We start from the raw sequence: 564,126 nt of genomic DNA on the forward strand, positions 1-564,126 counted from the left end.
CCCAGCAGTGGCTTGGTGTCCCTGCTGTGAGCAAGGTCACAGCTCCATGTAGGAGAGGACGGGTGCTCCCAGAGTCACTGCAGGGCCAGGGAAGGGGGGTGATTGCCTGGAGTCCAAGATGCATTTGCACCACACGGGGGGCCAGAGCACCTGCACACCTTCCAGTGATGCCTGGCCTTGCATGAGGTCTTTCCTGGGAGTCCACAAGGCAACACCATCCTTGGGATGGCCTGTTCAGGTAGGAGGATGAAGCACAGAGGCCTCAGGAGCATGTTCCTGTCTCACTCTCTGGTCAGCAGCAGAAGTTGCATCCCAACCTGCTGAGGACACGCAGAGCCAGCTGGCACCTTCCCAACCCCAGATGTTTGCCAGCTGTGCCCGGGCAACAGCAGAGGCAGGGGGCAGGAATCGGGTCCAGCAAACAGCAGGGCCAGGATCAGCAGTCCCATCGGAGGGATCCCCAAACCCCTTCCAGCAGGGAAGCGGAGGAATACAGCAAACAAGCCTAGCCCATGCTCCTCCAAAGCAACTGAAGTGCCCGGGGGCTTTGGCCCTTTCCCTGGAAGATTCAACCTTCAACGTGGTCACCACCAAGGGGACCCTGCTGCCGTGCCAATGGCCCTCGGGGACAGAGCCCAGCCTCATTTCTAACTAGTGCTAAGAGCTGGCCAAGCCCCATTTTCTGGAGGAGCAAGGGACCCATACGTAGCTGATCTCACCATGGCCAAGTCCTGCAGCCCCAGCAGCACAGAGGGTCCCTTCCAGATGCATCCCAGGGAGCACATCCTTGGCATTAGGATCCTTGTACCCTGCAGCAGGCAGCATGCTCTTCTGCCAGCCATCTTTAGTGCAATGACCAACAACTAAATGAGAAACCCTGAGGGCTATGAAACCAGGCAAGGCTTTTCCAGCCTCATTTATTGATCCTGGGGTCAGAATACCTTTAAATACACCCAACTATTGCACCTTTCTGTACCTACAGACTTGCAGAGAGAAGGAAGAGGGGGGGAACCTCTCTTTGCAGGGAAGAAGGGATCTCAAATACTATCATTGCTTGCAAGTGTCACTAGTGTTTTTGGTGCTGGGTTCTTCTCTACCAAAGCCACCCAGTCAGGTGAGCTTATGGCAATCCTAGTGGTTTTCCCAGTACCTCCCTCCCTCCTATGAGCGTGAGCATGGTTCCTGCTCTATCTCAAGCAACTATTGAGCGTTCAGCCTCTGGGATGTCTCTTGCATTCAGTGCTGGTGAGCAGGATGCAAGAACACAGCCTGAACAGGGAGTCCTTCTCCCTCTCGGATGAACTCTGAAATTCTGCAGAAATTGGAAGTTCATCTCCTGCAGGTCCTGGATTTACAGTAAACACACATATGCACGACAAGCCACCCATGCCCCGGAACAGCCTATTGCACTGGATTCACTGGGACACAAGCAGCAGTCTACAACCCTTGCTGGGCTCTTTTTGGCCCCAGCTGGGTTGTTCTGCTTTGTGCTGTTTCTCTTCAAGATGCCCATCACTCGTAATTCAAAGCAAACCCTGAGAAAACCTGTCCCTATCCCCAAAGAACTACCCCAAGCATCTCTGACTTGTTACGGGTGAAAAGTCATCAGGACACTGTTTGGGTGGTCAAATCCACATGCACAGAAGGCCAGCTACCCCCAAGGACATCCACACTCCAGAACGCGTCCCCCCCCCATACCAGCTTGCCCAAGATCACAATGACTTTGAAGTCACTGTCAAGTGCAGCCACAGCACCATTTGCTGGCAGGAAAATGTCATTGTCCTTGCCTCTCTCTCAATCCCAATGTTGGCAGCCTGCTGAACCAGGTGGAGATCTCAAGGAAGCCACCTTTCTCCCATGGAATCCTGAGCAGTACCAGAACCTGACACCAATGTTCCCATTTCCAAAGGATGGACCAAGCCCAGGCCAGGAGCAGCTCAGTCAGCAGGTGAACACTTCAGACTGCAGGATGTCTTGGGCAAGAATGGCTGGGTATCCAGCTCTAAAGGGGAGAGTCAGCTTCCCTTTCCTGCAGCTATTTCAGTGTTGGATGCGAGTCTGATCTTGAGAGGGCACAGTTCTTCTACGGCAGTGCTCCACTGAAGGTGGAAATGGGTAAACACAGGAGAGAATGAAATTCGGAGGGGTCCTGGGGAGTCAAAGAGGACCTGCTCAGTGCAAGGGAATCGCTGTCCCGGGGTTTGTAGCACACAGAGATCTCACACCTGCAAGGGAATAAAAAGAAACCAAGATGTAAGCAAGGTGTGTGGTTGAGAACCAGGGTCTTGGGGTGCAGCAGAAACTTTGCAAACAAACGGGAATCAGTGCAATCTTTAATCAGTGCAGGACTGGAGTTACAGTGCCCAGAGTTCAGGTCCTATATGCTAGCTCTGATTGGGATCTAGAGGAGAAGTAACCACGCAGGGTATTTTCTGAAACTCGTTAGGGAAAATGAGAACTTTTGCATCCTCCCTGTTCTGGAGAAGTGGCAATAGCTCCTGTTGCATTTCTTGCACTAAACTATCACATTAGTCCCTTGGGTTACACAGCAAACAAGTTAAGCTCCTAAAGAAAAGTTCCTATTTAAGACATTTAAGAAGTAACATCTGAAATCTCTTTCCATTTTAGGCGGCATAACTTTGCAGAGCTCTGCTCCCCCGAGGGAGAAATTAGAATGCTTGCACGTTTTTAAGACCAGTGGATCTGCTGGTTGGATCTCTTTGTGCCCACAGAAACATGTTGCCTCCAGTGAGTTTCCAAATCCCATCCTCAGCAAGCCAGCTTGGTGCCCTGGGGACATGACTGATGGATAAACAAACAAATGTACAATTCTTGCTCCATCTACCCCAGTCTCACCCATGAAGATCATGGGGTCCTTTTGCAATGGGTATGTTAAAGGTGATGGAGGATCCCAATGAGGTTTAGGAGCTGAAGGCTCTGCTCACATACTCAGTGCTCTCCAGGTACCTCATTCAATTTACATGACTTTCCCCTGTCTTGCTGAACAATCTGTCTTCATGGAGTTGACCAGCTGACTGGGGACCACCATTTAAATGGTGGCAGTCATAAAAGGTGAAATATTACTAGGATCTGAGCAGGACCAGCCATCCCACCTGAGCTCAGCTGCACTGCAGAGCTTGAAGCTATGACACGCCAGCTTGGGCATCTGGCATAAACACATCACGGTGCTCAGGACCTTGTCCCCTCTCTTGGCCACCCATACTTTGAAAATAAGTCCTCACACAGAGGGTGCGCCATCCTGGGAACGCTGACTGCATCAGGCAGCCTGCCACATTGCAGATCTTACCGGGTCACACTCTGCAGGATCTTCTGCTCATCCTGGTCCAGGCACACGGCAAAGGAGGACTGGACACCAATAATCTGCACCTTGTCTACTTTTATCTGGGACACGCTGAGCTGCTGAGAGAAAGTGAGTCCAAGTGAAGGAGCTGCCAGGATCTGTACTTTACCCCTGTGCAGGGCACCTCAAAACTGGTGGCCAACAGGATCCCCCAAGGAGTTACTGACTGCTCCCCAGGTCACAAACTCCATCTCCCACCCTGTCTCCCTCCCAGCTGGGCCAGGCTGACCTTTTGTTACCAAATGTAAAAGCACCATGACTTGAGTTACCTGATTGAAACTTTTTTTGGATTTGGAGTTTTGCCTTTTAACCACCTCTGTCATGGTCAAGTTGAGACACTCTGTCTTTGAGGCTGTAACAAAAAGCAAACTGTTATCACTCAAGGCTTCTGGTGGGTACCCAGGCAGTCCCTCTGCCCATCAAAGCATCCCAGAGCCAATGGCTCCCAGCAGGACCCCACTTGCAGGAAAATACAGCATGCTTGTAGCTTTCCCTCACCCATGAAAACCCACATGGTAAGAAAGCAATCAGACAGAGGTAATCTTCCAAACATGGCAGCAAAGAACATTTAGCTATCTTAGCAACTAAACATGAGAAAAGCCATTGCCCCATCATGATGAGGAAACTCTAGGTCTCCCACTATGGCCCTTCCTACAGGCCCCTTGGAGATGCTTTTTCATGTCTGGAATTACAGTGACATCCTGTGGTCAAACTGCTGAGTGTGAAAACTGACAGAGATGAGCAGGAGACCAGGTTTCTTCTGTAAGGAAGGAGGTTCACGAAGAGGAAGCCTCTCCCTAGACTGGGAGCTTCTGCCCATGCCCTGAAACAAACCCACCACACTGGCAGCGCAAGTGAAGCTTCTGAACTAGCACAGAAATGCCCAACTCAAAATACACAGAGGAGATGAGCAATTAAATCCTGCTGGAGTTTTTCTGAGATTGTTTGTATGGCTTCGAGGATGAAGCACCAAGAGGAGGGACAGAAGTTTAGGTTGAGCTCCACAGGGCACGTAGGAGCTGTTTGGTAGCTTATTTGGTAGATTTTTTTAGTCATTTTCCCTGACTGCTCTGCTCACAGATATACATCTGTCGCACATAAAGTGCACAAAGAAAGAGGAATTAAAAAAAATCCTCAGTTTACTCAGAACTGGGTGTCTGCTAGAACAGCAGAGCTCAAGCAAGAATAAACAGATATTGCTTCTAAATCAGCACACTAAGAGACGAAAGCCTTGCTGCCTTTAAAAGGCTCAAAGCTTTATTCATAGCCCATTGAGAACCAGAACTTAAAAACAAACAAACAAAAAAAAAAAAACCGATGAAACAAACCCACGTGGCAGGCAGCTATCTCCAAGTGCAGGAAGGAAACCAAGCTGCAGCAGCAGCCCTGTGAGTGCCTGACAGCTGGCTGCAGGGCACAGCTGTGGTGGCAGGACAAGCACTCCCTCCCTTGGTCTGACTTGATTTAGCAATAGACTCCTCTCTGATGGACAGCCCAACACAACAAAAGATTTCCCGGCTGGAAGCTTCAGGATAATGAGAAACCAAACATCCTTCAACCCTGACATGGCGCTAAGGAGAACAGCATCTTATGCCCCAGGGAACACCGGGCATCTCCCACATATTTTCTGCATGCACACATTCCTGCTGTGCTCTGGCTGGAAAATCCAGCGTGGCTCTCATCTGTCCTCTGTCTCTGTCTGTCCCTCCCATTGCTTCCTACAAAAAGCCACCAAGACCAGCTCTACCCACCTAGCTCCTCGTACTTCTTGCAGGCTTTGCTGAGGTTGACGGATGTGCAGACCTTCTCAACATCGTTCCAGTGACTTCTTCCACTGACAGCTGTCTGCAGGGACCAACCAAAGCCTGTGAGATGCCGTGCTCCAGGCTGCCACCCTACCTCCCAGCCCGACCCTTTGGCTGGGCTAGCCCTGATCTGTTTTTACCTGGGGCTGCACAAAGTTTGAGTAGGCATTAAAATTCTTTTAACCTTAGCATTACAGAAATTAACATTAGCATTAACATTAGCATTACAGAGTTAACATTAAATAATTGCAGAGGGAAAAAAAAAAAAAAAAAAAAAAAAAGGACTGCTGTGATCAGCAAGAGATTGCTCCCTGGAAGCCGAGTCTACCAGTGTAAACTGGCAGCCAGTACATGTCCAGTCTATGAGAGCTGGCTGCACATTCCCTATTTTACCAGGCTTTTCAGGATTGGAAAGCCATCTCCAATTAGCCAGTAAGTAGACAATTAGCTTGATCCAATCCCCCAGGCTTGGATTAGGACTCCTTCAGCACATTCTCAGTGTCTGTCTCTGTCAGCCCCAGCTGAGACACGTTTGGGTAGCACTTAACTGGTTTTCTGCCACATTTGTCCTTGCGCAAGTCCCGGGCACTCACCTTGCTGTAGGCGATCTGTAGTGTTAGTGGGATTGCTTCTCTGTCTCCATCTATGCCCAGCCTTTTGCTGCCTGGACCTGCACAAAACAAGGAGCAAATGTCACTCGGTGGACTTTTCTCCCCAGTTTTCAGAGGGCTATTGATACAGCAGCACGCTCGATACGTACAGGAAGGGAAAAATCCTGGTTTGCTGAACACAGCTACAGAGCAACAAAGAAAAAGGTGGCTTAAAAGCTGCCAGAAAGCAATTATTCTAGTGCAGAAGTTACAGCACAAAGCACAACAAACAGCTCTGCAAACTGAAAGCAGTGCTGGCTAAGCCAGTGCAGCAGGGTCAGTGCTCCAGGGAATACACAAAGCAATAAAAGGCTGCATTGCTAACCCAGCTCCTGTTTTTCAGGGCATATTTGTGCCCACATTAAATTAGCCTTGAAATACTGTGCCCAACACTTACTAACATTTTTTTCCTGGATAATTTTTTGCAGATGTTAAGTAGTGTGCTGCCAGAAAACTAAAGGAAAACTCAAAGTCAGAAAAGATCGGTGGTTTCATGAGTTATTGGGAAGAGGTCCTGGCCAAGTCTGTATTTTGGGACAGTAGGGTGGTGACACTTTATGTGGAGGATATTTTATGAGCTCTGTTCAGAAAGACAAGGCAAGCTCACAGAAAAGCAGTTGGTTAACAATATCAAGCAGTGTGTTTGAATGCAGTATGGTGGTCGGCCATGAGATGTCTCTGTGAGCTGCACCAGGCAGCATGCCACCCTTGGTACCCACAAGAGAGCTGAAGACCGCACTGCAAGCAGATGCTTCTGTCATCACTTCTATCTGTAATAATTTTATAAATTTCTAGTTTAAAAGCACATGATCTCTCTTGCAGGAAGGCTCCAAGCACACACACAAACATTGTTTTGCCCAATAAGCTAAGGAAATAGAACAAGGGATAAATGATGCTCTTGGACAAAGCATAAACAACAAAAAGCACGACAAATAAAAGATGAAGAGCTGCACTTGGCCAGGTGATGAGCAGGGAAAAAAAAAAAAAAAAAAAAAAAAAGGTTTGAAATTGCTTTACAGCTAATACACCTGGAGAGTTAAGAGAAGTAAAAAGAGCAAGGCACTGCCACAGCTTCGCTCCTGAAGAGGAGCGCAGAAACCATGATGGTTCAACTCCAGACTTGTGAAAACACATCTGCATCTTTGCTCACATTGCAGCCTGGGTTCAGACCCCTCTTGCAACCCATGTGTGGTGCCAAAGCCCCTGGGCACACTCCCTCCAGTCCCCCAGCAGTCCTCACCCAGCCCAGCAGCTTGCAGACTCCCACCCCGAGGCTGCAGCGGCGCACAGAACACGAGTTACAGACCTGAAGCCTTGATGGCCCGCGTGGCCGCCGAGTGGCCCAGCTCGAGGGAGTGGATGAAGACTTCGGTCATCTTTTCCCCCCCTATGAAGGTGAGCTGCCCGGGGGAAAAGAGAGATGAAGGAGATGTGGTGGTGAGGAGACCTCACAAAGACATGGAGCTGGGGGGTGCAACCTGCCCCTCTTGCTCCTTTCTGCAGAAAATGGGCAAATCCTTTGGGCTTTCAAAATATGCTTTTCAACCACTGCCTTGGGTGGAACTCGCCTCTAGCTACACCTCAGGCTGTTTTAACAGACCACCAGCAAGTGGGCCGCCAAAGCCACCACTGCAGAAGTGGTGCAAGTGAAAATTTTCCCTCTGGGCATACAGCAGGTATGCAGAATGGGCTTTGTGGAGGGGCTTGGCTGGAAAGCAGAGACTTCCAGCAACATTAATGACCTGTCAGCACTGCCAGGAGTCCCTCTTGCATGGTGGGGAATGGTGTTTGGATGGAAAACTGCTCGTGTCAGTTAAGAACTGTCTGAGCAGGACCTGCACTCTTGATTCCTGAGCCAGCAGCACCAGCCAAAGCGCTGTGAGCTCACGTGCAAAGGTCCCCAGGAGAATACGAGGAGACCAAGCTCAGCCTCACCAGCACAAGGTGGCTGTACCATACCCACATCCTCCCCCCAGGTGGGCCCCACATTGGTGACACAGGCAGAAGACACTTTCCCCCGTGCTGAGCCCCTTTGCTTACCTCTGTCTGGTAGAGCTGCAGCAGGACGGGGCGCGTGGCGAAGCGGCAGTAGTAGAGGATCATGTCGGCCAGGATGGGCAGCTGCTCCCGCGAGTCCCCCTGGGGCTCAGCCTCCGGCTTGGCAGACTGCGGTGAGGGGCGAGTCACAACCCTGATGGTGTTTGTGGCACCCACAGCCCAGCACCACCAACTGCCCATCCCACCCCCTGGAGATGGAAAGCCTCCTCCTGGCCACCAGAGCCACCCATCTCCATCTCCATCCCATGCCCACGGAGCGCAGCCTGCTGTACAGGTTCAGGCCACCACGTGGTGGCCCCGTGCTAAGCAGACGGGGCTGTTCCTCAGGGAAGGGGGACACCAGGAAGGGGGACACCAGGCCCTACCACCCAATACGCACATACCTGACACAGAACGTCCATGGGCAGGTTCATCAGCCCAAGAATGTTCCGCTCGTACCATGGGTCCAACATGCCGATGTAGTGGGAGATGTCGTTGGTGCTGCTCTCCACCCCAGCCAAGGTGGACTCCTGAAACCAGACACAGCGGGGTCACCCTGTGCCCCCCATGCTCCTCTCCCATCGCTTGGGGCTGGTGGAGGAGCCCCCAGCGCTCCCCCTGCCTGGCCTGCTGGTGGGATGAGCAGAGTGCTGGTGGCACCACAAGCCCAGCGGTGGGCAGGACACCTACTGCCTGTGCCGAAGCCCGGAGCTGCAGGTCCCCTGGGGATGGGGGAGGATGTGTCAGCGGGGCCACTGGAGCCAGGCAGCTCCTCTTCACGGGGATGTAGAAGAATTGCAGCTTGAAGTACCTTGTCAGTGTGGGACAGGTGCTCTCCTTCAGCCTAGGAGAACATGGGAGAGGGCTGGGTGAGCAAAGTCCTCTGGCACATCCCAGCAAGGCAGGAGGTGATGTGCAGAATTAGACCCCAGTGGCATCTGGGGGATCCTGTCCCCTTTCAGAGCAAGGCAGCAATGGAAGGAACATGAAAGCGCATGGCACATGGACAAGGACATCCCTGTGCCTCGCTGACTTAAGGGCAGTGCCACCTGGCAGGAAGCATCCCCATCACTTCCACCTCCAGACAAGGGCAGCTGGATGTCCCCTGCCACATCTCAGCACCAGGGAGCCCTGCTCGAAGGCAGCAGTGACCCCAAAGCCAGGACTCTGGTGACCCCACCAGTGGGACATCAAGGGCTGAATACCTGCAGCCAGGTCCCCGTGCCACCCAGCTCACCTGAGGTTGCTGTAGGCTCGGGCCACTTTCCCTGAGATGCGGTCGGAGCCGAAGACCACCACGCGCAGGGTGGACACCTTGGCGTCCTCGTCATAGCTGAGGAAGGGCCGTCGGGGCAGGCTGAGGAGCCGCGGGGAGTGCAGCGCCTGCAGCCGCTGGCTCAGGACGTGCTGCGGCAGCGAGTGAGCACGCCGGGAGCGCGCTGGCACGCGGTGCTTGGCCTGGGGGTGGCACAGGCTCTCGGCACGACGCAGTGGGAGCGAGCCCGTGTCCGGGGAGCCCTTCAGGTCCCTCCTCAGGACCAGCTGGCTTTTGCTTTTGAACAGTTTGTAGATCTTGTTGGTCAGCGTGTGTCTGTATTTGTGGTGGGGCTTCTCCACCTTCAGCTCCGGCCGCCCAACCATGTCCAGGGAGCTCTCGTCACTGTCCTCTGCGTACCCACTGTCCATGCAGTCCTTCAGGCTGGAGACAAAAGAGCGCAAGGACTTTCTGGAGACCACCGTCAGCTCTGAGATGGAGTCTTTGGAAGCAGTGAAGAGGGACATGCGTGAGTGCTTAGGTCCCTCTTCTGCCAGCGCCGAGTACATGGAGTCTTTGGAAATGGTGGAGATGGGGGAAAGCAGCGAGTCCCGCTCTGGGGAACAGCCGTCCGTTTCCACGTCCTCTTCCTCCTCCTCCTCCTCCTCCTCATCCTCCTCATTCTCTGAGGCCACAGGTTCGACAAAGTTGCACTCCTTGCTGAGGACATCGTTGAGGATGTCTGAAAGGCACAGGAGGGAGATCAGGTCTGGCATGGGCTCTGTTGGAAACTGGACACCCCAGACAAGGACCCTCCAGCAGCATGGCGAGCACTCTCTTTAATCCCACATGGATTCAAACTAAGGACCAAAAAACCTACCCCCGAGCATTTTTAGATTTTCATAACATGCTTATTTTTATTATTATATTGCTTATTATTTGATGACAAAACAAAACTTGTCTGAGGTCAGGTTCTGTTTGGGTTCTCAAAAAGCAAACAGCAGTTGGGGCTTTGCTTCCGTCCCACCCTGAATCCGACCTGGGTTTAACCAGAGAACAGAAGAGAGGCAAGGAGTTTAGGTGCTTTGATAGTCAAAGCCCAAACGAATGATTAGGGAGGCAGCAGAGCCCAAGCCAGAGAGCAGGTTCAGCTTGCTGAGGCCAGTGGGCAACAGATGCTCAACTTTCCTGGGACCAGAAGAGGTCTTCCAGGAATGGGGAAGCCAGAGAGACCAGCTCAGCAGAAGGGGAAGCCGCACTTCCCCTGCAAAACTGCTGTGGTTGGGCTGAGAGCACGACAAAACCTCCTGCTCGGCCAGAACCCCCTCCTTGGGCACCCCAGAGAGCTGCAACATCCAAGGGATCTTGGGACGCAAAGCCCCTCCGCAGGGAGACTTTTTGTCACATTTTACTCCTCGCAGGGGAGCTTCCTACAGGGGGAGGGGGCCCCTCTCTGCTTACCAAAGTTATCCTGGTCCCAGCTGTAAGTGTAGCAGCGGGCAGCAGGGATGGGGATGGGCTGGAGCCTGCGGGGCTGAGCATCCCCTGGGGAGAGAGGAGAGGAGAGGAGAGGAGTCAGCCTGTGGGAACACTCCCCGTACTGCTAGCACAGCACAGGAGGCCTGCAGCGGTCCCGGGGGAGATGCTGCCCACCCCAGCAGCTGATTTGCACAGCCCAGGTCATGCCAAGCAGCACACCATCGCTGTCCCATGCAGTCACGCAGCGGGGACACGGGGATGTTTCACACCTCTAAGAGCCACCGGCAGGCATCGCTGCTGCAGCCAGTTTCTGATTGAATGTTCTCATCTCACCCACAAAGGCTGGAGATGGCTTTTGTTGTTGTTTTAATGAAAGATGAGAAAAAAAATAGGGCTCATCACATGGTTATGAAATAGGGCCTGGGCTTTTTTTTTTTTTTTTTTTTTTCCCCTCTTACTGCTGTGCTCGGTCGCAGCTTTGCACAAAACAGGATTTCGCACTTCAAAGCACAGCTCCCAGTGCAGGGGAGCCCACGGCTGGTGCTGAGCTGGCACCAAACCCGGCGGCAAGGGGGGCGCGGGGGCTCCTCACCCGTGATGGCAGGAAGGGCGGCCGCCCCGGCGAGGTCCCGCAGCACGCACTGCAGCCGCTCCCGGGCCAGCGCGGGGTCACCGCTGGCGGCCGCGATCTCCTGGGCTTCTGCAGCGCTGGCGTAGACCTCGGAGAGCTCCTCCAGCGGCTTGGCCTGGGGCGAGAGCAGAGGCTGAGATGGAGGGGAGCACCTCCAGGGAGGGGAGCACGGGTCTTTGGGGAAGGTCACCGAGTTGAAATGACTAAATCTCTTCTCTCCCTCTGTTACCCACTCAAATTCCTCCAGATCTTATACAAATGAAAAAAAAAAAAAAAAAAAAAAAAACAAACCAAAAAAAAAAAAAACAGAACAGAAAGTTCCAGTTGGAAGGGACCTACAAAGATCATCACTTCTACAGACTGCTTTGGGGCTGACTCAAAGTTAACACTTGCCATTAAGAGCATTGACCAAATACCTCTTACTCTCCTTACACGCAGCCAGGCACGGGGCATCAACCACTTCTCTAGGAAGCCTGCTGCAGTGTCTGACCCTCTCGGTAAAGCAGTTTTTTCTGCTGTCTTGAAACCTCCCCTGATGCAGCTTTGAGCCCTTCCCATGCATCCTGTCACTACAAACCAGGGGGAAAGAACGAGCACCTCCCTCTTCGCTTCACATGTACTGGAACACACCTAAAGGGTTTCACCACAAGTGTTCGCCTCCCACAGACTCCAAAGCAAAGCGTTTCTCTGGTCGGAGCAAGTTTTTGCTGCATTTCAACCAAGGGGGGAGGTTCTTTCCCTCCCCAGTTAGGGCCAGGAAAACAAAACTGGAGCCTAGACCTGAGGTCTACCCCGAGAAGAGGAGGGGAAGGCTGTGCCCACCTTCAGGAGGCGGCGCAGGCTGTCGAGGTCGCAGCGGGTGCCGAAGGTGGCCTGGTAGAGGTGCTCCAGCAGCAGGACGAGCGTGGCGTGCCGCGGGGGCTCCGTGCCGCTCAGCTTCTCGGCGATGGAGAGGAACTCGCTCTGCACCTCGGAGCGATTCAGCAGCAGCACAGTCCTGGGGACACGGGGACAGAAGTTAATGGGCAGGCATGCTGCTGGTGGCACAGCACCCTGCAGAAAGTCACGCTAGATGGCAGCGTCCCCTCGCATCAGCTGCAGCTGGGGTGGCGCAGGGGTGCCAGAGCCCCGCTGCTGGGCGCAGGGAAGGGTGGGCATGCTCCATCCTGCTGCTGCGTGCACCCCTGGCACCACTTCTCCTGCAATATTGCCAGCCCGACGGTTGCTCAGTCAGCCCTAGAAAGGCTCCAGCCCAGCTGCTTGTCGACCTAAGTAGACATCCAGCATGTGTGATGAAGGAGGTAGGAGCAGAAAATGTGAGGGGCCCCCAAAATATCTTCCCTTTCAGGGTGAACCTCGGAGCATCCCTGCTGAGCTTTAAGGTGCTGCCAAGCTTTAAGCTATCTGAAGGACTGCAGCAGTGAGATGGTGCAGGTACCAGCCACGATGTCCTTGGTAAGAGCTTCTGGAGGAAAACACGTGAGGCTGGGAGGGGAAGCCCTTCCACCCAGAGCTCACCTCCTCCTGCTTTGCCGCCCCTAACGATGCCCGCTCTGCCCTTGTTGGAGATCAGAGCCACAGCCTTCAGCTGCAAAGGGAATTTTATTCTGGATGGCCACATGAACACCAGCAGGCTTTAAATTCCCAAGCCCATAGCCTGGAGACCACACAGATACATGCTTAGGTTTATAGACGTGGACAGTGCTCCTAACTGAGTGAACACAGCTCTGAATTAAGGATGGGCTCAGTTGTGTTTGGTTCTAGAAAGCTCATGTAGAGGTGCCAAGCTTTCAAAAAAAAAAAAACCCCAAGGTTCAGTTGTGTGCAGCCTTGTGCCAGGTTTTCAGGGTTTTATGCAAATACAGACATCTCGCTGCAAGCCACGGGTGCCTGCACCCGTGCTGGTACAGAGCGGGGCAGCTGGACTGGGAAAGCAGCACAGCAGCACCCGCACGGCTGGGTGGGATGCTGGCACAGACCCGGAGCTGTGCAGCATGCGGGGAGAAGCCAGAGCAGTAGGAGAGCTGTCCTGCCCCGAGCAGAGGTGGCCATGATGCAGTGGCCCCGCAGCCAGGACGGGCACGCACCACCAGGGCTCATTTTCCTATTTACAAATGAGGTGCCCTGGCAGGAAGAAAGGTTCAGCCCTCAAGTAAGGTGCAAAGTGTGTCTGAACCCACAAGCCCTGCACTGCACTGGGATGGGCTTGCTCCTGTCTCACCTCAGGCTGGTGGCTCCAGCTTCTGCCTTCCGTACCTGTTTGCACCCAGATCTGCATCCCTGCTCGGTGATAACCAACATTTGATGCCCACAGAACTTCATCTGCAGCTGTGGAAATGCCACAGTCACACTCCCCAGCCCTTCCTGCAGTTCATCTCTGCTCTCTAAGGTCTTTTACCCAGTGTCCACCACAATCTGGGGGATGCTGCTCACTGCAACCCTGTTGCTGCTCCTGAAGTGCTGCAGCAAAAGCACAGAACAGTGTAGATAAGACAGAGTGAGGCCAGCAGGGCCTGACTTACACAGTGGAGCTCTGGGAGTTCTTCACAGACAGCCCCTGCTCCGTCCTCACCAGCCTCTGGAAGGAAATCCCTGGGGGAGAGAGCAGAGGACGTGAGCAATGGGGGCACCACAGGCTGCCCTGCCTTATGAGCACGTTGGTGTTGTCTCCTGAAGCTGTCCTGACCCAGCTGAGCCGTAGCCTGGAGCAGGAGTGGCAGCACCAAAAGCCCCGCTGGGGACAAGGCATGGCCAGCGTGCAAGGGGGGTGAGCCCAGGAGCAAGGGAGCGACAGGAGAGGAACCAGAGGACAGGATGGCAGAGCTGCTCCATCCCCAGCCCCTTCCACCCCGCCCTGATGTGGGATCTAGTTTGGATCACGCTGGGGATATTTAGCAGCTTCTGCCATTTGCTTTAGCCCCTCCATGCCCTGGATGTCACCTACAGACAGCAGGTCTCAGACTCCTGCACTCTGCAGGGTGACATCTGCTGGACCTGGAGCCGCAGTCCCTGTGATGGGGGGACAACAGCAAAGCCCATCCCACCCCCAAGCAGCAGAAGGGAAACCTGGGGACGATCCTGCAGCATCAGGTAGCCCCAGCACCCTGCGCATGGCAGGCAGCCATGACCCCACCCCAGGTACTGCTCACCAGCCCCAGAGCAGCACCCATGTGGTGGGGGCAGCCCCCATGGGGATCCCTGCTGGCTCCCTCCAAGCACAGCTGCGTTAACCACCCTCAAGAGACATCAGCCCAGTTTGCAGATAAAAGCTATTGCATTCTTGGCAAATATTGACAGCAGCTCATTCTCAGTTAATATTTACTCCCATCTCAATAAAACGCTGTTGCTTCAGCCTCACGGCAAGTCACAGAGGCTGTGCAGGAAGTCCCAGCCAGCCTTCCAGCACAGGACCCATTTTCACTGTTCTTGGCTCCAGCGGGGTCAGAGGCCAAGGCAAGGGGCGGCCCTGGGCTCCCCAGCCCCACACACCAACACCTCCCACGCAGCATCTTTTGGCAGAGGCAGGGGAATCCCATTTGTCTGTAGGAGGGGAAAAGCCTTCGGACCAAAGTCCCCAGCTCTGCAGCCCTGGGCACCGGTGACAGCACAAGAGCAGGATGTAGCAACATCCCCAGTGCTGGGGCTTTCCCAGAGGCCTTTCAAACAGGGCCCGAACCGATGTCACAGCAATAAGTGACCAGGAAGGAACTGGGAAAGTCCGTGGCTGCAGCAGCATGGGACAAGCATCCCCACACCCACACCAGCCCTGCAGCTCCGAGCTGGAGGCTGGGCACAGCACGGTGACCCAGGCAGACCTCCCGTGGTGGCTGGGGTCTCCTTAGAAACTTGCAAAGAGTGGGTTAATGGAGGGCACCCATCCCTATCTCCCCTTGGCTCATTAAAAGATTAACCCATGAAGACAACATGCCCCTTGTGGCTTTGCACGGACAGGGACCTTGCATTTGTTCCCACTGGGGCTCTCCAAACCAGCTGCCTGGTTCGAGGGCATGTGGAAGTATCACACCAGGCTCAGCCACAGCCCCTGTGCCCTTCTGCGCCTTCCCCAGCCCTGCTGAGAGCAGATCACGACCCTGTGCAGGATTAAACGGGGCTGAAATCTGCTCTGTGCAGTAACAGCTCCCCGCGAGCCATGGAAAGATGGGCAGATTAGGAGAAAAGGCTTTTGAGAAATAATTGGAAGAGCTGCTCCATTGGGAACAACAGGACATCTACAAGGGGCGCTTAATTAAGAGGAGCACTGATGCTGCCGATAATGTGCCCAAAGCCGCACCACAAGGCAGCGTCTTGGCTGCAAGGACACAGCCGGGGAGTCGGCAGCCCTATGGAAACCTCCACGCCACGGCAGGCTCAAGGGCTTCTGCCACCTTGATGCCGATGAATGGACCCACTGTTATCACCCCAGCTATGCTGCTGAGTGTCTCGAGCAAAGGCCAGGGCTCGGCGGAAGCAGGCGGCACGTGCTTGGCCGTGCAGAAGACCCACCAGACTGAAAGGCAGCCAGCAGACAGCCACGATCTTTGCTAATCCATATCAGTCCTGAGCTGAGAGTCCTTGGGATGCTCCTGCTGCCTCACACACAAGGCAGCCCCCAAAAAAACACATCCCCAGCATCCTGCTGCACTCCTCTGGAGAAACCTGGTTGCACCCCGTGTGAGATGGGGGATTTTTGGGACACAGGACCAGCAGCACACAGGAGCCCTTTGGTGGGTCAGGAGCGCTTACCCGGGGCCTTGAGCTCATCACTGATGAAGGTGAGCAGCTCACGGAAGATGTCGCAGTAGGGCACGGGCCAGGTGAGGAAGCTGTGGTAGATGCTGGCGGCTTTCAGGAGCAGCTCGGAGCCTGGTGGGATGTAGGGAGCCTGTGGGGACAGGGAGAGCTGGTGAGGAAGGGAGCAAGGACCCGGGGCTGGAGCCCTGCATAAAAACTGGGGGTACTGGGGAGAGGAGGCTAGGCTGGAATGGGGGGAGGAGAAGCAGACAGGAGCAGGGGTTCACCCCATGACATCCCATCCTCTTCCAAGGAAAAGCCAAAGCGTCCCACTGGGCACAGCCCTGAAACAGCTTCTTCCTCTCTGCACCTCCCCAGGCTCTGGGCTCAGGCTCACGCGCCACAGCCTGTACATCCATTTATTTTTAACAGCCACAGATCCATACAGATGACTCGTGTTAAAGCCTGTGCTTTTGCAAGATCTGGCAGCAGTGGTTTCCTCGGGATAATGATGCATTGTGCTAATAATAATAATAATAAAAAACAATTTCCTGTGAATGCTCTACTCTTTTTCATTAGCATTGTCCACACATTTTGCCCGAGTATAAAGGGTAACGAAAAGAGTTTGCTTCTCTGCAGAGAGATATTGTCTCCCGTTCTCATTGACCCGTCTTTAAACGCAATGATTAAAAACACTGAAGCACATCTTTTCATCTCTCTCAGCTTGTGCAGCGGTTGCCTGCTCCTGCTCCCTGCAGCTTTGCACAGGACCTTTTTGGGGATGAGCTGATCAAAGCAGGCTGGGACCTTTCAGATGGAAGGCACCCGTGGCTGTCCCACGGGGCCAGGGCGATGCTATGTGCAGCAGACTTACACAGAGGACCGCGTAGTAGAAAAGCAGAGCCAGGGGCATCACAAGGTCGTAGTCGCACTTCTCCTGCACCTGTAGGAAACAGTGCAAAGGGGGAAGGATGAGCCAGGCTGCTCACCGTGAGCATTGCCCAAAAGCATCCTTGGAGTGGTGTAAGAAGGCTCCCCAACACTGTGAATCTGAGCACCCTGACCCACACCATCGTGTCGCCATCTTCAACAGATGGAGACCGCTTGTGTCCATGAGAAAGTAACCCCTAAGGCACCAGTAACCCTCACAGATGTGAGGGGCAGATCGGCACATGCTGCCTTTAGCCTCCAGAAGCAGCTTTCAGCTGAGCTCCCAGCCCTCCCATGCTCTCCATCCTCACAGAGTTACACGAAATTTCATGGAAGCAGCTCAAAGGAGACAGTTTGGGGTGGTGGTCAGGCAGCCCAGCCACTGCAAGGGCATGGCAAAGAATGATGCCAAGTGTGCATTTCTGTCCCAACCTCTGCCAGTAATTAGCCAGCAGGATTATTTCACCAGGGAACGTGGTGATGGCTCAAGAGCAGGCTTGTGGACACTGTCTCCCCTTGTTTATGAGCACAGCACAAAGTCCAATAAACCCTTACATAAATAAACCCTAACATAATAAAACGTCATCCACAACAAGATCAATCCAAGCCATTAAAAAAAAAAAAAAAAAAAAAAAAAAAAAAAGATTAAACAGAATAGCAGTAATCATATTAACGTATTAGCTAGGCAGCCTTTCTTTCCCCCAAAATGAAAGGCAGCATTTACCCCATCACATGAATCCCAGGCTGCAGCAAACACCGCTGCTTCCTTCCACATCAAGGGATTCCTCCCGGGTCATCCCCGCAGCAGCTCCGAGCTTCTCCTGCTCGTGATGGGGCACGGCAGCCAATACAATCGGCCCCACTGATGCTTCTCCTCCCCGTTTTGCTTGACCATGCCATGCTGATCGGTGCAGACCCTGCCTGCTGTCCCCAGTGCCCTGACTCTGTCCCTTGCTCTGCAGGCAGAGCAGTGGCAAAGTTTCCATCAAAAACAAGGGGAAGCCTTTGGTTTGCTCTGATCCGGACCAGCAGCTCCAGGCTTGCTGGGGAGCTCTGAAGAAGGCACGGCGCTGAACAGTGCTTGCAGAAACCCAAACCCTTCCCCAAGGACCTGCAGCGCTGCCTGAAGAGCAGATATGGGAGCTGGCTGCTTTTCTGTCCATTCCCACGTGCTAAAATCTGGTGGGATGCATAAGGTGGCTGTCACCATCACTTTGGGGCACATCCTGAGCTCTAATGATGCTTTGACCCAAACCCAAATCACCCACCAAGCTCTGCAAAGCTCTGCTCCAAAGCCAGCAGCCCCCGACTCACCTCCTTGGCCTTGCAGAGGATTTTCTCCACCAGGATGAGGTAGTTGCCAGCATCCCGGCTCACCAGCTCCTGCAGGCTCCAGCAGTTCAGGCACAGCCCCGCTGCAAGGGAAGCAGAGCACGGTGACCCACAGCCCAGTCCAAAGCACCCACAGGAGGGATGAGCAGTGGGAAGGGGTCAGGGAGAATGTGCCTGGGTCACAGAATCACAGAATTTTCTAGGTTGGAAGAGACCTCAAGATCATCGAGTCCAACCAACCATCGAGTCATATTGCTACAGAGGAAAATTAACCTTGCACCGTTGATCTGGACAGATTAAAGCTCTCCAAATGGTGCTTATCACAGCAGTATCACTTTTTAACATGCATCTCAGTGCTCTTGTTGCCCAGTGCACCAAACACAAAATTTAGGTCCCCATCACGCATAAACCAGCCCCTCCAGCTGCATCACAGCCAAGGAGTGATGCCCATCCCACTGACTGGCTCCTCCAGGCCCTGGAGATGCACAGTCAGAGCTCACAACAGCAGCACTGCAGCTGCTGAACACATCAGCATCATTGCTAAGCCTGCCCAGCATTTATTCCACCTCCTCAATGCCTCCAAACTGTCATGAAATATATTAAAACCCCTCCGGGTTAGCCAGATATTGAAAGAGGAGAACTTCAAAGGGATGGAGGGTCCTTCACCCCAGCTGGCTGAACCTCCCCGGCCTCCCTCCTCAGACACGTGCCGGGACCCCGCTGGTGACAATGGCCCAAGGCACTCCCCAAAGCTGTGGCTTTTCCTGGTGGTCGGGGCCACCTCCAGCCCTCCCAGATGGTTTAGAGGAAACGATCTGCATGAAGGCACCAGGCAGCTCCTTCATCCTGACCGTGTGTCCTGTAGGAGGGGCTGCTCGCTGGCTTAGAGGGGGTCAGGGTCTGCAGACAGAGGAGGGAACAGCATCCTCCCCATCCTCCTTGTGGACCCAGGCACCGCACACAGTCCCATGGAGGGAAGTTATGGAGAAATCTCAAACACCTAACATATCAACATCTGGAAGGGTCCTTGTCTGCATCTCTCCTGGCCCATTTCTCCATGGATGTTAGCAGCAGGAGCAGACACTGTGCAGACATTGCTCGGCTCAGCACCAGCCACGGCATGATTTGGGGTGCTGGCATCAAGGCTTTTCCAAACTCAGTCAACAGAAAGCAAAACCAAGAAAAAACAAGTCTCTCTTGCTGCAGGGAAGCCAGGTTAGTGATCAGGGAAAACAAATACAAATGCAGCCTTTTTTCACTTGCATGGTCTATGCAGGGGCAGAGAAACATAACAAACACCAACACACATGCGTTGACCGTAGCTTTGGAGCTAACAAGGAAGAGACAACCCCATTAGCTGGCAAGGGGACAGGGTGTTCCTTCACAAACCTACAGGCCATGTTGTCCTGTTATTCCCAAGCTGCAGAAGCTACAAATTCATGCCATAAAATTACCTTTATACACTTAACTAGATGTGAAATGGGGAATTTAAAGCAGCCGTAGTGCAGCTGGAAGAAGGCTGATGGTAAGACAAGCAACACATGCGCTCAGATAAGTCAACGCTGTCCTAGAGTGCAGCATCCTCCAGGTAAAGCTCCAGCAGCAGTGAGCTCACGCAAGCAACTGTCCCGGCAGAAGTGGTTAGAGCCATTGGGAGCTTTGCTGACCTCAGCAAGCAGTGGCTGGGCTCACAGAACACCTTCAAACACCCACTCCTGCTTCAGCAGGGAGGTTTTGGGGGTTATTTCAAGCTGCTGTGCACAGAAGAGCCCAACCCCAGCCCAGCAGAGCCAAAGTGCATCTCGGTGCATCACCAGCTGAGGAGCACGCCGCTTCCTGCACGAGTGCGACCACGAGCACAAATAGCCTGAGCAAGGCGCGGGCTCCTTCCTTCCTCTCGCTTCTAGCGAGGCAGGAGGAAGCGGCGGTGACGGCTCACTGCTGCTCGGTGCCCAGCGGGGCGCAGGGAGAGGTGCTGGGCTCCTTCCCTGCAGAGTTGCTGGGGCAAATGCACAGTGGATGCGCTGGGAGGGATGGGAAGGCAGCAGGGGCAAGAGGAGGGCTGCAGGGAAGCAGCTTACGAATATGATTCAGGGCTGAGGCCTCTGACCCATTTCTGTGTGTTCTAAAGGAAATCTGAGCTAAAGCATGAAGATGCAGCAAGATTTATTTCAATAACACTGCTATGAGCAGAGGAATCTCTGTTTGACTCACAGTCCTAGAAAGGCACTGGGATTACCCACCGCAAAGCAAACCAGTGCTGGGAGGCAACAGGCCGCCAGGAGCCCAGCTCCTAAGCTGGGCGATGCAGCATTAACCAAAGACACACCAAAACAGCTGCATCCTCGCTAAAAATATTCTCCAGCACAAAATGCAGCTCGGAAATCCTGGACACAATAAACAAAGACCGCGCAGCAAAGCAAAGTGCTGGCACCGCTGGGCATTGGTCAGGACATGGGACCCTGAGCTGGGTGGGAATTCCCTTCCCTCTGTGCACAGCCCAGTTCATGAGCACCTATTTTCCAAGCACTGGGAGCGGAGTTCTCCCCTGTATCCAGACCAAAAAGGTTATTTGGCCATTGAAGGTAATGCTTCTCATGGGTCCCCGGTGACATTAACAGTGCACAAGCCACTGCTCTGCAAGTGTCATCTCCATCTTCCTACAGGTGCCCGGTGACCAGCCAGGACACAGCTGGGTGCTGGGAACTTCTACAAACTGCAGGGCAGCACTGGGTTTATTTCCAGGCCAGGGAAAGGCTGTGGCCAGGTGGAAACCACATCCAGAAGGTTTTATTTGCAGCTGCTCACCCATCTCAGCGCAGCCCAGCAAATGGCTCACTGCAGACAAGGGGAGAATGCGCACCGAGGGCACACAGAAAGCTTGAACCAGACTTTCCTGGACATGGCACTTGCTCTTGAATTCCCCAAAAGCACTTTTCTCGCTGTGAGATGCAAGGGAGGCCCTGGGTCTGTGGGGAAGATGTAGCTCAGGAGTGTACCTGGAGCCCTGCTCCCCATGACCTCCACTCAGACGGGTTGGCCAAGCACTGGTGGGGGCCAGGTCAGCTTTTATCGATGCACCTTGTGCAGGGGGCACAACCCAGGACTTCACCTTCCAGACCCTAAATCAGTTTGGGCCACGAAGCACCAAGGACCCCCCAGCAGGGCAGCAGCCCCACAGCTAAACACTGCTTACATCCACCCGCCCTCACGCTCAGCCTGCCAAGTTTTGCTGCAGAACAGCAAACCAGCACTGTTGGTTTTCCACTGTGTACGGAGAAAGAGCTGGATTTATGCACCAGCTCCACAGGCACCCCGGAGCACAGTGCAGCCTGGAGCTGTGCTGGGGCTCCAACATGCAGACCCAAAGCACTGACCCGTGCTTAACCCTACGCAGACCCCGAGAAAAATCTCCCTTTGGGAGAGGAAAACTCAAAGGAAATGCTGGGAACGGGGACCCGAGGGGAGCAGAGGCAGCACCGCGGGCGAGCTGGGTCTTCGATCGCTATCGGCACGGCCGGCAGCGTGCCGGAGGTCGGGAGCAGCGTCCCCGTGGGCGGCCTCGGAAGGATGAGGCTTCGCGATTTCTCTTCTGAGAATTGCCGCGAGCCGCCCGCCTCCCGCAGCGACTCCTTCCTGACCTCAGCAGCCACCGTTTCCCCTCTGCCACTTTTTAGAGGGGGTGACTGTCAAATCGGAAAAAAAAAAAAAAAAGAAAGAAAGAAGAAAAGGAGAAATAGTACGTGCCCGAGCTGCCTTCGCCCACAGTGCAAGGGGCGAGCATCCCAGTGAGCGGCTCCTGATGCCGTCAGAAGTGACGCACTTGGAGGGGTGAAAAGCAGAAATCTCTATTTCTTCCCTCCCTCAGACCCACTCCTGTTCTTTCTACCAGATTAAGCTGATTTTCTGCAATGGACAGCCACGAGGGATGGAAAAATTCCAGCAGCAGCTGGAGGACGTGGGTGGGTTCGAGGTGCACAGAGCACATCCCCACAGGCACAGCATCCCCCCGGGGAAGGGGCAGGGGTCTGATAAAGCTCCCCAGGCTGCACCGGGGCGCAGTTTGCAGCCCCCATTGCCTGGCAGCTGCTTAGAGCCACACAAGCAGGGCACCGTGGCACCTCCCCGGGCAGGATCCACGAGTGGTGCTTCTACCCAGACAAGGCAGAGGATGGGAAGGCAGAGATCCAAGCCCGACAGCCCACCACAAGGCTGCTGAAAGCAATTCAGTGGCTGAAATTTGCAAGGTCGCTACTCGGTTGCTAACCTGGAGCATCCCCACACCAGACTGCATTCCCCATACAGACATTTGGATGACTGCAATCAAGCAGTGTCTTAAGCATCCTTTTATTCGAGCTGAGCAGACCAAACTCCCTAAGCCCACAAACATACCACTGAACATTTCTCTGGCTCTCCAGCACACCAGTGACCTTCATCCTTTCTCCAACCTTCCTCACCAGCATCCTTCCTCCTTCCCGGCTCCGTGCAGCCCCACAACAGAGACACAACAGCATCCTCCTATCCCCAGGACCTCTGGGGCACTGGGCTGCCCTACGGCCTCCCCAGCACCTCCCCAGCTCCTGCAGCCCTTCTCACCCCACTGATCCCCTAAGGCAGCCAGCCCCAGCACTCTCCTCCACCAAAACCACTCTGTTTCATTGCTCTCTACTGAACAAGAAAATATTTTTCTTCCTTTAGCATGTTTGGATTTTACTATCATCTCAAGCAATGTGGAAGAAAGCAACCAGACCTCCCAAAGCAGATCTCCATGAGGAAAAGCACATCACCTTTCCTAGCTCTTTTCTATTTTGTTCCTCTCATGATGGCTGCAGTTCAGGAAAGATGGTCAATTTAGACCCCAGAGCCCACTGCGGCCTCTGGGATATAAACTTGTGATGGCTAAGGCACTCTCACTTCTCCCCTTCACTGACTTCACAAACCTCCGCAATTCAGTCACTCATGCAGGGGAAAAATGCCACATCGGAAGTGATTACTCACCCGCTCCAGAGCAACCTTCTATAAAGTTATCGTATAAAAACAAAGCCTCAAATAATTGAAAAATGAACAAAATTCCAGCTGGGTTCCAGCCCAAAGAGCTGCAATCTGGAGTGCATTATTTTGGTGCATGGAAATGGGGAAAAGGAGGGGAAAGCAAATACACTGGGAAACAGAAGTGATATAAGAAGTTGAAAATGAGAAAGGAGAAGGCTTCTGCACAGCTAAGAACAAGATGGAGAGATTCACCAACCATACGAGGAACAGAACCCTGCCATAAATAGCAGCCTGCGTCTGACACAGGACCACAGTAATAAAACTGTAATGCTTGTAAAACACCAAAGACATGAACATAAAAACATTTCCACTCTGTTTTTGAAAAGAAATAGGATATGCTATTAAGGGGTGTGGTGATATCTGTGCATTATGCTCTGCTTTCCCTAAATCACATGTTATTGAGATAACAAAATGCTTCCTATTCCGATTGCAAGGGGGTAGGATGTGAAGCAGCAGCTCTTCAAAGCAAAGGCTTTAAAAACCAGCCCACACGGAAGAGCACTGAAAGCATCAGCCACGAAATGCTGCCCTGGGGGCTGCCCAGCAAAAGTGCCCGGGCTGGGACACAGCAGAGCTGGAAGCATTGAATCCGATGACTGCAGGAACTGGGCTCACCGGTCACACTCAAGATTTTTGGCACAACACAAGCACGGCTGATGAAAGAGAACTTTCTGGTGTGAAAAGCGCCTGAGATTCACCCAGGAATTCCAGATCACCCCACTAAACTCCACAAAACCCACACAAAGGGAAAATCAGTGTGCGGAAAGGTGGGGGAAAGCACTAGCGATGAGGAGCCCCCGGGCAGCACAGCTGCGTCCAGCAGAGCCCACGGCCACCACCTCAGACCCATCTCTGCTGATGAGCTGGAAACATTACAAAGTCGTTTTTTCGAGGCTACCTAAAGCAATGCCAAGGGGCTGGGATTACTGAAAGGCAGAGCTTGTGAGTGACACAGAGGCTGATTAATTATAATTGCAGGAAGAGGTGAGTTTTGCGCAGCACAGTGAGCCACTTGGCCAGAGGGACTCCTTCAGACACATGCTAGTGGTGCCAAAGGCATGGTCACTCTTCCAGGAGCCAGCAATGTAGGACATGCTTTGGGGACTGAATCCCAGAATGTGGGGACCAGAAGGACCCAGGAAGGCTGATGATAACTGCATGAACCATGCCCTGGGGCATCGTTACAGCACAGGGAGCTGGCATTGCTCTGGGGTGTGAGGAAATGGGCACGGCCAGAGGCATCGCTCCAGGATTCAGCAGACAGGAGATGGTTGTCACCTCTTTCTTGACTGTCAATGGAAAAACAGAGGGGGCGAACTCCAGAGCAGAAGAACTACACAGTAAAAAAATAAATTTGGATTTGACAGCCCCTCAGATTCATTTCTTTCAGCCACAAAAGGATAAGGGAGTGATTTAACTGAAGCCTAAAAGCGCACGTATGAGAAGTCAAAATGTCAGGTGTAGGAATGACTTCTGCTCGTTACTGCTCTGCCCTCACACTGCCAACTCGAAGCCTTCCACAGCCCTTCCACAGCTCATGTCTTTATGGCCACCACAGTATCTAAGCCAGATTCAAACAAAGCTGATAACAATATCTTGACACTTGCTTCTGACAATGCAGCAGAGATACACCCAGAGGTTGTGAGGTCTTTATACATCAAAGCAAGGCACGTCTGGCTGATTACACAAAGGACTCTTTCTTCATGGTGAGCGAAGACAACTCCTCTTTCCAGCTCACACATGGACAACTGGCAAGACACATGACTCCTCTGCTCAGTCTTTATCTACGTAAGACCTAACACAACTTGCTCAGCAACTGGGTACGTCTTCCTCTGCAGTAAGAGGCTCAGGAAATGGAATGGGTTGGATCCCACCTCTAAGTTTGTGTGCTGGAGGGGAGAAAAGGCCTCCAAGCCTCCAGCAGCACCTGCAGGTCTCTTCTACCCAGGTAGCTTGGCAATGAGAGGGCAAATCAGGCACAGACAGAAAAGTCTGACCCCAGCAAGGCTGTCAGGGGGTCAGGCTCATGGCCAACATGTCACCTACCAGCCCATCTGCTGGAGACAGCATCTCTGCTAAGCCCGTGTAGACATCTTTCCAGCGCGTGGTAGATCCTGTCCTCTGTGCACGTGGTGTGCTGCATTTTAATTCATCTCCTAAGGAAAGAGAAGGAAGAAAGTTAGCATACCAGGCCCTTAGCTAAGTGCAAAGACGACAGCACTGTCACACTGCTGTAGCACAGACAAGACGGTACTGGTAAAACATCTGTTACTGCCTCCTGTCACCTTTTCTAACCCCACAGCTCCCTTTGCTAGCTGTCATCTTCTCTTCTCTCCCAGTCCCTCTCAGCCTTGGCAAAGAAAAGTGGGTGCACACATCCATGGCCCGATCACAAGAGGCTGTAGGACCACGGCACCCATCCAGACCCAGTGCAGGCATATCTGCTGTCTCACAGCTTCCGTCTGCGGGACAGATCAAGTCTCACTTACGTGGCTGTGGCAAGGAGGTAATCTTGGGTTAGCCTCCATCAAAGATAACACCGCAAGAGTTTACAGCTGCAGCACCTTGCAATGGGCTTGGGTGGAAAAAGTGATGGCAGACCCCGAGCTTCCCCTGCCTGCATAACGCACAGAGCACCCTTGGTGGCTCTGGTGGCCACAGGTGGTAGCCACAAAGGCACCCCCAGGTGCTGGCCTCATACCTGCCAGAAGAGCCAGGAAAGTCCCCAGCACTGTGACATTGCTGCTGCTCAGCCAACGTCAAGAAAATGTCCCCATGGCCATGGGGCAACGCAGGAAAACACCGAGGGCACCTCAGCCTCAGCATCCGAGGACATTGTGAAAGCACAGATTGCGTGCCCAGCTGCGCCCCTTTCACAACACAGCGCTGTCCCACCTCCCCTCCATGGCTCAGGGTGCCAGCCCAAACCTCAGCCTGGAGAGGCTGTGTTGCAGGCAAGATTTTATCCTTTCCACCCAGTTCAAATGCATCTGTCTGGGACACCAGGAAAAGAAGGGCCCCTTGCCCAGAACATGTACTTCCTAGCTGTGCCCAAACCACAAGCAAATTGGTGCCCAAGGGAGAGTCCCTTGCTCCCTGAAGTGCCATCCCCAGCATCCTCAGAGACCCCAGGACAGGCACCTCCCCTCCCCCAGTGCACAGAGACGGGCTCATCCCACAGACACTTTTCCTCTTGGTTAGAGGCAACAGAAGTGTATGAAAATAACCCAGGAAGAAGAAATAAAACCTACCGATAATATAAAAAACACTTTCCAAGGAAACCTTTACCTTCATCCTGACCAGCACACTCCTTTACTTCTGCCACATGCTCGTGCATTTCCCAAACCTACCCCAAGACACTTCGTTTTCTGCTTATCTAGTCGATGCATGATGCCCAGCAGCCAGCAGTGGCCGTGCCCATCACAGCTCCCAGCTCCTCCCTGGCAGGAACGACTGTCACTGTGATCCCAGCAGAGGCTCTACCCGGTCCCCAGCTGGTCCCCTGCTGGAGGAAGCACCTCCACAGCCACCTTGACCCATTCCCAGTTCCCAGCAATTCCCCTGAAAGGGCTCTGTAAAGCCATGCCCAGCTGCTGGGACTCCCGAAGAGCCAAGGCAGGCTCAGCCCCACCACTCATCCCTCCCTACACCAGAGAGAAGCCACCAGCAGCTCCAAACAGGTAAAAGCAAACCCCTGAGGAACTTCTGACCTGCTAAATGCAAGCTCTCTCCTTTGCCCCGAAGAGGCCCATGGGCTCCTGCCTTGCCTTGCCTGCTGCTGCCACAGCCTGTTATTACGGTCCTCAAAAGTTTTGTACATCCACAGCGTCAGTACGAGGAGCGCCTGCAAGATGCTCTGCCCCTGTGCCGAGGACTGAATGAGTGGCGAATCTGCACATCAGCATCTTAGTCATGACTTGTGGCAAGAGGAAAGCAGTGACTAAGAGCACAGCAATGACTCATAAGCACCCTTTACAACACCCAGCTCACAAAAATACACCTCCCTGCACGTCAGCTTGCTTTAGAGCACAGCTCGGTCCTTGGAGGGGAGCGCGCTCCTCGACGTGCACTAGGAGTGAGCCCTGCACCAGCCCAGCCGCCCCTTCACGGTGTTTCTGGTATCCCTGCACAGAGCAAGCAGGGAATTTAAGGACAAAATACGACAAAGATATCATCACAACTCTCACACCAGAGAACACACAGAGCCTTTGTTTTCTTTTCCTTGCTGTGCTATGGACCACACATGGATCTAAACCTCCTCTCCCCAGGCAGTGCTTATGGAAGCATCTTTCATGGGAGAGGATTCTGCGCCCACCACAACCAAGCAGGAACTTTTCAACCTCTGCTGTTTATTCCCCAAACTCTCCCTTCCTTTCCGCCCACACTGAGCAAAATGACAAGGCAGGGGACAGTTCTGGACGTAATCAGACTTTCCACAGACCTCTGTCAAAAAACTTACAAGCACTAGGTAACAACATCAGCTGAGGTCAACGTTTTTCGATCAATGTTTTGTGAGGGTGTTTAAGTGATGACCAACTTTGGGGGGAAAAAAAAAAATAAACAACTGTCCTCTCTCCATCTCCCTCCATCCGGACTCTCAGCAGCAGAGCTGTTAAATCTTTGCATCTTTGTCAAAACCACAGGCTGGCCAGCTGATGTGAGGGACTCGATGACTTGATGCAGGTGGAGAGGACAGGACCACGTCTGGCTGCATATTTCCAGGCAGAGCAGCACGTTGCTAAGGATGTGGGTTCCCTTGCCTTCTTACCAGGTGCCAAGCACACTCAAGAGAGAGCCTAAGAACCACCCAGGGAAGAGAGAAGAGGTCTGGGGACAAATTGAAGCCAAAAAAGCAGATGATGAGAAGCTTTCTGACACTGGACTGTCACACGCCCGCTGACAGCAGCTCTGCAGACAGCATAACACGGTCCCCACGTGAAGCACCCAGAGGTGCTGCTCTGAGGAGCAGGGATAGAGGGGACACCACTGCAGCTGCGAAGAACAGCCCCAGGCAAACACTGAGCATTGCCCTCAGCCCTGCTCCTGCACGTGGAAAAGCAAGGTCAGGTTGCTGCTCCCACTCTGCACAGCCTTGGCAGGACCTGGGCAAAGCGGGCAGAAGGGCTTTGTCCCACCACACATCGCTCGTGTTGGACACTGCCCTACAAGATCAGCTGTGGGGCTTCAAGCCCTGGATGTCCCCTAAGATGAGATTTCTTTCCTTTCTCCCATAAATTTACACCTTAAAAGCAGCCTCCAAGCACTGTACAAGACATATAGTCCCCATTTAACAGGCAGAGAAGCCAATGTTTGGAAAAGCTAAGCAGTTTTTCCGCTGTTCCTCTGTGATTTGTGGCACAGATATCAGAGAAGACAAATCTTCAGCCCTCCAGGCATGTTCCTGATCCTCCGCAGCATCCTCCTGCCGCAAAAGCACAGTCAGAAAGGGCTGGACGTCTTCAAAGAAGATAGCCAGACCTCATCTGGACTGAGTCCCCTGCCTCACATCACTACTGTCCATACACGTGGCTGGTTAGCCGAGACAAACCCCTGCCACGGCACCTCCCAGTAAGCACCTTCCTCACCATCACTGCCACGCAGGAATGACAGCGTCAGCAGGGAGCATCCGTGGGCTGCCCCAACGGAGCTGGCAGCAGGAACTGACAGAGAACGAGAGCGGAACCAGCAACCACAGCAGCGTGGATCCAGTGCAGGAGGTGACCTCTGTGGGATGAGGCAGGCGGACAGCAAGGCTCACTCCAGTTAGCCTCACATCCTGCTGGTAACATCACTCGTGTCCAGCCTCAGCCGTGACAACATTTAAGCCCTCTGACTTCCGGCAGAACATGGGATTCTTGAAACCAATTTGCTTCAAGGTTTTATCTTGTTTTGGGCAAATGGTCAACAATTTTAGCAATGCCACAGGCACAGGACAAAGTATCTTGGAGAATTTGTGAAATTGATGCAGCACATTGTATGGGTGTGAGATCTTTGGAAGGTTTCCAACTGGGATATTTTCTTCTATTTGTCACAGTTATAAAGGTGGGCAGATAAATTACATTGTTCCTGTCAACCAACATTGAATGGGTAAACATTTATCTCTTGCCATAAAGAGGGAAGTTTGCTGATCATTGTGTTTTAATTTTCAGTTGTCCTGCTTTGAGGCAGGAAGTGTTCCAAAATCCTGAAGTTTTCAAAGCATATGAAAAATCAGTCAATCTAAGTATTTTTCTGGTCACTCTGCTCGCTTTCACTGTTCTCAGACCTTTCCCTTTCTCAGCTTCCCTCTTGCTCAGTGTCAGAGCAAACGAAAGCCCCTCATCTCCCTCACACCCAGGATGATGCTGCCCCAGGTGCACAGGGCCTCTCTGCATGCAGCAGGCAAATCGAGATGACCACCAAGGCCACCACCCTTAGTCCACATGATCTGGACAGGGCAGGTGAGAACATCAACTGGGAGTCACACATCTGCTGTTCTGTTCTGTGTTAAGTCCGCTTGAGTCCTAAATCCAGCATCCAAAGAACTCTGATCTCCTCCTGTCATGGTCGAGCCCATGACACCATCATTAGATGGGACCAGAGGGAAAAAGCTCAAAGATCAAGTCTCGTGTTGGTGCTCCCAAGCCAAGCAGTGATGGAAATTAGACCATCCCTCTGGGGACACCATCCACTGCCACCCCACCAGCAGGGCAGACCCCTGCCCAGCTCCAGTGCGATGCCCTGGGGAGGCACCACCCCAGCCAGCATCCTGCTGGCCCTAATCCACCTCCCGAAGAGAGGAAACACAGGCAACCAGGAAATAAGTTGAGATTTCCCCTTCCATGACAGCAAGTCCCAGCAGCATCTCCTCAAGACGCCTATGGACAGGAAAGGACCTGGCTGAGAATCCTTTACCTTCCTGGAGGGAAACCTGCAGCAGGGAAGCACGGCCCCGCTCCGCCTGCACCAGAGAAAGCCCCCGGGTACCTTCACGGCAGGAGAACGCCCTTTCCTGCCCCAATTGTTTTGAGGCCGTTGGCTGAGCATCCCGGGCAGGAAACGGGAGAGGAAAAACAAGCCCCTTCACCCACGGGACCAGCCTGTAAACACGCTGCCCAGGTCCGCTGGCAATGGCAGCGGGTGGGAGGACAGACATGATTTGTTTTGTGGAGATGCTAACCCATTTGTTAGCATCTTGGCTCGCTGCTGCAGTAGGGCTTAGGGCACCAGGGACAAAAGGGCAATAATTCTGATTAAAAAAAAAAAAGGAGAAAAAAAAAGGAGCTTGGGCTGATATTGCAATAGAAGGAAAGCCACTTAACTGGGAATTAAAGCAGTTGTTTTTGAACCAGAGCTGTTTCTCAGGTCAAGGTCCTCATGCAAGCACATCAGCAGGGACTTCAGGCAAGGTCGTCACCTCCCTCAAGCAACATGTCAACTTCCCACCTCCTCCACGGCTCAACCAAAGCAGGCAGTGGGGAGCAGAACGGCACAGGACCCCCAGGAGATGCATCCCCAAAACAGTGGAGGAGCCACCGCTGTGCCGCGCAGTGGAACAAGAGCACGCATGGCACCTGCTCCTCCAGCGAAAGTGTCTGGTTTTCTTAGATTACATTGAAATCTTGGTTTTAACTATCCTTAGCTTGCAAGATTTTATTGCCTCCTCTACGCCTGTACAGCAGCCAAAGATAGAAACTCAGAGCCGAGAACGGGAGCAGCTGGAGGAAGTCTTTGTAGAAAATAAGGCAAAGGGGTGAGGAACCTGCAATATTTAAGATTCAAGCTTCAACCATCATCTGTTTACTGCTGAAGTGAGTGCTGTGCATCAAAGAGCAGGGAGATGAAGGTGATAAGGTGCTCGTTCAAACCACACAAAGGCAGCGTATCAAAAGATCCAGGAGGCAACTGGTTTGACAAACATCCTTTCAGGGTGCTCGCAAAGGAGAACATACCGCACAAACAACCCGGCACCGCATTATTTCTTTACAGGCCCACGGGTTCCTGTCCTGCTGAGCGAGGACGAACGCTGCTCTTACCCCAAGGAGTAAGAGCACCCCGAGACATGGCAGGGACCATGATTGACCTTCACTATGTGGACTGCAAAACCCCACCTCCAGGGAGCCTCTACTCCTTAAATCAAGAGATGCAGGCAGCAGAGAAGTGAAATAAGAGCAGTGGGGCACTGGCGCAGGCTGCCCCAGGAGCTGTGGGTGCCCCATCCCTGGCAGTGCCCAAGGCCAGGCTGGATGGGGCTAGGGACAGCCTGGGCTGGGGGCAGGGGCTGGAACCAGGGGGGCTTTAAGGTCCCTTCCATCCCAAAGCACCCTGTGATTCTATGCAATGGAGAAGCTATTCCAAAAACTGGCTGTCAAAACCCAGCGCGAGCCCTTCCTGAACCCTGGCATTGAAGAACCAACCCAAACCAACCACTGATGAAGCCACAGAGGGCAAATGCAAGAGAGATCTGCTTGGGTGTCAGTGCCCACATCTCTGCCCATCATCTCACCCGTGAACCTCCTCACCCACCCACACCACATCAGCTTGCTAAGAGCACCACCTCTCTAGCTGCCAAGTAAAGGTGCAGGCTTGAGAATGAAGTACACTGCTGAAAAAATTCCCTTAGCTTTGATTTCTTGAGAAGTCGGCGGTAGCATCAACCCAGTCCTGCACCCTAAAGGACTGTCCCCTCTCTCCTTATCCATGGAGCAAGGGCACACTACAAACATGAAACACACCAAGACCCCATGATGCTGTCTGCTGCACTTGCACATAGCAAAAGACCATCATGCAATCATACAACAACAGGGAAGACAATGTTGTTATCCCCCCCACCCTTTTCTTGGGGTGAGGAGGGAGCAATGGAAGACACCAGAAATTAAGGATCTTCTCCAAGGACAGGAAGGAGAATCTGAAGCAAAAACCTGTAATTTAATGCTGTCTGCACAAGCCCAGTTCTGTCACCTTTCTCCATCTGGTTTGACAGGGAGCACAGGAGAGGGGTACAGGCACGTGGCCAGCTCACGCATACCCTGCTCCAAAGTGGGACACAAAAACCTTATCAATGGGTGAGCAAGGCACATCCAGAGCAGGATTTAGGGGTAAATGACTCAGGCTGTCAGGAAAAGGCACGGGACAGGATCACCCGGTACGGGGCTGGGAAGCAGGCCGAGGGGGGACCCAACACAACTGGGGCTGGGAAGACTTGCCTTCAGGGCACCAGTGAGCAAAAAGAGCAGAGCAGCTCCAAGGATCAAGGCAGACTCAGGGGTCTGGTGGCGAGTATGCGTGCAGGGAGCAACATGCCAAGGAGAGAAATTCAAACAGAGTTCTGACTGCATGCTGGTGGCAGAGACATCAAGACCAGGGTGGTTTTTCACAGGAGCAAAACCACCAACAGGTGAATTGGATATTGGGTTTATTGGATATTAATTTAATTGGATATTGGAAGGATGGGAGATCCCAGCAGCATCTGAGGCAATCTGTGCCTTGATCTGCTCTGGAAGAAGATTTTCACAGCAGTTTGCCCCTGCTCTGGGATAGTTGGAGCAGCACATCTAGAGTCTGAATGCAACAGATAAGTGACAAGACATTATATGAACTGGTGACTTTAAAATTGTTGTGGGATTTCCACGTAACACAGGATTCTGAGAAAACCATGGTATTTGGAAGTGAAACGGGAAAGAGGATTTTGGTGTTTTCATCTTAAAGCAGAAGATAAAACTTGTGGTACCAGAAAATCTGCATCTAGAATGAAAACAGCATCTGTCAGGAAAGATCACCACGTTGAGGGACACTTCACAACAGGAATGGAGCAGATGAAGCAGCAAGAAATGCTTTGCAGCAGTAAGAAATTAAGATTTGAGTTATTACCAGCCTAGCAGCCTGTTCAGCATACAGCAGCATGGACACCTTGGGACTTGAGTACTCCTCAAACACAAGGGTAACGTTGTCTTGCTGAACTGCAGGGGCTCATTTACACCAGCACTCGTGAGAACTGGAAAGCTTACTAAGACGTAGAGCTCACTCCTTGTTCTCACCATGCCTGAGAACGGGGCTGAACGAGAGACTCCCACCACAGAGCAGGGAAAGCACCTAACGTGCAAAAGCGGTTTCGGCGTCCTTTTAATATCAAAGAGCACCTCCAGAAGGTAACACAAAGGGGACGAAGCAGCACCCAGGCCTCAGGTCCATGCAGACATGGGCAGCCCTGCAGCAGGCACCAGGGGTCCTGCAGGGCTGGGGGCCAGGGCAGCGCCTTGCAGCAGCGTGGGGAGGGGGGGCTCAGCCCAGCACGAGAAAATGAAATGTGAGATGTGATTCATCTTGGCAAAGTGCAGACAGCTCAGTTCAGACACCTCTGTGAGCTGTTTACCTGGCTGCTTGGGGGCTGCTCGGCCCAGCCGAGGGGCATCGGAGGCGTTCCCTTGGTCCCACGGCTCCTCTCCACTGGGTGCTCCAAGGCATCACCCCTAGCAGCTAGGCAGAGCTGGGCTGGATGAGCCCAGCCATGGACTCAGACCACAGATGGCTTCTTTGCAGAAAGAAGCCCAAATTAATTCACTATACACATCTGCAAAAGAAAACGGCTCCATTGGAAGGCTCGGTGGTGCTCATCTGACCGTCTGCAGCCAGGGCACAGGGAGCTTCCCCAAGCAGCAGACCATGAGATGCTCCAGAGCCAAGCGCCACTCCGCAGCTGCACGTCGGCCACTTCGGCAGCCGCTCCTCCTGCCAGGCTGCTGACCTGGCCCATGGACACAGCACACCAGTGCACAGCAAAAGGAAACATCTCTGGGCAGAGGGGAAAGGTCCCCAGCTTAGAAAGGAGATGAGAAACACCAGTGAAACCGAGAGATGAAGCATTGTCCCCAATGGTGGTGAGAAAAAAACATTCAGGAGAGAGAGAGAACCAGGAAAATTGCCTCTTCCCTGTAATAAGTAGCCTGCAGTCATCAATTTTGCATCTAGTATTTTGTCTGCAACAGCAAACCCATTGGGAAAAGCATCTGGGACATCATACAGCAGCTAAAACTTGAAGATACAGAGCACCACGTGCCAAGGGCCGGGCAGGGGAACCAAGGGCAGGGAAGAATTACAGGTCCAGGCAGGGACTCCACAGAACACCAGGCAGGACTGACATTTTACCGCTCAGTGCAACTTGTCCAGCCCCGCTTTGCTCTCAGGGAAGAGTGACTGACCGCACCAGGGAGGTAAACACAGCAAGAGCAAGACCGAAGGGAGGGGGAGAAAGGGAGGAACATCACAACCACGAACCTCCACACACACGTGTGTGGTGTGTGACGTGGGAGCTGGCGGCGCTCAGCATCACGTAGCCCTGAGCAGCAACTCCAAAAAAAGAAATACACCGCGGGCAGGTCCCCGTGCATAGAAAGCACAGGCGGCGCGGTCGTGGAAAGCAGGTTACCCACGGGTGCAGGTCTGCACGGCCACCGCAGCTCCGCTGCGCACGCGTGGCCTCTTGCAGAGCTGGGGGAGGAGGAGAGGCTGCCTGGGTGGCGGGGGAGAAGTATTTTGAGCCTCCGTTGAAGTAGGGCAACTGGGTTTTGGGCCGTGGATCCTGCAGTACCGGAGCTTTTCGGTGGTTATCACAAGTGGTTTGTTATCCCAGCTCCCTCCGGTACAGCTTTGCGCTGCTCAGCTGCCACTAAGTACACCCGATAGAAGAGAAAGCCAACAGGAAGCTGAGAAATGCTTAAGACGTGTCAGCCCTGCACAGATATCTCCATCTGAGCCCTTTGCATTGCTGCAATGGGAATTATTTAACAGGATTTCCCAAATTCCATTCCCAGGATTACCTGTATTAGCAGCCAGAGCTTAAGGCTAAGGCTTATGGGGTGCAGAGGCTGTGAGCTCCAGGAAAATAAAATCCAGAGGTGCAAACATCACCTCCAAACCACCACCACTTTTCATTTCAGACTTGGAGAGAAAGGCTCCATGGGAAAACACAGGAGCAATCAGTCCTGATACCACACACCTTTGCTGTCTTTTACCCTGGGATCTGCTGTTGCTGAGCTGGCAAAGTCTCAGATATGTTTTGCAGCGCCAGGAGCAGGGATCACGTTATAGAAGTGAGCCTGTATGTGCTCTGGGAGTTGGGTACCAGCTGCGGGTCACCACGACAGGCGGCCTTAGGACCAGCCCCAACGATCACAGGGATGCTGCTTAGGGTTAGGTTTAACAAAAACAAATTAAATCACCATGGAAGCAACAACAGGGTTGCAAGAAACTTGGCAAAGAGAACAAAGTAATCAGATAAACTGTTTCAAGGTGAGCAAATTCCTCAGTGAACTGGTCTGAATTTCAGCAAAACTCATCTGCTTGAGGGTGCGAAAGGCGAGGAGTGGAGGGGGTCTCAAGGACTCAGAACAAAACCTTTCAACCCATCATTTCGAAACAGCGCTTGCACTCATCTGACTGTGATTCAGAAAGTAAAAATCAAGCCAGAAATGAATGAAACTTCTCATTTCTGACATTTTCCTCCACACACCAGTATTTAGGTTCTCATTGCCGTGAACAAGCCCGCACTAAGGCAGTTCTCCCGGGGACTAGCCCCACACCGATTTCCAATGACACTGGGTGGGGGCACTGGCACCCGGCAGGTGCCTGCCACCAAGAACGCTCCTGTGCCAGCTCCCCCTCCCCAGCACCCCAAGACAGCCGCAGCCCAAAGCCCTGACCCCACTCCTGCAGCTCAGGGGCTCACCAACCACCCCCTGTATGGAAACCCTGGTGTCAGCCCCACGACACAGGCAGGAGGAACATCTCCCCCAGACCAGAGCGTGAACTTGCAGCATCCCACCTGGGCACGCTCAGACGAGGAGAGCCAGGTGCTCCGCTCGCACCCTGGAGAATATTATTTTGTTTTATGAATGGAAAAGACTTTCAATCATTTCCCAGCTGGCTGCCCCTCTGGGAAGGGCTGACCGGGAGCGCCTGGCTCCGCAAGTCCAGCACAGCCCCGAGCGCCGCGGCTGACCTGCCAGATGGCTGAGAGCAGGAAGGAGCTCGGCTCAGCTCAGCGCCAGCGGCACGGGTGGATTGTTTATCTGCTGGTTCCTGTTTTTAGTTTTGTCTCTGTTTTCTTTCTTTGTTCTAAAATTGTGGTGCAATGGCAATACCTGGTCTGAATGACACAGGCTTGCTTTGAAGTACAAACCAATTCATTTTCTTACCTAATAAAAGGACAGAGACCCCAGCCCCAAAGCAAGCCATGAGCACATTGACCCCCACATTTGCTTATAAGCTGAACTGGAGCAGAGATTAACTCCAGAGCTCACTGTGTGAAGGCAGAGCCCTCCCAGATACAGGGCTATCAGCAGGGACACCTCTCCCGGGATGAATCCACCAGCTCTGCATACTGGGAGACCAGTCCAAGCGATGATGGGATTAGCCAGCAGCATGTATTCAGGGCTGAGGAGCCAATCTGCAAACTGAGATCCAAATCCTCATTGTAGGTTTCTCCGAGGACATCGCGGAGCTGGCACAGGGCCAGCTGGTGCTGGGCACCTGCACCCACTTGGCAGAGCTTTCCCCAGTCCCAAGCACAAGGTGGACAGGAACAATGGCTTCACCAGGAGGTGGGTGCCAAGAAGTCTTGGACCCCAAGACTTCTTGCTCATGTACCTGGTGGGCTCACTGCCAGGATCCTTCTCTCACCGAGACAACAGACATCAGTCCAAGAGGTGACCCACGGGCAGCTTGGGGATTTGATGCTCCTTGGTTTGGGGCCACGGCAGGCCAGAAAAACCCATCAGCCCTCAGAGACAACAGGGCTCCTGAAGGATATGGGGCACTGACACAATTGGGACACCCTTGCTTCCCCCTTGCTCCCATCACAGCGCTGATGCCCTTGGGCAGGGCCAGCCACATCCCCTACCCCAGGGGGTCTGAGGAGAGCTTGGAGCCCATTTGGGGCAGCCCGGTATAGGATGAGGCCAACTGCACCCCGCGCAGCAGCACCAATAGGTCACTGTAAGAACGAGCCCTCGCCAGCCCCAAGCCACAAGCACAGATGGGAGCGAGCTGTGCTCCAGCTGCAGTTCACAAGCAGACATCCTGCTGGGCCAGGCTACCAGAAGCTGTATTTTTAGCAAATGAGGACTGAGCCCCCAAAGTGGCCTGTTTGCACTCCTTTCCACGCAGTCCCTGCCTGGCTCCAACAACTCTGACCTTGGCTTCAACCTGCAGGTCCCCCAGCTCCATCCTGCACCCTGAACCAGCTTTCAGCTCCCTCTCAGCCTCATACCTGACCCTTTCCATTGTCTGTTGCTCCATTCCTACCTCCGTGTCCTTTTGCCACAGCCATCCAATGGAGCAGCTGAAACTGGGATGCTGCATCAGAGCCATGGGCACTGGTCTGGGCAGAGCCTCCAACAGGACCCTGCACCCAGATCAACCAGAACCACAACCTTTGGGAATTATTCACCCCCCACCTTCCCTCAGCACCAGATCTGGACACCCTTATTCTCAAACCACTACTTCAAGGAAAGAAAAACATGCTGCTAGCCACATGGTGATAGGAACCGAGGCCAATGGGGAAGGCAAAGTGACTTTGCCCAGGTGACACAGGAAGGCAGTGGCAGGACAAGAGCCACACTGGTGTCCTGGCACCAACTTAACCCAGCACATTTCACCCTCTGAAAGCTGCTACAAAATGTGGCCGCTGCATTCATTCTGGGCTTTTCTCAGCTTTTTCACCCTATTTTATCTACGACACTCACTGCTCAGGACACATTAATTGAGGCGGTCACTTGAAGATGGTTTCTTGTTTACAAAAAGTGCCTAAATAGTCTTTTTTGAAAGTAATAATAATATATTGCAATGATGCAGATGAATAATGTATTGTTTCAATATATGAAATAATAACATTGAAAATCAGTACTACCACTAATAATGAAACAGCACAAGTTCAGCAAAGCGAGGCCACTCTGCTCTGCTGGGACAGGGCTCAGAAAAAGACCTTTGGTTTTCCTCCTCAGTGCTCCCTGGCCAGCAGCTACTTATTCCTCCTTCCGTCTTACCTCCAGGGAAACCCTAAGTGGTTTCTTTGCTTTTAACTTCCAAACGTTGTCTCGAAATTAGCAGGTCTCTGGTTTAGACAGTCATGTCTCACATCTGCCGGCTCCTGGGAGGGATCAAAAGACCCAGCACACTGATCCAGGCACCTCCCTGGGAAGTCTGTGTTCCCTTGGGAATAGGCTCCACTCCCCACATTTAATTGGGAAAGTGTAAATACCTGCCTAATTAGTTAGCCTGATCGCTCTGCCTTTAGCAGAGATTAGCAGGCAATTTGCCCCAGCAGCGGTGGGTCCCTTGGGCTGGGCAGATAAGCATCTACTTTTCTGGGAGGGCAACTCTCAAGTGGGTTGAGTGCAAATTGCTTTTGGTCACAGCTTTTTTTTTTTTTTTTTTTTTTTTTTTTTTTTAAAATTTTGGAGCTATTTCTGCCCTTCCCCTCAACTCTTTGCCTACAGAACTCCTTCTAGCAACTGCACTTCTCTGCTTCTAAATGCTGCCATCCTTTTCACAAGTACAAGCAGCGCTTGACCCACATCACCCTAGGGCTTTGATTTTTGCATCGACCGAGGCAAAATCCATCCCACTTTGGGCCAAGTTAGCAGACAGCATAAGGAGAGCAGAGCACATGCTGTGTCCATGGCCGGGTTTGCCTACAGCCATCCCTGGTCCCCACAGCAGCGACGTGGATCCAGCAGCTGAGGGATGCAGCAAAGCCAGCGCCTCCCTCGAGGCAGCAACGTTGACAGCCCCAGCAGCCTGTTTGTGCCCACTGAAGCTGGCATCCACCATGACTTTCAAAAATTGCCGAGCATCCTCCTCCCTCCAGAGCTTTTGAATATTTGCCTCCCGTTGGACACTACGCAATAAAAGTTTACCCTGTGGTCACATCAGGAAGCCTGTGCTAAAAGCACTGACCTGCTCTCCATGAGCAGGGGCTTCGCTGCGCTTCACCCCGCTGCTCCCAGCCAGTGACAGGGGATGCAATGTCCCCTAAACAACCAGAAAGGTGAAACCAGATGGTGGGGCAGACCCCCGATGTGGACCCCAGTGATGGAAGCTGTGCTGAGCCTCCATCACTGTGGGCAATGCACAAGATCACCCTCCTCTGCAGAGACCCACCTCCTGCTCCCCAACACAAGCCAAGTGGCTCTGCATATCCCAAATGCCCATTTATAAATGGGATGAGAGAACCAGCAGCATCACAAGCATCAATCAGCACCTGCGGGGTGCCCCAACGCTGGGCATCAGCAACCGAGACCCCAGCACTCGCCTCCCTGCCAGACTGCTCAGCCCTCGACCTGAGAAAAGACAGTGTCTGGTGGTTACAAAAGGAACCGAAAGCCCGCAATAGAAACCAAGAGCCCCGGTGCCATGGCATGGTGAGTGACCTCTCTGGGCCTCAGTTTCCTCCTCTGAATGCAGAGGCAAGGCCCCCACTGCAGCAAGCCCTGACAGCCCATGTGCGAAGCGCCAGCAGATGGAGGTGGCAGCATTATTCTCCTTCCATCCCCTTATTTTTAATGCCTGATGTAGCCTTCCCAATCCCATTTATGACCCTGGCAGGTAAGGCTGGCAAAACAGGCCATATCAAAAAGCATATTAAATATATATATATGTATATATATAATTTCACAGATGTTATTTCTAACCCACAAGAACCACTTGCCTTAACCAAGATATCCTGCCATGGACACCTCAGAAGCACAGCACCCAGATACCCATCCTCGAACCTCTCCAGCAGTAAAATCGACGATGCACAATCAGAACAGCTCGGGCAGCAGCAAATCAGAGAAATTAAGCTGCACGTGAGAGGGACATATTCTCAACAGCAGCACACACAGGGGAGCTGCAGGTCCGACCGCTAGCACCAGAACTGCCTCAAAGCTGTTTTTTAAAATCCAAATTCCTAAGAAACAAAATAGAGAACTGCATTGCCCAGACTATTGCAGCAGCCACTCAGCTCTGTAAATCTAATTAATGAGCCAGGAAAAAAAAAAAAAAAGAAAAAAAAAAAGAAAAAAAAAAGAAAAAAAGTGTCATTCGTTTGCTAACTACTTCACCCAGCGTTGCCAAATAGACAGATAAAGGATTTAGCTGGGGCCCTATTCCAGCCAAAGGAGCTGGGAACCTGGCAGGGATCGCAGAAGATTAGAGAAGGGTGAAAGGAAAAAAAGAGGAGGAAAAAAAAATCCAAATAGATTAGCACTTTCCAAATGCAAGCATGTAAATCAGCTTACGCTTTGTATAATGCCACTGTTGTGAGCGTCTGGCTGCGGGTCTGCTTACAGCACCGCGTCGCAGCGCAGAAGTCCCAGCTGAGCCGCGGTTTATTTGGGCTCAGGAATCTCACGCCACCAACTCCCTCACAAAAACAGCGGTTTTGTTTTTACCAGCTTTGTAAATTCTCACAGGAAGCCAATTAGGGGAAACCTGGGAACAGAGGAAGATTCATAATTGCAATTAAGGCTTCAAAGCGCTTATCCCAAGTGTGGCTGTTAAAATTAGAGCCGGGGAAGAAAATACCTTTGAAACCTTGAGCTTTCAAACAGCCCCAGGCTGGGAGTGCTTCTCACTCTGTATCAGCCATCCCCTCGCAGGCAGGAGCTCGCCTGAGGTGGATAGACAGGACAGGCTCCAGGCTGCACCACCTCTGCGGGCACTTTCACGCATCTGCCTCCTGCCTTTGGGAAGAAAGCTCAGCCCTGTATGCATGAAACCTTTCCCCACACCACCACTGAAAGCTTTGGTGTCAAACAAAATCTTTGCTCCATCTCTGTGATGTTCTCTACTCATAGGTCCTCTCATCACCATTGCAGCATCCCCAGCAAGGACAGAATAGCTTGCAGACTAAGCTGCCTATGAGGATACCAGAGATTTGGGTTTAAATCTATCTGCTGCTATCAAAGTGACCCAATGATCGGGCAACACTTATTCTTAAGACCAATACCTTTCATATTGTCAAAAATGAAGACATTCTCTTAGAAGGTCAGCAGTTTCAGCAGTAATCTGCACACTGAAAAGGAATGCCTAAACAATCCAAAAAAAAAAGTGTTTATTTGGACTGCTCTGCCTATTTGCAAACCAAAACCCACAACAGCAGCTCAGCATAAACAGTGCTGTGGCTGCACCAAGAGCTGGGAAACCTGGCTCTGCAGACACTCCTGCAGCAGCACTCGCATGGACTTCTCTGTCACGATGGGTTGGAGGTGGCTCTGCTGGTTGTGCTTTGATTTTCAAGGACAAAAGCTCCAGTTCAAGTTCAAACATTACCAGAGAGGTGCTCCACGTGCTGGAGCTTACCCTTACCTCTCAGACAAAGCTGCAGTCAGGTCTTGGCTTGAGATTCACAACCCAACCAAGCAAGTGATAGGAGCCGAACCATGCCTTCTCAAGCTAGCAACCCTGAAAGAGGCAAAAACTGAAAGTACTCTGTGATCTGCCCTAATCTAACATTCCAGCCCATGGCCTGGGCTGGACCATTTCAGCTTGGAGCCAAGCAGATCAGCCCTATGAGTGCCTCAGTCCTCCAGCAGCAGCTGATCAAGATCAGGGCTTTTTGCATGTTGGATGGCGTCCATGATACTGGCAGGACTGGCCAGACTCTTCTAACTGAGGTCACAAACATATCCAGTGTATGTGTATCTACATGATCCGTAATCTCCTATCGAGTCCAGTCCTTCTCTTGCAGAGAAGCTCAAGTAGGAAAAGCACAAGTTAGAGGAATAACATATCCTCACTAGGACAACCTGCAGCCTGGCACTGTCTGCAGTACATTGTCCCCCTTCACATCCCTCAGCAGAAATGCTGGTGGCAGACCATGACAGGGCCCTGAACATTCAGACTTGCTGGGCCAGCATGCTCTTGGTAAGAATAAGGGTTGAGAAGAGCTGAGAGAAGAAAAAGTGACTCACCCAAGGTGTTAGGGCAGGCCCCTGGTAGACCTGGAAGAGACCACCAGGTCCTGTACCAGCCATGGTGCTGGACTCACAGACAGTCCCTCTGCCTGCCCTCCCTGCCAGCAGGCACAGACACATCCCTAGTGATGGCACCTGATCTACAGACAGCACTTCCAGTGCACAGCTTTCCTTCCAGCCCCTCCTAACCCCAAACAACATCATAATGCTCCAGTAGCAGGGCTGGGGTTAAGGATGCAAAGCCCACTCTCTCCTCAGCAGGGACACATGCTCTTCCTCCACCCAGCCCCACAAAGCCCTGGTGCTTCCATGGTGGTGGCACTCATGCCTGGCGTGGAGGAGGACAGGTCCTCTGTGGCTGTGCATGGACCAGGAACCCACAGCAGCGCAGTGACTTACCCTCAGTTATCTTCAGCCACAGCACGCCCCTAAACATGTCTGCTTTCCCCAACGTGTTCACAACAACTTTCTTCCAATGGCCCCATACTCCCTACCAGCTGCCTTAAGCCAGAGCTGAGTCGTTCTCAAGGATTTTGTGGATGATGCTCGGGGTCTACTGCAGGATCTGCCCTGTGGCCTTGGGAAGTCATTTGTGTATCTGGAAATGTGTTGGCTTTATGTATTTTTGCATAAGCTACTTTCCCTGTGGTGTTTTCTCCCTATCACTGAGCACATAGGACCTGCTAATCAAATGAGGTCAAAGAAAATTCCAGCCAAAACCCCAGCAGCCTCAGTTCTTCCCCAGCAGCAGCCACCGGCATCCAAACAAGCATAGTCCATGTGCGGATGTTCCCTGTCCCTCCTCCAGCAGCAGAAGTAACCCCATGGGACCAAGCGACAGGCCACAAGCCGGGCTGACATCTAAGCAAGCCCAGCACAAGCAAGGAGACGGACTTCCAGTCTCCAAGGGCAGAAGAACTGCCGAGAGCAGCTCTCCAGAGCAAAGGCTGTCGCGGCTGCAGCCCACCCGGCCCCCAGCTCTCATTACGCACCGAGCAGACTTCCCGTCTGAAGAGGAAGCCGCAAGGCGTGCGGCTGAACCCCTCGGCACAAAAACATTCCCCTCCCCGCCGGCTGAAGCTCGGGGCTCACACATCGAGATGGTTTCCAAGAGCAACCCACACTTCTGCATTTTCTACGGAGATCTTCTTACTTCACCTTCCTGCGCTCGCTGGTGCCAAAAGGAGAAGTGCTGTGGCGCCGGGGGAAGTTGTGCCACCATTTCCTACTCTGGACAATGATTTCAGTCTCCTGCCACATCCAAGAGCCACACGTGGCACCCGCCACGCCACGCCAGCGAGCTGCGCGGCTGTTAGCATGCAAAGACCTCTGGTTTGGGCCTGGCAGTTCCAGGAAGCCGAACAAAGGCTTTTAACAAAATATGAAAACAAAGACCACAAGCAAATGACCCAGACAGAAGTAACTGCGCTGCCCCTTGGCACTTGCTAGGCTGGAGGACGCCAAGGCGGGTGTGCGGCTGGGCAGCGGAGAGGCCAGGCCCAGAACCACACGGGAAGGCTGCAGCCCAGGTCTGTGCACTGACACTCAGAAAGTGTCCAAAACTGCAAAACTCCCCCAAAACTGCAGCACGCACTGCTTGGTTGGGCTCATACAATCCCCAGGAAAGAGACAAACCAACCACCACTGACAGACACCTGAAGGCAAGACTCCTGCCTCCGCTTATCTCCGGGGTTTCCACCCACTTGCTCAAGGTAGGTGCCAAGGGCAGGATACACACACACCTCCCACAAAGCTTAGGTCTTTCCTTTAATCTGGTTAGCAGATCCAAGGATCACTCCAACAGTTATATGGAGAAGACTCATTACAGTCATAAGAATTTGAGGGTCTGCTGACAACAACAGAATCATCATCTTTAGAGGACAAAATCTCCCGTCTCCCTTCTCTGAAAGAGTTTGCTAAGCCCCAGCATCAGAAGCTTCCTACAGCACAGAAAGAGAAGGCTTAACATATTCCCTGCTTTAAACTTACTGCTGTAACCTTATCACCAGAGAGGCACCTCTAGATATTTTTAGAGGTAATATCTGCTGGCACAGGAATTACAGTGCATTAATTAGCAGAGAGGCACATACTGACTGTCACAAGGTCACAAAGCAACATCCATAATTTACACTTCCTTGGGAGTTACTGAGAAAACAGGACATACAAGAGCCATCACAAGATCTAACGTCTTGAAGAGTTCCGAGCATAGAGGTTCACATTTCCCGCAAACAAACATTAGCAAATTTAATTTCTCAGATGTCCCAAATCCTCAAGGACTGCAAAACTCAATGGGTGCTCCTTGGCCATGTTGAATCAGTCACTAGAAAGAAATTCATGGGATTACTAAACCATAATGCATCAGTCTGATGGCTCAGGTAAAAAATAATAATAATAATAAAAAAATAACGGGTGGTCAACATTTGCTCTCCTCGGGATAAACCACTATGGAAACATGTTTATGTTTTAGTACCAGCAGCCACTCACACTCCCCAGCAGACATACACAGCTTCAGCCTTTTGGATGCCTGGGGTACCTTAAATCTGAGAGCTGGAGCCATCGCCTTCACGGCTAGTTAGGACTAGGGAGTTTTACATTGATCAGTAATACAGATGGACAGATTCACTTTCCTCAGCTATTTTGACGGTTCCTCAAGAAGTTCATAGCCTGACTTCACCCTCCCCACCCTCTCTTCTTCCCAAGCTTCCTCCACCAGGTAAAAGTTACTGGCAAGGAAGCGTTAGAGTAACTCAGGCCATGACAGGACCTCCTGCGCATCCCCGCTGCCTGCACTGAGACCATCAGCTGCGATAACCAGCTGCAACCTCAGAGCATTGGACTAGGAAAAGGTAGCACACAGGTCTCACCACCACTGGGCAGGACAACCCTGCTAGAAGAGTGGATTGAGTAGGATAGCTTGGTTCTCCTCCAAAAAATCCCCATAGCACAGCTGCTACAACAGAGAACTGCTGTGTGATGCAAGACTGAGTCAATACTCACCACCATCAAAACAGGCAACTGTGACATTATTTGCTCATAAAATGCTTGACCATGACAAGGATTCAGATGACATTAAGCCATCCAGAGCTGGCTGATGGCTAGGTCAGGTCCAGAAGTGGTTTATTCCTATGGACAGCTGCTCCCTTTCTGCCAGAGCTGTTTCCACCTTCTTCTCTGAACACCAGCAGCCCTGCTGGCAGCCCCATAAAGGCTCTTACCAACACACTGAAGCACACAGTGAACAAAGAAAGCCATGAATAATACCTTTATGAACCTGCTGCACAACCAACATATCAAGGCAAGGAAGATCAGCAAAAACTCTCGGTGTCTTGTTTCTTCCATCAAGGTATTTAAAGCTGATGACTTCAGGATTACCATCCAGTCAAAAAACAATGGAATCCAAGGCATGAAGCAAGACAACTGAGAAAAAAAAAAAAAAAAAGAAAGAAGATCATCTGGTGACTTTGGAGAATCCACATCTACTATCTACTCTACTATAAAACTCTGAAGTAACACCGAGTCCACCCCAGGGGTAGGATTCATCTCCTCCAACTTCACCTATACAAAAATAAGGTGAATTTCTAAGCAAAGAAACATCTACAGACAGTGAGAGCACCTGATGTAGACGTCAGCTCATCCCATCCAGCTTGAACCCCTCCATGGGCAGCCAGCAGAATAAGGTACATTAGAAGCCCACGTTTTTAGGCAAGCATCCTTATGCAAGATGACTCCCATCCTTGTTCCCCAAAGCTGTTTCCCACATGCAAAGCAGGAATAACCACACTTCCTTCCTTACCCAGCAGTTGCATGACCAAATGTTTCAGAGCCTGTAACAACCTCAGACAACGCAATAATGGGAACATGGAAATTGCAGTAGAGCCACTCAGTTTAGCTTTCACTTCTTTCACCCCCAAACTTGATTCATAACAAATAAAAGCAGAAGCCAATGTTTCTGCAAGTGACTTTGTCTGTTCGAGACCTCCAGGCCTCCAACTGCTTATGGTCCATTTAATGGAGCCATTTCTCTGATGAACTGCATTAGAATACAGAAAGCACAGACAAATAAGAGCAAATAAATGCAAAATTATTTGGAACACGTGAAGGCTAGCAACAGATAGTCACAAACACCAAGAGGCTGCATGCGTGGCACAAGGCAGCAGAGGTGTGGTTTCCACCCAAGGATGCATTAGCTTTCAGCCAGAGCCACGAGATGTTGCTGAAGTCAGTAGCAGAAGCCCCATCAGCCATGGCAGGGCCAATCGGAGCCCTCCCTGGGGCTGTTTAAGAGATCTGAACCGTGCTGCAACCAAGCCTCCATCCACCTCTCCCAGAGCGACAGATGTAGTCTGTTCCTCGACTTCCCAGGCTGACTGACACAAGCAGGGTCTGAACCCACAGCAGAGGAGCAAGGAAGGCTCCAGCACCCAGTTGCCACGAGGGGATCACAGGGGAGCACTGCCCTGTGGGGCTGTCACCACACAAGGCTCACTCCTCTTCTCAAGGTTCAGTCATTTTTTAAGTTAAAAAATTAATCTGGTGGGGCTACCCTGTAAGTGTACAAAATGGAACCGCAGCAAAATTTTAGTGATTTCAGAGTGAAACCACCACGTCTCCTGGTGATGAGCTTCTCATCACCATGTAACTGACTCCAGCTCCAGGGAGCTGCACCAAGAGTTTATTTCCACTTTATGGAGCAGAAAAAAACATCTCCTCCTAAGCTTTACCAGAGATACCACAGTATAGCGTACTGCAGAACATGGTGCAAGAGCTGGATGTGGGCTGAGTTCGCAGGCAGGCGCAGATAGCTGCCACACCAGGACACACCCAGAGGAACACGCTGGTAGTGAGAAAGTCACAGCAGACACCCAAAACCTGAATGTAGACTAGCAGCCTCAGAGCTGGCAGGGCTGAAGGCATTGCCAGCAGCTTCTGGGCAATTCTCAGCTAGTTAAGAGAAATATGATCACAGAAGCAAGTACTAGCTGGTTTCACAGCATCACTACCACCTTCCCCATCAGCAGTGCTGGCAGCAAGTGAAAACATGAGGTAGAAATAGCCCTTTTCCAGCCCTGGGGTCTCAGGGGAGCTGATGGGAGGCACAAGAACAGCAGCCACAGATGTGGGTGCTGGTTTCAGCCCTCTGGGCATCTTCAATTTGCAGTGGGGGCACAGCACCCAAACTCCTTAACACTGGACACTGAGCAGACCAGCAGTAGCTTTAGGAAGCCAAGGGATCTCCCAGAGACAGAATTCAATTGAGGGAGGATTGCAGCATTTTGTACCGACTTTGCGTCTTGACCAGGGCTCAGACCAGTCAATTGGAGGTTTGCTGCTTCCATGTTCAGGCCTGCACTTGAGAGCAACTATGCATTTCCTTCAGAAACATAAATAGCCTGAGATGCATGGCAGACTCATACATGCTGAAGACACTCACAGATTATCCTGGAACTTTCTGTAAGCAAGCAATTCCCTCACTGCAAAGTTAGCGATGTGAACAGGGCATGGAGACCAGAGTCCCATCAGGCCCTGACTCCAGCAGTAATGCTGACGGGAAACTGAAACCACAAAAGTGAGACAGTGTCCAGTGCAGAATTGTCTGCTGACCTCCCTACCAACTATTCTGCAAACTGAGACTTCCTCCTGGCTTATTTTTAAAATGTTCTTTTTTGCAATTACCACTTTTCAAGACAGGATCTCGTGCATTCTTGACAAACAGATAATGGGGGAATTCCACTTGCTACCCCTGTGAAGACATGATGTATTTTGATGCCGAAAAATAAGAATCTCTAAATTAGTCCCACCGAACCATCACCGAGAACAGTTCTGATGGTGCCTTCCCCCTTTCTCCTAAAAGACACTTCTCTTTATGCAACCTCAGTGACTCATGGCAGGTCCTTTCAATCAGAGATATTCTTACCACTGGCAAGACGCTGCCTTTATCTCCAGCTTGAACCATGGGCTGTACCCTTCATCTCCATATTCCATTATTTTCAGCTCTTGTAAAAGTGCTCATGAACTGCTTGAGTCTCAAGCTTTTGGGAAGTGAGAAGCATAGGGAGCAACATGTCTCCCCGCTGTTCTTTGAATTAGGTCAATTACTTCTTGCAGTGATTTCTGAAGGCAACTGCAAAAGTCCCACTCCTGGAGATGCTGAAAGACAAGCTTCAGATTGCAGGACAGGGAGAAAACATGCCCTGCTGGGAGCGGAAAATGGGATAAATGCAATCACAAAAAAGGCTGCTGTAAAGAGGAGGAGAATAGTCTATACCCATGTTCTTAAGGGCAGAAAAAGCAGCAACAGTCTTGAATCGAGTGACATGAGCCAAGTGGCCCCTGCCCGAGGCCAGGGAGAGACTCCCAGTGGCCCTGACAGTCTTGCAGCCTTCCGTCCCCATCACCTTTTCAATCCTCCTGCCCCTAGGCAGGTGAGGACCCAGAAATCTGTGGAATTTCTTGGATTTCACCATTGTAAAGTACATCGCAACACCAAAAAATAACTTCCTTAAAAAAATAAAAAAAAATAAAAAAAAATCCAGCTTTATTCTATGCTTCCTTTTATCTCTTCTCTGTCAACGCTTTCCTCACCATCCAAAACACCAGACCAAGGCCAGTGGGTGTCAGCACCTCGAGCTTCTCTCTCAGAAGCCAAACTGACCTCTCCTCTTGCATGTGCTGGCAGTAGCAGCTCTGCCACCTGCAGCACCTGCACCTCCCTGGTACCCGAACGCTGCCCTTGCCCAGACTCTGCCAGGCACAGATGGCTGGGCCAGGACATCAGCAACCACAGCCCCACCCACGACCACTCAAAAGACTGCATGGGCTTGGCAGAACTCAGCCAGGGTAAGAGAAGCTTCTTCTTCTCATTAAAAATCAGCAGAAATTACACAGATCTGATCTGAGTAAGAAAAGGCCAGTTAGACATACTCACTCCTCAGAGAGGAAACGTGCTTGTTCCTGGCATTGATTATGAAAACCCCTCACCACATGATGCAAGAGTTAATTTTAGTTCCTATCACCCCTTATCCCGAGAGTGAAGGCTGAAGTTTCACCCAACACCACAGCCGATTACAAGCTCGGTGACAAGTGAAGCCCCAGGAAGATTTAGGTTGGAGACAGCGATGGTCTTCAGCAGAGCCTGGCTGGGCACTGAGTACTGGCAGTGTGCACCTTGGGAGCACCGAGGCTGCTCTGTGGGGATGTGGAAGTTGGGAAAGCCGTGTCTGTGTGTCACAGGAGACAACTGGGGGAGGGAAAAAATCACCAAATGCAGAATTTAGAGGAAAAAGGTGCTTCCCACAAAAAAAGGTGGTGACCCAAGCTGCCCTTGCCAAGAAGGAAGGGAAGAACACGACTCAGAGTATCAAGCGGTTCCGTTCTACCCGACGCTCACCGGTGTGGCTGCAAGCCGGTGGGACAATGCAACAGGTCCCTTTGGGAGGGTTCTGGGGGCCACTCACATGGGGGCAGAGGGGACAAGACTCCAGGTGCTCCCATACCTAACAAAGAGACCCTCCCAAAACCATGCAACCACATCTCCAGCCTGGAAGGGAGCCTGGTGCTGGCTACCTCTGGGCATGAGCCCCAACCCCAGGTGTCCCACGTGCTGCCTTGGGCCGCCACTGGGCACGTGGGACTTTTTCAGGCATGACCCTTGGGGAAAACAAACACTTTTCCTGTGGAAGGTTACATGTGGGTGCACTATCACATTTAGAATAGCATCAAACAAGTGGAAACAGTGATACCGCCTTATCACAAAAAATCACCATCAGCTATTCATTGTTCCACTGACTCGGCACTTTCTTCTGCCTCTCCAAACTCTTCCTAAGACTTCTTGTCCACCCCCAAATAACCATTACATTACTCTGCTACACTGAGTAACAGCTCAGTATTTCTGGGGGGGTTCCTTTTGCATACTTTTTCCCATTCCAAAAGCATCTTTATCCCCAGCCGGGTCCAGGACCTTCCCCATCCCCCAGCTGAGTCAAGCAGCACAGAGCCCACACAACCAGGAGTCCCCCATGGTGGAGACCCCAACCTCTGCCCCACACTGCCTTCCCCCTGTGCCACAGCGAGAGACGATGCTAATTTCTTCAGCCTATTTGGAAAAACAAGTTTACACGTGAGATTTCAATTGGCTCCCTCTCTGCTTAACTACTCCAGCTGTGAAACAAAGCAAGTGAGAGACAAAGCACTACACACAAGCAGCGTGACCATTTCAGAGGGCTTTTTGTGAGCTTTAATGCCAAGCCCACTAAATAGATTAACTTACAGCATAAACAAGCAAGTAAATCTTTCCCCCAAGGCCCTGTGTATCCAAAGGAAGCTTTAGAAGTTACTTCCTGCCATTGTGGAGGCCCTGCTGGGAACCCAGGAGCCTTTTCAGTCCCTGGCTTGGTTGCCCAAAAACTTCAGATTTGCTTCCAGCACCGCTGGCTCCAGCTCCACAAAAGACAGATGACAGTGAGGACAGGTTTGGCCGTTCCCCATCAGCCTGGGGCAGCGAGGCAGTGACTGACACTCACTTCCGAAGCTCAGGGACAGGTCTGAGCCCCACTTTGACCAGAGGAACCACCGGTACAACTGCAGCACCATCACAGTCACGAGAAGGAAGGGGATCTCCAGGTGAGGGGATAGACCATGGAGGACTGGGTGTCCAGCCGACAGCAGGATGCCAGCCCCACCATGCTGTTCAGCCCCAAGCATCTTCAAGCACCTTAAAACACTGAAATACTGCAGCAGCTTCTGCATTTTCCATTGTAGGGAGAAGTGACAAGCCCGTGGCATGAAGCCTTTCCAAGCCTTGTGTTCACCTCTGGGAAGAAGCAGGCCCAAGCTCTGCTGGAAGGCACCACAGCACCCCAGATGTACCAAACCCTGAAGGTCTGGAGAAGGAAGGGCTGCACAAAGGGAAGGTGCTGGGACCAGAGCTCTTCTGGCAGTCCCACAGTGGTGGGTGAGCTCCAAGACCCTGAGCTCTCCCTCGCTGAGGGCAGAACCCTGAGCTGGACCATCCTTTGGTCTGGCCTAGTATGGCCACCAGAGCAACATCTTCACCAGCCCAAAAAGCCATGGAGAAGACAAGCCAAGAGGAATCCTCTTCTCCACATGAAGGCCCTATCCAACACTCTGTATCCCTTCTCCCTGGCTCACTGAATGTATTTGAAGGTGACGTGCCACCACAAGTGGCACAGAGAACCCCATCCATCCCCAAATCGCCTCCAGCCAGGTAGGCACAGCCCTGACCAGCTCTGACGTGCAGGACAAGTCACCAGATCCTCCCAGTGACACACCACAGGAGCAAAAGGTGCACAAACTCACATGGCACATGCATCCTGAATGCCTTCCAGCCCTTGGTTCCTCCCAGGATGGGTGGTGGTATTGCACGGCCCTCATGCCAGCTCTTCACAAGGAGCTAAGTTCCTGGGAAGTGGCTTGATGGAGACTCCTAAGCACAGTTTCCACAGAGCCAAAGGCTTCCCCCCTCACCCCACAGCATCATCCTACAGCTGGTGATGGCGTCCTGGTTAGAGACCCCCGGTGGGAGGCTGTTGAACACCCACCAGTGCCCAGTGCTGTGAGCCAGCAGCTCAGGGGCCACCACGAACAAGGTCCCCAGGCTCCAGGTGTGCTGCGTGCCCAGCAAACATGGACTTAGACCCACACGGACACTTCTTGACTCTGCCCAAGTTCCCTAAAGGATCAAACACCCCCCAGCATTCAGACCAGATCAGCCTGAGAGTAATTTGCATCTAAAGAGCAGTCCTTTGGGGACTTCAGGCTTGATGGGATGGATTGCAATCCAGCTAATTGATCCAGGGAGGCAAACCTCAAGCAGAAGGCCTCTGAGATGAGCAGGACTCAGCCATGTCCAAGGAGCAGCAGTGAGGTCACCCAAGGCTGGGTCTGCAGGGCTGGAGACCGCTCAGTCACACACCAAGCACCCGCGCCCCGTGCACCACCGTAACCAGTGCATACGCACAGCCACGTGCGTGCACCGATTTGCAAGGTTTATCAACACAAGGACACCAAGAATGAAGAAACATTTGTGAAGTTTCACATGTACAGATTGCCAGAAACAATGAGAAAAGGGAAATGCCACCTGAAAGGACGAGAGCTTGTTTGCAGAGAAGCCTCTGAGCCGAGGGTTTAAATAGACACAGCGTTGGGGGAAGCAGCTGAAAGGGGAAATATTTCATCCTAATTTGAGACAAAAAAAAAAAAAAAAAAAAAAAAGAATAGGCCTTTGTGGAAGGGATGAAAAACACTTTTGCAAGTTCAAGACAACACTGTCCTTCCTAAGCGTGCACACACCAGACGTACACCCATGTGCTGTGTTTGAACATTAACACGGCTTTAGGATGAATATTTTAAATGCCTTGATGTTACAGCCCCAAACCCTCCGACACAAGATAAAAAGGGAGACAGATTCCCTATCACAGCACTGCTAAAGACAGTCACAAGATCAGGCTCAAAGCTGACATCATGACTGCGGGGGGACAATGCTCCAGCACGCCCTGCATTCCCAGGCGCCCTCGTCACATGAGCTGTTCACTTCTGCTTATCGCCACCCAAAATGAGGACCAGCAGCACTTCAGGAGCTGCTCTCACCCCAAGCACTACCGGAATTTCAAGCAAAGAAATAAAGCATTTGAGGGAAAACCAAGTCCCATTCCCATTGAGCCAGGAATGGTTCCCAACAGCATGGAGTCATTAAGAATTGTCACAGCCCCGCAGCATCATCCAGCCAGGTAGCATTTTCTAATTCTGCTTTTAACTCAGCAGTGGGGTTGTGCTCACATCTGTCGGCCAAAACCATCTGCAGCACTTTTCACTGCTCAGCACAGCTGGGAGGCAGTGCTGGAGCCTGCTCCAGCACCCGGCGGCTCGCCCGGCCCCGTTACGGGAAGGGCACAGTGCAGGTGGGGGCGCTGAACCACGCAGCTGTCCCAGTCAGGATCCGGCCACTGGGCTCTTTCTTACCAACAGGAGACTGGAACCTGGGTGAACTCTCAGATGGGGCAGGTTAAATACAGCAATCACACTTGAGAGGGGAGCACATCTGAGCCGAAAACAGGCAAGCCTCGAACATGAAACCCCGCCAAACGCCCGCAGCATCGGGCTGCCTTCGCACCCCTCGGAGCCAGCTCTCCTCCTGTTGCCTTCTGCAAAAGCAGCCGAGCATCTCCAGCTCCTGCAGCACGGCCAGGCCGCAGCAAGGGAGCAGATCACCCAACCGCAAGCCGAGGTGGCTTTTTTTTCCTTTTCCTTCAATGGCAGGGCTTGAAATCAGAGATGAACGGGTCTGAAGGAGCTCACGCCTGTCCACTCATGTATTCCAGATGCACACGCTATAATCACGGCTTGCCAAACAGGATACGAGCCGTAAGAAAATAAAGCATTTTATCTACAAGCTTTTCCAAGAGGGTATTAGAAACAATGGGGAGGAAATACAAAATTAACACTAGAGAAGAGCAATTGGCAGTACCCCTCATGAGCCTGTTCTTCATTACAAGGCTGCCTATTCAGTAGCTTTCATTAGGAAAATCGCATCGCAGAGCCATTCCTGACAGTGTCCCTATTTCCTAATTAAGCTTTGCCAAAGAGCCGCGTCTTTTCGTTACCGCACGGCGCACAAGCACAACAATTACCATTTCATCGCGCTCCGGCTGCTGAAAACCCTGCAATTAACGCATCCGAGGAGTCATACAGACATGTCACTGGGGAGACAAGTTCTCACGTTGTGTTAATTGGCGGCCAAAGACGAGATCATAAGGAAGGGAACACTGGTTTTCAGGGGGTTTCAGTCCCCATGCTGAGAAGGGCACTGAGCTTCTCCCCAAGCTCCCACCCAGGCAGCTGGAGAGGGCTCGGTGCCAGCGTGGGTGCTGGTGGAGGGTCCTGCCCGCACCCTCGTGTGCATCGTGCCCGTGGCACATTGACTCCATAACCAGCTGTGCCTACAGGAGAGCAAACCCCCACTTGGATGCACACAACATGGGAAGAACACAGTCCTGGGTGGTTTCTGGAGACCTCCAGTGATGGCTTTGGGTGGGTGGGCACCTTGCAATGACAGGGCTGGCAATGGAGAGGGGACAAAGGTGACCCCACACCACCTCCAGCCATGCCAGGAGTCCCGCAATACTGAGCCTCTTAGGGAAGCAGAAGAGCAGAGAAAGAGCATGAGCAGCAGAACCTGGGTCACATTCACAGGTCACATCTTTCTCCACTGCAATCAGGAATGACATTTCCAGCCCCAAACACCTCCCTGTCAGGTGAGCACAGTTGCAAAGCGTTGGGCTATGATGCAATGCCTGTGGGGGGCACAGTTTCCATAGGGAACTTACCCTTACTTACTGCCCAGGGCAAGTTCAAAGCAGAGACAAGAGGAGTTTAGAAACAGCAGGAGACTCTCCTCACTCAAAACCATCCTTGGGGCACTCACCTGAGCAGCTCTCCCCCAGATAATTCATGCACATTTTCCACTTGCAAAATAATAAAGCAAAAACAGGCAGCCCCGAAGCAGGAACAGCTCAGTGGTCACCCAAAAAGAGAAGTTGAAACTGCCCCAGGTGAGCTACGGCATGGCAAGCCTGCAGCAGTCCCTGCATCATTACAAGGGTGTCACAGCCTGGTCCCCATCACGGCTGGAGCATCGTGCTGACGGCAAAGCCACCACCACATCCCTCAGCCCTGAGGGCCACTGTGGTGTGGGCAGCATACTCTGCTGGGGCAGTGTACAGCACTTCTCTCCAGTGCTTTCATCTGGATTCAGTTCTTCTTTCTCGGTACAAAACTCACATCTTGATTTTCACGTTCAGCAAAAGGCACAAGGTGACAGTTTTGGTTTGCTTTTCCCCAAATTGGGGTGCCCTGATCTGCAGGGGTGGGGGGGGGGAAGGGTCTTGCCAGCTGCACCATCCTACAGCACCAGAGCCCGCAGCACTAGTGAAGAGCCCCTACCCCAAACTCATCCACCCTGCTGTGACAGCTTCTCCCTCTGCAAATCATCTCCAGCACTTCAGCCGTCCCCTCTTCCTCCTGCCCCTGTCGGGCTGTGGAGCTGCAGGAGAGTGCAGCAAGGAGCAGCGAGCATCCCCGCTGCCTGCCGGCAGGACCACAGCACAAGGCTAACCCAGCCCTGGACCACGCACACCTTCAGCTCACAGTGCTGCAAACCGTGCTTTGCACTGCCCGGACACCTGCAGGGCACCCTCCAGCCCAGCTCCAGAGGATGTGCCCCGGCTGTCGCCCTCCAACCTCCTGCAGTTGCTGTAACCGAGGGATGCAACAGCTGCAACCACTGCTGCTAGGCTCTCGCCCTTTATCCTCTCATCTTTCTAGGTTTATGCTCTAATCTGAGCAACACCCGCAGTTCCAAAACACTTCGCGATTGTGTTGTGGAAACAATTTGCAACTCCATCCAATTTTTTTGCTATGAGCATGAAACAGCCAAGCAGACCCATCCCCAGCACACACACACAAAAACCAAAACACTGACATCCTGCACATCCCTGGAGTCTGCAGCCTCTGCATCTAACCAAGATTTAGAAAATTACTACACATCGAAAACCTAAATAAATTGCAGCTGCTTAGCCTCAGTCCCTTCAACAACAGGATAAGCAGCAGCAGCCTGCAGCTGCCTGAGCATGTTTTCGCTGCATTCAGAGTAGCAACATCAGCACCGAAAACAAGCTACCAGCAAAGCTAATGGGTGCTGGGGCAACAGTGAGATTTTAATAAACATGAAAACAAAGGTCTGAAATCTCTTTTCTCCCGCTTTCGTTAGTGATTTGAGTCAGCCTGGCCTTTTCCTCCCCTAGGGCTTACACCATCCAAAGCAGCTAAACATCTTTTTGTGGAGGTTGCTGCAGAAGTGAGCAGAGCAGGAGGCCAGAATGGATCCGTGCGCCCCCTGGTCAGTGCTGGCCACTAAATGGGGACCGCTGGTGGCACAACAAGGCCCTGGAAACACCTGACCAAAATGCTCCTTCCTGGGCACGAGCATCAGCACAGGCCAGTGTGGAAAGCAGCACGAGGACATCTCGGGGCTGGCGCGTGTCCGGACACCAGTGCCGGAGGGATGACATGCCGCTGGGCTTGTCACATCCCAAACCACATCCTGTTGCCACAGCAAAGCCCTGCCAGGGTCACATCGCTGCCCTGCTGGGCTGAGGGGACGCTGGAGTCCCGAGGGTGCGAGGAGCAGCAAGTGACCTGAGGGCACTAGGTCCTTCCAGCCTGGCAGGGGGAGCTCCCGGTGACACCAGGTGACTCACTGCCACCCCCGCCAGAGACTCTGCCAAAACTCCAGCCGGGTGCTGGAGAGCCCCTGGGATTTCCCGGGGACCCATGAGCTGTGGGGTGGTCCCTGGGGGCCGAGCTCCACACCTGGGCCCCAGGCAGCAGCTCTGTGGGGCAGCAGGAGAAAAACAAGAGCACGCAGTCCAGAAATGAGTCACGGCAGTGGGGCCCCGTCCCCACCAGCGGGCACAACAAGCTACTCCTGGCCACGGACCCTCACAGGCTGCCAAGGGAGCCAGATAGAGGCAAGGTGGGGGGTGCACCCTTCCCAGGCTGCAAGGGGACCCCAACCCTGGGGCCATAGGGTGACCCCCACCAACGGGTGCAGGGTCCTCCCTGGGGTTGCAGAGACCTCAGGGAACCCCCCTGCGGCGTCAGCCAGAGGGGCTCTCCCAGGGCACACACACCCCTCCCAGCTGAAGGGGGGTCTCCAGTTCCATGGGGGATCATTGCCCCCACGCATTTATTTGAGCACCCCACTTAGAAGCCCCCTCACCCCCCCATATCACACACACACACCCCCAGCACCCACCGACCCCTCAGTTACACGGACACCCCTGTTACAAGGACCCCCCCCTAGAGCCACCAGGCGGACAGAGTCCCCCGGTTACAACCTGCTCCCGGTCACACGCAGGGGGCACGGCCCCCTCCGGTTTCACCGACACCCCCCCCGCCCCCGGGGGGCTGCAGCGCCCCCGCTCCCGGCCCCGGGGGTCCCCACCTGGAGGGCGGCTGCCGCCGTCGCTCCCTGCCCATCCTCGGGCTCCCCGCCGGGCTCCGCTGCGCTGCGCTCCCCGCGGGCGGCACCGGCGGCACCGGGCGGGCGGGCGGGAGGGGCCGGCGGCGGGACCCGCCCCGCACGTGTGGCCCGGCCGGCCCCGGCCCCGCCCGCACCTCCGCCCGCCCGGCCGCCGCTTCCTCCACCCGCACACCGCCCCCTCCATCCAACTATCCGACCGCTCAGCCACCCACCCCTCCGTCCGTCCGTCCATCCCTCCATCCATCCATCCATCCATCCCTCCCTCCATCCATCCCTCCATCCCTCCATCCATCCATCCACCCAGCCACTCTGTCCCCCACCTTTCTCTTCCATTCATCTGTTCTTCTATTCATCTACTGCTCCCTTCATAACATTCTCCTTCCTTTCACCCATCTATCCATCCCTTCATCCATCTGCCATTCTGACACCTCATTCTTCCATCCATCCACCCACCAAACCATCCAGCCATTCATTCATCCACCTCCCCTTGCCTCCATCAGTCCCTTTCTCTCCCTCCAGTCATCCACTTCTCCATCCCCCTCTATCCATCCCTCCATCCCTCCATCCATCCCTCCCTTCATCTCTCCATCTCTCCCTCTGTCTCTCCATCCCTCCCTCCATCCCTCCATCCCTCCCTACAGCTGTTCCTCCATCCACCTCTCTGCTGCCCCATCCCTCCACCCCTCCACTCCTCCACCCTATGTGACCCTGTTCTCCTTCCCTCCCTGCTCATCCCCTTTTCCCTGCTGGAGAATCCCTCGGCACCTCCCCATTACTGTGAAGCCACCCATGGCTGGGCTGGGTGACAGCAGGCTGGGGACACGATGCTGCTTGCTGCTCTGGTGGCACCTGGAAGCGGCCTTTCCTTGGTGTCTTCAAGGGAGCTCCTAAGAAAGGGCCCGTGCCAGCATCGACCACAGGCAATGCTCTCCCCCGATGTCTTTCCGACGGTGTCTCTGCTGCACGGGGCTGGATCCAGCCCAGCTGATGTTGTGGGCAGCAGCAAGGATCCAGCTCTGGGTTTCCTTGCGGGTTTTCGTTTTTCAGAAGAGAGTGACCGCTGCTACGGATGCTCTGAGACTCGAAAACCGCTCGGGCACTGAAATAGATGTGGGTTTCGCAGTGAGATTCCAGTGAATTTTAAAAAAAGCAACCAGAGTCAGAGCCAAAATCCCCCATAAGTGCTGATCCCCGGTACAACGTCTCGTGGGACGCTGCGCCCTGAGCCCCCGATGCCACCCGCGCCCTGCAGCACCCTGGGGCTCGCACCGGGTGAAACCCTGCGGTGAGGGGACGGAGCTCGGCCTTCGCCAGCTGAGCCGCCCCGGCAATTCGGAAGAAATTCGGCAAAAATAACAGAGAGGGGAAAGTCTGGTGTCTGCCACCGTGCCACCTGCCTCACAAAGCACAGCACCCAGGTGGAGCAGGGGAGGTGGGAGCGGTGCAGCGCCCTGCACTGCTGCCTCTGTGAGGACAGGATTGGGAAGGGTGGCAGTCAGGTGGGGAAAGGCTGCTGGGCACCAGGCCGGTGTCAGTTTTGGGGATGCCAATCTGACCTCTGGCATCCCTTCTGCTCCAATCCCACCTCCACATTTCAGCCCCATCCCTTCATGCTTATCCCCAAGCCAGAGGAATCAGGATGGCAGAAGGCAAGATCAGCAGAGGCCGCACTGCTCAGGCTGTTGGGGCTGCCACGCGTCCCCCCTGTCCCTCCGGGTCCCACCCCATGCACTGTGCATGCCGTCATCGGCTTGTTTTGCTCCTCGGGGCACGCAGCATGAGGAAGTTACCAAAACTGGTGACTCAGGGGGCTCGTGCCGGGCGGAAGGAAGCGGAGCAGTGCAGGGAGGCGCCGTGCCCTGCCTCTGCTGCAGTGCACAGTGACAAGGATGACAAACAGCAGTGTGGTGGCCACCGGGCTGGAGCAGCCACCTGGGGGAAAGGGCTCCAGAGGGACCTGAGCACTGTGCTCCTCCTTATCACTGAGTTTTTCTAATTTGAGGTCAGGAGACCCTGGGGACACCTGTGCCATGCTCCAGGGTTCAGGACGGGGTGGCTGAGGCCGCGCTCTGACTACACCAATAGCTAGAGATGTGGGTTCTCGGTACCACACTGAGTTCCAGCGAAGGCGACAGAAAAGCCCCCGCCCATGCAAATCGATTCAGGGAGCAGAGATCTGGTGTTCACACCCGGGTCTCCAGGTGGAGGTTTGCCACCGTCGCGCTGCTGCCTGGGTGCCGCCTGGGGACCCGGCAACCTCTCCACTTCCAGACATCCACAGGACACCACCTCTGCTCCAAAGGATGCTCAAGAGCAGATACAGGACTCAAAGATAAAAGTATTTAGGCTTAAACTTTCCACAAGTGACTCCAAAGCAACTCGTGGAAGCTCCTGGCTGGAATGGAATACTTCCTCCAGCAGAGTAATTGCCGCACAAAACCTCTTTGGTGATAGAAAGTGATTTCCATAGCGAACATTTCTAAGCAAATCAGGTTTCCGACACATGCAAAGGGACTGGGGTGTGTGAGGGGCAGTGGGCTGTAAACACTCCCTGTGAGAGTCCCCAGTCAGTCTCCTTCCATCAAATCCTTTCTTATTTCCAGCAATGTGAATTCACAAACCCAAATATCCTTTTACCAGCTTCTAGTTTCATTCCTCCTCCTCCAAACCAACCCCAAGACACCACCTGCCTGCTCAAAATGGGCTCTCCCCTAGCTGGCAGGGGTGCTTGGAAATTTGGCTGATCATCCCACCCCTCTCTGCCCAACACACTCCCAGCAGGCAGGGATGTGCTTCCCTGAATCCACCATGCACTGCCGGCTCAGGCTGAGCTGCGTGGAGCATTTCCAGACCAGTGTGAGAAATTCCTGGAAGGCAGTTTTTCTGTCTCAAATATTGCAGTATCGGTTTCTGCTTAGAATACTGTAGTTACAGGCTACATCTAAGCATGTTTATTCTTGATGGCTGCCAGTCAGAGTGATTAGTTCAGTTGGGATTGTCCTATTGATAAAAATGCTTCAAATCTAGGTGGAAAAAGATCTTGTGGGGCAAGCCCAGTTGCTGAGCTTTTTGTTGGGGCACTAACAAACTCTGTTCTCCACCTCCACTTCTGCAGCAAGACCAGCACAGGTTTCAACACGAAGTTACAAATGAAGCAATTAATGACACTCTCTGCAAATGCCCCTTTTCAAAGATGTTTTTTTCTTGTGCCTGCGTGCCCCTGTGCCCCCCCACCCCACAGCAGTGCTTCCCATTTGCCCAGAAGACAGCAGCATGCGGACCTCAGGGACAAGGAGCTCTGTGGGTGCAGTGACAGCTGCAGGTGGCTTGAGCCAGTGCCGCAGCAGGCAGAGGGGAGGAATCTCCTTCCACAGCCCCTGTCTCCCCAGGGATTTGCCCCCCATCACACAGATGCATCGCCCAGCTCATCCACATCCCAGCTTAGGGGTCCCTGTGTCTCAGTGAGGGGAGAGCAGCAGGCTCAGGAGCTGGGAATTGCCCGAATGTCCCAAGCAGACTTCCCCCTTCCTGCAGCAGCTTTCCACTGGGTTTTTGCACGCCTGTGTCCCTGGCCCTGCTGACCCTTTGCAGGAAGCCCGGTGGAATGTCCCCTCACCCCGGGCAGCACCTCTGCAGACAGAAACTCTCCCCGTGCAGGCTGTGATCTCCCTTTGCCACCTCAAATTCCCCCATGCTGTCCCACATCTGCCCTGAAGCCTCTCCCCCACCCCAAATCCACCCCAGCCCAGTGCAGGAGGTACTGGCACATCATCCTTGCATGGGTCACACCAGCACAGAAACGGCACTGGAGCCTGGTGGCAGCTCCTGGGCTGCAGCAGGGCAGGGCTCAGCTGAATGTTAGCCAGGGAATGACCAGGGAAGGGAGCAAAGCTGGCTATGGGATGTGATGTCCTCTCAGCCAGAGAGGTGCTGGGGTGTTCTTGATGGATTCAGGCCCAACCACACATTGGAAATGCAAAAATTTAGCTCCAAAAAAAGGCCACAAAGTCATCAAGCTGAAGTTGACCATGAACATGGTCCAACAGCTGCAGACTGCAGCCAGCACATCCCCTGAGGCTGTGCTCACATCTCTTTAGGATATGTTCACATCTCCCAGACCTGTGTTCTCATCTCCCAGGGATGTGCTCACATCTCCTTAGGATCCATTCACATCTCCCAGAGATGCACCCGGGGCTGCTCTGCCCGTGGCTGCAGAGGCTCTCGGTGTGCCCGTTGCTTCCTTCTCTGCCCGTTCCCACAATGACAGAGCCCCACAGCCCCGGCTCAGCACCCCAGGCCTCTGCCCGCTGCCTGCACAGCTTCAGAGGGAAGGGGAAGCAGGATCCAGCAAAAAGGGAACCTGCTTTTTCTCTCTGGTTCCTCCCACGACTTGTGTTTTTCATTTCTCTGGTGCAATTTAAAGGATACTGAAAGATTGCTCAACACCACCTGAATCTGACCCTTGAGAAACGAAAATGGGCCATAGGCTTTGGTGGCGGCAGACCTGACCCCAGACCTTCCCCTTCTGCCTTCCGTGCAGGAGGTGAAAACGTGACCTTAAACAACCTGATCCTGTGAAGAGCTGAAGATTTGGGGCTGGGGTTGGAGGGCTCCAGAGAGCCCTCAGCATTCGTGCTTCCCACTCAAACTTTGTCTGACCCACACTCTCCTGCCCTGTGCAGGTGGACTTTGTGTGCTAAGTCATGGCGTGGGGTATCTGGAGCAAACCCCTGCTAAACCCTGACTCCCTTCCACCTCCAGTCCCTTCTTCCACAGAGAAGGTCTGATCCTGGCCCTCCTGCAGCCCTCGGGACCATTTCCATTTCCGTCTCTGGCTTCAGCACACCCAAAGCCAACCTGGTGCTTGCTAGAAGCCCTCCGTGCTTGTCACAGGGAGAAGGAAGACCCGGGGAACGATCTGGGAAGGAGTCTGATGCAGGAAATCAAACATCTTCCCCACCATGATATTAACAATCACAGGGATGATTATGAGCAAAGGAGACACACACACACACACCCTGCTGCCCCCACAGCCACATCACACCGTGGTTGGGGTTTGCAGGTGAGCTGTGCACTGTTACACAAGTGGCCCGTGCTCTTTATAGGACCAGGTTTGCAGCTGGCACAGAATGACAGAGGAATGGAACAGGATGGGGTCCTCCTTTCCTACAAACAAAGGGGTGCAGAAATCAGGGCTGACACGGAAACCGAGGGGAGACAGCTGGACCTTGAGGGACCATGCTTTCCATGGCGTGGAGCTGAGCAGATTGCTTTGCACAATCTTTCCCTGCCATTCCTCACCACTCACTTTGGATGTTTGCCATTTTGCAGGTAAAGATGCTCAGCTGCTCCAACACCGGGCTGTGCCTGCTAAGCTGCTGCCTCTGGGATTCACTTCACGACCCCTTGGGGCAAGACGCTCCTGTAAGAAGTTCCCTTGCATGCAGAAAGCCGGCCTTATCCCAGCCCAAAACTTTCTCCCCAAGCTGGAACCTGACCTTTTTATTCCTGACCTTTCGGAGCTTCCTCCCATGCCCGCTTCCCCAGGGCTTTGCAGCAGGGCTGTTCCTGGCCCCTGGGAGGGGGCAGGGGAAAGGGGCAGAGCCCTGGGAAGGCCGGGGGCTGGCAGCGGGCTGGCTTTGCACGGGCTGAGGCTTCCACCCTGCGTCCTGCCGCAGAACTGCAGCGCTGGATGCTGAGCAACACCCGGGGCTGCGCCCTGCGACCCCGGACAGCACCCACCCGGGGGGCTCTGCCTCCAGCAGCTTCATGGGGTCAGCACGGAGGAGAGGTGTGGGGTGCCAGGGCAGCTGCGTGCACTGTGAGCTTTATCACGGCCACCCCTGAGCCCGCAGCACCTCGGTGTTGAGAGCATCCCCTCTCCCGCCGAGCCCCTCCGCAGCGATCGGTGCCTTCGGGTGCCAAAGCCTGGATTTGGGAACACGCTCCGGGCACTGCGGCTGGAGCCGCGGCCATACCCAGCTGACCCCGCTCCGTGTCACCGTGGGGCTGCAGAAGTCCTCTGGGTGCTCCTTTGGCAGTGCAGTGTGCTGCTCCGGGGCTGGGGGGAGTCGGGGGGAGCCCTCAGCAGCCCCCGGTCAGACGTGGAGGTGGCAGCAGGCGAAGGCAGCCCTGAGCCCCCAGCACGCTGTGCCAGGAGCCCTGGCTGCCACCCGGGGCCACCAGGTCCCCAGGCGGTGCCACCCAGCCGTGCCCCCCTCCCTGCGCAGTGGCCGGGGGCAGCTTTGGGGTGCTGCCGTCCTCTCCGCCACCCTACGGGAGAGGCACATTTTCAAGCCGCATTTTGTGATGGACGAGCGAGGCATCAAAGCCGGAACATCAGAGCTGCAGGCAGGAGCCGCGGGTGGTTCCTGCCCCTCCCCACAACTGGTGGCAAAGCCTTTCTGCCAGCCCAGCCTTTGGGGACAGGGGCTCCCGGGGCTCCCCAGCCGTTCTGCTCCCCGAGCTGGGCGCTGGGTGCCCGGCAGGTGGCAGCAGGGCCCGTGGTGACAGCGGTGGCGCCGGGCCGGGAGCCGCGGGCTGCAGCCGGGGACGCGCGGCACCGAGGCATCTGAGGTCGCTGCTGCCCGGGATGGGAAAGGTTTTGGGGTCATCCCGCTCCTCCTGGAAGGACAAAGTAGCTGCCAACACCAGCTGGAGGGGATTTCTGCAAAGGTTTGGGGAGGGCTCGACCTGAGCGGCTGGGAGCACGCAGGGGCTGCGGGAGGCAGGGGACTGCTGGTGACAGTGTCCTGAGGACGTGCCCCGGGGAAACCTGCGGGCAGCGAGCCCTTCTAGCTCCCCTCCAGATGAAGCACCTGAGCTGCTGCTGAAACCTCGCTCACTCAAACATGTTTCGGCCGTGTATTTAATGTTTGGCATTTTGCGGATGAAAGAGTGCTGGGGGCTTGGGGAGCAAAGTGTGATGGCAACGGCACCTCCCTGTTCTTTCGGAGGTACCCACCGAAGGCTGCTCCTCTTCACCAGCCCCAGGCTGCAGAAACTCCGGGGAGGGAAGTGAGGAAAGGCAGGGGATGGGGAAGGGGACAGGGATGGGGCCGGGGACAGGGCAGGCAGCCAGCGCAGCCCCTGAAGGTGGCAGTGCCCAGGGGCCGGGGTGGGGAAAGGCAGATATGCACAGCCGGGAAGGTGTCGCTGGGAGCCCTCCTCTCCCAGGAGGTTTGTTGGGATGTTAAACCTTTCCCTTTCAGGCCCCAGGGGCAGGTGCAAAGCAAGTCAGGAGGGTGGGGAAGGTGCAACATGAGCGGCCTTTTGTCCCCCAAATTGAGAAGGAACAAAAGACCTGTTTGTCAGCTGGAGGAAATGCTATTCAACATTTCTCCCAGGCTGAAAAACCGCATTGCAAGGCAACGCATAGCAGTTGGGAGCTTTTTATACTGGTAAGGTATCTCTGCCAAGGGCTGGTGCAAGCAACCCGACAAAGCCCCGGAGCAGCCCCTAGGTCCCCCCACGGAGAGGACGGGGCAGGAGGGTGGAGAAGGGGAGGTGCAGGGGGCAGCCCTGGGCGAGGACCAAGTGCAGGACCCTCACTCCTCCCCCGGGCAGGAGACCCCCTCGGCCTCTCTGCCCTGCATAAATCTTTAAACTTCAATTAACTCCACTTCCCCCAGGGGTGGGTTTCACCCTGGTGCTCTAATTCTCATTTATTTTAAAGCTGCTCCGTGCTTGGGAAATCCATTGGCATTTCTCGGCTCGGATTTGCAAATTCGTATGTTTTAACATGAGTGTAAATCCAAGCCTTGCAGTCAGCGGGAGGCCAGCAGGGGTGGCTGTGTCACTCTTTGTGCTCTCCGGGTCTCAGGTGGTGCAGAGATGTGCACCTTCATCTGTGCATTTTGGGGCAGCACAGGAACAGCCGACGCCGTGTATCGAATCTCACAGAAGTCATATTTTTCTGTGTCTGTGCCCACGCACCTGGGGACACCTCCAAGTGACCAGGAGACCAGTGTCAGGGACAGGAGGGAGCAGTGAGACCCTGGTGCAGTGTTTGGTAGCAGTGAGCTGGAGACAGCTGGAATTTATCCTCTGAGGGATCTTTGTGCATCCTTGGGCCACCCGTGGGCTGGGGACAGGGACAGGCAGGACCCCTCAGATAAGGTTGTTCTCTGGCTGAATCAAAACCAGGCAGTGTTCTGGGAGGACAGGATTTACTTTTCTCTAGCACACAATGAACACTGAAAAATAGTTTATAAAAATATATTTTTTAAAACATTTAATTTTAAAAATTAAAAATATTTATATATTGATGCCAAAGAGGGTAGGGATGGGTCAGAAAAATGAGCTTTTCTCTCTTCTCACCCCTTGTTACTAAGGCATCTGGGGGCAGGGCTGGGGAGTGTGACCAGCTGGCATATAGCAGCCTTTCCTGCCACGGGCAGCAGAGCTTTACCCGGAGCACAAACATCACTGCCCTGCTGAGCACCTGGGGAAACTGAGGCCAGAACACAGCCACCCACCTACCTTTGGACAGGAGGAATGCCGGGTGGGTTTGGGAGGCTGCGGGCCCATCAGCAAGGCTCTGCTTCCCCGGAGGCCGATGCAGGCAGGCAAAGGCTGCTCAGAGCCCCTTCCCCAGCCCCCGCAGCTGGGGCTGACCCCATGCCTCGCCGCCCGGCCAGAGAAGCCCACCCCGCTGCCTTTCCGCAGGTTCCCCTATTAAAAGGTTATAGCCACTCGAAGGCCACTTCATCCAGCTTAATACATACTTAATTATAATTGGGTTAGGATGGCTGCCAAAAAGAGAGCGAACACTGCGAAGCGTTCTGGGTAAGGCTCAGCAAAAAGCCGTGTCCTGCTGTCCTTTGGGTGACGTGCCCTCACCACACCGAGCCCCACATGTGGGGACACTGCTGCTCCCGGCAGCCTCTCCGTGCAGAAGTGGTTTGGGGTCTGGGGAGTCCCCTGGCACCCGTTGTACCCCTCATGTGACAAGAGGGCGTTCTGCTTAAGGAAGGTGTGTGCTCGCAGTCCCCATGGCCATCTGCATGATGCCCGCTGCTCAGCCCCAAGGACAGACCCTGCTGGCTCAGTCCTGCAGATCCCCCACCACGCTGTGACTGTGCCTGAGGGAACAGGATGCTTTCTGGAACCTTTATTTCTTTATTATTTTGAAACACACAGAGACAGACAGCAGCCCCATCACCTGCACTGCTGAAACAGCCTGAACGGCACTGCCACCACTGCAAACAGAGCTGAGCCCCAAAAGCCCCCTCATCCCTCCAAAGCAAATGCTGGAGAGGAGTAAATCATTTGATGAAGGGAGTTATTAGGTGGCTCAGAAGCTCTGGGGATATGTGTGTGTGTGTGAACAACCCTGCTCCCAAGGCAGCTGGGGTACCCTCGGTTCTGCCTGCCCTGGCCCCACGCAGCCGTATGCCCTCCATCCCCGCCCTCTCTGCCCAGGTCCGATCTTTGCCTAACATCGGCTTAAGAAGATCAAATTCCTTTTCACGACTCTATTCTGACTCAGCGGGGAGGAAAATTCCCAACAAGAAGCTCAGTGCTTCAGCTCCCCGGCCTTTCACAGGTCCTGTATGAAATGAACGTCTCGGGCTGTCCTGAGCAGACTCCATCAAGGTAGGAAACCTCTGCAGAGCCACTTTCTGGTGCCAGTCCCAAAGAAAATCCCACACCAGGCTGGTGTCGATTGTGTCCATTGTGCCCAGAAGACATTTCTGTAACGTAGGTGAGGAGCTGTCTCTGCTCCCATTAGCTATTTTAAAGGCATGTTTGTTGTTTTCAAGGAGCATTGCTCGCTGCACGTTGCTCGCTGCAATGTCCCTGCCCTAGCAGGGCAGTGGTTTCACTGTCCCAGCTCAACCCAGCTGCTCTCCCTTTGCTCTGGGCAGTGTTTAGTCACTGCCATAACACCGACTGGTTTCCCTCTCCATCGGGGTTCCAGGAACCTTGTGTTTTCATTGCTGCTCCAGTTTTGTTAACAAAGGTAAAAGCAGCAAGAAAAAAAGACCATTTTTCATTTGAGTAGTACTGGCCTAGACTCAAGAGGAACAAAATTCATTGTGTTCTTCCCCAGATGGGACCTGGAGGCAGATGTTTCTCAGTCAGCTCAGTTTTCCTACTGAAATAATGTCCAGCAGCTCCCAGTGCCTGCCATGGGTGCCAGGGCCAACAGCCGCTGGGAACACGCTGGTGTCCGCCGAGGCTGCATCAGCTGCAAGCAGCAAGGGGGAGGTCAGCACACCCAAAGCCTCCATCCATGGGCAGCAGAAGGGCAGCTGCAGGGGAAAGATCGGAGCTAAAGGTCAGAGCTGATTATTTGGGGACAGATTTGCTTATTCTGGCTCCCAAACAGCTTCACCGGCTGCCCAGACCCTTGGCTCAGCCCTGAGGGGAGTTTTCTTGGGTGGGCACAGAGCCGGGGGTCCTAGGACAGGTCTGTCCCCAGAGCCCAGGGACAGCAGCTCGGAGCTGGGCAGTGGGTGGTTGTGATGGGAAGAGGCTAGCCCTAAAAATGGCAGCAAGTCCTTTGTGAAGGGTGGACTCTCTCCTATTTGTAGAATGGCTGCTTCTGCACCGCTAAAACTCTGCAGGTCAAACACTGCTGCTGTTTGTCCTACAGTTACTGCACTGTGCCTTCCCAAAGCCCCACAACATCGACACAAGTCTTTCTGAACAAAACATTTTACTGAATGAGCCAGATACCTCTACCCCTTGTGTGTCCCCACAGATCCTCAACAAGCTATGAACAGGAATTTGCCTCCCCAGATCAAAAACCCACTTTCTGCACCCCACATCTTCCAGCTCCACAAAATCGGGATATAGCCACTAGTGCCCCAAAATGCACCGTGTTTATCTGTTCCTTTGGTGCAGGTGTTCCTGCCAGCCCCAGCAAGGTTTCTTCAGCTGTGCTAGGGCGTTCCCAGCAGACCGAGCTCCCATTTCACTTCTGATGGTTTTGCACATTGAGATCAGAACATTGCTGCAAGGTCATTGTGTTCCTCTCGTCCTGGTACCTGTGATGTAGTGCTCAGAAAAGTAATTTTCCTGTGGAAATAGCTTAATAATGTAGGGTAGCCTTCTTTGGAATACAGGAGCAAATGAAGTCAGGAGTGTCCATGCATATTTTGTAGCTATGCCATGTAACATCCACTTTTTCACCCCGATGACACTTTGACAACATGTCCAACGTCCAGAATATGAACACATTTTCTGGGCTAATCTGCATTATTTTTTGTTCTGCTGCATTTGCACCCATCCAAATTAAGCCATTCTTTCTGCCAAGAAGCACACAACTGAATCATGGCATTTAACAGTTTTACCGTGGAGCAGTGCCTTGGGTGTTTGGGTGGTTTTGTACCTGCACTGCTGCAGGTCCCGGTGGAGGCTGAACCCACCTGCCAGTCCCCGCTCGGTACGGAGGGGAGCTGCTGCGTGTCAGCCTGCTCTGCTCAAAGCAAACCGCATATCGCACACAGAGCTTTCTAGCCTGCCTGCCCTACAGCAAACATTTTGCAGGAGAAAATATAGTATTCCAGGGGCTTATCTCACTTGGTGGCAATTCTGGGTGAATAATTGAAATCCAAGTTGATCATTAGAGGTTCACAGAGATGCTGAATAGCCCAGTGTTCAGTGGTCTCTGCCAGCCACGGCCAATTTACATTAAAGGCTTGATTCCTTCTACAGCCCACTTCTCAGCCCATGGGAAACCTCCCTGTAGCTTATTCTTCGTTTGCAAGGACTGTCTAGTTTAGGGGAAAGCCTTGCCTAGCTGTGCTCTTTCTGCTGCCAGCAGTGCTGCCCGGGGTTTCAGCAGGCTGAGGCGGGATGTCGCCGGCCATGTGCGCTTGCTGAAGAAGATTTAGCATCGGCCGCATGGCCAGCTCTCCCCGTGCTGAAATCGATAGTCAAGGTCTACCTAGCGATCGCTAAACTGAGCAATTTTTGTCTAAATGAGAAGAGGCAGAGGTGTGCTTTTCCGGGAACTGGAGAGAAAACCGGCTTATGGGCTGGGGATCTGCGAAATGATCAGAGGCTTATGTGCAAATGATACTTGCTTGGGAGAGAACCATAAGTATTAGAGTAATAATAATAACAATAACTGCCTGCCGGGAGCCAAAGAGCTTTTAGGGGGGAATTAAATGTCATGTGCAAATGTCGCGATCTGTGCTGGCAGCGGCAGCAGTCCGAGAAGAGCCAGCGGTGCCTTCTTGCCTAATTCCCTTGGCACATCTCGGCAGATTCCCAGATCCTGCTATCTGCCAGCGCTGCAGCCGCGTTTCCACACGCTCCTGCAAATGTGCAACCCGTGTGAGCAGCGGGGAGCCCCAGCCCCGGGGGGACAGCCCCGGGCTCCGCTCGCAGCGGGAGCAGCGGGGCGAGGGCGAGCGGCCGCGACTCGGGCTCTGCCCTGCCCGGGGACCCGCGGACGGGACGGGGGGGGACAGCAGCGGAGCCCCCCGGGGTCTCTGCCCCCGCACCTGCAGCGTGAGGATTTCCTTTTTTCCTTTTTTTCCTTTTTTTTTTTTTTTTTTTTTTGGGGGGGGGGAGGGGTGGGGGGAGTGGGTCCTGGTGCCGCCCCCGTGCCCGGGTTTAAAACCCGCGGAGATATTTTCACACCTCGAACCGCCGCCCCCCCCTCCCCTCCAGCCCCCATCGCCTTGATTTAGCCCTTGGTAATTAATTTGGCATTTCAGAATAGCTACTGGGCTGGATAATGGCCTCATTCATCTCCCCAGCCTAATCTGAACAGAATCTGGAAGAAAAGCTTTCAGAAAGACAGAAACTGCCATTCGGCAACTGCTCAAAAGAACTGTCACTCCAGGGGAATAAATCGCTCCTGATTATTTCAACCCGGGTCTTCTCTGCTTTTCCAGCCGCTCCCGGTCCCCGCCGGGGGGACGGCCCCCAGATATTTGAGGAGGGGAAGATCTGGTTGGGTTTCCCCCTCCCTTCCCCAAAATCCAAGGCCGGGCGATGGCAGGGGGAGCGCATTGTTCCCGAGGAGTGGACGAGCTGCGGGGACCCGAAGCGATTTGACTTTTAAAACAGGCTCTGAGCGCCGGGGCCGCGTTTTCCTTCTGCCCACGGCGGGGCCGAAATAAAACCCTTCGCCTCTCTTACTCCCCCCCCAAAAAAGGGGCCGCTCGGCCCGTCGGGGCTCGCCGTCGGGGCGCTGGATCCCGCTCCCGGGGATGCCCGGGAGTAGAGCGGGGCTGGTTGGTGTTTAATGCTGGGAAGAACAACCCAAAACTGGGCTGGGGGGCACGGCCTGGGTCCCCCCGAGCATCCCCCGGCCCCTGACCCGGGGGGGAAGCGGCAGCCTCGGAACCGACCGCAGGGAGCTGCGCTTCGGTCCCCGCCGAGCTGCTTCCATGCGTTTAATAGCTCGAGGGAGAGGTAATTAGAGGAAAGCCTCAGTAAATCACGTTAATGACCGCAAGAGCCATTGCAAACGCCGAGGGTTGGGAAACGCCGAGCAAAGCCTGCAGGACGGGCAGCACGGAGGCGAGAGCCTGCGCTCGGCGGCCGGGGCAGCGCCGGCTGGTCGTTAAATTAACACCCGAGGGGGGATTGAACAGCACCTCGGGGCTGCAGGGGAGTTCAACGATGACCGTCTTTTTTTTTTTTTTTTTTTTTTTTTTTCCTTTTTTTCTTAGTATTATTTCATCCCTCCTTACCCCGAGGTGATGAAGTCTTGGTCCAGGCTGGGCTGGAGGGGCCGGGAGGTGTCCGGGAGGCGGTGTCGGGGTTGCGGGCACCACGATCCCGCCCGTAAGAGCTGCTTTTGGGATCAGTCGTGGGTCTTTAAGAAATTTCCGAAAATCCCCCCTCTGCCCGTCCGGACAGGGCAGCGCGGGGCCGGGGAGGGGGCCGCGGGCTCTGGGGCAGCCGGAGCAAAAAAAAACAAAACTGGAGAGAACGACAGACCCGGACAGACACCTGCTCCGGACGGACCCCGCACACGGGGAGAGGAGCCCCGCACAGGGCCCGTGGGGAAGGGCTGGTCTTAGACACGCGTGGCCGGAGGAGAAGGGCCCGGAAGGCAGAGGGGGAGCTCGGACACGACAAGGGGCATGCTGAGAGCAGCCACCCCTGGGGGGGTCCCTTGGCCCAGATTTGGGGTGCCCGGCTGGGCAACGCGATGCTGAGCCGACGGCTCGGTCATCTGGAGGGGCACAGCCCGGTCCTAGCCCCTGCAGGTTGTGGGGCAGTCGGGGGGAAAAACTCCGCGGAGGGGAGGCTGTGGCGTGCAGCGGGGCTGGCTTACACCGGGCTGCGTGTGTGTGCCCCGGCAGGGGCTGCAACCGCCTTCCTGGACGGCTCGGGTGGGACCGGCAGGAGCGGGACCCCCCCGAGTCGATCGCATCCTTCCCACACGCGTCTCCCTCTGGCCAAGGCCGAGCAGCCGGAGCAGCAAGGGCGTCGGGAGCAGGGCGGAGGGGCTGCTTCCCGGGGAAGAGTTAACAAATCCCGGCAGCCGCGGAGCTGCCGGGGGGGGGTCAGGGGGAGCGATGGGGGCAGGGAGGCTGCGGAGCCCCGCTGCCCTGCAGGGAAGGCGGTTGCATTGCCAAAGACGCCCCGCTGGGCTAGCAGGCCCGGGAGCAGATTAATCAGGCACTAATTCAATTTACAACAACCACTTTTATTCAGCTCGGTGGCAAGGAATTCAAAGCGGGGAGAGGGGCGGGTGGAGGGGAGGGGGCGGAGGCCGGCGCGGAGCTCGCCGCTGCCCGGGCACCCCCGTCCCCTCGGGCCGCCCCGTCGGGGCTGGCAGCGGAGGGGGTCGCGCCGCCGTGCCAGGGCCCGGCCGCTTGAGTGACACGGCGTGGGCAGCGCTCCGAGAAAGGGCACGTCGGTTGGAAAAATAAAAGTGCCCTTTTAATCAAGGGGAGCGGCTGAAGGAGGCAGGGAGGCCGGCAGGGAGGCTGCTCGCCGGGAGGCTCCGCTGCTCTCGGAGTCTCGGCACCGGCACGTCGGGGCAGCGGGGGGCTCAGCGCCCCGAGAGGAGGCGGCCGTCGGGGGGCACGGGGCTGGGGAGGCCCGGTGCGGGACAAGTGCTGCCCTTCAACACCTTCCTCCCGTGGGCAGACGGAGCCACAAGGTGTGAGCCGAGGGGGAGAGGCGAGAGGCCGGGCTGTGCCGGGCCTCTGAAATAACCTGCCGGGCTCTGCCGGCCCCTGAGCTACCGAATCGTGTCCGAGGACTCGAGACTTCCCCGAGTGAAACTTTCCCGGCACCTGGTTTTCTCTCACAGAATCACACGGGCTGGGACACGGAGGGGCCGGGAGTCCCCCGGGACCGGGACGGGCACAGACGCCCCCTCCGGGCACCTGCGCTCGGGCTCTGCCTCGGGTCCCCACGCCGTGCCCGGCACCGCTTCGTCTGTTCGGGGCAGCCCCCGCCGTGCCGAGGGGTCAGGCCCGACCTGACTCGGGGACGGGGCGAGGGGGAGATGCCGGCAGCGAGAAGCTGGGAGGGGGCCCGATCCCGGCCCTCTCGGCATCCTCACGGGTGTGCGCGACCCCCGCGGGCTCTCCCCGCCCGGTGCGCACGGAGCCTCGGCGGCTTTGCGCTCTCCCGGCCCCGTCGGGGCACGGCGGCGGCCAGGAGGAACCGAGGGCGGGGGTCCCCCGGCGCGGCGGTGGGAGGGGGCGGCCAGAGCCGGGCCCTTCCCCGGCTTCTCGGGGGGCCCATGACCGAAAAGGCGGGGCGGGACCCCCACACACACCGCGGGCTCGGCGGGACCGCTCCCATCCTTCCCCCCTCTCCCCCCCCCGACGCCTGTGCGTGTCTCTGGCTGAGCCGCCAGTGGATGTCGTTGTTCTGTTCCTTGAGCGCAATGTCACTCCTTTAGCATGACCTCAAACGCGGCGGGGGCTGGGACCGCCAGTCATTCTCCGTGCGAGAGCCGGGGCGGGAGGCAGGCGGGACCCAGCCCCGCCGCCAGCGGCACTTTTGTGGTGCCGCCGCCGCCGCCGTCCCCCTTTCCTCCGCGGGGCTGGCCGCGGGGCGGGCGATGCTCCGGGCTCCGTGAGCCGCCCCCCGCGTCCCGCCGCCCTCGGCCGCGTCGCCCCGCGGAGCTGCGCGCAAGAGCCCGGCGCGGCCCCGCGGGTGCCCGGCGGGTCCCTCGCTGCTGCTGCGCGCAGGTCGGCGGCCGCAGGATGCCGCGGAGGGGCGCGGAGGCGCCGCTCGCCCTGCTGCTGGCCGCGGCGTGGCTGGCGCAGCCGCTGCGCGGTGGCTACCACGGGCTGAGCATGTTCGCCGTGCAGACGGCGCAGCCCGACCCCTGCTACGACGAGCACGGGCTGCCCCGCCGCTGCATCCCCGACTTCGTCAACTCGGCCTTCGGCAAGGAGGTGAAGGTGTCGAGCACCTGCGGGAAGCCGCCGTCGCGGTACTGCGTGGTCACGGAGAAGGGCGAGGAGCAGGTCCGCTCCTGCCACCTCTGCAACGCCTCCGACCCCAAGCGCGCCCACCCGCCCTCCTTCCTCACCGACCTCAACAACCCGCACAACCTGACGTGCTGGCAGTCCGACAGCTACGTGCAGTACCCGCACAACGTCACCCTCACCCTCTCCCTCGGCAAGAAGTTCGAGGTGACCTACGTGAGCCTGCAGTTCTGCTCGCCGCGCCCCGAGTCCATGGCCATCTACAAGTCCATGGACTACGGCAAGACCTGGGTGCCCTTCCAGTTCTACTCCACGCAGTGCCGCAAGATGTACAACAAGCCCAGCCGCGCCACCATCACCAAGCAGAACGAGCAGGAGGCCATCTGCACCGACTCGCACACCGACGTGCGGCCCCTCTCCGGCGGCCTCATCGCCTTCAGCACCCTGGACGGCCGCCCCACGGCCCACGACTTCGACAACTCGCCCGTGCTGCAGGACTGGGTGACGGCCACCGACATCAAGGTGACCTTCAGCCGCCTCCACACCTTCGGCGACGAGAACGAGGACGACTCCGAGCTCGCCCGCGACTCCTACTTCTACGCCGTGTCCGACCTGCAGGTCGGCGGGCGCTGCAAGTGCAACGGCCACGCGTCCCGCTGCGTGCGCGACCGCGACGACAACCTGGTGTGCGACTGCAAGCACAACACGGCCGGCCCCGAGTGCGACCGCTGCAAGCCCTTCCACTACGACCGGCCCTGGCAGAGAGCCACGGCCCGGGAGGCCAACGAGTGCGTGGGTGAGTCCCCGCGTGGGAGCTCACGGCGTGGGCACCGCCGGGACCCCGGGGAAGGGGCGCTGGGGTTCCCCCGAAAGGGCACGGCGAGGGAGGGGACAGCCACGGGCACCCAAACCCGCGGCGGGGACCTGCGGGAACAGGGAGCGAAAGGCGCGGGGGCAGCCGGGGCCATCCCGGGACACGGGGAGCGGCGCGGGGACACGCGGGGACACGGGGAGCGGGACGCGGAGAGGACACGGGAGTAGCCGGAAATGCAGGGCAAAGGAGGGGACACCCGGGGGACTCCCAGGGACACAGAAACGCGGAGCAGGGGATACTGAGGCACCCGGGAGCGCAAGGCAGGGGACACAGCAGCGGCCGGGAGCGCATCGGTGAGGTGCAAGGGAGACCCCGAGGCGCAGAGCGGGGACCCCGGGGGACCCGGGGCAGGGGACGGCGAGGGGTCTGCGACGGGGACACGGAGCGCCGAACGACCCGAGAGTGCAGGGCAGGGAGTGCGGGAGGCCCGGGACGCGGAGGCACCTGGAGGGTCGGGGGCACCGAGGGACGCTGGAGAGCGGAGCAGGGACCGCGGGCGGCTCGGAAGGACAGGACAGGGGACACGGTGGAAATCAGCGCGGGGAGAGGGGACACGGAGCAAAATGGCAAAACCCCGGTCGTGCGCGACGCTGCTCGGAGAGGCGCGGGCGGGGCAGGGTCCCCTGTCCTGGGCTGGGGTCTGGGTATCCGTGCCGGGGGTCGGCGCTCGCAGGGAGCCCCGGCCGGGGCCGGGAACGGCTCCGGTCCTGGACAGGGAGAGAAGGCGGCCGGGCGCGGGGCAGCTCGGCGAAGTCCCGGTCCCCGTCCTGCCCTGAGGTGGGGGCGGCCCCGGGCGGGCAGCGGGAGGTGTCGGGGACGGGGACGGAAACGGGAACGGGAACGGGTCCCGAGAGCAAACGGCAGCGGCAGCAGCGCTCCGGGACGGGCCGGTTCGCTCCGTGCCTGGCGAGAAACCCGTGCCGTCCGGGCTGAAAGCGAACCCCAGCTCCGGGGCTAACCCGAGGGGGAGACGGGCACAGGGTGAGGTTTTTGGGGGCAGTTCCCCTGCAGCCCCGTGCACCCCGCCGACTCCTGCCCTTGCGCTGCCGGTCCCCTTCTCAGTCCGGTTTACGGAGCCGTGCCAGGTCCTGCGTGGGACGGGGGTCTCGGGGTGAGCTAGCCCGGAGTTTGGGCTCGGCTCGGCTCGGCTCGGTTCTGCTCCGCTCGGCTCGGCTCGGCTCGGCAGGGCTCGCCCCGCCGCGCCGGAACGCGTCTCCGGCACTCCGCCGCCCGCAGCCTCCTTGTTTACACGGAAAACTCGGCCCCGTCTTCCAAAACATTTGCAGCTCCGACGATAGGAAAAAAAAAAAAAAATCAACAACGAGCGGCCGGGTTGGGCTTTGGCTTTTTTTTTTTTTCTGCTTTCTTTCCTTTTTTTTTTTTTTTTTCTTCCCAAATCATAATCAGATGTGTCCCTTGCAGAGAGCACAATTTCTTCGCCGGCGCCTTCAGCACCGAGGCACGGCCAAGCCCGGCTGCGGCCGCGGGTTACCGGGCTCGGGCCGGGGGCTGCGGGGGCCGGGGGCACCGGGACCCGCCGGGGGCGGCCGTGGGGAGCTCCACGTGCCGCTGCCGGGAAGGTGCAGGGAAAGGGGAATCCGGGGGAGCCCAGGGGGTGCCGGCTGTGCCCCCGGTGCTGCGGCGCTGCTCAGCCCCGGGGGGGAGACGAGGGGCCGGGCCGGGCCGGGCCGAGCCTCCGCTCTCCGCCGGGCTGCCGCTCACGTCGGGGCGGCTCCGGAGCGGCGGCGGTGGGGAGAGGCCGGGCCCCGGGGGGAGGCGGGCGGGGAGAGCGGCTCGGACGTGCGAACAGCGCCGAGCCGTGATTTATCTCCGGTTTTCCTTCTGTCCCTGCGGGGTTCCTCTGTGAACAGTGCTTTGCGCCTGTGGAAGGGGCTCCGCGCCCCGGCCACCGGGCAGAGACAGATCCCAGCGGCACCCCGGGGTGAGCATCCCCGCCAGCAGCTGGAGGGGCTCAGCTTCCCCCAGGTTTCTGCCCCATCTTGCAGCCCGGGACAGGTTCCCTGCTCGCAGAAAGTTCTCTCCATCAGCAGTGCTGTAAAATTCGGGGTGCCCCAGGTCACTGCCAGATCCTTGTCTGCTCTGCAGCACCCTGAACTGCCCCTGTAAAAGCTACTGTTCAGTCATCGTGCTGGCCCTGTGTGCCTACCATCTTTCTTACTTCCAATTTACTTCCAATAAACTTCACGGTTTCCAGTAAAGTGTGTGTCTTCGTGCCAGGCTCTGCATTTCAGACCATGCACAGTTCTAGCTGTGTCAGACTTCTGCAAACGAAAATCTCCGAGGCTTTTTCCTCTTCTTCAGAGTTTGCTGGGAAATGAATGTTTTGCAACGGTAAAGCTACTGTAAAACAATTTTCCTGAGTCTGTTTTTCCTGCAGATTCCCTGGGGCCATACCTATCAGTCTGCAACACCAACCACGGCCTAACAACTGCATTGCCCTGCCAAGCCCACACGGCCCAGAATAATCCCCCTAGATAAAGATCACAATAACCCCATTCAGCTCCCACCCACTTGCTCATGACCATCAGCCCACCCTGATTTCTCTCCCAAACCCAGAGATAAAGTCAGCCTCTGCGCTCACTCGGAGTCTGCGGGTGCCAGCCTTCACCGGGCAGAGGCCGGGGACAGGCGGTGAGGAAGTCTGCGGATGATGGTGGTGGTGATGCCATTGGCCACACTCCGGAGGGATCTTCAACCTCTTGAAGAGGTTGAGAAGGAGGTGAATGAGCAGCAGTGGTAAGGGGGCAGGCGAATTAGCCAAATCTACTGAATTTGCACCAGCCAGAGGTGTGAGAAGCAGTTCTGACTTTTTCATTGAATTTGCTCTTTTTCGGGAAAGTTGGGTTTTCAACCAAAGAGAAAAATGACAGAATGTGTCTGCTCTGCCTGAAAATTTGGGTGTTTTCTTTGGTAAGCCCATTCCCCCTGCCAAAACCGAATCTTTGTTCCTATTCATGCTTATTTGGGGCTGAAAAAGAAACGCGCTGGAGTTTCTGACAAAAAGTCAAAATTTCCCACGGGAATGTTTTTCACCAGCCAGATCTAATTTTTCTTTATCAATTCTTGCTGCCTGCAAGAGCCCAGGCACCATGCAGGGAGAGGACAGGACACGGCCCCAGGAGATGTTCTCCAGGGGCCTGCTCCAGCAGAAGGGGCTCAGCCAGCAGAACTTCCCTCTGGTTCAGGTTCCCATCGACTTTACCTGGCAAATAACTCCTCCACGTAGAGCTTGGCCTTACAGTCTGGCTTTGGCCAGGCGCCTGGGAGCTAACATGCTCCAGGGAGGACACAGCTTGGAGGGAAGCTGTTGCAATCACTCAGCCAGTCAGGGAGGTCTGCTCTCCATCCTCCATCTCCCCAGCAGTGCTCAGCACCGGCGGGCCAGCTCAGAGTCCGGCCAGCCCAAGCCCCGCTTTTTGTCCAACCCATGTTGTCCTGATGAAGCTTCCAACTCCCCTGTGAGAGGAGAACACAGCTGGAAAAGGCTGAACTGAAACGCCTTCAGAGCTCTACTGCTGGTGAGCTTGTGTGGATGCACGAAAACAGCCAGGGACCCAGCTCCAACCAGGTTTAGCGACATCAGTAAATTCGGTCAACACCACCCCACGTTTTCTCATGGACCGCGGTGTTATTCTGAGCGCTGGAAATGAATGTGGACAAAAAAGCCATGAAACACTTTTGAAATCTCACTTTCCCTTGCATAAATACCACTGCACTTGCCTTGGTCGGAGAAAGCTCTGCCAGACAAGTGCAGGCTGCAGGCACTTTGGGAACAGCCTCCAGACGCGGTTCCCAGTGCCGCCTTGGGCGCTCCGCAGCATTTCCCCGCAGGGACAGGAGATGCGCCCGGCACCTGCACATTTCTCTGACGTCAGTGGCGTTTGCAGGTGCCGGGCGCCTCTCAGATTTTGGCCTTCTGTTATGCCTAGAGAGCATTTAACAATAACAAGTGCGATTGCAGTGAGAAAAAGGAAACATATTGTGTTTTCAGATAGGGGATTTGGCACAAGACGCGCGCAAAGCCTGGTGTTAGACAGGCTCTGCTCCGCGGCGAGCGCTGCGGTGGGGTTCCCAGGCTGTGATACGTCTCTTGTCAGAGCAATTTGCGAGCCAGCCTCTCCTCCAGCTGAGAGGAAACTTCATCTCCGAGGCGGAGGGGTCCAGGAATTACTAGAGACCAGGCTGCCAGACATTCTCAATGAAAAACTTCCTCCCAGACAAACCTGGGGCTGGACCTTTATCGTCTCCGTGGCAGTTCAGGGAGATATTTGCCGGGCAGTGCTGACTGTAGCAGCTGTTAGGCTCCCCTCCATCCTCATCACAACCAGGGAAATCAAATCCTCCTGTGTCCGCAGCGTGCTGCCCCAGCCCCACCGCAGCAGCGTGCTCTTCTCGCTCCGGTCCTGCAGAGGGATCTAGGGACTGTAGGATTTCCTCTCAGGGCATTCCTGGTGTCCCTTATGAAACTTTGGTGATCTTTTTTCTTTAGCCCACCTTAATCATCAAGGCTCATGGTGGCTTAGACCCACCGGGCGGGCAGGGCTGGGCTGGTGGGAAATGTCCTTCTGCCACCTTCTTCCCTCCTGTGGGGGCTCAGGGCTTTGTGAGTGGTCTCGAGGTGAGGAGCTAGGGCAGGAGCAGCGTGGCTGGCAGAGACCAGCTCTGTAAGTGCCCCGTGAGCTGGGGCAGAGCTGCCCCAGCATTTACCCCATGTATGGCTGCGGCTCTTCCAGAGGGAAGGTTGCGAGCATCCCTTCTCTCCTTGTAAAGCAGCGACTTTTCCTATTTGAACAAAAAGGCTCTGAGCAGGATTTCCAAGGTGCCCCTGCAGGATCCCCAGTGTCCCCACAGAGGATCCCCAGGGTGCCCATGCAGGGTCCCCAGGGTGTCTGTGTCTTCCCCTGCACCCAGCTGGGACAGCACAGCCCGACAATGTGCCCAGCTTGAGGCAGCCAGGCGAGGCTGACCGGTGGATTTTGGAGCTGCTGGGGGCCCATACCACCCAGTACCCATGGAGGATATGTAGGATGGTCATCGTTTCTTATATTCGGGCTTGTCTTGTCTCCCCTGCCTCAGTTTCCTCTTATATAGAGACTAAAATGGGGCTGTGCAGACAGCTTTGCTCTCGGCACAGGAAAGGTGTTCAGCAGCAGCAGCACAGCATCCCGGTGCCCAGGCAAACCCCACGGCTCTGGCACCTTCCCCAGCAGCTGGACCAACACCTGCCCAGGCTGCACCCCTCACACGGCCATGTGCTGTCCATGGAGCAGAGGATCTGCTGTCCCCCAGTCCTGGTTCTGCTCCCAGCGGGTTGTTCTGCATGGGGAACTGGACGAGATGCGGGTAACACGGTATTGCTGAGCAGATGGGTGCTGTAGCCATAGAAATATGGGCCCGTAAGCTGCTGAGACTCCCATTGTAGCCTCCCAAGCGGGCCTTGCATGGGCAGAGCTTTCTCACAGGCTTTTATTCTCAGGAAGCTTAAAGTTAAACTGATTTCCAACAGAAAGGTTTTTACACCAACAAACAAACAAACAAAAAAGCGCAGTTAAGGCTAGAACAAAACCAGGCTTGGCAGTCGGGGTTGGACACTTGCCTTCCCTTGAGCTTGTCCACGGCTAATCTCTGCCCTCCTCTTTCTGGGCCAAAGCATGTCATCCTTATTCAGCCAGTGCTGTCCTCGCCTCGGCAAACTCTCTGTGACCGCCCGGGGGACGTGCTCCTGCCCAGGACGGAGCAAAAAGCACACGAGGGCTCGGCTCGCGAGTGGCCGCTGCCTGCAGGGCTTTGCTTGGAAAATCTCCCTCGGCATTCATGCCTTCGTACCTGGGCTGGGACGTGGGGCAGCTGGGACGTGAGAGCCCTTCTTTCTATTCCAAACGTATGTCCCCTTCACCCCGGGGATGGGGAACGGGATTTCTGGCTGTGAGGGGCTGCTGCCCTCTTTTTCCTAGGGACAAACCCGGCTTTTGGTGCTGTGTTTCTGGAAGCTCTCATGATTTTTACGGGGCAATTTGTGTTGGGGTGGAGCTGTGCAAGTGGAGGGGCTTTCCTGGGGACCTTTGGGAGGATTTGGGGTGCTGTGATGAGTTTCTTCCCCAGCCAGCTTTGCCTGCGGGACACACAGGGGGAAGGAGTTGTTGAGGACTGGAGGCCAGCTGGATACCTTCAGAGCGCTGCAGAGGGCTGCACCAAATATTTAGCCCTGTGTTGCTGTCAGATGGCAGAAACAAACCCAAGACAACCTCAGGACCCACCAAATACCACGGTCAGCCCTCTCTAGAAAGCACTGATGGGTCTGCCTGCAGCACAGGACTCAGCAGCCCTCGTCCCTACGGGGCTGAGCCCTGGCCACACGGAGAGATTGCAGACCTCGGACTCTTCCCCATGCACACCATTTATCTGAGGCATCGTCCTAATTGCACCAGGCAATATCTCCCAAATTTTCAGGCAGCAGCAGGGATGAGAGAGGGTTTGCAGCTGCGATCAGCCCATACGGGTGGTTTGGACACAGGGAATGGGCTCGGCAGGGACAATTAGCAGCTTTGATGGAGGCAGATCCCGACCCCAGGCAGTCCTCACCCTCCTGATCACAGGGACCTTGCTGGGTCTGGGGACGTGTTTGAGGGGAGCAATGCCACTGAGAACACCCCCAAAATGAGCCCAGCTCTGCTGCCAGGGGCTTTCTGCTGCACTGCCCACCTCCCCCTGTGTGGCAGGGACGCAGCCAAGGCAGCACAGTGCAGCTTCAGACGGGCTTCCCATTGCAGATGAGGTGTGAGGAGCAGCCAGGGACACTCGGGGACACTCAGCCAGCCACATCTGCTCCGTCCCCAGGGTGTCTCCGCAGTGGTGGCTGCCGTTTGGCCTTAGCCGCTGCAATCAGCGGGTGACATTTCCTTTGCACAACCTGACCTCCCCTCCCCGAGCGCCGCTGCCAGCTCCCCGCTGCCTCGTGGAGCCGGGCAGCTCGCGGCCCCGGTGCTCAGCCTGGGCTCAGCCTAAAACCAGGTGCCCACATGCAGCGTGTAAGGAAATGGGGTCAGATCCTCACCTGGTGCAAACCAGGCTCTGCTGGTGACAGTGCTTCACCCCTGTGAATGCACTCCAAAAAAAATCCCCTGATGGGGAAGTGACATGCAGGCTTTTAAAAAGATATCAGTATAACAGCTTTCATTTATAGGAGGATTAGGATGCCCTGGGGACTGATAACGAGACAGGGAGGCTTTTCCTACTCAAGCTGAGCAGCCGGGAGCGGAGCGGGCGCTCAGCAGTGCATTTGCAGCAGGGATCAGCACACGACGGGGCTCAGCACACCTCGGCTCCGGCTCCTGCAGCTTGTGGTCTGTGCTGAGCTTGGAGTTTGTGCTGTGCCCATCAGAATGCAGGGGGTGAGCAAGGGGAGGAAAAATGTCGTTTTTTGGGGGATAGCACAGGCACCCTTGTTGGCATGGCTTGGGGATGGAAGAAGCATACAGTTCAGCTGGGAAATGGATTTGGGGATTTATGTTAGTGGTGCCCAGGTTTTAAAAATGAATGGGGTGCTACAGCCAGAGAGATTGCTCCATCCCCTCCATCCCAGGGATGGTGCTGAGCACCTGAGGTTCTCACTGGCAAAGGCAATCCCGTTGCATCGAAGGCACAAAGCTAGCACAAAATTGGTGCTGTGCACAGTGTGCCCTTCCTTTGCAAAGTGGCCTTCCCTCTGCCCAGGAGCTACATCACTGGGAGCACAGCGAGCAGGAAAGCAGTGGGTAGGGAAGGAGCCCGGCTCCATGTCCCACACACAGCTCTGAAAGCGAGGAGGATACAGCTGGGTGTTTTAGTTTCAAACTTTTTCAAAACATCTTGTAAATGATGAGAGGGTTGAAATTTATATCTGTATCTCCCACATGGATAGGCTGGGATTAAAAAAACAAACAAACAAACAAACAAAACAGTTTTACCCTCATCTTGTACAGGTTTATCCTAAAGTATTTCGCAGTAGGCTAAGGGCTGGAAGAGACCTTTTGCTTCACCCACTGGTCATTGCCACCAGGTTGTGGCACACCCAGAGAGCCCAGCACAGGGCAGAGCAGCCCCAGCCCCACTCCTCAGCAGCTGGTGTGGTGCACAATGGATGATCTTTGCTGTCCTGGGCCAAAAATGAGCAGTGAGCATGAGGTTGTGCAGCCAGCACACAGGAATGTCAGCACAAGAGGGATTGCTGGGGCAAGCAGCCTCGGGGTGTCTTGGAGAAAAATATTTTCCCTGCTTGAGGGGCACAGCTGCTGCATCTCACCCGTCGGGGGAGAGGGTGAAGGACACCCAGCAGCCCACACCCAGCACCCCCAGTTTCACCTGGAAAGAGCCCAAATGATGTGAGGAGCAGCTGGGCACCAAGGCAGGCTGTGAGCAGCCAGGTCTGTTTCATAGCACATTCATCCTTTTTTGACCTGCTGTGGGGAACTATTGGGATGGGTTAAATAATGGTGTGGGATGGAGCAAAAAGAGGGCTCTCCTATCTCTGACAGTGCTTCCAGGTGGGAATCAGAGAGGGAGCAGCAGAGGAGGAGAGCTGCTCCCCGGGCTGTGTGCTGGGCTCTGCCCAGCCACTCTGACACTGTCACTGGTTTTACACCTGCCCTTGTATGCCAAGTTCATGGATTGAGATGGAAAGATGGATGAGGATCCTGTGACATCTTCCCTCTACTATTTCTGAGCCATCCATCAACCAGATCCCTACCAGGCTGCGTTCTGCAGCGCTGCATGAATCGTCAAGATCCCCACTTCATTTTAACTGAGTATGACTTTATTTTCATGGCAGCTCCACGGGGCAAATTAATGTCCCTTAATGTCAGCCATCTGGATATTGAGGGTCCAGTCTGCAGCAGCTGAGCTGTAGTAGATGCAGAGAGCATGGACAATGCATTTGATGAGGAAAAGGGATTTTTTTTACACCCACCAGGGATCGCCCAGTAGCCCCATGCAGCACCTTGGTTTGCTCTTGCAGCCCCAGAATTGCTTTCATTTGGGGTCCAGTGGATGATCTGGGGTTGGTCGGGAGATGCTTTTCTCACCATGCATGCAGTGAGGGAAGGGCTGCGGGAGAGGCACCACTGCAGGCCAGACCAGAGCGTTCCCAGCTCTCTGCCTCCTCTTCTTCATTCTAGACCTGCCCCAGACCCCTGTCCCCATCCCACGAGCCCTGGCTCTGCCGGGCACTGGGCACCGCGGTGTTCCTCGCCCAGAGGGAGCCTGTCGCAGGACCAAATCCAGTCCTGGAGTGTGGCAGAGGTTTCTGTAACTGAGACGGGGAAGAAGACGATAAAAGACAGCTCTGGAGAGTTACAGAGGGGAGAAAACAATTTGGTTCTGAAAACCAGCCATGGTGGTGCAGGAGGAATAAGAGAGCGGCTGCAGAGCACGGTTGGGATGCTGCAGCTGGCTTCTCCCTCGCAGCGCTGGCCGGGGGCTGCTGCTCGCGGTGCGGGACCAGGCGGGCAGCTGGGGGGGCTCTGCCTTCCCCCCTCCTCGCAGGCTGTCCCCAGCCGGGCTGTTTACTCGGTCGTTCGCCCGCCCTTTTGCAATAGGGAGTCAGTTCTGGTTAATGTTGGAGATCGTAACGTGATTACCGAAAGTCTCATGAAATTAAATCACTTTGCTTCAAAGCGGACGGGGAGGGGGAGCGTCTCTCTGGCAGCAGGGATGGCCGAGCGGATATTGAAAGCAGACTGGTAGCCAGCATTGCTCTGCACACAATTGAGCTCTGACAGTGTGAAGGCAAATACAAACAGCAGCTTGTGTTTGCACACAAAGGCTCTGTGCACCAGTATCCCCGGCCCTGTACTTTACACCCTCGGCTCTTGGGCAAAAAGTCCTGGGAGGGTAGGAGGGAGGGAAACTCCACTGAATATTTAGAAATGAATTGAACTGTGCAAACATGCCATTGGGAAGCTCGCAGTGTAACGCTTTGGATCAGCTACCCGCCGGGGCTGGAACACAACTGCTGGACTTGAAAGGGCGACTTTCACGCTGAAGCAAAACCGGACAAAAGAAGATAAATGAAACGGGCTCCCGGCGGGGTTTGGTTTGTTTGTTTTTGTAACTCGGCTAATATTCCCGCATTGTTCAGCCCAGCGGCCCAGTGTCTGTCCTTCACACGCTGCTCGTAAATCGGGGCTAAGCAGGCAGCGGGCGGTGCAGGGCCGGGAGCCGATGAGCCCCCCCGGCTCGGGGCCCCAGCACCACTTGGTTATCCTGCACCATTGTGGGGTGGGCAGTGGGATGCTCCGCGGGGTCTCAGTCACCCCGTGCCGCAGGCTGAGCCATGGCGGTGACCCACAGGCTGCTAATTCCCAGGTGAACCTGGGCTTGGATTCAAGCCGTGGCATTTGGGGGCATGGAGTATCATTTGGGCTAGAGGAATGGGGATAAAAGTCTGCGGACCAACCCAGCTTTGCTGTCAGCTCATTCTGCAGCTGCGCGTGGTGTATCCTAACGATTTTCATGGAGCTCTGGGTGCTGGAGGTAAAATCTGTGGGATGTCCAGGTGGGGACAGCCCAGACAAGCTGTGGGTACCGGCGGCGATGTCTCCATCCCGTGCTGCAGCAGCAGGGCGAGGAGCAGGGCTCGTCCTCACAGCACCCCGGGCATGCCTCTGCCACCAGGTCCCAAAACCAGCCCCAGCAGTCAGAGCCTGATTTACAGGGGCATGCGACACTCACATGATTGTTAATGCCAAAATATGCTCAAATGCAAGCCTTTCAAAAATCCACTCGTTCCTGTGATTTTAGGCAAGGAGGCAGCCACGTCTTACATCTCAATATTTCTCTAGTTAACAACAAGGAAGCAAAAGCTTAACAATCCTCCATATCACAGTTTTGATCGAACCAAACAGCAAATAGCAATGCCTTTAAGACATTAAACAGTGCTTAATCTACTCCATAACATTTACTTTTCATAAGCCCCCGTGAAGCCACCAAATGGTCACAAAAATGTGACAAATTGATTTCTCCAGAAATCCAGCCTCCCAAACGAGCTATTTGGTACTCTTCACTTCACCAAGTTTCATCCAATCAATAAAAAAGAACCCATCCCGACAAAACCCCAGATGGCCCATCACGTGCTCAGGGTGACCAAAGAAATCCCCTGGTTTGGGTGACCAATGAATGTCCCCAGGAATGAAAAGCGAACAATTTGTCGGCAGCCCATGCACTTGAAAACGAATGATCCAAATTATTCAGCAAGTCTCCCTGGATAGTGAATCCATTGAAAGGGGCTGGAGGCAGAGTCATAAATTATTCATAACCCAAAAGAGAATGAAATGCATATAATCATAACAATAATAATAACAACAACAATCACAACACCAATAATAGCAACGGCGATTCAGCCGGCCCTGCTAAGGGAAGCAGGGAGGCATGAAGGCTCGCAGACTTTATTTTTCCTTTATTCCAGCAGCCCTTCAGAGCAGCTGTGCAATATAAAGAGATGCAAAGTGGGTATATGTTTTGGAATAAATGTATTTATTGACAATAATTGGGCTAGCTTGCTTTGACCAGGGGTGATGTGGTTTGTGCTCAGGTCCTGGGCACTAAGCAGGTCCCATGGGCTCAGATGTGCTGCTGTTAATTGCTTAACAGAATTAATTTCTCAGGGTCACGGATTACCTTGAAGGAGTCTGTGGGGTGGCTGCAGTGGAAGCTGCCCTGTACCACAGCCCCAGGTGCCTGCAGGGTCCCTGGAAAATGTGTGGGTGTCCATGAACTGAAAGAGAAGTGGGAAGTGCCGGCCGGCCACACAAACCGGGGATGTGACGCCTGAGCGGGGCCTCGGTCGTGGTCACCTGGGACCCACCGGGGAGCTCCGAGAGCAGAGGAGAGGCCACAGCCCTGTCTGGCCGCAGTGTGCCGCATGCCTGAATTCCTCGTGCTGCAGCCTGCTGTCCTTTTGCCACCCTGGGGACCGGGGTTTCATTTGGGCACTCGCTGTGTTAACTCCCGGGGGGGTTCTCCACAGGCAGCGCACTGCCGGCGGTACGGAAGACCCAGACCCATTGATATGCTCCCACCGTGTTGCAAAGCGCCCAGCTACAGCGCTGGCATGCAAATGAATTCCCGTTTGCGGCGGAGGGGCTCAGCCGTGGCACTCAGCCATCTCCCATCGCTTTCCCACAGGTTGCCCCATGTCGGCAAGGGGGGGTCGGGAGGGCTGCAGGGTCCCTTTGGCACTGCGGGGCCTCCCCAGGACGTTCTGCACCTGCTCAGCTCAGCAACGTCCCACTGCTTGGTGCACGGCAGTTGCATGCACAAAAAAAAAATAAATAAGAAGAAAAAGAAAAAAAAAAAAAAAAAAGAAAGAAAGAAAAAGGGCATTTTTAAGGCTGGGAAGCAGCAGATTGGACCAGAAAGGAGCAAAATGCTCAGCCACATGGTTCCTGTCAGCTCTGGGTGCTCAGCACCCACGGAGGTTGGACTGGACCCTGCATGGGTGCTGCGGAGTGGGGTGGTCATGGAGCTGGATTTGTATTTGCTCGCTGAAATAATCCCAAATCCAGGAGGCATGAGGGCTCAGCCCTGCTGTGGTGGGGCAGGAGAAGAGGCTGGGGCTGGGGGGGCAGAGCAGGGTGCGAGTGGCATGGCCACCGGGCTTGGGGACAGCTCTGTGTCACTGCGCACAGAGCCCGGGGATCCTTGCTGCACGGGCAGCTGCAACGGGAGGAGGAGAAGGAGTTCCTGCTGGCATTTCTGCTGGAAGTCGCATGTGTGCTAAGTGGAGCGCGGTTTTCATTACCAGCTACATTTTGGTACAATAAATCATGAACAAGAAAACACACTTTTGGCCTAGATTCTGCCCTCAGTTATGAGTGGCAGTAACCAGAGGCAGAACCCAGCGCCGGCGTTGCAGCCCATATGTTCACCTTTTGGAATTAATTTCTTCTGGTAATTTCTGTGTAATTATACAGCATTGAAGGCTGATTATACGCTTCCTCTCACGGGCAATTAATATCACTTCTCTAGTGCCAGAGGTGCACTTTGCACCGTGTAAACCCACAGGGAGAGGCTCAGCCTCCGGCGCCCGCTGCAAGGTGCCAGCCCGGGCTCTGCTCCCCTCGGAGGGGCTCCGGTCCCCCGGCATCCTCAGACAAGGGGGCCCCAGCCCAGGGCTGGCCGCAGAGCAGGCACTCGCTGCTCAGCCACACGCAGCACACGGAGGGCTTGTGTGAGCTCCAGCTGCTGCCGAAATATTCGGGAGGTCATCTGTCCCACACGGGGCTGGAGGAACCTGTAATTGCAACAGATGCTCTCCGACGGCGGCAGCCCCGTGGGTGAGCAGAGCGGCTCGTCTCCCGAGCAATAATCTAATTTATATCTCAGAAGACAGTTTTATTTTTCTGAATTAGCGACGCCGTGGGCTGTGCGCGAGCGGCGGCCCCGTGCCATGGGAGGGACGCAGCCGTGTTCCTGCCTGAAACAGGGGGAGTTGAGAGTCATAAAAGCAACTTCTCGCGGCGGGTTATGGTGCCTATAAAATTAGCCCTGTTAGAAGCCGGCTGCACATTTAAACGAGCAATTTAAATGGATAACAACGGCATCCCCCCGCCCCGACCCCATTGCAGCTTCTGTAAAATAACTGAGCTTAGCTGGATGGAGCAGAGGAACAGCAACAGCTTTGCTTGAGTCAGGCTCGGAGGTTTCTGCTGTGACATTTGGGTTTGTTTGTTTATTTCTGCATCCCAAACGCCTTGGTTCAAATTAGATAGAGAGAAAGCATGTGGGAGGAGGAGAAATGATTACTAGTTCAATCATTGGTTTCCACAGGCTTTGGATGAAGCCCTGCTCTCCCTCTGTGCAATTTGTTCTCCCCGTCCGGGTTTGGGCAGAAGGTTGGGCTTGGCTGCGCACGAGCTTTGCTCGCGCTGGTGAATTTGCAAGCAGCCGCTCCGAGCATCAGATTCTCTTGGCCAGGGGAGCGCGGCCCCGCCGTGTGCACATTCCCCCCTCTGCGGGAAGCACTTTGTGTGTCACTCCGTCACGTCTGAGCTCGGGAGCTTAACATAAATCCTCATGCTCAGACCCAGCTTGAGGCCTTTCTGCAGCAAAACGCTAGCCAAGCCACCAGTCGTTGTTAGGTTTCAGAGTGAACGCTCCTTCGCTATGCCAAAGCAGCCTGCCCCTGCTAGCTCGTGCCACCCGCTAGCTCTGACAGTGTCACTCATTCCAACAGCTTTTCCCAGCCTCCCTAAACCTCTGGTTTTGGGACAGAAGGACAGCCTGATGTCTGTCCCTGCCAGGGACGCAGCCGCTGTGGCTGAGCAGCCCTGCAGGCTCCCTCCTCGGAGACAGCCCCCTGAGAGCTTAATTTTTGGGAAGCTTTAACATCGCCAGCTTACCAACCGCTGAAAGAAAGGTCAGCTAATCCTCCACAATGTCTGAATGAATTCAGGCCCAGAAGTGAGATTACTAAAAGGGGACCGGGAGGCCGGGAGAGCTGCATGGATACAGGGACCCTTCCCATAGTCAGGCCTTGCTTTCTAAAGAAATGCAGCTTTTCTTTCCGCTTGCCTCCCCTGGGAGGAGGGGGGTGGGCGCCCAGGTCCCCTCCCCCAGCAGCAGCCCTGCCACCACAATGTCCCAGCTCGGTGGGGGGAGCCCCAAGAGAGCCGTGGGGTGCTGCCCGTGGCCCAAGCATCCCCTCTGGGCACCCTGCTCTGGGGCTCAGCTCCATTCAGGAAGGGAACCCCCAAAATCAGGGTGCCCGTGTCCCTCCTGCCTCACGGCTCTGGAAGCACCATGTCCCCAGTGTTACCTGTGCCCAGGGAACCAAAATGCTGCTGTGCACAGCGTGATGCTCATGGAGCCCATGGATTGAAGGCAATGTGGCCACATCTTGCTGCCGTGTTTCAGGTCCCCTTGGTGGGACATGTGGGGACCCAGCGGTGTCCCAGCCCAGGAGGGGAGTGGGCACCATGCCCAGGGCAGCTCCCTTCTGGGCTGTACCCCCGGTCCTTTGTGAACCCCCGGGGCGATGACATGACAGGACCACTAAGGACTGGCTTTTCTTCTGCAAATCAACTGTCCTCCTCAATGCTGAGGAGCGGAGCCGCTGAAAGGCTGAATGCGGGCGCAAAGCAGCCCCCCGGGGTGTGGATGCACTGCGGATGAGCCATGGTAACCTGGCTACAAGTGTGACAGCGCAGACACCCAGACCCCGAGCCTTCCTGCCAGCCTCCCCGGCCTCCCCAGATTGGGTATTCAGACCACAGGGTTTTCTCTATTGACCTCAGAAAACTGTTCTGCATGGGAGAATTTTCTTTCTTTCTCTCTTGGTAACTGCAGAATCAAGTGTTTGCTGTCAAACCCTTTGGCTACCCCAGTGGCGAGGCGGTCATTCAGCAGGGAGCCACTTGCCCAGTGGCAGGACTTCATTCTCAAAGCCCAGGAGCCAGCTAAGAGAAAGTGGAAAGGATTATTTTTTTTTTTTCAGGCACAGCAGCTCCAGGAACAGTGGGATGTTCCACCACCATGTGCAGAGCCCCCTGTGCCATCATGTCCTGCAGAACCACCAGGTCCTGCCCCGGTGCCTTCCCTGACTTGCTGGGGATGTCTGATGGAAAAAAGCTGATGGAAAAAAGCAGATGGACTTGCTGATGGAAAAGCCCACCCATAAAAAGTCCTTTTGGTGGTGAGATGAAGGCGCTCTGTGAGACTAGGTGTTGAATTAACAGCTGTGGGCACAGCTGCACCCAACTGTTCTGGATGAGCCTGTGATGCTGTGCAATGCCATGTACAATTACGTGAGCCTCCTGGAAAGTATGTGCCCAAATTACAGCCAGGTGATACCTAAGTCAGCCCCAAAAGGTGACATTGACGGGTAGGGACATGGCAGGGGAGGAGAGGTGCCTGCAGGGCCCTGGGAGGTGCTGGAGCTGCCAGCTAGGAGCAAGAGCAGCTTTCCCTTGGTTGTGCGTCCTGGTTGTGTGTACTTGTAGGTGTGCTCTTGGTTTGCTGCTACCTGCCGGTGTGCTACCTGTCACTGGCCACAGAGACAGCCTGGGGCCACCAGAAGCACCTTTGAGAAAAAAAACGCTGGGGTTTGTGCTTGCAGGCAGAAGGAAGCAGGGGATGGCACAGAGGAAGAAAGATGTAAGGTGATTGCAAGCAGTGGGGCTAAAACCAGCCCTCTATGTCTTTTGGGGAATTTCCAGTTGCAGCCCTAATTTAGAAGCAGACAGACTCTAGAATATCTGAGCGTGACATCTGTTCTGCACCACACCTGCAGCACCTGCCCTAGGGAAACTGAGGCACAAGGGGAGGAGGACCAAGAAATTGATAGTTCAGTGACAACCAGAGAGGCTCTCTGGTCCTGCTTCTCTTCTTTTCCCTGTGCCTGCACTGGTATTACAGGCAGGGAAGAGGGAGGGGGCTTGTTGTCCCTGTTTCTCTGCTGGTTAGTATTAACCCAAAGGCTGGGGTGCACGGCGTTTTGGGGATGCACACTTTGCTCCACCAGATCTCAGACTGGGCTGGTTTCAGGTATATCTAAAAACCTCTGTCTGTATCAAAAATCTTCTGTCTGCATCTCAATGCACCTAAATAGCTAGAAACATTAGCCACGGGCACCCAGGGGAGACACACAGCCAGTCCCCTTCCCAATGGGGAGGTGGGGAGGACAGCCCTGTCCTCAGCACATTCTGAGCATCCCCTCCTGTCCCGAGCTCATCGCAGCCTCCCCACCAGTCCCCTGCGCAGCTCCCGCGCCTCCGCAGACGTTGCCCTGAGCTATTCAGCCTCTCTCCGGATCATTAAACATATTGAGCGACACCAGTCCTGTGACTGGTTAATTAGTAAAGAGTTGACTAATTAGTTAATCATGTTTACCGAGTGCTTTGAAAGTGCTCACTGTTATTATTTTTAATTATGACGGCGCCCCAGGCACTGTTCACCTCCCCGCATGCCAGGGTTCGAACTCTTTGTCTCTGCTAACCGAGTCTGGTTTTAAGATGGGAATGTGCCTCTTATCCTCTGGTTACCAGGTTTTCTTAACAGCCTCTTGTGTGGGATTTTAGAAAAGCCCCTCACAAAGTCTTCATATACCCTGGCACACTTAACTTGCTCTTTCAAAGCCGTGTTATCCGCTCAGGAGGCAGGACTGGCTCTTGCAGAGCCATACTCAGCAGTGCCTTTGTGCACAGCTCATACTGCATCCCTCTCCAGAACAGAAGACAAGATCAGCCAGTACCCGGATCTGCTTGCCCATCCCATGGCACCAACAGTGCCGTGGACACCTCTGTCCCTTCCAACGCCAGAGAGGCCCAAGGCTCCCAGCAGGATGGGGAGTTTATTCCCACCTCTGGCTTCAGGCTGGTCAGCAGAAGACAATTTGTTGGAGGCAGGAAGAGGAAGTGCACTGCAAAGATTGCATCTAATGAGAAGAATGTGAACAGGGTTTGTTGGTCAGGAAAGAGTCTTGACATCTCTGAAGAATCAACAAGTGTAATCATCTCGGTGCTTTCTTCATTCGTAAAAATGTCATCAGCTCGTTAAGCAATGTCATAAAGAGCCCCAGTCACCTCTTATCACTGTGCAATCTGAAGAGGAGGCTTCTGGCACCAGCTGCAGAAATAAGATCCACCTCCACACAGCACTAAGAGACAGAAGGGCGGCTGGCTCTTGAACAGACAGTAAGCTGTAAAAATCACACAGGGCTGCCGCGGGAGCAAGGCTTGGGAACACAGCTATCCCCATGAGCTGATCAGGAGGGCACGTGGCCAGCCAGAGTGTGTTGGATGGACATTACTACATGACATGGCTGCTTGGAGATGCTGCCTACACCCAACAGCCTGCAGTCCCTTGCTGCAGCTGTGGTCTCTTTATGTTCTCCTGGAAAGCTCATAGTGGTGTGTTGTCCAGGCCTACCAGCTCCATGTGAGCCTTCCTTAAATGACTGCTGACATCTTTGCTCCTCACCCCGTGCTCATGATGTGGTTGCAGAGTCATGGACACATTGGTTGGGAAGGACCTCTGAGGTCTCCAGTCCAAACTATGGAAGTGGGAAGAAGCTCAACACTGCAGCAGGTTGAATGCCCCAATCATCTCTTGGCAATGTGTCCTGTGGGAAAAGCAGATTCTTCCAGAAGTAAACCAAGAGAACATAATTTCTCCATGAAACTCCCTTCTTGGAAATCCTTCTTCCCTTCATGGCTGTTAACCAAGTTGTGCTGTGCCTTGCCTACCTGTTCATTAAGATCAGAAGGTTCTAAGGTCCCCCAGGACTCATTTATGCTATGGGCCTTCCTGAAGAGCACTGCTGGCCACCAAGCTCAGTGCTGTGCAGCAAAGACTGCTTGTATGGGGTGCACACAGGAAGGGCAGAGGCACTGACACTCATCCTGATGTCTTGCTGCAAGATCACCTTTGCACCGTGTCTCATCTTCTGTCCTCCTGCCCTCCCTCTCACAACCCATGTCTCTGCTCCCGAAGCTCTTCTTACAGCCAGTGAGCACCAGAAAACCTTCCCCGACCTCCCTGCCATGCTTGGCACTGGGACAGGGACAACTTGCTTCCTCTCGAGTCCTCCTGGGGCAGGGCGAGACCTCCAGCCCCACTCCTCAGGCTGGCTGGCCATTGCCTCACCATTTCCATCCAGGATGAGAGCCTGTTAAATCTCTCTCTTTAAAAAGAAAGAGAAGCCAAGGAAGTCTGGAAGGGAGGGGAGACAAACACATCTGCACCTGGGAAATGTCATGTTTGGTTTTTCAACTCAAAATGGGCAGTGACAGCATCTCCGTGGGGGTGTAAGTAGGGGGAGCAGTGCAGATTTATAGCTATGGGTCATGCTCAAGCTGAGCCAAGTATTCTGCCTAGCATCAGTTTTATGAAGGAGATGAAGTGCAGAACCTCAAGTGCAATGTCCTATTAGAGGAGAAACACTGGGAGAGCAGGAACAGGGAGTGCACAGAGAGAGGCCACCCTGCCCCTTCCCCTGCTCCAGTCTGGGTATCTCCTTTCAAGGCTGGTTTTGGGCAGGTTGGGGATTGCAACAACTAAGCGTGGCCAGGCTTCAGCAGGTCCAGTGTCTGGTGCCACGAGCCCATAGAAGTCATGTGTCGTAAGCCATGAGAGAAGCAGCTGGACGCTGAAGCAAACAGGAGTCAAGAACTGCCCTCTTTCAAAACAAAATAAAATTCACAGCAATTCACAACTCTGCAGGAGGGAGTAATGAGAGATGGAGAACAGAAACCTCTTGGACAACTCCAAATTCAACACCCTTTTGGGCATTGAAATTACCACACCAAGGGGATGCTGTAGAGATTGTCTCAACAGTGCAGAATGGAAGGGCACAAACGATGCCAGGGTTCCCTTTCTGGCCAGATACCCAGACTGAATCTCTTGTAAATTCAAATCCTTGTATGAAGATTAAGCAAAATTACTGGAGACTCCCAGTTCTCAATGAGATAAATGCAGCGCAGAACTTTTTCAAAGACATGGGAGGATTATCACTTCATTGAAGTCTCATACTGAAAGCTGCATTTCAGCTGGGCTTTGATACATAATTGATGAGTGACGTGATGGTGTATTGTGCCTGTAATGCCCCCAAATTGTCTTCTTCAGCAATGCCTTTTGAGGTACCTCTTCAAGGATGTGTGTCAGACCCTGCCCTTTCCCATATGTCATTGTGACCAGGAAAGTCTTTGCAAATAGTAAGAAGTGACTCTAGTGTTGAGGTTGATTCTCCTTCATACAAAACATTTAAACTGAGGCAGGAGATAGTTTTGACTGAAAGTTTTGCTGTGGTTCCATTAGACCGTAGGGGGTTGGTGTAGATACTGTGGCATGAGAGTCTCTGCCCTTTGATTTAGTCCCAGAGTCCACTTTGTCCATTAACAATCTGTGAATTTCCAAAAAAGGCCCTTGTGGATAGAAAGGGTGAGATTCTGTGGTGCACTCCCTGATTCTGCATTTCAGTAGCTGGTTCAGAAATTTTTGCCACAAGAGCAGTATCTTGGTGTTACTACACCAAGATGTGTAAAGACAACCCTAGTGCTCAAGCAGTCCCCCTGAAGCAGTAACAGAAGAATCAAATATCTTGGTCTGGAAATGGACAGAGGAAAACACTGGTTTGTGTTTTGTGAGGTTGGTTTGGTTGGCATTGTTTGTTTATGAGAAAGGGTAAAAGTTTGTACTGGAGTTGGAAGAAAGCAATGGTGGTCAGGACAGGAGAAGGCAATCTCATTGGCATCCTTCCAAGCAAACCAAAGCTTGGAACCCAGAGCTGCTTGGGCTGGTACATCCTGAACCCCAGGAACATGTAATAGGGGCCAAAATTCACTCAGATGCTACCTCAGAGTGATTTTTTCCTAAAGGCATCCCTAAACCCTGTACAGGGCTGAAGCTTCCTGCAGGCAGTGCTTTATCCCTGGACAAAGCCAGGTGACACATCACGGGTGTCACCCGCAGCTTCCCCCCACAGAAGCTGCGTCTCACAGTGGGAAGCTGTGGGAGGACTGACTTGTGTGCAAGGGATGTGTGTGGGGTGTGAGCCCTGTTGTTATTGCTCAATACCCATGCAATATGCAATATTCATTTGAAGGACATGGTGAACTAGACATCGATGAGTTAAAAATCCTACCAGCTTTGATATGAAATAATATAAAAATCCCATTACTTATTTATGGGCTTCTGAGGGCTTGCTCCAAGCTGACGGGAGGGCTGATGGCAGTCTCTTCTCCAGAGTTAATTGAAGCATCCCCATTGATCACAGTGGGAGCCGCAGGGCAGAGTCCCGAGTGGAAAATGCCAGCACGCAGCTACCTGAGCCCTGGAGAAGGCTCCGCCACCTCCCAGGCCAATTTTAAACAGTGCCAGGCCCGAGCAAGGTCTGCGAGCAGACTGCAAAGGGCACAGCTCTCCAGGCAGCCCGCGGGGGCTTCCAAGCCGGCTGGGAGACACGACAGAGCCGTTTTATTTTCCGAGGAAGCCTTAGTCAGAGCTCAGGCCCCTCCAGCGTCATTTTTGAACTTTTACTCTCCACACCGCCGCGGCGCCTCATCTGCACCGCTGACCTCCTGGCACGGCCGGGCCGGCAGAGGCCTTCACGCAGAGCCTGCCAAGGTTCCCCCAGCACGGCCAAGGCAGGCAGCAGCGCTCCTCCAGCATGGCCAGGCCGGGCAGCGCAGCTCCTCCAGCGGCTCTGGCTGTGTCTGTGTCTCGTCCTGCCCCTGCAGCAGGATTTGAGCCTGGGGAGGTTTCACAGGCCCTGAACCTGCTTGGCAAAGCCTGACCTGTGCAGTGGATGGAGCAGGGAGAGGCCGTGAGGCTGGCGAGAGCTTTTCAGGGAAGGAGGTTGTTCTTGTTTCCTCTGGCATGGACATGGTGGCATCTCCTACTCGATCTCTTATTGTGGGTGTGAAAGCTGCATCGATTTTGAGAAAAACCCAGCTTCATGGTCCCCTTGCACCCTTTTATTAGAGCAAGACAGCGAAACCCCCAACAAAAAGTACGTTCGATGCGCTGATTCCATCCTCATTAGAAGGAACAGAGAAGGGTGACAGCGGTGTCCCCGAGGCACCTTTCCCCATGAGCCACCTCTCCGAGCAGGACGTGGGGCTGTTGGTGGGGCAGAATGCTTTGTGGTAATGTGTGGGGCTTTGTGCAGGAGGGGACGAGTGGATCTCAATCCAAGTCAAAGGAAAGGAGATCGTTCCGACCAGCACTGTGGGCAAGCTGTGGAGCTCCTCGTCTTCCAGTGCAGGGATGACAGGTTTATGTGGTCTCAAGGGGGGCAACAGGGGAAAAGGAATAGGTTTTAGCATGAGATAGAATGAGAGTGGATCATAGAACTGCTTTAATGACATTTAGGGCTCTCATTGTGTTTGTGCTGTTAGGAGAAAATTGAGCATTGTCCTCCCACCTTGGGACTGGGGAAAGGGCCAGCCAGCTTGGCCTTGTTCCTTGTAAGGAAAGCCCTCTGAGGACCTCTAAGCAGAAGAAAGTCCTCTCAAGGGGGGATATAATGGCAGATTACAGGGAGTCCCTGGGGTGGCATTGAGCCCTCTTTGTGCTGCTGGTCCCCCCAGCCTCTGCTGCAGGAAACCTGAGCTGCTCTTCCCCATACCCCATAGTGCCGGCATGGAGCCGTTGACAGGTTGCCCCTTTATCCGCACCATTTGCTCCCCAGGAACCTTTCCATAGGCATTTTGATCCCACAGCTTGTCAATGGTGGCCCGGAAGGAGACAGGCTCCGTCCTGGGGTGCCTGAGGTCTGGGGGAGCTGAAGGTCTATTCAGCAGAAGAATGCCCCGAGCCAGCAGGTGGGACACAGGAACCCTTAATCCCAAATCATTTTTCTCGCTGGCATCCCTTTTTTTGTTTGGAATTATTACTATTATGGCCAGCAGCGAGGCGTGGGCTCACCGCCTGGGAGAGCGATATTATTCGCCTCCTTTTGTGCATGGCACCATGTTTGAATTGAGAAACAAAGGCGAGCAGCTTGTGCCTCCTGTTGGAAGCCTTCCTATCCCGCTGGGGATCCAGGACCTTTTCATCTCAGCCCATACACTGCATAGGCTTCTGCCTCTTCCCATCTTTAAGTCTTTAGTAAATATCATAAAAGAGAAAATAAAGGCAATCCCCAGGGCTTAGGAGTCTTACCTTCCCTACATTAAAGAGGGGAAAAAAAAATAGAAAGCAAAGATTTAGCCTCATTTTATCATTTTGCACTCAGAGTTTGCAAAGAGTAAATATTATTTAGTCCCATTTTGCAGGCTGGAGGCTCTTTGGAACAGTTTTTTTTTTCTTTCTTTTTCTTTTCTTTTCTTTTTTTTCTTTCCTTTTTTTTTTTTTTTCTTTTTTCGCTTATACCCAAATTCTGGGGCGATCCCAAAGCCATTTGATGCAGCTGTGAGATAGAGAGAAAAGGCAAAAACCCACACAGTGCCCCTGACCCACTGAGGGAAGGGTGGGCAGGCAAGGGGGTGTTCTGATTCACAGAGCCCCGTGGAAACAATTCAGCTTCAAACCAGGCACCCAAAAATTACCGTACCCCCTAGCAGGATGGAGGCAGGCAAAGCAGGGCAGGTTGTGTCCTGATGCCGGTGCAAAGGAATTTATATTGCTGCTAATAAGGGAGCTGGTTGAAAACATTCAACTTCTTTTAATTTACTGTTTCGAATTGGATGTGAATGCTTGGAGAAAACTCTTCCCTTTCCATGAAGTTTTTGATTATCTGATGGAAGGCAATTCAAAACAGGACAGAAATATTTCCCTTTTTTGTTTTAAATCCAAACTTTTGGCTTGGCTTGGCTTTCAAAACCCCAAATGAAACCATTTCAATCTGAAATAAAACCAAAAATGTTTCTACTACATTTCGATGTTTTTCATTGGAAAACGAAAATGCTTCCTCAAGAGTCTCCAAGAAAAGGGTCGCTCCCGTGATTTCCGTCTCAGGCACATATGCCATGCAATCAGGTTTAGGTTTAACACCCAGGGAGGTTGGCAAAAGCCACAGTTTAACTTCCTAGCTCTGCTCTCAGGATCTGACAGCAACCGCAGTTGCACAACTGCTTGTTGTTTCCTATGCAGAGGAACTTCATGGCAGTAGGTTTCTTGGCACGGATTTGGGGGATGGCACTTCTTTGTATGAATAATGATATTCACATGCGGTCGCTGCTCTTTCATTGCTCTTTAATACTTCCTTTTCCCTTAAAGACATTTCCAGGCCAGGTTTTCAGTTACGTTCATCTCAGATGGAGGGAGAGTATCTGGAGAGCAGAGCTCCTGTTGCGGATGGAGGGTGACAGAATGGCTCCAAGGTGGCTCAAGGGGCCCTTGGAGAGCCCCTCACCCACAGCGGCATGTCCCCTTGGCAGAGGGCTGCCACCAAAGAGGTGCTCATCTCCTCTCCAGTGAGGTGGGGAATGGTCTCCAGCTCTAGGAGGATCTTCTGCAGGAGATGTAGGGTGGTCAGGCATGGGGCAAGTCTGCAGAGAGAGCTCTGCCAGCCTTGGGCAGTGACATAGGTCACCACCCACCTCTCCCCAATACCCAAGCATAGAAGAAGGCACAGGGAAGAAAAACCCAGAAGCCAACACTTGTCCAAGCAAATAGCTGTGTAACTGGGAGCCCACAGAAAAATGTCCTGTTCCTAAGAAAGCCCTGGTAGCGGAAGGGCTTAAGCTCCCCTTGACTTTCATTTGCAGTCCCTCATTCTTCTGGCTTGAACCCAGCTTTCTGCTGGTGCAAATACAACAGGAAAAGAAGTGAATTTGCTGCCTTGAGTGCTTAGTAAAGTTTGCAAGCAAGCACATCTTTCTCTGCAAGGCTGCAGGAGGAAATCGGTGCTTGCTCCCCCATTACCCTGCTCTGGCCATCGTAGTGTGATGGGCATCTTGAGCAGCACTGCCTGGCGGGAGGCCTGTGATGCATGGCAGTGCCGATAACAAGGCAAGCTGTGGTTACTTTAACTGCAGAAAGTTTGCCTGGTATCATTGGGGTGATTTCAAGCCTTTCACTCGGGGTGTGTGGGCGAGGGCTCATGCGCGTGTTTGCCAGTCCAGCAAGGAGCACTTTGAAACGCTGCTCTGATGCCTGGATGCAGCTCACTGGAGCTCTGCAGGTTCCCCAAGGATTCTAATAATTGGTACATTTGGTTTGCTTTTCCTCATTATTTCTAAGTTTTCCAGCTCTAATGCCAAAGGAGCCTGTATTCTATGTAATTATTACTCAAAACTTTGAAAACATTAAGTAGGAAAAATAGGCCATTAAACAACTAAAGAAGCAAAGTAACAAGTGTGAATTATGGCTCTGCCCTGTGGTTTGACTGTGATGGGTTTGTTCCACCCATGGAGAGATCCTGGAGAAGGGTAGGTTGAGTGGGTTGTTTTGCTTAATCTCTCTGCTGTCAGAGCTGCAGTCCCCAGAGAATGCGGATCTATAGAGAAATGTGCCTACCCTTTGAAAGGCAGTGCACATGCCCAGCTCCCAGCAGAGGACTTTTGTTCCGCTCTGATTTATACCGTTCTCCGGGGCAAAGAGAAGTGGCTGTCATGGTTGCAAGGATTACTCGCTACTGCAGGGAAGGGTGGACTATGCAAGAATAATTTGTTCTCTTGACAGGGCATGGAAAGCCTGCTCCCCTGGCCCCCGTCCCTCACCCGCTGGGGGAAGTTGGCTCTCCAGGTGGGTCCGTCCTGCACGCTGCTGGCTGGGCAGAAGGGGTGGGAAATGCCCAATGATGCAGGGGAGCCCCCTGCATTACTGCTGCCTGCCCCAGGACTGACCTGGGGACACTTTGTCCAGGGCTGAAAGGGAGATACCGAGTCCAAGCATCTCTCCTGGCACAGCAGAGAGTGGCCTCTGCACATTGCAGCCTCAGACACCTGCCCAGGGTGAGGGGGCTGCCTCTTCCTGTGACTTTAAAGGTATTTTGGTGTGCCTAGCTCAGATGTAGCCCACATGCCATCCCCACACAGCTACTGAGACCAGGTGGACCTGGCTTTCACCCCATGTGCAGCTTGCTTACCACTTAGCACGTTTCATCTACAAGCTCTGCATGGTGAGCATCTTCTTTATATACACCCAGAGCCTTGAGCACTCTGGACCCAGTCAGGCTGAGGTTCTCAGGGGCTACCTCAATGCCAGGAAAGCCCAGGGGTCTGCTCCAGGGCATGGGGACACCCTGGGGCTGCTTGTGGAGCTGAGCCCCAGGGGCCGTGCCGGTGGGCGCAGAGCAGAGCAGAGATGCCACACAGGACTCAGTTTATCCGTCCAAGGGTCGCTTGCCAACAAAGGCAACTCACTCCTTCCAGCAAAAGCCGTGCCTTCACTTATCTGATCCCTGTGTTTTTCTGCTTGTTTGTTTTGTTTCCACCCTCTGAGGAGGAGGAGGGTGGTGCTCAGCACGTACAAGGCCAGCCACCTCTGAACTCCAGCGCCAGAAGCCCTTTTCATGCTCTATAAATTTTATTGGAAAATCTGTTTCGCTTGAGGGGGGTTATTTTTTTTTCTCCCCCAGTAACATGCCATGAAAAGGCTCATTAAAAAGTGAGCTCCTTGTTCTGATTAATCCTTCCAAGCAGGCAGAGGTGACACATGCTAATGACATTTCCAGCCGGGCTTGTCCCCTGAGACGCCTGCTGCTATTGCAGGCCGAGTACCGCCGAAGGAGACAGCGTGTTGGACGTCGGAAAGGTTGCTCTTGGCTGCAGCATTCATTTGTAGTGGAGAAATGCCTGCAGGAGCCAGGCGGTCGCTGTCTCTCGGGCAAGCCTAGGAGACTTTGTTCTCCAGATGCATCTCACGGAGTGTCCTCCTGCAGACGCAGGCTGTTCCCAGCCTCCGGAAGGGCTCGGGAAGAGGAGGAATGGACATCCCTGGCATCTGCACGCATCCCCGCAGCACGTACCGAGCTGCTGACTGAAGATTTCTCGGATGCATCAGAGCGCCTGTCTGCACCGAGTTGTTTTGTTAACCTCAGCCTGCTGCTTGGCCCCTGCCAAAGCTCTGATGTTCTTGGAAAACCTGGGGCTAACAAGACGCCTTTACAAAACAACAGCTGACCTAATGGACCGGCTGGCCACTGGATCAGCAGGCACCGACCCACAGCAAACAGGAGCGAGGCGGATCTCTGAGGACCTCGTGTCATTCCCTTTCCTGATTATCACCTTGGTTGGGTGCTAGGGAGGTCTACTTCACCCTAACCCTTCTCTGCTGCTTTCCTTCTCAGCCAAACCTGACCTCTGGTGAAGGTCCCTGCGGTGCAGGTCCCGTTTTAATGTGGTGGAGACCCAAATCTGAAATCTGATTCTTCCATTCCCTGCTGGAAATCAGGGTCCCCGTGCAGCTGGAGAAAGGAAGGGCCAGGGATGATCCCAGACTGGGGCAAGGACGTGCCTGGGACCACCCAAAGTGCACTGGACAAAGGGCAGACCAGCTCAGGAGATGCTGAGCAGCCTGAGCTGCGCTGACATTTCTTCTCTTGGACCCAGCTCCACCGTGACACAAGGCAGAGAGCTGCCAGAAGAAAGCCTGTGCATCCTGCCAGGCTCCCCTGCCCTTAGCAAACATGCAGCCCTTAATGCACCGAGTGTTTCACGTCTGCCTTGACATGTACCAGCAAGGTGTACCCGCACTGACTCCGCGCCACTTTGGTTTTCTCAGAGGGTCTTGCCCATTGTGGCCAAGAAACATAAGGGCTCTGTAATGCTTTGTTAGGCCAGGAATAAAGCAGATTTGTTGAAAGAAGGTTACCATGTTATATAAGTAAGAAAAGGGGAATTGTATTTAACCTGGCACAGGGCAGTTGTTTTCACTTGCACAGAGCTATGCACAGAGCATAGCTCATGGCTTCTTCTTCGGTGAAGTCTTGTTCGTTTTGGCCTGAGAAGCCCCAGGTCGGGGGAATGAAGCTGCAGTCGGTCCGCAGGGCAGCAGGGGAAGGGGAGGGATGCAGAGGGTAGGGCAGAGCTGTCCACAGCCCCACACCAGCTCCTGAGCTGGGCTCAGCCCTGTCTCCTCTGCGGTGCGATGCAGCCTCCCAGCTTCATCTGCCAGAAACCTTCAGTCCTGGTGTGTGCAGCCACCTGCTCCACAGGCTGAATCAACCAGCAAGGCTTTATGGAGAGCTGGCTGCCCAAAAACTGTGTAGGCAACCTGCACTGAAGAAACGAGGCAGAAACGTGGTGTTTGACATAGGGAATATATTGCACATGCTACTGAGTGTTTGAACTACTTCAGAAGGCTGAAAACTCTTCAAAAAGAGTTTTTATGATGAAATTACAGAGACACGGCTGAGCTCGGAGCAGCGTGCTGATACAGACGGATGTCCTCCAGGTGAAGCCTGTGAGGACGCATCCTGGGAGCGATTGGAGTTGCAAGGGGAATGTAGCAATGGCTGGAGCAAATAAATCAGATGGAGCTTTGCCAAAAACCTGGTGAAAGGCACCAGTGGTGGGAGGGGATGGGACAGGAGGCTTTTTTTTCTTGGTGCAGTTGAAATAAGATGTGGAAAACTTGCAGGCAATCCCCCCAGGGCAGGGGAAGGGGGGGTCTGGTGAACATCTCCTCCCTCTTCCTCTTGGGTCCCAGCTGTGAGATCCTCGCCTGCTTTATCTTGGGTGGCTGAACCAGCCCGTGGTAAAAGGAGACAAGCACAATGCAATGGTGTTTGACTTTGTTTCTGTGCTGTGTGGTTTATTCAGAGGGATTACTGGCGTTTTTCAGCCTGTTACCACCTGGAGAGGCAAATACAAGGGAGTGCTGCTTCCAATAGGCTACCCATGGAGCAGCCTCCGTTCTGCCAGAGCCAAAGTTGTGGAAGGTTAAAAATGAGCTGGGCAGGATCCAGGCTGAGCAATTGCCCAGAGCAGGGGATGTGGTGGGTGCATGGGGCCGCAGCCAACACTGCCCGGCTCTGTTAGCAAAGCAGCTCGGTGCAGGACAGCGGCATGAAAGGGAGGTGAAAACCCCTCTGAAGGAATCCATCTATTGCATTTTTTCAAGGAAAAGAGGGAAATTGCATAAGGAGGATGCTCACAGTGTCTGTGTGTCCTACAAGGCAGGATGCAGCTCGGGGTGCAGGGAGCAGGTGATGTTCCCAGTGTCACTGGGGCAGATGGAGAACACCCCAAGGAGCCATGGCTGTGATCCCCATCTCTCACAGAGCAGCTCAGCATCCCTGACCCATGCCCTTGCTTCTCACCTCCAACTGCTGTGAAACCAATTTTTTTTTTTTTCTATCCAGGTGGACTCCCTGGGCATTGGCCTGATTAATATTGATTTGGGACTGTATTGCCTGAAAGAATAGGCATTTTGGTTTATTAAACATATGAGCTGAGTGACAGTGAATATGAAGGCTGTTCTCAAGGGCTTATTGTTGATGAAGCCTCACTAGAAATGTTCATCCCATGTCCTTAGGGCAATACGCTTGCAATTTTTCTGCTCTGCTGCCAAGGGCAGGTGAGGTGGGAAGCAGGGCAAGCAGCACCACCTCCCCGGGCTGATGCTCCTGAGTCCTGGATCCTTTCAGGCCATAGGGAAATGGCCCGTTTTGGGCACCACCTCTTACTGGAGTCCGATGATGAGGGGGTGATGATGGAGGGTGGCCATGGGCCTTTCTATGTCCGTTCTGCTGGAGAAATCCTTTTCATCCTCCAACACCAAGGGATGCAAATCCCTCCCCATCACCCAGGGGGGCACGGGGGACACGGGCAGGACCCCTGTGTGCCATGGGGCTGCCCCTCTGCCCAAAGCGTTGGCACTGAGCCAGCTGTACCCAGGCCAGCCCCCTGCTGATGGCCCCGGCTCAGCTCTCGCCCGCAGATGTCTCCGCGCGAGGCTGCAGCAGATATTCCGATTCCAGATTACAAGTGTCAGTTTAGTTTAGCTTGTCAACAAAAGCAATAAATAACCCCCTCTCACTTGCACTCCCCGAAATGATGCAGCTGGAAAAAATCTGCTTTGCTTGCTTTCAGAGGGAGAAAAAGAGTTTTCTCCATCTGGGAAACGTGCTTGGCCAAAGGTGAAGATCTCAGCTCCTGGAGGGGACATCAGAAAGCGTTTGGGGCTGATTGTACAAGTTTGCTTTGAAAGGGAGAAATAGTATTTGCCCTGGTGAAGGTATGTTTGGTTCTTTGCTTGAGACTGGAGGTTCCCAGGTCCTTCAGGTGAAAACAAGGCCAGGGAGTCAGCAACCAGCCCACTGCTGAGTGGCAGCACCCCAGTCCAGTGCCCTGCATGGCAGCCAGAAAGCAATCAGGGCCAGATTTAAGCCTGTAAGAACCTAAAAGAGCTTCAGCTGGTAACACAGGACTGAGAGCTGAGTCCCCTTACATCTCGGCTGCCACCCACCTCACCTTGCCCTACTGCCTTTATGGGCTGCCTGATGCCTCCTGCTCCCCCAGCCCTGGTGGTGCGGTGGCATCACCCTCTTTGGTGGGTATCGTGGGCTCATTTTCCTCACCTCGTCCCCAGAGTCCCTGTTTTTGTGGTTTTCAAGGACATTGTTTCCTAATGTAGGAACATCCCTTGAGGCCCTGAGCGTACCCTGACACCCGCGCGAGCGCGGCGCGCTGGAGCAGCCCTTTGGTTTGCAAACATCTGGGTTCCTAGGAAATGCCGCGTATTCCTGCCGGTGCTCTGCTGTCTGTTAACGCTTATAAAATTATGTTTATTTCCTGCCGTGGGGATCAGGCTTCAGCTCAGGGTTATTTCCAGGGCTGCAGCAAGCTTTGTGCCAGAGATGCAAACCGTGGCAAACAAGCACTTAAAAGCCTTGTGTGCAGCAATGGGCAAACCACAGACACTTCAGAGGTTTGGCTCTGGAAAGCGCTTGCCCGAAGGAAGACAACTGCGAGGCAGTGCCCAGGAGCTGCCCCGGACCAGGCGTGGAGATGCTCGTCCTGCTTGGCCGCAGCGGGTGACACCTGGCCAGGCGGGACAGTGCCTGCTGTCACCCAAGGGGACACAGCTGGGCTTCACCAGGGCTGGTGGTCCAGGGAGCAGCTGTCCCAGAAACCCAGCCAAAAATCCTCCGTGGGAGGGATTTTACACGTCAGCCTGCGCTGCGGTCAGGCGTTTCGGAGCTAATGCACTTCTGGGTCTGCCCAGCAGCTCCGAGCTTGCTCTGGGAAGAGTGAAGGAAGAGGCAGGGGTTGCTCTGGCTCTCCTGGTCCTGGTGGGATGGGTGGGCTTCGGCCGCTTGTGGGGCTCCCATCATGGGGAGTGGGCGAGCACTGGTGTCTCTGGCCAAGCTGGGAACTGCAAAAGCTTTTCTGTCTGGAGGTAGGCTTGAGCTGCAGCTTGTTTCCCTTCTCCTGCCAAAGCATCTGCTGTCTGCGCACTTCCTTTCCCCCGGCCCGCCGGTAGTTCAGACCATAGAAATATTTTATCTGACCCCCCCCAAAATGCTTATTTAGTTGGATTGTTTGTGGCTTGATTTCCCTCCTCTGCCTGCCTTGAGGTGGCCTTGGCTTCCAAGTGCCCTTTTGCAGTGGAAAACCAAAATGCTCTATTTCCAAAATGCCCAGATGGGTATTTCCAATGACCTAAGAGGAAAACTAGCTTTTCTTTACAGCTCGGTACCCAGGACTTCGCAGGCAGCTCCAGCTGGTCCCAAGCTGCTGTAATCAATTGATAATTTGGCTGGAAAATACCCCTCGGCTGAAGTGGGATACCACAGGTTTGGGGTCTGTGTCCTGTGACCATCACTGTGGTCCAGCCATGCAGGACTGCAAATTTGCAAATTGGGCTCTTAGGGCTGTGAATGCAAGACCGCAGTGCAGATGCTGGTCTGCATTACTGTCCCTTAAACCTCCAGCATCATGTGGCCCCTCTTGCTCATGCCACATGGAGCTGGCATCACCAGGAACCACACAAGGGGCTCAGGGATGAAGGACAAATGGGGCTGTCTCTGCAGGAGGAGGTTTCAGGAGAAACACGCATGGCTGGGGAGCTGAAGGTGGGAATGATGGAGAAATCGCTGCCCTGGGCACCCAGGTCCACTCCCGAGGTGCTCAGCATCCTCAGCCCCCAGCAAAGCCAAGTTCCTGTCTGCCAGGATCAGGCCCCTCTCTGACTGTGTTCGGTTGTGGGAAGCCTCTTGCCCGGCTCTGTGAAGTCATCCAGGCTCGTTTTGTGGCCATGCTGGAATGCACTAACCAGGAGTTGTTTTGAGGTCAGAAAGGAATAAGTCTTTTGCAGACAATTGATGTTGTTATTAAAAACATCCACGCGAGAGAGAGGAGGGGGGAGGGAGGTCCTCTTTCCTGTTTGGGAAATAGTTTCTCACTGCATCCATCAAGCAAAAGAATTCTGTATGAAAAATTAATTTAGAAAAAAAGTTTCTGGGGCACACGCGCCTGAAAATGAACCACAGCAGGATCAGAGGTTTGGCTCAGAGCAGCATCCAAGACGCAAAAGCAGAGGCCAGATTGAAATACAGGAGTCCTTGCTCCCAGCCGGGTGCTGGAACTGGAGGAAATGCAGTTTCCTTAGAAGAAATGCAATCTCCTTTCTGCAACACTTGGGCAAAAAATCATGAACTTCAGCTGAAGCCCAGAGCAGGTCTCCCACCAAGACGGGCTCGGTGTAAGCTTCACGCCACATCTGGGACTGCAGAAAAGTGGGGATCGCTTCAAAAAAAAAAAAAAAGAAAAAAGAAAGAAAGAAAGAAAAAAGAGGAAAAGAAACCCAGAATGAACAAATTAGACCTGTCACCCTGCCCTTCACACCATTAATCTTCCAGCCCAGGGCAAGTGGCTTTCCCAACCCCATCCCAGGGGGAGACGTGACCCCAGCTGCAGCCGCATCACGCGGCACCGTCGCGCCACGGCCACCCGCTCGCCGGGCCCTCCTCACCGCCGGCGCTGTGTGGTCCCTGCCCGGCCCCCTGCCCTTGCCAGCCTTCCCCAGGCATCCCTACAGGGCCCCTCCATGGGCACTCGGGGTGGGGAGCAGCCAGGAGGGGGTGGTTTGGGTAGGAGCTCTGAAGTCACCCAGTATGGTTGAGTTCAAGCTCAATGTAGGAACATTGTGAGGGTTTTGGGGATGGGGATATAATCGTGAGTGGTTTCTGGGTTTATGGGGATGTGGCCATGCTCAGGCTGCCCCGTGTCCATGTGGCACCCTGTGGTGCTCTCACTGGGAGCTCTTCACCTCTCCTGTGGGGACAGGCTGAGGGAACTGCGGGTGTTGGGCCTGGAGAGGAGAAAGCCCCAGGGAGACCTCACAGCGGCCTGCCCGTGCCTGAAGGGGGCTGCAGGAGAGCTGGGGAGGGACTCTGTGTCGGGGGGTGTGGGGCTAGGACAGGGGGTAATGGCTTTAACTAAAAGAGGGGAGATTTAGATTAGATATAAGGAAGAAATTCTTCACTTACAGGGTGGCGAGGCCCTGGCGCAGGCTGCCCCAGGAGCCGTGGGTGCCCCATCCCTGGCAGTGCCCAAGGCCAGGCTGGATGGGGCTGGGGGCAGCTGGGGCTGGGGGCAGGGGGCCCTGCCCATGGCAGGGGTTGGAGTTAATGGACTTTAAGGTCCCTTCCAACCCAAACCCTTCTAGGACTCTGTGATGCTCCCTCCTTGCTGTCAGCACAGGGATGGCCGGAGACCCATAACCAGGCTCAGGCCCAGGACAGACTGAATCCTCATGCTGGCACCGGTGATTTTGGGACCAAAGTGGTCCCTCTCTGGGATGGAGTGGCCTGAGCCCATCTCAGAGCATTCTGAATGGGTTTGAAACCATCCAGGTCTGCAGACTGTGCCTGGGGCAGTCTGAGCAGTGGAGCTAATTGCCCATGATAAGCTAATTAAAGGCATCTGATAAAATCTGCCTCGCAGGCATGGGAGCGTGCAGCAGCTGCAGCATCCCTGAGAGCAGGGGAGAAGGCAGCGGCTGGGACCCCTGGGCTCAGCGGGACCCACACCTCCTCCCAGAGGGCTTGTCAATGCCTCTGCTTGGCCCTGGCCGCTCTTGTTGTCATTGCTCAGTCCCTGCTGGTCTCTGGCAGTGGCTGTAGGGTTATGAAGATGGGCGCTGGGTGGTGGTGGGGCTTCACAGCAGCACCCCTATAGCTAGCAGAGAGCTCGGATGGTGTGGGTGATGTGAGGTTGGCATTTCCAGGCACATTGTTCTTTCCTGAGAGCTCTGTAGGTCCAGATTTGGTGGCTTTGTTTCAGGATCGAGCAGGTGTCTGCCTGCTTCATTTGTGATAATGCTGCAGGGGCCAGGCTGGGCCTGGGAGCAGAGCTCCCAGCCCCAGCACATCTCGGGGCTGGGCTGAGCATCCTTCAGGGGTGCCCCTGGCGCTGCTGGGCTACGGCCATGGGGGACATGGCCCCTGTCTTGCATTGCCCAATGCTGTGCAGTCCACGGGTACCATGACCCCAAAGATGCTTGTGTCTCCAGCACCTCCATTCTCTATGTAAGGAGCCTAGCAACTCTAGGATCCCACACCAAAACCTTTTGAAGTGGGCAGCAGCTGCAGGTGCGGATAAGCACACACAGACCATGATGCTGGCATTCAAGGAGTGCCAGTGCTGCAGAAGGATGGGGAGCACATCGCTACCAGCAGCACCGGCTCTGGGTGAGCTTCCAACAAACCACTGCTGGTCTGCTGTGCAGCAGCCGAATGCAATCCATTAACAGTAGCACTGATAAGAGGGATAAGCCTGTCTGCTCCGATAAAACCCCAATCTCCAAGAAAACCAAACACAGCAGAGCCTTGCAGGGGAGTCTCGGCACTCGCCTGGGCTACGGGAGCAGAAAGCCCAGCACCTCCTTGAAATACATCCATGTCTGCACCGGTGATAACTGCTGGGGAGGTCAGGCACATGAGACAGAGTTTTCCTTCTGTCTTAGATCCCCGATAACCTCACTGGAGATAAGATTGCTCTGTTTACTCGGGCTCAGGCATACCACAAAGGAGAGCTTTGTGCACAGCCCTGAAGGTGCGAAAATCTCTGAGCAAACATAGGCATCCCCAGCCCTTCACACCTGCACGGGGTCTTGAAAGCCAGCACAGGGCTGATACAGGGTCCAGGTTAATACCCTTGGGAGGTGTTAAAAAAAAAAAAAAGAAGAGGAGGAAGAAAGGAAAGAGAAAGGAAAGAGGGCTTCCTGTAACCAGGTCTCCCTGAGGCTTCCGGAATGGGAATCTGAGGCACAGTTGTGATGGATAACTTGGCCAGGCTCACACTGGGATCAGTGGCAAAGCCAAGGCAGGACCCTCTCTGCCCCTCTCTGCACCTGCAGTTTGTGGGTGCACAGGAGCGCAGGGAGGGGACAGTCCAGCTCATTTGTCACCAGTGGTGGTGGCCCAGGGGAGTCCAAGCATCATCCAAATGTGCCTTTTGAGAGGCTTGAGCAGGCTGCCGGCACTGCCCACTGCTGGGTGCCCTGGTATCAGGACAGCTGCTGAATTTTGGGTTATTCACAGAGCAGGAACAAGGACAGAGCAGTGGGAACAAACACAGCCCGTGCCAGTGGTGGGCTGCCACCTTCCCTGCCATGCACGGGGATGGATGGTCCTCACTGTCCTAGCCACTGCCTGAAACAGGACCAATGAAACTTTAATTAATTTGCACCGATTAGTTTATTAACAGTTTATTAACATAACAGGGAGATGATGGGTGCACAAGGGCAGAATGATGTTCCCATGTGCACACCTGCCTCTCCTGAGCACTCTGCAGATTTCCAGGGACTCAGGCTCTTTTCAGGGCTGGTTTGCAGGTGAGCTGACCAGCTAGAAGTGGTCAGGGACTGCAGCTGCTCTGTCCTGCAGTGACACAGTGACAGAGGCTGTCTGGGTGGTGCCACCAGCTCCATGTCACCTCAGAGGGGACACCGCTGGTTTCGGAGGTGACCGCCAGCCATGCAGTGAGCATAGGAGCAGAGCTGCAGCTTCAGTCATGAGTCTGGCTGGAGATGGTTTAACAATTTCCCTGGCCCTGATACAGACAAGATTGGGAAATTATCTAAGGTTAAAACAACACAACACGCTCCTGCACACGCTGTGTTTGTTTTTCAGCCCTAGCCCTGCACAGCCCGACCTCACGGGTAGCTGGGTGAGCACAGGCAGAGCAGCGGGGACAGGATTTAAAGCCAGGACTTCTGTGGAGGCATCGCAGCTCCTGCAAATTTAAAACCACTCGGCATCGCTTTCACCCTGTTTGGCATTGCTGTCACCCTGCTTGGCATCGCTGTCACCCCCCAGCTGCCAGTTCCAAGTCTCCCCATTCCCCAGGGAAGTGCTGGAGCAGAGCTGAGGCTGTTTGTAGCACTGTAGGCTGAGAGGATTTAATACAGATATTTAAATCTTTTCCCTCCTTGCTGAGTTGGTTGCATTATTGTGCCTTTTGCATTTCAATAACCTTTGCTCTGTATGTGCAAATTCTTTCAATATTGTTTTCTGCTGTGACTTTAACTCTCAAGTGGCATACGTCTTACTGGGAGTGTGGGAAAACCTTCAGGAAAATGTCTTGTTCTGTGCAGGGAAAGCAATGCCCCTGTGTGATGGGTGCCCTGTCTCTGGTCTGGAGCACCAACACTCAGATCCAGCAGATCCCCTCCTTGCGATCTCTGGGGCTCTGATTTTAAGACAGAAACACAACAATATTGGTGAGACCAAGTGCTTTGGGATAGGGATGCTGACTTTAGCACCTTGAAAACCACTCACTAAGGCCCCCACGGTCCATGCCAGCCAGAGAGGTGAGCACCACAAGGCCTTCCCCCGCCACACCACAGACCCGTGGTAGTGGGAGGAAAGCTGCTGAGATCGGCACCAGATAAGAGGGAAAGCACACGGGCAGAGCCTAAATGCAGGACTTGTCCCCACTCGCATTCCCCTGGACTTGACACTTATGGGGCACCCAGGGGCTCAGCCAGTGGGCAGCCCATGGCCAGTGGCTCTCTGCTGCCCCTGGGTGCCCGCAGGGTCCCTGGTGAGGTCCCCATCTGCTCCCACCTTCAGATGGCGGCCGGGTGAGTTACTGGATGCAAACTGTTCATTTCAAGGTATTGCAACCTTGGGAGGCAAGGTTTCAATGGTGCAATTAAATAAAATCCACAAATGGCTGCCTGGCATCATCTCCCAGATCAAAGTAAAGAGTTTGCTTCTAGACTTTTCCTTTCTAAAAAAAATAATTTGATGAATTACTTTCCGGGATGAAACTTAACTGCAGACTTCCAGCACAAAGCCTGGTTGGAAGAGAAAACTGCCTGGTCAGGTCCTGCAGCTACTGAAGAAAACAGGGTTCATCCCCGATCACAGAGACTGACCCGAGGTGGGCACACCATGCTCGCAGTCTCAGTGCAGGACAGGACACCCCCTGGCACCCACTGGCTCCAGGCAAGGACCACCTGGGTGTCTCCTCCCAGCCCTCAGGGGTGCCTGGTCCACTTCTAACCCAGGATCAGGGCTACAAGGCTCAAGCCTTCATCTCTAGACAGCTTTCACGGGGCTTTAGATGGACAAAAACCCCACTCAAGTGTCTCTGTTGGGGCAGCCAGTGCCAGAATGCTCACTGGAGGAAGCGAGGGCAAACTGCAGCACATTTCCAGGCACTTGGAGTACAAGCCTGTGTGCTGCACCAGGGCTCGGCTTTGTGCTTTGTATCCTGTGTTGAGTAAGACTGCTTTTGTCTTGGGATAAAATGCCTTGGGTGAAAAGCTGCCAGAAGTCTCAACATTTCAATGCAACACAACAGGCCCACAGGTTTCTCATCCATCCTCTTTGCCTGTTGATAGAGCGTCAGCTGCCCAGTTGCTTTGAAGGAGATATTGTAGGTCACTGGAGATGTCCCCGAGGATTTGGGGCAGGAATACACAAATCAGTGGGACCTTGCTGGATGAAAGCAGCTGCTTGCCACGTGTGGTGGTGAGCAACGGGGAGACCTCGACAGCTCAGAGGCTGATAAAATCTGGCTCATAATCTGAACGTCTCAGAGCCGTAAATCTCCCAGGGGGAAGTCTTGCTCTTCCTCCTGGTGCTCCTTGAGGGGCCACGTGGACAGCCCGGAAATACCTACAGAGATCCTGGTGCTTCAGTCCGGTCCTGGAGGAATAAATGTGGAAGCAGTTATGAAAAACATCTCCCCCTCTGAAATTAATAACACCGTGCATCAGTCAGACAGGCTCACACTGCAGATTAAGTCGCGAGCGGTGTCTGTCGGTGCTGGGACTGGATCCCTTGCTGTGGGGACGGGCAGGCACCGTGCTGGGTTGGCCGCAGTGCACCCAAAGGGACATCGGGTGTAGGGCAGGGCTTGGCTCCCACGGCACTGGAGAAAGGTTGGTGATGGCCAGTGTTGCCAAAGTGACCTTCTGTAGTGGATCTGATGGGACTTGTTCTTCCTGCCTTTGGGTTTGGTCTGTGTTCAGCTCCAGACTTTCTCTGTTTGTTCCCAAAACCCCACGCCAGTGACCACGGCTATTTCAGACGTTGGTTCTGGGCTCTGGGTTTTGCCAAGCCATCTGCTGCTCACTTTGAGAGCCAATCTCTGAGCTGGCTACAGGTGCTGATGGGCAGCAGCACGTGCCTGATTCACCCCTACCCTCTGCTTGGCCGAGGGCAAATCCCCCAAACACTCCTGGGCTGAATCCATCAGGCTCTGACATGTTTGCTTCTCCTACCTGCTCCTTGAGCTTGGTTTGGCCTCTGGAAATAAGCTCTTCAGGAATTTAGTTGCAAATCTCTTCCAACTTTGACCAAAATTGTCCCCCATTTTTTCAGTGACTTATACAAATTCAAATTTGACTTGCTCAGATTTCAGTGACTTATGACAAATTCAAGCAAGCTGGAGCAGTTCATCTTAGAGCAGTTCTCAGAGACAGCAAAAGACACATCCCTACCAGGGAGCAGTGTTTTTCTTTTTAAGCCTTGGCTTCAAATATAAGGGCAATAGATTTTCTTTAAGGAAAGAAATCCCCAAATTTGTTGCCATTGGCACAATTTTTCACTGGCCTCGTTTCTCATTAGCAACTGAATCATTTTAGCAGGAACTTGTCCAAAAACATTCAGCCTGAGTCAGACGCCCGGTCTCAAACCTTTAAGCCCAAACAGTGAGCTTGGCGTTTTTAATAAAAAGGAAAGCAGGGGCCTTATCTGGAAATCTTGGGCAGGAAACCTGCTGCTGTGATGGGCTGGGGCTGCACCCTGCACAACCCGCGCTGGGTGGAACAGCTCCAGGACCTCCTGGTCCCTGGGCATGTGGGGGTTTGGGCAGTGTGTGGAGCAGAGGGCCCCTGGGATGTGCAGCTTTCTGGGCGTTCCTCGGTTGCTCTGAAGCCGTCTTTTCCAGAGCTGTTTCCCCAGAATTGCCATTCCTTGGGTTTTCCACACATAGAGATGTCTTCTGTTCCCCGTCCCTTTCTCTCTGGGGTACGTCAGCAGGGACAGGGCTCCCACCCCCTCCTCTTCCCCTGCCTGTACTGCAAGCTGGGTTTGTGGCTCTGGTTTTGTGGATGAGGCCAGCTGTAGATGCATTTTCTGTGGCAAGTACACACATTTTCCTCCATCATTTTGTGCCTTATGTCAGAAAACCTGGGGCCTGGCACAGACCCTGCATCTCCCTCACAGCCACAGCCTCCCCTGGGTTTCTCCTTTGCTGGATCATCTTTAGCAAACCAAACCGAGTTCCCATCCTCCTCCTCCCTCAGGCTTAGTGCACACAAATGGATTTTTCCCAGACAAAGGGTTTGGCTCAGTGTGGCACGGAGCACTGGTCCATGCAGGAGGCACAGGGCCACCTGCCCTGCCAGTAGAGCTGGATTTGGCCATGTGTCCTGATGGCTCTGTGCTCCTGGGCCACACACGCTGGAGGACTTCACTGCCACCACAGCTGGGTCCTTCCACACTTTACCATTTTCGTGCAACAAGACTGAAGGAAAATCCCTGTCCCAGTGGGGACAGTATCCAGGCCCCCAGGGACATGTGGGGCCACCACTGGGGCTCATTCCCCAGGTGCAGCCCCGCAGCATGGTGCAGGAGCTCCACTGCATCTCCAGGTTCATCCCCAGCTGCTCCAAAACCTCAAACCAAGCATCAGGCTTGAAGGCTTGAGATGCTGGAAGGCTGCATCCATAGGGCTTTCTCCTCACCTTCTGGTCCAGCAAGCAGACAGGTCTCCATCAGCTCGGGTTGCTCCATCTCTGATATCCCTTCCCTAGGAGTTAAGGCATATATATTCTTGTATCCATATGGACCCCCCAAAAAGTATCCCCAAAGATGTCTCCAGGGGTGTGGGGCCCAGGCACAGGCAGGGTGGCCCTTGCTGCATAAAGCACGTGAGGTTTGATCCTGCAAGAGACAAATAATGGCTTGGGCTGAGCTAGCAGTTTTTTGGGGGAAAAAAAAAAAAAAAAGAAAAAAAAAAGAAGAAGAAAAAAGAAAGAAAAAAAATTATCTGGAAAAGGGACAATTTTAAGGAGACTGAGGCTATTCATAAATTCAAGTCAAATTTAGAGATTAATTTCAGCCCCTGGCTTCTTCTTTCTTCCCCCATCCCTTCCCCCCTTCCCCTGAATTATTGTTCACAAAAATTAAAACAAAATGTTTTGGGGGTTTCGTTTGTTTAAAAAGCAATTTTCATTTTGAAAATTGCCAAAATATAAGTTTGGAAAGGGTGGGGTGTTTTGAAAGGGCAGCATTGTCATTGCTGAATGAAAACCGCAGCGAGGAATGCGTCCGGGGAGACGCCGGGCGCAGGGACACGGGGCCTGGGGACGCGGTGGCAGCACAAAGGACCACAATCAGCCTGCGCCTCCGACCCGGATATCTCCTCTCATTCCCCCAAATGGAAAATCCTGCCTGCCTTGACCTTCTTCGACAGAGTTTTTCTACCAAGATGCTGTATTTAAGGAGGGGATGCTGCTGCCATTGTAGTTTATTAGACTGGCCCCAGACCACAACTTTCCCCTTTTCCGCTCCGAGCTCCTCCAGGTTTCTGAACATCTGCATTTCAGGGACGTTTGGTTGTTGGTGTCAGAGCCTGGCAGCCCAGGTAGAGGCCCTTTGATGAAGCTGTGTACATCTGTGCACAATAAAGTCAGCGAACAAAAGGCTGGGGAGGTCCTTGGCAAAGTAAGAGAAAGAAAGGAGCAGAAGGCAGCAGCGCTGAGCTTCGCTGAGCAACTGGAACAGAAATGTTCATCGGGGAGTTTGTGGCACCTGGCATGTGCTTTGCTCCAGGGTCTTCAGCTGGAGCATCTTCTCCGCTGACAGAAAAACAAAGCATGAGGAGCAGAGGTGGTGCTGACCCTGGGAGGTGATTTTTTATTGTACCCGGCAAAGATGTTCATAGAAAGAAAGGATGGGTTGCTAAAGAGCCGCTTGTTGCAGCAGGGAAATTCGAACCGAGGAGCATTGGCTGGAAATTAAAGCCAGGCCAACGCGTGTTCAAAACCAGGCAAGAGGCTTCAGCACAGCGGGCGATGGACCCTCAGCGAGGGGAGGCTGGGCTGGAGCCTCCTTTCCTGAGTGTCTCCATCCTAGCTCGGCATCTCCGTGCCCCCATGACCAGTTTGCCCCGAGCCTGTGGCACCAGCGTGATGGATCCCACCATCAACCTCAGCAGGGACTTTCTGATGCCTGCATGGACCATTAGTTGCATTGCCCTAATTCCTCCGTCCCTATGTGCTATTGTCAGGAAAAAAAGAGGAGGATTCTTCTGTCTAAGCCTCTCCCATCGGGCATCTCTGAGCACATCAGGGTACAGATGGAGCTCCCAGCACAGCGCTGTCTGCTCTGGGATAACACAGGGACAGCTATTTCCACAAAATGCAGTCTCTTTGGGGGTTTAGCCCCACTGTCCGTACAAGCAGGTGCATCCCGAGGTGGGGATGATGGCAAATCATGGGATTAGGAGGTGCCCAGTGCCCAGCAAATGCCCTCAGTGTCTTGGGAGGGCAGGTGGAAAGAGGGGACAGCCCAGGTCACGCTGCTGGAGACAAAATTCACCAAGAAATCGTATCAGAGAGGTGGCCCCCACAGCCTCATATGAGGTTCAGCTTCTTCCCTCCTCCAGACATAGGATTTTTGCATCCCTGTAAGCCTGAAATCGATCCCAGGCTTTGAGCAGCTCTGCGCACCCTGCTTGCTCTGCTGCCTGCCTGCACAGTTCTGCCCGGCGGGACCAGATGAAATATTTGCACAGACCTTGAGAAAACCCTAGAAGCTCCGTGTCCTGGCTTTGCAAACACGTCTCTGTTTATCAAGTAACCCAAAGAAATGCGAAGATTTTCACTCACTGTCCGGGTGGGCTCAGCTTTGGGTTTTGGAAAAGGACTTGCCAATGCAGTCTTGCAAAATACTGGAGTAGCAGCGCCAGCTTTCCTCAAGCACCAGTTTCAGGAGGTGAGCTTGTACACTCTGGAAAACATGAATTCCTGCTGGCTTTGAGGGAAAAGGAGGTCATCTCCATGCCACCCCTTGGAGAAATACCTCCCCATGTTGCTCAGCTGGGTGTAAATCTTGCGGTTTGTAGCACCAAAGAGAGAGTTGCTGGCAAGTCTCAAGGCTTTCAGTGGCAGAGATGTGCCTGCACATTCCTAGCCTGCGGCAGGGGGACAGATGGAGGGACGTGAATATCTTCTCTGCCCAAGCCAAGCGATGCGCCTGGTGCTGGTAACGTGCCTTGGTGGTTAGCCACAGCCCGGAGGACACCCATGCTGTGCCTTTGTGTCACAGCTCCTGTCCCCGTCTCAGCCAGTCTTCTGCTGCCAGAGCAGGACCAGCCCTCGGTCTCACCCCACCACCTGCCCCTGCATGCCCCACGGGAAGGGTTTAATCTCAGCTTCTCCCAGATGCAAATCAAGGGTTGGTGTTCTATGAACTCCACCACCGCTCCCCAATGGCTCCATTCCCGTGCGCTGCAGGGCAGAGCCTGCGATCCCACATGTACAGCACTGAGGTTAAGCAAGAAGGGCACATACCCCCGTGATTCTTTCTGATGCAAACTGCCCAGTTACGTGTGCTCACTGCATCAGCAAACTGGGGCCGAGCTGGGTCTCCAAAGCCACAAGTCCCTTAGCACGCAGGAGCTGTGGGGCCGCTCACCCCATTGCTCCTCTCCTGCCCTGGGAGATGGCAAATGTCCCCGCAGGCTGGGGGCTCACCTACGGGGACACAAACCACAGTTTGAAGCCACAGCGTTGGGAATCGCGCTGTCTCACGGCTCACAAAGCACCCGGGGGCCACCCTCACACCATCCAACTGCTTCTCCAGCTCTGCAGGCATTTGGGTCTGGTGGGGATGTGATGCCAGGCCCTGGCAGGGCAGCTGCAGGAGTTTGGGTTGCATGGGGAAAAGCAGGGAAACGGTTCTGCGTCCTGCTGGGCAGATGTGGCCGGAGGGTTGTGCTCCCCACTATGGTTTTGCATCATGAGTTAGCCGGGGATTGTTCCCAGTAAACAATCTGGAACTGCACTGTAATTTTGGGGGCTGAAATTTGATAATTAAACAAATACAGCATGCCTTTGTCTTGGGCGAGCACCATAAGGTAAACAGGAAGGAATGAAGGATTAAGATGTCTCTGCTGGAAAGGAAGGTGACAAGCCCAGGGCCGTGACACCTTCGCGCCGAGCGGGGGGCCCAGCTGCGGGCTGGCATTGCACAGCTGCATTGTTCAGGGGTGAAGAGCAAATAAAAGCAAAGGGAAAAGAAAACAAGCTATAAAACCCTCAGCAAAGCGCACAGCCCCAGCGACCGCCTCTTGATGGCCCCGTGACAGCCCTGGGGAGTGGCAGGAGAGGGGTCACGCTTTTGAAGTCCTCAAGTTGCCTTTTGCAAAGGCCCCTTGTGACAGTAGTGCCCGTGTTGACTTTAGGGTGCATGGGGGGGGGACATCGGACATCTCCCAGCAGGCTTGGTCACAGCACGGCCAGCTGGAGCAGTGTTTGAGCAGCTGGGATGGGATGGGATGGGATGGGATGGGATGGGATGGGATGGGATGGGATGGGGTGGGATGGGATGGGATGGGATGGGATGGGGTGGGATGGGATGGGATGGGCAGCATGCAGGTAAGGTCTTGTGAACATGTTTTAGGCTGCACACACAACGCGGAGCCTTGTGTTCCACATACAAACATGGCAAGGAGAGCCAGGGAATAAGATACTGAGACTTTTATGTGATTCATAGAGCTCAAACACGCGTGTTGGGATGGATGTGAATGTGAATGAGAACACGGGGAAGGGTGGAATGGGGGTGCTGGAACCCCTGGGGCAGAGGGATTGGGATCAGGGGGTGCTGGGGAGAAGAAAGGGGGCCGTGCCCTGCAGTGCCAGGAGCCGAGGGGAGGGAGCAGAGCAGGGCTCGCACAGGGCAGAGCTCCGGCAGCAAAGCTGTGCGTGGCCGTGTCCCAGCCACACGTGCCAGCTCCCTGTCCTCGCCGAGCTTTTAATTCACATGAGGAGCGGGGAGAGGCAGAAGGTTCATTGTAAGGCGCGGTGGTGAAGCACGAAGTCTCGCTGACCTCGGCTTCCCCTCCAAAAAGCTGGGTTCACCAGAAAGTGGCGGTCGGGGAGAGGTGTGGGCTGGCATCGGGGTGGGCACCCCCGGGGGACCCTTTGTGTTTGGGGGTCCCGGGGTGCTGACGGGCTGCGCTCTGTGCCCTCTGCAGCCTGCAACTGCAACCTGCACGCGCGGCGCTGCCGCTTCAACATGGAGCTGTACAAGCTGTCGGGGCGCAAGAGCGGCGGCGTCTGCCTCAACTGCCGGCACAACACGGCCGGCCGGCACTGCCACTACTGCAAGGAGGGCTTCTACCGCGACCTCAGCAAGCCCATCTCCCACCGCAAGGCCTGCAAAGGTACATTTTTTTGGGGGGGAGGAATGGGTGGGACAGCATGGCCCCTTCTCCTCCTGCCTCTTCTGCTTTCACCGCTCCTGCTATGCACACCTCCTCCTGCTCCTCTCCCAGCCAAGCCACCAAAATGAATTTTCCTCTCCTGCTCCTGTCCCCTGCCCTCGCTCCCCTGGTCTCCCCAGCCTCCCAGTGAGGATAAAGCCTCCAAGATATAACATAAGATATAAGGTCCTCCGTGCTGAGGGTGAGTTTTTTGAGATGTTTCCAGGTTACGAGGGCTGTTTTCTTGCTCCCGTGCATCAGGGCAGACTCGTACAAAGCCCCAGGTGTGGGGCAGACGTGGGGTCTGCAAACCAGCGCTCACCTCCCCCAAACCCCTGGGAGCCAGGGCAGCACCAAACCCATGCACCAGTCACTCCTCTCCTCCGGATGAGGCCAGAGCAGTAAAATGGGAAACAATTTTATTTTTTAGCTCAGCAGACTGGGTTTTCTGAGGTCTCCTCTTTGGCAGTGGCAAGTCCCCCAGCCTCTGCAGGGTGTATTTTAGGGGGATTCCCAGCACACCTGATGCCAGCTGTCCCCAGAAGGCATGGGGTGGCCCTGTGGCACAGGTGGGTGCCCCCGGCAGCCCCCACCTTACCCAAGCTCTGTTGCTTTACATAGGATCAAGTCCTGCAAACACGCTTTTTTAACCCTCAGCTGGATGAGGCATAAATCCCAAACCTGTGGCTCTGCTGAAGGGATCAAACAAACCCAGAGCAGGAGATGCTAGGTTTTCCTGCAGAAAGCTTCACCTCTTTTCTCTCAAAGCACTGATTTCAACAAGAAATGGAAAGCTTTTTGGCCTTGCTGGGTATTTTTGGCTGGAAAGCTTCAGGTCTTCAGCATTTTTAGTTTTTTAATTAAAATTGCTTCTTCTTTTTTCTTTTCCACTTAAAAGACATGCTTTGCCAAAGCAGAAAAAGCAATCAGTTCTTCAGACAGCCCTGCCCTCTTTTTTTCACCTTGTAAAAACTTTTCCAATGACAGATTTCTGAGTTGGCCCATTATATGGCCACTAAGGAGACACGATGTGCACTGGGGGGAATTTGAGGTGCTGGGCCCCAGTGCCCTGTGCTCCCCCTGAGCCTGCTTTTGGGGTGCAGCCCCTCTCTGCTCTGCCCCGTTCATCACGTTACAAGAAGAGCACCCTTCCCAGGGCTCCAGTTGTCCCAGCTCACCCCAGCTGCCTCCACCCCAGGGACGCTGGGGGTTTCCCCTTTCCCTCCCCATCCCTGGCTTCCCCATGTCTCCCATCACAAGGCAGCCCTGCCGTGGCACCCACCTCCTGTGTCTCCCAGGGCTTTCCTCGCCCTGGCATTTCCCATTCCCCAACCCACAGCACCCCACACCTGCCTCAGTTTCCCCTGGCAGCCGGGCAGAGCCCCACCAGCCTCCGCCAGGCGCTTTGCACTGCTTTAAGCCCACGCTTCCCAGACGCGGGCTCATCTGCTCCTCGAACACCCTCTACAATTGTTCTTCTCCCCTTCCCCTGCCTTCTCAACTGCTCCTGCTCTTGAAACTTGAGATCGCCACATTTAAATGCTTCTCCAAACCCCCCACAGGTTATAACAAAAATGTGGCTATTGGAGCCACCAGATACAAAGGTTTGTAATAAATATGCCGGTGCATGAGCAGCTCCCCGACTCGCAGGCTATTAGCACGATTTCACAGCAGTTGGAATGGTTTATTGTTGGCATAATCCACCGTCCTATACAAAAGCAGGCGAAATGAAGTTTCCTACAGCAAAGGCATTCCTTTGAACACCGGCTTTTCCTGAGCCCTGTTTATGGCACAGCGTGTTTTATGTTCCCCCTGTTTTGTGTCCCCGATTCAGGGAATGTTCTGAAATAATTGGTAAAAATGAGCATTTAAAACAAACAAGCAAAACACAAATGCCATCTAACAACTTCAGCCATTTCTCCATCAATAACAATATTAATTTATCATCTCACCAAGCCATCTGCCGATGGGCAAAGCTCTCCCAGAGCCTCCTCTTGACCCAATGTGTTTAGAATTAAGGAATTAACTGTCCTGCAGCATCTGCCATCTCCCTGCCTGCCGCTGCATCTCACACAGCACATCATGTTTTCTCCATAAGACTTGATTCTTTCAACCATCACATCGCTCCGTTCATGTTTCACGTGTAACACATTTAAAGCAGTGCATATAACGGGCAGGGACCCGCCAGGGGAGCATGCAGCACGTTTTAACCACCCTGCAAGTATGCGTGAGCTCGGGCAAACTCCCAGCAAATGTTCCATGAACGAGCTGCTGGAGACGGTTTGTGTTAATTCAGCCTCATTCATTCAGCCTAACAGACACATCCAGCCCGCCTTCCTCTCCCCTGCGTGTCTCATCTCTCACCCCATCCAATGCGCTAGGTTCTGTATCTCCATCCGTAACGCATCTCATGTCACACGTCAGGAAACCGTAGAGGAAAAGTTGTGTTATTTTAAATGGTGTTTGTAGTGCCTGGTTCCGGTGATGTATTTATGCAAAAATATCATGTTGCAGAAATGTTTGCATGATGTCTGTGTTTTTCTCTTTTGTTTTTCTTTTTCTTTTTTCTTTTATCTTTTCTTTTTTTTTTTTTTTTAACTTGGATAAAAAGAAAATGCCACTGATTTTTGCACATCTGCAGGACATGGCAATGAAATGAAATGTGAGCAGAAAGCAAAGCTGGGCAGTGCCCAGGCTGAATGTTGGCAGCTTTTCCAACAGCCAAACGTGTAACAACTTTGCCCTCACTTGTGCAAAATATATTCTAAAGATCTGAAGCTGTCCTACCAGCACAGGTAAAATCATAAGAGTTTGCCTCTAGGGGTGATTTCTAACCCAGCAGTAGCTAACCGCAGAGTTGTGCAGCTATGCTACGTTTCTCGCCTGCGTGCTAGCTTCCAGTTACTTTCTGAGGGGAGAAAAAAAAAAGCCAAGTTGCGGTGATCGGAGATGCCATGTCCCAGAGCCATGCAACAGGCAGATCATGGCATGAAGCCTGCAAACCACATGGGAAGGAGTCGATGACAGCTGGAGCAGGGATAGTGCACGAAGCAAAACCCTGCCACACTGCCCTTTTAGCAACAAAAACCCACATGTAAGAAATCTCAAATATTCATCTTTTCAAAGCTCTGAACAAGTGAGAATTTTTCCTCCTTTCTCAATGATTTTTGCAAGAGTGTGAACAGCTCCCAGAGCGCCCAACCTGCGCTTCCCGTTTCTTGTGCTCTCCTCTGCTCCAAACAATGCCGCAAGCGAAACCCCACCTCTGGCTCCTGCAAGCCTCTGCCCGCTCCTCTCCATCATGGGCTGCTGCAAACCAGTGCCCCGGAGTTAGCTCTGGTCATTAAATTCACCCACGATATTTGTCAGTTTATTGGCATTAATGTCACTCTATCAGGAGAGAAATTCCTCAGGGTTTTATAGCCCAGCCATAAAACAGCCCCGTGCCCTGGAGAAAGGATTTGCACGCTTTTTGAGTAAAAGATGACAAAGGAGGGGCATTACAAGCATTGTGCCAAGGCTGCCAGCGCACAGCCGGGTGGAGGGGCCAGGTTTGGCACCTGGAGCCCTCCTGCCATCGGCCTGCCAGTGCTGTCCATCTGCCTTGGCATCTGTGGGTGCGTGCTCCCAGCCCGCTGCTCGAAGATTTGGGGTTTGCTTTTTGGAGGTGGTTTGGGGGCAAGCAGAGAGGCAACGATCGCTGTTCCCATGGGCTCAGCCTCTGGCCCTAGGTGTGCAGGGGCAGGTTGTGTCCCCGGCTGGCTGCAGGCATTCGGGGGGCTCTGGCCCAGCTGAACCCCTCCGGCTCCTGTGCCACGGGAGGGGAGAGCAGAGCCCCCGGTGACAGGGACAGAGGGACGGGTCCCCCGTCTCTCTCCACTGACTATAGAGGGAGCTGCGTGACCAGCTTAGAGCACGGAGCTCATCTCTACGTGGCCGAAGCCGGGGGAGATGAGCCTCCTGCCGAGCCCCAGCGAGATGTTGGGGTGCACGAAGCAGCTGGGGCAAAGCCCGGGGTTGAGGACGGGCTCGCTGCCAGCGCCGCGCTGGTGTCCCTGCAGCCGTGGCCCAGTGTGGGTCGGGAGGAGCAGCCCGGGCTTCCCTTCCTTGCAATGCTGTGCCTGTGGTGCATCTCTGCAGGCTTTGGTGGCCAAGAGGACCCTCTGGCCTTGGAGATGTCCCCTGCCACCACAGTGGCCGACCCGCAGGGCTGGGGTTGGACACCTCGCAGCTGGCACCTCCCAGAGGCAATGGGATGCCCGAGGCCATTGGTGGGAGCTCCTGGCAGGACTCCTGGCCCAGGCCCTTCCTTATCCACAGTGAGTCCCCTCTGCTGGACAGGTCCCACAGACTTACCCTCACCTCCTTGGTGTCTACCTCAGGGCAGGGGGTGCATCCTACGAGAGGTGCTTCCTGCCCCACAGGCAGCCTCTCATTGATCCCACCTTGTTCACGGTTTCCCAGGCCCAAGCCCAAAGTGAGACTTTCTGTGAACACCCCCCTGCTCCCCAGGGAGTTGTCTTCAGTTTTCCAGCTTTCTTCCCTTCCTCTTGTTGTTTCTTTCCTCCCTGAAGACCAGCTGGAGCCACCAGGGAGATGGGAGATGTGCCTTGTGTCGGCAGGGCTTGCTTCGAGTTCTTGCACCAGGGCTTGGTCACCTCTGAGAAATCACATCCCTGGAGAAAGCTGCAGCTTCCAGGGCAATGATCTGCCAAACACAGCTTTTAATTCCTCCACGAGGCAAGCTCTGCTCAGGCTGGATGAGCAGCCTTCTAGCTGTGATCCTGTACGGCGCTCCTTAGCGGCTCTGCCTGACGCCCTCCTCCCAGAGGCCCCGTGGTTCCTTATATTGATCCCATTCCAAGTGCTGAGCTCTGGTTTGTGCTTTCTGCATCTACAACTTGTCAGCAGCAGCCCCAGGCAGACACAAACCACTCGGAGGAAGTGTACAAAAATGCTGTTTAAGCCGTCTCAGGCACTAGTGTGGAGGTGTCCTGGAGCACTGCAGGAGCCCTGAGTGCCACCGCCCCCAAGTGCCACCCCTGCCATGGCACGTGGGGACCATTCACCCACTTCAGCTGGTCCCAGACTGCAGAAGGGACGTGGTTATTACAGAAACTCTGAAATTACTTTGAGACAGTAGAGTGAAAACATGGAAAAGGAGGGGTTCTCTTTTTTTTATAGAAGTTGATGCCCAATGCCACACCTCTTCCTGGCCGGGCCAGCTATTAAACCCACAGGATTGTAGCGACATGCAAGCAGCTACACCAAATTAAGCAGCCACTTCCAAGGAGCAGTGCTTGCTGTGGGGCAGCAGTGACTGTTCCTGCAGCTCCAGGAGGTGATGGGGACACCTCTGGGTTGTTCCAAGCCAGGCAGTCTCTACCCGGCGCCTTCAGCCCTGCTCTCCCTCAAGGACTCGAGCACTTTCTAATTAACTCCGACCTATGAGGGCATCAGGAGGAACACTCACAGCTCCTTCCCCAGCACAGGGCGGCTCCACCCCCACAGGGATGGAGCCATGCACTGGGGTGCACATTTGGGGACCACAAAGGTCCCGTTCCTGTGCCAGGCGTGCAGCCACTGGTGAGCTCGCTGGTACTGAGGCTCGTTCTGCCTTTCCTTGCAAGTTAACCAGGACAGGGAATCCTGCTCTCAGCTCTTTCCAGCAACTTCATCGCTGACTTTCTTCAGCTGGGACAACCTCCTGAATTACAGCAGCATCTAGACAGACATTTGCTTTCTGCAGACTGTGTTTTAAGTGGTCAGGGACTGATGCTGGGATCAACGAATACAGGGGGTCCATGGGGACCCCTCGCCAGGTGCTGGGGGCGAGACAGGGCTCTGCTCTTCAGTGGCCTCCAGAGATTGCCCTAGGAGCTTAGTGAGCAAAAAATGAGAGAGGAAAAGAAGAAAGAGAGGGGTTTGTCTATGCCTGGTGACAGCAGCAGAGCAAAATCACTTCTGTGCTAAAAGTTCCCTTGTGCTGCGGCTGACTTCAGGCTGCAGGGGAGCCGAGAGCTGCACCTACCACTCCCACCCCAGCCCCTGCTGCACACCCCAGCCCTGCGGCAACACCAGGGAGGTACCTGGACCCCCACTCAGTCGGTAAGATGGAAGAGCCAGCAAAGAGACCCCAGAAGGAGCAAACTCCACAGCAGAAGATACTGGCACCAGCTGGGTTGGCAGAGATGGCGCAGGATGCTCTCTGGGTGCTGAGAGCTTGGGGAGTTTGGCCAGGGGCCCCCAGTGCACCCTCGGGCCCCCCAGGGCAGCCCAGAGACCTCTCTGCCCAGGTCTTTGGAGGACTTGGAGCTTGGGGCTGGGTCCTGGGTCTCTGCAAGAGACTTGGAGGACTGGAAGAGCCAAAGTTGCTAAATTCATTTGCACAGCTAGACCTTTGCATATCTCTGAGACAGAGGAAAGAAAAGCAATAATTTGCCTACCCATAAATATTTTCAAATATCTGAATTGATTTCCTGCTTCAGATCAGTTCTAGAGAGTCCAAAATCCCCCAGTCTGATGTCAAAAGGAAGCTCAGCCCAGCTCCTGTAGCATGCCCAGTTCTGACTTGAACCGTACTGAAAACCGGCGCCTTTTCCTCCTTAGAAGAAGGAAGACATTGCCCAGTTAAACCTGCACCTCTCAGGGCATCACAAGCCAGCTGCTCCCAGGAGCTCTCTTTGTGTTCTTTCACTCCCCCCCAGGGGCTTCAGTGTCCAGCCAGGTGCCCCCCCATGCAGAGCTGCTCTCTGGGCTCCCCGCTCCCTCCCACCTCATTTTGTCAGGCTTGTGGCAAGCTCATCAGCCCCGAGACTGGCTGTGCTGCCAGATTTGATTGAAATATTATTAGTGGGAGAATACGCCCGCAGGAACCTCATTTCCTCAGGAGCCAGCCTAAAAATGCATCAGGAGGAGAAAATGTTTGACTTTTTCTTTCCCCCCTCAATGAAAGTATTTTCCAATCTGCTCATTTTTTTTTTTTTTTTTTTTTTTCTGCAAGCAGCCCCAGATCTGTGCAAGAAGCAATTTCTCCCCTCAGAGCAGGTTGAGCCTTATGTTGCTTTAGAGCCACGAGGACATGTCTTTGTGCCTGCTCTGCCTGCCCACACCTGCACGCAAAACAAACAAACAAACAAACAAACAAAAATCAGGCTCTATCAGCAAAAGCAGGAGAAGGAGGCGTCTCTGGAGGTCTCAGTGTCCCCAAGGGCTCTTCAGTGATTGCTTCAAGACACACCCGAACGGTGGAGCTCAAAGATGAGAGGGAATCTCCAGCAGGTCTTAACAAGAGGCTTTTCCAGCATTCTGGAAGGTGCAGTGATAATCACTGTCTGTATCACTAATGCCTGCCCAAAACGTGGATTTATTGCTGCTGCTCAGAGCCCCCACCCCAGATTAGTAGTGACTCTCACTCAGCAGAGGCACTGGGGGCCCCACCTGTTCCCTGGTGCAGAGGGGACAAAGACCAGGTCTAATCTGTGAAATTTGGCCCAAACTGCAGGGTGCCTGTGCCCTTGGCTTCCCTGAGTGCCAGCTCAGGAGGAGGAAATGGGAGAGCCCTGAGAAGCTGTGCAGGAGGACGGACGCTGTGAAATGCCAAGAGATTATTTGTCTTTGCCTGATAAAAGAGGGAATTCATTTTCTGCTGGTGAGAAAACCTTTAAATCTCCTAGAGAATGTGCTGAGGGACACGCTGCATGAACATGATCCTTTGGAGAGCTAAATCCAGCTCACAATACTGCAGGCAAGCCAACGATCTCATTGCAAAGGAGTTAAGAGTTAATATTTAAAGCCATCATTAGGGTTCAGAGTTAACACAAGCATGTTTCAACCTCTGCTTCTTGTTAGCAAACTGCCTAGGGAGGGACGAGGCCAGGCTGTGTGGGACACATTAGATGCCACAGATTTTTCTTGCCGACGGCATAAATCTGTGGGACTTGCTGGCCGTGCCAACCCTGGTGGAGGTGTCACCAGACCGCCCGCAGGACTTCTGCTGGAATCGGGATCCCAACAGCCGGGCTGCCGAAGATGCAGGAGCAGGAAAAAGCAAGTGTGTGGCTACACAACAGCTTGTTTGCTTAGTGCTGTCTGAGCCCTACCTCTAAATGCTAAAACAACAGGCGAAGAGAAATACATTTACTGCATCGGGAGGGCACGGGCTGCTTGCTTGAAGCAACAGGCAAATAGAAGTTTCTGATTTGCTGTTTAAAATATTGTTGGAGTCAAAACATCCACAGGTGAAGCTTCACTTTGGTGATTTTTTTTTTTTTTTCCCAGCAGAAAACTTCTGTAGCCACATTTTTTTTTTATTCTAGTCGGAGTCTTTGGAGAGAAGACAGAAAGCAACCAAAGGGAGGCAATTTTGGCCACGATTCTGGAAAAGCGCTTAAAAGCATGTTTAAATATAAACATGTACCTGAGGCACATTGGCTACATGGGGCTTCAATTCATACTTAAACCTGAGTGATTTCCTGAAGAAGGCTCATTCCGTGAACCAGAGCCCCAGCCGATGGCCAGTCCGAGGAAGGAAGGTTTTTCCAGTTTAGTTCATTCACTGTTTTACTGCTCCTTGTGCAGCGCAGTGCAAAGCAGCCACATTTGGGGCTTTGAAATCTGGCAACACTGCAAGGTATGTTATCATTGCAGACACAGCATGACGAGGGGAAATCTGGACAATCCCCGAAATCACGCCTCTCTCTGTTCTTTGGTCAAACGGGCTTTTCATCGTTCTGAAAACCTCCCAAGGCCAGGGCTTCCTCAAAAACAGGAAGATGCTAATTCTCCAAAAATGCGGGTCCTTTCAGGTACCTTCTCACAACCGGTCACACCTGAGGAGAGCTAAGCCCGGAGATTTGTGCCTCTGTTTACCTTTCGATGCACGTGTGTGGGGGAAGATTAGCACCTGGGAATGCCTCTGACCAAAACTCAGGGGTGGAAAAATATTTGCATTTTTGTCATGCTACATGCCCACCTTTGGTGGGCCAGAGACATCCCAACAAGTCCAAACACTTTTTCAGGGTAGTTTGCATCCTTTCATGCACAGTCCTAAGTATTGCCTGCTGATTTTCTTAGCCCCAAAGCATCCAAAGCCCCAAGTCGCACCGTTGCCCATGCTCTGACAGATGATGGCCTGTCTTGCAGTTTTGTGCCTTGTCCTGGAAGCCTCAGGCAAAGATACAAACCTCTACAACAGGCAGTTTTGCAACAGCATGCCCCCAGGGGAAATCTCTTCCTAACTGCAGGCAGTTAGTAGCTGGCTCGGAGTGCTTATATCCGTATATATATTAATCCCAGCTAATGTAACTACAGATGTTCTCATTCACGGGCCCATCTAATCCTGTTGGGTCTTTGCCATGGTGTCTCGTAGCACGAGTCCTACGAGTTAATTACGTGCAGTGCAAAGAAGCATTTCCTTTTATCGCTGAAAAAGGTTGCCTTTTGAGCGCGCTGAATGTCCCTTTGTTCCCGGGGCTGGAGGAGCAGAGGAGAGGAGCACCTGTCTGACCTCCTCGGCGCGGCGCGTTCCTTGGCACCCCTCCACCGTCTCTTGGCAGGGCTTTGCTAATCTTCTCCGTCGCCCTCCGATGGGTGCTTCTCCTTGCCTTTCACCGCGGGCTCCCAGCTGAGGGCCTGCTATTGATTTCTGTAGTGTCATGATACGATATTCAGTGTCGCTCTCTCCCCCTTTCAGAACACAACCTGCTATCTCGTTGCTCTTCCGAGCTCCGTTGCAATCAGCCAGATGTTTCATTGACGCCTGGGTCTGTTCCTGGAGTGGTTACAGCTGATCAGGACCCTTCAGCGCTCCTTCCCCTTGTGCATCCTTCCGCACGCTGGGGTTTATCCGCTGCCCCCGCACCCACTGGGGCACTTTGGGCAGGTCTCAGACAAACCCTTCATGGTCTTCTCACCTCTGGGCTAGCCGATCTGAAGCTGGTCACATAGACATGGAGTCAGCTTCTTGCTTTCCAGGCCTGGGCTATCATATAAAAGAAACCAGCTTTTGTGGGCAGAGGCACCCCCACTGCTCCCTCATTCCCCCTTTAAGCCTCGCCATCTGCTCCTTGTCTGCGCCACAGCCTTGAGCATGGAAGAACTTCATTTCTCACCGGTAATTCCCAGTCAGCTCTGCCACGGATACTTGCCAAAGCTTTTTCTCAAAGACTTCCTGAAAGAGCAACTAAACTGTGGCAGTCACCATCCTTGTCCGTGCTGCTGGACCTGGGGTGCAGCCACCCAGGGCGCTCCCCTCCCAGCGGCCCTGCACCCCCACTGCAGTGATTCTCCAAGCAAGGCACCATCTCAGAGGGCAGAAGCCCTCTGTTGCCCCATTTGCTATCCCTAACAATATCCAGGCACCTTCCTGCAATGATTAGTGAGCTTGTCCCTGCTCCTGTGCCTCCTGCTCTTGGCTCCTCTCAGCGCTGGGGACCACTGATGTTGGTGGGTGATGCACGCTGGGGAGTCCAGGCATGAAAACATGCTTCATGACCCAGAACGCTGATAACAGGAAGGTGATGAGGAAACCAGAAAGGTGCTTGCCCTGATCACCTCCCCTCGTGATTCTCGTGCAGTCTTTCTTCACTTTGGGGCTGGGACACAGAGGAATCTGAGCTGCACCAGACAAGCCAGCATCAGCCGCCAGCAGCCCAGCCATGCCGGGAAGGAGAAGAGCCTGTAACTGCTGGCTGCAGTGTTTGCACTGACCAGAGAACTGCAAATTGTGTTTAATTGCTCCTAATTGCTGGCACTGGCTCTGTTCCTGGGGGACAGGGATCGCACATCTGGAGATGCTGCTTGGGCCCCTTCCCACCTCCCCGCTCCAGGGCGATGCACGGGGCTGATCCGCCCCTCTACTGGGAGAAGCAGCAGAGGCAGGCAGCCTCCATTCCACCCTCATCCCCTCGGTCACTGCACGTGGCCATCCTGTGGGGACACGGCCACCGCAGAGCCCCGGGCAGGCACAGGGGGCCAGCAGCCCCAGGAGCAGTGGGTCAGGGACAGCAGCATCGCCGTGGGGTCTGAGGGACCCAAGCAGCTCCCCATGCTCTGCAGACCATCCTCCACACACGCCATTCTGCAAATCTTACTCATCACAAAGGCTTTTTTCCTTTTCTCTTTTTTCCCTTTTTCCTTTTCTTTTTTTTTTCCCCTTTTCTTTTTTTTTCATTTTTTTTTCATTTTCCTGTTTCTTTATTTTCTCTTTTTTGTTATTTTCTCTTTTCCTTATTTTCCCTTTACCTTTCTTTCTCTTTTCCTTTTTTTTTCCCTTTTCCTTTTCATTCCCTTTTAAACTGTTTTCCCTTTTTTCCCTTTTTCCCCTCTCTCGTCCAAGCGGTCCCACCGAAACCCGCAGGATCCGCTCGCACGGGGGAGGATTACTCACAGGATGGGGGTTTGCAGGCGCTGCTGAAAGCAGCACACGCAGCCCCAGCGGGGACGCCTGAAACATGAGGCATGTTCCTCCCGCTCCTCCTGCCCTTTGCCTCTTCTTGTGTAACCCTTCCCTGATTTGCTTATTTTCGTGTTAACTCCTGCCTCTCTGCTCCACGTTCACGCTTTTCCACCCTGCTGCTTTTTGTCCATCCTTGATGTAATTTTATTCTGTCTCCCCTGGCAGTACTGGAGCCATCCTGTGTGGCTGCTGAGAGCAGGTTCCCCACCTGAAGGTCCCTGTGCTTGTCACCAGCCTTGCTGGTTTAACCTTAAAATAGAACTGTTAAAATATTTCCAATCAAAACTAGATTGGATAGAAAATTAAGGTATTTTTTTTTTGCTCCAGGCAGGTCTGCAAGCAGCTGGTTCCCAGAGGTCTGGGGGCAGCGCAAGTTTTAGCCAAAATCCCCAAATCAGAAGTGGTCAGGAAAGGGAAAAAGAAGTAAAAGCTTTTTTTTTTTTTTTTTCTTTCCCTTGAAAAATCATCATATTTTGGCAAGACTTAGCCTCTTTCTGTCCTGTGCAGGAACAAGGGGACATCCTGGGCAGAGAGCCCCAGGCAGCATCCAAACCCCAGATGTCAAACTGGGGCAAACTGGAGCTGGGGTGGAGGAAGGTCCAGCTTGGGGGGGAGGGAGGAGCATGGGAACCTGCAAACCCAGCCCAAATGGATGTGGGCTGTCCCCAAACAATTTGGGGACACAGATTTGGGGTGTCTCAGAGCCAGGAGGTGGCAGAACAAAGCAGGAAACATCGCAGCGTCCCTCGTGGGAGTGACAGCCTCAGCCTGGGGGGTTTGGGAGTGTTTGAGAGCAAAGCCCAGCCTCTGGGGCACCTGGGCTGGTTCCCGACCCCCAGAGCAGCCCCCTCCAGGCTCTGGGCAGTGGGGCAGGGTCTTTCCCCCAAGCCCCCCTTCTGGCAGGCAGCGTCCCGAGGGGCACAAGGCGGGCAGGATCCGTGCTCCCCAGGCAGGGCTTTGGCTGGCTCTGTCCCGAGGATGTGCACGAGAGAAGGAAGCTTTCCTGCCTCTGCCTGCCACAGCTCAGCAGGGGCAGACCGCAGTCTGGCACAGCGCTCACAGCTCTTAGAAACCAGGGCTGTTAACAAATGTGCGAGGCCATAATCCTTTTGGAGCAGTGATGATAACAAGCCCCGATGCTTTTTCTCTTTTTTTTTTTTTTTTTTTTTGGCTTTTTTTTTTTAACCAACAGCTGCGCCGGTAAGTCCCACTGTGGGAAATGAGCTGGTGAATGATTTCAAGTGCAGTATTTACATCCCCTGCCAAACCCTTCACATCTGCCCAGCTCTGCCGTCAAGCTTCCATCCATCTGGCCGGGAACAGCAGGTCCTCAGGCTGCCTGCACCCACAAGGGCATTTCCTTCCTGCGCCCGCAGTGCCAGCTGCCTGGGATGCTGCTCAGTGGGGAAGGGCTTGAGCAAAAGCACTGAAAGGAGTTTTTTGTGTGTGTTTTTTTTTTTTTTTTTTTTTTTTAGTTTCACGTGAAATTAATTCCCAAAGTCATTGAAAGCAATTATTTCCACCCGAGAACTCATGTGCTGAAGGGGTGATGAAACACTCCTTGGTTTTGTGCCCCTTCCCTACAACCCTGACAGTGCTCCAGGGAGCCGGGGACGTCAGGGTTCAGGTTAGGGTTAGGGTTAGGGTTAGGATCTGCCCCAGCGATGTTGCCCCACGGCTCCTCCTCGAGCCCTGCAGCCCTTCCCCATCCCAGCACCCAGGCAGTGCAGTGCCCACGGGTGGGTGCCCCAGAGCAGGACCTCAGGCCCCCCGCGCTGCTCCCCAGCTCCACGGAGCACAGAGCACCCGCAGTGTGTGAGACATCCCCCCTGGTCCCCGCTGCTCCTGTGCCAAACTCCACCTCTGTTTCAGGTCGGTGCGGTCCCTGGCTGGACGAGATGTTCACAGGACACCCAAATGCTGCCGGTGGAGCCGCGCCGCCTCACCACCTCTGCTCTCCTCGTGCCCTCACCCTCCTTTTATGTGTTCCCCCCGCAGAGTGTGATTGCCATCCCGTGGGCGCCGCCGGCCAAACCTGTAACCAAACCACGGGCCAATGTCCCTGTAAGGACGGCGTCACCGGCATCACCTGCAACCGATGCGCCAAGGGCTACCAGCAAAGCCGCTCTCCCATTGCCCCCTGCATAAGTAGGTGGATCGCGCTTTCGATGTCTGTAGATGAGAGAGATTAACCCTTAGCACAACATGCACAAGCTCAGCCAAGGCAGCCACTAACCCTCCTGCATACATGCTGATGGCTGGGGCTGGGGGATGGAGCTGCCGGTGCCCCCACACATCACCAGCTGTGGGGCACAGTGCCAAAACCAAGCCCCTCGTGTCGAGGAGCTGTGTTGTGTGAGGGCAGCTACAGCCCGATTTCCTCAAGCCGTGATTCTGCCTCGGGGTACAGCATGGGGTCTGGGTGCTCAGGCAAATCACTACACGCAGATTTTTCTCTTCAAACGCCAGGCTGCACTGGCAAAGAGCTCAAATCAAAAGAGCTGCCGGTGCGATGGAGCTGCCATCAGAGCAGCACAGCCCGATTGTGCTGCTGGATTTTAGCACCTGGATTGCTAAAGGTGACCATCAACACACAACGCACACAGAAACGTGGGCTGGCTCACCGCATGGTCTGCTTTTGGGTTTGCCTTCCCAAGTGTGCCGTCAGCCTCTGCTCTTAACAGCAGCAAGCTCCAGGTACGGCTCCCAAAGGCACTGCAGTGTTTGCTCTGCCAAGAGCCACATTCCCACTCGATCCCTTTTGACCGATGCCTGGGCAAGGTGTGGTTTCACCCCGTGCTTCTCTACGGAGCCTCCTGGGTTTGCTGCTGTTGGATCATTTGGTGCTCACTCACCTTGCCAGAGACCTCCCCACCTGCCCTAACATCAGACACCGAAATGGCAGTGCCCGGGGCAGGCTGGGGAGGAGAGCTGCTCCCCTCGAGGCTGCCTCCCTGCTGCTAAAAACAGGGGAAAAATGGGAAAAGAAAGGTGAAGGTTGAAAGAATCAAGTCTTTGTTGGATCCTACAGTCTGCTGCCCACTCCCAGTGCCTGCCCTTGCCAAATTAGGGGGCAGGCACCCTTTCTCCACCTTCTCCCATGGAAGAAAACATACATTCCAGGGTGGTTTTTGGTCACTTGAGGCTCATTCTTCCCCATGTCGCAATGGGACGGCAAGAGCTCAAACCAGATGCTTGTTTCCCCAAGATGCTACAGTCATGGCTCCGGTATGCTTTGCAGCAAGTATGCGCAAAGGTTTATCATCCATCATTCCCCAGGGCCATGGTAAATCAGAGGGTAAATTGTTCCTTGCATCACCTCCCCTGGGATTTGCTGCACTAAATGAAGACAGACACAGAATTTCAACACGATCGCAGCCGGGCTGTGTTCACGCCAGCTGCCAAAGCAGCAAGCTCACGGCTGCCCCTGTCCTGCCACCCTGCCATCCTCCGGGCCCCGTGACAGCTGCTTGCTTCTGTGACACTGCCGAGCATCCTCCCAAGGGGCTGCGAAGCTTGGTCCAGATGCATTTCAAGCAATGCTCTGGCCTGGCTGTAAAATCGTTGTGCAGTTGTTGGGTGTTTGATCAGCTTGTACGAGGCCAAAGCAATTAGAATGAGGATATGAGCATCTCGCAATTCTCCTATGCTAAAAAAGAAAACAATAATAATTAAAAAAAGAAAAACACAGCAGCACATTTTCATCCCTGAAAAAATGTCAGTGAGCTTATCCCTTGTTCGGGGGGTATTCCCAAATACATGCACAGGTTTTATACACGCACAGTGCAGGGCACCAGCTCTCTGTCCCCACACACCCCGCTCTCTCCTGATCACTGCACCAAGCGAGGGTCCAGCCACCCTGTCTGCAAGAGCACACTTACTCTCTGATTTACCACTGACTGCATTTTCCCTGTCCCATAAACTTTTATCCACACAAAAATCATGCCATGGGAATGAGCAAGGCGCCAGGCAGGGTCTGTCTGCACTGCAGCCCACGCAAGGCGAGCATCCATCGTCCCCACTCGGCACGGCCCTGCTGGCTGCTCGTGCACCACCCACGTGTGCGCCACGTGTTTCACAGGGGCTTGTGCCTGCGCCGAGCTGCATGAGGGTGAACAGCTCCAAAAGCCGTCTAACGCTAATGGGGCTGCAATGCAGACAGACCCAAGTGGCCAAGCTCCGCGTCTCTCCTGCCTAAATTCCGCTCTCAGACCCAGATGAGGGATCGGGACAGCAGGGTGTTCCCCCAGCAGGATTCCCAGGGATGCTCGGGAATTGCTGTGCCCTAAATGCACAAAAGATGTCACTAATGAGAGCCGCGTATGCGCGCTGGGGAAAAGAGCTTGTCTTGCCAAAGCTGGGACCATATAATGTGCTCCATCTGCAGCCCAGCCTCCGCAACATCAACAAACAGTCAGACTTGGGCATGAAGACCCAGAACATTATGTGGTTTCAGCTATGCATACAAAGCCCAAATCAAAACCAGGGAGCACCGCGCTGGCACCAGATCCGTTTGCATTTCCTCTGAACGTGTGAGATGAGGCTAGCGTCCCAGCGAGGGGCTGCAACGCTTTACCTGTGGCCTCTCACAGGGCTGCGGGCACCTCGCGCTGCTGGGCAGGGCTGGGCAGGGCTCAGCTCCTCGGGATCGGGACTAACGCTGCTTTCTTTTGTCCCCTCTCTGCTCCTGCCTGCTCCTCCCCGCCGGGCGCAGAGATCCCCGCCGCTCCCCCCACCACCGCCGCCAGCAGCACGGAGGAGCCTGCAGGTACGTTGCCTCCTCTCCTAAAGCCTCTTCTCTCTGCCTCCAGGGTAAAGGTCTTGAAAATGTGTAAAATTGATGGATAAATTCTGGTGCCTGTACTGGGACAAGCAGATACCTTTTGTGCCCTGAATATCTGAGTTCTGAAAACACGCCTGCAGCACCCCGAGATGGGAGCTTCTGGGAGCAAGCGTGAGCATGGGGAAGTTGCAGAAAAGTGTTCCCGGGGGGGAGAATCACTGAGGAGCAAATGGGGGTTACTGCACGGCACCGGCCCTTGATGGGAACCAGGGAAGGACTGGAGAGCACCGCTAGCTGATGTACGTAGTGGCTGCACAAGTACAAGAGCCCTAAAGAGGGCAAAAGAAATCTCAGCTGAGTTTTACCTGGGGAGGAGGACTGGAGAACCAAAAGATAACAGAAAACCTAAGTGTTGCTTACATTTGCATGTGAGCCTTTCCTTTTTCTGTCCAGACCTGTGTGCTTCTTGCGCTAAGCAACCTGAGGGGCAGGTGTGGCCGATGTGCTGCGGCACCGTGCCTCACCAGCAACATTGCAGGTTGTCGGGGTGGGACAGGGCTGTGGGCAGTACAGGGGCACCCTGGGGATGCTTTGGCACCTCCCAGTGCACATCTTCCCATCTCCCCTCCCCTGCCCTTGCCCCACAGCCGCCCTGCACAGTGCCTTCATCTCATTCACTCCACCTCCACCAGCACCACAGCACTGGTTCCCAGCACCCGCCCCTCCTGAAACACACCCCGCAGGGACAGACACCTGCCTCCTCGTGTCACCGAGGGACTTTCCTGTCCCCGGTCCCCTCAATGGACCTGCCTGAGCAGGTGATGACAGCAGGAGTGCAGCAGCTCCTCCTGTCCCACAGCCCGCAGATTCCTGGGGTATTTGGACAGTGCCACGATGGGGAAGGACGCAGGGAGGGAATATTGTTTACTTTTGCCTTACCAGTGCAGGAAGCTTCATAAATTAAAACTTTTGCACTAAAAGTGATGGACATCACCTGGAGTTGAACTCCAAGCCCTGGGGCTGGGCTTTTCCCACAAGCTGTGCTGGCAGCGTGCTCAGGAGCAATGCCCAGGACAGGAAACCAGGCAGCAAAGGGACAAGGTCTTCAGACCCCAGTGCCAAGGGAAGGGGAACCCTGGGGTTTTCTGTACTGCTGATTTGAAGCCAACTTCTGCAGCTGTAAACACAACAGCAGCAATTCCAGTATCTTCTCTTAGGCGGGTATGAGCAAGAAACAGCTTGTGGCATTGAGTTTGTGCCTTTTGCTTTGTGTGTGCTTCCTAAAGCATCTCCACTGACCTGCAGTGCTGAGCAGAGCGTGAGGGCGTGCACCAGAACTCTGCCTAGGGAGCATGCTTCGAGTTCATGGTCTGGTGATGAGTCCCTTTGCTGCTTTGCTTGTTAATTAGGAGTTAATGTGCAATGTGAGGTTTGGCGAGTACATCTCAGCCAAGTGTTGGGCTATTAGCAATAGGAGCTGTCCCACCTCACCCAAATTCAAGCAGCAGTGGGTCTGCTGTTCCTTAAAGCACCATCTCCCAACACCAGCCTCAGTTACCCTCTTCTACCAACATAAATCTTCTTCCTCAGCTCCTCAGGAGCTTAATTACAAACCACAGAACATCTCACCATCTTCCAGTGAGCTCCTCCCCCAGACCCATTTCACAGGCAGGGATTTACAGGCGGGCACAGCACATCAGGTGCTGGTTTGAGGATCAGAGGGACCCCAGAGGAACATGAAACTGCTGCGTGCGCTGCAGGAGAGACCCGACCCCAACCGGTCCCACACGCAGCACCAGGAGGGTGGGAGCAGAGCAGGCTCTGAAGGGTTTGCTTGGTCCTGCCAGAGCGAGCTCTACTCCATCATGTCATCACGTTCAGCTGAGCCTCTCCTGCCCAATTCACCTCCCCACCCTAGGGGATTGAAATTGGCATCACCATTTCTGACCCAAACGTGTTGAGAAAGGAGCCAGACAGTCCCCAGCCCTTGCTGTCGTGCTGGGCAGTGCATTAAATCCAAGCAATGCTTAAAAACAAAAGCTCATCAGACTAAATGCCGCATTTCTCACTGCCTAGCAGGGATTGCCGACTGAATGTTCCTTCTCCTGGTCTGGGAACACAGAGATTTTGTTCTCCACTGCAGGAGCCGCTTGTTCATCCCCCTGCAGCCTCCCAAACCCGCTCTGCTCCCAGCCTGCTGCAGGGGTGATGGAGCAGCCCCTTTGGACCCTAATGCCACTGCTTTGCTGCAGGCTCCCCTGACAAATGCAGGCATTGGGCAGCCCAGAAGAGGCAGCGAGGGCTTCTCACAGCCCTTCTTGCAGGGACAGCGGCTGCTGGGGCGAGTCCCTTAGCGCACAGAGCCACGCTGTGGCTCCGTCACCACAGCCAGGAGCAGAGCCAGCCCCGTCATTGCGGTGGCAATGCTCCCTCAGGTCCCTGCCAGCCTCAGGACCAGTGGCACGAGGGGACACACGTGCAGTGTCCCTGAGCTCGAGCTGGCTGCAGAGATCTCCAGCTTCTGTTTGCTCCTTGTGGGAGCTCGTTCATCAGGGCATGGTCCTACCCAGGGGCTTTCAGAGGGGGTCCTTGGTCTTTTCCCTGCCTGTCCTGTGTCCTTTCTCACCTTCCCCAGCTGTGACCATGAGCAGGGAGAACACACGGAGCCTGCATTCTCAGTGCCCTCGAGCAGAACAAGGCAGTACATGACCAGTTTCAGGCTGAACATGGACACTTTCAGCATCACCCAGCTCCCAGCATCCTGCCAAAATCCCTGGTGGTTCCTCAGCTAACCTGTGATGTGTGAGCAAAGGGTGGACATGCAGGGAGGATGCAGAGGGAGGCTCTGGGTGCAGCCCCTTTGTTTCCCCTGCTGGTAGCTGAGTGTGATGGGAAGCATCTTCCTCGCTGGAGGCTGGGGCAGCATCCCACTGATCTGAGGCAACGCAGGGGGAGTTTTAAAAGAGCACAGATGAAAGCCGGCTGGTGCACAGGGGGTGGAAGCATTGACTTTTGGGGGGTCCTGCCTGGTTCTGCTTAGCCCCGAGGGGTCCCAATCAATTTGGGGAAACTGTCCAAAAGGGCCTTGTTTAGATGAGACGCAGCCATGCTCTGCTGTGCCGGGGCTCAGAGGATGAGGAGGGGCTGTGCGGGAAGACCTTCCTCCCTGCCCTCCACTGCCGGTCCCACTCCGAGATGCAGAAAGGGTGAAAAAATAACGGGGCGGGGGGGAAGGTTTACAAACCTGCCAGTCAGTCGCTGTCTTATCTGAATCTAATCCAGATTGGCTTGGAAATGATTACCTTAGGTGGATGATTTCAGCGAGGGAGTTTAAATAAAACCAGGTGATTGGATCGATGCAGCTCTGCACAGCTTTCCCCTGGAAATCGGCCTCCGCAGTTTCAAAACCAGAGCTGGACTTTCCAAAAGGGGTTGGGGCTCCAGGTGGTGTCCGGGTGCTCGTGTTCCTGGCCGGTGGGGCCGGGGCAGGATGCTCGTGCAGAAGGGAGGTGGGCAGCCGGGTGCCAGCTCTGGAACCTGAAATAGTCTGAACAACAACAAGAACAACAACAAAAAGAAAGAAAAACCCACCAACAAATCCCACCGGCTGTCCGAGCCTTTCAAGGCTGTTCCTGCTTCTCTGGCTCTCTTGGAAAAAACACATGCAAAGGTTATGGCTTCGGGCCGGGAAAACAGAAACTTTATAGGAAATAGTAGAAAACATTGACTTGAAAGCATTTGTTCCCCAGGGGAATTTGCTGTGTGCCTTGCATTGCCAGGACCCGCCAACAGCCACCCCGCATCCCAACTTCGGGAGCATCCTGGGTGCATCCAACCCCTTCCCATGGCTTTTCCCTGCTTATACATTTGGGCTTTGGGGTGAAATCCCCAACTTTTATCCAGTCTTGCTGTCCCCGGCACTCTCATCACCGCAGCAAATCTCCACCAGGTGCTGCCTGGGGATGACATATGCCATTTGCTGTGAATTTGACTTTCAGGGCTCAGGCTGCTGGTACCCACCTCGTTTCCAGCCTCCCAGTCAGTTTGTACCCATCCATCCTGGTGGGAACGTGGTCTTTTCAGTCCAACACCTCCATCCCAAGTGGAGGTTGTGGACCATTGACCCCTGCTCATGGTCACATAAACACTGCCATCATCCCTGCGGCAACAGCTTCAGGGGAAAAGTGATATTAGGAAAGGATTAAATGTACCACAGCTCCTTCTGATGAGCTGCAGCAGCTGGAAAGAAGGAGTCGAGGCCCCATGAGCTGCCAGCTGCCTCCCCTACATCTGCGAGGGGCGCTTGGGACAGGCCAGCATGCAGCCACACCGCGGGCATCATGCAAAGCCCCTGGGTGGGAGAGGGCACGGGGCCAAGGCGCTGCTCCTGGCCCCTTCCCCAACACTTGTCCCCATGGCCAGATTAGCCCCAGCCCCATGAGAAGCTGGTAAAGCTCTCCTGGTGCTGGACCCTCAGGAGCAAACACAGCGGGTGCCATAGGAGCAGTCAGACAGCTCCTTGCTCTCTGCAGGTCCCAGTGTCCACCACAAGCCCCAGCACATGGTCATGTCCCCTCCACGTCACCTCCCCAGCCCTTGGGGACCTGTTGGGTGCCTGACCCGGCGGGTGCCACCCCGTCAGGGCAGCCAGGCTGCCACGGCCCCTGTATGGAGCCAGGAGGGGGGCTCTGGGCAGGGGAGCAGGAGCGCAGGCTCCTGCCAGAGGCTGGCCCTTGGCTGGTCTCCTTTATCGGAGGCAAACAGAAGGAAAACAAAACCACCCTAACGCAGCGCCTTGCAAATGTAGTGTGAAAGGGTCTGGCTGAAGATTGATGGGCTCGCACATCTGGAGGAGATCAGCAGAGCAAGGGACCAGCCGGAGCAGGGCACGGGGCTCAGGAGACAAAATGCTCATTTTGGTTGCCCTGCTGTAAATCTGGCCTCAGTCTGGGGGGCTCCAGCTTTTAGCAGTCCGAATGAGTAATTAATTCAGCCCTGCGTGGGTATTCTCTTGCTTGTCTCGGGCTGTAAGCAAGGTGATTGATTGACTGTGTGATTGATTGACTGCTGGATTGGCTGCAGCATCCAGCGCCCTGCTGAAAAGAGGTTTCTCATGGAGATCTGCAGTGAATGGCCATGAGCACAATGAGGGGCGAGGGGCTTCCAGGGAAGAAACCTCTGGTCACTTCAAAATATTTCTGAAAGTCTGAAAAGAAAAGCAACTGCTGTAATGCAGAGAAGCTTCGTGCACAACTGCATGGTGCTCCTCCAGCTCCACCGCAGTGCTTCCTGCATCCCTGCATCCCCATAACCCTGCATCCCTGTATCCCTGCACCCCAACATTTCTGCATCCCCCCATCCCTGCATCCCTACATTCCTGCACCCTGGCATCCCTCTATCCCCACATCTCTCCTTCCCCACATCCCTGTACCCCCACGTCCCCACCTCTGGGACCCTGCCACCTCAGGGACCGTCCTCCTGACCCAGGGCAGGAGCTGGGTGCCCACAGGGGCTAGGCATTTTGGCAACACCATGAGCTTCGGAGCAGGGACTTGCAAGCTCAGCATGAAACCCATCTAAATTAATAATATTTCTGAAGTGAAATGAACTGTGTCTCTCCCCTTCCTGAAACATTTCCAGAAGCTCCCCCTTGGTGAAGCAAAGTGCCCCCAGCTCTGGCTCCTCATTGCCATGTGTCCCCCAGAGCAAAGCCTGCTCTGTCCCAGCTCCGGTGACATGGTGACACCCTGCCCCACACAGCACCCGCCCAGCCAGGGAGCTGACATCAGGCTGGGGATTTATAGGGTGGCTGATGCTGCCGAGGACAGACGGTTTCCTATTAATGCCTTCAATCATCTCAGCTGCAGCTCTCAGTGGGGCTGTGTCTGTGGGTGGTGACCCTGGAGCTTGTCAGTGGCAGAGGCAGGGGACAGCTCTGCAGCTGGGACAGAGCATCCCCTGCACGGCCTGGGGTTGGCACTGGTTTGCTCTGGGGTGCCGCCAGCCCCGGCTGTGGCTGCTTGCAGGAGAGGAGGAAGTAGGGGCAGGTGAGCCACCTCAAAATGCCCCAAAAGGACTGGGGACTGTTCCTTCCCTCCCCAAAATGGGCAGCAGGCAGCTGAAGCAGCAGGGAGCAAACCATCCCCAGCCCGTGGAGGGGGTCCTGAGGCAGGACCACGCGTGGACCCATGGGCGCTGGACCTGTGGTGGAGCTGGGAACAGGGCTGTGGGTGCTGCAAAGCACCCGGTCCCCGCTTTCCCTCCTGGCTGCTCCAGGCGAGAGGCTTTAATCTAATTACATGCTTTATTTGCGCCAATTTGTTTTCCAATCAATCTTGTTCAGCCAGAAGAAAGGAGGCTTCTGTGGGCTTATTTGCACCTTCTTGTTCCAGGGGAGAGGCTGGGCAGTTATCCTTGCCGGGAGCGCCTGTGGGCCGCACATCCCGCTGCCCCTGTGCGGGGCTGCCCTGCTGCTGCAGGGGCACGGTGCAGCACATCCCCAGCCCGGCTCTCGAGCAGCCTGGCTCGTAAAAAGAGGCTGCTTTGTGGGGATGGGGCCTTCACAGCCAGGGACGGGCTGGTGGCCCCGGCTGGAGTGTGCAGCACTGGGCAGGCAGGGATGTGGGGCAGGGTTTGGGTCACTCTGACCAGTCGGTCCCAAGCAGTCCCGGGGCTCTGCTGTAGTGTAGACTTTGCACATCTGTTCCCAGAGGTTTCGACAGGGTGCAGGGAAAGAAAACTGTGGCTATCCTGGACAGCTCAGCACATTTTTCCTGCCTATATGGGGCTGGTGCAGCTCCCTGCTGTGGTGCTGTGCTCATTATGGGGCAGGGAAGGCCCCAGCACCCCGCACACGTGTGATGGTGCAAAGGGCCCCTGAGACCAGTTTGGGGACCAGGAGGTGCTGCTGTGCCATGCAGGTGCCTCTGCCCTTGCCCACGGAGCAGACTGGTCACAGACACCCCCCCAGCCTCCCTGCCACCCCCTCAGTGCCCTCCAGCCCCTGCTGCCTGCAGGTGCTGCAGTCGCTGCCAGCAGAGCTGTGGGGTTAAACACAGCCCCGTGCCTGAGGCGTGCTTCGTGCAGGTCCCTCGGGGCAGGTGCAGGCCCTTGGGGTCCCTGCTCACAGGCTGAGGGCATTGGGGTCTGGGGACTGCTCCCCAGGCCACACAACCTGTGCGATGTGAGCTGCCCAGTCCTGGCTCATCCGAGGTTTGCAAACTGCTGGGAGCTGCTAGGGCTCAAAAATGAAGAGCACCGGCTTGTGGGCATCCTTGGCAGGGTCATTGCCAGGTGGGGGACAAAGAGCCGCCTCAGTGACAGGAGTCCTCTGCTTAGTCCATGGCCAAACCAGGAGAGGCGATCCCACTGCTAAAGCACCCAGGAGGGATTCTCTGCCTGAAGTTTGCTTTTACTTTAAAGAAGGCAGCTCTGAGACAAAGACTCCAAGTGCAGTCCGGCCCAAATTAAATTACAGCATCCATCCCAGTTACAGACCGTGGGATCCACGCAGGGAACCCCCTGCCACCCGTTGCACAGGGAAGATGCCCTGGGTGCTCCTCTGCCAGGAGAGGGCTGCTCCAGAGCCTCCCCTCCCTTGGGACGCGTGGTCAAAGGCCAGGAGCTCAAAGCTGGTCCGGAGCCAGCGTGTTTGGCCGGCAGAACTGGCACTCTCTGCAACGACTCTAACAGCCGCTCACCAAGACTGATGGAGGAGATGTTAAAATAATTATTTGGGGTGGAAGCAATGGGCAGCTTCAAAGCTGGAGGAAGCGAACCAGGATTTCATGGTCATCCAGGGAAATGTCCAGGACTCCGGGAGCCAAAGGCACTGAAAACACTCAGCACCAGCCCCAGCACAGCATCACCATCTCCTGTCCTGCTGCTGGCTGGTCTTGGATTGCACTTCATCACCTGGGAGCTCCCGAGTTCCTACAGCTCAGCTTCCACCAGCCTTGGGGATGCTGTGGGATGGCTCCTAGAAATGTTTACCTCCCTTCGGGCACACCAAGCACCCGCCTGAGCACTCATCTAGCCAAGAAACAGGGACGGTGCCTCCACCCCTGCCCAGAGGCTGGCTCCCCCCTCACACACTGCCTCTCAGCAAGCTCATCCTCCAGCTGAAGCTGCTGCCTGCAAGTTTATTTCTGCAGGCCGAGAGGCTGGGGGGAGCCCTTGGTGATGGCAGTGCAAAGCCCTGCTGGGCCAGGCATCCCATGGGAGCACAGGACAGAGCACCTGAAGAGTTTTGTGGGTGCTGGATGGGCTCAGGAAACCTCTTGACGCAGACAGCAGCCGTAGCAAGGCTTTGCTTGAGGCCATCATTGACGCTGGGCATGGACCGCATCCGAGTGTTGGGGTTCCCCAACCCCTCGGGGTGCATCTTCAGCTGCCAGAGCCCACAAAGCCACGGCAGCGAGCCATCCACCTCCATCCCCTGGGCAGGGAGGGTTTTACGTCCATCCCTGGGTGTGGATTTTAGTGCAGAGATGACAGTCGCATCCCACAGGTGTGGGCAGAGCCCCCCCAGCCCCAGGGGCTGGTCGAAAAGAGGAGGAGACGGCAGTGCTAGTGCTGAGCTGCAGGTCTGGGGCGTCTGTGGAGGGGAATTTTAACCACCCCGCACCGGAGCTGACCTTTCCAAGCACAGGTTGGCCTGGAGGAAGCAAGGACCAGGATGTGGCCACATTCCCCACGGTCACTGCCCCCAGCAGCCCCAGTGCAAGGGGCAGCTCAGGCACTGGTCCTCGCAGGGGTGCTGCAGTGCCCTAGCATTACCCAGCAGAAGATTTTTGGCCAATTTCTGCTAGTCTCCAAATTTCCCAGCCCTGCTCTGTCCCACAGTTTGGGATTTGACATTTGGACCCGCACCATCATTTTGAAGCTAGGCCACAGCACACTCTCCCATCCCACCTGGTGCAGAGAGGACACGGGGACACTGTGAACCCACCCCAGAGCCCCAGCAAGATCCGCTGCCCCTCGGGAGTGTGCAGAAGGGGGACAAGTTTCCCTCCTAAGCCACGGAAGTGTCACAGCCAGGCTGTCAAGGCTGGGGATTCCCTCCTGAGCCACGACACCTCCACGCTGGACGTCAGCCCGCAAAGGTATTTAGGGCCTTACCTGGGGGAAATAAATCGGAATTTAGCTGTATAAATTGGGATTAGAAATCCAAATCCCCCGGGGGATCGAAGCCTTATATCTGCGTTTCGAGTTAGGTACCCGGGCCAAGAAATGTGGCTTTAATCGCTCTATCATGTCAGAACCAAGGGGCCTTTCATTTCCGTTCCCGACATGTGGCTTTCGCAGAGGCTTAGCGATCGGTTGGGAACTGCAAGCGCAGCAAGTTGCAACCCCGTGTGTCTGCTCCCGGGGCAGGCAGTGCCGAGCTCTGGCGCCTTCATCCCACCCGGCCCCAGGGGCAGCCAGCGGGCCCGGACCCGGTCAGGGGGTGTGCGATAGCAGAGGGCAAGCAGGACCCCGGTGCTGGGCTCTTCCACAGCTTTCGGTCTTGTGCAGACAGCCCCAGCCATGCACTGCTAAAGCAACCCCCTCAAAACGAAGAAAATTTAAGAAAATAAAATAAATGCAACTTAAAAAAAAAAAAAAAAAAAAAAAAAAAAAAAAAAAAAAGAAGAATTAAGCAAAACGAAGGTGTTTAGCTGTGAAAACTCTTTGCTCAGCCAGAGAATTAGTTATATCAAGGGGATGGGCTGAGCTGCAAAGCTGCTGAACGCTCTGCTGACACATTTTACTAAGCTGCCATGGACACGAAACAGCCGCCCGCCACCTGCTCCCGGCCCTCGCGAGCAGCCTGCGGCCGCTTTCCCTGCTTGTTATTTATCTGTGAAACTCAGAAAGTTTGGGCTTCCTCGCCAGGAGGTGCCTGGTTGTTCCCAGCCCTGGGGACCCGGCGGGGCGGTGCAGGATGCGGCCCCTGTGGTTTGCAGTGCTTCGGGAGCGGCAGCACCGCTCGGCAGTGCAGGAGAAGCATCACTTGGTGGGAGAAGCACCACAGGGTGTGGGAGGGCCGTGTCCTCTGCTAAGCTTCTGGGTCTCTCTGGTTCTGACTGCAAAGATTTGGAGCTGGAATAGGAAAGCCACGTGATACAATCTTCATTTTTTGAAATAATAAATATATAATAAAGGATTAAGTGTAGAAGAGAAGTGCTTTGGTTCCCAAAGTCACAGCCAAAGTGTTTATATCTGGCTGTGCTTTGGGTTTGCAGTGCTAAAACAGGGTTTCGCATGGAAGTACTTTTGCCATGCAGGAAGGAGAGAACTGGGAGCAGAATGGTGCCTGGATCACAGTGCGCCAGTGCTCCTGCACCGCTGTGCTGGGGCTGTCCCAGTCCCCCAGACACAGGTTAGGAGGGACTTGGAGAGGTGTTGGGGTCCCACAAAAGCCCTGGGACTCTGTAGGCTTGAAGCGGGGAAGGATTCAGAGACAAGTCCTGCAGGAGTCTCGTGTAACAAGTGCATCCCACGTACAGGTGCATGGGTTGCCACAGGAGCATGTGCAGCCCTCCTGCCACAGGCACATCATGCCTCTCCTCCCCAGCCCCCGCTGCCCCAGCCTCTGCTGCCCCCTTCCATCAGGGGACAGGCTGCTCCGCCAGCGGGTCCCCAGCTGCCGGGATGTCCCCTGATGGCAGCAGCACATCTTGGCCAGGGGCTAGGACGTGATGGCCTGCGGCACCCCCTCCATGCACTTACCTTGAGCAAGCAGTGAGCATGCAGTATCACCCCCACCTGCAGCACTGCTGGGGACACAAACTGGAGGCTTCGTGTAGATGTTCAGTTTGGTCCCAGAGAGGCCCTGGGGAGTTGCACATGGCCCAGGAGCAGCCCCCACAGGGAGGCAATGAAGCGGAGCAGATCACTCACCCTAGGGGAGTCACACTGATCTACACCAGATGGCTCTGGCCACAGCAAGCTCAATTTAAAGCAGCCTGTGGGGTTGAGTGAAGGGGAAGGAGAAGGGCAGAGCAGGGCTGGTGCCAGCAAGAGCACGTTCAGGGCTCTGCTGGCACTGGGTGGCTTCACCTGTTTTGGGGAGGTGTTGTGTGGGTCTGCATCCTTGGACAGAGTGGGAATATTGTGGTGGGAGCAGACGAATGGGTGAGCTCAGGTGCGGCTGGGGATGCTTCCACACAAAGAGGCTGCTGAAGAGGTTTGGGGTTGTTCAGCTCCCGGCTGCTGTCCCTGTCCTGGTCCCTCTCTCTGCAGAGCTGTGCTGCGCCATCCCCTTCAGCGATGCAGCAGGAGGGATGAATGTTTATAGAGCTGCACCATTTCTGTGCCAGAGGACAATCAGGCTCTCGTCCTTGTGATTACCACAGCCACGATGCTGCGACGGCGCTGGCTGCCCTGCGAAGCCGCCCTGTGGCTGGTCACTTATCCGTCCCCACTCAGCATGCAAGGGAAAGGCTCACGGGTTGCTAGGCCGTGGCACTCACATTTATTTCCTTTATTGTCTTTTCTTTCTATGTTTATGGCTGGGGGCAGCTTGCCAGTGAGCTGGGTCAGGAACAGTTCTGTTCCCTGGGCTCAGTGACACCAGGCAGCCGTGGCCTGCAGCAGCACCCTGACAGACAGGCATGGCCAGGGTCTTGTTAGCAAATCCACAACCCCTCAGCTCAGTGCTGATGAAATACCCATTCCATATTTTATGCAATAGCCAATATCCAGATGTATCACCGAGAAGTGCTACAGCCATGCTGCCACCTCTGTCTCCATGCCTCAGTTTCTCCTCCCAGCCCACTTCATGTCAGTTCTTGGACCTGCCTCTTGCTTGTGCTCCTGTGGGACAGGAGGAATGGGGCCCTGAGTGCTGGGCCTGGGTGCGTGCAGCCTGGTGTGACACAGCTGTGCGGTGGGGGACACGGGGAGACACTGCACGGCTCCTCCCTGGGGCTGTGGATCGCAGCCTGCTGGAGGACAGCCTTGGGGAGCTGGGTCAGCTGCCTTTTTCTGGTGCAGCTGACGTGGTGTGTGGCACAGCGGGGCTGTCCAGCACCCACTGCCCATGGGGTGCCAGCCCTGCCCCACTGACAGCACCTGTCCTGCTCACTGAGCCTTGGGGCTGCTTGGTGGCAGCTCAGCAGGTCCCATGCCACATGCAGCAGCAGTGGGGAAGCCACATGCAGTCAGGAGAGGTGGAGGAACCCGAGCACCATCGCTGTCTCACTGGGGCCAATGTGTCCCGTTTTCTCCTGACCACAGGCTTTGCCCTAGTGCTGAGGACCTGCCTGCAGCACCCATGGGTGGCCAGGAGCCATGGGCTGTGCACAGACAGCATGTCCACTGGCCAGCCATGATGCTGGGGCCTACTCCGTCATGTCACATCCCATGTCACCACGCCATCGCCAGGCCACGGTGCCACTGGGTGATCACCACCATGATGCTGCCCAACCTCACCCCATGCCAAGCGGTGCCCCGGGGGTCCCGGTGCCCCTGTGGCCGTGTGGCCCAGCTCCAGGCCGCGGTGCCAGCTCCCGCAGGGCCGCCAGTGCGCAGCCATCGTGTCACAGCGGTGGGGCCCATTGGGAGCAGAGCGTTCCTACTGGGGCATTTTATTTGCACACTTCACTAGAGTGGACACCAAAAGGCTTTGCTAATGCTTCATGGGCTGCTAATTTCCTCTCTGACCTGCATTGTCGGAGGGTGACCCCAGCCCGAATCTCTCGGCAATGAATGCCAAAGGCTGACACCGGCCCGGGTTAGGGGTGACAATGGGGCCTCTGTGGGCTCCGGGCAGGCTCCAGCACGGAGCTGGAGAACAGGGGGAATTTGTGTGGCTCTCAAAAGCCCTGGGTGGCACAATAAGGGAGGCCCCAGGGTCTCCCAGGAAGACAGAGGAGGCCGGGGAAGCCAGGCTGGGGGAGGCGCAGAAGACGCTGCCTTTGTGAGCAGCTTTCTTTAGAAAGGAAGGGTTTTCTCAAAGCCCCGTTAGACGACCCAACGGGGGCCTGGCAGATGGATATCACAGGCACGCTGCGCATTCACCGCAGGCTGCGGCTTTGAGCCGCCCTCCCCCCCCAAACCCCCCCCCAGCCTTTTCTTCATTTAAAGGCTAATTTGTTTTGTTAATGTTTTCTTGCCCTCCCCCTCTCTCCCCTGCAGACTGTGACTCATACTGCAAAGCCTCCAAGGGGAAGCTGAAGATCAACATGAAGAAGTATTGCAAGAAAGACTACGGTGAGTTGCCCTCGCCAAGCCCTTGCACATCCGTCCCGGCCCCTTCCCGGGCTGCAGCACTTTGGGGTTTGCCTCTGGTCTGGCTGGGAGCGCTTGGCGGAGCGGTGTCCTGCATGTAAAACCCTCAGCCCCACACAGGTGTTGGGACAAACCCAAGCCCCGGGCCGGGTGTCTTTGTGCCCAGGTGTCTGCAGGGCTACGGCGATGCCCAGCCCTGTTCTCCCAGCTCATTCCCAGTGGGGTCGGGCCCAAGTGCTCACCGGTGGCTCCATGGAGGAGATGGTCAGGGAGGCCCTGGGCAGGTGACCCCTCACTGCATCCCCAGCACTGGGAACAGGGCTCACCTGCAAAAACTGGAGCAGAGGAATATACGCTATATATGTATATACACATGTATATAAGTGTGGATGTGCATCGATCCCTATAGATATTATTTCCCCCAACCTGCAATGCAAAAAGCCCCATCCCATCAGCATCACAGAGGCCTGCAGTGCAGGTTCCTCTTCCCTCCCCGGGCACACTCACGGCAGCAGCTCAGCATGCCGGGGGCGTGGTGGTGCCAGCAGAACAAATTCCCATTCATCAGCCTCCATGCGCCTTCCTCCACGCAAGCCCCTGCCCGCAGGTATGCCCTGGGGGCTCCTCAAGAACTGGGGCAAGGCACTGAGCTTGGAGGCAAATATCTGAATCCCATGCCAGGAGCGATGCTCAACACCACCCTGTTACAGGCATTGGGTTGCCCACAGGTGGATTCTCCGCTGGATGATAGGCACAACCACGTTTCCCACACATGGCACTGGCACTATTTTATTTCCTCACCCTGCTTCTCCAGTGTCCTGCAGGAGTTGAGCTCACACTGGTGCATTTGCAGCCATGTGGCTGGAGGACATTTGCAGGGAGTGAGTCTGTCTTTGTTGGGCTGATTCAGATCGGCCACGGGTGTTTGGATGAGGAAAAGAGGTAAAGGCAGAGAACTGGAGCCACATTTCCCACCCGAGCTGTGTTGGCTCTCCCATGCTTGGGTGTAAGGTTGTGCTTGGTTTTGTTTGTGGCTGTAAGGTGGGCTCTGGGCTTTAGCAGCCTCATGAGACCTGGTGAGAGGAAGGCATCTCAGGAGCCTATACGGGATATGAGAAAACCCACAGAGCAGTGCACAGGAAGAAGAGTGCTGGAAAGAGGCTTTCTGGTGTGTGTTATCAAGCAACAGTGCTGCTTCAGAAGGAAAAGTGGCCAAAGCTGCCTGCCTGGGGGAGTGGGTGCAAGGTGGGGACACCAGGATGGTCCCAAACAGAAGATGGCCACAGCAGGTTCACTTTTTGCAGAGCAAAGAGCAAAGCAGCCTGGCCAGGGAGGGGATGTGTGATGTTGCAGGGTAGGAGATGCCATGGGTTAAATAATCCTGCAGGGTAGATGATGCCATGGGATAAACAATGGTATGGGATAAGCAATGCTGCAGGTTAGGCATCGCTATGGGATGACTGAGGCTATGGGATAAGCGATGCTGCAGGATAAATGATGCCATGGGATAAGCTATGCTATGGGATAAGAGATGCTATGGGCTAAGCGATGCTGTGGGATAAGCGATGCTATGGGACAATCGATGCTGCAGGATAAGTGATGCTATGGGATAAGCAGTGCTTCAGGGTACGCAGCGCTATGGGATGATTGATGCTATGGGATAAGCGATGCCATGGGATGTGTGATGCTGCAGGATAAGTGATGCTGCAGCACAACCCCTGTGCTGTGCCTGTAGTCTGTGCCTTCAGCAGAGCCAGGAGGGAAGAAAGGGTTGAAAAGGTGCACAAGGGGGGGATAATAAAGACTTTCTGACTGACACCCCAGCAGGAAGCCAATTAGGAGGCTCTTTTCCTCACCGTTACGCCAGCATCGCCACACTGAATGTCCTAAAAGGCCCTAATTAGCTTGAACAGAGTTACTTCTCCCGCAGGCTCAATCGGGAAGCTATCATCCGCCCCGCGCTCCTCAATGGGGCTTTTTAGCTCCCTTGTTCATTCAGGGATTCAAAGGGGATATTTTCCCTTATTTATTTTTCTTATCTGTTTGTTTTTGGTATTGTTGCTTTTTTCTTTTTCTTTTTTTAAATTGGGCTCTTTCCCGCAAGATCAATTCGGTGCAAATATTTGGAGTGAAACAGTGCATGGAGAGGGCAGGCTGGGAGATTTCAGGGGTGGGGGGGGGGTGTTCAGACTACGGCAGAAACAGAAAATCCCTGTCTGGGTTTATTTGGGCTGCCTGGCAGAGCGCAGGGGTTGCTCAGCTCCCAAGGAGCTGGGGACAGGTGCTGCTGCTCTGGGCAGTAAAAATCAGCCCAGCAGAGAGCTGGGGGAGCAGGGAGCATTGCTGTGCACCGTGGCCGTGCCCCTCTGCAGCACAGCTTTGCTGCAGGAGGATGGAGATGTCCCCTCTGACCCCAAAGCACTCTTATTTCTGCTCTGGAAAGGGGGTTATTTTTATTAGAAAGGCTGATTGGCGTTGCTGCCTGCAGTAACTCCGCTGCCAGGTGTCTGTCGGGAGCATCCCTCGCTCGCTCAGTGCCTCTGCTTCCAGCCCCATCTGGGGGTTTTCCCCCTTCTCCAGGCTCTGTGGTTAATCCCAGCCAGGTGGGAGGCTGCAGTAAGCAAACCCTGCCCTTTTTAATCCCAATATCCCCCCACTCCCATCCCCAGATCCCTTTACTTCTGCAGGGCCAGATCCTGCACCATCGATGCTTGGGAGTTTTGCTGGGCAGCAGCTCCCTGCCTGGGGGTGGTGGGCGCACATCCTGGGCTGAAAGGTGAGCTCATCTGCTCACTTCGCCCTTTCTTGGAAAAAAATCCTTCCTTTCACGGAGACTCCACTTAGTCACCCCCTTTGTCGAGAGGCAGCTTGGCAGGGGCCGGTGGAAAAAAGCAGAATGTGTTTTCAAAAGGCAGCTCCGAAATGAAACGCGGGGGGAAACCCAAGTGCACGTAAAAACCCCATGGCTTGCACCATGGTAAGGGATGGACCCCCCAACCCTGGTGTGGCCGCGAAGGGCTGGGACATCCCGCCCCAAAACTGCATCCCTGGGCTCGAATGTGGCCCTGTGGAAGGGGAACGCGCCTGGCCAGGATTAAGGGTCATAAATCTCCGATATTAAACCGGTAGGAAATTGGCAACCAGAGCAGGCAAAGAGCAGTGCCGCGTGCCAAATAAATTAAAAAATAATAAAAAAATAGCACTTTGCTCCAGTGGGGGAGGACCCAGTGCTTTCCATCCCCAAACTACCATCCCTGTGCTCCCTCAGGCACTGCCCTGGCTCAGCAGCACTCGCGGTCACTGGCGGCTCTGCCAGGCTCCAGCTCCTGGGGCTGTGTGCGGGATGCTCTGGGGGATCCATGTAGGATGCTCTGCCTGTGTGTAGGGTGCCCTGTGCCTACAAGTAGGATGCTTTGGGTTTGTCCACATAGCCCAGTCCCAGGTTTGCCTTGGCAGGGCCAAGCAGGAAAGAAGGAAGTTTAAGATAAACCCTAAAAGTAAATAAAGGGAAAAAAAAAAAAAAAAAAAGGAAAAAGAGATTTTTTTTCAGCTTCACTTTTATTCTGTAATCTCATAATTTTGGTCCCCTGACTCATGGTCTCCAAAAGTTCTGGGGGTGCTGCTTTTCTTTCAGCCTTTATGTGGCTATCCTCGGACGTGCAGTTTCGATAGTTTGGGGTCAGTTTCCTAAATCATCGCATCCTCCTCCCCCTGCTTCCATCAGCAGCAGCCAGTCCCTGGCGCTTTCTTGTGGTTGGCAGCCCCCAGCCAAGGCTCAGAGCCGCTGGGCACCACCAGGGCTGGGGCTGAGCCGTGCTGGTGGCACTGCCCGGTGGCACTGAACCCTCCTGCCCTTCCCGCAGCCCGGGGAACCTCGTGCGCCTTTTCTTAGAAAGAAGCATGGGGTGGGGACAGCCTCCCGTGCACCACACTGGGGAATGCAGTTGGCGAGGTGCCTCCCTGGTGGGATTTGCAGCTCAGCATCGCTGCTGGCAGTGGGGCAGAGCAGGACTAAGGGTTGAGAACCAGGCAGCTCCTCGCCCCCAGCACCTTCCCTGGGCTGCCCTGGCCTCGGAGGGCTCGTGTGGCAGCACCGTGAGCGCTGTTTGCCCACTGCAGAGTGATGTGGGCAAAGCCAAGTGAGCAGAGAGCATTGCTTAGGAGGGAGGCAGGAGAAGGACAACCCCACGGGCTGAAGCCAGCCTCAGGGCAGTGAGCCCCCCAGATGCCTGAATCCCATGGGATTTTCCAGGCGGAGGGATGGAGCCAGCCTAGGAGCTGCCAAACCTCCTCCTGGCATCTCCAGCACCCCTTGGGAGATGATGGAGTCCCCAGCCTCCAAAACCCCTGGGCAGTTCACCCCGAGCTTCAGCTCTGAGACCACCGAGGCTTCTCCAGGGGTGCTGCAAACCCCTGAGCCCACAGGGTTGGACCCAAACCCAGCCGGGCTGCAGCTCCCGGCCCTGCGGAGCTCGGCTGTCCTGCAGGCAGCAGCTCGGGGGCTCTGGCTCCGGGCAAGCCGCGTGTCCTAGATGCAGAGTTTGAGGGCATAAAACTTGCTGTCAGGGAACACAGCTGCAACGTTGCCAGCCAAGCCTTCACCTAAGCTTTCACTCCTTCCACTTCATTAATAAAGGGAAAAAAAAAAAAAAAGACGGGGCCCTGACATCAAAAAAATACAGACTGTGTATGTTAGAGCGGAGTTTCCTGTAACCACCTCTCTCCGGTTCCTTTTCATTCATTTTCTCCATTTTGTCAGTGTGGACCCAGGCAGGTCAAAGGTTTAAGCTTTTTTGGAAAGATTTGTTTCCAAAAAATAAAAATTGGCTAATCTTCACATTTTGTTACCTTCACACCAGACTGGGAAATACATGGTCAGAGCTTAGGGTTGTTTTCTTTCTTCTCTCTCTCCTTTTTTTTTTTTTTTTTTTCTTAATGAAAGCATCTGGCATCTGTGACATGCTCTGACAGAAAAAGAAAAAAAAAAAGAAAAAGAAAAAAAACACATATATTTTGTAATGTGTTAAAAAGCATTGCTGGGCTGTGCAGCCCTGCAGCCCCCTGCCCTTCCTAGCTGGAAATCAGCCTGCATGCTGCAGCTTTAGAGCAAGGGGGATGCTGACGTGCAGCTGATCTGTGGGTGCAAAATTCATGTGTTAACAAGGCAAATCTCAGATTTTTGCCCGTTTTTGTCTTTTTTTATTTTTATTTATTTTTTTTTTTTTCTGTTTTGTTGAGCCTGTTTCCCCCTGTTTTTGCCCTCAGGACTGCACCCATCTGGGATGGGGTCAGTTTCTGGGAGAGGTGGGCAGAGGGGGTGAGACTGTGCCAGGGCTGGAAAGGAGGTGGAAAAAAGAGGAAAGGCTCAAAGGTTCGGTCAAAAAGCATTTTGTGGTTGGACTGGAGAGGAAAAGGCAGAACGCAGCAGGGCTGCGCCTCCTGCACGCGCCAGTCCCAGCGGTGCCACCTCCCCCGGCTCCCGGCCAGCGCTGGAGCCTCGGCCGGCGGCGTCCCCTCTGTCCCCACTGCTCCCCGTGCCCCTCGCCTCATAATTACTGAATAAACGGGAGGGCTGTGTAGCCGCTGCCCGGTGATGATGCCATTTTCCTGGAAGCCGGCGCTGGGTGAGGAGCTGAGCGTTTAACCCCGCCAGAGGCAGCGGCTGGAGGTTTGTGGGCAGCTGCAGGAGGCTGCGCACCGGGAGCTGCCTCTGGCCCTGCGCCTCCTCTTCCTCCCCAGCGGCGGGGCCAAGCGCTCCGCTGGCCTCATGGCCAGCGTGTCCCCGTCCTTCCCTGTGGCTGGGACCCCCGTCTGCAGAACCGGCGTGTTTATGGGAGGCAGCAAGCACGTGGGAGGCATGGACGTGGCCAGCAGGGATGCAGGAGGAAGAAGAGGAGGAGGAAGGCTGGCAGAGGTCACCCTGACCTGCTCAGGGCCACCTGGGCTGCAGCCTGGGGCTGCCTCTTGGGACAAAACCGCACTGGCTGCAGGGGCTTCTGAAATCAGCCCCGATCCTCACCCTTGAGCGCTTCGCTCTCAGCTCTGTGAGAGCAGGAGGCAGCACACAGAAGAGGCAGAGTCTGGCAAACATGAGTCCACCTCATTCTGAAAGTTAATTGATGGCTTAAAAACTTTGCAGGTGCCAGGGCAGATGGTGGAGGCAGCGCTGCACAAGCAGCCCTGGGGAGCTGCCCCATCCGTGCTCACTTCATGGCCACATCCTGCTGGCCCCTGGCACATCTCCAGGATGTGAGCAGGAGAAAGAGGCTCCTGCCATGGGTAGGGCAGCTCCTGGCCACCCCCATACAGCCCTGTGGTCCATGGGGCAGCCCGGGGGGACCCAGGGGCCTTGCTCCTGGCAGCTGCGGCCCCTCTGCCACCAGCACCGGCTGCTGCTGCTCTTGGTGAACCCCCGGGGCCAGAGGTTTTCTTCACGCAACCACCCCGTTGGTCGCTCCCTTTTCCTCTCACACGCCGTTAGGTAGGGCTCTGAATTCATTCCCTTCCCACCAGCATGAGCTGTAACATCTTTTCCTCTCTCCTCCTGCCTTTTTTTCTCCAGCTGTCCAGATCCACATCCTGAAAGCGGAAAAAAATGCCGACTGGTGGAAGTTCACGGTCAACATCATCTCCGTCTACAAACAAGGCAGCAACCGGATACGGCGCGGAGACCAGACCCTGTGGATCCACTCCAAGGACATAGCCTGCAAGTGCCCCAAAATCAAGCCCATGAAGAAGTACCTGCTGCTGGGCAACAACGAGGACTCTCCCGACCAGAGCGGCATCATTGCGGACAAAACCAGCCTGGTGATCCAGTGGCGGGATACGTGGGCCCGGCGGCTCAGGAAGTTCCAGCAGCGGGAGAAGAAGGGCAAGTGTAAGAAAGCCTAAAGGAGGAGAAGGCGATGGAGCGCGCGAGAGTGAGAGTCTGAGTGTGCATGCTGCTTTGTGTAGGGCTGGGGCGGGCAGGGCCGGCGCGGGGGAAAGCTGCGGCACCGTGTGCTGGGGGGCACGGCCGTGCCAGGCGGGCACCTCACATCCCAGGATAAAAAAGGATAAAAGAAAACAACACAACAAACCACCAACGGCAAAATCACAGACGTGGCAATTAAACACCATCGTGAGAGGAGGGGGGACGCGGGTGTGTGGCGCTGCTGATGCTGCCCCTGGGCTGGAGGATCCGGAGACACCGAACTGCTTACAGCTGCTGACACCAGGCTGGGAACACCAAGGCTGCAAGAAACAAATCAACAGTGATGCTGGAGATGAGCTCCCCTCCCCAAAATACACACAGTGAGATGAGATTGAACCTAAGAAGAACCTCAGAAGAACCTAAGCAGAGGCTCAGCACTGAGGACCAGACGGTGCGGGTTGTGCCAGGGCTCGGCCTCGATGCTCCCCCACACTGCACGGCCTGGGGCAGGACGAGGTCTCCGTGTGCTGATCCCACAGCACCAGGTCCCCCACCCATGGGCACCTGAGGCAGCGACTGCCACTTGGGTGCCCTGCTCCCCTCCTGGCCACAGGTTCCCACTCAAGGAGTTCATAACCCCAGGAAACACCCAGAAAAAACAAACAAACAAAAAAAATGGCATCCCGTAGGTGCTCTGAAAAACCTCACCCCAGTGTAACCGCAGTCTCCAGCCATGGCCACCCCGATACCTTCATGGCCCTTCTGCTGCCGCCCTCAGGACATGCTGGGAGCTGAGCCCCCGGCTGGCAGCTGCTGAGCCTCAGCCCCCCAAAAGCACCCCAAAAAGCCCCCAAAAGCACCGTGGTGCTGCCCCCGCTCCTTCGGGAGCCGCCGGCTGCCCCTGGCAGGTGCCCCCTGGGGATGCGGGGAGGCAGGACAGCGGTGCCAAGGCTCTGCCTGCCCCATGGGACTGGGCGCAAGGTCTGGCCCACCACAGCTCCCTGGGTTGCTCTTCACCTTCCACAGGGCGAGAGGAGCTGATCAGCCCAGGGGGAATGCTGTTCCCGACATAACCTCTAACATCTGAAGCCAGGCAGTGGCCGCATCGTCTCCATCTCCCACCCCAGGGGCACCCAGGGGCAGGGTGCGGGCAGACGGGGTGCTGAGCCGCTCAGCACCCAGCCTGAGCCCCCGTGGCAGCAAGAGCCGGGGTGGAATGGCAGGGAGGGCAGGCCAGGTACCTGGAGGAGAAGCAAACATTTAAGTTGCTCCGAAAAGCAAAACCTCCCTGATATTTTTCCTTTTAGGAAACTTGGAAACATCCATTTTATGACATTTTCCAGTGGTTTTGCCTTGTTTTATAGCAATTGACAATATTTATATAATGACATAAACTACCATAAAGCGAGGCAGCCATGTAAATAGGTGTAAAGGGGAGGGCTCCCAGGGAAGCCCTGGCAGTCGCCACGTGCTGGAGCCATGGCAGGGAGGGCGTGAGCTCCACAGAGCCCCCTCATTCGCACAGCCCCGCAGAAATGAACTGGGGTACCAGGAAATTCAGGGGCACCAAGCCAGCCACCACACCAAGCCACAGCTGCCCCCTCCTTACTCCGGGCAGACTCGGTCTTCCTCACTTCAGGGCTCAAGGACAGGCAGCAGACTTGCAGCTGAGGGAACCCAAGCCACCAAGAAAGACAAAATCTGAGCTTTGGTGTCCAAATGGAGGCCTGAAGCCCCAAAGCCGGGCTGGATGCACTCCTCCAGCCGGCATCAGGGGATGCTTGGGGCAGCCTGGTCCCTGTTTAGCCAGGACGAGCCACAGGTGACCGCACTGCTCCCAACAGCCCCAAAGCAGCCGGATCCAGCCCCGAATCTCTTCTTCACCTGCACAGCGGGAAGGTGAGGTCAGGGGACTCGGGGCTGCCCACGCCACACACCCCGCACTCCCTCAGCCCCTTCCCAAGCCTGGCGAGCACCGGGTGCCCCCCAGCACCCCCCTGGGGATGAGCCCCGGCCCTTTCACTGCCGCTGGTGTTCGGGAGGCAGCGGGGGAAACGCCACGTGCCCGCTGCCTGCCAAGCCCAGCAGATCAGGAACGGGGCTTGCACAGGGTGAGAGCAGCTCGGGGACACCAAGCCCCTGTCCCCATCCCACTGCCAGCCTGCTCCGAGGTGGCTGCAGGAGTTCTGCGCTCACCAACAGTCGCTCCATCCATGCTCCCAGTAAGCCCGACCTGCTGGAGCAGCTGGTGCAACTGGTGTGCTTCCCCTTGGGATGCCCCAATTTCGGGGCGTCTGGGGATGCAGCTGCTCCCTGCAGCCTCCCCTGCTCCAGGACACATCCTGGGGACAGGGGACTTCGTCACTCAGCGGGGACCAGATCTCACTCCTAAGCATCACCGCCACGGCCAGGGGTGCAGCAGTCGGGGTGGGGAACGAGGAAACCCCACCATAACCCCCAGGAACCGCAGCGCCCACCCACTGCCTGCCCTGCACACCCCACACCTCGGCCCCTGCGAACCGCCCCCGTCCCACGGCCAAGGAGGTGGCAAAGAGCCGGGGGGGCACGAGCAGGGGCTGGGATGGGGCAAAGGGGCTGCGGCGCCTTCAGCGCAAGATCGGAAAGCAGCTGAAATGCCAAAACAATCATCACTCGACGGTAGCACCCGACAGGAGTCGTTTCGTCTCGTTTTTGTTCGTCTCGTCGTGTCCGTCCCCCCCGCACACCCGCTCCTCTCCGGTCACACAGACCTGTCACAAAACCTGTGTTCGTTGTTTTTTTTTGTTTGTTTGTTTTGGTTTTATTTTTTTTGTTATTTCTGTTAATATCTTGAATTGTAAATGTTGTTTAGTTATGACCATTGCATACGGCTTTGGGCGATGTTTCTTTACAATGCATACTAATATATTATGGTTATTATATATGAATATATTTAATGACACGTGAAAAAGTTGTGGATTTTCTTATTGTTTTTCTGAATTATTTCTTTTTTTTTTTTTTTTTTTTCTTTGTCTGTTTCGTTAGATTGGCTGTAATTGATCCCGAAAGAGCTTGTAACTGTTCAGCACCCACGCGGTAGAACTAAAGTCAGAACCAGTTGAATAAACTCTTGTAAACCGAACCCATCTCCGTGCTCCTCTGCTTCCTCCCGCCCCAAGGGGCCCCGCTCCGCGCAGGGGCTGCTGAACCCCCCCCGGCGCCCCCAGTACCCCCGGGGGCAGCAGGGGTGCCGCGGGCTCACCAGGCACATGGGACCGGGTCCCTGGGGGTGCCTTTGGGTGCTGACACCTGCGGGACCCTCGTCCAGCACCAGGAGCAGGATCGGGGGCTAGGTGCGGGGATGGGGACAGGGACAGGGCTCTGGGGGGGCTGCCAGCCCAAGGGCCGTTCTCAGGGCCCCCCTTTGCTCCCCCAGCTACGGGATTTTGAGTCCCAGCAGCCGGAGTGCTGGCAGAGGGAGGGCGCAGTGGGAGCGAGGCAGCAAAATGCTTCCAGAGAGAAAAACACGGGCAAAAGGTGCTGCAAACGGCAGAGGGGTCAGCCCGCGTGACCCACGCTCTCAGTGTCTCCGATAATTTATTAATTCGAAAACATCTCCGAGGTCAGAAATCTCAGATCTTTATTGCAGGGACAAATGGGTCAGCAGTGCCCTCAACTCCGCCCCGGGGCTCTCGGCGGCTTTGCAGAGGAGCAAATGGATTTCCCAGCCCCGCCGGCGATCCCCAGGGCTCAGCCTGGTCCCCGGCGAGCGCCGCACTCGCGGCATCTGCAGCGGGGCGCTCGGCGCGGCTCCAGGAACGAGGGCACCCGAAAAGGCACAACTGCAGCACCCGCTGCACCCCGCGGGCATGGGGCAACCCCAAGCACCACACACCCTGTGCCGGGACACCAGGGCAGGGGGGTGACAGCGGGGCAGTGACAACGCGACCGAACCCCACGACCCCGGCTTCCCAACCCTGCTGGCTCCGGGGCTGCCGCGAGCTGCTCCGCTGTTTCAGCCTTCCTTCTTTTGTGGAGCCAGGAGACAGAAAAGCGCTCCACGCACAGCAGAGCGCTGCCAAATCCACTTCTTTTTAATAAAGCTCCTCACCCACATGACACGTTAAATGTTACCTAAAGGGCAAACCTCAGAATCCCTTTGTTAGACGTTTCAGCAGAGCAATCCTCGTGTTCCCACCTTCCCCATGCACCAACAGAAAAATGTGTTTGAGGACAAAACAGACCAGAAAACATCTTTTTTAAAGCCTCTATCGACTCAAAGTCACTGTCCCATTGATCAGGATGAATTATGCATCCATTCTGCCCATCCTGAGAGTTTAAATAAAGCCTTAATTCCCTCTGTAAAGTGCAGTTTTAATCAGAAAGCCCAGTCCGCAGGCTCGTCGTGATGAACCGAGCTGTGCCGCTGCCAGCAGAGCCCAGCGGGGCAGGTTTGGCACCCAGCTCCCCCCCTGCCAGCACCGCGGGAGCGCATGGGTGCTGGAGACGTCTCCGAAGCTCCCTGCTGCTCCTTTCCAGCTGGGACAGCCTTGCTTAAAGCTCCATTTCTACTGAGATCAAGCAATAAACTAATCAAAAACCTGTTGTGTCCTTTTGGAAACCACAAGAAAGTAGAACTATTTTTTTTTTCCATCCCTCCTTTGAAGGTTGTAATATGAAGCATCTTTGCAAGGGAAAACAAGCAAAACAGAACAACCTGGACTGGACTTCTAAAGGACTTAAAGGATTTTCTCCAGCAAAGCACATGGAGATGTGTAAGGGACTCTGGTCCTTTGCACTAACAGGCACCGCTCCAAAATCTCACCTTGTGGGCAGAACAGATGCCGTTACCCACCTCGAAGCCCAAACCCAAATTTCCACCTGTTTGCAGAGCCCAGGAAGCCAGCGGGGCACACCCGGCCTTGCCCCAAGACCGGGAATCCCACTGGGGGCACGGGTCTCCCCAGCAGCCCCTCACTCAGGAGGGGATTTTCAAAGCCCCCTGCCCGTGCCACGCTGCAGCTCCTGGGCTGTTTCCTGCAGAGCTCCGAGCTCCACCTGCCCTGCGCTGGTCCCCGGAGCACAGGCAGGAAAGGGCGAAGTGCTGGGGCTTTTCAGCCCCCGGGAACAGTTCCTACCCGTTAGCAACAGACACGCATTTGGTGGGTGCTCGGCAGCTCTGTGAATCCGCTGCCTGCTTCCAGCAGAACCATCGCACGCTGCCCTTTCCAGGTCGGATCCTGGAGCCTCAGCTCCAGCTGCAAGGATTTAATGAGAGCAGTTCTGCGCTCAGATCTGCACACACTTCCCAAGGGGTCAGTGCCCGAGCCCCAGCCAAAGGATGGGGAAACTGAGCAGGGAAGAGGGGATGGCTTTGTGCCCCGGGGGGCTGCACAGTGCCAGCCCCGCGTCCCCCCTCCCAGCGCAGCGCTGCACCCGCGGCACCTCTGGGTGCGGAGGGGAGGGCGGCAGGGGCAGCTCGGAGCCCCCAGAGCACGTCTCTCACCGCCGTGAGGGAGGACCCAGGGCTGGCAGTCATTACAGAGCCGCAGGATGTGTGCCGAGATACACGGAGCCACTTCTTTCCTTCTCAGAACCGGCTCTGAGGTGCTGGAAGTGTGAGTGAAATCACTCGCCCGTAACACGAGATGACAGGAAACGTTGAAACGCCAGGCAGATGAATTGTATATAAATGGATCAGCTTTTATTCAACAGTTATTGCTTGCTCTATCAATTCTGAAATCAAATTGGCGCATGTAACAAAATAATGATTTTTTTGGCCAGAAGTGAGCGTTCAATACTTCTTTTTCATTAGTTTTTAATAGGCAATCCTTCCCTTCAGTATTAACAGTGTGTGTAAAGTTATAAAAGAAAGAGGCAGATCTCAGCTGCTGAAATTAGTACGTTAATAGCAGCGCATCTCCTGTGGTCAGGCGGAGGCTGCCCCGAGCAAGGCAGAGCACGTGGAGAGCGCTCCTTCCCCATGAGCGCATTTTGGGCAAGGTTTTCCACGCTTACGCACCTGGTTGTGTTAAAGCCCTGCCGCTGTTTACATTTCTATCTGCAGAGATCAACACCGATAATTCTCCCCCAGCAGCCAAAGGCTGACTCACTCGTGGCCATTTCGGAGCAGCTCATCTGGGTTCCTGCGCTCGGGATCAACGCTTCCCCGCAGGGCTACGCCTGCCCTCACGCTCCCCATCCCACTGCGAGCTACATGCATGCATTCCCTAAAACATGTATGCCTTGAAAAACAGTAAGAGTTTTCAGTCTGGAGAAAGGTATCAGAAAGCACAGGAGCCGCTGGTGTCCTCCCCAGCCTCACCTTCACAGCTGGCAGCACGTCAAAGCCCCTGGGACAAGCGGCCGCCCAGCAGAGCAGCAGAGGGCCAGGGAGCGTGCCAGCATCACCGCCTGCTTAGACGTGGAGGCACTGCCAGCTGCATCCTCCCAGAACGTGAAATCAAGGTAGGAAGAGTCCTTTTCAAGTTCAAACCCTCCAAACCAGGCAGCACTCTTCAGCTGTGCACCGAATGAAGGAACGGATGTCTGCCGGACACAGCTTCATTCTAACACTGTGGAGTTTATTGGAAACACATAAGGGCTTTGCACAAAGTTGGTCTCTTCTGTGGAGTCGTCCATGCTCAGCTGGTGAGCAGCAGCTCAAATGGGCCCCACATTCGCCTTACTTTGTTGGCCAGACAGCAACCACAGCAATTGCAATCAGCAGCAACACAATTACCACCAGCATTCCTGGAAAAGATGAAACAACACGTTAAGGTTGCTGCCTTCATCTTTTACAATTGGTCTTTTGCAATTAAACTCTTCCTCCCCGTCCTGCTCCCCCTCCCTGCTGAGACAGATTTTCCCCCAGGCTCACCGCCTGAGAGCCCTTCCTCACCGCCCCACCAGACCCTCGCACGCCGATCACCTGCACCGCAGCCCGAACCCGGCAGCCCCACTGGCAGAGCAGTTCCTCCCCAACTGACCCCCGAATTCAGTTTTCGCTGTGCCTGCGGAGTATCTTCCTACTTCAACATCTGCCTTGCAAAAATTAAGGGGCAGGTTTAACGCATTGCAAGCACAGTGAAGCTCTTCTACAATCCCTCTCCACCATCCCACTGGGGAAAGGATTATTCAGAAGGAAATCCAAATTGCATCAGGAAATTGTTTCCAATACAAACTACTCCCACATCCAGGCAGAACGATCTGCACAGCAGAAGCAGCGCGTTTGGGGACGCGTGTACCTGGCTTCAGAAAACAAACCCCAAGCAGCACGTGAGGGAGCCTGGCGGTGCTCTGCCCCCGCTCTGTGTGCCCAGCCCTCCCGGCTGATATTCTCGCGACTAATTCAATCTCACCGATCCGCACGACTATTTATTAGCTCAGGCATCCAACGCTGCTCTGCAGAAGGCTGGTATTAAGAGGGGCACGTTAGCAGCAGAGCAGTCGCCCAGGCAGGCTCCCCACAGCCCCAGCACAGAGCGGCTCGGTGCCCGTGGTACGGGGCTCACCGCCTGGACACTGCCCTGCCACAGCCCAGAGGAAAGCCCTTCTGGGCAGCCAGGCAGGAGGGGACAGGCAGAAACGCTCTCCTGAAAGCAGACCGGGTGCCACCGCCTCCCAGGCACCAAGAGCCCCAAAAGTCAAGGCCTGGCACGGGCACGGCCCCCAGGGCAGCGGCGCTGCGCTTCCCCCGGGGCTGAGCTACCTTTTAGTTATCAGCTGTTTGTGCTGGTATCTGCTCGGCGCTGTCCTGCCAGAGCTGTGGGAATATGTTAGGGCTCCAAGAGCGGAAAAAATGTCCCTTCGCTTGGTCCGCTAACAGATGACTATTACTCAACCACTTACAATATTTACAAGTCCAGCTCATGGCAATTAAGAAAGGATGTATTAAAATAAACTCCTCTTTCCAAGCTGGAAAAGGATATTAGACATCGCTTTTTGTAAATAGTGTCATGTTTTCTGTGCAGAAACGGTTTCTGTGCCAGGGGTCCGTGATTTTTTTCCAGCGCAGCAGAGTTGCCACCACCACAACTCCTCCTCTTCTGCCCAGCTGCACGCGGGGGGGCAGCGAGCGGGGCACGGCCGCAGCGGGGACAGCCCATGGGCCGCACGGGGCCGCGTCCTCCTGCGGCAGCTACGGCCCCCGGGGACACCCTGCCTGTACACAGATGATGCTGCAGCACGGGCTACACCTGGATAACACTGCGTTAATCACACTGAACAGGGAATGGGCTCCTAAAAATGTCTGGCTGTTGCTGCTGCTTTCTGCCCCCGTCCAGCAGCGTGATCCAGGCGTGCAGGAACCAGCGGGGTGCTGGACCACGAGCGGGTGACTCGCTCCCACCCCCTGGCAGGGCTGAGGCGCCGGCATTCAGCTCAGGCGTAGCCCACCCACCACCTCCAACTCACCCATCAGCACAGCCTGCTGAATTAACACTGTGCAAACACCATCTCTACTTTTACTGCACTTCTAGTCTCCGTGCTTTTACATCTTACTGTGCATTTTGAGGTACTCAGCGAGGCTGGAAGCAAACAGCCTGCTTAAATAAGGAAGAAGCAAGATCTGATTAAGCTTCTGCATTCACGTTCTCTGTTATGTTTTGCACTGGAGGGAAAAGTTTTAGAGGGTGCAAATCCTTTGTGCAGTTTCGGTGTAACAGTTTATGGACTTCAGCAATTAGGAGACGACCGAGATCGGTTTCTTGGAAAACACTCCATAGGTGTGAATTAGTAACGATATGGAGTAGAGTTAATGGGGCATAATTATTCTTTGACAACTCCCAAGAAAAACTCCACATAAACCAGAATTATTACACAGCAGGAACCAGGGAAGGTGGGGGACTAATAAAGTCTGGCTAATGGGCAGGGGCAGAATGAATAGGAAACTCGAGAGAATGGGTAGGGCACCAACAGCAGGACAGCAAAACGAAAGAAACTTCATCTTTTTCCTGGAAAGAGACTGGTACTAAAAACCTGGAGCCACTTTTCTCTTTCCAAAAGCAGTGGTCAAGTATTTACTCCCCACATGAGAGACGGGGAAGCAGAGATGGCACGTGTCAGCGCAGCGTAAATCAGAAACCAGCCAGCATTAAAGGCTTATCTGATCCTCACAGTATGCACAAGAAGAATAGGACAACGTAAATTGGCAATAGCATACAAATTTCAAAGTACCTCTTGCATGATAGAGACCAGATGTTACGCACATTGTATTTTTTCCTATACTACAGAATAACAGATTAGAAGGATCTGAGGCTTTAAACTTGGGTGTTTCACAGCGCGCAACATGCTTTCCTCCCCAAAACTGCAGATAGGACCTGACAGTAATTATGCATTCTGGGTTCCCTGCCTGCTTTGCCTTTCTTTGCTCAAGCCCCCTGAAACACAAACAGCCCCCTCGACAAGAGCTCCTCAAAGGAAAGTTCACGAATCAAAGCCACCAACAAAGCCAACGGGAGCCGGAGAGCAGCGGCAGCAAGAACCAGCTCCCTGCACAAAGGAGAAGCGAGCAGCGACAGAAACGCTCGGAAACGTGCTGCAGGGGAAGGTGAGGAGCGACAGCAGGAGCCTGGGCGCAGTCGTGGCCATGGGCTGGGGCAGTTGGAGGAGGCTCTCGAAGCTCCACGTGCTGCAGAGCTGGAGGCCGTGCCGTTGTTTCAGTGCAGAGGAGCGGCCCAGGGCTGCAGGACGCCGAATTCCCCTTCCCCTGCCCCTTCCTTGCTGCCCCCATGGCTGCCCGAGGCCCTTCCCGCGGCGCCGCAGGGGTTTGGGCACCCAGGGAATGAGTTTTCAGCCCCAGCTCGCGCTGTGTTTTCCAGGGGTTAATGATGGGCACGGATGCAGTCAATGGCCCAGGACCGTGCCGCAGGGCCCCAGCCGGGCAGGGGGAACATCGGGGTGCCAAAGTCCCTGCTGGGAACGGGACCACACTTACAGCCCGGGCACTCTGGTGTGCTGCCAGCTGTCCTCAGGGACCACAAACAGCACTCCGGCAGACGACAGCCCAGTTAAGTCATTTCATTTCCTCCCTTCCTCCCAACCCTGCCTGCCCCACAGCCGCGGGGGCACAGAGCACATCCCTGCCCCCAGAGCCGGGCACCCACGGGGTGCAGGGGACGGGGGCACTGCGGGGCAAAGCTGATGGTGCTGCTACCACATCTGTAACCTCACAGGCTGCTTAACGAGCTTGTTTCCCCTCGCCAACTCCTGCAAACCCCGCACAGCCCTGACAGGTCGGCTTCCTCGGAGGACAGCGGGTGCCCACCACCTTGTGCTTGCCATTAACCACCCAGCATCTCCTGCCCCTCCTGCTGCCCCTTCAGACCGAGGCCGCTGAGCCTGACCGACCTGCAGGTTCGTTGGGGCATTTCTAATTCCCCCTGCTAACGATGGCTGGAGCCCGGCAGAAATTTCTGCCCAGGAGCACCGAGGAGGAGAGGAGCCCTCGCAGCACCCACACAAAGCAGCCAATTGTTGCTTGTCAGCTCGGCGCTCATGCCAGCTTTGTGACAAGGCAATATTTACTGTGAAATATCCACTTATTGTGCTGAATATAACTCCTGGGAATCTGAGCGTGTTTAGGATCTGGCAGGGATTCAAGTGCCTTTGCAAAGGCAGGCAGGAACTTTGTCATAAATACATCTTGTTTTGACAACTCCCTCTTGAATATGTGTCAAAAGATTTCTGGGCTGCCTCTATCAGCCTCTCGACGTACCATTAACGCCGCGGCGCTGCCCCGTTGGGTTTGCTGTGCTCCTGCAGGACTGTGCTGGGCTACAGCAACCCCAGCGAGGGTCTGCTGCGGCGACGGTCACTGCGAACGGGGCTGAGGCTCCGCTTCCACACACCCACACCGTTCTCTGGGGAGGGGGGATCACACCTGCCACATACCGACGAGGAGGGTGCAGGCAGGTGCCCTGGGGCTGTCAGGGGTCCCTTGGGGTCCCCAGCCCTGCTCTGCTGGACCCCAGCCCAGGGAAGGCAGCAGCAGGCACAAGGCAGCAGCGTCACGGTGCCGGCGCGGTGCTGCCTCGGGTACCAGCCCAGCTGGGGCTGGCGGTGGGAGCAGGCAATGTGGAACCGGGCAGGCACCAGGGAGCAGGTCCCGAATGTTTGAAGAAATGCTGGGAGAGTTTGTGACAGCAAGTGCAGAGCCAGTTTGCCTGTGATAGCTGAGGCTTGGACTCAGCGAGCAAGGAAATCTCTTCCAGTCCCTGCTGCTATAATTAGTGCAGCGAGGTCCTTATAAATAGGAGAAGTAAATATAAGCATATGCTAAGGGATGATGATTTCTCCTTTCCGCAGAGGTCTGTACCAGGGTTTCTCTTTCAAGTCCAAACCAGAGCGCTCTGGCAGCAAGGCATTTCTCTCCCCCCCAGCCAGGGAGAAGGCAGAGTCACCTGGACAAGGACCTGGCCAACGTGACCCCTGCCTTTGTCACCCCCAAATCCCCCGGGACACCCTGAGACTCAGTGAGCAGCCGTGCCTTCAGTGAGCTGGACGGGTCCGTGGGCTCGGTGCTGCTCCTGGCTATCGGGCACATTCAGAAAGCGAACGTGAACAGGCCTTGGCTGGTTGCTGGATGCTGAAATAAATACGATTTCAGCCCATTAAAAAACCTTCTAAAGTATGTGTGTGTGCCCAAGTCAAGTGCCCTGACTTTAAAAGCTGAAAGGTTACATCCAGGTCTGGTTCAAGAAGGGTTAGCTCGCAGCTGGCAAACCCCAGCAAAAAACAAGGCACGCCTGTAGGAGATCTCCCTGTGCTCACTGCCTGCAGAGGGGAAAAGGGGAAAAAAGAGGGGAAAGCCACCCCGAGCCGGCTGTCTGCCCACGGGTGACTTTAGAGCATCCCCTAAGACCTGCTCCTTCGCCTGCTGGTGACTGTCTGTGGGAATGGGATTTTGCTTGGGATTTTCCGTATCATTTCCGTTGATTCGGGTGCAGTGTCACTCTCAGTAACGCTAAGCTCAGCGGTGGCGTCTTTTATAGATTCTAAAGAAAATAATAAATAGCATGCTATGACTTTAAAGAGCCTGGTATAGCATTACATTATCTGGAAAAAGCTGCTTGCTTTATGCCAAGAAAGTTATATTCCCACCGAACTGTCTATGCAGAAGTTTATGAATAAGTCTTCTTTTGTAAGTGACACGGAGCGCTAACTTATAAACACATCATAGCTGTTTTATAGGGTAGGAGAGAAGCGGGGAGAAGATGGAGTTTCAACAAGAGGTTGCAGAGGCAGGGCTGCTTTCTTTTTTTCTTCTTTTTTTAATGTCATGGTTTAAAAAAAAAAAAAAAAAAAAAAACACAAAACTTTATCTGCTTTTTCAGTAAGTTCATTTTAAGCTCGTGTTGCCAGATATATGGCAGAAACCCTGCCCAAATCTGTTCAAACCCTTGATTTTCAAGGCAACAGCGAACCAACTTGGAAGGCTGACGCAGAACCCGATGCACATACCTAAAGCACTAGTTTAACATGGCAAGCACCCGAAGAAATCCATCTTGCTGTCCTTTATGTTCCCTAAAAAAAGCCAAACACTTTCTCCCCCAAAAGCTATAAAAATCTTTCCCTCTAACGTTTTCCTCGTCTAAAGCGAGACGGGGCATTCAATTTGTATTGCATTAAGAACCACTTTAGCATAAATCCCCCACTATTAAGCTGGCTTGTATGTAAATACACTCCCTGATTCCTACACCTGCATCATTGAAACCCCCTCCCTGGAGGCCTGTTCTTTATTACTTCTGTGACAGCCAAACGTTTTCTTGGGCGATACACGTCTGCACAGCGCCGCGCTCGCACGTTATCCTCCGCCCCCGTCCACCCAAAGGAACCTGGCCCTTATTGCTTTTGACCTTCCTTTTCAACCGGTCTGACTTGAGAAATTTAACACTACAATCGTACCTCTCAACTCTGACATCGAAATCATTGGCAATTCTCAAACAAATCAAGACCAGGCTCTGAGAACAGTTATTAAAGGCTCCCAACACCCATGTGTTTCATTGGGTCTACGGGAAAAAAAAAAAAGAAGACACTTCTCAAAAAAGCCGAGCTCTTTGGAAACAACAACTATGGCATTATTAATTCCTTATTTGGAAGAAAGACAGACCTAGGTCATTCCTATGGAGGAGGAAAAAACTCAAGTTACTCCTCGTTCGGAGCTGTTTGTGCAGCAACAGGTTAACCTGCAGGAACGAGCTATCGGAGTGGGACGCACAGGCTCTGCCTCTCCGCGTTAACTCCTCAGGCCACGTTAGTTCACATAGGAAAAAACCTGCATTTTTGTGCTTTTTGCCACGTCAGGTTAGAGCTGTGCTTCTCTCGCGGCACGCAGACGGGTTTGTTATTGTTCCTGCGAGCCTTTGATCAGGGCCCGCACATACCTCACGTTACTGACAGCAATACCTGTTGGCAAACAACGTGTGGATAAACAACAGCGAGATGAAAACCACAATTGGGAAACAAATGTCAAATGCAGTCCCAGAAGCAACATGATGTGAGTTTAAATCCAAAACGTTTATTGCTTCAGTGATCAAATAATCCCTGGAGTTCAGGTCCCAAACCACATGCACAGCCCCACTGAATGAAAGGAAGTGAGATAAGTGTTTCTCTTAATCCATTATTGTTATACCTCAATTTGCTTCTTTTTTTAATCTATTTTTCAAATTACAAATGCATGCCAGATAGTATATTGAACGAGTTCCAAGTGCAATTGCAATGAAATCCCATATTCTTTCAAGAAAACGAGATATTTTGTAAAATCCCAACCTTAAATGAACTGCAATAGTTGGAGGAATGGCTCGAATGGATGCACTCGCAGCCTCCCGTCACTGCTCGTGTCTCCAGCATGGCCAGTACTCGGGTTGTGCTAACGAAATCCACTTTTGGCAGCAGTGAGGCGGCTTTGATCCAAGGGTTTAAGATGCCACATAAATATAAATTTGACGGCACACCTCTAAGTCTACTTAAGATACACAATTTATTAACCTCTTGCGTTAATCTGAGAACCAGACAAAAGAAGGGCAGTGGGAATAGAGGAAGGTTTCCTGAAGGAGTTAAGAAATACAGGGACATTTTACCTTCCGAGACACAAAACCTGAAGCTCAGGGAGAGGCAAGACATTTGTTTGGATTTGAAGACAAGTCGAGAGCACGGCAAGAACTGTAATAATCTGTAATTTCCAGGGAAAATTGCTGGAAAGGAAACACTGAGCTAAATGTGTATCTGCTTTTAAACAGCAAATGTTAGTTCACACAGGACAACCTAGGAGAGGCTCAAGGTACATTTGATACAGAATTGCTGAACCAGAGAGCACTGGAACAGTTTATACACGTGCCCCCGTAACACCTTCCTGCAAACCGTTCTGAAGATTTGGGAACAAAAATATTTACGGGACTCATCGCTGCATAAAGAGCAAATGGAAATTCACCACGAGGGAAAAGCTTACAAGAGTTACACGCCTTCCCCCAAGCCACCACTGCCTGCACCCTTTGCACCCGCTGCCGTAGCAAAGAACAGATCAGATGTATTTGAGCAGCAATAGCGACCACGCAGAGACTTCTCTCTGAATTGGGTAACAATGCCGAACACAGAGGAAAGGCCAGGCCCCCAGGGCACAGGCTGTCTTTTGGGGGAAATGAGTGCGGGGCCTCACACCCATGCCCAGCCAACACGCACAATTAAGACCAGCGGTCTCCCCACCAGTCTCCCATTTGGTGTTTTCCTACACAGCGCCTCTTTAACCCCAAGTCACACCTGGCAACCCCTGCTCATCCCTGCCCGATGCCTTTTGCTAGGGGAAACACCAGATGCGAGCACTCGGCTCCGTGCAGATCACCCAGATCCCAGCGAGGAAGAAAACTGGAAACATGCTCATGTTTTTTCCTTTTGTTCTTGCTCGAGTGACTTCACAGACTTTCCTTGCTTGTCCCCACACTGCTATTATCAAACTATTTCCAACCCCAAAGGTCATCGGCAGACATGGTTACTGCATTTTTTTGCATGTGGCTTATTTTTCTTCCTTTTTTTTTTTTTAATTAAATAAGCACACGCTTTCCAATTTTCCCTTCTCCAAACTCTCTAGCATCCTTTCCCTTACATAAGCAACGCCAAGAAACAAGCTCAGCCGAGCACTGTGCTGCGTTTCTGGACAACTGTGTTACAACTTGGAACAGCACTTGTGAAAGTTTGAAAAACCCCAGCGTGCACTAAGTTTTCCCAGAAGAAAGGAAACAAAACAAGCCCAAACAGGACCAAAAAAGCTCTACAAATCCTCGTGTTTCAGACCAGGTTCACCCAAGTGAGCCCGACCAAGCCGCAGCTGTCACCTGAACTCTTGCCTTTTGGCATAAGCTGTGCAAAAGTCAGCAAGGAAAGGTGAGAAAGCGCGGATTGAAGTGGAACATCCCCTGCTCCAGGTTCACCAGGAGTTACTCTCCCCCTGCCACTGAGGGCAGGGAGGAACAGAAGCAGCGTTTGGCACGGACCCCAGCTTCACAAACCGTGGAGGTGCGAACAGCCAGCGCTGCGGGGCGGCCAGGTCGGGCTTTCCAGGCAGGAAGGCAAGGACCAGCGAAACCCAAAGGCCACCTGCCCCCAGGTGGCCCTTCGGCGGCACGGGTCTCGGAGGTTTGCACCAGCTGCCTCGCATTCGAGGCTTAGAAAGCTCGAGAGATTTACCAACCTGCAAGGCCAGCAGGGCCGAGCTGAGTTAAATCCTGGAGACGCGGCACTCGCCGCCTCCTGCGGTGCCCTCGTGGCTCGCTCTCCTGCTCGCATCCCCGCGGCCGTGCGCCTTCCATCGCAGCTCCCGGCCGGCGAGGGGCCGCAGCCCAGCTGGCAGGCTCGGGGGGCTTCTCCTGAAAGGAATTCTGCCAGGCAGCCGCCCACCCCACAGCCGCTACCTGGGGCAAGCGGGACGGCAGGAGACATGACAGATGATCCCAGCGGGGGGCTCTTGTTCCCCCACTACTTTCTCCAGTAAAAACAAATGGAAAAAAAAATAAATAAATAAAATGAAAGGACTGCTCTGCTGGCCTGGCACAGAAGGGGACATCTGCCCGTGTCCATCTGCCATCATCCTGACACCCCAGGCTTTGTTTTTGGTAGGGTCACTTCTCCAGCATTATAGCTCCCTGAACCGGCTCACCAGGACACCGGTGCCAGGACAAGGAAAAAGATGGGAGCGTGGGGAGAGAGAGCAGGTAACCACCAGATCTGCTTAGACGCATCAGTAAATCACCCCATTAGGCTCTGAAATCACTTGAGAATGTATTATCTTTTGTCTCTTCCTTTGTTTTTCACTCGAACAAATGCTGGGACTACTCAGTCACCAGTGAGATAGATATATTACAGTGCCAGAATGCTTCTGAAATGTTTAACACATCAACAACTAGAACTACACGAGAAAAAAAACAATCAGTAAAATTAAAAAAATCACAGCTCAGGTCAGTCAAACGAGTGGAATAAACTGCAGAAACAAAACTGCAGTTTTACGGGTCTAACCGAACCTGCAAGAGGAACTTTACTAGTAAGACGTTGATCAAGGATAGTAAGTCATAGCACAAAAAAAAAAATCATATACTATTCATACCAAGTCATTTAAGGTCAGATTAAGTGTTCTTGAAGTCTGGTCCATGTGTCTTTTATTTAAGAGTGCCCTAGTTGCACAGGAATTGTAAGAACTTTTGAAAATGGGATGCTGGCTCCTAAGTCACTTGGATACTTAACTGCGTGGTCAGGAGGGTTGAGATTTACATACAAATTGCAAAGCTTCTAAATGGCTTCCTCAGAGCAAAAAACGGGGGTGGAAACGAGAGAATATTTAATGATTAGTTCCTTATGGGTCCGGCATTCTTGAAGCATATTTCTTGCAGTCCCTGGAACACTCCTGCATTCTTGATTGCAAAATGGCAATAAGTGATTTCCTTTAAAAGCCTTGTCTTTTATTGGAATACTAAAAATACCCCACTAGCCCCACTCCACTCCACTCTCTCTCTTTCCTGGACAGGCACCATCAACCCTGATGTATTCTATTTTGAAGACGGCAATAAACATTTCAGCATGGTCTGTTCAATCCCACTTCATAATAGATCTTGCATTTCCAGTGGAGCCCCTACTAGCACCATAAATCATCTTTACACAGACTTAAGTATGAGAAACTACAGCTCAAAGGCAGCATGGACTTTTTTCTGTTAAAAAAATTGAAAATGGGTACAAAACAGTCAAGAATGAAATGACTGACAGCTTTAAACAGGAACCTACTGAGATGACCCTACAACACAGAGCTGTTGCAATGGTTAACAAACCTGCACCGTGCAGCTCTGCTCCAGTCAATTCATTTGATGTAAACCTACCTGGAAAAATGATGTTCTGGGGTGTGAAGTTCAGAAAAAAATATCTCCACATCCATTACATCTGAACAAATACAGGTTTCAAATCTGGGATACTCTGGCTGTTGCTTATTTAAAAAGCCACAGATGAAGACTAATTACATACTGTGTCTGAACTGGTTACACACATCTAACACTCTTTTTTTTCCTTCTATATTGACTTAAAGTCTGAACTGCTTCACTCATAATGTCTCTCTCCATCTGCTACAGACCTTCGAGAAGAGCTCAAACAGATAATTTCAGGTACATGACAAGATGACTGCTGCATAAGCCACTGTTTTATCATTAATGTTCTTGGCTGAGGCAAGGAGCTTCTCCAGTAAAAGCGGTTGTGCAATGACATTCAAGAAGTGAGACCAGCTAAGTGCAGGATGTAACCAACCGTCCTAAGCCTTCAACATCAAAGTCTGTATGTAGTCAAGAGCCAGAAGAGACATAATTCAGAATGCTAACGCAGGCTCCACACACAACTCAGCGGTGGATGATGAAAAGGGTTTCCTGAGTGTCAGTCTGCCCTCTGGGAGGTTTGGCTGGGCAAGGTTATCGAGTGGCTCCCAAGCCAGCCCAGCAGTGTCAGTCCTCATCAGCTCCATCACAAGGACTTCTTTCCACATTACAGGACTCTGCTGGGAAACCTGATCTCACCAAACAGTCTTGGTCACATTGCAACTGCTACAGCAACTGCCCTCGGCTCACTCCACAGACTATGCGCAGCGCAGGAGCTGCAGGATGGTGCCCTGTGGATTGGAACAAATACATGCTGTAGCTTCCACCTCAGCAAAAGTTTAATTAAGGTAGATTTTTTTTTTCTACTTTTAGAGTCACAGAGAGAAATAAACCATTTTTTTATAGCAAACTAGGTTTTGATCATGCTTGTGGCTGGACAGTCTCGCTACCTGCCTGCTGCTGTCATGTGGACGGTAAGCCCTCTGCTCTGCACAACAGTTAGCAACAGGTTTGCTTGGCATCAGCTTCTCCTTCTTGGATAAATCTGACTTCACTGAGCCCTTCCCCATCTGCAGGGGGTCACAAACAGGAGCATCTGCATAAAGAAACCGCACCTATTTTCTTTTCTGTTGACACAGTTCATGAATGCTGGGTGAATCTAGCTCTCAAACAGCAAGATCTGGTGACCACAGCAAGGAGATGCTCTTCCGACACCAAAGAGAACAAAATGAGTCATAAATCATAAAACCATCAGGTCGAAAAGGACCACAGGTTTCCAGCACAACCCATTGCTCAAAGCAGGGTCAGCACCAGGCTCAGACCAGGCTGCTCAGGGCTCTGTCAATTTGAGGCCTGAAAACCTCCGAGGACGCACCACTGCTCATGGAGCACACGCTGGATTCTCTCTGGATGACGCCAAACCAGATGTGCTCATTTTCACCAATATCCTGCGCTACTCAGAAAAGTTCCTCATCGAACCACTAAAACTGCTCCAGGAAGAACAGCACAGCAGAGACAAGACAAAAAGGTAGTGCTGAAATGCATCTCAAATGCAATGCTGAGAAAAAAAGCCCCAAACCCTTGACATCTTTCAGTCTGGCTCTTTCAACTTTTAAGAAAATTCTTAGATGAGACTGCATTATTTTAAAGTCAATAGCAATTTGGAAAAATAAAGTGTTTCGCCCTAGTTTCTGCAGAAGTGAATCAGCTCGCATGTAAAATTTTTGAAACATATAGCTGTTTTTTGTTGAGGAAAGTGTTTTAACAATTCAAAGAACAAGCCTTCTTTTAGAAACTTGCTCAACCTTTGGCAATCCAACTTAATCACCATACAAAACTGCAGAAACCAGTAACCAAATACTTCTTATTAATACAATTTACAGCTGCTAACAACTATAAGAACCTTCTAAAAATGCCAAGGGAAACAGGCTGGGAGAAACAATCCCTCACAAACAACGGAGCCAATAAATACAGGACTGTGATAAGAAATTAGATTTGACTTGCATAATCGCTTCTAAAAGTTTTTGGTAAATGAAGTCTGAAGAGCAGAAGGCTGATAAAATAACATAGTTCAGTAGCAATGAGAAAGTTTCATGCCGATGAAGTAGGGAATTCAATCCTTGCTGAATTCTTGAAATCATTTAGATGTTAACAGAAGTTCCTTCTCCAAAAAAAGAAGGAAAGGCATCTCTTAAAGCCCACACACACAGATCTTTGACTGCTATATGCTAGTGTACGATATAAAACTATTTTGGTTTTGGAAGACTGCATTGTCTCCTGTGTCAGGACGGCTATTTTTTAAATTTAATATTTTAATTTCTGTCGTGGGCAGAGCCAAATCTGTACAGTCTATCTAAGTGCAGGACAAAAGGTTCTCTCACGTTTTGAAAAAAAAAGAAGAAAAAAGGGAGAAAACCACAATATCATTTCATCTTAGTATCTTCCTAAAACCTGAGAAGTTTATACTCTTAGCTCCAGTTCTCTTCCTTTGCCTTCCCACATGACAACTATAAGCTGCCACAGCAGCTCTACAGTAAATGTCTTTAAGGAAATAATGAAATAATTGCTCTCAAAACAACAGGCAGAGGAAAAAAACTGCCGGGGTGATGTGAGCAATGCAGGGCTGACATGGCCATGCCCGGTGCAGCGGGTGCTACGGGCTGCTGCAGGGCAGCCTGGCGGAGGTTTTTGCTCATGGTAGAGACAGGCAGCAAAACCAGAAGAGAACCTGCACAAGGCACAACAGTTTTATTCTCATGTATTTTGCACCATTTGGTTCTGTTGGAGAATGTTTCTCTTTTCAAGCTCTTTAAGGTATTACTAGTTACACGTGGGGTTTGACACAGAGAAAAAATGAAGAAAAATAGGTCTGCATGAGGAACGTATGCCTGATATCAAACAATCAACAAGGACAAAAATACTCCAGAGCAAAAAGTTGCCTGATTTACTCAATTTTTTATTTTCCTTAAGACTAATCCTCTGAATCTACAGAGCTGATTCCCCTCACACTTCTGGAAGGAGAAAAAATCCACACTGCAAAGAGGCACATAAATAACTGGGATCATTTGTCTGAACCCTGCTGCTGCCCCGACAGAGGGACACTCCATATGCTTTTGCAATAGCGCTGTTTTGATAGTATTACCAGGAGTGTCCCTTATTAATCATGTTGCCACTAAAATTCTCTCTGGAGTATTTGCTGATTCTCTACTTTTCCAAACTGTTTCACTTTCCTCTTAATTTATGAAAAGTTCACTGAAGATGACCATGTTGAAAGCTGATCTCTGCTACTAAAAACTGGGGAAAAAAAGGGGAATATAAAAATAATAATAAAATCACCTTTAACCATGAATTTTCTTTTATTTACTCCTTTCCAAAGAAATCCCCCCACCCCAACATAACAGTTTTAGCTTTTGCTACATTTCTGTGAAATTGTTGTGAAGCCCGAGATATTGCAAGTTAAGGTGTCATTAACATTCAAGAAACACTTCCCTGGATGTTACTGTTTGAGTCAGGATCATTGGAAGAAATTTGGTATTGGCTCAGTCCTTCAACCTGCTGAAATCAATGAGCTTATTTGAGCCTGTAAAGTGTTCTTAAAGGCACGCTTAAGTGCTCTGCTGGATGAAGAACAAAGAACTTGGCACCCCGCAGACCCGAACCCTGCTGAGGTGCGAGGCATTTCCAAACATTTCTAATTAACTAAAAGAATCCACAATTAAGAAAGTCGCAGCGGCTTGGTTGACAGAATAAAGGCAGCATTCTGCAAAGCATCCCGTGTCCCCGCTGCAGCAGCATTCACCCTTGTACGAAACCGGGCAAGGGCGAGCAGAAAGAGGCCTCGAAAGGGCCTTTGGCACGGGTCGCGGCATGGCAGGGCCCGGGCATCCTCTGGCACGGGTCAGCCACAGCCAGGCCTCGCGATGCCGCTGCTTGGAGGCCAGGAGGGCTGCCGGGGGGCATGGCCCAGCAGTCTGCCATCAGCACAGCCCTCGGGCTCCACAGAAGGGGCCGCGCTGCCACCGTCCCGGACGGCCCGCTGGTGCCACAGGGCAGTTGGCTTCACCGGGAAGCTCCGCTCGCTGCGAGCATCTGCCATCCCCGGCTGCTGGTGCCAGGCGGAGGAGGTGGGCCTGAAGGGACCCTCAGCTGCCTCTGCAGGGCAGAGGGAAGCGTGAGCTGGCAGAGCTGCAGGCAGGGGAAGCGAGGCCCAGGGCTCTGCTCGGGTCGCCAGGAGGATCGCTGGTCTGAAGGCCCCGCGCTCTGCGCTGCTCCGAGGACTCTCCTCTCTGCAAAACTTAAACCGAGTGGTCCAATTCTGCTAAAATTACACTTTTAAGCCAACTGTACCTATCCGAATCAGAAAACAAATAGGCCTTCTAATGCATTTTCATAAAGGGACATCTCAGACTGCACCACGGGTTTCTTTCTTCTTTTCAGCCAGAGTTGGGAAACTCAGGCTAGCTCAGTGCTAAGAGGGGGATGAACATCAACATCTACCCTGAGCCTTGCGGCAGCCCTGGGTTTGAGGACAGAGTGTGGCTTAAGGAAACTAATGCTGACACAGAAAGCACTCACTGATCTCCATTAGCATCAGTGTGCACGTTCCTGCGCCCGTGGAGGTGTGAGGGTATCTGATGGCTTCATCTCCCAGCTGAAGAGAAAACCTACACTTTGACTCCTGTGTAGGGTCACCTGGTAGAGCCATGCGTGGGTACTTCTAAAATAAGAGGGTTTTTTAATTATTATTTTTAAGATTTCATCAAATCCTGCCTCAGTCATTCAGAAAGTTTCAGGCTGCACACACTGTGCTGTACTAGAAATAAGGCTGTCTGCAGACAGTTAATGTAATGCGTATTAGGTGCAAACCACTGGGGCTGCAGTAAGATGCTTGGCAGCATTTGATCTCGAGCAAGACACAGAACATGACGGTAATTTAAATAAAGCCTGTACAGTTTATCCAGAGCTTCCTATCCCTTCGTTCCCACCGCATTCTCTCTGTCTCTCTTCTCCGTTCTCGCTGTGAGCTAGCAAAAGCTGAGCACATGCTGTGGAGCCTATCTTGAACCAGCAATTTTACTCACCATGTATGGCTTTAGGAGGCAAATTAAAAACAGAAATGAAGGGCTGCTTAACGTTTCATTTTTTAGCACAATAAAGTTTTGGTGTAAAGTGACCCTAATAAAATTTATGATGGGACATCCTTAGTTTCTTTTCAAATGAAGGCTTGGATGTAGCAATTAGTTTGCTTGCTAACAATCATATTTATTTATTTATTTATTTATTTATGTTATTCACTGGGGTTTAAAAGACTTTGAGAGGAGATTTTAAGAATGATCAACTGCCAAGAAACATCTCCCATTTAGCTGCCTTGGTCATAAGTCAGTAGCTGACATTAGCACAGCAGATTCTGTCTGCAAATCCAATAATCCTAGAACTACCAAACATAATTTTCCCCCGAGATTACTTTTGGTGGGGAAGAACATCCTTTGTGAGGCAAAACATTTTTTTAGCATTTTAGCTATCAAAACACATGGCGCAGCTATAGTATTCCCCATAAAATCCATTTTTCAGCTCCCTTCCTCGCTCAGCTTGCCAGTGAACATGGGAAACCATTAACTCAAGCTGCTACAATTAACTCCCAGCATCTTCTTCAAAGTCTCAGACAATCCCGAGCTACTTGTCATGCAAACAACCTGTGAGATTCATTCTCCTTGCAAGGCAAAAGGAGGGGTAAATTACTGAGTTAAGTAGATTACTGGGGAAGGAGTCACACTCAGCAGCCTTATGAGATGATTATACCCTGGGAAATTCATACGCCAAATCCCCAGGCCCTGATAGTGCACATTCATTACCAGTTTCAGGATAAACCGCAATCAAGAACCTTCTTGGCAGCATGAAATATTCCTTTTCCAATGAACTTTCATTTAGCTACCCAAAAAGAACATCATGTTTAAAATTTTAAATAAAAATATCTCACAGCAGCATTTAGCAATTTAGCACTGACTTCATTTTGTTTTTTCCTTTTTTTTTTCTCTCAGAGATGGGCCAGCATTTTGGAAGCAATGATGCTACCAGTACCACCATCAGCATAAAGGCTAAAAAAGTAATGTTCTTGCTCCGTGGGTGTGTGTGCGCGCAGTACTGCCAGCAACAGAACCCAGGGACTTCAGAGGGGTGTTTGCAAATAAGACAGAGAGCAGCAGTTATCTGTCATGTGTGTTTAATAAATCCAGCCCAACAGAGCAGCTTTTTCAATCCAAAAGAGAAAAAAAAAATAGATTTGCGGCAAGAAAGCCAGCTGCTCCAAGAGCAATGGGAAACAGCCCGTGCGATACACAGGAAGCTGCAGGAATGAGTTAAGGTTACAAGTTCCCCAATTAGTGTCCATTTGCCCCCACAGCAGATGGGTGATGCCTGTGATCTCTGTACTTCACCGAAAGTACTTGGACTAAAGTTAGGTAAATTCGGTGCCCACAGTACTGGATAAGGGGCATCAAGCCTTTTTTCCCCCACTGATGGCTTTTTGTGCCGAGCACTGCTGGTAGGGGCAGGTTCAGGGAGAGGCTGCTCCACAGATGTTCCAGACTTTGCTTTATAACACACTTCATTTTCTTTTTAAAAGACTTCTATACAGTATTATTCAGCAACCCTCCATTATCTAAAGAATTACAAATTCCCTATTTTCTTGATCTATATAAAGCAAAGGGCGTAACCCCATCAAGCTCAAGAAGGTGAGAGTTTGCAGTGAGTTCTCCCTCCCACCTGGGGTATTTTTACCAAAGGCATGTCTTTAAAAATAGCTCTCAGAGAAAGTCTCTTATGCAAGAAGTTAGGCAGTTCAGGACTGCTGAACTGCAGTCTAGTTTGATCCAAGGGAACTCCACCATAAGAGACTATTTCATGCCCTGCTATCTCAGAGAAGGCAGGTATAAGGGAAAAAACAACAGAGGGAAGTAGGTGATCAACCTGATGAGGAGGGCTCATCTCAGAAAGCTGCGAGAGGTGCAGAGGCTGAAAGCAAGGGAAGCACACGGATCTACCAGCAGTGCGGTGGCACCTGGGAACCACCTCAAAGAACACTGGGTTTGCCAAACCACCAGATGAGACCTACTCCATCGCTGCAGTGGGCAGCTCAAGTCATCTCGGCACGGTGGGGAGCCCACGAGTGGCCTCTGCGAAGCAGGGAAGCTCTCGAGAGCATCAGCCACGTCCACCCATCTGTGGGTAAACGCCAGCTGGTAACGCAGCGTTCACCAAGCCCCGGGAAGAGCAGAGGCATCACCCTGCTGCAAGGCATTCCCAGCTCATCTGGCCACAGCACGGCAAACTCTGCATCGTGTCCCCAAATCCTGCGGCTGAGCTCTGGCTCCTGCAGAACCTCAATAAGGAGCAGCACCGAGCTGGGCCGAGCAGGCTGGCAGTGCCGGTGCTCCAGGCAGGCACAGGAGAGCCGTGGCTGGACCCAGCCAAGCCGTGGAAACTCAGGTGGGGATAGCAGCATCGTCCTGATCCACAGTGTGGGTACATTAAGGAGCTACTGAGACGGGTCAGCTCCTGCAGGATGGAGCCTGGCAGCAAAGGAGAGCGATTCCCTGCAGCAACCGTGACACCGTTACTCCCAGTTCCTCCCTTCATCCCTCGTGGCTGCAAGGTTTTTTTTTAGCTCTCACCTTCCAAGAACCTTGGCAGAAGAGCACAAACCCTATAGGGAAAGCACAACTGGCCACGTGAGCCCACAAAGATGGGAAGCCTGCCTAGAAATAACACATTTCCTGCCTTCCTGACACCCCATTTCTTTCTCAACTAATGCTGAATGAAGGCTTTAAAAGGAGAAGGGGGTGCTCCCCACTATCTCAGAATGACGGAGCCAACTCAGCGTCTCAGGTGAGCTAGACCACCACTAAAACCAGCCACTGAGCAGAACTGAGCCAAAAGTACCCCTTACCTCACGCTCGGTCCTCCTACAAACCTTGCCAAATTAAGCAAGGAAGCAGACGACTGGAGCTCGTACGTTGTAAAACTTGTTCAGTCATAACCCATAAAAATACCTGAGTGCCCACCTACGGACATGTGCCTGTGTCACAAACAGCCGAACGCCTCCTTTCTGGGTGCTGCCACATCAGTCAAGCTGCAACCTGCAGACACGCTCAGTTTATAAAGCCATTTAACATCTACACACTGCCCAGTTCCGAACTCTGATAACAGAACTTTCTTCTTCTGCCTTAATTATCAGGACAAAAGATGACCACCAAACTGCTGTCAGCACTCCTTGACCTTCTCACTTACATATTAGCAAAGAAAAATCAGCTCTGCTACACTTTTCCTCCCTTAGAAGATGATCTTGGATGCACTTGGTTCCTCTGGTAATCAAAAATAAAGAGTGCATCCTTCAGAAGGAAGCAAGCCAACCGGACTTCCCAGCTGGGAAAGCTGTGTTCCAAGCCATCACCAGTCACCAGAATCCAGCTTTCCTTTTTCTCATCAAGGCTCATACAGCACAAACCAAAGCAATCGTCTCTCCTGCAAAACTCCCAATTCACCATCTCCCCATTTATTTCAAGCAAACTCAAAGGACCAACAGCACGACTCTCCTCCTGCAGCAGCAGCTCAGAGGACACAGTCCAGGCTGGAGCAAATCCATGCGCAGGGAAGTCTCGGTGGGAGCATCCCAGCACAGGAACAGCTTTTCATCAGTGGGCGAGGCTGGCTGATTTAAACCCGAGATATTCCTTTGTGAGAAAGTTTCTCTCGTAGACCACTGACCGCTAATATGCATGCACAAATATGCTACAGATGCCTAAATGCAAACAGCTACGCACACAGAACAACGTGTTCTGCATCCATCCACAGAACTGCATCCAGCTACCCCAGAGAAGAGTGTTTTGAGGTACCGTAGGTGATGGTAAACAAACAAACTCTGTTCTCATTCTGTTAGGAAGGGGAACAGAGGACGTGGCAAAATAGCCATGTGCAAAGCGGAAATATTAATAATGCTGTTATTACCAGAGTAAACAGTAGAGCAGAAATAGTAACACTGGGAAAGAGGTGCAGAAATTAAGAGAGATTAAAGAACAAAGTGTGTGGCCCATGAAACAATAACTGCAACCAAGAATAATGCTGCATGATGGAGATGTACAGAAGAGTAAATAGACTTCTCAATAAAGTAAGGCGAAATGCTTTCAGCATTTAATAAATTCACTGAAAAAAACATTTCCAGTCACACCAAAACTATTTACAAATCGAGGTCAAATTCATCAAATAGTTCCAGGGCAAGAAAGAAAAATAGAATGAGGTTTGTAAAATGCAACAGGGGAGGGACAGAGAAGTAACCACCATGTCCCTCTTGCACAATGTTTCAGATGCTAAAGGAATTCATCCAGGCGTCAGAGAAGATGGGTTCAATTACTGCGTGGGGGTTTTCTAAGCTCAAATCTACCTGCTGTTGGGGGAATATCCTAAACCACAGGCAGCAGTGTGTAACATGAGGCAGGTCTCCCTTCGCTCCCCCTGCAAAGTGCTACTCTCTTCTGCCAAAAACGGGTGCAGGAGAGGCAGAGCAGGAGGGCTTCTACTGATGGAGTGAGACACTGGTCTTTGGAGCAGCTGATGTGTAGTCATTAGAAGTCAAACCCAAAAAAGGGCAAGTCACCTCATTGGCAAGCAGAAGCGTGCAGGCTGGGGGGAGGGCACACGCTCCAACGCCCCAGTGCGAAGGGGAGAAGTGGGTGCGAAGTCCTGCACGTGGTGGGCAAGAGCCTGAAGGGAGGACTCGCGCAGGAGCCCGCGGTCGCGGGGACGTGGGAAGCTGGGGCTGGGCATGCAGGCAGCGCCGAGTCTGAAAATCCACATCCCCACCCCAGCGCACACCCGAACCTCGTGCTCCGGCAACGACCGGAGATCAACTTTAATTAAACATTTATCCAGCTCCCACGCTACTGGAGTGTCTTGTCAAAACACTCCCCCCCCCAATAAAGTTGTTCTGAATCTGAAAGCACAAAGATCACCCAAAAATGCAGAATTCACAAGAAGCACTCAAATACGCTCATTTTGGGAAATTTGAAATGTTTCTGTTTACGATGCCGTGCTCCCCCTAAAAGCAAGCCCTGAATTATTCGCTGTGAATCATTTGGCACTGCTAGTGTTTCTGTGGAAGGCCTGAACACAGGGCTTTTTTCCCCTCACTTTTGAGTCTTTAACTCAGCATTGAGGTGGGAAATTAATATTTTTGCATTTTATTTAAATGCCAGAATAACTGTTGCTGTTCCTTTAGCAGGAATGAGTCACTTTGGCTCTAAAAAGGTGCTTTTCCAAAACTTTTTAGCAGTACTGTCGCCTTGCTAACGCTCTAGAGCTAAATACAAAGTGCTGTCTGCTGGGATCCCCAAAGACATTATAAACACTGCAGTAGTAAAAAAAACCAGCCCTGCAGGAGCTGGAAGTCTTACAGCGCTAACACAATCACCGAGCTCAGGGAGAAGCAGTACGGCCAGGAATCTCTTCGGTTCTGGAGAGTTTATACTTTCCAGATTCCTTGAACCGGGTAGTTCTTGCTGATTTGGGAGAATTATGCAAACATGCATATAAAGGGATTACGCTAAAAAATCGAACCCTCGTGCTATGGCATTGTGTTGCACAAAATCCTCATCCCGGGGGCTTTTCTCATGGGCAACCAGAAGCAAGTGAGGAAGCACTACTACACGTAGCAGCGTAACCACAACTGCCCCCCGCCTGCCTGCGCTGGAGCACAGGTGAGGGGGGCAAGGGGGAGCAGTTATCACCTCCACGCAGGGAACCATTTCACATTATCTACATCACTTCTGAATTCTAGCCACAACTCTAGAATTGCTCAGTGGAGGAATTAAAACAAGTTTATAAAAGTTACTGATACGTGAACATTATCCCCATTCTACTCTGCCTAATAAACCACCCCCAAATTACAGCTGGCAAGTCCTCACCCCCAGCGTCTGCCAAGCCTTGACAGCCTGCGCTGGGTGCTCTCCAGCGCGTGTAAAACGTTCCTTAGGCTCAACATCCATCACAACTACTGTCTGGGCTCTACATCTCCAGGCAGCCTGCTTGTTTCCTCCCTCTCCCATCCTGACTTGGTACCACGGCTTCTCCTGGATTAACGTGCAGTCTTCCACCAAAGCCACAGAGCACCATGATGAAGATGAAGTGTTTCGGCTCGGATCCAGAGACACGAGGCTCCTCCAGCTGCATCCCAAAGGCCACCTTCAGCTGCTGTGCTGCAGGGAAGTACTCGGCCCCCAGGCTGGGACCAAGCACGTCACATCTTTGTGAGCTGCTGGCTGGAAAGCCTCTAGCCCCAGTTAGCCCCGAGGCCTGGGGGCACACCTTGAGCTGGAGATGAAGAAATCCCTCACTAAACACTTGTCAAGCCCCACAGAAGCACAAAGACTACAAAAAAAGCTTAATTTTAGTTCTGCAATTTCTGCCCCAAGTAAGCTTACTTTGCTCCTCACGTCTGAACTGCAGTGGTTGGACTCTGAAGGTCCAGGGGCCCCAGTCTGAGTCCAGCCTGCTCACAGCTCCTCTCTGTGCCTGCACTGAAATCTCTCTGCCAGCCAAAAGGAAACCAAAGCAGTGCTGCCCATTGCCATCAAGAGGTATAAAATAATGAATAAAACCAAAGGGCCGTGGAGTTTATTTGCAACCACTCTGGGCAAGCAGGGTGCTGATGGAAACATCAGGCCCAGTCTCAGCACCACAGACTTTAAAACAAGCCCACCACTTCAGCGAGGTCGGATACTTCTGAGCGGTTTTCAAGGCCATTGCATTACCTGCCCCTCCAGCCGCTCCTCTAGCAGCTCATCAGCCAGGCACAGCCCAGGAAATTTCAAAACTAATATTCCTCCCTGCGTAAATACAAACCCAGGCATCGCCTATTTGAAAAGCAGCGTTTGCCCTTTTCGGCTTCACCTCTGGCCCTCCGTTAAGGCTGAGGCCGCCTCACAGAACCCTTCCTAGCCCAGTTTTCTGTTCACCAGTGAGGTTGGGCTGCTCAGCCCGGCCTTTCTAAGGCCCGCCGGCCCCAGTTGGGCAACACGGCACAAAGCGGCGCGCACGCACGCACCGGCCCGGCCGGGCCCTATTCACGGGGGGCCGCAGCTTCACACGTAACGGGCCTCCGAGAGACAAAGCCCGCCAGTTTCTTAATTAAGTCGGAGTGAAAGACAGCCTAAAAGCATCCCCACTTACATCTCCGGAGTACCTTCAGTCTGGACTTCAAACACCCCCGGCGCAGTGCCCGTCAAATCAAGGCCCTAATAGCCGGTTGACAATTTTTCTCTTGTAAGTACAGAATGCCGTGCCTTCAGCCCGGCCTCTTCAGCCTGCTCTCATCCTCCCTGCAATGTTAGACATGTCTCTGGCTCATAGAGGCGGGAACAAAGGGACTGCTTGTGTGTCAGAAGCCCTCCAGAGGGTCTGCGTTTCAGTCCACCCTTCTCCAAAGCAGGGCAGTGTCTGGAGAGCTCTTTAGCAGTTTTCGTCTCATTAACATTTCCATGAGGGATCAAAGAATATATTAAAAATATCTAAGTACAATTCCTGCCATGGAATGGGAATATATATATATAAAAAAAACCTGCTCGGCTGCCTTTCCCTGATCCATTGCATTATTACTAGATAATTGTCTCTTCATGAGCCCAGCTTTTATTTCCACTGCACCGCCTTTCTGTAAATCCTGTGAAAGTCTCCACAAATCCATCCCACCGAAGCCCCACTCCCCCAGCCTTTTTCCACCTTCAGGGCTGGGTTGCAATACGTTCCCTGCAAACCGAACCCAACTATTCCCTGGCAGTAAGTCACCGGGAGCATGAACTGCTTTAATTTTGGCCCCTTTAGCAGCTGCTCAGGGTGGGCTGGGAGATGGCCACGCTAACGAAGCCGGGATGAATACTAAAGAAGCACCGAGGCATCGCGGCCTGCGCGGAGGGTGCTGGGCTGCACTTTCTCCTTGCAAGAAGCAAATCGGGGAGCTTTACATGTCGAAAAGGTGCCTTTTTCTCCCCGTGTATATGTGCATTCCCAAACCCCACCAGCACATGAATCGCCGTGCACTGGAGCAGCGTGTAAAGACTTCACCTTGTGGGGTGCAGGCGGTCAGGATGCCACCTCCCCACCGCACCAGAGCCGCTGCAATTCCTCTCTATCTCATTAGAAATGCCCAGCAACATCCAGCAGACAAAGCCACTGCAAACAAAGTGCATGGAGAAGGGGGAAGGGGAGAGAAGAGGATTTTTTTTTTTTTTAAAGAAAGGAGTGCGGAGGAATTCTTCATTCACTGATCTGTAGAATACATTAATATCCTGAACTGTTGGCACAGCCTCCCGTGCTCGGGGGACCAACAATGCGAGCAATGACTCCGAGTCTGGGATCTTCAAATAAACCACCCCTGCTGTCATGGCCACCGGGAAAGAGAATAACAGCGATATTAGCTGACCTTCATTTTGTTGTTTCTCCAGACCTGACTGCTAGACCTCTGTTTGCCTGTTACTAGGATTTCTTGGCTGAAAAATGTAAGCATTTCCTAGACGATACAAGAGGCAGTTTATTAGGTAAATAAACCAGGCCCTAAGCAGTCGCTTCTGCTTGATAATGAGGAGGGAAGGAAAGGAACAGACCTCCCTGCACCACCTAAAATAACCCCAATCAATGCTCTATAACTAACACCGCATGCGTATTTTTAAACAGACAGTTAATGAACAAGAGAAGGTCATTTTAGCCTAGCCAACTTGTGAGCAAAACCATTTGCTCAGAAAACTATAGGCCATAAAAATCACAGCAGGCACTGTCTGCATCATATAAAACTGTCCATCTATGGAAGCAGAAAGAAGTTTAAAATAAGCATATTCTTTCAGGCTCTTTACAAAAGAAAGCATCAAGGGGAAAATGTTTACAGAGCAGCCTTCCACGAAGGGCTGTGAAGAAGGGCGCAAAGGGCGCTGATGTGGGACACCTCGCTCAGCTCCTTCCCTAGCTCATCTCCAGGAACCCGAGTGATAAATGCAGTTTAATTATTAGGCAGTTAATTGCCAGGGGATGACAAGTAAGGCCATTTTACAAGCACGTCCTGCAAAAGGCTACTGCAGTAAATTGAAGGCCAGTTTTACATTTCCCAACATGTCTCAGAGATAAATGTAATAAGCAGGCACTTTCAGAAAGCAGGGCTCAGAAAATGAAGTTTCCACTGAATCAGAGCTGGTGACACTGTTTTCCTTGCCAAAAAGACCATGATTTGGTACTTTTCTTTACATAGATAACAATAACACAGCAGCTACTGCGCGTTACAACCCATGTGGGGATGCGGCACAAGACAACCATAATGCATTAAAATCCCACGAGGCGCACAGCCTCACACCTGCAGCTGATCTGCAAGGCGCAGCACTCGACAGGATTCCACAGCAAAGGCAAAGCACAGGCTGTGCCCAAAAAATCCCTTCCCTCCTTCCGCCCAGAAGTTGCTCCGGGTGCAGCCAGGCTGGGCAGCAGCGCGCTGAGTCCCGCCTGGTAACTGCAGGTCTGTGCCCAGGGCACTGCTCCTGCCGCTGTCATGCAGCTCTGCAGCCAAACAAGCTGTCTGTGCCCCGAGGAGCGACACCAAACTGGCCTCTGCGCTGGTGTTGCTGTGGAGGTCTGGGAACCAGCACAGCCCCCAGCTCCAGCACCATTACAGCAGCACCAACGTGCCGCGTCCAACACCTCCTAACAGTGTAAGGCCAGCAGCACGGTGCTCAGCTCCGGATGCAAAACCCACCTGAAGCCTTGGGAAAACAGGCAGGCAGCCCACGCTGGGCTCTGGGCACCCACACTAAAGCTGCCCTAAAGGCTATGTTCACTGGAGCTGCAACCTCACCTTCCAGCCTCGCCAGAGCAAGCTGAAGTAACGGTCTGCAATCTGCAAAAACTACATTTGAGCGCAGCGTTAAACTGAGGCTAGCGTATTAAGCTCGTACCTTAGAGGCATGCTGCATAAGCTCATGAGTTTGGAGAAGTGAATTATGCTGTGATTGCATGTCCCACTACAGGGAACGTGGCAAAGCATCTCCCAGAGGCAGCACCCCTGCAGCAGCTGGTGTCAGCAAGTCCAACCAGCTCGCCCTTACCAGACGTGAAATCACCTCTTTCAGTACAATCGCCTGCGAGCTTGGATCAGTCAAACAGCCCCCTTGAGCTCTAGCAGGAGCTCCGGCGTCCCTTCAGCCTGCACCCAACCCCGCTGGGAGGGTGGTACCAAAGGGGCCGGTCCCATATAACCCACTGCTATTCTGTGACATCACAAGCAGCTCCCGGGGACGCAGCGGAGCCCTGTCCCTGTCCCAGCCCTGTCCCAATGATGCCAGCAGCAGCACCAAATGCCATGGCAGTGCCCATCCAAAAAACACCTTTGCTGAAGCCTGTTTCACGCTGCTGCCACCGAAATCCTTGGTGGGGCTCTTACCAGCCCCATCCCGCAGCCCCAGCACCACAGAGCTCAGCTGCTGGCAGCAGCTCCGAGCACAGCACCAGCGGAAACGCTCCCTCGTTACAACCGCTCTCTAGATGCGGCTCGTCTACGCAGCCGAATGCAAAGCTCCCTCCCGTGTGCCTTCCCCAGGGAAACCACCGGCCCCAGCTGCGCCCCATGGTGTAATTCACACTGTCGCTGGACGCTCAACTTCTGCCATTTGAATGCTTCAAGATGAACACTGCAGGAACGTATTTGAGTTTCACCTTAACGCTACTTTTTTTTCTTTTCTTTAATGTAACACTGGAGGCTTTGGACATCCCCACCAAGATGATCCCCCCTCTGAAGGGCTATTCCCATTTTCCAAGGACAATTCTCCTCAAGCCGCTGTTAGCGGGGCTGCAGCAATTCTACTGCCGCCCGTACTTTTGCAAAACAAAGATTTGAGATCACAGCCCCTGTTGATTTATATACCCAGTTTCTGGTGGGATCAACATCCTCTATGCATCTCAGAAAGCCCTGAAGAGACACATAACCATTTGGTCCCTAGCAAACTCATTTCTCCATTGACCACATCCTCCGAGTATTGTTGTGTCCCACAATCCTGTCCCTCCAGTGCCCGGGGGCTGTAAAACCGGATTCCAGATGCTGGACCCTCTCCCTGCCCGGGCACTTCGTGTGCAGCCGCATTGTGCTCGGTCCGCTCGGGAAAGCGTCCCCGGCCGGGGCGGGCTGACAGCAACCAGCAATAAAAAGGCCAAAGGAGGCGAGGGATGGCTCGCTCGACAAGAACACGGCGCTTCATGACTTCCCTGTCCGCTGGGTATTTCGGAGCCAAAGATTAAGGGAGAATTTCAAAGCTGGAAGAATTAATACAAACAGTTAACCCAGATATTTCCCCCCTGGTTTAGTTTAACGTGGCACGCAAACCCCAAGCCAGAACACGGTTATATTTCAACTCCAGATTGGGCAGAGCAATTATTTTGTCACTGAGCATGTTAGGAAAGAAAAGGCAGAAGGAGGCGAGTTTTAGCCTCTTTGGTAATGTACAAATTAACACATTTCAGCACCATTTTCAGAAATATAAATTTATGATTTAATTCTGCAACATGTATCCTTGGAAACCAAGCTGTAAGCAGTCGCCCTTGGATATTTCACACAATTCCAGTTTTTTTTTCAATATTCAAATACAACTAATTGCTTGGCCTTTTGGAGTGATGGACAGCTTGGGCGAGCAGGCTGCCCAGGGGCTTATTTTACCACCAGCCTGGTACAATATTGCTACACGGGCTGACAGCAGCTGCTCTAATCTCCTGATAGGTATGAACGAGCATTGATGAAGTTCAGTCTGTTTGAACAGCTGCATATGCAAATGTAATTAAGAAGATGTCTACTGCCTTTTGCTCTCCTCCCCGCGCCCCCCTCCTCTCCCTCCCTGGCACATTAGGTGCTTCCTCCCGGGGAGGGGGCATTCCAAGTGCTTGCCACTCCATAGCTTCAGCCTCGAACCTGTGCCTGACTTACGTGTTGCGACCGAGTCCCAGAAATGCCACTCTCCAGCTCCCTCTACCATCATTTACGGTGTCTTTAAGAACGGGGCTCAGAAACAAAACAGCTGAGTATTTTCAGCCTCACACGGGTCCGAGCATCGACGTGACGCTGCCATATGAAGTGCAACCCCCTCCTCGGTTTATCAAAGTAAAATCATTTTCCTCAGCCTCACCTCCCACTGACCAGGTTGTGATTGCCCCCATCCCTTATTTGCCCCGTACTTGCTGTGCAGCCTCAGGGGAGCATTTCTTGCACCCTGTCTGCGGCCGCTGCTCAGGGAGATGCTCTGGGAACCACCACGGCCAGAAACAGGCACGAGGGAGGAGACCACGGCTGTGCAGAGACCCCGGCACGCCTGGAGCAAGTGACCGCTGCTTGATTTGTGAATCCAGTGCGTGGTGGGAGGACAGAAAAGGCTGCAACAGTTCCGCAGGATTTCAGCATCACAGGGCAAACCTTCATTACACAAAACAAGCTGACTGATGAAGTCAGGAGAACTGATGCCCACAGAGCTCCGGGTCGTTCCATTTAAACCCAGCATTTTAAAAACATACCTGGGATACAAATCCCAAAACTGGAGCAGCAGAGAAAGGTGCTGGTTCCTGCTGTGACACCAAACTGCGGCTGCCTGTCCAGCAGCAGAGCAGCATCTGCATTTCTGCACCACGGCAGGGAAAAAGTGGAGTAAGCAGCTACAAACCTGTCCGATTAACCTCAGCAGGATGAAGGCTCCAGAGCAAACTGAGGAAAGACTAATTAGAGCACGGAACTAAATGGTAAACAGGGCAGAAAACAATGGGAATTTTCTGAAGGGAAATCAGATCAAACAGAGCTAATCAGGTTAGCCCGGTAAGATAATGAATTTTCTAGACAAAGGAAGTGTGATAGATCCCATCCATGCAGACTTCAGCAAAGCACACAATGCAGTGCCATGTGGGAAATTATTAAATGAAAAAGATGGGGATTAGCAGAACTGTAAGGCCAGGAAACTGGTGAAAGGCAAAGCCGTGTTGAAAGAGTGATCAGAATGGATGGAGGTCACCGGTGGAGCTCCTCAAGGAACGGTCAGGAGACTGATCTTATTAAATATTTTTATTAATGACCTTGGCACAAAAAGTAAGTGTGCTAATGAAATCTGCTGATGACACAAAGTTGGAAAGTACCATCAGCACAGAGGCAAGCTGGGACAGCATACAGAAAAAATGGGTAACTCTGAAAACTAATGGAGAAGGTTGAAATTAACAGGACAAAAGGGGAAGCCACAAAGGTGGGACTAGCAATAGTTTTTGCTGCAAGTTGGAAAGAAAATGAACTCGGGTAGAAAATTGCCAAGAATGAGAAAGGCCCAGGCAAACACCTTACAACAAACTGACCGAGGCACCAAAGGTGCTGCAGCTGCGAAATGCCTCCAGCAGCTGGGGAAGTACGAGTGCCGCAGGGCACAGCACCGTGAGGGCGCACCGAGACAATGGCAGCCGAGTCTTGAATAAAAAAAAAAAAGAAAAAAAAAAGAGTTTAAGTAGGAAGAAGTGCAAAAAAAAGGGCTTGTCAGATCAGAGGGATTATTTTAGTAGATTAAAATGTAACGATGCTTGTTCAGTGCCACAAAACAAAAGCTGGGAGGGAACAGTGATCTCCTAGACACACATTTGGGGGTGTAAAATAAAAAAGAACCATTCAGGACACCAGAACAAGGGTTGCACAAGGACAAAATGAAGTATCCTTGACAAGTTTAGGATGGAGATAAGTTTATGACCATTACAACCTTCCAATGGGAGTAATGGGGGGGAAACAACAAGCTTGTTCTCGGAAATTTATCTTGAAGCGATCCCATGACCCAGAAGGCTCCTCCCGTCCTTTACTGCTCAATGAGCAGCGTTACACCACCAGTGATTGCCGAGCTTCTCACCTGGAAAGCAGCACACAAAGCAGCTCCAAAGCACGTTTTTCTTTCTAAAGCTGTTAATGACCGATTAGGTCCAGCATCTTTGACTGCCTGAATCCACTGCAACATCTCTACATGAGCGATTTTAAGCCAAATGCTTAAGTTAATAACACAAAACACATGAGGAAATGGCACGGAGGGGCCAGGAAGAAGCCGGGGGGCAGGAGCAGTACACAAGGGAGCAAGGACAGGGTGCTGGGCACACTGCCACCAGCAAAGGCAGCATCTCAGCACGATGACTGACCTTGTTTCCCAGCATACTTCCCGAACCAGAAAGCCCCGTGCGATCTGCTGCGCTCACACCGCCACACGCGCTCCTCACCTGCTGCTCAGGGGCTCGGAGCTACTGAAGCAGGGAAAAGCGTTTAGTATTTTGGGAAAACAAGATGGTAAGATAACAAACAGAAGGCTTTGATTAGCAAAGTACTGAAACCGCTGGACCCGTTAAAAAGCTGCTCTATTAACATAATTAATGAGCCCCATTTCCTGCTATGTCCCCAAGCTAAGCTGCTTTGAGGTTTCCCTGGTGTCTAATGAGACTCAAGCTCACCCTGCGTTCTCCCCCTCAATGGGACCCTTAATTGGGTCTCTCCGCTAATGAGGATAGATGGCCAAGTGAACTTGTAGGAACTTCTTATCTTTGTGACCTCTCTCTCCTGCTAATTCCAGCTTCAATTAGCCGTGGGGTTCAGAAGTCAGCGGGGCAAAGCGAAGGGAAGAGCGCGGCGGCACACGCACCACGCGGCTGCAAAGCCCCCGGCTCCTCCCGAGAGCGGCTGCTCGCCCTTCCCTGGCTTTCAGCTGGGCTGCGTGCTCACACCGAGCAAAAATGGGTATGAGAGGGGAAGGAAACGCCTCGGGCATGCAGGCAGCAGCCCCGGTGTGAGGGAGGACAGGCACCCGGAGCGCTCGGGCACCAAGGTCAGAGCCCAGTCCAAGCAACAGCTTCTTTCTTCCACAGCACTTTTGACTCCAAGTTTTCCCGCAGTGGTAGCAGGACAAACTTTTCAACACACAATTGCTTAATATGGAAGAAACCGAAGAGGGAAGAAACTGAAGAAAGGGGGAAAAAAATAAACCAGGAAAAAAACCAGCTTGCCAAGGCAAGAAGGCTTCCGCACAAGCCCGGGCAGGTGACTCAGAACTGGTGCAGCCGCCGGAGCAGTGCCGGGAGGAATATCGGTGTAACTGCTCCCAGAATCAGATTGCAGGAAAGGTTGATTTAATGTCACACTACACCGACTTCTCCACTCCACTAAGAAAAGAAAAAAAAAAAAAGAAAAAAGGATGGGGACTTGCACATCTAAACACACAACGCACGTCAAAGGAACAAACCCGAGTAGCTGCTATCCATAATTTATAAAGCAAATTAAGTCCATGGCACAAATAACTCTAACTTAGAACAGAGCTAACAGAATCTGGCAGGGAACGGCCCCAGCCTGCATGAATCATTATTTTTCTAGAGGAAACCTTGTATAATCCAAGCTACCCTGTTTTAACACAGACGAGACCTTCTGAAAACTCCAGCTGGTTTCACCCAGGTATTTTGGTGATTTGTGGCGATAAAAACCGCCCCTACCCGCTGTGACTGCCCTCACGGCTGCCTCAGTCCTGCTTTCAGCATCCTCTAGAGCCTGGGTCGGAAGGCGATGGGGAGGTCAGAGCACCTACCTGGGTCTGAGGAGGCGATTAGATTGCAATGCCATCTTGTGGAATAGGAGAAAACGAAAGAGCGAACCCAACTGCTCAGCCGCCACTGCACGCCTGTGTAGTACCCTACAGGACAGGACACTGGTGCGGCCCAGCAGGACACCCTCAGTGCCTGCTTCTCATTTTCCTCATTTGTCTAAAACATTAAAGGGATACGCAGCAGCAGCTGCAAACTCGTGCTCTGCTCCCCTCACGCTGTCAGAAACAAGAGGTTTTGCTTCTTTTTGCTTGTTTCCAGCCTTCCCCACGACGAAGCCCCAGCGCCCCACACCACCTGCCCAGGGGAGCAGCCCTGCCCCAGGCCGGCCGCCAGCAGCCCACGGCCAAGGGTAAGGCCTGGAGCCGGAGCACACTGAGCCCCCACCCTGGTGCCTGGCGTGGGCTGGCAGCACCTGAGGGACATTTCTGGGCCCTCGGCACGTACTCGAGTGACACCGTCCCACCTAACGGAACGAGCCCGAGCCGCATCCAAAGGCGGCGATGGCTCCACACGGAGTTTGGCTGTGCCAGGCTCCGCGTGCTGCTCCTGCTGCTCGCGCTCCCAGCTGCAGCCCCCGCTACCGACATCCCCCTGCCTCGTTCAGAGGCAAACGCTCAGGGCACAGGATGCTGTAATCACAAACAGAGCCTCTTACAGCCATGCTCTCTGCAGGGAGCTGCCTACCTGCGAGTCCTGAAGTACCAAAAATAGCCCAGATTGCTGGGTTGGGGGGAAGCTACCGCAAAGCACCAGCCAAGTAAGCCAGGGCAAAGCTCTGGTCAAAGACAAATCTTCAAAACTTCATCAAATCAGAGGATGATTTGGGTTGGAAGGGACCTTAAAGCCCATGGGCAGGGCCCCCTGCCCCCAGCCCAGGCTGCCCCCAGCCCATCCAGCCTGGCCTTGGCACTGCCAGGGATGGGGCACCCACAGCTCCTGGAGCAGCCTGTTCAGTGCCTCACCACCCTCACAGTAAAGAATTTCTTCCTAATACCTAATCTAAATCTCCCCTCTTTTAGTTGAAAACCTTTTACTTTAAACCTTCTTCTCTCTCCCTGATTAAGCCCCCAGCAGGGAGGAAGACTGGCGGAGTGGTGCAGACCCTGCAAGCACTACCAACGCTTGGGCTGTGCTTACCCGCTGGAGTCGGGGTTGTGAGCAAAGGGGAAGGGCTGGCACTGGCCAGCTCTGAGCCCACGTCCACCTGGGCACCAATCCTGCTCACAGGACCCGTGCCAAGGATGCCAGCATAGGAGCCACCCCGGCCAGGGACACTCAAAAACCAGACAGGATCCGCGCTGTGCCACCCAAACCATGGGCTGCAGGGAGCGGCTGACAGCAACGCAGCAGCATGCATTTTAGGGCCGTCATTTTCCTCTCAAGAAATTTTTTTCATCCTAGGAAGCAGAATGGGTGAGATCACAGTGAGGCTCTCTCTACCCAGGAAAAACAAATTACTGAAGCATTCAGGAGTGTTGCATCATTAAGGTAAGGTGGCAATTGCCATATAATCAGGTTGTTTCGGATCAAGGGTTTGTCTGAGGGAAATCTGTTTTTCCCCCAGCATCTTAACTTTAATTACACTTTCATTTGTTTGTTATTATACTTCTATTTGTTTATTTTTAAATTTGGTTCTGAAGAGTACATTCTGAGAGTTAGTTTCTAATAAAAATGTTAGTGAGAAATGATTAATGAGCACTGTTCTGCACAAAGGTATGCAAACTGGGAGAGTGCGGGGACAGTCAGACACAAACCCAAGAGCCCGTGGTGAAACTGCAAAGGCCAGGTTGCACACACAGGCATTCCTGGAGCAAATTTGTTAAAGGCAGCCTAACGTTTGATTAATGGTTTGTGCGCACATTTTGGTGAAAGCTAACTGCGAGTTTCTGAAATCGAATAAACATATATGCCCTAACAACCCTCCTCCGTGCCCAGCAGACACTGCAAAGAAACCAAACAATGCCAGGCAGCGTGCAAGCGTTTGTCCACAGATGGCTGATGATTTTCAGCAATAATTTCATACATGCAGCCGGCTGAATCTATGCCCTGACCATTCTTCTGCTGCAATCCATGGGAGCTCGCACTGCCATCAGCGCGGGGCTGCCGGGGCCACCAAGAGATGTGCTCCAACTGGCGGAGTCGAAGGGCGGGATTGTCAACAGCTCAGAGGCAGCAAGAGAAATGTCACCGAAAATAAGCTGCGAATGCAACAACACACCCGAAACAACCTGAAAACTTCCACCAGAAGTGCGTGGGGCCCGGGGCAGCACCAGGTTGTTCCCGGGTCTCCTCTCCGCGCCGGGCAGAGGCAGCCAGGACCCACTGGAAGTCACTGCAAAGGGCCCCCAGAGCCTGACACGCTGTTTGCATGAGAGCGAGACGTTGAAACATTGATTAAAGTTGGATTTCATCAGCAATACTTTGATTTTATTATTATACTGGCTGCTAACAAAGACCCACCCATTAATGTGTTACATTCCTGCTCGTAAAAGGGTGATTATTCCACGATTCGTGCCAGAGGGCTCTGCTGGTACCCGTGTCCAGATGCTGCAGCACATCCACCATCAGGCAAACACCGAGCCCTTCGCTGGGGCTTCAGCTCAGACAGCAGCACAGGCACCACGTCCAGGCTGGCACCGCCACGACCGCGTGGGACAGGGACAGGAGGGGGACACGGGGGGGCACGGAGCACCCTACGCTGCTTCAGATTCCCAGTTACCAAAGGTGTGATCAATTTAAACAAAATGTTAGAGCAGGGGGAAAAAGCCCTTGGAGAAGTCACCTAGCAGGTGCCAGTTTTCCTGCTGCTTGGCTTTGTTCAGGGAATTACCGTACGCCCGGGAGGGTTTTCTGGTCTTCATATAGCAGTGATTATCAGTGCCAGAAGTAAGGGTGGAAAAGGGATGGGAAGAATGCCATTAAAGCCTGTCTCTTCCAGCATTATTGTTCTAAAACTCATGATTAGGCAGAGTAAAATAGCTATCTGAGGCAATACAGTGTTTACATATACCCAAATTGTTATGCAAACACAGGAAGACCTATTGGAGCAGACGGAATAAGGCACGAAGAGGCAGCGCTTCTCACCACCCCTTAAAGAAAAATGTTTTTCAATGTGGAAAGGGTGAGAGAGGTCACCCCCAAGGCATCCAGCCTGGGATCCTCCCAGCCTTCGCCTCTCCCATCCTCCTCCTCCTCTCAAATTCCCCAGCACAGCCAGCTCGGCTTTAGAGTTAAAGAGACAGGCTCATTATCTAGCAGCATTGTCTGGGCTCTGCATTTGCATTAAGAAGCTAGAAAGGGGCAGAAATACCTAACAAGCGAGAAGCTGTTCCCCGCAGACAACCTCTTGTCTGCCATCGGTTTCAGTGCCGGGCATTTCGCTCCACGCACCGCGGCACTTGTGCAGTAAGCAAAGCCACAGGAACTGAGGGGCTGCACAGGGGTACTCGACACAATTCGAGTGCAATTATTTGTAAATTAAATCGAGCTTGTGTCAGCACTGAAGACCTAAAACCATCAGTCACGAACTCTGCAGCCACATCTTTAATTCCGCCTGTAGTTGGTGTTTGAGAAATCAGACAAATGCCTCTGACAAGTCCGCTATAAGAAAAGGCCACAGAGTTTCATCAATTTGCATCAAACTTTCAAAAAAATACCACTAATGGGGAACCAAATAAATCTCTCAAATATCTCCCAGTGCTTGACAATGAGCTCACTGCTGGGGGCTTCTGCTGCCAGCCCCGAGATCGCCCTGCCAGGGATTACAAGCTCCCACCAGCCCCCTTTGCTTCGCCCAGATACGGGAAGCTCTCGTCCTCCTCTCTACTGCACTGCGTAAGCCAAAATTCTCTCACTTCTGACTACGAGACAAACTTCTACAGAGCATAAATTACTCTAATAATGAGCCCTCTTGTTTGCCAGAAATGAACCACGGACACCGGAGGGGGACGTGGGATTTCCAGAACTGTCTCACTAACACCATCCCGCACTGACATCCTCCCACAGCCACTCCTCAGCACCACTCATCCCCCCGAGACAAACATAAATCTCCTGCCCTCGCCCGCAGCATCCTCCCAGCACCAAACCCCCAGCTCCGCGTCCCGTACACAAAACCTGGCGCGAGAGGTACAGCCTTGCCTTGGCTAAAGGAAAAGCAGCCTAGCGCAGCTTCGCTAGCTCGCAGCTCAGCGTCACCAGTGAGGATTTCATGTCTGGCAGGCTCTGAAAACCACTCGGTTGGGAACGCATTCCTGCAGGACACCGCCAGAAATGCCCCTGCGGCACCACTCCCCATTGTGACCGGTTCTTGAGAGCTGGTAGCTAGCAAGTTTTTTAAACCTAATTAACATGTACCACACTAATTTCATACAGCTCTACAATTTCCAATCAGGGTATTGTGCAACACTGGAGTCAAATGGCTTAAGGACATTCATTGGCTTAAGGAGGTTAACACAGCAAGCGCAGTAAATTAAGCCTGCAACATCGCTGAAGCACATTTGGGGCTGGAGAGGTGGGTTTTTCCTCTTTAGGAGCAATCTTTGCTGGGGGGAGGCACAGTGCACACAGCCTCGGAGCACTCAGCGAGTTTCTAGGCATTTAATAACAGCGCAGGATTTGGACTCATTTCCTACCACAGGAAGTTGACTTTTTGTCCACCATCTTCACGTGCCGCGTTTGATTGCGAAGCTTGTCGTCTGTGTTTTCCACCAGGTTAGTGAGGTCGTCGATGATCTCTGGGGAAAGAGAAACACAGCATTAATCTCCCAGCCCTCAGCATCGCTGCTCAGCAAGCACGCTGCTGCTGGAGGCTCCGAAATGGAAACCAGCTGCACCCCGCTGTTTTCCAGCGAGACACACCAGTGCTCCACAGCGCTGAGAAAAGCACTGTGAGGTCCAAGAGACCCTGACTTGGGATTCAGTGCACTCCTCTGCCATCAGGAGAAAAGGAACAGCCCCAAACTGCAGCATCAGCCTAGGGAGGCACCGAGCGTAGTGCGATGGAAGCCACAAAACAACAGCCCAAGTAAGAATTAATGCACATACTATAGGAAATGCGAAATTTCAGTCCCTGGAAGAGAGCGTCTCAACACTCAGAGTTCACTTGGCTGTTATGCAGTCATTAAAACAAATTCAGAATCACTATCTTCATAAATGCTTTTGAGAGTACTCGGTACGGACCCGATCAAGTGATATGGGAGGATACGGTGAAAGTCTCACATTGTTTCAATTACTGTGATGTACGAATGGCAGCTCTGCTTGCAGCCCAGATGATCCTTAGGGAAAAGGAAAGTGAGCAAAATTTCCCCTACATCCATTTTTAATAGAGGAGAAAAGGAAACTTCAAGCCAACCCACCCTCAGCCTCATGCAACTAACGACTGCTTTTGTCACGGCAATCAGACCAGGTAAAAGGCTTCAACCAAGGCTGGCTGTTGGGCTGGGGTTTTGTAACACTTAACATTGAAAGCCACATTTGGGCACCAAATTTCCTTCTTGCCGACTGTTACGCTTAAATTTTGTTGAAATATGCAGACGGTGCAGGAATACGCTACGTTTGAGTTGCTTTCTACTCTGCAGGTAGGAATGATTTTTCTCTGCATGATAAATCAGGAGGAGGACAGCAGCCAAAAACCGAATACTATTGCAAAATGTCTTCCTCTGGTTACACTCCTAGCACTTTCCCTGCTATTGATCACTGTCTTAATAAATCTCGTCTGTCTTTTCAGATCAGGTCTGGGACAAGAGCCCTGCCAGCTGGCGGGTGCTGAGCTCTCAGCTCGGTTGTACACAAGCAGCCCCTAGCACAGCATCACTGCTGCAGCACTGCTCAAACCAACAGACTTAGCTGACTGTAAGCAAAAGAAAACGTTAGCGTGCCTAACATTCAGTTAGCAAGGTACACTCTTCTGATCATTTTCAAGCCTCATAACCCTGTATACAGGCTGGCTGAGAGGTAAAGACAACAAGTCCCAGCAGCAGGACAGGGTGTTTATTGACAGCCTTTATTGTTTCAGTTGTATTCCTTCAAAACAGATTTTCCAAGTCTCTCTGCTAGGAGCAAGGCAATGACACTAACGGGGACATCCTTTGCACTTCCAAAACTGCCAGCCACACTCAAAGCAGACCTTGTGTCTGCAAGGGAGGCAAATGCAAGGTAGTGCTGATGTTGGGCATTAGCTCTGGCAGCTCCTCGAGGTGTGCCGGCCATCAGGTTTTTTTTTTTTTCAGGTGGCCACCAGCGCCTGAAAGGGAGCCGCTTCCTCCACAATTCATCTTCTTGCAGCATATGGTTTTAGTTATGCATGGTGCATCCTCGAATCTTACCAAGTAAGTATTGCTCAAGACACAGAGAACAGACACGGAGATCTGATCGTACAAGGGGTAACAAAACAAAAAAATCGAAGTTCTGAAGCCAGAGGCAAGTTTCACAGGCACACACAGCAAGGAGGTTTTACCCTTGTGGAGAGTTACGAGCATCATCCTTCTAGTGCACGTTTTTCCAGTCTGTTCCACAAGCACTGCAATATCTCCAGTGAGTCGCTGCATAAAATGATAGCACCATCTAAGACTTTGAAAATACCCATCCTTCCCAAATATGAGGCACTGATTCATGCCCCTCAGCCTAAGCTATTATTTGAAGTATTCACACAAAGGAGGGCAGAGGGCAAACATCAACCACTGCTGCGTGCAGCCTCAGCTTTATCCTACAGATCTAAGCCACTGCTGCGATGAAGCAACCTCACCACACCAGCACTGCTCTGTTCCAGATGCGAACTCTCCAGATTTGTGAAGCTGCTCTTACCAGTCGAGATTTCGTTGCTCACCCTGCACAAAAACGCGTTCCCCCATGACTGGAGGTATTTTATTTGAAGCGCGAGACTCATTCAGTGCATAGTTCAGATATTAATTCTCCTCCACCTCCCACCCAACCTTCCCAAGTCCAACATCTGCAAGGACAACAACATTTGGGGGAAACTTTATCTGTCCTGTGTGATTCAGCACGCAGGAAAACCAGCACAATGCCGCCTGCAAAGGCAGGCTCTCTCCTGTTTGTCTCTAAATGAAAAAAAAAAAAGTGCCGAAAGTTCCCATCGTTGTCAAGGACAAAGTGATAAGCACGCTTGGGAAATAAGAGACTTTCCTTTGCCAACACTGACCAGACCCTCCTTGAAAAACATCCTGGTGAACAAGCTGTAGCTAAATGAGAACAAATGCAGGCAGGAATATTTTCTGCCATCATTCCAGCACCCGAGGCACTACAACAGGGTCTGTGCCCGGAGCCTCTCCCTCCAGCCCCCTGCCCAAGCCGTGCCCCATCAGCAGGACGCGTTTCTGACGCAGGGGGCAGCCGCTGGGGGCACTCCTTGGTACCAAACGCTCCCCAGCAGCAGGGGCTCTCTGCAGCCAGCACCTGAATTAAAGAATTTCTCCCCACCATAAAGCAGAGGAAAAAGCACGCTGCATAAGGCAGGAATTGAAAGGTGGTAACGAATTTCTCAGGCAGGCAGAGCTGCTGCTGGAGCAAGCCCCGCAGGCAGCAGTGTTGGACCAGCACTGAAAAGCCTGTGCAGCTATCAGCAGGCTCCCGAGCATCGCCTCCTCTGGCACGACCCACCTACAGCCCCCTGTGCAGTTCAAGCTGGCAATTACCTTTGGGATGAAAATTCTTCTATTACCTCCCACCTACCTGGCTGCTAAAGAACTTAAAAAACGGACAATAAAGCAAAAAAGGCAAAGGAGAGGGGGCTCACTTTTGCAAGGGCTCAGGAAAGCAGGCTGAATGCCCAAATGACCCTACAAAGGATGTTTCTGCAGCACTGCTCTCCAAATCACACATAAACCATTCACACAAACAGAGTCCAGGTCCTCCTTCAGTGGCACAGGACCCCAAAGATGAAGACAAACCACACGGCACAGACCCAGCACCAAGCGAAGCCACACGGGGCGAGGAAACTGAGGACAGCAGCTGATTTAAAAAAAAAAAAAAAAAAGTAGGTCACATGCTGTAATTTTGGCCTTTTTCGGCTAAAAAGCCATGACAGAGGGTTTTGATTGCACACGACACAGGCTTTGTAGCAAGGCAGGGCAGCCAGGCTGGAACATGGACCCTGATCGGGCAAGGTGGGGGAAATGGGGACCAGTGGCTGCAGGGCGAAGCCAGCCCTGCCCTGCTCCACTGCTGCTGGACAAAGTGTGAGCGAAGGTAGGAGAAGTTTATTCTACTAACAATTAAAAAAAAAAAAAGCCAAAGATTTAAAAAAAATATTTTGCATTAAACTTGAAATGTATTTTTGCCCATAAAAACAAACACAAAAGTCACGTAATCAGATCTGAATTGTCACCGCATCACAGCCACAAATGAAGATGCAGATGAATTCATTTCTTTTCCATCTGCTCACTGCATCGCGTCTCTGCTCACAGCAAGTTCAAGCACCATTAAAGCCAAAAGTCAAGTTCTGAAGGATCAAGAAACCCCCAATTGATCCAAATCAACACAAGACCATTCCAAGAGGCAGGCACATGTGTTTTGAATCTTTCTTTTCAAAGTTTTATTGAAATGGAAAATGAAGTGAAGCAACTGGTCTCAATGCTGATCTGAAGCGCTTTCCACTTTGTTTTATCATGCTCAGCTTTGCAATTAGAAGTGACAAATTAAAGATAGAGAAGGCTGATCTCTGTAATCTCCCTGAATGCAATGCCTGCATTACAACTCACACTAGCACCACGTTTTGCTGCTACTGCTTTCTGGGGTCCAGCTATGTGCACATCTGTGATACAAGAGACTGCCGTGGTGGAAAAACCTTCCATGGAATGAAAGGGTACCTTCAGATACACCTTTCAAATCACATCTGCCAATAGCTAGGAAAACAGATTTACACAAAGGACACCTACAGAATACAGACAACAAAGTGAGCAGAAGGAACTACACGTAATCCTAGGTATTTCTAGGAAAAAGCTCCTTTATCTCTTTTTCATTGAAGCATTTGCTGCTGCAGTGAGAATCAGAAGTGTATTTTAATTCATAAAAACACTGATGCTGTCTCTGAAAAGCTGGTTCTGCTTCTCTCCAGCCAGGGCATGGATAATTTCAGAGCCTCCCGTGAGACGGGAATCCCACCCGTTACAGCCATAAGTCATCTCGGAGGGAAATGGATATGCCTCACGCCACATCTGCTCTCCTGCGCTGCAGGCTCGCACAGGATGCGAAAGCAAACGCAGGGCTGAACCCACGCCAGGTGCTGGAGCAGTCTGCTGTGTCCGACAGGATCCATGTGCTTTTCTCCTCTCCTCCTCCTCAGCAAGGCCGCAAGCTCCAGGTCTGCCCTACGTCAGGCAGCGTAACCCCACTGCAGGCCCTCCGCCACGACCGCCTCCTGCCCTTCCCAGATCCCGGCCTCTCCGCCCACATTTCTAGTGAACCTTCCGACGGGGCTGAAAGCTGACTTCTCTGGCAGCCCCGTTTCTGTGTCAGCTCAGCCATCAAGTTTTTCTACAGCTGGTCAGAAACGTCCCAGGGAACAGCTTCAGCCGGAGCATGGCTGGACAGACAACAACAACAGGGCATCGCGGGGCGGCCGCCTGCTTTGTGGCGCCTTCTGTGCCACAGCACCATGTTTGGATCAGCTTTTACCCCATAAACAGTTTTCACCTCGCAAATGAAATGTGTGGTTTTTGCAACAAAACGAGGAGGCCAAGCGTTTCCAGAGGGCGAAAGCCCCGCTTCCAGCCCGCCCAGCCACTAGGCCATGAGACCACGCAAAAGACAAAATTCATTTTGGGCCTTTCTCTGCAGGCAGTGAGCGATGCTGGGTTACGGCACATGCATGAACGCTGCACGTTCATGAGATGGCGTAACTCTCAAGATCCCCGCCACGAGGTGACACAGGGTGACACCGCGGGTGCCTCCCTGCTCCTCCTCCAGCCAGGAGCAGGATAAGGATGCGGCATCGCGCCCAGCTCCCTGTCACTGCCCCTGCCCCGCGCCCTCTTCCCAAACCACAGGATTTTTTTTCATCATCCTTACCCACACAAGGAGTCCCTAGGAAGGACAAATGTCTCCTGCCCCAAGGAGAGGCTCTTTTGCAGCCAGAGCTCTGCCTTCGTACACAATTTTACACTAACTGATTTTCTGTTTTATTTAAAACTTGTGAAAAGTCTCGTTTGGTTTTGGCACCTCCACCTTCGAGTCACTCTCGCTGTCTGTGGAGTACGAAACCCAGAAGCCAAGTGACAAAGGCCACAAGAAACACAGCACAGGCAGAGGGAAACGGAGTTTTGGTCTCAGCTTTGCAGAACAGCGTGGCTGACCAAACGCTTCGTTCCAAAAGCTTTTATTTTTGGTGGATTTCAATGCACAGATCACTCGATAGTATTTATCGATGAGTAATGCATCTCCACGGCATATCCCACTGTGAGTCATGGAAGACTGCAGTCAGCCTTAAGAAAAACATATAGAGAACCAAGAGCCATAACATTTTATGCTATGAAAAAAAGAAAAAAAAAATTACAATAAGGCTGGAATTCAGTGGAGAAGCCAAGCAGGCTTTCCCTCCCTCCTTCAGGTCTCTGGTGCCTCAGGAGAAGAGCTAGATACCAAAGAAATGAATCATAGATCAAATGCCAACCTTTATATGTCCAAACCCCATAATTACATGTTAGTAAGAAAGTGCTGTTCAAAATGCCAGTGGTGTGAAGTGAAGATTGCAACTAATGTAAGTACATCAGAAACCTAAAGCACCTTCACACGACGTGCCAGCTGTAATGGCAAGGCAGAGTGAAAAGAGAAAAACAGTGAAAAAGGGAGCCAAGTGAAAAGAGAAAAACAGCGAAAAACACAGAGCCAAGAATCTTAATGTCTCTCCATCTCTGCGAACCGTGCCTGCTCTTTGCAGTCTCTGATGTGTGCAGCCCTGCATGGTCACGGGCTGCTTTTCTGCTCAGCTCCAAGGTGACACCCAAAATGCCAGCAGTGCTCGCGCCGGTCCAAGCTCCGTGCTGCTCCGTACACCAGGACACCAATGCTTCATACCACAGCGAGGTCTGCCTTCCAAGCAAAGACCCAGACGCCTTCCCCCACCTTCCCAGATTTAACTAAGGACATTGACTCTCTGCTTTGGCAGGACTTCATACAAGCATTAAACCCCAAAACACTAACTTCTCCTGGGGGAAGGGGGGGGCGCGCAAACCAACTTGTTCCTCTTCATATTTTAGTTCTCTTTGGCTCCGCTAACTCGCAGGGCTTTGATGGTGCTCGGGACCAGCCAGGCCAGGAGAACCCTGCTGGCCTCCCGTGCGGGACGTGCCGCACAACGAACTGCGTGTCCCTGCCGGCCTCACGCCGCAGGGAGGCAGGAGGGGAGGCTGCCTCCCGCTGCTTCCCCTGCCGCGGGCCAGCGATGGCTCTGCTGGCCAAGGGCAGCCGGGGGCTGTGGGAGTGCCCTCCACCCTGGCACAGCCAGCAGCAGCCCCCCTGTTCTCCAGCCTCCAGCAGAGGACGTGCTCAGGACCACCGCTTCCAGCAGGCACCGCCCTGCAGGCAGCACCGGACGGCACCGCCGAGCACTCGCTCATCCAACCCTGAGTGTGTGAGGATGTATCTGCATCCAGCTCCGATACCCCGACACGAAACACAGCGCTTCGTCCTCTCGAAAGCAGGTGGTGATCTGAAAATACATCTTCATGACCAGGAACAGTCCCAGGCCATCGGCTGCAGAAGCGCTCCCTGGATTTTTCGCAAAGAGCAGCGCTGAGAAAACAAACAGCGGTATTGATTCCAGCAAACACGGTTATTAGTTAGAGCTGTTATTCCAAAAGCACACACTGAGAAGTTTTCCCTTTTCCAGCTGCTTATTTTGCTTTATTCGAACAAAACCCATGGACATTAATTTTAGTTGTACTTAATTGAATAATTTCTCTAGGGAATAGTTTGGGGAGAGTTTTAGAGCAGCCTGTTTCCAAGAGCCATTACTAATTGGCATATACCACAGCGTCAGTGTGCCAACCAAAATAGTACGCTTTAATGTTACTGGAACTGCTCGCAGTCCAGATGTGTTGAGAACTCGGAGTGATATAAGGCAGGCAATAACCATATATATATGATACAGTATTTTGAGTATCCTTTTCCAGTTATCTGGAAGGAGATAAGTCTCCCTCACTAGAAGTATCTGAATGTAAAGCCAGGTCATTCGTTCCTCCTCTCTGCTCCCAGCGAGTTACCTTTGGTTTTGTTCTCCATGTTTAAAGCAGACCAGCATAGTTACTAGTTATCAAATGGACATTAATACCAAAAACCCCTCTTGTAGGGGTTATAACAGGCTGACTCCAGCATGCAGCATTCACTGCAGTCGATGCTGCCATACACCCATGGCACTCTGTTGGGTACAGTCGCAGACCGAGCCCGCAGCGTACACTGGCTCATTTTTTTGTAATCATCTTTTATTTTTATTCAAATCTAAAGCCTGAGTTCTCCAGCTATAAAAGGTGAAATCTTCACCTTTTAGTGAATCTTTAGTGAAGATTTTAGTGAAGATAGTAGGCCATACTATCAAAACTTCCAGCAGGATCTTGAAGTTATAGGTTACAGGGACTATGCCATTAAACTATTTTTCTACAGGCTTAACTTTGAGCAGGAAGAAAGCCTGCTAACAGATAAAACAACAGGCATAAATTCCACAGCTCTAGGAAGGCCCGAAGCAGAAAAACATTGGAAGCCGGCTTATATTCACATAGCAAAAGGCTGCCAGTCAAAACACTTCCTATTGTGACAGGTTTGTTTTCTGTAAACTTGCAGCAGAAAATGAAAGGACAGAAGCTAATTCAGACTCCGAGTTTGTTTGTTTTCCCTGTAACCAAAATCTGATTTTTAAAGCTCTGCATTCAGCCATTCTTCATAATAGCCACCTCTGCTTTCTGTAGGTAACTCCACTATTTTTCCATGGCTGTATAGTATCGCAACACTTTTCCACAGATATCCGCAGCTTTGATTACCAACACACCTCAGTTTTTGTACAAGCACTACGGCAGGAGGTGTGGCAGGGTGTTCCCTGTCCCACCGAACACCACCACCTTAGGTTTCCAGCCCATTTCACACATCTCACAGAAAAAATATCACTGAAGTTACACTCTACGCAGCTGTTGTCACATTAAGCTTCACCCAACAATTATTATTTCGATGCTCCCCTCAAACCACTGACCCGGCACAGTAAGGAAGGAATAACAGAAAACCCACACAGGGACACTCCAAAACCACAGCCCTCGCGTGTACCGAAGAGCCAGGCCTTAGTCCCACCGAAAAAAAAATGAAAATAAAATGGCGAGACAAAGTATTTCATCCATGTGGATCATGGCCATCCTAACACACCTTTCTTCCCCGAGATAAAGCCCCACGTAATGCACTTCCATGGCCTCGAGGGAGAGGAAAGTGGCCGGGGCCACGTCCCGGGGAGGGGCGCTGCCCACCAGGCCATCACTCACATGAGGTGCTCCCCATAACCCCCCCGGCTTGCATGCCAGCCGTCAGCCAAACAATACATCACGAATGAACGACCCCTCGGCTGGCCAGCGAGACGTGGCTGGGAACGTCTCTTTGATGAAGTCGAGCTGTGAATGATGCTCCAGCACGCTGATGGATAACCCTGGGGCCGGCTCCTGCCTCGCAGACAAAGGCCTCGCCACTTGGGAGTCCCCGCACAAGTTTCCCAAGCACCTTCGAAAGAAACTCATTTCTCAAAACCTGCCTACGAGACAGCCCCAGCTCCAACGCGATTTAAAGCAACGATTATAAATGGCTCATGTCATTTTGTCCCTCGGGAGAGAAAAATCATGGAATTGTTTGCTGTCGCTGCAAGCGGCATCGCCCCGCTCCAAAGCCAGAGCACCCCGACCAACGCCGGGCTCTCGGCGCGCTTCAACGGCGTCACCTCGCGTGCGAGTAGGAGCCCATTCAGGCTCCGGCCTTCCCGACACATCAAGCAGGCTGTGCAGGATGCATAAAGTTGTTCCTGCTCGAATTAAAGAAAGTTCCATCCAAAAAGCAGGAGTGAGCCATCCCCGAAGCATTAACCGCAGCGCAATTTCCAACCCGCTAGAACGTCCCACGTTTTTCACATTAGAAAGCTTAAAAGTTAGTGAAACACTTCACGGCTGCCACGGTCCCCAGAATTGAGAATTCTTTAACAAGTGCTCATGAAGTGCTCTCACTTTTGAAGCAGATTAAGGAAGACTGGAAAAAATGACCAGCGGTCCTCTACAAAGCAAGAGACCAAAAATAGATTACACCAACTGCAATTTGAGGAGCAGAAAGGGAATACAGCTCAACGTGCTGATGCGATGCTGACTTTGGTGATTCAGGCTTAAGCAGAGCGTTCCTTTCCTTCCTTCCACTTCCACTCCATTTATGAACACAGCCCAGTGCCCTGTCGCACTCAGGGGATTTCTCAACATGAGGGGCACGGTCACACCACAGCTCGCAGCCGGCCATACGTCCTCACCCTACAAAAGAAGACTGCTTTGGTGCTTGCTTCAAGAAGGCTCAATCGCAGCTCCTCGTCAGCAACCTCTCTCTGCACAGCCCCAGGGCCATGCAGCAGCAGATGCAAAATTTAGTTACAAAAAACCCCACTGGTCAGGTCCTGGCCCCAGCTTCTGGGAAGACTTCCATCAGCCCCAGATGGGGATAGGATTTCACACCGTCTTTCACATGATCTTCATGTACAGCCCTGAGGAAGATGCCCTTCAGCACGCCGATACCCAAGCGGCGAAGGAGATCAAATAATGACTGCTTGCTGGGAAAACACCAGAAAAGTCGAAGAGGCTGGGTGGAAAGGCCTTCTTCACCAGTCTGTCCCTTGTGCACCTTGGGCAGACAAGAACTCCAGGAAACCTCCCCAAAACCACACTCAAAACAACACATAACCCTGCTAACTGCTACAGGTCAGCAGTTAAACCTCGTCTAAAATAACTCCCTCTCACCTCAGCATTAAGAAACTTGTTCAATTCCACTCAAGATATTCAAAGAAGATACAGAACTGCGGATTAGCAGGATGTCAAGCCTGCAAAACACAACTGCCATTTTAATAGACGTTCAGGTTGGTAACAAGCCAACAGAGCATCACACTATTCACCACAAGAGCATCATGCTGCGGACAGCTGCATGGCATTATCCTCTTGGATCACAAACAAGGAGGAAAGACACTTTAGAATTGGTCTATCAATCATGGGAGGAACCAGAAAACTTGCAAGTGCTTCATGGTCACAGTATTGAAAGCAGCTGATAAAGCTAAGGTCAACCCAGACACCTGGGACTAATCTCCAGCTGACATACTTCATCAAGCTCTACTGGAATCAGTGGTGAATTGACTAAATTAGCAAGAGGAATACATCATCTAACAACACGTTCGGTGCTGAGCAAGTACCAGGCTCAGAGGAGCTGCAGTGAAGGCAGTCCTCTGCTGCTGCTGCGATATTCGCATCCTACCTCCTCAGCCCCCTGCCCCGCAGCCTGGCACAGACCAAAAGCAAAGAAAAATGTTTCTTGAATTGATGGCTCAGAAATACTCAATCCCAAGTCTGCAGTCATGGAAAAAGTTCAGATTACTCAGAGAAGTGGTTAAAACAACAAGAAGGGTGGAAGAAGAACTTCCACAGATAAGACGACCTCAAGTCTCTGAATCCTGGTTAGCCTTAGCTAATGATTTTCTTTCTTCCCACTTCCTTCCACCAAAAGTTGTGCCAACTTTCCACATGCCCTCCCATGGATTTTCTGCAGATGTGGCTGAACACTTACTGTTTAGCGTGGCTCTGTGCCCATGGATTTTTGCAGAGCAAGGAAAGGCTGTGATACAGAGGGAGCCCTTATACAGCTGCTCTGCTCCTCTATGATTTTCTCCTTTCTGCAGTTCATTTGTTGGAAGGACCAAGAGTGATTAATTGGCAAAAGCTGCACAAAGCAGAGGGTTTAGTGCCACTAAGCAGCGTGGCTATAAGACACTTCAGAAGACCGTGGCTAAATACTGTTTTGATCTCGATGCACGAGTTCTGAATTCCTGTGTGACGAACTCCAGTACAGGAAGGAAACCTTAAGCCTCCACTTTATCAAGCTACACAAATACATGGTTTATCAAACTGAAGAGATTACTAATGCTTATTGTACTACTTCTGCAACTGTTTGTAGAAGCTTACTGTTTGATCACTCCAAATGTATGGGAACAAGGCAGCACACTACCTTACTGCAGCAGCAGCGGAGTTCACACATCAAATAGCTTTTTCTCTCGCCAAACTTCTTTGTTTCCAAAAAAAAAAAGGGGGGGAGGACTGGGGGAGAGGAGAATGAATACACAGAGGACAAAAAAAAAATAACTCAGATCTGTGTTTGTTCTTTAAGTCATTATTTCTAATTACTTAACTTACATCTCACTTTTGAAATAATTTATAAAAAGCACTGATACTAGAAAAGGTGTGAAAAATTAAGGGAAATTGTAAGCCGTTTTTGTCATTTGTTACAGCCGTTTCTTAACACACTTGTACTCAACTGTTGTTCCATAACATGGCGAAAAGGCAGAGATTTCTCTGACAAGAACAAATACCAGCTGAACATACGAAACGTGCCTTTCCTACTTGCAAAATCCCCGGTCTACAGAGGCCTCCTAAATCCGACCAGAAGAGAGCACCGATCGGACTGTTCGTCTCCCAGTAAAAAACAACAAGCTTTTTACTTTGCAGCCCCAGTTTTAATAAATCACAATGCAAAGCTCTGCTCTCAACCTCATTATAGTTCTCAAGGCAGCTTGAGAAAGACCTGCCCTATAAGATCTGCCCTTTTTGACTTGTGAGGCTAGGAGTTCAGTTTTAAGACATCTGGTAGTACAGGCTCCTAATGTCTGATCTTTCCATATGGGCTGGGAGAAAGTTATAGATGTTTTCATCTTTTCTTTCAAAGGACAATGAACGCTTGCTGCATCATTTCCAACCCAAATAATTGTGAAACCCAAAAGGATATTAATTGATAGATGCATTGTACAAATCTTCATGAGCACAAAGGATTGGATTCAATGGCCTGGCTGAGGCCATTATGTTTCTCTCTAAAAAAAAAATGTTTTGGACATTAAACACCACTATTCTACCCTTTTCCAATTCACTCATGCTTTAGAGATTCCCTGTACTCTGGTCAGACCCTTCACCCTGCAGCGTGGATGATGGTGAACAGCCGCTACAGTCGTCTTGCACCACCTGGACCTTCCTCCACGTAGGAAGAACCCCGAAAGCAAGGATAATCCTATTTAGAGGTCCCCTCATAAAATTGTGGATGGGTCAGTTTGTCAAATCAGAAAGAAAGAGGCAGCGCCATCAGCATGAGCTACAGTCTTCATCAATTAATACTGGGGAAATGCGTGTCGTTTCCAAGGGAGCACTCCCAGCTCTCTACCCATTGCTACAAAGCTGCACTCATGGTTTTAGCAGGAACCATCACAACCATTACTTTACCTGCACTATTTGTGCAAAGATGCATAATGTTGATTATCTGACATTTTTGAAAGTTTATGAAGCATTTGATATGTGCAGAAACAGGTGCACCAAAAGCCAACACGGCACCGGCGACCTGGCCAAAGATGACACACTTTCAAGTCTCCAGGTTTTGAAGTTCAACCTCGCTGCTAACAGCAGTATTTTAAGACTTCAGATGTTAGGTTCTGGGCCTCAATCTTAAATTATTTTTTCAAACCCTCTTAAAACACATTTAATCCTTTGTTTTCTTTCTAAGGAGAAAGGTTTCACATCTGGACTGTCAACCTGCATTCCAAAGCATTAGCCTGGCAAATTAAAGCAGCCAAGCTGTAAATCTCCGAGCAGAGGACTTGTCATGGAAATCGCAACTCAGCACTAACTACAAGCCCAGTTCAGCAAGAAAGCAAACACAAGAAGCCCAAACAATGCAGACAGTCCCGAGACAACTTCGGAAATGAATCCCACTGCCTGATCGAGCAAGCTAACCTAGCAGACAGACTTGGAGCCACATCTCTCTGCCCAGCTTTTCATCTCACACAGACACACAAGAGCCCACAGAGAGCAACCACCAGTTACCCAGTCACATTTTGCAGACGGCCTTCTACAGCCACCACCCCAATTTCAGGACTGCAATCTTCTTAGACTCAGCCTCCAGAGAGTTAAACGCTCAACACCTGCGAACTCCAAGAGAGCCAAGGCCCTCGTTCCCCCGAAATGCCGCTTCTCATGGCCCTCCTCTGACTACCAAACTCTTACACAACAAGAAGGCAGCAGGATAGGCTCCGGAGATCAAAATGCTTCTGGCCAGATTTCAACAGAAATCCAAACATCAGCAACACAGATGCAAAGTGGAACTGGCAGCAAAAGGGTGTCGAATGGTAAAACCGATACACGTAGAAAAATCAATCTTGCTGGTGCCCCAGGATAACCGCACATTACTGACGTGTCCCAATTAATGCAGTAAAAAAGTATTAATGTAACATTTTTTGATCATTGCACCATTTATTTATTCACATTTTTAGATTTATAAGTTAGCTGCTAAAAAGCAAGTTCATTTTTTGCTTTTTTTTTTTTTTCCTTTCAAGTAAAAGCAGTTTTGGAAAAAACCTTCAGTCATAATTCAGCTCTAGAGAAGCTTGGAAGAAAAGACTGGCTGATCACAGAAGATAGCAAAGCAACAATAGCCTGGTTGGTTAACTCTTCTGTCAACACTCATTTCACAAAACACTCTACAGTCTAACTCAATTACTTCTTACACTTTCTACTAAAGTCCTTTATTAAATCTCTCCTCCTACCCAACACACAATTGTGAGCTTTGTGTGCCGGGCTCCAGATTATTTCATTGTTCAACTCTGGTTTCCTGACTGTGTCCCTGCTGCCCCACACCAAGCACAAGCCCAGCTCTTCACCCAGCACCGAGCACCTCCGATGTTCCCAAACACTGCGAGCACTTGGCGATCACCTCGTACCAGCTCTTCTGGGCAATTAACGGCACGGGGCAGCACCCCACTGCCACAGGTCTGCCCAGACACCCTCATCCCGGAGGGACTGTGAGGGTAACGCAGCCAGCTCATGGACACGGGCACTTCCCAGAGAGACGCTGAGCCTCTCCTGCCTGGTTCTTTGAGGAACACCCACACACTGAGTTAAGTACTCCAGTACCTCCATGCCCTACGGGGATTCCTCCTGTAGGTGTGTGCCGCCTGCCAAGGTTACTGCTGCCGGCACCCCGGGCCACCAGCGGGTCCCCGGGGGCCCTGCGATGCTGTCCCCACTCTCTGCCTCCTGCACACGGCTGCAGTGTGACCAGGCTCCGTGTCACAGTCCTCGGTGACACCACTGGAACCTCCAAAGGGCACGGCCCCCCTATAGCATGGCCCCGCACCGCACGCGTCCCTCCCCAGGGCACAACTCAGGGAGCATGCGGCCGCCCCTCCGGACCCTTCAGCAAAAGGCACCATTATGAGATTAAAACCTCGTTATTTTATTTTTTTCCTGAAACTTCCAGGAAGTGCCTTCCTTAGGGCTGCACATCGGGTCTCATCGGGTGTCACAGCCCAGAGCAGGCTCTGGCAGCCAGGCGAGCCCGTTAATGGCAATTCCAGCTGCAGCAGAGTACGGCTGCTCACCTGGTTTTTGTCACGGCGAAACGAGACACACCGCAATGCTCCGTGACAGCCATTTTCATTAGAGTCACACATTTCTCCCTCATCACTTAATACCAAGTGCTCAGCGCAATTAAGCTGCTTAACCTACACCTCTGCCAGCCAGCGCTCGCCGCCCACAGCACGGAGAGGCACAGCTCCTCACACAGACCTCAGAACGAAAACCAGGACAGCCAAAAGTGCCACGAGGATTGTGCCAGCCACCCGGCAGGGCTGTGTGCCTCGCGAGGAGTAGGGAACAGTGGCAGGGGCAGGGAGGAAAGCAGAGCGGGGGCATCGAGGACGGGGTGCTGGCAGAAGGAGGGAGGGCCTGGCAAACGGGCACATCAGCCACGCTCCCTGGCCTCAGAGCTGGCTGCCCAGATTGCTTCAGACATCCAGATCTTCTGCCTGGAGCTGTGACCGCCAGGCACCAGCTCCTTCTCAAGGAGGCTTAAACAGAGCACTGCAAAGCCACCTGCCGAAGCATCCCGTCCTTCCTCCTGCACCTGACCAGGGCCTGCCCGACTCACACTCCGCCGTCTGTGGGGTTCAGCTGCTTTAAAGGTGAGTTAAAGTTGGTTGTTCTCGCTTCCCCCAGGTTCCTCACCCTGTACTACAGCAGAAATTTTAAGAAGCTTGGAGGGACAGCGCTCATAACCTCATGTAACACAACAGGATTTAACTTCCTTGCCCCATGCCATACAGCCCCACCTAGCCAGATTCATGCCCTCAGAGGCCTTCGAAACCTTATTGTTAAAGGTTGGGAGCTGCAGGTGGTTAAACAGTGGTCAAAGTATCAGACAGGCTCCGAGCACCTTTCTTGCTGTGAGTTTTCTTCGTTTTCTTGGCCAAAGGAGCATGAGGAAGGCACCTGCGGACGCAGGGAGCGGATGGATCACAGCCCCAGGTCAGCGACCGAGCCAGCCCAGCGCAAACACCAGTGCTCCCAGTCACCTCCTCCTGAGCCAACTGGGAGCAGGTCACAATTCCACGACAAAGGAAAAGCAAACCCCAAAATGAGCGCTCACTTTCTGATGTTTGTTGGCTGAGGTAATGGCTCCAAGCAAAAAACGCCGCTCTCACAGGGCAGAGCACACTGTTTATAATGCAAGCTTTTGAAGTCCAGCAAGAATAAAAAAATAAAGAGGGTTTTGTTGTTTTGTGTGGGTTTTTTTCCCCCCTTCTTTTTTGAACAATGTGACACAAACCAGCTTGATACACAAATTAGAGGTGATCTCATCAGTCCATTAGCCCCGCTAAAGCAAGACCATCACTGGCGAGGGGATGTGCTGGCTAGATACTACTGATTGGCCTGCGAGGAGCATTGCTACGGGGGTACAAATGCAGCCTTCATTACACAGGCAAAGCATGGCTCCCAGCTTTCAATCTGCTGCAAACAGTTTAGCTGTATTGAAAAGTGGGATTTTAGAGGAGGGTCTCACACTCACCGCTCCACCATTTAGCCAGAGACTGCGGCGAGTCCTGCCACCTCTCTTGATAGAAGGAAATGACCTACAGACATCATATGCATCACTGATTCACACAAAACAGATGCCTTGTACAGAGTGTCAGCCAATGAAAGGAGGAGAGGAAAGCACTTGAAAATTCAGCAAGAATAGTAAAATGTGGTTTAGACGCTTTCGCCTTTCATTTCTCATAAACTAGAACTAGATCACATCTTTCCACTAAGTTTCTTTTGATTTCTTTGTTGTTGAACGAACAATGCTTGAAAGCTCAGAAAGTCTCATTTCTAAGATGTTTCTGTTTTCAATCGAGCAGCAGAACTATTTATTTTCCTAGCTGGTGATGGAATTAAACAATTTGTCTTTGAAAACTCTGTAAGCCTTCACCCTGACAACCTCCCCCCCCATCTGCTTTTCAGATTAAGGTACTTTGATTTTTACCAGCTAAAGGTTTATGAACTGCTGTATAAACCCAATTACTCTCATAGTAAATTATTTAAAGCTTACATGTTATTTTGTAAATTCCTCCCCGTGGAGTACTCTTGAGATTCGGAAAAGGAAAGACTCGCTGAGACATTCTGAATTTGAAATACGCAGCTGAAAACCATGGAGCTTCCCGAAATTCAGACTGAGCAAACCTCAACGTACTGAAGTGAGGAGGAGACACACTGCAGGAGAGACTTTCCACACCAGGACTGCTTTAAAAAAAAGGATTTCAATGGGAGGGAATTCTTTCAAAACAGATTAAGCTTCATCTACCTGAGGTAGTATTTACTCCTCGGCTGGTCTCTGCCTCACTTCCTGACTGACAACGGGTATAGGAAAGGTCTTGGTGTCACCTCTCTTTGGGTGTCACCAGCAGAAACCACGCAGTGGGCAGTGTCTCACGTAAAAGGAAAGCTGCCCTTTGGGCTCTTTGTCGCTGTTTTAGCTGTGCCCACACTGGATGCAGCATCCCAGGGGCCAACTGACCAGGCTGGAGTCCCGGGTGGAGCAATGAGGCCACCGGCAGCACGGGACAGTGAGAGCAGAGCCAACCACTGCTTCTCCAACCAGGTAGTGACCTGAGAGGGAAAAACAGACCAAAAAAAAAAAAAAAAAAAGAGTCCCTGACAATAGGAACAATATAATGCTATCAGGAGCTGATTCATTTTCTGGCCACTAGTTGTAGGACAGCTGACGTACCCCATCACCTGCTCAGCAGGAGACGCAAGACCATCAGCGTTGCCTCCCCAGCAGAGGCTCTTGTACCAAGCAGTTCCTGACCCCGAGCCCAAATTCTTCATTTTCTGCAGCAACTCTTCCACTGGGGCACTTCAATAAGCATGAAGCCTCTCCTCTGCGGTCATTTACAAGGAAGGTGCCTGCTTGGCTGTGGTATGATACAGTGGTATTTGGAGACCACTAGCAATGCACCCTTATCTTCTGCCTGCATGGAAAAACCTAAGGAAGCAATCATCCCCAAATTCAATGATGAGATCATTAGTTTTAGGACAGTTCACATAAATCAGAATTTGTCACACACAAACCATTACAGTGACATCCCTAAGCAAGTTACAAGAGTGACCAGAAGTTTACAAGGAACGTCCCTCCGAGCTGTACCCAGACCAGGGCGCACAAAGGGAATGCACGGCAACACCCCACTTTTGAAGAGCTGGCATTCAGAGCAATTTGTTCTGCGCAGTTCTCTTCCTGCAATGTTTTGTCATTTACGCACTCAAGCACAAAAAAGTGTGTTAAAACAGCATCACAGCAACGCCGAGCAATTCACTTGAGATGTCTGGTCTGCATGTGCCTACAGTGCAGGAGACGGGCTGACGTGACCAGAAGCGCTGATTGCCAGCGTCCCAGCCTGGTGCGTCCCCGTTCGGCCAGCAGCACGGCTGGGAGGCAGGCAGGTGAGGTGAGCGGGGAAGAGCAGGCAACAGCTCTAAGTCCAGCAGGCACGATGCAGCTAGCTCAAAAAAAAAAACAACCTCAAACTCCTCGGCAGCTGGTCACTTCCCGAAGCGAGCAGGGCTGACTGCAGGGGTTCGGAGCCATGCCCCAAGCAGTGTCAGAGGAAGGGCAGCGAAGGCTCAAACAGCTGGGACGAGCCCTCCAGGCACAGACCCAGAAATAGCTCTTCAAAACCTCCTTGCTGCGAGACTGGCCCCTACTGTCCGAGCGGTATTAGCGGATTTTAACTGCGGGTGGGTGCCCGCCGAGCAGCCCAGGGACAGGGAAGACGAGGTGCCAGGGTGAGGAAGCAGTGCCTGTGCCGCCTCCGCCTGCACCCAAGGAGCTGCCCTGCTGCGGCCACGGGTCCCGTCTCCAAAGAGCCATCCGTGTGCTTGTCTCCACAGCAAACCAGGAGGGAAGGTGCAGCTTTCAGCTGTGAAGCACGGGGCTCCAGCTATGGGAGAGCAGTGGACAGGGAGCTACAGCCAGGAGGGAGGTGTCCAACAGCAGCTGGGAGACAACAGCAAGCTGCAAGCCACAGAAATGGGCACCGTGCATTGAGGTGGGGACACCAGTGGGCAGCTTTCACCCGCTCTGAAGCAAAGGAAAGAGCTTCCCAGCAAGCTCCCCAGGAGAAAGGCTTAGAGGAGGAGAGCACAGCTCACTTTACATCTTCTCTTCACGGCAATCCACTATGAAAAACAAGGCAACCTGCACAGCACCCTGCTTTTCCAAGATGGTGTCTAGAGAATGATTTAAAAAATAATAGGAGAAAGGTTTAAAAGACCCTGAGAGCACAAGAAAACCAGGAGATCACAGCCAGAGCACAGAGCACTCACTGCGCCCTGCCACCAGCCCCATTTCATCTACATTTCAGTGCCTCCCCTGCTGCCAGCACCAAACCTTTGGTCAGCTGCCCACAGGCCCATCCACTTTTAGACTTAAATTCATGGGTTCATCTGAGCAAAAGTGAGCCAACTCCAAACAGTGAAAGGTTTTTTCCTCTGTTCACAAGCTTACTTATTTTTAATGGAATATTTTTGGTGTATTTGGCCTCTTTTCTCCTTCTATTCACCTACTCCTACGAATATCACTCACAGCATCCCTTTGGCTGAGATCTCCCATCCAGCAGTAGGAGCTGGGTCACTGAATCTTGGACACTAACAGAATTCAGCACTTGTCCAGTCCTGGAAGGGAGCCGATTGCACTTCATCCTCTGACTCCAGCCTAGATCCACTCAAGATTAAAAAGGTTTTGTTGTTTTCTGACTCCTAGAGTAGTCTTCTTTAGGCCAAGGACGTTGATGCTGGTCTGTAACACTGGGTTACAAACTTTTAGCACTAACAGATCTATGTTAGCCTTCAACATTTCTGCAGAATACTGAGTGTGCTTATCACGCTTTGAATAAAAAAATAAAAAAAGAAAAGCATGATGTAATGTTTTTCAGAGCAATTGCACACCTCCTGGACTCAACGCTCCTTGTGGGTCCCTTCCAATTCAGAATATTCTGTGGTTCGACATGCCATGATTCCTGCCAGGGACCTGCTGAGAACCACTGCTTTACCTATGCTTGTTCCATTTAAGTTCCATTTATCTCATATTCTCAGCAGCACTGAATTCACAAGAGGTCACACCGCCAGGTTCTTCCCCAAATCATCACCGAAGACCTTGAAACTACTCCAACAGAAGCTCATCTCCTGGTCTGGTACATCAGCATCTCCTCTATTACTGGTAAAATGCCAAAAATCTGCCCCATGTAGAGTTTTTTGTTTGTTTGCTTGTTTAAATTTGGTTTTAATTAAAGACTGAAATGCCTGCTGGTTACACTTCCATCAGGCACGCAGCATTCAGGGGACTTATCAGCCTCTCCAGCAAGTATCCGCACAACGCGGCTGCGTGCCAGACCCCCTGCACATCCGTACCTACTCTGGCAGCTCCCAGGTCAGGCAGAACTGTTGTTGTGTTATACACACCACGGCACCGAGTTGCTCTGCCTTCATCCATTCGGTGGTTTCCTTCCCACTGCTAGAGCTCCCATTTTTTGCTAAACCCCTCCCGGCTCGCCTTGCAGTGCCGCTGGTCTCTCCTGCTGCTGCTACATTCTTCTCTCCAGCATCAGACTTTGCCATATGAAGAAAGCACTCAGAGCACACAGGAGTATGTTTTGCAATACAAAACTTGTATTGTACAAACATCTATTACACAAACATAGTAATCTTGACACCAAATTGTGCCTCTCGTTTCTAGCGCCTGCAATAACCCCTCCTTATCAGCTGAACCTCCTCGCAAATCCCAAATTAGTTACAGGAGGTCCTGCCCGTGCCTTGCCTTGCCAACAGGAGTTTTTTAAAAAGCATTTAGGAAGTTTTAACAAATCACTGCCATGGCAGCATCAAAACTATCAACATAAACAAGCCTACTCTGTTTACAAAAGGGATGTGCTGTAAAATACTCCTTGCAGCGAGGCATCGCGCCGCAGAGCAGAGCTTCTCGGGCATGCTCAGCACCACTGAAAAGAGCAGATCTCGGTTATACAGCCCAGCTCTTCCAAACAGTCACATGGACTACGAGAAACAAACAAAAAAAGACAAAACCAAGATCTCTGAAAGCTGCCGGGCACAGAGCAGCCCTACCAGGAGGAACGCTTAGGACCCTGAAGATGTTAAGGGTAAAGCCAGAGGAAGCGCGGGTAACAGAAGAGATGGAAGTGGAGAGAGGAGTCTCCTCTTAATTTTCTTTTTAAAAAACAAAACACTTTTTTTGCCCTCTTTGGAAAGGGAAGTTATGCAAGATGTTTTGATGCACGGTATCATTCTGACTTCTCATCCATGGGCCCACCAAAACAGCCCGGGGAAAAGGTCAGGCACTGCCCGGTGGCGCTACGCTCAGCAGCGATGACAAACCAGAAACATCCCACGCCGAGGACACGCTCATGGCTCTCCGAAGTCAACACATACCTCATTCACATTTTAAGACTCAGTTGCAAATTTTGATTCAGCTTCCACAGCACAAATAGCCACAAGAAAGCTACCCAAAAGCCCGGTTTGCCAACTCAGGATTATTCGATACGAAGGTCACTTCCCACAGCCCCGGCAAACTGCTCAAAACCCTTTAAGAGACAGAAGCACCAAGATACCTCTAGAGATTTTAGGACAGGAGACAGGTCAGACACCGGGAGCACAAAAATAAGTCGTGCTTCTGAGAGGAACAGGAAAACACAAAACATTCAGAAATGTTCTGGGCTGGTATGAACGGGGTGCAAGAGTTAATCCATTAGGGCAGAGTGACGCACCCACAATTCCTACGGCATTAAGGCAATTCTGACCTCTCTAGATTGGCTGCCAATATGATATAGGTCCAAAAGAAATTACCCTTTTCTGCTGCGACAGAACAATAAATTGGTTTCCCTGAATACAGTGGTTAAAGAATCCAAGTTCCTGACCTTGAATGTTTTACTAGTAGTATGCTGTGCTGTAGGGAACAATCAGGATGACATTTGCTGAAATGTGTGGGATTTATGATATAATAGGTTGCACACATGTGCCAAGAGAGAAAAAAACCTCTTAAATCCAACCAAATCAAGATTAATTAGCTATTAAAGCAGCTAAGAGAACACAGTGCAATACAGGTGGTACAACAAACCCTCTTACTTTCTGCATACAGTGACCAAAATTATTTCTGAGGTCACGCTGTACGGCCGTCTTCCACCACACTCGCACAGAGAAAAGCAAAAATCGCTGCTCCTCCGTCGACTTCTGCTCTTTGTAATTCCTGCAGGTTTGCACTTTCATAAACAAACGTTACGCAGTCCTTTTATAGGAAGTCCCACTAAGCCCACAGGAAAATCCTGTGCTGTCTGGCTTTGATCATCGAGACAGACCGAAAATTAACTCTGGTATTTTTACAGCGATCCTCGTATTAAGGACGAGGACACGGTGCACACATTCGCCTCTCGGCCCTATCGGTCAGATTCACTTTAACTTTCTCCCCTTCCCCAAAACCCGGTGGCTTTTTGTTCCAGTGCTAATTGCAGCTGCAGGTGTTGGGAGCCCGGCAGATGCCCCGTGCCTTAAATGCCGGCCCCGAGGTCTGCGCCTCTCCAGCAGCACGCAGGCTGCAGGATCACAAAGCAAACACTGCTAACAACACGCCTGGAGAGAAATCGCAGAAGCCTAACTTTTTTTTTCCCCTACCGCCCCAGGAATGCGAACAAGTTGTTAATACCCTGCAATCTGCTCGGTTTCCCTCTTAATCCTCATTTTAACCGAGCCTCTCCTTGCAGGAGATCATATCAACATGTCACCAGCAGTCACACAATGCAGCACCGAGCCAATGTTATTGTGAGCCCGAGGTGGCGCGGCTCGATGCCCAGCAGGAGAGCAATTTGTCCGGGGAACCCGCGAGTTCTCCTCTCGCAGGGCTCACCACTTCAAACGAGGCAGGCTCCCCGCGACAGCGAGCATCCTCGCCGAGGTAGGGCCGGCACAATGGCAGCGCCTCTCCTCCTGCCCAGGTCTGGCGGCGCTGAGCAGCCCCCGGCACACGGAGTAAGGCAGCACAGGGCTCTGCCCCCCACACCCCGCACCCTTGGGTGGGGACCTCGTTCCTCCCTCGGGTCCCTCCGCTGCCAGGCCGGCACGGCACAGCACGGTGAACTGCTCCTTAACTGTTAGCTCTGCCCTGCTTTGCTCGCTCGCCGCGTTCAGCAAACCTGGGCTCCCCACCAACCACACAGTTAAATTCGAGCGCGTTTCCAGTCCCGACTGCAGCATTTCCCTAGGGCTCCACGCCCTTTGCTTTATTGTGCACAGCCCAGCAGCAGCATCCAAGAGCAACGACCAGCTCGCTGATGCATCTGGTGCGCAGCTCCGTGTGCCTTTTGTTATGTTTGTTACCCCGTCCCGGGAAATCTGAGGGTATTTACAGATACGTGGACACAATACAACGCAGAGCAGGGTTGCTTTCTGGAGAGGAAGGGAAGGTGAGCAATTGATGCAGGACCGTTTGGGTACCAAATCCCTAAAACATGAGCAAGAGAAAGTCCCACGCAGGCTTTTGGAAGCCTCCTTTAATACTTAACTCTTTTCATTCAGCGGCTTACAGGATATCTGAGCGATTTGTTAAAGACTCAACATCTTCCGCCACTTAACTGGAGAGTGGAAAAAGTGCCTAATCCAGCCCGGTAGGTAGCGAAGAAGTGCACTGAGCAAAGTCAGGCTTGGTTTACACAGGAAAATAGCTGCTCAGCAAAAGCCTCCCACACGAACACACTTACCCCAGCTAAGAATATCGTCAGGCAGAATTAGCATGGAAAAGCTTTAAATTCACACCAGAACGTACTGCTGCAGAGGCTTTCCTGTTTAGGCAAATGTGAAAGGGATGCAGTTCAACCCGACGCCGCTCTATGACCTGCATCCTGAATATTTTGAAGAGGGTGAACTCTGAAACACTTTGCCACTGCTTTTCATTTCCCAAGATGACACAAAAAAGTGATGGAGAATTCCTCGTTGCTCGGTGCGACCGCTGAGCAGCCTGAAGGACGGCGGCCATACGGGGTACCTGCACACCGGGGTTACGGCGCTTTTACGCTCAGAATTGACAGACATATTAATTGGAGACAGCTGCAAGGAAAAATATCCTAACGACATGATTCATTAGTTTTCATAGATAATTACATCTGCTCATGGCCTCACAGTGAATCATTCATTTAGGGAATTTTTGGGGTATTAAATTTAAATGCAGTAATCAGATTTGTTAATCTGCGGGACAAGGCAAACCAAACAAAGTTTTACTCGGGGAATTGTTTATACTTTCAACATTGACATTAATTCAGCAGCAGGAAAAAATTAGCAGCATAATGTATGCTCGTGTAGGTTAAAAATTACTAATGGCAATCTCCTCTCCCCCCAGCGCTTGCAGTGAGACTGCACAGATTTCTTCAAGGCTGCCTGGGCTGCAAATTCTCTTCCTCGGAAGCATCTTCATGTGTTACACAATACAGCAGCCCTTTTTAAAGTATGTATATATATAGAGAGAGAGAGAGATAATGAGAGTTAAAATAATTAATACCAATTAATACCCTTTTTTTTGCCATTTTATAACTCAAAATACAACTGTTTTCACTGTTACTGTACTACAAGTTAAAATAGTTTTAAACGGGGTTTATCTGGCTGTGTTACTGTGAGGTAGCAGCACATCTCCAGGTAGAGACCCTAGGGAATCTCAGACCCAGTCCAGTTCCCTTCCTGTCAAGTCACAAACTCTCCGGTACACTGAGCTCTACCTTAAAAAACAGATAACTTTTTTACCCATTTCTCCTCCTGGAAGCTACTCCAGAATTTCCTATCTCTCATTTAAAAAAAAGTCTTTTGACCTTAGTACAGGCTAGAAGTCTATTCTCATTTTTTATTGAACCAGCATTGCTCTTCAGCTTCAATACTTCTTTTCTCTCCTTCATCGCTTGCTGCCAAAACACTAACAGAAAGCAAACCGTAACTCTTATCAATCCACACTTGGCCAGACTACACACCCAAAATGTCAGTCCCTCTCCTTGCCATAAGATTTCCACTGCCCTCTGCAGCCTTGACTTCTTCCCTGTGCCTGTTTCTCTGGGTTCTCCTGGAACAAGAATCTGAAAAGCCTCTTATGGAAGAGCTGCTTTTTTTTTCTTTCCCCACAAAGCTGCATTCATGTCCATCGACTCCAAGGCACAGTGTATTCCGATCCAACCTGAAAGTTTCCACCGATGGAGTTCAAACCATCACAGCTGCTGGCCGCGTGTGCGCGCACCCCGCTGAGCCTGGCGGCCGGTGCCTGCTCGTGGGGACCTCCGCTCCCCGTCATGTTCACGACACTCGGCCACATCCACCAGGAGCTCACCCGACTGGAGGTAGAGTCGGGGCTTCCTCCTGGCTCCCACAGTCATTGTAGGAGCTGCACGATCCAGCCCACGAGGAGCTCAACTGCACCGAAGAAAACAGAAATGGTCAGGCGAGAGGTGGCTGGTGATCGCGTGTTGGATCAAAATCGCATGGGCTTGTAGCGAACTCAAGTCCGTAAAGCTTTTGGAGAAGAGCAGCTAAGCTTCACGAGCACTGTAATGGGGAAATAGCTCTTTTTTTGGTCAAGGAACAAGGTGAAAGGCAGAGCACCCTGCCCAAAGCCATGCGGTGAGTCCTTGGGCAAGCAAAGGATAAAAGGCACAAATTCCAGTGCAACCACAAGTATTTAATGGCAGCCCCCAACAGAGCTTTTCCTAGGTGTACAGGAGAGCACCTTTGATACCACAGCTTGGATTTCTCTAAATCCACATGCTACTGCTGAGAAACAGGAATTAACGTGCAACTCGATATCTCCTGCTTTGTGAGGCTGCACCTACGCAGTCATATTTTTCCTTGTTGAGGTTTGGGGGACAGGGGGCTGCTGCATGGAAGCTGGAACAAATTAATATTTCCCTGAGAATTATTTTTTTAAGAGCGAGAACCAGCAGAAGTTTAAAAGGTAAGCCAACATCTTCTATTTTCTTTTAGTTAAGCGTCTGACAACACACAGTATATTTTATCCAGGATCTAGGCCCGAACGCTGTACGACAATAAGCTTCTCTTCAGGCACACACTGTTACTGGAAAGCATCCCAGGCGCCGCAATAAAGCCCCAATTCTTGCAATACCTACAGGCTCACCGCCCATGTCACAGCCACGGCTTGGAGAAAGACCTTTCCCAAAGAACGGCATTTAAGGTCTGTGCTCACCTCTCCCGAAAACATCGTGTTCAGTTTTAGCGAGTGCAGCACAACTTGTTTGTGTAACTGGAGAAGTGTCAGGCCCTTTCTTGCAGTGATTTAAACTCCTCCAGCGTTAGAAGGAAAACAAAGAACAAAGATGCTAAAATATTAATCATCTGGCTCAGCATCCACGGGGAGTAGCTGGAGGAATGCAGCGCGCTGTGATCCGCTGGCCTCGCTTCCAGGTTAGCGCCTGTTCAGCGCGGGCAGGCTCCATGTCCCCGTCCCCGTCCCTGTCCCATTCTTGCCGAGAGGACCTGGCATTCACCTCAGCAGCTCTGCCAGATGGCCCCGAGGGCCCCACAGACTCCAAAGGGTGCGGGCAGCTCTAAGGTTGGAAGGCAGAGGCGTGCGTGCATCGTGCTGGTAAAGGAAGCCTGAGAACACCGCAACCTGCACGCTGAAGGCCAGAGCTGCTGGCTACGGGCTGCAGTTACCAAGCACATAAACCCACAGGTCTTATGTTCTCTGGTTTTGGATATCATATACGTGCATTTTATTAATATCACCACTTCAACAAGTGCCAAGAAGGGCAGTCCTTTCCAGCAAAGGGGAAGAGAGCGGCTTCCCTCTCGCTTACTGGGGGCAGGCAGCTCCAGCAGGAAGACAACCGCAAGAAGCTCCTGCCTCTCCTCCTTTCAGCCCTGCACGTAACGGCAGCCACGAGCAGTGCTCCAGCCACTCACCCTGTTGCAGAGGCACCCAGAAGAAACCCCCAGGACAGCCAGAGGAGGACACAGACCAGGCAGCAGGGGCACTCCTCTGGGGAGCAGCAGCCCCCGGCAGTCACACAGCACGGGACTGGGCAGGACCACGAGCACCGCGTCGTGTGGCTGCTTCAGCCGCCGTGCTGTGCACTGATCCTCCTGGAAGTTCACCACCGTGGCCATTTTTATTGCTCCAGCTGCTTGGGTTGAGTTTTATAAACGGCATTACAACGGCCCCTGCTCTCCAGAGGCAGCACAGCCTCCAGGGGAGTTGGAAAGGAGAAGCAGGGCAGTGAGGGCACTGCGCAGAGCAAAGGGGCACGCTCTGCCCACAGGAACCTCGGCACAGGAGCAGAATGAGCAGTGCTCGGCCTCCCCCCAAAAGGGGCAGGGGGCTCCGTGCAGCTCCTGGCTCCAGCCGCTGCCCCTCGGCAGCTGCAGTGCTCAGTCCAATTGAGAGGAGACGTGGATGCACAACACCAGTCCTTCCCTTATTTATTTTATTGCATTTTCTCATTGAAGAAGAATTCAATGACAGTCACAAGTCAACTTAGGGGAAAAAAATACCCAGAACTGCTTTCAGGAGCAGGAGAATCAAATTAAGAGTCACATTTCTGGAGGAGCCGAGCCGCAACTGGAGCGCTAGAGAGAGACACGAGTGCTACAGGAACACACAAGCTTCAGCTCAGTGCCTCGCAGAACGCACGCGAGGTGTGTCCAGTGCACGGGATGGTGGTGACAGAAAAACCCCCAGGAGGCAGGTGCCCTGCTCCCCGTATGAGACCTGAGGAGAGGGAAAGCTCTGCCGAGGAGCTGGATGCACCCAACCTGCCGAGCCTCCTTCGCTGTGCAGCGCTGCAGTTAGGAGGGAACACGTTCATCTCCTCCTCCCCTCCAGACAGCACTTTTATTTTTTTTAAACAGTTGGGCAATTGTTTTGAGGAGAAGTTTTAGGAGGGGAAAAAACACATTCCTCTGAAACAGCATCACTGCCAGACCCAGGACTGTGGGATCATCAAACCTGTAGCCACTTGCTGACCCCACACTTAAAAAGCACCTCGGGTAACATATGCGAGTTGTTTCGGGCGATAGTAAAAGCAAAAAGAAAATTGGTGGCTTCTTTTTACAAGGGATAAACTACACCTTTTGATTTCTAACTCTCTTCTTCAAGTGGTTTATTCTATGCCTCTCTCCCACGTGGAAAGGATGAAGAATTATCGGGGAGGGTAGTGGTTCAGGACAGTTTAAGTGTGCATGAAACGGCTGTTCACTTGCAGCGCTCCAGTTGTGCTCTAGCGAGATTGCCACAAAACCACGACACTGCTCATTTATTCAATAAAGTTTCATGAATTCCAGCTGGAGACTCCTTTTTTCTTCCCCCAGGGCCAAAGGGAAGCTTACTGATATTTTTCATGTTTAGGATGTGGGGAAAGACACACAGGGACAGTGAAACACATTAAACTGTTGGTTTTCTCTTCCCGCACTCCTCCCCCTTTCTTCCAGAAGAAGGGAGTCTTCCTATCCCAAAGCATATTAAAGCAGACTGCACATGAATAGCAACAGCTAGCACTGAACTCATTTATCTCTCTGAACCCCGTTCACCATATAAAAGTTACCCTGCACTCACAGCAGCGAGCACAAGCTCGGCTCCCAGCTCCTTTAGCTGGCGTTACAAAAGGTTTGGTTTGGTTGTAGAAGAGCGAGAGCATCCACAGCGCTGCGGGAAGCAAGGTGAGATGAGACTGACACGACCCGGCCATCGCTGCAATCCCTGGGACAGCTTCAGGCTGCCTGTATTAGCAGCTGATCAGCTTCCAGCTGAAGCAGAAAGAGAAGACGCAGCATCTGACAGCCACTGCCAGCAAGTATCACCTCCCCAATTTACCTAAGCACTGCTGCACAAACCTAAGTTTGGAAATTTCACTGGTCACCACCAACACTTTGATCCTGAAATAGCAGAGGACCGGATGGGAACTTCAGCAGAGCAGTGATCAACACCATGAGTTGCCGAGTATGGCTGTGAGGACCACAGCTTTTCAGTGGCTGCATTTATTGTCATGTAACAACCACCAGCAAGAACTATCGGAAAGCTTCCCCCCTTCCAGAAATCAAACCTCTTGCTGAAGTTCACAGTGCCAGCCAGCTTATGAAATACTTTTATCCCACAACTGAAGGATGGCTTTTCTGCGGTGTTGGGTTCGGGTGACATCACCACATCCAGATGACTTCAGGCAGACGATCTCTGCTACATTTCATGCCCAGCTGCTCCGTTTAATCCCTGCTAAGACCGTTTTTCCCCTTCAAGCTTTTTTAAGCGTTGCACTGGGCAACTTCTTTAAAACACAGTCCTTATAAAGGCTCCTGGCAACTCTAAAATGAAAGTGTTTCCGAGGCTTCCTACTAACTTGAGAGGATAAATTGTTCAGCTGTCACAATTTAACTGCGTGGAAAACGTTAACGAGTTGGACGAGAAGCCAGGCCACAAAACTCCCGAAGTCCCACACCAATTCCCCTCGTCTTTATTCAAACAAGGTCTCCTGACACGCTCTTAGGGATAGGCCAAGTGTCACCGAGCCCTGCACAACAGCTGAGTTCTCCATCCCAGTAAGACGGCTAACAAGTACATACTAATTAATAGCTACTAATTAAGGTCCTATTAACCAAGTAGAGGATGTTAGTAATGTCCACCGGGACATGTACACAGAACAAGACAGAGCTCCTGGGCAGTCTGTGCGTGAGGCTTCGCTTTCCCTTCCTGCTGCAGCTGCCGAGCCGTCAGGGTGGGTTCCCTCCTTCGTTTCACCTCTGTACGCTGAGAAGCGTTGGCCATCCGTCAGCTCAGGTACACATCGTTCCAAGGCACAAAGAGTTTTGTGATAAACACCCACCTTTACCAATATCTAACGTCAGGCAAAGTTCCACACATCCTGAATGATCTAAGACTGCCTGTTACCAAACACGCTGAAACAGCATGAGGTAGAACAAGTCCTCTCGCTTTAAAGCTTTCACATGCTCTCTTTAGAAGTCTTTTCCCCACTGTATTAACAATTTCCTCCATTATTCAGAAACACCTGAGAGCTTCCCTTTCAACAGCGGCTGACGAACAGTGATTACCTTCAGAACAAGAACGCAGAGCCAGACGCTCAGAGCAGCAGCCAGGTGTCCCCGACCTGGCGATCAGTGAGATCTCAACAAGTGCTGCTGAGAAACGCTGCTGAGGCTGGGCGATGACATATGTCCTCCTGCAAACACTGAATTAGCACAGGCATTTTGAGAACAGATCATTTGAGCTTCTAATGGACTGGCACATCACTTTTTTTTTTTTTTTTTTTTACAAGGAAAACCTATTAGAAGGAGATGCCTCAGCCTTACAAATTTGATTTGAAATGCCACCCACAGTTGTACTGAGGCTACTCAACACAAAGCTGAGTTAGAAACAAATGAGAAATTTCTCTTATGCTTATAAAAAATAGTGAGATTTCTTTCAAATCAGCTCTGATCATTGTGCTTCTGATTTATGCTTGCTTCTGAGAGGCGCGACATTCCACCATTTATTGAAACCTCTCTTGAAATTCTTTCCCAATACGAATTCCAGTTTGATACAGACCTAGTTAGCAGATTCCAGCTTTGTTTGCATTTCCAAGAGTTCCCTTATGCTAGGAAGTGATACAGAAACGTACCTCTTGTTCAACATCTAACTGCTTTTGGGGAGACAGACCACAAGGTATTCCATCCTGAACTCTGGCACGGGTCAGTGCAAAGCAGACTGAAGGCGCCGGTTTCCTTTCTGCAGCACCCAACCAAAAGGCAAGAGCTGTTCCAGGTGTTAAGGCACGGTGGAAGCAGTCCCTGACTTGGGCATCAGTCTCACCCATCTGCCTTCTGGTTTTGAATACAGCCTTCCACGTAAGGACGTGATGCAGCACGATAAAAACCGACCCCCAAGTTCTCCGAGGCTGCTGATGGTCCTGCCAAACAGCAGAGCTGTACCTGAGCTCATTTCCTGTGGGCCGTGCCCAAGAGGCCCACAGGCCGGGCAGGTTGGATGTGCTGTGCTAGGAGAAGTCCCAGCCGGCTGCTCTGAGCCTCCTGCCGAGGTTCACAACAAGCAGGAGAGCTCCGTGGCTCCTACCTGAGGTCACATCTACCTTAGAGACGCCAGCCCACCTGGGTCCTTCACCTCTGTCACATCAGCAGAGTCGTGCTTTGAGGAGCAGACGCTGACAGAACCCCCTGCCATCACCCCGCCTGCTCTGCAGGGAAGCAGCACAGAGCTCGGGCTGGAAAACTAAAGATCAGGTTAAATCTGTAGTCTCTAGCTCCAGGGCAGTTCAAAACCAAGTTTCAGTAAGTGGAGAACTGAACTGCAGGGGAGGGATCAGACAAGCCTCCAGAATGACCACACGCGGGAAGAACAGGGGGTTCCCAAAAGTCGCTTATTAAAAGTCATCTCAGCCAATACAAAACCCAGAAGTGAAGAAAAACACTGATAGGAGAGGCTCTGCATCCTTTATGCCCCACGCCACTGACTATTAAACTCCCTGCTCGAGAGTTATGTACAGACCAGCCTGGGTGAAGGCGTAGCCCTTCAGCACAAGGGAGGAACACGCTGATTGTACACACAAACCTTCAGACCTTCCCTTACAAAAGTCCTGTGGTCTCCAACTATGAAAGTAATTTTCCTTTCATTGAAAACACACCACCCACATTACCCATAAGAAAAACTATTATACATGTAGTTTCTATTGTAATAAAGCATCAAATGGAGTTTTTTTTCCCCGCACGAAGTGAAGTCACAGCAGTTTAACTAGTGGAAAGAACTACGCTTAAGCTAGCTAGGCTCAAGTTTAAGCACCACCGTAATTACCTGTGAATAGCAAAGCACCATAAAACAGTGGGAAAAACCCAACTGGCTAGCCCTGACCCCAGCTGCCACACAGATGCATCAGGACCAGCAAAGCACAAAACCCAGCCCAATTCCTCCCAAGCCCTTTGATCGTTAACACGTGGATGTGCACCGTGCCGCAGCCTGCTCCTTCCATCCACGGGTTTGTGCTCTGAGACAGCTCAGTCCCCATAATAACTTCCAAGCAAAAATACTTATTTATAATGGGAACTATTACATAAAAACTGGTCTATGTCATAAGCTCAACCAGAAGGAAGCTTTCCTCCCAGCTTATCTGATTTTCTATTCATTTAAAATATCATGTTTCGGAAGGCCACTTCAGAGTTCAATTCACACTGCTAATTTTCTTTGGCAAAGCCCCACGTTATCTACAAACATTGGTCGAGAACCCAATTACAGTAACGTGATACCCACACCCTGCTGCATAGCAACCGGATAACACGGGGACACGGAAAACGTCGATATTCCAAAATAACAGCAGGTAGCAGGGCTGCTACTGCTGCCACTGGCTGCGGGTCTGTGAGAGGCACGACTCGAAGGGAGAGCAGCAGTGTGGGGACCGGTGGCAACGAGCAGGAAATTTGACAGGTCTCAGTTGGAGCATCCTAAAGGGGATTTCGGAGGCCTGGCTCAGCTGAATCGTGACGGGTTTTTTCCTCAAACTAAGGAGCATCTCATCGGTGTGTGATGCGAGAGCAATGCTACAGCAGGGGTACCAGACCTCTCCAGTGTCAAAGCAGTCAGGGAAGTCTCAGCGTAAAATACAGCACTCCCAAGTTTCTCTCTGAAATCTCATTTTTTCCCACTATAATTTTCTCATGCTCAAAAAAAAATAGATAAAAAGCCCCTGAGAACAACGAGTTTAAAAACCAACACAACCAAACCTTCTCTCCTACCCCAGACAAGACATTGCTCTGCTGTCCTTACAAAGGAGGACCAGGACACCAGGCACCTCTCCCAGGGCAGTCACCGCACATCACAGCCCGGGGCGCTTTCAGGCCGGCACCAGCACACGGACCTGGCTGGCTTCACAAGCAGCAGCTGGTCATCCCGTGTCACTGTTCTCCTGTTTGAACCTGGCACTGCAAGCACAAAGGTCAAAGTTATACAGAAAGAGTGTTCTGGGAGTTTATACCAAAGGTTATCTTATTTTTACACAGGGTCTGCCCCAAACAGACCAAACCCAACTTTCAGCAGTGCCTGGCAGTGCTTGCAGCCACGGTTCCTCCTGGTGTTTCTGCCAACACCGAAGCGAGATTTCAGCAGTGAGCTTCGGGCAAGCAACAGCAGGGAGCCTGGAGGCAGCCGTTGGGAACCCACGGCCAAACCCACCCCTTGGTCACGGATAAAGGTATCCCTTAAATTCCTCCCCCGAACTTGGAAAAAGTCCGCCAGGCGCAGATGTTTCAGACTAAAGACTCTGGACTCAAACCAGCATTTTTCAACAAAACTTGGTGTCATGAGAAAATTTCCAACAAAATTTTAAGATCAAACACTGGAGTTATTTCCAAACAATGCGATCTACGCAGCCAGAAAAGCCGTACTTGATAATGCCCCCACACTTTGATGCCAGCCGGTTCGCATTACGGTATCTGTTCTGAACCGTGTGATTTACTCCCTCATGCTAGAGCCTTCCTGACACAGCTCTCAGGAGAGTCCCGTCTGCTTCCATGCCCAAGGTCCCTGCTACTGGCACAGGAGAGGATTACCCTGGTCGTTGATGGATTCGTTCTGGTCCCACTACAAAAGCAGAGCGCTGGGGGCTGTAAGCACATCACATCGCACCCGCGGGTCATCGGGGCAACGTTACAGGACCGGAGTCAGAGAGCAAGGCAAAATATTCTTAACACACAGCTCAAACAGCATAATGTTTAGAGCAAGGCTTATTTGTCTTGGACGCACAGGAACGAAACACATTTTAACGCATCAGGGATTCAAAAAAGGTTATGCTAATATGACTTATTCCACCTAAAACTCCAGCTTGCAAGGAAGTTATATTATTTATAATAATAATTGCAGTACAATTATTTTATCTGCTTTTAAGTGATCATAGGATGCTCTAAGATATCAACTTCAGCATTTTAAAAGCATCCCATGCCATGTTTATGTCACATTCCCTTTAATTATGTTTGACTGAAGCGCAGTTTTGAGCGAGCAATTGTTCCCAGCGCTCATTTCTGCTTTCATCTAGCTGCACGGAACTGTGTTGTACCCATTCTACAAACACTTAGCCGCAGGGCTAATTTCAATTCTTGAGCACAGCCAAGTATTACCTGCCCTTTCCAGGCTGTATCTACCAGCAGATTTCACAAATTGAAGCAGTATTTAGACAAGCCAGAAAGCCCCACTTCCTATTCAAACACTGCACAATAGAGATCCATTTGCGCACGAGGAGTTAGCAGAGCAACCAGCTTTATCCTGCTGTCTGTTTCTTGCCGTGGCCAGAGCACTACAAGATGTTTCATTTCATTTCATTTTCTGGTTCTGAGAGGTGCTGATTACCAAAGCGATTCCATATGTTACGTTATTTATTGCAGAACAGATCAGCACAGACCTGAGGCTGCCTGGCAGCTGACGAACACGGCCGGGGCTATCAGATCCCGGCACGGCCACCACGGGCTGCGTGTTCAGCGGGCCCGGGACAGAGCAGCCCGAACCGTGGCTCTGGTGGGGACATCCCTGATGCCACCAAAGCCACCCCAGCTCCCTGCCTGCACAGCTCTGCCATCCCGCAGGCAGCACAACCCCACCAGGCTGCAGGGAGCATTGCCCCATGCCCAGCCTCCTCCAGCTCTCCCCACCAACCCTATATCCCACCCCGCCAGCTCCCCTCAACTCCGCACCGAAGCTGATTCTCACACTGTATCTACCTGCTCCTAAAGAACAGGGTCTAACACGGGAGTTGCCGAAACCCCTGCATACAAACACAGCCACCACGGCCCCTGCAGGATGAACTCTCTGGCACTGGGATGTTAAAACGCAGCATCCAGCAGCTCAAAATCACAATGCAGATCCTCCTCCTGGTGCCACACCTGCAAATGGTTTCTGTTGTCTACCGCCCTGAGCCCAGCTCCCCTGGGGACACCAAACTCGCCTGCTATCATGAGCTGCGCTGAGCACCAGCTCAGTGTTGGCCGAGCCACCGCCAGCAGCCCCAGGCACAGCGAGCCACCACCAGCCAGCTCACCAGAGGGCTCCACAACAGCATCCGAAGACTAACATGCTCTACCCAGCATCTGGGAGAACAGGAGAGGCAGCAAGGAGAGTTTCTTCATTCAGACACGAGGAGAAATGAGCTCGAGTCACATTTTGAGATAATGAGAAATACAGGAGAATCTGCAGGAGAGAATTCACCAACTGACTCAGCGGTGAGTAAATTAGGTTCAAAGCACTCTTTGGATTCCAGCAATACCTCACGATAACAACTCGGCCAGAAACATGGTTTTCTTATTCTCTCCTGTGTTGTAACCGTTCAGGTTTTGACCCTACAAGTTTTCTGGGAAATCTATTAAAAGCCTATTTAACATCCAGCAGCCCACTCACCAAAATCACCATGACGCAGGAGCATATGGTTCCTACCAAGCATGACTTTCTTCTAAGCCTGAATATTACCTTCTTCCCAATAATGCTTAGGCACGCAAGTTATCAAGTGACGCAGGACAGAGGAATCACCTACTGCTTCCCCATAAATCCTCAAAAAATCCTCTCAATAAGGGAAGACACAGAAGAAGTGCTGAAATTAGTCTTATAAAGTCTAAGCTCTCAAGCTGCATTTCATTGCCACAAATAGGATATAGCCTAAAAATACTGTTTTATTTTTAAATAAGTAGTGCTTAATGATTCAAGAGCAAAATATTGCCCAGAGACAGCGATGATATATCATCATCTGAAAATGCTGAAGCAGAACACGCCTCAGACACATCCTGTTCACATTGAACGCAAGCTTACAGAGAACAAGCTAGAAACAGCTTGGGACCCAGTCTCTAGCATGCAACTAAAACCTTCTCCAATTCAGCTAAAAAAAAAAAAGAAAAAAGATAGTACTCATGGAGAATGAGGCAGATAGATAATACCAGAGTACTATCTGTGAGGGTAAAATAAATAAAGTTCTACAGAAACTTCCACAATAGTCTCCTAGGGCTGCTAGGACAGGCAGTTCTACAGAGGACAATTTATTTTCTGCCTTTCTTTTCTACAAGCAGAGGCTGGGGTATATAATTCCAGTTGCTCACAGACAGGTATGCAATTTACCAAAAAGGAGCTGTAATGGAGAACAGGCTGGGCTTGTGCCTTTCTGCTTCTTTACGATGCATGACAGACAGTCACCATAAGAAAGTAAGAAAGCAGGCTAGGAAAATAAATCCCCTCTCTAAGGTCTCAATTTGTGATTTTGAACAGGGAAAAGCTAAATTAACATGGAAAAAATCATCAGAGTGTTAAAATATCTACAATTACAGTTAGGTTTTGTTTTCTTTTTAAACAGCTTAAATCAAAAGCCTGAAGAAGCAGATGGGGGAAAACCTCTCTTTTGCTAACAGTTGAGGCTTATATCCCTATTACAGCTTTCCATAAGCCCTGCTACAAAACTAACGACAAGACTTAACGATCAAGACGTTTAAGATCATAATTCTTATCACGAAATCCTGCAAGGCTTAAAAAAAGGAGTTAGAAACTAATTTTTCCTCAGCAGTAATTTCCCCAGCATTTCGGATCACCATGAAGACAGATGAAGGAAGACAGCTTCCCCCCCACACAGCGGTATGGGTGAGGTAGGGATTGACTAACTGTGGAAAAATCCACATAATTGAGAAGACAAATGTTGAACAGTTATTTTACGGCTTGAACTATTCAAGGAAAAACGCTCTCCGTGCCAAGAGGCCAGACAGGCTCATTGTGTATGTGTGTTAGTATGTAGGAGCCCAGTCAAATTTCAGAAGTGTAACGCTTTCATCCTCATCCAGGTTGTGCCTTGCTGGTTTATCTGTTTCTGTAAGCACTGCATAAAGCTAGAAAAAAACACCAAAAGAAAAAGTATCATCTCCCATTATTATGTGTACACAGAGCATAACAAAAATACACACACAGGCTCAGTAGCGTGACCCGCTATTAAGGCCATTTGTTGCTTCCCATGAGAAGGCCTATTTTCAGTTGCTCAAAATGATGAAAAATTTTTACGACTCGGGCTCGAGATTCCCAACTTGGATGTCTGCTTCCAGATGAATTTTTAAAAAAGAATATATTACAGTTTTAGCCAAAACTTCTCAGCCATTTCGGAACAATGCTGTTTTCTCCACGTTCAGACTCTCCAGTGGCCTCAGGAGCCGCAGTACCCCAATGCCTTCCCATTAGCACAAGTTAGAGGGAGGCGGAACAGGACCCAGAAGGGGAACCAGTTGAGCAAGAGCGCTGGAATACTGAAGGGTGGTTTCAAAAGCGAGGATGAGACATTCAGAAGGGGAGATTAAAGACCGGCTCAATAAAGCAGGAGAACAAGTCTGAAGGAAGCCAAGCTGCAGCAAAAAGAGGCGGGAAAGGAAAAGCTGGAGGAGGTCACAGCAGACAGTGAGAAGTTGTCTGGTCCATCTTCTGCTCTAACTCGGCTCAAGCAACGCTACTGTGAGGCACAAACATGTCCTCGAAGGCATTGCACAACCTCCAGACGCCGACCGCCTCGCTGCTGGTGGCGGGTTCCCCTGCTCCATGGGCCCGGCACTCCAAGCGGCCTGCAGGAACCTCACGCTCCTGTCCCAGCCCTCACCTCTTGAAGCGGAGCCACCCCAGCAGCCCATCTTCTCCTGCGGGTCACACCTCAGTGTTTAAGTCACGCTTTTGCCTGCCCTTGGCGCCATCCCCACCTGGTCCACATTACCTTGAAGAGTGCGGGACAAGCTGCACGCTGCCCCTTCTCAGCACCAAGGCGATCGGGACCACGTATTGTCCAGGCAGCAGTGGTTTGCACAGGGCCCTTTCCACAGTATTACACTACTCAGCCACGTTCAGGGTGTGACCCCATACACTACACTCCCCAAGTTCTTCCCCTAAGGACTAGTTGCTCATTTTGAATCAGATTAATCCTCACAGAAGCGTCACCCTTTACAGGTAGCCTGACTGAATTTCACTCTAATTCGTCAAGATCATTTGGAGGAATTCTAGCACTACTCCCAGTGCAGCTGCAGTCTTTCCCATTCTTGTATTACATGGGAGCTGAATAAGCACACTACATACTTCATCATCTGCGTCCTTTAGGAAAGAGCTGAACAGAACCAGCAAGACCTATGCAGCCCAACTCAACACAGCCTTCTAATCCAATTATGAATCACCAGTCCTAAATCTCTGAGTATAATTATCCAATCAACTTCACATCTATTGAAGATGACTCATTTGAACCCTCACTGCCATGGACGACTTACAAGAATGTCTTAAGAATGGTTTTGATTCTGTCTCATAAGTCAAACTGACGTCTACTTCTTTTCCCCTACTCATAACACTCTTCCATAGAATGAATTCAAGCCTATTTGACACACCTGATTCTTAAAAGCGAGAGCCACTGCAGATCTCTCCTCCCATCAATACTTACAAATGGCCGTTTGTCACACCAGAGCGCCCAGCAGTGTTTGGCTGCTGGAAACCCACCTTACCAGAGCCTTAAAGGGAACACAAAGCCGCTTACGCCTCATTCTTAACGCTGCTGTCAGCAACTGTCTGGGAAGCCCACTGGCAAGACAGCTCACACCTCCCATGCTGCTCCGCATCATCCAACACCGGTAAAATTACCCCGTCAGCCTCCGCTGCAGAGGGCCCTGCGTAGGTGTTCTCATCTGGCTGCTGACCCACGTTTGGAGACAGATCCACACTGCACTTTTAAGGTTTTGCCAGTTTTCTGTTTAAGAATGGCAGGGAATTTTACATCTACACAAACACAGGAAACACTGAAGCAGCGAAGTCACGTACATAAAAGGTTAGGAAATAAAATAATGCTGTTTTGCATAGATCCTTTTTTCATCTTGAAAAAATTGCACATTGCCTTCAGCAGGCAGCACAGACAGGGCTTAATTCTTTGGCAGATACTGAGTATTTTGTTTTGTCCTCCTCATCCAGCACGAGGCTGCATCTCTTATGGGCTGCACACCACTCAAACTCTGCTCTGGAGAGTTAAAATCTTCCTTGTAGGCCCTCCAACGACCCTCTTGACAGGAAAAATGAGTGTATTTTGATTTTGACAGCTTCCTTGGGATATGAAACACCACCAGTCCCAACTCAGAAAGAAACAAGAAAATTAATAGTTAAGGTGTATTTTGGGTGTCCAGTAAATAAGGTTTTGAACCTCTCACAAAACTGCACATACAAAGCAAACCTCCCCTGTCCTTCCGATCAGTACTTCGTATTGCCCTGTACTTCATCAAACCCAGGGCACAATCCTCACTGATTTCTGGGAAGCACCAGTGTCAAAACCTCTGCAGACCCTACACCGTTAGGTCAGATACCCAGGAGGAAATCACTTTCAAGAAAGCTTGGTTAGGAGGGGTTAACCAGCATCACTCAGAGCTCCCAGCAGAAGCAGAGATGGTTTTATGTGCTAAGGCAGTGTTCTGCTGCTGTTGCCATAAAAACCTTTTACAACTGTTACCTTAATCACTAAACATTTCCCCACACCTGGAAGAAGTGGAGCAGAGACTTGACAAATAGTTTTCATCACTACATAAATTCAATTCAACCCAGAAGAGATCGAGTCGTATGCACAAAGTGAGACAGGACCTGCAGAAAAAAATGTGATTGTTTTAAGCCTAGAAATACACACGAGGAGAGTGTCATCTAACCTCAATTTTCGCATTCCCTAACTTCCGAGTGTTCATATTGAGACTGAGTATTCCCCTATTTAGATCACTGATGACAAAAGGCAACGTTTAACATGCGTGTTAATTTTTCCCCTAAGAAGGGTTAACTCCAACTAAACAGCATGCAATAAAGACAGAACATTTCCCAATAAAACTGAAGTCATTTCTATTCTATACAATAAGCACAGGAAGCAAAATAAAAATCTATCTGGATTGTATGAGGTCAGTCAAGCTAGGGATGGTTATTTAAAATCTGAATATTAAAAACACATGCTTCTCTTCAGAGGCTTTTAAAGAACCTGAACCTGCTGGCGCTCAGCATTTCTCAAGGAATGCTGAACACCTTCAAAACCACACCAGAAGACTCGAGCCACCTCGCATGGGAGGTCAAAGGGTGTAGGATTGTACTCTATCTGATGAAAACTGTTTAGACAAGATGAACATTTTCAAAAATTTTAAATTTAATCTTTAATCATTTCTTATTTACAAAGTAATCCTAACAATGAGGTAATATATCCACTGTTCTATCGGTTTTAGTCTCATAACTCGCACATACTCCATATACAATACTAATTAGTTTGTATTATATCAAAATGTTCTTAATAAACAGAAACGCGAAACTACTTCAGGGTTCCTTTTTCATTTTGATTATGCAATCACCATGTAAAAGAATTTCTAGGAGGAGCATTTCACAAATACCAAGCGGGCTCTCTGCACCACAAGCAATGGACTTGTGATTGAAGACTGCCCTAGGAGGTACAAATCGGATCCCTGATGTCAGATCCCTGATGTAGAAGTTGTTTTCAACAAGCCACTGCATCACCAAGAACACTTTCACTCCTTTTCTTTGATTTCACAATACTTCTGTACGTGTACATGGAGCAACCGCCAGAACAGGGCTTGAGTGGCGTCAACAGATTGTGCTTGGACAGCACCGTGTCAGCTTCACAGGGACAGCTGAGCCGAGTACACCTCAGGCTTGCACGCTGCCCGCTAAGACACAGCAACCTGTCTGCAAAGCTATTAAAAAAACAAAAACAAAAAAAGACAGCTAATGCTTTTTGGTTGGTTTTAGAAATTTGACTGGTGAGAAATTAAAAATCTTACATAACTGAGTAATCTAAACACCACTATGACAGCTCACTTACTTCAGATCCATTTTGGTTAAGAACGTCCTGAATATTCACTCTGTGTACAGCATTCCCTTGACCAGCAAAAGGACATAACAGTCGTCTTTTTTTTGCAGCTTATCCATTTATGAACACATTTATGCTCTGACAAGTTTTAAAGGGGCAGGAAGCAAAAGAATCCCATTTGAATACCAAATGGGGAGTAATATGGTAAAAATGCCAAACACTACAAATTTTGCAAGCTACCAGTATTTACCGTTCATCATTAAGGGTTGTATATTCTCATGCAAGCATGCCACAATGAGAAAACAACATCTCTATAAGGGTAAAACAAACAGCATTTAGAATTTCTGAAAGCATTCTTCCAAAATTATTGCACTAGATTAGATTGCCTCATCAACAGGGCCAGAGGACATTTGCACTATTTTCTTGCCCTTTTTTTTTTTTCATGTAACAGATGAAAGGAATACAGAAAGTTTTCTGGGGCCAAAATCGGAATTAACGATGGGAAAATTCTTTTGCTAATCCCCCATCTCTCCCACTGCTAGCAGACTCCCGAGGCTGGAAAAAAAACAATGTCTCCTGGTACCCTGCTTCTACTTTGCTCATCAGTGCAAAATACTACGCTCAGGAGGTTTGAAAAGGACCCTCAGCTTAGTGCAGAGCCATAAAATCTCAAGGACAGAGCTATAATGAAAATCTGAGTAAAGAATGACATGAGACTCCAATTAAAACTTGGAAGCATCGCAGTGAAATCAAAGGGTAGGATTCATTTGCTCAGGGCAGATGTCTGCAAAGCAACCACCTCCGTCCAAGCCCAGGCTCACTTATGATCAGTGGGGAAAAACCAGGCTTTTCCAGGGCACGGCTGCTCCATCCTGAGCTGGGCGCATAAGGCAGGCTGGAGGCATCACATCAGAGGAATCCCTCTCGGTGCCTGGCAGCTGGGATGGCAGCTCAGCCACCGGCTGAAAGGTGGGCTCAGGGGAAGCTGTGTCCCCCATGTGTCCCCCAGCCTGCCCGAGGATAGGGATCAAATCTTCTGCAGAACCCAAACTTCCCCGGATGGCAGCAGCTGCCCCACAAGGCTCATTTCCAGGATGCCTTGAGATGCCCCCTTACAAACCTCGAGCATTACTCCTTGTCATGCCTGTCAGCCCACCAGTGAAGTAAAAATAGATACTGCCAAGTAACAACCCTTCTAAGAGCGAGGTTTAATCATTTTTCAGTCATTTAACAAACACAAAAGAATTTACACGTACCAGCTCTACTCAAGAAGTAAACTTTGCATAATTAATCTGGATGCCTCCACTACTTTCTGCGGCTGGAGAATCTGCAAATGCACAGCTACACCAACAGGCACTCACGGGAAAATGCCTCCGGCTAGCCTGAAGAACTGGGAAGTGCAAATAGCTCAGCGAACAGAGAGCTTGAACTGCTAGGGAAGGAAAAAAGCACATTGTCTGGAAAATAATTACACTTATCCAGTGCTCTGAACTGTGTTGCGTTAACTATCAGACATCATCAGCTACTTCTGAATTAAGTTGTATTTTATCACAAGCTCTAGCTCCAAAGCCAGAATGAGCTAAAGGCACCTAATTAGCTGCAGAAGGTGGGAATGTCCAAAGCAGGTTAGCCATGTGGAAGTCGAGCTTCCCACAGAAGCACACAGTTTGATGGAAAATTTGACTCAAATAAAAAGAAATATTGATGCAGCACTTAATGAAGATGAACTTCCCCTGCCTTGCCACAATACAGACGATGCCATTATCACTCAGCACGAGGAAGGAAAGAGATTCCGAGCAAGGGGAAATTACAGGGCAGTTATGCTCATCAACCTGACAGTGTAATAGTGACACAATATTGGCAAAGTGCCTGAGAAAAGTCTGCGGACAATTAAGCACAGGGCATAAAATAAGATGCGTAAAGGGAAAGTAGACGTTGGAAAATATTGCTAGGGATTTCAGCTTTTCCAGCGTGCCAGAGGCATGAAACACCCTACCATATCCCCCATATCCACAAAAACAAAGAATTGCACCAAGTCAGAGAAAACATGAAAGTTCAACTTGCTTGGTAGTAGAGAAGCCAAGCACTCAGTGCTCTGACCCTCCCTCTGCAGAAGTCAGTCTGCTTCCCTACGTTTTCAGGGTGCCAAAGACCTGTAAACAAGGCACTCTACGTGACTGGTAGGCAGGCTTTATTCTTATGATTGTGGGGCAGTGAGCAGCACAGGCAACTCCCCATTTTCCCTGCCCTCAGAACCTAGCCTGCAGTCAGCAGCAGGCAATCCTCACCACTTTTTACCCCCAGCACTTGGGAAAGCTTTTCTTTTGAGAAAGAGTTGCTTGTAGGTCCCAAAAGAGCTCATACGAAAACAAAGAATTTTACTCTAGGCTTTGTAAATAACTGCAAGACAAGCAAGTCAAACAAAACTGGCATTATTTGCACTATTTGTGAAAAGGAGGGTTAAATACATTCCCAATTTCAGAGACGTTTCAAGGCTTCATTGCTAGAAAAAGCCTGGTACGGTCACGCAGAAATGCAATGGTACAATGCACATAACCTTCCGAGTCCCAGAACATAAGGATCTGGGGAACCTCCCCCAACCCCCAAGAGAGGGAAATGGGACACAGATTATATATTTTCCTGATGAGAAACCAAGGTTTCACAAAGAATTAGTAAACACACTCATGCTTCCCACCTGTTTTCTATTTAGAGAAAAAAAAAAACAATTAATGTGACTTTTTAAACAACAGTTAATAGAAGAAACTTATGAAACTGAGATTTCTAATTGAAAATGTCTTTACTCAGATGAGGCAGAGGATCAAAATATGACAAGAGCACTAAGCATAGTTTCTCCCAGCTGTGCAAACCATTTCTTAACAATCTTAAGATTAACAATGACATATTCTAGACATTTCTCATCCCTCCTGGATTTAGCCAGAACATGTATACAAGGCAAACACGAGAAAGCCGCAGCCTCACTTCACTCAGTTGGAACGGAGCTCCCAGGCAGCACTTTCTGTTACGTGATTGTTAATTCGGGAACCCCCTCGCTACGAGCAGGCATGCCGAGAAATACAAGGGAAAAACACAGGTCCAGGGAGAAGCTGACTTAAGCGTATCATTTATTAGCAAGTAAAAGGACATTTACCTTCTCAGTGGTTAAGCACAACACAACCCAAAGATAAACCATATGGCTCAAGTCTTTGTGCAAGGGAGAAGACTGGCAGGGCTCCAAGGCTCTAATTGAACTATTACCATATTGTAAGAAATGAAAAAGTCAGAAAGACTAGAGGAGCTGCTCTCCTAGGGACAGTTGATGTCAGGCAAACAATTAAGTGAATAACAAAGCACATTTAACAGGAGAGCAATTCCACCATTTGGGTACTGGCTCTGTTTAAAGAAGATAGGTACTATTCTATTTCAATATTGCCCTTAACTTGATCCTACTTTCAGTTCATGAAGTCTTCAAAAGCCAAATTATTTGTAGCAAACAATGTAATGCTTCTCCTTTAATTGCTGGCACAAGATTTTTCCATTCAGCTAATAACTAAAGACACAGAGCAAGGATGTTCAAATGAAACTCAAACAAAAGATTGCCATTTAAAAAAAAAAAAAAAGTCATTAGAATAGAATCACTGAAAAATGCAGAAGATCCAAGTATAAAATGAATTTTGTACTATGTAAAAACGATCTCCAATCTTTTTTTTCCCAGACGGTTTTCATAAAAATATATCAAGTGTTACAAACTTTATGCACAAGTAAGGCAAAATAAATAGTTCATGAATGCATAGAATCTGCAGGATTCGTTGTTACAGAAACCTTTACAGTATTGTCTTGTTACTTTGTGGGTGAAAAAGCATGCAACTGTGTGAAGACTAAAAGAAATGAAATGGTCTTACATAAAAATAAGTCTCTGTGGCTCTTGTTCTTACCATTCTGTTCATCCAGCTCATTCCCAATTTCCTGTCCCATTTGCTTTTGCCGGGATATGATTGAAGAAAGAGCGTCAAGTCCAGCATCTTGCTCTGCATCAGAAATTACATGAAATTATGTGGAAAAAAAAATCAGTAAGCCAGGCAATGTATCACAAAAGATGCAGAAGTGAAGAAAGATCTACTCTGTGTTTTAAGAGTTAAAAGGTATTAAGAAAAAGACATCAACACAACATGAAAATGAACCCTTATGGCAACAACACTCTAAAATAATGTGAATGATGGGTAATTAATTTGTCTGCTCTGGCTGGGACATTTAGCTGAGGGTCCCAAAAAATCCAAGAATTCGACATCCAGCTGTTACTCAATCATAAATGTAGGAGATTTTCTGGCACACACATACAGATCCCTGATTAGCCTTTTTAAATTTTCCAAGAAACTTTTAACATGAATAAAAGACAAACAGGTGATGCAAGCAGCAAAGAATTCAAATAGATTTTTAAAGCTGCAAGAGGATACAGAGCGCATGGAAAAGAGCCTGAGACAGAGGGGACAACGGGGGCAGCTGAAGTTTGAGGTGTTCCCATCAGCTCTGCAGGCACTCCTCTAGGAAGCCCCACGTTATCTCTGCTCTTGCAGTTGGGTGGTGCTGCACAGCCTTTTACCAGCACCTTAACCATGACATGCAGCTCTCCGTGCCCAGCAAAGTCACGAAGCAAAACAAGGAGAGGTGCTGCAGGCAGGACTGTTAGCGGTCTGACAGACTGAAAAGCAGCGATGCTGCACAGAGCGAGACTGCGTGAGAGGGCAGCTGGCTGCAGCCAGAGAGCCTAAAGCCATACAGGATGATCAGAACCCATTTGTTTCCCTTAACAAGCTGAAAGCCTTGTCACCAATGCCTTTTTTTAGCCTCCCCAAAGGGATATCTGGGATGTAATCAAAACTGGAGCTTGAGGTTTCTCCTGGGGCATCCAAATAGAGTTTGTGCCATTCTCCTGAACCGTAGCTCTAACCTTTGCTCACACGCAGACTCGAGCGGGCCTTATCTGGAGACTGATTTCACTTGATCATTTCCAATACTTTAATTACACAGGAATTACCTCATTACCCACCTGGGATCCTCAGGCAGAAGCTTTCCAACACTGCTAAAGTTAAGGAATCTATTCCTTATGAATGCTGAGGGCCAAAATCTTTTTAGGTCAGTTAATTCTTACCTAATTCCAATTCTACGATATATCGAACACATACCTCGCTTGAAGCACAGCAGCAATACCACTACAGCCAGTGCAATTAATGAGATCTCCACTGCAAACTTAAACCATAACTACGGGCAAAATCACATTAGTCTTGTGAAAATCTCACCTGCCTAGGGTTAAATCAAGCTATACTCAGGAATTACTCGCTCAACTTCACCAAAATGCAGACAAAAGACAATCATTGAATTACTTACATCTGACTGTAAAGAAACCTTACAAGTTCATGTGCTCAGAAACACAATTAACTGTTTCAGTGGTTTATGTGCTCCCCTGTCACAGCACAGATTACTCACTTCAATCCAAATGGAGACAGTTTTGAAAAGCTGCTTTGAGAAGATGTTTCCAGTTAAGAACACTGCAAGCACAATACGGCTCCTGCTAACACAGGAGACAGCCACCTGGAAGTACCATGTTTGACAGCTCCAGATAATAAAACTTCAGTGCTGGTTATTGCATGGATTTTCTAACAAGGGCTCTCACAGAGTCTTAGTGATGCTCATAACGTACAAAAGGACTCTTTTACCTTCTATGATCCTCCGCTGCTGCTGCCTGATATCATGAAAGCCAAGCCCTCTGGTTTCCTCAGGTTCTTCCAAGAGCCACGGGTTGGTCACGCCTCGTTTGATCCCTCCAGTCATTAGGCTAGATCTGAAAATAATTTCATTAAATAATTCTCAAGTTTTAAACAAAATCCACACACTCCAATTCATGCATGCAAGACTGGCTGGCAGAGATGGAACTGCAAGTATCTGTCACGCTCCACACCGTTCTCTGCAATCATAGAAGAAATTAGCCAGAAAGAATCCACTTATCTCCAACAACAAATGCATTCTGCAAGCTCCGTAACACTGCCTGAAAGCAATAAAGCAAGAAGAGAATTAATTTTGCACCAAACAATTAAACTACATGGTGAGATGCATACCATACATTCTATAATCTATTCACATTAAGTACACTGCTTGCACGTAGAACATGTAGCATTCATAACTGTTACAAAGAAAAAAAAAGAGTTACTGGAAATCAACATATTCTTCATGTATTTGCTCTGCAATCGAGCCACAAACTTCTAAAAACAGCGAGGTACAGCCTGAAAGTTTCCAACAGTACAAGGATCGGTATGCTAATGCAGACACAAAGCAGAGAGCTTTTCCCTGCACTGCTGGTTTGCCATGAACATGAAGACAGGCACACACACACTTAACGTGAAAAAGTAATCGATGCACAGGTTTTCTTTTAAAGCACTCATGACTTGAGGGTGACACTTCCCCGGTTACAACAGAAAACAAGTTCTTCATGCCCACAGCACCTACATTCTGTAGCGGAGTGAAATGCCATTTAAGTATTTTTCTCTATACCATATCTCTGGTTTCCTCCTTTCAGCTTCTCATTTGTTTCTGTTACAAGATAAATGTTTTATGATTGCCTGAGAGACATTTGGACCCAAAACCGCAAATCTGATTTGGGGTAAGAGTCATTGACGAGACTGGATCCTCAACAGTAGCATGGAAACAGGATTAATCTCTGCTTTGCTTTTTTAATTTCTGCATTTTATTCTCAGTTCTATCCTTACCCTCTTCTTTCCCAAATCATTCTCACAAACAAAGCAAGAGCAGGCAGCATTTTTAGTACCTCTCAAGCAATTCTCCCAAAATCTCAAAGATGTGTTTTATTACACTGAGACCTATTTATTTTATTTTTAATTAAGTCCAGGTCCCTTCTCCACAGCATGGACTGAACCGCTATATGGTAATAATATATGCTTGATATCATTTTGTGATCAAAACCCTGTATCAAAGCAAGTTCATGTCACAAAAGTATCGGTACAGATGGGAAGAATTAAATGCATATTGTTAATACAAGGTTCTACTGCAGAACTCTGCAGAAGGGTGACCGAAGTTTTACAGCAAAGGTATTTAAGCAAAAGCCACGATTTGTGCCTAGGAGATCCCTGAGGAATTACGGTGAACTAGAGACATCTCCTGGCCATGTGATGAATCAACACTGCTGGAAAAAAAATCATCTCTGTCATGTGAGTTTTGGGCCATCCATAAATTAGACACACTTCATGTTGTGTTCACAGCCATTTAAATTTGAGAACCTCTAATTCCTTCTCACTTTAAATTTTAAATGCATTCACTTAATTTCATCTTAAAGCAATGGATTTGTCAGAACCAAATAAGTGACATTTGTTCCTGCAACACTACGAAGTGCTTATTGTTAACCACAAAATCTCTCTTAACCACCCTGATGGTGCTGGGCCATCGCTCTGGAGCAGACCCCAAACTGCCTCCTGTCCCAGCAACCACCCGGCTTTCATGGGCAGCACCTGGAACAAAGAGCCGGGGGATTTCTGCACGTCAGTTCTCTGAGCCTCCATGAAAACTCACGGGTATTTATCAAGCTAGGATCAGGTTTAATTAAAGATAACTCTGAAATACCATTTTACACATTACCTAGATTTCTCCATCGCTTTGGAGGGTTAAGCCCACTCTTACTCTTCTAGTCTCAGGTTCACAGAGCCAAGTGTAACAACACATTGCACTTCTGAAGACAAAGATCATTACAGCCACAGTCCAGCAGTGCAATTAGCAAGCACACACAATCTAGGGTTAACAACACCTGACAAAATTGCTTAAATAAAGCAAAAGGAACATAAAGCTCTTTGCTCACTAAGAACACAACTATTTCTGCCTGTCAAAAAAGCCAAGGCAAGCAAATTTGAAATAATTTGCACTCTCTCCCCCCCCCCCCCCCCCCCCCAATAATCTGCCCTATTCTTGTAGGTTGGGTCATGACAACAGGTCTGCTCGTTACAATAATCTTTTTGACATGTTTGGTAACTACCTTCCCACACAACACAGCAGAACTTCCTACTTCCTCTGATCTTCCCATGTTTCGCTTTGGTGGTGTGAAGATTAAAGCTTATCCAATTAGCCACCCACCGCCTCCGCCAAGTTAATCACGTAAATCTTTGAAACCGTCACAGAGCAGTGGAGTGTGCGGATAGCTTTTGATTATAGGAGCAGATTTAACTAATTATGAGGCTTAGCAATGTGCCCAAGTATAAAAGATGATGGGGTTTAAAATCAGGGGGCTATGTCATTGCTTAACAAGTGAGGGCTTATCTTTCAGAAGGCATTGTTTCACCGATAATTCCTATAAAACTTCCCGAGTAACTTAGATTAGTCAACCAGTGCTTACTTTAGACCAAGGCCACACAGCAAGGCTTACGGCTTTAGAAGACTGATCAGCACGACTGAATTTTAAACAAAACCTGGGTCATACGACAATCGGTTGCAGGATCACTTGAGCATCCCCTTAAGGATACAGTTGTACAGTAGAAGTCTTTGAAGCGCTCCGAGCACCTCTGCTCAGCTCCACAGGTCAGCCCCCGCAGAGAAGGCAGGTATTCTCTCACTTACGGTTTAACTGCTCACACTGGCAGGCAGGGAATTTTAGGAAGCTCCGAGCTAGTAAATCAAACAACAAGTATGATGTTTTAACTTAACTTACAGAACTTTTAACTTACAGAACTTTTAACTTACAGAACAAAAGCTCTCCTCCCTGAAAAAACAAACAGGAGACACGGCATGAGGACGAGCTCTTCCGAGTGCCCCCGGCACCTTCCCAAACGGGGCTGTCCCCAGAAGACCCAAGGAGACCCGAGGCCCACAGGACAGGCAGCGCTGGCACCGTGAGCGAGAAGGAAGCAGCACCTCTCATATGCACAGGGACGCTGTGCTGCTCACCACCACTTTCCTACAGCCCCACCGACTGCTCCCCCCAGCTTTAAAAACCACAAACTCCCTGCCAGCTACACAGCTAGCAGCACACCCGGAGGGCACGGCTGCTCTGCGGCACCTCCCAGCCCCCTGATTCCTGCCCACGACGCTGGTGGGGCAGCTCCTGGCTGGCAGGGCAGAAGGGCAGCTCCAGCTCGTGCAGACAGCGGGCACCCACCAGGGAGCAGCACCACGCTGGGCGAGGGCAGAGTGGGACCCGCACACGTAGCTGGGCACCAGCACGCCCGCTCAGGCTGGACGGGGTGCTCCTGCAGCAGGAGCGTCCCCAGGGACAGGGACCTTCACGACACGGCTCACACCCATGTTTTAATTCCCTGGGACTTCACTTTTCCATGCAGACCTCAAGACATGTACCCCAGGGAACACTTCCATGACAGTGAGCTCTCAGGTACCACCACCCTCCTTCTACACCAGCCCTTCTTATGCTGCGGTGGCCACAGCAGAGCCACGCACCCCGCAGGACAGTTGCTCAGCAGAAGAGAGCAGTGGGATCCCACAGCCCACTCACACTCCTCTGGGATGAGAACTACAACAAGGACTCCGGTAAGCCTGCACCAGAACACCCTGGGAGCGATGCTGGTGCAGGAGCAACCTCGGGCAGGGCACTTCAGGGAGCTTTGAGCAAACTTAGGAGGCAAAATGTAAAGCAAGCAGCTCAGCCTGGAAAGCTGCCCTCCTACTGACAACTCTTCCTGAGGCTAACGAGCATTAACCACTAATAAAAGGCAAGCAGGCACAACCTGGAGCACAATGCCTAAAAGTGTGGGGTTTGACTTACCTTCCTCTGTTGTGTTTAGATACAGAGAAATCTCTGCAAAAAAACAGCATCTCTTTGCAGCTCCTTACAGATGCAAGCACATACAGGTTTCCCATAACCACAGCCCTGACCTCCGCAAGGACCTTGGAGAGCCCCTGGGATGTTCCCCTGCCTGCTGAGCACAGACCAAACCACGGGAAGGCTGCACACCTTCCTGGCACTCCCCTGGCATTTCACACGGACCCAAACCCCCCAGGTTTTGTGCACAGAGGTGCACAGGGCGCTGCTGCTTGCAATCACACTTGCACACGCTGCCATCCAGGGAGCGCCTCCAGGTGACGAGTGCTCTGCAGGGAGAAGACCCAAGCACAGAGACACAATGCAGTGGACGAGAGCAACGCTGGGACAATTAGAAGCATTTTTTCTTGTAACTACATGGCCAAAGACGTATTAATCCTGGAAAATCCTGCCCCAGGCCCTTGATTTGATCCCATGACTCAGGCATCAGCACTCTCAAGCATCGGTTTCTGAGTGGACAATTTGCCTCTTCTTCCACCCTTTTGAGAAACTTTTTCATTGATCTTCTTAGACATCAGGCTAATTGCATCTGATGTCAGAAGACACTAAAAAGCTTCCAACAGCAGAAAGATATGTTAAAGGCACGTCAAAAATTACTGCTTTTTAATCTCCTTTTCCAAAGGACATCTGCTCCTCCATAAGCAAGAGCCAGATTCTCAAAAGCTTTTAAACACCTAGCGGCTCATGGACTACCGTCAGGCACTTGATGCCCATTTGGCATAAGGCAAAACATCAGTTTGGATTAAGACCTAAATACCTTACATTCGACAGAAAAGTATTTAAACAGAAAAAATACTGGACGTGGCATTAACCCACGTCCAAAAAAAAAAATAAGAAAAAGACTGTGGACTCTTCCAGAAGTTATTTAGGGTAGTTATTACTTAAGATGCTTTGTGTCTCATGGCCATTAAAAATTTCTGCATTTTGAGAAATTCAAAGAAATCAAAAAGGAATGTTAAGGCACACACAACTTTAATTTACTCACTGGTGATCTGCAAACAGTCCCACACACTGACTCCCTGGTCAGACAGGAGGAGGAATATTCTTGATTCCTTTGCCTCCACAGATGTATTTTGATATTGTTTCATTTCCAGAAAGTCAACGTTTGTAGTTGTTTTTTCCACTTCTCCCTTTCAAATGATATGAAATCACTGGCATTCCTGCTTCTCTTAAGTCTCTGTTGTGGTACCTGCACGTATCTCTTTCGAAGGAGAAAAGAGGGGAGACGATTCTGAAATTGCCAATTGAAACCCAACTACAGAAAGCCTGAGTGACCCTACTCAAGCAGAGTCACGCAAACAGTGCAATTTTCTCTTGGAAAATTCCAGTTGCATCTTAATTAAGGCCGACAACGCCGGAAGGGAAACTAACATTATCCCAAAGCAATATAGCGTCCTGCCCTGTGTTCTGGCCCAAGTTGTCAGTTAGGATAAATACCAAGAGCATTAAGACCACTGTACTTCACAATCAGAAATAGCTTTACAGCAGTTTTCAAAGGATGTAAAACTCACTGAATGGTGACCGAACATAAACGAAGATTAATTCTAGCAAAACCTTCACAATTACAGGCCATGGGGACAATAAATATGTGATCAGTGGTGCAAGAAGGTTAATGAAAAGAAAGACTGCTGGAAAGAAAACGACTTCTGAAAATTTGTGCTGTCACATCGGAGATGGATTAGATACGGAAAACCAATACAAAACCAGAGAAAAGTGTCACTGTTAGAACTTAATCAAACAACACGTGCTGATTTTTCTAATGCAGTGGCTAAAGCTTTCCGACTCAAAAATTTCAGCCTTCAGACACGGTGGCCTTTGCAACCCAACGCAGGCTGTTCCAGGAGGCTGTAACCACTTCAGGGAAACCAACTGCTGCAAACAGCAGCCTAACCCTGCCAGGCACTGCTGTCTTCTGTCCCTGCAAGCCACAGGGCACGCAGGGGGCACAAACTCCTTCCTGACCGACCCACCTGCAGCCTGCCTCATGCAAGGGAAAGGTCTGACTTCCTGGCACGACACTCGGGTGCTGGCTACATCTCTGCCCATACCACTGAAAGCCAGACCTACAAGGGAGAACACGGCAGGGGTGTGAATTCACCAGCCAGAGAATAGTTGGCATAGTTTTATCCATTTTTAATTAAAGAAGTTAAAAGAGAACTATTAAATTTCGAGCCTTGCAACACTAGAAAATAAGCACTGTCTCTGATGTTATCTTATGCTGGAAAATACTGGTTTCCCTGATCATTTCTAATGGAGCATGAAATTATCATGGGATTTTGGTATTTTCCTCCTGTCTGCCTCAACACCTTCATGCCAGGGCAGCTCGAGGTTCAGCCCTGGCCCTGCCAGCTCCGCAGCCTGCAGGGACTCCTCTCACTCAAGGCCAATTTTCCAGCAGGCACATCAGTTTATGCACTGCTCAGAGCAGACGGGAGCCTTCTCACGCCCCCAGCCCCTGCAGAAATGTTGCCCACTCGGGATTTTACCAGTGTCAGTTGTCTCGGCGTCGGATGTAAAAGCCATCATCGATGCACCACCTGGATTTGCACCGCACCCCAGGAAATGCCAAAGCCACTGAGGAATTAGTGGGTGGGGTGAGACCCAATCCCCCCGTTTCTGCACCTGTCGCAGGTGCTGCACTGCCAGCGTGCAGGTACACAAAGCTGGCCAACCTCAGGGCAAAATGCCTGCTTTGGACTTACCGAACACCCCGCCGGAGAACAAAAGCAAGGAGAAACCAACCTCTGCACCACGGCGCTGAACAGACCCTCAAGGAACGTGCACATGGTAACTTCTCTACAGCAACACCCAACAGAATACAGAACACTAGGTCAGTGACACTTTGGAGCAGGTACAGCAGTTCCTCAAGGAACACTAAGTAAGGAGGCTAGAAAAAAGATCGGGTTTTCAGCAGGAACATTCAGACACAACACCCACATTGCTACCCAGGTTTTTAGCCTAGGACAGCACCAAAACTGTGTCCGCCCTTTCCAAGGGACTGGTTTTCAACGAGTATCAGCAAAAATGTTAAAAAACGTGAGGATTTAAAAACACATGACATTTTACTCTGTCCCAAGACCAAGAGCTGACAAATTGCAAAAAGGTGAAAAACTCACGAGGGCTCTAAGGCGCTGCCTCACAGAAGCACCTTCACACGTGGATGTTTAAAAGGCAGAGCTGTGCATTTGCCAGAACAGGTCCGGTGAATACAGCACATTAGAAAGCGCCTGACATTTAGAAGCACAAGCTAAAATTAACAAAACCCCACAAACATCTGCATTACACGTCTGTACTGCAGAGGTTTCCCCCTGCAACCCTTCAGCGGCAGGTCTCACTGCACCACGGGTCAGAGAGGTGAGGACGAGCTGCTCAGCCACGCTGTAGGGAAAAGTTGGGAAGAGTAACACAATTAACCTGCACAGGGATTCAGCTAAAACTGTAACTCCTACACACAGCAGTACTTAACCATGCCCCTGGACTCAGGACACAGGTCAGTCAGACTCTTCCACCGTGGGGCTTTTAATTTTTTTGCACAAATGCTGACTCAGGCCTCACAGAGATCAAAGCATATCCCCCAGTGAATCATCAGGATTTTATCCCTAGACAGACCACTTCAATTCTGACTGATTCCATTCAGAGCCCTAATACTGTGCTAAGGTAGCATTTGCTTGCGAAGGAAGAAGGAAATGACAGCTGCATTTTGCAGACTGTAGCCTGGCTACCAACTGAGGAACAAGATTTATTTATTGCTACCACTCTTCTCCTCTCCTTCCAGCACCAGCTAATTCATTAATCAATTTAAACACGTTTCAAAGAAAAAGGAGTCTCATATTAATATCAGCTTTCGCAGACAAAGAGGCAGAAGAGACGGAGGCTGGTTAGCAGCACTTTCAGCCTTTATGCATCTGCCTGGTTAGCACGTGTGCAGCACCAGGCTGAACTCAGCATACACCTTTCCTCCTGACCTGTGGGGATGTCACTGGAAACACAACAGGGGGAAAAGAAGACGAACAAGACGAAAAGAGAGGCTGCGAAAAGCTCTTTGCTCTATGCTCTTTGAAGTGGGAAAGTGTAATGAATTCCCAGGAATCTGCTGCTCAGCAAACACACACACTGTTACTTTGCTATTTCAGGGAGACACGAAAGCTCAGATGTGCAGTAGCTGCAAGGAGTTCCTCAGCAAGACACACACGGGCTTACACAGAAAACGAAGCTACCAAAAACTGAGAAGTACACCCAAAGGTAGCAAATACACCCAAGTGGAATTCCTGGGCTAGAAGCTGGTGTTGAAAGATAAAACTCAGAAGCCCATTGATAAGTTGTGAGAACCAACCCATCCTCCTCTATTCCAGTGCACACAGAGTTCACAGGCCTGCAAGCTGCAGCAACCACATTAAAAGATGTCTCGTGTACAGCTCTTGCTACCGAAGCATGTAACAGCTCGGTGGTTTGTATGTTAGGGACACAGCATCTGTGTGACTCCCACCAAACCCACCTCACAGGATGCCAACAGTTTATTTGGACAAGAGGCCTGAGGCTCACACTTCAAGGAAAGGCTCTCCTTTTCCTCCTGATCAGAGGGAAAACCCCGGATGGATTATTTCTAAGAACACATTAGAGATGGATTATTTCTAAGAACACATTAGGGACAGCAGCTCCAAGTCGTCCCAATAAAAAGAGGCTATGTAGGGCCTGCATAAGGAGAGCACAAATTGCAGGCTATTATCCGTAATTATTTTTCCCAGCTGTGAAGGAACTCACTGAAGGCACAAAAATAATTCCGACTGCCTTTTCCACTCAAAGACAAGCTCTTCAATATTCATGCACTAGGAAAAAAGATTAAGAATAGAAGGTGAGTTTTACAGACAAAGCTCTCCCCTCTTGTCTCAGGGATATTTCAGTCAGCCCCCTTGCTGAACCACCCCCCCAGAATTACAGTCACATCTCTTTTCCAATAACACATCGCTCTGTGCTGTTCTGACGTGCCAAAATAGAAATGAAAATGTAGCGTTCCATTTGACAGGCCTCACTGACTGCTGCAAAATATGATCTCTGGGGACTCATCAACAGTTCTCCTACAAGTCACAGAGAGCTGGTGGCACCGTCAGCCCAGCTCAGTGATCTCTCAGTTTGCTGTTGCCTCTTCCAAGCAGCTCTCCACTCCCTTGTCCTCCTCAGCTTTGGCAGGCATTAATGACATTGTTGCTAAAAAAAGCACAGGATTTCCAAGCGAATGGAAGCGCACGTGGCTACAGGTGAATGAACTCCATGGATCACTTCACAGCTCCGGACAAACCCAACACGAGTCACGCTGCTCACTTAAGGCAGCAGTGTCATACCTTGTCACATCTGGCTCCGGGCCTTCGTTCCTGTAAGACGCCTCAAGTTGCTTCTGCCGCGTGACAAGTTCATCCACCAAATTCTGCCTCCTGTCCCCCTCCATCTGGGTGCTAATGAGACCTGGTTAAGGACCAAGCTTAAAACATTGGAAAACTTTCATATATAAAATAAAGCATTCTAGACATTCTTAAAATAAATCTGACCTCCTGATCATGAAAATAACTACAATGCTATTTCAGCTCAAGGAACACCCACCAGGAGAGGTGCTACATCTCTGGATGACACCTGCTTTTATTAAAAACTCCCCTCCAAAGTTTACCAGCCTCAAAGACGAGGATTCATAGTGACCGCAGTGTGATGTTCAGCTCATCATCTAGCACAGTCAGTGAAAGCGGGGGGTTTTTTACTGCCAAATCAGTTGAAGTGTTAAGAATCCTACATCCAATATAGTTCTGCTTTCATTTACTACTAAAAAGCAGCTGGCCCGCTCCGCAACACTGGCACCAAGATGTCCCAAGTGCTGTGGCTTTGACAGGTGACATGTGATTACTTTTTTCTTTTTTTCTTTAGAGACTTTCCAAAGGACTACAAGCTCTCTTCCAAGCCCTGCTGCATCGATTATGCAATAGCTGTACTGAGCTGTGTCTGCTTTCTGCCACAGCAGCATTCCTCCGTTCCAAAGCACTCCCTTGGCAGAAAAGTTTAACCCGAGGCCATCAGCACAGCACTCAGCGGGCTCATGCTCTGAAGCGATTTCTGCTACAGTAAGCTTGAAATTAAACATTTGTTCGTTCAGTCCGATCGCTGCCGGACACATCCTCAGGGAGGCGGGCGTGCTTCCCCGAGTCCGAGCATCCCAGAGCCCCAGGGCAGCCGGTACCAGAGGAACCCCCTGTCTCACTCCAAGGCACGTCGACAGCACTCTGAAGGTGCTGGGCTCCTTCAGCCACTGCACGTCAGGGCTGGCACCTCCCTGCCCACACCCTGAGCAAGGTTTCACCCTTCCTTTGTGCACACACTGGCACCCCTGCAGCCAGCGACTGAGACAAGAGAAAAGGTAAAAGGCAGCGTGCTTTCTGTGCTTTCTGCTGGACGAGTGAATTGGGCTCACAAGCCAGCCCACCGCGGCAGCACGGAGCACAGGCAAGATGACGACAGTTGCCTGAGGCGAGGCAGAACATCTTGCTTAGCTCCCTCCCAGCAAGAAGAGAACTAAAACCAGCCTCATGCCTGCAGTACCAGGGATCCTCACGCTCCCCATTCTTCCTACACTATAGCTGCAATAAAAATATTAAACATCACCACTGGCAAAACTGTAGTGACAAAATCTTCCCAAAGTGGAATGAGGAAGAAGCCCTAACTGCATGGCAGAGCTTCGTTCCAATTCCAGCTTGGTTTTGCACTCTCTCCTACACTGGGGAAGGTCGAGGAGATGTTTCCAGGGATACATTTGGTGCATCGACACATCCCGAAGCAGCAAGTCCCTCAGCTGACTGATCTTCTCCTTGAGATTCTGCAGCGACGATCTGATGAACACATTGAGCTGCAGGGGAAGAAAAAAGAACCGTCGGAATTGTATCTGCACAGCATGCAGCACTATTACATGCAGGTGACAAAAAAATTAACTTCAGCTTTACTGGCGGGAAAGGCTCCATCCTCAACCACGACAGCCTGCCTCAGAGCAGTTAACTGGGCTGGGCTGCTTACAAAATGAGATAAAAAGTACAAATTTCACAACCACGCTTCTAATGCATTGGTGCTGTTTCATATGGTGAGGTTTCTTTCAAGTCTTTATAAACAGGCTCCTTTATGGGCAAAGTATTTCAGCACATTTTAATATTTTCCAGGCCTCTCCTCTGATCTTTAATACAAATACGGGCGCCAGCTCCTTCTGCCACTGGGCGTCTTTCCCATGGTCAGAGGAAGCTCGCTGCAGGTTCAGACACTGCCTCCACTGAACTCTTCCAGACTTTATAGGACAGATCCCGAAGACGTCCAGCTTTGCCCCATTTCCCTTCTCAGTCCCACCTGTGCCACCTGGCCCTTCCTCACCCTGCCTTGCCCACGGCTCGGCCGTGTCTGCTCTCCCTCAAAGCACAGCTCAGCCCTTCACACTCCCGGCTCCAAGCAGGGCTGAGGCTTGCAGGCACTCTCCTCTTTTCCCCACCCCTTCCCAAGTTAGACTGACGTTGTCCTCTGAATTTTTCCTCCAAAATGGTATTTGTTTTCATTCCAACTGCTCAGAATGCTAGGAAAGGCCATCATGGCTGCAACTAACTACACAGCTCTCCCTAATTATGGCTGTATGTGCTTCTACACACAGCACCAGCCCGAACTGGGCTGCAAAATCACCTGAGACCCTCAGGGCTTTAAGCCCCTCTGACACAGGGGGCCTTGTTCCCAAACACGGTGATGAACGGCAGCAGAACTTTGAGGCAGGCCTGAGAGCACACAGCCGGAGCGCTGCACAGCCCGCGTGCAGACACAGCTCCAGAGCCACAGCGGGGCACAGACGCTGCTAGGGCAGCCCGGCTCACTGCGTGCCCCCAAGCCCTGCCGTACAAAGGAGGTTTTCCCTTCCCGTGCACGTTTCCTGCGCTCACAGGCAGCTGCAGAGCGCTGCCTGCAACCAGCACAGCAGCTGCGGGTGTTTGTGGCCGGGCAGGCAGCTCACCTGCACGCTGCCTCCGCTCCTCCGGCCAGAACTCGTGCTGTTCTAACAAAGGCTTCACTGCCATTAAAGGGGGACAAAAAAAAAAAAAAAAAGTAACAAGAAGCCAAGGGAAGTTTTACGAACAGCTCAACAGAGCAGAGTTGGCGGATTTTAAGTGCTGCCTTGAAACCTTTCCCTGTTTTTTTTCCATTGGAAATGTTATGCTCTATTTTTATTTAGCAATAAGCAAGGAGGGGCTTTTTTTAGCCACACTAATGGTCAAACGCTATGGAAATAACAACTCGCTCAGATTCTCCCCGCAAGATAAAGCCCGTCCAAAGTCTTTTACTCCCTTAAACCACCGAGGAGTCACAGAATAAACGCCAGCTCAGCCGCGGATTTCTCAACAGGCGCTTGTGTTGTGGAAACAGCCCCCTGATTGCTGGGGCCGTGTTTGCAGTAGAACCAAGCGCTGCCAGGGAGCCGCCTTCAGCTGCTGCTGGACTGCGGGGACGCTGCGCGGGGGAGCACGGGGCAGGGGCAGGGGCCGGGGCCGGGGCCGGGGCCGGGCAGCGCTGCCCTCACGCAGCTCTCAGCGCGGGGTTTGCACCAAACCCAGCCTCGGGCAGCTGTGGTGCAGGGAAGGCTCCGAGCGGCTCCCGCACAGCTTTTGGTGCTGCTGAACGCCAGCGGGCTGCGGGGATCGGCCCCGGGCACCCGGCGCCCTCCAGACACCGCCCGGCTGCGGTGATTGCGCTGGGGCCCCCCGGGGCACCCCCCCCGCCCCTCAGGCCCCCCCCGTACCTGTGCCGGGCTCTCCCCGCCCCGCTGCCGCCGCTCCCTCTCCCGGATCCTCTCGGCGAGCTCCTGCGCCAGGCGGCAGGCGGCGGCGTGCTGCGACAGCCTGCGGACAGCGACAGGGACGGGAAGGGGATGGGGACAGCGCCTCAGGCTCAGGCCCAGCCCGGTGCCCCCGGTGCCGCCCGGCCCCCCCCAGCCCCGCTCCCCCCCCCCCGGTGCTCACCAGGGCTCCGCAGCCATCGCGGCCACCCGGAAGCGCTGCGCTGGCCGCGGCCGTCACGTGACGACGGAGCGCGACGAGGCCCAAACGCCGCCGGCGCCGCCAAACGCTGGGGGGGGGGTGCGGGGCAAAGGAGTGCGGGGCGCGCTGCAGAGAGGTGCGCGATGCACGCTGCAAAACGCAGAGCTGTACGGTGCAGGAGGGCAGGGTGCAGTGCTGCACGGTGCAGAGGTGCAGGGTGCTGACTTCAAAGGCACAGCTGCAGGCAGAGTTGCATGGGCACACAGTGCAGAGCTGCACGGCTGCACGGTGCACATCGCGCGCTGCACAGGTCGTGGTGCACAGCTGCACGGTGCTTAGTGCAGAGCGCGCAGGTGCACAGTCCAGAGGGCAAAGGAGACTGCGGAGATACAGAGCTGCAGAGGTGCAGGGTTCAGTGGTGCGGTGGTGCACAGCGCAGGGTGCACAGTTCAGAGGTGCACGGTGCACACTGCAGAGCTGCACAGTGCAGGGTGCAGAGGTGCACAGTGCAGTGCTGTGGGGTGCATGGTGCATAGTGCACGGTGCACAGTGCGGGGTGCAGAGGCACAGGGAGCAGAGGTGGGGTACACAGGGCATGTGCACAGCGCGCAGTGCACAGCCAAACAGTGCAGATGTGCATGGTGCACAGGTGTGGGCTGCAGCAGGGCAGGGTGTATAGGTGCTGGGTGTGCAGCACGAGGTGCAGAGGTGTCAGGGGGCAGAGCTGCACAGCTCCGTGGTGCTGGCTGTGTGCTCCATGGCGCAGGGTACAGGGGCACAGAGCATGCAGTGCAGGGGTGCAGTTGTGCACAAGGATATGGTGCAAAGAACACAGCACGGAGCTGCAGGACACACAGCTGTGGCTGTCCCCAGCTGTGCCCCGGCCCTAGGGCTGACAGAACAATGCACACACACCCATCAGGCTGCCCAGTCCTCCTGTCCCCTCGTCCCAGCCATCTCCTCCGCCAGGTGAGATGCTATTCCACCTGCAGCTAGGGTCCCCTTGGAAACCTTTGCAATCCCCTGGGTGCTACCAGGGCATTCGATGCTTTTCCTAAGACCTGGGGGTCACCGCTCTCCCCCCTTCCCCAGGACAGGTTCTGCTCACTCAGTGCCGCGGTGTTTGTGCCAGAAACATCGGCAGGGAGGTTTATTTGTATAACGCAATCACTTCCCTCTAATTGCTTCTCGGTTTCATGACGCCAGCCCTTCTGGTGTGCAGGAAGCGCTGCCTCCAGTCAGCACTGCTGAGGAACACAGAAATCCTTCACGTTTCCCGTTTTGCTTGTATGGGGCCACCTACAAGCTCTCAGCCCCAGCCTTGCCCCAGCTGCAGCTCCGCAGAGCACTGCTGCTCTCTGACTGCGCCCCATGCAGCACGGGGCAGCCAGGACACTGTCAGGGCACCTGGATGTGGCTGCTGCCATCACGTTATCACGGTCTGGATCAAAACGCACTGAAGCCACAGGGCATGCTGTGCTTTGGGGTTTGGAAGAGCAGGATGGGGAACGGCTGGGATGCAGTCAGATGGCAGAGGAAGGGTGGGGACAGCCCCGGTGTCCCCCAGGCCGTGGGGACCCCAAGCTCTGGGGCTGGGCAATGGCAACAAGAGGGCAGTGACCCTGTGGTCAGGAGCTTGTCCCTACCCTTTGCTTCCTCCCCTTGTTCCAGGAGACAGAAGGACAAGAGGAAGCTGTTGTTAAATTCTACTCCCAAGAGAAACAAGCTGCAGGGCCCCACATTTTGGCAGGCTAGCTGGAGCCAAAAGGTGCCATAATCACCTCGAGAAGCCCCATTTGGCCTTCCATAAAAGCCCAAAGTACACCGGGAGGCACAAAAAGAACCAGCTCAGCTCATGGGGCCGCTGCTCAGAGCTCACGGTGTGCCCGGCCCCAGTAACGGCAATGTGACCGAGCTGAGCGCCGGTCCCTTTGCTGCCTCGGCCCAGCAGGCCTCGAGCACGGGCTTCCTCGGGACCTGCAGGCTGAGGAAAGAGCCAAGTGCAAAGAGCTGTTAATGTGTTTGTAAGGGTTTTTTTGCAGCAGCTTGGAGTGGCTGTAGCAGGAGAAAGAGACGCCTGGGATCGGGCAGAGTGCACTGCTGGGAAGCCATGGCACTGCCCAGTGCTGGCACCCTCAATATTTGGGCTCCTCGGGGCCCTGCAGTGAGGCCACGTGGGCTCTGGTGTTACAGCAGCCCTCGGCCATGCAGGGTTTGGTCTCCTCCTTGCTGCCATCGCTGACGCCAATCCCTGCAGGTACGGGCAGGAGTGCAGGTGCCCTAAAAGCAGTGGCAAGGCAGTGGCAGCGATGATTTGTGGCCCCCATAACACAGGGCTGTCACTGCACCTGCCTCGGTATGGCACGATAATGTGTCACCTTTCTGGACCACTGCAGCCTTGCTCTGGGCTCCCCAAGGTCCCCAGGCACCTGAATCCACAAGGGCTGGGCTGTGCAGGCAGCTTGCATGAAACATTTATGGCCTCCAGCTGCGCGGCTCAAGGAGGCGGCGTGGCCTCTACATATTTAATTTTTTCTCCATTAAAAGCAAAGGAAATGGCAGAGCCACATCACACGGTGCCTAATTCACTCCCATCTCCTGTCTCCACACAGTCACGGGGGCCGTGGGGTGCTTCAGGCTGACCCAGAGGCCGCGGGAGGCATCTGCTGCTCCAGGAAAAGCACACGGAGAGAGCGCGGCCACCAAGGGGCTGGGCAAAGCAGCAGCACCAGGTTGGGAAGCTGCAGCACCAGGTTTCAACGCAGCCCACTGTCTGTCCGTCCCACCACCACCAGCCTGGCACCCCCAGGTCCCCGCAGCCCCTTGCCCAGCTTCATCAGGCTAAGCCGTGCCACTTGGGCTGTGTTTTGGCACGTGGAGGCGAGGCTTCATCCACAGAGGTGCCACTCTGGGGGGCAGCGCTCCTGCTCTGCTGCAGGAGCCCTGGTGAGCCCTCAGGGATGCGCTGTGGGTGCAAAGCAGGGGGAAGGAGGCAAGGCAGGGACCAGCAGCAGCTGTTAGCATGAGAGAAAAAAAAAAAATACAATTTCTTAAGGAAAATATAGTGCCTTATTTGCCTTAAAAACTCCCCACTTTTAAGTGTAGTCCGACCTGCGGGTTCACTGATGGTCGCAAGGTCCCTGCATGCTCCTCTCCTTTCAGCTGCTGCAGCTTTTCCTTGAGCCCACAATTTTTTGTAACCCTGCAAAACATTTTGGGGCAAAGTCAATCAATAACAACAGCTTCAAATGAGACAGACTGGAAATGCAGAAGTACAGAAATGTGCTTGGAATTACCACATCTGGGGCTCCACTGAGCGGGGGGGACCCATCTGAACACCCTCTGCCACCGCTGGGGAATGCTGAAGCCTTGTGCCAGGTGCCTGGTGCTGGAAGCACTGGTGCAGCTCAGCCCTGATTCACCCCAAAGAAAGCGGGGTGCATTGCTGCAGAAAGCCGTGTTTCTCCACCACCAGCTCCTGTTTGCATCGCCAGCTTTGCTTTGTCCCCAGACCCCGAGGTTTCTCCTACAGGTGCTCCCCAAGCGCTGCACGCCGGTGCTGCCCGGCCCCGCGGCACCTGGCAGAAGGGCGTCATTTTGTCCTCGTGGCCCCAGCCTCTTGCTTGTCACCTGGTTCCTGGCACTCGCTGCTCACATGCCTCCACTTCTGCCCCCCCCGAGACCCGCGCAATCCAGCGGGAAGCGGCTGCAGCCCCACTCACCGTGTTTATGTTTCCTCCCGTCAAGGACGGGCGATTGCGCGTCCCTCCCTCGCCCCCTCAGTGCCCTCCCCGCCCGGGAGTGAATGTGAAGATAAAGGTTATCCCTGGGGAAAAATAACCGTGGGGTTTAACGGCCGTGTTGCTGTTTTGATGGCTATCTCATCCCCTCCCCGAATCGGGCACAAAGGGGCGAGCGGGCACGGGGCCGCTCCTCCCCGCGTGCTGTTTACACCAAACACGTGCCCCACGCACACGGGGCGCATTAAAAGCCAGGGCAGCGGCTGCAGCCGGCAGCGGGGCCTCCCCGGAGCAGGTGGATGCTGCAGGTGGGGCTCAGCCTGCCCCGTGCCCCCGGGGGGGCGGCCGGGGGCTTCCCAGCGCAGCCAGAGCAGGGTGACGGGGACGGCGATGGCACCAGCACCACACAAGGTGGGTGAGTGCTGGGGGATGGAGGCAACCCAGGGCACCCAGAGCAATGGGGCTGGGGCAGACCCATGTGCCCAGCCCCACTGACAGCCCCGGGGTGTCACCCTGGTGCCAGGCTGGGGACGTGCCCTGGGCTGGGTGCCTGCGGCTGGGTGACTCCGGGTGACACATTTTGGGGTGGTGGTACCCAGGGCTGCCCTCCTGCTGCAAGTACAGGGAGGGTCTGGGAATCGTGGCAGTACCTAGAGGTACAAAGAGCCCTGCTTAAACCCAGCTGTTCATTTGAGCCTGGGTTTTAGGGCTGTAAGTGTGATGGAGCTGGATGTGTGGCCCCCAGCCTTTTCCAGCCCGTTGGTCTGCCTTAATTCCAGCCTGGCTGCTCAGAGCAGGGAGCCTGCTGGAGCTGGCCCAGGGCTAAGCCTGACCTGGTGCCTGGCCTGACCCAGAGCCAGAGCTGAGCTGAGCCAGCACAGCATGAACAGAGCCGGACCCAGCCTGGGAGCTGTCCCTCACCGTGCCACCGTGCTGCCACCTCTGCGTGGCGTGTGTGGCTGGGGCTGTGATGTCCCCGCGTGTCCCCTTGGGTCCAAAGTGGAGAGCTGGCTCTGTGCAAATCCTCAGACAGGGAGCTGAGACTCATCCAGCCCTGCTTAACCGAGCACATCCAGCACCATGCCCTAGGAATTAATGTGTGTGTAATCAACTTCATGCTGCCAATTAATAACTGCTCTGCACAAACCCCCCAGTGGAAACGTGTGGGCTTCGGGGCTGAGCTCCACGGGAACCCCGAGGAAAATGCCTCTGGTTTCTCCCTAGGAGGAGCTCAAACTCTGCTCTTGTGAGCTCGCAGCCAACTGCGGGCACCAATTCCCACCTCCAAGAGGCTGCTCAGACGTTCTCCAGCCCTCGCCCCTGGTTGTCTGGCTGGGGACTCACCGGGTGCGTGGGGACGCGGGGAGCAGGGGCCGTGTTGCCGGCTGTCCCTGCCCCTCTGGCTGAACCCTCTCCTCGCACACTGCTGCAGCTCAGGCACCCAAGCAGCCAGGGGCAGTTTATTCTGCTCCATCCATGCTCAAAGCGCCTGGTCCTGGACATCACCTCCTGCTCTGCCCTTGGGATGGGACGTTGTCCCTATTGGCCCCACTGCCCGTTGGGTCCCCCCAAGCTGCCGGCCAGCGCGGGGCTCTCAGCGATGCCCCAGGGCTGGCTCCTGGCTGGTGGTGGTGTAACGCTGCTGTCCTGTGGCTGTGCCCGTGGGACAGGGACAGGGGCAGGGACAGTCCCTGCATCCTGCAGCTCCCCAGCACAGCCGGTCACACCTGGGGAGGCAGGAGCTGTGCGAGGGGTGCAGAGCCCCATCCTGCTCTGGGTTCCCCAAAGGGACCAGCTGATGCCACCGGACCGGTGTGAGGGCAAAGCCAGCAGCTCAGCCTCCTGAAACCCTCCCCTGTGCGGGGGGGAGAGCAGCAGCTGAAATACCAGAAGGTGCTGTAGGATTTCAGTGCAGTGTCAGGCAGGGTGAAACGCTGTCACTGTTGCGGTGAAGCGTGTCGGATAAAAGGTCTTTGTCCCACAGGGATGCTTGGCTCGTCTCCAGTCACCGTCGTGATCACGTCGGAGGCTGACACCTGGGACATCGACACCGCCTCCTCCTGTCTGGGCTGCGGACAGTTTGTGGACTGGGACAGGATGCCAGAGCCGGAGCAGCAGGCCAATATCCCCAGGGACATCCTCACCCAGCCCCCCAAGGAGCTGAAGAGGCTGCTGAGAGAGGGCTGCCTGGCGGCGAGCCGTGCCCTGAGAGCTCAGGTGTACCACCGGCTGTGCCAGCAGGTCGCCTGCCGCCTCGTCACGCCCGACGCTCCCGTCTACAGGGACGTGGCCAGCCGGCTTTTTGGGAAGCACAGCGCGAGCTCCCACCCTCTGCCCGACTTCCTGGAGGGGTGCTCCATGCCCACGTACTGCCTCAGCCCGGACGGGGTCACCGCCATGAAGAAGATCCTCATCTGCGTCGGCAACCTTTTCCCCGACATCACCTACAGCCCCATCCTGCCCTCGCTGGTGGCTCTGCTGCTGCACTACAGCGAGGACGAAGCTCAGTGCTTCGAGAACATCTCTCGCCTCATCGCCAGCAACGCCCCCCACACCAGCTACATTGACCAGTCCTTCCTGGCCCACCGGGCCTCCTGCATGACTTTCGGGGATCTGGCCAACAAGCACTGCCCGGCAGCTCACAAACTGATAGCCAGCTCCTCCGAGAACGTCTTTGAGGTCTACTCCGAATGGCTGTCGTGGCTCTTCCACGACCTCCCCTTCGACTACGCCATCCGTGTGTTTGACGTCTACCTGCTGGAGGGGCAGAAGGTCCTCTACCGCATCGCCCTGGCCCTGCTGAAGCAGTACAGGCTCTCGGTGGCCTCCCCCGAGCTGGAGGGGGCCGACATCAAGGCAGACCTGCAGGCTTTCGTGCAGAACATTGCCGAGCACACGACTGTCGACAAACTCCTGGAGAGAGCGTTTGGCATCCGGCTGTTCTCCCGCAAGGAAATCTGGCTCCTCCAGATGGCCAACAGGAAAGCGCTGATGGAGCGGGGCATAACCATGGTGCAGAGCAGGTAAGAAGCCTGTCTGCTTGCCGGCGTGGGCAGATGGTGCTCTGGGGCAAAGCAGACAAACCCCGAGGTACAGCAGAGATAGAGCACGGGGGGAGCTCCAGGCATCTCCCTTGGCTTTGGCTGTGCCGGGTGCCCCATGGCAGCAGTGGCGTGCAGGCACCCTGGCTCGGCACCCACGGGCATCCCCCTCGCAGGCAGTCCTTCCACCTGGCCGTGGACATGCAGACCTTCAGCTCCGGCACGGTAACGGCTCAGGAGATGCGCATCATCTGGTCCTGGATCCCCGAGCGCTTCTCCCTCTCCCCCCCGCTGCTGCTCTTCTCCACCTCGGAAGATGGGTGCAGCCTGCAGAGGTGAGCACGACCTGCCCGGTGGCTGGGGTCGGGTCAGATGGGATGGGCATAAAATTGCGTAAAGGCTGCCGATGTAGAAATGCAACAACTGTGGGACACGTCTGGGGTCTTCTGGGGGCACTGCGGGTTTGTTTCAACACCCTGGGTGCAGCCTGGGCAGTGCTGGCTGCGGGGAAGGAGACTTCTCTTAGCAGCACATCACACTGCGAGGCCACAGCAGGGATCGGGGTTGGGGCAGACCATGCTCGGGTACCCCCTGTGATGGGGAGCACATCAAACCCCCCAGACCCAAGCCAGGAGAGCCCAAGTGCCACGGGCAATGCCCAAACCTGCTGCAAGCAGAGAGACCACTCAGGGCCATCTGTGCCCCCCAATTCTCCAGGGTTGTTAATGGTGGGGCTGCAATATTACTGCCCATGTCGGCACCACGAGCGTGCCCCCCAGCCCATGAGGGGCGAGCGGGGTCCCACAGCTCCGTGCCCACGTGGTCACGGCTGTGTGCTCCCGGTCTGCCCACACCAACCCAGCCTCCCTGTGTGCCCCCCAGGTTTTACTCCTGCTGCGAAGGTTACGAACCCACGGTGCTGCTCATAAAGACAACGGAGGGGGAGGTAAGTGTCTCCCGAGCAGGGAGCGGGGCTGTGCCGGGGTGGTGCGGGGAAGGAGGGCGGTTGTCTCCCTGCCCACCAATGTTGGCTCCATCACGGTGTCTGCGGGGCACCAGCACCAAGAGCTGCCCTAGACACTGGTTAAAGGGGGCACGTGGGGGTAAAAAGGAGCCCGTGAGATGGAGAGGCCACGAGAGAGAAGTTTTTATTGGAAATTTAGGCTAAATCGTGAAGCCTTCGCTAGGCAGACTTTCCTCAAGTCAGCAGATGCTCTGCCTGAGCAGGAACTTGCTTTCAGTGCGCTAAATGCCAGGAGCTCTTCTTGATTGCAAGAGCAGCAGCACGAGGGAAGTGGAAGTGAAATAAGGACAGCTCTTACGGTATCTGAAAGTCATAAAATAGCTGCAGAAATACCTGAGCCAGGCCTTTCCCCGGGGACTCTGAGAGTGGCTCATAAACCCGTATTTTATCCTTGCACTCTTCATCAAGCAGCAGAGGCAAGTTCTGCAAATTGCCCAGGCATCCCGAAGATTTATTGGCCACCGAGCCCTGATCTCCCACACCAGGCACTTGAGTGTGGTGAGGAGATAAACGCTGCGGTCCCTGGGGCCTGCTGCAGGCAGGGAAAGGTGACTTATTCAACCTCATTTCCTATGTTTTAGCTCGTTTTCTTCCCGATATCGTGCCAAGGAGAGGCAGAGCCCTTGCTGAGCAGCACACCCCAGCGATGGCCTCAATGGAGGCTGCTGCCGGGGGTCCTGGTGCTCGCCCCAGCCCTGCTCCCCGTGACAGCTCCCTGTGCTCTCTCCCAAAGGTGTGCGGGGCGTTTCTGTCCTCTGACTGGAGTGAAAGGAAGAAGAATGGGGCGACATCAGGCTTTTTTGGGACAGGGGAGTGCTTCGTGTTCACTGTAAGTCACATTTTATTTATGGGTTTATGCTTCTGAGCTCGTATGTCTTTGCTTTTTTCTTTATTTGTCTAAGGCATGGTGGCACCGAGCTGCTTCCTTTGCAGTCCCACCACCACCTCTGAGCCCTGGCAGGAGGCAGCAGCACAGAGATTGCTGTGCTGGACTACAAAAGATGGAGAACTAACTTCGGGAGCATCCTAAAGGGATGACAGCGGGGCAATGCATGTGGCAGGGAAGGTTTCTGCGCCATCCCTCCTCTGCCCCAGCACACAGCGTGTGGTCCCCAACCCGCCTGGCCAGGCAGCAATGGAGAGATGCCCCCATGGCCGGGGCTCACCGGGTTTCTCCTCCTTTCCAGGTGCGCCCCGAGATGGAGAGGTACGAGTGGGTGTTCATCAAGAAGCCAGAACTGGCCAAAGCTGTGCCACGCTCGCGCCAGCGGTCGCCTTCTCCCGGTCCCATGTCCCTGCTCAGCTCCTCCCCGGACGGCCGTGGCACCAGCTCCAACCACCTCGCCGTGCCCACGCCGCAGCGGAAAGGCCGTCTGTCCCCATTCCTGGCCATCAGGCATTTCCTCCTGCCTTCCAAAACAGCCTCCATGTTCATGTCTGGCTCTCGGGAAGGGATCATTATCGGTAATTACCTAATGGCAGGCACCCCGCCCAGCATGCTGCTACTTTGGCTAAAAAGAGCTCTCCCCCAGGTTCAAATCTGAGCTGCCCATGCAGGCAAAGACCTCCTTCTTAGGGGAGAAGTCAGGGAAGATGAAGTCAGCCCCGACTTCTCCAAGTTAGCAAGAGAGTACAGGGCTGCACAGGGAAAATGATGTTCCTTCTGGGAGCCCCATATCCCAAACCTCCCAGCCAGGTTTGTGCCCTTGGGGCTGCCGTGCCCATCCTGGCCCTTTCCTCTGCTTCATGCAGGACTGAGAGGACATGCAGGAGGGGAACAGCTTGAGGAAGGGCTGGGCATGGCCCCACAATCTGTCTGTGACAGCTCTGCAGCGTGGCTGCAGTAAATGGAGCAGGGAGCTGGGCATGATCTGAGACCTGGCCAGTGTCTCTGCTCAGGCAGTGAGGGGTGAGCATGGATCCCAACCCTCTGGCATGATTTTGCAGGTGGAGGAGGAGGCCAAGCTCTGTCCCTCGACGCCGACCTGCTCTGGGGGCGCACAGAGCACTGCGAGACCTTTGACAACCCTCCGCTCTGCCAGGAGAACTTCAGGGTGCAGCTCTTGGAGGTGTGGAGCTTCCAAAACACCTAGGTCCTATGGGGCCAGCCCCTCACTGCACCTCCTGCCAAGAATGAGACCCCCACGGCACCAGCTGCGGCCCGGCCTGGCTGCTACAGTCTCCACTAGCAGCATCTGCTGGCCGTCCACACTGTCCCCAGCCGTGGTGGCGTGGAGAGGGCCATGGGGTGCCACGAATGGGACCGCAGGGACACACGAGGTCCCCTGCCGCAGCTCAGCCCCAGCCTGCTCCACCAGCTCTGTTCCTGCTCTGGGTGTTGGAGGGGAAGGGAGCCGGCTCGCTGCTTGCTGCCCGCCCCTGGCCTCTCTGTGGTTTGGGGCTCTGCAGCAAAGCCGCGATACCACGGCACAGGCAGCCTGGGGGAATCCTGAGTCTAGACAAAATCCAGCAGCAAGGTGCAAAGTTCACCAGGACAATCCACACCCCACTTCTCACCCCAAGCCCAGCCCTCAAGACGTGTGCAGGATTTTTGTAGTACCAGAGGTTCCCAGGTTTCATCTGGGACCGGGCACCGATCACCATCCAACATGGTGCAAAAGGCTGTTTGTGGTTGAAATTGCTGACTGGAGATCAGCAAAGTGCTGCCTGGTGCTTTTGTGCCTGCAGCCCACCACAAGCCCCCCAGCAGTGCACCTGCCTTGTCATGTTTCCATTACACTGAAGGCCCATATTAGCAGCCAAGAGTTGATGTAAGATTGCAAGCGGTTAATATAAGCTTTAATTAACACGCCCTGATTGAATGGGTCCAGATAACACATGTGCCATTTTGAAATATGAAATGTGAACGTGTAGGTGTTGGTAGGTAAGCCGGTGCAAGGAGGGTTGTGAACTATCAAGAGGTCATTCTGGCTGCAGGATGAGAGCACATCTCCCGTGTCCCAACACTTCCCATTTGTGGTTTTATCTTTCATGGATGCCATTTCCTGAGCTATTCAGGGCAGGAGTTGTCACTGCCATGGTGCTGGTGGGTCCAGCGATGCCAGGAGGATGTGGGGAGGAGCGGGCAGTGGCAGCAAGCTCCCACCGTGGTCAGTTACACAGCAGGCTTAGGAATTGCTTGTAGCCTTCGTTATGTATCCTGGTAAGATAACGAGGTGAGGTGCAGGTCCCTGCTGCCCCGCACCTGCCTTTGCTCACAGAGCTCAAATGAAACACAGCAGAGCTGCTCTCGCCCTTGATTTAGAGAGCTCTGCTAATTGTTCCTCAGTATTTCTTGCTTTCTGTGATCATGTACCAGACTGCTTTCTGTCCAGCACAAAGTTGCCCTTGGGAGTCCCTCTTTCTTTCCACAAAGCAGTTTTCCCCCTGCACCCAGAGATGCACAGGACGCACACGATGCCTGCAAACGCAAAGCCCTTCCTTCGCAATCCAGTCTGGCCTCTCAGCAGCTGCTGGCTCAGGCTTCACCATCTTGCTTGTAAAGGGCAAGAAGGTCCTGTCCAACGTATTAAAATACCAGTGACTGGGATCGTTCTGTGTGGGACACAGGGGTATTTGATGCAGTGGAAAAGCCTGCGAGTCCCTGTGACGCTGTACGCGCCGGTACCTGAGCTGCCTGCTGCTGCCAGCTGTAAAGCACGATGAGCGGCAGCGTGCTTATTACATTCACCGCCTGTCATCTGACGAGTGTCTTTGCCGTTTTTTAAAATGACGCTAGAGTACTTTCTTCTCTACACTTTATTCCATTACCGTATAAAGTTCAAAACTCTTAGAGAATTAAAGGAAAAAAAAAAAAAAAAAAAAAAAAAAAAAAGAACATGCAGAGAGCAGAGGGGCCTGGAAGCTCAGGGGACTTGTAATGGGATATAAAGAGGTCTTTCATCTGCATTGTGCTGGCACTTGACTGCAGTAAGGTCAGCAGGGAGCAAACTGCTGCTCTCTGATGGCTGCTTGGTGGCCCAGGAGAAACACGGAGACGGACGAGTGGCACCACCAACTTTACAGGTGCCCAAGCACTGGCACAGGCTGCCCAGAGAGGCTGTGCGGTCTCCTCCGGAGATACTGGGAACCGCCTGGGTGCCGTCCTGTGTGAGGTGCTCGGGGTGCCCCTGCTGGAGCTGGGGGTCCGACCAGCTGCTCCCAGTGCTTTCATCTCTCGGGGTCATTCTGTGATTGCCCGGCACGGCTTGGGGCGATTGAACCCTGGAGGTGACAGCACCCGGGCACTGCGGCTGGAAATGGGGAGCGGGAGGGAGCAGCTGGGTGGCCCCGAGGGACCAGGATCCCCCCGAGGGACCGGGATCCCCGCGAGGGGCCGGGATCCCCCCGAGGGGCCGGGATCCCTCTGTGGAGCCCGGCCCTGCCCTGCCGAGCCCTGCCCGGCGCCGTTGCCATGGCGGCCGCGGCTCCGGCGTGAGGCGATGGCGGCGCCCGAGGGCAGGGAGGCGGCGGGGCTGGAGCTGCGGGCGGCCATCGGCTTCAACGGTACCGGGACCGCCTGAGGGCTGCGGGGCGCCCGGGGTGGGGGGAGTCTGGGGGCTGGGGGAAGCGTGGGGGCAGCTGGTAAGGGCTTGGGGGGCACCGTGGGGGCAGCTGGAGGGGCTATGGGGGCAGCTGGGGGGGCTGTGGGGCATCCTGGGGGCAACTGGAGGGGCTATGGGGAGCTATGGGGGCAGTTGGGGCTTATGGGGCACCATCGGGACAACTGCATGGGCTATAGAGAACTATGGGGGCAGCTGGGGGGGCTATAGGGCACTGAGGAGACAACTGGAGGGGCTGTGGGGTACCATGGGGTAACTGGAGGGGCTATAGCGAACTATGGGGGCAGCTGAGGGGGCCTATGGGGCACTGTGGGGACAACTGGAGGGGCGTTGGGGAACTATGGGGGCAGTTGGGACTTATGGGGCACCATAGGGACACTAGAGGTGCTATGGAGCACAGTGGAGACAACTGGAGGGGCTGTGGGACACCCTGGGGGTAACTGGGGGCCTTACAGTGGAACATTGGGACAACTGGAGGGGCTGTAAGGAGCCATGGTAAGGAGCCATGGGGGCAGCTGAGGGGCTATGGGACACTGTGGGGACAACTGGAGGGACCATAGGGCACCTGAGGGGGTGTGGGGCACTCTACAGGGCACCTGGGGGGGCCATGGGACACGGTGCAGGTGGGTTTAGGGGCAGACAGGACACTGTGGGGCAGGTGAGGGGCTTGGGATGTATGTGGGCAGGTTTAGGGCACCCTGGGGTGCAGAGGGGCCACTGTAGGTCACGGCTGGACTATGGGGCCATGGTGACGGTGCCAGGCCCAGGACAGTGGGTGTGTGGGGTGCCCTGCACCTGACTGAGAGTGGAACCACTCACAGCATCCCCGACAGCAGGGCAAGAGTTCAGAGAGAAGGGTTGCAGAACAGGCAGGGTCTGACTGAATTGCAGGATTCACTATCTGTTTATTTCCAGTTACCCAGCTTAACAGAATGAGACAAGCTTCATTTCAAAATAAAACCAAATCAGGTTGCACAAAACACAGCCATAAACAACCCCATGACTTGGTGATGGGGTCGGTAACGGGTCCTCACTGGGTGCCCGGCTTCCTGGGAAATGTGCAGCTATCTGAGGCAGGTCAGGGCATGGTGAACTGGCAGTGTGAACTTTGTAAGTCAGCAGGTGTGCCTGGAGAACCTGCTGTGATGAAGGGCTCAGACCTCGGGGACAGTTAAATCTCCTGTTATTGGTAGGAAGCACAGCCCAAAATTTGTAAAGGTGACCCTTGAATTGTATAGAGGATTGTTGTTTCGGGTGGCTTTGGGTGGGAGCTGGAAGCCTCTCGTTTTTGCCCTCCTTGTGGAGTAAACCTTCAGCAATAAGGGTTTCTCTTGGGAAGCAAAATCAGGAAGTCCACAAGCATGAAGGTGTTGAATTTACCTGAGTCCCGGACTGTTGGTAGTTAGCGTTTCTTTCACTTCCTTGCTTTTGTAGGTCATATCCCATTTGGCCTGATCTGCCACCCCAACAAGGAGCACCTTCTCTACCCGCTGGGATGTACCGTGGTTATTCAAGAGTTGGCCAGCAAGAAGCAGGTGTTCTTGCACGGCCACACCAACAATGTCTCCTGCATCGTTGTCTCAAGGAGCGGTACGTTCGTGGCCTCTGGACAAGTCACCTTCATGGGCTTCAAGGTGGGTAATGCTCAATGTTTAACCATGTAATATGGACCAGAAGCATGGAGTTGGCCTGCCAAGCAGGGGGAACGCTTGCTTATTTTTAATTTTATTAAAAAACAGATGCCCATAGTGGGGGGACACTGCAGAGAACGGGGAGTTGTGGCTACTCTGTTGCCGGGTGAGCCTTTATATTTTGGTGGAGCATTAAGCATTTCCCCAAGGATTAGGGTAACTAGGTTGAGAGATTTCTTAGTCCCAATTCTTTTTATCAAAAATATTGTGGACATGTGCCAGCCTAAATCCCATTAGACGTTAATTAATAAATTATGTTATATTTAAAATTCTTTATGGTTTAATTTTTTAGTGCCTATTTGAAAAGATTCTGAGGCAGTAGGAAGGAATCAAGCATTAGGGTTTTCAGTATTTTAAAATCTAAGTCAAATACTCTTCCAGTGTAATCAGTAAATTTTGATTCTGAAATGAAACACAGCAACTAAATTGGAATTAGCAACTAAGTTGGAATAATATTTTGTGCAGCACTTGGTCTGAAGCGTATTCCTCCCATACCACACTGGGCTGGAAAGAAGCTAACCTTCAGCTTTTTGCTTCTAACAAAAGTTCGCTTCCTGCCAGAGCACTTCAGCGTGTTACAGCTGATGCTCTGACTTGGACCTCTTCTCCTTTGGACTGCAGGCAGACATCATTTTGTGGAATTTTTGGAAGAAGGAGTTAGTTGCTCGGCTGTCCCTTCATAAGGGTAAAATCGAAGGACTAGCGTTCTCTCCAAACGAACTTTATCTTGTGTCACTGGGAGGCCAGGACGATGGCAGGTAGGTATTTCCCCTTCTTGATGCATAACTCCTGACCATTTGTATGGCATTGAGGAAGGCTGCTTAGGGAGTACTCACTCCTCCCTCTTCTGGCAATCCAATGCTTTCCCCTTCTTGACATCTTTAGAGCATCCTGCTCTGTCTGATGGAAGCATTCAGCATCCCATCCTGCCTGATGGAAGCTGGATTGGTACCCTAGAGTGCAGGGCAGGGGAAAACAAAGGGAGCAGCTAATTCTGAAGTTTTTTTGTCACCCAGCGATATGTCAACTGCACTATTAGCTGATTTAACATACTGTCCTGAAGAATTAAGAGTGGAATAAAAAGTTATTTTAGATCAGATTCTACCTAAGACATAATTTGAGTCTTGCTCAGCAGGAGGAATACCACAAATACATATCCCTTCTTCAGGAACAAGGGATGTAGGCTGCAATTCCATGTGTTTGTCTTAAGGCTTTTCTCGAATAAAATATGTATGAGGTGACTTTTATTGCTTATCCTTGTGGGAACAGACTGCAGGAAAGCAAGTTTATTCTTGCTTTTTTTTTGGTAGGTTTTTAAGTATCATTAAAAAGCAAAGCTATTTAAAACCCCTCCTTCCTTTGCAGTGTGGTTGTGTGGGACATCATAAAGAGAGAGGCTGTCTGCGGGAGCCCTGCCTCGGCCCGGAGCGCGGGCAATACAACCATTGTCGAGTGCTCTGGATGCAGAGACGAGATGTTTGTTACTGCTGGAAAGTAAGGTTTTATTTACAAGAACTCTTTGGAGAAAAAGAACACAGAGACTTCTCTCCTTTTACAAAGGGTCTTTACTTAAGTACAAGGAAAGTTCAACAATAGTGTGCTCATGCTTTTTTTCCCCCTCCCCCCCCCCCCCAATGGACACATGAATATCCATCAGCTTGCCTTTTAAAGCGTTTCTGCCTGTTCTGCCTGAGTGTGTTTTGAAAGCAGCATGCAGGGACTAGCACGCACCACTTCTGTTCATGATAGCAGGATTTTGTATTCAGTATTCCCCTTGCAATGCTTAAAATATTTAGTTCCCAGTGTTTGTGTAACAATAGCAGTCAGTGAGCGGCTCTGAACAATGCCTCATTAGTGCAGAAACAATGGTATCCTGCAAGTTGTTGGATCATCTCCTATCCTCAACAGATGTAGTGTACAATCGGTCCCTGACTTGTAACAAAAGTTGATCCAAAAAGTCACATTTTACATGCGTTTGAGACAGCCCCCGTATATCTAGCCTGACGCTTAAACCTGCTGAGGAGCTGCATCTCCCTTTAAATCAGGGAAGGGTTTGCATGGTTTTGGCTGCAGTCGCACTTATAAATGCTGGTCTTTGCATTTTTAACACTTCGTTAAATGTAGGGGTGACTGTGCATGAAGATGTTCTGTTGGTTCCTAGCTGTCAATCAAACAGTGCTAGAAAATAGTTGAAAGAGTCCTGTATTGCTCATTTCCTGTTCTAAGAAACAGGATTCCCACGGTGTATTATCTCTTTGGGGAATTAAGTGTCTAGGTTGTAACATACCCTTCCATAATCCTAGTGTATATTTCTGCTGAACCTTTGAGATTTTTGATTTATCTGGAAAAAAGTTACCATAAGAGACAGCAGAAAAGACAAAGACTTATTCCTGGCCTCTCTGATTCTGTTCTTTTTCCTCCTTATAAAAATTTCATGATAATATGACCTCATAAAGACTCTTTCATTCTTCTAGTACTGAAAGAACAGGGATATTTCTGAGTGCAGTACCAAGTATGAATTTGATCCTGCTATATACTTTCTTGCAGTGGGACCATTCGAGTGTGGGAACTGGATCTACCAAACAGAAAAATCCGACCAACTGAATGCCAGACAGGGCAACTGAGGAGAGTGATCACAAGTCTTAAGGTAAGGTTTAGACAAATGATTTGGCTGAATTAAGTAACTCTCAACAGACTAGAAAAGACCATGAGCTTTTCTAGTAATGCTAAAAATGCCAATTGTAACTTCAGGATGGCAATGAAATTGCTAAATGTTGGCTCCTGACAGGTGGTTTCCCATCATTTCTTTATCCTGGGAAAAGTGTTTTGGATGCTTCTGAAAAGAAGCAGCTTGTATTTTAGTCAGAGGTTTTAGCACCCAGAGAATTCCCCTTTTTCTTCAAAGTATTACTTAGAATTGGTTGGAAAACATTGTACATTGAGCAGCGTTACGGATCTTTGTGTGCAATGGGCTAAAAGCACTGGCTATGTGCCCTTTGAGTAAATCCTGGCAATTCACTTAAATAAAGCTATTTATCCAGTACAGTGCTAGAGTTGGGACAAATTGCTCAGTATCTGGACTGTGTTCTCTTTTTTTTTTTTTTAACACTTTCATGTAGATAGCAGATGACGATAACTATTTTTACGCTGGCACATCAAGTGGTGATATCCTGAAAGTGAACACAAACAACAAGCTGATGACTGAGTATGGGCCTAAAGAGAAGTTTAGCTTGGTAAGTAGCAGCTCTGTGACTTGAATTTTTTCCTTATCCTCCTCTTTATTGGTGACTGGAATTAGGGCAACCTCCTGGAGAATCATTACAAAGCTTTTTCACAAACTAACCTGCATCAGGGAGGACAAGAGGTGTGGATGTGTGTGACACGGTGGCTGTTCAGGTTGGAGCACTGGGAAGAGAATACCACAAGTCTTTGAGAAACCAGAACGGGAGCACAATGAGGATTCACAGCTGGAAGGGAGCAAGGACCAGGATAAAACCAAACTGAAGAGATGAAAGATGAGGGGAGAAAAGAACAGACTGTGCCTTGTTTATGTGGTTCCTGTAATGAAACCAAAGACTCCTGAGATCATAGGTGCATACTGTGCTATTACTGCAGTTTATTGTCCCCCCGTTTGTGCCAGCAGAATTGCCTGTAGGTTAAGAGTGGATCAAGAATGGATTCAGCTGAAAAAACACCTGCAGCAGGGTAATTTTTGGCAGATATTATTTACAGCAGAGCCTCATAAACTGCTAAGAGCACAGCTGAAAGAGGCAGCGTGCTTCTTTGTATTGGAAGTACAGCGAGAATTCACAATAAAAACCTGTTTCATTTTTGCTGGGTCTGATAACATAGCTTGGCTTCAGTTACCCCCCCCTAACTTCAGAGATGAAATCGTGTGGCAGAGCTGAATGTTCCAGGGCTGTCAGTGGCTTGTGTAACAATCTGTAAAACAGAATTTATTCTTTCTCTGTATTTTTTTATTTTCAGTTCTTAGTGCTGTCAGTGACCCTGCTTTGAGCAGGAGAGGGCTGCACTGGACGAGCTCCAGTGGTTCCTCCCAACGCCAAGCTGCCCTGTGGTCCTGTGGTGCTGGTCTGCTCAGGGGACTCTCCTGATCATGGCATTTAGTTAATAACAAAGTATCCAAAACTTTAAAGCAGTAAGCAGTGAGGATAATATATACCTCAGGCTTGCCTTACTGGGTGCTGACTTCAAAACTAGGTTTGAATAGTTAGCTTTGGTGGGATCAGAGTAGTGAGATTTGGTGAGTCCCACTAGGCTTTGGTGAGATTTCTGTGGCACTAATCTTGCACTAAAGCACACAGAAATTAAAGCACAAAAAATGCTTATTTTTGGCACCCATTTTGAGAGGTTTTATCTCTACCCTTTTCCCATAGTATTTGATATTATGTAGCTTTTTTATGTTTTCAGACATAGGTCCAATTGACCTTATTCACAGATTCCAGTGACCCATACTTTTGAAAGTCAGTCCCCAGAGTCTGTGTTGGCACCTGAGGAGCAGACAATTAAATACTGCTTGGAAAAATCTATTAAACGACTTGCTCAGCATCACAAGAATTCTGGCGGAGGCTGCTACGTAGAATTTAGTTCTTCTGGACCGCATTATGGCTGTTCAGTCAAGATGTGATCTGTTGGATTTTTTGTACATGTGTGTTCTCTCATCACGTTATTACATTATACCCATCCTGACTGATGTCTGTAGTAGCTCCAGCTTCCCCGCTGATGAAGCAGAGGTATTACTGAAAAAGATAGTCTAGATGATATAATTAAAGAGTTTATTATAATGCTTATGCACAAGTGGGACAAAACAAGGTTGAGCAGTGCACACTGGTTCTGTTACTTTAACTTCTGAGTGCTCAGCTTCCTAACCTCAAAGCTCCTTTAAAGTAGTTCTGTTTGTCTGTAATTGGGACTCCTGGGTCTTAGTATAACGATCCCCAGACAGGAGTGTCTGCTGAACAAGGAGCTTTTGGCCTTCCGTTGTTTGAGACTTCTGCTTGCAGGGAGCTGTAATCATAAACAAACAGGAACAGCTGGAACACTTGCTCTTGATTTCTCTTTGTTTGTTGCTGTTAAATGCCTTCTTTGAGCTTCTTGGTTTATAGCCAGTGGAGGGGGTAGTACTTGAAAAATTCAAACACTTCCCTGAAAAATCTTCTTGCGTGAGGTTGTATTTTGTGATTCTATTAGAAACCACGAAAATCAGTGAGCAGTGAGGGAAGCAATACAGATGGAAGTACTGCTATGGATGCTATGGGGAAATTGTCCTAGAAAGAAGCGGACATTATTATTTGAGAGCACATACAGGATTGACAAAAACTGTGAGAAAAATTCATCAGTAAACCCCAAAGAAAAAGCTACTCCGGACTTGTTTTTCCAAATCTCCTGAACTTTGCCTGTACCAACACACGTACATACAAACCACATTCGTGCCCATGTACAGTGCCGTGTTTCTTGCATTACAAATGCATGCCCACATCTCTGGGATAACTTGGAGCCACTGAGATTTTAAAAATATATTTCAATATTTATCTAGTTTAGATTGTTGGAGAAGTTACTATATTTGTTTTTATCACTCGCATTGTATGTAAGTATTTTAATTCTGTGTACATATTAGGAAACAAGAATGTACATATTTTGCTTTTCTGATAAATAATCAGCAGACTTACGATTTGTAATGTTGATAAGAACTCTTGTGGGTGTACCTGTACTGTATGCTGTTACTATCGTCCTCAGCAGTCATCCTGCAGTGTCTTGCATCCACATGGGACCCGTGTCCTGGCTGATCTCTGCATTTTTTTACGCTGAAGTCTTGAAGATTGAATATCCCCTCTTTTAAATGCTGTCATGCTTTGACTCCTATGTCTGGCATTACATGTGCCTCTCCTGGAGCACCTGGATGAAGCCACAGGAGGTCCTGAGCTCCCTTGCCCTCTGCAGTGAGGCAAAGGCACCAAGTGTGTTTGAAACAAACCTTCACAGAAAACATGCTTTTGAGATCGTTACTAAAGAAGCGAGCAAATAGGGTGATTAGCATGATGCCATGCAATTTGGGAGTTAAAGGAGAGCCTTGGGCCTCTGAGTGAAAAGTAGAGACTCAAGGCCAGACCACAGTCCCATCCAGACTGTGAGGAGCATTGGAGAATCACTACCTTCAGCTGGCATTGCTTCTGATAGCACAAAGCTGAAGAAAAAGGGGACCTTCTGCTGTGCAAGAGACTGACCAGATGCTAGGGGGAAGTTCCAGAAGGGGGTGTCACAGCTCTCTGCCAGCCTTGTGGATGAGACCTGATCTGGTAGGCAATAATGTGACTTAAATGTTGTTTTATTAGTGTTAAGTAGCGACAGCCACTTAAGAGTACCACTGGTTGTTCTGGGAGGAGGGAGAGGCAGGAAGACATGCACATTGGAGAGACTATTTGTTATTTCCATCCAATCTCCTCCTTTGCCCTCTTGCTCAAAATGATCGTTTCCTTCTGCTCTCTTCCCTGACTCTCACCAGTGCAGTTTCTGTACGCCTGAAATGGGACATTCATCACAGTCCGTGCAAATCTGTATTGTTGCGGTCAGTGAGAATGTGCTGGTGCCTCTTTATCTCCAGCTGCTCTCAGCTCCGCTCTCACACTCTCCAGTTCTCCCTTTCTAGCTTTGTACAGCGATTTCTCCTCCACCCACCCGATGCACATCCCTGCACACAAATAATATGTTGTCACTAGGCTGTCAGCAAGTCTCTCGGAACAGAAATAGAACCTAATGTTTTATGACAGAAGTTTCCAATTGTAGCACATCCTTCAATACTAGAAGAGTATTTTGCAGGTATTTTTTTTAAGTAAAAAACACAGCATTTATCAAAACAGAAGTATACGCATCCTTGTTTTTACAAAATGTAGTACATCGTGTTGCTAACCCTAGGAGACGTGATGGGTGTTTTTTTGCAGAGCCGTGCATATTTCACGAGGCATCTTTTGTATCTTTATCTGTGGCATGTAGTACTTCTTGTACCAAAAAAATCTTACTTCCCTCGCAGTACGAAGCAGAGCTGCCACGTTGCTTGTGTCAGGGGTGAGCCCTGCCCCTTGGAGCAAGGCACGGCTGCCCCAGAGCACGTTGTCACCTGGGATGGGCACGGACCCTCCCAACCCGACCGGGTGTCCCCCTGCTCCCTGCAGGCGTGAGCTGCCCTGCCTCCCCCTGTGGAGCCATCCTCAGCACTTCACTGCAGTTCTGTCTGAAAAGATGCATGTTCAGGACTTCTCTTGTACCTCTGCAAGCCTTGTTCCTCAGTGACACCAGGAATTACGAGCCAGTGGCATACCATGAAACTCTGAGCCTGGAATCTGTGGCGACCCCATGACAAGCATGACTTTAGAGAAATTTAAATGACTTCAGATACTGCCTGGGTCAGGAGAAGTTGTTTATTGAAAACAGCTTTGGTCGACCTTAGAGGAACTTTCTTTTGATAAATAAGAATGTGTTTATTATACAGACGTGATCTGAAGATTTCTTTGTTTCTGTTTTGAAGAGGAGTGGCACTTCGCTAGTGTGAAGCAACTTGTTCACCATCTAAATGAAACCAAGTGCATTTCTGTGATGTCTATAAATACTGGAGTGAACAGCAAAATGAATTTTATTCCCATCGCAGGCTTGAGGAGCTATAAGGCTGCCATTCAGATGCAAAGTGGGATGTACCACTGCAGATGGCTGTTCAGAATTAGGAGGGTGTTTTGCATTGTAAACAAAATATTTAAACGAGGTGTGCTGGAAGAGTTCAGAGAGCACTGGGGAACTTTGCAAGACATCAGAACGGGACAAAGAGCAAGAATCCCTGCAGGGGTGAGCCGGGAAGGGGAAGGCTGGATTTGTGCCTTATTTATAATCGCTCTTCAAAGCAGTGTTTTTTTTTTTTTTTGTAAGAAGTAAATAATGAATGGTGATATTTTTAACCTCCTGCGTTAACCTCTGCATTTCATCTACAGAAGGACTGTTAGTATCATAACACGGAGCATTCATGGCATCATTACTAAGAACTGCCTGACTCCATGAACAACAAGTGCAACTCCCAGAGCTGCTTGTTCATGGTGATTGAAAGAACAGGCTGGACAAGGAAGAAGGACGATTATTAAATTCAGGCTGAAAGCAAACTCTGGCCAGCAATGAATTCTGGTCAATTCAAGGTGTTTCTTTATTTTTTCCTTAAGTATATCTGCTCCCCTCACAGATTGGAAGAACTGAAGACAATGCCTTGAAAAACTCAGAGCAGTGTGAAAACCCTAATTTATTAGCAAATAGCAGGGAACTGTCATCAGGTAAACTATATTGTCATTGGCTTGATTTCTAATTCTGCCACCTGCCATAATTCTAAACCCAAGGGTCATCTGAGATGGCAGTCTCTACCAGGAAAAAAAAATGAAATAATAGATCAGAAGAAAGTTGACAGGCCTGTGGTAATAAGGGACTCAAAATGCTGCCAACGCCTTCTAGGAAATTTTGCGAAACACTGTTTAGTAACAGTTCTGATAATTTTAATTAATAAAAAATATCCCTTTCTTCTTGTGGCTTTGCTAAGAATATTTGCATAAAACCTAGCTCCCTGCCTGGTGGTGTTGTGCTAGCATGGCATCAAATCCTCTGTGGGTGCAGCATTTTTCAGTGCTTATTCCTGATATTACAGGAGACTGGGATATGCTACTGGTGGAATTAGACTAATGAAGAAATACAGCTAGATTAGATTATAAATAAAAAAAAATGATAATTTTCAACTTTTTTTCCCCCTGTAATCCATGTTTATTTGGTCTTAAGGTTAAGCGGTCCTTAACCCACAGCGCAGGGGCAGGTGCAAGGCTGCCCGGAATGCCAGCTGCCAGGGGCCCCTAAGTGCGAAGAGCCAAATGGCTGGAAATACTTCACTCAGTTGTGTTATTACTGCTAAGCTGCTGGACACAAGCAAAACAAACACAGAACAAGGAATTAATCTATTCTAGGCAGTTATATTTTGTTTTCTTTTTCTCCAAAAAGAACGAGTGAGAATTTAAAAAAATGAGCTGGTTGGATAACTGAACCAAAGTAATTTTTCCAAATTCAGCAGATTCTGTGGCTTTTGCAGCATCCTTTCTAATAGCATCCACCTCTAAATAGCTCAGATGTCAATTCTATTTTCTTCTGTCTCAGCTTCCTCTGTCACCTTCCATAGAGTTTCAGTCCTTTCCACAACAGAAAATTAACACTTTCTGGCATACATTTTTTTAAACACTCCACAAGTGTTTAATTTTGCTGGTATTATCACAAAAAAACTGCTGGTACTATCACAACTGCTAGCAATAGGGCTTCTAAACTTAGGTCACAGCAACTGCTGTTGGAGTTGATATCGCAACTCATCGTGCCGTGCTGAGCAGAATCCCCCCACGTCACCAGAGCCTGGAGCTGGCCTGGTCCAGAACAACTGGTGGCAATGGTTTCCTGCTCTCCTGGTGAGAGTGGAAGCGCCTCTTGTACATGCTTGCTTTGCGATAAAAGGTAGTGTTCAGTCCCAGTTTTAACAGCATAAAGCTCCTTTGTTTTCTTTTCTCTTTTTCTTTTTTCCATTTCAGTCATGCATTTGCTCCCCCAAGCTAGTGGGAATGTTCTGAGTGATTTGACCCCCACAGATGTAGTTTCATTCCTCTTGCAGCCTATTCTGGAGTGTCAGAGATTTTCAAGAATTCATGTGTTGCCTTGTATAGTCGGCTGAATATGAGCCAGCAGTGTGCTCAGGTGGCCAAGAAGGCCAACGGCATCCTGGCTTGTATCAGGAACAGTGTGACCAGCAGGGCTAGGGAGGTGATCGTCCCCCTGTACTCAGCTCTGGTGAGGCCGCACCTCGAGTACTGTGTTCAGTTTTGGGCCCCTCGCTACAAGAAGGACATCGAGGTGCTTGAGCGGGTGCAGAGAAGGGCGACGAAGCTGGTGAGGGGCCTGGAGAACAAGTCCTACGAGGAGCGGCTGAGGGAGCTGGGCTTGTTCAGCCTGGAGAAGAGGAGGCTCAGGGGCGACCTTATCGCTCTTTATAAGTACATTAAAGGAGAATGTAGTGAGGTGGGGGTTGGTCTGTTCTCCCACGTGCCTAGTGACAGGACGAGGGGGAATGGGCTTAAGTTGCGCCAGGGGAGTTTTAGGTTGGATGTTAGGAAGAACTTCTTCACTGAAAGGGTTGTGAGGCACTGGAACAGGCTGCCCAGGGAAGTGGTGGAGTCACCATCCCTGGAAGTCTTTAAAAGATGTTTAGATGTAGAGCTCAGGGATATGGTTTAGTGGGGACTGCTAGCGTTAGGTCAGAGGTTGGACTCGATGATCTTGAGGTCTCTTCCAGCCTAGAAAATTCTGTGATTCTGTGATTCTGTATACAGGAGACTACCATTACTGGACAGGCAGCAGAACAGAAGCAGAGGCTGACTTTTCTAATTCTGGAAATTTTGTAGTAAGGCTGAGGATTGATTTTCTTCTGTCTGTAGTCTGGTACTTTAGCCACTGAAAAGCATTTCTGCTTTTCCTAATGGCTCATCTCCTGTTGGTTTACTCATCTTAGTAAATAGCAGAAACCTGTGCTGATGGGCTGACTAATTTCCAAAGCTTTTCTGTGACAAGTGTATTTTATTAGCATGCAGGCAATGGGATTGGATACTTCAGACAGAGAGGGGATGAGAGGATCTGTCCCAAAAGCAGTCTTTGGCTGAGTTTTATCTTCTGTCGTTTTCACATCTGATAGATAAAGAACCAGTGGAAGGCGAAGTGGAGGCACTGACACAAACTGTGTGTAGTGCTTGCTGGAACAAGGTAAGGATGCGTAGGCACATATGTGGTCCCAGCTGCGCTGAGGGGTTGATGTTGCTGCTGTCTACTTGCTCTTTAAACACTTGTATCGTAGATGTTCATATATGCTTGTAATTAATAACTCTTTTCTTCCTTTTCCCTCTAGAGAACCACTTTTAGCTCAGGTCAGCCGAAGAATACTGATAAAGGCACATTTGAGTGGCATGAGCACCACCACAGGGAGCACGCTAAACACTCCACTGTGCTATTCAGCGTGGCTGCATCGATACAGATATTCTTCCATCCAATTGTGTTTTAATCCTGTTTTCTCCTAGGGAATCACAGCTTTGATTTTGCTGAAGATGGGAGATTTAATAGTCGGCACCGGAGAAGGGATTGTGGCTCTCTGTAAAGGGTCAAACTACAAAGCAATGAAGTGAGTTTGTGGGTGGGAGAGTCAGAGGGTAGAGGTGATGCTTCCCCCTGAGGCTCAGGGTGCAAGAACTAATCACTTCTATGGCATGGCATAATCCAAATAAATCAGTTTTTCAATCCTGTAGATAAAATAGATGTTGTTAAAATAGACAGGATGGTTCTAGCATAATGAATTTGAAACAGATTGAAAATTAGTGTATGCTTCTGCATAAAAGTACATTGCCCTTCTCATAATTCATTTTAAATGACCAGTGTTTCCTTTGGGGCATTAGGATTTAGATCCCGAATTGGTGTAAACTGAGACAGATCTGTTAAGTCAGTAAAATTATGTTTTACACCACCTGAGGAAGATTAATATTTGACGTTTAAAAAACGTTTGTTGGAGGACATGGGACTGTAAAGGAGTGCTCTCGCTAATTTTATAGGCACGTCTCAAAGTGCTAGAGTCCTTGCAAGGCTTTTTTCTGCATACGGAATAGGATGCTGCAGGCTTCACTCTTCAGTAGATGATTTCGAAATTGGGCTTGCAGACAGTCATTTTGCATCATTCAAATAGCCAACTTAGGGGTGCAGTTCTGAAAGCCTAGCTTTGTACAACTTAAAGTGTTCCCAAAAGATCTAAAGTGTATGGAAATATTCTTGAATATGGGATATTTAATTGCACTTCAGCAAGAATAGATTTTGCTTTCTCTTGACAGGAGGATTCAAGTTCAAGGTGGTGTCACTTCCCTGACATGCAGAGGCCAGGGGCACCAGTTCTTTGTGGGGACAAACATGTGCCAGATGTATCGAATTAACTACACTGCCTTTAAGGAGGAGCTGATTGCTGCCTGTCATAATGAAGCTGTTAACGACATCGTTTTTCCTGTGTGAGTATAACTGACTGGGATGCTTTTGGCTGGCGATGAAGCCAGGACACCCGTGTAACACCTTTCAGTGATCGGGAACCCAGAGACTATTAACATCCCGAGGGCGTGATCTGTACGGGCAGTGTTGGCACCTACCAGTGAAACACAAGAGTGACAGTGAGCGACTGCGCAAGTACAAAAGGCAGCAGTTCTGTTTGAGAATTGGAAAAATCATTGACCTACAGGAAGAATTCTAAATTAAGGGGCTATAATTGTTTATTTTGGGGTAACAGCAGTGGTGGCAAACTCCCCCCTTTCTTCTATGGTTGGTGCTGTGAGACCTGGGCAACTTTAGTCTGCCATTAGTGTGAATCTCAAAAATCTGCTTTTGTATGTCCTTTTGCTGCTAGGGTTTGTAGAGGTGTCTGCTTTTCTACCCACCTGGAACATCAGCTGAAACCTGACTAACCTAGCTGTTCAGAGAGGCTTTTTGGGTCTCAGCCTCACTTAAAATTTCACGTTCGACAATATGGCATGCTGTATTAAATTATAGGCTTGTGGTGTGTCTTCTGTCTGCATTTGTCTTGTGAACACACAGCAAACATCCCCCCTTTCTGTACAGTAGAATCATGATGTTCTTATGAAAAACAAGGGAACCATTGTTTCCTCCCCCAACAGAGAATGGCAGTTTGATCCTGAAGGAAGTTTTGATATTTGGCATGTTGTTGTTGCATTGCTTCTTGACACAGCACAAAGTATCAAATCTTACCAAGATACAACAAAGAGTGCAGGGTATTAATAGGGAGTGCAAAATGTCCTTGTCCCTGCTTGTCACCAGCCTGAAAAATCCACATCCTTCCAATTTAATGAGTAAATCATTTGGAGCTTTAGAGTAATCTGACGCTAATATACCCACCTTGCACATCTGTGTCACAGAGGTATTTGGGTGAGCTGGATTTGGGGATGATGGTAAGGGCTACAGGGCTATATCCTTACATGCATATTTTAAACTCTTTATATGTTAACTGCTCTTGAACAGCGCATATCACTGACTTGGAAATACAGACTTAATTTCCCTGTTCTGGCTTATTTCAGAACATTTGAATTGCTGACATTGTTCTGCTTTATAAAGCACCTGCACAAGCTTGGCTTGGAAGAGGCTATGCTTTTTTTGGGCCAGATTCCCCTGTACTGGTTTGTCTTTCCAGGTGTTGATGGTGATGTTGAGCAAAAGGATGTGGCACCTCTCTAGATTTCACTCTGTCATATCCAGGGGAGACGTGGTTTGGTTGTCCTCATGCATAACGAATGTATCGTTTTCTGCCAGATAGGGTTAATCTCATCCTGCAGAAAGTGGTGGTGGTATAAAAGCATGCCCTCATGTCTCCTTTTGTTTGCTTGTTTATTGATATACTTTAAGAGCTTATTTCAAAGTCTTTGGTCCCATAGCTTTTGTAACATTGCAGAAGGTCTTTTTTATTCAAACGTATATACCAAGTATATTATGAACAGGCTTTTACCATTTTCTCTATTGCCTTCAGCAGCGTTGAATAGGAACCATCCAGTAAGCAAGATCAAAAATGACATCCTTATAATACACGGCTGTTGTTAGTCCCTGATGTTAAACCTCAGCAGTCAGCACCTCAGCACTCACTTCTCTCTCTATTAGGTGCAACAATAGAAGATTTCTAGAGATTGAATATGGGAAATAAACTTCACCTAAAGCAGGAAGAGTTATTTTAGTTTAATATACCCGTTCCTTAAAATTAATCTTTGCATAGAAACGTAACCAGGGGAATTGTTCTAATAAAGGTCTTTCAGTCTTAACCATGGTGATCCGTACTGAAAAGATTACAGCTGTACATTAGAAACAGATGAGCTTTAAAGGATGGTTTAAGATCTGAGACGGAAGCTTTTTGCTGTCTGCCTCCTCTCGTTAGCTCTTCTCTCTGAATTCCCCAGGGGAACTTCCGACTTGTTTGCCACCTGCTCCAAAAATGACATTCGTGTGTGGCACACCCCAGAAAACAGGGAGCTGCTGCGGATTGTCATCCCCAACATGACCTGCTATGCCATAGAGTTCATGAAGGATGGCAAGAGCATCATTTCAGGTACCGGGCAGCCCAGGCCCATGTGAGTCTGTTCTGTAAGTGCTGCCGAATCTCATAAATGTCATCAATGTGTTAGAATGAAGAAAGGTTTGACCTGGGAATTGTTCCAGTTCGTTGCTGTGACCCACAGGCCCCTTTGCTTGCAGCTGGTCCAAGGGGCTCTGCTCCCAGCCCCCGGGTACCTTGGGGCTGCAGTTACGGTGTTATGTGGAAGGCGAGATTTTGAGACCTTGCCTGGGATGTGAATTCCAGCAGTTCAGAATTCGGTTCAGTCTTACTCAGAAGACTTAATTCTAAAATATTAACCCTGGCATATGGAACAGATTAACCTGTGATGTACATAGAACAATTTTCATGTAAATTTGCTGGCCATTGCCATGTGCAAGTTGCCTACACAGGACCTACCACAGCTCTAGAGCAGCAATGCTGTCCTGTCCCTCCACTGTTACAAAACTAATTTGTCCACAGCCAGAACCAAAAAGGAATTAATTTTTAATAGTTTATGCGGGACTGTGTAGTATAAAGGAAGTTAATAAGAAAGGGTTAATTTGGACCAGAAAGGAAAGCAATAGCTTGAGGAAAGTCTCTGCGCCTGAATAATCTGTTTCTTTATATTCATCAGCTTGGAACGATGGAAAAATCCGTGCCTTCATGCCAGAGACTGGACGGCTAATGTATGTGATTAACAATGCCCATAGTTTGGGAGTGACAGCAATTGCTGCTACAAATGACTGTAAAAGGATCGTTAGTGGAGGAGGTGAAGGGCAGGTAATATTTTGCTTTAAAAACCCAGAGCAGCTTTGTGCTCTCATCACAGGACCTGGGAAAATTGTCTGTAACTGCTTAGTCAGAGAGTGAGCTATTCTTAGCTTCCACTTGAGCAGAGGACTGAGTCTGAAAATATTAGCCTTTGATATATGCAGATCTCTTGTTCTCAGAGGGTATAATATGAAACAATGCTCCATTTTCTTCTGGCATGTTAGTCTAGGAAAATCCTTCTGATGTAGAACATGCTCTTAATCCTCCTCTTTGTTCGTGTCTCTTCCCCTATATTTGGCTTATCTGCATTTGTCATTGTTTGCAAACCTGTGTCTGACTGTGCTCTCACACAGATTTTCTTCCTGTCATTGCTTTGGAAGTCCTAGTCGTGTCCAATATGACCTGTATGAATTCATTTAATAGCATGAAATTCACTTTCTGTGGTTATATTTTCTGTGGGCAACTTAGTAATTTTCTGGGTTGGTAATATCTGGTTTCAGTGGTGATATTAATAGAAGACTAATAATTTGGCTTATAATACATTTATGAAAATGTTCCAATGCACATAACACAAATCAGGAAACATGTTTTAGGCATCATACTTGTGCACTTCAATAATTTTCTTCCAGCAATACAAAACTAATACCATGTACTTTGGCTACTCCATGCACTGCATTTAGTTGTAGCCTCTTTCAATCTGAAAAAGAGACTGCTTATTTTTAATACAAATCATATAAACAAAGTGTGTTTAAATGATTTAAAAAATAGGAGAAAATGCAGCAATTAGACTTGGCTCATATTCAATTTCTTTCTTTCTTTTGGACTTCCCCTGTACAGTCTGGCAAGCGCTCAGAACCAGACATTTAAGTGTATCCTGACGGATTTATCTGCTTTTCTGCTTTGTTTGTGTACCCTGATGGTGGTGTTCCATGTGCCATGCTGAAGATTGCACAGGAAGTCTTGAAGAGTGAGGCGTTGAACTTGGGTCTTCCAAATCTCAGGCTAATATCCTAATCAATGAACCATCTTTCAGAATCATTCTGTGCCTCAGCTCTCCCGTAGAGTGGTAGCAGCAGCACTGCCTTGTCTAACGGCATAAAGACATTAGAGATGATGAGCCACTTCAACCCTTCACTAATAAAAGAACAGCTAAGTACCTTGGATGATTAGCGCTAGAGGATGCAGGAGATAGGAGACCTAGATTCCATATGAACACACGGAATGGCACAGGCTGCGGTTAGTTGATCTCTGAATTGAAAAAGACAGCTGAGACAGAATTAAAGCTAGAAGGTTGGTTAAGCAGAAATGAGAACTGTGGGGAGCACTTGCAGCATTCATTCAAAACACAAAGAGGTGTTCTGAAATGCTAATGGTTCTGTCAGAGTCAATCGCCCGAAAGCTGTGACATTCAGGGCTTCTTAAGGGGTCTGGATGCTCCGGTCATGTAGCCAGCAGGAATTGGACATCCAGATCCCATGGGTAACTCGGCATCAGGCTTGAAAACATGGAAGGTCAGCACTCTGCTTTTGATCCCAGCGTCTAAATTACTAAATCTGCACCAGCGTTTGACCTTAGTGGAACGTAAACGCAAGCTGATACCATGAAGCTTGGCACTAGTGGGACAGTAAATGCAAGGTGTGAAGAATCAAGTCCTCAAAGCAGAAAGATTTCTGCCTTGACCTTCTCTGGGAAAAGAGGTGCTCTCAGGCACATACCTCACATCAAAGATGAAAAGAGCTGTTTTGTATTTACTAGCATTATAAGTACCACAAATAGCAGGTAGCTTTTTAAAATGTGATTTCAGAAGCCTTGCTCTTTGATCTTTAAAGCACTGCCAGAAATATATCATGGACTAGGTGCTTATTCCTGACTGAGATACAAGTACACTGAAACATGGGAGGGTGTGGGCTCGCCAAAACATTATTTTAGGATTAACAGTCAGGAATTTCCAAACCAACTGGATTACACTCTCAGGAATCTATCTAGAGGATAGATTTAGATTACACATTAGGAAGAAATTTTTCACTGTAAGGGTAGTGAGGCCCTGGCCCAGGTTGCCCGGAGAAGCTGTGGGTGCCCCATCCCTGGTGTTCAAGGCCAGGCTGGATGGGGCCTTGGCCAACCTGACGACCAAGGGTGGCATCCCTGCCCATTGCAGGGGCTTGGGACTGGATGATCTTTAAAACCCCTTCCACCCCGAGCCATTCTGTGATTCTATGAACCCAGCTCAATTTTATGAGTCAGCTGCATGAGTAACTCATGGGAAAATAGTGACAGTCCAGTGAGATTCAGTTGCCATACAAGTTATAAGGGAAGTGTAGAGTTTAGGAAAGCCTTGGGCATCCTGCTGAGCTCAGAACCAGGCAGTTAAAGCTGATGTTTGCTGCTGATTTTCAGGTGAGAGTCTGGGCAATTGGTGAGAAAACTCGCAAACTGGAAACAGTTCTGAAGGAGCACATATCTACCGTGTCTTGCATTAAGCTTAAGAAGAATGACCAAGAGTGTGTCACAGCCAGCCTCGATGGAACGTGCATCATCTGGGATATTGTGTAAGGAGACAGATGAGTACCGCAACACACTTAAAGCGCTGGTCACTGTTGGGTCAGTGTGTCCTACCACAACGTGGTGAGGAGGAAGAGGAAAAAGAGCCTTAGAAAATGAAAATTACTAGAAAGAACAGTCAAGTCAGGAAAAGCAGAAGGTCCAACACTGGAAACCTTTCAGAAAAGTTTAGACAAGCATTGATCCCAAGTTGTTTAGTTGTATCAAATCGTGTATCAGGCAAGGGGATGGAGCAAATGATTTCCTTCCAGCTAGCTCTGTCTTCCAGCGCTGTATGACTCTGGTCCATCTATTGCAGGTCTCTAGATTTTCTGTACTGTCATAGGGGTAACAATATTCTTGTGTAGTGTGTAGCACCTAGAAGGCATTCTGGACTAAAAATCTTTTTTTCATGTGATGGCAGATCAAAAGTCCTACAAGGCAGCTGTGATAGGAAATGGAACCAATGAGCCTAAACTGGCTTCATGAAATCCTGAAGTTGGACCAGTACCTGAAAGTATCCAACTAGAAGGAGATATCTGATGTATAGCACAGGTGGAGAGAGTTCAGGCAGTCAATATTTGGTTTTTGACCTTATTGTTCTATCCTGTTTTGGGGTGTTTTGCAGGCGTTCTATAAGAAAACAAATGATTCTAGCCAACACATTGTTCAAATGTGTGTGTTACCATCCTGAAGAGTATCAGCTAATCACCAGTGGGACAGACAGAAGGGTAAGCAAAACTCCAGGAATTCTGTTGGCAGTAATCCTAGAACACAAAGTCTGGTTACAGACATTTCAAACAGCCAGAATCACACAAGGCCTTGATAAAGCCAGGCCATGCGACCTAGGGAAGGCTTCGCATACAAGCAGGGGCTTGTGAAGGAGCTCCCATACTTTGATAGAAGTTTGTGTTGCAGGGCAGCACTGAAATCTTTGTGCTATTTATGTACAACTGAGCTCTCATCTCTGGTCTGCTCTCTAGATTGCATACTGGGAAGTGTATGATGGCTCTGCGATCAGAGATTTGGAAGGCTCGCTGTCGGGCTCCATCAATGGGATGGACATCACGTCAGATGGGACGTACTTTGTCACAGGTGAGTGGGTGGATGAAACTAGGAAAGAGGAGACCAGGAAGAGCAAGGCAAGGGTCTCAGTAAAGAAAGAAAAAAATAAAAGGAAGGTCAGCTAAAAGGCAAAATAACATGAATCACTAAAGAAAAATACTTTGGAAAAGGCTGTGATTCAGACTTGGCAGATGCTATGGTTCAGTCTTGCAAGGTGTAATGTAAAGGTTAAGACGAGGTTCAGCGGTCCCCAGGCGAGTACAGGGTTGCACCTTGCCCTGCTCCTTATGTAGTTCCATCATGTTCACGGTGCACTTGGATGATTTGTTCAGGTGTCCTCCTCCAGAAGCTTGGCTCTCTGTTAGTTTGCAAGCATGTGTGACTCCAGGCTTCATCCAGCCTCAGGCTAACACATTCCCCAGCGCCGTGACATCTCTTCTGGGAGCCTAGCGCTAGCGTAGAGGAGCCATGGTACTGTATTTATTGACTGTAGCTACAACAGCAGGCTTTGTGTCAGCACCAGGTTTTAGATTAACCCAGTAAGCCAGCGCTGGCTAAGAGCCTTTTGAAGGCCCTCAGCTCTGGTACCAGCTGCTGGCCATAGCTTACTGGTGCTGCTGGTGCAGGTCCTGAGTCCTCTACCGGCTGCTGACTCTGCTTCAGTTGAGCAGAAGTGGGCTTTGCCATAATGCTCAAGACAGTGTATCCCACCCTTCCTACGTTAAATGAATGCCAAAGTATTCCCCTGCCTGTCAGCTGGGAACAAAAAGCAGCAGAACTCTGTGTAATCGTTTGTTCTTCCTTTGTGCCCGCTGCAGGTGGTGATGACCATCTGGTGAAAATGTGGGACTACAAGGAGGGTACAGTGACTCATGTTGGAGTGGGCCACAGCGGCAACATCACCCGTCTCAAGATCTGCCCTGGGAACAAGTACATCGTGAGTGTGAGTGCAGATGGTGCCATCCTGCTCTGGAAATACCCAGACTTTCCCTAACAGCTGGCACAGGAGCTGCTGGGCTGCTTCTTCCTTGGCCCGTCCTAAAGGTCCTTTCTGCTTACAGATAGGGTTGTTTTAAAGCATTTGTACTGTTAGAGGAGAGAACTGTTTTTTTACTCTCTGGTATGAATTTACCAGATCCTCCAGATGTCCTTTTTAGCACTGAATGAATAGGTCTGATTATTTTTTTTTTCGGGGGGGCTAAGAATTTCCTCTTCCTCTTAGTTTGGAGTGGAAGTATTCATCACTTCTGAAAATCATCCCGGCTATTGTAACACTGGTGTTTTGTTACTGCCACCTTTTCTGGCAGTCTCTTAGCCTATTCTTGCTTGTGTGACTGCTCATTTGTGTGCTCTCTCTCTTGTTCTTCCCTGCCCCCTTCTGTCCCTTTCTTTAATGAATAACTTGTTGTGTAAATTCAGTCTTCTGTGTTCATTTTAATTTGTCGGGTGTTGATTAAGGAGAAAGCCCTCAGCTCCAACTCAAGTGTTTAACTAGGAGGCTCTTTTGACTCAAGCTTTTAAATCAATGTTCTCCAAGGAATGCCAGGTCTTTCGGGCTTCTTCATTTGCAGTGTCCAATCTAAAACTCTGTTCAGAGGCCTGATTTTCAAAAGTGAGAGTGCAATCGTTTCTAGAAATGCCTGGATGTCTCCAGCTGGACACATTCAAATTCCCAGTCATTGCCCTAATTTTTCAAACAGGCTCCAAATAGCACAAAATATGTATTCTGTCCGAGAATGAGTATCTGGTATCACGTCTGGCATTATAGCCAACAGCTCTCGAGATACTGTTTGTTTAAAGATCAGCGTAGGCAGCCAGTCTGTGAAGTGATGCAAGTGAAGTAAATATTTCTCCTGCAGGCACTGCGAATTCTGTCATAAATTGAAATTGTAGCAAAATGTTGTATTCCTAATGTTAACGCTTAGAGACAGTTAACTAAGCTGATGATTTAAAGGCCGTGTCATTTAGATACTGCCACACCTGGACTGGCAGTAGAGCTGTTTCGGTATGCAATGGGGGACAGGCATTTTACGGGATGATTGCTTGTTATTCTTTATGTGCCACTGGAAATGATTACTGCTCACAGCACATCCTTTTAGACCGGCTCTGGGGGTATCTGCACGTGTTGCCCATCAAACACCATGCAAGTCATATTCCTTCTGGTTGAAATATCTCAGCTGTTAATAACGGAGTCTTGAGCAAAGGAATTAAGTCATTCCTTCCTCTTTTTCTTTGGATTCAAGGCTCGCTGCTATGCAGCAATAAACACTCCAGCAGGTTTTACAAGCTCTGCAGCAGTGCTCACTGTGGTTTGGAAGACAGGATCAAACCACTGGAATGCGGGACAGACAGGCAAAACATTCGTGCTTGTGTAGGACAATACAAACAGAAACTGTGTGTGGGAGCTCCCCGGGCAGCCCCAAAGAGCAGCTCCTCTCTGCTGGCCCAGGGCAGCGCGGGCAGCGTGGTGCCGGATCGCCGATCCCCTGATGCCATCAGCCCAGTGCAGCCCAGCTTGGACAGGGCTCAGGGCACCGCCAGCTCCCCGTGTACCTGGAGGGGAAGGGCTCAAGATGCAGGAACGTCTCCAGCAGCCTTACTCCAGCAAAGCAATTCCCTTCCCCTCAGGTTGCACCAAACCTGTCATTATGGGCAGGAGCAGGAGCCAAGTACCCGGTGGGGTGCCAAGATCCTGTTTCTGTGCGGCTGGTCCGTGGTGTAAGGACCAAAGCCTCCTGTGTTATCCGGTTCTTCTCAGCTTGGAGGCAGCAACATGGGCTGGGCTTTCCAGACTTGTCTGGCCACAGTCATCTGCTGACTCTGGCAGACGGGAGCTGGCACACTAAGGGTAACCACGTTTTGTTACCAGCAGCAAGGAGGCTCGGGCTGTGTGTCTGCTACTGGCAGCTTACAGGTGGGAAAGCTGCGAGCAGAGACATGGAGAAGTCCTGTCCTGCACCTCTTTCTTTTCAGAGTGAAGGGGCATCAACGTATTGAAGCCAGCACAAATCATAAGCATGGACACTGACCAAGTTCACTCGCTCCAGCGCAGCAACCCAGTGCAGGTCACTGCCCGCAGCGGTGTTCGGCGTGCGATGGCAGCACAGCACCGTGCTGCTGTACGCCCTGACCCGGTGCCCCCAAGGAAGCCATGAGGATCCCTGGGGCAGGACCCCCACGCCGTACTTCAGAGGTGATAAACACGTTCAGGGCATTTAGGCTGGCTGTGGGCAGCTCTGTGACCTCGGAGTATGTGGCTGTACCTGGAAAAGACAGGCAGTGGGGGCTCAGCCAGGCTCTCGTAAGCTCTTCGGCTTTCCAGGCAGCTCAGCAGCGCTCCTTGCCCCCCCGCACATCTCCCAGCAGCGCTAAGAGCAGTGCACGCTCCTCACCCGCACAGCTGGGGTCCCTGGGGAGCCCCTGGAGCTTTACAAATGGATGTGACCTACATGAATAATGCCGAGCAGCCGAGAGGCAGAGCAACCCGTGCCTCTCCTCCATCAGAAGTCAGGCTCTATTTGGAAAGCATGAGCTGCAGTCGCACGTTTCCCCATTAGGCGCTTGCCTGACGGCAGGCAAATTGTGCCTCAACGTGGATTACTCATTACGCTGCCATTAGTCACGAGGAGCAGCCCTGTTCCTAACGGAGCCGTACGAGGCTCTGCCCGCAGCCAGCCGTAAGGAGGGCAGCACTGCCAGGCAGAGGGAGGTGCTGCTGCTCCCCTCACATCAACAAGAGCAACGAGGTGTCGCTGCTGCAAGCCGTGTTTGCACACACATCTCTCCCCGTGTATCTCCCCGAATTCCCAGGAGGAGCAGCAGCAAGTGGCAAGACAGCAGCAGACAGGCTACGGCAGCGCAGCCTGCGCGAGCAGCACGGGTGTGCTGTGTGCTGCCTGGGTGATGGAGCCAAACTGTGCTCCCTGGGGGAAAGGGCGTGAAGTGAGGGGCAGCAAAAATTGGGCATGTCCTGGCTTTTGGAAATGGCTTTTTTTTAATAGGAAAAAAAAAAAAGTGAGAGTTGTGTGATGCCTGTTGCGTGCTCCAGGAGCAGGTAGCTCTGTGGGTGGCTCGGCTTTATGGCATGGAGCCGAGGGAAGGGAGACCCGGGTTCCTGGCTGTGTGGCACGAACTCACAGCGTGACGCTGTGATGGGAGCTCCTTGCCACCAGCAATTCGGCCCCCAGGCTGCCATTCCCCCCTCCGTGGAGGACTTTGTGGCGTGCTGGCTTGCAGCCTGCAGAAGGGCTCAGGTTGTTGTTGTCTTGCTCTGCCCTGGCACAAAAGCCTTTTAGTAGGTTTTTTAACACACTGGCATTGAAATAACTTTACAGAGTTTGCTGATTTGTGCATTGCTCAGTGCCTTGGGGTGTCTGCTGGCTGGAGGTGAATCCCCCGGTGCTCAGAGTGGGGGGAGCCCAGCCCCAGGCTGCCCCACGTCCCTGCAGCAGGCGGGCAGCAAGTCCCCAGGGGTTCAGCTGGCACAGACCTGGCCAAGAGAAGTCACAGCGCAGACACAGAACCAGAGGATGGCAGGAGCATGGAATGGTTTGGGTTGGAAGGGACCCTAAAGATCACCCAGTTCCACATCCCCACATGCGCAGGGAGTGATGGAGATTGCAGGGCAAAGTCATTGCTTTACTCCGAAGGCACTCTGTAGGCTGCCAAAGGAGTCCTTAGGCTAACGCAGCCCAGGAGGAGCAGCTGGCTGTGCTCTGACCTGCCTATTGCACACACCCGGAGTGTGATGGAGCACTGCTCCTCACCCCAAATCACTCCGTCCCCAAAAAGCCAGGGCTTTCCCAGCCCCTGCAAAAACTGAGGTTCCTGGTTATGACAACATGGAGATGGACGTGCGGGGCTCTGCACGCTGATTTTGTTCACCCTGGAGAATCCAGAGGGATGTGAGTGCCTGTGGCCGGAGGCTGGATCTCACCCGAATCCTTGGCTTGTGGCTGCTGTAACGGGGCTCACCTCTTCTGTACCCCCCTTTCAGTGCCTGTGGCAGGGATCTCAGCTTCCACCTTCACAGGGGACAACAGGTAAAAATAACCCAAAGACACCTGCCCAGAGCAGCCCCTTGGGACCATACATATTCATGACAAACAAAGCAAAATTGCAAACAAAGTGTGTTCGAGCAGCCCAGGGGCAGCACGAAGTTGCCGCTGACCTTTCGTGTTCCGCGCTGCAGGAGCACGTTCGTCGGCTGCGAGCTCCCCGGACCGGCGGCATTCACCTGCCTCGCTGCTGCGCCTCCGCTCCCAAAAAGGCAGCACCCATGCATCTTTCATGTGGCTGCTAAATAACTTAGCTTGCTATCTATAATTTAATTGCAGCGAGGAGGCCGAACGAGGAGGTGTCTCCTGCAGGAGGAAGCTTTCCCCTTCTGCCTTAAGCCACGAAGTCGGATGGCACCATTAGCGGGTGGCCCCCCCGTAACGATGTGGGGCTGGCATTATGGATTTCCTCGGGAGCGCAGAATCTTAAAAAGAGACGCAGGCTTCGGTTGTCCTCGCTTGCACCCAGAAAGCACTTACCACCTCCAGAGCCCCCCTGTGAAAGCAGGCTCCCAGCCCGCCCCACAGATGTTCCCAGCTCGCGCCGAGAGAGCAGGGAGGCTTTGATAAAGAAAACATTGTCCTGGGGCAAAACCCAGTGAGCGTGAAGACTTCTTTTTTCTTCTTTTTCTTTTTGCTGTGATTTGGCAGCATCGCAATGGGTTTCTGCTGGGCTGGACTCAGCTCAGCTCGGGGCTGTTGAGGTTTTTGTTCCCACACCCTCCCTGACACCCCGGTGCTGCCCTGCACAGACTCTGCCTCCCCGCAGGGCTCGTTTCTGCCACAGGAGCCTCCCCGTGGTTTTATGCCGCCTGCCATCCGTGGCACCGGGGCAGTCCATGCCATAGCAGCACGGATTTTTTCAGAACAGCAGGCGGGTATTTTCCCATTCTCTTTGTAGCTGATGTTTAGGTTTTCCCCACCCCACATTTGCTCCACGTCTGAGCCCGATGTGTGCAAAACGTCAGCTTGCACGGCACAAGTCCGAGAAAGCCGGGGGCTCCCGAAAAAGGCATCTAGACAAAAAGCACTTACACAACCCAGCACTGCCTGCGTGCTGCAGCGCCAATAAATATTTGATTTGAGCTGAATGGGAAGGCGCGGGGTCCAGAACCGTGCAAAGGAGAGTGAGAGTTGTGAGCAGGATGTTAGAGAAAGGCGGATTAACATAGCGAGCATTCCTGGCCCTCACCCCAACGTGGGAATCGCTCGCTCCCAGCCAGGAGGGGCCGGCGCTACCTGCAGGAGGGGTGGCAGCAGGGGCAGGCGGTGCCACCAGCGCCGTGCCCCGTGTCACAGCTTGCTGGGACCCCAGGACAGCAGCTTCTATGGCCTGGCACATTTCCTTGTCTAATTTGGGCAGGCTTGGTTGTTGTTTTTTGGTTCAGGGCTGTTTCACTCTCTCTTTTCTGTTCTCTTTCACGTGCCCGGCAGGTTTGGCTTTCTAATTCCCACCGCTCACAGTGGCCGCATCTGGTGACCATGTTCCTGTGCCCTTGCTTTCCCCGTTGCCCTCCCGTGCTTTCAGTAGCACCCAGGCTCAGGTCCCCGGGTGCCCCCATCTCAGCAGGACTGCCTCGCTGCCCTGCGGTGCTCGGGGCGATGTCGCCGTCCTGGTGCCCCCATCCCCGGGCAGACCCAGAGGTGCTTTTGTTTGCAGCCCTCCGGGAGCTCCCGGGGTTGGCGATGCCCGCTCTTCCCGCAGCACGTGAAGCACAATTCGGAGGAATCCCCGCATCCTCCCGTGAACGCTCCCCGTTTCCATCTCCTGGCTTGGTGCCGGGGAGCCCCGGGGCTTTGCCCTGCAGACCGTGACCTCTGCAGAGAGGCAGAGCCGATGCCGATGCTCCCTCCAGCTGCTGGGCACCACCGGGCCCCGACGGATTGTACCGATTGTACCCGATCCGGGGCCGGTGCCCGCTGCCCCCTGTGCCCCCTGGGCCGGCCTCCAGCCTCGGCTCCCCGGGGGAGGTCTCAGCCTCCCGGTGGCCCCCAGGGACCCGAAGCGGGCACAGGACGGGGCCACCGGGCGCAGCCGCTTCCACCGCCGCTGCAGCTCCTCCTCCTCCTCCTCTTCCTCCTCCTCCTCTCCTCCTCCTTTCTCTTCCCCTTCTCTCGGAGCCAGCCCGGCCGGGGGAGGAGCCGCCCTCGCACACAAAACCGCCCTCCCCGGCCCCACCGGCTCCCCACCGGCGCCCAGCGCCCGCCCGGGGCCATGCGCGCCCCGACGGCACCGGCACCGGCACCGGGACCAGCACCGGCACCGGGCGGGCGCCGCCGCCGCCCCCCGGGGCCATGAGCGCGGCGTGGGGCGGCCCCGGGGGGCGCTGGCGGGGCGGGGGGGGGCGGCGGCGGGGGGCTCGGCGGCGGCCCGGGGGGGCCCGGGGGTGCCGGGGGTCCCGGGGGGCGCTGCGCTCGCTGGGCGGCCTGGCCGGGCGGCTGCTGCGCGCATGGGGGCGCCTGGCGGGGGGGCGCGGGGCGCAGCGGGGGGAGCCCGAGGACGACGAGGGGGGCTTCGGGGGCGGGGGGGGCGGGGGGCGGCGGGCACCGGGATCGGGGTCGGGGTCGGGGCGGGGGTCGGGACCCGGGGGCGGCGGGACCGGGATGGGGACCGGGACCGGGACCGGGACGGGGATGGAGGCGGGGACCAGGGTGGGGACCGCGATGGGGACGGGGCTGGGGACCGTGGCACGGCCGCCGGGCGCGCAGGGGCTGCGGAACCACGGCAACACGTGCTTCATGAACGCCGTGGTGCAGTGCCTCAGCAACACCGCCCCGCTCGCCGAGTTCCTCGCCCTCGGCCGCTACCGCGCCCGCGGAGCCCGAGCCGAGGTCACGCAGCGCCTGGCGGCCCTGGTGCGCGCCCTCTGGACCCTCGACTACAGCCCGCGGCTCTCCGCAGAGTTCAAGGTACGGCCCCGACGGCCCCAGCCCGGCCCCAGCCCGGCCCCGTCACCCCACGGCCGCTCAGCAGCTCCCACGGGCACCGTGGTGCTGAGCCCCGCGCGGGGCCATGCACGGAGCGCGAGGGCTGAGCCGACTTCGGGCTGAGGCTGGGGCTCCCTCCCGCTGGGTGCTGGCTGCCTGCTGGGCGCTCTCACCCCGTTATTTTCTTTATTCCCCTTACACTGAGCTCCCTCGCAGCAAAGAGAGCGCAGGGCGGGTGCCCCACAAGGGTTCAGCCTCGGTGCTGACTTGGCACCCTGCTGCCGGGGCTCTGCCCGCCTGGGGTTTGGGCACTGTGCCCGTACACGGCGCCCGGTGCTGTCCGTGGCCGGCTCGGTGACAGCTGGTTTGGTGACGGTGGCACCCGGCTGGCGCTGCGTGTCCCTGGGGATTTGTGCTCGAGGTGTCGGGCTTGCTGTGATCCCAGCAGTGCATCTGCTCAGCCAGGGGCTGGGCCCTGAGACCGAGCTGGGCAAAGCTGGAGGGGACCTTGGGGGGCACCCAGCTGGGCTGAGCACCCCCCAGTTTGCTCTGCTCGGCAGAAGGGGAAACTGAGGCACAGGGCAGCGCATTCAGCCAGTGGCCACGGAACTGGGGGGCCCCAAGGCCGAGCCTTGGTTGTGAGGGGCTGGAGCTGAGCAAGGGAGAGTGTGAGACCACAGGCTTCGGGGCGTCAAGGTTGTTAGAGCCTCTGTGGGGCTGTTAGCTCATGAACTGCCTAATTAGGGAAGCCTTCGTTACCGGGATGTGCCGGCCAGTTGGAGGGTGCTGGGTGCTGGGGTCTGCCCGTGCGGCACCGGGTGGCATTGGGCTGAGCACACCCTGGGCTGGCACCGCCAGCCTCACCCCGCTGGGGAAACTGAGGCACAGGGTGGCACTGGGCTTGCAATGGGGTGCTGCTGATGGGGTGAGGGTTTGGCCAGGCTGGGGGGGTCTCTGGTGACAGCCCCGGCCCCAGGAGCATCCCCACTGCCTGCTGGGGCGTCAGCGGTTCCTGGTGCCCAAAAAGCTGTTGCACAACGAGCTGCTGGGAGATGCTCCCTGGCCGGCCCAGAGCTGTGACAGCCCTGCAGCCGCCGGGACAGCGGGCACCGGCCCGTTATGGGCTTAATTACTGCGGGCTGGGGCTGGGACGGGATCAGGGCCTCGTGCCGGGCTGTCAGTTGTCTCTGGGACGTGTGTCCCGGGGCTCAGCGCCGTGCCTTGCAGAGCATCGTGTCCAAGCACAGCGCGCAGTTCCGGGGCAACGCGCAGCACGACGCCCTCGAGTTCCTGCTCTGGCTGCTGGACCGCATGCACGAGGACCTGGGCGCCGCCTCACCCGCGCAGGGGCCCTGCGCCACCACCGAGGTGGGTGTCCCTGCTCTCAATGTCCCCGTGTCCCTGTCCCCAGTGAGGTGCCAGCGCCTGGTGTGACACTGGCAGAGGCCGTTTGGCTTCGGGACAGGGCCCTCTGTGCCCCCCAGCGTCCTTTTTGCAGCAGCAGCTCTCAGAAGCTGAACCCACCACTGCCCGCCCCTTGCACCCCATGGGCAGCGCCCTCTTCCCAGGTGTCCCCCCACTGTTTTGGGGTCCCCGTGGAGCCCAGCGCCTGCCCTGGGTCCCTGCAGCACCCGTGGGTGCAGCAGATCGCTGCTGGGAGCGGTCTCGGTGGCACTTTGGCTCCAAAGTGGTGCCTGCGGGGGGCACTTTGTGCTTTCCCTTCTGCTTTCAGAACCTATTAAACAGGACGAAAAGCTGAAGCACGCTTTTTGCCGTCAGGCAGCAGCTGCTCAGGCGGCTGGGTGGGAGCTGGGAGCACAGCGAGCGCCTGAAACCCCCTGGGAGAAGTCAGCGCCCGCGTCCCTCACCCCAAAACCTGCTGCTGGTGTCACACGGGGTGACAGGGGGTGGGGACGCTGTGGGATGCAGAGCGCGGACACCGGGTTTGGGGACATTCTGAGCCGGGGCTGCGGTGGCACAACCCCGGTGTGTCCCCTGTGCCCTGGGGACAGGCAGGAGCCGCTGGTGACAGCTCTCTGGTGGGACTGAAACAGGCGCTGGGTCTACCCGAGCAGCCCCAGGGGTCCGAAGGGTTTGCTGCTCGGAGGGCTGGGGCAGGAGGAGGAACATCCAGGAGATTTGGGGCAATTTGGGGGAATCAGAGGGGGCACGGGCAGTGCTCAGAGTGAGTCAGGTCCACCTCTGACACGGCAGATGGCCCCCAGCAGGCCGTGAGGACACGTCAGGCTCAGCGGGACCTGGTGCCAACAGATGGCACCAGGCAAACCCACAGCCCGTCCAAATACCTGCTGCATTTTCAGGCTTGCTCGTGGCCATACCAAAAACTCTTCATTCCCTACAACAGCCCAGTCCTCCAGCAGCATCCCACCGCTGGCTGTGCGCACCCTGAGGGCACCCCTTTCACGGGGCTGGAGGCTGAGGCAGGGCAGGGAGAGGGACTGGGTATGGGGGGGCTGAGCCCTGGTTTCCAGCAGCCCAAGCCCTGAAAAGCCGAGCACTTGTCGTGTTTTGATCCGTGTCCTGTAAGGATCAGAGCAGGGGAACTCGCAGGGCAGCTCACTGCCACGGCTACCACAGGGCTCGGCTCTCCCGGGTCCTCCTTGCCCCGGGGCTGCTCCTGGCTGAGGCTTTGGGCCGTGCTGCCCATGTGGGGATGTGCCCAAAAATTCCCCATGGGGCCAGGCAGGGGTTGCTCCCCGTGCCGCAGAGCCCATGGGGACGCCGCAGCCGTGCCTGACTCCCCGTGCCCCCGCGGTGCCCCGGGCTCACCCCGCTTGTCCCTTGTCCCCGCAGCCCGTCCCGGAGCAGAGCAGCAGTGCCGGCGGTGCCGCGGTGCCCCGCGCGCAGAGCTTCGTGCAGAGCCACTTCCAGGCGCAGTACAGGTGAGCGAGGGCCGCGTCCTGCCCTAGGAGCAGTGCCGCAGCCGCGTGGTGCTGCTGGGGGGGGGACACCCACGGGCTGGGACCCCCCCAAGTTTGCTGGGCTGGGAGGGCTCGGGGCAGGGAGGAGGGCAGCGAGGGGATGTGTGGAGGTGCAGAGAAAAGAGAGGGGGGAAAAATGGAAAGGGGAGAGAAAAGGAGAGGACAGAAAAGGAGAGGAGAGGAAAGGAGAGGAGAGGAAAGGAGAGGAGTGCCGGCTGCTGGCATTAAGCATTGATTTGAGCCGGGCTGTGCTGGGGCTGCGCGGCCAGCACCAGGTTGTGCAGCTGCAGTCACTGCGGTGCCATTGATAGGGTTCAGAGTGAACAGCCAGCCGGGGCTGTGCGTGGCTCTGGGTAGGCACCATGGAGGGACACGAGCCCCCCACCTCCATCTCGCAGCCCCGGTGGGGCTGTCCCATCTGTGTGGCATCTTGCCACGCTCCCTGGGGACGTGCCAGCGCCGTGCCGCGCCCCGCAGGTCCTCGCTGACGTGCCCGCACTGCCTGAAGCAGAGCAACACCTTCGACCCCTTCCTCTGCATCTCGCTGCCCATCCCCACGCGCCAGACCAGGTGAGCCCCCGCACCCCCCCCCACTCCCCCAAAACCGAGCAATTCGCACAATTTGGGCCAAAAGATTTGTGGTGTGGGTGCTGCGACGGGAGGGTGCCGGCCGAGGGGGTGCCCCCCGCCCTGACTCCCCCCGATGCCGTCCGCAGGGCGCTCAACGTGACGCTGGTGCTGCAGCGCGATGCCGGGCGCCCGCTGCGTGTGGGGCTGGCGGTGCCGCTGCGGGGCACGGTGGCGGAGCTGCGCGCCATGGTGGCGCGGGAGGGGGACGTGCCCCCCGAGCAGGTACCGGGGCTTGGTGGCAGCGGGGGCACCCCAAATCCCCCCCCCAGGCCCCCCACCGCCGTGGTGTCCCGCAGGTGATCCTGGCGGAGGTGTCCCCGCGGGGCTCCCTGCGCTCGCTGGGTGACGCCGAGGAGCTGGGCACGGCCGGGGAGGGGGCGGCCCTGTACGCGCTGCAGGGGCCCCCTGCGCCCCCCGCAGGTACCGGGGCGCTGCTGGGATTGGTGGGAGATAACAGCCCTGGGCTCTGATTGGTGGGAGATAACAGTCCTTGTGCTGGGATTGGTGGGAGAAAAGAGCCCCATGCTCTGATTGGTGGGAGATAACAGCCCCCTCCACCCCCATTTCATGATTGGTGGAAGCAGGTGCCTGCCCTGCTCTGATTGGTGGCAGCCTCCTTCCCTCCTCCCAGTGATTGGCGGGAGCTGTGTCCCTCGTGCTGTGATTGGTGGGGGCAGGTGTGTGCTGTGCCGTGATTGGTGGCGGGCAGGTGTCTGCCCTGTGGTGATTGGTGGAGACTTCACCCCCTATTATAATTGGTGGGAGGCGGGGATCCCCTCTGCTGCGATTGGTGGGAGCTGTGTGTGCTGCGCTGTGATTGGGCGACGCTGCACCTCCGGGCTGTGATTGTGCCCCTGTCCCCATGTCCCCCCCAATATTCCCCCCCAATGTCCCCATCCCGCAGGCCACCCCCCGGCCCCCCCCGCGCTCCTGCTGTTGCTGTGCCACGCCGCGGGCACCAGCCCCCACCAAGCCAGGTACCGGCACCGCGCCCCCCCCGGTGCTCCCCCAGTGCCCCCATCCCCGGGGGGCGTCCCTGCTGCTGCCCCAGCCCCATCCCAGCCCCGTCCCCTCTGTCCCCAGGTTCGGGCCCCCCCTGGTGCTGTGGCAGGAGCGGGGCGCGTCGTGGGCGCAGCTGCAGCGCAGCCTCCTGGCCCCGCTGCGGCACCTGATGAGGAGCGGGGCACAGGTGAGACCCCCCTGGGTGCCCCCACCTGGGGACAGGGCCACGGTGTCACCCAGCCCTTGGCACCGGGGCGCCACCATCCAGGGGTCCCCGCGCTGTCCCTGGGGCTGGGAGGGGGCAGCCCCCACAGGTGGGACCCCGTCCCCGTGGTTGTCCCCACCGCGGGTGGGAGCAGGATCGAAGCCCCTGGGGACCCAGAATTAAATTCCCAATGCAAACCAGGATTGGTGCCTGCGTCCAGCCTGGGGTGGGCGCTTGGCCGGGGGTGGCCCCGCTCCTGGGGTAGCCAAGCCCCCCCTGAACACCTCTGAACCCCACCCAGCCCCCGCTGAACCCCGCTGTGCCACGCAGGGCTCAGGGACCCTGTTCCGGCTCCGTGTGGCCGGGGACGCAGCGCCTGGCACCTACCTGTCCCCACAGGACGCCCGGCCCCTCTGCCACCCTGCCATCGACAGGTGAGGGGGGGACATGGCTGTCCCCATGGGGAGGGGGGTGCTGCTGCCCCCGGCCCCACCGGGAGGGAAACTGAGGCACGGAGAGGGGCCGGGGACTCATGGGGCTGACGCTGCCCCGCAGGGCGCTGCGGCTGAGCGGCGCAGGCGGCCCCCCCCACGTGCAGCTGACGGCCGAGTGGGACGTGGCCACCAAGGAGCGGTGAGTCCCGCGTGGGGATCGGGGGCAGTGTGGGGTGCCCTGCCCTGAGCACCCTCCCGGCCTCCCCCGCCCCGCAGCCTCTTCGGCAGCCTCCAGGAGGAGGCCGTGCAGGACGCCGAGAGCGTGCGGCTGCAGCAGCAGGCACACCAGCAGCAGCACAGCTGCACACTGGACGAGTGCTTCCAGCTCTACACCAAGGAGGAGCAGGTAGGGGGCACCCCAAAAACGAGCACCACGGTGCTGGGGGGAGGCTGCTGGGGCTGCCGGGCTCGCTTTGGGGTGCTCATGGTGTGCGGTGTCCCCAGCTGGCCCCGGACGACGCGTGGCGCTGCCCGCACTGCCAAGTGCCGCAGCAGGGCACGGTGAAGCTGAGCCTCTGGACGCTGCCCGACATCCTCATCATCCACCTGAAGCGGTTCCGGCAGGTGGCCGAGCACCGGCACAAACTCACCACCCTGGTGCGCTTCCCCCTGCGGGGGCTGGACATGGCCCCGCACCTCGCCCCGGGGGGGGGCCGCTGGGCGCCCCGGCGCCTGCCCGAGAGCCGCCCCCGCGACTCCCTGTACGACCTGTACGCCGTCTGCAACCACCACGGCAGCATGCAGGGCGGCCACTACACCGGTGAGTGCGGGGCGGGACGGGGCACGGCAGCGGGGTGTGCTGCGGGGCACCCCAGGGGATGGGCAGTGGGGCTTGGGGCATGGTGTGCTTTGGGGAGCAGCCTGGGTTTGGGGTACAAAGCAAGGAGATGGGGCATGGGGTTGGGGTGTGCTGGAGGGGGATGTGCAGTGGGGCAGGATGTGGGGTTTGGAGGGCACTGCAGGGGTGTGCAACGAGGCTTGGCTGGCCCCTCCGGGGCACGTGTGATGGGTTTGTATGGCACGGGGTTGGGGGGCACCGCAGGGGATATGCTGTGGGGCAGGACACGGGGTGGGGGGCATGCACAATGGGCAGGGAGCATGGGCTGGGGGCGTGGGGCTGTGTCCCAGAGCAGCGCCTGCAGGGATCAGGCCGCCCTCGCTGCCAGCACCACCCCGCAGTGCCATGGGGCTCCCGTCCCTGCTGCACCGGGTGAGGGGCGGCCCAGGGGGGTCCCTGCCCCCTCGTGCCCTCCCTCACCCCTGCCCCAGCCTACTGCTGCAACTCCCTGGACGGGCGGTGGTACAGCTACGACGACAGCACGGTGGAGGCGGTGCAGGAGGACGAGGTGAGCACCCGCAGCGCCTACATCCTCTTCTACCAGCGCCGCAACGCCATCCCCGCCTGGTCGGCCAGCAGCGCCGCCAGAGGTGAGCGGAACCGCCCCAGCCGTGGCACCTCACGGCCACCTGCACGCTGTGATGGTGCCCGGGAACCTCTGGGGCATGCACGTGGGCATGGCCCAGTGCCACAGAGCACGTGGGCACAGCACAGCCAGACACACGTGTGTGCAGCACCTGGACACGTGTGTGTGCACGGCACGGTGTGCACGTGCGTGCATGCACCTGGGGATGTGTCCCCATGTGTGAACAGTGCTGCAGGTGCACACAGCACATCTAGGTGCACGCACACGTGCAGAGAGCGCACTGTGCAGACACACCGCAGCCAGCTGTGCACGCTTGCATGCAGCTGGGTGCCTGCACACACTGCACACGTGCTTGAAGCTGCAGCTGCACAGCACAGACGGCACGGTGTGGTCACACTTAGCCCACAGGTGTGCACACCCACACACGTGCACACAGCTCCTTGCAGCTCCCACATTGCTGCAGCCCCACGAGCAGCCCCCGCCCTGCTCCCAGGGGTGCTGAGCCCTCCCGGGGCCGTGGGTGGGACCGGTGCCGGTGCCGGCACCGCGCAGCCCTCGCACAGAGCCCGGACCCGGCCCCACTCACAGCCCCCCGTTCCCTGCAGGCTCCAGCAGCTCGCCCCTGTCCGATCACTGGGTGTCCCGGCTGGGCGGCAGCAAGCGGGACAGCGCCGTGTCACAGCCCCCTGCCCCCCGTCCCTCCCCGCCCAGCACCCCGGACACCAGCACCACCCAGGAGAAAGGTGAGCAGCACCCCCAGCACCCACAGCACCCCCAGCACCCTGGGGCGGCTGCTCCGACCTCCTGCTCCTTTCCTTGCAGGTGGCTTCGAGGTGAGGCCCTCAGTGCGTGGTGTCCAGAGCCGCAGCCTCAGCGTGAAGCTGCCCCCCGCCCGCCGAGACGGCCCCCCCAGGCCCGTGCCCCTGCGCTGGTCCTTCACATCCCGGCCGTGGGCACCGGGGCAGCTGGTGGTGCACCTGGAGCCAGGGCACCGGCCCCGCCGCCCCCACCGTGCCGTCCTCCCAGCAGGGGCAGGTGAGGATGGCAGCCCCCACGCTGCCCCCCAGGCCCGGAGCCCCTCGCTGGGTGAGGCAGCCAGCACCCCCAAAAAATCTGAGCTGCCCCTCTGCACCCCAACGCTGCGCCGAGCCCGGAGTGCAGGTGCCGAAGTGGCCCCGCGCCTGCACCCCAAAAGCAAGAGCCCCCCCGGGAGTGGGGGGCAGGAGCAGAGACCCCCCCGGGGGCGGCAAGAGGGCAAAGCCGGGGGGGCTGCGCTCTGCAGCAGCCCGGGGAGCCCCGAGCCGCCCATCAGGCGCTCGCAGAGCTCGGCCAGCCTCCCCCCGCGCCCCCTCCGCCTGCTGCGGCGCTCGGCCTCGCTGGGCAGGGGCGCGGGGGGACCCCCACAGCCCCCCCCCGGCCCCCCGGGTGCACGGGGTGCGGTGCTGCGGGGCCGGGAGCGCACGGCATCGCTGCGCCGTGCGGCTGTGCCTGAGTCCAGCTTCTGAGCAGGGCCCACAGGGCTGGTGTGAGGCTCAAGTGGGAGCGTCCGGCACTGGGGGCATGGCACAGCAGGGAGCCCGGAATTGGGGCATTTCTGCACCATGAACATCCAGCTCCTGGGTGCATCGTGCCGGGGGCATCATGCAGGTAACTGGAAGCGGTGCATCCCTGCACCCTGAGCATCCCAAACCTGAGTGCATGGTGCTGGGGGCATCATGCAGGGGGGTGCCTGGAATGGGGGGGGTATCCCTGCACATCTGGCACCCCAGGAAGATCCCGCAGCAGGGCACCCTGCACCCCGCTGCACCGGGGGCATCCTGTGCCGGGCGTGCCCTGCACCGCAGCCCCCAGCGCCTTCCCAACCCATGCCTTACCTGGGAGCGAGCACCAGGCAGCAGCGTGGGGTCCGTGGGACATCAGGAGAGGAGAGGATTTATTCTGTACAGAGAGTTTTATGCAGAAATGGTTTTGTTTTGTACGAGGCGACTCCTCGGCAGGGTGGCCGGCAGCGGGGCGCCGCTCCCGCTCTCAGGGCTATGCAAAACGCGATTCCTCCACCCAGCTTTTGTACGCGGGGGCTGCTGGCGGCGGCGCTCTGAGCTCTTTTATTAAAGACACGTGAAAGGAGCCGGTGCCATGCGTGTGTGTGAGTGAGTGTGGTGCCCACCCGGCTGAGACCTGAAGGCCCCCTACAAGCTCCTGGAGTGGGTCCTGGGGGGGGTTTGGAGGTGGCCGTGGGCCATCCGTGGGCACAAGCCTGTGGGGAAGGGGCTGGGGTGCAGCACGGCAGGCAGGCAGAGCCGCCCTCCAGCACCCACATGGCAAGGAGTGGCTGTAATGGGGTTTTCTTTCACCCCAAGGGCACAACCCCACTGCTTCATCCCCACGCCGACCCCCCAAAGCCCACTTCCACAGCACGGCCCCACGACCACCACCACAACTGGCTGCAAAGCCACCGCAGGCGTCGAATAAACCCAGGCTCGGGGCGAGTTCAACAGCAATTTGCACATTTATTTCGGGTGCTCCCGCCCTCCCCTCGCCCGGCCCCCCCAAGGGGTGACGGTCACATCGCGGCGGGGCCGAGGGCAGCCCGGGGGGGGGCTGGGCTGTGCAGCACAGGGAGTGGAGCGGGGCCGGGGGGGCCGGGAAGGCGAAGCATTTCCATGTACATTGGCCCTTGTACGCCAGGTCAGGTGGAATGGCTCCAAATAAAACAAATATATATATATATATTTCTCTATATACAAATATATAATATATATATATCTATGCCCACCAGATATATATATATACCATCTCTCTGAAAAGGATAAAAGGTTACTTTGTCTCTGCATGCACAACCAAAGCCTCTGCTCCACGCCACCAACCCATGACGACAGCGAGCGGGGGCTGCAGGCGGGGCACGGGGACACGTCCCCCCCCACAGCACTCGCCTTATTGCTGCTGGGCCGGCCTCCCCCAGCCCCGCTCGGCCACAGCGAGCGCACGGTGGGGTCGAAGCAAAGAGACGAGACCCCGGAGCAACGCCACCCATGTGGTGCCCCCCGTGCCCTGTTTCGGGGGGAGGACGGGGCCGCTGGCACCTCTCCAGCCCCGGTGGCACCGCGGGGATGCCGGATGCGCCCCGGGATGTGGGCGCCTGCCGGGGGGGACATAGGCACCGAGTCACAAGGCAAAGTCTGGATAAGGCGACCCCAACCCAACCCAACCCAACCAAGGAGCAGTGTCCCCCGAACGCCGGCCGGGTGCCGCGGGGACGGGCGGGGAGGGGACGCTGTCATAGGGCCGTGCTCTCCGAGTCCTCCTCCTCCTCCGGGGGGGCTTTCACCGACAGTCTCTGCGCGGCGTCCGGCGGGTCCCGGCGCAGGGCGGCATCGACGCCGAGGTGGATGGACGGGATCTCGAAATGGACCAGACCTGCGGCGGGCACAGACGGGCGGTGTGAGGGGCTGCCACGGGGGCACGGGCGGGTGCTGGCACACGGCGTGCTCCGACGGGCGGGCAGCGCTTGGTGCCACCGCCAGGGCGGCACACGGAGCCCCCAGCCTGGCCAGCTGCCTGTCCCCGCTCCTGGAGGGACGTTGGGGTCCCTCAGCAGGCGGCAGGAACACACCCAGGGGAGCACGGGAAAGTCCTGGGCCCTGCTCCTGCAGCTGCCAGCTCGGGGACCCTGCCACAGGCGGCAGCACCCAGGGGAGCAGTGCCAGAGCGCAGCGACAGCTGGGCGCAGTGCTGGGGGCACCAGGGTCGGGTGCTCTGGTGCTGGGGGGCACCAGGTATGGGTGCTGTGCTGGGGGGCACCGCGCCTGGCTACAGACCCACCGCAACGCCTGGGGTACCACGCTGGGGTGTGTTGTGGGGGCTGCACCGAGCCCTGGGCACAGCACCGGGGAGCAGCAGGGGGACGCAGCTCGCCTGGGGACAGCCCGACCCCACCGCTGCATGGTCCCCCCGTCCCATCCCCTCTGTGTCACCGGGCACATCAAGGTGCTGCGTGTGGGGACAGCCGGCTGCCAGCCACGCTGCGCCCCGCAGGACATGCAGTGCCCCTGGGGCACCAAACTCTGCCAGCACCATGTCCCCAGGCTGTCCCCACTTCCAAAGTGTCCCCTGCAATGCCCAGGATGGGGAAATGCCATCCTGCCACCATGTCCTGCCACCCCTTGGCAAAGCCCCTTGGGAGCCGAGCTGGGGACACCATTGGGTGCCTGCTGCCACTTCACTTCTCCAGGGCCGCGGGGCAGGAGGGAGCCAGCAGCACGAGGAAGCCAGAGCCAGGTGACAAAAGTGTCCTTGCTGGCAGGATGGGGCTGGGGGCGCGCTCTCACCTGCCCCATGCACCCACAGGTGGCAGTGGGGAGGGGGTGGCAGCGGGTGGCCCTTGGGGACAGCAGTGGTGGGGGACGGGGACAAAGAAACAGCGACAAGGTCAGGACACAGAGGACACAGCAGCAGAGCTTTGGGGCACTGCCCAGGGACACTGCCACCCTCCTGGGGACACAGCCATCTTCTTAGGGACACTGCCACCTTCCATGGGGCATTGCCACCTTCCTGGGGACACTGCCACTTTCATGAGGACACTGATCTTTCTGGGAACACTGCCACCTTCCCAGTGAGGTCACAACCTTCCTGAGGGCAATGCCACCTTCCCAGGGACACTGCCACCTTTGTGAGGATATTGTCATCTTCCTGGGAACACTGCCACCTTCCCAGGGACCCTGCCACCTTCCTGAGGACGCTGCTACCATCCAAGAGACACTGGCACCTTCCTGAGGACCTTGTCACCTCCCCAGGGACCTTTCCACCTGCCTGATGACAGTCATCTTCCTGGGAACATGACCACCTTCACGAAGATGTTACCACCTTCTTGAGGACACTGCCACCTTCCCAAGGACACTTCCACATTCCTGAGGACACCACCACCTTCCCGAGGACATTACCACCTTCCTGAGGACACCGCCACCAAACCCCAGGCCATGAGCAGCCGTCCTGGTCCCTCTGCTCCGCAGACGCAGCCGTGCCACCAGACCACAGCCCCGGCTGCCCACGGGGTCCCAGCAGGGTCCCCAGCTGGGGTCCGTGCCCTGGACGGCTCCGAGCACCCCGGCGCAGCCCCGGCGCGTCCTCAGCGTCCCGCAGCGGCTGGGTTACCTGTGGGCACGCTCTCCCCGGGGGCCACGGCGTCGAGCAGGGGGGGCTCCGCGGGCTGGGGGCTAGAGCCGGACGCGCTGGCCGTGGGGGGCTGCGGCGGCGGCAGCGAGGGCCTCTGCCTCGGCTTGGGGACGGGTCGAGATTTGGTTACAGAGCCGCCCAGGGGAGGAAGAGGAGGAGGAGGAGGAGACGGGGAAGGTGCGGCGGCTGGGGACAGCTGACCTGAGGCCAGGCAGTAGCCTTGCGGGTAAGCGAGTCCATAGGGCGCGGGGGTGCTCGGTGGGGTGGGGGACAGGCTGGCGGGGGACGGCTGGCCCGCCGGCGGCTCCGACGTGCCCCCCGAGGGCGCCTTGGGCGGGATGGGCGCCAGCTTCTTGGAGGCTGCGGGAGAGACGGACAAGGCGGACAGACAGACGGGCCGACGGATGGACGGCGGTCAGCGGGGCGAGGGGCGCGGGGAGGCGGGCGCGCCGCCGGGCACCCACCTTTGCGCAGGCTGCGGGGGCTCTGCTCGGCGGGGGACGGCGGCGCGGCCGCTGCCTGCTGCCCGCTGCCCTTCTGCGGCCCGGAGACGGGGGAGAGCTCCTTGGGTTTTAAAGTGCTGGGGGGGAAGAGGGAAAAAAAAAACAGCAGTGAGGTCCTGTCCGCCCCGGCACCCAGCGCCCCGGCACCCAGCGCATCCCGGTGCGAGGCGGTGCCCAAAGGTGCCCAGTGCCGCGCTGGGGGGTGTTAAAATCTGACTTTGCTTTAATTGCAGCTTTTTAAAGCGATTTCTCCGCGCAGAAGCCATGCTGCAGGCAAGCCCCCACACGGCTCGCAGCCGTTCCCGGGGACGGCGGTGACACCGAGGCCACCACCCATGGGAGGGCACCCAGGGGTGTCGGGGGCAGTTACCTGGCCAGGCTGGCTCCCACCGGCGTGCGGCCGCCCCCGGGGGCAGAGGGCAGCGTTCGGGGCCGGGGGGGGGGCAGGAGCAGGGGGGCAGTGATGGGGAGCGGGCAGTGCCACGGGGCCAGGGAGCGCTGCGGGGGCACCGGCAGGGAGCAGGGCTTGGGGCGAGCGTGGGGGGCGAGCAGAGGGCGAGGGGAGGAAGAGGAGCAGCGGGGGGGAGGCAGGCTGCGGCTGCAGCCCGGCCAGAGGCGCAGGGGTGCGGGGCCGAGCCCCAGGGCAGGCTGTGCCCAGGGCAGGGGACGGGGCTGGGCACCGGGGGCCGGGGGACCCCGCTTGTCCTCGGGGCGGGGGGGGCTGTAGCAGCAATCCGACCAGGCAGGCGGCGCATCACCCGTGCTGCAAAATGTCCAAAAACAGCCACAGAACAGCAAAACGATAGAACGAGGAAATAAAAGACACGAACAGAAGAAGCATCGGCAGGGGAGGAAGCGAAAGCAGCAGTGAAACAGCGGCGGAGTGGGAGCGGGCACGGCCCCACCGAGCGCTCGGGGCTGCTGCAGGAGAGGCCGACACCGAAATGAGGGGGGATTTGGGGAACAGCCCCTTCCCCGTGCCTGGAGAGGCGAGCTCCAGGCTCTGCATGGTCCCAGCCATGGAGCCACCTCTAAAGGAGCCCTTGGCACGTCCCCGTCGTTTGCGGTGCCATCGGCAGCCCAGCTCGGCCGGCACCTCTCCTCCAGCCAGGGGAGGAGGAAGAGGAGGAGGAGGAGGAGGAGTGGGTGAAGGCAGCTCCAGCATGGGGGACACGGTGCCTTGGGAGCCAAGCACAGAGCAGAAGCAGGCTGGGCACAAACAGCACCAAAATACAGCAGCAGCAGGACAGTGGGGACCCGCTGGGCACCCGCCGTGCTGGGCGCAGCAGCAGGGGACCCCCACAGCCCCCCCGGGACAGGGCTGCGACGGCTCCGAGCCCAGCCCCAGGACCCGGCCCCTGGGCAGGATGAGCCCAGGGAGTGCTGCAGGGAGGGTCCCACCTCCATGAGAACCCCACAGCACCCGTGGGTGCTCGGCCAGCCCTTTGCCACACAGCTCATGGCTGGGGGAAAACAGCCCTGTTGGGGCAGTGGGAGAGGGAGGCTCCCTGTTTTGGGGCAGGAAGGTGTAATTTAGATATTTTCATCTACTTGGTCCATGCAGGATGAAGCAGACACACAGACCTTGGGCTCGGGGAACACCGGGCTCCTTTAGGCTTTCGCTTTGGCCGCTGCAAGCCCAGCAGCTCCTTCCTTTGCGTTATCACCCAAATTCCAGCCCAGGATAACCACGGTGAGCCCAGCTCGTTGCGGACCCCACGGGGGCACCACGGGGACGAGGAGCACCCTCTCCTCCCGCTCCCAGGGGGTGGCCGTGCCCGGGGGAGGACTCACCATGGGGACAGGGGATGGGGTGTCCTTACCTTGCCCGCTCGGCTGCGGGTGGGAAGCCGAAGCTGGTGGGAGGAGGAGAGGGGGTCGCCGAAATATCGGGCGCTTGCTCGGGGATGGGCGAGTGCGGCGTGGCGGGCAGCTCGGCGGGCGGCGCGGGGGGCTGCGTGGCCGGGGGGGTGGCGGACGCCTTGCGCCCCCCCGAGGTGCCTCTGCGGGCCACCCACGAGGTGTCCATCACCCTGACGCCCATGCTGGGGGGACAGAGACGGGTCCTCAGCACCCGCACGGTGGGACGGGACCATGCTAGGGCCCCTGTGGGGTGCCCCCACCCTGTGCAGCCGCCCCAAGCCCAGCTGGTGGCCAGGGCTCAGGGCCGGCTGCTGCAGCGGGGTCTGGTCCCCACAAACGCCTCTTCCACAGGGAAGCTGCTGGGAATGGACCTCCACGGCAACAGGGCAGCGGTGGCTTTGCAGGACAAGCTTGTGTCACCGGCCACGTCGCCCCTTGCCCCGATACCAGCAGGCACCAGCATCCTCCCAGCACCCTCCCAGTCCTGCCGCGGAGGACACCGTACCTTTGGATTTTCCTAAGGCTGCGTGGACAGAAACACACAGTTATTAGTGGAAAAGAAGCTAAAATGAGCCACACGGTGCAGTGCCTGCTGCTTGGAAAGGGAGCTGTGAGGCCGAGGGGCTTGGAGTGTGTGTGCAGGAGGGACATGGGGGGGGACCAGGTCGTGCTGGGGCTGGGGAAGTCCAGGGGATGGGGTTGGGACCTGGCTGTGGGCCCACAGCACTGAGCAGGGCACAGGAGGTGACACGGGGAGAAGAATGCAGCCCCAGCCCCATGGCATGGGCCCGCCTGCTCCCATCTCCAGCAGGCTTGGGGCTGGTGAGAAGCTCGGGTCTCATCCGGGCACCCCCAGCTCTCATCCCAGCAGGGACAGTAGGGTCCTCCCATCCTGGGACCACCCGACCTCCACCAGTCTGCACCCTTGCTGTGACCCCCTCTGTCCCCAGCCCTACCCATCCTTCTTGTAAAACTCCAGCATCATGTTGTCCGTGGCCACGCTGAGCGGCCGCCGCGCCTGGTCGTGCTGCTTGCGGTCGGCGTGGTCCATGTCCGGGGAGGGCATGGAGCTGTAGTTGGCGTTGTGGTTCACGTGCATGGGGCTGCCGTAGTTCCCCGTGACGTTGAACTCGATGTCTGGGTGGCAAAGCGAGACGGGGACATCAGAGCTCTGACCCCCCAGGGCCAGGAGGGGCAGCTGGTCCCCGTGATGCCCATCCCATCCCATCCCATCCCATCCCATCCCATCCCATCCCATCCCATCCCATCCCATCCCGGAGCTCAGCCCACCTCCGGGGAAGAACCAGTCTGCGTGCTGGATGAGCGGCTCGATGATGCCCACGATCTGCAGGGAGACGGTCGTCATCATCTCGGTGATGTTCCTGCAACACAGCGGGCAGCGGCTCGGCGGCTGCCACCCCGCCACGGCCCGACCCCGCTCCCTGATGGGTTTTATCCACCCCTCGCCCCTCCAGCAGCCCCTCGGGTCTCTCGCCCCTGCTCTGCAGCCCCTCCATGAGGTGCTGCCCCCACGCTGCGGGAGAAACCTTTCGTGCCCCAGGGCTGCGGCTTCAGTCCCCGTCACCCCCACCGCCGTACGTTACCCTTCTGCCTGCGGCCAGAGGAGGTTGGGGCCCAGCACGATGGCCACGTTGCTCGGCGTCATTTTGTTCATGTCCTGGTACTCAGTCAGCTTGGCCAGGAATTTGATCAGGTACCTGCAGGGGCGAGCCCAGGTGCAGGTGAGGCAGGGCGCGCCCTCCCCATGCCCGCGGTGGCTCCTCGGCCGCCCCACGCTCACCTGATGTTGTTGTAGTTGGCCTTGGGCAGCTTCTCGCAGGCGTTCCACAGGGCCTGCAGCCGCTTCTCCTGCTCCGGGATGCTGCGGGAGGGGATTGGGATTGGGGTGAGCACCCCGCAGACCCCAACCCTACCACCCCACTGCCTGCAGCACAGGCACCGTACCGAGGGGGATGGTGCCCTTCACATTGGGGTGCTCACTCTGAGCTTGTTCCTTTAGCAGCCCGAACACCGCACGGATGGGTTTGTGCATTTATAGCAGGAGGTCTGAGCGCCCTCGGGCAGGGTTTGCAGACCCAGCCAGGAACGGGAGCAGAGCCCAGCTGTGAGGTGCTGGGAGAGCTGAGCCACCTCGGGCAGGGTGCTGTGCACCACGCTGGGGACATCAGGGTTTGGTGACATCAAGGCCACTGGGTCATGCAACCCCCAAGGAGCATCAAAGAGCCCTCAGACCCTGGAGGAAACACCCCACATGCTGGCAGCTGGTCAGAAACAACTCAAGAAGGTGCCCACACTGGGCTGGGTGTGTGGGAGCATCGGACCTGGAGCCTGGGAGCTCCTGCACTGCTGCTCTCCGTGCTGCTGGCCATCCGTGGGCCGTCAGCCTTCATGCTCGGCCTCCTCACCCTCAGGGAACTGCCACGGGGCTACAATTTGCTTGTTTAGCCCCTCCTGAAACTCATTTGAAACTGCTTTGGGGAAGACCCCGGGCAGACCTCAGCAGATGCCAGCACCGGACCAGGGCTGGGGCACAGGCGAGGCCAAGTACGGGGCTGGGGCTCTGGGGGGACACCCGCGGGGACAGCCCCAGCCCCAAGGCCACCTCCCGACCCGGACTCACTTGGAGGCCTGGATCCACTCCTCGTACAGCTCAAACGTCATCAGCGGCTCCGGCAGCTCGCGCAGGTAGGACTTGAGTGCTCCTGAAGCACACAGCGGGCACGGGGCTCACCACGGCTCACCGGGGCCACCTGCACCCCCCTGCTGGCAGCACTGCCCGGCGTGTGCTGCCTCCCCAGACCCACTCGGTTCACTGGAGCCTCCTCAAACCCCAGCAGCTGCTGAACTTCCACCCCCTGCAGCTCCTCCCTCTCCCTTTCCCCTCCAGCAGCCCCTCTGCCTCTCCTTTTTGCCCAGCACCATGCCCCAAGCCCCCCACTCAGCACATCTCTGAAGCTCGGTCGGTGGCTTCCCAACAGGACACCAGTGCCCACACCCTGCAGCCAGCAGGAGCCAAGCCCAGGAGGGGAAAAGCTGACTCGCCTTTAAACCAAATTAATGCTCAATGACAGCCCAGCAGGCCGGGCTCTGCGTGCAGAGGGCATCTTGCATCACTGCAGAAGCAGCAGAGAGATGATTGAGAACTCAATTAGGGGGTGTGTGTGTGCAGCTCCCTGCCTGCTCTTGGCTCCTCTGGAGAATCTCAGGCTCAGCATAACCGTGGGGTTCATCCCTCAGCAGGGGCAGAGGGGAGGTGCATGCACTCGGTGAGGGATGTCCAATTCAGGCTCAAAGCAAGCCTGAACCCAGCTCTTCGATGTGTTCAGCGCAGCACAAGCACCTCGCTGGCTCCTGCCCTTGGCAGCATCCCCCCCGTGCCCCAACGCAGGGCTTCCACTTTGCCCAACACAGGCTAGCCCCCGACCAGCAGAAGATCAGGACCAGGGCACCCCAAAGCCACCAAACCCCGGGTGGTCCCCACCTGCGATGGCGTGCGGGTCGGCCGAGTACTCCTGCACGTCCACCACGCAGCAATCCAGGGCGGCCTTCAGCTTCTTCAGCTTGGAGGCAGAGGGAGCCACGCGGAACAGACCCTTGGCAGAGGACACAGGGAGTGTCGGCACCAAGGCATGGCCCCGAAACCTCCCCGGCCACTTGTCCCCATGCCACCAGAGGTGGCCAGGATGCTGGCACCCAGCACCCACCTCCTCCTGCATGCCGCACTCCAGCAGCATGGTCACGCAGGCCTCCACGGGGAAGGCGATCTCCCGCCCGCTGACGGCCAGGTGCTCCTCCAGCGGCTTCCCAAAGGATGGCTTCTCCATCCACGCTTCTGCAACGGGCAGAGAGGTGATGGGGGACAGAGTGGGGGGCACCCCGTGTTCTCCTCACCCCCCCAGAGGAGAAGCTCGGGGATGGCAGCGGGTGTTTGGGTGTTGATGCAACACCACGACCCCGCATTTCTGTCCTGGGACACCCAGAAGTGGGTTTTAAAGGTGAAATCCTAGCAAAACATTTCCCAGCCGTCACATTTCAAGGGGGCTGAATGATGCTTTCCAGGGGAGCAACGTCTCGCAAACATTTGCAGGCTTCTCCCCCTTCTTTTACCACAATTTGAGGACTCGCTCCCTGCCCAACCGGGGCACAGGGCGGCTGCTGGGCTGACAGCACAGTGGCCTCAGGGGACGGGGACACTTCCCCAGCTCAGGGACAGGAGGGATGCAAAGAGGGGGAGCAGACAGAGGGTGCCCAGCTGTAAGCCAGGCACCACGCCACACGGTGACACCGCAGCCTGTCTGCAAAGCCACGTACGGCTGCTGGCGTGACGCTGGGTGATGGGCTCTGTGTCCCCAGTGTCACCCCCCTCGGGAGCGGGACGAGCCCCGCGTGCACTCACCCTGCTGGGCTTTTATCTGCGGCAGCACGTTCTGCAGAAGCGCCAGCGACTTCCTGTGGTACTCGGCCTGCACCTCGATCAGCTGGGGAGAGAGGGCACCGAGTGCGCGTGGTGCCGCTGGCGCGGTGGGGACGGGCACGGGGCAGCCGCAGCGCGGGGCCGAGGGGAGCGGCCGGCTCGCAGCGCTTACCGTCTGGAAGTAGTTTGCATAGTCGATTTCTTTGGCCACGAAGCTGTACATGTCAGCCGAGAGCTGGTCCTGCAGGGAGCACAGAGTTAGGAGCACGCCCAGTGCTGTGGCCACCACAGTGGACAATGCTGCCCGCCAGCCTTCCTCCCTGCCTCAGCCTCAGCGCTGAGCCCAGCACGGCACGCTGCAGCGCCTGCTCGAGATGTGCCCAGGACCCCAGACGCCCAGCAGCACGGCGAGGCTTTGCTTTCTGCTGCGTTACAAACTTCTCCAGTCTCCCACAGCCTTGCAAAAACCCCAGTTTGCCGTTTCAAGCTTCTCAGAACGATTTACATGGAAACCTCCCGGGCTGAACAGCACGGATCTGGCACAAATCGCACAAAAGTTTGCTCTTCGCTCGCTGCATCGCTTCTCCCGTGCGAGCAGCCCCTCAGCTGCGTTTCTGCAGAGCAGAGCAGCACGGCTCGTGTGCCGCGGGCACTGCATCAGCACGCACACAGCACAGCCCGACGGGCCCTCGGGTGCCCCTCCTGCTTTCTGGCAGCGAGGAGGAGGGAGCTGGCTGCTCCGAGCTGCAAGGAGCCCTGCCAGAGCTGCACGCAGCCCCGCGGCTCACGTTTTCTATCCTCACGCTTTCTCTATGCACTTTGCAGTTGCTCTTTAAGAATCCCCCTCCTGCACTGACACTGGAGGACACGCACAGGGCTGGGAGCAGATTTCCAAGGCCACTCGGGTCCTGCCTCTGTCCCCACGAGGTGACTCAGCCGAGCCCTGGGGACAGGATGCTCTCGGGCTCCCAAGAGCTGTGGGACACAGGGGGACAGAGGAACTGTGGCTCGGAAGCATCACTCACACCCAGCAGTTCTGGGGCACAGCACCTGTTTTTGAGGGTGGCACGTGCTGTGCCCGAGCACCCCACAATGCCCAGTGGGGCCGGGAGGGGACCAGGGCTGCCAGGGGCTGTGCTGGGCACGGGGCCAGCCCCGGGGAGGGTTTCTGGGTGCAACGGGGAAGCAGAGGGGGTGATGCTGCAGGTTCCCACTGCAAGTGGCGCCTGGGATGCGAGGGGATGCTGAAGCCCTGGCTGCACGTGGAGGTGTCCCCAAGCCGTGCTGTCCCTCCCGCTGTGCCCTGACGTCCCCACACCCCCACGTGTCCCGGGGTGGCCCCAGGCTGAGCCCCCGCGAGCGGTACCCTGCAAATCTCCACTCGGTTTGCTGCCTCCTCCATCTCCTCCCTGAGAGCGTCGGCTTTGGCGCCCGACGGCTGCAGGTTGCTCGACAAACTCGATGACTTTGCGGACTGCTGCCACCTGCGGACAGCGGGCAGGGTGTCAGGAGGGGCAGGGACCATGCAGAGCCGGTGGGCAGCCCAGGGACCCCCTGCCAGCCCCCAGGGCTGAGCACCACGGAAAGGGGCCCAGCCCGTGCTGGGATGCAGGAGCCGCCCCCAGCCCAAACGCTCCCTAGCTCCAATTTAGCAATTATTATTTTTCAAATGCTTGCAGACTGCCTCAGGCACAGCCCCAAGCGGGCTGTTCAAGTCACCTGGGACACGGGGTGACGCCAAGGGACATCCCACGTCCCCAGCTGGGCTCTGCCAGCCGAGCGCTGCTCTACAGCAGCAGGAGCAGCTGGCTCTTTGCCACCATGTACGAATTCAGCAAGATAGGGAGAACAGGAAAAAATAAAGATTTGGGCCAGAAAAAAAATACATTTTTTTTTCCCTGCAGTGTGCAGGGAAAAGGGATTTTGCAGAGCAGAGCTATGGGATCACTGTAGAGCTTGACTTAGAGGCACCATGACATGGCCAGGCTGTGACTTCCCACGGCTGCTGGCCATGCATTTTGCATCACCCCAGCCACCCTGGGGATTTACAGAGCCAGGGGCAGCCCTGAAGCCCCTCGCAAGGAGTGACACCTGCCCAGCACAGGCAGCCCGGCTGCAGTTCCCACCTCGTCCTCGAGGAGTCCATGTCCAGCACCAGCTTTGCTAAATGCTTCCTCTGTTTTTGGATATTTGGGATTTCCACCTGCAGCAACACAGGGGCATGGGAGGAGAGAAACACCTCGCTTAAATCCCCGCAGCATTAGGAAGGCAGCGCAGCCCATCCCTCCTCTGCTTCCCACCCGTGATGCTCACAATCCCTCCACACCAACACGCAAGTGTGAAAACCCCATCCCCGAAAGAGGCATCCTTCGGTCAGTAAGTCCTCCTGCACCTGGATACCTGGCTTAAGGAAGAAAAACTCTTCCTGGGATGTGCCAGCCATAGCAGCAAAGCCTGCCACGCACAGACAGCGTCTGCCAAGGGCTCTTCAGTGGCTGAAAGCCCCAAAGCTGCAGCCTGGCCCTGCTCTCCTGTCCTATCACCAGCAAGTCAATAAAGCTCTTCGTATTTCAGCCGGGGGCGATAAAATCAGAATGGAGCCCGTGACATTTTGCAAGACATAAAAGGGAAAGAAAAAAAAAAAAAAAAAAAAGAAGAAGAAGCATTTGGCAAAATTAAAAAAACAGAAAGTTGGCAGCAGGAAGAAAAAAGAAGGAAAAAAAAAAATCCCAGACAACAACCTCCCTTGTTTGGAGCTTGGAAACGTGTTTCAGAAATAAAAGCGTTCAAGCCTCTGCCTTGAAGAAAGACAGAAAAGAGCAACAGCCAAGCGGGACGGAGGCTGAGCAGGGCAGGGAGCTGCCCCACGGCCGGGCTGGGGGCCGTGCAGACACCGGCTGTGCTGAGAGCAGGAGCTGGCACCCGGCACCCCTGGCGACCCCCAGACGCCACCGCCCGCTGCGCCCGGCTGCGTTTTGCCCAGCCCCACCTCAGCCAGCACGAAGAGCGGCTCGATGACGTCCCTCTCCACCTGCAGCTCGAACTGGATCAGCTCCTGCGCCAGCTTGTCCTCTGCCTCCCCGCACAGCCTCAGCATCTTCCTGCAAGGGGACGGCGAGGCTGGGGAGGGATAGTAGCAATCCCGGCCAGAGCCGTGGGGCATCCTGCTCTGGGGTCTGTGAGGCGAGGGGCAGGGATGGTGGGCACCGAGGGGACGTGGTGGCGGTGCCACCTCTTACCCCAGCAGGGAGTCGTCACCCAGCACCGCCGAGCCCTCCATCAGGCACTGCGCCAGCGTCGTCAGCGGCAGCTTCTTCTGCAAAGGGAGCGCCCCGGCACCGTCAGGCTCCCCGTGCTCGTGGGACATCACGATGTCCCCAGCCCCACATGGCTACGGCCACCCAGCCCCTCCTGCTGTCACCCGGCTGTGCTCCTGCATGAGCTCTGCCCAGCATCTCACACGGGTGCTTTATTCACATGTATACAACCCCTCTGCCCCACGCACTCCTGCGTGTGCACCCACATGCGTCCAGCTAAAGGAAAGGAGGAAACGGCTCCGCAGCCTGCTCGGCACCCCCCGGGGAGCCTGGTGAACCTCACCGAGCGCTTGTCGGCGTCCACGCCCTGCTGGCCCTGCAGACATGCCGTCAGCTTCTTGTGGGTGCTGTGGGAGACCTGCTTCACCAGCTCCAGACGCTTCTCCACCTGCGGACACAGCGGCACCCGTCACCGCTCCGTCCTTCCTCATCCTCACCCTGGTGCAGCCAAATCCCTTTGTTAATCAAAGGGATTTTAATTGCCGGTGCGTCGGGCTGGGTACAGACTCCTGGCTGTCCTCCAACACCCTGCTGTGCCAGGCAGAGGGTCAGTGGCCCTGGGGACAGGCGTGGGGACAACAGCAGTGCTGGGACAACGCTGCTGCAGCCGAGTGAGGGCAGGAGCTTTCTCTCCCCAGGTAAGCTTTGTTTGCACCAAACTGGCAGATACTCAACCCCAGGGCTGAAAATTGCCTGATTTGCCTCGGACTTGCTTAAACAGGGAAGTCCATCCAAAAGCTCAGCGAGATGAGTCACTAAATGTCAGCAAACAAGATCTGACGAAAAACGTAGCCGAGACTGTCGGGGAAAATGCGCAGCTAAGCATAAAGTGCAACATCTGGGAAAATAATCCGGAAAAACAAATAACCCCTGCCCCTGGGACACGGGGACGTGCCAACAGGGCAGCAGGTCCTTCAGGGAGCAGAGACGGCAGGATAGGTGTGGGACAGGCTGCTCTGCCTTGGTCGGGGCCCTGCACACCAGTTGTACATATCTACACATCTGTGTATGCCTCGAAAGATGGGGCACTCTGCGCAGGAGGAACGCAGGTGTGTGACAAGGAGGCAATGAGACACCACTCCAAAAAGGGGCTGCGTTCCCGTTTCCCTTGAGACAACCCCTCCAAAGAAGGTGTTGCACCAGCACAGAGCAGCTCGCCCCTTCTGCCTGCTGCACCTTCCTCCTCCCCAAAAGATGCGACCGCCCCACACAGCACCAAGGCCCAGGCTGTGTAGTGCCAGCAGAGACCTGAGCTTGCACAGAGAGACAGCAGGAACTAAAAATGAAGCCATGAGAAACACTGACCCGCACTGCCAGGCTGGGGAGCCCCCGTCCAGCCCCAAACCTCCCGTCCCTGTCCCTGTCTTGCACCCACCGCCCTGTGCCACTGCAGCACCCGCAGCCACCCGTGGGTGTCGGGGCTGTGGCTGCCCTCTTCAGGGCAGAGGCACTTTACCTGCAGAAGATCTTCGCTCAAAACCTCTGTCTTCTCAGCCCTGCGAGAGCAGAAAGAGAAAAATGAGTTGGTGAAGGGCCTGGTGCATGGCCGTGCTGGACACGGTGGGATTTGCTCCTCCATCGGTCCATATGGGGACCAGACTGCTCTATATTCCTGCTGGAGATGTGGTCAGTGGGAGCGAGGGCACCCTCAGCACCTTGCCCATGACACCGGGCTGTGTGGTGCAGGGACCCTTGAGAAGGAAGGGCTGGCATCATGAGGGGTCTGGGCAGGCTGGGAGGTGGGCCTGTGCGGACCTCATGAGGTTCAGAAAAGCCAAGGGCAAGGTGCTGCGTTGGGCTGGGGCAATCCCAAGCACAAATCTAGGCTGGGCAGGGAATGGGCTGAGAGCAGCCCTGAGGAGAGGGACCTGGGGGTGTTGGTGGATGAGAAGCTCCACATGAGCCGGCAGCATGTGCAATTGCAGCCCAGAAACTGCACCCTGGGCTGCCCCCAGCAGCGTGGCAGCAGGGCGAGGACGGGATTGTCCCCCTCTGCTGTGCTCTCGTCAGACCCCACCTGGGGCCTTGAGCTCAGCTCCAGGCCCCCAGCACAAGAAGGACGTGGAGCTGTTAGAAGGAGTCCAGAGGACGTCACGAGGATGCTCAGAGGCTGGAGCACTTCTCCTGTGGGGACAGACTGAGGGAGCCGGGGCTGTTCGGCCTGGGGAAGAGAAGGCTCCAGGGGTCACCTCACAGCGGCCTGCCCGTGCCTGAAGGGGGCTGCAGGAGTGCTGGGGAGGGACTCTGTGTCAGGGGGTGTGGGGCTAGGACAGGGGGTAGTGGCTTTAAGCTAAAAGAGAAGAGATTTAGATTAGATATGAGGAAGAAATTCTTCACTCAGACGGTGGTGAGGCCCTGTCCCGGGCTGCCCCAGGAGCTGTGGGTGCCCCATCCCTGGCAGTGCCCAAGGCCAGGCTGGATGGGGCTGGGGGCAGGGGGCTTTAAGGTCCCTTCCAACTAAAGCATGCTGTGACTCCATGACTACGCACACATCAGTTTAAGGCTCTCTGGTCCATCAGCCCCGTGTGCAGCCCCTGCAGCCCCACCTGCTTTTTTTTTTCCCAGTCATGGTTTCTGGTCAGAAAGCTTCTCCCCACCACACCCTAGACAAGCAAAGCCTGGAGCATCGCCATCACTGCCCAGGCTGGGCCGTGCAGCCAGAGACACAGCCCTGCTGCAGGGACCTGCACATCCCCACAGGCAACCTGACCTCTTTGCGTGGGGCTGAGCACACAGGGGTGGTGCACAGTTGGCAGGATGAGCCCAGCGGTGCGAATCCAGCTTGCCTGGTTGTGCCAAGGCACAGGATGCTGCAGGACCTCACATCCAAGCTGCAGGACATTGCAGAACCCCATGTCTGAGCTCCAGGATGCTGTACAACCCCACATCAGTGCCCCAGGATGCTGCAAAACCCCACACCCGAACTCCAGGACAATGCAGAACCTCACGTCCAAGCTCCAGGACGATGCAGGAACCCAGATCTGGCCCTAAACCATCCCTCCTGTGGATCACAACAGCTATCACCATGCTGGAACAGGGCACGCATTTCCCCCCCCAGGCACTCTATCATTGCCCAGACACCCCAATGGGGTTTGAGCACCCTAAAATGCACAAAGCAGAAGGAGCAGCCCCCGTGCCTGGAAGGATGAGCGCTGGTGATGTGCTGGGCTCCTCTGGGGACGATGGATATTTTGCTGCAGAAAGGCCAATTGGCACAACTTACCTGCAAAGCTGAGAGAGCCCCTGCAAGCATCCACACTGCACTGGTAGGCAAGGAGACATGTTGAAGCCATTGCACACTGTAATGTTTATTCATAACCATAGAGGGCTTTTTTTTACAACTTTAATAAACCATTTCTTCTTTAAAAAAAGTTATCTGTGTCAAGATGCGCTTGGACAGAGAGTGGAATTTAGCTAAAATGTAAAGGTCAGTTGTCCTCTCAAGGTTTGTCACTGGTTAACGTGAGGCTGAAGCATGACAGCAAATTGCTCTCATCCTTTGCCCTCCTTGGAAAAAAAACAAAAAAACAAAAACCACAACCAAAAAACAAAACAAAACAAACAAACAAAAAAAATACCCACCACCTAACTTGCCCAAGCTCTGTTTGCTTTTCAAAACCCAACATGACTTTCTCAGCCCCGAGAACCCAGCTACAGAAGTGCAGAGTTGAATAAGCGGAAATGCAGAATATGAAAGTGGAAACGAAGAATTTGAAAGTGGAAGTGAAGAGCACCGGGCGGAAAGTTCAAAAGCGGTGCCAGCAGCGTGGCTGCGGGCTTGCAGCCAGGGGCAGGACTTTGCAAGTTCATCAGCGAACACGCTGAGTTCAAAGCCTTTATGAAAATGTAAATGAACTGTGCTAAATCCAGCTTGCATAGGAAACTTGTTGTAGTGTCCAATTTAAGTCAGTTTATTTTTAAAGAGGCACAGAACCCATTGGGTATAATTAAAAAAAAATGGATTTAAACGTGCACATTACACCTCCCTGTGTTTGGCAAGCAATCGACCTGCTCTCCACCTGCCAGGTTATGGCCCCAGGGGCTCTGCTCCTCCCCGGTGCTCCCTTGGCACACCTTCCTACTGCCCTTTGTGAAGCTTTCGTCCTGTATTTGGAAGGGGGAGGCCAAAAAGTCCCTGGGATGCAAAACCCCATTTATCAGTCATTTCTAGCAGTATTTGTGCTCTTTTAAGGCACCATGCTAAGACCTGTGCCCACTCATGGATAGATGGAAATAGGTGAATGTGAAAAACCAAGGATTTTTACACCCAGTCATGGAGGTAGGTGAGAAATGCACCCATGGAGAAAACCGATTTTGGAGCCCCTCAGAACCAGACTTGCATTTAAAAAAAAAAAAAAAAAAAGGAAAGAAAAAAAAAAAAAAAAAGGCTGTTCAAGTGTTACTCTTCTGCAAATCACCATCGCTAGCCCTTTTGGGCAGGGTTGGAAACGGTGCAGAATTATCCTGGGCATGGAAGAAAGCAGCGAGTACCCAAAGTACCTCGTCAGAAACCAAACCACGCCGCGGCCACGCGCATCGGAGCCACGCAGTATCCCCATGGCACTCCCTGACCTCACTGCTGGGAGCAGAATACTTTCAGCATCAAGCCTCTGCTATTCGGAAGCAGATACGGCATATGAAGCTAAACCTAGTCAGCGTCCGTGGAGGGGAAGGAGCAGGGATGCACATGAGCACCGTGCACCCACAGCACCCGGGGGAGAAGCCGTGCCACCGCCCAGCATCGCTGCCGCCTGCTCTGTGCCCCATCCCCGTGTCCGCTCCGGGGAGATGGAGCAGCTGGTGATGGCCATGCAATGGCTGTCACCACAGAGAAAATGGGTAAATAAAAATACTGATGTTTTTTGTGTGCTTTTTCCTTTTCTGGACAGCGAAATGGAGAGGTTTGCACACCCAGGCTGCCAGGACGGTCCAGCTCTGGCAGATCTCTCACAGCCATCATAAAACACCCCGCGCTATGCTGCACATGTGCAGGAAGCAGGAAACATTTCAAACGGGGTAACAAAATCTGGCCTCGCTCTGCTTTCAAGCACCTTTGCGGCACAGAAAAACCTCAGCGTCCTTACCATCCACCCCAACACAGGCACCCAGCACCAAGCCCACGGGACGTTTAATCGGGTCAGGGGGCCTCCAGCAAACAATCTGGCTTACAAAAGGGGGAGAAAAAAGGGCTGCAGAGTCTTAGGGGCATTCATGAGCAAACGGGAGCTCAGCGCTGCTCCAGACAGAGCAAGTGGCACATCCCTAGGGGTGCTGCGTGGTTATCCCCAGCCCATGCCGTGCACCCATGGGTGCTGCAGGAGCTGGGCTGGTTTTACAGTGGGATGAGGACCCCACAAGGCTTCATGGCCAAGCTACAGTCACCAGCAGTGGCATGGGCACTGCTGCGATGAGATGGCATTGCTCACAGCACTGGGAGTGCACTGGGCTGGGTACCACGTCAGGCGGGACAGATCCTGCACCGCTGAGCCTGGCCCCGCAGCCACCAGCAGGGAATTTCCCTCCAGCACAGACCCATCAGCCGGGGTCAGCCGAAATGGGCTGAAATCGCTCGGTTTTGGAGCGGGTGCAAGGTCCTGCAAACCACCAGGCTCAGCCAACTTCCTGCCACCAATCCTAACTAAGGTTGTTCTTTCTTTTCCAGAACGCTCAAAAAAAAAACACAACCCAAAACCAATTTTCTTCATTTCTGTGTTTGCTCCCACCGGCAGCACTCCAGAATCTGTAAATTATACCCAGGAGTGTGAGAACCGAGCAGCATCTCCAAATGCACATCAAACCAGAACAAGCCGTTCCAGATGGCCGTTCCACACGTAAAGATTATAAGGAAAAAAACCAACGCCGTCCCACTCCCCAGCCAGCGGATTGCATTGCAGCTCCGTGCCGGCAAAATCCCGTGCTCTCTGTTGTGCTCCTACCACCTCAGCCTGAAGTTAACACGGTTTTAGAGGGGCTGGGGGCCTCTACCCTGCCACGTAGCATGCACTGCGTTGGATGATGGTTTGTTATCCCCCATGGGTTCCTCGGAAGCTGCAGCCTTACAGAAACTCACCAAAACCAAGATAAGCCGGTCTGGGTTTCCCAGTGCTGGGAATCGTGCCTGGCAGCAGAAGGGATGCTCTCGTCTTCCATTCAGACATTGTGTCCCCCCAGGAATGCCCCCAGCACCTCCAGCCAGCTCCTGGCCGCCTCGCTTCTTGCCCAGGCGTTTCTGTCCCTGTGCCTGGTGATGTGGGTGCAGGCAGAGCAGGACAGGGACCCCCGCATGGGGCAGGACCACATCCAGCCCCAGCGGGCTGGTGACACCGTCCCCACTCACATAACGCGTCCTCTGCAAGTGTCACCCCCAGGACAGGGGCGTGGGGACCCTCTGGCCACGAGCCCACCCCTTTCCCTGCTGGGGTCCCACTCCTGTGAGCAGCCCCTGCCCCCTCACAGCAGGATGAGCCCCGGGCTCTCCATCCCGCAGCCCTGCACACAGCAGGGGGAGCACAGACACTGACAGCCAGAATAACCCCGGTGCCCCCCAGCCCCAAAATCCCACTCATTACACGCGCCCTGCAGGCAGGCAGCCGGGATTAGTGGCTTTCTGTGCCTTCTTCCATCTTTCCACCAGGCAAAGGAGAGCACGCTCCTCCCCTTCTCCTTCAGATTCCCACCCCAGAGCTGTTTTTCTCAGCACAAATCCAGGCAATTATCAGCCTCGATCATCATCCAGACACTTGTGTCCCCGCAAACATCTGGGAGAAAGGGGACAATTAATACGTGGTGCTAAAAGCCAGCGAGGGGGGGATGCAGCCACTGTTTGGTCGGCGTTGGCTTCTGTGAGAAATAATCACTGCCAGTAGAAATCAACACCAATCAAGCAAATTAATTTGATTTAAACATAAATACTACATAATCCTCCAACATGAAATTGTGCGTTGACCTCGGGAGCTGCAGCGAGCTGTCTGCTTCCCCCGAGCATCCCCGCAGCACCCGGATTTCCACGCTGCAGCTGGACCGGGTGGCACAAACTTCCACCAGAACAGGGGCACGACGGCTTCCCCAACGCCGCCCCTCATCTGCCAGGTCCCAGGGCTGAGCCCAGCCCTGCTGCTGCTGCCGTGGTGCTCGGAGGGATGCAGGAATGCTGCTGCCCGTCGGGTGATGCACGCTCACCCCAATACGTGCTTGTCGCTGTGTGTGGCACCCCCACGCACAGGCATCGCGCCCCGCTGCCCCGCACCGCTCAGCACCACCACGGAACGAGCTTTTAGGACGAACAAAACACCCACCACAAGGAGCTCCATCTTTAACACGACCATTTCAACCCCATTCAGGATTTAGCTGCTGTATTCTCTCCCAGAGGGAGAATCATCACCAAATTTCTGACCGGCTGATCTGAGCGGTGCTGCCCACACCGGGGGCCGGAGGGGTGCAGGACGCAGCTGGGGGGGCTGCTCTCTGCCCGCCGCGGGGGCTGCGGCTCCTGCCCCAAAACAGCCCGGCAGCCGGCCGCAGCGAGGGGGAGGCAGGCTGCAGGCGGCCAAGGACTGACTCCCAAGGACGGCCGGGGCTCAGCTCCCCCTCCAGGAGGAAAAGGGCTGGGGACGGTGCACAAGGGGCTGAGAAAAGGCAACCCACGGCCAGCAGCAGTGTCCCAAGAAGCACGGAGGTGACCCAGACCTCGCAAAGCATCCTCAGAGCAGGGCTGAGCACCTCTGCTCCCTGTGCCAAGCCCTGCACCTCCTCGTGCACCTTTGGGTGCTGGCACCCGTGGGGCAATTCAGGTCCTGACCCCCAGAGCCCTGACCTGCCCCATTTCACTGAGCTTAGAGGCACACAAAATGCAGCAAGCACCACGAGGACACCACGCTCGAGGTGACACTGCCGTGGATGCCCCGGGCTCCTGAGCTGTGTTCAGCCGGCAGCAGCCCCGGCTCGGCTCCAGGAGAGCGGAGGCACGGGTCTGGCACGGGCAGCACCAGGACCATGACAGCGGGGCCCCAGCACCTGCAAACGGCTCCAGCGTGAGCTGAGGGCACGCGGCCCCGCAGACTGATGGAGAGGGAGCTCTGCTCAAGGCCTTTGCACCCCGATTTGGGGCAGCTTGTGGAGCCCCCAGCCTTTCCCAGCTACTCCTCCAGCCCCACATTTGCCCACACCGAGGTTTTGTGAACCTGGGGCAGCCACGGAGACGTTGTTTATTGCCCGTTCCCGCTCATCCCTTCCATGCTCTCAAACACCTCGTTAGCCCCCCAAACTCACTGGGAACACTTCTGCCAGCCCCAGGGTCTCAGGGAGCCGACGGGAGGGCCGGTGATTTATGTGCAATTTGGGGACAAAACATTCAGACTGCTCCATTAATATTTCATCACTCCATTTGTCAGCGCTGCCGGCTTAGGAGGAGGATAAAAATATCCGCCCGCCTGCCTTCGCTCGCAGCTGGCACCTCCCTTCTCCCGCTGCCGCGCAGCTCCCGAGCCCCGCGAGCCCAGGGCCGTGATTCCGAAGGGCCACGGAGGGGGGGCCGCAGGCACCAGGGCTCCACACCCCGTGCGTGCAACCCAGATACACGAAGCTCGTCGCTGCCTCCTGCAAATCCCATGGGAAAACCCCCGACGGCGCAGCGCATCCCCGCGCCCTCCGTCTTTATTTCCTGCAAGGCCGCAGGCAGAGCAAAGCCTTCTGTACCGGAGGCCTCTGGGTTTAAGCGGGGACATCCCGGTGCTTAAGGGAAAGCGACAGCTCCAGGAACCGTGCGCGAGCCTGCAGCACCCCAGGCAGCCTCGCGCTGCGCCCCGAAGCACCGCCGCGGTCCCCGGACACCCAGGACACCCAGGACACACACCCTGGGTCCCCTTTCCCCCCCCCGCATCCATCGAGCACGTTCCCAGTCGCCTGCTGTGCCTTCAGGGACCTCGAAGTGTCACTTCGCATGAGGCTGCAGCTGCCCGGTTTCTCCCTGGCGCGGCGAAGGCAGCGCTCAGACATTCTGGAAAGCCGACGAATTTCTGCTCTGGGAACAGCCCCGGGGCGAGCTCCCGACAGCCTCGGTGGCCCCATGCATGCAATGGGGAAACAGAGAAATAACCCAGAAACGTGGCACTTTGGAGGCAGCATCTTCAAAGTGTTTTACAGCCACTTACTGATTTCCCTTCCCTCCTTTTGCCCCATGGAGGTAAATACTACGCGCCTCACAGCCTCACAGCCAGGCTACGCAGCTCTCCCGAAGGTCGGGCACCAAGCACGTGTCTGAGCTGGGACAAGCGTTCCCAGATCTCCAACTCTCCTTAACCACCAAAGCAGGGATTCCTGTGACATCACGCGCTTATTTTTGTGATGCTGCTGGGAAAAGGTGCTGCGAGGAACCATCCGTGGCCACCCCAGCCCCCAGGAAGCAGGAGGGCGCAGTGGGGCGGGGATGCAGGAGGGGGCAGCAGGAGGAGGCAGTGCCCTGGCCAAGTGGCCGTCTCCTTCCTCGCTGCTGCCCCCTCTCCTTGCCCTTCCCCTTTTTCTATCGAGTTAAACAACCAAAATAAAGGAATAAAGGGCACAGCACAGCCCTCCAGCTCCCATCCATCCCACCTACTCCCAAGCCCTGAGGTGCCGGGGAAGGGATGAGCCCTGGTTCCGCAGGGCAGTGCCGCACCTCTGGGTGCTGCCGCTCCCTGGAGGGGGCACAGGAGGGGAGTTCCTGGTTTTATTTGACTTGCGTTAGAGCCAGTCAAATCAAATTAGCGCGAGTCAATTAAAAGGCACATTGTTCAGGTGTTGGACAGGTGAGGTGATGAAGGGGACGAGCCAGGGGGTGGCAGGACAGAAAAGCCTTGTGGCTGTGCCAAACAGAGCCCAAGCCATCCGTCACCACCACAGCGACGTCCTTGGGGGGGCTGCAGCCCCCAGACACCCCCCCAGGCACACCCCATAGCAGGGGGATGTGGCCATGGGATGGCACCTGTCCCCTGCATAGTGCACACATGGGGGGCACGGCCACCCCCACAGGGAGCTTGCTGGAAGGATTGGGGACCCCCTCCACCACCTTCTTTGTGGCCCCCCAGTATTCTCCCCTGTGCAACTCGAGGGACAACCCCCCGGTACAGCGGAGACCCCAGCGCAGGCTGCTCCAGCACCAGTCCAGGATTCAGCCCAGTGGTCTCCAGCCCCATCAAGGACTTGCAGGGGACGGTGGCCCTGCAGCCCCGGACCTGACCCTCCGAGCTGCCGGTCACAAGACAGCCGAGCTGCAGCTGGGCACGGAGGGCTTCCTGATCGATCCGCCTGCTGAGCAGCCCCTGCATGAGCAAGAGCACCAAAAACCCAGGATTGGGGCCGGCTGCCTCTCAGCGCCGCACGGCACCGAGCTGAGGACAAACCACCCCTGCTCACACCTGCAACGGCCCGAGCTGCAAATCCTCGTCCCTGCTGAGGACATCCTGGGGACAACGATCCAGGCTCACGCAGCCCCCTCACTCCCGCCCGCCTCACCTGCCACGAGCATCCCCAAACCCGCCGGCACCCAGAGCGCTGCGCCCGCCCGCACCAAGCTCGGGGCCACCGGGCAGCGGGGAAGGAAGGATGCTCGGACACCATTTTGAAGGTGTGCGTGAGCTCGCAGCACCACGCACAGCCCCCTGGCTGCTCCCTGCTCCTCCCCAGGGCACCCGGCCCGAGGGGCTCCGGGGCCCAGCCGGGGCTGCACGGCGCGGGGCTGTGTGGGATGAGGCGCGGGGCTGAGGACCCTCACACCCGCACCTACCGGGTCCTGCCTGAGGGCACCCGTGGCTCATGGCCCTGAGGAGGAGGAGGAGGGACGGAGGGATGGATGGAAGGACAGAGGGATGGAGGGAGGGATGGAGGGAAGGAAAGATGGAGGGAAGGATGGAGGGAGGGAGGGAGGGAGGGAGGGAGGGAGGGAGGGAGGGAAGGAGGAACGGAAGGATGGATGGAGGAAAAGAGGGATGGAGAGACAGATGGAGGGATGGATGGAGGGAAGGACGGATGGAGAGATGGATGTAGGGATGGAGGGAAGGAGGGATGGAGGGATGGGGACACGACCAGGCTGGCAGCCCCCGAGGAGCCCAGCCCGTCACGCAGCTGTCACCCCCCCCCCCCCCCCCCCCCCCGGCGCCGCGCTGGAGTCAGAAAAGGAAAAAAAAAATAAATCAATCCCTCCCCAGCCCCCCCCCCCCCTCTCCCCGCACCGCTGCAAAATCTCGGGGAATTACACAACCGCCGCCCGCGGGCCCGGCGCGCACCGCAGCCCCCTGACACCCGCGGTGCCCCCCCGCAGGCACCCAACGCGCCCCCCCCGCACCCCTCCGGCCCCAGACAGGGCGGGCTGGGGGGGGGCACCCATGGGTGCTGCTTGGGGGGGGAGGGGTCAGGCTGCGGCAGCGGTGCTGGGGGGGGTCCCCGCGGCTCGGGGTGGGCGGGGAGGGTGCGGGCAGGGGGGGGGGGGCTGCGGGGGGGGCCGGTGCGGTGCCCACCTGCCCACGGTCTGGTTGGCGAGCTGCCGCATGCGGTTGAATTGCTTCTTCATGGTGCCGGCGGCGCGGGCGCCCCTTTACGCGGCCGCGGAAGCCCGGGGGGGCGAGGGCCGCTTCCACCGCCCCTCCCGCATCCTCGGCCGGCCGAACCGAGCCGTGCCGGGCCGTGCCGAGCCCACCGGAGCCGTGCCGAGCCCAGCCGGCCCCTGCGCGGCTCCGCGCCTCCGCCTGCGCGGGGCCCCCCCCGCGCTGCGCCGCCCCCGCCGCGGCGGAGCTGGGAAATGTAGTCCCGGCGGGGGGAGCGGGGCAGGGGGCTGCGACCCTCCCCACCCCCCAGGCATCTTTCTTTCAGCCCCCCCCGTGGACCCCCGGCATCCCTACGGCATCCTCCTGCAGCCCTCCGGCAGGCCGCCAGGCAGCCCCCCTCCACCCCCCCCGCGGTCCCCAGCACCGCCTGGTATCACCCAGCTTTCGTCCAGCACGCTCTGCAACCCCCCCCGCGACCCCCAGCATCCCCCCAGCATCCCTCAGCATCCCTCAGCATCCCCCAGCACCCCCAACATACCCCCAACATCCCTCAGCATCCCCCCAATATCCCCCACATCCCCCCAGCATCCCCCCAGCATCCCCCCAGCATCCCTCCAGTGACCCCCAGCATACCCCCAGCACCCCCAGCATCCCTCAGCATCTCTCCAGCACCCCTCCAGCATCCCCACAACATCCCCCATACCCCCCCAGCATTGCTCCAGCATCCCCCCACAACCCTCCTCATCCCTCCAGCACCCTCCAGCATCCTCCAGCATCCCCCCAGCACCCCCCGTTGCTGCTGTCTGGAGCCCCCCGGGGTTGTGGTGCTGGAGGAGCACCAGGCTGATGTTCCTACCCCTGCACTGCTCGGGGGCAGGTGCAGCAGGAGCCTCTCTGCACCCCAGGCACGGCTGCGGTGCCTTTTTCACCCAGGACACGGCCGGGGGGGGCAGGACACCTTGAGGTCCTGCTGCTCTGGGGGCTGGGGGGCAGTGGGATGCGGGCTCTTGGTTTGCAGTACTCAGGAGGGTTACCCCAAAGGCTGAACAGCACGGCCGTGCTGCAGGGGATAGGCCCTGCACGGGGCTGTGAGACCGCTTTGAAACCATGCTACCACCTTTGGTAACAGCCCTGGGCATTTTGGGGGTGGGCTTGTTTCAGGTCACCCCCGTGCCTGACTGCACCCAAAGGGGCCGGGGAACTGGAGCTCCCTTACGCCCAACAGAGCAGCGCCTCTGCTGCTGCCTCGGTGTTGGGGCAGAGGGCTGGGGCTCCGGGGGAGAAAGGCTCTTCTTGGCCTCTTTTATGACCTAGGGGATTTTCTGGTGTTCAGCAGTTCCCATGAGCTCTGTTAGGTGCACATCATCCCCAAAATAAGACGATCGGATGCTTCAGCTGCTGTTCTGCTCAGTGCAAGCAAGCCCTGCAAATAAAGCAGCGCTGCCACCGACGGTGCCGGCACCGGCACCAACCCGGGCACGGTCGTGGTGCGCGGTTCCTAAACAGACATCAAGCTCCAGCTGTGCTCCTTCCAGCTCCTGAAAACCCGGGGAAAAAAAAATAAATCGATGCTCGTCTCGTGGATAAAGCCAAGAAGCAGAGTGCTAACGAAGAGCACACCCGCCCCCGGTGGACCTGGATGAGATTAGAGCTGGCCTGAGAGCCTGGGGCACGCAGCACCACGCAGCGCTCTGCCCTCGCCCCTCTGCCAGGTGGCATCTGAGGACATTTCCAGGCTTGTGGGCTGAGGGTGTTTGCCAAACAACGGTCCTTCCTTCCTCCTTTCCCCCGCCCCCGTTACCATTTTTGCGCAAAATCTGTAGGATTCTTCCCGGTGGCTTTATTCACTCCTAAACTAACGTCGTTTCCGTGCTGAGGGCTGGGTGCTGATGGCCACGGCCCTGGCTGCTGCCCCGTGCACCCCAAGCCAACCAGAGCCTGCCACATGCAGGGATTTTCCCCTATTTTCCCATGCCCGTGTCTCTGGATCCACAGGCGTTTTTGTCACCTCAGGGACAAGGTTTGGGGCTGTCCCTGGGCAGGGGAGTGGGGACCCCTGGGGCAGGAGGGCAAGGACCAAAAGGCTGGTTCCCATTTGGGGGACTCAGGCTGCAGCTCAGGGCATGCTTCATTCCCATATAACTGCAAGGAGGGAGCGCATGCTCTCCAGCACTGAGTCTTCCAAAGCACCCCTGGGATTTAGAAGGAGTGGGAAGCTGGATTCCTTCCCCTATATCTGAGCCCTTCCAAGCAGGCTTGCCACGTAGGAACTCCCTGACTTCTAGAAGCAAATCCCTCCTGCTTTCTTCTCCAGGCTCCTCTGCCTGCCAGGGTATTTCTAGAGTCAAGTTTTGGGTGTCTCCAGGATTCCTCGTTCTGCTTTGAGAAGATTTATGCTGAAGACAGCTCGGGCAGAGGCTGCTGCTGTGATGCTTTTGGTTCACGGCAGGGCACAACCTGCCTTGGGATCCAGGAATGTTTTGCAGCCAGGGAGCTGCTGGCATCAACCTGGCATCAGCTGGTGCAGGCTCCTCCTTCCCTCTATTTTTCCACATTTAATTGCAGCATTTTCCTGGCGTGGCAAAAGGAGGAGGGGGGGCTACCCGGGGGTGACAACAGCTCGGCTCTGTTGAACCTCCAAGACCAGATAGTGCTGGCCCAGATTGGTCACAGCCAATTAGCATCAAAGCAACCCATTTCAGTGGAAAACAATACAATGGCTAACAGCCCCAGCGAGAGCAGGGCACTGTCCCAGTTGCCCACACCCACAGGTCCATCACAGGCCCCCCCTGACCCACCTCTGCCCCTCGGTGACCAACCTGCCACCGAAATGTGCCACGAACACGCCACGGCCTCTGCTTGGGCTGTGCTGGTCCTGTGCCTGGGCTGTGCACCACGACTGCTAGCCCGGAGAAGCTCCCTGCAGACGGGCTTTGATCACCTTTCTCAGTTTTCTGTTGCAGGAGGCAGAGGTAACGCCCTGATGGATGCAGTGCTGGCACCCACTGTCCCGCAACCCCCACCGGGTCCCTGCCGTAAGGGCACAAGCCTTTTCCCTCTCCCTGCTCCCCAAACCCAGCTGGCACCGGGCTCAGCTCTCGGCTTCATTCCTGTACAAGTGTAAATAACCACCCGGCCCCTCTGGCATGGAGAGGCTCTGCAGAGCACGGCCCCAAGCAGCAGGGCTCGGCCACGCCGCTGCGCCCAACCCTTGGTGCCCGCCTGGCCCCGCTGCACCCCGCAGCCGCTCGCCCGGGGCCATCTGCTCTGCCCTGGCTCCGTGCCGAGCCCTGTGGCAGCCGAGCAGCCCCTCTCTGCATGGGTGGGGAGTGAAGGCGTGGGTCCAGCTCCTCGTTCCCCTCCTGCATTGCTCCTGCAGAAATCCCGTGTGCCACCAGTGGTGCCACTGGAGCCAGGATTAAAGCCCCTGGGCGAGGGCTGCTTCCAGAGCCCAATTCCCAGGACGTTTTCCCCTTTACAGAAATGGAGACGAGGGTGTTTGCATTTCCAGCCAGGGCTGGAAAGCCCTCAGTGGAGGTTCTCCGTGTCCCCAGGGCACGTCACATCCCGGCTGCAGGGACATCCCATCCCCAACAAGCAGCCCCCTGCCTCCCCGCACAGCCCTGGGACCCTCCGCTCGCAGTGATCTCTCCCCACCTCGACAGATGCACTGGGGAAGGTTTAAGCACCAAGTTGAGTGCAAGTGCTATTTTTTCCTCTTCCTGGAATTAACATATTGCAAAGAGTTTTATAGATATGGTAAATAGACATATGCACAAGGCAAAAGGAACGGAGGCAGCAGGCCCTTGGTAAGGACGCGGTGTGTTCGCATGGTGGCAGAGAAGGGGGGGACTTTTTCTTTCTCCATAATTAGTGCAGGAACAACGAGCAGCAGGACAGGAAGGTTTCAAGGCACTGCAGCCTGCACCTCTGTTGTAACTCAGAAATGCCATGTATTCTGTATCTTTTAAATGATTTTTTTAAGAACTCGCTAACATTGTCCCCATACCCATAACACAGAAAATGGGAGCATGGCAAGGGGCGGCTAGTTTTCTGGGGGCACAGCTCAAGATTTGTTCCCTCCAAGCCCACCCCAGAAAGCTGCATCCTCTCTTAAAAATAAAGCCACGTTAACCAAGAGTGACTGCCCATGAGGAGCAAGCCAGGCGTGACCATGCGTGCCACTGCTGGGGCAGGGACAGCTGATGGCTCCCTCACTGGCCAGAACCGGGGCACCGAAAGCACGACTCCAGCATGAGCTGCAGCCTCCCTCCTTCCTCCAGAGCCAGCAGAAGCAGCGCATAAATCCCCGTTCTCTGGGGAGCTTCAGGGAGGGACTAACGCCGTGTAACTGAGCCAGCGGAGCCTGCGCAGGAGACACCGAGCACATCGGCCACGGCCGCCCTCACCCCTGCCCAGTCAGGGAAGAAGGGGCTGATTTGACAAGTTTGATCACATTTTTAGGCTCAGGCACAAGCTGGGAGCTGGGGCTGATCTCCTGCAGCAGTGATGCTGTCCCTGCAGTAGGTAATTCCTCCACTCGCTTCATCCGCTCCCATGTGGCAGCACGTGGGTTATGGGTGCGTCTCGGGCCGTGCAGCAGCAGGTATTTGATATTTGTGCCGTCCTAATACCAGGGCAAAGCCTGCTCCGAGCAGCCTGCAGGGCATGCCCACTTCGATAGGTATTGCTCTGGAGCATGATTGATCCTGCAGGGCAGCTCAAACAAAGCCTGCCTTTGCTTTCCTTCTGTGCAAATGCTGATTAATGGGCTTTATATTTTCTTTTTTTTTTTTTTTTTTTATGTTCATTCAGCACAAGTGGGAATCACCTCACCTCGCTGCCTGAGCGCCAGGAAGGTGTCTGGGGGAACGGCCACAGCCACAGCCCGGGCTGGGTGCTCCTGAGCAAAGCCCAGCAGGGACCCCCAGAGGGTGAAGGGAGCAGCAGGATGGAGCACGGGTGGATACAAGTGATGTTCACCCTATAATTACAGCCAAACTGCGATGCAGTGAGTGCTGCTGTGTCCTTCAGAGCAACCAGAAACAGCAGCTCAGCTGTGGTTTTGCAGCCCTGTTCCTGCAGAGGTGCAGGGGAGGCAGCAACATGGTTTGCAGCTGGTTGTACATTTGCTCTTTGCACAGACAAGGCCCTGAGGTGAGCAGAGCATCTCCAGCGTGCCCAGGCTTTGGGCTGCTGGCAGGGGAAAATTGCATTAGGGTGATATTAATTGCCTTAGTGCATGCAGTGTGACAGCTTACCCTGAGCTGGCAGAGCCAAAGCGGTGCATGAGGTCAGGGGAAGCCAAAGCTTCACTTCGAACCAAGGAGGGGCTGTGCACGGCTATTTTGCTCTGCTGTTTTGCTGTGAGGGCGATCAGACACGGGAACAGGCAGCCCAGGCTGTGCAGACTCCATCCCTGGGGACATCGCAGCCCAACCAGACGTGGCCCGGAGCCACCGGTGCCAGCCCCGTGCGCAGCGCCTTGGCCAGCCCTGGAGCTTCGTCCTCTGTGGCCGTGAGCCCTTGCTCCTGGCTGTGCCATGGCTCCGCTCCCCGTCCTGCTCCCCATGCCACGGGACCTGCCCTGCGCCTCCCCGCTGCAGCACGACGCCAGCTGCAGAGCAGCTGAGGGATGGGAACAGGCACAGTGATTTCCTCCGGCAGATCTCCCCGGATCTAATAACCCAGGCGTTACCGACTTCTTCATTTACCCAGAGCCGTCTCCTCTCGCTCCCGAGTTGCTGTGCTTGCCTCCAGCTGCGGCTCTTCCAATTACAGACCTGTGCTGAACACACCCCACACAATTTCTCCTGATTCCTTGAAGCTGCCCTGGAGACGGAGTCAGATCCAGCAACAGGACAGAATTAAATTCCAAAGGTCCTGGCAATCTCTAAGTGGAATTTTTTTTAAGTTCTTTTTTTGGCTATGTCACATTGCTCAGCCCATGGGAATTTTTATTTTACTCTTTCCTACTATTTTAGGTTTGGGGGCACAAAAGTTGCATGGAGTGCTCCTGAAGGGATCCCAAAGCCCTGCAGCAGACAGCTTCCCTACAGACCCTGCTCCCCAAAAGCCCTTGTAAGAAAATCACTAGAAAGAGAAAAGCACCAAAGCTTCTGGGTCCATCTGAAGTGGTTTGGGCTCACTCTAGGTCTGGCTGCACCAGAGCCCCTCTCTGCTCTTCCCCAGGGAGCTTTCTTCAGACAAAGTGGCATTTAGCTGCCAAAAATTTAGCTGAGAATTTCTACCTTTCCTTTATTTTTTGTACACCTGAGATACTGAGTCTAGCTGGTGGGCCTTTTGGCTTAACTTATTCTGCAGATTATGGAGAGAAACAGAGCAAAGTTTCAGGAAGCTGCTCAAAAGGACAACGTTTCCTCACCTCTCGGAGCTTTTTCTTGTTGTTTTTCTGGTGCCTTGGAGCCACGCACTCGGGGTGATTCATTTATTTTCTCTCTCTTGTTAGTCAAACACGAAATACTAATGATTTTTGTAGCAATAGAGGCATTCGCACTCCAGAAATGCAACGAGTGGGAGCTGCACTGGAACATTATTGGTGGCGGTGGCTCTGCCCGAGCGCTGCCCCCAGCGCAGGGAGCTTCCCATTGGGTTTAACCCGCAGCACACACCGCGGCGGGGCTGCTCCTTTTCTCTCATTTCACGATCCTTCCCTATTGTTGGGCTGCTGCTGGAAGCGCCGTGCAAGGCACCGCGAGGCTGTTCACCCCTGTGCCAAAGGCAGGCGTGACATCAGCCCCTGGGCAAAGTTCCCCACGTGCAGGCACCGTGCCCAGGGCACTGCGGCACCCAGGGGTGGCACGGACAGACGGACACTGACTGTCTGCCTCCTGGGGTAACCCGCGGCCGCAGGAGAGCAGCCCGGAGCCCAGGCGGTGCTGAGCATCCCTGGCTGCCAGCCTGACACCTGCGAACCTGCCACATGGCCCCGAGGTGCAGAGCAGGGCTCCTGCCTGGTTTTGTCGGCCAAACGCAGTCCTGGCTCCCTGTGCACTGGTGCCGCCTGCCTCTGCCAGGGGTGAGCATCAGATCAGGCTCCTCTCGGTGAGCATCACCCAATGCCCTCTGCTGAGGGTCTCCTTCCATCGCAGGGACTGCTGCGAGTCATACTCCCTCTTTTCCTCCAGCCCTGTGCTCCAGGAGGAACCGCATCCTTTGCTGGCACCTGGCTTGTGATGAGCTTGTTCGTCTGAGGGCTGCGAGAGCTGGTGACCAGAGGCGTGGTGTGCTGCCAGAGCTGCTTGTGTCAGAGCAAGGTGCTCAGAGCCAGGCTGAACCCCGCCCCTGGAGGAGACCCAAAGAAGCCGGAGGAGCCCTAGGACTGTGAATCCCACACCTGCACCAACCACAGCATCCTGGGCTGATGTTCCCCCCTGTGTCAAAACACAAGTGCACACCCAAAATCTTTCAGAAAAATCATGTTTATTTTTCACACCCAGGACTGACCCACTTTCTACCCAAAATGAGCTCTGTGGGAAATTCCCACCCAGCCCCAAGCGAAGCCCTGCACAGGCAGGGAAGCCTGCACGGCTCCTGGGCTCTGCCAAGCCAGTCCCCTGTTACAAAACATCCCCCCGGTCACTGCAGCACCGAGCAAGGCAGCCCCAAGAGGAGCAATGACCTGGCGATGGGCTGGGGGCTTTGCCGGGGCTCTGCACCATGCTCACACTGCCCCGCAGCCTGCCTGACCCCGCATTGCAACACGGAGCCCCGGGGCTCAGCTGGCCGGGGGGAAGCAGCGTTTCCGTGTCACTGACCCTGGGGACAGCCCCGGGGACACGGGGGGGGCTGTGCCTATATAGGGTGCCGGGAAGGGTGCAGGAGGCAGAGCCGGGCTCCTCTCTGCTCACTCCTGATTTTCCCCTAGGAGGGAGTTTTCTGATTCTCTCCTTGCTCGGTGGCACTGGGTGAGGATGGAGGTTGGGATGCTCGGGGTGCTGCTGACCGTCCTCCTCCTCCTCCTCTCCATCCTTTGCCTCCTGGTGCGGAGCAGCCACAGGAGGAGCAGCCAACTGCCTCCGGGACCAGCCCCGTGGCCCATTGTGGGCAACCTGTGGCAAAAAGACATCCTGCTGCTTCACCAGAGCTACGAGAAGGTAAGAGAGCAGCTCGCAGCTCCCTGCAGCACCCACATCCCACGCCAAACCAAAGGGGGTCACACAGGTGACCGCTTTCCCCCTTTTCTTTTCTCTCTTTCCTGCTCTGCCAGAAGAGCCAAAATCCCCACATTTTTGAGCACAACCAGCACCTCTCTCTGGCTTTCTGCTCCGTTAGCAGGCCCCACGTAGTGACCCTAATCCTCCAGCTGAGCCGTGCCGCTGCCCCTTCCAACACAGCTCCGCTGCATGCGGGGACGATGCTGGGAGGTGGGACACGAAGCAGCGAAGGGTGAGGGCTGCAGCCCCCGCTCACGGCCACTTTCCCCATCCCCAGCTCAGCCACAGGTACGGCCCCGTCTTCACCATCTGGCTGGGGCGCACGCCGGCGGTGGTGCTGTGCGGGTACAGGGCCGTGAAGGACGCTCTGCTGGGCCACGCCGAGGAGTTCGGGGGCAGACCTGAAATCCCCCTCATGGCACATCTGTCGAACGACTACGGTGGGTGGCTGGGCTTGTGCACGCTTCGTGGTTCGCTGGGTGGGCAGCAGGCCCCCATGGCAGCTGGGTGGGGAGGGAGGGACTCAGCACCCTGCACCTCTCATTTCCACTTTCCCCCCTGAGCACCCCTCCGTCTATTAGGTCTCTTGTCCGAGGGCAGCATTAATTCCTGCTAGCCATCAGTACAGGCTTCCAGCTTTGTTCTGAGATCCTCAGCCTTTCAGGGATGCTGTGCACACCAGGGATGTCCCTGGGTAGCACCCGACGGCTCCTCGGGTGGGCTGAGAGCCCAGAACTGCCCCGGGGCAGGCAGACGAGCCGCCTCCATCGCCTCCCCCAGGTATCATCACCAAGAACGAGAAGAAGTGGCGGGAGCTGCGCAGGTTCACGCTCAGCACGCTGCGGGACTTCGGGATGGGGAAGAGCTCCATGTCGCAGCGGGTGCAGCAGGAGGCCCAGCACCTCGTGGAGCTGCTGGCGAGCCTCCAAGGTGACGTGGGGTCCTGCCTGCCCCTGGGGGCATGAAACATGGGACAGGGGTGGCCCTTGGGGCTGCGGGCAGTGGCCAGAGTGGATGATACTCATAGAGGAACTTGGCTCGGAGATAAGGGTGGGAGAACCACTGCTCCTGAAGTGGTGCACATGGTGGGGGACCACTGAGGAATATTTCATGACAAAAGAACAGAAATAGGAAACCAAAGTTCTGGGAATGCGTGAATACCAGCGCCCTGGTGCCACGGGTTTTATCAGGGTGATGTGCTCCTCCCCGACAGAGCCAAACTTCTTCCCCCCCCTCCTCTGGCTCTTGCTGATCGTAGGCAAGAGCAGGGCAGGTGGAGGCTGGGTGTGAAGCATGGCACTGTCCCCGCAGCCCCTGAGCTCCTGGGGTACAGCAGTGGGAGCCCACAGCACCTGGGGGTGCCTCTGCCTCCCTCCCCCCAGCTGCGAGCAGGGATTTAGGATCAGGGAGGCTGAGCAGCCCACGGCTCTGCTGCTGTGAGACCCAGTGGTCACCCAGGGCTCAGAGCTACGAGAAAGCACTCGAAGGGCACTTTCTGTGTCAGAGCAGATAAACAGCTGTTGACTTTGCGATGTCTTTCTGGCCCCTTCTGTCACTGCAGGAGAAGCCTTTGAGCCCATATTGGTGTTCAGGCACGCAGTGGCCAACGTGATCTGTTCCGTCGTCTTCGGGAGCCACTTCAGCTACAGCGACACGAACTTTCTGAAGCTGCTGGACATGATCGGGAATTTTGTCAGCTTCTTCACCTCCCCCATTGCCATAGTACGTGCCCCTGCTGTGCCCAGCAGCCCAGAGATGCTCCTCGGCTTTGGGCTGGCTTGGATGGGGCAGAGGGAAGGTGTGGGGGGCTCCGGCCAGGCACCGAGCCCTCCTGTGCCTCTCTGGCCGCAGGTCTACAACATCTTCCCCAACGTCCTGTTCCGCCTGCCGGGGCCGCACAGGAAAGTCCTGGCCAAGTGCGAGAACCTCAAGGGCTACATCCGAGAGCAGGTGGAGCAGCACAGGCAGACCCTGGACCCCAGTTCCCCCCGGGACTACATCGACTGCTTCCTTATGAAAGCGGAAAAGGTAGAGCTGGGGCAAAGGGTTGTGATGCTGGAGGCAGTTCCCAGGGGGGCTTAACCCTTACAGCCCAAGGGAGGCTCCCAGGGTTGGTGCCAGGGCTCATTTTGGCTCCTCCCTGGCCCCCCGTGCCTGCTGGGGGGTGAGGGCTGTCCTCTGGAGCTGGGAAAATCACCCGGACCGGGCTGAATTCCCTCCCCGCTGCACCCTTTCAGGAGAGGAGCAGCGTGGAGAAAATGTACAGTGAGGAGGACCTGGTCATGTCAGTATTCGACCTCTTTGGTGCCGGGACGGTGACCACCAGCAACACCCTGGTCTTCTTCATCTTGGCGCTGGCAAAGCTCCCCCATATTCAAGGTAAGGGCAGCAAAACACAGCCGTTCCCTGCACAGTGCGGGCAGGGGGCAGGCAGAGCCACAGCCCACCTGGGGAGAGACCAAAACTTCCCAAAAATTTGGTGTGGCCACCCAAGGTGAGAACCATGAGGGGAGATGCAGGCAGACAGGGGCTCTCCTGCCGGCCTCCCCTCTCCTCCCCGTCCCTGCCTGCAGGGATGGCCCTGGGCTGGCCCATGAGACGCCTTGATCCCACCCCATCCAGGCAGCTGTGCGGACAGAGACCCTAATTCTGGTCCCTACAAGGGGTCGCTCCAGCCTCCTCCCCCTCTGCCAGCTTGTCCCTTAGCCCTAGTGTGAGGCCAGAGAGAAATCAGCGGGGGCCTTGCAGGGAAAGCACCGCAGCTCTGCACCTCCTTTATCCCCAGCCAAGGTCCAGGAGGAGATCGACGCGGTGGTGGGCCCCGGCCGCGCGCCCTGCATGGAGGACAGGCTGAGGATGCCCTACACCAACGCGGCGATCCACGAGCTGCAGCGCATCCCGCGGGCCGGCATCGAGAGCTTCCCTCGCATGACGACGCAGGACGTGGAGTTCAGGGGCCACACCATCCCCAAGGTGACCCTGGGTGCTCTGCACCTCCGTGGGAGGACGGCAGTGGGGCTGGAGTGAGATTTGCCCTTGTGCCAGCTCCCCCCCTGGGGGGAAGCCTCCCTCCTTCAGGCTTTGTGCAGTGAGAGGGCTCTGAGACCTTGCCAGGAATAACTCCAGGGCTAATTCCTTCTCATGGGTGAGACCCGGCCGCACTGTGCCTGCACAGACTGTAGGGCAGAGCCATCACTCGGGGCTGTTTCCAGCTGTGGGGTGTGGGTGGGCATTGGGGAGCACCCCTGCACCCCAGCTGCTCCCCGCTGCGCACTCAGCTCGGCAGAGCCCCGTGCCATGGTGCTGACGTCTCTCCTCTCCCGTCCCTTCTCCCGCAGGACACGACCATTATTCCGCTGTTGTCTTCAGTGCACATGGACCCAACCCAGTGGGAGAACCCTAAAGAAGTTGACCCGGGCCACTTCTTGGATGAGAAGGGCAACTTCAGGAAGCGCGAGGCCTTCATGGCTTTTTCAGCAGGTGAATGCTACTGCAGTGCCTGGGTCTGCTGGGGATGAAAGAGCTGCACGTCGGCAGGCACCCACCTTGATTTGGGCTCCTGACCCATCCCTTTTTCCCCCAGATGCAGCATTTCCCTCAAGCACTGTCCAAAGCCATCAGCCCGTGCTCATTTTCCCCCTCTCTGTGCCCCCAGGGAAGCGGATGTGCCCAGGAGAGGCGCTGGCCCGGATGGAGCTCTTCCTCTTCCTCACGACACTGCTGCAGAGCTTCACCTTCCAGCTCACCACAGAGTCCAAGGAGATGGATTTACTCACTCTGTGGCGGAAGATAGAGAGGAAGGCGATACTGGGCACGTTCTTTGCCATACGGCGTACATGCCCTTGAGGATATGGTCCCAGCGGGGAGGAGGACGGGGCTGTTGCTTCTCCCCAAAGCAGAGCGAGCAGTGCAGACCGAGCACCACGGCAGCAGCCACAAGCAGGAGGTGGTCTCGAGCTCCTGCTCCTCTAGGAACCATGTCCCAGCCCTGCCACCAGGCCCTGGGCGTCCTGGCTCCCTGCCCTACCCATTCCTGTCCCGGTGCCACTAGGACTGCTTTTCCTCCCCTCTGCTTGAACCTCATCTCCTTGTGCCTGGAGCTTCTGGAACTCAGTGGGGCAGCACCTGATTTTGGGGAGGGACTGGAAGCTTCTGTAATAAAAACAGTTATTGTGACTGGTGTTTGTGAGGACACTCGTGGTGCCTCTTGGTGTAAGGGTGGTGGTGCTCAGCCTTCACTGCCCTTCACAGCGCTGTGTGAGCAACCACAATGCACGGTGATTAAACTCTTGTGAGCCACCACTTGGACAACCATAACATAAAGAGGATGAGTGGGGGGAAATGTGCTGTAGGAGAGGGGTGCTGGGTTTGGGAAGCAAGAAGAATTTGCACCAAAGTCACTCCTTTCTTCTTAAGGGGGGCCACACCTTTAACTAACCCTACAATGCAATGAAGGATTGAGTTGGCAGCCACCAGGCACATTTCTAGTCTTTATTAGGAAACATTGGGACTTTAAAGAAAAGGTATTTTTCTTTAAATCCCTAAGGGAAAATGAGTGGGATGCATGCAGACCCCGCCCGGGCTCACACCACAGCACTGCACAGCCGGACACCTCAAATGGTTTATTCGGGAGCTGTGCCGCAGAGTCCCCGGCCAGCCCCAGGAATCCAGGGTGCTTCCTGCTGCATCCCGGCCCTCCCACCCCAAACTTCCCAGGTACGGGATTTCAGCTGCACATCCCTTCTGTGGGGGTCCTCATCTTTCCCCCCTTCCAACCGTTTTTGTTTGTTTGTTTGTTTTTGTGTGTGTGTATCCCAGGATGGATTGTGCCAGGAAAACATTCAGTTGGTTACAGCTGATTTGCCAATGTGGCTTTCAACTGCAAATGGATCTTCGGTATCCCAGGAATTTACTGCTTGCTTCAGAACATGAACCCCTAGCCTCTTGCTATTGGGGGTACCACGCAGGCGAGGAAAATGGTTGCGGCTGGGGAAGGAGTACCTGCTCCCAGTACAAGGGCTGCTTCACAGCCCAGAGCTGTTGTGGGTCAGGAGAGTGTGGGAGAGCAGAGCAGAGCCGAGCAGAGCAGATAAGAAAGCCAGCGTGCTGCTGGGTTGTGCTTCTCCCATGGCCTTCACAGCACTATTTACCTCTGGCAAACAGCTTTGGGTGCGGCTCAGCTCCGTGTAGCTGTGATTTTATTTCAGGGGTTTTTGGAAGAAACTGGCAGAGCAGGGCATGCTCCCAGGAAGGGGGGTAGGATTGCTGCAGAGGGGCAGGGAGCAGTGTGTGGGTGTTTTTTGGGGGTCTTCACGGCTGGCTTTGGTGGGCTTTGCCTTGCTGGGGTGCTCCTGCAGGGAGAGGGGGTGCCAGGAGCCCTACTGTGGGGAGATGTGGCTGCTGGCTCTGGGACGGCTGAGGTCAGGGTGGGTGCTGCTTCGGGGTGCCGGGGGCTTCTTCCAGCCCAGGGCAGCACTTCCTCAGGGTGAGGGGTGCTGCCGTCCCCAGTGGATGCAAAAATAAAACATAATTATTTCCCAGGTAGTGCTGTAAGAGGAACATTTCTGTGTGCAGGGTGAGAAATGCCCCTCTGTAGGTGGGGTTGTGATCGCTGCAGCAGGGTCTCCAGGCTTCGGTTGGGACCAGCAAACCTGCAGAGGCACCCGGTGCTGTGCTCGGTTCTGGTGACATGTGGGGGATTTGCTGCAGGAAAACAGCCCTGTGCTGGGGAGCTGCTGAGGCCGGGCTCTTTGCTCCTCCAAGGAGTCACATCAAAATCCTGCACAGTGAACGTGACCACGGGGGTGTCTGTGGGATGGCAGCCCCGAAATCACCGTCTCCACTTGGCACGTTTGCTCTGCGTGCAGCAGGCCTGAAGCCGCTGCGGGCCTGGCTGCCTGGTAAAAAGGAACGTGTGCCCATCCCATGGGGCCTCCTGCCTGCGGTAACTGGGGGAGCTGTGGGGTGCAGGGGGAGCCCCCGGGTGTGTGGGGCTCCCTGTGACCCCATCCCTGTGGGGTGAGCCCTGGGGGAGGCGCAGCTCTGTGCTGCCTGCTCCGTGCCGCTCAGCCCTCCTGCCTTCCTACCTCAGCCCTCCCACCTTCTCCCAAACAATGGATGCCACGGCTTTTATTCTTTTTTTATGTATTTTTATTCTTTTTATGTATTTTTAACTCGTGGGATCGTTAAATGAAGTCTTCCTTCAATCCGGGGAAGCTTGGGAGCGTGTTTTTGACCAAACAAAACCAACAAAACACCTTTACACAGCCCCTTCCCAAACACCCCCCGGCTCCCTCCTGCCCACCTTGTGCTCGCTGTCAGCGGCCCTTCAGCGTTGTGCTACAACCAAAGAGGAACCAGACCCCAGGCGGCACCCAGGGGCTGTCCCCTCCCTGCTGCCACCCGAGGGGGGCTTCAGGGCCCCGCACCGCGTTCCCTGGAGCCGGGCAGGGAAGCGCCGAGCCTGGGGCCGGGAGGCGGCGGCGGTCGCCTGGCAGCCGCGGCGGGGCCGCCCGAGATGGCGGCGGCGGGGCGGGGGGGCCGCGGCCCGGCCCGGCCTCGGCAGCGGGGCCCCGGGGGTGAGCGGGGCCCGGAGCCGCCACCGGGGCACGGGGCCGGCCCCTGGGAGCTGCCCCAGGCAGGGGTGGGGGGCTCCGAGCTGGGTGCCGGGCAGCCCCCTCGGTGCTGCTGTCCCCTCTGGGGCTGCTGGAGGAGGCTGCCCCCGGTCACCTTGGTGTGGCTTTATTGGCCTCACGGCACTACTGCCGTGGTTTTGGGGTCTCTGTGCCTTCCCGTTCGGGCTGTGGGGAGAAACCCCAGGGCCACACGAGGTTCATCGTCCTGCCTGGTCGCCAGCGGGAGGAGGACCCCAGCCTGCGGTGGGGAGATGGAAAAACCTCCTGGGAGGAATTGCTGTGGGCAGCACGTCACGGGAGGGGTGGTTGTGAGCTGAATGTTTTAAGGCACGACAACCGTGCTAAAGAAAGCACTGAAGGGGCTAAATCTGTGTAGGTTGAAGAGATGGAATGAATAATACTGTGTAATTTACCTATTAGATGCTTAATATGCTACTCTTAACTTACGCAGTCCCCTAATTCGCCTCTGTGCCTACTGTGACTGTGAGGTTCTGCTCTGTGCTGCTTTATTGCAGAGGAGGCAGGTACGGACGGATCGTCTCCTGGATCCCCAAGAAGCTGCAGCAACAGCAGTCATCCTCAGTCCGGCTCCCCAGCGCCACTTCCAGTTCAGCCTGCTGGCACTTCTGCACGCCGTGACAGTCAAAGTGCATCCACAGGAGTTGCCCAGCATGGTACTGCAGGTACCACTGAATATTTTGGAGGGTGGGGAAAAAAGCACAGCAATGCTTTTCTGGAAAGTTTAGAGCAGTGACATGCAGAAGGAGGTGGTCTTTCAGTGGAGACCATGCTCCTAGACATGATGAGATACGGTGTGCCTCCTTTTGCCCACTGAGGGCAGCAAGGTCCTCGCTTAGGTTTAAGGTGTTCCATCAGCACAATCAGAATTCGACAGCCTACCACTGTGTATGGTGCTGCCCCTAAAAACAAGGAGAGCCCTACACCATGGGGAGCTGCAGGTTGGCAAAGATACCAGTGGTGGATGTGGATGTCAGAAAAAAAATAGTGGTGGGAGAAGGGCATAAGCTGTATTCACCTTTCCATTGTCTAAGGAAAAACAGAGAAATTTGTCCTTTTCTCTTTCCTGCTGCAATGTCATGACAAAAATCCTATTTTTCTTAGAGGAAATCTAACAGCTAAAGGAAGAGTCTTCCACTCAGAAAAAAAAAAAAAAATCGATGTATTTGGCATAAGGCTGTTTTGATATTCTCCCTTAAGTCTAGGACAGACACCTTCCTGTGCTGGTGACTGCTGTAGCAGAGGTAGAAGAGGGGAAATATCTCATCTGTAAAGAGAAAACTGTTGCACTATATTCCTACCAACAGTACAGTTAATGGCCACCTAAGCTCAAGCACTTATAAGGCTGTGAATTCTGCTGGGTTCTAGGTCATCAAATGCCAGCAGTGTGCTTGTGGCCTCGAAACACCAAGTGCCTCATCCAGGACGGCCTGAATGCAGCACCTGCCTCACCTCCTGAATCCTTAGCCCATGGAGATGTCACTGTGCCTTCTGCATCGCTCCAGTCACTCTCTCATGTCAAGTACAAGGACTTCATTCGCTGCCTGCCAGTTTACCTCTCCCAGTACATCCTGGGTAAAGCTTCCCCTAATTTTCCAAGGATGGTTTCCCCTAAGGGTCACAGATGACCTCTGACACGGGCAGGGGTTCACTACTCTGTCCTCTTAATTCTCAGGGCTTTTGGATCAAAAATCCCTTAAAGTTTGTGCTGCTGTGAGTGGATACTGGGCTTTTCTGGTGAAAGAAGTCGAGAGGGAGCACGTGTGTCAAGGCTTAGTACAGGATAAGATCCGGTATTTGCAGGTATGGTGCCTGGACTTCTGCCATTACTACATACTTCATTTTTTTTTGCTGTTGTTGCCCAGACCATTAGAGGGAAGTGCTATTTTGGGAGGCTACCTCCCAGCTTCACCCTGTTCCTCCTCCTTCCATCTGTAAAACTAGGCTAGTTGTTCATACAGTCACAAACAGAACAGAATAGCCTTTACTGACCTTTAGAGAGCCTGGAACTGTAAAAAATGGATCAAAATCAAGAATTCTTAATCAAGTAAACCCAGTTTGGTCACAAATGCCAATATTGGACTTACAGGAACTCGTGGGGATTGTTCTAGCTGCCATAGGGACTGACTGTAGCTCTGCCCAATGAGCTTTATTTGCTCCACATGGAAAAAGGAAATGCTAAGCTTCTTTTTGAGAAGCCAGAGATGGTGGTTGCGATGGTGGTAAAGCAATGCTGCGAAGAGAGGTTTGCCCTGGTTAGTATAGACCTACCACAGACGAAGCAAGAGTAAAGTCCATGTGTGTGGGCTCTGCAGTGACTACATTGCCTCTGCTGGTTTATCCTAGGGGTTGCGCCCTAGGGGAGCAGTTTCAAACTATGCTAAAATAGTCAACGTGACAATTCCCCAATCAGATGAAGAAGGACACGTCATTGAAGTGAAACGCCGCAGTCGTGAAGGTAAAACAAAGGTACGTTGGAGGTGGTTTGCCTTTCATGGTTTTTCACATCTCAGCATTTGGGGAGGAAGGAGGACATGGTGGTCTTGAAAGACAGGACTGTGAATTTGGACTTAGTTTGCTCTTCTGGTTTGCACAGTTGCAAGCAGTTCATAAGCACCAATGCATGCTCAGCCCCTTCTTGCACAGGAGGGAGCCACCGTCCATGCCCAGAAGGAAATTCTACTTTGTCCTAATGCTGCTCCCCGTGGCACTGGCAAGGCTGGGCACAGAGATGTAGCCTTTATCCCAAAAGATGAAGAGTGCAGGTGTCAAGGCTTCCACTACTGCCACAGAACAAGGCAAGGATAACAACCCTTGTCTCTGTGCTAACCAGGGAGTTCCTGCACGCTGGGTGTTCCTTACCAGCACTTTCTGTCTCTATTGGTCTTGTTGGGGAGCAAGTGGTGGATGATATGGCTAATGCTGTGGAGTAATGCTGTGTTCCCCTTCACCCTGAGTAACACTTCCCTATTTCTCTTTCCATCAGGAGAAGGAGGAGGAGGGCAATCTGCAGGCAGCCTACCATGATCTGCAAACTGACACGATCCAGCTGGAAGAGAGGAACGTTTTCTGTGGCTCCTACAACATTCGTGTTCTCACTGACCGGTACGCAAGCTGTGCCCGGCTGCTTTCTGCACTACCCCTGTAGAGCCAAACATTGGCTTCTGAAAACTTGTCCTGTTCCTTGCAATCCTTTAGTGGACATGTATGGCTGGAGGAGGGTCTCAGTGTCACTGATGAACAGCCCTCGGTATCAAATCCATTTTTTATAAAGATACTAAGGTCAGTCACTTTTGAAGTTGCGAGGATTAGGGTCTATGGAGTACCACAAGGGATATGGGGCTGGCAGGACCCCCTGCCCTTCTTCAAGTTTACCCTCCAGATACAAACCTGGGTATGCAGAACTAGGGACCTGGTTGTGGTGCCCTGCAGAGGAACTGCCTCCTGAAGCAGATTGCCCACCGAGTTGCTCTTTGAGGAGCTCTCAGTATTGAGCCCCTTTAGACCTTGTTAACTGGCGAATGCTCGCATTAATCACCGTTTCTTATCCAGATCAGACCAAAACAGGGTAATTCACTACAGCGGTGGAGACTTGGTAGCCATTGGCTCTACAGACCAAAAAGTGAGGTTTTTTGATACATCAGCAATGAGAGAAGTGCCACCTCTGCTCTCTGGCCATGCTGGAAGCATCAAAGCACTGCTCCTTGATGAGAAGAAAGGGTTTGTTTTTAGTGCGAGCTTCGACCTCAGCATCAGGTGAGCTTCCCTGGGCCTGTGCCTCAGTTACCATCCCCATGAAAAATGGAGCTTAACTACCCCAATCTTTATGAATCCTCCTTCCCATCACTTTCATTAGAGTACTAAAGAAAGGAAAGCTGATAATGAAACACATCCCCCCTAGAACTCCTGTTTTCCAGTTTCACCTGATACTGAATGATAAAATAGGAAGATACTTTCTTATAACCTCTGTATCTTAAAACACCAGGTATGTGTCTGATAGGTGCCTGAAGTGAGGCTCTGGCCCTGCTGAGGTCAGTACCTGTTTCTCCATGACACTATAGAAGTCTTGTTGTGCTGAGCAGATCCAGCACCCTGGTAGCTCCTGCCCAGGTCCAGCGTGTTGACACAAGGAGTGGAGATGAGCAGCTGCTACATGTTATTTATCACTGAATCTCAAGAGTGTTGTGATGAGGGGTGAGAAGCTCCTCAGCTCTGGCATGGCAAACGTACATCTTCCTCAAAGACAGCATTTAACAACAAGGGAAAGAGCTGTAGCGATTCAGGCTCTGTCCTACCTGCCCTTCCCCTCCCCAAGAGGGCTGTTTGTTCAAGTGCATGCTTGAATTCTCAAGATAAAGTTGACAGAAATCATCTTGGCACCGGCCAGTAAAGAAATAACTTTATCTGTAAAGCTCTGCTTTTGAAGGTTAATTGAAAGTAGCCAAGCCAGAGGTGAAATCCAGCTACACATTTCCAGGCAATTTGGAGGTGGAAGAACAATCTAAATGTAAAAATTTAACACTAAGCCTGACTTGATTGTTCTGAATCCCTCATTACCTCAGTGGGCTGCCTCCTGATTTTGACCTGGCATGGGTGTGAGATGAGCTGGGCCTGTTAAGTGGGAAATAAGAAGTCATTAATCGAGTTGTTAATCACTGGATTTCCTTTCTGGTCCTTGCTGTGTAGATGCTGGGATATATTCAGTGGTGCTTGCATGAAAATCTTTAATGGTCACTGCGGGACAATCATCTGCTTGGATGTACATGAAAGGAGGCTTGTGTCAGGAGCCAGAGATGGGATGGTGAAAGGTGAGAGCCAAGGGGAGCTGCACAGACAAGGGCAAATGGCAGCAGCAAATGGGCTGAGCACCTGGGAGTTGTGGGGTGCAGTGTGAGTCTGAAAACAAGTGTATAAATCAGAGGGTGAATTTTAATGTCTTGTATTACTGCTTCCAGAACAATCTAAGCTGGGGACATATGCACACACAAGGTCCCTGTGTCACTGCAGATGCTTATTACTGTTGCTTTTATTTGGATTTAATGGTTTTATGGCTGAAGGGCTGGTCTTGGGAGAGTGGTATCAGCTTGCAGCTTTGCCAAAGGTTGCCTTGTTACCTGCTTATAGATTAAGAATTAAAAGGATGTGCCATCTCAGGGCTTGGTATTTAAGAAATTTGCCATGTAATTGCACTCTTAAGTCAACACCTGGCTCCAAGCAGAGCTGCAGGTACAAGGTGCAGCTGTAATTCCAGTAGCATCTTTTAGTTCATATTGCACTCAGAAAAAAATATACCACTGGGGAAGACTTCTAATATTTTTCCCCTTTAATCCTGACAGTGTGGAACTTGGATAGTGGGGTATGTCTCAAGACTCTAAAACACAACGATGTTGTTTGTGTTAAAATGGATGGGGTCCATGTTGTCAGCGGCTGTGACAGAGGGCTGGTGAAAGTCTGGCTTGCTGAGACAGGTGCTCTGGTCAAAGTAAGTTTCTTAGGTAGAAACTTTGTGCTAACTTTGTGCTAAACTATCAAAAATCATCTATGCTATCTTATCAGAGACTTTTTCTTGTTCCAAAGACTTTCTTAAAAAATAAAAAGACAAAACAGTCTAAGCTAATGAACTGCAGGATTATAGATAAAAAGAATAATATTAAAAACTGATTTTCAAACAACTATATTCTAATCTGGGTTTTTGATTTGCCTTGCTTTTAAATGCATTCATTATTTAATCTTTGTAGATGCATCTGTCTGCTCTTGCAGGAACATTCAGAACCTAAGAGGAGAGTGGGAGGGTTTAACTAACAGCTTTTAGGGCTGGAGGTGCCCTTCCACCACGGTCAGGGCAGCCCACTGTTCTGGTGTGAACACCCAGCAGACCACAAATATCCCAGTACACCAACATCTACTGAGCTTATATAATGATGATGGAAACTCAGCAGCAGCAAGCCCAGAATATTACTTTTAAGGGACTGTCAGAGTAATGCAGTTATCCCCAGGGTATATTTGTATATTGCACTGACACCTGATAAAACAATATAGTATATGAGGAAGGAATTGAGTGCCGTAAGATCTCTTGGCATGTTTACATCCGGACTGCTGAAAGTGTTGCATCTCTTTCTTTTACTCTCAGATATTGGAAGGGCACCAGGGTCCAGTGAAGTGCTTGTCCTTTGATCAGTGGCACCTCGTCACAGGAAGCTCTGATGGATACGCCTTGAGATGGAGCATGGTGGGAGATCTTAAGAGATGCCTAACAGCCTTCCGCCACCCAAAGTAGGTATCAGTGTGTTTCAAGGTGTATTCAACAGCACACTGTAAAAAACAACAACAACAACAACAACAAAACAAAAACAAACAAACAAACAACTTTTCCCTTACAGCAACACAAAATAGCTTAGTTGTCAGTCCTAGAACTTGAAATATCCTCCTTCAACAGTCATCTTAAAAAGTGTCAGGCAATCCATAGTCATAAACAAAGTTTGTGGCATAACAACCAAATACACGGCCACTGGCTCACAAACAGGGGTGACTTAAGACAGTAACAGTGTGTAGTCCAAAACTTCAAGGATCCCAACCTATAACCAACTGGATGTCATGCTAACTGGTAAAGAAGAGATGCTGTATTCTTTTGCAGTGGCTGTGTTATGTGCTGAACTCTACCAACTATGTGTGATGTCATTTTGTAGATCTGTGAAAATGTTGCATCTTAGTGTATTCATTCACTTTCCTAAACATAAAAATGAAACTTAACATGGAATAGAAAGTCATAACCACAGTGGTGGTTCTGAGGATGTTGGGTGTTTGGGTTTTTTCCTCTTTTTTTTTTTTTTTTTTGGCTTGCTATGGAGGCAGGCAACTGCATCTCCTGCAAGATGAGGTAGCTGATCTTGTCTCCTTGTGAAGAAGGCATGATGATCATACCAACAGTTGCATGTTGTGTTTTCAGGGAAGTTCTGTCTCTGGAGTTTCTGTATCTCAGAGTTGTCAGTGGCTGTGCTGATGGAAAGATTCGTATATTTAACTACCTGACTGGAAGCTGCCTGAAAGTGTTGGTGGCCAGTAGCAGAGGGGAACCAGTATCTTTGTGTGTTGCAGGAAACAGGTTGGTGACAAAACTTGCAATCAGTCTCTCTACTGAATTAGGTAGATTATGCTGTAATTTAAAGAATTAAGTATTTTTCCTTCTACTGTCTGTCTAACAAATAAGGTTTAAAGGACTCTAATGCTTATGGACTGCTTTGGTAACTAATTCATATTAAAAATGGTTGAAAATTATTTGCTTAGTCCATTCAGCAGACTATACATTTCTGTTTCTCTACTATTTAAGACAAAAACCCAACCGTAAAGCCACTTTCAGAACCTAGATTTCTTAAGAGGTTGAATAATCAAGCCAAGGTCTGGCAAAGTCTTTACCTGCCCTCTGATGGAAAATCGTTCCAGGTTCCTTCATGCCCACACCTCTAAACTAAAGGTGGTTCCCAGCTCAAGTGTAAGTGATAGGTTAAAACAACGGTGTGTTAGTAACACTGTTTTAGTCGCAACTCTAGAACACAGCAGTAGGTAGGCTGCTAGGAAGAAAACTAACTCCATCTCAGCCAGACCCAGGGCACCCATCTAATTCAGGTTTAAATGTCCCTGATAATATGGTACCTACAATTTCTTTTGGCATTACACTGATCTAACTCCACTGTTGGGACAGCTTCATCCTAATTATTTCATTAATTTCACTAACTTTCATCCTAATTATTTTTAAATGAAGTTGTTTGTAGAGAGAAATTAGAAGAGCACCACAGAGCTCATGCAGACTCTGTGAGTTAAAAGTACAGCATCTGATTGATGGGACTAAGTGCTAATGCTTTTCCCTTCCCTAAAGGGGAGTGATTGTTATCTCAGTTCCATTTAATTACCCTCAGGTTTTGTATTACACACAAGCAAATGGGCCCTTTAGGTAATATCTGCTGTGTTAATGATACCTCTGCTTTGACGAGCTTTCTCTTTCCTTCTCCAGGATGGTGATCAATGCACCCAGTAGCCTGCTGATGTTCCAGTTTGAGGATGTCAGGTGGGACTATACCCTAGGTGCTGACCGAGAGATGGTGCGGAAGGAAAAGCAGGGGACCTGTCCTCTGAGCAGAACACTGTCTCACTCCCAGCAAACCAAGTGCCACGCCCTCGGCCAGACGCATCGCCTCGCTCTGCAGATGCAAGGTGCTGACCAGCTCACGCTGTCTTGCTTGATCTACAGCTGCCTGCCAAAACACTGTGGAGTGCCTCAAAATACTACACTCAGTCTTTGCAATGCACTGACTTTGCTTTCTGAAATGAGTTAGAAATAGTTTCAAGTACCCAGTGCCTTCATCCTAATCAACAGTTGGACTTTCCACTTTTTTAAAGTACATTTGGGTAGATTGCATTTCAGTGGTTCTGTTGCTTCTAGTAAAACCTTCGCACTTCTAGAGAGGTTTGGTGTAAATTTAGCAGACTTAAGACAATAGTCATTTTTTCAGCTAAGTAATACTTCAGTAGTGTTATTCATGTTCTTACAGCTGGTGTGCATGGAAACATGCTGTTGATTCAGTGCTTGTGTTATTTATTAAAGTCCCCAGAAAGGCACTGGACACCGCATCCAGAATCTACCACTGCTGGGGAATGTGATTGCACATAAGGAGGCTCCTTTTACATTGTAATATAATGTAGATTTTAGAAATCAGTAGGTACTTAATACAGTACCATGATTCTCCAGTTCTGTGATCAAACTGTATGTTGCAGATAAACTGATGGGCTGAGAAAGTTTTCAGACCATCAAATGCCAGCTACCTCGATACAGCGGTACTTGGTGCAAGATGTACAGTTTGCAGAAAAAGGGAATGGAATATTTTAATATTTGGGGCAAAAATATGGGTTGTATATACATGCAATTAATACTTTTTAAAAGTCAGTCTTTGCTATCATCTCTGAATTCAAACACTTGTGCATTATTTTTAACACCTATACCTTCAGAACTGTGATAAAAGGTAAAGCAGTAACCAGAGACTTGAAATCTCATCAGTTTTTAAGATTTTATTATTTTATTTTTTTTAACACCAGCAAAGCTTAGAGATGTTGTATTCTTTTGTTTTCTATCTCTCTATGATGAACTGAAAAAAACAGCAGCTTGCAAGCAACAGGAGAGCACAAGGACTTTCCACGTTCAGGCACAGCAACAGCAAGAGGTTTTCATTCCTGGTAACCAACAGCCCCATGCTTTTGCTTCGAGACGGCCAGCAAGAGCATGTTCAGTAAGGATCCTGGCAGGTGCTGGTAAGAACTTGTCACAGCGAGGTAGGGCAGTGGTTCTTCAAGTAAGTGCACCTAAGATGGATAAATGGATTAAACAAAAGGTAGCGATCTCTAGAAAACAAAGCCATTTTGGATGAAAGGTTTGCGGTGGTACAACAGATCATTTGCAGAGTCTGCAAAAGCTGCTTTAGATCAATCAAATAGGACAAGTGATCAACTCCAACTATAAAGCCTTGTTCTCTGGTGTCCAGGCTTTTTTTTTTTTTTTTTTTCCCATATCCTTGTTCTGTTTTTGATATCTTTACCATGTGCAGGAGAATTCTGTACAAAATATGTTCAGGTATTTAGTATTTATAGATAGCAGCTACTCAGAAAATCCTGTTTAAAATATTACACATGGAAATTGTCCCATTGCTGCCAGCAACATGTCAACCTAGAATTTGAAAATGTTAGCACTGAGATAATAAACGTGGTTCTTGGTCACATGGCATTTCTTTCCTAAACTTACAGTTTCTCCCAGGTTTTAAATTCAGAATCTGTTGGATCTTAGAGTTTGACAGACACTGAAAGGAGGGAAGGGGTTGTCCTGCTCTGCTGCAGCCTCACCTCGAGTGCTGGGTGCAGTTCTGGGCACCCCAATGCAAGAAGGACACAAAACTCCTGGAGAGCTTCCAGAGGAAGTCTACAAAGATGGTGAGGGGTCTAGAGGAGAAGACGTGTGAGTAGTGGTTGAGGTCCCTGGGTTTGTTCAGCCCAGAGCAGAGCAGGCCGAGGGGAGGCCTCATGGCGGCCTGCAGCTCCCTCACAGGGAGCAGAGGGGCAGGCGCTGAGCTCTGCTCTCTGGGGACAGCGACAGGACCTGAGGGAACGGCATGGAGTTGGGGCAGGAGAGGGTCAGGCTGGGTGTAAGAGGATGCTTAGGCACTGGAACAGGCTCCCCAGGGCAGTGGGCATTGCACCGAGCCTGGTGGAGTTCAAGAAATGCTTGGACACTGCTCTCAGATGTAGGGGTTGGTTTCTGGATGGTTCTGCGTGGAGCCAGGAGTTGAACTCGATGGTCCTTGTTGGTCCCCTCCAACTCAGGCTATTCTATGACTAGTCTGTTTTGCTGTATTCTGCCTTTCCAAACTGTAACTTAATGTTCTCTGAAATACATTTCCAGATGGCAGAAGCTTCAATTAACCAGGTTAGCAATAACAGCAAAGCAATTACATGCAAACAGCACGACTTTGCTTTGCAATGGGACAAATTAACTGCTATGGTGAGGCTGTGGCACCGAGTGCTGTACAATCTTCGTTAAAATCTCCACTTGGCTTTTAGTTGATGGCATAATTACACAATCCATCCCAATGTGTCTGTTAAACAACACAGGTCACTCCTGACATCACTTCAGACATCAAAGCTAGACAGTGAAGTGTGCCTTGTGACTTCCAACTCAAATGCAGCTCTGAGTAGTAGTAGTTCAAAGTGGTTCTTGGATGTTGGCTTTTTCATATTTCTACCAGGAACTGCCTTTTCTTGAAGCCTTTTCCCAGTGCACAAACTCTAGGACAAGAAAGGGGTGCATGGGAAGTAGTGGTGGAGAAACCTCATTCTTCTTAGAAACCATAGCTTCAAACGAGGTGGATACCAGGCCATCCCCACATAAATAAAACTTGTGTTACAGAATTACAGCCTTTTGTTTGACCTGTACAGACTATGGCAATGAACACTCCTCAGGTCACCAAGGCAGAATTACCTCAGGTGCTGACAGTGTTGCTGGTAAGGCTAAAGATGAACAAGCTGAAATGGGCTTCCTTGGTGTGTTGCCTGCATTGCCTGTTCTGTAGATAAGCGTGGACTGTCTGAGTGCCTATCAACCCAGCACACATCCCTGGTCTTACTCAGAGTACTGCCCTGCCAACAGTGATCACAGGTGATATCCTTGTGTCCAGTTACGTTCAGTGTTGTTTTGTTTTTGAAAACAGATGGCACATCTGAATACGGCACTCCTGTCTGTGTACCTGAACATCCTGACACGGCAGAAGCCATGCAGCAGCACAAAAAGAAAAAGGACTCATATTATCTAGTGTCCTCTTACAAGTTCCTCTTAACTGTCAACATGCTGCGGAAGAGCTGCAAGTCGTCCTTTGTCCGCTCCAGTACAAAGCCTCCTATAGCAACTGGGAAAGCCTGGGAGGCTCCTCTGCATCAGCAACGATGCCTTGAAAAAAGGCAAATATACAAAACCCCTCTGCAGCACAAACAGGATCAGACAGCCCGGCTCCAGTGTGTGAGATCTCGCAGTGATTCTCTGACTATGAAAAGAATTTCTACACCCTTCGAAACCAAAATGCTGCAGCTCAAACTGAAAAATTCTTTGCATGGACCCACTGTGAGTTCCTCCATTCCCGCTCCATGCATTGTACGTCCCAAGACATGTGGTGGTTTGCTACAGGAAAAGAAAGCTCACGGTGGTCACGGTAAAGTCACTCCTCGCCCTGAAGAGCGGGGTCAGCTTAGCAATCTCTGTACAACCTCTGAACTGATCAAGTCAACGCACGCAAGGATGGCACAAATGAAAAATGAAGCAGTTTACGGGGGAAAGAAGCCCTTTTATGCATTTTCTGTCCAGACTGACGGTGGGTTCAGGCTTCTGACAGGAAACCAGAAGGAGGCACATGAGGCAGCTACTATAGCGCAGTGTCAGGCAAACCAGGCAAAGCTCTTAGAAGATCATCAAAAAGCTTGCAAGAAGGCCTGGTTAAGGAAAGCTAAAGGCCTACCCACAGACTCTTTTACTAAGGAGGGGAAGATACCTGCTCCTGAACTTGGACTCAATACTTTTATCTGAGATAACCGAGTAGTCCAACAAATCACTGGTATCTGGGGCTTCACAATCATGGCAGCTCCCTTATGGTGTCCAGCTGAGCCTGCTGTGTCAAGATCCCTGTGGTTTCTAAATAAGTATGAAAGACACCTCTTTTGTAAGTTTGCCTAAGAATCATTATTGGTACCTTCATCTCTTTCTCAAGGTAGTGAATGGAGTGACTCCTGGATAAAGCCACACCTGGGATTGATCTTGCTAGAGCTGTTGTCACTATAAACACAGCACTGTTGTTGAAAAACTACTATACAAAAGATATGGCTCAGCTGTTTGAATAGAGATTTTTATTGTTCAAGTTTATATACACTGACTAGAGTTTATAAGCTAAAGAAATATGGGCTGAGAAAATAATTGCTGTGTTTAAACCAAATAGAGGTAGTGGTTTGTATTCCTTTATTTCTGTGGATAAACACCTAAACCTGCATGGTTTCTGCTAATATTCAGGACCTGAACTGGCTTGAGCTGGGAAGACAAAAATTCGCCTAGTTGTACAGCTTTGAGCTTCTGGGCCAGAGTACCAGAAATCTGTTATTTCCTTGTGTTAGAGGCTGGGGGCAGGATTCTTCTGCCCGTGGTCCTGGTGGCAGCAGTTCTGGTTTGAGGTGAATGCCTGTGGGACCCCCAGGCAGCAGGGTGGTGATTTAGAAACAGAAAAACAACTAACGTGTTCTCCAGCTTCAGTCACTGGGCTTTGTTAAGTGACAAATAACAAGAGTTGTACCCCCCAAAATTATAACGAACTGGTAGTAAGTACTGAGTGTCAGTGTAAAACTACACAGACGGCAGAAAGTGGTGAAGATAGGTGAGTCGGGCTGTGGAAATTGGGTTTTACTGCTGGAGTCCTTCACGGGCAGGGGCTGAGGGAGGGCAGGAGGTTGGCAACGGGCAAACTGTAGGCAAATGGGCAAACTGCAGCGCACAGGGACTATAATTGCCTGCAGGGGCTTGGGCTGAGCGCAGTTCTCAGCCTGGAGGCAGCAGGGACGCCAGGCGCCACGGGAGGGCCCCTTCTGACCAGAAACCAGCCACAGGCCCTCACAGCGCCTCCCTCCTCCCCCCCCCCACAACTTCCGCCCTTCCACCTCCCCCTCGGCGTCACCCCCCCGCAGCGCGCAGGCGCGGCCCCGCCGCCCCCTCCCTGGGGATTGGCGGGCGGCGCTGACGTGGCGCGGCCGGGCGGAAGCGAGGGGCCGCGGCCATGCTGCGGCAGGTAGGGGCCGGGCTGAGGGGAGGGGGGGGGCGGCGACGACCCCCGGGCCCCCCCCCGGGCCGGGCCCTCCCGCACCGCTCCCGGCAACCGGGGGGGGGTCCCGTGTGCCGCCCCCGGCCGTGGGGAGCCGTGGGGAGCCGTGGGGAGCCGTGGGGGTGGGCTCGGGCTCGCCGTGGGGCTGGGGCCGCGGTGGGGTGAGGCGCGAGGCGGGGGGGTGGCGGCGCCCCTCGGCCTGACCGCTCCCGTGTGTCCGTGTCCCCCCCTCAGGACAGCGGCGACGACATCGAGGACGTGTCCCTGTTCGACGCGGACGATGAGGCGTCCCGGAGAGCCAAGAAGGCGAAGCTGAGGTGAGTGGGGGGCAACAGGGGGCGGCCGCTGGGTCCCGCACGCGTCTTCCTGCCCCCAGGCCCGGTGCGGTGCTGGCCTCAGCGCTGTGCGGCGCGGTTCTGAGCTGGGGATGTGTAAGGCCTAAAGGGCACGGCTGTCACGTCGAGAAATGGGAGCGTTCTTCAGCTCAGCCTGGTGGTTCTTCAGTCAGAAAACCGTTTTCAAATCTACCATGTAAAACACCAGGTGAAATTCCCCGGTCCCTTCCTCATCCAATTCTCTTTTGATGTGGCTGCAAGTGGGATGTGTCCTCCTTACGATTTGCTCCCAGTCAGTTTACTCCCTCTATTTTTGGCGGTTACTGCACGCTGTTTTCATGTAACGCTGCTGGTCCTTAGCTGTTGAGTTGGTGGGAGAAGATCACCTTGCAGTGTCATTTCTCTGAAATTGCTTCAGTCTTGTCTGAAAGAGCTGTGACTGTGCTGTGCTTCGTTCCAGGCATCCGGTGGCATCATTTTTCCACCTGTTCTTCCGAGTCAGTGCCATAGTTGTCTATCTGCTCTGTGAGCTCTTAACTAGCAGCTTTATTGCCTGCATGGTGACAATTATCCTCCTCTTGTCATGTGACTTTTGGGCTGTAAAGGTAAGTTCCTCTAAGAATTTTGTTATCTTTGCCTAGTTATATAAGAGTAATTGAACAGGGTGATGCTCATGTCCCCCCAAAAGTAGCTTCTTTGTGCCTTTCTACCAGAATGATACCTGAGACACCCCCAAGTACTGTGGTGCATTGCAAAGCATTATGAAATAATAATTCAAATCTGTGTAGTTATTTTCTCTATTTTCAAACAGAAGTTATGTCAGCCTTCCTTTTAAGGCAAAGCAGGCTTTGTTATAAGGAGGATCCCTTTAGAATCACCACAAATATGCCTCATTTATGTAACTACAATAATTTATTGTTATACTAAACGTACCAGAAAACAGACTGCTATGGATGTAAAAATTTCATAATCTTGTTTTCTCACGTGGGGCAAAAGAGCAGCGTTGAAAGCAGCAACCCAAGCAGCTGAACTTTGGCAAGATTAAGAGCAACAAAATACAAGATCTTTACAGTGTGATGCCTGTCATGCTAAAATACAGCCAGCGTTGTTAACTAGTGCAGCCACTGAGAGCGCAGACTGGTGTGAAGTCTACTCCAGCTGCTGCTGCTGGTGTAAGAGGTAGCATTTGCTGCCAGCAACATTTAAAGCTCCTTTTAGAGCTGACAGCGATGAAGTCTGGGGTTGAAAGCTGCCAGTTCTTCCTGGGTCTGGTGCTGAGATGGAACGCTTCCAAGGATTTGTTTGTCTAATGGGTTTTCTTAGCAGCAAATTGAAAGCTCATGGCTCCATTTTTTTTTTTTTTTTTTTCTTTTTTAAATTTCAGAATGTCACAGGGCGACTAATGGTTGGCCTTCGCTGGTGGAACCAGGTGGATGATGATGGTAGAAGTCAGTGGATATTTGAATCCAGAAAGGTAAATTCCTTTTTTATTTCTTTTTATTGTTTCAGTTTTATCAAACCCCTGTTAGTTACCAGTTATGCTTGTGATGGTAAATTGCATAATTCAGACATGTACTTCCAGCCACAGATCTGTACCCACCTGCTTGTTTCATGTGGGCTACCGAATGAGGATGACTTCACGTTTTTTTTATTTTTGGTTTATTTAAAAAAATCTCATGGTGTACCGATCTGACTTCATGCAAGTAACTGGTTCATATAAAATGAAGGTTCCCACGTCACATCAATAACATAGACATTTTCTGGTGTGAATGTGGAACAGCTGATACAGTTCTTGCATCCTGTTGAAAATTATGGGCACTAGGAAGCAACACAGAGCATTCCTTGTGGTTGCTGCAGCTCCCTTGCATTCAGTAGGGCTACTGCTGTGCCTCTTGTTGGCACCTCACATCATGTCACGTACCTACTCTTCTGGTCCTTGTGTCTGATCTCTGTATGCATGGAGCTAACGGCACTTCTGGTGTGCAGTTCTGGTTCGAGGTACAGCTCATTTCCTGCAGTCTGTAGCGGTGTAGAGACCTGACCCTAACCCTTTCTCTAGCTGAATTTGTGCCCGTACTGCAGGCACATTCTTTTGCAAAACTGTGCTAATTTAGAAAAACGAACATGTTAGGGAGTGGTTTAAAAAAAAAAAAAGTAGCTGAACAGCTGAAAAGTAGGTGATGCAGAAAGTTTAGTCATACGTTGTATAGCCAGTCTAGGTTCTTTAGCTATCGATAGGAAGAAGTGAATGCTTGATTGGGATATTCTGCTCAATAAAGTTTTTATAAAATCAATGGTGTGAATCAGGTGTGCCTGTAAAAATTACCCTGGTTTGATGGCTGGGTGTATCAGTATTCTCCCAGCGGTAGGCTGGGTGATATTCTGGTTGTCTGTAAATGATACAAAGGTGGAAAACATCTGGCTGCTTCTGTGCTTTGTAACAACCACGCAGTAAACACAATGCTTCCCCAATTTACTGTGGCCTTTTAGCCCCAGATATTCCAAGAGGATTTGTTGCTACTGCCTCCGCTGTTTCTGACAGAAGATTGACAAAAGGGCCCTTTAAATGGAAACACCTTCTGTTACAGAAATATCTCAGTGATGTAGAAGTTGGCCTGGAAAGCACCCAGTAATGTTGGGTGGAGGCAAAACTCAGAAGGCTTGTAAAGTCTGGTCTGCTTTTAATGACGTGATCTATATGATAGAGCAGCCTGCTAATCTTCATTTACTTTCTGTTTCCAGGTATCAGCACAAGGGAGTAAAGCCTCCTCGGAAGCAGAGTCCCGAATTTTCTGGTTAGGTCTAATTAGCTGTCCGATGATCTGGGTGATATTTGCTTTCAGTGCTCTCTTTTCCTTCAAAGTGAAGTGGCTGGTGAGTTGCCTCCCTCAGCTCAGTGATAGATTTTGCATGTTGCCAATAAGTCGGTGTAAATCAACTGCAGCTTTTCCTGTGTCCTAGGCAGTGGTTATAATGGGAGTAGTTCTCCAGGGAGCCAACCTCTATGGTTACATCAGGTGCAAAGTTGGCAGCAGGAAGAACCTGACCAGCATGGCGACCAGCTATCTCGGCAAGCAGTTCTTGCGGCAGGTAAGATTTCCAGGGTTTTGGAAACCCTGCCGTTGTTTGCTTCTGTCCGTAAGCTCCCTTTCTGCCTGAGCCATGAAAGGAAAGATTTAAAAAGCTGTTGGAGTTCTGTATTGGGACCCTTCACGTATTGCTCCTTGTGAATTTGAACCCCTTGGTTAAATCAGAGTAACTTGCCGGTTACTGGCACCAGGTTCCATTTGCAGCATATCGGGAGCTTGTGTTATTTATTAGAGCTGTGGAATTTACTGAATGTGGCTGGTCTATTGGAAACAAGGAGCACAGAGCGAAAACAGTGGCAGAATGGAATGGCGTTTGATAAGCTCCGCTGCTCTTGGATAACACGTTGCTAAATTACTCCTTGCATTGCACTGCTTCCTCTTCAGGTTGTGCTAATCCCCAAAACGTGTATCTGGAGGGATGTTGGGTTGGTCCTTGTGCTTCAGTGCACGGCTGCAGTGTGCATAGCTCTTAGTAGAAGGCCCACGGCTGCCTTTTGTATTTTTTCTCACTTCCAGCTAGCTCTTCTCATCGGGTCCTTTCCTGCCCCAGCACCAGATTTCCTTCATTCCATAGGTCCCTGCAGAAGGAGGTCCTGCCGTGCGCTGTTCAACCTCTAGGTGTTCACTGAACTTCTGCTTTCCCCAAGTTTCTTGACTGTGGTGCTTTGTTTTACACAGACGACTGGGGACAGGTGGCTTGGCTGACACAGCTTCACAGGTGTTTACTGAAGCTGTTGCCATTAGTGTGATAAGAAGCTTAAACACGGATGAACGCTCATTCTTGGCAGTTTGTTGGGTTTATGCTCTTCTGTAGCTGTATTTGCTTTTGAGTGCTTTTGCCACTGCAGTGGTTACCCAAAGGCCCAGTCTGGTTTCAGTCTCTGGTAGGAATGTCCCAGAATCACGGCAGTGAGTCACACACTTCTCCTGTGGTGGACTTTTTTTTTTTTTTCTCTTTTGCAGACCGTGGCTAAAGATGACCAAACAGCATCTTGAGTGGTGGGAAGCCTCAAGGCAGTTCGGATTCACAGAAGTGAACAACGGAGAATGTTGCTCTGACAGTGAGATGTGGGAGCTGCGTAAACGAGGTGTGAATTAAAAGAAGTAAATAAATCGTGCAAGGCTTCCTGTTAACACTCCTAGCGGTTTGTATTCGGTTCTCCACTAGCAGATTGTGTTTACATTCTTTCTTTAGTTTGATTAGTTAAAATTAAATTGTCTGAACTTCAAATCAAAAAAACATGCTAGATGGCTCTGGTGCAGGTGTATACCTACTGGATGAAAATGCCAGGCATCCTTCTGAGAAACCATGCACAAGCTGAGCTGTCTCTTGCCCAGGAACCACCCATCCAGCAGTCAGGACCTCGAGTAGATTTCAGTTGTGGACTCAGCTGCATTTTGTTCTCGGAGGTCATTGCTGCTTGTTACGAAGTCTAGAGAGCTCTTTTTTGGCTCTGCATCTCTCATTCTGTGATTTGAATGGCACTGAGGTCGTTGCAGTGAGGGAAATGTTGCTGTTGGCATAGTAGGAAGATGGGTGAAGTCTTGTGGAAACTGCACAAGTGATGTGTGCAGCTCTGGTCTTTTATTAATCTGAAGTGTTCCCGGAGGTCTCAGTAACATCTGCGCAGGACCTTGATTAAATCTCGGGATTTATGGTAAGTCCCTCTTTTACCTGCTGGCCTGTGCCTGTATGGAGAGCGCGGGCAGAGTAAAACCAGGCCACAGGAGAGCTGCACACAACACCCACGGTGTCAGAGATGGAGTGAACCTGGGAGCAGGTGGTGACAGAGCTGTTGCAGCGATGCCACCTGGTGTTGTGCCACTGCTGCACAGCAGTAATAATGCATTTGGTGTGTTCCTGCGGCCACAAGGACGTGATGTGGTCTGGTCTGCAGGCTCTTCACTGTCCCACAGTGCCAGGCAGTGGGGAGCGTGGCTGGCAGGGCTACCAGGACGCTGCATTGCACGTGCAGAGAATGTCTTGGGCTCATAACACCCGTGCAGCTGGTTCAGGGTTGCCCATTTAGACGAGAGCCGAGGCTGGATGTGGACTGTTTGCCTTCCACTGTTCAATGACCAAAGGGTGTTTTGGGTAACCTGCCTGCTGGGGCTGCCTGAACACCTGGCGTTACTGTGCTCATCCGCAAGGCGCTTAATTTCTTGAATCCATGCAACGTGCTGTCCTCCAGCTGTGCTCCCCAAGGGGTCTGCAGGCTGGGAAAAACCATTAGTATGGTCACGAAGTGTTCACCTAGGTGGCAGACAGTGGTGTGTTCTGTGTGAGAGGCGTCAGGTCCTTCTTGTCACGTCAAACTGTTCAAGGCAGGTTGTGCTTTCATGGCGGGGGGTAGTGTGAGCTTCTGATGAGGTATTTTAAATTAAGAATGTGGTTTCTTTTTGAATAATGGGTACTGTAAATTGTGGGATCGCGTTAATGTTCTATGTCTCCCTGTACTGTAGCAATACTCGGGAGCTGTACATTTGTCTAACTCTTTGGATTGATACCTTCCTTTTGTAAATATATATTTATAAAATCTTGAAATTAAAATAACGCTTTGTTTAACCAGACCGAGTGTCCCTTCTGTGATTCATGGCTGCGTTCTGTTTATGTTCAGTGTTCTTGCAGTTGATCGGGGTTACTGAAGTCAAACAGTGCTAATAATGAGCTCTGTCCCAGTTGCTTTCCCCGAGAGTCTCGGAGAGCTTCGCCTGCGTAAACACTTCAGCTGCATGACAACAATCCCAGCGTGCTTATGAAGAAAGTGTCGCTCTGGCAGCCGGATCATTGACGGGGGTGGCTCAGTCTGGCTATTTCTAGTTTGATTCTTGGTCTACCACCTCGTGCACCTGTTCATCGAGACTTGGCTTGAGTGCTGAAGATGCTGCTTTCGAGGGGGCTCTGAGGACCCCTCTCTCTGCCCAGGTCCCTGGCTTGGTTCTGGCAAGTGGCAGCGCGTGGCTGGAACTTCTTGTCCCCATTTACCTGGACAGGATGGTCTGTTTCTAATGAATGGATGTAAACAGACAAAACGAAGTAAGTCACTGGAGTAAAGGTGCTTCTGCAGCCACGCGGGGACGCACAAGTGCAGCGTCTGGCCCCTGCAGTGTGCTGAAACGGAAATCCTTTCTGCTGCTGCTGAAGGAGCCCCCGCGTGCCGCGGCTGTTGGACAGACTGCGCTGACTACGGCAAAGCCTCAGCCACCAGGTGGTTGTTCTAAAACATGTTGAAAGCTTTGGACTTCACGTTTACTGCTGCCAAAGCTCCCCCCAGACTGTTCCTGGAAAATAGTGTGCTTTTCTGAAAGTTGCGGTGTAATTAATCAAGGACAGACATTTATTAGTACATGCCTTTAAGTATAGCCCTGTGTGGCTTATTTTTAGCCTCTTGGCAAACATTCAGTTTTCTGGCTTCTGAGAAGCTGGCATTTTATCACATTTCTCTAGCGTGGATCAAAACCAAATTTCTTATCTCACTCCAGTTGGGTGTGATAGTTGTTTGATTTTTTTTTTTTTTTTTATTTGCTGCCTGCTGGAGTCTCCTGTGAAAGAGGAAGTGGGAGTTGCAGCGGAATGAGGAAATTCTCTGAATGTGCTTTTTTAGGCAAGTCTCGGGAATCCACGGCAGGTCAGTTTCTCGAGCATTAGCTGTGTCATGGTGGCCCCACCTTAAGGCCTCCAGGCCTGGGTGTTGGCTGAACTTTCAGGATTCACAGAAGCAGAAATAATCCAGAAGCAATACTAGTAAAAAGCAAACAAACAAAAACCTGCAATGATTTGCTCTGAAATGGCCAAGTGAGCTTCAGTTGTTGCAAGCCAAAAGGTGGGCTTGAAATCCTCATTTTACAGGCAGAGCCATTCTGAGTCCTTGGAGCAGAGCCTCCAAAAGCAATGTGTTTTCTGCCCTGATGCTTTAACAGGGTGATGTGCCTGGATAATCTCAAAACACAGAAGCTGTACGGGCACTTCTGCTCCGTGGAAATGCATCTCCCCTGCCCTGGGGCAGAGCTGCTGGGCAAAGGATGCGGTGCAGGGGGAAACGGCGCGGAGTGGGCACGGGCAGCCTGGCACCAGGCACTTGGAGCCCGTCTGTCTTTTCCTTCACGAGTTTCTTGGAGACTTGCCGGGCCCGGAGGGCTGCAGGGAGAGGTCTATTGTAGTGGCTTGGCAGAGGCCTCGGCCAGCCCTGCGCACACGGGACAGGACATCCCAGCTGGTATTTCCTAAACAAAAAGCCGCAGTGAGTAGTGGAGAGTGACCTTTGGGGAGACCAAAGGGAGCAGGGGTGGGGGTGAGGAGGGGTGGGTGCTGGCCAGGGCCCAGTGCTGCTTCCAGGCCTCCTGGCAGGAAGGAATTTCTCGCTTCCCTCCTGCCTTTCCGTGCAAACAGCCCGAACATGGGAGCAGGCATCCCATCTTCCTGTGCACAGCCCTCCCCTCCCCTCCTGCAGCAAAGTGAGAGCCTCCGCGCCACCCTGATAAGACAGGCGAAGGGTAGAGAGAGAGGAAATGCTCTTCCTGTTTTCCTGATAACAGCACTTCTGTGTCACGGGGGAGCACAGGCCCGTCATCGCCTGTCTTTGTGTGCCGAAAGCAAAGGGACTTTGCTAACGTGGCTCCTTCATATCCTCCGTGGGGTGTCGTCAGGGATGTGCTGAGCTGCTTTCACTGCTCGGCCGCACCCTGCAGCCCGCACCTGCTCGAGTTTCATTCCTGCTTCACAGGGGCAGGCACAGCCTGTGGGTGCCTCTGTGGGGACAGGACGGCTTCCTCTGCTCGCAGCGGGCACCTCTGCCCCCAGCTCTCCCTCCAAGCAGTAAGAACGGTGCTCTGGATCCAACTGACCCCATCGCACCCAAGGTTGTCTCCAGGCAGTCACCAATCCCGCGTGCCTGGCAAAAACTGTATGGAAATGACAAACTCACAGCTGTGCTTCCCAGGAGCGCTGTTTGTATCTCCACAGGTTTGGGGCTCTGTCACCTGATGGATTTTGCTTCCATTGATTTGGCTGGTTCCTTTCTCAGCCCATGCAAACCTTTAGCATCTGCAGCGTCCTGCTGCGGAGAGCTCCACAGTTAGCGCTGGCTGTGCAAAGGTATTTCATAGCTCCTTAGTGTGGGACCTGCCAGGCCACGGGTGCTCTCTGTTCACCTCTTTGTACAACAGAGGCTCCAGGTTTTGTGCTCAGCACTGAGTTTGAGATGTCCCCAGGCAGACAGCCTGCTGTTTTCATTCACAGATGAACTCTATCTGCTTCCAATAAATGGGTTCATTCATACAAAAAAGGCCACTCTGCATCGCGTAAAAGGTCCTTCTAATCCAAAAAATCACTTTCTGATCCTGCTCAATAATGTAAGGACATGGTGGTATAAAATAATGATGACTCTCTGCACCTGCAGTCTGCGGGACAGGATCTGCACCTTTGTGTTTAATAGTGACGAACCCCTCACTCCCTGTATATCACACAGAAATGAGGCATTCCCAGGAAACCCCTTTGTTGGTCTTCCCCTGGTACAAAACCTCCCATTTTAGTCCCATCTTTGTTTTGGATCCTTTCACAAACTATTAATTTCCAAGATTCTCCAATTAATGGCTAGTAATACTAGATCAATTCATCCCCCAGCTGCTTGCTATACGTTTCAAGCAGCTTCGTTATTTCCCAGGTGGGACTTGGCAAAAGCTGCATCAACGCTCCTCAGCTGCTGCTTGTCTCTGAATTCCGCTCTTCAGGACCCTGAGCAGTTTGCTCAATAAAGGAGTTAGTTTTTCTGGTCAGTTATTCCTCATATTCCTCCCAAAATCTTTTGAAAAAAAACCAAACTGACCTCCTAACACCCTCGCTGCCTTCTGCCCAGCTGGCAGCCGCAGGCAGTGGGTTTATTTAGGGACTCGTGGCTCGGCGGGTTCGTACCTGAGCCCTTTGCACTCCTCCAGGAAACCTTGGCCTGGTGAGTTTATTATCGTTTGTGCTGCCAGCTTGCTCAAACCTCTTCCTCTGTAGTTCATTTTGGGCGAGTTCTTTAGTTTTTGTATTATTTTTTTTCAATCACAAAGAAATGTGTAAACAGTTCCGTAGTAACCTGTGGAGTAAATGAGTCACTCTTTGCTCTTCTGCCACAGGACGCACTCATTTCTCTTGCCTGCTGCTGTGTTTCCAGATCAGAGGCTGGAGCTGCGAGCCTCCTTACTCACAGTTTCCTACTCCGCGTACCGACGTCCAGCCTGGCCCTGCTCTGACAGTTTGTGTGACTTCATCCCCGACTGACAGATCCCATCCACCTGCGGGATCTTCCCCGCCTGTCATCTGTCCCCAGCCGTGGGTTTTAAAGCTTCCATGAGGTGCTGGTAGCTTGGTTACATTTCTATTTTCTTGGAGTCTTCCCTCACATCTGGGCCCATTTCAGAAGAGATTTGAGTCACTGACTGACACCACCTCTGCTCTTGGGATTTCCACACCCGTGTCCTGGTGCTGCTTTGCTGCATCTCGGCCCACGGGGCTGTGGGTGCCCAAACCCACCTCCGGGCAGCGTCCCAAACCCAGAGCTTCACAAAAATATTCTTCAGATGTTGCAAAAAGCAAGGACCCTTCTGCACAGCTCTTTTTTAGGTGAGCCTTGGTTTCCTGTGGTTCAAACTGCAGGGTCGTGCCCAGCTGGGTTTATTTAGGGGCTGCAGCTTGGATCTGGGCTGAAGGGAGTGGGCACCGGGACTTTGCCTGAGTCCTGCTCTCTCCCCAGCTGGGAACCCAGAGCCTCGTAGGCTGAGTCCACCCCGTAGCCAGGGCTGACAGGGGCAGGAGGGCGGCACGGACCCCGCTGCAGTTTGGGGCACCTTGTCCTTACCCACGGGATGCCTTTGTCACCGAGCATCACCACCCACGCGGGGTTCATCCCCTCAAGCTCTTCTGCAGCTGCCAGGAGCAGGAGGGCAGAAATCCCACAGCTTCCAGCTGCCCTGGCAGCAACTCAGCAGAAGGGCAGGAGATCAGGATCCGCAGCAGCTCTGTTTCTTTTCTCTGTTTGCAGCAGGGTGGGGGGCACAGCGTTCCCTGCGGTGCCGGAGGACTGGGCAGCCTGGAGGGGACATTAAGACACCCTTTTAGTGGCACCCACCCTGTCATCCCCTGGGCAAAACCCTTTATTCTCCCACAGCCCTTGTGTTTAAGGACAGCTTCGGCAAGCACCTGGATCAACACCACCGGGCTGACCCTGCCGCTGGGGCCCTTCCAACCTCCCTGCGTGACGCAGGCTTCGGTCTAAACCCTTGCAGCGGCAGAGGGAGCTCTCATGCTTGTCTTTTACATCAGAAAAAAATAAATAAAATAATAAAAAAAAAAAAGGAGCAAAGAAAGTTTTCTGGAAGGGCTGCTGGAAATGCCTCCCAGGACGGATCCTGCAGCAGGAGCAACCTGCCCAGCCCGGCACATCCCCTGCGAGCGGGGCCATGGGGACGCTGTCACCGCCCTGGGCGTCTCCGCTGGCCGTGGCCAACCGTCCTCCCGCGCCTCGCAGAGGGATGGCGAGGAGGAAAACAATAACCCAAGGCACCGCGCCTTCCTCTGCTGCTCCCCCTGCGCTCGCCGGGGCCGAGCGGGGATATAACGGGAAGATGATTTCACTGCCGTGATGCTACGGGGCGGTGTTGAGCTGGAAAAAGTAAGTAAAAAGCAAAGTTGTTCCCAGCTGGGTGTGTGCGTGGGACCGGCTGGCTGGGCTGTCTCATCCAGCAGGCATCGCGACCTTCCTGCTCCAGGCTTTGGATTTGGTGCGGAAAAACTCCCGTTCCAATAAGTGCTTCGTCAGAAGTGATTCAGCCTCTCCTTCCTCCTCCTCCTCTTCCTCCCGCTGCCAGGACAGTCTTGGTGAGGATTTTGGCTTGGGGCCATCGCCTGGAGCAGGCAGGGCTCGGCGCTTTCCCCACAGGGAATTTTTGGCTGTGGAGAGGCTTGGTGGTCCCTGCTGGAGCCTGGGCACTCCTGTCCCTCCCGAGCACGTGCCCAGCCCGAAGCACTGGATTTGTGAAACGCCCCACTTTGCTCTGTCCCCAGAAACCAGAAGGGATTTTCCCATCGGCTTTAGTCAGAGCCTCTGGGTTTAGTGTTTGGACACCACGAGGGAAATCATGCCTACAGCTTCCAGGCTCCTGTCTTCAGTGCTGTGCAGAGCAGCTCGGTGCTTTCCCTGCCTCCCAAATGATGGTGTTTTGGGGTGACAGGACCCCCTGGTGCTGGGGCTGCCAGCTCTTAGCCCCGCACACAGCGCTGCATGGTGCTTAGCCTGGTCCCGTACAAAGCTGAGCAGGTCACCACCGTCGTTTTGTGCTTGCAAACGCCCCTCTCCATCTCTTCAGGCTCTCACATTCCCCTGTTACTGCCAGTTCCCACAGATGAGCCCCCGCATCCAGCAGGGCCTGGTTTTGCAGCTTTCCCTTATCCCTCCGGCTCCCCGCGTTGGCTCAGCCCCGCTGCCCGGGTGGGCTCACGGAGACGCCAAGCACAAATATCCCCAGTGTGATTTTTGGCAGCGTTGGAGCTTCTGGCTTCAGATCTATCACCAGGACTTGTCATTGCGTTTAGCTGCTTTCCCTTATCCTTGCTCCCATAAGACCTCGAAGTGCTCTGACATGATTTTGGGCTACCCACAAAACAGCCCACCTGCTATCCAGGCGTTGGATTCCATTTTTTACAAGATGTGGCCCCATTTTGCATGCTGCAGCCTCACCATCTGACAGCCCCTTCCACACAGAGCCCTGCAGCAGCCTCATCCTCCACCAGCATGCTCCAGCAGCACACTCAGGTCTTCTCTCCAGGCTTCTAGTTCTGTCTGAGCTGAGGTGGAGCCTTTGACATTCTCCTCCCCAAATCCCAGCGTCCTGGGATCTCCCCATCGTGTCCTAAGCAGCACCGGGGCAGTGGGGGCAGCCCCTGCCCTGCTGTGTTAGCTGGGGTGGGAACTGCAGGGACTGGAGCTTGCCATAACATCCTGCGGGCATACAGGACAACGCTGGCTAAAGACAAGAGAGTAATTCCCTAAATTACTAAAGAAAGCAGCTACAGAAAGGCTGCCCTGTGCCCTGCTTGTTGGCATCGTGGTATTGCTCCTGGTCCCAGCCTGAACAGCACACGTAAGCACACCGAAAGCAAAAGTGTCTGGTGGCCAGAATAGGAAAGGATTCTTTATTACTTGTATAGCAGCAAGGAGGCCAGTTCATGGGGTTTTCTTTTTACAGCATCATTTTGCACCAACAATAGGAATCCAGGCTGTATTTCCCTGGGGATGCTCTTCTGGAAGTGAGTGGTTCCGTGGCACCCCAAGGCTCAGGGCAGTGGGACTGTTCTCTCTAAAGGAGATGATGGCCACGGAGAGCTCAGGTGTGTACCACCCAAATACCTTCCCCAAACGCACACCAGCATCAGGCCTGGCCTGATCCTGGCCTGATCACCCTTGGGGGGGAATATCTGCCCCCAGCCCCACAGAATAGCCAAACACACCGTGCTCGTGAGCCCTTGAAATTAAATATATCTAAATTAAATACATCTAAAGCATAAAGCTCACCTCTCTGAACTATAGGTCAAGCCCGTGCTCTCTGGTAGGTCAAGTTTGCGTACTCACAATCATCACCCTCTTGTTGCTTAATCATTTTATATTAAGTACATCTTAAAATGAGTGTACTCACGTGGAAAAGTCAATTAAAAAAGAGAGTCCAAATGACTAAGGGAGGATTTCACATCTGCATCCAAGTTGGCAGGCAAGATGGACATTTGCAGGCAGAGCAGTCATCCTCCAAATATTTCTGCAAAAAAAAAGCCCGGGATGCGAGTGATGGGAGCGCACAGGACTGGGGCTGACCCAGGCGGGCGCTCAGGGCGAGGAGCCTGCTGGTGCTTCGGCTGCAGCCGCCTGTCTCCACCTTGACCCATGCAAATCCGGCTGGGCAAGGGCAGATTTGTTTAAAAATACACTTTTCCCTGCTTTCTGGTGGCCCTTTGCCAGCTGAAGCCTTGGGAGAGGAAGAACCTGTGGCAGCCCAGCGCCGCGACAGGGCTTTGGCTTGGAAAACGCTGGCTGTGCTGGGCGGCGTGACTTCGGGTGGCAACCTGGGGGTGTCCTCTGCTCCGTGCAGGCTGGGCATGGCCAGGAAATGGCCCACGGCTGCCTCGGGTGCTGAGGCTGAGGGGAAGTACAAGTCCTGGGACTGTGTGCCCATTTGGGCCTGGGGAGCCAGGCAAAGGTTGCCCCAAAAATTGGGGCTTTGAGATCACCCACCAGGAGCATCACGGTAGTATGCAGACACTTGTGGCACTCGATAAAAATTAAGTTATTCATCTCCTCCCAAAATTTGTGGCACTTCTTGCACCCGATGCCCATGGACAGACACCCTCAGGCACACAAGGACATGGGGACAGTCCCAGATGCGCCAGGTGGATGGCACAGGTGTTGGCACCTGGGCACAAGAAAGCAGGTCCCCACGGGGATCCAGCACCCCCAGCCATCCACCCACACCCCCCCACCCCTCCCAGCACGGCCTCCTCGGCAGCACAGACGTTTTTTACTGTGCATTTTTGAACCAGAGGCAGGGGCAGGGCTCGGGGCTGTCAGCGCATCCTCAGGGAGGTCCTGCAGCTGCAGAGGATGAGCTCAGCACACACTGGGCCGAGTGAGCCACCACCTTTTGGAAGCCCTGGAAGCCAGGACAGAGGTTGCTGTGATTCCCATCGGGCAGTTTTTCAACTTAAAATGACCTTGCCTCTATTCCTTGCCTGCTTGGCCACTGGGTGCTGCCAGGTGAGGGGGGCTTCATGGCCAAACTCGGTGCAGCTTTCATGCATCTGTGATAACAACGCAGAGCAATCTGCCTGCAGGGGCAGGATTCACTCCTCCCATCCCATCCCATCCCATCCCATCCCATCCCATCCCATCCCATCCCATCCCATCCCATCCCATCCCATCCCATCCCATCCCATCCCATCCCATCCCATCCCATGCAGTCACTGCAGACCCTGGGTTTGCATTTCCCACAGGCTCCATCCTGCTTTGATCACCTCTGCTTCTTGCAGCAGCCCGGTGGGATGCTCACTGCCCCCATGGCCAGCCCCTGCCCCGCACGTCCTCCCCTGCTCCTCCTGCACTTCCCCAGGGCTTTCTGGCTGTGTCACGAGCCCCCTGGGGACCCATCCATGTGCCAGAGCTGCCCCAAGCTGCTGGGCACCTCTCTGGTGACAGCTGCACTTTGGCTCAGTGGCAGCTGAAGGGGCCAAGCATCAGGATCCTGGGCAGGCTGAGCCCTGCTGGGGAGGGCGGTGGTGTTTTCATGGTGGTCTGCATGGACAAAGGACAGAGGTTTTCCTTCACAGAGGAGCTGGGGCAAAGCAGGGCGAGATGAACCAGGCATCGCATCCGTGCGCTTTGACACCAAGCCCCTGACCTCAATGTGGGGGGCTCGTGTGGCAGGGCCCCCACCTCTGCCCATGTCCCCAACCACAGTGAGAAAAGTCTGCCCGTGGTCTCCCATTGCAGGGCGAATCGATGATTGAAGACATTCTAGTTCAGAGCCCAGGCTACAAACACGGGAGGAACCTGTGCCTTGTGTGCCGCAGGGGACACCACGGCCGTGCCCCGTGGCAGCGCCCACCTCCGCCTGCACCCTGGGGACCATAGGCAAGCTGCACGGCCCAGGTCCCTCACAGCCTAAATAAGAATTCGAAGGAAATTCCAGCCCAGACCCCTCCTGGCAAAGCTTCCCCAGCTCAGCTCTTGTGGTTTGATCGCACAGGACCTCTGACTTGCAGCTGCAAATATCTCGTACTTGCACAAGAGGAAGCAGCCGGGCTGATGTGCATGGGAATTATCCCATGTCCTCAAAGCCCGCTGGGCCTGGACGCCATCTGTGCGACCCTGCCCGAGGTCGGAGGTGAGACATTCCGTTTTTCCTGTGTCATTTGGAACAAAAAGCAAAATATGGGCTGGTGCTTGTGTGTGTCAGGGCGGCTGCGATCTGTTTGCTTTAAACGTGGTTTAGCAATCCTGCAGCGCTTCCAGCACGCAGCCCTGCGAAGGCACGGCTCGGGGATGTGTCACATTCCTGCGAGGAAAGGGAAAAGAAGAGGAGCACAAGCGAAGGGCTGCAGTCTTGCATGAAATTGGGAGTGTGTTTGCAGGACATGGCAGCTACAGGAGGGAAACAGCAGCTGCTGCAGCCATCTCAGTGTCTGGGGAGGACTTAAAATGCAGGGCAATGAAAATAAAGTTGTCAAAGTGCTGCTGCAGTGAGACATGCAATTTGTTAGTTCATTACATAAAGGCTCCTGTAACTGAGCAGTATCAGCTGTTACCAGCCGGAGCGATGGGTTTAGATTAACTCACTTAAATTGGAATCGATTCATTGAAATTCACCTTCAGGGTGCAGTCAAGCCCAGCCAACTCAGAGCCCTGGGCTGCCCACGGACAGCTCACCCAAGGGACACCCACGTGGGGTGCCCCAGGAGCACCCAGGGCACAGGTGTGATGCTGCCGCACGTGTCACCGTGTCCCCCTCACCCCTCGTTTTAGCCCTGTAGGGATTAATTTAAGCATCTCCTGCACGTGCCCTGTCCTGACTGCACTTGCTGCCTTGGGCTCTTTGGGGGAAAACCCGGCTGTTTGCGTGGCTCCACCACGAGGAGGGCCATAGTGGGCTTGCTGTGCTGAAGGATACTGGAGCCTTTCACCTGGGGCAAGGGCAAACTTTGCCCCAAAGAGATCAGGGACAAGACCTCCAGGTGACCACGGGTGGATAGGAGGTGGTGAGGTGCTGCCAGATCATGTGTAGTAGAACTTCTTGCCATGCTGGGGGCCACAGGGTCCTGGCTTAGGTTCCCCAAATCTTTCTGGAGATGCTGCTTTCAGGACAGGGTGCTCAGTCCCAGATTCGCACATTCTTCCCCCAAACTAAAAGGCCCCAGGTGAGGAGATTGGAGGTGGGTCGGGGCTGGCCTTGCACTGGGATGCTTCCTACGGGGAACAAATGGGGCACACACAGAAGAGGGGAGGAAATCCCCGTGGAAGGGGAGCTTGGTTACCTCCCCTCACACTGAGCCCAGACAGGAAAACCTGCCCTTGGCTTCCCCTTGCCCTGGCAGGGCAGGAGGTGGTTTTGATGCATCAGGAGAGCCACTGGGGGCCCATCCAGGCACCCTCTCCCCACCCTATGTTCTGGCTCAGACTTCCCAGAGGTGTGGTGAGATGCGCCTAGCTCGGCACTGCCTAGGGCGCCGTGACCCCACCAAGCCCCCCACGGCTCCTGCTGTGTCCTGGGATCTGCGGCTCTGCCCTGGCTTCACCCAGTGGGGAGAGGCTTCATTGCATGGAACAGGGCTGAAAATTCCTTGGTAAAACCCTCTGAGAGCTTTGGGGTCCTCACTGGTGTGCATCACGGCACAGTTCGCCCCCGCATCACTTCCAGCCAACACGAACAAGGGCTGGGCTGGGCGGGCAGGGGAGGCGCTGGGTGTCTCACGGCTCCCTTCCCGTAGCATTTTGCTATTTGCAGTTATGACCCTGACCTGTTCTCTGCTCCTCATTCCAGGTTTTCAGCCTTTGCTTTTTAATTGCCTGACCAGCAGAATGGGCAGCCTCCAGCCTCACCCTGTGTCACGTCCTGCCCTGGCCACCCAGCGCTGCTCTCACCTCGACGCCGTGTGTTTGCTGCCTTCAGGGGCTGTCTTTGACCTTCTGGGGAAAAAGGTGAAGGAAGAGAGAGAAGACTTCAATTTTTTGTCCCCAACATCTGAAAAAAAAAGCATATTTTTTCCCAGAAATTGTGTTTGTTCTTCTGAATCCCAGTGGTGTTTGAAGAGACACGGAGAGGATCGGATAGTTCAGGTGTGCAAGAACGAGTTCAGGTGCCCAGCCCTGGCAACACTTGGAAGATTTTCTTGCCTTGTTTCTTATCCAAAATGCAACAGGTACCTCCATGCAGTCTGCATCCCACACTGATGGGCTTCGTGGCCTTGGTGCTGTATTTAAATTCCTCATCTTCCTCTTCCAGCCTCTACATGAGGCCACCTGCCCACCTTCTGCTGGGGTCTGCTGCTTCGTGTCCCCTCCAGGTGACATCTCCCTCACCCACCTTCCTCCTTGTGCTTCTTGGGACTTCGTGAACACCTGGAGTAGGAGATGGGGGAGTCCTGCATTGATGTCTGATGCTAATTTAAAGCTTTCCATCCTTCTCCATGCCCTGCTCCCCTGCTCCTGCAGTGGGATGTGCTCTTGCAGGTCTCCTGGAGCTCAGACTCTGCTCCGTGCTGCTCACAGCTTGAAGCATGAGCTCACGGAAAGAGAAAGGCATCGGCTGTGCTGTGCGTGGCCCAGAACATGCCAGAGGAATGCCAGGAGCCCATGCACAGCTTATTTTTTTGCTATCTCCGAGGCTTTACAAGCTGTGGAGGCAGGCGCTCTGCTGAGAGTCACCACTGCTGAGACAAAGCACCAACAAAAGCACCAGCTGCTGCTTTGTCCATAAACCCATCCCCACCTGGAAGGAACATATTGAGCCTTTTAGCTCTGCACAGGGGTGCACAGAGCAGCAATCTGCCAACACCTTCAGGCACGATGCGCCACGGGGATGTTCTTCAAACCATCGCTGGCTCCCCAGTCTGAAGGGCAGGGTGTTGTTGCCCAGCTCTGTGTTGCAGCATCTCCTCCTATCCCAGTTAGGAGAGGGCTCCCTGGGTTCACAGTGTGCTGCAGTGCCTCTGGCCCACGCAGTGGCTTGTGTCTGCTTTAGCCGGGGCTGCTGAGAGGCTCCGTACACCCACACCGGGCTCAGCGCTGCTCTGCTGGTGGCTGGGATGTGGAGCAGGACTTGTGCAGCCATGCTTATAATGCCAGTTGATGCTTTTGCACGGAAAGGCGTTGCTGCCCTGCACCTCCTTTGCACGAGCCTGGCTACCAGCGCATACTGGTGGAGATGTGGGGGGTTTCAGGCCTCTGTGGAGAACCTGGATCCTCCTCCCAAGTCCTCCACTTGCAGCCCGGAGTGCAGACGTGGTTGCTGGCGCCTTCCCCTGCCTCGGAAAGAAGTTGCTATCGCAGTATGGAAACCAAAGCTGAGGGAAGGGGAGAACTTTGATGGAGCTCCTGGGCAGGCAGATGAGGAGTGCACAGCACCGGGGCTGGGAGCAGCACGGGAAGGATGTGCCCGACCTCAAGCCCTGCCCAGGGGATGAGGCACAGCACGCTGAGGGCTGCTGTTGGCTCTGACAGGGAGGATTTGTCACAGCTCAGGGGATGGAAATGCTTTGTCGCTGCGTGGAAGTGGCCAGAGGGGAGCTGTGGGTCCAAGGCAGAGGTGCGAGCACTCGGGGAGAGCTGCTCCTTGCTGCAGCCTGCTGCTCCCAGCAAAGCAAAGCAGACACCCAAGACCGTTGCCATTACTTTATTACCCTCATTATATACTTATATTCTTGGATGCCAAAGGCACACATTTAGGGAAGAGATTTCACATTCCTCTGGACCTGGCAGTGCCACCAGCCTTTAATCACAGCTTCAGCATCAACCCGTTTGCAGGAATTAGGCTGCCCCAGCTCCCTGCCTCAGTGTCCCCAAACACCAGACCTTGTACACGTGTTCCCACCAGGACAGTGCTGAGCTGCCCTCCCCACCAAAGTGCTTTCCCTCCGTTAGGTCCATCCGGGCCACAGCAGCATCCCACCACGCTCCCTTTCCTTACCTGGTGCCACCTCCCCGACACGATGTGAGCACCACGAGGTGAGCAGGCAGCTGCAGAGCGGGTCCAGCCCCTGCGAGGTGCGACCACCTCACCGCCCCAGGCACTGCCTTGCCAGGTCCTCCTCCCCATGCACACACCGAGTTTCCCTTACCAAAAGCAATAAATGCAGTAAATGCATGACACATCCCACTTCTGGGGAAAAAAAAAGGGTTTGCTGTAAGTGACCCGGCGGGGTGGCAGCGGATCTGTGTCACGCCAGCCCCGCACATCCCCGTGAGTGGCTCTCGGGCTTCCTGCCGTGCTGGCAGCTCCGAGCTGAGCCTTTGTCCCCGAGCTTCTTTTCTGGGACCTGGAGTGCCTGTCCCCAGGGCAGGGGGCGGCGGGGAAGCGATTATTCACTTCCAGGAACATCTGAACCAGGGAAAGCTCCTGGAAGCCTTGCTGGGGACTGATGTCAGCGTCTCCTTGGTACCACGATTTTGGCAGCCAAGGGGGCTGTGGGGGAGCCTTGTGCATCGCAGCTTTCTGAGGCAGAATAACATCGCCCCCAGCTCCGAGCCCTGCTCCTGCCCCCAGCCCTCCTCCTCTGTCCCCTCTCCTCCAAGCCCAGGGCTGGGACGCGGCTGGGCTGGGACACCAGAAGTGACCTCAGCGCTGAAACTTGTGGCTGTGCAGGGAGGGCTCTGCCTGCTCCGCGTGTTCTCTGAACTCCTCTTTATTTATGATGCTCTGGGAAAGCAGTTACCGGCAGCCACAAAGAAGCCGCGCGAGCGCCCGCCTTTCCTGCTGCTGGCCGGGAAGCGCGGCGGAGGCGCCGGGACACACCCGGGGAGGGGGACGGGGAGATGGGGATGGGGAGATGGGGATGGGGATATGAGGATATGGGGATGGGGAGATGGGGATGGTTCCCTCTCCTTTGCACATCACTGCTCATCCCATCAGAAGGGACGCTCCAGGCAGACAACCAGCCCAGATCCCAACTCCCTGGGTTGTTTTGGGAGGAATCGCTGGCCTTGGCTCTATTTGCTGTTTTCTGCCTCCTGTCTTTCCCAGCGCATCCTCCCCGCTTCGCCTCCCCCCCCCTCCCCGGTGCCTGCCGGCTCCCAGCCCTTCGGCAGCTCCCCCTCGCTGCCCCCGCCCCGGGCGTTCCCTGTGCTGCCTGGGGGATTGCCAAACCCTGCCCCTAAATCGGACGAGGGGGCAGGGGAGGAACACATGGCACCCCCCTTCCCCTGCTGCCAAGCCTGCATCATAGCCTGGGGACACCGAGGGGCACGTGTGGCTTCCTCTGGGCTAGGGCAGCAGGGAGGTGGGCACCGGGGTGCGTCTGGGTGCAGGACGGGTGCCGGCACCCCGGGGAGAGCTGGGCTGGAGCGGGGCTTTGCCCACCCCGCTGCACGCTCTTGTGGCACGCGATGCGCCGTGACACACTTCCCAAACTCGCCTGCTTCTTGCCAGATGTATTACTCAACCCAGACACACTGTGGGCGTCCAAATCCCTTCCCCATGAGCAGTCGGGTGATGAACACAGTGGGTTTCCCCGCAGGGACTGCTCAGCCACCTGCTGCAGGTGCAAACCCACGCGAGCAGCGCCGTGTTACAGCTGCCACACGTTTCTTTCACCTGCCTGGCATCAAGGCACGTGCCTTTAGGGGTGCACAGCAGCTGGAGGCTCAGAGCACATGGATTTGCGGTGCTGCCATGGAGCAGGAGGGTTGAAAACAGGCTGAAAACCCTCAGCTCCCCGGGGAACGGGCTCCAGATCCAGCTGCTCCCCAGCCATCCCTTCTTTGCCTGGGGTTTATCCTAAAAAGCAAACTGGAAGCTCTGGGAGGGATCACAAGCTCCCAAAAGCTCAGTGTAGAAAAAAATCCATGAGGTCAGCCCGTTCTTCCTGCTGCTATTGCAAAAATTTTTCAGTGTAACTCAGATGCAGAAATTGTTGTGAAATCTCCCTCCTGCTCCAGCAGGCTGAGCTCGCGGTGCCTGGCTGGGTATTTTTAAAATACACAGAGGTAAAAGCAGGATATTTTTAGAAGTCCTACGGGTCCACCAGCTGATACACAAAAGGCATCCATCGGTGTGATATCTGTGATGTGCTGGTGCCTGGTGATGCTTTGCTCCTTGTGCAGGGGCATGCAATGGGTGCCCAGTTTGCCAAGGCTACAGACATTGAAGACACCAGCCGAGCTGCTGTGCAATGCCAACAGCCAGTTTTTAAGGGAGCTAGGAACCAACGCATACAGGTTAAAGTCTTGTTCTGGGGCTGAAATGTAGCAGGGAAGTATCTGAGCTCTGCTTCTGCACGGATGCTCACTTTGGTTATAGCGGTTTTCATACACCAGCGTTGGCCAATTCCCTTTGTGCCCAATCCTTCAGCCTTCTCCTGCTGTACTGACCACCAGGAAAATGAGAGCACTATCCTCTGTCTCACATGCCGCTTGCTGCACGTATCCAGATCACCGATTCCCTGCCAGGAGCGCCCAGCTCCTGGTGACGACGGCCGTGGGAGCAGCGCAGCCGCGGGCAGCACCCGCCCCGTGTGGGTGTCACAATGCGCGGCGGGGTGCCCACGGAGTGAGTGCTGGCGGGATGCTGGGGTCAGGATGTGCTCTGGTGGGACCGGGCATGGGGTGGGAGAGGCGGGGACACGCACACAGCATCCACCAGGGTGCCCTGTTTGCCAGGAGGAAGAGGAGGGTCTGAGCGTTGGGCAGAGAGGGTGCCACCGAGCACCCAGGGCTTTGCTTCCCTGGGCAGCTCCGGCTGCTTCTCCCCCTTTATGAGCCCAGCGCCTTGCTGTGGGTGTGCGGCTGTGCTTGCAGCAGTTCGTTGCTGCTTCAGGGGGCATTTTGGGCAAGCTCTGCCCCTCTCACTGTCAGAACACCCCCACACCCTCCTGGGGGGCTCTGGGTGCTGCCCAGCTGGGTGCTTGGCACTACTCCCTAGCGCATCTCTGCGTGGGACGTGGCTTCCCCAAAATGAGGTTGGACCACCACAGAAACGCCCACCAGGGGCTGAGGAAATACCTGTAGGGACAGCTAAGGCCACACACAGGACAACAGGAATGGCTGGGGACATCGTGGTTGGCTTTAGGGTTATTTCTGGGGAAAGGAGCTCTGCAGGAGCACAGTGCCTGCCTGCCTGCACCCTCCAGCCCTTCCACCAGCTGACTGATTCAGCTGAAACCCACTCACACAGGACAAACCCCCCCCCCCCCAGGGCGTGCCACGGGGTGGCTGGGTGAGCAGGCACAGCTGCTCTGGGGCTAAAAGCACCTCCAGCAGCAGGGCTGAGCTTCCCCCTCTCCTTTTAATGGGTGCTGGAGGGGCTTTGCTCTGCCATGAGCATCCAGCTATGGGCAGAGCCGTGCCGGGTCTGTCCCAGGGCTGGAACGCAGTCCTGGGCTTGCTTTTTTTTTTTTTTTTTTTTTTTTTTGGCAAAATGTAATCACGTAGAGGGGGAAGCAAAGGTCCTGATGGGGGAAAGAGCAACAAGACACTCGGGGCTGCGTGCCCAGCGTGGGGAAAGCTGTGGCAGACCTAGCTCATCTGTGGCACTCCTGCTTTTTCTTGGAGATGCGTGCCTTCACAGCCTGCCCAGCGCTGCGCTGAGTATCCGAGGTGTGGGACCAGGTTCAAGCCCTTCACAGCCAGGTTTGTGCTGCTCGTGGTGGCTCTCAGACCATCCTGCTGCCTGCTGTGCATGAGGCTGTGACCGTGCTTGGCTCAGGGCAGCTGCAGCACAACATCTCTATAGAAACCCCGTGTTTGTTGGCAGTGCCGCAGCCTCCTGCAGCCTGCTGCTGGCCTGGGGGAAACACGGGAGAGGTTTCAGCCCTGTAGCCTCTTGTGGTGGTACTTTTCTTTTTTTCTCTTTCTTTTCGTTTAAATTTACCTTCACCTCATGCTCAGTGAGCAAGATGGATGCTTTTTAAAAGAAATCCTGAAGCCTTCAGAGCAGGAAAATTTTGACCAGTTGACACGGATGGAAACGTCTTCAAGCAGCAACTCGGGTGCGGGTAAGTGCTGGGGGGGGCTTGGGCGAAGGCCTTGGTGCTCCTTACTCATGAGCTTAGCCATCCCCTGGGTTGATGTTTAAACCTGGCTGCTGTATGTCGATGAGGGTTTGGTGTTTCAGGAAAATAGCAGGGCTCGTTTAAGCTGCTCATCCTAGGTTGTGTCCCCAGGTGTGAGCTCCTTCCCCAGGTCCCCAGCAAGGGAGGGTGATTAGTGGCTAATTACAGCCATTAGAACTGGATACTTCAGTCTTCCCTACACACGTGATCTCAAACTGTGGGGCAAGGGAGTGCCTACTTGCAGCAGGTGATGTTCAAATGAGTATTTTGTGTGTGTGAACTGGTGTGGCACAGGCACAGTGAGCATGGCCGTGTGTGTAAGGCAGCCTGGCTTCCTGCTGCGGAGCTGAGAGCACGCCTGGGGCTGCGGCTGGCATGTAAGAAGCAAACAAGAATTTAAGTGATGCTAAGTCTATGGGGTATTTCTTGGTGTTTTGCATTTCCCTGGATCTTGGTGTGGATCCATGCACCGAGGGAGGCAAGTTGGCATTCAAGGGCTCTTTGAGCAGCTGGTTACTTGTGTGGGATGCAGGTGATGTGTGCTTGAGGGGTGTGATGAGCTGAGATCCCCCAGCTGGTGGGGCTGCTCACCCCCGGGGTGCTGCTGTGCCCCTTGCCAGCCCCCCAGGCCCCCGGGGAGGCTGCAGCACAAAGCGCAGGGATGTTGGGGCTGCCACTGGCTCACTGCACGGTCCCTGCCCTGCCCTTTGGGTCCTGGGTAGGGAGGCACACGTCACCCTGAAAGGTGACTTCAAAATCAGTGCACGTGTGGGACTCAGCCCTGTGCTGGGCTCCCCTTGCCCTGGGGGGGATGTGCTGTCCTGGCACTGAATGTCATCTTTCTGGCATCATGAGGGGGGGAACCAGCTCCCTGTGCCCCTGGTTCCTCCAGCCCTGCCCATGCCCCAGCCTGCGGGTGGCTCTGCTGGCACCCAGGCATGGGGGCTGCAGGTTGCTGACTCCCTGCTATGGAGAAAGGATGCTCGTCGGAGAGAGAACAGCCCTGCTGGGATGTACTGGGGGAGGCAGAACTGTTTTCCAGCCCTGTGTTATGGGCAGGAATCACAGCTGCTCTTTTTCTAGTCTTTATTTTGTAGCCTAGTATTTTCTCAAGGGACGAGGTGTGTTTCTTGAAAGCTCCTGCTCTGAGCTCTGCTCCTCCAAGTTCTGCCAGGACTGCTGATCTGCAGCGTCTGAGGAGAAAAAGCCTCGTGCTGCGTGGAGTCGGGCAGGCAGATGCACATGCTCTGCTCCTGGAGCCCTGCCTGGGGGACATGAGAAGCAGATGTTGGAGCGCTGACCTGCTGGGTAAGCCACGGCTCCTGGCTGCCTCCTCGGTCTGCCTGGGACAGGGCTGGAGTTAACTCTGCAGGGGCCTGGGGGTGCTCATTTAAAGGTCTGGTAGCTGCAAAGCAGACCTAAAAGTCCTCTTAGATAGGAACTGAAGTGCGACTGAGAAATTGAGGTGCTCTGATTTTTCTCTTCCCTTGTCTTGAGGTAGCCTGGGGGCTGCCCTAAGTTGTTGAGTGTTCTTCTGGGGGTCAGTCCTGGCACTCCAGACCCATCCCCACTTGCTCCTCGGCCAACGTGCCCATTTGGGCTGGATGGGGGCAGTGCTATTGGGAAGAGAAATGTTCCTCAGCAGAGCCTGGGTGGGCTGACTTACCTGCTCAGACCTTTCAAAAAGCATGATGGCATCTGCTGCAGCGTGGATCAATGCTCTCATTACTGATGAGATTCACCTGGACTGTTACAACTGCCAAGTATTTTTTCTCCACTCCTGGAGGTAGGAGCAGTGATGAGGAGGTGGTGCTGGGGCTCACTGAACTGTGTGGAAATGGACAGAAATCTGGGCATTTCTTCCAGTTCTCCAGGTGGGGCAGGTGAGGATCTCTCTGCCCTGGGTTGGGTGGGGAGTGTTTCTGCCAAGGGTTTGGGCTGCCCTGGAGCACCCTGGAGGAACACATACTGATGGAGCCAGCAGTGTTGGGTAGCTGGTGCAGTGAGTGGCCGGTCTCTTGTCCCCCTGTTCACTGTTGTCACCTGTACCAGGTCTGGACTGTAGGAAACTGAGACTGGATGAGTCCGTCCTGAACCACACATTCCTTTTGCTGGAGCTGGGAAGTCTTGGTACTTCTCCGGGGCTTGGGGCAGGACACTGGCTATGTGGATTTAGGGGATTGCCTTTGGTCCTTCTTGATTTACCCTACAGAGCAGGTAAAGCTGGGGGTTGGGCCAGGTCTTCAGCTCCATTTGAGCTTCAGACCCAAAGAAAGACCCAGATGGGTGAGATCCTCGGCTGGGCTCTGCAAAGCTTCTGGACTTTGGTGGTGGAGGTGCAGGAAATGTCTGGCTCCTTCCTCTGCGTGCTCCAACATATTGCCGTGGTTTGTGCCAGGTACCACTTGCTCACTGGTCCGTAAGTGAGCAGTAAGGGCAATATCTCATCAGGGTGATGGAATTGGGTCCTACATGAAATCTTAATAGGGCCAGGCAGCAGGCTGGGCTGCTGCACAGTGACAGTGGGCAGTGTGAAATCCCCTTGCTGGCCCTGGGGCCAGGACACAACAGCGGGGAGGAGCTGGTGCAGCCCAGCAAAGGAAACTTTCCCTGCCCAGCACATGAGCCCAACAATTCCAGGAGCATTTGCAGCCCAGGGCAGTGAGGGTCCTGGTGCTGGCCGAGCACACTGCTGCCTGTGTCTGCCTCCGGGTGGGAAATTCCTCCCAGTACGGATGTGGCGAGGAAACGGCTCGCTGCAGAACAGGGAGGTGTCTGTGCGAGCCCATCCGAGTTCCTTTGCTCCTTTTAAAAAAAAAAAAAAAAAAAAAAAGATTCATTTTATTCTGCCTTGCCCATAGGCTCTGTTTACTGCTGTGTTTACAAAGATGGTTGGAAGCGCATGGCTGAAGAGTGTACAAAAAACAGCTCTAGAGGAAGTGCAAGCAGTCCTCTTGAGAAGGAAAACCTTCTAGTGCTGGGGTGAATTTCCTTCTTGGAGTGAGGGGCTGTTGTGAAATATGCGCTGGAGAGGATGTTTCGAAGGACTTGTGCCCTTCCTGCTCCAAGCCATATGTACAGCTGGAGTAGCTTCAGCCCTGGCTGGCGTTCAGGACCGATTAGGAAAACTAATTGGAACCAAACGCCCTGATTTGGCCCCCCAGAATATGGAGTGTTTCAATTCCAGAGGTGGATTTGGGGAGCAAATGTCTGCTGTGCAGGGCAGAGTGCTGCAGGTGGGGATGGGACGTGGCTGAGGACACAGCAGGGACTCGGCTCTGGGAGCTCAGCACCTCCGAGGGGGCTTCGTCTGTGAGGAGGAAACACCACCCGAGGATGCGTCAGGGCTGGGATCACAAAACTCCTTGGCTGACTTCGGAAATAGCTTTCTGTACTTTCATTTGGAATCAACCTGCTTTACACAGTGGCTCATTGTTCTGAGTTTGCTTTTTTTTCCCCCCTATCTGAAACATCTTTCCTACCAGCTCAGGAGAAGTCAGCATTTTGGGTACTTGCTGCAGCCACTCATTGGTTTTGTTTGGGTTTCACCTTCTTAATTTGCACCTCTTGGGAAGATGGTCTTGCCTTCACGTTCTCTGAAATAGAGGTAACAGCCAAAACGCTCCCCGGCAAGCAGGAGGTGCAGTAAAGCTTCAGGGGACTGAGCTCTCTTCTGGGAATCATTATGCAGCAAATAAAAACTTTTCTTGATCATGGATTAGGAAAATAAAGTTGCAAGTGACTAATTCAGCGAGTGCTCATATTTATGAAGAGATTCATGTTGCTGATGCCCAGGCTTCTGCAGTGTTGCTTTTCCTTGAAAACTGTATCAAATGTTTCCTTGCAGGGAACTCGCAAGCAAATATCTTGGGGATGCTTGCAGAAAAGCAGGGTATGACTTGAACTGTGGGTGACTGATATGGAGGCATCAGTGTGAGCATGTGTCCTGCAGGGACCGGGCTGTCCCCACGGATGGGCTGCCTGGTGGCCCTGTCACCGAGTGCTGCTGATGAAGCTGTCTGGCTGCTGGAAAGGATCCCTTCCCTGGCGGTCGCTCCAGAAATCACCACAAAGCTCTCTTCAGATAGTTTCAGATGTGCTCCTTCCATTTATCCTGTGCTGCTGGCTGGCTCCAGCTGCACGTCCTCCAAGTCTGTGCGTACATCTGGAGGGGTGTGAGCATGCTTAGCTTGCTTCCTGACCTCCCTCTCACCCAGACTCATCTCTCATGAGCTTCGTGTGCTTGTTCTTACCCTTTTCCCTTATCCGTGCATTTTCTCAGCTTTCAGAAAGTTACTGCCATCTAAAGGGTGTGAACAGGCTGCCCTGCAGCTGGAGGACCGTGGGGTGGTGTGTGTGTTACCCAAATCACTGTCTGGTGGTCTTGGCACATAGGAGCCTGTGAAGGTCTCTCTGGGATCAGCGATGTTCTTCGTGCTGCTCCGAGCAAAAACTGGCTGCCTTCCAATTTATGGCTGAAAACCAGAGCCGAGTGGCACTGAAGTGGTAAACAACTGCCTGAATGTGACCACACAGCACTAAAATGCCTGGGGGCTTGGCGTTCTTTGTAGGAGAACATCAGCACGTGTATGTGTTCGTTCATGGGGACTGGAGCTGGGAACAATGGGGGCTTGGTCCAAGAGCTGGCCCCAAGGTGGGTCCTGAAGCTGGAGCTGGTCTCTGCAGGAGAGCAGGGCACCTGTGAATAAGAGGATGATCTTCCCCAAATAAAGACTTTCAGGTTTTCATAATGTTGTGTGCATAGCTAGCCAGCCAAAGGTAAGGCCTTGTGTCCTTAGAAAGCGTTTGGCTTGTTTGTTGTTACAGTCACAGCTTGCTCACAGCCTGCAGTGAGGGTGCTTTCCCTTTGGATGAGCTGTGGTCTAAAAACGGGGACAGTTTCCCGTGTTGAGTGAAACTGGTTGTCAGAAGTTTGTCTGAGGTGGCAAACATGGAAAAGGTCATTGCTTTGTCAAAACTGACTTCCCTGCTACGGACTGCAGAGGAAAAGTTTGCTTACAGGAGGGCTGTAAAGCACACCAGACAGTCCTCTTGGGGGCTCCTGCTGCTGTGCTTCTGGGCTGTTCCTGATGGATAAATGTGCCTGTACTTTGGCCTTTAAAAATAGATATCTTTTTCCTGATGTGCAGCAGCCATCAGTGCTTCTCAGGCCACGTGCTTGCTAAAATCAGAAAAAGGAGGTCACCAGGAGGCTGCTTTCACTGACCTCCTCTGCATCAGCTGTCCTGGGAGGCTCCCACAGTGACCACCTGCGGGATTTTTCTTTCCTGGCCTTGTAAAACTCTCACCCTCTTGTGCAGGCTGCTGCCCTAACAGCAGTGTTGCAGAATCTGGGGACAGCAAGAACAGACAAGAACCTGCTGCAGCTGAGCCATGCCAGAGCCTCTGAGCAGAGAAACGTGACCACCCATGCGGGTGAGCTCAGCAGCCCATGTGCCCAAACACACGGGCCCCTTCCTGAGCTATATTCGGTGGCACGTCTGTGCACGGCTTCCTTTTATGCCCTGGCTTTTGTTCGGCTCCTGTTTGTTGTTCGGGATCTCCGCCCCAGGTCATCCCGGGTTTCCTTTGGTTGGGCCGGGGACATTCCCTTCCCCTGGAAGATGAATTGCAGGAGCTCGGGGTTTCTGTTCCCAAGGCTGATTTGCCTGGATGCTGAACATTCCCACCTCGCATTTTTGGCGTGGCGGGCGGGTGTCGCGGCCTTGCAGCATCTTCCTGCTAAGAACAGATGCTATTTTGGCCCTGGGCTCACATTGCATGCCCCATCCAGAGCTGCTCAGGTCTGGGGGCATGCGCGTGCACACCCTGCTGCCACGGAGTGGCACCCCTGGGCCATGCCAGGCACGTCTCTGCTGCCTGCTGGCTCCTGTGGCATCTGTGTTTAGGGGAGCTGGAGGACATGAGGAGCTCGTCTGGCCATCCCTGCTCTGCTTCCAAGGGCCAGGTTGCCTGCTAAGGACTGGGGTTCGCAATCCTGCACCTGGCAAAGCTGTGAGCGGGACTTGGACATCAACGGAGCAAGGGTTTTGTGTGTGAACAATAAGTCTGGCCTGCAGCCATGGAGATACTTGGTCAATAAATGTTCTGTGGGGTCTCAGGCTGGAGCCAAGTGCTGCTGGTGGGGGGTGGGATGGGGCCAGGGGTGCAGGCACATCGGGATGCACCCCACGGCTGGAACACTGCGCTCGAGCCCCAGTGTCACCCTGGGGCTGGCAGGGAGACGTTTTCCCTCTGCTACAGGGAATTGCATGATGAAAAGAAAACAAAACCATGCAGGCTTTCTGTTTTAAGGTTTTCTGTTTTGAGAGGTTGTTTTGACCAAACGGCAAAGTCTTCTGTTCTTTTGGCTGATCAGGGTTTTGATGCAAAGTGGATGTTTTCCAGTAGGCGTTGACTTTTTGACAAAGTGAGAGAACTCCAAGAAGCAGATTTATTCCAGCAAAATAGTTTCTAGCTGAAGCCTTTTTTCTCCCAACTCATCTGCAGCCAGCTCAACTCATTATTGCTGTTGGGATTGGATGTTGCCTGATCCGAGGGCTTTTGTACAAACATCTTTTTTTCCATGCCTAATGATTAAAAGGTGGGCTCTCAGTTAAAGCAGAAGAAATGTTAAACAGGAAAGTCTCTATCCTCGGGATCATTCAAAACCTGGCCAGACAGCCCTGAGCAGGCTGCAGCTGAGCCTGCTTTGGGGAGGCAGGTGGGACTAGAGGATCTCCAGAGGTGCCTCCAGCCTCGGCAGAGCCGTGAATGAGGCAGTGTGCTTTAAGACGTGGGGCCTCCCTTGTGGCAGGGAGATACCAGAAACCGCAGAGGCTTGATCTCTTGCTCAGTGAAATTCCTTCTGGCTGCTGTTGGGGCTGGGGACCTGCAAGCACGGCTCTGTCCTGGTGCTTCTAGGACAGGCTGGGAGAAGGGGACCCTCTTGCAGCAGGACCAGGTGTGCTGAGGAAGTTGGGGTCTGTGAGCTCGATGCAGTCCTTGCCCCAGAGAGCTTCCAGGATGGGTCCAGAAGACAGGGATGGAAGCTTTGCCTCCTGCTTCCAGCCCCAGGAGTGGGGGCATGGGGAAGCTGACTCAGTCTTCCAGGAAATCCACAGAAGAGTAGCTCCATCCCTTGGTCCTCATCTGCTGGAAGCTCTGCAGCTACAAGGGATCCTTCTTCTTGTGATCGCTTTGTATCCTGGTGCCTATTCTTGCAGCTGCCTGCAGCTCAGTGCTCTGCCTGGGTGTCCCTGTCCCTGCTGCAGGACCACCGAGCATCCAGCACCGCTGCCTCCAGCACCACATCCCGACCCTGTGATAACAGCACCCAGCACCAGGCTGTAGCCGACCACAGCAGGGGTGGAAGCGCTCTGTAAGGGAGAGCTGGCCTCTCCCAAAGCCCCTCTGGGAGCAAGGAGGTGTCCCCCATCTCTTGTCCAGCTGGCAGCTGGACCAGGCTGCTGGGTGGGAAAGGAGGTGTCTTCTGCAGTAACTTCTGATCTGATCTTCCCCATTCAGCCTGGAAGCTGAGAAACCCTTCTCAGCCAGAAATTAGGATGTCTGTCAAAATGGTCATTGCAGAGGGCTTCTCCAGCAGCCACGTGGAAGCTGTTGGTGGGGATTTGGCAGGACACTCCTTGAGCTGCTGCTGAACTGCTCCAGCTCTGCTTGAGCACCGGAATAACAGCAGCACAGGAGAATGATCAAACTGAACCTGGAGCCTGGGTGTGAGCCACCCTGGCAGTCTTGCGCCATCCTTTCTATGCTTGCTTGCTGCACATGCATGTCTTTTCCTCTTCTTTTTGGCTGAGTCATGTTGTAGGATGTGTCAGGAAAGGGAAAACATGGCTTTCCTGAGTAATCCACTTCTTTTGTGAAATTCTGTTGGGATTGCAGACAACAAAAGAGGCAGGAAGGAGAAGAGCTGGAGCCCAGAGCATCCTCCCCCTTCCTGTGGGATGCAGGAGCCATCAGACGCAAGCCCAGCAATGCACCAGTTAATGTTCAGGCTGTCTCGCCTGACAAAAAGGCAGCACTGAACAGCTGGGTGGGCCCCTTGGCATCCACAGCTCCTGCTGCATGCTTCACGTCTGAAAGATGCACAATTTGATCCAGGAATCTTTCAGAGGAGAGGTGCTCTGGATTTATCTGGCCAGATAGAGCTAGCTGTGCTCGTGGCATGGGATCGCTGCGAGAGCCTCAGCAGGAGCCTGCCTCTTGGGGTCGCCTTGCTGCAGGGGTTAACGGCACAGTAATTAGGGTAAAACAAATATTAGCTTGAAGCTGTGCCTGTAACTTGAATCTCGCTGCTCTAATCTTGATGCGAGGCTTGATTGCAAAACCTTCTGTTTAATTTGCATTGTACGAGCCTGATGGCAGCTACTTCAGGGGGCTGAGCGTGAGCCAGGCTGTGCGCTGCCAGGGAGCTGCAGTGCTGTGCTGGGCTGTGCTGGTCTCCTTGTGGTGCTGTCCGCGTTGTCCTGGCGTTTGCTGGGGTAGTGTCTGAGCACAACCAAATGGGAAGCTGGCCTTGGAGGCTGCGAGGAGGGAGAATACTCTCTTCCTTCCTGTGGAGCTCTGTGTAAGCTTTTGTTAGGGCTGTCTGTAAACGTGGCCAGGTCTGTGTCTGGGTTTGTGTTTTTGTTGTGCTTCAGCATCTCCTCCCTGTACTTGTTAGATGTTGGAGAAAATGCCCAGGGGATGCCCTGCCTTCACCACAGCCAAAATGCTGTGGGACTGTCACACAGGACACAGATGAAGGATGCTCTGCAGGGGCAGCTCCTGGTGAAGAAGGGAGGAAGCCCTGGAGGAGCAGAGCATCCCTGCTGCTCTCCACAGCAGCAATTTTTGTCGCTCCTGCTTGCTGCCTGGGAGTCAGGGACTCCTCTTATCTCTAGCTGTGGGCAAGGCTTTCCCCATGTGTGCACACCAGCCTCCCGTTGGCCTTGCAGAGCCATGCTTCACCAGTCTGATACTGGAATTGGCTGGGCAGGGGTGGGAGCCACTGATCCTGGTGAGGGCGGACTCCAGGGGGCTCCCCCAGCTCTGAGATCAGTCTCCAGATCCTGAGCATTGGCCTGGAGGTTGCCCCATCCCCTGGCAGCTCCAGGACTTCAGCTCGGCTATGAGAAGTAATTGTAGCGTGGCTCTTCTGGAGGCAGCATGTGGCTTGGTGTGGTGAGGGTCTGGTACCCAGCGCCGAGCACTCTGGCCATCATGCCTGGGGCTCCCTGGCAGGTGCTGCTCTCTGCCTGGACTCGGGTTTTTGGCTTGCTTTGTGTTACATTTTGCCTGGGGCTTTGTTCTCATGCAGAGAGGGCAAGCGTTAGGTTGTGAGGGGCAAGTCCTCACTGGGAAAATCTTCCTCCCTCCTGCCGGAGTCCTTAACCTGAGCGCAGCGCCTCTGCAGAGCTCTTCTGCTGTGGGAAGGATGTGAACTTTTGACTCTTTCTGACTAATGCTGGAAGCTGCTATCCCTGCCTGCCTGCACTGCCAGCCTGGTTTCTCTCCTTTTTCCTGATTTTGTCTGACTCCAAATCCTGTCCTTGCTGTTTGCAGGGTAACTGTGGTGTGTTTTAACCACCAGCTCGGGGTGGTTCAGTGCTTGTGCAAAGACTGGAGGTGCTGGGAGCTGCGGCAAGATGCCTGGGAGGGGAATGCAGGTCGCTGTGTTGCAGCATCCCTGAAGCAAAATAATGTGTGCCTGCAGAAGAGGAGCACTGTGACAGCAGGAAGCTCAGTGCTTTCTGTCCAAATATTGACCAGGTTATGTGGGGGAGGTTTTCAGCCTGCAAGGAGCCTGCATTGCCAGCTCAGAGCCTGCTGGAGTCTTGTGCTGGGGGCAGGCACCCTGTTCTGGGCAGGACCCGCAGCTCTCCGTGCTTGGCTCTGGGTATGAGGCTTGGAACATCACCACCAAGGTGCATGAGCCCTGCAGGAGGGGCTGGGTGTGCCTGCTGAAGAACTGCGGGTGGAAAACATTGCTTTGAGTTTGTCAGCTAGCAGTGAAAAATGGCCATCCTTCCACGGAAGCACTGGCTAACGCCTTAGGAAAGTGATTACCGGGAAAAATGTGGTCATTACTTGTGCTTTGGTAGGTTTTATTTAGCTCTGGTACCCCACCGTGCTGGACACTCGAAATAGCAACAACAAGAGGGTGATGCTGGGCCAAGGACGCGTGTAAGGACTTCCACCAGCTTGTCACTGCTGAAGCAGAAAGTGGAAGCTGGGAGCGCACAATGGGAAAGCTGCCCAAAGCAGGAATGTCATCAATAAGGCAGTCACAGGGATGATGCTTTTGGTGGATTTACTCTGCAGTGTGTGCCCTGCCACCACATGTCCTGGTGCTTCCCCAGCCCTGACACCTTTGGGGACAGACCAAGCACTTGGGAAGGTGCCGTGGGGTTAGTCCAGAGATGGTGTGAGAAAGCACAGCCCCGAGTGACTCAGAAGCCCCAAACACCAGTATTTGTGGTGGCATTTCCAGCAGACCGCCACAGGAGCATCCCATGGTGGAAAAAAGCAGTGCAGGAAAACTCTTGAAAGCTCTGACTGCGGAGCCTGCAGCACGTGTGTTGATCTGTAAATGAGAATAACATCTCTCTGACTTCCCTGGTAGTGTTTATATGGGTGAAACGACATGCCTGATTAAGCTTTTTGCAAGATCTGACTCACAACGAGGCTTGCTGCGTTGCTCTGTCACTGTGAGCTGTGGGAGGTTTGCAAGAGTCATTAAGTGGAAGCCGCGCTGTAATAACACCCCACGCCAGCTCACTTCCAGGCAAAATCAGAGTCAAGTAGCTCAAACGATGTGGTCTTTACAAATGTATTGAGGCTTTTATCCCAATCTGTGGCAGCCTGGAGGGCTTCTAAGGTGGATGTCCGAGCCATGACGCAAGGTGTACAGCTCTGCTGCAGGGGGTTATTTTATTACCGTGGTGTTTACAGACAGCAGAGTCACAGAGGGTGGTTTTAGAGACTGGAGTGCAGGGGGAGCACCCCAGGGGTTATGTGGAAGCAGTGATAGCAAACCCTGAGCCGGCTGGGGTCAGTGGGGTGAGGGATGAGGTGGCAGGGTGGGGAACTGGGGGAGCGCACGTTTGGGGCAGATCTGTCACGGAGGCCTCAGAAAAGGGCCCAGCTCTAGAGCCTGATCTCACTGGGAGGTGCAGGAGGGTGAGGAGCATCCCTCAATGCAGCCCACTGAAGGGCTGGGGCTGTGAGCTGCCACCGGGGTCTGCTCCCGGGCAAGGTGTCCTGCCAGAAGTGGCACGAACACATCTGCAGCCCAGGCTGGGGAGGAAAACACAGAGGAGCCTCTTTTGCTGTGGAGGCTGTGAAGACATGTGTGGCCACCAACACTTTGGGAGCTGTGGGCAGCATGTGCTGCTCTCTGCTCTGCAGTAGGCAGAGATGTCGGGGAGTTAATTGGTTAATTACCAATTAACTGGGAGTTAATTGGTTAATTGCTGCCCTGGGCAGCTCCTGGCAAGGTGCAGTAGGAGCCTGAGGATGTGGGGATGTGATGCTGGCTGCATCCCTGCCCTGCCGTGCGAGAAAGTGTTGGTAATGCTGCTGATTGTTCCAAAACCAAGTCTATTTCTGTCAAAGATTTTTCTGGATGAAAAATGCTGTCTTGCTTTCTTTGGTCTCTGATGTCCAGCGTGCAACAGCCACGCTCCCAGACAGGCACTGTGTATGCTCATGCACTCTGCAGAGCTTGCTCTTCCATCCCCTTGCATTGCAGTGACATCTAGGCAGGTTGTACATGGACTGATGCTCTCTGGAAGCTACTGCATGGTAGCCTGATGTAACAGCATGCCAAAGATTAACCCTTATTCCTTGCATTCACTCCTCACAGCCCTGTGCCTTGCGGTATGTACAAGGAAGAAGGTGGTGTAAGGTGTTGGGGGGTAGTGGGCTTTGTATAGGGGTAGATGGCACGGCTGTGAGTGCTTTGGGGAGCTGGTTGCCTTCCCCAGTGTGCAGTTTATCCTAAAAATGGCATCAAAGGAAGATAAAACAGGAGAAGGATATTTACTGATTGCCTGGGGCCACAGAGGGTTAACTGCTGCCTGAGCTCATAGACCAGTGTAGTGGAAGTTGAGCAATCTGGGATTTATTACAGAAACTCAACCCGGGAATTAGGAAGGAGAGCTGTAGCCAGTCAGAGCGCTTTCTCAGAGGACTGAAGCCCATTTTCTCCAAGCTAAGCACTAATTTGAAGTGGCAATGCCAGAATTTCTTGCAGGGGCCTCTGAGACAAGAAGGGCTGCAGGCTGGTCTCTTTGAGCTGTGCCACCGGCTCTGCACGCCACTTCACTGCTCTGCCGTGTGCTCCCTGCCCACTGGGCTCACAAAGTACCCGTCAGTACCCGTTGTTCCCCAGGCACTGCTTCTTCCCCTGCACCAGCTGGAAATGGCAGAGCTGATTTCTCACCATCGCCTTCCCCCGGCCACAGAGGTGAAGTCCTCCCCGAGGAGGCGCGGTGTCCCAGAGGCATAAAATCTGCAGAGATAGTTCATAGGCAGGTGCTGGGGACCAGGAAGGGCTCATCAGCTGAAAGCCTTACTGCCTGGAGAAAGAGGAGGCTTTGCTCCCCATCTGGGCTTGTCTTTTGGATGCAGTCAGGGTTTGGAGGTGAATTGGCGCCCATGAGGAAGAGTGCCTGGTGTGTCTGGGCTGGCTCCCTCTGCCCAACACCATGGCAGCAGATGCTGTCAATATTTTTGGTTTCCTCCCCCAGAATCTCAGAGTTAACTGGGGAAATATCCTGCCAACTCCTCTGCTGATCCTGCCGGTGCCGCCGTCCGCGTGCAGTCCCCGCTCTGTCCTGGCTCCCTGCCAGCCCCGCTGCCGGCTCGGTGGGGTTGCTCGCCCGCTGCTGGCACGGGGGCACGCTCGGCGTTCGTTGCCTGAGAATGGGGTTTTTATTTTCCATGTGCCTCCAGCCTTTTGTGCGAAGGCTGTCCTAAAGTGACCTCAAGGCTCTGGCTGTGTGCTGTACATGTTCTGCAAGAGGAAAACGTGGCGGGACTCCAGATGAACTTGGAAGGTCTCAGTTTTCCCCTTGGTGCTGAGTGGGTGAGGCAGGGAAATGCCTGCGAGAGGCAGGAGCTGTGCTGTGTCCTGGTGGTGATGGGGATTTCATCCCAGCAGTGGTGGCTGTGTCAGGGCTGGCTTGTCGGGCACTCTGCGTGCATGGAGGTGTCGCTTTCTGGCCAATGGCAGACATCAGCTTTATTCCCTGTCCCGGCTGCTTTCCAGCAGCACGGGCAGCAGCTTGGCTGCCTGCGGAGGATGAGTTTTTTGACCATCCCCAGCTGGAGATGGCACAGGGAGCTTCAGGACGAGCAATGTGCAGGGCCTGTGCCAGCCTCACCGAGCTCTCAGGGTGGCAGGGGCTTGGGGAGGGCCATGCAGCAGATGCATCCTTAATGATCTTGGAGAAATCTCTGTACCTGTGTCACAGCAGGAGGGAGAAGAGCTCTGTGGTGTTTTATGGCACTCTCTAGCTGCTTGTTGGCTTGGCTGGCTGCTTTGGAGCTGCTCCGAGGCCAGGAGTGAGCCCTGTGGCACCTTGGGGCTATGTCGCAAGCAGCAGGGGCTCCTTGGGGATGGAATGGGGTGGCAGCAGGGAGACAGAAAGCACTTGGAGGCAGATGCAGGGCCACATGTGAACAGCTTGTTCTCTGAGTCCTACTTTGTCCTGCGCTGTGAAGCACGGGCCAGCGCGTCTCCAAGGGGAGAAAATGCCCAGAAATTCCACAGACCCTTCAATATCATTTCTGTTCTGCAGCAAGACAAAAAAGGTCCCTTTGTGCGAGGGCTGAAAGAAATAGCCCAGTCCCACAGCCTCCCTGAAGTCTTAATGTCAACTATTTGCCTCCTTGTGCTTGCACACAAACAAGCACTTTCTCTTGCCTGTCCCTGCTCTGGCTGCTCCCCCGGCTCCGTGTCCTCCTCGGTGACACCAGCGGTACCCAGCCACCTCCTGGTCAGGCTCCTGCAGGTGGAGATGCAGGATCAGCTGGGGAAATGGGCTGGAAAGCAGCAGAAAGACAACTAAAGCTGGTTTTGGAATGAAATGACCAGTTTGTGCTGCTTTTGATTCAGGGGGCTGCTGCATGTGTGATACCAGGGGGTGAATTCTCGCTTGCAGATACATGTACAAGCATGGAGCTGGTGGATGTTCCCCTCTCCACCAGCATGGCCCAGTATCTCGTTCTGTTCTTGCCTGGGTATTGCCTGTCCTGCTTTGGGGTCAGATGTCCTCCTGGTGTGACAATCAGATGAATAGTTCCACACAGCCCGCGGCAGCTGAGGAACCACCCCTGCTATTTTAGTTGCTGTTTGTACATACACACACTGTGGTGTCCTGGGTGTGATCCTGGCACCCAGCTTTTTTTCTGTCACGTTCCCTTCCCCTTCTTAGTAAGAAAAAATAGAAGTGCAAAAGACCATGACATGCCTGCGAAGTAGAAACAAGTTACTCAAAGGCCAGCAGCATTCCTGCTGTTTTGTTCATTCAGCAGCCTGCACATGTGTGCTGAGCACAGCTCTTGTGCCCAGCCCTGAAACCTGGCACATCGCTGGGCGTGTTGTAAAACATCTCCATGAAACTGGGAGGCCGTGGAGGCTGCTGCTGTGGGAACTCTTGGTTTTGGTTCCTTTATGTTCCACTGTCAGCTCTTCCTAACTCATGACCAGTAAGGAAGCTGGTCCCAGTAACCCAGCCTGGACCTGGGATGTGCTCACTGGGGTGGCTCTCCTGGAAGGTGAGGTGATGGAGGGGACGTGGCCTGTGTGGGCTCACACCTTGCTGCCTCCTGTCACCACCTTTCAGGAGAATTTGGGGGTGATGTGGTTGCACCTGCTGGGGCAGGAGCTTGGCTGACTGCTCGTGGGCCATCGTGCTTCACCCCAGGGCTCAGCCTCCAGTGCACCCAGAGCCCCTTGGAGGCAGTGGCTGGGCACCACCAGCTCCACCTGACGTTAGGTCAGGCCCATCCTGGAACAGACAAATAAAACCTTTGTGATGCTCTTTGTTTGGATGGTTTGTCACTGTGGCCCCAGTGCACAGCCAGGGTTTCTCTCCTTCCTAAGGTCTTTCATGGGGTATATCCTGTGTTCCCAAATTCCCCCTGCTGCCTCTTCTGTTGATCTCTTCCTCCCCCAGCCCTTTCAGAGCCTCTGATCATCTCTTTCCATCTCTACAAAACAGCTTCCCAGTTCATATGTTTGGGGAGGAGTTTGGGTTGGAAGCAGTTCATGGAGCATTTCAAACAGTAAAGTAAGATGAATGAATAAAGGATGGTTTTGTTGCTCTTATCCTTTCATCAGCTTTGTTTGGTTTCCAGCAGTTCTTTTAGCAATCGCTGTTCCATCTGGCTACTCACTGAGGGGTCATATTAAAATCTTTCTGAAGATGAGTGAATTGCTGTTGAGTCGTATAAGGATTGAAGCTGACTTCTGGTGAAGTAGCATTTGTATGTTGCTTAAACTGAAAGGCTGAAGCTTCTTTGGGCAGGAACCTCCTGTCCTGAAGAATCTCCGGGCGATGCAGGCTAAGCTGAGAGAGTGTAAAATACAGCGTTAAGATATGCCTGATGGTCTGTCGGCTTTCCTGGAGAGGTGGAGGTGGTCCTTACCCTGGGCCATGGGGAAGATGGGATGGGTACAGCATAGGGCTAAAGCCTGAGGCCGTGGTGGGGAGTTAAACTGCAGGGACTGGTATTTGCTCAGACCTAGGGCCTGTGTGTGAAAACGTCAGCATCTACCACTTCATCAGAGACTTCTTCCAGTGTGGGAATTTGATATGATGGGAAACGTCTTCCTGATCCTAAATAGCTATAAATTAGGAAGCCGTGCAGTAAGCTCTGGTTTAGCACCTGCTGGCAGAGGGGCCAGAGCACATTCAGATGAAAACAAGATGCTCATCTAGTTAGAGAAATCAGCTGCTGATGTCTTCCCACCTCAGACAAGCATTATTTAGTGCTGTATTTGTTTGGCTGTAGAAAAACAGATGCTTTAATTTGCTTGAGGTGGGATTTTTCCAGTCAAAGGCAGACAATGTGATCCCCACCCCAAGTGCTCTGTGGATAAGACTTCCCACCACCTCCGGTGCACTGCCTGAATGCAGAGGCTGGGGGCCGAGAGCCCGTCAGCAAGGGCTGGCTTAAAAACAGAGGGGAAAATAGTTCTAATTATTGTGAGCTTTTAAAAACACAAAATAGAAGCTTATTATTTCGCAGAATTCCCTTTGCAGCATGTAATTTCATTTCCCCCCCCATTTGCTTTTACTACACGTTCTGGGTGCTGTCAGAACAGCCTGATTTATTGGTGACAGCCTTGGCTGTTTTTCAGGCGGGTCTCTCTAAATATAAGGGTGTGAAAGCTGTCCTGCTGCCAGCAGCGCGCTCAGAATTAACTCGCCCGAGTGGCAGCACGGAGCGATGTGCTGGGTGCTTTATGGCTTACATGCCTTTCATAAAAAGCAGCCCTCCCTCCGCTCTCTTGGGAAGCTTTTTCCTTTTATTACATTGAATATCTCAGCCTGTAGTTGGAGAAAATAAAGTGAAACAAGCAGTTGCTGTTACCTTGCTGTTTCCCTGTTGCCAGCTCTCTTGTGTGCTGTTAGAGTTGTAGTGCACAAGGGAGGTGTTCATTGACCAAGGGTTCTGGCAGCAGAGCTTTGTCTAAGGTTTTCTTCCCATCCTGAAGAAACAAGGACCTCTGTCCATGTTTCAACACATGTAGGCCAGAACAGGTCAGTTGGAAGGGATCTGCAAAAGTCGAGTCCCACTGCCTGACTGCTTCAGGGCAAACCAGAAGTTAAAGCCTTATTATTAAGGATGTTATACAAATGCCTCTTGAACACTGATGGCCATGGGGCATCAGCCACCTCACTATGAAACCTGTTTCAGTGTTTGACCACCCTCACAGTAAAGAATTTTTTCCTAAGTAGTAGATTTGGGTTTAAAACCAGCCACATGTCCCAATTCTCACAGGAATTGTAGTTCTTTTTGTTGGCTTCCATTTTAATTTTGGTATTGCCCATTTTCATTCAGCAGCTCAAAAGAATCATTGTTTGAGTGTTTGTTGTTTTTTTTTTTTGTTTGTTTGGTTTTTTTTTTTTTTAATGTGGTTCTGTGAAGTGTGCTGCTGTGGTATCCCAACAATTGTGAGTCTGATTTAATTGCCTGGTTGGATGGGGCTGGCTGGAGGTTTGTGCTGCCCAGCCACTGTGAGGTGACCCAAGTGGGTCCCTGGCTCTGGTCCTGCTGCTGCCCATATGGCAACACTGGGCAGGAATGGTGACTTTTTGCTTGCAAAGAAGCTGTTTTGATTTGATTTTTGGACCAAATGTATTCGTAAATGCCAGGATAGGTCTCAGAAATGCTATCTGAAGGATATAAAGAAGAGCTCCAGGCACAGACCTATGCATGTGGTATGGGGAAAACTAGGAGCTGGGTCTCTGTGCTGGGGAGAAGAGAAATTCTCTCTGGATCTGAAGTACCCGGATTCTCAAAAGGTTTAAAAACTTTTCCGGAGTTGAGAATTCTGTGTGAAGTGGTCTGGCTGACTTTCCTGAGCATTTTTGAGAGGTTTTAATGTTGGAGGGATTGGCAAATGTCTGCCAGGCAATGTTTGCATGAATATTGGCAACAGGTGTAAAATCAGCATCCTTGTAAAACACACTGGCTGTGAAGGCACGTGCCTTGAGCCCACGGCTGTCCCCAGATAAGCTCCACGTGATGTGAGCAGGATGTGATTCTAGGTAGGACATTAGGAAGCTGAAGCCAGACCTGGAAGTGCCCCTGCCCTCTGAATGGGTTTAATTTCACCTTTCCCACCTAAAGGCTGATGGGGCATAATGTTGTGCTACCTGGCCCCATCCCACTCCTCACAGCCTCCACAGTGGGGTGGGGGGTGCCATGGGCTGCCTGGCTGGGTGGCTGTGGTGGGGGGATGAGTTTTATTTCAGGAGAAAAAAGTGATGCTAACATGGTGTGTTTTCCAGTCCTTTTTCTAGATATTACATCTTTTGGGGTCTCTTTAGAAATAATCCATATAGGGGGATTTTTTAGCCTTATACTTTAGAGTTACTACTTTCAGCAGAAGTGCATGAAATTTAATGGTGCAAGGCTGCATGTTTGAGATACGTTGCAAGGTTCTGGCTCAGCTTGGGGTCTCTTGACTGGCCCAAAGGAAGGGAGGGCAGCTTTTGGCTGGCCTTAGATGCAAGTGAGGTGCCCTGATGCCCTTGGCACTTTACTTTTATAACCATCACTTTTTTTTTTTTTAGCCACTTTCTGACCTTGCTTTGTCGCTCAGGTTCTGTCTTCACATTTGGTATTTCTGTCTTCATCATTATCCCTGGGAAGGGAGTCGGAGTTCAGAAGCGTGCTGGTTCGTGAGCCCCAACTACAGCATGGGGTGGGACATGGATGGAGAGCTGGGCACTGCATAATTGTGTCTTCTCACAGTGTGCCCACTGCCTGGGCTGGGCAGCAAGAGATGGTGCAAAAATTGAGATGGAAACAGATCAGAGGAGAATGGTTGGTTGGGGAGGCATGGGGGAAGTCCTGGTGGCTGCAGGGAGAAGTCCAGCTGATGTCTGCGGCCTGCACGAGGTGCTGCATGTCCCAGGCTGATTGCTTGTGGCAGCGGGACAGGGGATGCAGGACAGGGGCCTGTTGCAGCCCCATGTAGTGCGTGGCAGAGCACTCAGGCCGTGCTCCCAGCTGCGTGCCACAGGGAATCCCAGGCTGGCACCAGGGCAGAAGGGGAGTGCGTTAGCGTGCTTCCCCTGGAGCATCCCGTGAGGAGACATCTCAGAGATCATCACCAGATAAATCCCAGGCTCAGCCTGCGACGTCCGGCCCTAATCCCGGCACTGCAGCGGGACGGGACGGAGGTCAGCCCTGCGTGCTCTGGGAAGCCCTTGCCAGGCCACCGGGACGGCCTGGAGATGGGTCTCACTGGCAGGTGCTCACGGAGCAGAGGAGTTGATCTGCCTGGAGGACTTCCAGGCATGTTTGTGGAGCCTTTTCTCCCCGTGCTCTGACAGCACTCCCAGGCCAGTAGCCAAGCACAAACTGTAAATAACAAGCGGTGGCTGCTGACCCACTCATTTGCTGAGGTGCTGTCAGCTCCAGGCTTTCCCTGGCTTCTCCTCTCCAGTGCTTTGTGTTCCCATCCTCGGCTCCCCGAGCTGTTGTGGCATCTGTCTCCTCACACCCCCCTTGACATAGCCCACAAAAAGGGTGGAAGCCAGGGGCCAGGGCTCTGAGGTCGGGGGATATTTCTCTTCTCTCTGGGGTTCCTCTGTTCACAGCTGGCTTGGGAAAGGCTGGAAGGTCAGAGGAGAAATCTCTGGGACTTGCAGCAGGCTCTGTCCCAGTGCCCCAATGTGGGCAATTTGGAAGGCAGGTCCTGTAGCCTCACCTGGGTCTTTCTCCATCAAAGCACCCACAGCTGCCCAGGAGCATTCACCTGAAAAGTATCCAAACTTTAGCCTGTCACCAAACCTTTCCACTTTACAAATATTGAGACTGGGGTTGCTGTCCATCAAGCTGCCTTTTTCTCCCTCATCATTTGGGAAATCATAGGAACCTCTCCTTTTCTTGCTCTGTGAGATGCTGCTCTAGCACCCGAGCAATGCAGTCAGGCCCAGGGCTCTTTGAGAAACCACAGCCTACGTGAATATCACATGTGCAGTACTATTTATCCAGGATCAAAATAATGCCATGCAAAGACTGAAATATTAGTGCATGCACGTGTCCTCCTGCTCCAAACTCGTGAGCGTGGCTGGCCTCCTCTCCCCAGAAATGCTCTGGGCTGGGAGCACGTGGCTGGGTGCAGCACAGGTGGGTGTTCCAACAAAAACAGCGGGCGTGCAAGCGAGAGGTGTGGGTCAGAGCCACATCTCCGCACTGTAACCCTTGTCCTTCCCTCTTCCACCACCTCGTGTTGCTCATTCCTCGCATTTTTGTTGTACATCTGGTGGTTTGGGTGAGGGACCAAGCTGGAGCTTTCTGTTTGCTTTGCCAAACCATCTAGCACGTTTTGTCGTGGGGCTGTATGCAGAAATAGCTCCGCATCTCCTTACGGTGCGGTCCTGGCCCTGTTCCAGCCTGTGTTTGCTTTGTTGGGAGCTGGTGCTGCCGGTGTGGCTGTCGCTGTCCCTGTCACCCTCGAAGGCCCCTGGTAGCATCCCGCAGCTGTTGGGGCCGTCCTCGGAACAGGCGGAGAGGTTTTGCTGCACCCCTGGGGCACGCAGCGCTCCTTCCCGGCTCTGCTGCTGCTGAATCAAACTCACAGCCCTGCCCTGTGCCGGGGCCGGCTGCCCAGGTTTCCCTCAGGGTGTTTATCTATTTTTGTTATTTTTTAGTTTATTTTAAAGATCTGAGCTACAACTTTTAAAAATGAGAAGGACTCCAGAGCAGTTCTCCTTCTGGTGCCTTGTTTGTGTTGCGTTTGGTGCCAAATCCTGCTGCAGGGCTCGGCCCTTGTGCATGTTGGCTTGGAAAATAGTTGGATTGTCCTTTAATGTGACTAAACCTCTTTTGAGTTTCTTTTCTGCAAATTAGCCTGACAGGTTAATCGTAAAATAATTCTGTAACGTAAGGGTTAAAAGATGTGAGTACTGAGTGAGAACAAGCTGTGGAAGGGCCGTGGACTATTTCAGCTTGTCAAAATAAACACGTCGCTTCAGCACAGTGTGCTGCCCTCTGAAAACTCATAGCTCAGAACAAGGCAGGTTTTGGCAGGGCTTTTCCCTCTTGTAACACTGAGAACGTGTAGCATAGGTATGGAACAGCGGAACTTCATAGCAACAGCACTTCAGTGAGACTTTTTTTTTTTTTTTTTTTTTTTTGGGGGGGGGGTATGGAAAGTTTTTTTCCTGCAAGCACATCGGGCTGTTTCTATTTATAAGCCTGGGGAAGTGTCCATGCTGCCTGCGGGGCTGCTTGGCCGTGTGCAGGGCCCTTGGCTCACCCTGGGGGGCCCGGCACAGCACAGGGGTGGCACCGGGGGTGACTCAGGGCGAGCTTGGTGCTGGACATGTCCCTGCAGTGTGAGCAAGTGCAGCTGGAGAAAAGCAAATTCATGGTCCTGCAACAGGCTGTGGGAGCAGGGAGCCCACAGGATGCAGCTTGGTGCAGAAGGCACTGGATATACACTTTTTTCTCCTCTTTTTGTCCCCATGGTTTTGGTAGAGGACAATCTGAAGCAGCACGTTTCTTTAGATGCTCTCACTTCTCAGACATGAAGTTCCAGGCTTCTGTGGTTTTGGTTCCTACCGGGAGTGCGTGGCAGGACCCTGGGAAATGCTCACAGCTCTGTCTCCCCGTACGTGTGTCCCCGTGCCTGAGCACCCGGAGCTGCTCTCATTCTGATGAGGACCCCAGTGCTGCAGCTGAGAGTCAGAGCCCCAGCACACCCAGGTGTATCTTTCTTTTTCTGGGTGTTTTCCTGTTCTGTGCAGCATGCTCATAAAGAACTGACTCTGCAGGAGAGAGGCAGAATCTGTCCCAGTTAAAATGAATAAAAAGGCAAATGGTGCACAGTTGAGAAGTAAAGACTGGGATTTTTGCCAATACCTGACTGATTTAGGAGTAAGGTGTGCGCACACAGGTTTGTAAATCCCACCTGGAGAGACTTTGCCTCCTTCCCCTCTGCTCCCAGATCTGCAACCAGGGGCTGCAGAGCCCTGCAGGGTGTCCAGTGAGCTGCCACAGACCTGCTGTTTTCAGGACAGTTGCTCCATCTCTGTGTTCATCCTTCCTTCTTGCCTGCAGGCTGCTGTTCAGAGCTTGCTACAGACAGGTCACGAATACCCTGGAGGGCAGAGTTTGTCCCTTTGATGGAGTTAGACCTTCAGGGTAGTCTCAGTAAGTGGGGCTCCTTGTTGTCCATCTTATCCAGCTGCTTGTGCCAAGCCAGATCGTGTTTTATACTTGACTGCCTAGTTGTAGGTAGTACCAACTGGTGTACTAGGACAAGGCAGTGAAAAGTAAAGTATTAAAGTCATGCAGGAAGTTCTACTTTTGTGCTATGTGATTTTTAAATGATTGGCATTTCAGTGAAAACCAGATGGTTTTATGAAAGGTCTTGGTAATACTTTATAAATGGAATACCAGTGGTCTGATTTATGATGATCTAGGTCTCTCTCTTCTGGATGACTTTTTCTCTTGGGATTTTCTGCTGTGTGAAGTTTCCCTTGAGCAGACATCTTCCCAGGTATGCTCAGTCTAATCCCTCCAGTCATTTCTACCAACATTGGAGGCACAAGACTTGGGTGACTGAGGGCTTTAGGGCAGAAAGCTAAGCCTGGAAAGATCTTTGGTGTGGTTTTGCCATGCTGTCAGCAATTGTGGGCATTGCTCAGTGCTGCAGAAATTAGATCTGTTTTAAAATAGAATAAAGGCACAAAGGCTGGAAGTACTGGATGTCATCTGCATTTCTCGTGTGGGTTATCTGGGTCTTGTTGTAGAAGAGCTACCGGCTGTTACCCTGCCTGCCTCTCCCACGGCACTGCCTGGCCCTCTGTGCTCATGGCAAAGCCCTCACCGACCCCAGCTGTGGTCTTCAGCTCCAAAATGTGTCCTTGGTGTCACTGAAGGCACCCTTCCTTCTCCCTTCCTACAGGGATAAGAAGCCAGGAGGCAGCCGGCTGTGGTCCCATGCCCTCATGGTCTCTTTCTTGGCTTGCAGAGCACGCCCAACCCTTGGCCAACGTGGGCCTGCCCGGCCACCTCATCCAGTGCCACCACCCGCGTCCTGCCTACGTCACCCACACGGCCCCAGTGGTGAAGATGCTGGTTGAGCAGGATGACTGGAGGAGGGCTGCAGCCGCCCACCCTCCATGGAGGGAGCCGAGCCTGGAGCCTCCAGGAGCTGCTTCTGTGGAGGAAGCCCCAGAGCCATCGGTGCTGAGCGGAGGTGGCAGCTGTGCTGGGATGGGCAAGGGCTCCCTAAGAAAGTCCACGGCTGAGAGCAGCTTGTTGTCACCAAGTGCTTGCAGTAGGGTTATTTTTGCAAGAAAACCTCCCTCGTGTGTGGTACCGTGTGGCTCCCTGGCTTCTTCCAGCAAGAAGAAATGACTTGTCTGCAGCTGGAAATGAAAAAAAGAAAAAGGGAACTCTCAGATGTTTTCCTGAGTGCATTAAATTAGAAATGCAAATAGACTTCAATTTTTGGACTCTTCCTAAAAGCCTTATTTGAATGAAAGCAGACGAGTGCAAAACATGGTGTTGCATTATGCTCGTCTGCTTTCAGGACAAAACTGTAACCACCACCTCTCCGGCTTGCTTCGGAGACATGGGCAGCCCTTTGCTGCTCGCAAACACCCCACAGAGGGTGCAGCGCAGGGGCAGGGTATGGAGACACGGATGCCTGCGCGCCCACGCAGCCCAGCACACACAGAGCCCTGTTCTCTGCCCTCCTGCACCCAGTGACCCTGCTGGCAGCAGTGCCCAGTGCTGCTGGGGACTTGGCTGGGGTAGCAGCCCCGGGGGGATGCGCATCGGCGTCTGTGTTGTCTTGAGATGTTGGGCAGTGGCGGAGGAAAAGCGCCCTGAGGAAATCCATGTCCCTGTTGTCTTCAGCTGCGTGGGGCCGAAGGAGCACTGACTGGAAGGCTGAGGAGTTGGCCACTCACACCCAGACCCTGCCTGTGGGTTTATCCCTTCTTTCCATTCTTTTTTTCTGTTTAAGTCATGTGCACCAGCCTGTGTGTATGGGTACGTGAATGTTTTCATGCACAAATGAACTAAAAGAAAAGCAGGGCAGCATCAAAGCCGAGCAGGCAGCAGGTAGATGAGCAGCTATTCCTTTCTTACTCTAACAGATGAGCAGAGGTGTTAAGGCTGAGTACAGGCAGAAATCACATCTCCCCAGCAATTCTGAGCTTATGTGACACTGGAAAGTTTGTGCCTGGGGTCTCCAGCTGCTGGTACACACCAGCTGAGGACATCAGCACTGAGGAACGTTGCCTTTTGCAAAAACTTCTGAAAGTCTGGTGTCACCTAGTTCCTCGTGGGCTGACAGAGGTAGAATCCAGTTTTCCAGGACCATCTGTGCTGCCTTTGTCATGGCCACTGTCCTTTGCTGAGACCCAACTTGAGCAGGCACCTCAGATGTGCATCCACCTCTGCTAGGAATCGTCTGCCCTGTGTGTGGAGCAAGGCATGGATCAAGTTGAACAAAACATCAATGGCTACACAACTAAAGTCTGCAGCAGACGGAACACGGGACAGTAGGATTCTCTTCCAGCATGGGCAAGGGGAGCATGTAAGGGGCAGGAGGCTCTGCAGAGGTGAGATGGAGGGTGCTGGCTTTGGCCAAGTGCTGGTGCCCAGAGGGCTGGCCAGGTGGCGTGGCTCTGCTGGGGATGTGGGGTGCTGTATTTCTCCAAAGTTTCTAAATCAGCCAAATCTGGTTGGGAGCATCTGTCACAAAGACAGCAAAAACCATATCCCTCTGCCAAATTTCTGATCCACTTCTGCTGGGGCTTCATCTAATGTGCTGTGAAACCAAGTGTTTTCTTATCCCTTGTGCTTGGGAATATTTTTGTCAAAATATTTTCACATCAAAACCAAATTTGTTTGAGGAAGCCACTCGCCCTGGGCTGTAACACTGGGCACTATTTGCTGCTGCACCAGCTCGTGTGGTCTGGCTGAGAGGGGGGCTAATGCCACCCGCCAGCTGAATGCCTCAGGAAGCACTGTTGGGCGTCTTCAGGGAAAAATGTCAAGAATTAGAAAACACAACAGAAATTGCCACTTTCTATGGGTGTATTAATAAATCTGTGCCCTGGCCCATTCCAGCCCCCTCGTGCCCGCGCAGGCGCCGTGCCCCACCAGCCCCGTGCCTGCCAGCATGAGGCTTTGGTCGCGAGCCACAAAACGGGCAATAAATAAATAAACCTTCATTTCCAGCTCTTCCTGCTGCCTCTTCTGTTTACTGTGAGGGTTCCTGGAAAAGGGACCTGTAGCGTCCCGTGCTTACGTCCATGCTGATGTGGACGTCATCTGCAAGGGGGGTTGGTCAGTTATATTTAGTGTGATGTAAGGTGTGCTGTGAGTTGTTGCCCAAACCTCTCCTGGGTAAGGGTTTGCTCTGTGATCGCTAATTCCCAGTGACTTTAGGCTCGGGCTGCTGTAGGGTAGCTCTGTGCAGAGGGTGCTGAAGTGGGTGCGGACGATGTGCTTGCACAGCTGGGGAGTGGTGAGAAACAAAACATCCCTTTTCCTTCTTGTTCTGCCAGGGCTGGGATCTTGTTTGTGCCCCTGCACTGAACCAGTTTCACTTCTGTGCCTCCTCCCCTGGGACACAGCCGTCTCCTTCCGCAGGTGAAAAACCAGAGTTATTTATAGCCAGTTCTGCGGCAAGAAAGGGTATGGAAACAGGTGGAAATCATCCCTAGAGAGCCAGAAATGGTAGCTGAGATGACTGAGAAAGCAGAAGGCTTTTTCTTTTGCATGTGCAAATGTTTGCATGCGTGCTGGAACGTGCGTGTGTTAGTTTGCTGAGGAAGGTGTCCCAGGGCACCCTTGCAACACTGCCTGCCCAGCTGGGAAACCCCATCCCATGGCCTAGGAGCAAGGGAGGCATCACAGGCTGCTCTCTGCCCTGCTCTTGATCTGTTTGTCCTCGCTGGATGCATGAGCTTTTTGTGCCTCAGTTTCCCCATCTGGTGCACTGGGTTTCAGGCACGTTCAGGCTGCTGGAAAATGTTCTGAGGGAGCAGCTTTCTGCAGCAAAAAGGCCAGGGACGTAAAAGCTTCGAGGAGCTTAATGATTTTGTCCAAAGAAACAGTTGAAAATGCGTCATGTCTTTAACAAATATTGAAGCCTTGCTTCTCCATAAGTAAGGGAGTTACAGTAAGCAGACAATGGAGTCAGACAAATATGTACATTGTGAAAAGCACTGAGTAGGGGGGTGGTGGTGGGGGGAGGGGACACATGCTGGCTTTGGCAGTTCTTAAAATGAGTTTTTCAGTGACTTCTCTTTATGGGACGTCTTGACTTTTCCATTGTCAGTGAAGGACCACCCTTGAGCTGCAGTTTCTCAGAATGGTAACTGCAGATTTCAGCTGGTTCTGCCCACCAGTGCTAACAAAAGGCTTTGAGGGCTCCGTTCAGCTCCGGCTGAAATCTGTGGAGTCTGTGTTGGAGCCCTAAGGTGGGGCAACACGTGGTGGCAGCAAGCCCACAGCTGCAATGACAGTGGTGCAGGGGGTGAGCTCTGTGCCCTAGCCACACACCCTGCAAGGCTGAGCCCATAAAATGATGTCCTGAGCCCTGCCCTGGGCAGGCACAGCCTTGCTGCATGGTGAGGTGCAGCAGCAATGCCTGGGCTAAATGGACAGTCCCACGCCCAGCAATTTTGCAGGGATCCTTTGGAGATGCCCACCAGGAAGGTGGCAGAGAGGCAGCAAGGTGTTGGCTGTGGCACAGGGAACATGGGGGATTTGAGGCAGGAGGAGATCTGGGGTGGTTTGGGGAGGTGGGGTGGAATCGACCCTCCTGCAGCTGTCAGCAGGCTCAGCAGCACCCACTTCATTATTATAACGTACGGCTGGGGGCCCAGAGCTAATTGCAGCTCTAAATGGCTGCTGTTATGCTGTGGTTGCTCCTTGCCTGCTGTATTGAAACCAGATGCTCAGGTCATTAAATAGATGTAAGCCAGGTGCTGACTGCCTTATTTAAGCAAAATACAGATTGATTTCCTGCAGGAGCAAGTGTGGTTGTATATGTGCTGGCACCTGAGAGCAGGATGACAGGGCTGTGGAAAATGGTGACCGTGGGCTTTGAGACCCTGGTGGTGCTTTTGGAGGGGGGGGGGGGGGGGCGTTTGGGCTGATGGATCAGCTGGGTGTGAGGCTGCTGAGGGTTTTGGGGTGGCTGCTGTGCTCTGCAGCAGTTCCTCTGTGCCGTTCACCAATGCATGGATATGTTTTTAGAAACGCCTCTGACCCCTGGGGGGGGGGTCTATGGGGTGTCTCTGTGCACCCACCCAGTTTTACCCTTACATGCAGAGCTTCTTGCTGGAGGATGGTAGCTCCTTGCTCAGGCACTGTTGCAGCCTGCACTTGCTGTCCCGTGCTGTTCCGGCCATCTTCCTGGGCTACAGAAATGCTTTTCTCCCTTCCCCAGCACTGAAGCTGGGTGCATTTTGTGCTTCTCTGGGTCTCGGGAATGACTCGGTCTCAGTAGGAGCTTGGTATGATGTCAATGTTTCGAGTGGGTGAAGCAGAGGAGGCAAAAATAGACATTTAGACATTTTTCCAGTTGTGCCTTTTTGAAAAGGAATATTTATAGCGTGGCACACAGACACAAGCTCTTTGTCAATCCACCACCAGTTGCGCCGCGGTGCTCAGCCAGCACATGGCCCCCCGGGTCTGTGCGAGGGGACTGCTCAGAGCCTTCTCTGGGGGGACCCTCCATCTCCCCACTCTATGCCACAGCACCAGGAGAGGTGGCAGTCCTGGTGTGAAGAACCCACAGACATCTTGGGGTGCTCGGGCCTCTTGCAGCAAGCTGCCCTGGCTCATCTCCAGGGCATGGATGCGTGCTCTGTGCTTCTTCTGTTAACTCTGAAGCCTAACGAGAGCTGTGGTCAGGGTAGCTTTATCAGGTCACCCATCACTGGGTGCTGAAGGTCCAAATCCCTGTTGCACTTTGCCTCTGTTTCACCATTCATAGAATCTGGATAATGGCCTTTAATCAGCTTAAAGTGCTTTGAGACTCCTTCAGGGTGGGTTTCAGGTATGGTCTTGCTTACAAGGACTTTGGGGTCTCGGTTAGCATCATTGGTAAAGCTTTCTGGCTCCTGTTACCTCCACCGTTTTAGCAGCAATGGGAGGTTAGATGGTGGTGACATCCCAAGAGCTCTTCAAAGGCTGGGAGAGTTATATTTTCATCCTACTGCCACTCTGCAGGAAGCATCAGATGTTCCTGGCAGTGCTTTTCGCAGAACTCAGCCATCTGACCTGCAGAGAGGTGGTGCCCTGCAGGGCTTCACCGCGTGATGCTCACAGGAGAGCTGGTTCAGGTGGTTGTGGTCATGGATCCATGATGAGATGTTGAGTAGCAGTGTGGTGGAGGGATAGAGCTTGCTTCTGACAAGTCTCTAACTAACTAACTAACAAGTCTCTGCAGTGTGGGAAAGGTGAGTGCACCTCTGACACTGCCAGAGATCTTCACCCCGCCTCAAATCACCTGCATCAAACCTTGCTCTGATTTCTGCCCAGCTCTCCAGGCTTCCTTGTGGCACAACAAGATCCATCTACATGGCTCATCTCACACAGTTGAGCTAGGTGCCACCTCATCAGGTCCCCTTGCAGCACCTGCAGGCTTGTTGCATATCTGGAGGTCAGCACTACCTCATGCACGCCTGCCCTGCTCAAGCCCTGAGTGCCTTCGCTGCTCCAGCAGTCACATTTTAATTCTGTTGCTGCAGATGCAAAGGCAAAGTCTGGAGCAGTTTAGTGCACAGCAGCCCTGCCCTGGTTTCCCAAACTGCTCCAGCATGAGCCCAAAGTGAGCCAAAAGCTCTGGGTGCAGGAGCACCAGGTGGGTGGGCCAAAGGTGGTATTTGTGGTCCTTTGCTGTTCAGGGGAAGCTCGGAAATGCAGTTCTACCCCCAAAACCAATCTGCTTGAGGGAAGGAAGCCATCGCTTCTACGGGGCGTTTGCTGTGTTCCCACCTGTATTAAGGTTCAAGACCTTCTGCATATCACAGCATGGATGGGGGCATGGGAAGGAGACCCCAAATGCTCTATTTCCAAGCTGATCTGTCATCTGTTTCCTCTCTCTCCTTGCCTGCTCTATCTCTATCTTTCATCTGAGCTGCTTGCCAGCACAACGAGGGCAGGAACAAAGCTGAAACACTGCTTGAGATTCTCCGACTTAAACCTAAGGGTGAATCCTTGCACCTTGCATGCTGCCAGGGATTGCTGCCTTTCAGCTCTGCCTTTGGTGGGTGACATCTGCTTCCCTGAGGCTTCCCTTGGTCCTGCAGTGGGAATTTTAGGTGTGCAAAGAACAGGGTTGAACGAGGGATTTTTACACTTTTCTCATAATGGAAATTTCTTCCTGGCTAAATGAAAATGGTAGGTGCCTTCCTCAATTTTTCCTAATGCACAGAAGTTGCTTTCTTAAAGGCCTTACTGTTTATTGTTAGAAACATACAAACCACAAACTGATTTTGGTTTGGTTTTGACCACAGATTTTCAGTTTTAAATACATAAATAAGACCTCTGCGATGAGCCTGGGGAAGGAGAGCCATGCCGTCTCTTAGATCTTTGGCTGTGCCTTGGCTGGGAAGGACAGCCCGAGGAAGCACCGATCACCTGCAGGGGCACAGGCTGCGAGCCTGCCCCAGGCTGCAGTTGTTGCCCGGGGAAAATCTCCTGCTCCAGTCCTGTTGTGTTATTTCCACACAGCAATACTCAGGGTAACAGCTGAGGACTTGTGGCAAGCCTTGGCTGGGGATGTTGTCCTTCCACTGATGTGGCTGCCAGGGCAGAGCTGCGAAGGGGTCTGCCAGTGCTGTGCTCCCTCCTGTTCTCTGCAGCTGTGGGGTTTGCTCTGCTGGGAGCAGGGGGCTCTTGGTGGGCTGGAGCTTAAGCTGCTGATGGAGCTGGGAGCTTAAACTGCCAGTGGGGATGGGGAGGAGGCTGCATGTGCGACTCCCACCACTGCATCCTTCAGCCCGTGGTCGTCTCTGAGCATCATGGATTGCTTTTACAGTCAATGGGAGCTGCAGTCAGACCTGCTGCTTGGCAAACACGGCTCCCTAAATGCCAAACCCATGGTGGGGGATGGCACAGAAGGCAGCAGCTGGGAAAAGTCTCTGACTCGCAATGAGGGCTTGGCAATTCCTGCAGGACTCCTACTTCTTGGGGGCTGTACCCGCAGCTCCAGGGGGATGCAGCTGCCTGGTGAAGGGTGTGGATGCTCACTCTGTTGCAGCTCCACTGCGGGCGAAAAGATTTCCCCCCTCAGTGCTGACATCCTGGGCTGCCTTTTAGCAGCCTCGAGAGATGGATGGCATTCCATCTGCCCACAGAAAGCATGTCAGCCAAAGGCAGCCAGAAACTGGGAGTTTATAAATAAGTCATGTGCCTGTCTGCTGTTGCATCCTACACTTGATGCCGCAGAGCAGAAGAGGGTTCATCATACATTACAACTGTGCAAGATGCTTTGTTCCTTCACGGTCTTCCTGTAAGGATACTCGTTTGACTCTGTTGCCCCCCCCAAGTGTTTATTAAATGCTTGAAAAAGCAATGTTGCTCTTGCTTGCAAAATTCAGCAGAGGTAGCAAGCCACAGGGGCACTTATCAGAAGGTGCTGCCTGGAAGCATGATGGGGGTGAAGGGAAGAGATCGTGCTGCTGTCCATCCTCATCCCTGCCCTGTGAGCTCAGTTATCTCATCAAAACATGGAAAAAACTCCCCGGGGAGCTGCCAGCCCCATGTACGCAGTTGCAGCAGCAGAGCGTGTATGTACCAGGACCCCTGCGCCTCTCCACAGCGATGTGCTGAGCCCTGAAGGTCTGTGCTGGCTACAAAGGGGCCGTATCTAATTTTTGGGTTGTTTTACAGCAGGGTGACAGCCAAAGCAAGCCTTGCTGTGATGCTCACCACGTCACTCCTCTCTGTCTTCCTTCTAACCGTGCCTGGATCCAGCAGCACGTTTCCTGGAAGATGCTCTCGCTCTCTCCACACATTCACTTGCCATTGATCTCTCGGGGCTGGAAGCAGCCCCTGCTATTAGCTGGTGCTGTTAGCAGGGCTGCGGGCAGCTCGGCGTGGTGGAGCTGAAAATATGCTTGGGGAACAGAAACTCTCTGTGGCCGCCCCAGCCATTCTGGGCTGCTGGCCAGGCTCCTTCAGGCGGATTAATGGAAAGTACAATGACGATAACAAGAGCTATCCTTTCCAATGGAGAGCTAATCCACAGCGAGCAGGGCTCTAGACTTGCTGATTCACTCCCTGATGGATAAACAGGGATGCTCCAGCGTCTGGATGAAGCAGTGAGCGCAGGGAAAGGTGCTGCTGTGGAAAGCAGGCTGCTCGTGGTGGGGCCACTTGGACCTCTCACTGCTTCCACTTGAAGGTCTCCTCCCTGGAGGATCTCACAGCATAACGATGTAAAAATTACAGAGTGTATATAAAACCTGGATGACTTTTGGAGGAGGTAGGGGAGGTTGTTGTAATGGTGGCCTGGAAACCAGGTACCAACAGTTAGGTGTTTTGCCTTAATGCACAACTGTGGGATTGGAAACATCCATTTACTCAGCAATGCGAGCAATGTCCCATCGCTCCCCAGGGCTGGAGGATTATTGTTTGCTTTGATTGTTATGGAAAAGGCTTGCAGGATCCAGCACACAATGGCTGGTTTTGCATTGTAGCTTAGCATGGGAAAATGCATCTAGCTTGGGCAGGCTGCTCCCAATGGCCTCTTGTGGTGGGAGGTGAATGCTTCTGGCCATGCAAATCCTGCTTTTCCTGCAGTAGGGCAGGTGAGAGTCATGCTTTCCCCTTTTAGAATTTATTTCCACCCCCATTAAAGAAGTTTTGTGGTGACAGTGGTGGGTTGAGGAGCCTCAGCTGGTTCCTCCATCTTGTTAGAGTGAAGCTGGGCTGAAAGAAAGTCAGGCCTCATGGAGGCTGCTGGCACTCTGCTCAGATCCAACAGTCTCTGCTGGGACATGAGAAGAAGCAGTGGCCTGGTGCCTGCCAGGGAATGGTGAGGCCCAGGCTGAAGGAAGGGCTGTTTTGTGAGGATGGGTTAAAAATGGGGATGTTTCCCAAAGGCCAAGACACACCTGGAGGTCATTGTCAACCCCCTGCAGTGTCACAGGCTTCAAGGCGCTTTTGAGGACCCTTTTCTCCCATGAGAACGTAGTGCCCAACGACAAGATTTTTAGTAAAGGCAAAGCTCAGTGGGATACTCAGCTGCAGATGGCTATCACTCCTCTAGGGATATTCCTGACCTGGTCATGCTCAGCTCCGTAGATGGACCATGAATTTTCATGTAGAAATGAACTTCACTCCAAAATTTTGTAATATACATTGCTTCCTGTAATTGAGATTGATGAATTATTCTGAAAGAGAAGGTACAAATTGTGGGTTTGGCCCTTTGCTGAAGACATATCTGCTGGCTTTGTTCCGGCCTTTCTGCCTGCACCGCAGCTGATGGGCTCCATGCCTTGGACTCCTGCTGGGATAAAAATCATCCTGTGCTATAGCAGCCTGGAACGAGGGGCTGTGGCTGATGTGCTTGGTGTCCAGCACCCTCTGGGCCTGGCCCTGCTGCCTGGCTCTGTGAAGGCTGAGCAACCCCAGCCCTGTGGTTGGTGCACGTGGGGGAGCTGGGGTGTCCCAGGCTGTCTCTGGGGACATCGAGATTGCTGCAGAGCTGTTGGCTGTAAACCCCAGCTGTACCCCCAGAGATGGGTTGGGGAAGAAACTCGGCTTGTGGTTAAGGTCTGGCTGGAATAGGAAAAACTGTTTTTAACCATTTCTTGACTGCATTTGGCTCATGAGAGCAGCTTGATGGCCTTTTGGTCTCAGGCCAGCATGGATTACCTTTGTTAAAGCAATGAGCTGATGCAGACATAGGGGCTGGAGGGGGCACTACTAGCATTGGGCTTTCGGGGCCCTTTTTAATGGAGCAATCCAGGCCATGTGGCACAGGCTGGTGTGGGGCTGAGCGTCAGGCCAGCTGGCTGGCTGGCCTTGACCTGTCACTGCCGCTGTAGCTGGGATCAACAAATGGGTAGGCAACAGGAAATCAAAGATGCCTAATTTTTAGTTCCTACATTACTTTCCTCTGCAAATGAACTTACTTTATTTGACCTTAAATGTTGAGATGTACAGGCCGTGTTACCTAAGAGGTACCTGGCAGGAGCTATGCAAAGATTTCTTTTGGTGCCCCAAAGAAGTGCCAAGTTAACACAAGCAGGAAATGTTCACTGGTGACAGTCAACGCTTCTCTTATCTGCTTATCTCCCAGAATTTACACTGTGTTTGCAGCTCTGGGGTTTTCTCTGAGCTATAGAGAAAAGCCCGCATCCTGCGGGGTGCAGGATCCATGTTCACTGTGATGGGTGGCACGAGGTGGGGTCATTGCACCTCAGCCTGCTCCTGTCTTTGGCCAGTGCTGTTCAGTGGTGCAATGAGGGCTGGGACAGGAGCACTGTCAGCTCCTTTTTCTGCAGCAGGACAGACTGGTGCAGGTTTTCTGGTGAAGAAGCAGAGGCAAAAGCCAGGTGATGGCCATGGGAGGGACAGTCTCACTTTGAGCTTCTTCCCCCAGTCCCACTGCAGAGAGGAAAAAATTTTGTACAAAGTTATGTCAGAGATGGCTTAGGAGAAGTTTCACTTCTTTCAACAGCTGCTTTTGGAGTATTTCCAAATGAGTTCTGGTGATGAATAAGCACTTTTGCCTTGGAAAACTCCTCCTCCCCCTCCCATGGCGCAGTGTGGTCCTCCGCGACAAACTGGCTGCGTTGCCCAAATTCCAGGCGAGTCACCTCGCCTTCCCCATGCCCAATTGCTGCCGGCTGACGTGGCTTTTCTTGGGGACAAAGGTCCCTCGGGGAGCCATGTGTGCGTCACCCCAGGGAGGAGGACCCTCTGCAAACCTCTGCTGAAAGGCACTGAGCTTTTTCTATTGTCTCCTGCTGGAGTTGTGCCTCGTGTCCTGTGCCTGGTGCCCAGCCAGGGCTGGGGACAAGCTGGGTGTGGGGGGTTCATGCCAAGTTCATATGGTTTTTATGATTTGAGAATATCCAACATATAGATCATCTCAGATGGGGTTTAAGTCACTTGCTGTCTTCCTTTGTGGTTAACCAGGTGTTATCTGCTGATGCTGGGTAGGATGTGGGTATCCTGCAGCATCTCTTGCCCTAGCCCCTTCCCTGACCCCCCAGAACACCTGAACAACCTGAATATCTCACCCGTGTGCAAGCACAGGCTGGTAAAGGCATTTTGAAAGATGCCCTCTGTGTGTACCATCCTGCCCTGCTGTCATCCCGGCATTACACCAATATATCTGCACAGCATTTTTGGGGACTGGTTGGCCTGCAAGGCTGTTGGTATTTCCTGGGCTTTCCAGGCTTCAGCTCTCTGCCACTTTTGCCTCTTCATTTTCCTCTTTTTTTTTTTTTTTTCTTTTTTTTTTTTTTTGAGGGTGACTTGCAGCTGAGAAAAGGACATGGCAAGGACATGACACAATCCAGGCCTTTAGAAAAAGCAGCTGCTAAACATTTAAGTGTGGTGTCCACTAAAAGGTGTTGGTGGCTTAATGCTGAGCAATGGGCATTGCCTTAAGAGGCCGGCTAAAGCAGAATGTCCACAGAGCTGCACATTTCTAATTGCAATGACTCTAAAAATTGGCAGGAAAGGACTCACAGGGAGTCAGTCCCTGCCCCAAGTCCCAGCAGATCACTGTTTTCTTGCAGCATGCCTTGAGCATTAATGTTAAGGGATATTTTGGACCGAGAACAAATCCCATCGTGCCGTAGCCTTCGTGAGAACTGCTGGCAGGCGCTTGGCTTCCTTGAGCACCAAATATTTGTGAGTCCCACAGAGCTGCTCGTTCCCGGCGGCAGGGCTGTGGCATGGATGTGCCCCTCTCTGCTGGACGCAGCTCTCCGAAGGCACGGCCCATGCTGTCTGCTCGGCGCAGGGTCACGGAGCCGAATGCCGGAGGTTTTCTCTCTGAAACTCAATCCCCTTATAAACCGCGGTCTGCGCGATGGGGGATTGGTTTTCCTGCCGTCCTCTGCCAAACGGCAGGGTTTGATCCACGCCGCGAGCTGGGGAGCAGGGTGGGAGCCGAGGAGAACAGGAGCAGATGGCAGGGACCGCGAATCCTTACCGGGTGTCCTCTGTCCGGCTACGGCCCAGCTTTGGCAGAGAGATTTCTGCCATTGCTGTAAGAATTTGGACTCATTTTGTGTTTTGGGCTCTTGCTTTGTGTTAATCTGAGATAAAAATATGCACCTGAATCTCAAAGACAGGCTTCTTCTTGGCTAAATTCCTTCTGAAAATGGGTTTGGGGTTCTTCTGTCATTGATGGGAGCAACTTCTCTCCCTTGTCTTTGGCTGTCTGCAGGTCTCAGGTGCCTCGATGGAGGGAGAGCAGGTACATCTGCTTTGGGATGGGTGAATGGACCCGAACTCGGAAGGTGCTGACGCTGGGTGTGAAGGCCTTGCATGGACATCATCCTGAAGCTGATGGGAAAAAGAACCCCAAATTGTCCAGCAGTTGGGTCCAAACGCAGGCTCCACTTCAGGAGCTGTCTGAGAGCACCCCTGGTTTTGCTCAATGGAAAATTCATTAGCAACATGTTTGATGAATGAGGCTCTGTTACAACACGCATGTTTCATGAACCAGAAAAGCCCTGGTGGTTATATAGGATCTCATGACGCTGTATAAACACACGAGAGAGTGAGCTCGTGGGTGGTGCTGTCAGCATGGTGCTGCCCCGTGCAGCTTTTGCTGTTTTTCCTGTTACTGTTTTAGACTTCCTGAGGTGCTCGTTGCTGTGGCAGCGGGGCAGTTTCGGTTGCAAAGTCTGTGAATGAGCACCGGGTTCGGAAAGGGAGGGATTGCCCAGCTGGGTGCTCCCGTAGCACAGGCAGGTGCTGCCTAGGTGGGAGCTGCTCTGATGCACAGAGGAAGAAGTTTCATTTGCAAGTTCCAACCAATCTGGACTTTTTCTTTCCTTTTATTTTTTATTTTTTGGGTCCCGAGTTTCCCCATATTAAGGGAAACAGAAACTAGGGGCTGAATTCTTTGCTCTTCCCAACAATTAGTTACATATTGACTTAGCAAGCACAAAAATGCTCCTTGCAATCCAATGTAAAGACCTGTGGAGCCAGCAGCTCCTTTAAAGTGTTTTGCAGTGTTAGGATGAAGGGCCGTGCTCTACATCCTGCCCCGATACTTGTGAGCAGCTACTTGAGTGCACAACCCCAAGGCTACAGAGCACCAGCCCTGTGCCAGCCGAGTTCAGCAGGACTCCGTGTGTCACTGTGCTCACCAGCTGAGCAAGGCTGTAGTGTGAACTGGAGCCCAGCACGAGCAAAAAAACGAGGTGCCTTTCTCTGGGTGTTGGGGACTTTGCATGGTTTGCTGATGGCAGGTTTGTGTTTGTGCCCGGCCTCTCTCGGCTGCTGAGCACGCTGCAGGGCGGTCACATTACCCCGACCTTCTCACGTTGCACAGCTTTTTTTTCACTGCAAACTATAAAAAGCCTGTCCTGAAATTAAAACCACAGCGTGGCTCCTGGCTCTGCTGGAGAGGCCGCTGCTTTTCCTTTGTAAAAGGAGTGGGGATGAGGGCAGGGGGCTGTGGGCAGCACAAGCAGGGTGTGCGCACCCCAGGGAAGGATGCTGCTGGGGTTGTGGGCTCACCCCCAGCTCCCCAGGGAGCCTGGCCTCCTGGTTTAGCAAAGTGCTTGGAATCAGGTGGAACAAAGCTGGGCAGATGAGTCACCAAAGTACAAACTTCCAGCCCTGCGTAAGCAGGGGCCCTCAGAGGTGCTCCTGGGCATGTGTTCTGCCCTGGGCATGGAACACAGCTGGTCCAGATTTGCCTGTAACTGCAGGATACTCACAGGTCTCTGCCTGCTGGGGATGTTTGTCACCCCTCTGTACAGTTTCTGCTGCCCCCCTCTTTCCCTTCCCCTTTGCCAGTGTTTGCCTGTTGTGGAGGTATGTGCAGGGAGTAGTCTGAGAGAGCTGTTGAACAGCTCCTGAAGGTGACGTGGGTGGAGCCCTTGGGACGCCCATGCCTGTGCATTGAGATGGCCCTGCTGGGCTGCATTGGGCACGGTGGGCATGCTATTAACAAGACAGAGCATGTAAGGAAGAGGGAGGATGCAGAGTGAGGTCTGTTGGCGGAAATAGCAATGGAGAATATAGGAATATGCATCACGTCTTCCAGAGAGCGGCGGGATGCCTTGCTCAGTCTCATAAGCTCCCACGTGTTTGGGTTGGTGGCACCTCTTGGAAAGGAGCCAAAGAAACTGGAGCTGAATTGTTGAAGAAGTTTACTAGGATTCCCCACTTTGGAAAATGTCGCTTTCTTTAAATCCTTTTGACCTGAAATCCTTTTTATCCATGTGGTTTCAGAGTGGGCCATCACAGAGAGGGAGATGGATGCCCTCCAGCCAGTCTGGTACTGGGACAACCCCTGTCTCCAGGTACTCCCAGCTCTGGGTCTTTCAGCCAAGCTCTGCCATGCCCACCTTCAAGGAAATGTCCACACTGCCTTTAGGGAGGGACAGGAAAAAGGCATGAAAAAGGTGAAAATGAGAAGTCCCAGATTTCACAAACAGAGCCCAGGAACCTCAATTGGTTCCCACCACCGACTGTTTCTCCAGGTGTTGGAGCTGTGACACCACGAGGCAACCAGGCTCGGGGGCAGTGACATCCTCTCGCCTTCTCCTTGTTGCCTCTGCTCATTTCTCCTGGGGTTGGCAGGACATGGCAGTGCTGTGCTGGCAGATTTTCTCACTTCTCCTTTGCCCAGCTGTGACATCTTGGTGGTGGAACATGTCCCCCTGCTCCCTGGATCATGCCGTGCTGTGCCTGCAGCTGCTGTTCCAGCTGTGTGCTGCCAGCACAGCCCCAGGCACAGCTTCGTGACTTGCCGCCCTGCCTGTAGCGTGGTGTGCATTTCCCTGCCACCATCCATCATGAGGAGATGTGACCTTTGGGGGGCTTTGTGCTGGCATGCTAAGCTGGCACCCGTGGCTCTCTGTGCCTCGGGGCTTCAGCCTCTGACACTTCAACTCTGAAACCATGCTGCTTCAGCATGGGGAGGGAAACCGCATGCCTGGCAGCGCTGGGTTTATCTGTGCATCGTGTGTGGGGCCAGGGCAAGCTGGGGATGGAGATTACAGCACAATTTGTCTTCTGGGAAATGCAGAGCACTGTATGTCTCCTATGGTTCTATGCAGGCTTTTCACTCAAAAATAACTCCTCTTCCCAGCCTCACCAAGGCACATGTCTCCTTCCCACAGCATTTGAACAAAAGCAGGATGCTGGAAGTCTGCAGGGGATATCTTGTGACAGTAATTTGCCTCCAGCTGTGGCCGTGGTTGCACCCTCTGGGCACCACCAGTGGTAGCAAAGCTTGGGTGCTCCCGTGAGAACCTGGCTTCACGTGTCTGTAGGGACTCCCACCACAGGCTGGAGGCTGTCAGTCTAAAACTGCTTCCTAAATGAGAAGCCAGGTAGAAAAAATTGGGTGACAAGTGAAAAAGACAGGAATTTAAGTAACCAAGATGGGTATTGCTTGGGATAGCTGTCATTCAGCAGGGCTGTGTACAGCTGAAGGGGTTTCCACCTGAGAAACCCAGGTAGTTCACAGGACACAGTGAATTGCACTGGTTCCTCCAGATGTGCATGGGATCAGGGTGGGTGCTCTCCACCCCATTACTCCCTCCTGAGCTCTCCAGGAGCCCAAACCAGCCCAGGCTGTACCCACACCACCTCGCAGACAGCCCCTGCTGCCACCCCCTGCTGCAGCCAAAGGCTGGGGCAGTGCAGGCACTGAGGACAAGGACAAACGGCCCTGTTCTGCACAGCCTGAGCCCTTGGCTTGCAGGGAGGGTGACACAGCTGTTATAAAACACAGCATGCCCACACATCTTTGATTTTTTAACTTCTAAAGATGGGGAGGAAAAGCACAGCATGAGCACGAAGCTCGCTCTTGCTGCTTGGTGCGGTTGGAGAGCCTGGAAGACATTAGGTGGACACAAAGGCATGGTTTTGATCACGGGCAAATCAGTGTGGACATGGTCCTTAGTAAGTTCTGGGGTGGGAAAAGAAAAATACATTTTTCTTTGATCAAGCGTTAGTGCTTTTCAGTTGCAACTTAAATTTTGAACATCTCCCTTTTCAGCAGTCTGAAGGCAAGGACGCAGTTGTGTCCTGCACTGTGGGATTTCCAGTGGGTCAGTGGTGCTTCTGTGGCAGGTCCTGGTGCTGGACAACCACAGCCTCCTCTGGAACTGTCTTTTTCTCTCCTCTCCCTTCCAGGCTGTGTTTTTTTTTATGACCTGGGTGATCCAGGGATGGGGTGTGTAGCTACACAGAGGGGAGCTGAAGGGCAGAGCCTCGGAAGTTGAGATTTTTTAATTTAATTTTATTTTTAATCTTACAAAATGACTTGAGAGGTTGTCTGAAAGCATCCTGGCACAATGCAGGGGACTGAAGAAGTCCCCAGATGCTCCAGGGGAGTTTCGGTGGCAGATGTTTGAGATGTTACTGAACCAGTTCCTCGGCACGGAGCTAGGGGGAGGTACCGTCTTTCACATGGGACAAAACCAAGGTCCTTGTGACCCTAAAAATTCCAAGATGGTTTTTGCAAGAATAGAGATGTTAAGACCAATTTTATGGCTAAATGTATGTACACCTCCCTAGTAATTTTGGTCCCAGCACTCGATGTCTTGTAGCATTACAACATCTGCTGCTTCTTCCCAGAGATGTCTGCACTTTCTCTGAGCATTGCGTGATTGGTGAAGAGGGATAATTCAAATTCAGTATCTTTCAAGCAAATCAGGATCCTTTAGGATGAGAGGCGTTAATTATATAAATGAACCTTGTGGTGGGATTGTCATTGACAGGAACAAATGATTCACTGAGGAGTCCTGCTCTGTGTCCCTGGCACGTGTCACAGTGAGCTGTAGAACCAACTCTCTGCCCATCAGCTCTATCTCTTCTCTGTTGAAATTGAAGCATTACCCAGCTGGGGCTGAATGGCTGCTGCAGTGTTGGACCCCGGCTGGTCTCAGCACCCCGCCCCTGCAGGCAGCTGGCCCTGCCGTGGGGGAGTCTTCACGTGTGGAGATGTGAGAAAGGCATCCGAGCGTGTGGGTGTGGGAAATCCTCCTCGGTGTGCAAGGCACTAGCTGTTGAATGTGAATGACTGGCAGGCAAAGACATAAGAAGGTCTTCTGCTGGGCGCATGAGACATGATGGGATATTGGGAGAAAGGCCTTGATGGCAACGGGAATGAAAAGAGAAGTCGAAGGGCTGAGACATTTCTCTCTTGTCACAACCTTGTGGTAGTGCCTGGAGATGTCCCAGACATTGACCTAATTCTGCAATACCAATGGAAGTGGTGCAGGAGTGGGGGGGAAGCAGGCAGTGAGGTGCTGGGTTAGAGCATCGCTGCTGAGGGCAGTGGTGGTGGGAGAGGGGAAAGCTGCCTGCGGCCTGGTGGCAGCCCTCAAGGCCGGGGCTCAATCTACAGCCACCTGAGGACCCTTCCACCCTTGTGTATATATATATGTATATATATATATATATGTATATATATATATTTTTTTCCTTTTTGCCCCAGGGAATACTCCTTTTCCTCCAGAAACCTGCATTTCACCATGCCCATGTTTTCATCCCATGCACATGAAGAAGAAAACAACCTAAGGCGCTGCTGTTGCATGTTGTAGTTTAATTCAGGGGCCTTTCTTACTGCAGGGTTGCTGCTTCACACCTCAGGTTTCTTGGCTTTGATTTTCTCTTTCACGAATCGGGTCTCAGGGGAGGAAGCTGTTGGAGAATACAACCATTTGTTTTGGCAGCCGCGGGCGGGTGCCGGCCCTGCGGCCTTCCTGAACTCACTCAGATGTAGCTGCTCAGCCCGAGGGGTCGGGATCTTTAACCTTAATAAAGGCCTGGTCGTAATAACAATGAGCAAAGGAACCAGCTTGCTGGTGTTTGCTGTGATCTGCCAGCTCTGCAATGCAGAAAGAGCTGCTACATCCAAGGGGCTCTTGTCTCCCAGCACGGGGTTCCTCGTGCCATGGGGTCCACCACTGCCCGACCCCATAGCCAGGACGTGAGGCTTGGCCCCTGTTCTCTGGTGATTTTAGTGTTTCAAACAAAGCCAGATGGTGTGGGAGGATGGAAAATGCTAATGGAGAAAGAAGGAATTGGAGAACGGTGCTGGCTTTTTCCTCCCTTCGATGCAATGTGATAGCAAGCTGCAGACCTCCAGAACCCAGGTGAGGCAGGTGCAGAGGGCACCTTGGCTAGAGCGACCCATGTCACTGGGGATGGAGCTGGGTGCCCCTTCCCCACCCCACAGACAAGACCAGCTTCTCGCCTGGCTGGGGTGAGGCAGATTAGAGGCTGGTGCATCGCTCTGGGATGAAGCCCAGTATCTGCTGTGCTCTGTAAGGAGAGGTTTTGCCCTCGGCTGCCTTCATCACTTTGTAATAGCCACCAAGCTGTGCTGAGAGTTTCTTGGTACAAACACAGAAAATGCTATAATTGCTCCCAACCCCCAGTTGGGGTGCTGTCTGTATGGTTAGGACCAGATCTTTTTGCTAACATATTGCTGTTATTACCTTAACCCCAATTGTCACAGTACCAGCCCATAACACTGTCCTTTCTCCATTCCCTGCTGTGGTGCAAGGCTACTCCATGAAGCTGCCCCTCTTAACAGGGTGGAAGAAGAAAGGATTTCAGCTGCCCAACCCTCAGAGAGCAGCAATTTCCTCCAGAGAAGCCCCACCTGTCCTCAATTCAAGTCCTCCTACCCTGAGCACTGCAAAATGAGGCACCTGAGCTTTGTCACAGATGCAGAGTTCTCATCTATTAGCTCATTGTAGCATTTATTTGGGTGGAGGCGGCACATCCACCTCCTCACATCAGAGATGGGGGAGCAGAGACACCTTGCACTTGTTTCAAGAAGCCAAGGTCCATTGGGATGAGGTAGCTCTCAGCGGGATCCTCCCGAGATACTGCATGACTAACACTTTTATAAAGCTGCCCACGCCTCAGGATGGTATTTCAGGGCCAAAGAAACCAATGAACCCAAATGAATTGCATAAAATATTTAGACGTGTCCCTCCCATGCAGGGTGCTGCAGGGAGCAGCCAGGTCCCTGTGCTGTCAGCTCAGAGGTTTCTGTCGTCCCAGGGTGCTGGCCCCATGGGTGGCATGTGCATAGTTATCGTGCTGCTTTTGTGCTGAGATGAAACTGATTGCATTCAGCTATTCAAAACAATTGTGTTAGCTGCAAAAACAAAACAAAGCTAGTTAACTGAAGGTTTTTCTTTTAGAGGTTTCATCAAAATTGTTTAAGGGGTTCTGATGAGATACAAAATTTAAATCAGATGAAAGCTCACAGTTTCTTCCTTCTTTCCCCATTTTTTTTTTCCCACCTGTGTGTATGTGGAGGTTTTTTTGAAGGTATTTTCCCTGTGTTGCATAAAAGCCATTCCATAAACCCTGGTGCATTTAGCTGAAAAGCTCAGGTATTGACTGATGGTGCTAGGTTGAGCCCCAGGCAGCTCTGCCAATCCTATGTCACAGGAGCCGTTTCCTCCCCCTGAAGCCCCGACTGATGCTCACCGACAGCCTTTGAGCTCAGCACAATTTTTCTGGCAGCCCTTGGTGCAAAGCACAGAGTTCAGCAAGCTGCTTCTGAGCCTGCAGCAGCACTTGGGGCTGGGTTCCTCCTGCTTCTGGACCTCTCTCTGCCCTGATTGCATTTTGGGCTTGCACAAAAATCTGCTGGCTGGCGGCACAACACCCACGGGCAGCCTCGAATAGCATCGATTCAGATTGTAATTGCACGCAGGCTGCTGCCTGCCAGGGCTCCGCCTGCAACTGCAGCCCCACCACGGCCAGCAAAGTAGCATGTAAGTGAATTAGGGAATGTAATTAAATAAACTGATGACACAATCTGATCTGTATGAACAGTGACCTGAGTGCCAGCCTGAATCCTATGGCTGAGCTTCGAGTGCTGAGCCCCTTGTAAGGGCACAGGAACCTTCCAGGGAAGAGGGTGCACAAAGGCTGTGGTGTGTCTGCTGGGGCCGTCAGACGTGGGTGCTCTCACTCCTTGAGGAGCCAACACCAATGCCCCCAGCATCCCAGCCCCTTTGAGATAACTGGTGGTGAGGGTGTTGGTTAACCCTTGGTGTGGCGGAGGCTTTAAAGGCATGCTAGAGATAACGGCGGTGTTTAAAGTGATGTTCCCATGCAGCTAGTCAAAATGCAGGTGAGGTTTCAGGGCAGCAGCCGTGGCTGCAGGGAGCAGGCAGGAGGCTTCCCCATGCAGGACCGGCAGATCTGTGCTGGGTGGTGCAGGGCTTGGTTCCTTTCTCCCTCTGCAATACAGCGGTGACCTGGCACACCCCAGGCAATGCCCTCACACACACACTCACTTGGCTGAACCCAGTGTCACCTTCCCCTTGAGTTGGCACAGACCTTTGGAGACGTCCCAGCCCATCTACACGCCAGGAGGGATGTGAATCAGAGGGTAGGGCAGGGTGCATCCCCACGAGCATCACTGAAGGCCCTGTGTTTGTTGTGACGCCGTCTGGCTTTCTCCTTTTTGTTGCCTGTGACACACCATGGTTGTCTCTGGAGGACGGCATGGCTGGAAGCCAAGGAGCTGTCAGGCTGGGGTGGAGCTGCCAACCCTCCTCCGTGCTCTGGGTGCTGAGGGTGCCCGAGCATCCTGAGGACGCTGGTTTGTGTCTCCTTTTGTGGTGGGAGCAGAAATCCCTCCCTGTATAAAGTGCTGCTGGTCTCCTGGAGGTCTGCTTTGCTTTGCACAGACAAAGAATGACACAGAGCTGACCTGGGCCTGCGTTTTTGGTGGGTGGAGGGGGTGGGAGATAGGTGTGTGCCTGGCTACGTGCCTGTCAGGGGAGAGCAGCACGGGGTTTTCACCTCACAGTGGAAGCAAAGCACTTTTTGCAGTAGTACTCCAGATAAGCAGAAGCCAAATATGTGCCTTTTCTTAAACAGAGCCTGTTCTGGAACATCAGGAGTCCAGGCTTTATGAGATTTTCTACTGTGAAGTGAATTTCTACATGCTTTCCATTTACAACCCGACCGCTTTGCAGACAATCTCTCTCCAGCCTTGAGACTGGTCCTGCTGGGAGTTAACAGATGTGCTGAGGGCACAGCAGGAGCAGGTCCCACCCAGCCGCAGGGACCAGTGGCTGGATGCCCATCAGATAGAGCAGCGTGCCGTGCTTGAGGGAAGATGCTGCCCATAATGCTATTAAGTGCACGGAGGGATGAATCACTGCTGATTGAGCCACTGCAGGGCTGGGTGGCTCACACGCTCCAGCCTCCTGGCCTTGTGTGAGTCCCTGGAAGGAGACAGGCAGCTCTGTGCCTCTCTTAGACACCTACCAGGTGTCTCCTGGAGACATCTCCCTGGGTGGGAGACACTGGGAACATGAGGTATCACTTCCAGGTGGTGCAGGGCAGGAGAGGACCTGCCCTCTTCCACCAAGGGCTGGCTGGGCAGGGACCCATCCTCCCCGTCTCCATCCCCATCCCAGGGGGCAGAGCTCCCTCCCTGAGGGACGTTTTGCTCCCTGGGGGCTGCTCTGTCCCCAGGAGGAGGCTCTGTCCCTTGGCTGCTCCATCCCCAGGGATGCTCCCCAGGTTTTGTCTCTGCACCCTTCCATCCCCAGCATTGTTCTGCGGGTGGGGCAGCATCCTGAGCATCACCTACCTGCTTTTGTGACACCATCCATCACAGCCCTCGCCGGCTGGGTGTCCCCATGGGAGCAGTTGGACGGGGGCAGTGACAAGGGGAGCCTCTTCCCTGCTGCGGCCCCTTGGCTCTGCAGGAATGCGCTAATTGCTGCTGAACAAAAGCTGCTTCTGTGCCGAGCCTTCGCCAGCACTGCCTGAACGCTCCCAGTGTTTTCTGCTTGCTCTTTGCTCACACTCCTGGTGTATTTGCAGAGGACTTAAATTTATCTTTTCTTGTGCTGTTCTACTTAAACGGCATATTTGGGGCATGCCAAGAACTCACAACGGTGTGCTCAAGAGCTTCTCTGGAAAAAGCATTTTCCCCTCCTTCCTCTGTTCAGATAAAGAGCTGTTCACTGAAACCCACCATGACCAATGCTACCAGGCAGCTTTTCAGCTGAAGAGTTCACTGTGGCTTCCCTGCTCTTGAAACATCTGAGCACAAGTTTGGCTCTGCCAGAGGGAACACTGAGGTTTCAGGAGTTTTTCCTAAGAATAAAGTCCCCAGCTGATAACTGCTGCCTTATTTACCAAACTCCCCGGTGACCGGTGACTCAGCTGCCCTCCCTGCTCTTTGATTCCTTGCAGGCAATTTCTGCTGAGGCAGCATTATTGCCCTTATCTGGCCGGGGCAGTTGTGGTGCCTCTCCTCTTGCTCTGCGCCCTGCCGCGGGTCCCACGGGGTAGGCATGGCTGCTGGTGCCTGCTTGAGGGGAACATCCCATGCACCACACCAGGCTACTGCTGTTTTACGGGAGCCGGGAGCACTTTGGGGCTGGGAATTCAGTCCTTATTCAGTAGCATGAATTTTAATCCCCAGTGGCACTGCTTGGGGCAGCAGGGAGGGGTTTGGTGGTGGCTTTCTGGAAATTGGGGAATGCAAAGAGAAGTTAGGGGAATGTCGTGGCTTTTCCTAGGAAACTGAAGTAAAATCACACATGGGTTGCAGGAGGGAAAGTCCAAGTCACCCTGGGAAACTTGTGCCAAGAACGCTGGATGTGCAGAAAGCTCCTTGATATGGATAAGCCCTGCTGCCCATGCTTCCAGGGCTCCCGGAGCCCCTGGGTGCTGCTTGAGTTATTGAAAACTCTCCTCTGCACTGAGATGTGCTGCTGGGGTTTGGGGATGGGAGCCCCACACAAACCTCTCAGCCTGGCCCCATGTGCCAGGGTGTGTGTCCTCGCAGCAGGGAGGAGCAGATTAAATACAGTTTCTGCATTAAAAACACAGTTTGTTTCTGCATTTCAAAAAGCAGCTGAGCCAAGGCAAGGGCAAGGTGACCTCAGCGTGAGCAGCGCTGGAAGTGTTTGTGTGGCATTCCTAGAGAACAGAGAGAGGGGAGTGGGGTGCTCGTGATCCTCTCTGCACAGGAGACAGGAGTGGCACCAGCTCTGACATTGCCCTGAAGCCCTTGTGCGTGTGTCCTTACACATGCTGGCACATTATGAGCCCTCCAAATAAGCTGTCTCTGGTCCTGAGGTTAGCTTTTATTGCAGGTGGGGCTCCTAGCGATGTGTCTCACTGTGTTTGCCCAACAGTGTCCATCATGGTTTTATTTGATTACAATCCTGATGAAGCAGAGCCATTAAGTTTTACATTTTCCACGCTGTGTCATCTCCCTTTTCAATTCTGGAAGCTTTCCAGGGACGGGGTGAGTCCCTCTTACATCTGACTGTGTTGCCTTTTACCAAGCTCCTTGTCGACAAGTAGGGATGGGAAATGCATGGGAAGGATACAAAGATATATCTTTGTTTTCTGTCTGGCTGGTGACCGAGCTAACCCAGGTGCAATGTGTCCCTTCATGCTGGCACAACATTGCAGCATTGGATCTGCACCCAAATCAACCCTAATTTATCCGGGAAGGGGGTCTCTGTTCCCTGGGATTAACACAGGAATGTCTGCCAGTGGCTGGAACGTGCTGCAAGAAAACCAAACCTGTGCATAGCTGCATAGTTCCTGCAAAAGATAAAGATTTAGCCTCAGGCCAAGGAGGAAAGTCTTCAGGGGCTGGGGAAGGGGCAGAGCAGACACGTCGGTGGGATGGATGGGCTGCAGGCCCTGGAAGGCACCAGCCTGGCCTGGTTTCACTCAAGCTCATCCTGACAAATGCAGCCTGATTTTTTTTTTATTTTTATTTTTTTCTTAAACAGCAATGCCTGAATGTCTCACAATTTTTACAAATGGCCGAGGCAGACAGGCAGATCCCCACGAGCCATCGTGCCTGGGGGAGAGCACGTTGTCTGTCCAGCCATCACGGCGGGGCACGTAGCTGGTGAGAGGGGCCAAGGCAGCATCTCCTCCGAGCTCCGCACCAGTGGGGCCTCACTGGCTGTCATCTTCCTTAATGGCCTGGCCGATGGGGCTGGCAGCACCCTCTGCAGATTACACAAAAGCAGGAGGAGAGGCTGCTGCCCCAGTGGGAATGGGATGGCAGGAACCTGGTGGGGTTGGGCAGGGAGCAGTGCAAAGCCCCCCGGGATGCGCAGGGGGCACCCGGCTGGAAGCAGCCGGGCACAGTGGGGCAGGGAATGCTGCTGGGCACCAAACTGAGCACGAGCCAGCAGCGTGTCCTCGTTGCAAAGAAGGCTGACGGGGTCCTGGGTGTCCTAGGTGAAGTGCTGCCAGAGGGAGGTGACCCTGCCCCTCTGCTCAGTGCTGGTGGGGCCACAGCTGGAGTGCTGGGTCCAGTGCTGGGCTCTCCAGTGCAAGAGAGATCTGGACAGACTGGAGAGAGTCCAGGGAAAGGCTGCAGGGATGATTTAGGGACTGGGGCACCTCTACTACAAGGAAAGGCTGGGAAAGCTGGGGCTGCGCAGCCCGGAGAGGAGCAAGTGCAGGGGGATCCCGTCCATGTCCATGGCACCCAAGGGGAGGGTGCAGGGAGGACAGAGCCAGGCTCTTGCCAGTGGTGCCCAGAGCCAGGAGCAGAGGCACTGGGGACAAACTGGAGCACGGGAAGCTCCGTCTGACCACCAGGAACACGTCTGTGCTGCGCGGGTGCCAGAGCCCTGCACAGATACCCAGAGAGGTGCTGGGGGCTCCTCGGGGATGTCCCAAAGCCGCCTGGATGTGGTGCTGGGTGCCTGCTCGGGGTGTCCCTGCTGGGGCAGTTGGGGACCAGAGGCACCCAGAGGTGCCTTTGACCTCAGCTGCTCTGTGACCATGATCAGTGCTGCCATAGCAGCTCCACGGGAACAGCGATTATGGTCTGAGGTCTTCAGTCACGTTATCAGACCTCCCTTGATGTACTTTTGGTATGACTGAACGAGTTTCACCAGCAGCAAGGTAAAAGCAGAGAAAGAACCCAAACACGTGGCAGCAAAGCAGCTGCCTCGAGGCTTTCCTGGCCTCATCCCATGCCCTGGCTGCACTGTGGTGCCTTTGGTAACCCTGGCCTTGGTTCTGGGAAGCTGGTGCTCTCGCTGCAGAGGAGAAGTGTGATGGGGCCACGGACACCAGGCCAGCAGGGTAAAGTGCACGGGGAAGGCAGCTCGTCTGCGAGGCAGTGCAGAAAGGGAACTCGCCCTGCTCCCTTTGGATGTATCGATGGCTGCTGGAAGAAAGGAGCGCTCGTGCTGCTGCAAAGGGGCCCACCACGTGTGCTGCTGGGCTGCCCTGGGCTCCAAGCAGAGCCACATTTTTTTCCATTGCTCCCTGTGAAATCAAAGCTTTCAAATGACGTTTTGCACAGATCTCATCAGGTTGCACCCAGCACTGCCAAGATGCATAAAAGGCCCATTGCACATTTTGTTGCTGTAGAGAAGGTGAAGATTTGCCTGTCAAGCCTAGCAGGAGTTAGTTACTTAATGACTTCCACATAGAAAGGAGTGAGGAAGGAGCTCCTCTGAGCCTCCCTGTAGCCTTTTCATGCCAACTTTCAGGACTGGAGCATGAGGTTGGAAAAACCTGGTTTGTATCTGTCCTCGTTGCTTGTCTGCAGGCACAGCATTTTAGCAGCACGGATTAAGAGATGGGTGAGAGCTGTTTGGGATGAACAGGGCGGGAGTATCTCAGCTACTACAGCCACTCAATAATTGTTCTCAGAATATTTTTCCCTCTGAAAAAAGCAGGTTAATTAAACTTAAGCCATGTAGTAGAAATGTGCTGACTCCAACAACATTTTCCAGCAGGAAAAAAAAAAAAAAAAAAAAAAAAAAAAAGAGTTGTAATATTTTGTTTGGATAATATCAAAACTTCAGCAGAGGCAGAATATTTCATTTCTATTCTGTAACTTAAATGAGTTTCATGTAATGCAGTCTGTAAATTTTAATATATTGTCTTTATAGATTTTATAGTTCCAAATGCATGTAGTACTTAATTTAAGAAACATGTAGGAATGAAAGGAATAATGAAGAGTCAAAATAAATCCACTGAAGTGAAACATTGTCATGGCCCTGAATTGATTGCTGAGGAGAAATTCATTTTCTTGGCAAATACAAGAATTTTAGTGGTGGTTAGTTGTATTTTATTTTTTTTAGGCAGAGGCAGAGTCAATGTCTCCCTTAATGTCAGGATTTCCCAAGTAATGGGAACTGCAGTTCCAGCCAGCTCTGCTCAGGATGCATTTTTTTTTTAATTATTCACTGGAGTCAGATATAAGGGGAGATAACTCACAGAGAAAACCTGGGGCAACACCACGGCTTTAAGGTCATGACATATCCCCCATGGCCAGGGACATGGAGCAAGAAGGACGCCTGGCTCCAGCAGCGCCAGGACAGACAGACGGCTGTGGTGGGAGCGGTTGGAGCCTCGGGCCCTGCGGGGCTGGAGGAAGCTGTAAGGTTGTGGTTTTTTTTAACCACGATTTCAGTTTTCACTCCCTTTGCAAACTCCAAAATCCTGGCATTGGTTGGAGATCCCAAAAGCTCTTCGTGGCTCTTGGCTGTGCCTTGCATGTGCTCAGTCTGTGGCTGCTAAAGCAATAATGGAGCTGCCAGGAGCCCGACTGAGCTTCTGTTTGCTTCAGTTAGCAAAATACTGAAATCTGAACAGTGTGTGTATGAATGAGGCAGTGCCAGGCTGTGCTGGTTTGCAAGGGAAGCTGTGGGTGATGGTTGCTCACCTCTGTTGAACATTGTTCAGTGGTGTGGAGTGGACAGGCTGCTCCCGAGGAGCAATGGCATACAGCCCGTGGTCCAGAACTTGCTACCTCTACGTTTCTGCCACGTGCTTTCTTCTGGACAGTTCAAGGGAAGGTTTCACCACCAACTAATGTGACTTTACGGTGACCTTGTTCTGTGCAGATCCTTGGGTTAATTTGCTTTGGTGACATGGCCCGTGTTTGCCGGCGGGTTGAACAGACATGGCTTTAAACAGTTTTCTAGAAATCCCATTGCACTGCTACCTGTGAAAAGCCACCCTGGTGTTTGGGATGCCCTTGAACATCTACCGTGCAGCCGTGGGGGAAACCTGTGTTTGGGAGGAAAGGTGTATTTTTGTTCTCAGTCAAATCTTTGAGCTGCTCTGTGAAGGAGTAGAGCTGCCGAGCTGCCCCAGGCGGCTAAGGGCTCATACACCGTTTGCAACAGCAGCACCTTCCCAAGAACACTGAAAGGAAGAAAACATCGTTGGGTTCCTAAGAGCTGTCTCCAAAGTTAGCTGAACAGATTTAATTTTTTCTTCTCCACAGCAGTTTGCATTGTGTCCAAAAGCTGTTTGCTGTCCAATAAATAAATAAATAAAGGGGGTGGTGGAAAATATTTTACTAAATCTAAAGTGAGGCTGCTGCAAAGTGTTGCCAAGAAAGAGGGGATGAATAAACCCCAGAGCAGCTACTTGGTGCATTGAAGAACTACCACCCAGCTCCCCACAGCCTGGGAGAGCTGCTGGTTCTGGGGGGGAGGACACCATGGCCCCAGTAAATGTTAAGTTTGGGAATAAATCTGCCAGAGAATAAGGCCTTCAAACCAAAGCAAAGCTCTCTGAATATCATTTGTCTTGTTTTCTTTAAAGGAAGGAAAGATCTTAATTCCAGCATTCCAGCCTGGATCCCAAAATAGATGCCGCTAAGAATAGCCCAGCCCCGCCACGGGGCAGGATGCTGCTGGGGGGAAAGGGATGGGGAAGCATGAAGTGCTTGTCCCGAACAGCCCAACACAATTGCTAAGTGGCAGGCTTCAGTTCCAACATCAGGCTGCCATCCCCAGGGCATCTTGTGCCCGTTTGGTGGACTGGTACAGCTTGGGGCTGCAGGCGGCTGCATGGATGGGGACCACCACAGCACCAGCTGCGGGGTGGCGGAGCTCATCCTTGCAGAGCTACTGCCACGCTGCCGGAGCCATGGGCAGTTGTTGGGGCTGTTCCCCCCAGCAGAGAGGAGCACAGATCTCCCTCTGAATCAACGAGGTCCTTCTGCCGAGATGCTGCTGAGCTTTGGGAGCGACTCTGCCTGTTTTATTGGGGGCAGGACTCCTGCTCCCCTCTTTCTGGTTAACAGGTGCAATGCTGGAGTACCTCTGGTCCTGGGAAGTTTAGTACGAATGAGATCAGAGGGATGGGGTTTGTGGTTCCACCCCATTTTTCCTGGAAAATATAGGGGTGTATCATCTGAACACTTTTGGCCTTACTATTTCCCTTTTGGGGTCGCATGTTGATATGCAAAATGAGCTTTAAAAAGCAACCTTGGGGCAAGAGGTGAGTTTCTGATATAACCTTATGACCACAGCAATTGTGGCTTCAGGAGAAATACTTATTTTCATGAAACTCCTAATAAAACAAAGAATCTGACAGCACAGGCAGATCCTTCCACCCTTGTTTCCCTCCTTTCAATGCTGGCAGAGGAGTTTAATTCTCACAATTTATAAGTGCCCACAGAAGCCGGGGGCTTAGCATCTCCTGGGGGTGCCAGGTGCACCTTCCCTGATCCTACCTTTCACACCAGGATCATGCCTGCTCCTGGCACACCCCTCCAGGAGCCCCACGGGAAGCTTCTCTGCAGGTGACGTTGGTGCCACTTCCCCAGAAGGTGACAGGTGAACCCAGGTGATATTCAACCCTTCATAGTGCGACCCCAAGTATTTCAGGAGCATGGGATAAATATTGACAGTGGTTTTACAGAACAGCATCATTAGATTAAAAGCAGTAAATTGTGGCTGCCATGTGCAGGGTTATTTGTCCTAGTTCCTGAACTTGTTCCTGTGCACTTTTGGGCACAACTCGGCTAATCTGAGGGTAAAAGTGTAAAATGGGTCAGCAGAGCCCTGCCACGAAATGTCTAAGCAAGTGAATGAACTGCCTATGCTTTTACATCCCAGCTTTACAACTGTGACAGTTTATGTATTCAGGTGGGTTTGAAAAATGTTGGCTGAAAACCAGGCAAAAATCACTAGGTTTGGCTATTGCTTACTCTGTATTTTGGGCTTTACCCAAGTAAAACTCGAGGTGGGCGTAATGAAACCACTCAGACCCAGATCTGGAAGACAGCTTGCACATAGTGCTGAAAAGCCCCCAGGAGCTGAATCGCACACTCCTGAAAGAGGGAAAAATAATAACGTGGAAAAATGTGAGCTCCACCAGGCTGCAAACCTGAAACCCTTCAGAGCTTGTTTGGGAAAAATCAAGCCAGGGAACCGAGCTTGTGCCAAAATTTCAGCTCTGGGAAGGGTTGGTCCAACCCGAGCTGCCTGCACCTCTAGAGAAGAGTGACCTCTGCGCGGGGACAAGGGAGCAAAGAGCCTTTTTCAGTGGCTCAAGTGGCCCTTTTGGGCTTATCTGCTCAGGGTGGTGAGGGTGGCGCTGGTAGGAATTTGCTGTGCCAAAGGACTAAATGCTTCTCCTGAGGCAGCCGAAAGGTTTTGGTCCATGCGATGCTCCTGTGCTCATCATCCACCTGCAAGGCATGTTTGGGAGGAGAAGGAGGTGGAGGTGCTTACACAAGGCAGAGCTGTAGCAGAGCAGTTGATAAATTCCTTATTCCCACTGGTATCTGTGCCTCTCTCCCTCGTATTTGGTCCCCAAAACAGGCATACAGGGTTTATCCACAGCAGTGAATACACTTTTTTGCTCTCACCTGGCAGTCTCTTTGCTAAAGAGTCTGCCCATAGCTCGGTGCTGTCTCAGCCCCAGCAGATATTGCAGTTGAGGAAGTCCCTTGGGTCTCTCTGTGCTCAGATGAGCAGTGGCCTTACTGGAAGCCCCGGGTTTCATTACTGGTCTCTGGAGTGTTTTTACTGGTCTCTGTAGGCGCTCCAGCTCCTGGTAGCTGTTAGTAGCTGCAGACAGTCCAGGCAGGCATGGCGTGAAATCGCTTCTCAGCAAAGGGTGGGAAAATGTAACTTTCTTGGCATACTTCTCTGGCTTTCATGATTTATCACAGGTCTTTCCTGGTTATTTGCTTTGGTGTCCTTACCTGGTTTTATCTATTTTTGTTTAGGGGTAGAATCAGAGTGCTTTTTTTGCTGCGTAGGGCTGGCAGGTGAAGCTCCATCATGCTGTGGCTCGGGCTCAGCCATGGCAGGGTTCTCCCTGCTGCCCTCAGCTTCATTTGTGTGCTGAATTGCTGAGTGCAGAACTTCTCTGCCAGCCTCTCTCCTTCCAAGGACAGTTGGTGGAACTGGAGAAGCCCAGCCTGGCTCTCAGGTCACAGGAGAAGCTGCTGTTAGGAAGCAGCAGCTCCTCTGGCTGGTCCCATACAGGTGCAGAAGAGCAAGAGGCAGTGGGATGCTCTCATTAAAATCAATTAGTGGTGTCCTGGTGCTTGGAGATGCATGCACTTCTGATAGCACTGCGTGTGAGCAGGCAGAAAGCATTTGCGTGCACTATGCTAGCAAAGGTAGGGGAAAAAATAGAGTTCCTGTGCAAGAGGAGCAGCGCTGGGGATCCAGCACCAGCATTGCCCCACACCAGAAACTTTTCATGCTCCCTCGAGGTTCAGGAAAAAGCAATGGGATTTAGAGAAACAGTGAGAGGTTGGCACATCACTTGTAGAGATGCAGGTGGAATGACTGAAGCTGCAAACTGCAAGGTACCTTTTAGAGCAAACCTGCTTGGTGGTTTGGGGTGCGGAGCCAGAGGACTTTGCTCTGCCAGGCTGCGCCTAGCATGCCTCAGCTGTGTGCTCCAGACTATCCGCCGTGACTTTCATCCTCTTGCCAATTAGTCTGAGCAACACTCATCTCCCCAGAAATGCCAAAATTAACTTTTTTTTTTTTTTTTTTTTTTTTTTTTTCTTGAAGGCTGCTCAGAATGCACTCAGAAAGCACCTTTTGCTTAAACTGCTTGAAAATACATGCCACTTGCAGGGGAGGAAGCCCATTGATTCAGCCCTGCTGGCTGTTTTCTGTAGCAGACACTGCACACTCCATCTGGCTAAGTGGACCACGATGTTCCAAGGATAAAAATTGCATGTAACATGAGATAAAACATCGGGCAAAATATTTACGTAATTGAATCTTAATGATAGCGCTAAAGGTCTGCGGCGGGGCGCAGCAGCAAGGAAACGCTCCTCTTGCTGGTGCATTGGGAGCAGATAGATAATGGGAGACGCTCACCAATGATAGAAGAAAAGTTGTTTTTTATTAGGAAATTTGATCTAGAAAAATGAAACAAAACAAAACAATAAAAATAAAAATAATAAAAAAAAAAACTACCAAATGAGATAAGTAATTTACGGAATCTAGTGTGATTACAGCACTCTTAATTATTTTTCAGCTGTGCATGGAAAGAGTTTTGAGGAGTAAATGTCCCCTGTAATCCTCAAGCCCCCGCGGCTGTTGATGTACAGACAGCAGTGTGGTGCTGACCTGACTGCTGGTGCGAGCCTGGGCTGTGGTTGGGAATGGACCCAAATTCATGCCGGGAATGTTGCAGGATCCATCTCTGGCGTCCTGGCTGGGGCTGTGACAGCTCCCAGGGCCAGCTGCGAATGTGGCAAGAAAGCCAAATTTTCTGAAAGGACCAGGCAGTGCAGATCCAGGCTCCACGTCCAGCACAATGCTTGGCCAAGCAGGTAGGCTGCTTTGGTGTCCTTATGCAGCAACTAAATCATATCTTGATTTCGTATCACATTTTGAAATGGCTCTTAGCTACGCATGCTTTATGCTCATCAGAGCTTTCAGTGGCCAAATCTGATAAGAGGAAATTTCCTCTGGAGATAAAAGTCCCTTGAGCTAATGAGTGATACTGAATAATAGCAACCACATGGAATTATTGCTTCATTTGCAGTAGAAGTAACTCTGCAGGTGAACACTCAGCTGAAGTGTTTAAATCAGCTCTGCTCAGAGCCAAGCACAGACTGGGTGGTGTTTTTAAATAACTACACTCATAAGCACTGTGAATGTTTGGTGTGTGTGTCCAGAACAGAGCAGCACTGGAACCATCCAGCCGACGACTCCTGTATTTTGGAAAATGTGAGTAACAGCAGCTCATATCTACTTTGTTGAGTTTTGTCTGCAGCTTCAGGAGGTCCCAGGGTTGGTGTGTGGGGATGGAGACGAATCTCCCGTGCATTTTCTCACCTCTGCACCCAAGTGTGAGCACCCAATTGTACCCTAAGCCCAGTGAGGCAGAGGGCACAGAAAAAGGATGGGACGAGGCTGTTTTTGCCCTGGGCTGGCTGAATTCCTCCCTAATGGCTGTAGCACATCCAGCACATCACCCACTCAGTATTGCTGCTGTAGAAACCAAGCAGATGTGCTAAGGGAGCTTAAACACAGCATCGCATGGCTCCTGATGCTGTGTCCAGCAGGTTTGCTGCAGCAGTTCAGGCAAGGGACTTTTACTGTGTTTGCTGAGGACATACTGAAATAGCTGTGCAACAGGAGGTGTTTTTCTTTGCCCTGAACTGGAAGAGTGCATTAGGGGTGGGGAAGAGAACCGCAGAGCTCCCAGTGCCTCACTGGCACTGTGCTGATGGCAGCGCTACCAGGACCTCCATCTTCTGGACCTCCCGCTCCTGCTGGGCCTGCTTGGGGTTAATTCCCTGGGGACGTGAGCCCTGCAGCCTGGGCAAGAGAGGGGCTGTGTAATAAGGTGCTGCAGAGGGGCAAAGCTTCTTCACCAGAGTGCAGTGCCACAGGGAAAGGTATTTATATGGCTGCGGAAAGAGCATCCTGGCCATGCCACAAGGGGACCTGAAAAGTGAGGAGGGATTTTTTTTTATATTTTCCTCTTTTTAAAAGCAGTTTCCATGAGGCTGTTCTTTTTTTCCAGATGACCTTTCTGGGCACTTCCATAGCAGGACTGCCTTCAGCCCTTGCTATTTCCTAAGGAGGCAGAAGCTGAGGTCGCTCCTATTGGCACCAGACACTTTGTGATCCTCTTGCTGTCTGTTAAAGAGTAGCCAGAATAAGATGACAGAGAAAAAAAATACAAAAGCTCCCCCCTCCTCTTTCCAACCCAAAGCCTTGCCAAAGCAATAAAAAACTTCAAACAATAGCCAGTCATGACATAAACCAGTCCTTGAACAGCCTGCCAAAGTTCACCTCAAGAAAGTAGGTCCAAAAATAAACACCAACCTATAAAAAGCCCCACAGACTTAAAGATAGTCTTCCCATTGTGCTAATTGCTTTCACATCTGGCTCAGAAATGGGGAATGTATATGAGCATGGAGAGGCCACCAATAACTCACTGCAGCTAAGCACAAAAGCATGTGCCTAGCATTAATCACACGAACCATCCATTTCTACTCAGCAGATCTCAGATGCTTAGGCTTAATTTTAGGTTTGTGTTTAAATTGCACTGAAATACTGGGGCTGGTGGGGATGTTAATAAACAGCACATGGTTAAATGCTTTCACGGGTGGGATGTTTCAAAACGAGTGTAGAGAAACTGATTTCATCTCCCTTCCTCACGCTCCATCGGTTATGGGACCACAGTGACATTGGCTCCGAGTGGTTTTTGCCTGGCCTTCTTCTAAAAATCCAGCCCCTGGGGTGCTGGAAAGTTGCACCTGATAAATCCAGGGCTGCACATCGAGATGGGATTCACAAAGGAAAACTAGTTGGGGATGGGGATAAGTCATTTTCTGTGTGCCAGAGGTGGCCAACGAGGTAACCCTGAAATGTGACCCTGTGCAGAAGCAGGGTCTTTCTGCAGGGATAGGCACATGCTTAGCCTGTAACAAACTGTACAGAGCAGCATCCAAGCTCACTGAAATGATTCCAGTTATTACAAAATGGAAGAACAAAACCCCGTCAGGCCCCTGGCAGGTCCCATGAGGAGCCAGACGTGGTGTTACGCTCTGCATCGTCTGCTCTGTGCATATTTTTGTCTTTTTTCATGCCAATGTCTAGACCTTTTATATGACTGCGAACCAGCGGGTATGCGCAGGACTGTCTCGTTCTTGCTTGCATGCATATTATTTGTTTGTGTAGCTGATTGAATTTTATAACAGTTTCACACTGGTGCGAACAAGCCCTTTGCTTGCTGGATGCAATTTAAGGCACATCTTTCCCACAGCTTTGGACTTTGCAACAAAGCCAACACAGAAAGCAAGACCTGGCCCTGCCACAAGCAGCTACGGGGAGACCCTCCCCCAGATAAGTCACTTTTATTTCCTACAGTTACTTGGGCACTGCTGAGAAATTTGCCAATAAACTAAACCGTTGTGTTTCCTGAGTTCACACGGCTAGGATTACGTGGGTTATCTGCATCCAACCCTTGTGGACACGCGGCGTAGCCTGCCCTGAGCGGGCAGAGCAAGGAGCTGCGGTTTGGTGGTTGTGACTCATCGCGAGAGCTCAAGGAGGGATTTGTGATGATTTATTCATGCCACATTTATTGTTTGGAAAGCTCACTCATGTGCTACTATGGTTAGACTAAATAATTCATCTACCAGTCTACTTTCTCATCTTGATCTGTTTCTTCTTCGTGAAGAGCCTCAAGGTGATGATCACCTAAGAAGCAATTTTCCATGCTTGGTATCTTTGGAATCCCAGACTTTGAGGTCAGCTTTTTGGCAGGTCTGACTTTGCTGAAGGTCTAAGGATGGTTCTTCTGAGAGAGTCGGGCTCGTCTGCCCTGGCTCAGTTAGGCATAAGGCTCTGGGTATTGCTCGGTGCATCTCTGACAGGACTTGGGAGAAATGCACCTCTCCCTGCACTGTTTCTCTAATCCTAAAAAAGCACCTAGGGCAGTTCAGATAAAGGTCTCTGCAGAGGCCTATCTCTTCCCACTGAGTATAAAGGGAAATGCTTTAGGCTGCAATGCCTAACCCTAGGGGAGGGGACTCCATTCAGCTGTCCCCGTGGGTCAAGCTGGGAGCAGAGGGCTCCTGTTGGCACACCACACGCAGCTCCTGAACATCTTTGCTCTGGGGCAGTTTTGTGTGGGGACAGAGGTAAGTCAGCATCGATGTCATGTGCTTCTCCACACAACAGGTCCTGCTGGTTTAACTCAATTGTTTCTTTGGAGCCTTTGCCAATTTGGTGACTTGTCTTCCAGTAGAGGAGGCTGAACCTTCTGCTTTGGGGCAGGGCTGAAGTGGGACCTGCTCACCCCATCAGGACGAGGGTGGGAGGAGGTGGGAATTGGTGCTCTAGCTCCAGGATGACCAGAGGGCAATTGGTAGGACAGGGCAGAGGTCTGAGGTTTTGTTTTGTCCCCTCTTTGCAGCCTGCCCTTGCTCACTTGCAGTTGGCATGAATGTATCCCTTGGGTTTATTGGTAGGAAAATCAGGGTTTTGCTAAGCTGAAAGTCAGGGTGGAAAAGGAGAGGGGAACTTTGGCAGAAAAGGCAGGTTCTGGGAAAGCAATCACTAACCACCTCTTATGTGAAAAAACTCCCATGAAGCACATAGATAAAAATGATTCTCTCAGATAATCGCCACTGATTTCTGCAAAATATTTGGTGTATTGCCCATGTCTCTTTCAAAGCATCAAGGTATCTACAGCACGCTTCCACCTCAGAGAAAGAAAAAGTTTCACAATACATGTTTTCATCAGTTTTTCTACGAACAGCTCCTGTGTTGGAACTGGGTGCAGGATGGGGCTGCAATACACACAAGATATTTTCTCAAGCCTTTGTCAAGATGGTAGCATGCAGATGGGCCCACCTGCATTGCAGCATTAACAGGCTTGATGATGATGTAGAGTTCATCCCATGTTAAACCAGAGCAGGGGAGGGGAGCCCAGTCCTGTTGGGGCTGCATTTCTGTAGCTGTTTAAGGAAACCAAAAAAGTGACTCAAAGGAGCTGGAATTAACCACGGATCTGAATTTGGCATTACCAGTCCACCTGCAGAGCACAGAGAAGTGCTGCAAGCAGGTCCAGGAGCTGGGGTTTCTGACAGGTCCCACCAGCAGCATGGTGGTACTTGAGGTGCTGCATGGGGCTTTGGAGGGGCCAGCAGAGGTGCTTGGGCTTCTCCAGCCATGGAGGAAGGTCCTGAGCTCTTCACAGGGCTGTTGGCAGAGGAAAGGGGTTGAGCCCTACATGATCTCCAGTGGCTTCACGTGTCCAAAGCCACCTCTTTCTCCTTGCCAAGCTGCTCATTCTCCCCTTCATCTCCTTCAGATTTGGTGTCCAACCCTGCAGCCCTCCTCCTGCTGCTCCCAGCCTCCAGCACAGCAGCAAGAGGCTTGGCAGTGGCCATAAACATATTTTTTCACTGGCCATGTGTAGAGACCAAGGCATCTCAGGACTTGCCTGGAGAGTCCTTGTACCTCCATCTTTTATATTCAATCACAGTTTTCACTGGAACAGGTTCCAGCAAAACCCTGGAAAGTCTTGTGCATTTCCCAGCCAGATGAAGCCAAGAGCAGGACCCATGGGTGCAGCTCATCCCTAGAAGCCAGCCTTGCTTTCACAAATAGATAAAATCTTGAAAGCTGTTGGAATCCTAAAGTAGCCCTGGGCCAGGGTGAGCATGTGCTGCCTGTGAACATCCCTGCCCTGCGGTATGACAGCACAGGACTCACCACACGTGGTTTAATTTTTTTTCAGTTCTTCATGAATTGATGTGTCTTTTGAAAAGTGTTCTGCTATTGCATAGACAATAGATCCCTTTCAGGCAGATACAGTGTTTGAAGGAGAGAGAGGAACACTCAAAAGCAGAATAAAGCTCTGTGATGGGGCAATGTTCTGTGGGCTCTTTGACAGATGCTGTAAAGAATCCGGATCTGGGTGTTTTCAGAAAGGCAGCTTACGATCCCAGATGTATTAATAGGCAGTGAGAATGCAGAGCTGTGACAGCAAGATTGACAGCTTTTGGCAGTAGATTTTGTACTTAGGTATCTAAATGTATCCCTTGTAATTCCAGTTTAGCCAAGCAGGCGAACCTGGGCTGGCACCAGTGCGTCACATCAGCCTCGCGCTTCCACGCTTGTTTCTTTTTTGGCTCTGGGCTAAAATGGTCAAGGCTCTGGGACAAGTGGTGTTCTCACACGTCCAGCAAGTCTGGGGATGTCCCACTGGAACTGGGAGTGGGAGGTCTGTGATTTTAGTGAATTTGCTGTTGTCAAAGTCGTAGTTGTAGTTAAGAGACTGTGTTTAATTACTGGGATGAGTGGTGATGTGAACTGTCCACTTAAATCAGTGTGGTTACGGGAGCATGAGGGGTATCGGGTTCACGTACTGGGTGCAGTTGGTAACTTCTTGCTTTGGAGTCACTCAGCTTGTGAATTTGGCAGTTTTACTGAAGCCTCACCTTTGTAGCTTTTAGGCACATCATAAGCCCTTGAAAATACACTGCAGAAGCTGTGATGGGACCAAAGCTTCACTCACTCTGATGTCCCCTCTGTCCCCCTGCAGCACAGTGCTCATGTCCCTGTCTGCTGCCACCGATGCATCCCTAGAAAGTCCCTTCCCTAAATGCTTTACCGGTGGGCCATTTACAATGCCATCTAAATATTACTGCTTAATTCCAGCAAACGCCTCTGAGGCAGTGTGGTGACCTACAACCACTAGTGGCATCCCTCATCATGCAGTGATTCACCTGAACCAGATCAGCTTGAGCAGGGTGTGCAGGAGGGAATGGATGCAGGGGGCATGGAGCTGGGCTGGGTCCTGCTGAGGGGCAGAGGCTGCCCATCGTCTGCTGGAAAGATCTGGCTGAGCTGCAGAAAAGCAGCTTGTGTGCTGAGCCTTTTATTTCAGTTTGATTAAGTTGATTCTTCACCCAGCTAAAGCAAGATGTGTGTTTAAAGTGAAATCAAAGCATGCTGAGCTTTGTATACGCGAAGCAGTTGGACTGAATTATTTTTTCTGTCGGATCTTTGGCAAAGAGGCAAGGATTCCTGGATTTCTGCTCACGAGAGGCTGTAAAGCATTTTGGTACTGTCTCAGTCAGTGACTGCAATAGGTGGGAAAATGAGAAGAAACTGACAATGGAACACGAAAGGACAAACATCAGCCTGAATATTTGATTTACCATCCGCATTGCTGACAGTTAGTCTAAAGGGATAAAATGAAGCCAAGGGAAATGTTTCCCCTGGGTAAAGTGTGATGTAGGGCTGGCCCAGGAGCACCAGCACTAACACTAGGATATCCGAGGCCAGCACATGGTTGCCCAGGGGTGGGATCAAGTTGCCCAGCACAGTCACTACATAGCCCAGAGGCTGAACTGGGTGGTGCATTTAGGGCACTGGGTTGCCCAACAGCTGCACTGGATTGCTCAGGGCCAGCAGCAAGTAGCCCAGGGCCAGTACTAAGTTGCCCAGAGCCATCACTGAGTTGCCCAGGTGCTGCACTGAGTTGCCCGGTGCGGGTAGTAGGTTGCCCAGAGCAGGCACTAGGATGCCCGCTGAGAATGCTGCATTGCCCAACAGCATCCCCAGGTTGCCATAGCAGCTGCAGGAGGTTGCCCAGGCAGAATCCGGTCACTGAGCACCCAGCGCCCGTAGCAACGCCCCCCCAGGTCCTGTGTCCCTGGTGGCCGGGTGCTGGGGATGCTGCAGCACCCAGCGCTGCTGCCACACAGCCTGACAGCACGGTGGTGAGTGGCAGCCCCCGGGCACCCCCTGAGCACCCACCCAGGCAGCAGAGGTAAGTGTATGCTTTAACTGGGAGTAATGGGGGTGTTAGAAGTAGATATTTTTCCTAATCCCCTCCAGTTATCATTGGGGTGGTACCTCTTATACCCCAAAGCATGTGCTCAGGTGGTCGGGGGCTCCAGAGCATCTGTGTTCAGGGGGGCAGAAAGTGTCACCTGAGGGCAGTTTATCCCAAGGGGGAGGAAGGAACATTTATTTCAGCTGGAAATGCAGGGAAATACAACCCCAATCCATTCCCAAGGGCTTTTTTTCTCCTTTTCTAAAGATACATATATCAGGATCTCAAAGAGAATAATTTACGTACGGGGTGGGAGCCAGGGAAGTTGTCTCCTCTCTGAAGGCTGTTTCTCAGGTACAAAAAGTAGCACTGAGCTGGGTGAAACCCAGCAGGGACAAAAGGGCTGAAGGGACGGCTTTGTGGGAACCGGCACGCACAGAGGTTTTTGTTGGACCCGAGCACAGACATTTCGTCCTCGGTTCTGCCAGACTGGCTTCGTGTTTGCAAATATATTTTTGTTAAACCCGAGGGTGTGAGTTTCCCGCTGCCTGTCCCAGCTCTGCTTGGGCCAGGTCAGACCCCGGGGCCGAGGCTCGGTGCCTGCAGCTCTGCTGCCCTGGACTCAGGTACTGGGGCAGCCAGGCGAGAGAGGCCAAAATCGGGCACAGCTTGAAAATACCATCTGCAAAGTTCAATGATTTCCCAGCTGCAGGCTGGGCACATTTCCCCTCTGACTCATCCCTATTTTCCTCTGACTTACCCTAGCTGCAGGACCTGTTATTCTCCTGTCTGTGCCATGCATTTATTTAATAGCTGCATTTTGATCAGCGCTCACATGAATGCATCAAACCATTGCGGGCACCGGAGACACAGCGAGTGTCACCCGCTGCCAGCAGCCTGGCGGTGCCACCAGGGCACAGGACCTGCTCATCTCTCCCTTGCCCATCCATCCTCTTTTAAGCATTTTGGTAGGAAACCATGAGTAGTTGTTGGTCCTGCCTTTTGTAGAGGTGCTCTTTGTTGCAGAGCTGACTAGAAGCAAAAACCCCTCTTTTCCCCAAGGGTTTTATAATTTCTAAAACAGGCCGGCCTCTCTCAGCTTGCCTACTCATGCAAATTGATCAGGGTAGCCCAAGAGGAGCAATTAAAGCTCGTCATGTGATTGCTTGTGTGGACACTTTGTTCTAGAATAACAGCCAGTTCACTGCATGCAAATGGCCTATTTTTAAAGGGATAATGTTGACTGCATGCAGTAGCAAACAGGATTTAGCAATGCCTCGTGTCAAAACCCCTGCCATCCATGGGCCTTGTGGCACGCTGCTGTCCCAGCCTTTCAGCAGGGCTCTGGCCAGGCTGGGTGGGATGTGGATGGGGTGGTATTTGGGGCAGGACATGTCCATGTACCGCAGCAGCAGGCTATTTATGGCCGTGGTGACTTATTCTGCCTGTGGGTGACACTTGCAACCATGCAAGAGCTCTGTATCAAGCACAAGAAACCCTCCTGAGCACGTGTCCTTGGGTTAGGTGCTCTAGGTACTTTATCTGGCCCTCTGACTTGTATTTCTGATCTCACCTGGCTGAGGAGCTCCCCCCACCCGTGAGGGCGTCCAGTGGTGCCAGTCTCCCTGGGCTGCTTTGCTCTGGGTTACTGCCTTGGGTTGCTGACGTTTACGAGCTGCCCCCAAAAGACTGTGGGATGATTTCTCCTTTCCAAGTGCATTTATTTGACATTGGCTGCAACACAGACATTTTTCATCTTTTGCAAGTCAAGAGAGATGTCTTTTTTTTTTAAGTAAAATTGGTGGGAGTTTCTTCGAATTTGAGTGTAGTTCTGCACAGCTCAGCTTGCCTGCAGGCTCCTCGTTTGAGCTTTTAGTGCAAGTGAGGGTGCAGTGAGGACAGAGTCCCTCACCCACAAATCATGCTGGGTTGGTAGCAGCTGCATGTCCAAAGGGACACAGCTATCAGGGCCGGTAATGGAACTTTTAAAGGAAAAATCACATCTGGAGCACTGTAAGATCAGCAGATATGCCGGCCAAAAGAAACAAATGAACAGCAGAGAATCAGCAACTACAGTTTCATTGGAATGACAGATTTAAGGAAAATGAAGGCATAATATCTGTCATTCTCCTCAGCAGCGATGATTTGTTTCTCTCTGCTTTTCAAGACCTGACACCAGATACTAACAACAAAGCCAAATCCTTGTATATACAAGTGCTCGGGATGCTGTCAGGAGGGATTTGCTTTCGAGAGCTCTAAGCCCGTTTGGGCGCTGTGTGGGTGCTGCGTGCTTGCTCTCGGTGTTGTACGTTGCTTGTGTTGCTACAAGAAATGCTTGCTGAGTGCGACTCCTGCCTCCTCCCCCTGCAGGACCCCTGCCCTAAGAGCAGCGACCAAGCATGGAGCTCATCGGCTCGCCCTTGACGGCAACTCATGCCCACCCGAGGTCGACCCCCACCAACTTTCTGCCTGCCATCAGCACCATGGCTTCGAGCTACAAGAACCGTTTTCCTTACTACCCCTTGCCTCAGAGCTTCAGCCTTCCCTGGGCACCCAGTGCCTACTATAGGACGGCTGCCATCAATCCCACTTTGGCTCCCTTTTCTGGAAGCGCCCAGGGGCTCACCCCCAGCAAGATGCTGCCGTTCGTTTCCAACAGGACGTCCCTTTTCACCCGGTACACCCCCGATGACTGGTACCGCTCCAACCTCACCAACTACAGGGAGTCGGAGACGTCCCGGCACAACTCGGAGAACCTCAGGGTCGACACCTCCCGCCTGATTCAGGACAAGTACCAGCAGACGAAGAAAACACAGACGGAGAGCACCAAAAACCTGGGAGAGCGTGTCAATGACATAGACTTTTGGAAGTCGGAGCTCTGCCATGAGCTGGATGAGATGATCGGGGAGACCAACGCACTCTCAGACATGAAGAGGCGGCTGGAAAGAGCCCTGGCAGAGACCGAGGCCCCGCTCCAGGTGAGCGCTGTGCCCAGCGGGCTGCACACTGCAGACTGCTGCTGAGACATCTGCAGCCATTCAAACGTCTAATTAAGTTTCATTGGAGCCCCGTAACGTCTAGAAAGTTTTTATTAAGGGACCGTTAGTTAAGTCAGCAGTAAACAAGCCCCTCGCCATCTGCTGCATCCCCTATCAGGGCATGCTGAGCACATCAGAACACTATTTGCTTAACCAAATATTTTTATTAGTAGTATATCCAACATCTTGTGTTGGGATAGGAAAGCCCGTGTCGTGCTACGTGGCTCGGGTGAGGTCAGCTTCCAGCCAGACCCGGGTCCCCATGCACAGCTGCGGGTGCACCAGGGCCACGTGCACTCCTCGTACAACGTAATGCTGATGTTGCAGCTCAGCTGCTCATTGCCAGCTAAACCCTGCCCCGGACACGTTTTTCCTCTCTGTGCCCACCTCCAATTTCTTTTCTCTTACATTACTGGAGGACGGGACCCTGTCCCTGTAGCTTGGCATGTCCCCAACAGGTCGCTCAGGAGTGCTTGCTCCACCGGGAGAAGAGGATGGGCATCGACCTGGTGCACGACAAAGTGGAGAAAGAGCTCTTCACAGTGAGTCTGGCAGCACAGAGCATGTGCTAGAGCTCCTTCTGCCTAAACTGCCCTACCTGTTCCATAGCTGGCTCTTGGGCACTAAACCCCTCAGTCCCTGGGCCAAGGGATGGTGTGTCCATCAACAGCACACCCACATTTTGGGGTAAGACTTTCCCTAACTTACTGGAAAGCAGCTGTGTCTTTGTGCAGCATGCAGAGGTCCTGGTCCCCCTTCAAGCAGTTTCTGTCCCTGTCTTCTTGCCCCGTGTCCTGCACCCCACAGCCCTGCCCAGACAGCACCTACATTCATCTCAGCACACACAGATATGCACGTACAGATAGAGGGGAGGCAGTGTGTGGCTGACAGCTTCTCTGCTTTTTCCAGCTGTACTAGCCAGTCTAATAAAAATATTACATCTACCCCCAGCTTTGCTTTGCTCAGAGCAGCGCGGCTGCAGCAGGACTGCCGCTCTGTGTACTTAAGCAGTACATTTTATAGAAACCATAAAAACGTGCACTCCTGCCTGCCTTTATATAGTCTGCTTTAAATTATGAATAAAAGCAAACAAGATGAGAGTTGGCACAGAAGATGGGATCCTAACCCAGGGTACAGCAAAGCACAATCACTGCGAGGGCCTCGTGAAGCTGGGAAGGAAACGGCAGCCCCTGGGACTGTGAAGCCACTGCTCTGTTAGAAGATTTTTTCTTATGAGTCAGGCCCTAAAAAATTAGCAGATTGGTTTAAAGGTCATGAGATTTTAGGAAAATAGTCAGAGTTGGTATCTTTATAATGGCTGTTTGGATTTCAAGTGTTGAGGACACATTTAGGCCGTGCTTTTCAGCTGGTTGTTACAAACAGGAGAGCTTAAAAATTACCTGTTTTGGAGCCTCCTGATCACTGCCTCCAGGATCTGGGGCTGTACAAATGTGACGGAGGTGTGCTGAGGTCAGGAGAGTGCTGAGCAGCACATGCCTTCCTCCAGTCTCATTCTTAGAAGTGGCTGGGAATTCGCATTGAAGGAAAATCCCCTTGTCCCATTTGTATGGGATCTCTCCTGGGGTAGAAAACATTCCGGGAGCAAAAAGGGCAGGTGCTGATTGGGGATGGTTGTGTAGCTCATCCAGGTAACTGCTATGAACAATCAGACCAGGTCAGGATCTAGCCTTGCTGCCACAGTGCGGCACTAACCACCTCTTGGAGTGGAAATCAAGATGACAAAATGCTTGGCCACCCCCCGAAAGTCAGGGCAAAGGCTGCGGCTGTGGCCATGGCACTGTCCTGTCCCCCTCCTGGTCACTACACCAGGGCTAGAGAGGCCAGAGGGGATGAGTATGACCAGGACCAACACTGATGTTGATGTGCTTTGTCTCTGCCCAGGAGGTGGACGTCATCAGGTCGTGCCAGGAGAGGATGCAGCGCTTCCTGGACAGGGCGAAAGCCCAGCTCGCGTAAGGGACAGCTCCCAGCTCATGCGGCAGGGCTGAAGTAACTTTGCACCTGTAACACGAACCCCAGCAGACCCCCACCCTTACCCCATCCTGTAGATGCGAACCCCTCTGTCAGCCCCATACAAAGAAGTGGTGATGCTCGTGGGAGCCCGCAGTCCCGGGGGAAAGCCCTGAGCCACGCAGGACACTGATGGCTGCTCTTTCCTTGCCAAAGGTCCAACAGGGCGGCCCAGCATGAGGTGGAGAGGGACCTGGCCAACAAGCAGACGGCCTACCGCATCGACGACAAGTGCCACCACCTGAGGAACACCTCCGACGGCATCAGCTACTACCGCGGGGTGGAGCGGGTCGATGCCACGTGAGTGCACTCCAGCACCGGGCTGCGGGTCCCAGGGGTGTGGTGGCACTCCTGGGATGGTAGTGGCTGTCCTGACACAGTGATGGCACTCCTGGCATGGTGGTGGCTGTCCTGGCACAGCGATGGCTGTCCTAGCACGGCACTGGCTGTTCTGGCACAGCGCCAGCTGTCCCCATCCCCTGTGCCTTGGCATGCCATATCCAGCCCAGCCCTCTGTACTGGGTGGCTCAAAGAACAAGGTTTAGAGAGAAAAAGCAGAATGAAGTGTGTCCCACCTAATTAAAAATTAGATCAGGGTGCAGAGATCAGCCTGAAAATGAATTCAGCTCAGCACTGCGATGCACCTCGTTAGGTCCGTGCACATGTCCAAGGCTGTGTCGCTGCTTCCCAAGTGCTCTTCATTGACGTAACATCTGGGGGCTCACCCCTGCTGGCAGAGGGGCTGGCAGGGAGCCCAGATGGCACAGAAGATAAAGGAGTAGAGAGCATGGTCCTGGGACAAAGTTCAGATGCTTTTGGGTGCCAGGAATTCAGCTTTGGCTCTGCAATAAATGAACGATGACCTAAAGCAGCACTCGCAGAGATATGCTGCGAGTGGCAAAGGGCTCAGGGGATAAATCTGCTGTGCACACAGACACATGCAGTTGTTGGGGGGGGACACACATGGATTGAGTCGTTTTTTTCTGGTGCTTGAATAATTCTTCACAACAGAGCTCAGACATATTTAGACAGTCAAATGAATTGCAAAGGATTGATGCTGAAATTCAGAAGGGGTAAAATGTGCAGAGGATCAGCATGTTTTAAATGGAGCTTAAGTGGAATTTGAGGCTTTTGTTGACCTTGTTCTGGACTGCTGCACAGGCGTGAACTCCATCCCGAGTGCACAGACAGGGAATCGAGTATTATCTAATGCTCATTCAGTTTTGTATGAAATTGAGATAAGTTACGAGCAAAATGAGTCAGTGCAGTCTGTGTGTTGTCACAGAGCTGTGAATCACTTGGCACTTTAATGCCATTAACATGTAAATATGAGGGCTGATTAAAATCTCATTCTTTCTATGGGAATCTACTGTTTGTGTGAGCCTTCCTAATTATTGCAGAGTTGTCATGGACATGTCAGTATTTGATAAGCTTTATGGGATGAATGGTGTCCAGGTGTTTAACTTTCATGTGGTCAAAGAGCACGGATCCCTGGGAGGTTGTGTTTAACCCGACCTGGTGGCATCCCTGCCTGCCCATGGGCAGCTCCAGCAGCATGGGGCCACCGGGGGCCTCCCCTTTCCTCCCGCAGCATCTCAGTGCCAGATTCCTGGGCCAAGTTTACGGACGACAACATCCTGCACTCCCAGAGCGAGCGGGCAGCCTCTGCCAAGCTGCGGGACGAGATCGAGAACCTGCTGGTGGTAACTGCCAACGAGATGTGGAATCAGTTCAACAGCGTGAACGTCGCCTTCACCAACCGCATCGCCGAGACAGCCGACGCCAAGAGCAAGATTCAGACCCACCTGGCCAAGGTGCCCTCAGCCCTTCCCTTCTGGTGTAAAATGCTCTCTTCTCAGTGGTGTCTCCCAAGCAAAAACCTCCATGCAGACCTGGCCCAGGTCCAGGGAAATGGGAAACGATGCTGTTATTTGAGAATGCACTTTTGAATTTATGCACCTGTTTCTTTTTCATGCCAGACACTGCAGGAAATCTTCCAGATCGAGATGAGCATCGAAGCCATCCGAAAAGCCATTAGGGACAAAGTGCCTCCGCTAAAAGTCGCTCAGACCCGGCTGGACGAGCGCACGCGGAGGCCCCACGTGGAGCTGTGCCGGGACAGCGCCCAGCTGCGGTAAGGCAGGAGCGTGGGGCTGGCAGCACCCACGAGGAGTCACCAGTGGTGGCCCTCAGGAACATCACTGGGTGACAAAACTGACTGGGATCTATTTTTTTCTATATAGTCCTTGTTTAAATGCATATAGTAGAAAGCACTGAGCAAGCATCCCTGGTGCTGGGAGAGCTTTGCACCCACAGAGAAGGCTCTTGTGCCATGGCCACATCATGGCCAGGTACAGCCTGATGCTACCCCATGAGGGGCTAAATTGATCTGAATTGATCCCACTTGGATCAATGTCCTCCTCCCCATGGTTGGATGTGCCCTGTTTGGAAGGATAAGCCTCTTGCTCCCCCATAGCATCACCCTGAGAGCACTCAGCTCCTTCCCCTGGGGTAACAGTAAGAAAGGTGCAACACAAGGAGAAGCAGGTAGCTGCAAGGACTGTCCTCACCTGCCCTGGGGACAGTGGAAAACAAAAACTCTCGAGTGCAGGATCGTGGGAGGCTCCTGGAAGACTGGGGCAGGCTGCGCAACTGCTTCTTGGCATTCCTTCAAGGTCTTATCTGCCCCGTCAGCAGGAGAGGCTTGGCCAGGGCTTCCTTCCGTGCCTCCTCCTCCTCCTTCAGCCTTCAGCCTTCCAAGGTTACCAAGCACTCTGAGAGGAAGGCAGGCCAAAACCAGCAGCTTCCCCAAGAGGCAGAAGCGAGGATGTTTCACAGATAAGGGAATTGTCTCCCTGGCCCCTGGCGGTGACCTTGCTGCTGCTGTAGGGACAGAAGGAAAAACAAACCTAAGCTGGACAGTTTACTGGGTGGGAGCTGGTGAGTTTGTGAATCTGGAGGGGTCTTCCCCTTTCTCAGAGAAAGGAAGAACACCAGAGGAGAGCTCAGCCACTTCCTACTTTGTGTCTTACCCGTCCTGATGCCACCTCCGCTCTCCTCTCATTAACATCACCCCGATGCTGTCTCTGCCTGGAGGAGAAGCCAGGCACCCAAGGGTGTCCCGAGCAGCCACCCCCATGCAGCAAGGAGGGGGCTGAGCTCCCTGCCTGGGCCGCCCCTTGGCCTGATCCAAAGGGAAATCTTTGAAAAGCAATTTTAAGCTTTCTCAGAACACCCAGCTCTTGACCCTCTTTAACATCTCACTTGCTGCTGTTTTATTTTTCCATTTTATTATTTTATTTATTTATTTTTTTTTCTGTCTTCCACTAGTTTCACATTCACTTTTAGCCTCTCGCAACTCTCCTCTGCTGCTGGCTGTGTGTCTTTGGGTGTGGGGAGGACCCTTACCCAGGGAAATCCAGGAGGGTGAACAGACAAAGCCGCAAACCCGAAGGGGAACAGGAAACCACTGGGGCTCCCTGCCCTGGTGCAGCCTCCTGCCCTCGGCTTCCACGCGGAGGAGCAGCCCAGCCCTCAGCTTTCATGCACGGCTGCCAGAAAACAGGGTCGAGTTAATCTGACCTCACCGAAGGGAGAAATCCTTCTGCCTCGATGCTCATGAGGTTTCTTGCTGTTCCCCAGCCTCGTCAATGAGGTCCACGAACTCGATGAGACGATCCAGAGCCTGCAGCAGCGCCTGAGGGATGCTGAGGACACGCTGCAGACGTTGGTCCGGTCCAAAGCAGTCCTGGAGCACGACCTGGCTGTCAAAGCCAACTCTCTCTTCATTGACCAGGAGAAATGCATGGGGATGCGCAAGAGCTTCCCCTGCACGGCACGGCTGGTGGGGTACGTCTAGGCTGGGCTCAGCCCCGCTCCCCCTGCCTGTTGTGGGATGTCTTCTCAGTTCTGCTAGGATACCTTGAATATCCACGGTCAGACTTCCCGATGGAAGCCCTGAGTAGGAATTAAATGCTCACTTTGTGTCTTACACTGTCTACTGTTCTTTTTTTCTCCTTCCACTGCTTGTTCAGAGCATCGATAGATGAAAATATCCCGTGTGCACTGAGAACAACCCCCCCCCCCAAGGGATTCACCCTTCCCTTTCAGTCAATGATTTTAGGAGAAAAAAAACCTGTCCGGTCTTCCTCCTTTTGAGTCTGTCTGTGGAAAAAGCACAAGGGGAAGTAACGGCAGTTGTCGGAGTAATTAGGTGTTGACATCCATAATGTATTTTTAACAGTGCGGCAGAAACACAAGCTATCCTGAGAAGCGCTGCAGTATCTTCCACTCATAAACAGGAAGACTTGCATTTTAAGCTGGTTTCTGATGATAATTCTCTTTCTTTTAAAAAATCTAAATGTCTTCCAATATGACAGCATGGGGAAGTAAAAAAAGGAAAAAGTAAAACAAGGAAGTATCTTTGACTTCCTAATTGATGAAAATGCAGTGTTTTTAGTTTTGTTGTATGAATTGGTTCTTAATGTAAACTCTTGGGTCTGGTTTGTTGGTGGAGACACCTAAATCCCAAGTTCTGCACCTTAGACCCCATAAAACGCAAAGGGGATCAGGAGGGAAGGCACAGCTGGGTGATGTTAATTGCATCTGTGCCTGATTTTTTTATTATTATTTTCTTAAAGGAAAATTTTTGGAGGAGTTTGCTTTTCATTCCATTTACTCCAGCTTTAGTGTTGTGTCTCATTTCAGTCTGTTCACTCTCCTAAATAATTGTCTGCAGGAGCGGGCTGTGCCTGTGCACTGCCCTATTTGACTCTCACCATACCTACTGGAGATGTGCAGGGGGCTTTGGATGGGGGAAGCTGAAATAAGGCATAACTGAGGCCATAAACAGTTCAGACTGCAGGAAACCATTCGACCACTTTCCAACTCCTCATCCCCTTCTAAAAAACACCAGCCCAATTTCTTCGGGCAGAAATGAAGGCTTCTGTTCCACCCTCAGCCTTGAGGCCGCCTGTGTCCCTAGGGACAGGTGTTGGGGCTGATGGGGAGCAAGCAGCCACGGGGCCCTTGTTGGCTCCATGTCAGCAGATGGGAAATAAAACATCTCTCCCAAGTGCTGACATGAAGCTGTCATGATCATTAAACACCATGAGCAGCAAGGTCACCAGCCAAGAGTTTCTTCATTGGCACATTTGGCAGCATGGACAGAGAAAAGGGTTTTCGTCCAGCCTTTTTGGAGCGCTGAGCACCGAGGGAAGTCCCTTGGCACAGTGATCATGCAGGGATGTCCCTTTGAGGCTATATTGCATGAAAAGGAAATCAAACAGAGGCCACAAGAATGAGGACCAGAGGCAGACGGTGGTGTTTGTGCTGGGCTCCCTCGTAGCCCTGGTCATGTCCCAGGAGCTTCAAAGCCCATCACTGGGGTTCATGGGTCCCTGCTGGGTCTGCACCCATTCAGCATCCATTATCTGTAGTCCTTCAGCAGATGAACTTTCTCAGTTCAGTCTCTGCAGGGTTATTTTGGGGGCTGCGACCCAGCAGCCTCTCTCTTTGATGTGCACCAGGTGCGTTAAATAACTGCCCTGCATCTGATGTGTGAGGTGCCTTTGCTGTTGTACCATTAAATGATTTGCTCTCATAATTCACTTTTAGATAGTACTATCCTTCCTGTCTGTCCCTGCTGCCTTTCTGCATTGATTTGATGTTTCCTTTCTTTAAATGCCTTCATTCTGAAGAACAGCGCGCCTACTTTTATTGCTGTTTATTACCATTTTATTGCTTGCTTATCAGCCAAGTTGCTGAGGAAGATGATTTGTGTAAATTCCTTTGTATCCCACAGCCATATTCCCACCCTCCCTCCTGCATCATCCCAATAAACCCTGCAGAACTGGATTTGTAAACTGTTTGCTGTCTGGAGCACAGAAAATAAATGAATAAAACCACGACAACATTGCTTCATGCAAGCTAAGCATCATGCCCGCCCCAGATCCAGTGATGAGTCAAGGCCAGTCTATCAAAATGTTTTTCAAAGAGAGACCTGGGCAGTTTAGCTGCCTAAGAAAAGAAAAGGAAAATCAGTGAATGTCTGATATGAATTTGGGTGAAAGGAAAGTTTGCCAGAAAAGCATGCTAGCAGTGTATTGCACAACTAGTGTAGATATGCTCTAGAGACACAACTCCCAAAACAGCATCAGCATTCCAAAAAACCCAACTCATCATTATCATGAAAAAAAAAAAAAAAAAAAAAAAAGAGAGAGAGAGAGAGAGAACTTGAGCTAAACATTTAAAGAAACTTGGGCAATGTCGGAGCAAACACATGGCTGTACTGGTTCAGACCAAAGTCCAACAAGCCCCAAATTCAATCTCTGACAGAGCCAAGGGGAGATGCTCAGATGAAAGGACCAGAAGAAGGCAAGCGCCTGTGAGACTTTCCCAGCCTACTTTCCCAGCTTCCAGCAATTAGTATTTGAAGGACTTCCTGAGCTGCCAGTGCTGTCCTTGAATTTAATAGCCCCCAATGGATTTGTTTCACATGATCTCGTTCCAGTTGTCCTTCAAACCCCTGCAGACTTTCGGCATCTGCTGGGTCCCTCAGCAGGGAGCTGCAGGGCACGGAGCAGCCCGCTCAGAGCATTGGTGGCCAGTCCTATGGAAATCCCTGAAAAAGGGATCAAACGCAGAACTGCTGAAGCCAAGAGGACAAAACTCAATAACCTGGGCAAAAAGGTGGCTTGAAACTGCTTTAGATGTAGGTTCAATACAGGAGCTCGCAGCAGGTTAGCTCCTTTTACGTGCTGTCAGCATGCCAGGGAGCACAAATCACAGTTTCTCAAAGTGTCTGAGTATGTTCTGACACACAGGCATGTCCCAGCTGGGAAGCACAGTTGGGTTTTTGGCTTTTGGAGCTAGTGGGTGTATTTTGGTTTCATTGAGGCCAATGGGGATTTTCTCCAGTGATTTCAGCCTGCCTCTATCAGTGATGACAACTGGCTTGGAGTTGAAAGAGAAAGTTGGATAAAAATTTTTCAGGGGCATGAATGCAGAGTTGACAGGACTGAAATATTTTACAAATTCTTCTTGGTTTGGTGGAAAACAAATGGCAGGAAGAGTAAGTAAGTGTCTCCAAAATCTATTAGACCTCTTGTTTTAGAAGCTTGCTACATTGAAATGCCTGTGTCTTCCCTTCCATTTCTTTCCTTTTTTTTTCTTTCTTTTTTTTTTTTTCTTCTTGAAATGGCATTTCAAATAGCTCTTCCACTATGTGATTGTCCTTATTATGATGCATCTGTGCTTATTGCTCTCTTTATTGCCCTGCTTGCACAGTTGTTTTAAAACAGGATTGTTTTCCTAATCCCAGCCCTGCATGAGTCCCAGGCTCACTGACGGCAGTGCAGATTTCTGTCCCTTCACCTTTGCATTCAGAATCTTCCATTGTTCATGGTCTTCATCACAGGGCAGGGAACAGGAAGCCACTCCCTAAAATTGTGATGATGGAGCAAAGTCCTGGGGTTAAATGTGTTCACCCACAAGAGAGGACATACAGAAAAAATCTAGTCTTTTGGTGTAGTTTGGAAAGGCTTGGTTTAAGAGCAGTTTAGTCCACCTGGCCTGGGGCCAAGAGAAGGAACAGGATGGTGTACGAGTACTCTGGACCAATGGTGGCAGAGCCTGTGATGTGCTGGTTCAGGTGATGCCACAAACACAGTTCAGTGAGGCTTAAACCCTGCCAAGCCTCAAAACCCATTGCTGCCTTGCTAAAGTAGCATTTGAGCCTCTTAATGTTACAGGAGGCACAAGTGCTCTCCTAACTTCTCGTTGCTGTATTCTAGAAACTGAAGCTGAAGCATTGTAACGGTTTTAAATGATCCCATGGCAAAGGTTCAGATTTTTCACCAAGTGTTTACGCAATCCTTTAACCTTACATCTTTCCCAGCACCGCCTGTGGCAAGTCTTGCTTGTACACAAAACATTTCTGAAATTGATTCCAGCGCCTGCTTTCATTTAGGCAGCAGCCAGCACAAACCACACTCGTACAGATGAGCAGGACAGGCCCCTTGGTGGGGAGCACGGTGCAACTCCCCATCCTGCACGGGGCTGGAAGGTGACGCCATCTCCAACAAAACCCCAAAGAGCTCCCTTGTGAATGTCATCCCTCCCACCTCTCCTGCCTGACAGCAGCCAGCTGGTGCCTCGGCTCGAGGAAGGAGCAGAGGAGCTTTGCCTCCAGTGTCCCACTGTGAGCTCTGCCCCATCCTCAGCCTCCTGAGCTGCCGCGACAACACGTCTTCAGGTGGTGTTTTTTGGAAGCCCTGCTCCGTTGGGATGATGCACCTTTCCAAGGTCTGAGAAGCACTGGGTCAATGTGCTCTTCTCTCCGGGCTTCCTCCACAGATTCTAATCTGCAACTCACAGCCAAAATTGGCTTCGTTACCCTTAGGCTGCTCTTTTCCCTGACTTGAGTTTCAGCTGTTTGTCCTGTGCTTTTGGCACTGTTTTCAGGACTGAGGCTGAGCTGCTCGTGCTCTACCACACTCACAGAGGAGCTTGGGTGCAGCGCATGACCCCAGCTGCTTTTCACCATTGTGCCTCTTTTGCTGCGTTTTTGGGGAGCGGGTCAGATAATTTACCCGGAGGCAGAGGAGCTGAGATCTCAGACCCATAAATACAAACCAGAAGACTGTCAGACTGTCTCACAACAGACTAGCTCATGGTCCTTGGGGACGAGCCCCTTCTCGCGCTGTGTTTGCGCAGCCCCATTCACGGTGGCTCCTTCTGCTCTGCAAGCAGCCTACGCGCCCAGCCCACGGCAGCAGGGCGGCTCGAAATAGCCTCATTAGCGAGGAATGTCCCGATGGCGCTCCAGATGTTGCAGTCCTGCGGGGCTTGCAGCCGCCGATGGCCCTAGCTCCGCCGTCGCGTGCAGCATCCTGCCTGGGGTGCAGCAGCATCACGCAGCATGGGGACATGGGGGAGGAATTTTTCAGCGGAAAGGGCAAATCTCATCCTTTGAAAGCAGGCCGGGCAAACCTTCCTCTGCGCTGTTCAGAGCCCGCGTTGCTGGAGCTCGGCTCGGCGGCATCGTGGCAGGGCTAAAGCAGGGGTCGGAGCACAGTGTGAGGCCGGGGGCCCCTCTCCAGCCCCTGACCCACCTCCCCCAGTCGCCTCCCCTGGGCGCTCCCAGTTCCCTCTCGCTGGCCGATGCGTGCAGTGGGACCGCTCGCAGGAGCGCGGCGGAGCCAAAGCCCGTGCTGCAGGGAACACGCCTGTGCTTGCCAGGAGGAGGGAGCCAAGCACGCTCCTCTCCCCCTTTCTCCCAAGATTTACGGTTCTGGTGGCTGAACGCCGAATTCTCTCATCTCTGCAGCAAAGCAGGACTGGTTTGGAGGTGGTGGGTGAGGAAGGGAGAGGTGAAGGGGAGGCTGGGGCAGTTCTCAGGATTCATTTGGGGTCTGTGGGGGTGTGAGTGCAATGATTGTATCAACAGATCGTCTGTGTTTGAAGACTGAGCGAAGGCTGCTGTACAGAGTGCAGCCACCCCTTCCTCTGAGCACCTCAGATCCCCAGGTTTTGTGAAAATCAGTTCCGCAGGACTTGGCTTTCAGGTGCTAATCTCCCAAATCAACTGCTAGAGCAGGGACATATCACACAGGGGTTGCTTTCCTGGACACAGCCCCCGTGTGTAAGTCAGAGCCAAACTCCCCTTGAACTCGGCACAGCCAGCCGCCCCTTCCCCAGCCCTGTCCCTGTCCCACGGCTCCCTGTGCTGGGTGAGGGCGGAAAACCCACGGCTGCCGGCACCGCATCAGCAGCCTGGGGAGCGTCCAGCCACAGCCCGGCTTCCTCCAGCCTCGCAGCTGCTCCGAGACACACGGACACGGCCGGACAGACACGGCCGGACAGACACACGGCGCCGCGCTGAGGCTTTGGGCACAGCCCCAGGGAAGGGGAACCTCCTCCCCCCGGATCGGAGGGGGGCACCCCGATGGTCGGCATCCCCGGGGCGCGGCTGGACTCCCCCATGGGGTGGGGACCCCTCGGGGGTTCCCAGATGGGAATGAGTCCCAGAGCCAGCATCGGAGGACAAGACGGGGGGGGGTTGAGGGGAATGGGGATGGCTGGGGGGGGCGATGCACATTTTGGTGCCCGGGCTCTGCCGCCGCATTTATAGGAGGAGCGGCCGCAGGACCCTCCCTGTCCCGCAGACGCAAGCGGGGCGGTGGCTCCGGTTAAAGGGGAACCTTGACAGCGCCGCCGCCCGCTCCGCGCCGCGCTGCCCGCTCCGCACCCTGCGCCCCGCTCCGCACCGCTCCGCACCGCGCCCAGCGAGCCCCGGTTCCGCGACGTGAGTACGGCCCGGGCCGGCCGGAGGGGACAGGGACCGGGACCGGGGAAGCCACCTCGGGGGTCTTCGAGGCTTAGGGTGTCCTCCCCTTCCCCTCCTCCGAGGGGAGATGGGGCGCCGTAGGCACCCCCCACCCCCCGAGAATGGGGTCCGAGGGAGCTCCCTGGGGAGAGATGGGCTGAGATAGACGACCCCCCCGCCTTTCCCCCCTCTTTTTCCCCCGCCCTGGGGGTCCCCAGGGGAGGTGGGCAGGGGAAAGGTTCCCTTAGGGAGAAGGGCTGGAGGGTTTTGCCCCCGTGGTCCCACGGGGAGGGGATCCGGGACTTCCTCCCCCGGCGGAGAGGGGCCGAGATAGAGCCCACCCGCGGGGGTACCGAGGGGATCCGGGCCGGGGAAGCACCCCCACCCCTGGGGGAGAGGGATCGGAGCCCCCCAGCCCCGGCGGAGAGAGTCTGGGGGAGCCCCCCCGTTGCTCTTCAGCGGAGGGGTGCCGAGGATGCCCCAGGGTGAGAGAGCTTGGGGGAGCCCCGAGGAGGGGATTTCTGGGGAGCAGCGCAGGGGAACACCCCTAAACCCCCCCGGGGAAGGGCCGGGAGGACCCCCGGGACTCCGGGGCTGGGATGCCCGCTCCGCCGGGGGGGCTCGGGGAGCAGTCCCGGGGCCGGGCGCTGCCCAAGCATCCCCCGCACCGCTCCGGGGCTCCCAGCGGGGCCGGGCGGGCTCCTGCCGTCTGCCGAGCGCCTCCTGCTGCCCTCGGGGCTGGGACTCACTCACACACACACACACAAACACCCCCCCCAACTCAACAGCATCTCCCTTTCCCCCTCCAGTTTTGCCCCAGACCACCGCCAAGATGCTGCTTTTGCTGCTGGGGATCATCGTGCTCCACGTCACCGTGCTGGTGCTCCTCTTCGTCTCCACCATCGTCAGCGTAAGTACGGCCACTCCTCGGGCACTGGCGTGGCACGGGAGGGTCACACCGCGTTATTTTTTATTTGTGGCTCATTTTCCAGCCTGGCTTTTAGCAGGAAACCTTTGCTTTCCGATTGCTGTCTTGCTAGCAGTGGGATTTGGGAGGGTTTTTTTGCACAGAAAATTCTTCCTGTGTTTATGTTGTCGGATGTAACCGGTGGGTGTAGCCGTGTGTGGCAGAGGATGCTCAGCACATCCCCATTGGTGTTAGGGCATGGAGAGCTACTAGAGCCGAGCTCCCCATCAGCCTCCTTTGGCTCACATCAAGCAGCCTCAGAGCACCCAAACCCCCTCCCTTGTGGGTGAAACTGTGCTCCCCAGCTGCTAACGGGATCGGCCCGCAAGACCAGTCCAGCCAGTCTGAGCAAAGCCCCTTGAAATGGGGCTGATTTGGGCACTGGGGCCTCAGCACCAGCGGTTTTGCTCTCCAGACCTGCTCCTTTGGGGCTGTGAGTTAGGTGCAGCATCTCAGGAGATGGGCTCCTGCTGGGGGGGTTCAAGGTGTAAGCTTTGTATACAGTGGGAAAACTGAGGGCTGGGTGCTGCGCGGGGTTCCCAGCACCTTCCTCAGCCCAGCACCCCGTTAATACCTCCTCAGTTTAGAAAGAGGTCTGACTTGGTTTTAACACAGCAGCTTCATGGAGCTGATTAGCTCCAGGCTTGCTTCCTCAGGTTCTTTCCATTTTCAATTTTATTTATTTATTTATTTATTTATTTATTTATTTTTGGTAGTAGTAGTGGAAGACTTTACAAAAATCTTCCAAGTCGTTAGAAATCACGTGGAAGCATTCAAATTGCCCGGCCAGGCACCGGGACGGCAGAGTGGAGGGAAGTGCGCGTCCCCTGTGAGACCTGGCCCATGTTTAAAGCGAATAAAGAGCTTCTGTTTTTCTGCCGTTGAGGCCAGAGCGGCTAAAAGCAAATATCGGTATTTACTCTGCAAAGCCCTTTCTAAAGCAAAGCCTGTGCCCGGGAGCGCAGGGGCCGCTCTGTGCCGAATCTGTGGCCAGGGCGTGTGGTTCCTGCTCACGGGGCCGTGTCTCTCTTGCAGCAATGGCTCGTGAACGGCGGGCAGACGGCAGACCTGTGGCAGAACTGCTCATCCGGTGCTATCTTCCAGTGCCTGACATCATCCACAAATGGTGAGTGCTCCCCGGCTCTCAGTGATGTCACTGCCATTCACTTTTCTTCTCCTCTCTTGTGAAATCAAGGGGCATTTGCCTTTGTGGGTTATTCGTGGTCCTGCCTTGCCTCCCCCTGCACCCCCTGAGGCTGGCTGTGGAGGATTCCCTGGCTCCTAACCCTAAAGCTGCCCTGCTCTTTGCTGCTGGGCCAGGCTGAGGTCTGGGGCCTCTCTTCCCCGTGAGCAGCGCAGGTGGGGATGTGCTGAGCACTCAGGCCCTGCCTCATCCCATGGCCAAATGGCACCTGCACGTTTGGGGATGCTGCGTGGCACATTGGGGCTTGGCTGGCAGAGGTGCTCCTTGCCAGGTGAAGGCTGATGCCCAGCCGGGAGTTTTTTCCAGGTTTCTGAGCTTAGCAGGAGAGGAGTTGATGCTCAGATGCTGCGGCACAGAGCTCCCCGAGGACCTGGAGGTAGCTGTGATGCCAGGTCTGTGCTCAGGGAGTCACACAGGTCTGTGCCTCAGTTTCCTCAGAAGACAGGGCTTGTGTCAGTGGTGCTGTGCCCGGTGCTTGCTGGTTTCAGTTAGCCTGGATTCGCTTTCTCCTGGGAGTGGATTCTTCCAGCGTGACCTCCAGTGAAACTAGTAGAGCACCCGGTGGTTCAGACTGGTGTTGCTGGGAGCGTGGTCACAGCCCCTGGGCCAAAATCATGCTCCTGGCGTAGGAACAGTGTGATGTGATGTGGTCTTGGTGTGGTCGCACAGAAGGGTCTTGCAGGGATGGGAGGTGGTCAGAGCTTTTGGGGGTTCATCAGTCTCCCCAGTCCCCAGTGTGCTGGAAGCAAAACACCTGTGGGTACCCCACGAGGGGGATGCTGAAACTCGCCCTGTGAGGGAGCCAAGGCAGCACCGTGGGTCTCTGCTGACGCCTGCTGGTGTTGGGGCTGGCCAGGGAGTGCTGGAGCCGGGCTGGGGCCAGGCTGGAGCCTGCTGGAGCCTGCTGGAGCCTTGGCCTTCAGCAGAGGTTGGCTGGGGCTCGCAGCGGCAGCAGGCGGCTTCGCTGCCGGTCACGCGTGCTCCAAAACTGCTGACTTCGTGCTTGAAAGAAAAGGCAGAGATTTTTGCCCCAGTCTGTAAAAACCTTCCCAAATCTTTTGCTTCACAAACTGCATTGCTTTCTCTGGGTATTTGCAGGGTGTTGGCGAATTGTCGGAGGTGAGAGGGGCCTGTCCAAAATGTGGGTGGGAAGGTGCCCCCCATGTCTGAGCATCCTAGGTGACAGGAGGCTACGTTGTGTGCCCTGTTCCCAGGAGCTGCTCAGAGAGGAGCTTCCCTTTGAATCTTTCCCAGTGATTAATTTTTATCATTAAAGGGGCTGTAGGTAAGATGGGCCAGCTAAAAATACGTCTGAGCAACTAGGGTCTGGTTGAAAAGGGGCCACAGCAGGCTGCTCTCTGAGTGGAGCTGCATTGTGCTCAAGCCTTCATTTAAAGACCTGTGCACAAGCCTTCATTTAAAGACCTCTCTCCCAGCTCTTTTTTATAAGACGGCTCTGCTCTGGCTCCAGGAGAAGGGGTCTTGCTTGGGTGTAAGCTTCTGCCCCATCCACCCCATGGCCGGGGGGTGGGAGCAGTCCCAGAGCATCGGTGTTCACCTGCTGGGACCTTGGGTGCAGGATCCAGACCTGCAAAACCAAAAGATATTGCCTAGGCTTATGCGAGGCTTTTTAAATCTGCTTTTAAAAACTTTCCAGTGAACCCCCTTGCTCCCACTGCCCCTGTGCTGCCAGGGCAGATGCTGTTGGACACTTTTCAGGGTGACAGTGGGACACGGGGCCTGGGGCATGGTGAGAATGCTGTGGCAGGGCCACCTCCGGGGCTTGTGCTTATCCTCTGCCAGATCCACGATACACTCCTCGTACTCCCTCTGCTAGGAATATGCTTACTTTCAAAAATATAAATGATCCTATAGCAGCTACCACAAACCGTTCCCATTTAAACTTCTCAAAACACAGGCTGTGCACGTTACGCTGGGCTGCAGAAAGCCTGGAGAATTCATGTCTCTGTGCTTGTGCCAAGGACGGCGCTCAACGGTTAATCTCAGCGTGCCAAGGGCTGCTCTGGGCTGCGAGCAAGAAATCCTCACTCAGGAATTTGGCAGAACTCAGTCTTTACGTAGAAGCAGTTGTTTTTCCTCTGGCCATCGTAGTGGCCACTGTCGTGCAGTATTTCTCCAGCTGTTTTTTTTGGGAAGGAGCGGTCTGAGCACAGCGCTCGGAATAGGTGGAATTAGGTGGGGCTGGGACTCGTGCTTCCAGCACGCACGAGGTTTTTGGGGTTGTGCTGAGTTCCCACCTCCACAGCAGCTCTGAGCCCCCCGTGCATCCTTGCCAGGAGCCTGCGTGGGGAGGGCAGGAGGTGGAAATGCCGGGCGGGGGGCAGCTGCCCACTGCTTCGCCTTCCACAGCTGCCTGCTTGTTGCTTCGCTTTCTGCGTTTGCTTGTTAGATAATGACTTTTTTTTTCAAGAGGCCGAGAACTATGGAAAAAATGTTGCAATCTTTGCTTCGTTTGCACTGTCAGACATTCCTGGAAAAGACTTATCTCAAGAATTCAGCTCTGAATCCCAGAATTGTGCTCCGGCACGGCTGCGCGCCAGCCCCAGCTGCACAATCCTGCTGCAGCCATGGGGCGAGTGGCTGGACCTGAGCCTCTCAAGTGCTCTTAAACAGATTCCACCCCAGATTTTGCAGACAACAATATTTTTTTCCCTCCAAAAATGGCTTTTTCTCCCCACATCTGATTTTTTTTACGTACGCAAGAAGATTGTTTTTCTGCTATCTACTGCTCTTTCTCTGACTCTGGGAATGCCAAATGCAGGGAAGCAGTGGGGACCTGCGGGACATCCTTCTGTAACATCATGAGACATCTTTCCTGTTGTCTCCTCAAAGTTTCTCATGTTGCTGCTCTGTGGCTTTCACATGACTGGCTTGTTCACAGGCAGGCTGGTGTTTTGGGGCTTTTTCAAAGGGAAAAGAAAACCCCAGACCTTGGGAAACATGCAGAGTGCCAATCCGCAGGATTACTGAGAGCCGTACGATGTACTCACCAATTTGCTGATGTGACAGCCGCAAGCAAAGCATGTGTGGGTCACCCAGAGCAGAGACCTGCCCTGAGCGTCCGTTCCCATCGCTGGGGATTGCTCTGCTCCTCTGCACACCGACTCCTGCAGAGCCTCTCTGCTGCTGGGCCATTGCAGAGCTTTGCTCTGTCTCTCTTCAGTGCTGCAGGTGGCTTTTAACCCAGTGTAAAGCCCCACCAACAGTGTGGGCTGCCCTGGTCCCCTGTTTCTGCAGGAAGCATCACTCAGGGAAAAGCCACGCTCGTGGCCAAGCACCAGCAGGACACAGGTGTGATGTTGGCCAGCTCCAATCCTGCACAGCAGAAGCTGGTGGATGGGACTGTTGGCAGCACTGCTGGTGCCTGAGGTGCTTCTCTTTGTGCTGGAGGAGGCAGGAAATGTCTTCCTCCCTGGCATGAGGTGGGGACGCATCTGCTGACCCATCAGCACTTCCCAGGAGGAATTGTGCTGCTGCTTCTCCACTTCAAAATGCACAGCAGGAACATCCAAACCCCTTGCTTGTGCTCTGCCAGCCCTGCCCCAGCACGGCTTTGCTGCCCTCGTGCTTTCCAGCTTTTTTCTTCCAGTGATGCTGGACTTGTCTGACATAGGATAGGTGTAGAGGGATGGAGTTGCTGCTTAACTTGCTGTAGTCCTTTTGGTGACTAAAAATGATGTCACAAGGCTGCACTGAATCCTTGCCCTGAGTAAAATTATTTCTGCAGTTCTCATTCTGTTATTGATAGTCAGTATAAAATATCTGGATAAGAGGATGGGGGCAAACTCCCTTCCAGCCCACTGGAATGGCCAAGGCTGCAACGACTGGGTCAAGCTTTGGAGAATTTGTCACTGGGGAGGGGACACTTGCTGGAGCAGGAGGGTGATGCCCATGTTGAAGAGTGCTGAATCTGTTACAATGAAGCCCTGCAGTAAATAATGGGTCATCTGTGTGTGATAATGCACACCTGTCATTATGCTTGAGGTTCTAGCCATTAGCGGGCCCCATTGGGCTCATGGAGCACATGGGTGGACATCTTGGCTTATGGACATCTCTGGGCCTTCAAGGTCTTCACAGCAGAGCAGCAAAGAGCCAGATTTTAGTCCCAGCAGGGTGAGGACCTGGGGCACCCCCTTATCATCAGTGGTCGATAACACTGGCCTAACTGGGGCAGGATGAGCCCCCTCTCCACCAGCTTGCAGGTGACTGTAGCTCGGCACTTACAAGTCTGTGATGAACTGTGGGGTATTCCAGGGGAGTATTTTGCATTTCAGATTGGTTTCTACCATAACTGTGTTGCCTACAGTATGAAAGGGGTTTCCTCTGCTTAAAAACAGGCTTTTGCTGTTGCCTGTTCTAACCAAGCGCATCTGGTGTGGGAGGTTAGGAGTGGTGCTGCTTTCCCTGCTCCCGGCTGCGTGGGGTCACCTTTCCGGCCCTGCTTGCCTTGGCACATGGAAGAGGAGCCAAAGGGAAGAAGAAGGCAACGTGTGAGAAAGCCAAGGCTGTGAAACCAGGATGGTTGAGGGTCTGCTGCAGTGTGCAGTGCCGGGAATCCCTCAACCCAACAGGTTTTGGACTTGGATGACTCTTGGGTGTTTCCATGGCACCGCTGGGTCAGGGCACCACTGCTACCCATCCCCAGTCCTGGTGCCTGGACTTTAACTCAGCCCTTTTGGAGGCCCTGAAATGATGCATTTATCAACTCCACTTGCTCTCAAGCACAAGCCAGAAGGAGGTCTCCACCCCAATGGTTTTGGAAGAAGAGTTGGACATCCTGAAGCTGTTGGAAGGTGTTCTGCATGTTGCCAGCAGCTTTGCACTGCCTTAGTGGCACCGGTTTTTGCCTCTGTGGGTTGTGAACCTTGATGGTCTGATGGGATGGCTGCTGTGGTCAGTCTTGAGGCTGAACCATGGAGATGTGGTGCCACAGAGCTGGTGTGTCTCTGAATGCTACAGCTCTGGAGAGCTGCGGAGCCGTGGGGACTTCTTGGATGGGGCCTCAAGGATGCACCAAAAGAGAGGATGGACAAGAGGAGAACAGTGTTGTGGGGGCTTCACCTCCTAAAGGAGCTGCACAGAGGACTGGGAAGAACTGGGACGGAATTGCAGCACTGTGCTCCGCCTGCAGCCTCAGTGCTTCCACCTGCTCACCCCCCGCCCTTGCAAATACCTCAGGAGCTCTTTAAAGTCCCCCTCTTGGGGGATGATTTCCAGGAATGCCCCAATCCATCACCCTGCGCTCCTTTCCAAGTAGCGGACAGGTGAGGACAGGCAAGGAGCAGCTGCTGAGTGCAAATCCTGCTTTTCCCAGCTGGAGCAGCCCAGAGCACAGCCGGGGAAGGTTTGGCTTTGTGTGGGTGGGACCGAAGTGAAGGGAGTTACCACGTCACAGAGCTCCCCGTGGCAGGGAGAGGAGGCTTCAAGTGGTGGGGACATGGGTGGTGGCTGGGCTCTGTGCTGCTCAGGGGGAGCACAGAAGGTATCTGGGCTTTTTTGGCATTTCTGGGTTGAAGAATGCTGAAATGTACCCCTAGAAGTTTAGCCTAGTACCCAGGCTTGTACCTTTGTGCCGGTGGATGCTCGTGTTGCTGACCTTGCTGATCATCAGCTCCCAGCACTGATGGAGCAGCTTTTCCTTGCTGTGTAGTTATGAATTTCCTTTTATTTTATTTTTTTATGTGTTATACTCTACAGGGACCTCCTTAGTGGATGTTTTCTTCCCCAGAAGTGGCTGCATTTTGAGGGTGCAATGCATTTGCAGATTGCAAGAGGCAAGACAGATGTGCAGTGCTATCAGCTGCAGTTACAGCACACGGGTGGTTTTAATGCATAGCACAAATTTAGTCATGCCTTACGTCAAGTGCATAAGCTGGCTGCTCAGATTAATGTTTCTGTGTTTGCACTTTATTCTTTCTCCTTGGCTGGGTCCAAAGAGGATTGAATGTCTGTGACAGAGAAGTGAATACAACCCTGGGGAGCCAACACCTGTCCTTTATGGCCATCTACTCCTGGCCAAGGGCACATTTCTGCCCATCCCACCCCATCAACCCTGCTCAGCTGCACCCCTCGGTGGGTGTAAAACCTCCCTTCAAGCAGGGTGAGGCCCTGCTGGAAGGGGTAGGGTGAGCTGCTCTCCTGTTGGGGGATTCAGCTGCAAGTTCTGCTCCAGTTTTTTATTTCTCTGGAGAAACTTGCTCTTCACCATCCTGGGGGGAAGCCTTTTCCCTGCTATAAGCGGTGGTGTGAGCACATCAGGACTTGCGGAGCTTAGGGAAAATTTAGAGTTTCTTTTCTAAACACTTGTTGTATAATTTCTGTCTGAGAGGGCTCTAAAACTGCCTGTGATGGGTCCTCTCAGGAAGCGGTGGGCAGGGTGTTATCTGCCCTTTCCACTCTGTTCCCTTTTCTTCCTCCTCCTGAAGAACAAAGATATAAACACAGAGCTGAGCAGATGCAGGAGGAAAATGGAACAACGGCCTGGCTGCCCAGGGAAACCACAAATAACAGCCTGGGAGTAAACAGTGTTGACAGCCCCCCCGTGCAGTTCCAGGGACCCAGACCTCCCTGGGAAAAACCTGTTTTATTTCTTAAAAGTCTAGAGGTAGGACGCAGTGCTAATAGCAAAGGAGTTGAAAGCATATGGGGTTGAGGAGCTAGCAGTGCTAGGTGCAGTCATAGAGGTGCTTTCTAATGAATTAAAGGCAATTAACTGTTGTAAGACAGCTGAAGTCTGTGGGCTTGGACTTGCTGGGAGCACAGCAGCCGCACCTGTGGGGCTGAGTGAGGAGCTGGGGACCCTGGCCCTTGTTTTGCAAAGGAGGCCAACAAAAAGCTGGATGGGGGCGATCCCAAAGCTCTGCTCTGCGGGATCATCTCCCAACTTTCCTGCTTGCCAGCTTGTGCCATGGCCATGGTCTGCTGTGGGGCAGCACAGCTGGCTCCTGAACGCTCCTGGTCCATGGGGGGCTTCCCCTTCCTGCCTTTCAATTCCTCCGGCACAGTTCTCTATGACAATGGGATTTTGCAAGCCCACATAAATCACTCACATTCAGAACCAAAAAAGAGGCATGGGGAGGCGGATGCAATTAGAAGAGCAGCTCAGCTTTCTGTCTAGACAGCCTTCGCCTAAAATAACCGGCAGTTGGAGCATCCACCTCTGGATCTGGGCAGAAAGAGCTCCTCTGGGCCCCAACCCCACAGCTGTGCAAATGCCAAGAGGACCGGGGTGGGGGTCTTTCTATGCTGAAGCACGGAAATGGGATGGCAGTTCTGCAGCTGGACACTCTCTAACCATGTTTCTCTGCTCCCATCTGAGCGCTGATTTATGACTTGATGTTAGCATTGCCTCTGGCATCGCAGCTGGCTGAGCATGGCTGGAGCTGAGGGGTTGGGGTGACCCAGGTGGGGGGTTCCCTGCCCAGCCAGTGACTGATAGATGAAATATACGGGATGTTTTGTGTGCTTGTCAGTGTGAAAACTGCACTGGGCTTTCCTGGAAGTGATGTTCTCCTGTCCTAAGGAATTACAGCAAGTGGTGCAATGGATGTGAACCTGCTGGCACTGGAACAAGTGGAGCGCGGCAGCTCTTCAGCAAGTTGATGCTGCAGAGCAATATGGCATGGGAAGCATGAGAAGGAAGGGAAGGAAAAAAGCTGTCTGCAACGAGCAGGGGCCACTACGGGTGCTTTGTCTGCCTTTGGGAGTGGGGCCTGCGCTTGGTCTTTTGTGTGAACAGCAAGAGGCAGGACGCAGAGACAGGAGATAGAATTTACGATCACAAGTCAAACGAGGCAGACATTACCAAATCGCACAGGATGTTCCCTGCGGGCATGGATTTGCTATTCTCTTGTGGAGCCTTTGCTGGAAGGGCTCAGGCGTGCATCGTCATCCCCGTGCTGGCAGGAGGCTGCGCCGTGCCCTCGGATCCCATCCAGCCTCACCTCTGCCTCAGGCAGTCCCAAACTGCCTCATTGCTGCACCAAGTGTCAAAGGCTGCTATGTCAAAGCATATATTTGTTTTGAAGTTTTGCTGTGTTTCAGGCTTTTTTTTTTTCCCCCATAGAAACACTGTGTGCTGCAGAAAGCACAACCTGGGGAGCGTAGCTGGTGGGAGTCTAACTGTGGCAGGAGCACGGGGCTGGTTTTCGTGGTGAATGAATTCATGCTGTATCCTTAAGGACCTCTCTCAAGACGTGCAGGAATGCTGAGAATATCCATGTTGAGCCCAGTCTTTTTAAAGAAAAGCAGTAGTATTTGTCACCCCATCCTGGTGGCGAGAGGCACTGCCTCTTTCTGTTTATGGGATGGAGAGGCATTTGCCTTGTTTATTTATATATATTTTCTTACTCAGGGAGTTACACACCCACTAGGCCTGGAAATAGCTGGGCAGTGACTCACGCAGGGGCTGGTTTAACTGGTCGGCTCTGGGACAGAGCTGCGTTTGGCAGCTGCTGCTGCTGGCTCCTTCCCAAAGGCTCCTCAGTGAGGGCAGAGGGGTTTGCACTTGCTGCATGTTTGTTCTGCCTCTGAGCGTGGCTGGCTTGGGGTCTCCCACCTCGCTGCACGTGGTTTCGGTGTTCTCAGCACAGCCGAAATGCACTCTTATTTTAAGTGCTTCTCCACTTAGCGAGGCTCTGTGGTTCCTTTTTCCCAGCATCTTGGTCCATGCACATGTTGTCCAAAAGCCCCAGGCTCATGCTTGATGAGAACACCCACTGGCGTACCGCTGGATGTGTCCATGTCCCCAAAACCATGCAGAAGCACAAGTGGGAACCAAGAGCCCCATGGGGTGGTAGGACGGTGGCACAGGGCATGATGCCATCATCAATACCCCTGCTGAGCTTTCTGTCTGTCTTCCCACAGAATGGCTGCAGTCTGTCCAGGCGATGATGATCCTCTCCATCATCTTCAGCGTCTTGTCCCTCTTCCTGTTCTTTTGCCAGCTCTTCACACTCACCAAGGGCGGGCGGTTTTACATTACTGGGATCTTCCAAATCCTTGCTGGTAAGTGGGGGCTGATCGGTGGGGCTGGCCGTGGGGATGTGCTGGGGATGGGCTTAAAGCAGAGGAGAGGGAAAATGAGGGCAGGAAGGGCAGCCAAGCTGGCTCCTTGGAGGGAAGAGGTACAAATAATTTGGGTCCATAGAGCTCTCGCATTCCCAGGTGGTGTCCTGCCATCAGGGTGTGTTATGCACCATGCTCTTCTGGCCATGCTTCACAGGGATTTGCTCCACCAGCTGGGGTGATTTTGAAGGGGCAGACAAGAGGAGCACCCCTGGGGAGGGTGGGCAGGAGCCAGGCTATTCTGCTGCCTCGTCCCACGGTGTTGGGTAAATGCTGATGGGGCTGGCTTTGGGATCCACCTTCGGGGAGCTGGGCGAGGTTTCCGCAGCTGCTGTTGGGGTGGGGACGTAGTGAAGATCCTGTTTTGGCACAAGAGGATCCGAGAATTATTTATAAACTTGCCATAAGGGGGCCTGGTGCTTCCCACATCAGCAAGGAGCCACTGGAGCGTGCGGGGTGAGCCAGCTGCCTTTGAACTGTCAGCTGCTATTTTTAACTCTTAAGAAGTCGGCGCTGGAAGCGAGCCACGATTTTTGCACTACGTTGCAGCTCTCCAAATATAGATGCCGTGGAGGCACTGTCTCCATTTGTGTTTCCACGTGTGAAACCAGGGAGGAGGATTTTCAGGTGTTCAGGATAGAACAAGTAAATTCAAGGAGGTTCTGCCTGAAGTATGAACCTAATGCTCAGCTGCCTGGGAAGGAGGCTTGCTGTCTGCTAGAGCTTTGGCTGGGAAACTGAAAACCACCCTTGGTCCTGCCGCTAAATCAGGGAAAACTCATCTGCTGAACTTTAAGCAGAGCATCCTCTACATGACTGGCCATCACAAATTCTGGAGCAGTTTAGACCTAACCTTTATTGGCAAATGTGGCATGAAATCTCCTATAAGTACATTTGCTTGGCCGTAATGCAGGTGGTGAGTTCATATCAGTTCACCATCGCTGGGAAGATAGATGTGTCGAAACCCATTACAGCCGTGGAGATGAGGAGAGGAAATGGGCATTAGTAATGCAATTATCTGCTCAGGAACTCATCTAATAGGTCTGGGAGCAGAAGGCTGCTTGCTCTGAAGTGGTTGCAGGTGCATCCTCATCCTTAGAGGAGCAATGGGAACGCAGCCATTGTCCATGCTGTGCTGCATGTCCTGGGGGAGGCAGGGTCAGGCCAGGGATGTGCTGGCTCCTTCCTTGTCAGATCCTCCTCCAGCACAGTACAGAGAATGGGAGAAGTGGGAGATGAGCCCACAAACTTTCCCATGGCCTGGGGGCAGTAGGCAGAGGTTTGGGTCCATGTGGACCACACAGAAATGGGAACCGGTGCCCATCCTTCCTGTGACGCCAAATGTGAGGCTTGCTGTAGGGAGGTCTCACCCACTGGCACAGACAGCACCGGTCAGAGGAGCTCAGCTCAGTGTGGTCTCTTTGCAGCTTGCTGTGAAAGGCTGGAGAGGATTTCTCTCCTCCCGGGAAGGATGAGGAGGCTCTTCCCTGGGCCCTCCAGGACCCTGCAGCCCCCTCCCGGGGGGACGTAGCATAGCAGAGCTGAGGGCTCCCAGTCTGGGAGCTGGGCCTGCAGTGCTGCTCGGCCTGAACCAGCAGGTGACAAGGACAGGACCGCTGGGTGGGTAAGGGCAAGAAAGAGGGCAGCTGTGCAGGGCCAAAGCAGGAGGCATCCCCAGCACCTCCGCCATGCTGCTTGGATCCATGCCCTGAGGCCTGCTTTAGTTTTCCCAGGTGGGATTCCAGCCTCCAGAGGCACCAGAAGACCCTCAACAGCTTTCTCCCCCCTCACTACTCCTACCTGGTGGATCGTTTACAGTGTAATCACCTCAACTGACTTCCAGCAGCTGTGGAAACCTGGGGCTTGGCCCCATTTCTCCCTCACTCTTCCATGCTTCAGCATCACCAATACAGCTGGCCAGGCTGTCACCACACACAGCCCTGGGAGTCAGGCTTTAGGTAGACTTTGCCCTCCAGGCCTGTCAAAGCAAGACTGAAATGTGTTCCTCAACTCAGGCTCCAGAGTGGTGACACATTTGTCTTGCACCTTGCAACTACTGAGTGCAGCTGGCTTCACTTCCTCGCCTATCCCCTGGGCCCAAACCAGTGCAGATGCTGCAGAAATGCATCCATTGCCTCTGATTTTGCCAAATTCTTCCTGGGGACAATTGCCGCTGTATTTTCTGGAGTCTGTAGGTGACTGGCATGGCTGCACGCCTGCTCTCAGTCCCATCAGCATTGCCAGACAATTGTTTTTGCTCTCTTTGCATGGGCCGGGGCAGTGGGAGTTCGCTCTCGTGCTCACAGAATGGAAACTGCCCCAGTGGCGCGTTAATGAAACATATTCCCACTTCTGCACTTTCCCAGAACAAAGGCTCAGTGTCAAGTGGAATTAGAGCTCAAATATCACCGCTGTTCAATGTAGGTGGTCCCGAGGTCCGTGCAGGGGATGTAGTGCTGACAACAGCCCAGCGACTGCATAATAGAAGTGCTGGGATGGACTGAAAGAGCTTGTTTTCAGGGAGGAATAGTGGTGGCTTTGTGTTGGCGCTGGGCAGTCCCCAGTGCTGATGCTTTGTTTTTGCAATAAAGCTAAAATGCTGCCTACCGGAGCGGATGGCCCGTGGCTGGCGAGGAGGGGACACAGGGGACAAAAGCGGGATGAGCTGTAGCACGGCGGCAGTGCAGGACAGTGCCTGCAGGGGAGGAGGTCGGGTGCAGGCTGTGCCCAGACAGATCCACTGCAGGGACTAGGTGGCCCCAGCTGCACCTGCACGGGCAGGTGATAAACTGGGGTACTGAGAAAAAAGCCCAGCTTGTGCATGACATCTTGTAGCAGCTCTGGGAGGGCGGTTCAGGCTGCAATTGAGACACCCAGGGCAGCAGGACTGGTCCTGAGCAGCACCTGGAGCTGGGTGAGGGTTAGCCTAGGTGATGCTCATAGCCTGGTGGTGATATCCCACTCACCTGCAGCCAGGACCCACAGCATCACGTCCCCCAAACCATAGTTTTCCAGGAGATGCAAGGAGGCAACAGGAAAAGTGCTGGCACGGGGCATTATCCAGCTGTGGGTTTCCATCTGGGAACTGCTGCTCACCAATCCCCTTGCTCTTCCCCACAGGGCTCTGCGTGATGAGCGGCGCAGCCATCTTCACAGTGAGGCACACGGACTGGCACCAAGCCTCGGAAAACACCTCCTATGGCTTCGCCTATATCCTGGCGTGGCTTGCCTTCCCCCTGGCCCTCGCCAGTGGCATCGTCTACGTCATCCTACGGAAGCGCGAGTGATGCCTCAGGAGGCGCAACCGGGGCTCTCATGACGTCCACGGAGGAGACGGAGGCGGGGGAAAATAGACGAGAAAACGGAAAAGAAAATTAACCAAAAAAAAAAAAAAAAGAAAAAAAAAAGGAATAAACCCTCCCACCAAAAAAACAAACCAAACCCAACCGACCCCAAAAGGAAACACTCAAAGGGTTACTTGTTAATTGAGGATGTATATAGTATCTATGGTTTAAAAAACCTATTTATAACACTTTTTACATATATGTACATAGTATTGTTTGCTTTTGTTGACCATATGCTATGTTTTAAAGCCTAAAGAAAGTGCCTAAGGAATTATTACTCCTAACAGTGTAACAAGAGCGCGGTGATTTTTCTCTCATGCAAGCCCTTTGTGATCTGAGCTCTCCTTCCCCACCCCAGCCGTGCCATTGGAGCCCCCCAGCTCTGGCTGCTGTCTTGCTGGCACAGGTTGGTGCCGCTCCGCAGAGCAGCAGGGAGTTATGCCTGGTGATGTCGGCCGGAGGCTTGGCCCCTGCTCCTCCTGCCCACTGAGATTTTGGCGGCTGGAGGGCACGGCCAGAGCTGGCGGAGGCGCTTCCAAAAGGTTCGAAGGGTTTTCGGAGCAAAGGACTGCCCAAAGTGCCTAAATGACTTATGTGCCTAAGTCCCAATGCCTTGCCACCACACCCGCTGGGAATTTGGGCTTTTAAATCACTTAGGTTGAATGCAGGCGAGCGCGGGCTGTGCTCCATCCAAGTGTGTGCCCAGGGTGCCGGGGGCTGTGTGCGCCCTGAGCCAAGCCCCCGGGCACGGGCTCTCCCCGCCACGCAATGTGCATTGTCCTTGCCGTGGAGCTAGAGTACTGATGAGCAGGAAGCAAACCCCGTATATCTATGAAATCAAATGCCAGATATATGAAATGGTGCTATCTATTTACCATTCCTTATACTGCTAGCCATTTAACCTTATTCACTGGAAATTCAGTTAACAACCTTGAGGTAAACAACAAAGCTAGAAATGAGAAATAATTCTGTGTAATATAAACGAGCTTTAACTGCTTTTGTACTTAGACGACTTGCTCTTACTATTATTTTTAATAAAGCATTTATAACCGAGGTTCCTTTCCCCCCGCCCCATGGTCAAGAGGAACAGCAACAGCTCGGGGTGGAGGAGCCCTGCTGCCCTTCGCCCCCAGAGCACGATGTCTGTCCTCTGTCTGTGTGTCAGAGAGGTGTCTGGCAATGAATTGAGCGGGCACCTGCACAGACCCCAGGCTGCCTTCTGAGGACTCCAGACACTGCATTGCTGTTGTTGTTTTTGTTTCATTTAGGGTTTTTTTCTTTCTTTCTTTTTTTTTTTTTTTTTGGCTTTGCTTTTCTGATTTTATACCGACTGTGTGGACTAAGAAGCAATGAAATAAAAGTCAGAATAACTCCGTTGCTTCTGCTTTTGGCGTTTTGGGGGTTAGAGCCAGGCTGTGCTCTGCCAACCTGCTCACATGGCCATCCTGCCGAAGGGCTCAGCACCCCATGACATGGTGCTGGTGTGTGCTCTTTCCAGCTCTGTCCTAAGACGTCCCCATGATGTGGCCATCAAAGCCACACAGCAGGAGCACGCTTGTGCCCTCCCCATCTCCTGAGCAGGAAGGGATCAGGTCAGCACCAGCTGCCCGGGGGGGTGGGTCCATCCAGCTCCACCACCCTGCACAAACAGCAGAACCCTTTCAGTCCTGTGCCCTGAAATGCCCAGAGCCTGGGGGTGCAATTAGGGCTGGGGGCCGGGCATATTGTGGGCAGTGTGTGCAGCTCTGATGGCTGGCACGGAAGCATTTTGCTTCCGTTCACTCATTCATCTGGCTATTAAATATCCGAGCTGAAGCAGCAACTGGTGCTGGCACCAACACAATGGCTCTTGCAACACTGCATGTTGCTAGCATCAGGCCAGATCCCGAGGCACGAAACCCAGCCACATCCCAAGGGGAAGGAGCAGGAGGTGCCCCCGTGCCTCCCTGACCGCTCAGCACACAGCCTACATTGCTCTATGACCGCTTGGCCTGGGGCTCCTGGCTGTGATTCCCAGCTGGGATGGGAAGATTTCCCTGGGTGCTCGTTGTGGTGCATGCTGCCTGAGCCTAGGAGGGTTCTCATTTGCCCCTGAGCTGCCACATGGCTGTCCCATGCCCCCCCTCCCCGGGCTTGGCACCATGCACCCAGCAGGAAGGACACAAAGGGCCCTTCCAGTCCCGTCTGTGCAGCAGGTAGGAACACAGGTGGGTTTTTTTCCTCCCCTCCCATGGGAAAAAAAACAAACAAAAAAAAAAAACAGATCACTTGGATGACTAGCTCAGAACACTAGCTGGCAGCTTCCCTTTTGCCTCCTTACCTGGTGCTGCTGAGGTGTGCACGAGCAGCTCCCGGCAGCATCCCAGCAGTTCGTGTTTGCTCTGTCACAGGGATGCCTGTTTGGAAGCGCACCAAAGAGGATGACTTCTGAAGTGGAGGTAAAGCGAAGGTTTGCATCCCCCGGGAATCACAGCTCCGGGTTGGTTTTCCTGTAGGGAGGGTCCAAAGAGGAGCAGCCACCAATTCCCACCCGAACAGCCCCCACCTGCCTCACCAGGCTTGGCTCAGCTGGGCTGGAGGCTGCTGGCATGCCCCAAACCCTGCCCCGGGGGGGGGGGGCTGCTGGGTGAGACCTTCGAGGCACGGCTGCTCTCAGCCCCAGCACCAGCCTCACGTGGCATTGGATGGGCTCTTTCCAATTTTACTTTACTTTATTTTACTTTACTTTATTTTACTTTTTTTTTTTTCTTATTTTATCTGATTTTACTTTATCTTACTTTTGTTGTTGTTGTTGTTGTTTTTTATTATTTTTATTTTTTTCGTATTTTATCTTACTGTACTTTTTCTTATATTTTCTTTTCTTTTTTTTTTTTTTATTTATTTCAATTTCCGTTCCCTTTTATTTTACATTTTATTTTACTTTTTTTTTTTTTTATTTTATCTTACTTTACTTTTTCTTATATTTTTTTTTCTTTTAAATTTTCTTTTCTTTTTAGGGAAAGATTCCCTTTCCCTTTTCTTTTATTTTACTTTTTCTTTTCTTTTACTTTATTATTATTATTATTATTATTATTATTATTATTATTATTATTATTATTATTATTATTATTATTATTATTATTATTATTATTATTATTATTATTATTATTATTATTATTATTATTTTCCCCTCTTAGTTCAGCCAATCTCCGCCCCCCCGGAGCTGCTCCGGCTCCGTGCGGGCCGCAGCGCGGTGCGGGGCCGCCTCCCGGCGGCTGCAGGCGGCACCGCGGGGGCGCCGTGTCCCGGGCCCTGCCCTGCCCCAGCCGCCCGCGTCCTGTGCGGGGATAACGGTGGGGGGGGGCCGGGGCTGCGACCTCGGAAGGCTGGGGGTGGCCGTGTCCCCTGGGCGGCGGTGGGACAGGCGTGCAGCGAAGGGGCTGGGTGGCGGCTCATGGCCCTTGGGGTGGCCGCATGGATTGATGCGCATCTCCAGGCTTCTCTTACTGGGAACTGCTGGGTTAAGGCACAGAAAATGGGTAAAAATAAGGCCAACAGCTCCAGGGCTCTTCAGCCCCATCTGCTGAGGTTGGGGGCATCACCAACGCTGGGCTGCGTCTTGCACACCCAGCAGGACACAGATTTGTTGGCAATCCCCTCCTGGTGAAACAGCCTCTCCTAAACACCATCCTGAGCCTGTACACCTACTGCTACACCCTGTGGCCATGGTGAGCAGCCCCTGAGCCCCAGCACAGGAACCTGGCTCCAGGATGGATTTGGGGACCAGCAGCACCTGGCTTGGAGGTGCCTCACCCACACCGGGTGCTCCTTTCCATGCCAGGCCCTTCCGGCTCGTTAGATGGCAAAATTCATTAAGGCAGGACCCGGCATTTCTGCCCGATCAGCTGCATGCACGCTTTGAGCTAAATGAGAATCAAAAATTTCAGTGCACCCTGGGAATACGGCCCAATTAAAATGGAGGCAGCCCATAAAACAGCTAGCTGAATGGAACAGCAGCAGGATGGGAGAAGCGGCAAAGAGGGGTGAAAAAAATATTAGGGAAGTTTCCTTAATGCGTGTTGTATCATAAAAGCATTTGTTTAAATGGTTTTCCTAGAGCTCTCAGCAGTAAATACTTCTGAAAAATGCGCTGAGCAAACCTCATCTTCCTCTTTCATTTACCGCCTTGTAAATTGAAAAATTATGGCAGGAATAAAAAATCCGGGCTGCCTCGGAGCAGCTGCCTGCTTCTCAGCCCCTTGTCCCCGTCCAGCCGCCTGTGATGCGGGGCTGCAGCCGGACGGTGGCACCTCGGAGCCGCGGTTCCCTGCTCCTGGGGTCCCAAAGCCACCCAGGATGCTCCAGCCCCTTCCCAGTCCCTTCCCAGCCTCCTGGCTGGAGTCTCCCAGTGAACGAGGGAGGCTCCTCAGGGAAAGCCGGCACCTGTAAGGCCATGCCATGGGTCAGCACCGAGAGTCAGACATGCCTCGGGACAAACTCGAGTCAATTAGCAAAGTGGCCAAGTTTGTTAGCAGCATGCAATTAATTATCCTGTGCAACCTGCATGGAGAAGCAGTGTGAGCAAGTGACCCTGGTGCTGATGCAAATTGTCTTTTAAATTTTCTACCTTTGGTAAATTAGCTGCTTAGTCTTTGTTGTTGTTGCTGTTGTTGTTGTTTGCTCGTTTGTTTGTTTTACTATTAACTAAATAAAATGAACCACATCTAACATTAATTTTATTGCTTCCGTTCAGGGACACAACTGACGCCAGACAACCTGTCCTGGGTGGGCTGCCCACTTCAGCCTGGCTCAGGACAAGCACAAGACTCGGATCATGCATGGTTTGAGCAGGTTTTGTAGCTCCTTTGTTGCTGCTGTAACATTTGTTTTAATTAACACCAACAATAATAAACACAACTGTGCCTTGAATAAAAGCAGCCGCTCCAGCCTTCCCCAGCCGATCTCTCCCAGGTGCAGGGGGGTTTTCCCCAGAGGGCTGGAGCTGTGAGGAGGTTAGGGACGTACATTTAGATCCATTCAGGACTTGGCTTGGGTGCTCTCCACCTGCTTTCAGAGCCTATGGTGGCTTTTCTTCCTGCACCCCATTACCCAACCCCAGACCCCCACCCCCCAGCCTCTCCTCCCCTCTCTGCTCTGCAGCGCTGACCCCACAGCCCTCCCGTTCTCCCTTGGTCAACTTTTCCCCCTGTAATTATTTAATGTGATTATTGATGCTTCCCTGAGCATGGCCTCTTTGTGCAGTGATTTATGGAGTGCTTCCTCAGCTGCAGGACAATTTGGGGTGCTGGGCCATGATGGGGTGCGTGCAGGTGCTGAAATCCCCTGCCTCGAAGGTAGGAGGTGTCTGAGATGCAGCAGAAGCACCCAGGAGGATTTAGCAGGTCTAATCCTGATTTCAGCCAAGGAGGATCCCAGCTGAAAGCATGCAGCTCGGGTGGTGCCTCGTAGGGCTGTCCCTGGTGGGGTTTTGCATTGCCCCCACCCCAGGAGGGGCTGCCTGCAGCCCCCCCAGCCCCACGCTGTTTGCTTGGGTTTACATTCCCGCTAAGCCTCCTGGCATTAACAAGCCACTTCTCCCCAGACTGATGAAAGGATAAAAGCGCCGAGTAGTGCCTGGGTTACTCGCTTCCTGGGGGATAACTCAACATCTTTCCCTTTCACCAAAGGACTTTTCCTGGGGAATTTTTGCCAGCTCTTTGCAGGATGGTTTTATTGCTGGCGCAGGGTGGAGACAGGCTTTATTTTAAAGTGCTTTGGCTGCTTCATTTCTTTGTCGGTTGTGTTTCCTTTCATATATACTTTTTTTTTCTTTTTTTTTTTTTGGCTTTCATTTCCCAGGGCTCCCTCTTATCTGCCTTTGGAGACAGCCCTTATAAAAAAAAAAAAAAATCAAAACCCAAAGCACTCTCCCTGGGATGCTTTCAAGAGAAAGGCCCCGGCTCCTTTCAAACCTCTTTGGAGAAAAATAGATCCCAACCCTGCACACGCCACAGCCTCCAGGAAAGCCTTTGAAGTAAATTAAACCAAATTAGTGTCTATGATATAGATGAGCAGAGCAGCTCCCTGCTGCGCCACCGGCCTGGCCCTTTGCGTAATCTTTAACCCCGCTCCCTGGCTCCTGCTCGCCTCTAATTGACCGTGAGGCACCTGGGGGGGATTTGGAGGCGATGCCATCTGCCCTCAGCAGGGCAGCGCTTCCTACTGACCACACCGAGGGGATGGGGATGCTCTGGGAGAAAGCAGGGCTAACAAATTATATTTTTCCTTCTCTGTTTTTTTGTTTATCTATTTTTTTTTTCTTTCTCTTCCCCTTAATGAGACCCCCTCCAGTGCCTTGGCTGTGCAGGTGGAGCTGCTCCCCATCCCTTGGCAGCCCAGGAGCAGCAGAGCTGGAGGATTCCCAGCCCCGGTGGTGTTAAAGCTCTGCAGGTTGTGTTTTCCCAGTGCACCCCTTTGTCTGGGTGACCCAGGACTCAGGGAACAGATGGAATTTGCCCACAAGCTGGGAGGAGGTATGCTAGTGTTTAACTTAGCCAAGAAATGTTTGATTTTAGCACAGGGAGTAATGGGTGCTGGGGGGATTTGAGCCTCTTTTGGCTGCCGTGTCGTGCCTGGAAAGCAGCGTGTGACTGGGCAGGCTCAGTGTGCATGCAGGCACTCAGCAGATACTGGTGTCCGGAGCTAATTGCATGAGCAAATCACACCTGTGCACATGTGAGGGAAGTGCTGCACGTGCAAGGGGTCTGCTGGCACCAGGAGGTAACCACGCACCTGAGAGCCCCTGGAGCAGCTCAGCCCTTGGTGCCTGACCCACAGAGCTGGGCTGGCTGCAGGTGCTGCTCCAAACATGCACGGCTCTCCTGGGGGTCCTGAGCTGTGCCCCCAGCCTGGCTGGGTGTGCTGGGCACCAGGATGGGCCCCAAGTCCCTTTGTGGGCAGCAGACTGAGCCCCCTGTGCCTGCTGGGTGTGCTATAGCTGCTTCTCTGGATGCTTTTGGTGCCCTTTGAAGGATGGGTGCAGGACTGCTCCCTCCCGGGGAGAGCAGGGGGCAAGCACCAGGCTGGGGTCTGCCCAGGTGCCCCAGGCATGTTTAGCTCCTGGTCCTGGGGGTCCCCAGCCATGCTGGGGGGTTGCATCAGGTGCTTCCCTCTTGGGGTTCCCCAGGGCCTTCACAAATCTGCAGCAGGGCCACCCACCCCTTTCCCTAAGAGGTCTCAGAGCAAGCCTTGAGGACACCCCAGGAGAAGTGTCACCATTTTGGGACATCTCCTGCAGCAGCGATAGTCTGTGAGGGGCTCTGAGCCCTGATGGCGGCACCAGCTGAGCTGCTGCTGGCAGGGAGTGACCAGAAGCATCTGGATGTGGCCAGTGAAGGCAGAAATGGAAATAAAGACGTGACATTTGGTGTTAATACCAAAGGGCCATGCTGGGTGCTGCCTGGCTGAATTTTCCAGCCTCAGAAAGGATGCACTGTGGTCCTGCAGGAGCCTGGGAACATTTCCTCTGAGGCTGTGCTTGCCCGACAGCATATGTGGCAATTATTTTGGTCCCTGCAAGCATTCATGTGGACAGAGGCTTCAGAAGGGGCTGCATATTTTATAAGCACGGCCATAAATAAATCATGGCCAAATTACATCACGAAGCAAAAACAAATCCCCGTGAAGCTGACAGGCAAACAAACAAAATCCCTGATCCCTGGAAATGTGCAAGAGCGGGCAGCAGGTTCCTGTGGCACCTGCAGCAGGCTGCAGGGCACCGGGTCCTGGTAGTAAATGTGACATTTGGCCACTTGCCTGGACTCTGAGTCATGCAGACATCTGCCCTGCTCTCACTGTGTCATGTCAAGGTGGCACAAGTCTGTTCTAGCTTTAAAATCACCTTATTTATTTTATTTTCCATGTGCCTGGATCCTGTGCAACCTGCATTTGGATTTTTCTTATCATGTGTAAGGATTCACAGGCAGGGCCGATTATATTTTGAAGCACCAAAGTTTTGGCTCTGGGCTGAGGATTCAATGCTAACCCGCTCAGACTGACACTTAGCAGTCAGCACAGGGGGTGGAATGTTTTGGGGGATGTGTGAGGTCCGTTTCCAGGGGGGATGCACCCTCCCAAAACCCAGTGCTGAGCTGTCTCTGGGTGACCTGCACACGCGATGTCCCCTGCCTCTGCCAGTCCTGGGCTGCTCTGCCTGGACAAATCAAGTGGTCCCACAATGAGGCTTAATCCTGGGCAAAAGGAGGAGCCAATAAATCTCTGTGAATGTAAATGATGTCGCCTTTAACTGAGGCCGTGTAGCATGTGAAGCTCTTACCGGGAGGGTGGGCAGCTCCCTGCTGTAAGGTCAGCCTGGGTTATCTGGTGCCTGCGGGCTGGGAAGCGGGCTGTCTCAGCAGCTTTATAGCCCTTCCCATTTCCCACCAGCCCTGTAATGTCAGGCATGGTGCTAGAACTCCCCTGCACGGAAAACCTGGGTTTGTACCTAGGAAAACATGAGGAGAAGCTTTTTAGCTATGAATCTGAGCAGAGAGAAGGAAATTCTCATTGCTGGGGTGGCAGGAGGAATTGCAGGCTGTCCCTGCTGCCTTGTAAGTGATCTAACTAAATGCTTCAGGTGCCCAGAGGCAAAAAATGAGAATAAGAAAGAGTGACATTGTCCCTTGGAGGCTGCTGCTGCGATGTCAGAGTGTGCCTTGCACCAGTGCAAGTTTGGGAGTATTTGTTCCTGAGGTGGCTTTCCTGGGGCTCATACCCGTGTTTGGGTGCTGGGTGCTGCCCTGCTAACACCCCAGTCTGCCTTGCCTTTGGCCCTGGAGCTGCTTTGCCACCCTGGTGGGTGCTGGGGTTGCGGGTGGGGGATTTAGGAGCTCCAGGCTGGCCTCTCCACCTCATTTCTGCCTGGTGGCATCCCCTGGACTCACTCAGCCCAGCAGACCTGGCAGCAGGGCCAAGCACACATGGAAACCAGGCAGGGAAACACGTTGGTGACGATGGCAAACTGTGGCAGAGCAGGGAGCTCAGCCAGGACCCTCCCTCTCCCTCAGTCTTTGTTTTATGGGCTTATAAATAACAGATAGGGTGGGCTGGGGGTGAGGCAGAAACATTGATGGCTTACCTAGTGTGGCACCTCTTCCCCACTGCACAGCTGTTTGGGGCACCCCAGCACCCTCGGTCCCCATGCCAGGGGCTGGGGCCGGGTGTCCCCCACCTGCTGTCCCCTGGGGGTGGCTGGGTCCCAGCAGTGCCCTCCAAAAACCAGGCAGGGCAGCGGAGCTGGTGGGGAGAAAGCTGGGCGGAGGGAGGGGAGCCCTTAAATATTCCAATCGCTCTATCTTCTGGGAGATAATACTTTTAATTTTCGTCACACAAAGAATATGTCCTGAACCAGAAGGGGTTTGCCTAATTCATCATGCTTGCTTTCCACACAATAACGGGGCTGACAAGCATAACATTTTAAAATGAGAGAAGTGGACATAATTAATGCTCATGAATTGCAAACGCTTCTTTATTAAAGGGCTTTCGCTTGCCCCTGGACCATCTGCTTCATATCACTGGGCAGGGGTCCTGAGGCTACAATAACTTGCAGCTTTAATAATTTTACCTCTTAATTAAAGCTCATCTCCAAGTGCAGGAGCACAGACATGTTCCGGGCCCAGATTCGATTTGAACGGAGGAAACCTTGAGGGATGGATAATAGAATTTGCATCCTCGCCTTTGAAGCATCCCTCGGATGAGGGCCGTGGCCCCGTGCGAGACCTGCATGTGCTGGTGCTGGCTCTGCCTGGGGGGCTGTGTGTGCCCCCTGACTGGGAGGACTGGGGGGCCATAGGAGGTGGGCTCTGCCCCTCTGTGAGCGCCTTGCATGGCTCCAATGGGGCCACGCTGGAGAAAGGAGCAAACGGACATCGGGTCCCTGCTTGGGGAAGGGGAAGGAGGGAGCAGAGAGGCCATAAAGGCTGAAACTTCATCTGCACCTTTCCATCAGTCCCTCCCCAAAAGCCAGTGTGGTTTCTCTCTAGGGGCTTCATCTCTGCCAGTGCCTTCCAGAAAGTCACCGTGGTTTCTGTCCAGGGATGGGAAGTCTGAGCTCTGGGCCTCCTGTGATGGCCGTGGCAGTGTTTTGGAGACGCAAGGCTAAGACATCAGGTGGGTTTCTGCCTAAGCAGTAAGAGAGATGATGGCAATTTTACCTGCAGAAGGGTCCCCAGCCCCCAAACCCTGGTGCTGGGTTAAATAAAGCCCAGGACCGTGCAGTGCAGCAGGTCCCGGGCTCTGTCTGGTGCCTCTGGAGCCTCAGGGCAGCCGTGCAGCAACCCCTGAGCCCAGCAGGGGCTGCGGCCAAGCCAGCACCACCCGCATCTGATGTCCCTGCAGATTTGGGATCCCCGGGCACCCCTCGGGGGGCTGCGCTCGGTGCAAATGGGGTGAGCTGACAGCGCGTGAAATACGGGGAATTAATGCACACTTCATTGCTGCGAGGCGCGAGGCCGAAGGTCGAGGGCCATTAAGAAAACTAGGTATGAATTAATGCTCCATAATTCACACATCCCAGGCCTTCCTACAGGCAGAGCATTTTATTCTAAAATGTTGTTTTAATTATTTACATGTTAATTGATTGGTATAGAAGTGGATTCACCGAAGGAGTATTAATGAGGAAGTGGTTGGCTTCTGAGTGACGCTTTGTTTGTCCAAAGTGAAAATCGATATGCAACTGAAGAACCAGAAAGACACCTTGATTTTATTTATTTATTTGTTTATTTTCTTCCTAGTGGCTGCAATGCCTTGCGTGAGGCAGAGATGCATACAGCAGAGAGGTCCGCTCACCTCCGTCAGCCTTGGAAAGCTGTATTAAAGGTAGGGGAGATGGAAACCGGTCTGAGTAGCTGAGAACATACAACGTGATTGCAAACAGCTATTGCAAAGCCTCTGCCCCAGTGCTTCCCCCCATTGCAGCTGGGCTAGGAGCTCCAAGGGTCCCTTCTGCCCCCGGCAGCCATACAGATGTCTCCCACACATGTAGCACTGGGTTTCAGCTCCAACATCTGCATGGGACAGCAACAGTCCTGGTGGGGGGGGGTGGTCCCCGAGAGCCCCCCGGGAATTTCCCTGCTAGCACCGAGCTCTGCTCTCCTCCTGCCACGTTGGGGCTGCTCTCACCTGGGGCGGGATAGGCAGGGCAGGCTCGTGCTGTGCCGTGCAGCTGGTTGAATTTTCTTTACTTTCTTGGAAGCTCAGAGAAAAACAGTTATTTTAGTTGTTGCAACAGTTCCCTTTTGTTTTTGCTTTGCTGACCAAAGCAGCTGGTTTTCAAAAACTTCAGGAAAAATCTTCTGGTTTGCATTACAGAAAACAAAACAAACAGCTGCTTTTCTGCAGCCAATGTGTACTTTAAGGAAAATTCTTGCTTTAAATGAAAAATTGGAACAAATGATTAATCATGGCTTTTCTTTTTTCTTATTTTTCTTATTATTTTTTTTCCCCTTAAAAAAAAAATATTGCATTTCCAGTGACATGCCTCCAGGCAAATTCCCATTTTGAGGGGACACACAAGGTGCTGCTGCTGTTTCTATCTGTCAGGCTTCACCCAGGAATTTGGGCTATGTCCGTTTCCACCCGTGATGCTGCAGGTAGCTCTGCTCAGCAGGGAGTGAGCGCTGCACAGGGGAGCAGGGAGCACAGGAGCAGGGATTTGCAGCAGCTGAATTCTCCTGGGCTCCTTGTGGGCTTTTGGAGCCTCATGTACCATGGATGGAGCTGTGTGGGACAGGCTGTCCCCTGAAGTGGGTCTGGGATTGTCTTTGTGAAGCTTAAATCACATTTTAGGAGAAACCCATCGAGCTATGCTTTGTTATCTCCCTTGACTGTCTGCAACCTTTGATCCCCTGCTGTCCCCAAGCTGGGGACACCACCACGAGCCCAGGAGCTGCAGGGAGGGACACCACCACCACCTCTGCAGGCAGCAGTTATCCAAGCTGTCCCCTCTGGGTTGTGTTTTCCAACAACAGGGAGAGCTAAAGATGAGTTGTGTGTTTCTGGAAAGCCACAGTTCTCCAGGAAATGCCCTGGTTTTGGAAGGCAAAGAAAGCTCTCAATGCTGTGATGACCCCAAGTGCAGCGTGCAGAAGAAATGGGCAAAGGCTGGAGGCTCCATAGGAAGGAAAAAACCCTGGGAGACTGGGAGAAGAGGGGGAGACATGAATACACCCTGGCAGGTTTATTTCCAACCCGATACAGAATCAGACCCCGAATTCTACAGCACCAGACCTGTGGGAAACATCCACCCAGTGCAGCCCACCCAAATGCTGTGGAGCCAAACTGAGCCCCAGGAAGCCTTCCTAATTTTACAGAGGGTTTTGGAGCCGTGGGGAGCAGGACAGGCTGAGCAGGATGGGTCTGGCCATGCTGCTGCTGCTTTGCTGTCACACAGTGAGGGCTCGCAGAGCCTGGGCTCTTTGAAGGCAAATCTGCAGCCACGAGAGGGTGCGTTTGTCCTTACAGTTGAGCTCGCAGCACGCATGAAAGGAGTTCAAAGGAATTAGTGGAAGGTCCTAGGAAATGCTGCACAGCCGGGGTCTTTGTGTCCTGAGGAGCTGGGAGGAAATTAAAGACCCCGAGCAGCTCAGACACCTCCTAGCACTCTGCAGAATAAGTCAGGTAATGTGCAAAAAATCACTGCCAAGGACTGGTTTCAGCCCCCTTTAACCCACCTGATTGTAGTGAAACCAAAGGAAAATTCCTTTGACACCAACACTGTGTGTTTTGTACCAGGCTGTTGCAAGAGAGCATCAGTATGGGCAGTATATTCCAGGGGAGAAAAAAAAAAATAAAAAAGCTTTGAGGGACTTTGTCCACAATAGACAGACTGCTGGAAGCTGCCCTGCATCACCCAGGAGAGCCAGGGCCACCCAGGTGCTGAGACCTCAGCCCAGCCTCCTACTCCCTTGCATCTCAGCCCCCCTGTCTCCAAGAGGGGAGCAGGGATCTGTCCTGCTCTCCTGTCCCACACACTGGGTACAAATTGAACTGTGGCACCGTGGGGGACCACAGGTACCAGTAGCAGCCAGGTTCTGGGTCAGGACCCAGCCCCACAGCAGCATGGAAGGGGTTAGCAGGCTGAAGTTAGCCTTTGTCTGCAGCAGGATCATGCCAAAGGTGAGCAGCCTGTCTTTGGGAAAGGGCTGGAGAACAGGCGACTGCAGGACCAGCGCAGGAGAGGGGCGCAGAGCAGGAACCTTGCTGTACCACTGATGGAGCCACTGGTTTGGATGAAGATGTTCCTCCAAATGGTCAGTGGCTCTGGGTCTCCGGCAAGGGCTCTTCTGAGCAGAAACCAGACTTTTCCTTCTCTCCCAGGAAAGAGAAGGGGAAGAAGTGATGCTGGGAGAATGTGGGACACCCTCCAGGAATAGGCCCAAGACCACTCCAACATGAAATGGCAATGAGCAGAAAGGGGATGTAGACATGCTTTTGGGGTTGTAGCCACCCAATAAATGCAACTCGGTGTTTGAGGGAAGCAGCCTCTGGGGCAGGGAGTGAGAGCTCACCCCCAGCCCTCAGTAAATGAATGTTCCCAAGGTTAAGGCTCAGGGCTTTGGTGGGATCCCAGCAGTGGTGGCAGTGCTGCAGGGCACGCAGCTAGGGAGGGTCTGTGCGGGGAAGGTGGCACGGACAGGAGGTGCTTTGTGCAAGAATGAGCAGGGAGAGAAGGAAATGGTTCACCCTCTGATGCTTTCTGAGGAAAACTTCCAGATTAAAAGCAAAATCCCATAATATTGTCTAAAAAAGGAGTATTGCCTTTAGGCACAGATCTCGTAAAGGCTGGGAAGAGGCACCTCTCAAAGGAGCTTTTCAGTGAAAAGCCCTCGAGCTCAACACTTTGGGCACAGGCACAAGTGGAATATTGGCATTGTTGGTCCCACTGTTTCATTGTGCACAGGGCCCTGGGTTAGGCATTAAGAGAAGGGAGCTGCAGGGATGTTGAACAGAGGAACTGCAGAAGGTAAATGAATCTTCCCATTTCTCTCCAAATGAGTTATTAATCATTGCTCATTTACATATTCATTAACCATAACACACACCATATTTTTATTAATGTGGCAAAGAAACAATTATAGGTGAAAAATGGCTTGTCTGTTTATTTTATACACCGATCTTGTTCCTCATTTGCATGATTTAAAAAAAATGATCTTTCTTCTTGCCACACCAAAAGGAAAGCGTCTGCTCGGGCCGTGTTCCAGTCAGAGACTACGGAAGGGCTGCTGGAATGAGCAGTGGGGGAGCAACCAGGCTTGGGTGCCTTTTATTTTTATTTTATATTATTTTTGTGCCAGGAACAATCTACATCATGTCAATCCTGGGCTGGGGTGAGAGAGAGCAGCCTGGTCCAGGTATTTCAGCCTGGTGGCCCACGGGTACCTCCTGGCTGTAGGGCTTCAGAGGGTGCTTTGAGAAGGGGCTGCAAAAAAACCCCAAAGCTCTCTCTATGCATTTTCACTCAAGCAAGTGAAAGGTGGGGAGCAGAAATAACAAATGAATATTCAAAGACTAATTTGGAATTGATTATAAAGCGGAACCATCAAATGGTCAATAGTTTCTTTTATTCTTAGGGACCTGACATGAGGCTTGGGGATATCGTTCCTCAAGCACTTTAATCCCAAGTTCCTTCCCACTTCCTTCCCTGTAATTTTATGAGGAATATTACAGGAATTCAGAAAGTTTTAGTAAACCAGCCATGAGGCACCAGTCCAAAGGGAAAACCTTGCTTCTCCCATGGCCACTTTTTGGTCAGGAACATGAAGACAGAGGTCAGCAAAACAGTGTTGCAGTGAAAAAAAGAATACATTGCCAATTAAAATCTCTTATTGTGAGTTACTGTGGGTGAACAGCGGGGCTGAGGGTGTTGTCTGGGTGCTGGGTGCCAGACATCAAACCCAGCTCTGGAAGGGTCCTTCCCATCCCCATTGCCAGCTCCCTGCTCTGACTGGAAAGCAAAATAAGAGCTGTTTGCATCTTTTCTAGCAAGGGCAGCAGCTCAGTTTCTAGAGTTGTCCCCACACAAGGTCCAGGGCTCAGATGTAGTATCCAGCTCAGCAAATTCCCATCCCGGGGGCAGCAGGGCTGTGTTCTTGCCTGGCTTCCCTAAGTGTAGGCACTGCTGGGCACAGCGTACAGGGATGTGCATGGAGTCCCTTTTGTCTGCTTTGCACGCTCTGGTCTCAGTGCTTGGGAAAAAACTAAGGTCTTTGGAACTGCCTCTGCTCTGGGAAATTCAAGAGAAATCATCCAAAAGCAAAGACTGGAGAGCTGGAGGAATAGACAGACAGACACGGTGTCATCTCCATAGGAAAGCTGGATTAGAAATTTGGAAAGCAAGGACACAGAAGTCTGGGCTTCAGGGAGGGAGGCTACTCAGATGCATTCAAATGGTGGGGTTTTGGTGGGGAAAAAGGCATCGGGCATCAGGAGAGGGGGGCACAGCACAGCAGGAGGGCAGCAAGGGCAGTGGGGTGAGGAAGGAATCCACCTGCTGTTTACGTGGGTGAGGGAGCTGGGAGCGCCTTGTACTTGGTCCCCAGCACAAAATGCTGCTTGCAAGTAAAGAGTAATAAATTGCGTTTTACCACAACATTTGAAGACATTGCTGACATCAGGTGCTGGGGAACACCCATTGCAATCCTGGGAGGGATCCTTACGACTGTTGGAGTTTTATCTCTGCAAGCAGTGACCTTGCTGCAAAATTTTCTCCCTGTATGAGGGAAAGGGACTCCGAGCAGCCAGCTGGTGGAAGGACATGTATCTCTGTCCGTCCTCGTTCCCCTTCTCATGCATGAATGCACTGGCTGATGTCAACTAATTTGATGGGAAGGTAACTACCGAAATAACAAACGTGTGTACCTGCATGGGAAATGGGCTGGGGTTTGGTCAGTGTCCCTTTTGCTTCTAATCGCTTTGGGCTGACTCCCGCAGCTGAGCCCAGTGGCTGACAAGCCACAGCCAGCATCTCTGTCAAGGGAGGACTGGGAGAGGAGTTTTATGGGCATGGGCAGAGATGACAGCGATCTTTGCCCTAATTCAGTTCCAAAATGAATCAAACGGGAGACACACATCTGTAGGAAAACAGAGTATATTCGTTCTGCTGTTCACGGGCCTGCCCGTCTTCTGCATATAGCTGGGAGCTCAGAACACCCCTTTTATTCTTAACATGACCTTTGCATTTATTTCTTATTCAAATAATAATAATTAAAAAAAAAATATCTGGAAGGGGGAGTTTCTTTCAGAGATCATCTGCCAAGTCTGATCTATTTCCATAAAAGTCCAGTGCAGGGAGAAATGGTATGGTTTCACAATGTATGAGAAACCAGAAAGCTTTGCCAAAAATAAAACAACAGCGCTGGGTGTAAGCCTTCCTTCAGCATCCTGGGGTGGTTTCACACCGCCCTGCTCCCTTGGCAGGTAGCAATTTGTGACCCTCCCATTTACTGCAAGCAGGCAAAGTGCCCTGCAGTGTTTGGGGTTTTCCACGAACTTGAAAGAACAGACGTTCAGTGTATTTGTTCTCCTTTACTAATGATATTTTTGATCGACTGTTTCTCCAATTTCTGGCTTGCATTTCTCGCCTTCTTATTTAATGATTATTATTACTTAGGAATGCTTTCCGGCTCTTGGTGTTAATGTGTCCTGGAACTGCACAAGAAGTAGGCTGCACAGCCCTGGTTTCTGTTCCCCAGTGTCACAGAGCATACGAAAACCAGACGATCAGACATTCTGAAAATGTCTTGTATAATAAGCAAATCCAAAGGAATCACACCAAGGGCGCTTGGTTTAAAACCTGGGGGGAGCTGGAGACGGGAAGCACCCCGTGGCTGCCTCTGTGGTCCCCGTACGGCTGAGAGCTCCTGGCAGATCAGCAGGGCTGCGTTGCATGAACATCAATTCCTCTTTCAAGAGGGAAAGTCGTATAACACAGGCTCCCAGTCAAGCTATACTTGATCACAAGCTTTTGCTTTAATTAATTACAGCGTTGCTGTTTCCTTGCAGTTTGAACCAGAGCTTGCCAGTATTGCACTAACAATAAAAACACAAGAATATGATGCAGCACTTTTCAATTACTGTTAAAAAACTGGTTGGTATTGCTGTCTGGATTTTTTTTTTATGGGAAACTGAGGCATGGGAATGACTTTGGATGCCTCTGAATGGCCTGGGAGGGTAAACATGCTGCTTTCCCACCTCGTCTCTGCATCCTGCTGGGGCAAGATGGGTCTCAGCGCCTGCCCTTACCTGGGCTGAAACAGACTGGTCTCATCAGAAACCAGGCGGCTGGCACCACTGTCCCCCTGAGGGTTTTCTGGGACGTGCTTACTCTGTTTTTATTCCAGTCAATCCATCAGTACAGGGAGAGGGAGTGATTTGTATCTTTTTATAAAGTTTGAGGAGCTGCTGCTGATGCTCTCCCACTGTTGGGCTACCCGAGCCCCAGACCTGCCCCCGAGCCTCCCTCCCTCCTTGGTGCCATAACACCCATCTGCTCCCCCCAGGACTGTTCCCATGCTCACAGCTCACACAGGAATCTCTTTTGGCAGGATCAGGCCCTTCCTTTGCAGAACTTTCAGAGTGCCCTTGGTCAAAATGACGCGTTTAAAATTAAGCTCCGAGCTACGTGCCTCTCTTGGAGGTGCTGCCTTTGTCACTTGTAGAGAAGTGCAGAGATTTATCAGCAGTGAAGCCGGGGGAGCTGGCTTTCAGCAGCTCCATTTCTGCTTGTGCATCATAATCAGCCCTATTAAAACCAAATCATCTCCCCCAGACCATTGCATTCAAGCATTTCTTCCCTCCTTTGTTTCCACCGGTGCTCTCCTCCTCGCCCAAGCCCTTAAACAACCTTGACTGCAAGGAGTTGTCGATCAGCAGAAAGCCCCATCCATTTAACGTGAAAATATTGATGCTTCTGCGTCATTTCATAGCACATCTGGGGTCCCTCGGGCCCGCATACCATCACTGCCCAGCAGGCCAGGCCAAGAAAAGCATGAGGAAGAAAAATAAATGTGATGACAGTTGGGCCCTTGCACATGAGTCTGGGTATGAAACAAGCCAGAAAAGAATAAGCATCTTGCGCCGACCCGCATGGAACGTGCAATGTTCACACCGAGGGGGCAAAGGTCTGCAACGTGAGCTTGCACCACTAATACAGGCAGATTTCCTGCCTGTTGCTGCTAAAGGAAATATTTGGACACTTGCTGATCAGCCGTGTTGCAAAGCCTGCTTGTGAACCAAGAGGAGAGTGCCTGGGCTGCTGGGGGTGGCAAGGGGCTGCTCCAGCAGGAGCTCCTCCAGCAGGAGCTCCTCCAACCCTGTTTTTCTGAGCATGGCTTCTGCCCATGCATGTGTTTGGGTCTGGCAATCCTACAGGTACGCCTTAGGCTCCCTTGTTTTTTAGCCAGCGTGCTCCTGTTTGAGCTGTCTTGGCATACAAACCCTTTGCCTTCTGCACCTTGGCCAGGTGCAGAAATACATGTATGTGCTTGGAGTCTGAGCTAGGGTCCAGGGAGCTGCTTCTCAGGTGACCGAATTTCGCTATTCACAGGGGCTTAAATTCACTGCTTGGGAGCTCAGGGTTGAAGGACAGACTTCTCTTGAAGGCAGGAGGAGTCTGACTCCATCTCCTTTGCAATGAAGAGTTAACCTGAATCCAAACAGCACATTCTGGCTTTCATTGTCCTCCAATGCCACCACACGATTCCCGGGGCTGCTTTTCCCTGCCTTTTTGGCTGTTCACATTCCTCTCCCTTCCTGCACACCATGAGTCTCTGGGTGGTTTATGCACACTTGGCTGAGGCTCAGTTCCCTGTGGTCCTCTCCATTCCTCAGCCTTGGGGCTCCAGCACATGCCCTGGGTTCTGGTTAACTTCTGCTCCACCAGCAACCTGGAAAACTTCTCCAGCAACGTCAGAAATCTCCAGCAGTTGATATTTATTAAGGCTTTTGCTGCCTGTAAGAAATGTAAAAGCCAATCCAAGTGATTGATAGGCTCAATCTGAATCGCTCCGTGTTTTCTTAGCCAGGCTGAGATTTGGCTTAATGAATGAAATCTGGAATTCTCTTCCCAGCAGCAGCACAGCTGACCGCAGCTTCTGGCTGGGCTGATAGCAGAGACGAAATAAAGGCTTAGCAGCACCCGGCCTGTGAGAGCCAGGTAGACATCTGCCATCTGAACCCGTGCCTGTTTCGGGTGCACAGCAGTGGCCTCCGGGGACTGCTGGCCCTTCCCTTCCCAATGCTGGTCAGCTGAAGCCAGGTCAGCAGCAGCGAGGAGTTGTTTTGGGTTGAGATGTGGCACCACCTCTATCTCGACATACATCTGCCCCTGCTTGTTTGGGAACAAACCATAACTCATGCCTTCAAAGCAAAGCCAAGCTGCCAAATTTCAGCACAGAGCCTCCTGTCCATTAAATCTGGAGAAGGTTCTGTGACTGCTGCTACACCCCGTCCAAAGCTTTCTGATCGCAGCTGCCTGTCCCACAAATCTGCCACAGCTAACAGACCACCTCAGCCAATACATAACATGTGCACCACATCCATCTGTCAGAGGCATTTTGTGAGCCCTGTCAGAAAGTGCCCTGCAGCTCAGGACTTGCAGGGATGCATTGCCAAGGAGGTATCTTTCCAGCAAAACAGCCCGACACATTTCTCCTGCATGCAAACAGCCCGGGGTGGGGTAAAATGTGGGAGCAGAAGGCAACTTCGCGTGACAGCAAACAGAGATGCTGAATCACAGGGCATCCCCTTTCAGTGCTGGGGAGTGGTGAGGAATTGCAGAGGCTGTGCTGGGTACATGGCAAATTTTCTGGCATGCTGCAAAGTCTCGACATGCTGGATTGTGCCTAGGCAGAATCCCTAGCTGGAAAGCAAGGCTGCAGAACCACTAGTTTTGAGGAGACTTGGAGTCATGTAATCCAGAAGAAAAATTGTCCAGCTGCATTTTCAAGACTAATATCGTATAGCACAGTAATTTGTAAGTGCTCATTTACTCAGCCACTGCCTGATCTGTTATTCCCATGGTTTTTCCTTAAGTAAATATACTTCCTTGCATTTTTGCACCTCAAATCAGTTCTTCTCAAATTTGATTCTCCTGCTTCTACAAGAGAGGTTATAAAATGGATGCAAGCATCGCCCCTGAGATGATGTTCCTCTACTGCTCAGGGCTATAAGCTGGCATTTATGGAACTGTAGGTTATAGATTTTACATTGGGCAACTCAAGAGTGAGTTTTGGGAGGTGTCTCCATGCCTCTGCACAGGCAGTGACAACCAGTCCCATCTGTAGGTACCAGTACAGAGATATTCTGCAGGGTGAGGATGCAGAGCCTTTGCAGAGAAGCTGTTACTGATAGCAGGTGGGATAAACAGGGCTGCAGGTGGGAGGAATAGGGCTTGGATTGGGGTGCTTTGCTATAAATCACAGCAAGGGAGAGGTGAAGGCTTTTGTCTCTCTGCTCATCAGTGGCTGTCCCCAGCCTCTATCCTCCCTTTGCAAAAATCCCTGGAGGTCCCAGGAGGAAACCATCCCAGGTAGGAGGTAGCTTGAGATTTTTCCTGAAAATAACATTTTATTTTTTTTTAATATATGAAATCGCTTATCAACTGATTAGAAAGCTTACAGTTGAAAATGATTCTTTTCTCCTAAAATTTTTTTTCAAAATGGAAACTGGGAGTGTTTAAACAAACACCCAAAAACCAGACAGAGTCTGGAAGCAGAGTCAGTATTTAGAGGAAGCTAGACATGCCTAATCATAGTGGTCCATTACGGTGTGACAGGAGAGATAAACATTTCCTGATCATCTCCGTTGCAGTGGGCCTTTTGAGCGGAGGCTGAGCACCACAGAACAACCTGCATGAAACAATGAGCTCATGGATCTGTCAGCACGGCCTCCACGTCCAACATCCGCGCACGTGTGTGTGTGTTGACAGCATGGTCCTGTTCTTGGAGCCCTTTGGAGACAGGTCTGACACATGCAGAACCACCAACCACAGGTAAACTTTGAAATTTGCTCTCAGGCTGCGTGAGCAGTTGTAGTGCTAGGGCTGGAAGGCTGCGTGCCCCTCTCTGGGATCAGGGCTCAGACTGTTTGTAAGGTTTTCTGCTACTTAGTCCTAGGTTTTGGGGTTCGTGCCTGCCTTGTGAGATTTTTTTTTTTAGGAATATTGCCACCTCGACAGTGCTTGTGGTAGCCTTGTTTGCATCAAAACCAGGGCAACTGGCAGCATCTATTGCATGCCCTGAATCACATATACATGTTTTATGTATGGACATACAGTCTACACCTGAATGTCAGTGGTGGAAGCACACGAAAGCCAATCCCTCCTAATAACATAAAAACTTCTGCAGCAACATAACATTGCAATGGGCAATTTCAACAGAAGGGCTGCCTTTTCTTGTCTAAAGATCTGAATAAAAACATGGCAGTCAGTCTGCTGTGGTCCGTGAGCACAAATAAGAGCAAAATGCAAGGATGCACCCAGCTGGGCTGGCTGTTCCTTTACGTGTGGACACTGTGAGGCCTTGGAGTGTATTCCCCAGCCTCCAGGAGATGAAGTGGGGATGTCACATTGCTCTTTTCACCTGCCCTGGAGACATGGCCAGGCCAGCCTCAGGCCTCTGTCAGAAGTTAGGTTAAATATCTCCTCTCTGGGCTGGAATGGGGCCAGAAGGCTGTGATCCAGGGCATGGGCTTGGCTGCCCTCGGCTGCTGGCCATCCCCGGGGGCAGGAGCACACTGCAGGGAGTTCTGGTAAGCAAGCACAGCATCTCGGGATGTGCTGAGCATAAGAATTTTAATTTGCATTATTAAAATGTTTTGCATGACATTTAATGTTGGGGACGTAGTGTGGTAAATAGCCTTATAATTTATGCCCAAATACTACTTGGCACGTTGGCTTCTCAGTGACAAACAGGACTGATAGGGACACAATGCCATACCTTCTCCTTGTTCCTCCCACCATCTGCTTGCAGTATTTGTCTGAGCACATAAAAACCCCACTAATGTCCGTAAGAACTGGCCCATCTCGTCAAGTTAAATATGAACAATGTCAGAACAATTACAAAGGAACTGGGCAAAAATTGCTTAAACATATAGCACTCATCATTAATAACTAGTTATTGGCACAACTGATGTATATTACTATCACATACTGCACTGATCCAGTACATAAATGTTTTCTTTAGCATATTTTTAATGTTGCTAATTTATCTGTTACTGTCACACTGGGGCTGTTAGCTTTGAACAAATGACTGTTATTAATCACTGGAGAGCTATTAGACGCCACTGCCATGGTGTTAAATCAACTCAGGAGTGGCACTTGTAGGAATATTCAAACAGAAATTTAAAATTGCCTGGGTACTAGTGGTGTGGTTAACGCCTCTGGGATCAGAGCCATCGAGTGCCTGCAAATACTGCTCCTGTGTGTCCAACTCACCTGGTGGAAATTCCTTTCTCTAAAGAGCGATTGCAGCTTAAGGCGTTATTTATTATAAAGTTATTTTGGTTAAAAACAAAGATTGCAACTGTTAGCATTCAGCACCCTGGTGTTAACACTCTGGGTATGCTTTTCTCTTGATAAGTTTAGTGCCTTGTCAGCAGCAATGACTTCAGTTTCCCCACATTGCCCTATTAACCTGCTGATGCTGGGGGAATCCAAGAACTCCTCATCTTATGGACAGCAGGGTTAGTTCTTCATGAAGGTCACCATTTTCCTAGGAGGCTGAGCCACTCTCCACATCTTTCTTGGGCACAGAAGATACCTCAGATGTTTGCAGACCCTGAGGAGCAAAACCTTCGGTGCAGGCTGGGCTGCAGGAGGACTTGGCTGAAGTTCTCACTGGGGGTCACTGAGCTACAGCACGAAGCTGGTATCAAACCCAGATGTCTCCTGCTGTTACCAGTGCCCCATGTGAGTGGGACACAACAGTTTGCCCAGCTCCTTGTTATTGGCAACAAATAGCAGTGGATTAGGTTAGATCTCCTCACCCAACAGCCTGCAGAGCATTGGTGTGGTCCAGCTGCTTCCCAGGGCTGAATGGGAGAGGAAGGAAAGGTGGAGCTGAATGAAAGCAATCAGACCTCAGTGAGAGCACTCCTAAAGGGGAGATGTTTCACACAGCACACTTGGGGGCTCAGTGAGCTTGTATTTTCCAGCTAGGCTCTGATTCACAAGGAAGTTCTGATTCATGAGACCTGCTGAACTCTCAGGCCCATTAAACGTAAAACCTTGCTGGGGGCTGTAACAGGGCTGCCAAAAAGCAGCTGTGGGAGGGAGATTGCTGGTGGTCACAGATGATGCTCCACAAGTGTTTTTTTGAATAAAAAGAAATGTAATTTGGAACATGTTTATTGATGTTATGGAAGGCTGCTGCAACTTGTTTCCTCTCCTTTATGTAAGCTGAGCATTTGGAAGCGGGCATCTTGGCAGCAGAGGGGCCTCTTTGCTGGCCTTGTGGCTGGCTTCTGAGGGAAAACTTGTGAAGGATTTCGGATCCAAGGAAAAGGTGTTATCTTGGATTTTGTAGGTTGTCTGTACAAGCCCACTACCTTTTCAGCTTTCCCTGGCTTGTGATGACCACTTACATGCACCTCCTCAGAGCGTGGGAGTAACAGGGGAGTTACCCAGAGAAATACCACAAACGGCTTGTAATTAATGGTGGTTAGATGTTCATAATGGATGCATAATGCACCGAACACAAGGGGCTGCTGCTGAACTGACTGGGAATTTTCTTTTTTCTTTTTTTCATTTGCTACAGTCTCTTCCATGACTTCAGTGGCCTGGGTGAGCAGGTGCCTCAGAAGGCAAGCAGCAGCTGACAGGCACTTTTCTGAGCTGCCAAACATGCAGGAGAACCCCCCAAAACAGCCAAACCAGCAGGAGAAACCACTTCTGATAATGGTGAGCCATCTGAGCAGAGCTGTGTGCTGTGGCTTTATATTGCTGCTGACTTCTGCATAGTGGCCTGGTGCTCGTTGTCACTGATCAGGGACATTGCTCCAGGGATCTTGTGTTTGGAGTAAAAGTAATCTGAAGTCTTCTGCACAGACCCACTGTGCAAAGCCTGTGAGGCCTTAGCAGACCATAGGCATGGCCCAGGCTGACCTTCTGTGTAATTCAGACCCAAGATCCCCACAAACTGTTTGTGAGCCTGCTCATGCAGGACAGCACACATGCATGGACAGCTAAGAGATGTCAACAATTTGCATTTGTTCCCAGATGGTTTTGTTCAACTTCTGGTTAACAGTTACCAAAACTTGCTGTAACTTCACCTGTTGATGTCACAGCCTCTCCTGGAGATTTTGTAATCAAATCACCTCTCAGCTTTTTCTTGAATGAGCTCAGTAGTAGAGCATCCTAAACCTCTTGTTGGTCCTTTGGCTCCTGCTTCACATCACAGAGCCATTCACACTGGACAGCTGACCAGCAAATCTCCATGTGGTTGAGCACTTAATGGAATTAATACCCCAAAACACTGCAGTCTTTCACTAAACAAGGTCCCCTGAGGTTCCTTGGCCACCAAAGCCTCCTTCAGACTGCTGTACCAGTGTGCTGCAGCCTTGGTCTCATGGTGGGCGATGAGCAGGGGACAGTCCCCTCTGTTCCCCTCAGAAGAGGAGGGTGATTTCTTTATTTAAAAAGAAAAGGGGGGGATGAACAGATGGGAGGGATGAACTGAGCCCATGGGCTCTGATACAGAGCTCAGGGCTCCTCTGGGACCAACTGCTCCATAGCACCATCGTATTTGCAAGCAACATTGACATTTGTGAACTTTGCTGGTGGGTGCTTCAATTCTTTCTCTCTTTAGGGCCATCTTTCTAGCAGCTTGAGCTTAAGGTGCCGAAGTAATCTCTTCTGGCTGATGAGATGCAAAGTTGCAGGCAGGTAGAGTACAGACAAAACAGATTAACTGCCTCATTCCTTTACACCAAGCTCCTTTCTGGCATGTAATGGAAACCTAAAGCCTGCCTTTCTTTTAACTCTGTTCTAAACAGTAGCTGCTATAAAGTATTAGGTTGGAATATGAACTCTGTATGAAAGATGAAGGGGGAATGATGTATTTTAAAAAGGATCTTAGTAGGTCCTAACTTAAAAGCATCAGTATAAATTCATTGCAAGTAATATGCTCTTAATTATTCATTTTCCTTGGCACTGGTTAAAGAGCCAAGTAACGGCTTCTGTCTCTTTATATTTAGTCTATTATTGTTTGAAAAAGGCCAGGGGGAGGCCAGCCCTGCACAGAAATGATATTCCCCCTTATATATACACACATACATATTACCAGCAGCCATAGTAAAGGAGAATATAATCACCAGCAGCTGAGAGACAATGACATTTTTATAGACCTCCTGGCAAATCTGCAGCGGGAGAGAGCCTGACAAGTCCTTGGCTTCCCACCACATTCCTGTGCTGGGTCGGTGCAGGAACTGGGGCGAGCTCCAAGGTGCTTTCCTCCTGGGAACTGGCTCATGACGGCCAAACTGCAGCTGCCTGCTCAGACCCCCCTGCTGGCCCTGGAGAAGACTGGAGTGGACCTGCAGGAGCAGGTCTTGCTGCTGACATGCTCACACATGGCTGATTTTAGTGAGCTGGTTGATCCGGGTGAACGTGGGGATGCTGCTGAGCTTGTCTGGAGGTGGCAAGAAGTCACTGTCTGCCCCTGTAGAGCAGACGGCCCCAAAAGCCACCTTGGTGGTCTACATCAGCTGAATGTGGTCCTGTCCTTTGGCAAGTGAAGGTTTCTTCTGACTCCATGGTGAGACTATGGCCAAAGTGCTTTGCTGGATAGGGCCATGGATGGGAATTGCTGGTCAGTGACATTCAACAAACTGTTCTTTAACTGAGACAATCTTTAAGGGGAGTGCTGTTGGTTTTGAAAAGCTTTTGAGCTATTTTTTCCTTGAAAAGCAAGGGAGACCTCCCCCAGGGCTGAACACCTGGGGCGCCTCCTGGGACTTGGGGAGGTAAATTCAGTGCTCTCCTTCACCTGGTTGCACCTGTGGGCTTGGTCCTGGACCTCTCAACACAGCCATACAATTGTTTGCTTGTAGAATTGGCCCCTATTTCTTACATTCTGGTGGCATTTCAAGTACTGTTGATAATTGTACTTTAATTAGGCCAGACAGCAGCAGAATTGGTAGTTTCATCACTGCACTGAAAACCAGCAAACCAGCCTCATCCCTTCAGCCAGCCTCTGCTGGCAGTGGGGGAAGGTTTTTGCTGGGTACAACCCCAAAAATGCACATCCACAGCTGGTGGCATGTCATTACTGAGAAAGCCACTTCTGTCCTGCTTTTTGCTGTAACCGAAGTCCTCTTGCACATATATTTGTCTACTCATATGCCCCTGGGTATGTGAGAAGGGTCTGCTCCATGCTAGCTCATGGAGCAGACACTTCCATTGTAAATAATGATTGTCCATTGTAAGTAATATTAAAGCCTTTGCTGTCTAAAGGCAACCCAGCTCGATTCAGAATAGATGGGATGAAGACAATTTCTGGGGGGAAAACTGTTGATCAGTTGTAAATAAAATCAGTTGAGTTTTGCCTAAACATCAGACTGAATGTTCCTGGCCTTTGGCAGCCAATAAGTAAGCATTTCAGGCTTTTTTTTTTTTTTTTTTTTTTTTTTTTTTTTTTTTTAATCCAAATAGAAGAGAATTAGCTGCTTCATCAAAATAAATAGGTTTTACTGGTGCTTTTTCTTTGATTGGTAGACATTTAATTTTTCAGTTGTCATGGTCCTGCAAGCCTTTGAGCTTTGATAGAAAACACTCAAAATATAGTTGGGATGAGTGTTTCTGTTGGGCCAGATTAGTCTGTTTTAAAAACGTCTTGAAACAAAAATTTTGTCTGTCTCCAGCTGATGGAGCTGGCACAGAGTTTCTCATCATTGTTGCTTGAAATGCTGACTTCTCTCAGGTTTACTCAATTCCATGTCTTTATCCTGAAAACAGCTTGTATACCTCAGGCAGCTGAGGTTGTGTTTAAATCTCCCCTGAAAACAGGCAAGTTTGGCCACTTCCAAGGTTGTTTTTTTTCTTTTTCTTTTTTTTTTTTTTCCCCTGGAGCCTGAGCTGCAGCCCTCAGAGGTGGTGCCAAGCAGTTTAACACTGGCACTGTTTTTTCCAGCCAGCGCGTGGGAAGGCTGCGGCAGTTACTACTCACACTTAATATTTAGTGTGGACAGAGTCCTGGTGTCTGACAGCTCTGTTTACCCACTGCAAAATTCAAGGGAAGATGTGAGAGCAACACCTTTGGGCCCCTGCACGATGGTGCTCTGCAGAAAGCCCCCCAGGAATGGACCAGCACAAGGAGTCCCAACCTTGCAGAGATGCCAGCCCAGAAGGGCAGTGTCCATGGGAGCCTCTTTCCCCCTCTCTAGGTGTAGGACCCCCTTGGTATCTCCCCCCAGCTCCATGCTCTCCCTGCAGTCCTTTCCTTTGGTGACCTCTTATCCTGAACTACTCTTTTTTCTCCTAACAATTTTTGACTTTTATTCAATGTCTTTTCTTGTCCTCTTCCATTTGAATCTTGTGCATGCAAGGAGACCTGCTCATGGGGAAATAATGACCCCAGCATGTGAAACTTCAGCAAGCAGAGGTCCAGAAACTACTCTGGCCTCCATTTGTTTGAATTTTCCCTCAGTTTGCATTAAAATCAATGAGCATTTGTCCAAGAAGATCTAGATCGTTCTTTGAAGCATCATGATTTTATGAATATATTCCTCCTACTTTGGACTGAAACATGTGATGAATGCAAGAATAGTTTTTAGCATATCAAAGACACTTTTCTGCTGGAATTAGCTCTTTTTTCAAAGTAATAATGTAGGAGAAATTGTAATTATTATTATTATTTCTACCTTTGATAACTGCAAACTAACTGGAATGAGATTCCTTTAGCACAGCAAAATGCAAAGCAAATTTAACCGTGCCCTCCCCTCTGGGAACTGTTTTCCCTCTGCTCTGCCCCCCCAGTGCTTTAGCATCAGAAAGCTGAGGAAACGCAGTTTCACCAAAGTGAGTAACAAAAAGAGCTTTTCTTATTCGGGGTTTTGCTGCGAGTTGTCAAAGTTGTATTTATAACTTGTCTTATTCCTGCTCTTACCATGGGACAGATCGGAGGAATGGTTTTTCATTTCTGCAGCTTGTGCAGAACTAATCTGAGGGGGTGACTGCTGCTGACACGTTTTGATTTGCTGCTAGGAAACTCAAACTGAAGTGTGTGTTTGGATCATTTTCACACTAAATCTCATCTAGCTGGTGTGCTGTGGACCATCGTACTGATTGCTCTAGTGATGAACATGGAGTTCGTGAGTTCAGGTTCAGGAGGAACCCTTCCAAACTCCTTCCTTTCCATGTCATTCCCAAAGTCCTCCTAAGTGTTCTCACTGGAAAAGGTGGGTGGGAATCACCTTGAGGAGAAAAATGGTAATTTCAGCTATTAAGTGTAATGTTAGATGAAATCAAGTAATTTATCCTGATGCAGAGCCATCACCAAGCCTGTCCTCTGTGTGTCGTTGGTGTGGTGAGGTGTCCGGTCCCGTGAGCTGGCGAAGGCAGAGGGAGCCTGAGCACAGAGCAGCGGTGGCAGCAGAGTGTGGTGCAACAGGGAAAACATTGAGGTCCAGGAGGAATGGTGTGGAAAACTTGGTACTTCCAGAGATGTTTTATATTGCAAAAGTGGGATGGAGTCCCGCAGGTAACAGTGCAATAAAGATGAATTGAGATGAAAGGAACAGAGGCCAGCTGAAATGCGCATAATACAGATCTGTAGAAATGAGCCTACATATATATATAATTTATAGGGAATAAATTCCTTTCTGTATCTGCATGGTTTCTGAACACTGTTTTATAGAATTCTCTAGCAGAAATGTAATTCTCTTCTTTCCCCTATTCTTTGGGATGCCCTAATCCTTGGGCTGGTGGTTATTCCCTAGAAGTTCTTTTTTCAAAGGAGTTAGAAAATTTCTTTGGGGCCTTTTTAATAAAGTGCAATTGGCATTTCATAACTCACAGTCTTTCATAAGTTACAAAATGAAAGCATCTAAGAAATGCACCATTAGTAAGGCTAGTAGGAAAGTGGAATTTTATCTTAAATCCATCTGTAAATCCTCTGTATTTATCATTTATTTCTGCCTTTGGCATGTACTACGGTCAGTGTCCTGCTTTTTTCCATCCACAGCGCACCTTTTACACAGCAGCGACGGGGTTCTGCTCCGTCTGGCTGGGTGGATAATGGCCATATTCACCAGTGCATTTTTCCAGCAGATCTGACAGCTAATCTAAGGAATGACGCTGCAGTAAGAGTCTTCAGATAAATGGAAAGAAAGAAAAAGAGAACAGGAAATCTCACCGAGCCCAGGGGAGCCCCCACTGCCTGGTTTTCTCCAGGAGGCGCAGAGCAGATCAGGGTGTTGGTCCTGAAACCCAGCATGCTGGGAAGGAACAAAGCCTTAATTATAACCTAAGCATGATGCCTGGTTACACCAGGGTATGCTATTTTTAATCGTTAGGGCTCCAAAGGTTTGAGAACTTGGTCTTAGTCACTGAGATTTTCAGTGGTTTGGGGGCAACCTCGGAGATCCCAGCATGCATGGGGTCAGGAAGGAGCATGGTCAAGGTGCAGCCTCATCCCTGGGGTGTCCACCCAACAATGTAAGCATTCCTCTGTGTGGACATCTAGTAAAACAAAACAAAACCTTGCCCAACACCACAGGGGGGTGATGTGAGTTGTGCTGAACTGAAGGCTGGAAGGTGCTCAGCATCCCGGGCAGTGCAGGTGATACCCAGTGCAACATGCAGACACAATTCAACTCTGGAGAGGAATAAGATCTTACCATGGCCTCTCCACATCAGAAGAAGGCACCAGCAATTTTGCATCCATGTGCAGGCCCGATCTGCAAGATGTCAAATATTTTAATGCAGCTTACGGAGTCCCATGGATGCCTCCTTTTTTCCTTCTTCCCTCCAGCTTCTGCTGGGTGCATGGTGAGGAACAGAGCTTCTGGAAACACGGGCCACAGACCTCAGCCACATTGAAGAATGTATGAACGTGGCAGCTCCTGGTGCTTCCCAGGGTGCAGATGAAAGCATCTTCAGAGGGAACAGAGAATTTGTGATGTCAGCCCATAAATCTCCTGTCTCTTTTCCATCTTCACTTGAACGCAGAGAATCAGTTTCCGATAACATCTCCAAATTGCCGGGAGCAATTTTGCAGCTTGTGTTAATTGCAATCTTCTGTTGAATGCCTCTGAGCTCTTAATAACTTTGTAATTAAAGTGCAATTAACAAATTAACTTGTATATATCAAATGGAATGCTAATGTTGTTGTTAATGAGGAGATAATTAGCTGGTGTCATGGAGAGACTCATGGGGCATCTTCAAGATGCAGAACCCTTTTGGCTCACATACGAGGTTAATGGAGTTTGCTGTGAATGAATGAATGAGCGAATTGTCCTTCGATGACATGCAGTGGAGCAGTCATAGATAGCCAGGTAACCAATTATTCTACGGCCAGAAAAGAGGGTTCTCATTCAGTCATTTTCTAGGCAGCTGGCCAGTGCTTTACAAAGGTTTTCCATAGCATGAGTGGAACACACATTCGAAGGCATAGCCAGGCTTTGAGAGGGGCTTAGCAAGTGGTGAAACCACTCAGCACCATCCAGGCCTGGAGACGAGGTACCTGCTCCCAAAAAGCCCCGTGCAGGTTGTGCATGCTTCACTCCATCAATGCTGGAAGAGATGCAAACCCTGCAGCACCTCTGTGGGATACGTGTCCCCTTCCAGCTTTGGGGCTGTAACGTGGCAGTCCAGCAAAAGCGTCTTTTTTTGTCAAAATAGACTCCAGGAGTCAATCTCTAATGGAATTTAAGTGCGGGCTGTTTCCTTATAGCCCTGGGAGAACACAGACAAACTTAGGCAGAAAAAGGTATGAAATCAGAGGAGGCACAGAACTGCTCCATCAGACTTCCTGACTGACTAGGAGGAAATCTGGCCTGGTTTAGGGTTAAGGGGAACAGCAAGGGAGCTGAGGGGGGCATAGGAGACATCTGTGGCTTATATGATATGACCTTAATGCCCCAGATAGCACACATACATGCCTGGGAGAAGCATGTTGCTTTTATGACTTTTCATCTGGGATATGAAATTTTCTATTATTGGTTGAAGCCTAAGGTCTGGACACATAGGTATGTGTGAGGGTGGAGGTGCAGGCTGCAGTCGGATGCTTCTAAAAAGAATCAGCAAAGAGAGGTGAAGCCCTTGTTTCCTGGTGTTTGGTGTTTTCCCCCTCTCCCTCTCTCTCTTTTTTTTTTTTTTTTTTTTTTCTTCCTTTACTCCTTTCAGGTTACTTTCCACTCAGAAAGACCATTGCTCTTTCCCAGCACCCCCAGCCCTCAGGCAGCACCACGGTTAGCTGTGGGATGCACTGTTGAAGGGCTTGCTTCAAGAATAAGAGTTAAGCTTGCCTGGCTTCTGGTTTGCAGGGTGGAACTGCTTTGCTGGGATGGGCACACTGCAACAGCCTCCCTGCAGTTCAGCTCTCCAGCACGGATGCGGTCTGGGAACAGGAGACCTCATTCCCAAGGAATTTGCTGCTGTTATTTGGCCTTAATTTTCCTTTGCTCAATTTCATCTCATTACGCAGTTACACCCTGCCGGGCCATGTGGCAGCACTCTAACAGGTATTTAAAATGTTCCAGAGCGAGCCAATTGGTGCGTTTAAAATCCATTCCATACCATGACATAATATATTTTCAGTACGCTCAAATTTGTCAAGTTAGATTGGGACTGAAGAGACACGGACCAATTGCACAGCAATTTCTGCTCGCAGTCAGATGGGTGCTGTGCCCACCATGTGTGTCCTGTGCCTGCAGGGCTGGCTGTCCCCTGCGTACTCGGGACCCATCAGTGCAGAGCCACGGCTCCCAGAGCTTCCCTGGCCATCACACATCTCTGCCAAAATGCGTGAAGCTGGGGCTGCAGCTACAGCAGCCTTTTGATCTTGTTTGCACAGTTGCTGACATGGCAATGAGGTGGTTTAAACGCTTTAGGTGTCAGCCCGGTGTTAAGATTAAATGTCATTGATAATGCTCCGAGTGCTGCCTTTTTTATTTCCTCTTTTCTTTGGCTCTGTATTTATAAGGCAACAACCGAGTGCTGAGCAGTACTGGGAGAAAGAATCGTGGTGCCACACTGGAGAGGTGGCAGGAGGAGAGGAGCCGTGGGCTGGTGGCACCGTGCCTTTCTCAGGTGCTTGCAGCCTCAGTGGGGATCAGGCAGCAGCACATACCTGAGCTTGGTCCAGGACCCCAAATGGATCCCAACTCCATTAACAGCAGCTGGGAGCTGCTCTTGGGGTTTGCTCACTGTTCAACCACTGCCTTTCATCCTCCCTCACTTCACGCAGCTGCCCAGGGCAGCTGTACGAGGGATGTGGAAGTGTAACATGGAAACATGACCAAAATTTGATGTTTTCCTCTCAAAGCTGGGACAAGGACCTGGAGGTGGGGATGCAGTTCCTCCTCCTGAAGCAGAGGCCCCAATTTCTGCTCCAGGAACAAGCTGCAGCCCAAGCAGGCATCACCCAGCCCTCGACCTGCTCAGCAGCAGCCTGGACCCTGGGGACATCAGTGGCAGTAGGACCAGCCACGTCTCCCTGCACCCACCTCCCCAGGCCCTTCTTGCTTATGATGAAATCCAACGTCCTACACAGTTTAACTGGTTTCCAGTTTCACTGAAGAGCAGAAGGCCCTTCCTGCATCCCAGCTGCCTAAAATGATGTGATTTGATTGGGAAAAGCTCGCAGCTGCTGCAGCCCAGAAGGAAAGAGGCATCAGTGTGGTGATGCTGCCCCACAGCTCTGCTTGTAGCAATATGACTTTCAGACATCTTTAAATCATTTTTTCTTTAGAAAACTAAGCATGACTTCACATATCACACAGGCAAATAAGCAGCTGCTGGGCAAGAAAGAAACTGCTTGTGATCTGAAGGCTTGTCTCAATCTCAATGACTTTGCATTAATTACGTGACCCATACTTTCCTGAGTAGCGATGCTTTCCTGAAACATAGTCTTAGGTTAGCCATAATATCCTGCAGATAAACATTTCCCCCCCTCCTCGTATCTACAAAGAGTGGTAGCTTTGGACTACATATTTATAGACAGACCCTGAGCTATAAATTGGACATTTCTGCCGCACGCGTTCCCTTAAGGGCCAATAAGACTACACACATCAGCTAAGTAATATTTTACTAGGACTTTCTTTAATGACTTCAAGAGTGCTTGTTCGTTCCCCCAACCAGCAGAGCATGAATAACGTAAGTCTACAATTAATCCTGAATTACTCATACAGTGGACTCCATTTTCCTTTGCATTCAGGACAAGTTTTAAAAAGTTATTGCTTTCCCCCTCCTTTCTCTCTCTCTTTTTTTAAAGACTTCTTTAATCAGACCAAATGGAGCTTAAAAGTACTGGAAATGTCTGGTTTTCTTTCATTCTCAGCCTGTTCAAAATCAAGCTAATGACAAGGGACAAGAAAACTGCTTTGCATTTGCTAGCTGAGAAAAAGGACGCGAGGCGGAGGGACTCCTCTGCACAGTGCTGGTGTTTGCACAGGGGTGGGAATCTGGGGGCAACTCTGCTGCATCCCTGCGGGAAGGCAGAGGTGGTTGCTTTACACATTAAACCTATGATTTGTGACCTGCCCAAGAGTGATGATTTTAGGGCAGGTTTAAAAAGTCCAGAGAGCTGGGCTGAGGCTCGAGGCAAGTCCTGAACATGATGGGCTTGACCCCAGACCTGGCTAATGGTGAGGACCCCAATCCAGCCAGGTGCTAATGAATGGCAGCTCCCCCGAGACCCAGAGCCAGGCTGGGACAGCCCAAAGCTGGGGCTTAATCACTTCCAGATGTGCTTGGGGCTGCCTGGTCCCTCTCCACAGCCTGGTACTAAATGTTTGATCTACTAATCACCAGCAAACATGGGAAACACCTGAAATGTCCTTATGCAGTCAGCCCCCAGCACTTGTTGCAGGTAACTGCACAGCCTTCATCATTCATTCTTCCAAGTGAAGCCACCTGGGGGGGCAAGGCTGCTACGGAGCAGCTGCAGGCTACCTACCACCGCCTGTGGGACATGAGAACCATGGTGAAACGCTCCTACTTTAGGGCATCCTGGGCCCTTTTTTGGTTTGGTTGAGAAGAAGGTGGTAGCAGCTTTTTAGACCTGCTAGAGAGAGAAGAACTGATTCCTGTTTCCCACTGAGTCAGGTAATTCCTTTACTTTTTTTTCTTTCTCCCAAGAATTTGAAAGGATTCACATTTAGCAGAAAATGCTTGGTTTATGAATGTACGTTTATGGGGGTGGGTTATGAAGCACAGAGAGAGACTCTAATACTACTGTTGAATTTGTTAAATGCATTTTTAAAGGCAAGGTAAATAGATGTGGTGCTGAAAAGCTGGCAGGGACTGAAAAATCAAAACAGCTTATTTTGAAAGTGTTAAAAAAAAAAAAAGGATCCTGTATTTATTTATTTTTATTGAAACAATTTGATGTAGAAGCTGTCACCCAGGTCTATGTGCAGTTGCCCTGTACATGGGGCAGTGGCGGCTGTGTTCCCAACCTGGGTGATGGGATGAGGACACACACACACCCCGCAGGGATGTTGGTCCCAGAACATGTGAAAGCAAGGCCGTGCTCTGAGGAATGTGCTTGAACCCAGTCCCACGGGGAGCTGGCAGTGCTCTGCAAGCCGACGCCGGCCGTTCGCGCTGCACTCCGTATATCTGCCTTAGCTCAAACCTCCCTGCCGTGTAGCCAGCTAATCCTCTGGGAAGCATGCAGGGCTCAGCTCCTCTGTGTGTTTTTTTTTTTTTTTTTTTTTCTGTTTAGTCTAGACTATGAGACTCAGTGGCGCGGCGACTTCGTGGGTTGGTGATGGATTTACTGGGGGTGGGATGTGGTGAACAGGGGGTATTTATGCACATGTGCTGATGCACCCACGCCCCTCTGAGCGTGTTTCGGACATGGTTGCTGAACCTTCTGCAGATTGCTGGCTTCCCTTCATTGCCCTCCTGCCTGCAAAGACCTGAAATATCTTTTTTTTTTTTTTTGTGGGAGGTTGGGACAGTGGGCAAAGTAAAAGTATTTTAAAGTAAATTGTTTTTCTGTCCTTTGGGAGTTGGTGGGAAGTGAGCATGAGGGAATCTTTCTGGGAGGCCTTCACCCAGCGCTGTGCAGCAGCAGAGCTTGAAGAGTGCAAGGTCACAGACCCACCGACGTACCTTTCTGCCCTCTACAAAATGTATGCTGCGTTTCTCACCTGAGAGGTGGGCTCTGGATAGTGAGAGCTCCTTTTCTCAGCCGATGAACTGCAAAGACAAAGAAGTAGCACTTGCACTGTCTTGGCTTTATGTTTCCACCCACATCACTATTAAGACAGTGAAGAGTCCAATGTCACAGACAAGCAAGACATTTCTAGTTGTGTTCTTATTCCTCAGCAGAAGGTCGTGGGGAGGGTGGTATTAGTTGGCTTTCAGTTGACTAAAAAAAGCTACCTGAGGCATCAGGATCCCATTGAGGCATCTCGTGAAATCCCTTACATTTCACCATGTTGTGGGAACTCCAACTCAACATCTTGCCTGTAGCTCTTCTGTGCTACGCCCATCTTCTTCCCAGCCCTTGGTTTTCCTTGCTCCCTGTCCATCACCTTTCAGACCATTTGGCATAACCCTAGTTGGCCTTCTTGCAGGGGATGGCTCTTCCCTTTCTCATGTCCTGACTCTCACGTGCCAACCTACGGCATGTGCTTCACCCTGAGTCTGCCTTGCTCAGGTGACGTTGACCCGTGAATGTGTCAGCAATGAAATGGCTGCTCATCACCCCCTTTATTGTTCACCCCAAAGCTGTCCAGTCTGTTCACCAGACCCAAATCACGGTGAATAATGTAGGGGTAAGAGAAAATGTCTCTTATTACCAAGGTCCACAAACCTCCAGTAATTCAGGGTATGGAGTTCATAGCACACTTGTGTGGTGGTATCCCCCCACTCGTCGCCACCAATCCATTCATTTAGTCTGGGCGTTCCTTGTTGAAATGCACATAAACTGAATAAATTTATATCTTGACAAGAATAACATCCAGTATCCGCTGCTCTTCCTGAACTACATCCAGATTGCCCAGCGAGCATTTAGTTGGACCAGTAATTATTCCTGCCTTCATTTAAAATAGATTTTTCTGCTTCCATAAAAGACTTTACAATGTAAACATCTCCCCTCCCTAAGGTATTAGGCTTTCTTTGTCTTTATTTTCTTTTCACATCCAGTCCATTCCCTGTTGACTTTCAGGTTTAGCACTTTATGTTCTGCAGCCACTTTGTTCTGTGGAGCCTTTGTTGTTCCCTGTTCTTCCTCCAGGCAATCCCTTGCTTTATTTATAGGGCATCGCCTGTACACTGCACACCCACGCTGCTTCCTGCTCGCAGGCACGCACTGCAGAAGGGACCTTCTAAGGTACAGCAATTATTCTGTCGTGCATAGCTCCCCTTTTGCCACCCTGGAGCTGTTACAGCCCCATCAAAAAATAAAAAATCAATAACTAGAAAGGAAAAGTCTGCAGTGTTTTCTAAAAAATAAAATATTCTTATGGGAGGTGAGGATGGAAACACATGTTCCTCCTTTTCCCCTCCTGAATGAGAGCAGGAGTGGAAAGTACTAGCCCACAGCTATACTGGCAAAACTGGGTAGCACAGTGCATTTTATTTTTTTTAAGTCTCATTCTTGATTGGCCTGAAGGTGAGGCTGCTCCTGATGTACTCCTGCTTACATAGGTGTACAATCAGGTGTTTTATCTCTCCTCCAGCAGGGGAAAAGCCCTTGTAGTGTCATGGGAAGGGCAGAATAAAGTCACTCGTGTCTCTCCTTCTTGTTATTGCTGGATCCGTGGCCATCACATCCCAGGGTGCCTTCTGCACCTACATCCAATCCCCATTCCCAGGTAGGTTCCCTCCATGTCTGCACCAACACAGATTTCAGTGGCACTTCCCTGATTTATGGTGCTGCATGAGGCTGAGTTGAATTTTTAAGCATTGACATTTAACCCAATATAACTATGGCCTTCATCCTGCTGAAGCCCATGTTCCCCCACAAATCCACTGATGCTTCTAAAGATATTTTGATCCAAACAACACAAAAACCTCTAAGGGTGCTGCGTGTTGCCCTGATCCTTGAGGCTTGTTGGCGCAAGCTGCCTCTTACTTGAATGTTTGCTACCCACTGACCCTCCAAGGAGGCTGGAGACCTTTTTGGACCTGCAGAAGCCACATCTCAGCAACATGGGGGAAACAGTGGATCTTCTAGTTGAATTGCTGGCTTTTATTCAGCGTGCCTGGCAAGCCACTAAATTTTGTTTGAATTCAATCTTTCTGGCCCTTCTCTTCCTATGAACAACCTACAGTATAGACATAGCAACAGTGGGTAGAAATAAGTGACAAATCAGCTCCTTCATAGTGGGTGCACGCTTCTTTGTTTTTTAAAGGAAATCTCAAAATTGAGTCTTTGAAAATGTGTCCAGCTGAGTTCTAACTTAAGAACAATTGAGAAAAAATCTGTCAAAACCCCCAATTCTAGAAATGGATTTAGGGAGCTCTGGGACCTGTCTCTCAGTGCCTGGCTCATTTGGAGGTGGCTCATTTGGATGTAGCTCTCTTGGTTGCTTGCCCAAGTTTGCCCATCCCTGACACGGAAGTGTTGAGGGCCCTGGATCATTATGAAATGATAATCACAGTTTAGGGTAAGCAATACTTCAGGTGTCACTGGACCAGTTAGGATTGGTCAAACCCTGTACTTAAGGATTATTCAAGTTCATGAGCGCAGGCAGCCCTCACAGGCTGCAGCACGCTTTGGCTCTGTGCAGATTTTCGGGACCAGCCCTTTGTCCCCCAGCACTGGCAGCCCCCAGCCCCACCTGCAGCTTCCCCATCCCCCTTTCCCTCCCCCAACCCTGCTTCTCACATCCTGAGTTCATCAGTTTAAATCGCATCTTGGTGTAAATTGATTTCATTCCAGCCTCTGCTTCCACCTCTGCCTTGCCTTTAAATTGTATCTAGTCTTAAATCAATCTTATTCCAGCCCTCAGCTGCTGTGCTCTTCATTCCTCCATTTCAACTGCAGCTGCTCTTAAAGGGCCCTGGCTCGGGGATGAGTTTCTCTCCCAGCCCCTGCTACCTTCTTGCTCCATTTAAATCACCTCCAATATCAAGCAGCACTCACCTTCCCATCCTCCCAGCCCTCGCTTGCTCATTGCTTAGCCAGTTAATGTTTCCCCTTTGCAGCTCATCTGGTTTTAAACCAATTGGATTATTTCTTTCATCTCCATAATGTTCTAAATTATTCCTTACTTTCTGGCCTCTCCTGAATTTCCTCTTCCTCCCCCCCCGTGTTTCAATCTGTGTGGCAGTCATAAGCAATGCTTTTGGAAATGTGATGTGACGGCTGCTGAATGCAGCGTGCAGGGCAGGAGGACAAACCACGGCTATCCCAGCAGAGCTGGGCCTTAAAGAGGGGACTGTGGAAGAGGGAAGAAGGATCCTCTTCTGGTTGGGTCTCTCAAGTTGAGTTATAAAGTGATTTAGGCACGTGCATGCAAGTTTGGGAGGTCAGTGATGCAATAAATGTTTTGGGGATTTGCAAGGGAGTCTGACTGGAAACGGCCTTTGGTTTTCCAACAAACTAAGCAAAACTGACTATGAAGGTCCTGAGTTTTACTGATGTTTAGAGCTGAAAGCAAAAAGATGCCACACACCTGCTGTTTTTTCCATGAGTTGTGAGAAGGCAAAAAAAGCCATGTCTTTAAAGTAATTCCATGAAAGGTGTTAAGGAGGAAGGTTCCCAGTCAGAGACAGCGAAGTGACCAAATCCCACCATCTTCTGGTGATAATCAGGTGCCTACATGTCACACTTGGCTGTGAAAATCTCTTCCCAGTTGTCTGTGCTTTGAGATGACATTCAAGAACTTACCCTTGCCCAAGGAGCTATTTCTTAAAACTACCAAGGACTTTAAAAGTGGGGTCAGAATTTGTCAACAGTCTCAGCAGACCCCAATTTTTTGTGTTTGCGTGCATATACAGGCTTATTTTCAGAAAAAGAAAGAAGTAAAATATTGCTTTGTCCTCTCTCATTGAGTGTCCATGGTAGTAGTAACTGGCCACAGCTGTTCTCCAGATCTCTAGTGGCAGGGCTGGTTCACCAGCATCTCTGCACTGGGGGTGAAAGGTCTGGTATCCATCACTGGAATCACCCCTGAATACTGTCACCTGTGGTGGTATGAAGGTGTCAGCATCCACCCTGTGCATGCAGGACCAGCAGGAGATGGCTCCTGGTAAAGCCATTCAGCAGCTCTTGGCCAGAGGCTTTGAATGATGACTGAACAATATGGACAGTGCTCCAGGTCCTTAAGGGTCTGAGTAGGCATCCTGGGCTCTGCAGCTGTCAACAGTGTTCCTAGGGCTTCTGGAGACTTCAGTCAATTCAAGCTCACTTTGGGAAAAGAATGAGTCCAAAGACAAAGTAGAAAGAAGGACAATGAGTCCTTCAAGCTGAAGATAATTCATGCAAAATCAGGTTAATGTGGATCACTGCCTTGTGACCCTGTGTCAATTCCCTGAAGTCTCCAGAAGAGCTCTCTTTTCCTTCGATGTGCTTCAGTTCAGGTGCTAGCCGATCACCTGGAGGAGCTGCCTGACTCAGATGCTCCAGAGTGAATGCAGTTGATTAGGATGTCTCTGTTCCCTGTGTTAATGAGCAGAACTGGTGCATTTTTGGGCCTGAACAAGGCAATTAGCCTAGTCTGTGGCAGATCAGCAGCAAGCATTCCCACATGCACAGAGCTGCTCTAATTGAATCTTCACCATATCCCTGCATCCCAAAGGCTCTGGTCATGGCAACTATGCACAGTGGGTCCTTCCCTAAAGGATACCATTATTTGATAGACAAATAATGTCCATCAGGCATCTGGCCTCTTTATCTAAAAGCATGCGTGGTGTTGATGGATTTGGAAGCCAGAAAAAACTAACAGTAAGTGTCTTTCATATTTGTTAATAAAATCCTACACTTCTAATTAAACTTACCTGGTAAGATCATCAGGTGATAATGAGTGTGCTGTGTTGCTGTGTGGTGATTTATACTGTGCATGCTGACTTACAGCAGCTGCAGGTTGGGCCCAGTTTTTTCTTGGATTTGTTAATTTTTAAATGTAGATGCCCAGTGGTGACTAGAGAAACAAATACCTGAGTTCTCAACTTGTCTGACATCTCAAAAGTGTGCAATGAGATGTCCTGGCTGGTGTGAGCAGGGCTGTGACTAGAGCTGGGAGTGCTGCTATGGGGCGTGCAGAAAGCTGAAGCCTCGTTTGTGGAGGAGATGGTTGGAGACAAAGCACTCCATCCATCAAGCTGTAATGTCACTGCAGGCATTGGATGGTTCAGCCCCAGGGAGCCCGATAACAGCCCCAGGATAACATCAGGTGTGAGCCTCGCAAGACCATGCTCTGTGGAAGGGCAATGTCACCTCTTCATTCCTCCTCTTGGCACCAGTGTCACTGGTTGTTGACCCTGTTGGGTGGTAAAAGCAGAAAGTGAAGATGTTGGGAAGACGTGCTGTAACAGCTCAGACCTTGTGTAGTGCCAGGAAGACTGGAAACGTGCATGCAGCTGCAAGGCATGCTGGCACTTCCAGTCTGGCCTGCACAAAGCTATTTCCTGATGGCAGTAGCTTTTATCACTTGCTGTTTACGGATAGCAAGTGATTTTTTTGTTAGACCTGAGTCACAGGAGGCTGGGTGTTCCTGAAGTGTTCCCTGAACACTTTCAGGGAAAGTGTTCCCGCCTGGAAAAAAAAAAAAAAAATCTTGTAGGCAACCTGGCCAAAGTTTAGGATCAAATTAATGTTACAGAGGATAAGAACTGCTGTTCTGATTATTCCTGGTCTATATTTTGAACAAGTTTGCCAGTGAATCCTTTAACCCCTGAAAGAACTGACAACAGTGGGGAAAAGTAGGAGGGAGAAACACATAAAGCAAGGTAGGTGGGATTTTGGTGAAAGAAAATGCAGCCCAGAGGCAGGCTCCGAGCCAGTCGTCCAAGCTGTCAGGCCAGGCTGCAAAAACAAAGTGAATCAACAAAGAAGCATTCAGAGCTCAGAGGAGCAAGTTATAGCAAATAGGTTATTGTCATAAGCATTTTTGCTGGGATTTACACATGTGGTTAGCATCAGCTGGCTCAATAGCACACAGTGCTCCCCACTTGGGCTTTGATCTCTCAGTCAATTGCCTGCATGCCCCGTGGGTACCCTGCTGCAGCAAGGGATGAGCCTGTGCTGGCACAGGGGATGCCAGCTCCAGCAAAGACTTAGAGGTGTCTAGGGCAGAAAATCTGGACATAAATCTTCAGAAAGTAGTGATGTGTAAGAATAAAGAGTTGCTGAGGAATTTCTATTGTCTAAGTGTTCACCAGCTTTCTATGAGTTATTCTTCTTCAGGAATTTCAGGAAATCTCCATTAGAGGTTGTCTGCATTCAATTTTTTTCTCTGCTTGGGTAGGACACTGGTATATCTGCTCCCATGGTTTTTGTGCAGGGCTGAGCCATCCCCATGCTCATCAGGAATCCAACCTGCAGGACACTTTTCTTGCCCAGTGCCTATGTGGAGCAGCTGAGGAGTGGAAAAGAGAGCTTGCACCAGATATTGTGATTTTTTTTTGGTACTCCTGGCTCAGCCATGCTATGCTGGAGGTGGTTTCCCTTTACTGTTTTTGTTGATTACCCATTAGAAGCAGGCATTTCTTCTATTTTTCCTCTCCTAAACTCTCACCTTCAGGCTGAGAGAGGTGAGCTCTTTGTGCTCTGTCCTACCTCTGCAGGGGATGGGAGTAGGAGAAAGTATGCAAGGCGATGAGAGGGAATGCTGTGCAAGCGTGGGAAGCGGTTCCAATCAGGGCATTCAGTGTCCACATACTCGATCAGCATCGTTAGCTGGAGCTGGACAAGGTTGCAGAATTTGTCTTGCACTGATTGATTTTTGCTTCTTTGCTGGAAATCTGGCAGGATCCTTGCCCAACATGTTGGACAGCCCTGATCTAAGGCCTGCCCTGTTGGACAGAAGCCTGTTCTGTTTGGTTTCCAGCAAGCTATCCTGTATCTTAGCCAAATCTGAGGCCTTAAATCGAAAAGGAGAGCAAAACACAAGTCTCTTGTATCCCCTGTTCAGTGCAAGCAGACTAATCTGGCACACGACTCATCTCATCTTTTTCCTACTTTTTTTGGGTAGTAGGCAGTTGAGAGGAGCATGGAAGCACCTTGGGGCTTTCAAACAGAAAGTGCTCTTTTGGCCAGGAATTTCAGAAGCCATTGACAATTGTAATTTCCTGTGTAATGTATGTCAGAAGTTGGGGGCCTGGAGATTGGGAGTTTTTCCTGTTGTGTGGGAATGAGCAGGTAGATGGGAGAGAGATGCTAGCAATGGCCTTACTAGGAGAGAGCCAGCAGAAGCTTGGTCTTTGATAGCAGAAATCTCACAGGAAAACTCGTCCTTGGGGATGCAGGTCAGGTTTAGCTGGTTTCTCCACTCAGGGAGCTATTCCTTTATATCACATACATAATTACATTTACTCTGACAAGGAAAAATGTCTCCAAGATGAATTATTCTGTTGCAGCAACACTCAGGGCTGCTGTTACCCTGAACCCAGGCCATTTTCCAGTCAATCTCCCACTCCATGGAGCTGCTTCACTAGCAAAGAACAAACTCTGCATTTCAAGGGCAGCCCTGAGCATCAGGGAAGAAACTTGCCTAGCAATTTGAAGAAATGTTGGGCCCTTGCAGGTTGGAGAGAGATCATCTGGGTTGCATGTAGCGAGGTGCCTGTCTTGTAATTGTGCATTAGTTTCTGAGTATGATATATGAAAAGCTGATTAGCTCTGCAGAAGGTCATAGCAGTCCATAGCACTTGCAAATGATTTGAAAATCCCACAGTGAAATAGATAATACAAGTTTAAGGACTGCAGTGCTGCATTACAGACAAATAAATGTTCAATTCACAAAAAGCACAGATTTCTGCATGCCCAGCCATTTGCTGGGTACCACAGCTGTGCAGAGAACCACCACTGCCCTGCAGAGCAGCCTCCAAAATCCCAGCAGCCCCAAGACTGTGTCAGAGTTAGTCTTGTCTTTGTGATGGATGGAAGTGGTGTTTGCTGTCTGGATAACCCCCTCAGATCACCATTTTCTTGTTCTCTGGGAAGCTGTTTTATTTCTTCTTGCATGAAAGGTGATCAGATAGAGAGCGTGAACATTGGGCTGGGCAGGGAGTGATGATGAATGGGACGTGCAGCTGAAGAATGGTCAGACCTTGGAGCTCATGGAGCAGCAACTGCTTTTTCCTTTTTTCTTGAGCTTCTGCTGGGACACATGGGGATTCCCTGGTGTCATGGTACAGTGGGATCCGGCTGCTGGAATAAAAGATAGACGGAGAAGTGACGATGTAGGGCTGTGATGGTTTTACCCAGCTTGCTTCTCATGCCTGATGCCCACCTGGGGTTTCTGTTAGCTTTGCAGATGTGACTATGAGAGCAATAAGACTACTTCATGCTGTGGTGAAATAAGGATTAAGGATAAATATTATCCTGTTGAAATTTTGGGAAAACTTGCCAGTGACTTTGCAGGGACTGAGAAATTAAACCCAATGCCTCCCTGAAGAGCTACATTTGCCTCTGTGTGCTACATTCAGTCGATGCAGTAATCATTGATAATCATTGAGAGACTAAAATGTGCAGAATGGGTTAATGCAGTGTTGTACAGTTAACTTATTTAGCATTTAGTGTATGCCTGTTTTCTATGGCTGTTAGGTTATGCATAGGGATGGGGCAGAGATTAGCACTGATAGAGGGGGTTGCATCCTGTGTTTGGGGCAATGCCTGTCTATGCAGATGGGCTTTTTTTTTTTTTTTTTTTTTTTTTTTTCTATGAAATGCCTGTTTTGTATGGTAATCCTTCTAAAGCAAGGCCATTTTAGAGGTACAGTATGGAGAAAAGGATTGCACATCGTAAATGATATCATAGTTACCAGCCGCAAAAATAAATTACTGACTTTCCTCCTGTTGGTGGAGGAAGGCCGTCTAAAAATGTGTTTGAAGGCTGCCCAGTTCTCATTTATAATCGGGTTTCCTACAGAACAAATAAAAGCCAAATGGGAATGATGGAAACTACTCGGGGACAATCCAAGCTGTATAATTGGCTTTCACACTCCCTCTCTACCACCCTAGAAGCCAAACTCACTAACGTCTTTCAGTGACTTCAGGGCTGAACAACATTGTCCCACTGGTTCTTTTTATACGAATAATTACCCATGACCCATCCAGAGCTGCGTGAATCCGGGGATACCAGAGCTTTTTGCAAATATTGATGAATGAAGTGCAATTGTCCCATGGTCCTGAGCAGTGGGGTAGCCATTCCTTCAATTCCATGGTCATTTTGAAATCCCCCCCCCTTGCTGCCAGGGTTGGGTGGAAGATGTTTTTCTTTCCCCACAGGAATTCCCAGGGGTTTGAAAAGGGCTCCAGTTTCAAATGGGCACCTAACATTCAAATCCTGAAACACAAAAAATAACTTATCACAGTAAAATACATCAATACAAAATATTTCATAGGTCTAAATATTTTTTTTCATAGTCATTTGCTGTAAAGCTGCCTGAAATGTCTGAGATTTAGTTGTGCTGAGAAAAGCACCCTGCAACTCAAACGTCAAAACTGTCCTTTTCTTAAATGCTGCCTGGCTTGTGCAATTGGCAAAGTTTAGAAAAATTTGCATTTTTGATGAATGAGCACTTGGGGGATGGGAAAAAGGTGCAGCTCAGGTCATCAGAAAGTGTTTGATCAGCTTCAGCTCGCTCTATCAGAGCTGGTGGCTCCTCAGAACAGCACAGCTACAGGGAGGTGTCCTGGCTCCTAGAAAACAAGCTGAGCAACAGTCCTGGGCTGTCTTCTCTGCCTCTGCAAGGAAAATATCTTTTTGCTGCTGAAGGTGCCATCTGCCAATGTACACACTGTGCATCCAGCTGCCTACCTGCTGAGGGAGCAGCGTCAGGCCAATACTGACAGCTGGAAAATCCCAGCACCGGTGGGTGGCTGAGCTGCTGGGATCATACTTGGACACAGAAAATGGTGAATGAATGCTGGCATGGGAATGCCTTGTCCTCAGCCAGCATGGTCCCTGTGCCATGTGGAAGCCCCCAGGTGTTTTATCATGCCTTGTTTCTTGACAGAAGAGCAAAACTGATTGCCCCTCTGTGTACTTCTCTAATAGTAAGTAACTTGGAGGACGCTGAGAGCAAGCACTTAGGTGATTTACCTGTTCTCAATCTCATAGACAATTATCAGATCAGACTCCTTGCACAAAGTGGGCTCAGTTTGTCCCCCCTCTGTGCTCTGGGGTGACACAGCCTGGAGCCCATGCTGAAGGAAGCAGAGAAGCTCTTTCCCAGAGCCCTGTGTTTCAGAGGAACAGCAGCAGCTGTGTTTATTTCTGAAGGAAGGAAGGATGTGCCCTGTGTTTAAGATACAATCCATACCTTTTCATAGAAAACATTCAGAGTAGAAGTCTAGAAGACCTCAGGTGATGCAGAAGTCCATCAGTAGGGATGCTCGACCTGCAAAAGAGGAGGATTGAGGCCCACAACCCCCTCCTCACTGATGGGAGTCTTTTACCACCCCATTTCTCATTCCATGTCCCTTAGAACCCAGCATGGTTACAGGACAAAAGAGCTTTCTTCAACATCTGGGAGCAACTAGAAAAATCCAGTCAGTGAATGCGGTGGGGAGAAGTGACAGTGAGAAATGGAGCAAGGAAAGGTAGAGCATAGGTAAGGACTCCACCTTCTTTCTTCCACAGAAGAAATAATGCCATATTATAAAATTGCTTTATTTATCATAACACATTTAATCCAGAGACACAGTACTCCTATTTTTCGGCAGTTGTTTCTCTTGCAATTATTTTTCTATGTCAGTGACTGTGTCCACGGGGTGCAGCCACCTCTCCTGTGCACGTGCCAAACTCGCGCTAAGTCTCTGGGAAGCTGTGCGTGTGTATCAAGAAGAGAACAGATCCCCTTTCTGTTCTCAGGAAGGCTTTGCGTGTGATTTATGAGCCTGGAGAAGGAGCCTGGAATAGCAAAATGCCAAACGAAGGCATGCCCAGCAAGTGAAAGGACAAGGTGAAATCCACAAGCCTTCAGAATTAATTACTGGAACAATGGAGCTGATGCAGTGATGAGAGCTCACCGTAGCTGCTCCAGCCAGCTTTAGGTGTAAAGGTGCATTTGTTCATGGCTCAGGGTTTTCGTCTCAGTGCTGACAGGGTGATAATTCAGTCCTATAAAGCAGCAAATTATCACTGCCTTCATAGCATTAATTTCCCTCCCTAACAGACACCATAAAAAAAAATGAATGCTTTTTCCTCAAGGCCTTGGCGTGGCAAATTTTCCATGGCAGCCCATGAGATAGAGCTTTATCTCCAAAGACATCCTGTAAATAACACATCAAGATCCTCATTCATTAAATAAATCTAATAAGATACTCAATTCAGAATACAGCATCTTCAACACCCCTTCTAGAGACTATGTTGGTACTTCCTCTCTTTTGACCCACATGCTGAGCACATTGCATAGGCAGATATAGGTAGGGATGTATGGATAATTTTAAAACAAAGCATATATGGGGCTGTGGGTATACATAGGTCAGACCTGCTCTCTTTTGTCACTCCTGGAGAGCCCCTGTGTCTCCAGCTCCATCAATGGGTATGGTTTCTCATGCTGAGCAGTCACCTGGGGGCCTGCTGCTAAATGCCCTGATCCCACCGGAGATGATCGTGCATTAACAGGAGCCCTCAAACTTGTGAGCTCCAGCTGACTTGCTTCAAGCTTAATCCTTCTGGTGGGACAGCATTACCAAGATCAGCTGTATCCATTTATCTTTCTAACTGGGAGCCTTCATACATCAAAGCCTGCCTGCAGTACGCAGGTGTCTGTGTGCAGAGGATGCTTCCCCCCCCCTTGCTCTGTGCAGTAATCCGTGCTGGTCCACAGCTGTGATGCAACTCATCCACCAGTGTGCCGGAGTGGGGGAGATGTTTGTGTCAGGAACCATTTCAGCCTCAGCTTTATGGGGATGCCTTCAGTCCAAAAAAGTGGTGGTTGGAAACTGCCTCCCTTTGTTCAAAGCCCACTTGAGTGTTTTTTTTTTTTTTTTTTTTTTTTTTTTTTTTTTTTTATGTGCCCTTGAAAGCAAAACCCCCTGAAGCCCCATGGTCTCATCCTCTGTCCCTGGGGGACACAGGAAGGTGACAACGGGTCTGTGCACTCACGGGACAAGGGTTTGAGAAATTTAATAATTTTATGAGGAAAGGCTGAACTGTTAGTGAATGTAATAATCAATCCTGAAAGATCTGCTGGAGCCCCCGTGGTGGGTTTGCCCCCACTCTAATTCATGCTGAAAGGGTGGAATTTTGTGAGAATTGTTTTCAGTTCCAGCAAGATAACATTCCCTCTTTGTCTTTTCCTTTTTGATTAATGTAATAGAGCAAAATAAAATTAATTTGCCACTGGGCTAAATTAGTGGATGTTTCACCATGGTGCACATTTATTACGGCTGAGCACTCCCCTGCTGTACAAGAGACCAACAGGGAACATTGCCGAGTTTCCTGATTTACTGCTATTTGGGGGCACTGACAGTTTGATAGGACCTCCAGCTTTATTTATTTATTTATTTTAAAATTTGGCAGAGGGAAAGGGGTGGGAAGGAAAGAAAAAAAAAAAAAAAAAGAAAAAGAAAACTTAAAAAGAGGCTTTGTTTTCCTGGTCTGGATTCAAGCAATGTTTTCAGCAGAACCTGCTCCCGTTGGGTCCTCCAACGCCATGCTTGGTCCCTTTGTCCTCCCAAGGCTGGGGCTGCCTCTCCCCTCCAAACTGTATCCAACCCCCGATCAACTTCATAATTAGCTTCTGTAATAGACCGCTTAATCCAAATAAATGCTCTTACTAATTACAAGAGGAAGTTTGGTCAGAGCTGTTCACCTACTGCTGCGCCTCTGCCCTGGGAACTGATACCCGCTGGCCCCCTGTTCTGACCACAGCCCCGGGGCTTCAATTAGCCCTGGCAATTCCAATGAAAACAATTCTCAATTTTTCTCATTAAAAGATGAAAGAGGAGAGAAGAGGACTGTTCCCCCCTTACCCAACTCTGTTAAAAAAAAAAATAAAAATAATAAAAAAAAACCTGCACGATAATTTTGCGCTGTGGAGAAGCCGCTCTGCTTTCATGGCCCCTGATTAGGGAAGACAATGGGATTAGTTCAAACTGAGTTGAGAGGCCTTGACGACTCCTTTGCTGGCTAAATTGCGGACGAGGGTGGATAATGGGAGATTGATTAGGGTTAATAGACTTATTTTTACAGGTCACGCCGCACAGCACTCTGGGTTGCGGTGCTCCAAAACATATTATTGCAAGCCATAAATCACGCGGCTTGGAGGGACTGCAGGGCTCCCTCCCTCCCAATTGTTGCCGAACAATTGACTTTTGTCTCCCTGTTGCTGGTGCTACCGCCACTGCCCCCCATCTTTTGGCAGGGCCCGATCCTGGGGGGCTCAGCACCTCCCCCGGCACAGCCAAGCACCCCGCAGAGCCATGGAGAGGAGTCTGGTGCTTGGCACTGCTCAGGATCTGTCCCTGAAAGGCTGCCATGGGGTGGGTGGGACGGATGGGGCACTGGGGGCAGGGAAGAGTGGTTGAGCTTTGTAAAGCACATTTTGTGAGTCTTATGCTTGGGTATGAATGAGGACCTTAAGACCAGCTCTGTGGGACTCCCAGGTTTGTTTTCTCTCATTTCTAAGGTTACCGAGCGTGTTCCAGCAGCTGGAACAACTGTGCGGTGCTGCCGGTCTTGCTCAGGCTCCATCGAAACGAGCCCAGCCAAGGGGAGGTTTCCAAAGCAGTGGAGGGGGAAGGACTGGCAAGGGGGGCAATGAATTCCCACAAGGTTTTCAGGCTCTTTTGGCTCAAAACATGACCAGAGGGAGCACGTGAAAAGCTAGCACTGCTTATAACCCCATAGGAGCATCGCTTAAATTTCAACTCCAGGTCAGTGTTAAGCAGGGTTAATTGTGTATATTGGAAATTGCAGGCATATAGGCTTTGTTTAGAGAAGTCAAAGACGAATGCTTTCTAACAGGTGGGGAAGGTGGGAAAAGCTTATTCTGTTCAATGCATAGCAGTGTTTCCTTCAAGCAAGGCTCTGCTCTGTCTTAAACCAGGAGAAAACTTGCTACCTTGTTGGAGCACTGTGCTTTTGCAAATGTGAGCTCTTCTGGTTTTGTATCACTGTACCTTGGTCTCAAATGGGATATCTTATTTTTTGCAATTGGCAGTAGCTCAGAGCGTGTTATATTATTCCACTGCAATCCACACTACAACAAACTGCAATAAAAATCCCCTCTGACAGCATGCCACAGAGTTACAAGTGATTGCTGCCATGAGCCGTATCATTAAGTGCCTGCACCGTGGTAAATACTAGAGCTAGAGCTGGAGATTTTTCCACTGGCATAATTATCTGAAGGAAAATGCCCTGTTTGCAAAATCAGAATTTTCCATGGGGAAATGCATGGTTTTGTTGTTTTCCTCCCTCTCTGCCTTTCACTCCTTCCCACACAGGCACTGTCACATCAGAATTTTTCAATTTTGTTTTCCTGAGAAAAAAGCTGGGTTGTTGGTGGTTTGTTTTTTTGTTTTTTGACTTCAGAAAACTTCATGCATGTGCATGGAAATGCCACACAGCTGCAGGCAATGCTCTGTACAAACACTACAGCTCCCGCAGCACTGTCAAGGCAGGGAACGCCGGCGCGGTGACAGGCAATGGCCATGGCTCTGTGGTCCCTGGAGCACACACAGCACGAAGTCATCTGTTGGCCAGGCTGCTCTGCCAGCAGGATGCCCTCGTTCGGGCCAGCAAAAGCAGTCTGGGCTTGTCAGAGAAAGCACTGACATGATCTCTATGCATTTATGGCCACAGATTAAATGGAGCAAAGAGTTTTAACTCCTTATTATTTCTAAAGGGCTGACTGCTGCAGTCCTAATGCTCTATGTGAGAATTGCCCTGTGCCAGATGATCTCATCTTTTTATCTCACTTTTCCAGGCTTTCTCTTCTTTCTTGCAATGCCTGTACCAATCGAAGCTGCAAAGAGAAACTTTGTGGCCATGCAAGAATATCTGGAGGCTTTGTGAAAATTGTCTTCTCTGCAGAGGAAGCAAGATTAATTTCGGCATGACTCAGGTGTTGCACACTTGCATGGCTCATAAAACAAAAGCAAAAAGTAAATGTAAGTGTGGTAACCAGCTGGCGTGTGGGGATGCCCTAAACTGCGGTTGTGGGCTCTCTGCTGTCACTGCAGTCATAACAAATACGTTGCTGGCTAGTAGCGCCCTTTGTCCAGAGATAAGGTGCTCCAGACAGCTGTCTGTCTGTAATCAACGTGTGCATTCATGAGTCTGAGTCAGCCAACAGTTAGATGATGTGCTTGGCGTCATCTGGTTGGTCAGTGGCAAAGGTCTTAGGGTTCAGAGCTCCTTAGCTCCCTGCATGGCTGCAGGCAACATCAAGGACTTCAGTGCAGATGGATGAGTCTAAAGCAATTCGCTGCCTCATCCCTGAACTTAGGCACAGTTTGCATCATAGCATCTTGGTCATCTTCGCAAAGGCATTTGCTACATCACTCTTTGCAACATGGAATGTATCTGTCCTGATACCATGCAAGGATCTGTCCAAACTGCTCAAAGGCAGATAAATACAGAACAAAACCAGGTCTTAACCCCAGTATTGCACCGTGCATTGGGAAATGCCTGGATGATGCGTGAGAGGAACGAATTAAACCAATTGCAGAGTTACCACAGCTTGCTCGAGGCTGGGCAAGCCACGGTGGTTTCTGCAGACGGGATTGCTGTGGGGTAAGCACACCCTGAGCTTTACTGCTTGTGGATGGGCTCACTGGGAGCAGCCTTTGGTGAGGGCTTCCTCCTGCTCCCCAAGGACAGAGGCTTCATGTGCTCTGCCCCTGGCTTCTCCCCAGCTCCCTTTCAAACGTGGAGCCGCTTCTGCATGAGTGCTCCTGCTGATTCTCATTTCCAAAAATGGCCCTGCACACAACATTTCCTTCCTGTGAATGTTTGCAAAAATGAACCGAATGATTCCTAGTGCTGACGGAATATGTTTGCATTTCTTTATGCAAAGCAAGAGCTGCAAATAATTTTTGGCAGTCTCGTCCTGGCTTGCAGTGGCAAAGTAACAACAGAACGTAGGTGAAGATGATGACAACTTTAGAAAAGCAACCAAATCCAAGCAGATCAAGCATATGTATCTCATATTATGTCTTTCCTACAAAAGGAGAGGCATTTTTACGAGGAGAAAATGAACTGGAGATGCCTACCTCGGTGTACATTGCGAACAGTGATAAGATAGTGTTACCTGGAGGTGAGTGCCTGGGTTTATCTTGACTAGGTGTATCTACGTAAAATCTGTAATTCTTTGTCTAGACAATGATCTCACAACAAGAGAATGAACTTTAATAAGCTGTTCTGGTGGAAAAAAAAAAACCTTTTGTGTAATGGAGACAAAGCCAAGGCCCTTATGAGCAACCCTACAATAACAAACCTGTGTGTGCATAAATGCAGCAGATGGGGAAGGTGATGGCACTGGCAAGAGGATTTCATTTCAAAGTGTCAAGCAGTTATTTCAGATAACAGGGTCAAAGGCAAAACCTCCACCTCCCTACCCAGAGTTTGCTTCAAGGGAAAGGAAGGGCAAAGAGCATTTCTGTGTGAGCCCTGCTCACTGCACCTTTGAGAAGTGCTAAGAAGGGCAATGGGAAGAGGTGAACCTAAAAGCCACGTGGCTATGCATTTGAAGAGCTGTCAGGGGTTGCTCATAGAAAGGGGAGTCTTTGGGTCACCCCTGGAAAAACAGCAAAGGGCCCTGAAATGCTACATTCCAGTATACATTTTTTTTAAAATATATTTTTATTTTTGAGATATTTCTTTATAGGGTGCAAACTTGCTGTGACCTCAGCTGCCTGCTACAGACCCGTGGGAGACTTTTTATTTTTTTTATTTTTTCTTTCTGCCTATGGCTCCCTTGGCACCAAAGCCCTGGGTGTGTTACGTGATGCTCGATAGCTAACATGACACAAAGGCAGGCTGCATCATCCAACAGGTCAGGTGCTTCTGCTTTTACAGCCTTCTTTCACAAGTGGAAAAACGCCTTCTGCTGAGTGCAAATAGCACCCAGCAAAGAAAGCCAATCCTCCAGAAACATCTTTGTTTCCCTTTTGCTTTGTGCAAGGAAGAGGAGGAAAACAGCATCAAACATTGGCAATTCAGTACAACGCCAGCTCTTGATTTTGCACCATAATGAGATTTAGGCTGATGAAATCAGTCTTGTTGGGATTGAAATACTGAAAGTTCTGGTGCTTGAGAAGATCTCAGTGAGACTGAGAGTGTATGATGTTGATGTCCCAGTACCGCCCCTCCCTGGATTCAGGCTCTTAACTTGATAGAGCCAGAGCAAGAAGCAGCCTCTGGCCTGGACATCTCATCCCTGGTGCTTTAACACTCTACAAATTGGTATTTTCTCCCAGCTGCTTCTCACAGAGCTCCTCTGCTCCCTGGGAGAGCCCCGTGAAGGCATCCCCCTGCTGGGGGGGTCAGGGGGTGTGTATGGGGGCACAGGGCAGAGCGTGGCAAGCGGTGTGTTCTGTGCTGACAACTGCCAAGAAAGTGCAAAAATAAGCAAACTTAAAAAGCGAGGATTCCATGCGATTAGCAGTGCTTTGCATATGGATGAGGAGCTGAGCTGAAGCAGTTGTGCTCTGGAAGCAGCTGTCAGTGCTGCTGGCACCAGCCTGAGGCTCAGGGGTGGGTGTTTCCCCTCCTCACCGTTGCTTTTGCTCCCCTCTGGGCTGGCAGAGGGGACTCTAGCTGCAGCACCTTCCAGCTCTGCCACCTCCTCCTGAGATGCAAAGTAGTGGGAAGGAATCAGAGCTGGGGCTGAGGCTGTGTCCATGGGTTTAGGAGGTTTTGGTGCCAACTAGGACTGGTATTGCTTTGGTGTTGTCTATAGGGAGACCTCTCCCATGGGTGGTGCAACCCCTAAATGGACTCTCACCCTCTTTCCCCACCTGTCTTTCCCTTTGGCGCATGGTGGGAGCCATGACCCCTGCTGCAGCTGTCTCACTCATTATCCTGAAGGTAGGTGCCTAGGCAGGCACTGCTCACCTGCAGGAGCTCTGCGAAACAGAGGAGAGACAAGGAATTGCAGCAAAAGCTGGAGGCACCCAATGTTGAAGGGTGATTCAAAGAACGCACCCTGCCTGCTTCTGGGGACTTGCATCAGGACAAAAGGGGCCAGTGCTGGGGAGGATCCCAAGGTCATCAATGTGCAAAGGGGAAGCAGTGGGTGCAGAAAAGAAGAGAGAAGCCCCAGAGCCCCCCTGATGCTTGCCACACTCCCAAGAGATATCTTTGGAAAATGAGTAGAATGGCTCAAGATTTTCCTTTCTTTTCTGAATCACTGTAAAGCTCTGATGCCAACTGCAGCACGTGGAATATGGATATCTGTTGGGGGGAACCTTCTGCTCCTCTTCAAAGGAGATCATTAAACACATTTCAGCTTTTGTGTAGACTTTTGTGTGGACTCAGATCATCCATCAAAGATGACTTTTGATCAACCCCCCCTTGGGAGGAACCTCTCAGTAGTAGACTTGAACCAGGGAGGGACGAAAGAAAGACAAGCTGAGGGAATAATAACACTCTTTAGGCACCGTCCTTCATTAATATCTTCAATAAACAAACATGTACATCTGAATATTGCTTTCTCTTACACACCCACTGTTATCACTTAACTCTATTCCACATGAAAGCGCACTTGTCATAAGCCATTTCAACTCCTATCCCAAGTTAATATATTAGCACTCATTTCATTTGCATTTTAATGGCGAGACTACACTTTTCAAATAAATGACTGCACTTTATCAAAGGATTACTTCATTTTGACTGTAATGCCTCTTTGCCATGTGGGAATCAAGGAGTGAGGAGGTTGAAATAAGCCTTGCAAAGCAGACCCGTTGGTTTCAAGAGCACCAGCCTTGCTCTTTACAACTCCATCTTTGTAATAAGGGGAAAAAAATAGCAACATGGAAACATGCTGGCTGTTTCCCTTTGTACTGAGGGGAGATGCTGATTATGTAATTTCAGCCCATCATTTTATTAGGTGCAGGAGCTCCTCTTCTCCAGGGAACATCACTAAGGGTTATTGATGGCCTGAAGTGAACCCACGGATAGCAATCCCTGGGGTTTCCGTCTCTCTGGGCTTTGAACCTCAGCTGTGCAGCTGAAGCCTGTTCCAGTGCTGGGCCCCATTCCCAGCAGCTTGGAGCAGCCTCCTCTGGAAAGAAATTCAACAACCCTGACTCAGGGGAGGCGTAAGATGGTGGCCACACTAGGGACTCAGCTGGCAGCTTATAGGGCTAAAATGCCAGGATTTGTGGAACCAAAAATAATCATTCTTTACTTCTAGAGGTAGAAAGATGTGCAATGTTGCACGTGGCATGCTAAACCTTCACAAAGCAAACACAGCAAGGAAAAACAGGAATGCAAAATGCAGTGGCCAGGGCAAGAAGCTCCATAACGCCTGTCCTGGCTAAGGCAGTGCTGACTTCCCACTTTTTTTTTGCAAAGGAGCCAAGCAGAAAACGCAGGGGTGCTGCAGGTATTGCTGGCTTGTCCTGGCCCAAAACACCCCCTGGCCCAGCAGAGGGGCTGCAGGCTCTTTAAAGGCTCCTGCCTGGCTCCACCTGGTGCAGGGGCTGGAGGGAGATGCAGCAGGAAGCAGCATCAGCAGCTGGGGGGTTTGGGGGATGTAGGAAGGTGTCTTGTGGCAGAGAAGGCTGCTGAAAGTGGCCGTGGGTGGCGCTGGCAGAGGGCTGAGCACCCCCAGAGGCGTGTATGTATTGGGAACTTGCATGGGGATGGGAAGGGGGAAAGCAATCCACGAGCTCAGAGAGGCAGCCTGCTCTAAAGGGCTTGTCTGGCTGGTTATTTGATTTGGGAGGTCCTTTTCCCTTTGCATGAGAGCTGGGAGTGTTTGGGGGTGGTGGTAGAGCCCCAGGTGCTGCTTTTCTGTTAAGCTGACCACCTGGCTGGCTGAGCGCTCCTTACAGGGAAATGGGGTATGGGGATGTATGGGGTTACAGGGAAATGGGGTATGGGGATGTGTGGGGTTAGTACTTGCTGTTTAATACTAGGCTGTGTAAGAAGAGGTCTACTGCTGAAAGAATAATCTCCCTCCCCACCCCCCCCCCCCCGCCAAATTTTAAACCTCCTTCTATTAGTGTCTGTGTGGTGGAAAAAAACGCTGTGGTTCATAATGCCCCAGTGTCTGTGAAGGCAATCAAATTGTCCTTAAATATCAGTAAGTTTTTAAAATAAAACTGAAGTCAATCTTTTAGTTTGAATTGGAATAAAAGTGAGGTGTCAGCTTCCATTTGTCAATGGGAATGTTGCTGTGGGAAATGTTATTAAAAAAGAGCATGTGGATTAAATCCTACATTAACTGAAGATAGGATAATGTACTGATCTAGAGCCATTATTTGCAACCCAGGCAGTCATAATGAAGGATGCTGGCAAGTTCTAATGTGTGAAATGTTAGTGGGGATAATAAAAGTTTCCAGCAGTTCTTTTTTTTTTTCTTATGTTATCAATTAATATGTTGTATTGACAAACTGAACCGTGAGATGCGAAGGAAAAACATCTCCAGTGCTTGTTTGCAGAAGGGTTGTATCAAGAAGAAAAATCTGAGGGCCTTCCAACATGGTTATTGATTAGAAACACCTTATTTCATCGGGAGCTTATGCACTTGGAAAACTTCTCCAGCCTTGGAAATGAGCCATCGTGGACAGTAGCAGTGGATTCTTCTGGAAGCCCTCCAGGCGTGGGCGCAGGGTCCCAGCTGGCAGAGGTAAGCAGGCTTCTCCTTCCTGTGACCGTACACCGCAAGTCAAAGCTCCTCTGGGTTGTTGAGAAATGTGCTGTGCTAGGAGCAACCTAGGGGAAGGAACTGTACTGAGGAGCTGATGTTCGTGTTGTGAACCTCTTAGGGCTTTTTATCTCGGGATGTTTCTAGTCTGGTCTTGGGGGCTGGTTCCCTCTAGCAGTTGAAGCATGTTAGGTACCTCTTCTATTTGGAGTCCTCCATGGGGTCCTTTGTGCCAACCACTGCTTTGGGATGAATGTGTACGTGCAGTGTTCTGCAAAAAGCCTCCTGGTATGAGCCGCTAGGAAATGCTCTGCTTCTAGGATGTGTCATCCTTTGTGCTCGAGATACGTGTCCCTCCTGTGGTGTGGGAGAGGCGAGGACAGCTCTGTCCTGGTGCAGCAGGCTGGCCGTGGTGTCACTGGGAAGAGCTGTGACAAACTGGCTGATGGATTGCCACAAGAGCTCTGTGCAGAGCAATGGGCTTTGCTAGCAGATCTGCCAAAAATGGGGCTCACTGAGGGGTGGAGGGGAGGTGAAATGGAGCCCATGGGAAAAACAGGCATTGGGATGGGTTGCCCAGGGAGGTGGTGGAGTCACCATTCCTGGGATGTTCAAGGAAAGGTTGGACGTGATGCCTGGGGACATGGTTTAGTGGGTGACATTGGTAGTAGGGGGATGGTTGGACCAGATGATCTTGAAGGTTTTTCCAACCTTAACGGTTCTTTAACAGCGAGAGCAGCAGGTCACTTTCCTACTGCCAGCTCCAAGTAGGTAGGAGAAAATCTGACGGAAACCATCAGCTTCCTTCTGGTTCTGCTGGGGGTTACATGCCTCTTGTTTGGCTGTGGGACCTCTGCACCCTGTGGCTGTCTCTAGGACACAGAAGAGAGGGCTCTGCAGTAAGCATACCTGATGCTGGTGCAGGCAGCCAGAGCCTGACCCCGTGGTGACGCTGAACACAGGAGGGATGGGGATGTGCAGCCCTCCTGGGGCCTCGTGGTGCCCTCTGTCCACTGAGGTCACACCGAGGTGATCGCTCTGCACCTCTGCTGACAGCCCCCCAGCCAGCATTGCGGACCTAACCTGTTATTCATCAACATTTTAATTGCTACACTTCTTACCACACGCCTCAACTATTTCATAAACGCTGGCTCTAAATCCCCCGAACATGTTTAAAATAATTCCTGAGGCGTGCACGGACAGGGCTGCCCGCATTCCTCCTTGGTTATATGTAACGCAGCTGAAGCCTGGGATGGCTGTGGCTGCCTGTATTTACGCCACAAAATCTCCTCTGTGCTGCCCAGGATTTGAGTCATGTAACTCATGCGGGCTGCCCAAAAAGCTGAAGCAGCCAGCAGGGCTTAGCAGTCACTCCTAGGGGCTTGTAACCAGAAGTTCTTTGCAGTACGTGGCACATACACATCTCAAAGTAGTGGTAGGAAAAACGGCTCTTGCACATGATTTGAGGGAAAAATCCCTTTGCTGTGGTGCTTTGCGTGTATTTGGGGCCTGCCACTGCCTTGCTGGGGGCTGTGACAGATGCGGGAGTGTCCCTGCTCTGCCCTGTTTGATTGATGAAGGCTACAGCTCCCTGGGGGCTCCCAGCACGGTCCTGGTGCTCAGGGCTTGCTCCCCCCTTGTTCAGCTGGTGTCCCCGCATGGCGACAGATGGCCTTTGTGCTCTGACCCTCTTCCTTCTCTGACCAGTGACTTCCAAGTGCCATCCATCTTCCCCTGGGCTTGACAGTAGGGAGCAAGCAGGCTCACCCCAGAGGGGACGTTTTTACCCACCCTGTTTTGGGAATTTTTGGAAGAAGGGAGCATTCTGTGGGATCAAAATTATCAAGCCTTGGTACCATGCCCTCGTGAGCACCATGGTGATGGTAGACGTGCTCTCTGCTGTCCTCTGCTTCCATTGCACTTGGTATCTGTTGCTTTCAGTAGCTGGGGCAAGTGGGGTTGTACCTCTGAGGTGGTTTGTCATTTCCCTTGAGAAGGAGCCTAGGGTCAGGGCATGCCCCATCAATAGGGAAAAACTCCATCTGAGCCTGCCTGTGTACATCATGCTGAACCAGGGGGGTAAATGACGATAGTACTTGGGTCCTGAGATGAACCTGTTGCTCTCCATGGGTGTTTTCTCGCTGTATGTGATTTAAAGGAGAACTTCAGGGGTCAGTGATGACAGCAGAGCACGACATGCACTGAAGGATGAAATATGGAAAACCTTAACTCTTTGCTGTGCTGCAACGTGCCCATCAGCTGGTCTCAGGGGAGGCTGGTGTCTCCTGTTCAAGTGTGGAGCTGTGTTGTGGATGGGAAATGGGCTGAGGAAATGCAGGAAATCTGACAGATTCAGGAGTTAAACTTGGGGTGCGCTGAGGAGAAACTGAGCAAAGTGGTGTTAGTTACAAATGGCCCTGGTGACAGCATAGTGCCTTCAGTCAGCTGTAGGTAAGGGCAGGTGTTGACACGTGTGATAGTGCATGATATCTGCCAGTCCTGCTGCATCCCTAGGGGAGGACATCCAGGATCTGCAGGGCAGCATTTATATATGTAACTGCTTGCACTTCTGTTTGCTGTGCATGTATAAAGATATGAGCTTTGATTTTTTTTGTTGTTTGTTTTGTTTTGAAAACGGACCCAAGATTGACATGTCAAAAGGACTGTAGAAAGTGGAGCTTAAAGAGATGATAAGGAGCTGGTAATCTCGTCCAGCCCCTAATGCATGCAGGATCAGCTCTGTGTCATCCTGAGGGATGTTTGTGTAATTTATTCTTGCAGAGTTTCAGTCATGGGCATTTCAAGCCTCCTGTGAGAACCAGTTTAACTGAACCCCTGACTTCTCCTGGGCACAAGGGAGTGGGATCCCCGATGGGTGGGTATTTGGGTTGTAGTTGGGGAGATCTTCATTGTCAAGGGCTGCTGCGTGCATCTGGAGCCATGCACACACCAGTCCTGGGCTTTGCTTGTAAAGGAACAGCCTCTGCCCTCCTTGGAGGACTAGTGCCCACAATGGAAAAAGAAGCTGTGACAAATGTATTCAGTGCTGGGCTAGTGAGAAAGGAAGGATTTCCTCTGTGAATAACTCTTGTTTTCCACATCTGCAACTCCAGTGTGTGTGGCGGGGGGGGGTAACGACTTCATCCCAAGAGCAGGTCCCCGGAGGAGCCTCCTAATTATAAGGTGCACTGACCCCAAATATCTTCCTGTGACAACTACATTTAAAATGTGCCAGGCAGCTTGTAATGCAGTGTGTGTGTAGTAATACTTACTGCTTATGATTTATATTTTTCATAAAGCCATCACATGATGCTGAACTGAACGCCTTAGAGAAATCCAAGCGTGCTTTCTTAGCAGAGCTGGCTTATCTAGCCAGCCTATAGCCTTGTAGAAAAAAAAAAATGATTTGACAGCTCCACCAAAAGCAGGGTTTGTGGTGACTTGCAGTCTTTGTGCGTTGGCCTGTAAATCCCTGGTAGTCTTTAATGTGCTATTCCACTGTGCTGGTATCAGGGCTAATTGTGTTATAGTTCTGCAGGTCGCTCGTTTTACCCTTTCAAGTGTTGGAATTACATGCTCTGATGTGATCCCGTAGGACTTCTCAAAGTCCTGAGAAGCTAGAAATTAAAATTCCAGGTGCAGAGTTCCCCCAATTATTTTTTGGGGACTCTTGGGATTCACTATGTAGTGCCAGTAGGTTTGATAGGACTTTATGGTGTGCTCTCATTACCCTCTGTTACACAGCAACTAAAGCTACATCACACTGATTGTACTTGTCTGGCCTTGAAGCGTATTACTCCATGAATGACTGTGCTATGGGGGAAAAAAAAAAAAAAAAAAAAAGGTAAAAGGATGAGTGAATATGCCCAAACTGCCCATAAAAACATAATAATAAAAAATAGTACTTTTCCAGCCACCAAAATTAAGGCTACAGATGATAAAGCAACATTGGAGCCATGAACCTTTTTCAAGCAAGGTTTTACTCCTAATGCAGGCTGGATTTGAGCAATTGTACTGTGCAATCCCTCCATTTCCATAGCAAGAGAGCTTGCGTTTAATGCCTTGCCTTATGGGGTCTCCTTGCATTCTTAATGCCTTGCCACTCAATAGTTGTGTGCTTTGCGGGACCCTGGAGATGAAAGAACCAATATTTTTGTGAAGGTTATTTCCAACACAGGAGCAGTTAAGAAACTGTCTGCACACAAATGACAAATTATTGTAATCTGAACAAAGAACGGGGCAGTAAAGATCATACCAGTTGAAAACTTTAAAGGAACGATAGACAGAAAGATGAAAAGATAAATAATAAAAAAGTTTCTAATGCTCCCAAGTGCAGCAATGTGGCTAATTGGTACAAACGAGAGATGCTTGAAAAGCAGACTAAAGATTAATTGCTAATTTTTGCTTTTCTCCTTTTAGTTACAGTGGTCCCATGTGCAGTGGTGTTGGGGTACACTTTTGCAGGCTGCTTTGCCTCTAACAGGCAGGAGTGGGCTGGGCTGCACTTGGATCCTGAAACAGTGGCTGATCCTGCCTCTGCTGTGAAATCAGAAGGAAAATATTCCTCTAAATTTCTCCTAATCCCATTTTATCAATCTGGCTTGCAGCCTGGTACCATTTGTTTGCATGGTGGGGAGGAGGAGTGCTGCCACAGGAGTTGTGAGGGGCTTGGGGTTGATGCACTCCAGGAGCACAGAGCCCCTTCCTCTCCTTAAAACATGCAAGTGCCTTCCTGCTCCTGCACGAGCAAAGGAGCTCCCAGAAGGAAGGCAGGATTTCAGCAGGCAAATCTCTGAGCTGAGGGCACCTAGCAGGATTTCTTTTCTGGGGTTATTTTCTGAAAAGCTGTTCCTTGGTGTAAAAGGTTGCATTTGAGCTGATGGCAGAGGGGATGTTTCAGCATCTGGGATGCATACCCCTGACAAGTGGGTAAGGAGAAGGAGAATCCTAGGGTGTCATTTAGCGTTTCCCCTCCAGCTTTTTGGAACCCTAGGAGCAGTCAGTGTGTGATCCTTGCTAGGAAAGCTTTAGCTGACAAAAAGGGAGTTGTCTGCTCTGTTGGAGGTTGGTGGCTCCTTTTGTTCCAGACATGTCAGAAATGGACAGTATGGGAATGTGCTGCCAGAAGGCTCTCCTGGGGGCAGAAACGTCTGAGGGGAGAGGAGATAAATGGTTTGAAGGAAAGTAAGAAGCAGCTGAGATATTGAGATGGCCTGGGAGCTTCCAGTGACAGACTGGCCATTTGCACAGTACCTTGCAAACCAGCTGTGCAAATTTCTCTGGAGAAATGCCACCCCATGGACCCACCAGGCAGGAGCAGAGATATCTGCTAGCAGAGCCTTGGAGCTCTTGGGAGCATCCAGAGCACTCACGATGGAAAGGTTCTGGCCATGGAAATTTAAGCCAAACCTCCAAGGTCTGCTTTGTTTGAGTGTGAAATGCTGATTTGCATTATAGTTTGCACTGGGTTTACTTGATGCTCTGCCTGTTATTAATCTTATCTTTGCAGGAGCCTGGCCTCGGTTTTAGCTTGGCAGCAGGACCTGTGCCTGGGCACGTTTGCCTTGGCTCTGCATTTTGTTGTAGACCTCTACTTGCAGGCAGTAAATCAAATGTGTGATAAGTTTACAGAGGATCTGGACTGCGTCTAATAGATGCCATTACATTGCTTGTTCGAAGCTGTGTATGTGACAAGGTCACCTCATAAAGATAGTGTACATTTCATATTTTCTTGACTCCCACGGAGGACTGTGGGAGGTAGGGGTGTAGGGATTGCTGTGGTGCATGGAGCAGAAGGATCCCCTGTGTGGTTTATCCAAAACCCATCAGTAGTCTGTCATCTTTTCAAAGTTACTGCTTTTCAAGCTGCAGTCTTAACGTGTCCCTCTGTCCTGATGGTACTCAACTCATCACCTTCTCCTGACAGGATTTCTGGGCCCCAGTGTTGTGCAGTGGGTCAAAACCCCTGCTGGGCTGAGGGGCAGCACCTCCTGCTTTGAGCAACTCATGGCTTAGGGCTGGTGCTAATTTGGGGGCTGCATAGTGGAGGAATGGACCCTTGCTGCCTTCTGCCCAAACCTGCCTTCGGTACCAGGTTTACTCAGCTGCTCTCCCTGTTGAGGTCCAAGTGCTTTTGGACCTGTTCATTCCCTGGCTGTTGCCCCAGACCAGCTTTTGTTTGATCCTCTAGTTTTTTTTTGTTTCCCTTCAGGAGGAGCTGAGCCCTTTGGAGTTTCACATCACTGGGATCCAGTTCAGGTCCCTGTTAAACCAAGGATAAATCTCTTCATGGCTTCTGCAGCACATGGCTCAGCCTTGGGTGGTTTTGGTGCACCTTATTCACCTTATTCTTGATTATATGGCACTTTACTGCAATATATTTCCCAAAATAACACCCCAAGTTCTGGACAGTCTTCTTGAAGCACAAATTCTTGCTGCAGTCAGTTACTCTGCCCCAATTTCAAAAGGCTATTTCTCCTATTTCCCCCCCCTGCTGCCAGTATGTGTTTGTTGTTGTTTTTAGCAGGTCTGGCTATCTGCTGACACCTCAAAATACACCTCAAAATACAGAGGAAACTCTATGCTGTCATCTCCTGTAGACAGACCTCTGAGTTGTGCAGACCTGTACCAATGCGACAGACACAGGTTTCTGCTGATACAGTGGTTGGTGATACAGCTGTTGAGCAGTGCTTGCAGTGGCCAGGAGGTGATGATATAAGAGATGGGCTATTTTTATAGCAGCTGACGGACCCTGGCTCTGTTCAGGTGTGGCTGCAGAAATCCCTGTTCCTGATTCATGCACTGATAATAATGGAGTCCTACAACCATTGTTTTTTTTAACAATGGAGCAACAATTGTGCTATTTTTTTTTCTTCCACAAATTTTGGCTTAAAAAAAGGATGTAGAGATGCAGTAAATTTATGAGCCAACTAACTATCTTTGGGAAATAACATCTGTATCCACTGCAAAATTCTTCTGTCCTGGAATCAAACAGCCTGGCTGCTGCCTTGGTTTCCATTTACCAGCACGTGCTGCAAGCCAGAGCAGTTCTGGAGATCTGGAGTTTGCCGTGAGACATGGAAAACAGCCGTGCTTTTGCTATTCCAGCCACAGTGAAAAATCAGCAGAACTTCTTGATGAAGTGTTGGAACTGCCGAGTGCTGCGAACAGAAACAGAAGTTCACCTAGCTGCACACGACAGTGCAGCTTCTGAGGTCCCGTGGGGTCTGTCATGTGGCTGATTGTCTTTAAACAATACCATCCATTTCTTACAGACTCTTGAGTTGATTTGGGCTCATTAGTACATCAGAAATGTTCCTCATTATCCAGTGGTAAGCAAGCCAACAGATGCTTTACCTTGACACTGTAATGTTTAAGTGGGAGGAATCTGTCTGCCAAGTGTTAAGTTGTCTTCATGCTTTAAATAAGTATAATAAATAGGAAAATAAACTCTTCTTGATCTTTACTATCTCATAGTAAGTTATTTGCCCTTTGAGTAGTTTTTATTTTGGGACTTGAATCAGACTCTGGACTGGAAAAGCCTTGTAATTCAGAATGGGGTTAAAAAAAAAAAAAGGAGCTGCTGTACAGCAGGGCAGGAAGGCTGATTTTAACAGACATAAGGTACTTGGCGAGTCATTAGTGCACTTCTTTTGTGATGTTAAATGGTACTTCAGCAATAAATGAAGTCTGGTGCTCAGAATGCCAATACCCCTTTGGGGCAATATGCTCTTACAGCTGTGGCGGTTCCTAGCTCCTAGGGTGTTATTTTAGGATGAGAAGCTCGCTGGGTGTCACCCTGTCACCTGGCAGAAACCAGTGCCTTGGGTTTTGGCTGTGTCTGTGAGCTGCCTTGTGCTCAGGCCAGCTGCTGGTTGCCTGCACGGTGGTTTGGTGCCATGCTCTGTGGGGTGCTGTTACAGAAGGCCATGTGTTTCCAGGCATTCTTGGGTTGTGCACACACTGAGGGCTTAAAGTGTAAGTTAGAAGGCTGGCTACAAAGCTGAGAAACTTCTAATAAATCTATGATCTCTTTTTGTCCCCACAAATGTCCTTAGAAGAGGATCAGGTTGGTGCTGACTGCTGGGGACCCAAGTGCCCTCCCTGCTCAACTTTGGGATCAGCTGGGAATACAAATCCTCTTTTCATCTTCTCCCAGCACTCAGAAATGTTTATACAGAAGGGTGCCCTATTAGCAGACAGGTAATGCGAAGTTAGCCAAAGGGGCAAAGTAGAGAGGATGCTTTTATGCTCATGGGATGCAACTGCTGCAGATGGAGGTGTCTGGGAACGAGCCCTGGGAGTCACCCAGAGGAAACCAGGTCCTGCTGTGTCCTCACACCTCAAGTGTGTAAATGGGGTGGCTTCCAGGTGTGGATCCCTCCAAGATCTCAGGTTTTGAAAACAGAAGTGTCCTAGTTGAAAGACCAATTTGTATTTAAGTATTTAACATTGTACTTAATGTTGAGGAACAGCTATGGATACTGGTAAAGGCTTCAGGCCCTGCTTCTTACTTAGCAAAAGATGTTCCTATAAAGGGAATCTTAAAACATCAAAATATGCAACATGACCTTGAGCTGGTGTGGATGGTGCTTAACATAGGTAAGAATGCTGATTATCCAGAGCTGACATTACACTGAAGTAACACTAATATATGTAGATATTAAAGACGATGCTTATAAAAGGAGAAGCAGAGGGGAGAGGCTGTCAGTCACGTTTTAATGTGTGACTGGGCTGGCAGGGGGAATACCTCTATGGCTTTTGAGAGCAAGGGAAAACAGATATTCATTGCAATAACTGTTCATTCCAGCCATGTTTTAGCACCCTTGAGAGATGGTTGTGTACACACCTTAAATACTGCCAGGCATATTGAACAAATGTGTTCAAATAACTCCCCTGATTAAACATGCCATTACTCTGGGTTAACTCTGTGTATGTGTGCTCTGCTAGGGATAAAGGAGGGGCAGACTTCTTGTATTTAAACCTGCTCTGACTTTAGTGTGGTATATAAATAGCTCTCCCAAATACTTGAGCCATTCATGTTCTACTTTCTAAAGGCAAAAAAGGCTTCTTAGGTAATGGAAATGGTGGTGATTAGTGAGGTTGTGGATAAAAAGAGGATATGAAAGTAGCACAGAAATCCTTTGATATACCACTTGCTGCTCCTGAGGCATTTTCTTCTCCTTGTCTTGACTTTAAATTTCCCCTGTAGTGTGTCAATGAGTCTGCCTCCTAAATTTACACTCTTAAGTTATTTTGCCTTGCTGTTCTATGTGAAAATATACATTCCATCCTGAGTTGCGCTGGGCATAACCTGGAGAAAATGTTATTAAAAAAAAAAAATCAATCTAAGAATATTGATTTGAATCTTTTTAGAAGCCATTTGGATTAGATTTGGGCCCTTGCTGTGTTCATCTAGGGAATGATATACAGTCAAAGCGATTCATTTCTTCTAAGTTTAGCTACCAAAAATCAGGCGTTTAGTGTAAACCAGTTGTTGAGGCTTCTGTGGTCAAAGCAGCTGAAGGAGCACTGCTGAGGGCAATTTGTGTTGTAGGAATGAATCAGCTTCTGAAAGTGCCTGACTCTTTCAGTGGACCAAAGGAGTCTCCGTGATTAATGAGATTGCACACCCAAGAACTGATTCAGGTGCCTTGTGCCATTTAGACACAATATCCCATGCAAGGTGAATGTAGGGAGCTGGGAGAGGATTGCTCTGGGAAACCCGTTCCTTTTTAGAAGAGAAATGCACCTCTCTTCTGACCACCAGGAGGGATACTTCAGGGAGCTTAAAATGTCACTAGATACTCTTTTAGGCACTAATGCCTTGCATTTAGGAACTGCAAATTTGCTGAGGTGTATTGGTGACTATTTTACTGTCCTTCCTAACCTTGGGAGCTGAACTGGCATGGTAAAATTGAGCTTTCATAGAGCTTCCAGGGCTTTGGGGAGGCAACTTCCATGGACACAACCTTCTGTGGATATCTGGACTTGTCCACAGAGCATTCTGTGTGGGTGTTTTCATCACCCTTGTGTCACTTTCAATGTCCTGATGCTTTCCAGTGGTGTGTTTTGGTTAGGGCCAATGCCTTTAGTCCCAAGTGCTGGTGTATGCAACACCCTAAGGTATTTCCAGGATCAGTCCCATCCTGTGCTCATGTTGATCTCGGCTGAGAACTGTTTAATTGTGCTGGCAGGCTGATGCTCCTTATGGCTGCATTGCTGCAAGCAGGGGCATGCACAGAGAGATGCTTCTGAGCAGGGGCAGGAGTGTACCACTGCACAACAGTCACCCTGAATTACTCCGTGGAGAAATAAGGTGAGGCTTGGAGCCAGCAAATGTGTCTGAATTGAATCCATGGGCATTAGTTGTAAGAAAACGCTGAGATATTTGGTCAGAAGTCAAGTAGTCCAGATGAGCTGCAGTGGCTCACCAGAGCTTTCCCTGCTCCCCTAGTCGTGTTGCTTTATAGCAGTTGAGGATTTACGTGTAGCTCATGGTCTTTGAAGCAGTGAAAAAAAAAAAAAAAAAGAAAAAAAAAAAAAAGAGTAGAAAATAGACCCCTCAGCAACACCTGTAATAAGCAACAGGTACATTCCCGAAGTTATGTAGCAGCTTAATTAACACAAGAGAGGCCTGCCAGACTTAATTTATTTTTAAAAGCCCCATCAAATTTAATTTGTGAGTGCAGTTCTTCCATCTGCTTTCAGGCATTATCTCTGGAGTTCAGGAGAAAAACATATGTCTTGTGGTTAATAAGAATTTGTTTTAATGGATCATATGACTGGGTGATTAATAACTGCTCGACTCCGATTGTTCTCATTATAACGATAACATGCAGCCCTGCTGCCCAGCCCCAACCTATTGTCGTGAAAAAAAGATCATAAAATGGGAGATGAAAAATTCCTCTGGTTAAGATGAAAGCAAACGGATCAAGAGGCTGGCTGCACCGAGCAGTGCAGGGAAATCTGCTTCCTATGGTTCTTATTATTTCTCTTTTGGGATTATGTATCAGATCATCAGCTGCGCACAAAGCAGGGCACTTCAGTCTGTATTTGGACAGGAAATCTGATCCAGAGTCTGGCTGCCAAAGGCACTGCGTTGGCATTCAGGAGGTTCATGATAAAACTCCCTGTGTAACCCTGGGCAAGCCCCTAAACCCCTTCGGAAGGAGGATCCACACAGCAGTATTCTCTGCCCTCTCCACTCCTTCCCCTTGTTCACTGGCTTGCTCTAAGTTTAGCTTCGTGGCACTTTGTCACCCAATGAATCTCAGTGGCTCCGTAGCCTTTGGGGGAGCGGCACCAGATTTCCACGACTGCAAACGAGTTGGGAACGTGACCCTTCTGTTTAACGCCCAACTGGTGCCTTCGTTTAATGCAAGAACCAAATGCAAAGTGATTCATCATACTCGCTTTCATGATACGCCGGCTGGGTATTAGAAATGTTGGGAGCTTTGTTGCTTGGCAGAGATTCAAACCAGTTATTTAAGAGGAAATTCTGCTTATTAAAAGAGTCCAGTGATTAGGTTATCATCATCTCGACTTCTCATTTTCCCTGTTCACAATGAAAGCTTGAAAGAGACAGAAATTTATTTGGATGTTTTTAAAGGCACGAGCTGAAATGCGCTCCCAGGCAGGAAATAGAGATGTTATTAGTTCACAGCCCCCCGGGGGAGATGGCAGGCGGTCAGGCATGTGTTCCCCGGAGTCGGAGTCATAAAGCAACACAAACCGGAACAGGTAACTGGTGTCGTTTGGACTTTGATTTGCTTTTCCAGTGTTAACCTCATGTTAACCTTCAGAGCAAGAGGTCAGGGAAAGGCTGCAGCCTCAGCCGCTGGGAAGAGGAGTTTGGCTCGCCTGAAATGCACGGTCCTCAAAGCTTGTGAAGTTTGCCACAGCAATAAGAGAAATGACTCCTGCATAAAGCCTCCACTTCAGCTGAGAACTCTCAGCCAATTTTTGTGCAAGAGGGGAAAGCAAGAGGTACTTTGAAGTGGGGAATAAAATCAGTGTTCCCCAAAAGAAGGGGTGGGGTGTGAATTAGCTCAGAGCCTTTCCCTTCTCTGTGCATGCGTGCTCATGCAATGCCCAGGTGCTGATGTTACCGTGGAAGTGCTGATCTGCTCAGGCAGAGCTCCTATTCTTCAGGCACCTCGTTGCTTTGTGCTGCATCAGTGCCTGCTCTCTGGGTGGCAGACCTAAGCTACCTTCTAGCTGAGACCTGGAAGCAGATTTTCCTCCTCCGGGCCTCAAAATAGCTAAAAACCAGGCATTGCTTCCTCCATGCAGCCTTTCTGGGTAAACTGGCCTCTGATGACTTCCTTTTAGGTTGTAATGCTTGAAATTGTTCTCCACCCTGAAAACTTCCTTTTTCACTGAGCTATGGGAGAATGTCAGCAGCAGGAAAGAAGCGTAAAAGCACAGATGTGGGCATGAAGCCTCGGCACTGCAACATAAAAATAGTATTGCACAATTGCACCCATAGAAATGGGAAGAGGGAAAATCAGAGTGCACGCAGCAAATTTTTCATTGGCGGCTCCGTTCTTTCCATAAGGGACAGACAGATGGGGCCAATTTCATCAAACCAGGAAGCTCCCTGCCAAGTTGCATTCATTCATCTGCTCTGAAATATTAGGTGGCATATGGCAACTGGTCCTTTCTGATATATTTCTGCAATGCCATGATGATGGCAGCATCTCTGTGGTGAGAGAGATGCAATGAAACAGGCCGTGAGATGGAGGCAGGAGAGGCATTGCTGAAGGCAGCTCGTGGCCTGTGCTAGGGGATGGGCAGGCAGATGCAGGGAGGAAGGGAGGACTGTACTTTCTGTAGAATGGGTTTTATATATGTAAATCCTCTAGAAGTACTCGAGTAGAGGCCTGAAGTGCTGCTGCACAAAGGAGCACAGAGATGGTGTGGATCCACTTTGAGCTTCACTTCCATTCAGGCTGTTTGTTGCAATAGTACCTGTTGCCCTGAACTCTTAGCAAACTTGGGGGGATGTACCTATTGTTTAATGTTCCTGCTCTATCACGGAATTCTTGCTGGAAGAGAATGGATTTGTGCGCTGAAAAGGAAGCGGAGACTATACATGTCACCCAGAGCCCTGTTTTTAGTAGTCATCTCTACAGCACAGCTCTCATCACCTGACTGTGGATGAATCCCCCACTGGTCAATAATTTCACAGCCCTATACCTTGAACATTTCTGCATTACAGAGGGAGACATTTGTGCATCTCCCCTCAAATCTGTTTTGGATCCAGCGTCGCACAATGCAGCAAGCGCAAGAAGTAGGTCTGTTTGGAAAATGCCATTTATTTTGAGTGAGATAGTTAAGAATATGGTGAGTTTAATTATAGGTTTCAAACAACACAGGGTACACTTCTATTTGAAGTTTTGTTTAGGATTTTTTTTTTTGTTCTTGGCTTGCTTTTATTTCTTGCTATAAAAATGAGAGATTTTAAGAAGGAAAAAATACAGGGGAAAAGCTCTGTGGCTTTCCAAACTTTGGAAGAGAAGAAAAAATTTAGAGGAAAAGAAGACAGAAAGGAATGGAATGCCAGAGTCCTTCCAAAACTGGAGGACAAAGCCCAAATGATACTTTTTAAAATGAGCATTTATCATTTTGTTTCCATTTGAAAGTTTGCATTTAAAAAAAGAATCCAACCTAATAGCTGTGTTTGTGGAAGCTCCTGGGTTCCCTTGGAAACCTGTTTTATTTTTTCATGGCTAAAACTTTATGAAGAAAATTGTAACCACGTCGTAGCTGCTCAACTGCCTGAGATTTATGAAGCATGTTAATCAATCACCTCGTCCTGCAGGTGCAGAATTTTATAAATAGCAATTACAGGGAGATGGCATAGTGCCAGTCCTAATCCCCCTCTCTCTCTTCCACATCCTGAAGTCAGCATCTTCAGAAAGCCCTCTGCTTACTAAGGCTCTACAAATCATTACATCTGGGTTTTTTTGATCCAGTTCCCAGGCAGCATCTCTTGTGCCTTCACACTTTTCTCCCTTTCATGTGGTCCTCTAAGTGCTCTGCTTGGGTCCCTTTGAGATGTTCACCTGCACAGAGCTGGCAGAACTCAACTGTTGGCCGCGGCTGGGTTAGAGCTTCCCTGTGCAATGCTGTCACTTATAACAGGTCAATAAATCACTCTTCTCACCTTCCCAAAGGGTTATGACACTGGAAAATTGAAAAGGGCGCATTTTAATGGAAAATCCTTAGCCTCATCTTTTTTTTAATTGATGATGCATTTGAATGTGAACAGGTTCTTCCCTCCGAGATGCTGCTCCATAGCATTGTTTCCAACTAAAGTTCTGGTCAAAGCCTTTGCTTCTGTGCTCCTCCCTTGAGCAACCACTGCTTTTCCATGTGCCTCCCCTTTTGTTTGCCTTGTTCTCACAGTGCAGCTTGGTGCAAACTGCCCTGGAACCAAAGTCCATTCTTGACCTTGCCTGTACTTCATCCAGCATAGACCAAGTCTCTCCTGGACTCTGGATGTGCCTTGGCCATCCCTGCTGCGACCTGGGGGTGCTTGAGCAGCCACGTGTGATTCTGGTCAGAGCTTCTTGTGTCACCCCTCAGAGGAGGATTTGGGCATCAGTGTTGCTGGGGGAAGAGAGAGGAGCAGAACTGTCAAGGTCATGGACTTGTCAGTCGATGTTAATGTAGCAAATTCTCTGTTTTTTGTTGTTTAAGAAAAAGGAGGATATGTGCCCCCTCTGGGGAGCCCTAGCTCTGCTGGTCTCTTTCTTCTGCAAAAGTACCCAAATTTAAAAGGTAAAAAGAAGCGTGTTTCCAAGTGATATTATCCCCTGAAAGGTTGGTAGGCTGGAAAATAATTAGCTGTCAAGGCAAGTTGCTCGTGCCGTCTGCCCCCTGTCGCCAAATGAATTTCAGTGGGCTCAGATTTGAGGCAGAATCACCAGGGGAAGGGGAAAGCTGTCCCCAGATTAGATATAGCAAGCTTATATGACACAAGAATTTATTACTTAGTCCAGCTTACAGGAGGTCAGAAAGAAAATAACAACCCTCTTTGCTTTGTGAAATAGATACAGAGTTTGAGTGTAACCCAGGGGTGTTAAGTCTTAATAAATTCCGTGGGTGACTTGCATGATAGACATATTTATCTCCATCACGCTATTTTGTAGCTTCCCGATGAATCCTAACCAGCATGGATATGAAACTTTTCTCCCTTTAATACACATCAGTAACTTAACACAACCTCTTCTCCATGTCACCTAGAAGCAGTAGGTTCCCAGGCCATGGTTTTACCAGGAAAGCAGCATTTCTTCAAGGTAGAATAGTGTGGCCAGACTGGTTAAATACCTCATATTTCCTTGTGCTGTCTGGCAACATGTGTGGAGCAGTTCCCAGCCCACTCCTCAGTGCTTTCACAACATTAAGAGGCTTCCATAAACTTCAAACAGCAAAAAAATATATTAGAGAAATGTCTTTAAAAAATAAAAAATAAAAAGGAAAAGAAAACTCAAAGAAAGCATCTGGGTATATTGGGAGTAATGGAATAATGGGAAAGTTATTCCCCTGGGACGCATTAAACTCAAATTCTGCTCACTGTACAGGAGTCTTCTTACTTAGCTGAAGGTGCCCATGCCGTGATTTTCCCTCTCAAAGCAAAATTGATAGAACTTTTCAGGGACGTGATGGCCATTCAGCTAGTGTGCTGTCTGGGCAGGGGAGGTGGAGGTGAGGGGTGTGGGGGGGGTGGCAAAGTCAGTACTAGGGTCACTTGTAACAGCACCTGGTGGGGCGGCTGGCACAGTGTCCGTCTGGAGAGGATGTAGTGGCCTCAGACCAGTTGTGTGCCTGATTTTTCCCGTGTCAGGGAGCTTGGTAGTTTCTACTCTGAGCCGAGCTGGAGGAACTCTGCTTTACCCTGGGCGGAAAAGCCAGGTCATCCCCAGCAGTCTGGGCAGGGCGGGTGGCACAGGAAGGAGGAATGTGCGGTGGGCAGGGGGACCTTGGGTGCTTCAGTCCTGGGTGACCCATTCCTTGGGGAAGGGGCTGAGACCCTTCATGCACATCGTGTTCATTTCTTGCAAAGGACTGCAGAAAAAGGTAGAGAGCCAAAATGTCCTCAGCCAGGGGAGGGAGCGGGGCCATGGCAGAGCTGTGCCTTCTGAGCCATGGCGTTCCTTCCCACTGTGTTGGTCCCACTAATTCCCCTGCTCTGTCTGCCCAATTCTGGCCATAGGAGAAGCTCTGGGTCTCTGGGAGGGAGTCCTGGTGCTGTCGAGGAAGGGGCTGCCTGGCTGGTGAGTAGCCCCTGGGTAAACTGAACCAGAAATGTACAGCGTGTGGGCTCTCGCCTGGTGGCTTCTGCTTCAGCATATGGGATTTCTTAATAACAGCGAATATCCCCCAGTGGTTTCCCCTGCTCTTATTCCTTCTAATTAAATAAATACCAACACATTTGGAAGAAACTGTGTAGTCATATTGCATTAGCCACAAGAAGACGGATTTTTTTTTTCTCAGAATATCCTACAACTATTAATTAATCCAACCTCCTGACAGTTCTGCAGGGATATATGATAGCGATCAGTTATGGATGGGGAAATTGAGTCATATAGACCTGAAAGGACTGGTTCAGCACATTGTGGGGCAGGGCTGGAAATAGAAACCAGAACGCTTGCGTTGCTGTTTCCTGGTCTAACCACGGTCTGGCTGCCTTCTCCTTGCAGAGCAGCGTGCAAGTTGGTGGAAAAGTTTTTGCTAAGGGAAGTGATCTGAGTTGCTAGCTTTTCAAAGGGTTATTGCAAACGCAGATTGATGGGGCGGGGAATGGACTTTAAACATTATGGCAAACACCTTAGCAGTGTCCCTTTCAAGTTAAAGCTTGAAGTAAGGGAATTTGACTGATGTAGGCTTTTATCAAAGCTCTTCCCTATTACGTTAGGCACAGTAGCCTACGGAAGTTAAGAAGTTAATGGGGGAAGCAGGCATTAAACAGAAAGATCAAATGCATCAGATAATAGCCAAAGGGATAAAAAACGATACAGCACCTGAGAGTGGCAATAAATGTAAAATGCTTATCTCTCATTTCAGATGTATGATTAACTGCTTCTAAATACACTGGGAACTGCACAATAAAAAGGGGAAGATGTGGATGAGCTATAATGTGGTCAAAATGCTGCAGGAACTCTGACCAAAGAACCCATAAAAGCCTTCTGGACTCCTAGCTGCCAAGGATAAGTTCTGTCCCTATGAGGGCAAACATAAAGATTCAGGGATTTATATGTATATATATATATTTATATATATATATATATATTTTTTTTTTTTAACTGGAAGAAAAAAAATTAAATAAACAGCTGAGGTACAGAAAAGCACTGTAGGAAAAGTTATTGAATTGTTGAGGATGGAATATGGGGAGTAGAGCAACAGTAAAATTCTGTTTGATGTTCCAGAAGGGAAATGGCTTTTGTCTCCTTTCTTTCCATTACCAAAAATGTCCTTTGTAGATTTAAGATGGTGGAGATTTTTCCAATCTTGTGTCTCTAAAAAGCTCTTACCTCTTTTGCTTGTGCATTTGCAAATATTAATTTACATGGGAATGCTCTCCCACTTATTGCTAGAATACTGGGTTTCTCCAGATGCAAAACATCTTTTGGAAATACTTTCAAATCAGCACTTCAACCCATTGCAGAAGAAGACTTTGATGTTTGCATTTCTGTTAGCAGCACTGCTTTGCCCCGCTGGAACTTTGCATCCCAGGGCACCAGAGAGCCTTGCAAAAACAATTCATTCAGGCTTTTGACGTAGCTTGAAAGCGCCATTTCATGCAAAGGAACAAGTGCCCAGAGGGTTTGGTCTTCTGCCTCCCTGTATGCATTGTCTCTAACACAGGGCAAACTGTCAGGACCCAAAAACTCAGCAGCTAAAATCTTCTCACTGGTAGGGTACACACACAATGTTCACACCAACTGGGAGCAGCTCTCTGCAAGGTTGGTTTCTGGGTTGGTTCTGACCAGGTCCAGCTGTCCATCCATACCTGAAGGTCCCTGGGGAGAGCTGTGGCACTGTTCCCCAGAGGACCACGGAGCCTTCTCAGCTGCAGGGCTAAGCATCGCTGTGTGCCTGGGATGGGATCTAGAGACAGCCCTGTGAGAATGAGCTGGTTCTGTCATGAACAAGTGGTGAGCGTGACTGGGAGAGGCAGGAAAACTGCTCAGAAATAGGAGAGAAATTGGAGAGTTTTCGTTGGTTTGCCCAGGTTGGAGGTCCAAGAGGAGTTCAAGATGCTGGGAGTGATATCCTAATTAAACTCTTTTGGGCCTGATCCCTGAATCAGCTTGCAGTCTCTCCTATGGTACAGAATAGCTTCAGGGAAGAGCAACGTGATCCTCCTTAAAGGCCATTTGATGTCTTCACAATAGCACAGAGAAGCCTTGGATCTACCAGTAATTTGGAAAGTGGCTGTCAGCAAGCCCTGCTACCTGTTTCTGCATGCCCACCCCATCTCCGTGGAGCTCTGGGCTCCACTCCATGAATGGGTGGGCGTGCAAAGCCCTGGCTGTGAAGGGAAACCCAGGTTTGAAAATATCCCAGCTGCTGGGACTGCTGGTGGGGCTGGCGATCCCTTGGGGTGGTGTCGCAGAGAACCAACGTGTACCCATGGAGAAGGTGTAATTTGTCCCAGGAAGTTTAAACCACTGTAGAGAAATTAAGTTAGATGTTGTTGGCTTTCTGTTGGGGCAGGAGGAGAGGGAGGGATTGGATGGGGAAACAAAAGAGTCCACACTGGAGGTTTTTAGGAGATCAAATTTTATTTTGAGTATTTTACATTGATTTCATCCTGTCTCAGGACAGTGCCCCCGGATCTTTCCTTTTGGCTCCGTTTTCTGTGCAGTCCCAGTAAAAACAAAACAAAACAAAATAAAACAAAAAAACTCAATCACTGTAATCAAGGCATTGATTAGGTGCATTAGGAAGATGTTTGCATTGGAGCTGGGCCAGCCTGGCCTGGGTATTTCTCCCAGAAACACCAGGGCTGCTCCTGTTCACAGCAGGATAATGTCACTGATTTCGTGTGGATGCATTGCTTGAAGGGAGGCCTGAAAAGGTGTTAATGAACGCTAAAGAAGTGAAATGATACATGATAGCTGTAATGGCTGGGGGAGTGGGAAGCTATTAGGGGCTGCTGAGATAGTTCTGATATGGTGAGATGGAGACGGATTAGACAGAGATGTAAAAATAGCACGAACTGGAAATTCAGATTTTCTGCAGTAATCCCAGTTTACAGCTCTGGTCTCCGCTCCTGTGGCTCATTCGATACTGCCAGCACCGTGAATTAGTGAGCAATGTGAGTCATGAGTTTTTTTCACCTGATTTTTTTTTTCCCTGTCTCTTACACTTTTGAGACTCTTCATGCAATCCTCATTTATCTTGTAAAGGCTTGTAAACACCTCCTCATTTGTAAGCTTGCAGGTCAGCAGTGCCAGGGGCATCTAAGTCAGGCAGGATCACCTTCACGTGCACCATGGCATGGTAGCAGACCTGTTAGCTTCAACCCAAAGTCCCAAGGGGGCACAGACACAGTAAGGATACTTGCATTTGTCCATGCAGGAGTGCATGATCTTTGGTGCTGCTGAAGATGTGCTGGCAGTCAGCTCCTGCCAGGCCTCCTGGCTGCTCTGCTGCAGCTCTGGGATGTGTTCTTGCACAGCTGTGGTGCAGGATGCTAGAGCAGGAGCAGCAAGCTGGACATGTGGTAATTTTGTCTAATGCTCTTGAGGGCATTTCTCTGCTGCGGTGGCTGCAGCTCTCAGGGATGTGCCTGTGCCGGCACTGTGCTGCAGGGGTTGTCTCCAGGAATGGGACCACAGCTTGATGGAGAAAGGTTGGTCACGGACTTCACAGGGTACCTAAGACCCAGAGGTCCTGCTTGTTCTGTTCCTCTCTGGGCTGCTTCCGAGCAATGGCTATTTACCAGAGGCTGGGTCCAGACAAGCTGCAGAAGCTCAGGTTAACAGCAGATTAAAGCCACGTAGTAGGCTAGAAAATTATTTTCTCTGTTGCTTTTCTCTCTGTAACAGCAACCAGGGTATAGAGTGATTTGCACCAGGAAAAAGTCAGGTTTCCTCTGCCTCGACCCCTTGAACCAACAACTGGAGACACCCGGGATGACCAACTGCTGTACCTGCACTGCTGGCCTGGTGGCAGTGGTTTCTGCTGGATCTCTCAGTGTAGGAGAGACCTGTGGGGACAACCTTGGCCTTCCAGGCACCCAGGGACATGGTGCAGCGGATGCTGCAGGGGGACACAGGACCCCACCAGGGCTTGGGTCAATGCTCAGACTTAGCCCTGTGCCCTCACTGGAGCAGAGGGCTGTCACAGACAGCAGTGTCAGGACACAGCTGTGGCAGTTTTGGGGTAGAAAACAGGTAGTTCTCAGGTAATATGGCCAAACACCTATCTAAGGTAGGAAATGGACCTGAGATCAAGGTGATGCCAGAGAGAGAGGTTCAGGGAGAACAAAACTGAGGATGCCAGGGGCTGACAGGCTGTAAATCTCCCAAAGCTGTGGCAGGCACTGCAGAGAAAGAACCGAAAGGTCCTAAGTCCGTGGTTATACAGAGGAGAGATGGCAGCTGGCACAATTAATCTCCTGCCCTTTGTGAATCTTTAGATGAAGCCTCTGAGTAAATGAGGAAAGGTAAGGAAAGGTCTTTGTGGCCCTTTCTTTTTTTCTTTCGTCCTGCTGGGCTCTTTGTCCTGCAGTAAATGAGAAATGGTCCCAGCCACAGCCAGCTCAGCTCTGTTACGACTCCAGATTTGCTTCTTTCCCGGTGTAAAGTAGTGAATCGTAAATCGTAAATCACTGCTTTGCCATGAGCGTGTCCTTCTGGTTTAGATCACTCAGAGCTGGCTGTGTCATCGCCTTGTTCAGTATAATCTTGTTTTGAATACCTCAAGTGCTAAATAACAACGTTATTAAACTTTGAAGGATTAAAGACAATATAAATTAATGTGGAGTTCTATTGTTTACTGAGGATAAGAGAGCAATAGTTCTGTTGTTCCCTTACATTTTGCAAGCAGGATCACATTCCCTAGGTTTTGAAGACTTTTGAAGACCTGTTTGATTGCTGCTGTGGTCACAGCAAAGAGACACAAGCATGGAGATGGACTCTGGCATGCTAGGTGCTGTGCAGGCAGCTTGGAGATCTTTCCGCACCCTCTGTGTCTTTCCTTGATCCCCTCTCCTAGCAGGCCTCCAGTCCTCCACCAAAAGCTGTTACTTCAGCTGCTGGAGCCTGTTTTGGCCATGGTACCTTCACATCCCCGCAGTATGGGTGTCCCTCACTTGTCAGAGTTTAATCTCACTTGGGTCTGTTTTCCAGAAGGGGGAAAAAAAGCAGGAGGTGGTTAATTGGTACTCTTGAGAATATCCCAGGAGAAAAATACATGGACATGCAGATCATGTAAGTGGTTCGGACAGAATCATGCGTGGTTCTTCAGTGCCTGAGCCAGAGGAAAAAGGAAAGATAAATGCAACCTGACGTGACTTGGAAACCACCTGGTCTGGTGAAGTGTCCCAGCATTAACCCATCTCTTCTGCCTGCTCCTGTCTCAGCCAGTGGCAGTAACTGATGGTGTGGCATGGACCCCCTGTATCCAAGCAGTCACCCCAAAGGATGCTTTGAGTTGGCTGAGTGTGCTTCCTATCCCTTCATTTACACTGGTCTTCCCTCGTTTTCCACTAGTTCTTAAACCATCCGTTTTTCCTGTGAATAGAGCTAGGTAGTCCAAGGGAGGCAGACAAAGTGGCAATCAATTAAAAGCCCAACAAAGTGTCTTTGTGCCTTGCTTTGCAGCCGTAATGAATGGCTGTCTTGTTAAAAAGGTTTCTACTGTATTAAGAAAGCATTCTACCTTAGCCCGTTGTGATCCTGCTTGCAAAAGTCTCATTACTGTGCCAGCAATAATAGTGTCTAATTAAGCAGAATAAAGAGAGATGAAGCGTAATGGCTACAGGATAGAGAAGTTATTTGTCAGACGGAGGCAATAAATTATCGAGTCCTGCATCCTGGTATGCTGGAAAAGAAGTAGTCAAAAAGATCCAACACTGGAAACTTGTTTTTCTTTTTGCTAAATTGCCCGGCTCGGGATGGTATTTATTTGTGCGTTGCTTCAACAGATTTTTTTATTCACTTCTCTTAATGCATAGAGCACAACTGCAGACGTGAGGGTGGAAGCAGTGTAATGATGAGATCAACCGGTCATTATAAGGGGCAGAAGCGTGTATTGCTGCCCAGCAGGGAGCAGGAACGGGCTGGTGGGAGCTCTGCTGCCTGGCACCGTGCCCTGCAAGCCCTGGGGCTCTGCTTTAGCTCTCCCTTATTGCAGGGTTGTTGCCCCTTCCCTGGCCAGGAGCCCTGCACACCACATGCCGCGCACACAGCAGCCTGGGGAAAGGTGCACAAATGTCGTGAAGGTCATGCGGCGAGTCCCTGGCTGTGGATAATGCACAATTCCTGACAAAATGAGGTGGTTGGAGCCGCCGTGAGATAAAAACCTGCCTGTCATTCTGTTGCATGAACCTATATTCCAATTTTATCTGCGGAGTTTGATTCTCTTTTATCTGGTTTCCTGTTTGAAGGGATTTGAGCAGAATAGATAATCCTAACTTTGAACATAAATCACTGGGCTGTGCGGCTGATAGATGCTTTGCACTTTCTTATGATAATGGCTGATTGGAGGCTGGGAGGGAAAATGCCAGGGGCTTATCTCTGTATAGCAGCATTCGGAGGGTGTGGGGATGGCTGAGGGAAGGGGAGGGAGCGGCATGAGGTGGGGCCGTTTTGTGTTTGTTTATCTGTTTATTCATTTTGAACATCTGAACTCAAGCAGAGATGCTCTGGGATGTTTCTGGGAACCTGGGGAACCGGGGTCTGCCAAGGCACCACAAAACAAGGTGAGGGCAAACGTCCTCCATGGACGTGAGAGGCAGCGCAGCCTGGTCAGCACAAGGCTCTTGGTGCTGCTCTGAGCTGCAGATGGTTCAGCCGGAGTCTGAGATTCCCCCTCCAGAGACTTGGGGATGCCAAAGAGCCATTAAATGGCATCCGTGACTTGTTAATATTTTACTAAGTTTAGTTTAAAACACATATATAGTTCCTGTTTTTTCTTATTACCCACGGTATAGATGAGAGCTCAAAGTCTGCTTTTCCCTCTGAAGATGAAAATCCCCAGAAAGGTCATGTTTCACTTTGGTTATGAATGTTTCTTATTTTTAAAAGATTTATTTTACTCCAATTAGCTTAAATTTCAAAGTAATTTAAAACAAGAAAACTGGATTCTTTTTTTTTTTTTTTTGCTTATAACTTCTGTCTCTTTAAAAATAAAAGTAAAGAGAAAAGAAGAAAGAAAAAAACATCAAAACAGATGCTTTCCCAGGAAAAGTTGTTGGTCTTTTTTTTCTTCTTTTTTTTTTTTTTTTGATGAAGCAGATTAATTGGCATTTTCTAATCAAATCTTCAAAAAAAAAAAAAAAGGAAGAAATAACAACAACAACAAAAAACTTTCAGGCAGCTTTACTGAAGCACTGAAGTACTCTTTTAAAAAATAAGGTTTCTTAATCTCACCCTGAGAAAATCTTTTTCCAAGTGGCGTCTTGGTAACTGCTTTGGATTAGATACGTAGTCTTTTACCTGTAAATAAATGAATATTTTGGGGCAGAGGAGGAGAGCAGTTCTGAAGCAAATCCCCATATTGTCTACAGGTGTGCTCCAGATGCTCTCCATCCCCTGGTGGAGTTGTAATGGTCCAAATCAAAGGCTGATCCTTCAAGCTCTGAAGCACAAGCATGGTCAGGGTGTTTATTCTGGGGCACCAGACTAAACTTCGTGCTAAATCAATCCCCCACGATGCATATTGAGTATCAGGACTGGGCGTGCAGGTGCTTGGGTCTGTCCGATTACACCAAACTACTTGTCAGCATAGGGACAGTTTTCACCACCTGAAGCTAGGCCAGCTGCAGATCATCTTGTGTGCTTCAGTCCTGTTTGAAAGCAGGTAACAGAATCTGAATCACTGAGATGGTTTGTAGACCTTTTGTTTTGTTATTTAACCCTGTGACAGATTTAGCTCTGACACCAGTGTCTTTGGGAGCACCCTTGGGTGGATGTGGCCTCTGCGTGAGGGAGGTGGCTGTTCTGAGGGGTTTGGGGGCACTGGGAGATGGTGTGACAGGGGCAGAGCTTGTGAGGGTCTGGAATGAGCGAGTAGCTGTCCTGTGTGGCTTTCCCTTGGCAGCAGGGCACATGGATGCTTATAATAATATAATAATAAAATGGAAAGAGTGTACATCTGGATCTTGCTGCAGCACATGAGGATGGGGGGACAGAGCTGGAGTCTCCCCTAAGTGCTCTCTGTACAGGAGGTCAAATGTGAGGCTGTGAAGAGTGCATCCACACCGAGACCAGAACCATGAGGAAGCTTTGGGCACAGCTGAGAGCTGGGGCTGCAGAGCACCACGAGTAGGTAAAGACTTCCAGCAGGACAGGGGCATCTTCCAGCGGTATGGGGCATCTGCGGCTAAGGTGAGGACAAGGGGGTGCAGATGCAAGGTGCTGTTCTGGGGCCTCTCTTTGGGCGTGCCAGGGGCCCTCCAGGAGGCACTTTACCTCTGACTTGTCTGTGAGGGCAGTGCAAAGATCACTTCAGAGCTTTGCTTCTTTGAATCCAATCTGCTACTGGCTGTTCCTCATTCAGGTATTTCACAGAGTCAAAACTCATAGCGTTGCACTCTGCTTCTACTAATTTGATGCCAGTCAAGATGTGCAGAAGGTCTTCAAGGTGATGGTCCTCTGCAGGTATCTCTTCATGGCTACAGGGGACACCTCAGGAAAACAGACCCAGGGATGTGCTCCCTGCCCTGCATAGGATGGACAGCCTGAAGAACCTGTGTTGAGGGAAATAAGGCAGGAAAAAGCTAGGAAAGAGCCACATGGCTACCTTCACATTACAGATGGGAAAATGACCCAAGCTGAACACTGCATTGTGCTTACTTTGCCTCCTGGGTGCTTGCTAAATATTGTGGTTATTAGTGGTAACTAGATTAGTGGTAGCTAGATCACCTTCACTACTCCTAATAACAATTTAAGCTCCCATGGCACTTTATGGGAAGTGTATTGTGGGTGCCTCATTCTCCTTCTTTCTTATGGACCAGACAGTTTGAACTGTTTCTCCCATATTGCTTCACAGTCTCTTGGTAAGGGAAGCATCATGACCAAAATGCATTGTAAGGCATGAGGTATGACCACAGAAATTTGTCCAAACATAGCAGACTCATGAATGTTTCCTTTTGTGAAATTGCATAGTAGCATTTCAAAAGAGAAATCTTTGGGCTTTTGGATGAAAAATGAGTTTATTTTTAGTTGGGAGCATTCAGTGTCTTAAAGGAAGTACTTAAAACAAAACCTTGCATTTTCTTACTAGACGTTTGTTGTTGTCCAGAAGCCCAGTTTTCTGGGAAACAGAACTTTTTGGATGGTCCTAATTATTCTATTGCAGTTTCAAAGGGGGTGACATGAGCATGTACTGGAAAAGCAGCAGCTCTCAGAAAAGACAATAAGTGATCAAGTCTCCCACAGGAGACAATTTGGGTAATGTAATCTGCTCAAACAACCAGTTCTTTCAACTTGTGAGAAAATTTCTATTGAGCTCGAACAGGTCAATAACATTTTCCCCCATTTGGAGAGGAATAGAGAAATTAACATTATTATTTTTTTGCCAGCATTTTTGTTATTTAACAGCCTTTTAGAAACCCATTTCCTATGCTATTTTAAGCTGCAGGCACAGTCAGGAGACCACATCTAAGAGTGACGATTTAAATCTCTAGACAGCTCAGGAGATAAGTCAAAACAAATTTCAGGATGTTCCTCTAAAGAGCTGTTTCCACTTAAGTAAGTCCCATTGGGAGCCTGGTTAAAGAATCACCTAATCCACTACACATTTTATACATTTAAACAGGTCCATTTGAAAGAAAGTTTTGTGAAAATTTCTGTGCTGTGCATACGTAATGAATGCCATCGGAGGAGGCTGAAAATTGCTGCTGTTTTTTAGCTCTTCACTTTGTTGATGTTGATAACTTTATGGTATCTTGATTTTATTTTATTTTTACTGCCATCCTCAAGGCTACTGCACCATGCAGAGCTCTTCCTTTACTCCCCAAAAATGTAATAAATGCAGCAAGGCTGCTTGATGTAAGAAAAATGCTATGCAGAGGTGAGATAAAAAGAATATACTATAATACGGGGTAAAAAAAAAAAACGGGAGAGGTAAGATAGGCATGTAATTTGAAACATCTATGCATTCTTTTTAGAAGAAGGTGATCTGGGGAAGGGGAAAACATGATCAACCCCTGCAGATAGTTGTGGTGATTTCTGTTGCAGAGGTATTAGGTGTAGAGACCTTACCTCCCTCAGCCCAGGAAGGTGAAAAGCTTCATCTTCCAGGGTCTGAGCAGGAGGCAGTGTGTTGCGGTCCCTAGCCCGGCATCCATCCCTCTGGGATCCCAGGCCAGCATTGGTGTGGAGCACGTGTGTCTGCATCTGGTGTCCAGAGCAGGGCAATGATTTCAGAGGTTTATCAAGCATGAAATATCTTCTTGCACACTGGGTCCTGAACCCATCCATATCCTGCCTTCAGGAATGACATGAGCGTCATTACTTTAATTCTCTCACCAAGGAAGCATGTTCTCATGTACCAGAGGGAAGCGCTGGCTGCTCACCACTTGGTAGGCATTGTGAACAGGGAGAACCAGGACTCACACAGCAGTCAGGATGTGCCACTGGTGTATATATATACACCAGTGACCTACTGGCAACTACCGAAGGGCAATATACTAACAACCTACAAATACTTTGAAGAACTGTATTAAAGGTGTCAGAGCGAAGCTCTTTGTCTCTTGGTGGTGGGAAATGATATGACAAGGGGTAATGCTGCAAAGTGACGCTTCCAAATGTCATTTGAATGGGTGTTTGGAAATAATTGTTCACTGGGTAGTACAGGTTGAAATAGAGGAGTGAGCTATCCAGCCTTGGAGATGTGACTGAACCGGGTGTGCAGTTTTAGTCTTGCTTTGAACCAGAAACCTCTCCAGACATCCCTTCCAACCAAGTTCTCTTTGGTTCTGCAGTGAAAGACTTTCACCATCTTAGGCTGAAAGTTTCAAGGTGCAGAAGGGATGCCACCTACATTTTATTTCCTCCATCTCAGTTCTCAAAATATTGACATCTCATCAAAGAAAATGTCAGGAACAACACTCTGCTTCGTGACTGCAATCCTTTCCAGTCACAGTCAAATAACATAGGCTAGGAGCTACAAAAATTACTTATGTCAAAAGCAGCATTATGGTATATTTTATTTTCAAGTACTAAAACACATCAGTAAAAATAAGAAAGCAGCCATTGTCACATTGATCAGAAGTGATCTGCAGAGCATGGAGTGAAATCTGTTGAGTGGAATCTGCCAAACTAATGTAATGTCTGGAATAAAGGGCCTTGTATGTGTGTCCTGAAAACTTGCTGTGATAATATTTTGTCTTGGATTTAATGAGAGGCACACAGGACTTGTTTGTTTGCTGCCTAAACTTCTTAGCCTGCACCCTCTTTCCAACCCCATCACTGGAGAACAGTTGTAGGAGACTTGATGGATTCTGATCTTAACACTAGACTTCTTTTTGACCTTAGACAAACTTTGTAGCTTTTCTACCACAGCTGGTTTGTCTCCTAAGTCAGTGATACTCATGTGGCCAGCAGTCAGTTCTGGTGTACCAGTGCACTAACTGTGAGGTTTTGTTGTTAGCAGTGTGTTGTTTTTTTTTTGTTGTTGTTAAAGATTTTGCAGTTGCAGAAGCAAAAGTAGGTTAAATGCTCTATTTCTGTATTGGCTGCTTATGTTCTCCCTTTCACATCCTTTAATAGAATTTGAAGCTGAAGAAAGCTCTGTGGTCATCTAGTTTGAGTCTGTTTATAACACAACAAGATCTTTGTTATTGATTACTGCATCAGACCCTGACTTGTGGTTAGACTAAAGGCGGTATTTTACAGATAATTTATTAAAAGTACTGTAATGTCTTGAGTGTTAACTCCATCCCATGTCTCCAGTGCTGCAGTTAGATAACTCACTCTTAACAAAGGGTCTTGCATGTACAAACATTGTTTCATGTCTAATACACCAGATGGCTTTCTATCAGCTTCCAACGGTTTCAAGGGTAGTTAAATTTTGGCTGTAAGTCCTGTTGTTTGCTTTTGTCCCTCTCATCTGCTGCAGAATTCCCAATAGTATCCACAGAGGTAATAAGGTTAGAAATGAGCTTCATGTGAGTGAACTGGGAAATGTGCTCTAAAAGGCTGAGACCCTTCTCACATCCGTGTTTCTGCTCAGGAGGCAGCACAAGTGTCCGCACCAGGGCTCTGATGCTTTTCAGCTTCTTCAAGTGAGGTGCTAAGAAAAAAGAACAGACTGAAATATTTCGTGGCCTTTTTGTCATTTGTTTTCTTATCAGCCCAGCTGCTAAGAAGAAAACACCCCACACCCCATCCCATCATGATTTAACAAAGAAAGAAAAAAAAAATCAGCCTTCCCCACATGGGTTTACCCAGGATGTTGATGCCAGGGGTGTGCAAGCCTGATCACATTTCTAAGAGGGAATTATCCCAGATTAGGGAGAAGGCAATGGTGGTGTTTGCCCTTTCTGGGGACATGTGGCCCCCCGTCAAGGCCCAGGCACTCCCAGCAGACCAGGCAGCTGCTCTGTGCTGTCCTCAGACTGGCTGGCGGCCAGGCAGCGTTATGGGGCAACACAGCACGAGGCACCTGCTCCAAATCCTGCTGGAACAGCAGGGGAGGGAGCAGCTAGATGGGCCCCCGTAATCCTAGGTGCTGCCCTGCCTGCTCCCAATCAGATACCCTTACTGTAAGTAAAACAAAGTGCCCCAGAGTGTGGCTGCACTGAAGAGTCTGATTGCAAAGTGATACGGCTGTGGATCCGCATCCTTCCACCTCTGGCATCGACCCCAAATGCTGGGATTGGGGGGTGCTGGCTATGGCTTGCTTTGCAAGCTGCTTTCAGGGAGGATTGGTGGCCCCAGCACTTCTTTGGGGAGATCTTGGATGTTTGGGAGTGTGTGAAAAGGTGAATGTGGTCCCTACAAACCAAGGTTTTGAGTTGCTCAGAGAGTCCCCTTGCATAACTCTCGGGGTATGGTGTTAGGGTTGGTTGATTTCTTGCTTGCCCCAAAGGAAGAAATCCCAGGCAAGGCTTGTGTTCAGTGAGAGAGCTCAGAAGAAATTCTTCCCAAACAAATAGTATTTGTTTAAATAAAGATTTGCTTCTGTATTGGTTCAGGTAAACCAATGCAGGCTGCTTGGTGTGGAGAAGCAGCCTCTGTTAGCTCACACAAGGCTCGTTTCCATTTTCCTTGCTGCATTGAATATGCAGGCACAAAGCCCACTGATGCAGGGAATTAACACACACAGTTACCCTTGCTGGAAAGAGACCCTTTGCCAGCTTCTCCTGGTGGAGATTCTCGGGGAAGGTTAATCCGAATTAGCCACAGCTGCAGGTTGGGTGGAACCCATCTCATGCCTGCCAAAACAGATGGTGAGAATGCAAGCTGTTCATGCAATTCAAGTAGCTTGTTTTAGAGCAAGAGTCTTAAAGTGTAGAGGGTTGACTGGATTGCCAGCTACTTCAGCTAGATCAGTGTGGAAGAGCAGTTAGGAAGAACAGTCCCTTGCTTGGTTTAGAGCTGCTTTTGTGACAGGCACATCTCACCCCATTGGGGTTGGGAAGCCCAAAGCCTTTCTTTTGGTAGTGCCCTGTTCATCCGAAGGAATGGGCAGGGCTTTCTTTTATACCCCCATTGCTGGGATCGTTATCATCATTCCTGGTTCAACACCTTCCCAGCTCGGTGATTCAACATGCTCTCATGAATGGGCCAAGCAGCTCCCCGGGGAATATCAGGATTCTATTAACCCAAACTCAAAAGAAAAAAATAGTTTTTTGTTTGACCAGGCTCTTTGCTAAAAAATAAAAATAATTATATTAAAAAAAAAAAAGTCAACATGCTTCTAATACTGCTGCTGAGTTTTGATGTTATTGTGATATTTCATTTCCATATAGTCAAAATATTTTTGATATAGTTTTGTTTTCTTTTTAATTGGATTTCATTGTTCATGTGTACTTTGATTGCTGTGATATCAAAGTCCCGACAAGGCATTTTAAGTTTGAGAGCAAAACGCTTTGGTGATTTCCCATCAAAAAATTAAGTGAATTTACACTTGTAAGGTGGCTTAATTTCATTAAATCAGCCCTCTCCTAGAAGAAAAAAGCATCTCTAGGATAATCTTTCAAGCAGCCCTAGTGAAAGTGCCTGGTGCAAAGCCCTGTCAAATATTGAAAGCAGACAAAAAATGTGGAGATCACTCCTTGTGCTAGCAATCTCTAGCTTAGCTGCAGGCATCGCGGGTGTCAGTTGTTACAACAGCAAGGAAAACCATTTCAGACAGAGGTCTGGTGGTGCAGCCTGACTATGTCACTTGAAATAAAAAGGGAACCTTAGCAATATGAATGCAACTGATTGGCCTGTACAACTTCTGAAGTCTTTCACTAAAGAAATGTGTTTTAAGTATGGGTTTTGGTATACGAAGAAAAGGTAGCCTCAAGGTTTTCATCATATCGTCTTGGGTGATTAAGCACGACATTCTTCCTTGCTGTTTAGTATCATCAGTTACCAAACCCAAGCAGAAAGTACATAGAAATGGTCTCTTCCCTCCCCCATATGGCTAAGGGAGCCTTTGATCTTAAAGATAGAAGTGGTAATTGACTTCATTTAAAGATTAACTGAATGTAATGCCTTCTGCAAAGAAAAAAGTTATTAAGAAAGTTGTCAATCAAAGCACTGAAGCCTTTTTTAATACAGTCTGAAAGTGTTTTAATTTTAATACCCCAAAGGCCAAAGGAAATTATCAACCTGAAATTAGAGATTAGCAATTTTCAATTTCTCTCCCATCTCTTACTTTTCATCTTCCATCTTCTGGTGGAGGAGGGTGGAAGAAAGGTAGCATTTGGCATGAGAGGAAAACCCAGCAGTCTGGATGCTCTGATATGCTGGGCTTAGAGCTAGGTGCTGACCTTCTGACTGCCCGGGGCAAAGCAGTCAGATTAGAGCTTGGATAGAGCAGCAGGTTTTCCAGGGGGAAAGAAGCCAAGAGACGTCAAGAATGTGGGATTGTGTGCCCTGTGTAATGGAGTGTTCAAGCATCTCTAGCTGTATCTTGTTTAGAAAATCACCTGCCTAACTGTAACTTTAAGCACACACTGAAGTGCCACTGAGTCCATAGGGTGGAGCATGGGCTTTATAGTATACGTGTGCCTTAGTGTAAAATTTTTTCCAGTCATGGGTAATTGGATTTTTATTGCTAAGGGCTATGTTTGCAGAGGTGTTGAGGATCTGGACCCAATTAAAAAATCATATTGTAGATGGAATTCAGGCTCCTAAAGCTGCCATCATGAAAACCTCTTTCAGTTGGAGTCTAACCTTAGGGGCTCCTAAACTTGAGAGGCACCAGAGTTTGTGACTGTAATGTTCCCACAGAGCCTGAAAGCTATACTCCTGCCTAGGCAGCAAACCCCTCAGCACGGAGGGGCAAGGCAGCTGAAAGCCTGCCACGCACATAAACCAGGACAGGATCCACAAATTACAGGTTCCTGTGCCAGGGGGAATTAATCCACGAGGCATTTGTGCAGTGTGCCTAACTGATGAGAGAAGGAGCAGGCGCTGAGCACCGTGGTGTCGGGGGGGGGGGGGGGGGGGGGGGGTGTTCTTTTAAAGGCCACTTGAACACAGAAGAGCTATGCCTTGGACACTCACGTCCTGGGTTCAGGGCATTTCAAGTTTGTTTTTTTGCTGAGATTAAACTGTCATAAACCTTTCAGGGGATGCAAATATATCTCAGCCCTCAGGCTGTAGTATTCAGGTGGAAGGAGTCCTCTCCTGTGCAGAAAATGAGGCACCAAGGAAAACTTCTCTAACACACCTGGAAGGAGAAAGACCTGCTCCTGCCCCCACCTAGCAGAGGGGTCTTAGGGGAAGCAGACTGGTCCTCTCCCCGTCCTTGCAAGTGCTCCAGCTCCCTGGCTGGAGAGCCCTGCTCACAGAATCGCTCAGAATCGGGGAAATTTGGGTCTTTCCTGTGTGGTAGCCCTGCTGCTGTGGGTGAGGGGAAGGGGTCCAGATGCTGCCACAGGTGAGCACTGGCATCAGGGGGGCACTGGGAGGAGCAGGGAAGTGCTCTACCATAAGTTGTGTTGTGCCCAGCTGGTAAGCATGTGTGTGTCTTCAGGCACTTCAGGTAGTAAGCTTTCTAAATCATGTTCTTCTGGACATTTTGGAGCTCTGGCAAGCAGGACCCCAACAATGCTCACATTTGAAATCTGTTCTCAAGAGAGATGAGAGTGATGCTGTAAAAGAATGCTTTGTGTGGCTATTGCCTTTATGCTCTGTTCTTTCCTCTGTGTGCAGTATTTTCTGGGGAAAGGAGGAGGGTTTAGGCTAATTAAAATATCAAGAGTATGTCTCGTGGCTAAGGCTAGAGAGGGATGTGAGATTCTCTGTAGTGAAAACATTATGCTCCCCCCCATAATCCAGTAAATCAGTCTTCATTTCCCTGGTGTAGGAAGGTTCCCTTCTCTTATTGCATTTAGCTTGAAATCAGAGCTCTCAAGCCACTTTATGCTGGGCAGCGTTTATGCCTTGTGTTGTCATAATAAATGCCCCAGATCCATCATAAAAGCAGTTCCTTTGACATAGAGGCCGACTGGAAACTACAGGAGAGGTGTAGGGCAGTAATGGAGATTTATTTCTTTTGCAAAGGAATTGGATTATAATCTTCTGAAGAGTTATTTTACCTTTCCCCTGCCCAGTCAAGTCAAACCAGTTACTGCCATTCACTGTATTAAATATATCAAAGCAGAGAGAAACACAGCCTTGCCATCTTTTGGGGAGTGTTGACTTCTGTTGGTAGAAGTGGGCATTTTGGATAATTTACAGTGCATGTCCAGCAGCCCATCCTCAGGATGGCAGTTATCCAAACAACACGGCATTCATGTATTTTTGACCTCCATCAAGATGTTACATTTTAATGGGCCTTGTTTTATTGTAGCCGTATTTGCTCATTTCTAATCCAACTCCATCATTTCTGGGCTTTTATATGTCTTGGAGTGAAGCAGGTTATAAAATTCTTTTCAAGGGTATTTTTTATTGTGTTTGGTTTAAGGAAATTGGGCCTTCCTTTTTACTAACATTTGTCAGACTACAGAAATAAATAGGTCATAATAGACAGTAACTTCTCTATTGGCTCTCAGGAATTCGTTAGTGAAGGAATGTCAGATCCTTCTTCTCTTGGTCTCTGTATGGTGGGGTAGCTCAGTTTTGCAGCACCAGTAAATGCTTTATGGATGCTCTG

General features: G+C 52.2%; 12 protein-coding genes across 14 annotated transcripts; 9 read left to right on the plus strand and 3 right to left on the minus strand.

Moving 5' to 3' along the window:
• Window positions 1-373: 373 nt before the first annotated feature.
• Window positions 374-57,246, minus strand: PIK3R5 (phosphoinositide-3-kinase regulatory subunit 5). The gene is made up of 19 exons (XM_032199672.1): window positions 57,215-57,246; window positions 25,310-25,419; window positions 18,194-18,294; window positions 16,824-16,892; window positions 15,962-16,100; window positions 13,741-13,810; window positions 12,041-12,215; window positions 11,180-11,333; window positions 10,570-10,653; window positions 9,091-9,850; window positions 8,544-8,697; window positions 8,258-8,383; window positions 7,857-7,982; window positions 7,123-7,216; window positions 5,760-5,836; window positions 5,113-5,206; window positions 3,631-3,713; window positions 3,308-3,417; window positions 374-2,225 (listed from the first exon to the last, which is right to left on the minus strand). The coding sequence occupies exons 2-19, from the start codon at window positions 25,404-25,406 to the stop codon at window positions 2,084-2,086; spliced, it is 2,655 nt and encodes an 884-aa protein (XP_032055563.1). The 5' UTR covers window positions 25,407-25,419; window positions 57,215-57,246; the 3' UTR covers window positions 374-2,083.
• Window positions 57,247-73,395: 16,149 nt separating this feature from the next.
• Window positions 73,396-158,154, plus strand: NTN1 (netrin 1). Its single transcript, XM_032199839.1, has 6 exons — window positions 73,396-74,419; window positions 118,606-118,794; window positions 132,290-132,439; window positions 135,006-135,059; window positions 148,197-148,271; window positions 154,852-158,154. Exons 1-6 carry the CDS (start codon window positions 73,396-73,398, stop codon window positions 155,178-155,180), a joined length of 1,821 nt encoding a protein of 606 aa, XP_032055730.1. The 3' UTR covers window positions 155,181-158,154.
• Window positions 158,155-160,861: 2,707 nt separating this feature from the next.
• Window positions 160,862-257,469, minus strand: STX8 (syntaxin 8). The gene is made up of 8 exons (XM_032199858.1): window positions 257,437-257,469; window positions 257,217-257,316; window positions 255,208-255,302; window positions 253,759-253,869; window positions 244,305-244,429; window positions 242,526-242,618; window positions 197,807-197,908; window positions 160,862-161,934 (listed from the first exon to the last, which is right to left on the minus strand). The coding sequence occupies exons 1-8, from the start codon at window positions 257,451-257,453 to the stop codon at window positions 161,867-161,869; spliced, it is 711 nt and encodes a 236-aa protein (XP_032055749.1). The 5' UTR covers window positions 257,454-257,469; the 3' UTR covers window positions 160,862-161,866.
• A 4,024-nt stretch (window positions 257,470-261,493) lies between these two features.
• On the plus strand, window positions 261,494-267,352 carry LOC116496594 (TBC1 domain family member 24-like). The gene is made up of 7 exons (XM_032199797.1): window positions 261,494-261,605; window positions 263,179-264,217; window positions 264,412-264,570; window positions 265,118-265,181; window positions 265,993-266,088; window positions 266,447-266,723; window positions 267,207-267,352. Exons 1-7 carry the CDS (start codon window positions 261,494-261,496, stop codon window positions 267,350-267,352), a joined length of 1,893 nt encoding a protein of 630 aa, XP_032055688.1.
• Window positions 267,353-269,701: 2,349 nt separating this feature from the next.
• Window positions 269,702-291,443, plus strand: CFAP52 (cilia and flagella associated protein 52). The gene is made up of 14 exons (XM_032199906.1): window positions 269,702-269,765; window positions 271,256-271,455; window positions 272,134-272,270; window positions 272,878-273,006; window positions 274,060-274,159; window positions 274,632-274,745; window positions 282,654-282,754; window positions 283,452-283,622; window positions 285,564-285,712; window positions 286,335-286,480; window positions 288,869-289,020; window positions 289,641-289,743; window positions 289,996-290,107; window positions 290,896-291,443. Exons 1-14 carry the CDS (start codon window positions 269,702-269,704, stop codon window positions 291,069-291,071), a joined length of 1,854 nt encoding a protein of 617 aa, XP_032055797.1. The 3' UTR covers window positions 291,072-291,443.
• A 6,355-nt stretch (window positions 291,444-297,798) lies between these two features.
• On the plus strand, window positions 297,799-306,886 carry USP43 (ubiquitin specific peptidase 43). The gene is made up of 15 exons (XM_032199908.1): window positions 297,799-298,044; window positions 299,290-299,430; window positions 300,877-300,965; window positions 301,482-301,574; window positions 301,721-301,856; window positions 301,931-302,054; window positions 302,539-302,611; window positions 302,718-302,823; window positions 303,172-303,275; window positions 303,397-303,474; window positions 303,552-303,681; window positions 303,780-304,095; window positions 304,605-304,763; window positions 305,365-305,502; window positions 305,582-306,886. Exons 1-15 carry the CDS (start codon window positions 297,799-297,801, stop codon window positions 306,262-306,264), a joined length of 2,616 nt encoding a protein of 871 aa, XP_032055799.1. The 3' UTR covers window positions 306,265-306,886.
• Window positions 306,887-307,244: 358 nt separating this feature from the next.
• ARHGAP44 (Rho GTPase activating protein 44) lies at window positions 307,245-331,723 on the minus strand. 3 transcript variants are annotated; one of them, XM_032199738.1, is made up of 21 exons: window positions 331,539-331,723; window positions 321,506-321,545; window positions 320,333-320,437; window positions 319,972-320,048; window positions 319,722-319,833; window positions 318,859-318,935; window positions 318,099-318,216; window positions 316,905-316,973; window positions 316,715-316,796; window positions 316,023-316,150; window positions 315,800-315,911; window positions 314,939-315,020; window positions 314,099-314,179; window positions 313,902-314,015; window positions 313,588-313,679; window positions 313,254-313,434; window positions 312,803-312,820; window positions 312,258-312,479; window positions 310,396-310,511; window positions 310,133-310,291; window positions 307,245-308,176 (listed from the first exon to the last, which is right to left on the minus strand). In XM_032199738.1, the coding sequence occupies exons 1-21, from the start codon at window positions 331,589-331,591 to the stop codon at window positions 308,037-308,039; spliced, it is 2,178 nt and encodes a 725-aa protein (XP_032055629.1). In that variant the 5' UTR covers window positions 331,592-331,723; the 3' UTR covers window positions 307,245-308,036. The 3 variants fall into 3 exon arrangements, with proteins under 3 accessions (XP_032055629.1, XP_032055628.1, XP_032055630.1); XM_032199737.1 differs by having other exon boundaries at window positions 309,911-310,291; XM_032199739.1 differs by lacking the exon at window positions 307,245-308,176 and adding an exon at window positions 309,920-310,034.
• A 7,776-nt stretch (window positions 331,724-339,499) lies between these two features.
• On the plus strand, window positions 339,500-343,588 carry LOC116496669 (cytochrome P450 2C16-like). The gene is made up of 9 exons (XM_032199909.1): window positions 339,500-339,682; window positions 340,020-340,182; window positions 340,523-340,672; window positions 341,304-341,464; window positions 341,594-341,770; window positions 341,980-342,121; window positions 342,528-342,715; window positions 343,081-343,222; window positions 343,398-343,588. The coding sequence occupies exons 1-9, from the start codon at window positions 339,500-339,502 to the stop codon at window positions 343,586-343,588; spliced, it is 1,497 nt and encodes a 498-aa protein (XP_032055800.1).
• A 4,183-nt stretch (window positions 343,589-347,771) lies between these two features.
• On the plus strand, window positions 347,772-358,507 carry CDRT1 (CMT1A duplicated region transcript 1). Its single transcript, XM_032199910.1, has 11 exons — window positions 347,772-347,970; window positions 348,071-348,198; window positions 348,742-348,864; window positions 349,382-349,500; window positions 349,948-350,151; window positions 351,082-351,203; window positions 351,732-351,877; window positions 352,526-352,668; window positions 353,342-353,497; window positions 354,404-354,603; window positions 357,642-358,507. Exons 1-11 carry the CDS (start codon window positions 347,772-347,774, stop codon window positions 358,505-358,507), a joined length of 2,406 nt encoding a protein of 801 aa, XP_032055801.1.
• Window positions 358,508-359,695: 1,188 nt separating this feature from the next.
• On the plus strand, window positions 359,696-364,630 carry LOC116496599 (Golgi apparatus membrane protein TVP23 homolog B-like). The gene is made up of 7 exons (XM_032199802.1): window positions 359,696-359,750; window positions 360,018-360,100; window positions 360,579-360,723; window positions 361,503-361,592; window positions 362,861-362,992; window positions 363,080-363,208; window positions 364,171-364,630. Exons 1-7 carry the CDS (start codon window positions 359,739-359,741, stop codon window positions 364,201-364,203), a joined length of 624 nt encoding a protein of 207 aa, XP_032055693.1. The 5' UTR covers window positions 359,696-359,738; the 3' UTR covers window positions 364,204-364,630.
• Window positions 364,631-446,867: 82,237 nt separating this feature from the next.
• On the plus strand, window positions 446,868-453,409 carry TEKT3 (tektin 3). Its single transcript, XM_032199798.1, has 7 exons — window positions 446,868-447,459; window positions 447,978-448,061; window positions 449,422-449,492; window positions 449,707-449,850; window positions 451,142-451,364; window positions 451,530-451,684; window positions 453,193-453,409. Exons 1-7 carry the CDS (start codon window positions 446,881-446,883, stop codon window positions 453,407-453,409), a joined length of 1,473 nt encoding a protein of 490 aa, XP_032055689.1. The 5' UTR covers window positions 446,868-446,880.
• Window positions 453,410-459,726: 6,317 nt separating this feature from the next.
• On the plus strand, window positions 459,727-475,533 carry PMP22 (peripheral myelin protein 22). The gene is made up of 5 exons (XM_032199804.1): window positions 459,727-459,856; window positions 460,687-460,787; window positions 461,880-461,970; window positions 470,935-471,075; window positions 474,256-475,533. The coding sequence occupies exons 2-5, from the start codon at window positions 460,710-460,712 to the stop codon at window positions 474,420-474,422; spliced, it is 477 nt and encodes a 158-aa protein (XP_032055695.1). The 5' UTR covers window positions 459,727-459,856; window positions 460,687-460,709; the 3' UTR covers window positions 474,423-475,533.
• The last annotated feature ends 88,593 nt before the right edge of the window (window positions 475,534-564,126 follow it).

This window comes from Aythya fuligula, chromosome 18 (assembly GCF_009819795.1).
Source record: "Aythya fuligula isolate bAytFul2 chromosome 18, bAytFul2.pri, whole genome shotgun sequence".
Lineage (NCBI taxonomy): Eukaryota > Metazoa > Chordata > Aves > Anseriformes > Anatidae > Aythya > Aythya fuligula.

What these genes read in the sequence shown, in the direction of transcription:
- PIK3R5 (XM_032199672.1), bottom strand. Translation starts at nt 25,406, where the DNA reads ATGCAGCACACCACGTGCACAGAGGACAGGATCTACCACGCGCTGGAA. An exon ending in CGAGCCTACAGCAACCTCAG is followed by an intron (nt 8,698 to 9,090) that starts GTGAGCTGGGTG and finishes ATGTTCTCCTAG; the next exon opens with GCTGAAGGAGAGCACCTGTC. An exon ending in CCAAAAAAAGTTTCAATCAG is followed by an intron (nt 3,418 to 3,630) that starts GTAACTCAAGTC and finishes TTCTCTCAGCAG; the next exon opens with CTCAGCGTGTCCCAGATAAA.
- PMP22 (XM_032199804.1), top strand. Translation starts at nt 460,710, where the DNA reads ATGCTGCTTTTGCTGCTGGGGATCATCGTGCTCCACGTCACCGTGCTG. An exon ending in TCGTCTCCACCATCGTCAGC is followed by an intron (nt 460,788 to 461,879) that starts GTAAGTACGGCC and finishes TCTCTCTTGCAG; the next exon opens with CAATGGCTCGTGAACGGCGG. An exon ending in GATCTTCCAAATCCTTGCTG is followed by an intron (nt 471,076 to 474,255) that starts GTAAGTGGGGGC and finishes TCTTCCCCACAG; the next exon opens with GGCTCTGCGTGATGAGCGGC.
- CFAP52 (XM_032199906.1), top strand. Translation starts at nt 269,702, where the DNA reads ATGGCGGCGCCCGAGGGCAGGGAGGCGGCGGGGCTGGAGCTGCGGGCG. An exon ending in TGCATCATCTGGGATATTGT is followed by an intron (nt 289,021 to 289,640) that starts GTAAGGAGACAG and finishes GGTGTTTTGCAG; the next exon opens with GCGTTCTATAAGAAAACAAA. An exon ending in TGGGACGTACTTTGTCACAG is followed by an intron (nt 290,108 to 290,895) that starts GTGAGTGGGTGG and finishes TGCCCGCTGCAG; the next exon opens with GTGGTGATGACCATCTGGTG.
- USP43 (XM_032199908.1), top strand. Translation starts at nt 297,799, where the DNA reads ATGGGGACGGGGCTGGGGACCGTGGCACGGCCGCCGGGCGCGCAGGGG. An exon ending in CACTTCCAGGCGCAGTACAG is followed by an intron (nt 300,966 to 301,481) that starts GTGAGCGAGGGC and finishes CGCGCCCCGCAG; the next exon opens with GTCCTCGCTGACGTGCCCGC. An exon ending in TGCCACCCTGCCATCGACAG is followed by an intron (nt 303,276 to 303,396) that starts GTGAGGGGGGGA and finishes GCTGCCCCGCAG; the next exon opens with GGCGCTGCGGCTGAGCGGCG.
- STX8 (XM_032199858.1), bottom strand. An exon ending in CCGGAGCCAGATGTGACAAG is followed by an intron (nt 244,430 to 253,758) that starts GTATGACACTGC and finishes AATTATTTTCAG; the next exon opens with ATCTAGCCTAATGACTGGAG. An exon ending in CAAAAAGTCAACTTCCTGTG is followed by an intron (nt 161,935 to 197,806) that starts GTAGGAAATGAG and finishes CATCTTTTCCAG; the next exon opens with GAATGCTGGTGGTAATTGTG.
- LOC116496599 (XM_032199802.1), top strand. An exon ending in GGATATTTGAATCCAGAAAG is followed by an intron (nt 361,593 to 362,860) that starts GTAAATTCCTTT and finishes TTCTGTTTCCAG; the next exon opens with GTATCAGCACAAGGGAGTAA. An exon ending in CCTTCAAAGTGAAGTGGCTG is followed by an intron (nt 362,993 to 363,079) that starts GTGAGTTGCCTC and finishes CCTGTGTCCTAG; the next exon opens with GCAGTGGTTATAATGGGAGT.
- NTN1 (XM_032199839.1), top strand. Translation starts at nt 73,396, where the DNA reads ATGCCGCGGAGGGGCGCGGAGGCGCCGCTCGCCCTGCTGCTGGCCGCG. An exon ending in CAGCACGGAGGAGCCTGCAG is followed by an intron (nt 135,060 to 148,196) that starts GTACGTTGCCTC and finishes TCTCCCCTGCAG; the next exon opens with ACTGTGACTCATACTGCAAA. An exon ending in GTATTGCAAGAAAGACTACG is followed by an intron (nt 148,272 to 154,851) that starts GTGAGTTGCCCT and finishes TTTTTTCTCCAG; the next exon opens with CTGTCCAGATCCACATCCTG.
- LOC116496669 (XM_032199909.1), top strand. Translation starts at nt 339,500, where the DNA reads ATGGAGGTTGGGATGCTCGGGGTGCTGCTGACCGTCCTCCTCCTCCTC. An exon ending in TTCACCAGAGCTACGAGAAG is followed by an intron (nt 339,683 to 340,019) that starts GTAAGAGAGCAG and finishes CCCCATCCCCAG; the next exon opens with CTCAGCCACAGGTACGGCCC. An exon ending in CTTCATGGCTTTTTCAGCAG is followed by an intron (nt 343,223 to 343,397) that starts GTGAATGCTACT and finishes CTGTGCCCCCAG; the next exon opens with GGAAGCGGATGTGCCCAGGA.
- CDRT1 (XM_032199910.1), top strand. Translation starts at nt 347,772, where the DNA reads ATGCCAGCAGTGTGCTTGTGGCCTCGAAACACCAAGTGCCTCATCCAG. An exon ending in ATTCGTGTTCTCACTGACCG is followed by an intron (nt 349,501 to 349,947) that starts GTACGCAAGCTG and finishes TTTCTTATCCAG; the next exon opens with ATCAGACCAAAACAGGGTAA. An exon ending in AGCTTCGACCTCAGCATCAG is followed by an intron (nt 350,152 to 351,081) that starts GTGAGCTTCCCT and finishes CTTGCTGTGTAG; the next exon opens with ATGCTGGGATATATTCAGTG.
- TEKT3 (XM_032199798.1), top strand. Translation starts at nt 446,881, where the DNA reads ATGGAGCTCATCGGCTCGCCCTTGACGGCAACTCATGCCCACCCGAGG. An exon ending in GTGGAGCGGGTCGATGCCAC is followed by an intron (nt 449,851 to 451,141) that starts GTGAGTGCACTC and finishes TTCCTCCCGCAG; the next exon opens with CATCTCAGTGCCAGATTCCT. An exon ending in CGGGACAGCGCCCAGCTGCG is followed by an intron (nt 451,685 to 453,192) that starts GTAAGGCAGGAG and finishes GCTGTTCCCCAG; the next exon opens with CCTCGTCAATGAGGTCCACG.
- ARHGAP44 (XM_032199737.1), bottom strand. Translation starts at nt 331,591, where the DNA reads ATGAAGAAGCAATTCAACCGCATGCGGCAGCTCGCCAACCAGACCGTG. An exon ending in CGCTCTTCGTGCTGGCTGAG is followed by an intron (nt 318,936 to 319,721) that starts GTGGGGCTGGGC and finishes GTGTTGCTGCAG; the next exon opens with GTGGAAATCCCAAATATCCA. An exon ending in GAGTGGATCCAGGCCTCCAA is followed by an intron (nt 314,180 to 314,938) that starts GTGAGTCCGGGT and finishes CCCCTCCCGCAG; the next exon opens with CATCCCGGAGCAGGAGAAGC.
- LOC116496594 (XM_032199797.1), top strand. Translation starts at nt 261,494, where the DNA reads ATGCTGCAGGTGGGGCTCAGCCTGCCCCGTGCCCCCGGGGGGGCGGCC. An exon ending in GGGAGTGCTTCGTGTTCACT is followed by an intron (nt 266,089 to 266,446) that starts GTAAGTCACATT and finishes CCTCCTTTCCAG; the next exon opens with GTGCGCCCCGAGATGGAGAG. An exon ending in TCGGGAAGGGATCATTATCG is followed by an intron (nt 266,724 to 267,206) that starts GTAATTACCTAA and finishes ATGATTTTGCAG; the next exon opens with GTGGAGGAGGAGGCCAAGCT.